This window comes from Homo sapiens, chromosome 1, assembly GCF_000001405.40.
Source record: "Homo sapiens chromosome 1, GRCh38.p14 Primary Assembly".
In the NCBI taxonomy this organism is placed as follows: Eukaryota; Metazoa; Chordata; class Mammalia; order Primates; family Hominidae; genus Homo; species Homo sapiens.
The window spans coordinates 62,353,415-62,930,130 of NC_000001.11; the positions used below are offsets into that span (position 1 = coordinate 62,353,415).

General features: G+C 38.3%; 4 protein-coding genes, 3 long non-coding RNA genes and 1 pseudogene across 27 annotated transcripts, besides 29 other annotated features; 6 read left to right on the forward strand and 2 right to left on the reverse strand.

Moving 5' to 3' along the window:
- Positions 33,364 to 33,658: a silencer, noted in NCBI's record as "tiled region #10636; K562 Repressive non-DNase unmatched - State 22:ReprW". NCBI's record gives its function as "represses a minimal TATA promoter and a strong SV40 promoter by Sharpr-MPRA in K562 cells {active_cell/tissue: K562}" and the evidence as "EXISTENCE:reporter gene assay evidence [ECO:0000049][PMID:27701403]".
- Positions 47,432 to 48,208: an enhancer, noted in NCBI's record as "OCT4-NANOG hESC enhancer chr1:62866517-62867293 (GRCh37/hg19 assembly coordinates)". NCBI's record gives its function as "activates a minimal SCP1, AML or CMV promoter by ChIP-STARR-seq in naive and primed H9 embryonic stem cells {active_cell/tissue: H9 hESC(naive and primed)}" and the evidence as "EXISTENCE:reporter gene assay evidence [ECO:0000049][PMID:30033119]".
- On the forward strand, positions 70,402 to 78,176 carry LOC105378768 (uncharacterized). Of its 3 annotated transcripts, none has more exons than XR_007066146.1 (3): positions 70,402 to 70,776; positions 77,231 to 77,290; positions 78,095 to 78,176. It is a non-coding gene; the product is annotated as an uncharacterized LOC105378768 (long non-coding RNA). The 3 variants fall into 3 exon arrangements; XR_947449.3 differs by having other exon boundaries at positions 77,231 to 77,352; positions 78,095 to 78,170; XR_007066147.1 differs by having other exon boundaries at positions 70,768 to 70,855; positions 77,231 to 77,352; positions 78,095 to 78,170.
- Positions 82,102 to 82,869: an enhancer, noted in NCBI's record as "NANOG-H3K27ac-H3K4me1 hESC enhancer chr1:62901187-62901954 (GRCh37/hg19 assembly coordinates)". NCBI's record gives its function as "activates a minimal SCP1, AML or CMV promoter by ChIP-STARR-seq in naive H9 embryonic stem cells {active_cell/tissue: H9 hESC(naive)}" and the evidence as "EXISTENCE:reporter gene assay evidence [ECO:0000049][PMID:30033119]".
- Positions 82,102 to 82,901: a biological region, named in NCBI's record as "NANOG-H3K27ac-H3K4me1 hESC enhancer GRCh37_chr1:62901187-62901954".
- Positions 82,552 to 82,901: an enhancer, noted in NCBI's record as "active region_1116". NCBI's record gives its function as "activates an Ori minimal core promoter by ATAC-STARR-seq in GM12878 lymphoblastoid cells {active_cell/tissue: GM12878}" and the evidence as "EXISTENCE:reporter gene assay evidence [ECO:0000049][PMID:35858748]".
- Positions 82,870 to 83,637: an enhancer, noted in NCBI's record as "NANOG-H3K27ac-H3K4me1 hESC enhancer chr1:62901955-62902722 (GRCh37/hg19 assembly coordinates)". NCBI's record gives its function as "activates a minimal SCP1, AML or CMV promoter by ChIP-STARR-seq in naive and primed H9 embryonic stem cells {active_cell/tissue: H9 hESC(naive and primed)}" and the evidence as "EXISTENCE:reporter gene assay evidence [ECO:0000049][PMID:30033119]".
- USP1 (ubiquitin specific peptidase 1) lies at positions 82,981 to 98,390 on the forward strand. Of its 3 annotated transcripts, none has more exons than NM_001017415.2 (9): positions 82,981 to 83,148; positions 86,385 to 86,623; positions 88,074 to 88,194; positions 88,781 to 88,885; positions 89,745 to 89,905; positions 91,324 to 92,015; positions 93,927 to 94,097; positions 95,051 to 95,252; positions 96,832 to 98,390. In NM_001017415.2, exons 2-9 carry the CDS (start codon positions 86,454 to 86,456, stop codon positions 97,565 to 97,567), a joined length of 2,358 nt encoding a protein of 785 aa, NP_001017415.1. In that variant the 5' UTR covers positions 82,981 to 83,148; positions 86,385 to 86,453; the 3' UTR covers positions 97,568 to 98,390. The 3 variants fall into 3 exon arrangements, with proteins under 3 accessions (NP_001017415.1, NP_001017416.1, NP_003359.3); NM_001017416.2 differs by having other exon boundaries at positions 82,981 to 83,053; NM_003368.5 differs by lacking the exon at positions 82,981 to 83,148 and adding an exon at positions 83,635 to 83,986.
- Positions 83,462 to 83,531: an enhancer, noted in NCBI's record as "active region_1117". NCBI's record gives its function as "activates an Ori minimal core promoter by ATAC-STARR-seq in GM12878 lymphoblastoid cells {active_cell/tissue: GM12878}" and the evidence as "EXISTENCE:reporter gene assay evidence [ECO:0000049][PMID:35858748]".
- Positions 84,232 to 84,291: a silencer, noted in NCBI's record as "silent region_945". NCBI's record gives its function as "represses an Ori minimal core promoter by ATAC-STARR-seq in GM12878 lymphoblastoid cells {active_cell/tissue: GM12878}" and the evidence as "EXISTENCE:reporter gene assay evidence [ECO:0000049][PMID:35858748]".
- Positions 86,625 to 86,684: an enhancer, noted in NCBI's record as "active region_1118". NCBI's record gives its function as "activates an Ori minimal core promoter by ATAC-STARR-seq in GM12878 lymphoblastoid cells {active_cell/tissue: GM12878}" and the evidence as "EXISTENCE:reporter gene assay evidence [ECO:0000049][PMID:35858748]".
- On the reverse strand, positions 101,312 to 334,972 carry DOCK7 (dedicator of cytokinesis 7). 15 transcript variants are annotated; one of them, NM_001330614.2, is made up of 50 exons: positions 334,813 to 334,972; positions 309,611 to 309,716; positions 300,570 to 300,745; positions 300,311 to 300,379; positions 295,001 to 295,130; positions 294,692 to 294,904; positions 294,277 to 294,362; positions 283,123 to 283,189; positions 281,359 to 281,508; positions 280,084 to 280,164; positions 277,826 to 277,991; positions 271,845 to 271,987; positions 266,486 to 266,579; positions 265,292 to 265,454; positions 233,093 to 233,210; positions 229,770 to 229,840; positions 225,414 to 225,552; positions 223,848 to 223,949; positions 208,203 to 208,289; positions 205,575 to 205,806; positions 202,411 to 202,575; positions 199,318 to 199,487; positions 191,533 to 191,625; positions 190,242 to 190,331; positions 189,194 to 189,289; positions 186,338 to 186,478; positions 186,131 to 186,244; positions 184,477 to 184,647; positions 182,079 to 182,218; positions 175,863 to 176,032; positions 174,737 to 174,891; positions 160,302 to 160,484; positions 160,057 to 160,192; positions 157,163 to 157,259; positions 154,548 to 154,644; positions 152,268 to 152,402; positions 151,216 to 151,368; positions 142,925 to 143,083; positions 142,167 to 142,267; positions 140,861 to 141,053; positions 139,290 to 139,433; positions 135,520 to 135,651; positions 133,984 to 133,998; positions 124,286 to 124,411; positions 122,653 to 122,742; positions 122,293 to 122,529; positions 121,794 to 121,937; positions 120,568 to 120,674; positions 104,124 to 104,291; positions 101,312 to 102,042 (listed from the first exon to the last, which is right to left on the reverse strand). In NM_001330614.2, the coding sequence occupies exons 1-50, from the start codon at positions 334,848 to 334,850 to the stop codon at positions 102,000 to 102,002; spliced, it is 6,396 nt and encodes a 2,131-aa protein (NP_001317543.1). In that variant the 5' UTR covers positions 334,851 to 334,972; the 3' UTR covers positions 101,312 to 101,999. The 15 variants fall into 15 exon arrangements, with proteins under 15 accessions (NP_001317543.1, NP_001354490.1, NP_001258929.1 ...); NM_001367561.1 differs by having other exon boundaries at positions 160,030 to 160,192; NM_001272000.2 differs by lacking the exon at positions 191,533 to 191,625.
- Positions 127,405 to 127,560: a silencer, noted in NCBI's record as "fragment chr1:62946490-62946645 (GRCh37/hg19 assembly coordinates)". NCBI's record gives its function as "represses an EF-1alpha promoter that drives an FKBP-Casp9 reporter gene in an ReSE screen in K562 erythroleukemia cells {active_cell/tissue: K562}" and the evidence as "EXISTENCE:reporter gene assay evidence [ECO:0000049][PMID:32094911]".
- Positions 127,405 to 127,926: a biological region, named in NCBI's record as "H3K4me1 hESC enhancer GRCh37_chr1:62946511-62947011".
- Positions 127,426 to 127,926: an enhancer, noted in NCBI's record as "H3K4me1 hESC enhancer chr1:62946511-62947011 (GRCh37/hg19 assembly coordinates)". NCBI's record gives its function as "activates a minimal SCP1, AML or CMV promoter by ChIP-STARR-seq in naive H9 embryonic stem cells {active_cell/tissue: H9 hESC(naive)}" and the evidence as "EXISTENCE:reporter gene assay evidence [ECO:0000049][PMID:30033119]".
- Positions 177,233 to 177,441: a silencer, noted in NCBI's record as "fragment chr1:62996318-62996526 (GRCh37/hg19 assembly coordinates)". NCBI's record gives its function as "represses an EF-1alpha promoter that drives an FKBP-Casp9 reporter gene in an ReSE screen in HepG2 liver carcinoma cells {active_cell/tissue: HepG2}" and the evidence as "EXISTENCE:reporter gene assay evidence [ECO:0000049][PMID:32094911]".
- Positions 244,106 to 252,899, forward strand: ANGPTL3 (angiopoietin like 3). Its single transcript, NM_014495.4, has 7 exons — positions 244,106 to 244,647; positions 245,282 to 245,392; positions 247,668 to 247,782; positions 248,355 to 248,468; positions 248,871 to 248,966; positions 250,555 to 250,821; positions 251,219 to 252,899. The coding sequence occupies exons 1-7, from the start codon at positions 244,153 to 244,155 to the stop codon at positions 251,401 to 251,403; spliced, it is 1,383 nt and encodes a 460-aa protein (NP_055310.1). The 5' UTR covers positions 244,106 to 244,152; the 3' UTR covers positions 251,404 to 252,899.
- Positions 269,372 to 269,872: an enhancer, noted in NCBI's record as "H3K4me1 hESC enhancer chr1:63088457-63088957 (GRCh37/hg19 assembly coordinates)". NCBI's record gives its function as "activates a minimal SCP1, AML or CMV promoter by ChIP-STARR-seq in primed H9 embryonic stem cells {active_cell/tissue: H9 hESC(primed)}" and the evidence as "EXISTENCE:reporter gene assay evidence [ECO:0000049][PMID:30033119]".
- Positions 287,506 to 288,329, reverse strand: RPL13AP9 (ribosomal protein L13a pseudogene 9; annotated as a pseudogene).
- Positions 316,528 to 317,089: an enhancer, noted in NCBI's record as "H3K27ac-H3K4me1 hESC enhancer chr1:63135613-63136174 (GRCh37/hg19 assembly coordinates)". NCBI's record gives its function as "activates a minimal SCP1, AML or CMV promoter by ChIP-STARR-seq in primed H9 embryonic stem cells {active_cell/tissue: H9 hESC(primed)}" and the evidence as "EXISTENCE:reporter gene assay evidence [ECO:0000049][PMID:30033119]".
- Positions 321,486 to 322,117: an enhancer, noted in NCBI's record as "H3K27ac hESC enhancer chr1:63140571-63141202 (GRCh37/hg19 assembly coordinates)". NCBI's record gives its function as "activates a minimal SCP1, AML or CMV promoter by ChIP-STARR-seq in naive H9 embryonic stem cells {active_cell/tissue: H9 hESC(naive)}" and the evidence as "EXISTENCE:reporter gene assay evidence [ECO:0000049][PMID:30033119]".
- Positions 334,325 to 335,074: a silencer, noted in NCBI's record as "silent region_946". NCBI's record gives its function as "represses an Ori minimal core promoter by ATAC-STARR-seq in GM12878 lymphoblastoid cells {active_cell/tissue: GM12878}" and the evidence as "EXISTENCE:reporter gene assay evidence [ECO:0000049][PMID:35858748]".
- DOCK7-DT (DOCK7 divergent transcript) lies at positions 335,068 to 357,280 on the forward strand. The gene is made up of 2 exons (NR_185999.1): positions 335,068 to 335,238; positions 356,224 to 357,280. It is a non-coding gene; the product is annotated as a DOCK7 divergent transcript (long non-coding RNA).
- Positions 336,084 to 336,378: an enhancer, noted in NCBI's record as "tiled region #4934; HepG2 Activating DNase unmatched - State 2:TssF". NCBI's record gives its function as "activates a minimal TATA promoter and a strong SV40 promoter by Sharpr-MPRA in HepG2 cells {active_cell/tissue: HepG2}" and the evidence as "EXISTENCE:reporter gene assay evidence [ECO:0000049][PMID:27701403]".
- Positions 357,281 to 400,991: 43,711 nt separating the features above from the next.
- LOC124904194 (uncharacterized) lies at positions 400,992 to 409,445 on the forward strand. 2 transcript variants are annotated; one of them, XR_007066148.1, is made up of 2 exons: positions 400,992 to 401,450; positions 402,587 to 409,445. It is a non-coding gene; the product is annotated as an uncharacterized LOC124904194 (long non-coding RNA). The 2 variants fall into 2 exon arrangements; XR_007066149.1 differs by having other exon boundaries at positions 407,649 to 409,445.
- Positions 401,658 to 402,203: an enhancer, noted in NCBI's record as "H3K27ac hESC enhancer chr1:63220743-63221288 (GRCh37/hg19 assembly coordinates)". NCBI's record gives its function as "activates a minimal SCP1, AML or CMV promoter by ChIP-STARR-seq in naive H9 embryonic stem cells {active_cell/tissue: H9 hESC(naive)}" and the evidence as "EXISTENCE:reporter gene assay evidence [ECO:0000049][PMID:30033119]".
- Positions 402,204 to 402,750: an enhancer, noted in NCBI's record as "OCT4-NANOG-H3K27ac hESC enhancer chr1:63221289-63221835 (GRCh37/hg19 assembly coordinates)". NCBI's record gives its function as "activates a minimal SCP1, AML or CMV promoter by ChIP-STARR-seq in primed H9 embryonic stem cells {active_cell/tissue: H9 hESC(primed)}" and the evidence as "EXISTENCE:reporter gene assay evidence [ECO:0000049][PMID:30033119]".
- Positions 402,751 to 403,296: an enhancer, noted in NCBI's record as "OCT4-NANOG-H3K27ac hESC enhancer chr1:63221836-63222381 (GRCh37/hg19 assembly coordinates)". NCBI's record gives its function as "activates a minimal SCP1, AML or CMV promoter by ChIP-STARR-seq in naive and primed H9 embryonic stem cells {active_cell/tissue: H9 hESC(naive and primed)}" and the evidence as "EXISTENCE:reporter gene assay evidence [ECO:0000049][PMID:30033119]".
- Positions 430,419 to 430,468: an enhancer, noted in NCBI's record as "active region_1119". NCBI's record gives its function as "activates an Ori minimal core promoter by ATAC-STARR-seq in GM12878 lymphoblastoid cells {active_cell/tissue: GM12878}" and the evidence as "EXISTENCE:reporter gene assay evidence [ECO:0000049][PMID:35858748]".
- Positions 430,569 to 430,628: an enhancer, noted in NCBI's record as "active region_1120". NCBI's record gives its function as "activates an Ori minimal core promoter by ATAC-STARR-seq in GM12878 lymphoblastoid cells {active_cell/tissue: GM12878}" and the evidence as "EXISTENCE:reporter gene assay evidence [ECO:0000049][PMID:35858748]".
- On the forward strand, positions 430,718 to 512,102 carry ATG4C (autophagy related 4C cysteine peptidase). Of its 2 annotated transcripts, none has more exons than NM_032852.4 (11): positions 430,718 to 430,859; positions 450,305 to 450,448; positions 451,758 to 451,841; positions 463,161 to 463,394; positions 465,591 to 465,921; positions 467,725 to 467,795; positions 475,626 to 475,762; positions 480,624 to 480,702; positions 481,362 to 481,438; positions 488,014 to 488,133; positions 510,578 to 512,102. In NM_032852.4, the coding sequence occupies exons 2-11, from the start codon at positions 450,373 to 450,375 to the stop codon at positions 510,743 to 510,745; spliced, it is 1,377 nt and encodes a 458-aa protein (NP_116241.2). In that variant the 5' UTR covers positions 430,718 to 430,859; positions 450,305 to 450,372; the 3' UTR covers positions 510,746 to 512,102. The 2 variants fall into 2 exon arrangements, with proteins under 2 accessions (NP_116241.2, NP_835739.1); NM_178221.3 differs by having other exon boundaries at positions 430,718 to 430,811.
- Positions 430,749 to 430,928: an enhancer, noted in NCBI's record as "active region_1121". NCBI's record gives its function as "activates an Ori minimal core promoter by ATAC-STARR-seq in GM12878 lymphoblastoid cells {active_cell/tissue: GM12878}" and the evidence as "EXISTENCE:reporter gene assay evidence [ECO:0000049][PMID:35858748]".
- Positions 430,904 to 431,198: a silencer, noted in NCBI's record as "tiled region #3967; HepG2 Repressive non-DNase unmatched - State 1:Tss, and K562 Repressive DNase matched - State 1:Tss". NCBI's record gives its function as "represses a minimal TATA promoter and a strong SV40 promoter by Sharpr-MPRA in HepG2 and K562 cells {active_cell/tissue: HepG2 | K562}" and the evidence as "EXISTENCE:reporter gene assay evidence [ECO:0000049][PMID:27701403]".
- Positions 447,427 to 447,476: an enhancer, noted in NCBI's record as "active region_1122". NCBI's record gives its function as "activates an Ori minimal core promoter by ATAC-STARR-seq in GM12878 lymphoblastoid cells {active_cell/tissue: GM12878}" and the evidence as "EXISTENCE:reporter gene assay evidence [ECO:0000049][PMID:35858748]".
- Positions 455,430 to 455,489: an enhancer, noted in NCBI's record as "active region_1123". NCBI's record gives its function as "activates an Ori minimal core promoter by ATAC-STARR-seq in GM12878 lymphoblastoid cells {active_cell/tissue: GM12878}" and the evidence as "EXISTENCE:reporter gene assay evidence [ECO:0000049][PMID:35858748]".
- Positions 528,714 to 529,271: an enhancer, noted in NCBI's record as "NANOG hESC enhancer chr1:63347799-63348356 (GRCh37/hg19 assembly coordinates)". NCBI's record gives its function as "activates a minimal SCP1, AML or CMV promoter by ChIP-STARR-seq in naive H9 embryonic stem cells {active_cell/tissue: H9 hESC(naive)}" and the evidence as "EXISTENCE:reporter gene assay evidence [ECO:0000049][PMID:30033119]".
- Positions 550,264 to 551,809: an enhancer, noted in NCBI's record as "VISTA enhancer hs311". NCBI's record gives its function as "enhancer in: neural tube[5/5]" and the evidence as "EXISTENCE:transgenic organism evidence [ECO:0001131][PMID:17130149]".

Below are 576,716 nucleotides of genomic sequence, written 5' to 3' on the forward strand. Positions count from 1 at the left end.
GGAGAATGGCAGGGTGACCACCTGACCGGAATTTCAGGGGCTTGGGGGACGGTGGCAATGGGAGTGACAGGAGGAGTACACGAGGTGACTCTGGAGGGGCCAGCAGGCAAGCGGGGAGCCCTGAAAAGTTTTCAAGCAGGAAAGTGGAAGGATCACAACTGTCCTTTAGAAAGATGACAGTGCCAGGTGAAGAGACAATGAATTGGAGGGAAGAGAGGCTGTAGGGAGGGAAAACACTTTCCCTAAATCAGGCAAAAGACTGTGGCAAGGGCAGAGATGGTGGAATGGGGGGGAAAGGGATGGAGCCGAGAGCCGTTTCTGATAACAGGGTTTGTGAACACTGTCCCCCATTTTCCCGTGCACACATCCTCCTGAGTGAAGTTTCAAGTTTGGATGACAAAATAGATGTTGATGCCATTCCTTAAGAGAGGGGACTCAGGAAGTACTAAGTTAAGGGCCAAAAGGACGAATTCCATTTTGGACATTCTCACAGGACAACTGGGAAGATGCCCAGTTTCAGCTGGAAATACAGATCTGAAGCTGAGGAGAGTGGAGTTGAGAGTCCTCAGGGTGTAGGCAGTAATGGGGGCCATGGGGATGGACAAGCAACTCCAGGATAATTGGGGACTGCAGGGTGGCCCACACTGAGCAGTTACAAACTAGCACCTGTTGCAGTGGATAAGACAAAATGTCCGAATATGTGACAGAAATAGTAAGTTATGTTGTCAGGAAGACGAGGGATGACAAACAGCTGGAATTGCTAAAAAAAAAAAAAAAAAAAAAATTCTTCCTGGAGAAGGTGGCTTGAAGAGAAATAGCAGGATGCACAGGATTAGGAGGCAGGAAGGAGGGAGGGGAGGATTTTGGATGGGTTTTGCTGGTGGCGGAGCAGGGAGCGTGGCCACAGGGCACTGAGGGTGCATGCTGCAAAAATACAGCCCCAGGATGGCGCAGCTAGAGAAAGAAACAAGGAATTGATTCAGAATCCACTTTGAGGAAACTGGTCTCCATGGTTGCCTCTGGGGAGAGGAAATGGGAGTCCAGAGGGTAGGCTGAGAAGGAGACATCTCTCTATATCCTTTTGCAACTTCTGGGTATTTTTACCTTGTACACCAATTACCTTTTTTCAGGTTTAAATAAATGGTTTGGGCCTGATGCTGTGGCTTACGCCTGTAATCCCAGCACTTTGGGAGGTGGAGATGGAAAGATATCTTGAGACCAGGAGTTCAAGCCTAGCCTGGGCAACATAGCAAGACCCCATCTCAATTATACTAAAAAATAATAATCATCGTTAAAAAAAAAACAAAACTTTTGGTTTTGGCAGACCAAGCGGTGAGTCTGGTGCCAGAGGAAATCAGGTAGATCCCAAGAGTAAAGGTCAGATTCCTGGCCTTCCTTTCAGGCATGAGAGCAGGACCAGTCTCTGACTGAGGGACCAGCGTTAGTGGCTGTAGCTCTGAGTAATCCTCAAATGGCTTTTTTTTTTTTTTTTTTTTTTTTGAGACGGAGTTTCACTCTTGTTTCCCAGGCTGGAGTGCAATGGCGTGATCTTGGCTCACTGCAACCTCTGCCTCCCAGGGTCAAGCGATTCTCCTGCCTCAACCTCCTGAGTAACTGGGATTACAGGCATGTGCCACCACGCCCGGCTAATTTTACACTTTTAGTAGAGACGGGGCTTCTCCATGTTGGTCAGACTGGTCTCAAACTCACGACTTCAGGTGATCCTCCCGCCTCGGCCTCCCAAAGTGCTGGGATTATAGACGTGGAGTCACCGCGCCCGGCCCAGACAGCTCTTTTACATGAATTTGGTTGAGTAAGTGAATGAGCAATCCAGAGAGCAGATGAGGACAGAATGAGAAGTGGCTGGACACTGGAGCTGGCCAGCTTCCAGGGACATAGAAGTATGCCCCCGAGGTGGACTGATGAGCCAGTGCTGGATCCTAATCTTATGACTTGTGTGACTGGGGCCAGGTGATGTTGCAGGAACAGTGCTGAAACCTCATGTTTTACTGTATTAGTCCATTCTCACATTGCTATAAATAAATACCTGAGACTGGGTAATTCATAAGAAAAGAGGATTAATTGGCTGACAGTTCTTCAGGCTGTACAGGAGGCATAGCAGCATCTGCTATTGGGGAGGCCTCAAGAAGCTTCCAATAACGGGGGAAGGTAAAGGGGTAGCAGGCATATCACATGGTGAAAGCAAGAGCAAGACAGAGCCACAGGGAAGGTGCTATCAGATCTCACAAGAACTCACTCACTATCACAAGGACCACACCCAGGGGATGGTACTAAAACATTCATGTGAAACCTGCCCCCATTATCCAATCACCTCTCACCAGGCCCCACCTCCAACATCAGGGATTACATTTCGATATGAGATTTGGGCGGGGACACATATCCAAACTATATCACTTAGATAGAGTTGTTGTGAGAGTTAAATGAGATCAACATCATGACCATCAAACATTTCTGATGACTTACTATGTGCCTGGCATTGAGCTAATTACTCACATAGTTTAATCCTCACAAAAATCCTATGAGACGATTGCCATTATTATCCCCGTTTTACAAATATAGGAAATAAGGGCCAGGCGAAGTGGCTCACGCCTGTAATCCCAGCACTTTGGGAGGCCGAGGCAGGGAGATCATCTGAGGTCAGGAGTTTGAGACCAGCCTGGCCAACATGGCAAAACCTCGTCTTTACTAAAAATACAAAAAGTAGCCGGGTATGGTACTGGTGTGCCTGTAATCCCAGCTACTTGGGAGGCTGAGATAGGTGAATCACTTGAACCCAGGAGGTGGAGGTTGCAGTGAGCTGAGATAGCACCACTGCATTCCAGCCTGGGTGACAGAGCAAGACTCTGTCTCAAAAAATATATATATAAATAAATAAATAAATAAATAAATAAATAGGAAATAAGGCACAGAGAAGTTTACTGATTTGTCTAAGATCACACAGTAAGAAAGTAGCTAACCAGGATTGAAACCTAGGCTCTCTAACTCCAGAGTTTAGTTTCTATGTGAAATAACTCACTTAGCCCAGGGTGAAACACACATAGAGCATCAGTCAGGGTAGGCCAGGTAATGCTGCAGCAACAAACAATGCTGAATCTCAGTAGCATTCCACACAGAGGTTTATTCCTCACTTATGCCAGATGTCTGGTGCAGGGTGGCAAGTATGGCTCATGAGAGTGACTCATAGACACAGGGGAGGGAGGCTTCAGCTTGAGTGCTTCTGCAATCACTGAAACAGGAGAAGGGCAGGGGAATTCTTTCCATCCAATATGACACATATCACTTCTGCTTTTCTTTCATTTGCCAAAGCTAAGGCAGTGGGGAGGTCAAATTTGACTTTATGTCCTGAAGGCGAGAACCAAAATATTCATTAACAGCCCTAATGATTGCATTTATGCACCCATTGAGTATTGACTGAATTGAAGTCGAATGACTAGTTCAGAGAGAGATGGAGAGAACTCTGTCTCAGCCAGCTGGATTTATAGAGTTTTTGAGAGTTCACAAACATAAGCACTATCAATCCTGCCCTGAAGGCCGCCGGAGGACCACTGCTTCACCATTTCTGTGTGTCAGGCATTTCTCTGAGAGGTCTGCATGTTGCCAAGACACCATAAAGAATTCTGATTACAGGTCAAAGCATCCCAGGAAAATATAATTATTATCTTCCAACCACTGTCATTTATCCGTTCGCCCCATCCCAGACCACCCTTTTGTGATGGCTTTTTCCTTTTGCCCTTTTTATGATTTCTCTTGTCATATTCTTTTATAAACTCACATGAGGCACACACAGAAATATGGCAAACTTGTACACTACAAAATTTTTTTTCTTTCTTTTTTTGAGACAGGGTCTCGCTCTGTCACCCAGGCTGGAGTGCAGTGACATGACCGTGGATCACTGCAGCCTCAAACTCCCAGACCTGAGCAATCCTCCCACCTCAGCCTCCCAAGGTGCTGGGATTATGATTGTGAGCTGCTGCCCCCAGCCAGGAAATTTTCTAAACCATCTGTAAGTGTACATTTCAGTGGCAGTAATTACATTCACAATGCTGTGCAGGCCTCACCACTGTCTATTCCCAAAACATTTTTATCACCCCATATAAAAACCCTGTACCCATTAGGCAATAACTCCTGATTAAGGTAGAAATTTTTATACTCACTTTAAAGATAAGGATATTTAGGATTAAGAACTTTGCCCAGCATTACACAGGAAATAAGTGACAGAGACAGGATTTCTGACTTTGAAGCCAGTGGTCCTCTTGCAGCAGTCAAAGCCTCTCTAGAAGATCCCTATCTGATCACTCATAGAAGGGCAGTGCGGACCATCTATTCGAGGTGGAGTGCGGTTCCTAAACTTGGGAGTGCCCCTTCAGTGGTCTGAGGAATAGACAGTCCTTCATTCACTCAACAGCATTCCAAGACATTACTGAATTACTGAGTGCCTATTAGTACTGGAGATTCAAAGATGAATAAAACTCTATGCTGCAGAAGCTCACAGCTGAGAGAAGTTACCGAGCTGTTGCTCATTTTCTCCAAAATCGTTTCCCTTCTTGTTTAGTAAAAAAACAAACCAATAAAAAAAAAAAAACACAGATTTTTAGCTGGGTTCATGGCTCCCAGGTGCAAGACTACATTTTTCAGTCTCTCTTGTAACTGGCTATGGCTGCGTGACTAAGTTCTGGAAAATGGCCGATGAGCATAAGTGGTATGTGAAACTTCTCGGGGAGTGTTTGCAAAAGACCAGGGAGGAATACCCTTCCTTCTTTACCTCCCCCTTTATCCCACTCCCTACTGTCTAGAATCAAACTGCAATGGCCGGAGCTTGGGCAACCATCTTGGATCAGGAAGGATAACCCATTGACTGAGGATGGAAGAACAACAAGATGGAATAAGCCTTAGTTCTTGACAAGGTGGGGGGTGCTGTGTCATCTTTAGGCTTCATATTTCTCATTTAGAAGAGAAAGAAAACAAGTTTCTATATTATATGTATCTGTTAGTTTTTGGTGAATAACAAACTACTTCAAAGCTAATGGCCTGGCCGGGCAGGGTGGCTCACGCCTGTAATCCCAGCACTTTGGGAGTCCGAAGCGGGCGGCTCGCCTGAGGTCAGGAGTTTGAGACCAGCTTGGCCAACATGGTGAAACCCCATCTCTACTAAAAATACAAAAAATAGCCGGGCATGGTGGTGGTTGCCTGTGATCCCAGCTACTTGGGAGGCTGAGGCAGGAGAATCCCTTGAACTGGGGAAGTGGATGTTGCAGTGAGCCGAGATTGTGCCACTGCACTCCAACCTGAGTGACAACGTGAGACTCCGTCTCAGAAAAAAAAAAAAAAAAAAAGCTAATGGCCTAAAACAACAGCCATCTTATTTAGTTCCTGATACCATGGGTCAGCTGGGTGCTGGAGGATTGGCTGGAGCTGAATGGCCTAGGCTGACTCTGTGTGTCTGGTGGTTGGCAGGCTGGTTGTTCTGCCGGGCCTCAGCTGGGATGGTGCCCCTTTGCTCTATCTGGTCTCACTCTCCAGTAGGCTTCGCCTAAGCTTCTTCACATGCAGTCTTAGACTTCCAAAACAAAAAAGGCAAAAACCAAGAAAAGCCCCACATGCAAGTGCTTTGCAAGCCTCTGCTCGTGTCACACATGCTAATGTTCCCCTGATCTAAGCAAGTCACCCGCAGGCATAGTTACTGTGAAATGATTTATTGGAAGCCATTACTACAACAATCCCTATTGTCTAAGCCACTGGTATTTTTGGATTTTCTGTCACATGCACCCGAATCTAGTCCTCCCTTGTGCAGGTGGTGACAAGCCTGCGTAACCTCTATGTTTACATTCACCAGCGCCTGAGCATAAAAAGCAGTCACAGTATGTTTTGATGTCAAGGTAACGGTGGCTTGAAAACCTCCATTTCTTACTTGTCCTTATCTCCTTATCAAACTCATTTTAGAGTTACTGAGACTAAACTAGTGGATGAGAAAAAACAGAATTATAGTTTAATTTTCAAGCAATATTAAGAAAACATGAACAGGTCACTGACTTTTTTGCTGTTGCATTTTTTTGTTGTTGTTGTTGTTTAATGATGAGGCTCTTTATTTTAAGAGCCTCATGGTTTTGTGTGGTGGCTCACATTTGTAATCCCAATACCTTAGGAGGCTGGTGAGGGGAGGATCATTTGAGCTCAGGAGCTAGAGATCAGCCTGGGCAACAGGGTGAGACCCTGTATCTACAAAAAAATTTTTAAAAATAGCTGGGTATAGTGGCATGTGCCTGTAGTCCCAGCTACTTGAGAAGTTGAGGCGGGAGGCTGAGGCAAGAAGGTCACTTGAGCCCAGGAGATTGCAGCTACAGTGAGCTATGTTCCCACCCCTGCACTGCAGCCTGGGCGACAAAGTGAGACTCTGTCTCAAAAAATAATAATAATGGACTGGGCACAGTGGCTCACACCTGTAATCCCAGCACTTTGGGAGGCCAAGAAGGGCAGGTCACTTGAGGCCAGGAGTTTGAGACCATCCTGGCCAACATAATGAAACCCCATCTCTACTAAAAATACCAAAATTAGCTGGGTGTGGTGGCATCCGCCTGTAGTCTTAGCTACTCAAGGAGGCTGAGGCAGGAGGATCACTTGAGCCCAGGAGGTGGAGATTGCAGTAAGCCGAGATTGTGCCACTGCACTCCAGCCTGGGACACAGAGTGAGACTACGTCTCGAAAAAAAATAGTAATAATAATAAATAAAGTGCTTTATGAGCTTTTTTTTAATATAAAAAAGAGTAAATTTAAATTCTTTATTTAAAAAAATTTGGGCCGGGCGCGGTGGCTCACAGCTGTAATCCCAGCACTTTGGGAGGCCGAGGCGGGCGGATCACGAGGTCAGGAGATTGAGACCATCCTGGCTAACACGGTGAAACCTCGTCTCTACTAAAAATACAAAAAATTAGCCGGGCGTGGGGCGGGCGCCTATAGTCCCAGCTGCTCAGGAGGCTGAGGCAGGACAATGGCGTGAACCCGGGAGGCAGAGCTTGCAGTGAGCCGAGATTGCGCCACTGCACTCTGGCCTGGGCAACAGAGAAGACTCCGTCTCAAAAAAAAAAAGAAAAAAAAATTTAAGGCTGGGCGCAGTGGCTCACGCCTGTAATCCCAGCACTCTAGGAGGCCAAGGCGGGTGGATCACTTGAGGCTAGGAGTTTGAGACCATCCTGGCCAACATGGCAAAACCCTGTCTCTAGTAAAAATACAAAACTTAGCTGGGCGTGTTAGCGGGCACCTGTAACCCAGCTACTCGAGAGGCTGAGGCAGGAGAATCACTTGAACCTAGGAGGCAGAGTTTGCAGGGAGCAGAGATCACGCCACTGCACTCCAGCCTGAGCGACAGAGAGAGACCCTGTATTTAAAAAAAAAAAAAAAAAAAAAAGGCCGGGCGCAGTGGCTCACGCCTGTAATCCCAGCACTTTGGGAGGCCGAGGCCGGCGGATCACGAGGTCAGGAGATCGAGACCATCTTGGCTAACATGGTGAAACCCCGTCTCTACTAAAAATACAAAAAATTAGCTGGGCGCGGTGGCGGGCGCCTGTGGTCCCAGCCACTGGGGAGGCTGAGGCAGGAGTATGGCGTGAACCTGGGAGGCGGAGCGTGCAGTGAGCCGAGATCGCGCCACTGCACTCCAGCCTGGGCTACAGAACAAGACTCCGTCTCAAAAAAAAAAAAAATTTAAATAAATAAAGAGCCTCATGAACATTCACACTCCCATCGAAGCAATCTCAGGGGTTCCTACAAGGGTATCTCGGCACTAGGGCCACCGTATGCTACCGTCAGGTGTCAGGTCCTGTTTTGCCCTCTGCTCAGGAAGCAGTCTGGAGAGGGAGAAATTCTGTGGCTACTGCTGACCACTTCTCATGAAATCGCCATTGCTGCATCATGGGTGCTGTCTCCTGGTGCCCCTGAGGAGCCGCTGCCTGAGGTGCCCCTGAGGAGCCGCAGCACTGGGCTCCAGGCGAAGGACTCTTCCTTGCTACATGCTGAAGCCTCGCTGTCAGGGCTGACCCTCTCCAGCTGCAGGCATGATTTGCCCCAGGTAACTGAAGTGCACCTGGAATTTTCCATCACATGTCCCAGAGCCAGGAATCTGCCAACCTGGCTTCTGTCCTCCGCTCACCACCTTCTGTAACAGTGGGAGCTGGTCCAGGCCCATCAAGAGCAGGCAGCACATCAGTGCCAGTGACAGCTCTGTTCGAACATAGCCAAGAAGCAGCTGTTCCTATCCTTTTCCCAACAAAGCAAGAGCCGGGATATGGCTCTGTGGCAATTGCAGCCAACAGTTTCCATCACCAAGTGAGGCATTTGCTTCCTAGTCCAAAGCATCTATGTATAGTGTGTTTGCTATTTTCCCCTAAGACCCAGGGAGGGATACCTGGCTTATATCCTGGTGCCTTACATCTACAGGGTACACCCTGGAGATTTTGCCAAAGCAAAGGAACAATCTGCTTCAAAGGTGAAGTCAACTTCCATTTTACAGAAGACTGAAAAACGGGCCCGGCTCCAAAATGGCAGGTTCACCAACGCTCACTCGTTGAGGTTTCTAAGTCATAGAATCATGTCACTGACAAAGCCCCTTTGGAACAAAATTATTATGATATAGCATAAAGAGTGCTTCAACAGAAGTGTGAGCATGGTGTGACGAAGGAGAGTCCCTGCTTTGAGCCTCAGTTTTCTCACCTGTAAGGTTACTGACCTCATCAACTTATTGTACAGTTTAAAAGAGACAGTGTCTGCAGGTGCCACAGCCAGCTGGAGATTTTGCCAAAGCAAAGGAGCCTAGCTCAGCACACCTGACAGCTAGGGGCTGCTGAAAGTCATTGTTATTGCCCTTCAGGCCATAAGGACTCTTCCTGTTTGCCCACTGAGTGTCCTGTTTGTCACTCTTGCAGGACAGCACAGATGTGGGCTTTGGGAGCCAGGACTCCTTAACTTGGCTTTATTAGGAATTTAATTTAGTGACCTTGGTCATGTCCTTCAGGAGCCAAGAATCCAAGTAAAGTCGTATCTGTGTATTCTCTGAGCACTGGCTGATGTGCAAACATTCAGGCCCCATGGCTTTCCCACAGGGCATCTTTCCTCCGCTCTCCATGTGGTCAGCCACGGAAGGGGTAGGAGGAGATGAACAATAGACACTTCATCATTTTTCCCTTATGGATTAATCAAATCCCATTTTTCCGTCACCAAATATAAGGCAAGAGTTTCCTAATAGAATCTGACTCCGAACACCTGGCGTACAGTTGGTTTAGATTAAGGATCTTACATAAATAAAACAGCAGCAGACATCCAGCCAGCTAGCGCAGAAGACCTGCCATGGGGGTGGGGGGAAGGAGACGCACGGTTTGTCAACACACACCAAGGTAACCAGCTGGTTAGGGCCATGTGAACTTCCCGTGGATTTTTTTCTTCTTTTTTTGGCAAACATTTATTTCACACTACTCTGGAAGGTGATGTGGCACAGCAATTAAATATGAGCCAAAAAAAATGGTTTAGAATCCAGACCCTGCTACTTACTGACTGTGAAATGAAGGCAAATGACTGATAAGGTGCCCGCTTCCTCATCTACAAAATTACCTCCTCCCAACATTGGGCCATTGCAGGGATTACATGAGAGACACATGAAAGACACATGAAAGACACATGCAAAGACTTTAGAATTACCCTGGGCTCATGGTACGCCCTTGAAAACATTAGCTACGACTATTATTGTTATGTGCTGGGCACTGAGCCAGCTGGGGTTTCCCATAACATAGTTCCTGACTTAAAGTGATGGCTCAAGATATTGAGAAGGCAATGGGACCCACTAGAAAGGAAGCTCTATGAGGGCAGGAATCTTTTGTTTCTGTTTTGTTTTCTATTGTACTCCCAGGGCCTAGAATAGTGCCTGGCACATAGAAAGTACTTCTTAATATATTTTGGTTGAATGACTACATTGAAACCATTGTTTAAGGAGCTATGCTTGACTGTGTAGGATTCAGGGGGGACACAAAGGAGGGGTGTCAATAAAATGATTATACAAATTAATCAGTGAGATACGTAAGGAATTAAAATACTTGAAGAGTGTGGAATCTTATCAGGCAACACAGTTGTAAAATAAGTTACAGTAAAGGTTTAAAAATTTGACTAAGCCTACCACTTTCAGAGGCTGAGGCGGGAGGACTGCTTGAAGCCAGGAGATCAAGAACAGCCTGGGCAACATAGCAAGACTCTGTCTCTACAAAAAAATATAAACAATTAGCTGGGCAGGGTGGTGCACACCTATAGTTCCAGCTACTCAGGAGGCTGAGATGGGAGGATCATTTAAGTCCAGGATGTGGAGGCTGCAGTGTGCTGTGATCACGCCACTGCACTCCAACCTGGGTGACCAAGCAAGACCCTATCTCGAAATAAAAATAAAATTAAGAAAAAAAATGTGACTAACGGGAATAACTTCTTGTGACTCAGCATCCAAGTTATAACAAAATTTGGGGACTTAAATTCCCATAACCTTAAGACAGAGTTAGAGAGGTGAACCTGAATCTTGGGTACCATCAGCCTGGAAGTACTAGCACAGTTGCAGGCCAGCATCTCTGACTTCTAACTTGAACCTGTAACCTCAGTTGCAGGCCAAGACCATCAGTTGACCTGAGATGGTACATCTGCTTCATGTAATTGAGGAAATGACTTTGCTACTCAGGAAAGTTAATAATAAGCTACAGAGATGAGGTGGGTGCAGTGGCTCACGCCTGTAATCCCAGCATTTTGGGAGGCCAAGGCGGGTGGATCACCTGAGGTCAGGAGTTTGAGACCAGCCTGGCCAACATGGTGAAACCCCGTCTCTACTAAAAATACAAAAAATTAGCTGGGCATGGTGGTGCGCACCTGTAATCCCAGCTACTCTGGAGGCTGAGGCAGGAGAATCGCTTGAACCCAGGAGGAGGAGGTTGCAGTGAGCTGAGATCGCACCATTGCACTCCAGCTTGGGCAACAAGAGCGAAACTCCATCTCAAAAACAAAACAAAACAAAACAAAACAAAACAAAACAAAAAAACTACAGAGATAATAAGCAAATGAAATCCATTTGCTTTAGAATTCAGGCCCTGTTACTTACTGACTGTGAAATGAAGGCAAATGACTGAATGCCGACATGCCCACTTCTATGGGATTAAGTCTTCCATGGGCTGTTGAGGAATAAATTTTGAATTCCTCAAGAAAAATAGCATATAATAGTTATTTCAGGTGGTTGAAACATTTAAGAAAATCTGACATATTAATTGTATGATTTTAATTTGTAATGTTTAATTATTATTAAACATCATTTTATTTTAAAACATGCATGAAAGTTGTTTAACTTATAAACAGTATTTGACTGTCTAAAAGACTGAAATGTTTTTAAGTCTATAGGAATATTATGTTTGTAACTAGAGTTTCCATGCTGAAGAGTGTTTTGTTTGTCTTATGACTAAGTCAGCCTTCTAGGGTATTTGATATGCTTGAGATAATCAGTTACAGTTGGACCCTTGAACAACATGGGAGTCAGGGACTCCCTGCACAGTGAAAAATTTGTGTACCACTTTTGACTCTCCAAAAACTTAAGTACCAATAGCCAACTATTGACCAGAAACCTTACTGATAACAAACAGTCCATTGACACATATTTTGTACATTACATGTATTATATACCATATTCTTTTTTTAAAATTTTATTATTATTATACTTTAAGTTTTAGGGTACATGTGCACAATGTGCAGGTTTGTTACATATGTATACATGTGCCATGCTGGTGTGCTGCACCCATTAACTCGTCATTTAGCATTAGGTATATCTCCTAATGCTAACCCTCCCCTCTCCCCACACCCCACAACAGTCCCCGGAGTGTGATGTTCCCCTTCCTGTGTCCATGTGCTCTCATTGTTCAATTCCCACCTATGAGTGAGAACATGCGGTGTTTGGTTTTTTGTCCTTGTGATAATTTGCTGAGAATGATGGTTTCCAGTTTCATCCATGTCCCTACAAAGGACATGAATTTATCATTTTTCTTACAGTAAAGTAAGCTAGAGAAAAGAAAATGTTATTAAGAAAATCATAAGGGACTGGGCATGGTGGCTCATGCCTGTAATCCCAGCACTTTGGGAGGACAAGGTGGGCGGATCACCTGAGGTCAGGAGTTCAAGACCAGCCTGACCAACATGGTGAAACCCCATCTCTACTAAAAATACAAAAATAGCTGGGCATGGTGGCACATGCCTGTAATCCCAGCTAGTTGGGAGGCTGAGGCAGGAGAATTGCTTGAACCCGGGAGGTGGAGGTTGCAGTTAGCAGAGATGGCGCCATTGCACTCCAGCCTGGGCAACAAGAGCAAAACTCCGTCTCAAAAAAAAAAAAGAAAATCATAAGGAAGAGAAAATATATTTACTATTCATTAAGTGGAAGTGGATCATCATAAAGGGCTTCATCCTCCTTGTCTTCATGTTGAGGAAGCAGAGGAGGAGGAAGAGGAAGTGTCGGTCTTGCTGTCTTAGGGATAGCAGAGGTGGGAAAAGCAGATGGGGTAGAAGAGGAGGTAGGAGAGGTAGGCACACTTGATGTAACTTTTATTGAAAAAAATTTATATTTTTTAAGGGGATCCTTGTTGTTCAAACCTGGGTTGTTCAAGGGTCAACTGTATATTAAATTTGGGATTATAATTTAAAATTTATTTATTAGTTTATTTATTTTTGTTTTTGTTTTGAGACAGAGTCTTGCTCTGTTGCCCAGGCTGGAGTGTAGCAGTGTGATCTTAGCTCATTGCAACCTCCACCTCCCAGGTTCAAGCAATTCTGGTGCCTCAGCCTCCCAAGTAGCTGGGATTACAGGCACGCACCACCAAGTCTGGCTAATTTTTGTATTTTTAGTAGAGATGGTGTTTCACCATGGTGGCCAGGTTGGTCTCAAATTCCTGACCTCAAATGACCCACCTGCCTCGGCCTCCCAAAGTGCTTGGATTACAGGCGTGAACCACTGCACCTGGCCTAAAATTTAAAGGGATTTAATTAACCATGATGGTTAAATGGGGTTAATTATTTAAGGAAATATTATTTTTAAAACTTAACCGAACATTAATTAAAGGACAAATGAAAGTGATGTTATTTTTATACAAAATGACTAGATTTGTGAATAAATTAACTAGATTGGTACACTGAGCTTTAAGGCTTATGAAAAAGGTATAGTTTAAACTTACAACTTTATTACATTGAAATACCAATGTAATTTTTTTACATTGAAATATCAGTGAAAACCAAGCAACTGTAAGTATCCCTTTTCATGCAGAAAAGCTTCTGTGTGATATTTTAAAACCTGAATCAACAAGGGAATGCTTATAAAATCCAGAAGGGCTTGACTGAGTGGTCCTGTTAAAAGTGTTGCTATTGTGGGTCTTCCTGGAATTTTTTGTATTATTAAAATAAATTTAAAAACTTAGGTTTATATAACTGCTATGATTTGAATGTGTCCCCCCAAACGCACGTGTTGGAAACTTAATCCTCAATGCAACAGTGTTGGGAGGTGGGGTCTAATTGGAGGTGTTTAGGTCACAAGGGCTCCAACCTTGTGAATGGATTAAGCACTGATTATAAAAGGGCTTGAGGCTGTGAGTTCAATCTGTTGTTCTCTCATGCACGCACACACTCACTTGCTATGTGACGCCTTCTACTATGTGATGCCTTCTACCACGTTATGACACAGCAAGAAGGCTGCCAGATGCAGATGCAGCCCCTTGATCTTGGACTTCCCAGCCTCCAGAACCGTGAGCCAAATAAACTTCAATTGTTTACAAATTGCTTGGTCTGCGGTATTTTGTTACAGCAGCACAAAATGTCAAAACTATCCATTTCAATGCCCTTAAAAGACTCCTCTGTCATCTGCTCACCAGATTGGCAGGCCCTCTGGAACAGAGACTGTGCGTCACAGATTTGCAACTCTCTGCAGGGCTCCTCCCCAAATGACCCCAACACCCACCCTTTCTCAACTGCCAGATATACAGTGCACCCCTGGGACCATGCGTTTGTTCATTCTCCTGCACTGGGGATTCAGCAGGTCTGGTGCTGATCCTTAGGGAAAACTCTGGAAATTTGTGGGAATATTTTAAATAGGGTGATTGCAAAGCATGACTGTCATTAAATGGGTGGGAACCAAGGATGCTAGATGTTCTGTGATCATAAGACAGTCCTATATATGAAGAATTGTTTCATAAACTATATGATTTTCAAATGTTTGCTAGACATTCATGTGGGTGAAAAACTCAATTATAGTTATTTGAGGCTAGAATCTGACTCTATTTTCCATATAAACTGAGACATTTTTGCATGGTTTTAATATATGCTGAATTTTCCAAGAGTGCAATTACTATGTAAATCAAGAGAAGATTGTACTTTATTACATTTGAAACTTTACCAGGAGTTGCTTGTTATTTTGGAAAAAATCACATCACCAAAGGCAAAGTAGCTCATAGTATTTGAGTTATCAATGCAATACCACAGTATCTGTCTGCATTTGTGGGTGTCCATCATCCATGGTGATTCTGTATACAAATGCAAGAATATCACTACTTTATCCTAACACTGACTGGGGGCATTTCCAAGCTTTTCTATGTTGAAATACACATTATTTAATTCAAAAACCTCTCCTTTTATTTATCCTTTATACGACACTTGGGTGTTAGATTCACTTTATAAAATCATGTATGTATGCAGGGTAAATTATCTCTGAACTCCATTTCAGAATACTGAGGGATATTACACAGTAGTTGTTGGGTCCTGCACTGCTCTCCACCTTTAATCTCTTCTCTGAAAGTTCCTTTTGCCTTCTTGAAATGTGGTTCTCCTCCCAGAATCTTATCTCTTCTGTAGCCCTCACAACTGATGGTTGCTTTCTCTCCTACACCCTCCTACCACTCGACTCAGAAGTGGGCTAGGTGTCTGCTTCTTCCCCGCTAAGAGTTCCAGACCTTTGTTCTCCTTCTCTGAAAATCCCCAGCTCTGAAGCTCCTAGCCTCAGACAATAGCACTGCCTTCTTCAGAGCTCTGGGTCTTTGCTCCTTGAGGATTTTAGCCTGCGTTCATTGTCTCTCTCTCCAACACTGTGTCAGTCTCAGTTCTTGGTGATTTCAATATTCATGGAAATAGGGGCAATGTTCAGTTAAAGCACAGGCAGTGACCAATCAGAAGTAATGTCAGTCCTCTGGAGGGCCTCCTGCTGGGCATGGTATTACCCTTTAATTGCTGGGTCAGATCTTAGGGAGGTCCTGGGTCCAGGGACAGGAGCCAGGGTAGCCAAGGCAATGGAGGAGCACTCATGGGTCTTAAGCAGTGGCCATTTAACCAACTGATATGAAAGAATTTTAACATCTTAACAACTGAAATGGACATACTGATCCTACCAGGTGATATCAGCCCTGGGTGGAGATGATCCTCCCAAGTTTCTTGATCTCTCTTCTCCTGTGATCTTGTCCTCCATGCTAGCTCAGCTACCCACTCCCATTGTCATGTGCTGGACCCATGAACATAGTTGCACCCCCTCCACGATGTAAAATGTAAGCATCCCACTCTTGGATCTCTAGCTTCTGTCCTTCCAGCGTACTCTACCGACAGCCCCAACTCCAGCATTCTGCCACCTAATCAGAGCCTACAATTCATTATATGTCACAGTTTCCACTATGCCTCTCCTCCTTCATGCCTTCCAGTCTTTTCTAATCTAATCACCCAGTTTAGTTTAGACTAATTTAATCACCCAGATTAGATTCCACCAAACAGCACCGTAATCATGCCCTTGTGTATACAAAATCCCCTTACCCTACTCTTCCTTTTTTTTTCACCAGCCTGGCAAAGCCAATCTGTGTTAAAATCAAGTCTTCACCTGTTCCAAGCCTGCTCTTAGGTACTTGAATGTCGCTGAAGAAAACCGCACTGCCACATCAATCCTACTACATTGCCTAAGCCAGTCACTTTCCTACTCTACTAAACAATCAGAATTACCACATGTCTTTTCTTGCCTCTTCAAACTTCCAAAACTCATCTGTCCCCCTTACTCAAATCTAGTGGTTCTCAGAATTTTTGGACTCGGGGCCCCTTAAATAACTCTTGAAATTTGAGGACCCTAAAGAGATATTGTTATATGGATTATATCTATTGATATTTATTATATTAAAATTAAAGCTGAGACATTTTAAATATATGTATTATTTATTTAGAAATAACAATATAAGCCCATTATATGTTAACATAAATAACATATTTTTATGAAAAAGAACTACATTTTTCAAACTCCAAATTTATTTATTTATTTATTTATTTTTTGAGACAGATCTCACTCTGTTGCCCAGGCTGGAGTGCAGTGGCGTGATCTTGGCTCACTGCAACCTCTGCTTCCCGGGTTCAAGTGATTCTCCTGCCTGAGCCTCCCAAGTAGCTGGGATTATAGGCACATGCCACTACATCTGGCTAATTTTTGTATTTTTAGTAGACACGGGGTTTCACCATGTTGGCCAGGCTGGTCTCGAACTGCTGACCTCAAGTGATCTGCCTGCCTCGGCCTCCCAAAGTGCTGGGATTACAGGTGTGAGCCACTGCACCCAGCCTCAAACTCTAAAAAATTTTAATGAGAAAAGAAGCACTGTTTTATATTTTTACAAAAATCTTTTTCATGTTTGGCTTAAAACAACTGGATTCTCATATCTGCTTCTGGATTCAAATTGTTATAAAATGGAGTTTTGAGTGAAGTATATTAGGAAAATCCACAGACACAGATAAGTCATTAGAAATGGGAGGAATATTTTGATAGTCTTTTGAGATGATTGAGGAAATTCTTCTTTGATATTGTGCACAAACTTGACAGGTGGTAATTTTTTAAAGGTTAGTCATAGTTTAGATTTTCAAACCACAATAATCAACTTTTCATACTCAGTTACATTAAAATCTATTGATTTATCTTGTACTTTGAATGGATTTTTTTCACCCATGTATGATATTGTAACATCATGCATCACCCATTTGAAAATATTGGTTCACAGAAGTATGCAGATATTCTAAATGTTGACATATTTAATTAAACAAGACTGTTAAAAAGTCATAGCCATTAGTATCATCACCGATCTCATCAGAAATCTTTAAGTATTGAGAAGCTGCCATGCTCGTGGGGACAGATACAAGTTTTCCAAGACTCTAAGTTTTTCAGCGGGGTGTGAATTTTATCATTGTCAACAAATGGTTCACAAAGAACTCCTGTCAAACAGACTTGCTTTGTTCATTTGTTAGTGTCTGCCAAATACCTAAATCTGAATAATCAAAGTTGGCCTGTCAGCCATTCTTTCAACTGGTGTTCCTTAGGTAAAGAGGCGAGGCCGCCTCTCACGTCAAACAATCTCACGAGTGCTTTTCCTCGAAACAGCTCTCATACTTTGGTATGCGGCATAAGTGCTCTATGCGTACTTCCTATTCAACAGAGAATATTAAAAAGACCTGTACTCTAGGGATGAAATTTCATAAAATTCATATTTTTCACTTCTTCATCAAGGATATTCTTCAGCGAAACTGCTTTTTATCCCCTGCAACTGCTTGGTGGTGAAGAATATAATGACCACTAGGAGAGTTTGGCACCACTGCCTTGATTTGTGCTAAGACAACAGCAGTTTTATAAACCATTGCTTTTGCACCATCAGCACAGTTGTTAACATAGTTGTTGCAGGATAAACCAGGCAATTCAAAAAAATTATTCAACCTTTTGAACATTTCAGCACCACTGTGTTCATTGCATCCACATCCACATATACATCATCAATCTTTGATGATAGGTTGGTGCTGAACCTGAACGAACGCAAGCAAAAGTTGCAAACCAAGGCACACGCATAGATTTCCTCATTTTAAGGCAAAAGTTCAATTTTACAGAGGAGATATTCACTTAGTCTTTATGTTTGCAGCTAATTCTTGACTTGGAGTTACCACATCATTGAAAAGTGGCAGTTATGTCATTTCTTTTTTCTTTTTCTTTTTTATTTTTACACAGGGTCTTGTTCTGTCACCCAGGCTGGAGTGCAGTGGCATGATCACAGCTTACTGCAGCCTCACCCTCCTGGGCTCAAGTGATCTTCCTGCCTCAGCCTCTGGAGTAGCCAGGAGCACAAGTGCATGCCACCACGTCTAGCTAATTGTTTAAATTCCTTGTAGATACTGGGTCTTACGATGTTGCCCAGGCTAGTCTCAAAATCCTGGGCTCAAGCAATTCTCCACCTCAGTCTTCCAAAGTGCTGGGATTACAGGTGTTAAGTTTAGCCTGAAGCTACCTCCTTACATATTGATTTTTGTTTGTTTGGTTGGTTGGTTGGTTTTTTGTTTTTGTTTTTTTTTTTGAGATGGAGCCTTACTCTGTCGCCTAGGCTGGAGTGCAGTGGCACGATCTCGGCTCACTGCAACCTCCACCTCCTGGGTTCAAGCAATTCTCCTGTCTCAGCCTTCTGAGTAGCTGGGACTACAGGTGCGCACCGCCCCTCCTGGCTAATTTTTGTATTTTTAGTAGAGATGGGGTTTCGCCATATTGGTCAGGCTGGTCTTGAACTCCTGACCTCAGGTGATCCACCTGCCTCAGCCTCCCAAAGTGCAGGCATTACAGGTGTGAGCCACCGCGCCCGGCCATCCTTACATATTTTAGGTTCAGCCTAAAGGTTTCTCTGTACATCATGAACTATAACCTAAATGGAATTGTAAACTGGCTGTGGCCTACTCTTGTGCCAGTCACTGAGTTTTTGCCAATCAAATGTGGCCAACTGTTCAAATAAGGCAACCGTGTTCAAATAAGGCAAATGCGGAGCTATAACCAATCTGGCTGTTTCTGTGCCTCATTTCCATTTTCTGTGCATCACTTTCCTTTTTCTGTCCATAAACCTTCTACCATGTGGCTGCGCTGGAGTCTCTGAGCCTGCTCTGGTTTGGGAGGCTGCTCGATTCACAAATCATTCTTTGCTCAATTGAACTCTTTTAAATGTAATTTGGCTAAGGTTTTTCTTTTAACACAGGCACGAGCCACCACTCTTGGCCTATAATTTCTTTTAATGACTTTTCATCCAGCAGGCATTTAGCAATGTCAACTATACAAGTTGTTATTAATCTCTCTACTACTGTATGTACTTTTCTGGGCAATGTAATATGATGACTTACCTTGTAAGATGCTTCAGTAGCTTTTCCACTTCTAGTTTGAAAATCTGTAACAAACAATTATTGGATTATAAACAGTTTATTATATCTATGTTCAAAATATCCCATTCATTTTTCTTTATATTCTGTATGACCAGCCCTAATGTGGTATATCCCTAATGTGGTATTTTGTTATGGTAGCACAAAATGGTCTAAGACAAAGATCAATGTACAATAATAAAAGAAATAGTCCACCAAAATGATGTAACAGGCCGGGCGCAGTGGCTCATGCCTGTATTCCCGGCACTTTGGGAGGCCGAGGCAGGTGGATCACCTGAAGTCAGGAGTTCGAGACCAGCCTGGCCAATGTGGTGAATCCTGGTCTCTACTAAAAATTAAAAAATTAGCCAGGCATGGTGGTGGGCGCCTGTAATCCCAGATACTTGGAAGTCTGAGGCAGGAGAATCACTTGAACCCAGGAGGCAGAGATTGCAGTGAGCCAAGATCGTGCCATTGCACTCCAGATTGGGTGACAAGAGCGAAACTCTGTTTCAAAAAAAAAAAAAAGATGTAACAATTATGAACTGGTATGTACTTTGTGCTTATTTAGGAAATTGTCTTAGTTCACTCGTGCTGTTATAACAAACTACTCTAGACTGGGTAATTTATAAAAAACAAATTTATTTCTCACAGTTCTGGAGGCTGGGAGGTCCAAGATCAAGGCACCAGTAGGTGTCTAGTGAGGGCAGTTCCTCATGAATGGTTCCTTCTATGTGTCCTCACATGGCCGAAGAGATGGAAAGACAAAGGCACTACAGCGCTCCCTCCAAACCTCTTTTGTAAGAGCACTAATCTAATCATGAGGGCTGAGCGCTCCTGATGTAATCACTTCCCAACAGGCTGCATCTTTTAACAGTATCACCTTGGGGTTTAAGTTCTAACATATGAATTTTGGCGGGACACACACACTCAAACCATAGCATAAATCTCACACTATCTCTGTATTCTAAATATATTTTTCTAAACTTTGTCTAATAATTCTAAAGTTTTGTTTTCATAACTGAAGCTTTAGTATATGGAGAGCATAGGCTGAGCATGGTGGCTCATGCCTGCAATCCCAGCACTTTGGGAGGCCATGGTGGGCAGTTTGTTTGAGCCCAGGAGTTCAAGACCAGCCTGGGCAGCATAGCAAGACCCTATCTCTAAAAAGAAATCAAAAAAAGAAAAAAAAAAAAAGAAAGAGAGAAACATCAAAAAAAGAAAAAGTTAAAAAAAAACAAAGAAATACATTGATAGTATAATTTTTTGAATTGTAAGGAATTCAGTTGATTAATATTAAAAAAATTAATACAATTAATTGAATAGTTCACTGTAATGCCTCATATATAATATTCTGAAGTCTGGGCTGGGCGCGGTGGCTCACGCCTATAATCCCAACCCTGGAGGCTAAGGCAGGTGGATCGCCTGAGGTCAGGAGTTTGAGACCAGCCTGGCAAACATGGCAAAATCCCGTCTCTACTAAAAATACAAAAAAATTAGCTGGGCCTAGTGGTGCATGCCTGTAATCCCAGCTGCTTGGGAGGCTGAGGCAGGAGAATAACTTGAACCCGGGAGGCAGAGGTTACAGTGAGCCAAGATCACACCATTGCAATCCAGCCTGGGCAACAAGAGCAAAACTCTGTCTCAACAACAACAAAAAAATAATTCTGAGGTCTGACATATGCTATGCCAAGATGAATTTATAGTAGCTCCATTCTATTTCACTTAACTTTTTTTTTTAAATAGAGATGAGGTCTTGATATGTTGCTCAGGCTGGTCTTGAACTCCTGCGCTCAAGTGATCCTACTGCCTCGGCCTCCCAAAGTGCTGGGATTACAGGTGTGAGCCACCATGCCTGGCCTATTCTGCTTCATTTATATATTTCTATATATCTAACCTATAATAGACTATCTTAATGAATCAAGCTTTGTGTCCCTCTTGTGTAACTGACAATGGCATAGGTCAGAGTAGATTTTTGTTTAATATCTATTGTATTTGCTGAATAGTTTTGTATTATCTATTTTGTCTTCGTTTTTTATTTTAAAAGTAAATTTGAGACCATTCTCCACTAAAAGGAGCTAGGGCTCCTGAGAGAATGGCTGATTCCAGGACTGTGCAGAGAAGATTGAGTTTCAGCCTGGATCACCTTCTTATCTCAGGGAGAAAGGGAATGCTCAAAAACAACAGCACGTGTCAAAAGAGCCTGAGGGCCAGCCTAATCTGGGAGAATATGTATATCAAATAAGTAATGATATTAACAGATTATAATTCCAATGACTGAAATAATCATTCAAGTTCATGCTAATATAAAGAAATACATTAACAAGTAAATAGGAGAAAAAGAGAACAGCTTTCCTAGAAGGGAATGCCAACTAAGAAATGCAGAATGAATGATAGAGTAGACATTCACTAACTGGCAAGTATCATAGTAATAATTTAAGCAAGAATTATCAATGGATGCGAAAGTTATGGGTGAAAATTTGATAAGGAACAGGATATTTGCATGATCTCAAAGTATTTCCTCACAAAATACTTACTAATTATAAAGAAGAAAATTGTAGCTTTACAGTGGAGAAATCTGGGAGACACCAGCTTGTCCCAGTGATCCAGGTTAGTATCACCAGCAATGGAACAGACTAACATATGTGACTTTTTTTTTTTTTTTTTTTTTTGAGACAGGGGTGGTTCAATCACAGCTTACTGCAGCCTCCACCTCCTGGGATCAGATGATTCTTCCACCGTAGCCTTCTGAGTAGCTGGGACTACAGGTGCGTGCCACCACACCTGGCTAACTTTTGTATTTTTTTGTAGAGACAGGGTTTCACCGTGTTGCCCAGGCTAGTCTCAAACTCCTGAACTCAAGCCATTCACCCACCTTAGTCTCCCAAATTTCTGGGATTACAGGCGTGAGCCACTGCACCCAGCCCATACGTGACTCTTGATATGGTGCAATGCAAAACACACAGCATCACTTTCCTGGTAATCCTGCCAAAGACACAAAATCTGAACTTAATCACAAAGGAACATCAAATATACCTGAATTGAAAGACATCCTACAAAATAATTGGCCTCTACTTTTCAAAAATGTCAAGGTCATGGAGGACTAAGAAAGACTGAAGAACCATTACGGATTGAAGAAGACTAAAGAGATTACATGCTGATTAAGAGCAATAATTTTAAATAATATTTTAAATAATTTTAAAATATCTAATCCAGGATTACATGTTGCATTTAATCAACATGTAATATTTAAAAATTATTTTTCTATTACTGTGTAGATATTATTAAGGTAACTAGCAAATGTTGAATGAGGTCTATGGATTAGATAATAATATTGCCTTGCTATTAATCTCCTGATTTTGACATCTGTTTGGTGGTTATGTAAGAGAAGGTCTTTGTTCTTAGGAATTACATACTGAAATATTGAGGAGTAAAAGAGCATATGCCTGCAACTTACTCTCATACATATAAAAGCAAATGTGGCAAATGTTAAACTTTGGGGAATTCGAACAAAGAGTATCCAGTAGTTCTTGGTATAACTTTTAAAACTTTTTTCTAAGTTTGAAATTATTTCAAAATAAAAAATTATTTACAAAAATAGTGCATTTTCTTTCCTACCATAATATCTATATTTTAAATGTGAGCCTTAGCTTTTTTTTTTTTTTAAATCACTCTTTGGGACCTCAATAGTGTTTATTCAATGTATATTTTTGGCATCTAAGTGCTAGAGTCTAGGGATGTAGAGGTGAACTAGAAAAAATTTAGCCTTGTCCACATGAAGTTTATAATCTAGTGGGGAAATCAACTATTGCACAAATAATTATGTAAGTGTAGTGATTATGTGATTCATTTCTGCAGCAACATATACACTTCACAAAGTCTTGCATATGGGCAAACATTATTATATTCCTTCCTTATGAAAATATGAACTCGATCTCACCTTTTTTTTTTTCTGAAGGTCCTCTCTGTCTCACAATGACACTACAACCCCAGGAAGCCATTAAGAGTCCACCCAACTGATTCCTTCTTTCACTGTGTGTTTCTGTTGGAGGGATGAGCATTAAAGAGGGAAACGGTGGTGGTTGTTCTTTTGAAAGCTAAAAAACTTTCCATCTTGAAAAGCGTTAAAGTCTGCTGCAGAAGCAGGGCACTTTTTCAAACCTCCTGTTCATTACAGAGATACACATCTAAGGAACTTTGGGCCATGTTGTGGGGTGACTTTTGAAATTCAAACAAAAGAGAGTTTGTTACAGAGCTCGAAAAGGCAGTTCTGAAAGCTTCATTAATTCTAATAATAACTTCCAATTAATTCATTCGTCACATCCTGATTTTCTGAAATCATTCATTTTCTAAGAGGCTACCTTTAAGTGAAATTAAGAATGCTATGATTTTAATTGATCCAACCTAAGCTAACCATTTAGCCATTTATTAAAATGTAAAACAGAAGCCTGGGCCCAGGTCTGAGATGAGCAATTTGCAATAACACCCTTCATACATGCAGCCTTTGGAATGAGGAATCCTGACACTCCCGGGGGATATTAAGGATCTAGGGATAAATAGAATTACACCAGGTGCTTCTCCTGGCTTGGGGCCCAAGGCATGATAACAGAGGGGATATCAGTGAGGCCATAATGGGAACACATCCAACATTCTCCAGTTCAACCCGCCCAGTGAAAATATAGCTCTCTAGTAGGAGTGAGGGGGTGGAGACATGGGGATGGAGATGAGAATGAGGATGTGTGGCGTGGGGTTTGGAAGTGTGGGTTGTTCAGGAAGCTTCCCTCCTGCCACTGTAGACCTTGTTAACTGCTGTGGGTCATTAGCAGTCCCTCACTCTGTGTCTGGGGTATGTCTGCTTCCTAGGGTGCTGCCTCTCTGCTCAGACCTGGCCCCCTAGGGCCTGCCTTGCCATGGCTATGGTACCTCAGAACTATTCTGGAATTAGCTGATGTTTTCACTGCACCTCCTTGCCGCCCAACCTCTGGCACTTGGCCCCGTCAACTATCATGCAAAGTTTTTAGCTCTTAAACGCAGGTGTCTCTCCATTTTTGGAAAACGAATCACAGAAATACCTCAATCCACAAACTAATAAATCCAGAGAGGAGGCTCTGTTCTATAAATGGATTTCCCAGAAAGCCTTTCTGAAAACTGAGCTTTCCTGATTAGCAGAGGCAGATTTACCATGAAGCCAACAAAGCTTACATGACATCACTCATTTTCAGAGGCCCCTCCAATGCCACGGGAGGTTCCGTAATAATGCGTTTCCATGGTCCTATTTTAACAAATTTTCAAAGGCATAGTATCTTAACTGTAACTGCTTATAGCTACTGTCTGCTTCCCCTACATGCCCCTTTCCCTGTGTCCATGGTTTTTGGTGTCTGGGAGCAATTTCAGGATCCAGGTAAAGGAAGCATGAGTTGGGTCTAATCACATTTAGTCTGGGTTTAGTGGGACATTTTTATGTGCCTCCAATTCAGTTTGATCTATAGTTATTGCTAGACATCCTAGTGTGGGAAAAGCCTCTCAGGAATGTCCCTACCAACCATATATGGACTCCCTTCAGACTCACGACAGGAAGAGACTACACTCGTAAGTATGTAAGTAATGGAGGACAAACATGCACGAAGAAAAACTGTCCTGGCTGGGCCAAGGCCCTTGTGAAAGGAAGACTCCTTCCAGCCAGGTCGCACTTTCCCCACCAAGGAAAGCCCTTGTCTCCTAGGTGTGGAATTCTAGAAGCTTCTTTCCTTTCAAGGAGGCAGGAAGCTCCTTTGCCTCCTCTTCACTGGAGTTACAATCGGCCCTTGGCAGATTCTCTGTGCTGGGCTAGTAGAGACCACAGCTCCTCTTCTTGAGGCTGTAGGACCCATTTCTAAAAAACTAAATTTTTGTGAATAAAATATTTAAATATCTTGAGAGATCTCAATACTTAAAAGGATCTCAGGGAGACTCTTTCCACAAAAAGAATACGTGCTTCCAAATTACTCTGCTATGAGTTCTAGGGTTACAAATAATAGCTAAAATATTTTGGACTCTTGCTTTGTGCCAGGTACTGTGTTAAGTGTATTTAGTGCACATTATTTAATCTGCTTATTAAAGCAAAGGGAAAATCATTAAAATTATCCCAAATTTTAGAGATGAGTTAGTTGGGGCTTATTGAGGTTATGTAACCTACTAAGTAAGGGCCTCCCAGTTCTGAAGAGGTAGAAGCAATCTTCAAAAGTTAGGTTCTTTTGAGTTTTAGGGACTGCTTTTTCTTTAATTTAATATTGTCTTGTAATTATGTAAAATGTGAACATGGTTCTCAAGTCAAATCTATAAAAATATGCCTCTATTCTTTTCCCCTCATGCTAGTTCATTCTGCCCCATAAGTAATCTCTTTTTAAAATGATTTATCCTTCTAATTTTGAAAAAATATTCAAGCAAATACCTTTTTTAGAGAAATGATAGCGCACTTTTCTTCATTTTGTTAAATCTGAAGAACATAAAACCAAATGACGCATTTGAACCTAAATTGTGTAGTTTAAGCCTATGATAAAGTGACTTTAAAACATAGATACTTGACTAATTTGATTACTTTAGAAGACACCTGGAAATGTCTTCTATGACTGTTTTGAAAATTGGTAAAATTTTTAAGAAGAATCAAGACAGGCCAGGCGTGGTAGCTCGCACCTGTAATCCCAGCACTTTGGGAGGCCGAGGCACGTGGATCACCTGAGGTCAGGAGTTCAAGACAAGCCTGGCCAACATGGTGAAACCCCGTCTCTACCAAAAATACAAAAATTAGCTGGGCGTGGTGGCAGGCACCTGTAATCCCAGCTACTTGGGAGGCTGAGACATGAGAACTGCCTGAACCCAGGAGGTAGAGGTTGCAGTGAGCCAAGATCACATCACTGCACTCCAGCCTGGGGGTCAAGAGCCAAACTCCATCTCAAAATAAATAAATAAATAAATAAATAAAAGAAGAATAAAGACTTTATCCTGCCATTCCTAAAAAAAGTACTCCAATTATATGTGTGTGTGTTTACTTATTTACTTACATAAAAATATATATTTACTTATGTATTTTAATTGTACAAACTATTGACAAGAAGTTTCTCTTCATAGAAGTATTTCAGCTCATATAAAAAAGAATGAGAATCAGAGGAGTATCACTTTGCAACCCCTATGAATTACTCTGCATAGGCAATGATCACCAACAGATACTAATATCACAAAAAGGAGACAGCTAGATATTACCAACTGCACAATGAAAGTAAACACAACCACCTATAGTCTTGCTAAAAAAAAAAAAAAATCAAACCTGATTGTCATCAAGCCTCGTGGCCTCACTATCAGTTACAGAAACTACAAGAAAAAGGGAACATGTTAAACAACACGTTGGGGACATAATCAGCAAATTCCAGGCCATGGGAAATTCTATAGGAAAAACAACTGGTTTTTTTGACAAGTAAATTGCAAGGAATAAAAAATGAGATGAAAAGGAAAACCCATGAATTAAAAAAAAGAGACATAATCAATTTTAATGTATGGATCTTATTTGGGTTCTGATTCTAACAAACAGTCCAAAAATATTTTTAGGACCATAGGGAATTCACAGCAATTACTGAATGGGTATTTGATAAAAATCAAGTTCAGTTTTTCAATATGTTAATGTTATTGTGGGTTTGTCGATTCTTTATATTTTAGACCTACATACGGAAATATTTACGGGTGAAATATTATGTTGTCTGGGATTTGTTCCAAAATAATTCACCGGGGGAGAGGAGTGGCTAGAAATATGGATGAAACAAGATTGACCTTGTGTTTATAATTTTTGAATCAGAATGATGAGCACATAGGAATTTCTTATATTACTCTCCCTGTTTTTACGTGTTTGAAAATCTTCATACAACAAATTTTTTTATTTTTTGTTTTATTTATTTATTTACTTTGAGACAGAACCTTGCTCTATTGCCCAGGCTGGAGTGCAGTGGCATGATCACAGCTCACTGCAGCCTGTACCTCCCAGGATCAAGCAATCCTCCTGCCTCAGCCTCCCAAGTAGCTGGGACTACAGGTGTGCACCACCACACCCTGCTAATTTTTTGTTTTTGTTAGAGACGGAGTCTCACTATGTTGCCCTGTATGGTCTCAAATTCCTGGGCTCAAGTGATCTTTCCACCTCAGTCTCCCAAAGTGCTGGGATTACAGGCATGAGCCCAAAACTTTTTAAAGACTTAAAAAATTGGCTGGGCGTGGTGGCTCACGCCTGTAATCCCAGCACTTTGGGAGGCCGAAGTGGGTGGATCACGAGGTCAGGAGATCGAGACCATCCTGGCTAACACGGTGAAACCCCGTCTCTTTTTTTTTTTTTTTTTTGAGACGGAGTCTTGCTCTGTCACCCAGGCTGGAGTGCAGTGGCACGATCTTGGCTCACTGCAAGCTCTGCCTCCCGGGTTCACGCCATTCTCCTGCCTCAGCCTCCCGAGTAGCTGGGACCACAGGCGCCCGCCACCATGCCTGGCTAATTTTTTGTAGTTTTAGTAGAGACGGGGTTTCACCGTGTTAGCCAGGATGGTCTCGATCTCCTGACCTTGTGATCCGCCCACCTCGGCCTCCCAAAGTGCTGGGATTACAGGCTTGAGCCACAGCGCCCGGCCAAAACCCCGTCTCTACTAAAAAGACAAAAAAATTAGCCGGGCACGGTGGCGGGCGCCTGTAGTCCCAGCTACTCGGGAGGCTGAGGCAGGAGAATGGCGTGAACCCAGAAGGCGGAGCTTGCAGTGAGCAGAGATGGCCCCGCTGCACTCCAGCCAGGGTGACAGAGCGAGACTCCGTCTCAAAAAAAAAAAAAAAAAAAATTATGCTTTTAAACTCTAAGTTGATCCCATCTCATCACCCACCTATTAACCCACAAATATAGGGTGATTAATTTTCTCTCAGTTTTGAAAAGCAAAATTTTATCAGTATTATTAATATATCCAAATCATTCCTCACAAATTGTAACAACTTTCCTCCTCTTTCCTGTTCATTGAACATGATTTACCCTCACTCCAGTTAAAATAACACATCATTCCCCTCCTAACCCAGCCAAGAGAATTGAGAGATTCCCAAACACATTCTCAACTCCTTAATGCTAGAAAGGTGCTGCTAAACTGAGGGAAGCTGGAGATAATGGATACCAGAAGCTTTTCTCTATTCCTGTTAATGTGTTCCCCTTAGAGAAACTTAACAATAATTTTTTAACTGAGTGAAAATGGTCCCGTAAGTGATTCTGGTGGACATGGAGATGCGCCCCCCACTTGTTGCCCCAGTTGGTGGGCATGCTGTCAGTAGACAGCTTCAGAGATTGCCTCAGTTGTGGAGAGATGCCTTCTCCAAGGTTATGCCCTGCCAGGGGCAGCTCACATCATGCAGTGTGGCATGTGGTGACTTGGCCATAGTGACTCAATGCAAGACAACTCTTGACAGGCTGCTCAGCTCCAGGGTGGTGGTTGGGGGTGTCAGTTAAGGCTGCAACACAAGTGGACGTCTCCTCTGTCCACTCCTGTTTCTTTCCATTCCCTTCCACAGCTATTGCCCCCATGGGTGTTCTTGATGCACATCTGCACACTGCACTCTGTCTCGGAGTCACTCTCTGAAGAACCCACATGGCAACCGCAACCACGCACTGAAATGCCTCGCATTACTGGCAACCGAGCAACTTCATGAAGGCCTTAGTTATTCATGTCTTTGCTTAGTAGCTCAAAACACTGAGGTTGTCTTGAAAAAAATCCAAGTCGCCTATTCTTAAAAGAAGTTGACCGCTTATTGTTTTGTGGCCTGTGGACACTAGCAAAGTAGTTTGTCCTGAACACTTAGGATCAGTTGGACTCATGTCACAGCATCTTAGACCTGACCAGTGATCCCAGAGTGGGGTAGGCCTTTCTTGGTGCTCTTTGATGGATATTGATGTTGGCAAGTGCTTCACTCACCAGCTCATGCATGTGGATCCCAAGATTCTAGGGATATAGCAATCCCTTTATGGATGCAAGTTCATCCTTAAGAGAAACTCTAGGCCTCACACATATGTTTACAAATTATTCGACATTGCCAGAAGTTTCACATTGAGTGAACTTGAAGTGCAAATCATTCCAATCTTGTTGCAGCTGTCATGTTTTCCCTGTAACTGGGATTGTGAGACACAATGAGTATCTGGGTTGTCAGCAATCAGGGAGAGGAAATGCCATGGCTGGTTTATTTAGTGTAGTGTATTTGCTGGTTTAATTTTAGTTGAGATGAATATGCATAAGGGCTTTCGTAGCTTCATTCATTATTTTGGTCCCTTTTCACACAAGATCTTCTGTTCTTCAACCGTGAATTCTATTAATAAAGAGTTTCTAAGAGATGTAACCATCATGGTCAGAGAGGGAATAATGTACAAATCTTGACCATTTTCATTTGCAGATGATTTCATATTTGATCTTTATATCAGAGCCAATGGTTTGGGTTTTTTTTCTTTTTCCCAAATGGCACCTTCAGGATGGTAAGGGATATTTCTTTGCCTGAGTGTTCTAATTAACAGTAGTTATAAAAGTAAAGCAGAATTTAAAAGAATGAAATTCTGAAATATGTTATAACATGGATGAACTTTGAAAACATGCTGAGTGGAAGAAGCCAGATACAAAAAGGACAAATATTTTATTATTCCCCTTACATGAGATACCTATAGTGGTCAAATTTATAGAGACGGAAAGTAGAATTGTGCTTACCAGGGGTTGGGGTGAAGAGAGAATGGGGAAATTCTCGGCCATTATTGTTTTACAAACCCATTATTGTTTAATGGGTACAGAATTTCAGTTTGGGAAGATAAAAATGTTCTGGAGATGGATGGTGGTGATGGTTGTACAACAATCTGAATATACCTAATACCACAGAACTGTACACTTAAAATAGTTAAATGATAAATTTTATGTCATATATATTTTACCACAATTTTTTTAAAAAGTAAAGCAGAAGCTCAGAAGCGCAGTTAGTGTTGCAGCACCTGAGGGCTTTGGGAGTTCCACAGACCTAGATCTGAGTCCCTGCTTTGCCACTCAGTAGTAGTGAGTGAACTTGGTGAAGTCAACTAGCCACCTGTGGCCTCGTCAATAAAATGGGGCTACCCCACATGGTTGTTGGAAGGATTAAATGAGATAGTGTAGGTGATGCCCTTGTCACAGAGCCTGGCACCTGGTGAGTGCTCAGTAAATGCTGGCTGGGATTAGGAAGCAGAATGCAAAGTGGTTAAACCACCTGGAATTGGACCACTTAATGATGAATCCTGGCAATTTACTTCTCACCATCAGAAGGATTGGGCAAATTACTTGACCTCTCTGTGCCCCAACTGTCTCATTTGCAAAGTAGACAAAATGATAGGCCCACCTCAGAGCATTGTTATAAGGATTACAGCATTTCCATTAATGAACACATGCATTAACATGTGAAGTGCTCAAAAACGTGCCTAGCAAGCATTATTTAAATATTCACTTTTATTGTTAGGAGCAATTCTGAGGTAATAGACAAAAATGATCAAATAGTCTTATCAGAATACACACACCAAGTATTTATCTAAGGTAATTATGATTTGCCTTGTATTGCCTCATTTTAATTGTTGTTTGATATGGTTTGGATTTTTGTCCCCACCCAAATCTCATGTCGATTTGTAATCTCCGAGTTGGAGGAGGGGCCTGGTGGGAGGTGATTGGATCATGGGGGCAGATTTCCCCTTTGATGTTCTTGTGATAGTGAGTTCTCATGACATCTGGTTGTTCAAAAGTGTGTAGCACCTGCCCCCTCGCTCTCTTCCTCCTGCTCCAGCTATGTAAAACATTCCTCCTTCCTCTTTGCCTTCTGCCATGATTACAAGTTTTCTGAGGCCTCCACAGCCATGCTTCCTGTACAGCCTGGGGAACCGTGCATCAGTTAAACCTCTTTTCTTTATAAATTACCCAGACTCAGGTAGTTCTTTATAGCAATGCAAGAACAGACTAATACATTGTTGCTACGGTCAGTTAGCACTTCTCAGATGCTTACTATGTCCCAGGCGCTCTGCAAAGCACTGCTGAAGCATTGCCTTTTTAAATCCTCTCAACAGTCCCCATTTAACAAGACACAGAGCAGATCAGCAGCTTGCCCAAGGATCAGCCAACTAGAACCACCATGTGTCTGACTCCAGATTACATCACTCCACTCTACCTCTTACAACAGTCTGCAGCTGTTGCCAATGAAAACGCCTGTACAATAGAATGCAAAAAATAAATAAATAAAGCCTCTGGGATGGGGGCCAACAATTGAGACTGGAACCTGGGATAAAATTGTTATTGCATCAAGCATTAATTTAGAACTAAGCCTCCCAGAGACCAAGGCAAAATGTCATATGGTGTCTGACTTTTAAAGAGAAGCCCTGCTCTTCCCTTCCCTCACCCCAAACCTGGCCCACTCCTACACATTTACTCATCGTTAAAATCTAGGAGCAATCTACATTTGCTAGGCACTTTTCAGTTTTTCAAAATATATACTTGTTCCTGACACCAAAGTCTCAGCTAAACTGATAGCGTGGATTCTCATAGGAGGAATACTGAGTGACCTGATCAACAATATCTTCATGAGAGTTGGTGCAGGGGTTGTGTGACCACAATCCCAGTGACTACTCTTGGTGTCAGCCCTCGATAAAGGCAGGCAGCAGAGTGTTCAGTCTGTGGGCCCTAGCAGGAGTAGGTAACAGTGGATCATAGGGCTCTTTGCCCGACAATGAACTACTGTGATCCATTCAACTGCAAGTAACCATTAACACCGTTGTGTGGAAAATCATGCATTGCTTTATACTGTACTCTTTTTTTTTTTTTTTTTTGAGATGGAGTCTCGCTCTAGTGCCCAGGCTGGAGTGCAGTGGCGCGATCTTGGCTCACTGCAAGCTCTGCCTCCTGGGTTTACACCATTCTCCTGCCTCAGCCTCCTGAGTAGCTGGGACTACAGGCTCCCGCCACCACATCCTGCTAATTTTTTGTATTTTTAGTAGAGACGGGGTTTCACTGTGTTAGCCAGGATGGTCGCAATCTCCTGACCTTATGATCCGCCTGTCTCGGCCTCCCAAAGTGCTGGGATTACAGGCGTGAGCCACCGCGCCCGGCCTATACTGTACGCTTATATGGGACAAGGAATAGCAGGTCCAAATATTTAAGAAAAAATTACAGAAGAAATTAAAATTTAAAATGATACCCATTGGCCTAATGTATTTTCCTGAAAACTGGGGGAAATACAGAAGCACTAGATTTTAGTAGGAGAACATCTTGGTACAGCTCACAGAAAAGTAGTGATCACAAAATAAGGTTACATGTGAGAGGACAAAGTTCCTTAATACCTCCATTATTTTTCATGCGGGGCGGTCCCTGAAGTGCGGAGGTCAAAGCAGTCCACGGGTAAGGAGGAACCGGCCAAGTTGGAGGAGGCAGAGCTGTGAGCTTGCTGCCCTTCCAATCCCTAGAGTAGGGCAGGGGCCACCAGCTCTCAAAAGTCAGCATTCTTCCATAGAAAGGATTCCTTTCTGTGCCATAGGCTAAGCATTCTATTTCTTACTCTGCCACTGGGCCTAACAGCAGTGAGCTAATATGTTTTATGAATTTCTAAGACAGAGCAGCTTAATGCTGCCTTTCCCAAACTTTGATCAAGGAAAATCTGTATTGGCAGCACATCTATTAATATCTATATAACAGGGCTCCTCACGACACACTGATCTAATGTAATGAGCAGACAATGGTGAATAAACTTTGGCCCATGACCAAGGGAAAGGAAACATAATCCTTGTGTTGTGCTTTTATCTTGCTTTCTAGTTTAAATGTTGGTTTCTCTTTAAATGAGGCCCTCTGATTTACAGGAGTCCTTTGTGCAAGAAAAGCGTATTTGCATTTCAAAGTCTTACATTTCCCAATACAGCCAACTTCTGAGAACACATTTTACTGTGATAAAGACCTTTCTGAGATTAGAAAGCTAAACAATAGTACAGTGCATTAAAAAAGTTCTTTACTATGGAATTAGCCATGAAAGACCCATAAATACTTAGACTATCTTCTTTGTCTGTGAATCCATTGGACAACTACATAGTCAGCCTGCTAAGGAAATACGTGACCATCCATATGTGGGTGGGTTAATGGGTAGTAACTGTAGGGCATGTATCTTCCAGGAATATTAACTATTCTCCAGCTGGGTGACTTTGACAAATCACTTCCCCTACATGCATCTTAATTTGACATCTGAAAAATGAGGGTGTTGGATTACAGCATTTCCAAACTTCTCCAAAGATAAGAATCCCTGGGGTAGTGGTTAAATATTGAGATTACTAAACCCTCCATGGAAATTCTGATGAAATGGATCTGGGTTGGAGCCCAATAACCTGGTTTTTGTTTGTTTTTTAGTTGCTTGCTTCTATGCTTGCTTGCTTGTTTGCTTTTAAACAGGAGCTTTAGGTTCCTATCTTCAAGGAAGTTGGGGAAACCTTGACTAGATGACTGAGAGACTTTCCAACCCTGCCATTCTGTAATTCTATGATTCTGCGAGGTAGGCCATCCACCAGCCCCCTCACTAGGAGTTAAAATAAGATGTTGAGAAATTTTTCTTTTGTAGGTTCTCGCCGATGATGGAGGGACATCTGGTTAAGTCTGTATGAAATAGATATCTACTTCTCATAAGTCAACAACACCATAAGCCCTGTGGGAAGCCACAAACTATAGTTGTTTTGTGTTTATTAGAACTGTGAGGGTTCTTCCCATAAACCCTTCTGACAGATTCTAAACTGGTGTCCCACACAGGGTCCTAGTGTCTGTTCTCTTCCCCAAACCTCACATTTACAACTTTTGACATCCAGATGGTTTCAGAACCTCATAACTCCACTAATGGCTCCCGAGGTAAGATGGTGACCTGTGGTCAAATCCCAAACTCCTACATGCACCAAACCTGCTCGCTTCCTCTTGCTTCTCTGGAAGCCAGTCGGTTCCTGAGACTGACCCAACCATTTGTGAGAATTGGTTGGGAAAATTAGGGCTGCTTTTCCAACCAATCCCTTGAGACAATCTGAAGGCAAAGGGCTAACGGTTCCTGCGAGTTTAGCTTCTCTAAAAGAAAACCTAGACTAGGATGCTCCCAAACAGTCATTTCTATTTGAAGTTTAAACAATTTTAAGATGCACCTACACTTGTTCAAATCAATGATGCAAGTGGGAAGGAAAGCAGAAAATTTTAGAATCTCTTTGAACATCTTTGAAAACAGTAGTCATCAGTGTGAGAGAAAAGTTGACACTGGAGAAAGGAAATGCAGACATAAGATTGTGAGGTTACGTTAAAACCCTGACCCCTGAATTTTAAATGGAAGTGTTGGTATGAACCCATGATATATTTGATCTTAAAATATATATATATATATCTCCTAGCTCTGTCCACTGAAAAGGACTAGAAGCAAATGATCAACCCAGTAGAATGAGCACAGCGAATACTCATTGTAATCTCTAAATCCTATTTTCCAGCTGGATATGGTGGTTCATGCCTGTAATCCCAGCACTTTGGGAGGCTGAAGTGGAGAGATTGTTTGAGCCCAGGAGTTAGAGGCTGCAGCAAGCTATGAGGGCGCCACTATACTCCAGCCCAGATGACAGAGACAGACCAGACCCTGTTTCTAAAAATAAATAAATAAATCCTATTTTCCACCAAAAGCAGCCAGGGCTTTTTGGAGAAATAGCTGATTCCAAATCTGGGGCAGAAAATTGCAAGATGACCCTGGATTGCTTTGTCATATTAGAAAGCAAGAAAACTATCAAAGACCAGTAGGTTTGTTTCAGGAAGACTCAGCAGCTAATTTAAACAGCATCCCACTAGCCAAAGATGGAATAATTTGAACATCAATAAGAATAATCACTGCAATGTATTTAAACCATCAAATGTATTAAAAATCCATGAATTTATTTCAATGCAATTAAAGTTTCATTGGCCAAAAAAAAAAAAAAAAATGCATTGGTTACATTCGGAGGATCCTAGGGAAACACCTTATTATTTTGAATATTGGTAAATAAAGGAAAACAATCAAGCACTTAGTCTCATTCCTGTGCAATCTATATTTCAGCCAAATAGTGAATAAAGAGAAAGCTTTTTTTACAGAGTATTTTTGCTAAATAAATTATAAAGGAATGATATAATTTGACTATCATCAATTTGCATTTCCTAATGGATATGGGTAGGAATCATTGATAGCTGCTATTAATAATATCACACAAGAAAGGAGACAATCAAACATTATGTATGTACCTCCTGATGGAAGTACACAGCATCTATGGAGTATTCTCACCAAAAAAGCTTAAATTGAAATCTGATCAAGCCTCTAGATCTATTTAAAAATTTATAGGACATGCAGGGGTCAGAGGAAGATGAAATCAGCAAAAGACAGACTATATGGAAAACACTATGACATTGGTCCAGTTTCTCCAATGAATAGGTTGCAAGGAAAGAAACAAAAAAAGAAAATAGTTGAAGCCTGTAAATTAAAACAGACTTAAACATATCAGCTGTACAATACATGCATTTTATTTGGGTCCTGATTCTAACTAAAAATAGTAAAACAATTATGAGACTTTCTTGTATTCAGGAAAGCTAAATACAGGCTGGATATATAACAATATTAAGGACTGTTCATTGTTTGGTTGGTTTGTTCGTTGGTTTTGTTTTGTTTTCAGACAGGGTCTTGCTTTGTTGCCCAGGCTGGAATGCAATCTGTGATCTCGGCTCACTGCAGCCTCAACCTCCTAAGCTCAAGCGATCATCCCACCTCAGCCTCCCGAGTAGCTGGGACTACAGCATGAACCACTACACTCAGCTAAGTTTTTGTAGAGACTGGGTCTTGCTATGTTGCTGGTCTCAAACTCCTGGGTTCAAACGATCTGCCCGCCTTGGCCTCCCAAAGTCTCCCAAAGTGCTGGCATTACAGGTGTGAACCACCGCACCAGTTTTTTTTGTTTGCTTGCTTGTTTTTGTTTTTGTTTTTTAGAAACAGGTTCTCCCTCTGTAACTCAAGATGGAGTGCAGTGGCACAATCATGACTCACTGCAGCCTCAACTTTCTGAGCTCAAGCGATCCACCCTGCCTCAACCTCTGGAGTGGCTGGGACTACTACAGGCGCACACCACCACACCCAGCTAATTTACTTTACTTTTTGTAGAGATGGGGTCTCAGTATGCGCCCAAGCTGATCTGGAACTCCTGGCCTCAAAGGATCTTCTTGCTTCAGCCTCCCAAAGTGCTAAGGTTACTGGCATGAGCCACTGCACCAGGACTTTTAATGGAAAAATGATATTGTGCCTGAGATTTGCTTCAAAATAATCTGGGGTGGGGGGGAATGGAGGGCATGGAGGAAATGAGAGGGGCTGTGAGTTGATTGCTGTCAAGCTGGATGGGGGTTTCATGGAGGTTCATTGTGCTATTCTCTCTACTTTTGCATACAGTAAGATTTTTCTATAATAAAAATAAATGTAAGTAGGATTGATTGTTCCTCCTCTTGAAAGGATTCACCTTGCACATTCTTGAAAGGTGGCCAAGGAAGCCACCCCTTGTCCCCGTTCCTGTGGGATGAGGTATGTCTGGAGCGAGCAGAAGTGGGTGTGACTCTGCCCTGTCGCGCACATCTACTGAAGTCTTGAAAAATAACGGAACCCAATACACATTGAAAAGTGACTTTCTCCAACATCAAGTTATTGCACCGTTGTTTGGTAGGGTAGGGAGCAACAGAGGACCATGACGTCAGACTCCAGAACTCAAACATTTTTTCCCCTTCTTCACTGAAAACTCAGACCGTCTTCACATTTTGTTCTGAGACCAGGAGGAAGATCTGGGGCTCTTGGCCAGCATCTCCTTCTTGTCAGGATTGGCCTCTTTGTTTCCATTTCTTTAAAGAATGAAAAAGAGCAGAAGAACCTAGAAAACATTATGCACCTTTCATAGAAATAAAATACAAGCATACTATGTCCATTTCTCATAGACACTGGAGCCAGGCGCTCATTTTATTTTCAGATATGTGGGAGAATCTTTTGTTAGATACTCAGCCCAGCACAATGGGGAGAAAACAGGATATACATGTATGGTAACTAGGTTGTAAATAGATTTTAATCCCTTGAGCCAGCCTACCTTTAGTTCCTAATGCCCTGCCCCACAATGAAATTACATGGCCAATATCCTAGATCTCAGCTTTTCAAAGTTTCCTTCTTTACGCAGTCCTGGAATTCCTTACGTGCTTAGAAACAAAAACAATTTTATGATAAATGACTCAAAAAAGAAACAACTTTGCAATAAACTTTCAGCATTTTCCCGAACAGGAGAGTAACAGTCCCAAACAAAGCCACCCAAATTATTTTCCTTGCTTGCTGAGCTGCAAATCTTTGTTCTGCACGCTGATTCCTGATCCATGGTGCCCTTTTCATTAATTTGCTGGCAGATTTGAACCAAATCTGATTCCCATCCTTTCCATAAAACCTCCGATCTCTCCTGAGAGCCAAAGTCTGGGCCCAGGAAGTGGAGTTAGAAACAAAAATGAATTAACACTGAGTAAAAAAAAAAAATTGAATAAAGCATGCTAAACCTTCTTCATGGCTTCTTTCCTTTAATACTCATCCATCCCTCTGAGGTGACTGCTTTAATTCTCTTCATTTCATACATGGAAAAACTGGAGCTGAAAGGGGTTACAGCTAGTAAGAGGCTGAGCTGTGACTTGAACAAATTTCTTTTTGACTCTAAAGCTCAAGTTTATAATCACTGTAATAAACCCCTTTTATCAGGAGGCTTTGGAAGGACTTATTTACATTAAAAGTAGCAGAACTTTGCAGAAAAGATGCCAAGGCAGCAAGACATAGTAAGAAAGGGCACATATGGTTGTGCATGCTGAGCCCTACAGAGGGCGCTGTTTGCATTATAGTTTATGGGACTAGCGTCCCTGGAGTTGTGCTGAGCACTGGCTGCAGCAGGACCACCTGCCCTGAATGAGCATGGGCTTTGAAGTTTCAATAAGCTCCTATGATCTTTGACCGTGGGTAAGTTGCTTGGGGCTGACAATAAATGCAGAACAGATAATTCTGCTAAGATGACTGCTACCCTAGTGGCTATGGCAGTGGTTATGAATACAGACTCAGGAGTACTGTACTCAGAAAGCAACCTCTCCCAGTGTGTTCTTCCTGAGTGTAGAAGATCACTTTGTCTTGTATTTGGCCAAGTGCAGTTTCCTTCTCCTCCCTCTAAACCTCTAAATGCAGGAGTGCTTAAATCTCAGTCTTTGGGCATCTCCTCTACCTATACTCATTTTCAAGGTGAACTCATCTAGGCCCATAGCTCAAATGCCATCCACATACAATGACTCCCAAATTCTATCTCCAACTTTATCCTCTCCCCCAGCTCCAGACTCTATCTCTATCTTAACCTCTCCACTTGGGCATCTGATAGGACTCTGACGTGTCACATGATTTAAGACATCTGGAATAGAAATCTTGCTTTCCGCTCCTCACCTGCTCTTCTCCCAGTCTTTCTCAACCCTGTAAAAGACACCACCCTTCACCCAGCTGGCTCAAGTCGAAAGTCTACAAGTCAGCCCTAACTCCTCTCCTTCTTTTAAATCCAATTTCAATGCAAGTCCTATCAATTCTGCTCCTCAACATTTATCCTTATTCAGCCTCTTCTCCCCAGATCTGCTTGCTGCTTTTGTGTGTGTGTTGATAACTTTCATGAATCATATATTTTATTTTCCCAGTATTATAGACTAGATGTTTGTGGCCCCCCAAAATTCATACGTTGAAACCTAATTCCCAAGGTTTTGGTATGAGGTGATGGGCCTTTGGGAGGTGATTAAGTCATGAGGGTGGAATCCTCATGAATAGGATTGTGCCTTTTATTTTTAAAAGAAGGCTCCAGAGAACTCCCTTACCCTTCCACCATTTGAGGACACAGTGAAAAGATGACCATTTATGAACCATGAAGCAAGGTCTCAGCAGACACCAAATCTGCCGGCATCTTGATCTTAGACTTTCCAGCCTCCAGAACTATGAGAAATAAATTTCTTTTGTTTATAAGCCCCCAGTCTATGCTAGTTTGTTATACCTGCCCAAATGCACCTAGATACATTTTGTCTTTCAGTATGTAGGTTATAATTTTCCCTTTAAAAACAGTGTCTTCAGGGGTGGGTCCTGAATATCAAACTTTTATTGCTCTCAATTTCAAACCAGTATAAACACCTAATCCTAGTCCTGCTTTGACCACAAGCATCTTATTTAATTTTTTATTTATAGACAGGATCTCACTCTGTCACCCAGGCTGGAGTGGGCTGATCTGGAGGAGAATCAGACAGAGGCTGTGAGATATTCAGGCCAGTTTTTGACACATTGAGCATAAGGTGCTTTGGTATAAACAGAGATTTTTTAGTCGGAAATTGGTGGTGCAAGATTAGAGTTTTAGAAAATGGTTGCTGCTCAAGGTACACATTGAGCAAGATCATAGCTTACTGTAGCCCCGAACTCCAGGGCTAAAGTGATCCTCCCACCTCAGCTGTCCAGCTACTTTTAAATTTTTTTTGTAGAGATGAGGTCTCTCTGTGTTGCTTATGCTGGTCGTGAACTCCTGGCCTCAAGTGATCCTCCCACCTCAGCCTTCCAGAGCACCAGGATTACAGGTGTGAGCCACTGTGCCCAGCCTGACCACAAGCCTCTTGAAGGACTTGGTCTCTTCTCACACCAACAGCTTCTTCCCAAGCCACTCACTATTCCATCCTCTATAATCTCCTCCACCCAAAATTGACACTGCTCTTGACAAGGCAATGACTTTCTAATTGCCAAATCCAAAGGCTTATCTCTAGACCTAATCATACTCGACTCTCGGATCACGGGAAATTGCTGATCCTTCCTTCTGCTCTGGATCCTGCGGCCCCTGCATCCTGCATTGCTCCAACCCCTCTGGCTCAAAGGTGTCAGACTTATTTGATTACTCTTCTTGCAGACTTTACCCTTGATCTTCCTCTCTTCTCATTCTTCACCACTGGTTCTTAAACTTATTTTTTCAAGGACACCTTTGAAAACATGCTAGAAGCTATGAGAGAGTCATCCCTAAAATAAATAAGTAAAAATGCCTATATTCATGGACACATAATACCCTAAGTAATTTCAGGAGTTTCTTCACACCCTCAAGCCAAGTTAGACCCTCTGCTCTACTTTCTCAGCTGGGGGGGTGCCAACCACCCCCAGGGCTTCCATCATCACCCATATGTTGATGGCTTTCAAATGTGTACCTTGAGCAGCAACCATTTGCCAAAACTCTAATCTTGCACCCCCAATTTCCAACTAAAAAATCTGTTTATACCAAAGCACCTTATGCTCAATGTGTCAAAAACTGGCCTGAATATCTCACAGCCTCTGTCTGATTCTCCTCCAGATCGGCCCATTGCATAATGACTCACCATTCGCCCCATTACCAAGGAGGAATTGGCTCTTCTTCTCCCTCCTCTTGCTGCTTCCCAGGCTCCAGCCTTTCTCATCTCTTGCCTGGATTACTGGAGGAGCCTTCTGCTTGATCTGCCTGTCTCCCTCATTGCCCTCTTCAAACCCACCTGCTACACTGCAGCGAAATTTATCTTCAGCCTTTCCCTGCATCAAACCCCATTGCTCACAGCAGTACTTCCCCAAGCGTGTTTCAAAGAATACAAAGTCTCCATGATATTATATGAATGGAAAAAGTTTTCATGGTCAATTAAGTTGAAGAAAAGAATGAAAATTAGTTAGGCTTAATTACATCTCAGAGTCTTCAATATGCTAAAACACATTTCGGAGCTCCAACTGGGAGATATGAAATAAAGCCTTTGTCAAACTATGTGGCAACAAAAGAGCCTAGTGTACCTCAGAATACACTTTGGATGCCACTGGTCTATGAGCTGAACTTTAATTTCCTTGTCCATCTCTTTTTCTTTTTGACTTCTAGCTGCTATTTTTGATAGTGTAGACAATGGGAGGAAGGACAGCAGTGGCTTCAGGAAAACTAGCGTTTAAATCTCAGCACAGGACTTCTGGTCAGATTATTTCTCAGGACATGCGCCGTCTAGTGTCCCTGGGCCTCTCGGGAGGCTGAGCTCTGTGGGCTGTGGCACCAGGCGCCCTGGGCCTCTGGCTTTCAGCTGAGTTTGGGCATTGGAAAGCAGTGGTAGCAGAGGTGACGGGAGGGTGTTCATTCCCCACTGCCACCTTCCCTCTGGTGGTTCTGCAGTGCTCCCACACTCTCCCTGATCCCAGCTCTTGTCTGGTAGGGGTGACTTGCCTTCTCTTCCCCTTTAGGCCTGGGGGTGATCATGGCTTCCAGCTGCTACTAACCCCTGGGGGCTCCGTCATCGCTTGTTAGCCCCCTTAATTCTGCCCACACCTTTGTAAATAGTCCATTCCTTAAACTCTTTTCAATTAAACCTTCTGAGTACGCCATCCTGTCTTCCCTGATGGAGACAGGACTTTAGTCTCCTTACAAAATGGGGATGGTAACATCTACCTCATGAGACAGCTGAGAATGTTCTGTGAAAGTACCTGAGGTGTGCTGCACCCAGTACAATGCCTGACCCCCAGCAGTGCCCACTGAATAAGAGATGACTACCCCAGTCCTGCCAGTTGTCCAAGTAGTGACCTACTCAAGAGTCTCTCTGCTCCCTTGCCAGTGATCCAGGCTGAGGTGGGCAGAGGGAAATTATGCCAGGCCCCAGTCTGAAGAGACCAAGCAGCCATCAGGACGCAGGGTCCTGTCAGCAGTCACAGAACAGGACTGACCTGCAGGTCCTACTCCAGGGCCCCGGAACAGAGGATCCTAACAGGGATTGGAACAGCCAAGGGTCAGGGTGTTTCTGTGCTCAGCATTCCTCTTGGAAGAAAGCAGCCTCTGTGCTGGGCCCAGATGGTCTGGCCTTCCACACTGGCCAATTGTTTCGCGAGGAGGAAATCCTTCCAGCTTCCAGTCTACTCCTTGTCCCCCACTGAAGTGATCAAGTGGCCTGGAAGAGGGGGTGCTATTTGGAAAGGGAGGACACTTGAATTAGGTTTCCGGTACATTTCCCAACAGGCATACAATGGGGAAATTTTAAAAGGGGTTAATAAGCCAGGTGCAGTGGCTAGTGCCTGTAATTCCAGCTACTTGGGAGGCTGAGGCAGAAAGATCACTTGAGGCCAGGAGTTCAAGACCAACCTGAGTAACAGCAAGACCTTGTCTCTAAAACAATTTTTTTTAATAGTAAAAAAAAAGGCCAGGCGCAGTGGTTCATGCCTGTAATCCCAGTATTTTGGGAGGCCAAGGTGGGCAGATCACTTGAAGCCAGGAGTTTGAGACCAGCCTGGCCAACATGGCAAAACCTCATCTCTATTAAAAATATAAAAATTAGCTGGGCGTGGTGGTTCATGCCTGTAGTCCCAGCTTCTTGGGTGACTGAGGCACAAGAATTGCTTGAATTTGGGAGGCGGAAGTTGTAGTGAGCTGAGATTGTGCCACTGCACTCCAGCCTGGGCGGCAGAGCAAGACTGTGTCTTAAATAAATAAATAAAATAGTAATAAAAAAATAAAAGGGGCTGGGCACAGTGGCTCATGCCTGTAATCCCAGCACTTTGGGAGGCCGAGGCGGGTGGATCATCTGAGGTTAGGAGGTCGAGAGCAGCCTGGCCAACATGGTGAAACCCCGTCTGTACTAAAAATACAAAAATTAGCCAGGCATGGTGATGGGCGCCTGCAATCTCAGCTACTTGGGAGGCTGAGGCAGAAGAATCACTTGAACCTGGGAGGTGGAGGTTGCAGTGAGCTGAGATCGCGCCACTGCACTCCAACCTGGGTGACAGAGTGAGACTCCGTCTCCAAATAAATAAATAAATAAAAATAAAAGAGCATTAACAGAAATGATATGTTAGAGAACACTTAGTGAATCTGCAGGCAGGCAAATTTATTTATATTGAGCCCTCATATAGGAAATTAATGTATTGGGTGTGTTGAACAAAGCATACCTGACTTATGGCACGTAATCAAAATGCAGTTTTATTTTGTTTTCTACTGTCTCTTTAAATCAATTCAGTGGGTAAAATTTTCACAATCTCTCGAAAATCAGGGAGTTTTTCTACACTCTTAAAGCCAGGAATAGACAACCTAATTCAGAAACAAAACAATACAGTATGGTATCCAACACCTCAAACTTCACTCTAGGGCAAGTCTTCTTTGCCTTCTCCCCACCCAGGTGCTCTCTGGTACAAAATTGTCTCCCAGGACCAGGATCCCTCCTGTAGCAGAGGTGCCAGCTGAAGGAAGTCTGAGCTCTCCCATCACCCTGGGGCCTCAGCGATTTAAAATGTAAAATTTCTCCCAGCATCAGGGAGTCCCCACGTTGATCTGCCACAGAGAGACGTGACTAGTCAAACGCCAAATGAGAATGCAGAAAAAGAAGCCAAGTCAGGAGGGAGGCGGGCCTCTGCCTGGAAAGGGAGCAGGGAAGGTTTCATGGCTCTCTTCCCCGGGGCTCTTTGCCTTCCCATCCCAAAGTGGGGCCACAGGCCCTGGGGACCCTGAGGCTATCCCAGCACTGCCAAGGATCTAGCTCTGGTAGCACAGGATGCCCTGATGTCAAGCAATTCACGAGTAGGATAGGATAGTGGGATTCTTAACTCTCCACAAGCCATAGTAAATGCAAGCTTGGGGGCCAGGAGGAAGGAGGTAAGAAGGAGAAGGTGTCACACGCCAGGGCCAAATTAAATATCTCTATCCCCCAAGACACTGCAGGACTCTCCATGACGTGCTAGCTAAACAGGCTGAGTTGCAGCTCTAGAAATTTATTTTGAGAACCGCAGATCTGTGGAGATGGTGAAATTGCAAGTCTAAACAAATCTCTTTGTCAAGTGAGGGCACAGGTGGGTGTGGATGACATCCAGACACCTGGCTTGGAGCTATTTGGGAGGACAGGCTATGAAGGAAACCCTTGGCCAAGGACCCTAAATATTTTTCTAACTTAGAATGAGAAGGTAGTGGTCATAGCCCCTCCATTTGATCCCAACCCCTTCAACCTCCCCCAACCAGACCCACTACCTGGAGCCCCTGGTGTGGTAGGCAGAAAAATGGCCCCTCAAAGATGTTCATGTCTTAATCTACTGAACTGGAGAATGTTATCCCACATGGCAAAAGGGACTTGGCAGATGTGATTAAACCAAGGATGTTGAGATGGGGAGATTATCCAGTGGGTGCCCCCAGTGTCATCACAAGGGTCCTTATACGAGAGGGGTGGGAGTGTCAGAGTCACAGAAGGGACTGACAGCAGAAGCAGAGTCAGAGGGAGGCCAGCGTTGGCTTTGAAGATGAAAGGGGCCATCACCAAGGAATGGACAGCCTCTAGAAGCTGAGAAGACAAAGAAATGACTTCTCCCCTCAGAGCCTCCAGGCAAGTACAGCCCTGCTGCCTCCCTGACTGTAAGGTGGTGAACAGATTTCAGACTTCTTCGGAACTATAAAATCATTAACTGTGTTGTAAGACACAAAGTTAGTACCTGTTACAGCAGCCATAGGAAACTAACACATGTGGTAAGAGAACGTTGATATGGTTCTTTCAGGTTCCTAAAGGCCCAGTTAAAAATAATCCTGATGAGAAGACATCACGCCACCCACCCACCCACCCCACTCCTGTCCATTTTACTGTGGGAGAGCCCACTTCCAAAAGCTGGATGTTTCAGGGTTGTCCATATCCAGAACTTAGTCACAATCACGGACACCACAGGGTGTCCCAGTGTGAAGTATAGCCGTCCCACTTCATGGGCTGACGCCCCATCCTGGAGTGGATGCATTTTGATATAAGGATGAGTTCCCTTTTAGAAAGAAAGCACCAATCGAGACTTTTTTCACCAATTATGACATTAGTTAAAGGATCATGGTGACTCATAGGGTGGTGGGAAGAATGAATGGCCAGCCTACATAATTTCTCGATGAGAAACATCAGCAAGTGCTAAATGGTATTCGAGTATTCTTTTTTTTTTTTTTTTTTTTTGAGACACAGTCTTGCTCTGTCGCCCAGGCTGGAGTGCAGTGGTGTGATCTTGGCTCACTGCAACCTCCACCTCCTGGGTTCAAGCGATTCTCCTGCCTCAGCCTCCTGAGTAGCTGGGATTACAGGTGTGCACCACCACGCCCAGCTAATTTTTGTATTTTTAGCAGAGAGGGGGTTTCACTATGTTTGTCAGGCTGGTCTTGAACTCCTGACATCAGGTGATCCACCCACCTCGGCCTCCCAAAGTGCTGGGATTACAGGCGTGAGCCACTGCGCCCCGCCTAGTATTTGAGTGTTCTTGAGGAAGACATCAGCAACTGGAAATACTGGGGATAAAAACACATGCCAGCCTAAGATCAATACTCAATGTTAACATTATTAGAACCATGTAAATATTATTCCCAGATGAGCCATATAGTGCGTTGTGATTTTTTATATGATACAATTTTTTGTTTTCTGTCAATAATTGCCTTTGTTTTGTTCCATTTCTTAGGTAACCATCACTATTTAATTTTCAAACTCTGGAACTAAGTATAAATCTCCTAAGATGTTTAAACACATGAGGCAATCTGAAGTGTTCTTTTTTTTTTTTTCTTGGTTACTCCTGAATCCCTCCATCATCCTGGTCCTCTCTGGACCGCTCCTCTTTAGGGTGATTGACAGCAATACCTCTTATGCTGGATTAGCTTTGCTTCTGGACTGAGAGTGCTACATGGGCTGAGAGGTATCCTAGAGAAAATTGCCTTGGAGTATGTGCCAGTTCTGATTTTTTCCTGAAGAGACTTTATGGCCTCTATTCATGCAGGGAACATTCTCAATCACATTGTATTTAGCCTCATCCTGGACCAACTCTCACATTTTTTAACTGACAATGGGTCAAGTAGACTTGGCCGAAGATGGCTGGCAGGGTCTCAAACTTTTTAAGTGAACACAGACTTGAAAAGAAGAAGCTGTTAATTGTGCCCTGAGGGTAGACCTGGCTCCCACTGTACAAGGGGGCTCAAGCACATACCTGGTTCATCACCCAAAGTGGACCCAAAGTGGGCAAGGATAGTGAGGCTTTCACCCAGGAAGGGGAGCCACATTATCACCTGAGTCCCTAAGATCAGATAAATAAATGAAGGTTATTTAAAATGGTGACAAGATGGGGCTGGGTGCGGTGGCTCATGCCTGTAATCAAAGCACTTTGGGAGGCAAAGGCAGGCGGATCACTTGAGGCCAGAAATTCAAGACCAGCCTGGCCAACGTGGTGATACCCCATCTCTACTAAAAATACAAAAATTATCCAGTCATGGTGGTGCACATCTGGTTCCAGCTACTCAGGCTGAGGCACGAAAATCACTTGAACCTAGGACATGGAGGTTGCAGTGAGCCAAGATCGTGCCACTGCATTCCAGCCTGGGCAACAGAGCGAGACTCTGTCTCCAAAAAAATAATAAAATAGGCCGGGCACAGTGGCTCACGCCTGTAATCCCAGCACTTTGGGAGGCCAAACGGGTGGATCACGAGGTCAGGAGATCGAGACCATCCTGGCTAACAGGATGAAATCCCGTCTCTACTAAAAATACAAAAAATGAGCCGGACGTGGTGGTGGGCACCTGTAGTCCCAGCTACTCGGGAGGCTGAGGCAGGAGAATGGCGTGAACCTGGGAGGCGGAGCTTGCAGTGAGCCGAGATCACGCGACTGCACTCCAGCCTGGGTGACAGAGTGAGACTCCATCTCAAAAATTAAAATAATAATAATAATAATCATAAAATAACATGCTGAATTATTTTTTTCCTTTTTTCCTAATTTATTAGTCAATTGTCCTAGAAAATGCATTCTCAGTAGGGGTGACAAAACCATTACAATCGTTTGTGATCTTGCAAAGGGCCATGGTACATACACAGATATACAGTATATCTGTGATATTAAAACTTTATGGGGAGAAGGGTAATTTTTTAAAAAATTGGCAAAAAAGCTTCCTTAAGGGGCAATAAAAAAGACTGAGAAATTTCATTCTAGAGATTACTGAATAAATACCAGGTGTAATTACTGATCTCTTTATAGTAGGCTTTTTAGTTTAATCATTAAAATTGGAGTCGGAAGTGTTTTCTGTTTTTGTTTGTGATTGGAAAAATAATTCCTACAAAAACTACCTCACAACAGAATCCTTCAATAGTCATGGCCCAGGAAGCTGAGGCGGAAACAAGAAACCCAGGTGTTACCTATTGGTAATTGTCCAGGCAGTAGAAACCAGAGAATGAGGGAAAACCTTGTATATGAAGTTCACCAAGTCATGAGATGAGGGGTAGCTGTCCTTTTTCCAGGACACTTGGTGGTGAGGCTACTCGTATTCTCAGCAGTCATCTGGAATAACATACTAGTGCTAATGGGTGGGTCCTTTCATTTTAAGTTGTGCCATCTGTGGTTGTGACCTAAGGGCCCTGGCAATCAACTATACTGCCACTTTCGAAAATCTTACAGTAAAAATTGACTGAGAATAATTATACATAATCAGCTGTCAGAGGCAAACAGGAGCCCTGGGGTAAAATACTTGGAAGCTTGAATTCATTAATTGTTTAGAAGAAAGAGGTCAAGCTGTGCTCAAACCACAGGGGTCTGCAAACTTTCTATCAAGAGCCAGAGGGTGAATATTTTAAGCTTTGTGTGCCGCTTGTCTCCATCACAACTGTTCAACAGCCATCGCTGTGCAAAGGGGGCAATAGACAAATTGCGGATGAATGGGCATGGCTGTGTTCCAATAAAACTTTATTTTTGGAAAAAGAGGCAGCAGGTGAATTTGGCCTGCAGGTCATAGTCAACCAACCCTTGCTCAACCATATTACTTACCCTTTGCAACATGGAGTTTGCTTTCTTTAAAGGGATGTAGCTGTCATCTATGGAAACACTTGTTAGAATGTTTTGGTATTTTTCCTGACGGAAAATGAATAGAACAGAAACTGGAAGCTCCAGCTGAGTTTGGCTGAAGCCCCAGAGGGCCCATTTTGATGCCATTCCTTAGCAAAAAGCCCAGCCCTGGGTACCACTCTGACAGCAGACACAAGGTGGGTGGGAAGTTTATGATGTGATTATTATACATTGCCTGCCTATATCAAAACATCTCATGTACCCCATAAATACATACTCCTACTATGTACCCACAAAAATTTAAAAAAATTTTAAGAAGAGAGGTGGAATAGGCCGGAGTCAGAGGTGTGCATTTTTGGGGGGAAAGGGGAGGTTTCAAGGTCCACACATAGGCCCTTCTCTTTGGCAAATAACAGATTCTGTGCAGTTATTGTATGTGTTAGTTCGTATATTTCATTGAGCTGTATTTGGAGGAGGGGAGGATAAGAAAATATGTCTCGTTTCTCTCTGTATCTCAGCCCATAACAGTGAGCCCACCACAGTGTAGCACTCAACCAACAAAGGGTCACGCAAATCAGGCCTAGGACTCTAAAGGCTATATCCTCAGGCAACCAGTTTTGGGTGAAAGCTCCTTAGAGCCCTCTGACCTGAGGCCAGGAGTGACTGAGTTTGTGTTGTGTCTGAGATTTAAAAAAATAAAAATAAAAAAAGGCCAGGCGCGGTGGCTCAAGCCTGTAATCCCAGCACTTTGGGAGGCTGAGGCGGGTGGATCACGAGGTCAGGAGATCCAGACCATCCTGGCTAACAAGGTGAAAACCTGTCTATACTAAAAATACAAAAAAAATTAGCCAGGTGCAGTGGCGAGCGCCTGTAGTCCCAGCTACTCGGGAGGCTGAGGCAGGAGAATGGCGTGAACCTGGGAGGCGGAGCTTGCAGTGAGCTGAGGTCGCACCACTGTACTCCAGCCTGGGCGACAGAGCAAGACTCTGTCTCAAAAAAAAAAAGTGGGTCTTAAGTGGTCCCAGCTGTGGGGAGAGGAGGGCGTGAGAGACTGGGAGCCAGGTGGGGCTGGACAACTATTGTTCTACTTGAATTTTTTTTTAGAGATGGGGTCTCACTCTGTTGCTCAGAATGGAGTGCAGTGGCGCAATCATAGCTCACTTCAGGCTCTAACTTCTGGCCTCAAGCAATCCTCCTGCCTCAACTCTGAGTTGCATGGACTGCACATCCTGCTAATTTTTAAATTGCTTATAGAAATGGGGTCCTACTATGTTGCCCAAGCTGGTCTCGAATTCCCAGCCTCAAGCGATCCTCCTTCCTCTGCCTCCCAAAGAGCTGAGATTACAGGAATGAACCACCACCGTGCCTGACTTGTTTTACTTGATGAATGCTTGTTAAGAATAAAACCTGGCCATGCGCGGTGGCTCACACCTGTAATCCTAGCACTTTGGGAGGCCAAGGCGGGCGGATCACCTGAGGTCAGGAGTTCAAGACCAGCCTGGGCAACATAGTGAAACCCTGTCTCTACTAAAATACAAAAATTAGCTGGGCATGATGGCGGGTGCCTGTAATCCCAGCTACTTGGGAGGCTGAGACCAGAGAATCGCTTGAACCCAGGAGATAGTGGTTGCAGTGGGCTGAGATCGTGCCACTGGACTCCAGCCTGGATGGCTGAGCAAAACTCCGTCTCAAAAAAAAAAAACAATAAAATTTGCAAAAAGAAGCTCATAATTCTCATTCCAAGACTGTTTCAAATTCCAAATACATGGATCCGAAAATGTCAAGCTCTCTTAAATTTGGGTACTGTCTGTGAGACCAGTTAGTGAGGTTAGTCTTTCTGTTCCATCTGCCCCTCTCTCTGCCTCCCAGCTTAGCCTTGATTCCATCACATGGGCTGGAGTGGGAGCCTCAGAGGAGGCTGGACTTCCCTGGTGTGCTTGCAGCTAAAGTCATCACTTTGGTGAGCATGTTTCCTGAAGGAAGAATGACATACGAGTTCACCAATGACAATTTCTCTACATGGAGTCCTGTGGGCAGTCAAAAACACAGGCCCACCATGTAACTTCTAAAATAATGAATTGGTAATACTGGATGTCAGTGAAAGCAAACCACCCTGATGAGATGAATGCTGGCAGGCATGGAAAGGTCTAGCCATCCCTTCTCATCAGCGGACGGCTGGTCTCATCAGGACACAGCTCCCCCTCTTCTGGCCCTAAGGGAACCTGATCTCCCAGCAGATGAGGACTGTGAATCCGCTCCTGGATTTGGCAAAATTGAGGAGGTTTCTGTGGTGACCTGGGCAAAAGCCTGATTAGAGTAAGCTTAGGGAAGGATTGGAGGACAGAGAATTGGAGACAGTGAGAACTCACAGCTTTTTCAAGAATGATTAAAGAAATGAGACCAGACTGGGTGCGGTGGCTCACGCCTGTAATCCCAGCACTTTGGGAGGCCAAGGCCGGTGGATCACAAGGTCAGGAGTTCCAGACCAGCCTGGCCAACATGGTGAAACCCCGTCTCTACTAAAAATACAAAAATTAGCTGGGCATGGTGGCACACACCTGTAATCCCAGCTACTGGGAAGGCTGAGGCAGGAGAATCACTTGAACCCGGGAGGCAGAGGTTGCAGTGAGCTGAGATTACGCCACTGCACAACAGAGTGAGACTGTTTCAAAAAGAAAAGAAAAGAAAAGAAAAGAAAAGAAAAGAAATGAGACCATAATTGGCAGGCAGAGGGAGGTGGTGTGGGGGTGCTGGGACCAAATAAGATATAAGATGGAAGGAAAAATGGCACAACTGTATGCTTGGGAAGAGTAGAGAAGGAAGAACTGATGTCAGAAATGGATGGAAGGCCCCAGTGGAGTTGAAAGATGATTGAGCTGGGATACTAGAGAGAGAAAGCTGAAAAGAGACTGTGAGTGGCAAGTGGCAAGTGGGATGTTTGACATTGAGATCATAAAGAGCACAGAGGCCCAGCACGGTGGCTCACGCCTGTGCCATCCCAGCACTTTGGGAGGCCAAGGCAGGAGGATTACATGAGCCCAGGAATTCAAGACCAGCTTGGGCAACATTGTGAGACCCCCATCTCTACAAAATTAAAATTAAAATTAAAATTAAAAAAATAAAGAGCACAGACACTATCTTGAATCCACAGAAAAGTATCCTGCAGAGGGCTGACCTTACTGCCTGTGTGCAGGCTCCTTCTTGAATTATGCTGAGAAGGCTTCTAGTTCAGCGGAGGATCATGAGGATGAGGAGCATGCACTACGGATGACTGAGTAGTGAGGCTGAAATACCTAGGTCCCCAAGGGCTCTGAAACAGAGCCATTCTATTCACCCTGGGCTGCCTCTCACAGGACTTCCACCTGAGAGAAAAAGCTCCTCTCTCCCTTGGGTTCCTGTTATTCTGAGTCTCAGTTCTTTGCAGATGAACCCAATTCTAACTAATAGGAATAGTAATAGAAAAGAAGCCACTGTAACAAAATTGTACCAAATAAAATAGAATTTAGGGCTAAAAGTAATAAATAGAAAGTAGGACAGTATCTGATGATAAAAGGATTGATCAAAAAATCATAAATTTAAATGGACTTATTAATATAGCTTGTTATATGTTAGTAGACTATAAGAAATGATAGTTTAAGTGGACAAAAATAGTATTAAATAAGAAAGAGTGTACATATACAAAAATTACCATGTATTATGTCCTAAAGTTTATTCTTAGTTGCTGAAAAATGAATCTACTCAAGCTAATTTAAGCAGAGAAGAGCTAATAAGATATTAGGTAACTCCCCAGTTCTCCAGGTAGGGCTGACAGCCAGGTTTGTATATCAGGACCCACACATCTAGGAAAAATGCCTACTCACATCATGAGATTGTCCTAGCAGAAACATCACTGCCATCGCCTCCACCACTTGACACTCTGCACCTTTGACAGTAGGAACAAGATCCCAGTCAGTGCTCCCTGCAGGAGGCGGCAGCCTCATTCTGTCTAGTGCAGAATGGCTGCTTGATGGAAGCTAGTTAAGTAAAAGTCTTACCATGCTCAAAAAGCCACCAGCCCAGACAGTTTTTTTTTTGTTTTTTTTTTTGTTGTTGTTGTTTTTGAGATGGAGTCTTGCTCTGTCACCCAGGCTGGAGTGCATTGGTGTAGTCTCGGCTCACTGCAACCTCCGCTTCCTGGGTTCAAGCAATTTTCCTGCCTCAGCCTCCTGAGTAGCTGGGATTACAGGCACCCGCCACCACGCCCGGCTAATTTTTGTATTTTTAGTACTGACAGGGTTTCACCATGTTGGCCAGGCTGGTCTTGAACTCCTGACCTCATGATGCACAGGCCTCGGCCTCCCAAAGTGCTGGGATTACAGGCGTGAGCCACCACTCCCGGCTGCCCAGTTTTATATGCAAGCTCTGTTACACCTTCATAGAAGAAATAAGCCCTTATAGATGTTTTTCATAGAATAGAAAAAGAGGGAAAGCTGTCCAACTCACTTTATGAGACTAGTATAATGTTGATACTCCCCAAAATAAGAAGAGTACAAGAAAATACAATTGTAAGCCATGCTCTCTTATGAATGTAGATGCAAACCTTTTTTAAAAAAGTTAACAAATCAGAAAACCAAATGCCACATGTCCTCATAAGTGGGGGCTAAACATTGAGCACACATGGACATAAACATGGGAACAGACACTGCGGACTGCTCAAGTAGGGAAGGAGGGAGAGGGGCATGGGTTGAAAAACCACCTATTGGGTACTGTGCTGACTACCTGGGTGCAATATCCCCAAGTCACAAGCCTGCATCTGTACCTGCTATATCTAAAATAAAAGTCGAAATTTTTTTTAAGTCACAAATCAAATTTAGTACCATATTAGGAAAAAAACAAAAACAAAAAAACAACCTTCCTGGCCAAGTAGGGCCCTTGGGAACACCAGATAGAAAGAGGTAATGCAGCCTATGGTTAAGAGACAGGTCTGGAGCCAGTGTATTTGCCGCTGTCTAGCTGTATGGCCTGGGGCAATTTACCTAACCTCTCTGCACCTAGGTTTTCTCACCTGTAAAATGAATGTAACAATAGTTCTTACCTGATAGGATAGTTGTGTGAACTAAATGAGTAAATTAAGTCAAGAACATAGAAGAGAGACTTAATTAGTTGTCATTACCTCACCAAATGCAGTGGAGATAGAGGCCAATAAACAAGGATGCAACACAAGACTGACAGCAGCTGATGCTGGCCAAGGATGACAACAAACCAGAAACCTCCTCCTTCCCTTCATGCCACATGAGTCTATCAGAGCCCGGATGCTACCTTGGGGACCAACATGGAGCAGGATGGGTAGAAGCTGGAATTAACTGAGCATTGGCTGTGATTGAGATTTTCTGCTACGTTGTTCCTCTACTGAGAATCCCTACTGATTCTGAAATCTGATCTACGTCTGGAATCTCCTCCTGATCTGTGGGGTATTGCTATCAGATGCAAGAAGACTAGCTAAGGCCAGGCGCAGTGGCTCAAACCTGTAATCCCAGCACTTTGAGAGGCCGAGGCGGGTGGATCGCCTGAGGTCAGGAGTTCGAGATCAGCCTGGCCAACATGGTGAAACCCTGTCTCTACTAAAAATACAAAAATTAGCCAGGTGTGGTGGTGGGGAAACTGTTTTTAATAGAGTAATGGAGGTGAAAACCACGCTGAAGAGTAAATATTAACGAGGGGCTTGGTATCCCTTGTTTTATATAACTGTAGGTCTATCTAATTCCAAAGCCCATACTGCTCACTTTTCAACATCCTGCTAAATTGTCACTCTTCCCTCCTGCTTTTCTTTAACCAGTATATTGATTAAACCACACAAGCAAAGAAACGTGCCCAACTGCCTAGAGTACTAGCTAACAGAGTCTGGATAAATTACTAGCAATACTTATTGTTTAATACAATTCTGTTTTTTGTCCTTATAACAATTACACATTCTGACCTCCACATACATAATGAATGTGGAGAACCATCTTTTGGCCTCCCCAGGCCACTATCTTTTGGAAAACCAGCAAATTTAAAGACCAACCAACACTATGATGTGAGCGCCACCTACTGTTAAGAAACTTAAAAGCACATCTCAGATAGTCCTCATATCTTGAATTGGTTCAAAGTATTAAAGCACATGTTCCAGAGATACTTCAGTTGGATAAATCGTAGGTGATACTTACTTTCAGTTAACTAGTTAAAAGGTTAAAACTTTAAAGGTTCCCTTTAATTTTTTTTTTGAGACAGTCTCGCTCCATCCCCCAAGCTAGAGTGCAGTGGTGCGATCTCGGCTCACTGCAACCTCTGCCTCCCAGGTTCAAGCGATTCTCGTGCCTCAGCCTCCCCAGTAGCTGGGATTACAGGCGCCTGCCACCAGGCCTGAGTAATTTTTTGTATTTTTAATAGAAACAGGGTTTCGCCACGTTGGCCAGGATGATCTCGAACTCCTGACCTCAGGTGATCTGCCCGCCTTGGCCTCACAAAGTGCTGGAATTATAGGAGTGAGCCACCGTGCCGGCCAAGTTCCCTTTAATTTTTTTCTCTTTAACCTTTAGTTAATTAGTAAACTGGTCAATTATTTGTGCATGTTCTCTCTTTTAACTACAAAATTCTGTCTTTTAACTACTTAAGAAGTTTTAAGTTTTACAATTTAAGTTGTTTTATATGTAATGTTGAATGTTTTAAATAGTGGACATTTCTAAGACCTACTTGGTGGGCTTGCATTTGAAAACTTCAACCTGGCTGGGTACAGTGGCTTACACTTGTAATCCCAGCACTTTGGGAAGCCGAGGTGGGCAGATCACCTGAGGTCAGGAGTTCAAGACCAGCCTGGCCAACATGGCAAACCCCATCTCTACTAAAAATATAAAAATTAGCTGTGCATAGTTGCACATGCCTGTAATCCCAGCTGCTCCGGAGGCTGAGGCAGGAGAATCACTTGAACCCTGGAGGCAGAGGATGCAGTGAGCTAAGATCACGCCATTGCACTCCAGCCAGGCCCTAGATACTAGAAATCTAGGGTTTTAAAAAATTATCTCAATGTAGAGCAAACAATATAAAAATATAACAAAAGGCTAAGTGGTATAATGGAAGTCTCTGTGAAGAAAAATCAGAAAAGTTTGCTGTGGGCTTTTCTACAGAGGCAACTTTTGAACTACAGAATGTCAGAACAGGTAAGAATTTATTCATTTGTCCATTTATTTATTAAGTACCTACTATATTCACAAAGACAAATAATGCAGGATTCACTTTCTAAAAGAAGCCACAGCCTAACAGAGGAGGTAGATATATAAACAAATTATTTATTCCTCCCCATCCCTTTGTATAAAATCAGAATAAAATATGTTAATTAGGAATGGAAATATAAACATCAAGAGACTCAGATACGTACACAAAGGAGTCAACACTTGGTATAAAGTACTATAACAGGAGTAAGTCCTATGTGAAATGGTAACATAAAGATGACTTGATTAACCTCATTACTTGGTGAGTCCTACAGAAATATGAGTTCCTAAAGGGTGAAATTTGATCCTATTAATTTTGTAACTCCTGGACCAGCACTGGGGCTGGAACACAGTGGCCAGTCAAAGCTGGCTGAATTGTGCGCAGAGGAGGGAAAGGACGGACAAAGAAGGCTCATCAAGAAGATGATCAGCTAGGCGCAGTGTCTCACGCCTGTAATCCCAGCACTTTGGGAGGCCAAGGCAGGTGGATTGCATGAGCTTAGGAGTTCAAGACCAACCTGGCCATCATGGTGAAACCCTGTCTCTACTAAAAGTACAAAAAAATAGCCAGGTGTGGTAGTGCACGCCTGTGGTCTCAGTTACTCAGGAGGCGGAGGTGGGAGGATCCCTTGAGCCCCGGAAGTTGAGGCTTCTGTGAGCCGTGATTGCACCACTACACTCCAGCCTGGGCAACAAAGCCAAACCCTGTCTCAAATTCAACAACAACAACAACAACAACAAAACTAGGAATTTAAGTTAAGGAGTTTTCAAGGTTAACAAAAGGAGATGGGGGTGAGAAAAAAAGAGTACTCTGAGTAAAGGAATCAATATGGAAAAAAAAAACAGATTTGTTGAACAACATAGCTCACTGGGGAAAACGCAAATAACTCAGTATATTTGGAGTATAGGGTGGGAAGAGGGAAGTGACTAGATTGGAGAAATAGGGGCAAACTTACACCATGGAGGGGTTTGCATGCCGAACACGGGAGATAGGACATTAACTATACATAGATGGATGTCTTAGAAAGACAGCCCTCCTGGCAATGGAAAGGATGGATCAGAGTGAGAAAGAGACTAAATAGGAGGAACTTGACAGGAAGGTGTGAAAGTAGAGAGTGGAGACAAACTAAGGCCACAGAGAGAAAGGGACAGATTCAAAAGTTTTTTGTGATGTCCATTTTGTTGCTATGAAAGACTAGAGATCCTTAAATTCTTCTGCTGTATATCATCTAAAAATACTCAACAAAATACTAACACACACACACACACACACACACACACACACACACACACACACAGGCTCTGTCTGACTCTTAGATGATTAGAAGGAAAGGGAAACCTGAAGAAGTCCGGGATGAAATGGGAACATAAAAGCAGGGAGGGGAGTATGAATGAGGAAATTAACCCAAGAAGTTGATGGTGACACCATCAGATAACCTAGAAGCATACATGGACCAATGGCAGGTGCATCACTGCACAGAGGAACCTGGGAATAAAGCCTTGGGCCCACCCAGGGCAGAGAGCCAGCAGAGACCACCACAGGTAAAGCTAGGACTCAGGAACAGGAAAATACTGTTCCTGGGAACCTGGGGAAAATAATCTTCCCCACAAATGTAGAGAACAGGGAAAATGGTTTGTTTTGCCCTTGGCTTGAAGAGAAAGTTTTAAAAGTTCCCTGAGAATTTTAGTGATTGACCAACTCTCACACAGGTTTTGGGCCTGAATCTACATGAGTGTCTTAAAAACTGCAATATACCTCGCCGTGATACACACACATCATAAATCACTATTTAAAATGGACCAGGTCTGGAGTGCCTCAAGGCATAAGTGAGAAATTGAAGAAATCCTCCTTGGGAAAAATATGGGATTTTTTTTTCTATGGCTGCTATAAAAAAATGCCAAAAATATAGTGACTTAAAACAACACACATTTATTACCTTACAGTTCCACGGGTCAGAAGTCCAATGTGAACCTCAATAGGCTAAGATGAAAGTGTAAGCAAGGGGCACAGTGGTGCACACCTGTCATCCTAGCTACTCAGGAGGCTGAGGTGGGAGGATCACTGGAGCCAGGGAGTTTGAAACCAGGCCAGGCAACATAGCAACCAGCAGGGCTGCATTCCTCTATGGAGGGTCTAAGGGAGAACCCATCTTGTCGGTAGAGGCTGACCACATTTCCTGGCTCACAGCCCCCTTTCTCCATTTTCAAAGACAGCAACTTTACACCTGTCTGACTCTTATTCTCCAGTCACATCACCTTCTCTTGGTATAGCTAGAAAAAAATCCTCCGTTTTTGTAGGCTGATTTGATTATATTGGGTACACCAGAGAATTCAGAATAATCTTCCCATCTCAAGTTCCTTAACCATAATCATATCTGCAAAGTCCCTTTTGCCATGTAAGGCATTTTGTTCACAGGTTCCAGGCATTAGGACATCAGTGTCTTTGGAGGACCATCATTCTGCCTACCACAAGGACATCTCAACCCATGCCTCAAAATATTTTTGAGCTTCCAATTTTTAAAAAAGCAATAAAACTAGAGTAGATAAAGATTTTGGCTACTGGAGTTATGGGATAAAAAATTTTTAAATAAGAATATTTGGCCAGGTCTGGTGGCTCATGCATGTAATCCTAGCACTTTGGGAGGCCGAGGTGGGTGGGTTGGTTGAGCCCAGGAGTTTGAGACCAGCCTGGGCAACATGGTGACACCCCGTCCCTACTAAAAGTACAAAAAAATAGCCAGGCATGGTGGCACTTACCTGTAGTCCCAGCTATTTCCTTCTGCCAAAGTGCTGGGATTACAGGTGTGGGCCACCGCTTGCTCCTTCCCTCCCTCCCTCCCTCCCTTCCTTCCTCTTTTCTTTCTCTCTCCCTCTCCTTTTTTCTTTCTTCTTTCTTTTCTTTCTTTCTTTTGCATCTTGTTTAAGAAATATTTTCCTATCCTGAGGTTAAACATCTTTTTTTCAATATTATCTTCAAAAAGTTTAAAAGTATGGTGGCTCACACTCATAATCCCAGCACTTTGGGAGGCTGAGGCAGGAGGATCACTTGAAGCCAGGAGTTCAAGACCAGCCTGGGTAACATGGTGAGACCCCCTATCTCTACAAAGAAAATTTTTTTAATTAGCTAGGTGTGGTGGCATGCACCTGTACTTAGAGCCACTCAGGAGATGAAGCAGGAGGACTGCGTGAGCCCAGGAGTTCAAGGCAGCAGTGATCTATTGATACAGGAGTGCGACAGGGAAGTGCTGGGTAGAGAAGCCCTGGAGAGGGCTCCAACCTCAGGCCTGCGCCCACAGACCTAAGTGAGAACAGGCATTCCTGTTTTCATGCCAGAATGTTCGATTTTTTAAGACCACTCTGGCCCACCATGCCCCCATCCTGTGCCCATATAAACCTGAGACCTTAGTGAGCACACACACAAACGGGCCAAATGTTGAGAGGAGCAGAGGGACAGAGCGGCAGAGAGGGGAGGAGAGCAGCAGAGTGGCACGGCAGAGACGGAGGGAAGAGGTGTCTGAACATCGGCCAAGATCGGCCAAACTCTAGGGGAGGATTATCTTCCCCACCCCTCCACCTTCCAGCTCCCTATCCCTCTTGCTGAGAGCCACGTCCACCACTCAGTAAAACCTTACATTCATCCTTCAACCCTGTGTGTGATCTGATTCTTCCGGGACACTGGGCAAGAGCTTGGCATATAGAAAGCTGTTACACTGGCCTTCTGCCCTTGTGATAAGGCAGAGGGTCCACTGAGCTAATTAACACACAAGCTGACTGCAGATGGCAAAGCTGAAAGAGCTTTGTAACACTGGGGTTGCAGGCACCCACCCCTAGACGTTACCGCGGGCCCGAGGGCCCAAAGCACTTGCCCCAGCCTCTGCAACTACTTGTCTGCATGCTGTCTCTAGGGGTTTGAGCTTTGAATAAACCGAACAGGTGAGCCATATCCCTGTCACACAACCTGCAAGGAGAATCAGGGAACTCTCCCATTTTACTGTGATCACACCATTGCACTCCAGCCTGTGTGAGTGAGAGTGAGACCCTGTCTCTAAAAAGTTAAAATTAAAAAAAAGTTTAAAAGTTTTTACATTTGGCTTTTATAGATTTTTGCTTATAAACTGAGGTCTAAACAAAATTTTCTTTTTTTTTTTAGTCTCACTGTCTCCTGGGCTGGAGCACAGTGGCACTATATTGGCTCACTGCAACCTTCGCCTCGTGGGTTCCAGTGATTCTCCTGCCTCAGCCTTCCAAGTAGCTGGAACTACAGGTGCATGCCACCATGCCCAGCTAATTTTTGTATTTTTAGTAGAGACGGGTTTTCACCATATTGTTCAGGCTGGTCTCGAACTCCTAACCTCAGGTGATCCACCAGCCTGGGCCTCCCAAAGTGCTGGGATTACAGATGTGAGCCACTGTGCCTGGCCTCCCCTTTTTTAAAAAGGAAATTTGAAAAAAAATCTACTTATTTATTTTGAGACCAGGTTATAAAACTGGCTAATTTTTGTATTTTTGGTAGAGATGAGATTTCACCACGTTGCCAAGGCTGGTCTCGAACTCCTGGGCTCAAGGGATCCACCGCCCTTGGACTCTCAAAGTGCTGGGATTACAGGCGTAAGCCACTGCGGCTGGCCGAATTTAAATTTTGTAGAGACAGGGTCTCACTATGTTGCTCAGGCTGGTCTTGAACTCCTGGCTTCAAGCAATTCTCCCGCCTTGGCTTCCCAAAGTCTTAGGATTATAGGCATGGGCTATCATGCCTGACCTTATTTTTCTATATGGATAAAAAATTATCCCTGGCCATGTATTAAAAAGCTTATCCTTACCCCAGGGATCTGCAGTACCCCTCTGTCATATATCTACTTTGCAAATATGAGTCTGTTTCTGGATTTTCTGTTCTATTACTTGTATAATTACTATAGCTTTGTAATAAATCTTGTTATCTGGCAGGGAAAATAATTATACTCTGTTTTACTTCAATAATGTCTTACCTAATTTTAGCCTTTATACTTCCATGTAGATTTAAAAATCAGCAAAAAAAATAAATAAAATAAAAATCAGCTTGTAAAGTTCCATTAGAAACCCTGACTAGCTTATGTGGGTTCGATTTCTCCTTCTCTTGAATTTGGTCTGGCTTTGTGACCTATATTTCCTGATAGATTATGGTAGAAGTGATAGTTTACCATTTCCAACCTGGGCTTTAAGAGATCTGCCGTTTCTTCTTTTGCTGCTTGGGACACTCTCTCTTGGGATTGAGCCACTGTTAAAGGGAGCCCAAACAAGCTATGTGAAGAAAAACATTTGGAGAAAGACAATTCCAGGGGTGGCTAGAAGGTTCCAATCTTCTAGTCACCGCTGCCAAGGCATCAGACACATGTATGAAGTCATCTTGGGTGCTTCAGCCCTACCTGCTATCCGACTACAACTTCATGGGATATCCCAGTAAATGCCATGCAAAGCAAAAGAACCACCCAGCCGAGCTCTGTCCACATTTTTCACCTACAGAATTGTGAGCAAATAAAACGGTTAATTTTGGGCCAGGCACGGTGGCTCACAACTGTAATCCCAGCACTTTGGGAGGCTGAGGAGGGGGGATCACCTGAGGTTAGGAGTTCGAGACCAGCCTGGCCAACATAGTGAAACCCCATCTCTACAAAAAATACAAAAAAAAAAAAAAAAGCTGGGTGTGGTGGTGCAAGCCTATAATCCCAGCTACTCAGGAGGCTGAGGCAGGAGAATTGCTTGAACCCAGGAGGCAGAGGTTGCAGTGAGCCAAGATCGCACCACTGCACTCCAGCCTGGGCAACAGAGCGAGACTTTGTCTCAAAATAAAATAAAATGGTAAATTTTAAGCCATTATGTTTTGGTGCGGTTTTTATACAGCAGGTAAATGCCTGAAGAACAGTACAATGGCAAAATATTTGGCAATACGGTTACCTACAGCAACATAAAAGATAGAAATGTACCTAACAGGGGCCGGGTGCTGTGGCTCACGCCTGTAATCCCAGCATTTTGGGAGACCTAGGCAGGAGGATCACAAGGTCAGGAGATCGAGACCATCCTGGCTAACACGGTGAAACCCCATCTCTACCGAAAATACAAAAAACTTAGCCGGGTGTGGTGGCGGGTGCCTGTAGTCCCAGCTACTTGGGAGGCTGAGGCAGGAGAATGGTGTGAACCCGGGAGGTGGAGCTTGCAGTGAGCCGAGATCACGCCACTGCACCCCAGCCTGGGTGACAGAGCAAGACTCCGTCTCAAAAAAAAAAAAAAAAAAGAAATGTACCTAATGGGCCAAGCATGATGGCTGATGCCTGTAATCTCAGCACTTTGGGAAGCTGAGGTGGGTGGATCGCCTGAGGTCAGAAGTTCAAGACCAGCCTGAACAACATGGTGAAACCCCGTCTCTACCAAAAATACAAAAATTAGCAGGGCGTGGTAGCGGGCGCCTGTAATCCCAGCTACTCGGGAGGCTGAGGCAGGAGAATCACTTGAACCTGGGGGGCAGAGGTTGCAGTGAGTTGAGAATGCACCATTGCACTCCAGCCTGGGTAACAACAGTGAAACTCTGTCTCAAAAAAAAAAAGAAAAAAAAGAAAAGAAAGAAAGAAAGGAAAGAAAGAAAGAAACAAATCTAATAAACTTCTCTAACTCTACACTCCATGCCTCTTAATTTTTCTTTATATTTTTCATACATTTGATCTACATTCTGCATAACTTCTTAATCTACCTTCTATTTCACCAACTCTCTGTTTAGCTGCATTTAGTCTGCTGCTTACCCTGGCATTGAGTTTTTCATTTTCTTTGTAATTTTTTTCTTTTGTTTTTATTTTATTATTAATATTTTTTGAGACAGGGCCTCACTCTGTTGCCCATGCTGGAGTGCAGTGGTGCCATCACAGCTCACTGCAGCCTCAACTTCCTGGGCTCAAGCAATCTTCCCGCCTCAGACTCCCAAATAGCTGGGATCACAGGTGTGTGCCACCACGCCCAGCTAATTTTTGTATTTTTTGTAGAGACGGGGTTTTATCATGTTTGCCAGGCTGGTCTTGAACTCCTGACCTCAGGTGATCCACCTGCCTGAACCTTTCAATGTGCTGCGATTACAGGGGTGAACCGCCACGCCCGGCCCCACTTCAATCTTTTAAGTAAACGAGGTCATCTGATGCAAGCAGCACAAGCCCTCATGTTTCTTGTACAAACCTTTTAAACAGACCTAGCAAAAGTTTAAGTAACAAATTTAGCTAGAGTTGGCTTGAAAAATCAGGATTCCACAGCAGGGAAGAAAATACATGGCAGAGGGAAAGAAGTTTCAGAAATTAAAAAATATTTACCCATAATAGATTTATACCCACTATAGTAACTTCTAGAGTTCTTCCTCACCCATTTAGACAACTTTGCAAATATTTTCCATTTATTAGGAACTATTTGAGAGATAGGAAAGAATATACAAAACATAAATGTAAATTATGAAGAATAATAATAAATTAAGCACTCACGGGGCCATCAAACAACTTAAAAACTGCGCATCAGTCGCGCTGGAGCCCGGTATTGGGCCCCTTCCCTCTCCCAGCCTCCTGTTTTCCTCCTCTAGGAAAAGCCTCCTCCACTGTTTTCTATGGCTTTTTTTTTTCATTCTCCTCTTATCTTTATAAATCTATCAAATATGTATGTGCTTTGGGATAAGCTATCCCCATATGTTTGGTTCTCAAGTTATATAAGTGGTATCATTCTGTAACTTGCTTTACATTTGTGAAATTCAACTATGTTATTACATGTAGCTATAGCTGATTTAATTTTCACTGTTTTGTGGTATTTCTGTTGTGTGAATGTACCACAATTTATTCCCCCATCAAAGCATTTGAATTCCTTCCAGTGTTTGTTTGTTTGTTTGTTTGTTTGTTTTTTGAGACGGAGTCTCGCACTATCACCCAGGCTGGAGTGCAGGAGCGCTATCTCGGCTCACTGCAAGCTCCGCCTCCTGGGTTCACGTCATTCTCCTGCCTCAGCCTCCCGAGCAGCTGGGACTACAGGCGCCCGCCACCACGCCCGGCTCATTTTTTGTATTTTTAGTAGAGATGGGGTTTCACCGTGTTAGCCAGGATGGTCTGGATCTCCTGACCTCGTGATCCACCCACCTCAGCCTCCCAAAGTGCTGGGATTACAGGCGTGAGCCACTGTGCCCAGCCTCCAGTGTTTTTTGTTTTTTGTTTTTTTAACATTACAAAACCCCGTCCCTACTAAAAATACAAAAAGTTAGCTGGGCGTGGTGGCGGGCGCCTGTAGTCCCAGCTGCTCGGGAGGCTGAGGCAGGAGAATGGCGTGAACCCGGGAGGGGGAGCTTGCAGTGAGCCGAGATCGTGCCACTGCACTCAGCCTGGGCGACGGACTCAAAAAACAAACAAACAAAAAAACATCACAACAATGCTACCAAAAACATTCTAACATGTATATCTTCTGATATACGAGGGTATATATTACCTATCACCAATTTTAAAAAAATTTTAAGTTCCAGGATACATGTGCAGAACGTGCAGGTTTGTTGCATAGGTAAACATGTGCCATGGTGGTTTGCTGCACCTATCAACCCATCACCTAGGTATTAAGCCCCACATGCATTAGTTATTTGTCCTGATGCTCTCCCTCCCCTCGTACCCCCAACAGGCCCCAGTGTGTACTGTTCCCCTCCCTGTGTCCATCTATTCTTATTGTTCAGCTCCCACTTATAAGTGAGAACATGCAATGTTTGGTTTTCTGTTCCTGTGTTAGTTTGCTGAGGATGAGGCTTCCAGCTCCATCGATGTCCCTGCAAAGGACATGATCTCATTCCTTTTTATGGCTGCATGCCAAATGTTTTTCCAAAATGTTTGTACCAGTTTACACTCACACAATGTACAAGAATTCCTGGTTCTTTGCATCCTCACCAACACCTGATATTGTCTAATTTTTAAATTTTATTTTTTCTTAAACTAGAAGACACAGTAAACTAGAAGACACACTAGAAAACAGTAACTTACTGTGTCTTTAATTCATATTTCCTTAGTGACTCATGATGCTGAGCATCTTTTCATGTGCTAATGTTCCATTTGTATATTTCTTTAATGACATTTCTGCTCAAATCTGTATTAGCCAGTTGTTCTCCAGAGAAACAGAACCAATAAGCTATATCTATATGGATGTATATATGCAGATGTACATATACATGAAGGGATTTATTATAAGGAATCTGCTCACATGATTATGGAGGCCGAGCAGTCCCAAGATCTGCATTTGGCAAGCTGGAGAGCGGTGGTGTAGTTCCCGCCTGAGAGCAGGGAAGACCGATGTCTCAGCTCAAGCGTCAGGCAGGTGGAGTACCCTTTTAGCCTTTTTGTTCTATTCAGATCTTCAGCTGATGGAATGAGGCCTCCTACCCACGGTAGGGAAGGGAATCCACTTTATTCAGGTTACCCTTTCAAACATTCCTCTCACCCAGGAACATCCTCACAGAAACACCCAGGATAATATTTGACCAAATGTCCGGGCACCCTGTGACCCACTCAAGTTGACACATAATATCAACCATCAAAAAGTCTTTTGCCCATTTTTTTGAAAATCGGAGTTTTTTTTTTTCTTTCTTAAGTTCTAAGAGTTCTTTTTACATTCTGGATACAAGTCTTCATCAGATATATTTGCAAATATTTTCTCTCATTCTGTAGCTTTCCTTTTTTATTAATGTCTTGAAAAGTAAAAATTTTCAATGAATTCCAGTTTGTCTTTTTTTTCCTTCATGGTTCATGCTTTTGGTGTATCTAAGAAATGTTTGCCTAATGAGTTCACAAAGATTTTATCCTACGTTTTCTTCAAGAAGTTTTATAGTTTTAGCTCCTACATTTAGTTCTAGTTTATATTTTAATTTTTGCCTGTGATGTGAAATAGAAGTTGAGGTTACCCAAATTTGAATATGCAATATTCCAGCACCATTTGTTGAAAAGACTATTTTTTTCTCCTTTGAATTACCATGGTACACTTGTTAAAAATCAGTTAACCATAATAATGTAGGTCTGTTTCTGGACTCTATTTTGTTTTAGAAATCTATATGTCTATTCTTATACCAATACCACACAATCTTGATTGCTGTAGCTCTATAGTGAGTTTTGAAATCAAGTAGAGAAAGTCCTCTGATATTGTACTTCCTTTTCAGAATTAACTATTCTAGAGTTGCTTTGCATTTCCAAGTAAATTTAGAGTCAACTTGTCAATTTATTTTTTTTAAATTCATCTGTGAGACTTGCCTTTTCACTTTTTATGTTTCGCTTTGTTTTGAAGTTCCTACTTGCAATATGGTCAAATTTATTAGTCTTTTTATTTATGGGGTTTTTTGTTTGTTTTTTGTTTTGTTTTTTGAGACAAGGTCTCACTGTCACCCAGGCTGGAGTGCAGCTGTACAATGTTGGCTCACTGCAGCCTCAACCACCTGGGTTCAAATGACCCTTCTGCTTGAACTTAAAAAAAAAAAGACTGAAGTGGAACAAAGTCAAAACTGTATCTTTCATGTAACTTTTTTTGTTATAAAAATATGTCTGTCTCGCCTCTGGGAATGAGAAAATTTTGATTATGCAGATGATCTCTTTCTAATACTTTCTGGTCTTTCTCCAGCAATTGTTAAAATTTTAGCCAAATTAAAATACTATCCAGCAAATCTTCACAGACAGTTTGAAGTCTGGTTTCTTTCAACAACTGGTGGTCCCCTGACTCGGAGTTACTATGTTTAATAGATGAATAGTTGGATGGGATGTCCACCTCTGCAGAGAAAATCCATAAGCCCTTTGAAATCACTGTTGGAGTCCTTCCATGGAGAACAGCCTGAGAGCCTAGCTTTGGTCTAGGAGTATTCATTTTGTTGACAGACGTGCTAGACTTATTCTTAGGTAAGAAAAACATAAAAATGGTGTTTGTTTATTTATTTATTTTGTAGAGATGGGGTCTCGCTGTGTTGCCCAGGCTGCTCTTGAACTCTTGAACTCCTGAGCTCAGGTGATCTGCCTGCCTCGGCCTCCCAAAGTGCTGGGATTACAGGAGTGAGCCACCACGCTTGGTCAAACATGGTGTTTAGACTTAAAGAAAAATACAGCATCGATGAGTGGGTGTCCCTGTATGAATTGAGATACAGTATAGCCACTTCTGATTATGTGAATACTTGAGGCAATAGGTTCAAGACTGTGGACTCAACAAGGCAATGTCCTTGAATTCTCCCAGAGGTACACTTGCCAGGCAGCCCCAGCTACACTGCTTCAAGGCATCTTTAGGGAAGAGGATCTGGATGGTTTGGTCTTTACGCTTAAAGTGTCTTGAGCTAAGAATAGACTCAGTTTGAGTGTGCTGCTACCCTGTGTGAACTGAGAAAATACCCTGGGTAAACTAAGGCTGAGTAGTCTGAACATGTTTGTTTTTGTGAGAACTAAGACATAGAGGGTAGTTCAAGGATATGTCCATCAACATATTTAATGTTTATATAAATGTTGTTGATTTATAAATGTTGAAAAATGGTGTATCACAGGTAATTTGGGACAAGTTGTTGCTGTCTTAAGGATGCATTTACAACTCAGACCCAAGACAGCTGAGTGGATTAGACTGTTAATGGATGAGGAAACAAGCAGTGCTTATAGAAATCTCAGCTGAGGAGCTTTCAGGAATCTAAAAGGCCAGGTCAAAGTTCAGCAAAACAAGGTAGTCAGCCCAGCCTGCTTTTTATATCCCAACCGACAAAAAGACAAGAGAGTGATCAAGAGGTAGCAGAAATTGTTGTAGAATTTATAATTCCAGATGAAAGCAAAACATTTTAAAAATTATACATATGAGTAACTTTTTTTTTTTGAGACAGTCTTGCTCTGTGGCCCAGGCTAAAGTGCAGTGGCATGATCTTGGCTCACTGCAACCTCCAACTCCTGGGCTCAAGCCATCCTCCTACCTCAGCCTCTCGAATAGCTGGGACTACAGGCGTGTGCCACCATGCCCAGCTAATTTTAGTTTTTTGCAGAGACAGGGTCCCGCTATGTTGCCCAGGTTGGTCTCGAACTCCTGGGCTCAAGCAATCCACCCACCTGGGCCTCCCAAAATGCTGGGATTACAGGTGTGTGCCACTGCGCCCAGCCCATATGAGTAACTTTTAACATGAGTTAATATGTTTTTCGTTTTTAAAGACAAAGAATTGAAAGAGCATGACCTAAAAGCCATGTAATTTGTGCAAATGTTTCACAAACTAATTGAGTTTTTGAGAGGTATTTGGATGTCTCAAGATCTCAAAAAGTGATTGGTGAGAAGGTTCCTTCCAAGCAGCCAAATAAAATCCTTATGAAGACATAAATCTTCCATTGATAAAAGGTATGAAACCAAATTATTGTAAAACATCTGTTTGAAAGAATAAATACTGATAATCATGTTTTACATGCAGACCTAAATATATAACTTTTATTGGTATTGTGATAAATCAATAAAGCGAAGATATTATTATGAGTTAAATTGTTTTAACTAATTATTTATCCAGCATACTCAGCATACTCTTACAGAAGAAAAAAATTAACTTACCTGCTCCAAAAAAAAGTGAAAGCATACAGACAGAAAAATTATATTACAGTGTAATAATAAGATGCTTTTACATGGTCCTGTCCACACACATACCTACATATATGATAACACATACACAGTTTCTCCATGCCTAACTCTTCAGTGGGGAAAAAAAGGTGTGAATTTGAATCTTGATACCCAAAGACCAGTTTCTGAATTGAGCATAGGGAGCGATGCCACTCCTTTTCCTTTTATGATAGAAAGAGAAAAATCATATATAGGTTCTGTTTTTGTCTTTGATGCAAATTTTATAATTCCAAGTCTTAGAATTTGTATATTGTGTTTAAATTCAAAGGTAATAAAATATATGGCTGAGTGCAGGGGCTCACACCTGTAATCCCACTGCTTTGGGAGACGAAGGTGGAGGATCATTTGGGGCTGGGAGCTTGATATGAGCCTGGGCAACATAGCAAGACCCCATTTCTACAAAAAAATAAATAAATTAGCCTGGTGTTGTGGTGGACACTTGTAGTCCTAGCTACTTAGGGGGCTGAGGTGGAAGGAGTGCTTCAACTTAGGAGTTTGAAGTTAGTGAGCTATAATGGTACCACTGCACTCCAGCCTGGATGACAGAATGAGACCCTGTCTCTAAAAAAAATAATAATAATAAAGTAAAATAAAATAAAATATATGCTATAACAAATGTAGGAAAATTAACATTTCTTATTGTGGAGATTGTTAGCATTAATGCTAATAAGTTAAAAAGAAAATATATTGGTAAAATTAAGCTTTTCTTTCTTCTTCTTTTTTTGAGATGGAGCCTCTTTCTGTCGCCCAGGCTGGAGTGCAGTGGCATAATCTCGGCTCACTGCAACCTCTGCCTCCCAGGTTCAGGCGATCCTCCTGCCTCAGCCTCCAGAGTAGCTGGGACTACAGGCGCGCACCACCATGCCTGGCTAATTTTTGTATTTTTAGTAGAGATGGGGTTTCACCATATTGGCCAGGCCGGTCTCAAACTCCTGACCTTGTGATCCGCCCACCTCGGCCTCCCAAAGTGCTGGGATTACAGGTGTGAGCCTCCCTGCCCGGCTGGTAAAATTAAGTTTTAAAAATGAACTTTAGGCTGGGTGCAGTGGCTCATGCCTGTAATCCCAGCACTTTGGGAAGCCGAGGAGGGTGGATCACGAGGTCAGGAGTTCGAGACTGGTCTGGCCAATATGGAGAAACCCTGTCTCTAATAAAAATATAAAAATTAGCTGGGTGTGGTGGCACAAGCCTGTAGTCCCAGCTACTCGGGAGGCTGAGGCAGGAGAATTGCTTGAACCTGGGAGGCGGAGGTTGCAGTGAGCCAAGATCGTGTCACTGCACTCCAGCCTGGGCGACAGAGCGAGACTCTGTCTCAAAAAAATAAAAAAATAAAAGTGAACGTTAATATTTTAAATGTGATTTTATGGTTCACATCATCAGGGAAGATGTAGACCTACAAAACATAAAATTGGGAATACAAACATGGTTTATTGTATTCCTTGAAAAGATTCAGATATTTTTCCTAAAGTAGCTAAAATATTTAGTGGCTAATTGAATAATGTTTAAATGTAAGGAATTACATGTACACATGGGATTACATTTGAAATGCAATTCACATACCACTCTCTTATAAATTGGTTCTGAATCACAGATGAAATGTTAAAATATAAACATACAAGGCAGCTGGGTGCGGTGGCTCACGCCTGTAATCCCAGTATTTTGGGAGGCCGAGGCAGGCGGATCACCTGAGGTCAGGAGTTCGAGACCAGCCTGGCCAACACGGTGGAAGCCCGTCTCTACTAAAGACACAAAAATTAGCTGGGCATGGTGGTGGGCGCCTGTAGTCCCAGCTGCTCAGGAGGCTCAGGCAGGAGAATCGCTTGAAGCTGGGATGTGGAGGTTGCAGTGAGCCGAGATTGCACCATTGCACTCCAGCCTGGGGAACAAGAGCGAGACTCTGTCTCAAAAAAAATATATAGCATTTTGCTTAATTTTACTGGGTAGTTTTTAAACTGTGATTTTTTTTCTATGATAATTCTTAATTTTAATATAAATTTTATCATATTTTAATAGTAAATTGCTTTAAAAGTTTCTTAATTTGGCTTTGGGGCTGTAGGTGAAGTAAATACATAAATTTATTCAAAGACTTAAAGGAAATAAATTAGAGTGCAACACTGAATTGCTTTGGTAAAAGATAAAAACAACACTAGGAGGTACATATTTGTATGCAAAAACTATAGTTAAGAGAATATTTAGACCAAATTTCATAAAATTCTATATAAATAGTAGGTCACTGAGCTCAGGAGTTCAAGACCAGCTTAAGTAACATGGTGAAACCCCATTTCTGCAAAAAATAGAAAAATTAGTTGGGCGTGGTGGCATAGGCCGGTTGTCTCAGCTACACGGGAGGCTGAGGCAGAAGGATTGCTTGAGCCTGGGAGGTAGAGGTTGCAGTGAGCCGAAATTGCGCCACCGCACTCCAGGGTGGGCTACAGAGCAAAATCCTGTCTCACAAAAAAAATAAAAAAGACAATGTAGGAAGACTGGGGTGAACTATAACATTAAGGACACCATATATATGCCCTTGTGAAATCCCCTCCCACATGGACTTTAGGCCTGGCTATGAGATTTGCTTTGGACAATGACGCAATAATACTGAAATATAGGCAGAGGCTTCGCATGTGCTTGTACATGGACTTTCCCCCTTGGAATGCTGCTGCCATCACCACGTGGAAAAGCCAGATCCGGCCCTCCTGAGGCGGAGTAATCACAGGGAGAGAGAGGCCCAGCTGGCCCACTAGCTGAATGTAGCCAATGAGGGAGCCCAAGCAAGATCAGCAGAACTATGCGGCCAAAGCGGAGAAACGTGAGGAATAATTGTTACTTTAAGTCACCAAGTTTTGGGGTGATTCCATACCAAGACCTATACAAAACCTAATTCCAAGGTATTTAGGCTGAAAGAAGGAAAAATACATCATAACCATCACACAATCCACATATTAGAGCTTATATACTTCTGTATACTGTACACTGTATATTGTATATTTCTTTAATTGAAAAATACACGGGCTGTTTTCAAAGTCCAAAATGAGGGCCAGATGCTGTAATCGCCACACGTGTTCTTCCTGCCCACTGCACAGATAAAACCAATTCACTGAGACCACAGTATTACAGTACAGAGTTTAATGATTGCAAGGCAGCCAAGCAGGACTGGAGTTATCACTCAAAACAGTCCCCCTGAAGGCTCAGAGGTTAGGTTTTTCAAGGATAGTTTGGTGGGCAGGGAACAAGGGAATGGATGCTGTTGATTGGTTGGGGATGCAATCATAGGGGTGTGGAAAACAATCCTCGTGCACTGTGTACCCCTCTTGTGGGGGCGCAGGACTGGCTGAGTCATGAGTCACAGTATGGGTGGGGTCAATCATTTGCCAAAAGTCTGACAAACATCTAAGAAGAACAATCTTGGGTTCTATAATAGTGATGTTATCTATAGGAGCAACTGGGGAAGTAAAATCTTGTGACCTCTAGGCTTGACAGAAAGAGATTGGGGAAACTGATGCAAGGCAGGTGAGCCCCAAAGTGGAGTTTAGCCCACGAGAGTTCTTGGCTTTGTCCAGGAAAGAATTCAAGGGCAAGCCAGAGGTAGGAGAAAACAGCTTTTTTACATTTTTTAAAATTTTATTTTAAGGACTTTAGAAGAAAACAGCTTTACTGAAGAGGCGGTGTTACATGCAGAGCAGGGTTACCTCTAGGCAGAGAGTAACAGCTCAGGGCAGTTTTGCAGTCATATTTATACCCATTTTTAACTGCATGTAGATTAAGGGGCGATTTATGCAGAAATTTCTAGGGAAGGGGTAGTCACTTTTGGATCATTGGGTCATTGCCATGGAAAGGAGCAGTAACACCCGGGTGTTGCCATGGCAACGGTAAATTGACATGGCACACTGGTGGACATATCTGATTGAAAGCTGTTTTTGCCCTGGCCTTGTTTTAGCTAGACCTCAATCTGGTCCCATGTCTGAGTCCCGCCTCTGAGTCCTGCCTTCTACCTTAAAACTATGCCTACATTCTAGCAGAATTCAGGCCCCTCTCATAATCCTAATCTTTTGGCCTTTTATTAGTTTGACAAAGGCAGTTTCAGTTCCCAAACTCAGGTTTAGGGAAGGACTATTATCATTCTTGCTTTAAAAAATTCCCCCCATGGTTAGCTTGGCCTACCCTGAGGAGTGAGCAAAGACAGCTAGCCTAGAGCCCGTGAGGCTAGAAGCAAGATAGAGACCAGTCTGGGCAACACAGCAAGACTCTGTCCTTAAAAAAAAAAAATTTAGCTGGGTACGGTGGGGTGTGCCTGTAGTACCAGCTACTCAGGAGGCTGGGGCAGGGAGGATCACCTGAGCCCAGTAGTTCAAACCTGCAGCTATGATCATACCACTGCACTCCAGCATGGGTGACAGAGCAAGACTGTCTCAAAAAATAATAATAATAAAAGAAACAAAGTCCAACATAAAATGGCAAAGTAATATAAAATGAATAGTATATTATGACATGCTTAAATAAGATTTATTTTTTAAAACTAAGGTTTATAAACCTTTAATAATATTGTGATTTAAACATATAATATGGTAAAAAAAGTATGTTATATGACATACTCAAGTTAGTTAGAAAATATTTTTAAAGATGGACCTGGAATTTGCCAGAAGGTAAGGATGCTTTCAAAACGTAAGAGGACCCAGAAGCTAGTGAAAAGGAGTTCCCACATATTAAATTGTGACCATTTATTTTTTGCTTCAAAAAGGAAATAAAAATTATTCTTAAAGCAAGTTAAGATTGTAAAAAGCCATGGGTCTTTAAGCCATGATACTCAAAAGAAAATAATAATTTATTTTCTCTTCAAATACCTAGTATTTTATTATAGCAAATTTTATTCAGAGAAGGAAAAAATATTGTTGAAGTTTAAGTGTAGGTCTCTTTTCAGGATGGTTTAAACATATAAAGAATAAGAGAATGTTAATGGCATGAGAAAGACAGACTCTTCCTGTAAAATATAAATAGGCTCATGAGACTTCCTGCATCCCCCTCAGCACCCGCCCACTTACCGGACATTCATCCACTAAATTGTTACCAAACATTAAGGAAGGTGCGGCAAGGCATTCCTTTCATAGGCATGAGAGGTCCTCCCACCTGACCCTGGGGCTAGAAACTGAAAAAGAATTGAAAATTCTGAAGCCAAGTAGATTTTAGCTTTTTATTTTTATGTTCTCCTTTTTCCTCTAAAGCAGCCAGAAAAGCTGAATTTTTACCTTTTAAACAGATTTTAGTTTGTGGATTAATCTTTTGTTTAAATTTAATTACTGAATAGTGATTTCACCAGTTGTTTCGAGGTTGGTTACCTTTACTAAAAATGCTGGATGAAGGCCAATGGGTCACACACTGAGCCTTTCTTTAACTTACAACTACGATGTCAGAAGAATCGTCACTCTAATCCAAAATATTCTCCTCCTCCTATTGTGCCCATTTGCTCTGACCTTTCCCAAAGGATGAAATAAGAAAACAATTCATTTACAGTGCTTTTTTTAAAAAAAGGTTTTTGCCTTCTTCCAAGTTATATATAGGCCAAGTGTGGTGGCTCATGCCTATAATCCTAGCACTTTAGGAGGCTGAGGCAGGAGGATCCCTTGAGGCCAGGAGTTCAAGACCAAACTGGGCAGCATAGCAAGACCCTGTCTCTAAAAAAAAAGAAAATTCAAAGTTATACATGTACATGAGTTAAAGGTTTCAACATATCTTCCTATCCTCCAAGGCAACCATTTTCAACTTTTGACTGATTCTTTGGTATTTACCTTCACATGTCTAAATAACATGTTTAGGCCAGGCATGGTGGCTCACACCCATAATCCCAGCACTTTGGGTGGCTGGGGTGGGTGGATCACTTAAGCTCAGGAGTTCGAGAACAGCCTGGGCAACACAGTGAAACACTGTCTTTACAAAAACGACACCAAAAAATTAGCCGGGTATAGTGGAGTGGGCCTGTAGTTCCAGCTATGCAGAAGGCTGTGGTGGGAGGATCATTTGAGCATCGGAGGTTGAGGCTGCAGTAAGCCGTGATTGTACCACTGCACTCCAGGATGGGCGACAGAGACCCTGTCTTAAACAAAACAAAACAAAACAAAACAAAACAAAACAAAACAACTATGTTTATATTTCTTCTTCTTGATTTTTTAGTTACCATTTTGTCGATTTCCCAATACAGAAGATGAGGATTTAGCTTTCTTTTGTACACTCCTTTGCATCTCCACCAATCATGTACACTTTCAGTTCTTTAATTCTCCTGAAACTTATAATTTGCTCATCCTGCACAATCAAGAGGACGTAATTGATGTAGTAGATCAATGTGATGCAGGATGTCCAGAAGGTCCAGATCTTTTCAGGCTATTTTATGATAGAGGGCAGGAATACTGTTAATATAGCCCTGGAACCAAACCGTAAATGTGTACTTTTTTTTAATAAAAAAGAAATAGACTTTGGGCAGCCTAGACGGGCAGATCACAAGGTCAGGAGATCGAGACCATCCTGGCTAACATGGTGAAACCTCATCTCTACTAAAAATACAAAAAATTAGCCAGGTGTGGTGGCAGGCACCTGTAGTCCCAGCTACTTGGGAGGCTGAGGCAGAAGAATGGTGTGAACCCGGGAGGCGGAGCTTGCAGTGAGCCGAGATTGCGCCACTGCACTCCAGCCTGGGCGACAGAGTGAGACTCCGTCTCAAAAAAATAAATAAATAAAAAGAAATAGGGTCTAGCTTTGTCACCCAGGCTGGAGTGCAGTGGTACAATTGTAGCTGACTGTAGCCTCAAATTCCTGGACTCAAGCGATCCTACCACTTCAGCCTCCTGAGTAGCTGGGAGATGCTCACCACTACGTCCAGCTAATTAATTTTTTTTTTAACGTAAAGATAGGATCTCACTCTGTTGCCCACACTGGTCTTGAACTCCTGGCTTCAAGCAATTCTCCTGCCTTGGCCTCCCAAAATGCTGGGATTACAGGCATGAGCAACCACATCCAGCCAATGTGCACTTTTGTCTGTTTCATGGAATGCCACTGTTTCTGATCCTTTCTTACGATTGGAATAGAAAAGAATGCATTCACTAAAATCAGTGGTGCATACCAAATATCTGAGGATGTATTAATCAACTCTAGCAAATACACCACATCTGTCATGACAGCTGCGATCAGGCCTACTAATGGGTTGTACTTGCAGTAATCTACTGTCATCCTTCAGAGTCCATCTATTTTTGCCGGGCCATATGGTGAATTAAACAGAGATATGATGGGAATCAGCACCTCTGTTTCCTTTAAAATCTTAAGAGTGACACGAATTCCTGCCATCTTCTCTTGAGATATAATATTGTTTGATTTCCTGTATGTGTTTCCTATGTGTCCCCCCAAAATTCATATGTTGAAGCCCTAACCCGCAGTATGATAGTATTTGGAGGTAGGGTCTCTGGGAGATAACTAGGTTTAGATTATATCTTAGTCCATTTGGGCTGCTATAACAGAATACCATAGACTGTGTGGCTTATAAACAACAGAAATTTATTTCTAATAGTTCTAGAGGCTAGGAAGTCTAAGATTGAGGCACTGACAGATTCTGTATGTGGTGAAGTCTTCCTGGTTCAAAGATAGGTGTCTTCTTGTTGCATCTCAGCCTGGGGAAAGTGTGAGGGCACTCTCTGGGGTCTCTTTAACTGATATCATTCCTTAATCATCTCCCAAACACCTCACCTCCAAATACCATCATGCCGGGCATTAGGTTTCAACATGAATTTTAGGGAACACAGAAGGTCATGAGGGTAAAGCCCCCACCATGGGATTAGTATCCTTATAGTAAGAGGAAGAATTCAGAATTCAGAATTCCCTCTCTACACACTCACACTGAGAAAGGGCCATGTGAGGACACAGCAAAAAGGTGGTTGTCTGCAGGCTAGAAAGAGCTCTCACCAGAAACTGAATCTGCTGGGACTTTGATCTTGGACTCTCCAGCCTCCAATACTATGAGAAGTAAATGTCTGTTGTCTAAATTTCCCAGTATATAGTATTTTGTTATAGCAGACTGAGCTGACTAAGAGACTGTGCCATGTTTCTCTGGAGCTGGGAAGCAGTTTCAAAGGCTTTCACTTGGCCTTCCCCACCATTATAGCTTTTACCCCATAGGCAAAAGTCCTAATGCATTTGCATCAATTGCCAAAAATGACAACTCCATTATACATTTGAAGAGTGGGGAAATGATAATTAGTTGTGGTCACAGATCCAGTAGTAAACTCACTCTGAGCCGGACCTTGCCATGACTCCATTTATTAACTGGCTTCTTTATGCCCCCATTATAACAGAAGGCCACGATGATGCTTGTGGTCTGTGGATAACAAGTTAAATTCATACCCTCTGTCTCACAATCCTTGGCATGTTTGGGTATGTCCATTTCCCCAGGGTACAATTACCCAAGTAAATGACTAAAGATCCCTTTGGGGAAGGACTGAGGAAACCATTACCATTTATACTTGTTGAGGTATAGCAAAGTCCTTCCTCCTGGCCTCTTCAGTCAATGGGTTCCAGGTCTAAAAATGCTCTGGTCTGGAAACTAAGGAATTGACTATTGGGTGACTATCCTTAGCATCCTGGTCATCTATCCTTAACTTTTTTTTCCCCACTGGTACAAAATAATAGAGCTTAGTTGGTTGTCTATCTATTTTGCCCCTAAAGACGCCACCATCTAGTAACCATTTCTATAACTCTCTGAGGGTCAAGTCCCCTTGGTAGGTCATTATAATTGCGACCTCCTGGCTTCTAGTAATTAAGCACTGCCAGTTGGCCAGTATTGTTTTGGGGTCTATCATCTCCATTGCTATCAGTGAGTCAAAGTCTGGGAGGCCTCTGCTACCATCAGTCCTGGCTTGCAGAGAGCCACCACTGAGGTTTTTAGTGATGTTTATGTCCTTTGCACCAGTGCATTCCCTAATGGCCTTGGTAAATGGTGTGTCCTCTGGGCCTTCCCTCAGAACATAATGATCATAACCTTCCAGGCGTACGTAATATATCCACTCCAGCAGACCCATTTCTGTCAACCTTTTAATCCCTTTTTGAGCCACCTGCCTGCCCTAGCACTCCTAGCATTTCGTTTTCTTTTCCCATGCTTTTAGGAGCCATTGTAGTAGTTAGTGAATGTTCACGTCAATTCTTGGGGGTCCTTGGCAGAATATTAAATCCTGTATTTGGGAGAATACTCCAAATTCAATATAACTTTCCCATTCAATTTTATGTTCTAGCTCCCCTTGCTTAAGCATCATCTGAATCCAGCCCCATGTACTCTTCTGAAGCTCCTGTTGGTACGTGCTTGTCTAGGTCTTACATCTTCTTTGGGGAACAGTCATTTACCTCTACCCATCAGGTACAGCACCTTCCCAACTAGGTTATGCTATGATTTAACCCTAATTATAGATCTACTGGCTAGAAGGCTAGATGACAGGTGTGAGTGCTGGCGGAAGGGAGAACATGCCTTTCAAGTAGAAGCCTCTGCAATGTCTTCTAGTACAGGAAAGTGATAGCTCTGAGTAGGGAGGAGGGGCCACACTGCAGGCTTCAGAGGAGCCTGGGGAATCAAAATTTTCATGATCACTACCCAGATGGACCCTCCATGTGTCAGGGTGCTAGATTTTCTCAACCATGACCCTGACTTTGACACAACAGACCTATTTTAGGCATTTAACCATCTTTTAAGTTTGACCACTCTAAAGTAGTCTTGATGCTCAGCTTTCTCCACCCTTCCCCTGCAGATGAGAGCTGTTTTTTATGCAACGAACAGGTGCTCTGGCTTTCACACCAGACCTTCAATTGCTTATTACCTACCCTTAGCTGTTTTTTATTTTTCTGTAACCAATGGAGTTTAGCAATAGCCATCCAATTCTATTATTCTTATAGCTACAACTTCCACCATATATGTTAACTGCCAGATATATCACACCTGCAAGTGCATTCTCTTCCACCTGGTACATCATCCTGATTGGACCATTACCTTGTGCCAGGAGCTGACTATGCTTCACCTACCACCTGCTAGGTAGTCTATAATTCAGCTCCCAAACCTCATCTGGTTGTCTACTTTCTCCAACCAATCCTCGTACTAATTCTTGCAGGCAGCCTTCTTGAGGAGCAGGTGCAGAGAGAGACAAAGCTGGAGCATAAGATGTGAAAGGAAGGGAGAGGAAGTAGGACTGGTAAGAGAATGAAGTCAAATTCCAGTACAGGTCCAATAAAGCTTTGGCCAGCCTCGCTAAGAGCTCTGGAGTGAATACTGCCCATCAGAGGTGTCCAGTGGTGGCCATAATGGCTGAGCCTTTATAGTCCAGCCTTGCTTAATCACCCAGTTTAGGCTGCAGAGAGCATGACTGTGGGCAAGGCCATTGTCTGCGATTGAAGCAGAGTCTGATGGAACTGACAACTGGAGGTAGTCTTTGCAGCTTGGGAGCAAGTCCCTCCTTGAAGGGGGATCTGGGCAGCTCATCTCCATATCTACCACAAGGGCAAACAGATACCCAGCATATTCTCTTTTCAAGGAACCAAAAGCTGTACAGTACTTTTCCATTTTTCATCTTTTGGGGATATCTTCACCAGCTGGGGATTTTTTTTTAACCTGGTAAGGGAGGCATAGCAGAGAATGCTATTTGTCCTCTAATATCCATTCTATCCTTCTTCCTTAATATTATAACCCCTGATTTTTAGTTGGGTATATAGCCACCCAGAATAATGTTGTCAAATGACTAAGTTCTGGCCAATGGGCTATAAGTAGGAATGGTGTGTACAGCTTCCAGGAAGTATCCTTAAAGAGAGGGGACCATGGTCATCTCTGTCCTTTTTTCTTTCCTGCATAGGACTGTAGACATGATGGCTGGAATTTAAACAGCTATAAAGGACCGAAAGGTAGAAGCCACATGTTGAGAATGGAAGAAATTAATTAGGTCCCTGATGGTCACAGAACCACCATACTAATCTAGACTGCCTACTTCTGCATTATGTATACATGATAAAGACATGAATATTAATTTTAGCTAAGGACACTTAAAAATATTCTGTTACTTATAAACAAACCTATTCCTATCGGATGCAGAGTTTGGTTCCTATAAATTTGTGCTACACATAACCTTAAAAGAAATGTGGTTTTTAGTGGAAGCATTTGGGCAGTGGGTGGTAAAGACTCAGATACTGCAAGATGGAAAACTGGTGACCTTTGTTCTCCAGTTGCCAGACATTTGGTAAACCTGTTGCCAGCTTTAGAAGACAGATCACACGCCAATCAAAATTGTGGCACGAAGGGAAATGGCTGGAAATATCTATAAACTTGGTATTTGCTGGCTTTTTCTTGACACTTTAAACCAAGTTCTATGAGATATGAATTCAGGCCAGAAGTAACCAATTTGCATGTAGAAATGGAAAAGAATACAGTTTTGCTAAAGGAGAAATTCTGCTGTAATCCAAGTGGATTAAAAGTCTCATAATTTGGGCGGGACGTGGTGGTTCATGCCTGTAATCTCAGCACTTTGGGAGGCCGAGGCGGATCACGAGGTCAGGAGTTCGAGACTAGCCTGGCCAACACTGTGAAACCCCGTCTCTATTAAAAATACAAAAATTAGCTGGGCGTCGTGGCAGGCACCAGTAATCCCAGCTACTTGGGAGGCTGAGGCAGGAGAATTGCTTGAACCCAGGAGGTGGAGGTTGCAGTGAGCCAAGATCATGCCATTGCACTCCAGCCTGGGGGACAGAGCAAGACTCCATCTCAAAAAAATAAAAATAAAAGTTTCATAATTTGAAGATTTAAAGGGCGGAAAAAAACCACACTTCTTCTATACCTTTAGACTGAAGTACAGTTGGCCCTCCACATTCATGGGTTCCATATACATGGATTCAACCAACCACAGATCAAAAAATCTTATGAAAAAGGTACACAAAGTTCCAAAAAGCAAAACTTGAATTTGCCACGTGCCAAGTGTTAAATACTATGTTAAATCCATGTGAATGATGTGTAGGCATTGTATTAGGTAATTAAGTAATCTAGAGATGATTTAAAGTATAGGTGGGATGTGCATAAGTTGTATGCAAATACTATGCCATTTTATATATGGGACTTGAGCATCCTCGGATTTTGATATCCATAACGGTCCTGGAACCAATCCCCCATGGATACCAAGGGATGACTGTACACAGAAACAGTGCCTGTGAAACTTTGGAAGGAAATATGCCTGGCATTTACCCACACAAGACTGACAAATATAGGATTGAGAATGCTGTGAACCTATTAAATCCCATTGTTTCCAAAGGGATTAGCTGTCATTAAGAGTGGGGTAACTGGGGAGCACACAGAAACTGGGAAAAAAGTTTCGGGGCTTAAAAACTCATCTAGGCAAGAACTGTGGCTAGAATTTCTCCCACAAACAACTGACTGAAAGCAAAAGAATGAGAAGCATATTAAATTTTTACATTAATCATATTGCCAGAGACACACCAAACTTCTGCTATTGCTGTTGACAAGCACAGTTGTGGAGGTGTTTGATTTTTCTGAAGCAGCATTAGCAGAAACCTCAGTGTCTAGCCACTTGTCCTGTGGGCCTTGACAGACGGGACGTAGGATATGCATGGCACTGGTGCAGATCATAGTGGGTATAGTGTGGTTCTAGGGTCAGCGGTGCACGCAGCTTTCTGATGGTGGTTTCCTAGGCATGGCAGCAGCAGTGTGATTCAGAGACGTCATTTCCTGATCATAGAAGAGTCATTGCTTCCTTGGTGGCCTGGTTCTGGGAAGACTTTGGGACTCATTCCTGAAAAACTAATCTAGAGCCTATTTAATCAACCCTCCCAAGTATTCAATATCTTTGTGTTTATACTAGCTAAAATGGATTCTATTTTCCGCAAATGAATCTTAACTGATACCACACATTGTGTACAGGAAGAATAGTGGCTGCAGACAATAGGATCTCAGGAATATGGGAAAGTAGAATTGCTTATCTGTTCTCGTAGAGTTTGAAAGTAGCAATAATTATGCTAGTACTAGAAAATGAGACACTGCCACTCTGTGGTGCACAATGGCTAAGACTGACCTATATACATTTTCTAATCTTGTCCTTGTGTATTTCGTGATCTGCTGGTTCAACATCTGTTTGTACGTTAAACACCTCAATCTTAATATTCTAAGAACGATGATCCTTCCCATTGAGCCTACTAAGACCCCCATTTTAGCAAGGACCAACACTGAGTTGCTCAGGTTAAAAAAAAAATCGTTACTCTTTGTTTTTTTTTCTTTTTTCGGGTGGGAGGGTGGAGGGCAGGGCCTCACACTGTTGCCCAGGCTGGAGTGCAGTGGTGCATCTCGGCTCACTGCAGCCAGGGGATCCTCCTCCCTCATCCTCCCGAGTGGCTGGGACTACAGGCACGTGCCACCACGCACGGCCAATTTTTGGAGTTTTTTGTAGCGATGGGTCTTGCCATGTTGCCCAGGCTGATCTTGAACTCCTGGGTTCAAGCGGTCCACCGGCCCTGGCTACCCGACCTGTTTTTTCTTACATTATCATACAGCCAATCCATCAGTAGAGCTCGTTGGCTGTGCTCAAAATATATCTTGAACCCTACCAGTTTTCAACATCCCACCATCTTATTCCAGACTACCATAATTTATTCCTTGGCTTATTGAACCAGCATCTTGGCTGACCTTTCCGCTGGTACTTTTCTTTTTTTGAGACAGAGTTTTGCTCTGGTTGCCCAGGCTGGAGTGCAGTGAGGCGATCTCGGCTCACCGCAACCTCCGCCTCCTGGGTTCAAGCGATTCTCCTGCCTCAGCCTCCGGAGTAGCTGGGATTACAGGCCTGCGCCACCACGCCCGGCTAATTTTGTATTTTTAGTAGGGACGGGGTTTCTCCATGTTGGTCAGGCTGGTCTCGAATTCCCGACCTCAAGAGATCAGCCCGCCTTGGCCTCCCAACGTGCTGGGATTACAAGCGTGAGCCACCACGCCCGACCCTGCTTGTACTCTTGAAGGTCAACGTGTAATCCCGCCACTCCCCAGCTCAGAATCATCTAACGACTCCCATCTCCTTACTCGGCTTACCCAGGGTCCTGCCTTTCTCACTCATCTCATCTCCTCCCATCTTATTTCCCAAATTGACTGCGCTCTAAGCGCCCTGGCCTCCTTGCTTCTTTTCAAAACACCAACCACATTAAGCTTCAGGACGTTTGTAACTTGCTGTTCTCTCTGCCCGCACCATTCTTCCCTCAGATTCCTCCAAGCTTTTTCATTCAGCTCTGCTCAAATGTCAACTCAAAGAGGTCTTTCCAGGCTATCGTATCTATCACTTATCTTAGCGTCACTTGTATCTCCCTCTCCAGAATGTAATGCTCCTTTATGACAGGGAATGCCTTTACATCCCTCGCGCCTTGAAAAATGCCTGGCACATAGTAGGCACCTTAAAAATACTTGATTAAATGGATTTGGGCTGAACGTATCCTGCTTAACTGCAGCACTTGAGCTGAGGTCACCTCACCAAAGCAGGCACACAAACACAAAAGGAAGCACACAACCAGATGAGGCCTGCCTGCCGCTCCTGAACCCTTTGGGAGGGCTCGCGCGGGAACCCTGGGAAGCTCCCGCGGCCGGAGCTGGGCCTGAAACTGTTCTTTCGTTTCCTCCTGCGGCCGAGAAAGGGAAGAGGTAAACAGGCGAAAATGAGGCGAGCAGGGGCTGAGGACCGGGCCTCAGCTCTACAGCATTCGCCTGAGCATGTATTGTTATCCGTGGCAGCGCCTTGTCTCATTGGATGGCCCTAGGCCTAGTGTGGCCGCGACTCCGAACTGAAAGCCCAAGCGCGGCGGCGTCCAGCCGGGCAGCCATTTTCCGAAGCTGCTCTCTTGGTAACCCCGCCCGGGCGCGTACGCACGAACGGAGGCGGGGCTTACCGCGAGGGCCTCGCTCCGGAAGCCGCACCCTCCGCGGCGTCCCACCGTCGAGGATTAACAAAACGCCAAACAAGATTTTAACAGTCGGCAGCGAAAGCGCGCACTCGAGCGCCAATGAGAGCGGAAGGAGGGGCACCGCGCCTGAGGAACACTCCGTATGTCGAACAATGATTGGCTGGAGCCCACCTTTCTTCTTTTTTGCTATTAGATGGGCTTGCTGCTCCCGCCCATCTAATTGGCTTTGGTCTAGGTACTTCTGATTGGCTTCCCCCGGGCGGTGGGAGGCGCGGTTTTGGGGATTGTTCATCATGGATTGGTGAATTTGGGCTCCTTCTCGAGGTGGTGGCCCATCCCGTCTGCTCTCTGTCCCGTCTCCCGACCCGTACGCTTTTCCCTCAACTCGCGCGCACGAATGGTTAAAAAAAGGGTGTGAGGCTCGAGCCCGCCAGCCAGGCCGCTAGCACCTCGCGCGCGCCCTCAGCGAGGACCCGCACGAGCTGCCCGGCTCTGTGCCTGCGTTGTTTGAAACTGTGGAACCCGTTAGGCTTTTGGGGAACTACAGTCCCAGCTGGCTCCGGAGCCCGTGCGTGCCAGGGGCGAGTGGCCGTCGCGAGACGGCTCCTGCCTTTCGTGTCTCTGCAGCGTGGAGACTGGAACCGGCAATTTCAAAGGACGCCACGTTCAATCGCAGCGCTGGCGCGGGCGGAGGCTAAAACACGGGGGTCCTGAGACTGAGGAAAACGCGCCAAGTTCCCCTCGGTGGCGGAGTGCTAAAGACCCTAGCGGTTCAGGCGTTCGGCGAGCGGGGCCGCTGCTTGTTGCGCTCCTGGCTCTCCCGGGGCGGGCGCAGATGGGCGCCGCTCCCGGGATGTAGTTGGTGTTGGTGCAAGACGGGAGCGAGCGGCGGTCGGGGTTCCCGCTCTTGGGAGCGGATGGTCACTCCCCCGCGGGGAGGGCGAGCCGACCAGATTTTCCTGGGGCCGGGGACCCGGCGGGCTCGGGGCAGGGACTCACCTGTCGCACCCACACTCATTCGGGTTGGACTTGCCGGCGTCACCGCCGCGGACTTCGCTTTGGGCCATGACCAGGTAAGGAGGGCCTGGGAGGAGGGGCCGGCTCCCGGGCGCGGGGGCAAGTTCGGCCGGCGCGGGAGAGGAGCTGCCGGGGAGACCCCGGGACCGTGTTGGCCTCGCACCCTGGTCGACCTGCCAGGGGGAGCCGTGTGTGCCTCGGGCGTGGCGCCTGTCTTGCCGCCGCCGGGACGCGAGAAGGCAGGTGCGGGCTGGGCGTAAATAGGCCAACTCCGCGGCGAGGGCGCCCGGCGCGGGGGTGTGGGCCGAGGACGCCGCCGCCAGCCTCCCCCGACCGGGCAGCCTGGTCGCTGCTCGTCCTTCCAGCTTTCTTTCCGTTCCCGAGAGCGGTGAAGGATGGGGAGAAAGAAACGTTTCCACGCAGGTTGCCCTGTGTCGGTAATTGCGAAATTTTACCGCGCATTTTCTTTCACTTACACTTTTTCAAGAAGTGTTTAGAACGCCGCGTGTCTTAAACCTTGGCGAAGATGTCCTTGTAGATTTTTGTTGAAAAATCGGAATCGAGTCGTGTCATCTTATAAAGAATTTAAAACTATTGGGACTGAGTGTTCACGCTGTCAACAGATAATGGTCGATTCGTCGTGCTTTCTGCGAAAGTTGATTTAGTTACAGGAGAAATATTTTGGATGTAACAGCCCCCCAGTTACAAGGAAAGCCAGGAGCAAGAAATAGCAAGGAAGATACTGCACCTGGCAAAATGTTACATTCTCGGTGTGAGCTTTGCTTTGAGGGGCTAGGAGGTTTGGTTTTTTGATTAAGCTGACGATCCGCTATTTCACCTGCCTAATCATTCTTCCCTTCTGTGTAGTCTGGTTACTCTGTCGGTTTGAGATCCAGTTTCTGTCATCCATTAAATTGGCTCTCGAGAAAAACCTTTTATCAGAATCATTAATGCTTGGCGATCCCTGAGAACTTAGCGCAGGTTGGTTTATCATTCAGAAGACAGCGCTTCCTCAGAAGCATTAGGTAGACAGGAGAGTAAGTGAAGTTGGAGACAGAATGGAGAGATGGATCAGCTTTCCAGTGCTTCCTGATTTGGGTCTCAGAAATGGTTTCAGTGTGCTGAGTTCAGTATGAATTCCTAGATCAGTGTCAGCCATGTGAAATGCTTATTAAGGATGAAATTTGAGTGAGTCTTGTGTAGTTCATTTTATTACTCTGCATTTTAAATTTGAAACTCGTTGCTGAAGTTTTGGGCTTTAAGTAATTTTATGGTAATACTCTAGTCAGATAATTTTTCCTCCCATGTCCTGAAAAATAGGCCTGATGTAGAAAATATTAACTCCTACACTCCTACAAATGTTGCCATTTTTTTTCACGTGCAAGTTTTACTTTAAAACAGGGTGGGAAAGTTGCAAATGGCAAACCAAATCATCTTTTTTTCCTACTCAAAGCACTATTTTTAAAATCCAAAGTTTTTTAAAAAGTTTGGAAAACGAGTATTGTGGTTTCTAGTGCATTAAGAATTGGATTTACACAAAGTGCATCGAACAGTTTTTTTTATCACGGTCTCAACTTTGCTTGTGTTTTATCTTTCACTTACGGTTTTAGGTATAACTTAACACCATCTCTATGCCTTGAATGCAAATTATTCTTTAATAAGCTTTTTAGGTACTTTATTTTCATATATCCATGTTAATAACTAGAAAAGGCATTGGAAGAGAGGACTCATCGTCCAGCACTACTTTGATTTTCCATTCATCCTTTCCTACCTTGTACTTGAGAATTAGAGGTGGTAGTGCTCAGTCAATATTTTCTGAATGAATCATTATAATGAAATATTAAGTTGTTTTTTTTTTGAGACTAAGTCTTGCTCTATGGCCCAGGCTGGAGTGCAATGGCACGATCTCGGCTCACTGCAGCCTCCGCCTCCCGGATTCAAGGGATTCTCCTGTCTCAGCCTCCTGAGTAGCTGGGATTACAGGCGCCCGCCAGCACGCCCGGCTAATTTTTGTATTTTTAGTAGAGATGGGGTTTCACCATGTTGGTCAGGCTGGTCTCGAACTCCTGACCTCGTGATCCACTCGCTTCGGCCTCCCAAAGTGCTGGGATTACAGGCGTGAGCTATCGCTTCCGGCCCTTGAAATAATAAGTTTTTACTACTTATACTATTTTACTGTAGGTCTACTAAATAGGATATTTTGTAATGCGACCCTTAATCCATAGCAGGCTGATTTTAAAAATTCAGTAGCTTCTGTTTTTTGTTCTTTAAGAACAGTGTGGTATGCTTCTTCATTTAAGCAATAAATATTGAGTGCTTATTGGCAGGCATTAGGTTTTCAAATGTTAATTTCTAATTTGTACCATTCCCTTGGTAAATTTGTTTTCAAAATTGATGATTTTGTTGCCAAAACTGATAACCAAAAACTAATGAAACTTTCTCTGTGATTAACAGATATAATTGGTGATTACAACTTTCCTCTATAAATTAACTCTTGACACTCCTTGGGATTTGAAGAAAAAAATGCCTGGTGTCATACCTAGTGAAAGTAATGGACTTTCAAGAGGTAGCCCTTCAAAGAAAAACAGACTTTCCTTAAAGTTTTTTCAGAAAAAGGAAACTAAGAGAGCTTTGGATTTCACAGATTCTCAAGAAAATGAAGAAAAAGCTTCTGAATATAGAGCATCTGAAATGTATGTATCTTACATTTCTGTACTTTAAAAATTCTACAGTAAAGCAGCAGTGAACTTGGTTGACAACTCCAGTCTGACTTGATAGTCTGTAGCGGCACAAAAAAGTACGCTTCAGTGTACTTCTTAGTCAAATCTAGCAGTTTATAGTAGGAACAGCAAAACTGGTGGTTCCCCGTAGGAATCACATCGATAATGTTTAACTCATGTTAACACTGTGCTCAGCCATTTAGACTAACTTGGAGAAATATTTGTTGACTAAAATTGTCTTTCTGAGTTTAAATTTGATTATTTGTAGTGCAAAACATCTGTGTAGGGGTAAAAGGTTTTATATATATATATATATATATTTGTTTGGTTCAGAAGACTTGACAGTTATAAGACATTTTAAACTCTAGTCATGTAACTAGTCATACCTGTTGGAGGCATATGATTGCAAATTATAAAAATAAACTTTAAGTAATGCTTTTGATGCAAATAAATTATTTAGCTACAGAAAATAAATCAGAACAAAGTGGAATACTTTATTCCACCACCAGCAGCTCTAGCTGGAGTCTGTACTACTCCCTGTTTAACATATAGGCACTCTGCTGGGTGACTAAGGTGGATTTGGTCCCATGTGTTAATTTCCTAATAGCTATCAATAACCAGTTGAGGAGATTTGTGAGAGTGAAGCTTTTGTTTATCAGCATTCATACTTCTGAATACTTTGAGGTGCTAGAGTAATAATAGCTAGCAATCGTAAAATAAATGAAAATATTGGAAGGACCTAGTGGTTTTTTTGTTGTTGTTGTTAAAGAAGTAAAAGAATAGTAAACTTAAAGCATTTGTGTTTTGAGATGGGGTCTCCTTGTGTTGCCCAGGCTGGTCTTGAATTCCTGGGCTCGAGCAGTCCTCCCAAGTAGCTGGAATTACATGTCAATGCCCCCACACCCACATTCTGAACATTTTATTTTTAAGTGAGGGATAGCTACATATTTTTTTTTTTTTTACCAGCAGGAAGTCATATATAATTCTCTTCACAGACTTTCTTTCCTCTGAATTCTTATTAATAGAATCTTACTTAGTGCAGCCTCTCCCAAATATTGTCATGGTTAGTTTATTCCCAGGTTTCTGTTCAGTTAAACTATTTGATTAAAATGTCAAAGTAGATGAAACAAATCATAGTCTCTCAGTTCCTCAATTTTCTACTCTGTAAAATAGGATTAACATCCTTTTAAGGGAATTGTTCTGTGGCTTGTTATGTGTAATAATGTTTTTAAATGCTTTTAAAACTTTTATTCTGGGCATATAGCAATTTTTGAGCCTGTATTTCTTAAAATGTCATCTGAACAAGATTCACATACTTTTCAGATTATACAACTTTTGGGAAAAGACTAAATCTACAGAAGTAATATTTTCACCTTGTTTCTTTAAGATAACTACTTATCGTTCTCCCTTCTATATTTCATAGTGATCAAGTTGTTCCTGCAGCACAGTCTTCACCTATAAACTGTGAGAAGAGAGAAAACTTGTTACCATTTGTGGGACTGAATAATCTCGGCAATACTTGCTATCTTAATAGTATACTTCAGGTAAATTGACAATTTTGCTATATCATAAAGCTTTAGTAGGCAAAGATTGATGTAGCATTTAATGTTTTTGAGTTATTGGAGGACTTTAATGTCCATACTGTCTTTGCCTTTGATTGTTAATAAACCAGAATAGGCTAAAATAATAAGTTACATGTTATTAAACTTCCTTTGGGGTAAGAGAAAATGATAGACTAAATAAAGGTGGGATAGCAAAATTGAGTAGACCTTAAGTGGAAGGTCAAACCTTTAATTTCTTTCTCTGATTCCTGGTGCTACAGTGTGATATATGTCTTATCCCTTGGAAGTAACGTTGGCATTGTGTTGTGTGTCCGTTGGCGCTGTGTTGTGTGTCCTTGTAACCTTAAAGTCTTAGCAATATCTGCCCAGGTGCAGTGCTTTGTGCTAATGAGGGAAGACACTGGGCTACTACTGATGAAGTGGAGAACAAATTTTGACACAAAACTTAATCTCAGAATTTTAGGGTAATACATGTTAAAAGTGCTCTATAGAAAGCATGATGTTGTTTTAATGATTTTACGTGTATTGTTTGTTCAGTAAACACTTAAGACAATCTCACTTTTTATAGGTATTATATTTTTGTCCCGGTTTTAAATCTGGAGTAAAGCACTTATTTAATATTATTTCAAGGAAGAAAGAAGCTCTAAAGGATGAAGCCAATCAAAAAGACAAGGTAAGAAAAATAAAGAACAGAAAATAATGTAAAAAGCAAAAGTAAATTAATGGAAATTTACTTGCCTGGAAATGAAGAGGACTGGGGGGGTGGATGACAAAGATTATTTCTCTGTTAGCGAGCTATTGTCAGGCAATTATTTTTCATTCTTTCAAGGTGGCTAACTAGATAATTCCCTTTTACAATGTTTGCTCCTGTAATCTGTGTATCAAACTTTTGTTACTTGTATACTATATATTACTGTATACTATAATCACAATATGTTATACCCATGTACAACTTATTTACCCATTGTGTTTTCAAATTGAGTTAAAATTTAAATACAGTGTATTTAAAGAAATCTTTAACTTCCATAATTAAAAAACCATTGTAATTCACATAAATAGTAATTCATAATTCCTCTTAAAATTACAAAAAAGACCAGACGTGGTGGCTCATGCCTGTAATCCCAGCAGTTTGGGAGGTCAAGGTGGGTGGTGGATTGCTTGAGCGCAAGAGTTTGAGACCAGCCTGGGTAACATGGCAAGACCCTGTCTTTACTAAAAATACAAAAACTAGTAGGGCGTCATGGTGTGAGCCTGTAGTTCCAGCTAATTGGGAGGCTGAGGTGGAGGATTGCTTGAGCCCAGGAGGTTGAGGCTCCAGTGAGCCGCGATCAAGCCACTGCACTCCAGCCTGGGCGACAGAGACCCTGTCTCAAAATAAAAAAATAAAAAATAAGGCTTATTTGTACATCCCTTAAAATTAGTGCTATTATGCAACTTAGAAAATCTAGTATTCTTAAGTGAGACAAAGACAAAGGGGGAAGGTACTTAATTTGTTCATAAAATTATTGGTTTGTGTGTTTCTTTCTTGACAGGGAAATTGCAAAGAAGATTCTTTGGCAAGTTATGAATTGATATGCAGTTTACAGTCCTTAATCATTTCGGTTGAACAGCTCCAGGCTAGTTTTCTCTTAAATCCAGAGAAATATACTGATGAACTTGCCACTCAGCCAAGGCGACTGCTTAACACACTGAGGTATAGCCTATAATATAATTTTAGGGTTTCAATTTAGCTACTTGTTTATATCCTTGGAGGAGAATGACATGCGAAGAAACAGGAATAAAGGGCAAGGAAAGTAGAAACTCTAGGTCCACAGTCCTTTATATCCCAGAGACTCTGAATACTGGAAATTTTTTTCATAAATTTGGTGCTAAATTCGTTAGATCTGAACATATTATATGAGGCTTTTTATAGTCATTCATATTTATCTCTAACGTGAATATTCATACATGCTTCTATAGAAGTAGTAATGTGTTTAGTTATAGAGTACTCCCATATCAAGTCGGTGATAAATATTTTACTTATATGCCATATAATCATTGAATCTGAAAATGTCTGAATTTCTAAATGCGTGGTCCTAAGGATTTCACATTAAGAATTATAGGACTATATTCAAAATATGTGTAAGAACTGTAAATTCCAAATATTCTATTTTTATATGTGATTAGAGGAGAACTGTTGGCTAACTGGATTAGATTGCTTTTTGGTATTTTCTTAAAAATGAAACTTTACATATAAAATAGCCTTATTCAAATACAATTATAGGGCAAGTCTTTAAAACAATCACTTAAGCATTTAGTTTAAAAATAGAACTAGGTGCAATATATTGCTATACCTTAGTTAAGAGGTATTGTAGGCCGGTCACAGCTCACACTTGTAATCCCAGCACTTTGGGAGGTGAAGGTAGGTGGGTCATTTGAGGTCAGGAGTTCAAGACCAGTGTGGCCAACATGGTGAAACCCTGCCCCTACTAAAAATACAAAAATTAGCTGGGTGTGGTGGTTTGCACCTGTAGTCCCACCTACTCGGGAGACTGAGGCAGGAGAATCGCTTGAACCCGGGAGGCGGCGGTTGCAGTGAGCCAAGATTGCGCCATTGCAGTCCAGTCTGGGCAACAGATCAAGACCCTTGTCTCCAAAAAAAAAAAAAAAAAAAAGGCCATTGTAGCGTGGTGGCCAAGAGCGGGTTTGAATACTGGCTTTTCATCCTAAGTAGTTCTGTGACCTTGGGCAAGTTATTTAACCTGTCTGTGCCTTAGTGCTTGTATCTGTCAGTAATGGTGATAATAGTACCTCATAGGGTTATTGTGAAGATAATGTATACATAGGAGATAAAAAACATTTTGACTAAAACCTGGTGTATGGTAAGCATTATCTAAGTATTAGTTATTAATATATTTAGAAGAGGATCAAAGTATTATAATGAAAATAGGGTACAATTTACTCTTACTTTTAGTTACAGATAAGAAATTCCAAATTAGTGCTGAATAAATGTCTTGACATTTAAAAAATGAAATAATTTATGATTTTCCTTACATGAATTAATTTCTATATAGGCTTTATGTACTGTATCTTCAAAACTAGAATAGATGAAATGGAAATTTTTATTTATAGGGAACTCAACCCTATGTATGAAGGATATCTACAGCATGATGCACAGGAAGTATTACAATGTATTTTGGGAAACATTCAAGAAACATGCCAACTCCTAAAAAAAGAAGAAGTAAAAAATGTGGCAGAATTACCTACTAAGGTAGAAGAAATACCTCATCCGAAAGAGGAAATGAATGGTATTAACAGCATAGAGATGGACAGTATGAGGCATTCTGAAGACTTTAAAGAGAAACTCCCAAAAGGAAATGGGAAAAGAAAAAGTGACACTGAATTTGGTAACATGAAGAAAAAAGTTAAATTATCCAAGGAACACCAGTCATTGGAAGAGAACCAGAGACAAACTAGATCAAAAAGAAAAGCTACAAGTGATACATTAGAGAGTCCTCCTAAAATAATTCCCAAGTATATTTCTGAAAATGAGAGTCCAAGACCCTCACAAAAGAAATCAAGAGTTAAAATAAATTGGTTAAAGTCTGCAACTAAGCAACCCAGCATTCTTTCTAAATTTTGTAGTCTGGGAAAAATAACAACAAACCAAGGAGTCAAAGGACAATCTAAAGAAAATGAATGTGATCCTGAAGAGGACTTGGGGAAGTGTGAAAGTGATAACACAACTAATGGTTGTGGACTTGAATCTCCAGGAAATACTGTTACACCTGTAAATGTTAATGAAGTTAAACCCATAAACAAAGGTTAGTATAATTCTTAGACTTTGATAGGTAGAAGCATTAGCAGCTACAGAATTAGAATTTTCTCTTCCTAGATACATGTACAATATAATCTCTGGCTAAAATTGTTTCAAGAGAAGGAAATTTAACACTGAATGTGAACTATGGTGTTTTAAGTGCTATGCTTAGATTAGTGTGTGTGTATATATTGTATGCATATATATGTGTGTGTGTGTGTGTGTAATGTCATTAAAGTAATTTTAATTTATAGCTTATAAAGTAGGGAAGTTCGGCCAGGTATGTTAGCTCGCACCTGCAATCCCAGTACTTTGGGAGGCCTAGGCGGGCAGATCACCTGCGGTCAGGAGTTCAAGAGCAGCCTGGTCAACATGGTGAAACCCCGTCTCTACTAAAAATGCAAAAATTAGCCAGGCATGGTGGCGCACGCCTGTAGTCCCAGCTACTTGAGAGGCTGAGGCAGGAGAATCGCCTGAACCCGGGAGGTGGAGGTTGCAGTGAGCCAATATTATGCCACTGCACTCCAGCCTGGGGCGACAGAGCAAGACTCCGTCTCAAAAAAAAACAAATAATAATAAAGTAGGGAAGTTCAGTATATTTTAATGTACATTTAAGAGTACATTTCCCTTTATGCAGTGTTTGACATAAACTGATGAAGGACATTGCATTTAGTGAAATTTTAAAAGTAAAGACTAAGTACAGTCATGTGTTGCTTAACAACAGGGATATGTTCTGAGAAATGTGCTGTTTCATTGTGTGAATTTCACGGTGTACTTACACAACTAGATGCTAGAGCGTACTACACAACTAGCCTATATGGTATAGACCAGGGTATCTAATCTTTTGGCTTCCTTGGGCCACACTGGAAGAAGTGTCTTGGGCCACACCACACAGAATACACTAATGATAGCTGATGAGCCAAAAAAAAAAAAATCAAAAAAGTCTCATAATGTTTTAAGAAAGTTTATGAATTTGTTACGGGCTACAGGCAAGCTTTGCATGGCCTATTGCTCCTAGGCAACAAACCTGTATAGCATATAACTACTGAATACTGTAGGCAACTGTAGCACAATGGTATTTGTGTATCTAAGACGTATCTAAGCATAGATATGTAAACATAGGTACAGTAAAAATAATCATAGACTACTGTCATATGCGGTCCATTGTTAAATAATTGAAACGTTGGTAGGTGGTGCATAACTGTAAGTTACACGATACTTGAACTAGATTTTTACCTAGTTTTGTCCAGATCTACAGATATCAGGGAAAATGTGTAATATTGATATAGTGAATAGTTTTACCAAAAATGTCATCCTTATTCTGGGTTTATTCTATGGGGAGGTGTCTGTAGGAAGGGAGTTACAATACAACTGACTTTTTTTTATTTTTTATTTTTTTTATTTTTTTGGAGACAGAGTTTTGCTCTTGTTGCCCAGGCTAGAGTGCAATGGCATGATCTTGGCTCACTGCAACCTCCACCTCCCGGGTTCAAGCGATCCTCCTGCCTCAGCCTCCCGAGTAGCTGTGATTACAGGCATGCACCACCACACCCGGCTAATTTTGTATTTTTACTGGAGACAGGGTTTCTCCATGTTGGTCAGGCTGGTCTTGAACTCCGACCTCAGGTGATCTGCCCGCCTCAGCCTCCCAAAGTCTTGGGATTACAGGCTTAAGCCACTGTGCCCGGCCTACAACTGACTTCTTTTAAAGACAGTAATTTCATAGTCAGTTTTATCTTTACAGGGACCTTAAATTTCATTAATAGGGTACCTCTAATAAGCTAATAATGCTAATAAGCTGATCTATGAAAATGGAACTGTTATTCATGATATACTTTATTTAAATGGAAAATTGGTTATTTGGACTATAATGAGAAACTAATCTGTATAGACTTACATTTTCCTATTTTCATTTTAGGTGAAGAACAAATTGGTTTTGAGCTAGTGGAGAAATTATTTCAAGGTCAGCTGGTATTAAGGACGCGTTGCTTGGAATGTGAAAGTTTAACAGAAAGAAGAGAAGATTTTCAAGACATCAGTGTGCCAGTACAAGAAGATGAGCTTTCCAAAGTAGAGGAGAGTTCTGAAAGTAAGCAAAATTGGAGTCTTGTGTGGACCATGATGGAATATTTATAATTCTTTAACAACACAAAGTTTAATAGTAGCTGGTGTAATTAGGGAGGGGAAAAAAGCTAGCTTTTAGTGTCTAATGTAACCTTTCTGCTTATCTGGCTTCACTTATAAATGGTTAGCATTTGGGAAATTGTGACATCTTGATTTTGATGTAGAGTGTGTTAGAATGGAAAACTGAAATGCTTTAATAAGTGTACTTTTGGGAACCTGAGTCTTTCAGAGCTACTGAGGGTTTTTTTTAATTTTTTTGAGATGGAGTCTTGCTCGGTTGCCCAGGCTGGAGTGCAGTGGCGTGATCTCGGCTCACTGCAAGCTCCGCCTTCTGGGTTCATGCCATTCTCCTGCCTCAGCCTCCTGAGTAGCTGGGACTGCAGGTGCCCACCACCACGCCCGGCTAATTTTTTGTATTTTTAGTAGAGACGGGGTTTCACCATGTTAGCCAGGATGGTCTCAATCTCCTGACCTCGTGATCCGCCCGCCTTGGCCTCCCAAAGTGCTGGGATTACAGGCGTGAGCCACCGCGCCTGGCCTACTGAGGTTGTTTTTAACACAATAATTGAGCCACTGTTGTGTCTAGAGCATACCACAAAATATGGAAATACCATAGGAAATAATCATGAGACAGGTTTACCTATCACATATTGAAAGTTGGCAATTAAATGTAAACAGACTAGGCTTATTTTGTTTTTGCTGTCTATCATATTTTTTGGCCGATCAAATATATTTAAAAGGTATGTATACTGTTGAGGATGCACTTATGAAAGTAGTTTCTGAAAGTAAAAATCTCTTTAGTTATTTAGGAATGGGTCGGTCAATTGAAATTAAATGCTAATTTTGAACCTGAAACTTTGTGGTTTATTTTTTGAATGCCTGAGAGAAGTATTTGAGTGAAAGGATTCTCTTTTTTAGTTTCTCCAGAGCCAAAAACAGAAATGAAGACCCTGAGATGGGCAATTTCACAATTTGCTTCAGTAGAAAGGATTGTAGGAGAAGATAAATATTTCTGTGAAAACTGCCATCATTATACTGAAGCTGAACGAAGTCTTTTGTTTGACAAAATGCCTGAAGTTATAACTATTCATTTGAAGTGCTTTGCTGCTAGTGGTTTGGAGTAAGTATTGTAAATAAGAACTATATGAAGAAAATGAGCTGCTGTAGAAGATAAGTCTTGTTCAAAATGCTGTAATAGTAGGAATATAAAGTACTGAAATGAAGTAGATTGTAAAGATTGCTTCAGTAAAGTTTTGTTCTTATTAACAGTTTCCCTGTAAAAATGAAACAACTTAAATCCTTTTGATATGAATACATATTCTATTAAGTATGATTTCTTCTCCTTTTTTTTTTGAAACAGGGTCTCATTCCAGTTGTCCAGGCTGGAGTGTAGTGGCACAGCCTCAGCTCACTGCAGTCTTGACCTCCCAGGCTCAGGTGGTTCTCCCACCTCAGCCTTCTGAGTAGCTGGGACTACAGGTGCATGCCACCATGCCCAGCTAATTTTTTGTATTTTTAGTAGAGACAGGATTTCACCATGTTGCCCAGTCTGATCTTGAACTTCTGGACTCAAGCAATCCACCTGCCTTAGCCTCACAAAGTGCTGGGATTACAGGCGTGAGCCACCATGCCCGGCCAGTTTCTTTATTCATCTTTTCATATTCATTCCCTCTTAGATGTTAGTAGCAGAATTCAGTAGAACTGACTAAAGCAGGGAACAAATTTTGTATACATCAAGATTTTTTTGAAGGGGCGGGAAAGGCTAAATTCTTCCTAGTTTTAAGGTAAGCCAGGAAATCAAACTAGTCTTTCAACAGTTTGAAAAAAAATGCTGATTGTTTTGGATAGTCTGTTTTTTTCTGACATGTGTAATGTCATTGTATGTGTGACTCCTTTGTACATTAGTTGCTTGTTTGAAATTACCACGAGGGCTTCACAGTAGCTCTCTCACACTTGATTATGTCAAAAGATAACATATAGCCCCTTATTCAGTGGACCTTCCCTTTGCTAATAGTATAAAATACTATTTTATTTACTTTCCCAAATTTTGGTAGAGAAAAACTTCACACTAAAAATGACTAAAATGGGCTGGGCGTGGGTGGCTCACACCTGTAATCCTAGCACTTTGGGAGGCTGAGATGGATGGCTTGCACCCAGGAGTTCAAGACCAGCCTGGGCAACATGACAAAACCCTATCTCTACAAAAAATACACAAACTAGTTTGGCGTGGTGGCGGGCACTTGTGGTCCCAACTACTCAGGAGGCTGAGGAGGAGGAGCCTGAGGTGGGAGGATCACTTGAGTCCAGAAGGAGCCATGATTGCACCACTGCAGTCAGCCTGGGTGACAGACCCTGCCTTAAAAAAAAAAAAACCCAAAACGTAACATTTTTGGTTCCGGTTCAGTCTATTTAAAATACCATTTATTTTCTTAACTGCACAAAATTAGGAAAATAAAGGAAAAAATACAATTATTTCTTCCACAGAAATGCCTGAATATTAGCAGTTATTTATTTTTTTGTTTCTGCATATATTATAAATATTATTCAAAGTTGGGGTCTTGTTTTGATTCTGCTTTTCTGATATATGAACACTGGATATTAAGGGTTCATTCAGATTTTTACTTGGTTTCAGATTGGGGTATAACATTTTGAATTTAAAATAGAACTGCAGGAAACCTTTTCTTTTTTTCCTCCCAAAGGTTTGATTGTTATGGTGGTGGACTTTCCAAGATCAACACTCCTTTATTGACACCTCTTAAATTGTCACTAGAAGAATGGAGCACAAAGCCAACTAACGACAGCTATGGATTATTTGCGGTTGTGATGCATAGTGGCATTACAATTAGTAGTGGGCATTACACTGCTTCTGTTAAAGTCACTGACCTTAACAGTTTAGAACTAGATAAAGGAAATTTTGTGGTTGACCAAATGTGTGAAATAGGTAAGCCAGAACCATTGAATGAGGAGGAAGCAAGGGGTGTGGTTGAGAATTATAATGATGAAGAAGTGTCAATTAGAGTTGGTGGAAATACACAGCCAAGTAAAGTTTTGAACAAAAAAAATGTAGAAGCTATTGGACTTCTTGGAGGACAAAAGAGCAAAGCAGATTATGAGCTATACAACAAAGCCTCTAATCCTGATAAGGTTGCTAGTACAGCGTTTGCTGAAAATAGAAATTCTGAGACTAGTGATACTACTGGGACCCATGAATCTGATAGAAACAAGGAATCCAGTGACCAAACAGGCATTAATATTAGTGGATTTGAGAACAAAATTTCATACGTAGTGCAAAGCTTAAAGGAGTATGAGGGGAAGTGGTTGCTTTTTGATGATTCTGAAGTCAAAGTTACTGAAGAGAAGGACTTTCTGAATTCTCTTTCCCCTTCTACATCTCCTACTTCTACTCCTTACTTGCTATTTTATAAGAAATTATAGAGTGAGTGTATTTTCCTTGTGTATATATTAAACACACCCATACAAACATTGGTAAAGTTGATTACATCAAAGAATCTTTAGCTTATCTTTTGAAGCTACTGGATATTATTGGTCTCTCTAGGTTTTTATATAAATAGTGAAATTTGAATTACTGAAAACCATGTTAATTTTTAGAACTCATTTTCCTCAGTAGAGACTAGTGATGCATTAGCTTCTGGGAACAAACTTGTATCGGTTCTTAATTAAATTATCCAAAACGGAGGCATTTAAACACTTGGATTTACACCAGTCTTTTGTGTTTGCTTTTTAAAATAAAGTGCTCGTATTTGTATTCTCCATATTTTGGAGTAATTATCTACATGATGTTTATAGTTCCTGTGGTTTTTCACCCAAGAAGCAGAATCTCATTCAGTACATTTAGTTTTATAAGAGTCATGAAGCTAAATCCTTGGGCTATGTCAGAGGCACAAAGTCTAGAATGTGTGTATTCACAATGGTGTATGTACATTTTGTGCCTTGATTCACTTAGAAGTGTCTCAGAAAACCTGGACAGTTCGCTTCTACACAAGAATTTTATATGTATTTATGAAGATGATTCTGTACCCTAGTATATCTTTTTGGGCATGGACTAATTTGTATCTGTTTAACTCATATTCTGCACGATCTGTATATAGTACATCAAACTTAGAGGTGTGACCTTAAATTTAACTTTTTTTAAAAACTGGGAGGTCAATAAAATTTAAACTGCTTAACTATGTATATGAATATTTGAATTTTTTACTTGTATATTTTTATAAATACAGCTGAGTTTTCTTAAAGCGAATAAGTGTGTGTATATATATATGTATATATATGAGAGAATAAGCATGCATAATTACCTTTATTACTGAATACTTTCTGACAGTGCAGGAGTTTTTCAAAGAGGAGAAATTGTGCTTAGTCCAGCCAAGCTGTCATACTTAAAAGAGGTTTATAATGAAATCTGTTGCATCTAATTGTCCTTTAAAGTAGACATGATTTAATGGAATCCAAAACTGGAAAAGTTAAGATGATGCTTTGGGCACACATAAAAACTTGGTTAAAATTTCATTTTAAACTAGTATACTGAAGTGGTAAGTGATGAATGATTTCATGACTTGTTAATGGACATTCTTGGTACTAAGTTTTTCCTAGAAATGATTCTAAATATGTAAATGCTATTGGGGTAACACTTTAATACCCCATTTCAACAAGGAGTACCTTCTCAATTAAAAAAAAATCGCAGTAGGCTGGGCGCGGTGGCTCACGCCTGTAATCCCAGCACATTGGGAGGCTGAGGCTGGTGGATCACGAGGTCAGGAGATCGAGATCATCCTGGCTAACACATGAAATCCCGTCTCTACTAAAAATACAAAAAATTAGCCGGGCGTGGTGGCAGGCATCTGTAGTCCCAGCTACTCAGGAGGCGGAGGCAGGAGAATGGCATGAACCCAGGAGGCGGAGCTTGCAGTGAGCCGAGATTGCGCCACTGCACTCCAGCCTGGGCAACAGAGTGAGACTCCGTCTCAAAAAAAAAAAAACACAGTTACATAATGTCTTATATTCTTTCATAGGATGATGAGATGGTAATAAAGTCATGGTTCTCCCCACCTTTCAGAATCACTAATGGAAATCCTTAAACAGTCCTGAGCGCTACCTGTAAGTTTTGAATGGAATGGGTCTAAGATAGACACTGGGCCTCTTAATACTCGAGAGACAGCCAGTTCTAAGAACTAACACAAATTCCTGATGTGAGAAAGTTCCATTTTAAGAAAAATGAAGTTTGTAAGAGGTTTGTATCATACGAATGTTTAAGAGGAAGCCTCTGTTCTGAAGGATGTCAGAAAATAATTGGTTTTGCATAATTATATAAATCATAAAGTCCTTGATATTACTGAGATTTCTGAGATTTTTGTCCAAACTGTTATATAAATGTAACCTAATGAGAAGTGACCCTTCAGTGGTTCCTTATTCTCTCCCTTATGTTTATACCCACCACTGACCCCCAAAGAAGAAGGGAAAATGTCACTTTTTTTGGAGGGGAGGGATTTCCATTCTTGACTCCTTACCTTTCCTTATTGTTCATTTGGCTCCTCAAATAGAGTTTTGAGGTTATGCCCTTCTGACTCAGATTTGGTCTAACAATGTAGACTCATCTGAAAAATGTTTTTGTGATTCAGTCTTTGAATTGATATAGATAAGAGGAATTTGAGATGATACTGCCCATTAAAGTACATGGAGTGTGGGATATCAACCATCACTTAGGCTCTCAGAAGTAGATATTTTTTAGTATATTTTGAATATTTACTACATTGACTATAGAATGAAGGCAATACGTTAAATCTGACCAGTTTTTGTTTTTTTTTTTTGAAACGGAGTCTAGCTCTGTCACCCAGGCTGGAGTGCAGTGGCGTGATCTCAGCTCACTGCAAGCTCCGCCTCCCGGGTTCACGCCATTCTCCTGCCTCAGCCTCCCGAGTAGCTGGGACTACAGGCTCCTGCCCCCTCGCCTGGCTAATTTTTTGTATTTTTAGTAGAGACGGGGTTTGACTGTTAGCCAGGATGGTCTCAATCTCCTGACCTCGTGATCTGTCTGCCTCGGCCTCCCAAAGTGCTGGTTTTTGTTTTTGACTTAAGAGTCTTGCTCTGTCGCCCAGGCTGAAGTGCAGTGGCGCCATTTTGGCTCGCTGCAACCTCCACTTTCCAGGTTCCAGTGATTCTCATGCCTCAGCCACCCAAGTAGTTCGGATTACAGGCACGGGCTACTACACCTGGCTGATTTTTGTGTTTTTGGTAGAGATGGGGTTTCACCATATTGACCAGGCTGTTCTTGAACTCCTGGCCTCATGATCCGCCTGCCCCTGCCTCCCAGAGTGCTGGGATTATAGGCCTGAGCCACTGCACCCAGCCAATCTGATCAGTTCTTTTATATATATGTGTGTGTATGTATGTATGTGTGTGTGCGTGTGTGTACAGATGATAGTTTTTTTTTTTTTTTTTTTTTTGAGACGGAGTCTCTGTCGCCCAGGCTAGAGTTGCAGTGGCTCCATCTCTGCTCACTCCAACCTCTGCTGCCCGGGTTCAAGCGATTCTCCTGCTTCAGTCTCCCAAGTAGCTGGGATTACAGGCTCCTGCCACTGTGCCTGGCTAATTAATTTCTGTATTTTTAGTAGAGACGGGTTTTCACCATCTTGGCCAGGCTGGTCTTGAACTCCTGACTTCGTGATCCACCCGCCTCGGCCTCCCAAAGTGTTGGGATTACAGATGTGAGCCACCGCACCCAGATCTGGTTAGTTCTTAAGTGATTCATGTAACTGGTCAGTAGAAGAAAAGGATTATAAATGATGCCATTCTGTAAACTGCACTACTACCCAAAAACCATTGTTCTAAACTGTTCTGGAAATCATTACTATGCATCGTTTTGGAAAAACTTGCCAAGAATTAAAATGTTACTTCTCAAATTTTTTTTCTGTATGACTTGCATATAATTTTAGATGAATTAAAGCACCTAATTTTACTTTTTATATGCTTCTAAACTTTACAAGTGTCAGAAAATAGGTAATTTCTCAAACTCCAGCTGTGTTACCTTCATGGTGCTACAAGATAGCTTTAAGTAGATTCTAATTTACTGGTTTACATCGTCAAAAACTGATGGCTGGTTTTAATTTGAAACAGAGAAATCATTCATTTTAGTTGCTAAGAATCATGAAGTTCTTACTACTATCATTGGTGTAATAAGATTTAATCAAGTTAAGGTGTTGTCACTGGTATTAGTTATCCCCGTATTTAAATTATTTTACACAAAGGTTTTACTAAGTAAAGTTCTGCAATTCTAAATTCCTGTTTTGGGTATGTAAATGGAAAATAACTTTGAAACAGTTACCAAACTCATTAATTTGGGGCTATCTATGATTTTTATTCTGCTAGGTTTGGAACTAGTTCTTGAGTCAACCCTTTAATTGTTCTCTGCCATTGTCAATAATAAAAATTTTGAAGTCCCACTCGGTAAAATTAGTGTAAACATTCACATATTTAATAGTACCTTTAAAATAAGCATTACTACATTTAAAATGGTTCCAAAATGAATCTATAAATGGTAATATAAATTAAAAAATACGAACTTAAAGTGAATAAATTTTTAACCTTAGCTATGGTATAAATAATGGTAAATGTATAGTGTACCTTTGAGTCATTAAAATGTCTTAAAAGATAACAGCTTGTTACCAGAACATTAGAAACCATAGCCATGATTCTCAAGCGTTAACAATCTACATTTGATATTTTCTTGGCCACTGCATTCTTCAATGAATAATAATTTCCAGAATTCCATTCCATGTTGTTTTCCAATAGATCTTTTCACACTCGATGTTGAATACATGGCTCTTTGCAGATGAATAAAACAAGTGCATTCAGTTTAGAGATCCATTTTGCGAAGGCTCATTCGACTGAAGGAATCTCTGGGAAAAAAATGAGAGGACATAGTTAGTTAAAGAGAACAATTTTTGCATATACCTTTAAATGTCTTACATGGTTTTTTCTGCCAGTTACCTTAAAGTTTTGCCACCATTTCTTACTAACTTCCAAGTTGGATGCTCATCCTACCTACTCTGCCTTATATTTTGGCTTATAGATTTAGCTATAGAAGTGTATTACAGTCACCACTTACTGGTCTTTTGTATTCGTTTGTCTGACTGATGCTGCAGATATTGTAATAAACAAGACAAGGACTTAAGGGATAATGGGAGAGATTTTAGGAAAAGATTTGGGGTTTTTTACACGGCAAAAGGCAGGTGTTTATTAAATTTTAAGTCTTAAACCAGTTCTCAAACTTTGTCTCAGGTCCCTTTTACACTCTTAAAAATTATTGAGAACCCCAGGAATCTTTTATGTGGGCTATATATGGATGTTTATCATATCAGAAATTAAAACTAAGAACATCTTAAGTTACTATAAAATAACCCATTACATGTTACTATAAATAGCATTGCTTATTAAAAATGATCTGCAAGAAGCTTTAGGAGAGTGGTACTCATGTAGGAGTGTGGCTTAATGCCTATGTTCTCACATGTGCTTCTATAGTCAATCTTTTCCAATGTCACATCTCAACCTGTAGAAATCTCCACTGTACCCTCACAAGAAAATAAGTGAGAAAAGGCCAATATTTGGCATTAATATGAAATTAGTTTTGACTTAGGGAAATTCCTGAAAGGGTCTTAGGGACTCCCCTCTCATGGGTCCAGGATCCCTACTGCAAATATTCCTGATTTCATAAACCAGCAAAATTAAAAATTCAAATGCTAAAGAAGAATTTTAAACTTAAATTCTAAAAAAGAGTGAAGGGAACGATACTCCTGGAATACTCTTAACATATTTTCCATTATCAGTTGGTTTCTTTTACTTATCCTTCGTGCCATTAAGGTTAAGCCATGAGGCTTAATATCTCCAGGAAAGGAAAAGGCCAAGTACAAAGAGATCACATTGGCTTCAAATCTCAAAGCTTGCTTTGAAGGGAAACAGCAGTCTTGAAAACTAGATACTGTTCATCAAGAAAAAGTTTTTCAAAACTGCCTACATATGTTAAAAACTAAAGCTTGGAGGATTGGCCAAAAAGTAGATCATAGAGGACGGCAAAAACTCGGATGTTGTAAGGCAAAATTTTGGTCAGGAAGAATACAGCCTTTCCATGGAAAGGAGTTTCCATGGAGATCTGAAGGAACTGAGATGAGGATTAGGCCTATCTCAGGGACCCAGCACCCTGGCTCTCTGGGATCTCTGACCTGGTGGGTATAAGACTGGGAGAGGGGGAGTGGAAGCAGCAAGAAGGAAAAACTTTCAAAAAGATTGAAGGGGAAACCAAAAGTGGAGGGGACTAGTATGTTTCCCATTGGGAATTTTGAGAGGAAACCATCTTCAATACTTGTATGTAAATTCGATTTCAAAATGCAAGAAAGTTTACTTTCTGCAGTTATTGTGTCCTTTCCAGAATTCCGGTACTATAAAGTGAAATGTCAGGCACTGTCCTAAGAACTTCACATCTGTAATGTCATTTAATCTCCACAAAAACCTCTTTAAGTTCTATCTCATTATACAGAGGAGAAATCTAAAAAAATTATCTGCTTAAATAATAGAACTAGGATTTCGTTGTAGAAAATTCCAAGTTAATGACAAGACTTTGTGTGGTGTCCCGGTTAATGAGTACCAACTTTTTGATTCTCAAGTTATTTACCTTGTAGAATGATTATAGATGATACAGGTTGAACATCCCTAATCCAAAATTCTGAAATGTTCCAATATCAGAGACTTTTTAAGCGCTGACATGATGCTCAAAGGAAATGCTCACTGGACCATTTCAGATTTTTGGATTAGGGATACTCAACCAGTAAGTGTAACACGAATATTCCAAAATCTGAAACCCCAAACACTTCTGGTCCTAAGCTTTTCGGATGACAGATGCTCGAGCTGTAAAAAGACTTCTACTAGTTTAACATGTTAGGTTTCAGAGGAAAGAATATCTAAAACCACTTAAAAATAAGCATACCTGTGGCAGGTGACAGGCAATACTGCCTTGTATAACTGAGGGATCTTTCTGTTGATCAGTGGCTGTAGGGCCTCTTTAAGGCGATGATAGTTTCTCTCCAGTTCCCTTTGATACTCCTTTTGATCCGGCCCAATTAAGCTCTTATTTTTTCTTAAGGCATCTTCACACCTAGGAAAAACAGGATGTTATCAAGATATTACTTCTGGCATAGTTTGTGGGTTTAATGCCATACACACGCAAAATACATATACATATATATGTGGGCTTAATGACACACAACACAGACTATATATGTGGGCCTAATCACACACACATACACACAAAAATATAGGCCAGGCATGGTGGCTCATGGCTGTAATCCCAGCACTTTGGGAGGTCAAGGCAGGTGGACCACTTGAGCCCAGGAGTTCTGAGACCAGTCTGGACAACATGGCAAAACCTCGTCTCTACAAAAAAATGCAAAAATTAGCCAGGCATGGTGGTGCACTCCTGTAGCCCCAGCTATTCATGAGGCTGAAGTGGGAGGATGCTTCAGCCCAGGAAGTGGAGAATGCAGTGAGCTGAGATTGTACCACTGCAATCCAGCCAGGGCAACAGAGTGGGACTGTCTCAAACGTGGGTGTGTGTGTGTGTGTGTGTGTGTGTGTACGCGCGCGCTGAGATTGCATCACTGCACTCCAGCCTGGGCAACCGAGTGGGACTATCTGAAACAAATGTGTGTGTATTCACCATGATGAGGACATTTAGTTTTTCAGCTGAATGTTAAATAATCATCTTTTGTTTTAGGTTTAAGGCAGGGAACAGATAATCAACTGAGTTCCTGTAAAATCTACTATTTACTTCCAGTGTCATTAAATTGAAAATTATCTGAAGGCATTTTTTTCACATCACCACTTGACTAGAAGCTCTTTCAGGGATGTAATCATGCTCATTTATGTGGCACCAATGTCATCTGGCACAGTGTCTGCCTGTGTTCAAATATTTCTTAATAGGTTTTGTTTTTTTTTTTTTTTGAGATGGAGTCTCACTCTGTAGCGCAGGCTGGAGTGCAGTGGCGCGATCTCGGCTCACTGCAACCTCTGCCTCCCAGGTTCAAGCGATTCTCCTACCTCAACCTCCTGGGTAGCTGGGATTACAGGCGCCTGCCACCACGCCCAGCTAATTTTCCTTATTTTTAGTAGAGACGGGTTTCACCATCTTAGCCAGGCTGGTCTCGAACTCCTGACCTCGTGATCCACCCGCCTTGGCCTCCCTAAGTGCTGGGATTACAGGCGTGAGCCACCGTGCCCGGCTAAATGAATAGATTTTGATGACAGTCCTTTATCCAAGTTAATTCAAGTATTTGAGAAAAGTATCTGGACCCTGACAGACAATGAAGGAAAGGATATTTACAAATAATATATATATCTCTACATATTTGTGGAATGCCACTAAAGTGATGCTTAGTAGAAAACACATAGCATCAAATGCTTATATTAGAAGGCTAAAACTGAAGAGTTAAGCAACTTAAAGTATTAGAAAGGAAATAAGATTTTAAAATAGAGTATCAAAAATTGCAAAAGTTGGTTCTTTGAAAAAACTAAAAAAACAAACTAAGCTCTGGCAAGATTAAATGAAAGAGGTCAAATATCCCCTACCAGAAATTTAAAATGGAACATAAAGTTAAATACAGCAGAAGTTTTAAAAGGCAGAGAGGATATAATGTACTTTTTTTTTTTTTTTTTGAGACAGTGTTGCTCTGTCACCCATGCTGGAGTGCAGTGGCATGATCTCTGCTCACTCCAACCTCCGCCTCCTGGGTTCAAGTGATTCTCGTATTTAGCCACCTGAGTAGCTGGGACTACAGGCTCACATCGCCACACCTGGCTAGTTTTTGTATTTTTAGTAGACATGGAGTTTCTCCATGTTGGCCAGGCTGGTCTTGAACTTCTGGCCTCAAGTGATCTGCCTACCTCAGCCATCGAAAGTGTTGGGATTGTACAATTTACAAAACTGTACAATTTCATACAAAAAAACCCTCTGAATTTATATTCATTGATATTAATAGATTAATGTAGATTTTTTGCTAAATTATTAATAATCTGTTAATCTAGATTAATATAATTTAGCAAAACAGACTCAATGAAGAAAAAAATGGCAATAATCCTAAAATAATCCAATAGGTTGAAACAACTGTCACAAATCTATCTACAAAGAAAACACTAACTTCTACTAAACATCCTAGGGACCAATACCCGAATGTAATGCAATTATTCTAGAGTATATAAAAAAATGCTTCCAGGCCGGGTGCAGTGGCTCATGTCTGTAATCCCAGCACTTTGGGAGGCCAAGGCGGGCGGATCATGAGGTCAGGAGATCGAGGCCATTCTGGCTAACAGTGAAACCCCATCTCTACTAAGAAAAAATACAAAAAATTAGCCAGGTGTGGTGGTGGGTGCCTGTAGTCCCAGCTACTGGGAGGCTGAGGCAGGAGAATGGCATGAACCTGGGAGGCGGAGCTTGCAGTGAGCAGAGATTTCGCCACTACACTCCAGCCTGGGTGACAGAGCAAGACTCGTCTCAAAAAAAAAAAAAAAAAAAAAAAAAGATTCCAGAGTATAGGGGAAAAGAACTATTCTTGAGGGGAGTTCCCAACTCATATTTCAAGGCTGGGATACCAAAACCTAATGGAGACTATAAGAAAAAAATTATAATCCAAGCTCACCCATAAAAATAATTGTAAAACTTCCAAACAAAACACAGTTGGCCCTCCCTATCTGTGGGTTCTGCATGCATGAATTAGACCAACCATGGATTGAAATAATAATTAAAAAAACTGTGTTGAACATGTACAGACTTTTTTCTTGTCATTATTTCCTAAACAATACAATATTAACAACTATTTACATTATATATTAGGTATTTTAAGTAGTCTAAAATGATTTAAAGTATACAGGAGGATGTACATAGGTTATATACAAATACTACACCATTTTATATAACATATTAAACTTGTCTTCAGATTTTGGTATCCACAGAAGGCACACTGATGGACAATTTTAGCAGAAAACTTGTGCCAATGTATTGAACACACACACACACACACACACACACACACACACACCCTCCAAGTATTTTTCTTTTTTTCTTTTTTTTTTGAGACAGGGTCTTGCTCTTTTGCCCAGGCTGAAGTGCAGTGGCACGATCTCAGCTCACTGCAGCTTTGATCTCCTGGGCTCAAGGGATCCTTCCACCTTAGCCTCCCAATTAGCTGGGACTACAGGCGTGCACCATCATGCCCGGCTAATTTTTGTAGTTTTAGCAGAGATAATGTTTTGCCATGTTGCCCAGGCTGGTCTCAAACTTCTGAGCTCAAGCGGTCTGCCTGCCTCAGCCTCCCAAAGTGCTGGGATTTACAGGCATAAGGTACCACACTGGCCAAGTTTATTAATTCCTGGAATAAATGAAAAGTTGGGTTATAAAATCACTAAGTTTTTAGATTAAAAGATTAAAGGAGATGCAGAATAAAAGCACTTGATAACAAACTTTTAAAACCTGTCATATTAAAAACTCTTTGCATAACTACAAATAGGTGGGTAGTCCTTTAACCATAATTAAAAATCTACAAAAAACCTGTAGCAAACATACTTAGTGGTGAAAACCCTTTTAGAGAAGGAACAAGAAAATGATGTCCTCTCTATTCCTAGTCAACAGAGTACTGGACGTCCTAAATATCATTATAAGACAAGAAAAAGATTCTACAGATAAATTATTAGAATTAATAAGTCTATTAAGATAATAATTCTAATAAGATAAATTATTAGAATTAATAAGTAAGTCTGGTAAAATTCTCATGTAAAAGTAATATATAAAGTTAACTGCAGCTGGGCACAGAGGCTCACACCTGCAATCCCAGCACTTTGGCAGGCTGAGACCAGAGGACTGCTGGAGCCCAGGAGTGAGAGACCAGCCTGGGCAACATAGTGAGACTCTGTCACTATAAAATTAGGTATAGTGGTGAACACCTGTGGTCCCAGCTACTTGGGAGGCTGAGGCAGGAGGATCGCTTGAATCCAGCAGGTCAAGGCTGCAGTGAGCCATGATCACACCACTGCACTCACTCCAGCCTGGGTGACACAGTGAGACCCCATCTCAAAAAATAAATAAAATAAAATAAAATAAAATAAAATAAAATAAAATAAAATAAAATAAAAGTCAACTGATTTTTGGTAGAGCAGGAAACAGAAAACACAATTTTGAAAGATAACATTAAGGCCGAGCACAGTGGCTCATGCCTGTAATCCCAGCACCTTGGGAGGCAGAGGCGGGCGGATCACCTGAGGTCAGGAGTTCGAGACCAGCCTGACCAAGATGGAGAAACAGCATCTCTACTAAAAATACAAAATTTGCCAGGCGTGGTGGCACATGTCTGTAATCCCAGCTACTTGGGAGGCTGAGGTAGGAGAATCGCTTGAACCCAGGAGGCGGAGGTTGCAGTGAGCCGAGATCTTGCCATTATACTCCAGCCTGGGCAACAAGAACAAAACTCATCTCAAAAAAAAAAAAAATTAATAAAATCATAAAAGCATTATATACTAAAGAATAAATTTTAAAATGTACAAGACCTCTACACAAAAAATTTAAATAGTATTAAGAAAACATTTAAAAGACCTAAGTAAATGGAAAAATATACCATATTCATGGACTGATGTCAATTCTCTTCCAACTGATCTATAAATTCAGGTTATTTTTTGGGTGCATGGAGTGAAAAATTGATTCTAAAATTTAAAATTTATATAAAATTGAAAACAGCCAAAAACAGTCCTTCAACAAAACAAGGTGAGAGGAATTGCTCTGCCACACGGCAAAGCTTATTATAAAGCGGCAGTAGTTAAGAGAGCATGACATTAGCTGAAAGAGAGATAAATAGAGTACTGTAGGAGAATAAAGATCCCAAAAACATAGGCACATAAACACGGGTGCTTAATTTATAATAGTGATGACACTGCAAACCAGAAAGAAAGAAATTTATAATAGTGATGACACAGCAAACCAGACTTTCACCACAAACCTGTGAATGCTTTTTAAATAAGTGGTAATGAGTCAACTGGATATCTGTAAGGGGAAAAAAAACCTAAACCATATCTCATACCATATTCAATAAATGGCACTGAGATCATTATCAGTTATCAGTATGGACAAAAATCAAACTGATCCCTACCTTGAACCATACACAAAAATCAATTGCAAATGGATTTTTTTTTTTAAGAGATAGGGTCTCACTACGTAGACTTGAACTTCTGGCCTCAAGCCATCATTCTACTTTGGCCTCCTGTGTAGCTGGGATTACAGGCACTCACCGGCTCTTGCAGGCACATTTTTTTAAAGTAGAAAAAGCTTTTTTTTTTTTTTTTTTTTGCCTCCCCCACCCTTTGTTTAACCTATATTGATAAAGGAAAAGACTGAATCATTTAACTACATTAAATTTAAGAACTTCTGTTTGTAGGGGAAAAATGAGAAGTCTCAAATTCAGAGGAGATATTTGTGATATTAAGAAATGATAAAGCATTCAGAACACACAAATACCCTTAGAAATCAGTAAGGAAAAGAATCCAATAGGAAAATGATAAAAGACTTGAATATGTAACTTTACAGAGGAGGGAAGAGAAATGGCTAACAGACACATGAACCTCTTTGGTAAAGAGATATTCAACCTCTTTGGTAATCAGGGAAATGCAAATTTAATCCACGACTACCTATCATTTCACATCCACTAGTTGGTAAAAGTTACAATGTTAGATAATATCAAGTATTGGTTAGGATATATAGTAATAGGAACTCAAATGCTACTGATGGGAATGTAAATTTGGCTTACACACTTTTGAAAAAAATGTGGCATCGTCTGAGGATGAACCTATGAACCAGCAACACTATTCTTAATTTTAAGCCCTAGAAAATCTCTTGTACATGTATGTCCAGAAATAAGGTAGACGGATATTTGAGTAGCACTCTTTGTAACTAAAAACAAAACAAAACAGGAAACAACCAAAATATCCATCAACAGAAGAATGAATAAATCATGGCATATTCATAAAACGGATTATGTAAAAATAAAGCAACATTTACCATAGATATATCTCACAAACACTGAAAACAGCAACTCACAAAACATTGTATACACTGTTAAAGTTAAAAAAATGCAAAACAAAATATGTTATTTAGGGAACCATTTATGATAGAACTATAAAGACAAGAAAGGAAATGATAAATATGAAATTCAGGATACTGGTTACCCCTGAAGGAATGGAGGGAAATGGTATCAGATAAATAAACATAGGGAGGGGATCTCAAAGTCATGGTCATGCTTGGTTTCTTAGGCTGGGTGGTAGACACATGACTTTTTTCTTCCTATTCTTTAACAGCAAATGTTATAAATATTATTTTCAATCTATTCAAGATTTAATGAAAAACGTTTTAAAAAAACAAAACCCCAAAACAAAAAGTAAACACATGGAAAAGTGCTTACTGTTTTTAGTAATAAAAGCCATTTTCTTTTTTTTTGAGCCGGAGTCTCGCTCTGTCACCCAGTCTGGAGCACAGTGGTGCCATCTCGGCTTGCTGCAACGTTTGCCTCCTGGGTCCAAGGGAGTCTCCTGCCTCAGCCTCCCGAGTAGCTAGGATTACAGGCACATGCCACCATGCCCGGCTAATTTCTTGTATTTTTAGTAGAGATGGGGTTTTGCCATGTTGGCCAGGCTGGTCTCGAACTCCTGACCTCAGGTGATCCACCCACCTCGGCCTCCCAAAGTGCTGGGATTACAGGCCTGAGCCACCATGCCTAGCCATCAGTCTGTTTTAAATGGTGCCTCAATTTGCTTTTATTGGCTGGGCGCAGTGGCTCATGCCTGTAATCCCAGCGCTTTGGGAGGCTGAGGCAGGTGGATCACCTGAGGTCAGGAGTTCGAGACCAGCCAGGCCAACATGGCGAAACCCCGTCCCTACTAAAAATACAAAAATTAGCTGGGTGTGGTGGTGCGTGCCTGCAATCCCGGCTACTTGGGAGGCTGAGGAAGGAGAATCGCTTGAACCCGGGAGGTAGAGGTTGCAGTAAGCCGAGATCGCGCCACTGCACTCCAGCCTGGGTGACAGAGAGAGAATCCATCCCCCCTAAACAAAAACAAAAACAAACAGACTGACCAAAAAAAAAAATCCTATTTAAATGCAAGGTGTATTGAGACTAATAAATGTGCACTGTTGGCACTGTTAATACAGCTGACCATTTAACAACATAATTTGCAACTGTGAAAGTCTGCTTATATGTGGATTTTTTCCAATGAATGTAACTCTTTGGAGATTTGCGAAAAGACTTGAAAACAAATTGTGTAGTTGAGAAAAATTTTAAAAAGAAAAAGATGTCATGAATGCATAAAGTATATGAAGATACTAGCCTATTTTATTATTTACTATCATAAAATATATACAAAACTTACCCACATAAACACGGACCCTGCATGGCACCATTTGTAGTAGAGAAAAATGTAAACAGATGTAAAGATACATTAAGTCACAACTGAAAAAAACTGCAGTACATACTGTACTACTGCCATAATTTTGTAGCCACCTCTTGTTGCTACTGTGGTGAGCTCAAATGTATCTGCTTAAAATGCCATGTGATGCTACTTATCTCCAGGTGAGCAGTTGTTGCTGCAGTAAATTGCATATCACAGTAAAGAGTGATTTCTCATAGTTCTTGTGTATTTTTCATTGTATTTAGTGCAACCATAAACTTTGAATAATCCATGGGGCCTACATGAAGTGCCACTAGTGATGCTGGAAGTGCTCCCAAGCAGCAGAAAAAAGTTACATTACAGGAAACAGGTGAATTGCTTGGTATTATAGATTGAGATCTGTAGCTACAGTTGCCCACCATCTCAAGATATATGAATCCAGTGTAAAGAACACTGTAAAAAAAAAAAAAATTTGTAAGCCCGTAGGCATGAAAACCTTGCACTTTTTGTGAAATACTGTTTTTGTTGTTGTTGTTTGTTTTTTTGAGATGGAGTCTTGCTCTGTTACCCAGGCTGCAGTGCAGTGGCACAATCTCAGCTCACTGCAACCTCTGCCACCCAGGTTCAAGTGATTTTCCTGCCTCAGTCTCCGGAGTACCTGGGATTACATGTGTGTGCCACCATACCTGGCTAATTTTTGTATTTTTAGTAGAGATGGGGTTTCAGCATCTTGGCCAGGCTGGTCTTGAACTCCTGACCTCATGATCCACCTGTCTTGGCCTCCCAAAGTGCTGGGATTACAGGTGTGAGCCACTGCACCAGGCCTAGAAATACCATTTTATCTCATATCAAAAATGCAGCTTTTATGTGGGTATAGGATTGCTGTAAGAAAAGTGTATCTGTAGATTAATGATTTGAGAAAAAGTGAAGTCATTACACGACAAGGCAAAGGGAAGGTAAAGGATCTAAAGCTGGATGATTTAATGCCAGCAAAGGATGGTTTGATAATTTTAGAAAGAGGTTTGCCTTTTTAAAATGCCAGTAAACAGGAGAGGCAGTTTCTACTGACAAAGAAGCAGCTTCTGCCAACCAAGAGGCAGCAGACAAGCTCCCAGATGCCAATACAAAAATCACTGAAGAAGGGGAATATTTGCCTGAACAGGTTTTTTTTTGTTGTTGTTGTTGTTTTTTCTGAACAGATTTTTAATGCAGATAAAAGTGCCCTATTTAGAAAAAAAAATGCCACAATGGACATTTGTTACTAAAAAAGAGAAGTGAGCACCAGGATTTAAGGCAAAAAGGGATAGGCTAACTCTACTGTTTTGTACAAATGCAGTCAGGTTTATAATCAAGACTGCCCTTACTTACAAAGCTGCTAACGCCTGAACCTTGAAGGGAAAAGGTAAAAGCTTCTGGTTGAACAACAAAAAGGTCTGGATGAGAACCCAATTTATGGATTGGCTCCATGGGTGCTTTGTCCATGAAGTCAAGAAGTATTTTATTAGTTAAGGGAATGCCCTTTAAAGTTCTTTTGATATTGGACATTGCATCTGGCCACCCAGAACCCCAAGTTTAACACCGAAGGTCTTGAAGTGGTCTACTTGCCCCCGTAAAAACAACATCTCGGCCAGGTACTGTGGCTCACGCCTGTAATCCAAGTACTTTGGGAATCCGAGGCAGGTGGATCATCTGAGGTCAGGAGTTTGAGACAAGCCTGACCAACATGGCAAGACCCCATATACAAAAATTAGCCAGGTGTGGTGGTGGGCACCTATAATCCCAGCTACTCAGGAGGCTGAGGCACGAGAATCACTTGAACCCGGGAGGCGATTGCAGTGGGCCGAGATCGCGCCATTGCAATCAAGCCTGGGTGACAGCGAGATTCTGTCTCAAAAAAACAAAAACAAAAACAAAAAAAAACAAAAAACAAGAACAACACAAAAAACAAGAACAACAAAATACATTCCTAATTCAGCTTCTAGATCAAGGGTCGTAAGGACCTATAAGGCTCATTATACATGTACTTTATATTCATAGAAAGGAGTGTCAGCACTATGGAAGAGAACTCTGTTAAGGAGAACATCACAAGTCTGGAAGGATTATACCATTGAAAATGTCATCACTGTTTACAGAGAAAGCCATCAGGCCCAAGACAATCAATTCCTGCTGGAGAAAACTGTGTCCAGAGGTTATGCATGACTTCACAGGTTTTACAACAGGGCCAATCAAAGAAACCATGAAATAGTTGTAGATATGGCTTAAAAGGTGGAGAGTGAAGGGTTTCAAGATATGGATCTTGGAGAAATTCAAGAGCTAATAGAAACTATACCACAGGAATTAACAGAAGATGACTTGATGGAGATGAATGCTTCTGAACCACTGCCAGAAAATAAGGCAGAAAATGGAAGCAGCAGTGCCAGAAAACAAACTGACATGAGACCATCTGGCATAAGGGTTTCAATAACCTAAGACTGCTTCTGACTTCTTTTACAATATGGACTGTTTATGATAAGGGCACAGAAACTAAAGCAAGTGGTGGAAGAATGACTGTACCATATGGAAACATTTTTAGAAAAATGAAAAAGCAAAAATGTCAGACAGAAATTATGATATCCATACAGATGAATTCACAGCTGAATTCTACCAGACATTCAAAGAAGAACTGGTACCAATCCTATTGACATTATTCCACAAGACAGAGAAAGAGATAATCCTTCCTAAATCATTCTATGAAGCCAGTATCACCCTACTACCAAAACCAGGAAAGGACATAACAAAAAAAGAAAACCATAGAACAATATCCCTGATGAACATAGAAGCAAAAATCTTTAACAAAATTCTAACTAACCAAATCCAACAGCATAGCAAAAAGATAGTCCACCATGATCAAGTGAGTTTCATGTCAGGGATGCAGGGATGGTTTAACATACATGAGTCAATAAATGTGATACACCACAAAAACAGAATTAAAAACAAAAATCACATGATTATCTCCACAGATGCAGAAAAAGCAAATGACAAAATCCAGCACCCCTTGATGATTAAAAGCATCAAGGCCGGGCGCGGTGGCTCACGCCTGTAATTCCAGCACTTTGGGAGGCCGAGGTGGGCAGATCGCCTGAGGTCGGGAGTTCGAGACCAGCCTGGCCAGCATGGTGAAACCCTGTCTCTAATAAAAATACAAAAATTAGCCAGGCGTGGTGGCAGGCGCCTGTAATCCCAGCAACTCAGGAAACTGAGGCAGGAGAATCGCTTGAACCCGGGAGGCAGAGGTTGCAGTGAGCCAAGATCGCGCCATTGCACTCCGGCCTGGGCAACAGAGCGAGACTCTGTCTCAAAAAAAAAAAAAAAAAAAGCATCAGCAAAATTGGCATACAAGGGACATACCTCAATGTAATAAAAGCCATCTATGACAAATCCACAGCCAACATAATACTGAATGGGGAAAAGCTGAAAGTATTCCCTCTGAGAACTGAACAAAACAAGGATGTCCACTCTTACCACTTCTCTTCAACATAGTACTGGAAGTCCTAGCCAGAGCAATCAGACAAGAGAAAGAAATAAAGCAAATCCAAATCGGTAAAGATGAAGTCAAGCTGTCACTGTTTGCTGATGATATCACTGTATACCTAGAAAACCCTAAAGACTCCTCCAAAAAGCTTCTAGAACTGATAAATACATTCAGCAAAGTTTCAGGATACAAAATTAATGTACATTAATTAGTAGCTCTGCTATACACCAACAGCAACTAAGCTGAGAATCAAATCAAGAACTCAACCCCTTTTATAATAGTTGCAAAAAAAAAACAACCTCAAAAAACTTAGGAATATACCTATCCAAAGAGGTGAAAGACCTCTACAAGGAAAACTACAAAACATTGCTGAACTAAATCACAGACGACACTAACAAATGGAAACACATCCCATGTTCATGGATGGGTAGAATCAATATTGTCAAAATGACCATACTGCCAAAAGCAATCTACAAATTCAATGCAATTCCCATCAAAATACCACCATCATTCTTCACAGACCTAGAAAAAACAATCCTAAAATTCACATGGAACCAAAAAGAGCCCACATAGCCAAAGCGAGACTAAGCAAAAAGAACAAATCTGGAGGCATCACATTACCTGATTTTAAACTATACTGTAAGGCCATAGTCACCAAAACAGCATGATACTGGTATAAAAATAGGCACATAGACCAATGGAACAGAATAGAGAAGCCAGAAATAAACCCAAATACTTACAGCCAACTGATCTTCGACAAAGCAAACAAAAACATAAAGTGAGGAAAGGACACCCTATTCAACAAATGATACTGGGATAATTGGCAAGCCATATACAGGAGAATGAAACTGGATCCTCATCTCCCACCTTATACAAATCAACTCAAGATGGATCAAGGACTTACATCTAATACCTGAAACTATAACTAGAAGATAGCATTGGAAAAATCCTTCTAGACATTGGCTTGGGCAAATATTTCATGACCAAGAACTCAAAAGCAAATGCAATAAAAACAAAGATAAATAGGCAGGACTCAATTAAACTAAAGAGCTTTTGTATGGCAAAAGGAACAGTCAGCAGAGTAAACAGACAACCCACAGAGTGGGAGAAAATCTTCACAATCTATGCCTCTGACAAAGGACTAATATCCAGAATCTACAATGAACTCAAACAAATTAGCAAGAAAAAAACAAATAATTTCGTCAAAAAGTGGGCTAAGGACATGAACAGACAATTCCCAAAAGAAGACATACAAATGGCCAACATATGAAAAAATGCTCAACATCACTAATGATCAGGGAAATGCAAATCAAAACCACAATGCAATACCTGCCACCTTATTCCTGCAAGAATGGCCATAATCAAAAACTCAAAAAAAAAAAAAAAAATGGATACTGGTGTGGATGCGGTAAAAAGGGAATACTTCTGCACTGTTGGTGGGAATGTAAACTAGTACAACCACTATGGAAAACAGTGTGGAGATTCCTTAAAGAACTAATTCCTTAAAGAACTAAAAGTAGAACTACCATTTGACAGTAAAATGGAAGAAAAGAAGTCATTTCATGAAAAAGATACTTGCACACACATATTTATAGCAGCACAATTTGTAATAGCAAAAATGTGGAACTGGCCCAAATGCCCATTAATCAATGAATAAAGAAGCTGTGGTGTATACATACGATGGAATATTACTCAGCCATAAAAAGGAATGAGTAAATAGCATTCACAGCAACCTGTACGGGATTAGAGATTATTTATTCTAAGTGAAGTAACTCAGGAATGAAAAAACCAAACATCTTATGTTCTCACTCATTAAGTGGGAGCTAAGCTATGAGGATGCAAAGGTGTAACAATGATACAATGGACTTTGAGGACTCGGTGAGAAAGGGTGGGAAGGGATGAGGGATAAAAGACTGGGATGAGGGATAAAAGACTATCAACTGGGTTCAGTGTATACTGCTTGGGTGATGGGTGCACCAAAATCTCACAAATCACTTCTAAAGAACTTACTCCACTTTGGGAGGCCGACTCAGGCAGATCATGAGGTCAGGAGTTCGAGACCAGCCTGACCAACATGATGAAACCCCATCCCTACTAAAAATACAAAAATTAGCCAGGCATGGTGGTGGGCACCTGTAATCCCAGCTACTCAGGAGGCAGAGGCAGAAGAATCGCTTGAACCCAGGAGGCAGAGGGTGCAGTGAGCTGAGATTGTGTCACTTTCCAGCTTGGGCAACATAGCGAGACTCCGTCTCAAACAAAACAAAACAAAAAAACTTACTCATGTAACCAAATACCACCTGTTCCCCAAAAACCTATGGAAATCAAAAAAAAAATTATGATGTCTGTAAAGTTATACTGAGTGTGCTTGCCCCTTCTGCCTCCCCTGCTACCTCCCCCACCTCCTCTGCCTCTGCCACTCTTTAGACAGCAAGATCAACCCCACTTCTTTATCCTCCTCCGTAGACTCCTCAACATGAAGGCAAGGAGGATGAAGCCCTTTATGATGATCCACTTCCACTTAATGAAGAGTAAAATATATTTTCTCTTCCTTATGATTTTCTTAATAACATTTTCTTTTCTCTAGCTTACTTTATTGTAAGGAGACAGTATATAATACATATAACATAAAAACTATGTACCTAATGACTGTATTATCAGTAAGGCTTCCAGTCAATAGCAGGCTATTAGTTAAGTTTCTGGGGTGGGGAGGGTCAAAAGTTTTCATGGGTTTTCAGCTGTACAAGGGACAGCACCCCAACCTCTGTGTTGTTCAAGGTCAACTGTACTTAGAAACTTTTTAGAATGTACTACATACTGTGAGCCAATAAAAATGTTCATGTAGGCTGGGCATGGTGGTTCTTCCCTGTAATCCTAGTACTTTGGGAGGCTGAGGTGGGAGGATAGCTTGAGGCCAAGAGTTCGAGACCAGCCAGGGCAACATAGCGAGACTTCATCTCTACCAAAAACACCCAGCCAACCAAACATAACCAGGCATGGTGGTGCACACCATAAGGCTGAGACAGGAGGATCCCTTGAACCCAGGAGTTTGAGGCTGCAGTGAGTTGTGATTGTGTCACTGCACTACAGAGTCTGGGCGACAAAGTGAGACCTTGTCTCTAAAACAAAAAATGTTCATGTACTGTGCCTCAGTCATCTCATGCTGGAAATTTTAATTTAACAAAAGAAAAAGATCCATTGTAGTATAAACTATACCACATTCAAATTCAACTTAAATTCCAGTATATTAATTTTAGGAAATAATGTAACCATTAAAATTATAGTTTAAACTCTAATTGAAAAATAAGAATTTAAGATTATAAGTATATTATGACTACAGTATATTAATTTGAAGAATATAACCATTAGAATAGTTTAAACTTTAATTGAAAAATAATTTAAGATTATACGTATGACTATTGTAAAATACATATGCATAAAGGTATACTATTTAGTTACCATACTGAATGGTAACACACAAAAATAAAAAATGTAGTATTGGCTATAACTCCTTTGTAAGGTTTATATTATGTAGTTTTATTTTTGTTGCTGTTATTTCGTTTTTTTTGTTTTGTTTTGTTTTTTTAGATGGAGTACTCACTCTGTTGCCCAGGCTGGAGTGCAGTGGCATGATCTCGGCTCACTGTAACCTCCACCTCCTGGGTTCAAGCAATTCTCTCTGCCTCAGCCTCCCAAGTAGCTGGGATTACATGCGCCCACCACCATGCTCGGCTAATTTTTGTATTTTTCAGTAGAGAGGGCTTTCACCATGTTGGCCAGGCTGGTCTTGAACTCCTGAGCTCTGGTGATCCACCCGCCTCGGCCTCCCAAAGTGCTGGAATTACAGGCGTGAGCCACTCACGCCCCACCTGTTTGTTTTTTTGCAATATAAAAGGAGAAAACCTTCTCTACAGATAGTAACACTTAAGGAGACCTGTTGACTACAGGAATTCATTACCCTACAGTAAATGTATACAAAAAGAAGGACATTTAAGAATTGTAGTCATGGCAAAATATTCCAAAAACAAAAGCAAGAAACAAAGCACTTGATTGTTACTAAATGTCTATGACCTAAAGAAGTATGTACTGTTCCATAATCATCTGGTTTACAAAGATGGTAGGGTGTATTTTGTTGTTGTTTTCTTACACCTCCCAAATAATAAAATTAATGCCAGAAATCAGTCAATTCTAAAAGCAGGAAACAGGTTTCTTTCTATTACTACCACAGTTCACCTGCTAAATACTTGCTTTCCTTCTGAGAGTCTAGAATTTTGGTACATCTCAGAGAGAGAGTGCCTACATGACCAGCTCCTGATAAAAACTTTTGGCACTAAGTCTCCAATGAGGTTCCCTACAACATTTCACACCTGCTGTCACAACTCATTGCTGGAGGAATTAAGCAAGTCCTGTGTGACTTGACTGGCAGAGGACCCGTTGAAGCTTGCTCCTGGTTTCCTCCAGATTTCACTCCACGCACCTTTTTCCTTTGCTGACTTTACTTGGTATTCTTTCAGTGCAATAAATCACAGGCACCAGTATAACTATATGCTGAGTCCTGTGAGTCCTCCTAGCAAATCACTGAAATTGGGGATAGTCTTGGGGATGGACACACCCATAAATTATTTCACCTAATCTGCACAGCTTCCCTACGGGAGGTAGATATCATTATCTTTACTTTATAGATTAGAAAATGCAGGATCATAGAAATTAAGTGACCTGGAAAAGCACAATTAATGATAAGGTCAGGATCTGAACACAAGTTTTTTGCTTCCAAGTTTACTGCTTGTAAGTATTCTGGGGGGAGGGAAGCAGAAACTCAAATACTGAAGATTCACAACAAATAGTAGCTTTTAAATTAAATGATCTAATAGTAGTTTCAAGTTAATAAAATTTCCTGAGCCTTGGCTTTTCTAATTTTTAAAATTAAATACATGGCACTATAGAGTATGGTAGGGTTGTGGGAGAGGGGAATAAGTATATGCTATTAAAGAGTAGTAAATTCTACACAGATTACTTATTATTGTCAACCGCTTTTCTGTTTTTTTGTTTTCTCTCTCTCTCTCTTTCTGACACAGGCTCCTGCTCTGTCACCCAGGCTGGAGTGCAGTGTACAATCATAGTTTACTACAGCCTCCAACTCCTAGCTCAAGCAATTCTCCTGTCTCAGCCTCCCGAGTAGCTGGCACTACAGGCGCACAACCTACACTTGGCTAATTTTTAAATTTTTTTCGTAGAGATGGGGTCTTGCTTTGTTTTCCAGGCTGGTCTCAAACTCCTGGCCTCAAATGATTCTTCTGCCTCAGCCTCCCAAAGTGCTGAGATTGCAGGTGTAAGCCACTGTGCCTAGCCTATTTTCTCTTTTCAATGGTTCCTTAAGGCCCTTATGTCATACTGTGGTATTGGACAGTCTCAATTTGAAGATCTTTACGCAGAAAGCCTTGAATACCTTTTAGTAAAATCTTTAAAGCAGAGTCGCAGTTTATTATGATGTCTGAAGAGCTTTGGGTCACTAGGTATTTCAGACAGAAAAACCTGGGCAACTTCCAAAGGCCCCTGCAAAATAAGAAAATAAGAAGTGTGTTTTTTTGTTATCTCTAAAATCACAGAGACAGAATTTACTCAAATGATTTTTCTTAGCTCTGAGATGGCTGCATTTAAGCTTAATGCATATATGCCTATGCCTATATTAAAACTCCACAGACTATTTCAGTATTTTCTAATTTCATTCTACATTCTTATCTAGTGGAATTAACTTCTTATGAGTTTATTCTTCAAAGAAACAGAATAGGAACTCAAGGACTGACTACTATGTTCATTAATGTATTTTGCTTTGTATTTTTCACATTCTTTAATGTATCCTGGATGTAAAAGTTGTCAAGCTACTACATCTGCCAATCCGCTGATTATCAGAGTTGATTTTGCTAAAACAGGTTCCCTCAGTATTCCAAAGGTATTCCGGACATTGTGTTAAAGAAGATAATCTTTTGTAAGCTACATCATTTGGAGACAAAACCTTAAAATCGTGCATGTTTCTAAGAGCTTTTGTAAAGGTCTTAAGGTATTTATTTCAGTTTTGGTGGGGCACTTTTTGGCTTTGTTCTTTTAATCTGAAAAGTAGTTAAGACATGGTACAGGAAATCTTACTTGAAGCCTTTCTGTATTTTCCCTTATCATGGAATATTCCTAAGACTGGGGCCATGCCTAAAATCATAAACAAGATAATTTTAATGAACCAACCACAAGGACTAATGGGGATGGCTTCTAATCTGCATATGACAAAAGAACAATAATTTCTTGTGTCAATATATTTTTCAAATTAAAAAAATGATTCCATATCACTTATTTAATCCTCACAACTTATTGTAAAGGAGATCTGGGGAAGGTAACATCAGGGAGAATCTAACATAGTAGAGGTTCGCAAATATGTACATAGCTCTGAAAATGAGTCCTTGTTTTAAAGATCACATTCTTTTGTACAAGCTTTTTAAGGAAATATTATTTTAAGTGAATCAATTCCTTCTTAATAGAATTTATAAGATCGCATAGGTAGAAAAATACAGGCAGTAGAGAAGGCAGATCCTTTTCATCTGACTTAACAATTATTTCTGATCTGAAATTATCCCAAATCGTATTTACAGCTTAAATCACACAGTGCTAGCAAAAAGCACTAACCTGATTCACTGTGGTGCCTACAGATCCCTGGAGTACCATCTGAAGCATTTTGGGGTCTGCGGGATCCTGATGTGTTGCAAATGCCAACTCCTGTGTCTTTTTCTGCATGTCCTCAATAGCAACTTCAATTGGTGTTAAGATGATCTGAGTAAAAGAGCATCTGTTAAATCAGTGTACTGACTGAAAACTATTTAATGAACTTTATGTATAATCAACTGAAATTAGAAAAAAAAAAGATCAATTGTAAACTTTCATGTAACAATAAAATTCCAAACTTGGATTCCTAAATGAAAAAAAAAAAATCAACCTTTTAAAGAAAAAGCTGGGGGTGAATTAGGGTCTTAGAAAAGAAGTAAAAAATTGAGGACTCAAAAATGGGTAAAGTTCTAATATGTTATGGTATAAGGGATGGTACATATCTTCTGGTACATCTGAGTTGTTGTTACATGGCTTGAATGTATTTGCTTCACTAATGCTGTTTGCCCATTAATGGACTTACCTCTTCTTTATGAGTGACATTGACCCTTGTTTTAATATAAGGAAAGGCATGAGACGTAGTCAGAATGGTCTTCCTTTTGAATTGTTCATGAAGTTCCCCATGGGCACGGCCATCTAAAGTAAAGGGTGTACAGTACATGAATCGACGAAGATTGTAATTTTTGTCGAAATAGGTGATTCTGTCCTTCATCTCATATGTGTCAAAGTATGGCTCCACATAGGTAATCTGAATATATGCCTAGGAAAGAAAAAAGTCCTTCATTTCCTCACTGTTAAGTCATCATTTAGTCTTTCTCAAACAAAATTGCACAGAGGATTTCAAAGAGATGTCTATATGTCATTATAGTCGAATCAACTATACCTTGTTAGGATCTAATTTACACTTGTCTACAGGATTAGAGTCTTTGATTACTTCAACCACATCCTCTCCAAATCTTTCTCCGTAAAATCCCTACAATAAAGAAAAAGAAACATTTTATATGAAGTTAAAAAGACTGCGAAATAGAGAAGGCCTGAGGGTGACTCCTGAGCAAAATTAGGAGAATTAGTGAGTTCTGTACAATCATATCAATAATTAAAAGTAATGATTTAGGCTTACAAAAATTATACTAGCTTATAAATTAGCATGGTCTCGGTCCATATTTATTTGACATTATTCCCATCCACAAACTTTAAATAACACAAAATATCAGAAAACAACAATTTTCTCCAGTAAAAATACAGGATTCCACAAGAAGTCCTCAAGAGAAACAAAAGGGAACAGAAAGCAAAGACAAAAGAAACTCATTATTGTTGATGTATAAAAATCTTAGTTTTACTGAGTTTATTGTGGCTTGATTTCTTAGAGACCATGGGTTAATGAATAAACATTCATTTTTATGAACTATTTTTTTAATCCCAGAATTTTCAAATAAAAGCATTGACCTGTTGCAGTTCTCTATGGGTTTACATTTTGAAAAGGCAACCTTAGGTCAAGAATATAGTGACTACTCCATATGACACTGAGTAGCAGCAGCATGGGTAAAGGATGAAGCTATTCAAAAGGAAAAATCGAATTTGAATCTTCAAAGGAGAAACCCCCACTGCTATCCCAAAGGTAATTTTTATAATTGAGTAAGTCTCAATTAATATTTCCCAAGACTTACACCTAACCTCTTGAAAAATAAAAAGTCACAGTTTGAGCCAATTTATGTCAGTTTGGCCAGAGAAGTCACCAATAGGAATATAACATTCAAGAAATTAACATCAGTGAGAATAAAAACAAGCCCAGAGCACTACTTCTCTTTGTGAATACAAATCACCTGGGGATCTTGTTAAAATGCAGACTTTGATTCACAGGGGCTGGGGTGGGGTCTGAGGTTCTGCATTTCAAACAATCTCCCAGGTGAACCCAATGCTTCCGGTCCATCCACTACACTTTGAGTAACAAAAATAGAGAAAGGTTGGAAAGAATAACTATAACAGAAAATACTAGTTAGCCCAGTAAATATAAAACGCAATCATTTATGGTGAAAATTAAGAAATTATAAAGGTTAAAGGAAGTGTTTTTAAGGTGTGATTTCAGGCTTTTACGTTCTAAAGATACCTCACCTGGAACCAGTTAAGCCAAAGAGATAATATGCTTGGGTCAGAAATTTCTTAGGGTTCTGGTTCTAGTTCAATTATTAGCTACTACTTAATTCTTTGTCTTTTTCAACAAAATGTGGGATTATACTATATATTTCTCCGTTAAGTCGCAGTAATTCTGAAGGATACAGGGGTTTCTAAAATATGTGTGAAAATAGTCTCAAAAAATAGACAATATTACTATTTTATTGCTGCCATAAAAGATTTGAAAGAGTATTATTGTAACTATTAAAAGTCCTTATTCTCTAACGGAGTAGTTTACTTGGCAAGATCTGGCTTACTAAATGATTAGATCTGGATCTGAAAGTCTAATCATCAGAGAGAATACAAACTAAAGATGACATTTTATGAACCACCACAGCATTCACCTCCAATCTGTGAGATATCTCTGCAAGTTTGGTTATTGCAGGCTCCTTGTAAACAAATTCTTGTTCATCCAAATCCCCGAACTTGGTTCCATAAAAACCAACACGAAAATAGGTGCCAAACATCCGCTTACCATCCTAGGTTTAGGAAAATGGAGAAACTTTAATATGAAATCTTCCTGTTTTTCACATTATGTTTAGATTGTTACAGCATAAAATTTCCAAAACATTGCAAAAAGTTTTAATTCAAAATTATAATATTTTAAATGAAGGTTTAAACAAAGTAAACAGTCTTTCCTTTTTCATTATTTCTAACAAATAAGTATGCAAATAGGGCTACTAACAAGTGACTAAATCACATATAATATTTTTCGGAGTTTGTACGAAGTGCCTCTATCACATTGGTCTATGTTTTTTAAATCTATATAACTGAGATAAATTAACTCATTTTCCTTATTGCAAGAAAAGATGCTTGATATAAACTGTCTTAATTGTACTGATACTAGAGCATACTAGGTCAAGTTAAATTTTAAAACAACACTTACATATTTTTAAATTAGCATTAGCCTTTATATAACCTCTTCACGTATTAAATGAGATTGTAAAAGTTAGGAGTCAAAGATAGCACCTGGCATAGAGCAGGCAATGTAAATGTCAAGACCCTCCAGAAGCACTAATGCAAAAATTCTACAATTAGCAGCCCTGTGCCAATAAATTATTATTATTATTATTATTTAGATGGCGTCTCACTCTTTTGCCCAGGCTGGAGTGCAGTGGCACAATCTTGGCTCACTGCAACCTCTACCTCCCAAGTTCAAGTGATTCTCCTGCCTCAGCCTCCCGAGTAGCTGGGATTACAGGCATATGCCACCACACCTGGCTAATTTTTGTATTTTTAGTAGAGACGGGTTTCAGCATGTTGGCTAGGCTGTTCTCAAACTCCTGGCCTCAGGTGATCTACCCACCTCAGCCTCCCAAAGTGCTGAGATTATAGGCGTGAGCCACCGCACCCAGCCCAGTAAAAAATTTTTATGTAGAAGAGTTACTAAAAATGGAACAGAAAAGGAAAAAAAAATCTATGAGTGAAAGATAATAAGTAAAAAATTTTTGAGATGAGTTGGTTATTCTAAATCACCCAAACCACCCATTGGCATGCATTAACTACACATTCATGTCAGGTACAAAGTACATTAAGATCACCTTAACTCTCACACAGCATATCAGAAGACAAATTCTTTCAATAAAGATAAATATTTGGACACTTTCTATGCAATTTTTACAATTTTTTTTAAAAAAGTGTCACCTCAGCCTCCTGAGTAGCTGGGATTACAGGTGTGTGCCACCTTGCTCAGCTAATTTTTACAATTTAGATACAAAATTATTTTAGGATTCTCTGGTGGTGCCTATATGCGCATTACAAGTAAGTAAATACCTCTGAATTCTCTTTAAGCCTAATCTGCTTTATATTTATTTTTCCTATACTGAAAAAGCAAAAGGGCATATAAAATAAGCTAGAAATGCCACACATAATTAAGCAAAATGGGAAGCTCTAATCCTTAATTTACCAGTTTTATAATACCAAAAAAAAAGGTATAGTGATGAAAAATATCCCTACATTTTTGTCCAAAAACATGTAAAGTTTTAAAGAAAAATGTATTTGGAGCTAAAGAAAGTTGAGGCTTCTAATTTAAAAACATTTTTTCAGTTACTTTATTTCAAAATTTAACACACATAAAAATTAACTGATTTCTACAGCAAATTAATCCATCTATATAGATTGAATGATTCAACTAAAATTCTGATTAAAACCATAAGTAAGCCAAAAGAACAACATAATAATAGTAAATTCTGACTTAAGTAATAAAGGCACTGCATGAAAAATAAAAAAAAGAACCTAAGAAAATTACTTAAAAATTTGTCATTTTTTTCAAAACATGTCATACACATATATACATATACATTCCTACTTTTTGTTTTTTATTTATTTTTAGTTTTTAGTTTTTTTGAGACAGGGTCTCACTCCATTACCCAGACTGGAATACAGTGGTGCAACCACAGCTCACTACAGCTTCTGTCTCCTGGGCTCAAGCGATCCTTCCACCTCAGTCTCCTGAGTAGCTAGGACTACAGAAGCATGCCACCACACCCAGCTAATTTTTTGTACTTTTTGTAGAGATGGGGTTTTGCCACGCTGCCCAGGCTGGTCTTGAATTCCTGGGCTCAAGTGATCTAGCTGCCTCAGCCTCCCAAAGTGCTGAGATTACAGGTGTGACCTGTAATATTAATATGCTGCTACTCTGGCTGTCCTCCTCTCAGAGGTTTCCAGTTTAAAACAATATTCCAATTCTTCAATATTGTGGCCCTTTAAATATTTGAAGATAACAATTAGGACTTGTTCCCTTTAGTTAAACTTTCCAGTTTTCAATCTTCATATGACAGTAATTTCTACTCTGTTGACACTTTATTACAATGCCATCCTTTAAAGTGTGATATCCCAGATATAACCATAATACTGTTGATGTGATCTGACCAATGAAGGTGTGTTGCTGGGCTCAATGTCACCTTCAATCTGAACACTGAATTTTATTAAGGTAGCTTAAAACTAACCTACCTCTTTTTATTATATTTTCTCATGACATTCGGTTCAAGGAAAAATAATTAATGGGTGTTTATTATGTTAGCCACTGTTCATCTTCAGTAATAGGAAAGTAAAAATAAGTTAGACTTGCTTCCCAAGAGAGTAAAAAATGTATTCAAATAATTACAAAACAAAGGGATATATGCTATACTAAAAAGAGGTATAAGGGAAGATTAATCTTGTTGCAAGTAAGTCACAACAGAGGTAATGCATAGGGTTCTACTCAAAATAAACGGCCAAGTGGACAGGGAAGGGAAGGAAGGAACACTGATAGAGGGTCAGGGGAAGGCAGATACAAATATTAGGGAAAGCGTTCATCCATTCAAATACTTATTGAGCCCTTACTATGTGTTAGCAAACTGTTCTAGATATTTATGATAAATCTGTGAACAGGCCAGGCGCGGTGGCTCATGCCTGTAATCCCAGCACTTTGGGAGGCCAAGGCGGGGGGGATCACGAGGTCAGGAGATCGAGACCACCCTGGCTAACACGGTGAAACCCTGTCTCTACTAAAAATACAAAACATAAGCCTGGCGCCGTGGCGGGTGCCCGCAGTCCCAGCTGCTCGGGAGGCTGAGGCACGAGAATGGCGTGAACCCGGGAGGCGGAGCTTGCAGTGAGCCGAGATCGCGTCACTGCACTCCAGCCTGGGCGACAGAGCGAGACTCCGTCTCAAAAAAAAAAAAAAAAAAAAATCTGTGAACAAAAGGGACAAAGAAGATGGTCAGGGTAGGTTTCATCTGAGCAAAGACTGAAGGAGATGGAAGACTTATTCATGTGAATCCCTGAGCGACGTGCATCCCAGGCAGAGGAAAGAGCCAGTGCAAAGATCAGGAGGCTAAAGCCTACCGAGTGTGTTTGAGGAACAGGAAGGTAAGCAGTGTGGTTGGAGCAGAGTAAGCAAACAGGTAGAATCGGATGAGATAAGGTTAGAGAAGTAACTACAAGGAGTTACTGGATATTTAAAAATAAATGTTTGTGTGCAGAATGGAGTGGAGGAGAGAGCATCAGGGGATGAGGCTAGAGAGAAAGAAAGGCTGAGAATTTGACTATTTTCAACTTACACTCCCTCTAGTGTCAAACTACTACGGAAGTATGCTTCACGGAAGCACAGTCATATTGCTTCGCCTGCAGGAAAAACTCACTTCATCTTTATTTCTTCTTCAGAGCTTTGGACCACAGGATGATACCTGTTTTTCTTTTGAATTAAAAAAAAAACAAAAACAAAAAACTTTCCTATAAATTAGGCTGTTTTTCTAGCATTACCTTTCTTTACTGTTATGAATCCTTTCTGAACTTTCTATCACTCCTCACAATACAGCTTATTCTTCCTTAGCGATTCTACTTACTGCTTCCACAATCCTCTGGGTGATAAGACTATGTCCGGGACGAAGAAATCCATCTACCATGTTTCTAAATGGTTCAAACCTCTTATGACAAATATATCATAAATCTATTTTAGTTTTGTTGTCTTTATTTAGCAAGAAACATTCCGATGGACTAGTTGTATATTTCCACAGTGACATCATTTCTCTAACTTCTTTTATCCTCTCCCAGTTGTTTTCCACAATGCTTCCTTTAAGTTAACTGATTTCCATATAGGCATACCAGTATTTCACACAATGGTGATCTTTCTTTCCTTCTACTAGGTTTATTCCTCTTAAAGAGCATTTACCAGTTCACTTCTAGATGCAGATCTCAACTGGGAAATATAAAACCTCTTAGATTTTATTAACTAGTGTTAAGATTTCTAATAGTAATTATGATTAAATCATATTAACAACAAAAATAACAACTTTCAACATTTTTTGAGTACTTACTATGTGCTAGACACTGGTTAACCACTTTACATGTATTATATCAATCCTTATCACAACTTTATGTGATAGATTAAATTATTTTCACCCTCATTTTATAGAGGAGGAAAAGTATCTTGCCCAAGGTCACGCTGTTAGTAAGTGGTGGAGTGGGAAGTTAAACTCTAATATATTTGACACCCGACTCTAAGCATTTTTTTTTTTTTTTTTGAGACAAAGTCTCACTCTTGTTGCCCAGGCTAGAGTGCAACGGCGCAATCTTAGCTCACCACAACCTCCGCCTCCCGGGTTCAAGCGATTCTCCTGCCTCAGCCTCCCAAGTAGCTGGGATTACCACCATGTCCGGCTAATTTTGTATTTTTAGTACAGACAGGGTTTCTCCATGTTGGTCAGGCTTAGGTGATTCACCTGCCTCAGCCTCCCAAAGTGCTGGGATTACAGACATGAGCCACCACGCTCGGCCTCAAGCTCTTAATTAAGCTTTATGTTCCCCATATTCTATATATACTGGTATAAACACCAGGACATTAGCATAACCCCTGAACTATCATCCACTTCTCTGGTGTTTTCTTGAGAATTCTTACAAATTTCCTCAAGAAATTCTTTTGAGGATTACCTCCTTCCCTATGTTGTTTTCCTCTATATTTCATCCTCTACTGCAATTATTTTTGCATGCTTGCATATCCTTTATACTTCAGCATAAAAATCAGGTTGGTGGCTTACTGACAAAACACATTCTTCCAAGATATATTGTACTCCATTTCTTATCAGAAGGACATATCTGACCATTTTATGTCCCAGTCCGAAAAAAAGAAACCACATCTAATATCATCTACATAGTAAATATTTGCTGTCCATATTTTTCTTTCTTTTTAAAAGACAGGGTCTTACTATGTCACCCAGGCTAGAGTGCAGTGGTGATCATAGTTCACTGTAACCTCAAACTCTTGGGCCTAAGTGATCTTCCTGCTTCAGTCTCCCAAGTAGCTAGGACCACAGGTACACACCACCATGCCCAGCTAATTTTTTTTTTTTTTTTTTTTTTTTTTTTTTTTTTTTTGGGTAGAGATGAGATCTCAGTGTTGCCCAGACTGGTTTCAAACTTCAGGCCTCAAGCGAGGATCGCGCCTTGGCCTCCCATAATGTTGGGATTACAGGTGTCAGCCACCATGCTGGGCTTTCATATCTTTCTTTTTCTTCTCAAAAGTAGCATAAGGGGCAGAAAAAAAATCAGTGGTATGGGATATATTATCAGGTGCTCAGTTATGGGTCTATACCAGTCATCAGGGAGTCACTAACTACCAGAAAGTATCTCCTCTTAGAGATACTAAGATTCTTCCCATTTACTATGTTTTCCTTAACTTTCTTCATATCTAACTTTACCTTTCTGAGGTAAAGGCTCATGGATGTTTTATACCTACAATGTTCTGATTTCTTTTTTTTTTTTTTGAGACAGGGTCTCGTTTTGTTGCCCAGGCTGGAGCATAGTAGCATGGTCTCAGCGCACTGCAAACTCTACCTTCCCGGCTCAAGCAATCCTCCCACCTCAGCCTTCCAAGTAGCTGAGACCACAGGTACATGCCCCAGCAATTTTTTTTGTTTCTTTTTGGTAGAGACATGGGTTTTGCCATGTTGACCATGCTGGTCTTAAACTCCTGAACTAAAGCGATCCTCCCACCTTGGCCTCCCAAAGTGCTGGGATTACAGGTGTGGGCCACTGTGCCTGACCTGTTTTACTTTCTCCTTTAGAGTGTCACATTTACCCACTTGACTACCCAAAAGTACTTGTTTTCACTATGCTCTATTCTTGAATTTTTATTTCATTTCCCTCTTTCAGAGTTGATCGCCCTGCTCATTATAATTTGCTGTTTCTAATCCTGTTCTATCTTTTAACTGCTTGGATGTGTTACTTTATGTCACTCAGCTTTAGTGTGGATTGAAGAAAATAAAAATCCAACAGAAGCCACTGAGCCAGAACTATGGCCAGTATTTCTGAACATATAAAAACCAAAATACTGGCTCACATTCATGTCCATTCAGTCCAATAATGAGAGTTAAGATATAGTCAATTTGCATCTGTCAATCTCAAAAGTTAGGGTAATCTATATTTCCTTAGGGATCTAGTAGAGATCTTCTCTAGCCTTTCCAGAAAATGTAAGATATACTTTACTAGAGTAGTGGTGTTCTTTAAAGAAATATGTTGTGATCTTTGAATGGAAAAAAAAGTATCACATGACTATGTTATCACTGGGGATTGATTTTTCTGAAAAATTTAAACTTGTATTAGTGTACTTCTGAATACAAATTCGTCACTATTTGATAACTGAACAAACTTTTCTTTTTTAACCCTGACCCTAAGATAGGGTCTCACTCTGTCATCCAGGCTAGAGTGCAATGGCACCATCATAGCTCACTGCAGCCTTGATGCCTGGGGTGAAGCAATCCTCCTGCCTCTGCCTCCCGAGTAGCTGGGAGTACATATGCACAACACCATACCTGGCCAATTTTTCTAATTTTCTGTAGAGATGGTCTCACTATGTTGTCCAGGCTGGTACAAACATAATTACAAAAATATATATGTATATATACATACATAACATAGAAAGTGGTTATAAAAATTTTCATACAGAAATTTAACATTTCTCTTTCTGCTAAAAATAATTAAATATGAATCATAAAAAAAGAAGAGTTCAAAACATGCTTTTAGGCTGGGCATGGTGGCTTATTCCTATAATCCTAGCACTTTGGGAGGCTGAGGCAGGTGGATTGCTTGGGGCCAGGAGTTTGAGATCAACCTGAGCAACATGGCACAACCCTGTCTCTACAAAAATACAAAAAATTAGCTGGTGGCATGCGCCTACAGTCCTAGCTACTCGGGAGGCTGAGGTGGGAAGATCACCTGAACTCAGGAGGTGTCAAGGCTGCAGTGAGCTGTGATCGTGCCACTGCACTCCAGTCTGAATTACAGAGTGAGACCCCATCTCATAAACAAAAATTTTAAAAGACAACAAACATGCTTTTACTTCCTACTATTTCGAGGGAAAAGTAAAAATAAAAGTGAACACTAAACAGCCATTAAAGAACTGAAACTACCAGAGGAGATAACAGCCACATGACTCCCGAAAGGTTCATGATTTATTATTTTGCATGGTAAAGACTTTACTGAAATACTAAGTTTTAGAGTTATCTTTCACACACACACACACACACCCTTCTAAAAAGCTTTGCCAACTCAAATAATTTGCACTAAATCAAGGAGCACAATAAAAAAATGAAACATGTGACTAATATATAAGCCCAGATGGGGTTTTCCTGTAAGTTGGGGAGCAAGTTATCAATTCAAAGAGCCTTTCTACAATGCACAGATTATCCTTACTGGACTTCAATCCAGTGAAAGATCTACCAGAATACTAGAAAATTAGCTAGGAAACATTGCTTTTAGAAAAAACAAAATTACTGAAGTTTTCATCGAGTCAAAAAGAAAAATATACACAAGATAGAACTTACCACAATAGACAATAGTAAAAGTGGGGAGTAGGGTCAGCAACCAGGGACAAGAGAGAAGAGAAAACAGAAAGCATTTTAATTACAGAAATTTCAAAACAAATAAGCAGCAAATGGTAGAAAACACATTTTTTAAATGCAGGCATCCATTTAAGTTTTACAAAGGAAAAGCAAAAAACAAACGTGCAACAAATTTAGCAGCTACAAAGCTAAAGGTCCAGTAAAAGGTAGTGACAAGTATATAACAAGAAAATAAAGTCTGTGAGACTTTTACCATGCAATAAACATGATGACAGAATGATATTAATGTCATAACCAGTGAAAATTATACCTTTCAGGGGTCGATTTAGCATCACGGAAACTAGTAATAAACTGCTCAGAGGTTTCAATTTATTATTTTATGCCTAATTTTCAACTAATTCTATTTAATGTTAGGAAATTTATAAGGAGTTTTATCATTCATAGATAACCATGGCAAGTCTCTTTATGTATGTCTTAACTGAGCCATAGGAATGAGGATTATATTTTGAGTATTGATACAGTCATATACATTTAATCTAGAGAATTAAGGTAGATTTATAAAAGTACTGGCTTCATCTAAAGAAAAACAAGACTTGGGTACTATTTCAGAAATAGAGGAAAACTCAGTAGTAATATTTATTCCCAAGGTTTTCTATTTGGGTCTTAAAACAAGGATTGCAATGCAAACCCAAAAAGAGAAGCCTAAGTGTTCGATCAACATAAATCTGACAACAAGTGAGAGGCAAAGCACACAACTTTACAAATATACCTAGCTTTAAATAAACCTGACTTATTACTACCTTGCTTTACCTCATCAAAATAAATTAGGGCATATTTTATAGAATTATTTCCTTTGCAGAAACGTTTAAAATAATGGTAATCAATTCTTCCTGGCATTTTTTTCGGGTAAGATTGTATTTACATATAACTTTTTGTGAGTCTTAACTACTACATAAAAGGAAGCATGTGTAGTCTTATCAAACAATATATCAAATGCTGTCAGAATACGAGGTCAAATTAAATTATAAGTTCTCTTAATTTCTTTATCCCTTTCCCCAACAAAAATTAAATGACAAAAGTGAATTTCTTTCCTCAGTAGTGCTCATAGTCAAGGTGAAGTGACTCAAGATCAAATTAACACAGTATCTCATCAATTCTAAAATGTACTTTTTTTGCTCACATTTTAATGTTTTTGTAGTTGGTATTCATCTTTCAACTAATAGGATATCCTGGTTTAATACACAGGGATTTTTTTTTTCCTTTCTTAAAGGCATATAAAATACTAGTATGTTTTGTAATTGATGCCATCTGAGATCAGATGAAATAGAGTATTTTTTATTTACACCTCTGAGCAATAACACATAAATCGACCTCTGTAAAATGAGGTGAAACAATATGGTTAAAAAAAGAAATCTGTGTATAAATGTTGATGAGAGAAATGCTTCAAAGGGTAAAAACTAAAGTGATGACAAAGTGGCTCATTTACCAAAGAATCTCATTAGTGTAACATATGGATTTCCATGCACTGCCTACGACCTCATAATAAGATATTTCTTAAAATAACTTACAATATTTTAACAAAATTTCTTTGGTTAATGAATTCAGTTGATAGCAGATAGCAACAGAATGCCCACAGCTAGCACATGTGGGCAAAGCATTGGCATAAGAAATCTGATAAAATCAATCTATTAGTGTCTTTAACTAACTAAAACATTACCTACCTCCCAGCCAGTACTCTGTATAATAAAAAGTAAAAAAGGGCAAGTCATAAAAAAACTGTTTGAAAGAACAAAAAAGGCCAAAGGCACCATATACCATAAATTCTTCTCCACAAACAGAAGACAGCAGGATATTTTAAACAGCATATTCATTTACTTAAGACCTGCAATAATTTCATAAATTGCTTGGTCAAAACCCAGTGGCTAAAATTTTGCCTTTTAAAAACTTTAAGTGAAAGTACAAATTTTAGGGAAAGAGAGCCAGCAGCTTGTTCCATTTACATGTTTAAGTAAGATCTCTAACTAAGGTGAGCTGCACTTCACCAAGTATCCAGGATAAATTAAAATACAAACTGCAACTCTGCTCAAATGCCAACGACACAAATGGCTAAAAGTTTCTCAGAAACGACTAGCTCTAAATGTTCCAGACCTAACATTTATAATTTGCAATTTACAGCTCTAGAAACTGGCTTGAGGTTCCTGTGATAGTATATATACAACTGATTATTAAAAGACCTACCTGTCATGGTCATGAAACCTAATCAATATTTTTCAACTTTAACATTTTAATAGATGACAATAAAATCCTGACTTAACAGGATAGCAGCCCTATTTTTAGACTGTCAAAGGCTTTTCAGATTAATCAGTTCATTTAGAACAGCTTAATTCATTGCAAAAAAGAAGAGGTCAAGCTGATAGGTAACAAAGTAGGACTAATACTGAATACAAAAGTGGATAGTCATACTCCAACTCCTTTGACACTAGCAGCAGTAGGTAACAGTAGGGTAGCACGGGGAAGGGAACAGAAAAGTGGAGGAGGAGGAGACTCGATAGGATATTTTGCAGTATTTCAATGAAGCCAAGGATTTAGTTTCAAAGAAATCAACTGCTAGTAGTGTACTTCATTTTAAAATTAAGTTTAATTTGATGCTAATTTTAGTGATAATATGTAGATTCCATAATGAACTACAAAGATTAAGTAATGAAATACTATTAGAATTAAATATACATTAAGACAACCATTTTATTCATTATTTTCACAAAATAATATTTTTGTATTAGAAATATATCAAAGGATGATTGTAAACATCTAGGAAAAATAAAGTTCAGTTGCAGTCATTAAAAATATTAGTAGTTTAATTATTAAAGTTTCACATCATTTAATTTAAAAAACTGAAATATAAAAACTTCATTTTCACAGCAAAGGAATAGGTATCAATTTTAAAATGAGATTCACAACTATGATCTACCTTGTGAAACAGAAAATCACAATTTTTAAAAACTTGCTAATTAATAATTCAAAAATGAAAAAAAAAAGCTATGCAGAAAGTTTATGATGATCACCATTTACTTTAGGTGAATTCATTTTTATTGTTAATGAGCTTTGCTTTGGCCATGAACTATCATTTTGACCGCTCATTTGTAGTCTGATTAAAATGGTCATTTCACGGGATCTAGTTTGACATCAGTGCAAAACAACATTAATGCTTTCAGACAGTTTTTTCCCTTTATAGTGAAGCTAGAAATTGGAATCATTACCTGATGAACAATTTTGCTGAATGCTTCTTGAAGTTTACCATGAATTGTGGATAGTTTCTTTGCATCCCGATTAGCTTCATGAATAGGAATAAGTACTTTGTAAACTTCATTAACTGCTTCATACATGCCAGCCTATAAGAAAAAATTTTGTTAAGATGTTGCTTTCTTTTACATCAATAAGAAAGAAAAGTAATTATATGAATTCGCAATATTTCTATTAAGATAATACACTGAGGCCAGACGCAGTGGCTCACACCTGTAATCCCAGCACTTTGGGAGGCCGAGGCGGGTGGATCACAATGTCAGGAGATCGAGACCACCCTGGCTAGCACGGTGAAACCCCGTCTCTACTAAAAATACAAAACATTGGCCGGGCGTGGTGGCGGGTGCCTGTAGTCCCAGCTACTCAGGAGGCTGAGGCAGGAGAATGGCGTGAACATGGGAGGCGGAGTGTGCAGTGAGCTGAGACCGCGCCACTGCACTCCAGCCTGGGCGACAGAGCGAGACTCCATCTTGGGGAAAAATAATAATAGTAATAATACCACTGAAATTTTTCCAATAGAAAATAAAAACAAATACTACTAATTTTTAACTGTATTAAGGTTTAATAAAAGAATTTTCCAGTGTATCTTCTCCTCTGGATAAATGGGTATGTATGTAGATATGTGTATGTGTGTGTATATTAATATATATACATACACATATGTGCATATTTATATTTCTATAATTTGAATTGGGCATTTTCCTTTTATCTGCCCAATAATTACTTCACTAAGGTTAATGTGTGTATGTGTACTTATCTATGCTTATAATCTTTTGCAAAAACTAATTCTGAGCAGAAGAAAAATAAATTTAATATTACACTGGTCACAGATACCCAATTCTCCTATAATAGCATCCTGGGACATAAAAATCATTTACTTTTCCAAAATATTAAGCTGACGAAGGCAATCTCCTATTGTAAATCTCCTATGGAAAAATCACAAATCTTTAACAAAGCATAGAAAGTTTTGAGCCACCAGATTTCCTTCCACTGTGGGCTAGTTGGCCAGTGGTTGCTATGGTTATAATCACATAATCAGAGTGAGAGACAAGATGTCTTTGTATTGGTCTTCTATCCCTTATCCTTTTTTTTTTTTTTTTTTTAAATAATAAGAGACAGGGTCTTGTTCTATTGTTTAGGTTGGAGTGCAGTGGTGTGATCATAGCTCACTACAGCCTTGAACTCCTGGTCTCAAGCAATCCTCCCACCCCAGCCTCCTAAGTAGCTAGGACTACAGGTGCTCACCACCATGCCCAGCTAATTTTTTCATTTTTTGTAGAGATGACGCTCTTGTTACATTGAGCGGGCTGGTTTCAAACTCCTGGCCTCAAGCAATCCTCCCACCTTGCACAGTAATCCTAGGATTACTATGCAACCTCCCAAAGCACTGGAATGACAGGTGTGAGGCACTGGGCTTGACCCAGCCTTTATCTTTAATAATGGATTGGTGCTGTAGTAAGAGAAGAGAGAGATGTTTTCCAAAAGCCACCGAGTCCTCATCGGTTCACAGATCAGCAAACATATTTTCCCAAAGAAAAACATATGGTCCTTGAATTTCCCAGTAAGTTCGTAGGAGTATATTTAAACAATCATGTAGTTGTACTAGTGAAATATGTTTAGTGTAACTAAAATGCTCCAGTAATTATTTTAACTAAAATCAGATTAATTGAAAAAGAATAAAATTTACAATTATATACAACTGCAAAAGAATTTTAATAATATAGGTTACTGTCCCCCAATCTAAATGCACTATTGTGAATTATTAAAAATCACACATATACAAACACACAGAGTTATGTTAATTAAAATATTCCTCCAAAAACAAAAAAATTTTTCCCCCTGCTAGCTTAGACAAGTGTAGGGATGGAACTGGAATTGGAATGGTCAAGGTCCTTAGAGGCAAACATTTTAAAAGAGGATCGACACCTAATATTTTAACTCTGCAAAAACACTCTTAAGAGTCTCACAATTGCCAATAATGATGAAAATGATGGTAACAGTAAACACACTAGTACTTACTTGGAACGAGGCGCTGTGATAAGCACTTTAAATACATGAACTTACTTAATTCTAAAAACATTCCTATGAGGTAGGTACTATTACTAGATGTATTTAATAGATAAGAAAAGTGAGGCACCAACAGGTTAAATAATTTGTGCCTGAAGTAAGACAACTACTAAATGGCAGAGCCAGGATTTGAACTTTGGCAGTATGCCTTCTAAATCTACCCTTTATCAATATATTGCAGGATAGGGATAAGGCCTGGTGAAGAACGAATCAATTCCCAACAGCAGTAGAAATGGGGAAAGAGGGCAGCATTGCATATTACCTCAAGCTTCTCTCTTACCCTAACATGAACCTCAGCGTGTCCTAAACCTCGGTGCTGGTACACTAAACATTTAGCAGAAAAGTCAGAGGAAGTAACTGATCCTATCAACATGGTTTAAGAAGGTAAGCATGAATTCAGCTAACTATCTTTTCTTTCTCCAATAAACATCCCATCTGGGTTTCATCTGACTGCTTTAATTCTTCACATACGGATGGAAGGGAACAAGATTGGGGTTATAGCATGACAGCATAGTCAGGTAAAGGATTCAGGATGCAGTTCATAAAACTAAAGAGTAAGGCCCAGGCCTCCAATAACTACCTAATGAGGATTACTATGCAACCAATGGAATGAGTGGTCATAACTTTCTTGGACACCAGGGCAATGCCCATCATACTGGAAAAAAGATTCTCCATTTCATCCAATAGACAAGATCTATTTATAGAGCCCTGTCAGTCTACCAACTAGGAACTTATATCACTCAGAGACTTTCTGTTTTGTTTTGCTACGTTTTTTAACTTAAAGGTTTTAGAAAATGTTTGGCAGTAACAGTTTTATTAACCAAAAAAAATCTGCTACAAATCACATGCTGGTTAATAAACAAGCAAACGAAAAACACTGGTGGGTCTGGGCACAGTAGCTCATGCCTGTAATTCTAACACTTTGGGTGGCTGATGAGGGGAATATAACTTGAGGTCAGGAGTTTGAGACTATCTTGGGCAACAAAGTGAAACCCCATCCCTACAAAAAATACAACAATTAGCCAGGTGTGATGGTGTGCCCCTGTGCCCCTGTATTCCCAGCTACCCAGGAGGCTGAGGTGGGAAGATATCTTGAGCCCAGGAGTTTGAGGCCGCAGTGAGCCAAACCACTGGAACACTGGGGGAAGTGACAGATTATTAAGATGAAAAGGAGTAAGCCAATAATGAATCTAGAAAGAAAATCTTTTCCTAGATAGTTTTTAGGGGACTTGAAATAAAAAACAATTTTTTTTTCTTTTTTTGGAGACAGGGTTTTACTCTGTTGTCCAGGCTGGAGTGCAGCAGCATAATCATGGCTCACTGCAGCCTCAACCTCTTGGGCTCAAGCAATCCTCCCACCTCAGCCTCTCAAGTAGCTGGGACCACAGGCATGAGCCACCATGCCTGGTGAATTTTTAATTTTTTGTAGAGACGGTATCTCACTATGTTCCCCATGCTGGTCTTGAACTCCTGGATTCAAGCAATCCTCCCGTCTTAGCCTCTCAAAGTGCTGAGATTACAGGCATGAGCCACCATACTGGGTCCAGAATAAATTATCTTTAAAGAAAAGTAGGGTCATAAGCCAGAGAGAATAAATACACATGTCATTGATAATTAGAGGTATGAAACTGTGGGAAAAGAATTAACAAGAGTCATCTACCATAGAGAAGGAAGCAGCTGCTTGTTCCAGTAATCCCACAAGTCCTGACTCAGTAAAGTATTTTCCAGAGCAGATACCTTCTTCATCTGGAGATACCACATCATCTGAGACCGCAGATTCTTCTAAAACATTAGATGAAATATTCTAGGGAAAAAATATATTGAAAAGGTTTTTGAAACAGAATTTTCTAGCATAAAAATGTATAAGAAGAAATAACTGAAGATGAACTGTAACTATCAGGTTAGGTTAAAAAAAGGAGAGTGATATAAAGGTAAAAGATAAATCTCTAAAAACTTTCTGTATTTTGAAGATGATAATAAAATGAAAACACCATTGCTAGATAACTTTTCTCTTAATAAAAAGTTGTATGAAAGAAAATTAAGAAAAATCATGGGCTAAAGGAAATTGTAATATAACATAAGACATCTAAGGAGACATCAATAGTCTTTCTTATTTATTTAATTGATCTTTTCAAAACTCTCTGTAAAGGAAAAAGGGTACAAAAATGGTCTCTTGACTTATCTAATGTACACGGAGTTAATGAAAAAAGTCAGGTATAATAAAAGCCCTCTTATTCAATGAGATTGGAATCAGCCATTATTTCTAAAAAAGAAATGATACATACATACCCTATTTTATTTTAACCTAAACATTTACAGTAGATGTACACTCATTCATCAACTTTTGAAGTAGATCTAAGGCCTTTTCTTTGTGTGTATGGGTTTCCAGATCAGATTTCCACGGAATCTCTTTTGGGTAAATACCGATAAGGCAACACTCTTTTTAAAGATTTCAAGTTTTGGTTTCTTTTGAGTGAAAACTTAAAAGATTATCAAATTATTCTAGAATTTTAGGAGTTTCCCCTCCCCCAATCTATTTGTCTGGCCCACAGTTAATTCAACAGCAATTGTTTTGGAGATTCACCTTTCCTGAGTCTTTGTAAAACATTCAACTTTGTTTTCCGAGAAACGATAACTTTCTTTTTGCATTCTGATTTCATCAGAAGATATAACATTTAACTAAATTTTATAATATCTCAAACCTACTATTAACAGGTTTTGAAGAAAAGCAAAGCATAACTGACTCTTGGTAAGCAGAGAATTCAACTAGTGGGTCAGAATTATGTACCCTACTAGAGGGCAAACTCATCTGTGAGTCATGGTATTAGTCATAAAATAATCTAATATTTTATGTAGGGAATAGAGAATGTTGGTATATCTGCTATGTGAAGTAAAAGCCAATTAAGAATTTCTACTGAATTCTGATTATCAGTAATACATTTCCATAGATGTTAAAGTATGTAACGGATTACAAGGCAGTAAAGACAAAGAGAATAAATAAGCATAGTGCTGATAATTCAGAGGTAAGAAACTGTGGAAAGAGAATCAACAAGAAGTACTCCTTAAAAATGTATTAATGACAATCACTGTGAAATGTTAATTCACCTTGTGAAGCATTGGCTTAAGTCTTTAAGCTTTCCTTATAAACTAAAAAAATCTAAACACCAGTGAGAAAAGCTAAAACCAAAAAAAGATATACCTTGATTTAATGTACATCTGGAAGATTCCTACCTGAAATGTTACACATCCCACAGGAAGATATTTCCGGTCCTCCAGCATGCTCAAATATTCAGCAACAAGTGCTGCTGAGTGGACTAGACACTGTGCAGCTTCAGCATGATTGCTTCGTTCTGAGTGCTTGCCTGCCATGTTCTGCAACCAGGTCAATCGCAGATCTGGAGAGGTCTGGTAACCCTTGGCAATTCTAATTAGAACAGAAATTCTTCTCCATTAGTATGTGCTTCCCAAGCTGGGAGGGAGTTTAGATAGCTCGCTCAGAGTTTACCTAGAAAGGTTTTTGATACTGTGCACAACCTACTTAGTTTTAAAGTAGTATGAAAATGTCGCTATGCAGGCCTAGAGAAATAACTGTGGCCTATGGAATGGATAATATCAGTTGGTGGGGGGGGCAGGAGGGGCAAAAAAGAAATACGCCATATTAAATTCTGACTTTTAAGAAAATAACCAGTTAAGGGAAAAAGTATGGAAATTTATGTGTTCATTACAGAAACATAGAGAAGTTTTATACACAAGGGAAAAAGAAAACTTCTAAAAGGTACTTTTATTACTTTATTTCAAAGAGATTAAATTGTTTTATTTGTGCTTTTAATGAACCCCAAAACTGCAGGAACAGAGGGTCATATGACAGAGAAAAATTCTTAAGTTTTACTATTGTATCTATTAAGGTGTTAATACAATACGATTTATGGAGTTTTCAAAATGTGCCCTTAGAAATATCATTCTTCAGTCATAACTGTATTGAAAATCAGGTAATTAATGTTATCGTAAAACATTCATATACTGTATTTTCTTCTGAAAAGACTGAGTTTTACACTGAAAATATTGGTATGGGCCTTCAAAGGAACTCTGGGGCCCAGGACACCAAGGTGTTAAATGTGTGTTATGAATACTTAAAAAAATCCTCGTTTTTGATAATCAATAAGTACATTTGCATTGTTCTTAAAAGAAGAGACACAGAAGATCCAAAGATGCCACCTGGAAAAAGTGCATTTGGACTTTCAATCTACCATTAGAAAAATCACTCAAGGCCAGGTGCGGTGGCTCACGTCTGTAATCCCAGAACTTTGGGAGGCCAAGACAGGCAGATCTCTTGAGCCCAGGAGTTCAAGACCAGCCTGGGCAATATGGTAAAACCCCATCTCTACAAAAAAGTAAAAAATAAAAATAAAAACAATAAAGAATGTAAATAAAGAAAAATCACAAATCATTTTTGTGTGTTTATTTTTTTCATCTAATGCTTACTGTATGTCTTACTAAGTCCCTTATACAAAGCATAAATGAATCAAATAAATGCTACCTGTACATTAGATCAATCAACATTTCAGGATCCTCCTGGTGTTCCTTCATTTTCACAGTATCAGAAAGAATCATATGGAGATTGAAAACCAGATCCTGGACCTGCAGCAGAGAATTATATGAAAAACATTCTTGAATTGTCATTCATCCATAATCACCAAATTAGTTTCAGAGATATTTCAGATAAATATCTAAAGATTTCAAAACAAGTTGTAGGATACTGATATGATTCTGTACAGTATAGGTATGTGGGGATATGGTAAGTGAAGGGTAGTAAACTTTATATAAATTCCTCAGCAGACTATGTTTATTTTTGTTCTTTCACCTGGAAACAAGCAGAACTGTAAGTAGAAATAAAACAGAGGGATATGGGAAATACAAGAATACAAAAGGAAAATTCTCTCCTATATTTCTGATTTTACTAAAAGGTAGTTTGTAGAAACTTTAGTTTTTAAGGCATATTATTGTTTGATTAATAAGTAGGAACGTTTCATCATAAAGCTTTGTCTGCACTGTCCAAGTCTGCTGTTCTACTTATTATAAATGCACAGAATTAAACACCACAGAATTAATTATTTCCAAAAAGAAGGGTAGCTTAATAAAACAAAGAGATTCAGTCCTATCTATGGCACATGATGTGTGGATTGAAAATGAAATAAATGATCCTCCAGCAAAAATCAACTTTTGATTTAACAATTTGGAAAGTGCCTATTTAACAAGCCTATTTCAATTAATGATCTAGAAAGCAGCATTTCTGACCTGATCAGGAAATGTTGTTTCCCTCAATTCCAGATCTTCTTCAGCATATGTCAATATAGTCTTTAGAGAACGTCTTAAGAATTCTTCATTAAAATTCTGAGATGTGCCCACCAAGGAGGATAGTGACATTGTTACCTGCATTTTAACCCTGGCAAAGTTCTGTAACAGAGAAATTGTCCAGTCAATACTTAATATAGAAAAGCTTTAAAAAGTCTGCTATTTTTCCTTGCTAAAAGTATATTTAGTGAAAAAATACCATTCTAAGCAAAATATTTTTTAAAGTAATAAAATATGCATATCAAAATCTTATTTTAGAAAGGTTGTAAAACTTAGAATTTTGTTGTGAATAATGTGCTACAAAACAGGATTTTAAGAAGTCATGTGTTAAGGGTTGAATTAGAAATTCTGCTTATCTCTTTACATTTATTTATTATGGGCATATGTTATTAATATAACATTTTACAGATGAGGTTAAATAGCTTGACTGACATTATAAAATTCTTAAATGGTAGATGGAGTATTTAAATTCTAGTCCATTTCATGACATCCATACTATGATGAAAGTAATTTAACACACATCATGCATAAAGTAATGTAAGGTAGAATCTTTTGGAGTGATGCCTTTAACAGTTTATAACTTACATTCTTCCTTTTTTTAGTGTAAATTCATTTCTGCTCCACCATTTTCTACCATGAAATCACTCTGAAGAGATTATTGGTGATAATATATCAATTGTCAAATCCAATATTTTTTGGTCAATATTCTACTTTACATCTTTGTATATTTAAATTACTTTCACCTTGAAAATCTCCTACCTTATCTTCAGTGGCACCACTTTATCCTGGTTTTCCTATTCTTTTTCGACTCTTTTTCTATTTTATTCCTTGGTTATTCTTCCTAAATACCAGTATTCCCAAAGATTCTGTCAAAAACCTTTTCTCACTTAACATACTCTAAAGAGCCTCATCCATGTCTTTGCTTCAACCAGTATATACACATGTTTCTGTCTCCAGCTGATATTTGTCTGTAGAACTCCAGGCTACTATATTTTACTAGATAGCACCATCTGGATGTCTCATAGGTACCACAAAGTCAACATGTCTAAAATACCTTCTCTCCCTATTGATTATCTAAAAAAGTGATACTATTCTTGTAGTCATGCCAAAAATCTAGGGGTCACCCCTACTCATCCTCCCCTCTCATTTTTCATACCATAAATCCAAATCCACACCATCTCCTAATGTGTTCCAATATATCCTTTCTCCATTCCAAATGGCTTTGCTTTATTTTACACCCTCACCATTTCTTATTTGGATTACTGTAATAACTTCCTAATCAATCTCCATGCCTTTTTCTTTCATATCTCTCAGTCTAACCTCTACCTAGCACCACGGAACTTTTTGTAAAATGCAGATCTGAACATGTTCCTCCTCTCCTTAAAATGCTCCTAAGGCAGCTGTCCAAAGTTTTGAGGATAAAATTAAAGAATTCAACTCAGTAAATATGTCACACTACATAGTAGGCACTGAGAGTATAGTGATAAAATAATTCATAGTTGGCTAGGCCTTTTCAATTACACCTTTATCCCTTACTCTTTCTTCCAGCCATAACCATCAAAAAGTGCTTTTAAAAAAAAAAGGGGGCTGGGCATGGTGGCTCACATCTGTAATCCCAGCAGTTTGGGAGGCCAAGACAGGAGGTTCACTGAGGCCCAAAGTTTGAGACCGGCATGTCTACGAAATTTTTTTTTTTTAATTAGCTAGATGTAGTGGTACATGCGTGTAGTCCCAGCTACTTGGGAGGCTGAGTGGAAGGATCCCTTGAGCAAAGGAGTTCAAAGCTGTGCCACTGCTCTTTAGTCTGGGCAACAGAGTAAGACCTCATCTCCCAAAATTTAAAAAAAGTGCTAAAAAACTGTCTTTGTGTTTGCCCATTTCCTTCTTTCATCTCCATCCCTTTCTAATTATGTATGTGTCATTATCTTTACCTAAAAAGCTCTATCCATTTAGCCATCTGATTGGGTAATTCTTCATTCTTACTTCAAACATCTCTTCTTTCTGAAAACCCATCCCTGAATCATAAGCTATTTTTCTATGTGCTTATGAAGTACCCTGTGCTTATCTCGCATTATATTAACAACACCAAGTACTTATTTAGCACTTGCTTAGTGCCATCTACTGCTATGTTTTACTTAATATTAATTTATGTAACACTTACAAAACCATCTGAACTAGATTCATCTGTTATTAAATGAACATCACTTTCTAATCCTCTTCTCCCACTAGGTGCCAAGCTACTTGAAAAAAAAAAACAAAAAACTGTCCTTTTATCTATGTCTGCCCAATGCCTACCAAAGCAGCCAAGACACAGTTCCATATTTTACTATGTTGTACAATATACAGACATAATACTGCATCTGTTGAATAAACATATATATCACTGCCAGTTTTAAATTACCCATTTCTTTCTTTTTTTTTTTTGAGACAGAGTCTTACTCTGTCACCCAGGCTGGAGTGAAGTGGCGTGATCTTGGTTCACCACAATCTCTGCCTTCTGGGTTCAAGCAATTCTCCTGCCTCAGCCTCCCAAGTAGCTGGGATTACAGGCGCCCGCCACCATGCTTGGCTAATTTTTATATTTTTAGTAGAGACAAGGTTTCACCATGTTGGCCAGGCTGGTCTTGAACTCCTGACCTCAGGTGATCCACCTGCCTCGGCCTCCCAAAGTGCTGGGATTACAGGCGTGAGCCACTGCGTCCAGCCACCTATTCCTTTTTGGAAACACTGCCTGATACTAATACTATAAATTGTCCTTTCTTCTTTTATATAAAGCTTTTCCAAAATAACAGAAACATGTATCAAGAAAACTGAGTGTGGTCAAATTTTAGAGACTTTATTTCATAAACAAAGTAAGATCAATAAAGTAACCATATTCTTCTATTCTGGGTTAAGACAGAAGACTTCCCTTCCAGTAAAAAAAGGACAGTATGAGATAGCAATTTCCCACTTCTGGATTTCATGTAAAAATAAAAGATGGGGGAATAGAAAAAACCCCACAAACTCTATCTTTATCAAAATGAGGAGTCAGATATAATTCATTTATTAGAAAAATGGGAGGTTGCCAACACAAGCTAAGTTAGGAAGCAGTTCCAATATAAGGCAAGGAAAGGAAAGCAAAGAGTGAGGAATCCTAGGGCACAGATTTTAGAACTAATGAGGGAAACAAATATTTCCTCTAAGTAAGAAACTTAGCCCGGTGTGATAGTAGCTCACATCTGAAATCCCAGCACTTTGGGAGGCCAAGACAGGAGAGCTGCTTGAGGCAAGGATTTCAAGACCAGCCTAGGCAACAGAGACAGATCCTGTTTCTACAAGAAAAAAAAAAATTAGCCAGGCATGACATGGTGGTGTGTGCCTATAGCCCCAGCTACTTGGGAGGCTGAGGTGGGAGGATCCCTTTAGCCCAGGAGTTTTGAGGCTGCAATGAGCTATGACTGCACCACTGCACTCCAGCCTGGGTAACAGAGCAAGACCCTGTCTCTAAAAAATAAATAAATAAATACACAAGAAACCCATCTTGAAGTTGTAAAACTGTTCTGAAAAAAAAAAAATGAGCTAAAAATCTGGTAAAATTGGACAGAGATGGATCATCCAGAAAGTTTAGGCAGTTAGGCAAGATGTGCCTGCAATAGCAAAATCCCAGCCAAAACACATTTCTGAAGGAACTCCCTATAAATGCTTGGGCCAAGATAACCCAGCTTATCCTATGTTGAGTAGTAAAAAGGTAAGGAAGAGCAGCAAAACTCACCAGATAAAGAATACTTAATAGACAAATGATGTCATAAAACAGACGAAAATTCTAATGAAATATTTTGATTTAAATTATACAAAATTTATGAAGACATCTTTAGAATAAAAAAGGCAGAAATACAAGAAGTCAAGGAAAGATGGCAAAAATCAGAAAACAATAACATATAATCAATTACATGTGAGCTGGCAAAAGAAATTTTTTTACTTGGAAAAGTAAGAAAAAAACAGAAATGAAGATGAAATTTTAAAAGTGTTAAAAAGGAGAAGACAAAATGATAGGTAAAGTAAAAGTTCCAACATATGTATAATGAACCCAGCACAGAAACCCCAAACACAGGAACAAAACAAGTATTTTATATTCAAGAAAATTTTCTGAAATAAATGAACTAAAAGTACACATCATGTACCTGAGAAACTTAACACAAATCAGTCAATACTAAGACAAATATTCTAGAAAAGTCATTTAATTATAAATATAAAGAAAATCTCATGAGCAGCTGGGGGAAAAATGTTATTTAAAACGGAGAAAAATACCTTTCAATATATCTACAACAATATTTAATGTCAGAAGACAATGGTACTCAAGTACCCTTTTTTTCCTATGAGGTGTTCTTTATCTGATAAGTTTTGCTGATTTTTCTCGTGCTTATTATTATTCAAAGTATAAGGCAAAGATTTCATAACCACCCTTGCTGTCCTACAAGTACAGACAACTTTAAACAATCAAGAACTTGGAAAACTGGCTGGGTGCAATGGTTACTGCCTGTAATCCCAACACTCTGGGTGGACAAGGTGGGAGAACAGCTTGAGCCCAGGAGTTCTGGGCTACAGTGAAGTACCATCATGCCACTGCAGTCTAGCCTGGGTGACAGGAGGAAACGCTGTCTCTATTTTTAAAAGGGGGGGTGAGTGGGGTGGGCAGGGCGAGGTGGCTCATACCTGCAGTCCCAGCACTTTGGAAGGCCGTGCAGGGAGGACTGCCTGAGCCTACGAGTTCAAGACCAGACTGGGCAACAAAGTGAGTTCCTGTCTCGACTAAAACAAACAAAAAAACACTTGGAGAATATTACTCCTAAGAACCTTGATGAGGACAATATTTAGCTAAATAAAAGATAATTACAGCCCTAAAAAACTGGTGGTAAGCAATATTTCATTTTACAACTAAGACTACAAACTAAGACTGAAATGTTACAGCTAAGAAAAACACTAGGAGGGTGAGAAAGGAGATAGAAAGAAGTACTTAACTATCTACAGTAGACATAAAACAAATAATATTATTTGAAGGTGGCAATTAAATCAAGTGAAGTATATGCAGATTCAACAATACAGATGTAAACAGTAAGAAAGATAATTTTTTGAAATATTGAGGTACAAAGAATGACAGGGTGGAGGAGAGAAAAGAAAATCAGCAATTTTATCACTGTTCATTAAAGGGAGTTAATAGATACTTGTCTCAAGTAGAGTTTCTCAATATTTTTTTCATTATTGTCCCCCTAATAAATCTTTTTGAACATTTTTTCTAATTACATCCCTATGATATTTTAATATCAGAGATGTATACATCTGTTTATGCACTCTATGTATTTCTGGATTTATATACACGTAAGAAAGTAAATATAAAGCTTACTCTTTTTACTTGATGCAAGGTTATGAATGACTAGATAAAAATTTTAAGTTAAAAATCTGAAAATGATTTACATTTAGCTTATGTTTATAGGCTGGTTTTCTGAAAAACTTTTAATATAATCTTTTAGCTTAAATAAACTATAATGTATCAAATTACACAAATAAATTAGCAACTTATATAACTACAAAACAAAAGCAGCAATGTAATCAATTTTTTAAACCATTCAAAACTGCTATTTATTCAGCAAAAGAAAGGAATTAAAAATTAATTTCTTAAAAATTATTTCAGTGAACTTTCACTATTTGCTTGATAGAAGGAAATAAGTTCTGGCTACTAGATATTCATTCAGATATTGTTGACTTTTTTTATTTTCAGCAAATGACATGATTAAAAATGGGTTGAATAACTTTTGTAGAATGAACTAATAAATTGGAAAGTTTTTTTCTTGGGCTTAATTTTCAAAGCCCAAGTCACACACGAATGCACTGAGAACCAAACATAAACAATATCCACAAGGCAGCCAATGGAAGCAACCTCTTGCCATATGACTGAGATCAAGCAATTGATTAAAAGTCTCCCTATCACAGTCATCTATTCTCCAGTTTTATAAGCCCAATTTCGCATACATTTTGTTTTTTGTTTATCTTCCATGAACTTAATGTCAATGCTGCTCATGTGATATCCAATAAGACCAATGAGACAAATAAATACTAAGGAATGCCATGTTGTTGGGTAGTGTTGAGCTTTGGAGGACCATAAGCTAAGATTTTTCTCATCCTCCACAAAAACGAATTTTCACTCCCTTGGTGGTAATTACTGCCCTGGTTGAGAATGCATGATCTAAAGAAATAGAGTACTAGGGGTATTACATAACTATAAAGGCAACCATTAGAGCAAAACCAGAAATTTTGCTAAATATGATAAACACTACATCCCCAAAACAAGGTAAACAGACCATATAGTGTAAGATGAAAACAACCAACACAATTTTTTTTAAAGGGGAGGCAAGAGGGAAAGGCATAACAAAATAATAGAATTCCAGGACGTATGTAATATAATAACAAGTATGAAAGGTTTAATTCAATTAGAGGTTGGATCACAAAGCAAAACTCAACTCTTATGTTGTATATGAGAGGCACATCTAAAATAAAGTGAAAATTAAAGAACAGGCAAAGGCAATTAAATTAAGTTCAAATTAAAAAGAAAGCAGAGGTCAAAATCTTAATACCATAAGAGATGAAATTCAGGCCAAAAAATAAAATAGAATAAAGGTTTTAAGTAAAACCAAGACGAGTTCTTTTAAATTCCAAAGGAGAAAAACTCTTAAGAAGATACAGTAGTTATGAGTATTAGTACACCAAATAAAAGCTAAAGGAGAAACAGACAAACACAGTAATAGGCTTTAATTTACTTCTACCAAGTGAAACAAAAACAAGGATATAGAGAGACACAATAATGTAATTAATAAGGTGTATTTATCTAGTATATGTTTAACTCAATATTCTGAAAACAGAACTACTTCCTTTTTAAAGTTTTTTTGTAGAACACTCATAAAAATGGATTATATTTAGACACACAAATACACAGATCCACAGTAAAGAAAGGGAGAAACAGAATACACATTGTACAATCACAATGTAATAAAGCTGAAAATTAACATAAACAATTTTTTTTTTTTTTGAGACAGGATCTCACTCTGTCACTCAGGCTGGAGTACAGTGGTGTGTTCATAGCTCACTGCGACCTCACACTCCTGGGCTCAAAGGGATCCTCCCATCTCAGCCTCCCGAGTAGCTGCGACCACAGGCACAGGCCACCAAGCCCGGCTAGTATTATTTATTTTTTTGTAGAGATAGGGTTTTACTATGTCACTCAGGCTGGCCTCAAACTCCTGGCCTCAAGCAATCTTCCTTCCTCGGCCACCCAAAGTGTTGGGATTACACGTGTGAGCCACTGGAGCCAGCCAAAACTTTGAAACAAAAAGGCTAGCAGCCAGGCGCGGTGGCTCACTCCTGTAATCCCAGCACTTTGGGAGGCCGAGGCAGGCGGATCACGAGGTCAGGAGATCGAGACCATCCTGGCTAACATGGTGAAACCCCGTCTCTACTAAAAGTACAAAAAATTAGCTGGGCGTGGTGGCGGGCACCTGTAATCCCAGCTACTTGGGAGGCTGAGGCAGGAGAATGGCGTGAACCCAGGAGGCGGAGCTTGCAGTGAGCCAAGATCACGCCACTGCACTCCAGCCTGGGCGACTGAGTGAGACTCCGTCTCAAAAAAAAAAAAAAAATAAGGCTAGTCAACTCTTTGGGTTAAAAAGAAAACACAAACTGAAATGACAACATTACTAAATATCAGAACCAAGGAGACGCCAAAAATAGCACTTAAAGGAAAATTCAAGGCCTTAAATACTTACATAAGCAAAAATAAATGAACTAAATATTTGACTCAAAAAGGAAAAATATAACACATGAATATAACATATAATAAAAGACAAATGAAAAAATGGAATTCTTCAAAGGCTGTGACATGTAATTGTAAAATATCAAGCCAAGATACTTAAACTTGTATTTCTTTTTACTTAGGGACAATTAAAATTTAAAACTGCTCAATGTACATTTATATTCTAAGTCTGTATTAATATACATACATACATACATACGTACACATGATATGCACACAATTGGAGATTTGGATTTTTGTAAGATATACACAGAATGAGAAATATCAAGATAGCCTATGATTAGACTAAAAATATACAAAAAACTCCATGCTCTCCCAAAAACTGATTTAATAACTATCAGCAGAAGTTATATTTCATTATGAATACAGAGAATTTTCATGATAAAATACTTACATTCCCAATCTCAAAGTTTTGCCTCATTAGTAGGTAAAGGGAGGCACTGGCGTGTGACCGTATTGTACCGATGCTACTGCTACAGTGTCGGAGAAGCCTGAGGCATAAATCAGCACACTGCTCTGTCTCTTCTTCAAATAAGAGTTCAGGAAACTGTAAAACAACAAAACAAACCACCACTGAATTTTTACAGTAAAAGTTTCTGAGATATGTTAATATAACCTGAACTGGAGACTTGTTAGTATAGCCCAGAAATTAAAAGAATGGTTAGGACAATATTAGCTAATGGTTAATAGTGTGAGACACAGAGTCAAACTGGGTTCGAATGCTCATTATTCCACTTACTAACTAGTAGTGGGACCTTGGACAAGTTTTCTCATCCACAAAATAGGCCTAATAATATATCTACAAGGGATTGTTGTGAAGCTTCTATCAGAATGTGCATAAAACACTTAGTAATCAACATATATGAATTCTATATTTATTACAAAATAATACGTAAGTTATTTTCATCAACATCTCTGCATTCCATCCTCTAGGATGATTAAAATGAAATAGCTACCTTCAAAATTTAAGAATATACATATTTCTAAGGGAAAACAAATATAAGAAGTAAACATTTAAAGCAGTTGAACAAACACATACCTTCTTTTCCATTCATCATAAAATAATTTCAGTGGGTTGAATTGCTTATATATTGAATTCTTTATAAATTGAGTTTTTTATAAAAACAGAACCAAGTGAAGAGAAAACAAGAGAAGCCCCATATTTAAGATTGGCTATTAATTTCAGGCCCTTCTCCACATCCAAGTTACTGTTTTTCAAACCAGAACTGGTTAAAGGTGATTCGAATAAATGAAAAATTCTAAAAGGCAGGCAGCAGTAGAGAGGCAAAGAAGAATTAAGGGTCTTAGGTTATTATTTAAATTTTAACTACACATATTCATTAATATATTACTACATATATTAACCAATGAATGTGTCAAATGATCTTAGACAATGTTAATAAAAAAAACAAAGTCTGACAACACTGCAGGTACAAAATAACCTACCTTTGAAACCAAGGCTCTCTGTGTAGCAAAACAGTGTTGTAGATAAACTGCACTTTGGTTACAGGCCATGCTGTGTAGTAGCACTTTTAGCACTCCACCAAGAATGCTCTCTTTGGATTCCGTTACAGAAACGGTCTGCAATTTAAAAATAAACAAATAAAATAGAGATGTACTTGCAATTTAGTTATGGATGTTACAGGCCTCCCTATGTATAAATAAAGGCCTCCCTGTATGTATAAGTAAAGTTTTAAAAGATAAAAAAATGATAACATAAGATCTAGGATGGCTTCAAGAAGGAGCTAAGCAGGATTTGAATAAGAAAAGGGGGAAAAAGAATAAATATAATTTAAATGAGAAAAAACAGGAGTAAGATACAATGGCAAGAAATCATAAGGTGTGTTTTAGGAAAATTAGTAAGTAAATTTGAATTGACTTGAGGTTCATGTAGAAAATAACTAGAGATAAGGCTGAAAAATTGAGTGGTGCCTAGAGCAAAAAATGTTGGTGGTACACAAATAACCATTCTTTTCTTCTTTAATAATTGAAATCCTGAATTTTAGCTGAAGACTTTGAATCCGGCTACAGAGAGAGGTGAACAAAAGAGAAGTTACATCTTCTGAGTCATGCCCTTAAAAAAAGAAATGTACTCTGTCCCTGCTGTTTCTTTTCACTGAATGAAATACAGACATGATGGCCGCAGCTCAAGCAACCATCTTGGGATCAGTTATCTTGGACTTATTAAATTTTTTCTATTTTTAAAACTTTAGTCAGGATAATGACTGATAAAATCTTTTTTTTTTTGTTTTTGAGATGGAGTCTCACTCTGTCACCCAGGCTGAAGTGCAGTGGCTTGATCTTGGCTCACTGCAACCTCCGCCTCCTGGCTTCAAGCAATTCTTGTGCCTCAGCCTCCTGAGTAGCTAGGATTACAGGTGTGCGCCACCACACCCAGCTAATTTTTTTATTTTTAGTAGAGTCAGGGTTGGCTGGGTGCAGTGGCTCACGCCTGTAATCCCCACACTTTGGGAGGCTGAGGTGGGTGGATCACCTGAGGTCAGGAGTTCGAGACCAGCCTAACCAACGTGGAGAAACCCTGTCTCTACTAAAAATACACAATCAGCTGGGCGTGGTGGCGCATGCCTGTAATCCCAGCTACTTGGGAGGCTGAGGCAGGAGAATCACTTGAACCCGGGAGGCGGAGGTTGTGGTGAGCTGAGATTGCGCCACTGCACTCCAGCCTGGGCAACAAGAGCGAAACTCCACCTCAAAAATAAATAAATAAATAAATAAATAAATAAATAAAATAGAGTAGAGTCAGGGTTTTGCCATGTTGACTAGGCTGGTCTTGAACTCCTGACTTGAAGTGATCCACCCACCTCAGCTTCCCAAATTGCTGGGATTACAGGCATGAGCCACCGTGCCCAGCCATAAAATACTTTTAAAGGAAAATTCTCACAACAATGTACAGAATGGATGGTGGGAAGAATACAGAGTGAGTTATGAAGTAGGTGGCCATTGTAATAGCGTGGAAATATGAACCTGGCAGAGTAGTGGTAGTAGAAAAGGAATGGAAGGAATAGGTGAGAGATATATTTACTAAAACATCTGAAAGATCTTGCTAACTGATTTGAATCCTGGCTCTTCTACATACTAGCTGCGTCATTATGGGCAGTTATTTAACATCTTTGTGCCTAAGTGTTCTCATCTACAAGATGAGGATACTGACAGTTTCAATGTCATGAGTTTCTTAGAAGGATCAAATGAGTTAATATTTGTAAAGTGCTTAGGACAATGTTTAACACAGAAAAAACTAAATAAATGTCAGCTATCACATTGTTACTACAGAATACTGCCCAGAGGGCAACTGTTAGGACCCAACACAATGATTATAGATAAAAAGCCTGAAACATTGCTGTGGTATACAGAGGATACTGCATAAACCCAGTTTATCTATATGTAGCTATAGCTATACATGCATGTTGAATCTCACCTGATGGCAGAACTTCCACCTATAAATACTCAGAGGATATTTGGAAATGCAAGACTAGGCCATCAAGGGGAAAGACAAGGAGATAAAGATTTCATAATCATCCTCCATGAAGAAACAGTTGAAGCTATGGGAATTTATAATTACAGAGAATCTCAGAATGCTTGGAACGAAACTTTTAGGAACTACCAATATTTAATAAAATGTAATTTTATGGCTCACAGTAAACACTTTTCCCTCCAACCTCAATTTACCAAATCCGTATTTTAAATTTCTCTTCTTTGCATTCTTACCTGAACAACAATCTCTAATGTATCTAAAATGATTAGGTTTGCTTCTGTAGCCAGGTTTCCATCAATCAGTGCTTCGTGTTCAATCTCTGCTCTTGATCTAATACAAAATATTGTAAGAAATTATATTTATCTTTTTGAAAACTACAATTCTGAAAAGACTTAAGGATGCATAGAAATAAAAAATTTCAAACCATTTTCAATATTTGCCTGATAAAAAATTACAAGAGAATAAGAAAAAAGGCAGTAGTTTACACATTTATGCAGCTTTTTTGTTAACCACAACAATACACACTTTCTCACCCCATTACAGAAGTGTAATGCCACTAAAAGCATAAATGTTTATGTTTTAGCTTTCAAACATGCAGCAGACAGTTTTATTCTAAGTGACACTGACACTAGGTGGTGCTATGTGGGCTTGTATTTAGGACTGCTTCATGGAAAACAACATTCAAATATTTAGTATTCATCTTACTATTTCAAATATTTCCAATGTCTGTATTCAGGATAAATGTACTTAATTTGTCTAAGGTTTCATCTAATTTTCCCCCAATTTTTTTTATATAAATATGCTCAGATGATAATTTAACTCTTCAGTGAGACTAGATGGAATTACTCATTGGAAACACAACAAATTTGGGGAAAAAAGGATGTGAGGTGACGAATATGCTAGTTAGCTTGCCTGTGGTAATCATTTCACAATTGTACACATATATTAAAAGATCATGTTATATTCTGTAAATATATACAATTTTGTCAATTATAACTCAATAAAGCTAGAAAAATAATAAAGAAAAAAGAACAAAACAGTTTGATGCAATAAAGTGGTTTACTTAAATACTAATATTTGTAAAAGTATCATTTAATGCAAATAAAAATGTAAGAATAATTACACATGATTTATGAATATAGTTGAGATTTTTGTTTTAGCAATAATAGATATACAGATACTATATATTACACCAAAGTAGACAAAATAACACATAAAGTACAAGGCCATATTAAACACTAACTTTTCTAAGTTTTTAGATCTGTAAGTCTGTGAGTCTTTATTATTACCACTAAAGAGAATACTTCATTAATTTACAGTTTACAAATTCAATTTAAGAATAAAAGCACTTTGAAAGGCTGAGGTAGGGGATCCTTGAGACCAGGAGTTAAGAGACCAGCCTGCACAACATGGCAAAACCCTGTCTCTACAAAAATTATTTGGGCGTGGTGGTGCACAGCTATAATCCCAGCTACTTGGGAGGCTGAGGTGGGAGGCTCACCTAAGCCCAGGAGGTCAAGGCTGCAGTGAGTCATGATTGTGCCACTGCACTTTGGCCTGAGTGACAGAGTGAGATCTTGTCTCAAAAAAAAAAAAAAAAAAGAATACAATTATCAAAATTAAACTGGAAAATAAAATATTTAATGTTCAAACTTAAAATTTCCAGTGACATTTTATAAAGAAACATAAGATGGTTTAAACAAAAAGAATCAGGAGAACACCAAAAAAGTCTCCCTCAAAACACAGCAAGATAAGCCAAGAGAACACATTCTACAAATGCAGAAATAAAGCACTACTATACTGATAGTACAGTACCTGGCTACTCTGTGATTTCTAAAAAATAACACATGTAGAAAAACCATCAGAGAAATAGATTTGGACAGACGGAGAAAAAGAAAGGAAAGCACACATTCCAAGGTTAAGAATTTTAATATATTTATATTACATTCAATATCTGATTATTTCAAGCTCTCATACATATGGTACTGAAACTTGTTTCTCTGCTGGCTCTCACTTGTTTCCTCTGTTTTATGATTTTACTGTCTGTGAGAAAATATTGTGAAAGTTTATTTGTGAGAATCTTCTGAGGCTTGGGCTGATGATGGTTCTCAGATAGGGTAATCAATCATCTTGGTTTGCCTTAGGACAGGACTAAAGGGCTCCCTGGGATGTGGGACAATCAGTGCTATAACTGGGAGAGTGCTAGGCAAACCTGAAATGAGTTGGTCACTCCATTCTCAAAGTTTTATGGGCCAGTGAAGCTACTTGCGGGCTAACTTATAATTAGAAATTCTCAAGAAAAAAATTTTAGCCCCTTGACTCAGTGCCAAATCTCAAGCCAGAAAAGTTTACCTGCAGCCACTTGGGCAGTAAGAAGATTCATGTAAGTGTATTGTAGGTGTTTATGGCAGTAGGATCAGTCAATGTATCAAGTCTGCCTTTATGCTAGAAACAGAAGACCTGTATTGTTTTGTCTTTCTTGAATTATATTATAAGCTCCATAACGACAAATGTCAGGTTTCTGATTCTTTGTAATATTTGAAATATTAGTTCAATGTGACACCTAAAATATGTTCAAAAAATAGTTGCTGAATGCATTTTCCAAGAGGATGTTTTAAAGAAAATGGAGTTTAAAATATAATATTTTGCCTTACTATACCACGAGAAGTTCTTCCTCCAAATCTTTTTAAATCTAAAATTTTTAAATTAAATATTTTGTTCTCTAAGACTTAATATATTTATTAAGTGTAAATACTAAATGTAAATATAAAGTAAAAGTTATCATTTTCCTCTTACATTTTAAAATTCAACACACCCATCAGTAACATAAAATAGAAAGCTGTATTACTTGTCAAGCTTCTCTGTGTTTTGACGCCAGTGAGTCATATCTTTCCTCCACCTCAAATTTTCTTGACTTCCAAAGGCACTTCCAGATGGGCTTCTCTCTGTCAAATAAATTTCAAAACCAATTTTCAAATGTTATTTCAGTTGGACCACATATATGTATACTTGCAATCATGTAAGAAATATACAACAATAATTTGTACAAGCCATTTTATCCTCAGTACAAGTTGAAAAACCTGACAATGGTGCTTTTTATTAAAAATTTTCACAATAATTTCAGAAGAAATGTACTTGCTATATGCAGTATCTTTTCTTTAAAACAATACCCACTTAAATAAGCAAATGTTCTAACATTGGTTTGCTTAAAATCTTAACCATGGCTTATAAGGCCTTACATGATATGACTTTATTTCCTACCATTCTTCCTCTTGCTTACCGCTTTCTGTTATCCTTGCGAATCTATCAGTATATACTCTGACTACGCTTCTGACTTACAACCTGTGCAATGGTTGTTGTTCCTTTTTCCTAATTGTTCTTCTCACAAATTTTCCTTTATCGCCTCCTTAGAAAGGCCTCCCACTCTCCAATACCTCCTTTTCCTTTTCTTTTGCTTTGTTCCTTTCCATAACACTTAGGACCACAAGTATATAAGCTCCTTAAGAACAGAAATGATATGTACTTTGTCCAAGCATGTTATGTCTAGGCTGATAAAGTGGTTTCTAGGTTTGAAGGCAGACTGCATGTATGGGTTCCTTTAAGGGGTGGCAGCAATAGAAATGATTCATACAAATCCATTAGGAGTGGAGACAGCATTGAGAATGTGGAGAATACACAAATATACATTTAAACAATGGACTCAGTCATAATTTCAAACTTTCAACTATAAAACTGCTTGTTTTTGGAAAAGGTAAGACTTTAAATTGGTTAAGAGGATGAAGAATAATGAAAGTAAATGTTCAGAGTTCAAATATAAATTTTTAAAAATACTGAAAAACAAATACAAAAGAATACAACTATACATATGTCAATTAAAGAAATACAAAAAATACTGAGAAATAAGAATCATTTCCTGTACAATAAAGGACATGGCTCTATTTCTTCTAATTTCTTTCCCTTTTCTTTCCTTTCTTTCCTTATCTCTTTCTCTTTTTTAAATTCTGAAATCCATGTCTTTAGGAAATTTATGGAAAAAAACAAAAAGATATGCCTATATTAAGATAGTTAGCAAAATTAACTATAATATTCTATCATTTACATTTTTTCCCACGAAACTCTCAATAGTTAATAATGTCTTAGAACTGAAAGTTAAGAAAAAGAAAACAATGTCTATTAGTAGACCTAATAAGCCAATGTCTATTATTGACCTAGCTTAAATGTAGAAATGTAAATAAGAATTACAAGACAAGTAAGAATTACAAGAATTATAAGACAAGAAGACTTCAATTGTTATATTCAAACAAACCCAAAAGTACACTGTAAATTGTATATAACTAAAGTGAAAAAATGGTGCTCTATTAATTTTTTTAAAGGCAAAGACTGTGCCTTTTCATTATTACAAAACATAGTATATAAATGATACTTAGATTATTATTATGCTAATGAACTGTCAGAAAACAATTAAAAATCCATTCACACTTACATTCATATTTTAAGTCAACAAATAAATATTGTGCTGTTGGCATGTATCATCTACACAGATGACCAACCCATGGCCCTGGCCTTAAGAAACTCTTAGCAACAGTATTGTCTGTATGTCACTTTAGAATTTACAAAACGTTTCTGCATGCATGGTTACTATAAAGATGATAAGATCAGTTAGTTACACTATCTTCTAAATTCTGAAAACAATCACAAATTTATAAGGAAAAGGAAGATGGGGAGATTAAGTGACTTGGCCAAGGTTATTTGGCTAATGGGTAGCAGACCTGGGATTAGAAAACCAGTCTCAAATGCTACTAAACTGTTTTGTCTCACTGATATTTGAGTTTGATGGGCAATATTTTTGCCTTATATACAGGGCATATTAATTCATTTTGCAAATAAAGAGTAAAAACAGGCCAGACGTGGTGGCTCACAGAACTGTGAGAGGCCAAGGTGGGAGGATCACTTGAGCTCAGGAATTTCAAGACTAGCCTGGGCAATACAGTGAGACCATGTTTAAAAAAAAAAAAAAATTACTTGGGCATGGTGGCACACACCTGTAGTCCCAGCTACCAGGGTAGGTGTGTATTGGGGGATGAAGGTGTAAAAATTGCTTGGGCGAGGGAGGTCAATGCTGCAGTAAGCCACAATCACACGACTGCACTCCAGCTTGGGTGACAGAGCGAGAATCTGTCTCAACTAAAAAAAAAAAGTAAAAATAGATGTTATATGGAATGATCCCTAATGTAAACTGCGGACTCTGGGTGATGATGTGTTAATGTAGGTTCACCAGTTACAACAAATGCACTACTCTGATGGGGGATGTTAATAATGGGGGAGGCTACGCATACTAAGGGGTATATGGGAAATCTCTGTACCTTTGCTCACTTTTGCTGTGAACTTAAAACTGCTCTACAAAAATAAAGTCTATTTAAAAAGGGAGGATGGATGCTATTAATCACATAAGGACTTTCTAGAGAAAGTTTTCTAGAGAGGACTTTCTAGAGAACGTTTTCTAGAGAAGACTTTCTAGAGAAAACGGGGGGGGGGGGGCGGTATGCTGACTCACCTAAATCAGAATTCTAACTTTTATTACTGCAGAGAAATGATTATTCAAGTTAATTCACAGTTACACTTAAAACACTTTTTAAAAAGCATAGGATTGACATTGAAGACTAGCAACAATGATCATTACAATATACAACTCAAGGAAATTGAAGAAATTCTCACCAGGAGGAGAAGCTATTGTGTACGTACCGAGCTGTCCTCGGCTTCGCCGTACCATTTCTTGCCTGGCACCTATGCTCCCAAGAATAGCTTCTTCAAGCTTTGCTCTCATGTCTTTTGATTTCTTAAAGGTCAAGCTATTCATTCGTTCAAACACTTTTTTCCCCTAAAATGTAAACATTAGAAGAGAAGAGGTATTGAGGAAATTTTCTTCTATTTTTTCCACATTATGTTTCTCCTTTCTTGTTCTTTGCAATGGTACAATGACCACTTACTTTATACTCAAAGCAAGACACACAGAGATAAAGCAGATCTAATAGCCGGTTTAGCTGCAAGACTGAGAGATCTGTAAACCACTTCTGTAGAACTGTTTCATCTGCATTTTTGAGAACCCAAAGTAGACAGATCAAAAGGCTTCGACTTGATTCTGCTGAAAAGGTAGTGTGTTGCCTGCCACTCTGAAAATAAAGAGCAGTAGAATGAGACAGATTGATCAAAGACCATTTCTTGTTTTTTGGCTATCAACTGTTTTCTTCTAAAAACAATAAAACAAAAGTTGCTTAAAAATAATATAATTAAAAACCATTTGATTCAGACAACACTTGTACAAAAGGATCATATATAACCTTAAGGTTAAGAGCCTGAAGTTTAATGAACCTTTCCTGATAACAGAAGTTTGTTTTAATCTACTGCATGACTGCCAGCAGGGGATAAATAAATGTTAATAAAAAACATAAAGATAAAAACTAAAAGATTCTACCATTAAAAACTAAAAGATATATATCACAGAATATCAGATATAATGAAAATAAAGGAAAAAAGCAACTGACTCACAGTAAATAAGAGTGGGCTAAGAGTAGAAAGTAATGACAAAATCATGTATGTCAGACTTAGAAGACTATTGTTTTTAATCAAGCACCACTGATACAAAAAGGAAAAGTCTTAGGCTATATAGAAGTAAAAAGCTATTTCTACTTATAGCATATAAGGTTGAAATGCTATTTTCAATCATCAATCTATATTAGTATATAGTATGTAAAACAGAAATGAAAAAATAAAAACACATTTACAGTACCACTTATTGGACATACACTCTGTTTCAGTCATCATACTAAACATTTTACATACATTATTTGATTTAGTCCTCCAACAGTATTGCCAAGCAGGTCGTATCATCCCAATTTTACAGATAAAAATACAGATGATAATAATAATAATAATGATGATGGCAAAAAATAAAATTTGAAATGTGCAAGAAACTATGCTAATCATGTTTTATTTAGCTCTCACAACAACTGTAAACTATAACATTAACTATTATTATTATTAGTTTACAGGCAAGAAAACTGAAGGCTAGAGAGTAATTTGCCTTACTATACCAAGAAAGGGTAAAGCTAGGATTTTAGTCTAGGTTAACCAGACTCCAAAGCCCATACTCTTCACTATTATACAATGTTCTAATACTCGGCTGACAAATATACTAACTAAAAATGAGGAAGAAGTAGAGGGGATGTTGAGAGGAAAGACATAGGAAAGCTGAACATACACAACTGTTGAAGTCATGATCTCAACTACCTCACCAATCTTCCTTCTATAGTGGATGATAATTAATGACCAAATGCTTTATGTGTATTAAGTTATTTATCCTTCACAATCACTCAAAGAAATAAGTATTATTACTCACCTCATCTTACAGAAAAAAAAAAAAAAAAACCTGACCACCAGAAGTATTTTGTAATAAGAGGCGGGACAACAGTTTCAACACAGAAAGTGTGGCTCCCGAGACACAAGCTCCAAGCTCATATCCACTTTGTTTACTGCCTCTCATGGCTGCCCATGCATATAAGTGAATTCACCCACATAAGCTTGCTTAACTATTTTGCTATACTGCTTCTGAGCTGGGCACAAAAGAACTTTGACCCTGATCCCTAAATCCACAATTGTTCTCATAAGGAAAATGCTCCTTTATTTTAAAGACAGACACTTTTTATAGCCGAACTTTCAGATATGCATAAATACACAGCACTGACTGAATTTTCAAGTACCTATTTTTTAGAAATACAATAAAAAATTATTCTCATCTTGACAAACAGGCATATGCTGACATCTCTTATATTCCCACATAAATTGCCAGTAACACAGTGACATCTCTGGGAAGAATTAAGACAAACATGAAAAAGACTCAGTAATGTAAAGATGTCAGTTTTCCATCAAATTGTTCTATAGGATCAGTGCAATTCTAATCAAAATCCCAGTCAGGTTTTCCTGGAACTTTGACCAATGATTTTTAAATTTAATGGGGGAAAAGCAGAGAGCCAAGATACTCTTGAAGAAGAACAAGGTGGGATGTGGGGAGCAGGGAGATGAATGTGTTCTGCCAGATATCTGCAGTTACTAAAAAACTAAAATAATTAGGACAATTTGATTTTGGCATATTTTTGGCAGTCAAATGAAACAGAATAAAGAACACAAAAAGTGTCCTATGCATATCTGAAAATCTGATCTGTGACAGAGCTGGCACTGTGGATCACTACTGAAAGGATGAACTGTTTAATAAATGATGTTGAGACAACTGATCTTCCTTGAGGAAAAAAAAAGCAGATTCCTACCTTGTACCACCATACAGAAAATAAATCTAGACAAAGAAAGAACTTTAAATACAAAATGTTTAAAACTTTCAGGAGGAAATATAAGACAATATATTTATAATCTTGGGGAAAGGATAGTATATCTTAAATAAGACATAAAAAACATAAACCATAAAAAAGATGGTCACATTTGCCTACATTAAAAATGAGAATTTGTATTCATTCAAATAAATACATTAAAAAGGCACATCATAAATTAGTAGAAATGTGCACATATAAAACCAACCTGAGATTAGTATCCAGAACAGTCTCAACCAGGGTTCCGTGGCATAATTAAGCCCTACAAAAAAGGATTTGAGGGACTATTTTCCCCATTCTCCCAAAGACATTGATAGCAAGGACCACTCTAGGTGTATAGAAGTTAATCTATCACCTACAATAAATGCCCTAGCCCATTAGTTCTTAATTTTCTGGTTGAGAAGGGATGACCTCTAGAAAACAGAAAGAATTGTTTCATAACATTATTACCAGGAATGAGGAAGAGGTCCCAGAGTTCTACATTTTCTAGGCCAAGATTCATACCTCTCCTTCATATTATAACAACCAGAGCTTCACGATTACTCTCTGCCTTCAGACCATCAGGATTAACCTCATTAAATTATTTTCCCCAGTTTGTGTCTACCACCTCAACAGGCCCAGCCTTCAGAAGGCTTCATTCATGACTCGGACTCTGATCACCACACACATAGCTCTTTATATTGTCTCTTCTTACCTCACTTGCCATGTCTGCCCCTTCTCCTAAAATTCTTCCACTATGACCTCTGAAACACATGGTCAATCATTAACAAAACTGCTTTATATCTATAAGAATACATAGCTTATGTTCTCATAGATGTATAAGAACACATGTATCTTTGTCAGACTATACAACCTACTAACCTTCATCACTGCAGTCATATACTAATCTCCAGAAGACTGGCCCTTATATCTTGATGCTTTTAGCTCCTGACTCACTTTCACTATTTTAAACACTACTTTTTGTCACAGTTCTTAGTGATTTCAATGTCTATGTATTTGATTCTCTAAATATCCTGTGCTATTTTTTACTTCCTTAACCAACTTGTCTAATTCTCAAGAATACCACTTACTACACACACTCACCCTTGCAGTCAAACCTTATGCCTTTTATTACCATTATGGCATGTTCCCCTAAATTTCCATTTTAGGTATGTCCCACCATGCCAATTAAAAAACAAAAACAAAACAAACAAACAAAAAAACAAACAGGCCGGGCGCAGTGGCTCACGCCTGTATCCCAGCACTTCAGGAGGCTGAGGCGGGTGGATCACCTGAAGTCAGGAGTTCGAGATCAGCCGGACCAAAATGGAGAAACCCCGTCTCTATTAAAAATACAAAATTAGCTGGGCGTGGTGGTGCATGCCTGTATTCCCAGCTACTCAGGAGGTTGAGGCAGGAGAATTGCTTGAACCCGGGAGATGGAGGTTGCAGTGAGCCGAGATTGCGCCATTGCACTCCAGCCTGGGCAACAAGAGTGAAACTCTGTCTCAAAAAACAACAACAAAAAAACCACCTCCATTTTAATGATCTCTCTTCACAACCACCACTTCAACTTTCCATCTCATTACTTCTTATAAATCAACTCCAACAACACACACAATATCAAGTATTAGAAAGAACATGGAGCAACAAATATTTCTTCATTGCTAGAAGGAATATATATTGCTAGAACCACACTGGAAAACAATCTAACCAAGTAAAACTGAACATGTGCATAACCTCTAACCCAAAAATGCCACTCTTAGGTATATACCTTAGCGAAACTCTTCTACAGAGTGACGTAAAGGAACATTCATAATACCTTTATCTGTAACAGCCCGAAACTACAAACAACCCAAACTTCCTTTGAGAAGAGAATGAATACATAATTATATTTTCTAACGGACTGCTATGACATTACAGACTACAACTATACATATCAACATAAATGACTCTTACAAACATATACAAAAAAATCAAGTCATAGAAGTACACATAGTATATATTCATAAAAAGGTGAAAATATGTGAAGCTAAATAAAATATTGTTTAGAAATATAGACAAAACTGGCTGGATGTGGTGGCTCATGCCTGTAATCCCAGCACTTTGGGAGGCTGAGTCAGGTAAATCACTTGAGGCCAGGAGTTCAAGATCAGCCTGGCCAACATAGTGCAACTCATCTCTACTAAAAATACAAAAAAATTGGTCCGGCGTGGTGGCTCACGCCTGTAATCCCAGCACTTTGGGAGGTTGAGGTGGGTGGATCACGAGGTCAGGAGATTGAGACTATCCTGGCTAACATGGTGAAACCCTGTGTCTACTAAAAAAATACAAAAAAGTTAGCCAGGCGTGGTGGCGGGCGCCTGTAGTCCCAGCTACTCAGGAGGCAGAGGCAGGAGAATGGCGTGAACCCAGGAGGCAGAGCTTGCAGTGAGCCGAGATTGCGCCACTGCACTCCAGCCTGGGTGACAGAGTGAGACTCCATCTCAAAAAAAAAAAAAAAAATTAGCCAGGCGCAGTGGCAGTCACCTGTAATCCCAGCTACTCAGGAGGCTGAGGTGGGAGAATCACTTGAACCTGGGAGGCAGAGCCTGCAGTTAGCCAAGACTGCACCACTGCACTCCAGCCTGGGTGACAGAGCAAGACCCTTTCTCAACAACAGCAACAACAACAAGAAGTCAATAAAAGAGAGAAAAAAAAAACTATAATGGGGTAAGACAATATAAAGTAAAACATAAAATGTTAAATACATCCAATTTAATTAAACTAAATGTAAATGGATTAGAAACTCTAGTGAAAGAGAGAGATTAACAAACCAGATTTTTAAGATACAAGAAAAAAATCTAACTATATGCTGTTTTTAAAAGAAGTATCTAAAACATAATACAAAAATGTTGAAAGGGATGAAAAAGTCATGCTATACACACACACACACACACACACACACAGAGCAAAGAAAACCTAGTGTAATTATAACTACTTTAAAAAGCATCATAGTTCATGTAGATGAAAGTGCAATCCACCAAAAATTATATAAAAGTGTTAAATGTTTCATAATCAGGCCTCAAAAGAAACAAAAATCTGACAGAATGACAAGGAGAAATTACAAAACCACAATTGTAGTGGGATATTAGAATAAGCATGCAAAATTTAGTAAAGACCAAAAAGATTTAAACAACAAGAGTACAGGACATAGAATGCTGTAACTAACAATGAAAGAATATTCATTCTTTTAGAATACATGAGATATTTACAAAAACTGACCATATACTAGACCATAAAACTAGTTTCCACAAACATAACAAACTGATATCATACAGAGTTATGCTCTCTGATCATTTAATTTGGCCAAAATCAGAAACAAGGATATCTAGAAATTTTCATGACTGAAAATTTAAGACAAAAACAACTTCTTAAATAGCTCAAAGGCCTAAGAAGAAATCATAATGAACTTCAGAGTCATTCTGAGATGAATCTTGAAAATGCTACCTATTGATTATGATAAACTTGTTCCCCCAGCTCACAATTTAGAAGTCACAGATGACAGAAGGGAGAATGTAGTAGGCAATGTGATCCTAGAGGCGATGAGAAGGGATGACTAACTGGCTAAAAGAGAGAGAGAAGATGAAACCATTTGGGGAAGATGTAAGAGAATGCAACTAAGTTGAATAAATAAGATACACATTTTTTAAAAAAAATGCCTGTATAGCCAAGACAATGAGCAAAAAGAACAAAGCTGGAGGCATCACACTACCTGACTTCAAACTATACTACAAGGCTACAGTAACCAAAACAGCAGGTACTGGTACCAAAACAGATACATAGACCAAGGGAACAGAACAGAGGCCTCAGAAATAACACCACACATCTACAACCATCTGATCTTTGACAAACCTGACAAAAACAATCAATGGGGAAAGGATTCCCTATTTAATAAATGGTGTTCGGAACCGCCTAGCCATATGCAGAAAACTGAAACTGGATCCCTTCCTTATACCTTATACAAAAATTAACTCGAGATGGATTGAAGACTTAAACGTAAGACCTAAAACCATAAAAACCCTTGAAGAAAACCTAGGCAATACCATTCAGGACATAGGCATGGGCAAACACTTCATGACTAAAACACCAAAAGCAATGGCAACAAAAGCCAAAATTGACAAATGGGATCTAATCAAACTAAAGAGCTTCTGCACAACAAATGAAACTATCATCAGAGTGAACAGGCAACCTATAGAATGGGAGAAAAATTTTGCAATCTATCCAACTGACAAAGGGCTAATATCCAGAATCTACAAAGAACTCAAACAAATTTACAAGGAAAAAACAACCCCACCAAAAAGTGGGCAAAGGATATGAACAGACACTTCTCAAAAGAAGACATTTATGAGGCCAACAAACATATGAAAAAAAGCTCATCATCACTGGTCATTACAGAAATGCAAATCAAAACCACAATGAGATACCATACCATCTCACACCAGTTAGAGTGGCGATCATTAAAAAGTCAGGAAACAACAGATGCTGGAAAGGATGTGGAGAAATAGGAACGCTTTTACACTGTTGGTGGGAGTGTAAATTAGTTCAACCATTGTGGAAGACAGTGTGCTGATTCCTGAAGGATCTAGAACTAGAAATACCATTTGACCCAGCAATTCCATTACTGGGTATATACCCAAAGGATTATAAATCATTCTACTATAAAGACACATGCACCTGTATGTTTACTGTGGCACTATTCACAGTAGCAAAGACTTAGAAACAATCCCAATGCCCATCAATGATAGGCTGGATAAAGAAAATGTGGCACATACACACCATGGAATACTATGCAGCCATAAAAAGGATGAGTTCATGTCCTTTGCAGGGACATGGATGAAGCTGGAAACCATCATTCTCAGCAAACTAACACAGGAACAGAAAACCAAACACCACATGTTCTCACTCATAGGTGGGAGTCGAACAATGAGAACACATGAACACAGGAAGGGGAACATCACACACTGGGGCCTGTCAGGGGGTAGGGGGGTAGGGGAGGGACAGCATTAGGAGAAATACCTAATGTAATTGATGGGTTGAGGGGTGCAGCAAACCACCACGGCATGTGTATACCTATGTAACAAACCTGCACATTCTGCACATGTATCCCAGAACTTAAAGTATAATTTAAAAAAAGGGAAAAAAATGTTACATATAAACAGCATTTAACTAAACAATCAAAGAAAAATGCATAGGCTGAAAATACATATCAAAAAAGAAAGGATGAAAATTAGTGAGTTAAGCATCTATCTCAAGAAGTTAGAAAAAGAACATGAATGTAAACCCAAAGAAAGCAGAAGATAGTAAATAATAAACTTTAAAAAGTGAGGGTCAACAGTGCCACCATACTGGTTCTTTATAAAGACTAACAATACATTTCGACTGTCTGGTAAGACTGATAAAGACAAGAAAAGGTACAAAAATCTAGCCGTAGAAAAAAGTTTACATCTACTACAGATGATACAGACATTTAAAAAATTATACAAGGTATTTTTGAATAACTTTATAAGTCAAGAAATTTGAATACATTTCTACTAGAATAAAATTTACAAAAATCAGTTGTTAAGAAGACCAGGTGCAGTGGTTCACACCTGTAATCCCAGCACTTTGGGAGACTGAGGCGGGGGGATCACCTGAGGTCAGGAGTTCAAGACTAGTCTGGCCAACGTAGTGAAACCCTGTCTCTACTAAAAATACAAACATTAGTCAGGCACAGTGGCAGGCACCTGTAATTCCAGCTATTCAGGAGGCCAAGGCAGGAGAATGGCTTGAAGCCAGGAGGCGGAGGTTGCAGTGGGCCGAGATCATGCCACTGCACTCCAGCCTGTGTGATACAGCGAGATATCATCTCAAAAAATAAAATAAAATAAAATAAAAATAAATAAATACAATCAATGTAAGAAGAAACAAAAAACTTCAATAGTCTCACAGATAATAAATTATAACAGTAATTTTAAAACTTGAAAAAGAAAACACTTCAAGCACAGATGGTTTCATAAGTTCTCCAAATATTCCAGGAAGAGATAATTCTAATCTTAGGTACTTGCAGAGAAGAGGATAAAAGAGAAAACTCCCTACCTCATTTTAATTGGCTAGCCTAAACTTGATTCTAAAACCTGAAAAGAATATAAGAAAGAAAAATTATAGGCAATCTTAGGAACATACGTATACAAATCCTAACAAAATATTAGCAAACGAAATCCATTAGTACACAACTATGAAGAAGTTGAGTTTAATTCAGGATTTCAATGTTGGTTTAACACTAGAAAATCAATTTAAATAAACAACATTAAAAGACCAAAAAGCAAAACAATACAGCCATCTCAATGAATGTGGAAAAAGCATTCGATAACAATTCAACTATTCATAACTAAAAAACAAAATGCTTAGTAAACTAGTAACAGAAAGAGACTTCCACAATAAAGGAAGGTATCTTAAAAAAAACCCAAAACATACAGAACATATGTTTAAGAATGAAATGTTGAAAGTTTTACCTTTAAAGATACAAACATCACCACTTCTATTCAACACTGTACTGGAGGTACTAGCCAGTACAATAAATTACATATATAAAAAAACTGACAGGAAGAAACTACATTGTTATTATTCACAAATTATATGATTGTGTGTAGAAAAAAAGAATCTACAAATATGTTATTAGTTTATCACTTTATCATTTATTTTATATTGTGGAAATAAAAATCATTGTACAAAAATCAATTTTTTTGATAATGAGTATTTTGTTTCTGTACAAAAATTGATTCTATTTCCATATAAAGCAATCAACGTTAGAAAACAGAATTTTTGAAAAAGACACCATTTATAGGAACATTAAAAAATATCAAGCACGAATAATAAATCTACAAAAGATATGCTAGTCCTCCTTGGTAGAAACTAAAAAAGTTTATGTACTGAAAGACACTAAAGGCAGCCTAAACAATGGGGGGATTTGTGTTCAAAAATTACGAGATTCAATAGTATAATCATAATTCAATACAATCTTAACTAAAATTTTAACAGGTTTATTGGTTTTTGTTTATTTATTTTAGTGGAACTTTACAAGCTGATTTTCAAATTTATGTAGATATACAAAGGGCCAAAAAGTAGCCAAGAAAAATTTTAAAAATGTATGACTTTCTCTACATGGTAGACCATATACAGGCAGTATTTCAGAGATGTAGGGAAAATATTCTTTTAATAAACGGTGCTGAAATAATCTGGCATAATATGCAATATAAATAAATAAATAAATGAACCTGGACTCCCAACTTACACTGTATATAAAAAAATCTATTTCAGGTAGATTTTAATTTTAAAATTAAATGTAAAAGGAAGAACAAAAAATTTCGAATGTAACACAGAATACCTTCAAAATTCTGAAACAGAAAAAAATTCCTTAAATAAGATATAGAAAATATTAGCTGCAAGACTAAATTTAAGTATATTAAAATCAGGCATTCTAGGCTGGGCACAGTGGCTCACGCCTGTAATGCCAGCACTTTGAGAGGTCGAGATGGGCAGATCACGAGGTCAGGAGATCGAGACCATCCTGACTAACATGGTGAAACCCCATCTCTACTAAAATACAAAAAATTAGCCAGGCATGGTGGCGGGTGCCTATAGTCCCAGCTACTCAGGAGGCTGAGGCAGTAGAATGGTGTGAACCTGGGAGGCAGAGCTTGCAGTGAGCCGAGATTGTGCCATTGCACTCCAGCCTGGGTGACAGAGCAAGACTCTGTCTCCAAGATAAATAAATAAATAAATAAAAAGTAAAATAAAATTAGGCATTCTAACCACCAAATTCACCATTAAATGGGTAAAACAGCAAGCCACAGAGAAGAAATATTTGAACCACTTATAACTGACAATGGACTTGATCTAGAACATACAAAGTCCTAAAAATCATTAAACAAAAGCAAACAACCAAATGGAAAACAAGCAAAGAACTCTAGACACTTCAAAAGAGAGAATCCAAATGGTCAATCATACTTATGGAAAAGTGCACACCGCACAAGTCTTCGGGGAAATACAAGCTAAAATGAGATTCAACTATAAATGACCAGATTGGCAAAAATTTAAAAATCTGACAATTCTCTAAGTATTGATGAACATGTGAAGGAATGAGAACTCTCATATTGTATGTGTTAAGTATAAATTAAGGTACGCCCTCTGGAAAATAGTTGGCCATTACCTGGTATAGATTAAGATACCCACAGTCTATGACCCAACAAATTCCACTTCTAGAAAATACTCTAAATAAAAGTATATATATGCATGCAGGATATATATAAAAGAAAGTCTGCAAAATTGTTATTTGCAATAACCAAGGATCAGAAACCATTCATGCACCTATCAACAGAATGGGCAAATAAACTGATTTATAGTTAGACAATGGAATATCATACTGAAATGAAAATCAGTGAATTATAGCTACATTTCATAACATTAATGAATACTAAAAACATAATATAAAACTAAACTACAGTATTTTGGCAGGACGTGGTGGCTCATACCTATGATCCCAGCACTTTGGGAGGCCGAGGCAGGTGGATCAACTGAGGTCAGGAGTTTGAGACCAGCCTGGCCAACATAGTGAAACCCCATCTCTACTAAAAATACAAAAATTAGCCAGGCATGATGGCAGTCATCTGTAATCCCAGCTACTCGGGAGACTGAGACAAGAGAATCGCTTGAACCTAGGAGGCAGAGGTTGCAGTGAGCCAAGATCGTGCCACTGCACTCCAGCCTACCTGGGCTACAGTGCAGGGCTCCGTCTCAAAAAACAAAACAAAACCAACCAACCAAACTATATATATATATATATATATATATTACTATAAACTATATATTTTTAAAATGCAAACTTAGACGGTAAAACTCTCTATCTATACATTTTTTTGAGATAGAGTCTTGCTCTGTTGCCCAGGTTGGAGTGCAGTGGCGCGATCTAGGCTTACTGCAAACTCCACCTCCCAGGTTCAAGTGATTCTCCTGTCTTAGCCTCCTGAGTAGCTGGGATTACAGGCGCCCACCACCATGTCTGGCTAATTTTTTTGTATTTTTTAGTAGAGATCAGGTTTTACCATGTTGGCCAGGTTGGTCTCGAACTCCTGACTTCAAGTGATCTGCCCACCTTGGCCTCCCAAAGTGCTGGGATTACAGGCGTGAGCCACCATGCCTGGCCTAGATGGTAAAACTCTAAACAAAATTATGCAATTATATCATCAATCAGGACACTGAGAGTTTGGTGGGTTGCTGTGGTTGAGAAAGGGCATGCTAAGAACTTCTGGATGGCAGCCAACATCCTTGTTTTTGACCTGAGTGGTAATTACAAAGCTGTTTATTTTCTAATGTTTTAAAACCTCATTATGTTTTATGTACTTTGTCATATGTAGTATACTTCACAAAAGAAAAGTTAAAAAAAATAAAAAGGTTAATACAATTGAGAACAATGGTCATTCCCAGGGGAGGGAGAGATCAAATTGAGGAAGGCCACTGGTAGCTTCAAAGGTTACCAGGCTGTAATGTCTGATTTCTTAAACTGAGCAGTGGATATGCTGCTGTTTATTTTATTATTACATTTTGTACATGCACTTTATTGTATTATTTTATAGGTAGAATGTCACCAAAAGTGCAATTGATAAAAAAAATTTGCTACACTGGAATTCATTAAAAACTTTCACACTTCAAATGACACCATCAAGAAAGTAAAAAGATAATCCATAGGAAGGGAGAAAGTATTTGTAAATCAGATAGCTGATTATTTTACAAATCCAGAATACATAAAGAACTCTTAAGAAATCTTAAAATAGCAACCTTTTTTTTCTTTTGAGACAGGGTCTTGCTCTGTTGTGCAGGCTGGAGTGCAATGGCACAATCCTGGCTCACTGCAACCTCCACCTCCCAGGCTCAAACAATCCTCCCACCTTAGCTTCCCAGGTAGCTGGGACTACAGTAGGCACATGCCACCACGCCCGGCTATTTTTTGTGGTTTTGGATAGAAACAGAGTTTTGTCATGTCCCCCAGGCTGGTCTCAAACTCCTGAGCTCAAGCAATCCTCCCACCTCAGTCTCCTAAATTTCTGGAATTACAGGTGTGTGCCACTGTGTCTGACCAATGACAAAAGATTTGAATAGACTTTTCTCCAAAGGAGATATACAAAACAATGTGCCAATAAGCACACAAAAAGATGTTCAACATCTGTAGGTTGTTAGGGAAATGCAAATCAAAACTACAGTGAAGTTCCAATTTACAATCACTAAAGGTGTCCTAATCAAAAAGACAGATAATAACAAGTGTTGATGAGGATTTGGAGAACAGAAATTCTTATTCATTGCTGATGAGAATGAAAAACAGTACAGCCACATTAGAAAAAAAAAAAGAGTTTAGAAGTCTCTAAAAATGTTAAACATAGAAGTACCATATGATCCAGCAAATCCACTCTTAGGTATCTACCTAAGAGAGATGAAAACATATGTGGACACAGACTTGTACATAAATGTTCGTGGCAGCATTATTCTTAACAGCCCCAAAGTGGAAATGATACAGCTGTTCATCAACTGACAAATGGATAAACAAACTTTGGTGTATCAATACAATGGAATACTATTTGGCAATAAAAAAGGAAAGAAGTATTGATACATACACGACATGGATGAACCTCAAAAACTTATGCTTAGTGAAAGAATACAAACACAAAAGATCATATAGTAAATAATTTCATTTATATAAAATGTCCAGAATAGGCAATTCTATAGATAGAAGTAGGTTAGTCACTCTCTAGTGCTGGGGTAGGAACGACTGCTAATAGGTATAAGGAATCTTTTCAGCGTATTGGAAATGTTCTAAAATTAGCTTGTGGTGATACCTGCGCAACTCCGTAAATATACTAAAAACCATTAAGGTATATATACTCACAATAGGTGAATTTTTTGATATGTAAATAATCTTAATAAAGCTATAAAATTGTCAAGTTTCCTTAAATATTACTGCATTTTTCTGGAAAAAAATGTCATTTAAAACTTTTAGAACTTGATCTTGCTCTATTGGCAATTTGGTTCCTTCCTGCCCTGATCCTTCTGCCTTTAAGAGGGGAAAAGTTCAGGGGCATAGTAAATATCAAGTGTTTTCAAAACATAAAAAAGTATAAATATTCACAGATTAAAAAAACCCTCAAATGACTGAGAATCTTTCTTAGGGCTGACAAAGAATAAAACAGGTTTAAAAAAATAAAGAAATGAACTATTCCAAAGGATTATAAATCATGCTGCTGTAAAGACACATGCACACGTATGTTTATTGTGGCACTATTCACAATAGCAAAGACTTGGAACCAACCCAAATGTCCAACAATGATAGACTGGATTAAGAAAACGTGGCACATATACACCATGGAATACTATGCAGCCATAAAAAATGATGAGTTCATGTCCTTTGTAGGGACATGGACGTAGGGACATGGACGAAGCTGGAAACCATCATTCTCAGCAAACTATTGCAAGGACAAAAAACCAAACACCGCATGTTCTCACTCATAGGTGGGAATTGAACAATGAGAACACATGGACACAGGAAGGGGAACATCACATACCGGGGCCTGTTGTGGGGTGGGGGGAGGGGGAGGGATAGCATTTGGAGATATACCTAATGTTAAATGACGAGTTACTGGGTGCAGCACACCAACATGGCACATGTATACATATGTAACTAACCTGCATGTTGTGCACATGTACCCTAAAACTTAAAGTATAAAAAAAAAAAAAAAAGAAATGAACTATCTATAATGAGGCAATTTTCCAAATTCTGAATGACAGAATACGGGGCTTTTTCCCATAAACCTTGAGGTAATCATTTTTTAAAACTGTTTGGGAGAAGACAGTTAATATTCTGGGAACTTTAATATTTTCATAAATAAAACTGAGCACTTTTGCATCAGCTGATACAATCATCTCATATATTTAAGGGCATATCCTAGTAAATATTTGTCTTTCTAGAAAAAAAAATTCTGTAGGAGGATTGTTTTTACCGTTGACGTGAGGAGGAAACTGCCAGGCCTTGTTAGTTGAGGGACCGATGTCCCTGCGATTGCCATGGCAACGGTCTGGCTTATCATACTTCCGCTCTCACTTTCATAATCATCAGTGGCTATACAAATTGGTCTTCCTCGTTGATTGTGAGTTTCTAAAGAAAAATAATCCAAAAAAATAAATAAAACTGTTTAGCTGAACTAATTCCCTTTCCTATTCTCCACTATTCTTTAAAAGAATAACTTGTTGACATGTTATAGTTATTAGATTTACTTCTTTTGGATAATATTTTAAATATCTTTAACAGTAACTCATTGCTATGGTAATAATTTATAGTTTACAGAGAACATTAACTTGCTAGTCAGAAGATGTAAGAATATAAACATTTCTGCCTTCAGGTAAGGAAATTCATTTTAGTGATCAAAATACTTGAAAGACTGCTCAACAATCAGTCTCTTAAGGCAAATAGCTGGTTATCTTTGCAACACCAGCACCTGTCAAAGTTCTTAATACACATTAGATACTCAGGAAATGTTTCTGTTTTACTGAACTGGAAGCTATCGGGCTAATTGCTGGTTTAAATTCCCTCATTTGCCCTAAAGAAAATATTGTTGCAAACTAAATTCTGTATTTAAGTAAATTCTAAATATGGAAAGCAAGAGCAATAAAACTCTGTAGGTTCTAGTTTTGAAGAAGTAATACCACTTCAACTTATTAACCTGGTGTTAGCAATAAACACAATTCCTGATATTCAAGTGAATATTCATTTCAATTTTATATATATGAATCAAGTCAAAACTGAGGTGGTAAACATCTGTCAAGTTTTCTTGTATTTTTTCAGATGTATACTGCATGTTCACACAAACATTTCCTAAAATGTAGGTACAGAATTGCTATAAAATCATTATTTTTAAATTCATCATAAGAACTACTTAAAGCAATCTTATACGGAATTCTCTCACACGGTCAAAGGTTTTCTGGCAATATAGTTTAATATTTATAGTTTACTTTGATCAGCACACAATTCTTATTTTCCTAAAATAAGATCTTCATCCTTGAGATATTTTCTAACACTTTTAAACATTGAGCTTTGCCTTTAATATTTGCCTTAATTATACTAGGTACCTGTAAAATCATACAGCTGAGGTACAGTTTCCATGATAATACCAATCAGAGGTAGATACAACATGGCCACTCGAGCCTTTATCTGAGGGTCAGAGTACCGCGGGTCTGAGTCGTGACTGGAGAGTAAATTGTGTACCATATTGATGACTTTCTTATGCAATCCAAACAGTCTATTTAAAAAGAAGAAGACAAAGAAGAAAAAGCAGTAAGGCCACAGAGATTAGCTAACATCTTTAAAACAAACAGTAAGTCATGGTATTGAATAAATTTTGTTCAATTTCTTACCTTTGTCATATATTTGCATGCATTCCATTCCTATAAAACATTTCTCATTTTAAAATAAATGTATAAAAATGTAAAAAATGTGTAAAATAAGAATTGAAGAAAAGGAAATGCTATACAAATTCACTTAGAAGTAAATCTGAATATTTTTACATTAACTCCTTATTAGTGTATTTGAATATAAAGAAACTAAGACTACTTATAGTTACATTTTGAAGCTAAACAAGGTAAATTTTAAAATGCTGTAATTGTTATTTCATCAAATCAGATCTTTTCACATTTACCAAAAATAAATTATTCCCTTTTTCGGAAAGAAAAATCCCCTACCTAATGGATTATGTAGCCCACAGGCTGGGGTTGCCTTTGACATCTCTATTTAAACTGCACTTCTTTACTAATATACCTCATTTGGGTCCTTACAACTTTTTTAGACTCTCAATCCCCCTCAGTTTCAAATGGGCTAATACACTAACAAGGGTCACTTTCACTTAAACATTTTTGTCTCTTCTTAAGCTGACAGCACTTTAACTATGCAAACCATTCTAATTTAAAATTCATCTACTCCAACTTTAACTGGCCCTTAATGCTGCATCCACTAAGCAGTTTCAGATCTCACTCTCTCTCCTTAAGCCTTTTACTGTCAATCACAACAGAAGACCTTACTTCCAACTTAGGAAAGAAGAGCCATTCTGAATTTGCTCTGGCCAGGTCTTTTAACACAATTCCATCTTTATAGCTCACAAAGAGTCTTTCCTTTTTGTCTCAGAAAAAGTGTACCTTCTCACAGAAAATAATTTCTTCATATGTTCAATGAACCCTGTCTTTTTTCAACAGCTTCAATGTCTCCCCTCATTAGGTTCTTCCCTTCTTTCTTCAAATATGCCTTTCCTATCTTGAAAATACATCATCACTTTAAAAAGTTGAGATTAGAAAACAGGTAGTCTTCTCCCAGAGCCCTTGATTGTATCTGCCATTTTACAAAGCTGTATGTGAAATCTAGATGGAGATTCTTTCTTCTTTCTTCCAGCTCTTTAATCATAAAGTATACTTTTATAGAGGCTTAAAACACATGAAAGCAAACAGCTGAGAGATGGCCACACACTCAGACTACAACATCCAGAAAGAGTCTGCCTGCACTTGGTGCTTTGCCCGTGAGGTGGCACCAATGGGCCTTGCCTGCACCAGCTCGCTCAGAAACACAACTGCGACAAGATGATCTGCCTCAAGGGTTATGCTCACCTGCATCCCTGTGCCGTAACTGCCGCAAGAAGTACAGCCACAAAACATGCTGTGCCCCCAAAAGAAGGTCAAATAAGACACCTCCCCTGGCTCCTCCTTCTCCCACTGGGTGGCCTCCTGCCCAAGCCCCATGGCCCTGGGGCCTCAATAATGTTTCCCTTTTACTGACTAGTGGGTATAGGGAGGGTCGGTGGGTGGAAAGTATACATTTAAACATTGTCAAGAACCACATCTAGTGAACCTATCTCAGATCTCATTCTCCAGCTCCACTTGACACTTTGTCACCTTATATATTCTCTTCTCAGGATTTTCTCCAGTAGTTCCCACCTTCCCCAGATTCCTCATCATTATTCTCAAGGCTTAGATTCTCGCCAATTGCTTTTCACGTTCTCCTCTTTGACTTTCTGTATCAGCACTAATGTTTGCCAAAGGTATGCCTTATCTCTCAGCAGCTACCATACTCATACTCCAATCTATATAAACTCTATCCACTTGTCTTCATAAAGCCTTTTCATATGCTTACATTGCTCAATCCCATTGTTATTAAATATATATTAATACAAGATCTGTAATATCCTATTCTAGATGTTGAAGATAAAGACATTCCCCATTTTTAAGTGGCTCACTTTAGCAAGAGAGAAACACGGACACAAACATAATAATTCTTCAATACTTCAAATAATTCTTCAATTCTTTATAAATGCTACAATTAAGGAACATAAATCCTCTCATCTTCTAAAGAACCATGTACTACAAAACTAACATTTAATCATAGTGTACTGTTTTGCAGTCTTAACTTTCTAATTACAATGAAAGTTTCTAAAGAGCAAATCTTTCATTAATTATAGAACATATTATTGCCACTTAAGGAATTATTCTTGATTACGTAGCAAGCATGTGGATTAAAAGACAAACATTCCTCTCAAGGATCTCTCCAAGACAATGCTGCATATAATCTATATACCTCCCAAGACAGTAAAATTTAAAGATGAGATATGAGTTTCTTACAGTTAATCCTTCATTCATCAAATTAACATACATTAGCAAGTGTCCACTTTGTGCCAGACATAATACTAAGGCACTGGGAATACAGCACTGAACAAGAAAGACAAGGTGCCTGTTCTCATGCTCTCACATGCTCACATTCTACTGGGAGAGGACAGATCATAAACAAGCAAATTTCAGATAAGTGCCTTGTAGAAACTAAAACAGGGTTACATGGCTGAGAATGATTGTGACAAGGACAACATGGCTGTTATTTATGAGACAGAGTCTTGCTCTGTTGTCTAGGCTGTGGCGTGATGTTGGCTCACTGTAACCTCCGCCTCCCAGCTTCAAGTGATTCTCATGCCTCAGCCTCCCGAGTAGCTGGGATTAGAGGCAAGCACCACCATGCCCAAGTAATTTTTGTATTTTTAGTAGAGATGGGGTTTTACTATGTTGGCCAGGCTGGTCTCAAACTCCTGACCTCAAGTGATCCACCCATCTCAGCCTCCCAAAGTGCTGAGATTGTAGGTGTGAGCCACCATGCCAGGCCTATTTATTTATTTAATTTTCTTGAGACAGGGTCTCACTCTGTCACCCAGGCTGGAATACAGTGGTGTGATCATTGCAGCCTTGACCTCTTGGACTTAAGTGATCCTCCCTCCTCAGCCTCCTGAGTAGCTGGGACTATAGGTATGCACCACCATGTACGGCTAATTAAAAAAATTTTTTTGGTACAGACAGGGTCTCACTATGTTGCCTAGGCTGGTGTTGAACTCCTGGACTCAAGCAGTCCTCCTGCCTCAGCCTCGCAAAGTGTTGGGATTACAGGCATGAGCCTCTGTGCCTGGCCAATATGGCTGTAATTTAGGTTAGGTGGTCAATGAAAATCTCACTGAGAAGATGCTGTTTGAACAGATACCTGAAGAACCACAAGCAAGAAATGACTATGTGAACATCTGAGGGCTGTTCAACATTGCTTCAAGAGGAGAAAAATCCAAGTGCAAAGGCCTGAAGGTGGGAATGAGCTTGGTGCATTAGAGAAACAGAAAGTAGGCCAGCATGGCTAGATCTTAGTATATGAGGAGGAAGAGAGTGGCAGGAGTAGACAAGAGCCAGATACACAGGGCCTTAAGAACCTATATATGGCAACTATATGCAAGACTATCTTGCAGTCATGAGAGGCTCCAGCCTTAGGATAAAGCTGACACTTCTAGCAGAGGTAAGAAATGTAAAGAACTGGAATCATGATGGTATCACTGAGCTGATGATATTACTGTGCTAAAAACCTATCTTTCTGGGGGTTTATCCGTTCGGAGCCCCCCCTCCCTCTATATCAGGCAGCCGTTTTCTTATTTCTTTCCTCTTTCTTGCCTATTAAACTTTCTGCTCCTTAAAACCAAAAATAATAAATAATAAATAATAAAAATCCTATCTTTCTTCCAATTTTGAAATAGTAAATTTCCTTCCTTTAATAAAGCCAGCTGGAGGAAGAATTTTCTATTTATTGTAACCAAAAACAGGTTCACATACCAAGTAAAAATATTGAAAATACAGATTCAAATGAGTGAGCTATACCAGTTATTTTAAAAAGCTAGTATGTTTAGGTAAGTTGTTTTTAGAGTGTTTTTTCCCCAAATAACAGATTCCTTTATTTATTTTTTTTAATGACATCACAGTCATTTGTCAAATGGCAAAATACAAAAGTGGCGCCAAGCAGGGGTGGAAGGCCCAGAGTTTCACCCATTTAGTTTGCCCTCTCTATACTCCAAAGTCTGCACACACACTGCCCACCCCAATCTACACAGAAACCCATTAAGCACCTCTTCAGGACCCTACAGTTCTGTTTAGAACACAGGGTGAAAAACTACTTCTTTAAAATAGATTCCAAACTTAGGAAGTTGCCATTATAAAAAACACATGTCTTTCACTTGCAGATCTGGCCTTTCACAATTTATTCGGTATTGACTATGCCCCTGACATACTGCTAAGAACTTGACATACCTCCTCTTTTATTCATTCAATAAATATATCAGCAGAACCTTGTAAAAACCTATTTAAAGTATCTCTTTTCGTTCTTGCATGAGGCTAAACTGCATTATAAACTTGGATTATTCCTACTACAAAAAAAAAATTTTAAGCCATTATCACCCAAATGAGTTATGGTCATACTATTAAGATGGACATACCTCATATGGGATGCTGGACCACAACACATCAAGCTTTTTTTTTTTTGAGATGAAGTCTTGCTCTATCACCCAGGATGGAGTGCAGTGGTGTGATCTTGGCTTACTGCAACCTCTGCCTCCCGGATTCAAGCAGTTCTCATGCTCCAGCCTCCCGAGCAGCTGGGATTACAGACATGAGCCACCATGTGTGGCTAATGTTTGATATTTTTAGTAGAGATGGAGTTTCACCATGTCAGCCAGGCTGGTCTCGAACTCCTGACCTCAAGTGATCTGACTGTCTCAGCATCCCAAAGTGCTGGGATTACAGGTGTGAGCCACTGCACCTGGCTACATTAAGCTACTTCTATAAATTCAAATCATTAGGTCGGTGCAGTGGCTCACGCCTGTAATCCTAGCATGCTGGGAGGCCGAGGCGGGCTGATCACTCGAGGCCAGGAGTTGGGAGACCAGCCTGGCCAACATGGCAAAACCCCATTTCTACTAAAATTACAAAAATTAGCCGGGAGTGGTGGCACGCGCCTGTAGTCCCAACTACTCAGAAGGCTGAGGCAGAAGAATTGCTTGAGCCTGGGAGGCAGAGGTTACAGCAGGCTGAAATCATGCCACTGTTGTCCACCCTGGGTGAGGGTGACAGAGTGAGACCTATTCTCAAAAAAACAAAACAAACAAACAAACAAAAATCACATCATCAGACAATATACTTTTCTAACTACATCAATTTCCAAACATCCTTTAATAATGTACACAACTTTGGAAGTTTTTAAAACCTAAAGATATTTGTTTATAGGGCAATTTTTGAAATAAAATGCTACATAGTATGATGGCAAATTATAAATTTTTGGCCAGGTGCAGTGGCTCACACCTGTAATCCCAGCACTTTGGGAGGCTGAGGTGGTGATCACTTGAGGTCAGGAGTTTGAGACCAGCCTGGACAACATGGTGAAACCCCATCTCTACTACAAAAAGAAAAATTAGCTGGGTGTGGTGACGTGTGCCTGTAGTCCCAGCTTTGGGAGGCTGAGGCAGGAGAATTGCTTGAACCCAGAAGGCAGAGGTTGCAGTGAGCTGAGATCCTGCCACTGCACTCCAGCCCGGGTGACAGAGCAAGACTCTGCCTCAAACAAACACACAAAAAAAGATAAATTTTCCTGACAAGGAATCAAATAAAAGACCATTTTCCTCAAATGACAAGCATTTACTTTACATCAAAAAATCTATCTACTAATATGCATAATTTATTTTATATATTATTAAGAAGAAAAAGAACACTACTAAATGAATTATGATACGCCACCAATTTTAAGACAAATCCCAAATTCAGAGGTGACAAAATATGAGAAAAAGTCTTTCATAAAACTGATTAAACAGATAAATAATATAAGTGAGAAACTTAGTGAAGAGGGAAGTAGAAAAAGAGTGTGAAAGATTATTCTCCTAATCCTCAGGAAATGTGAGTGGAATACTTCTGTCCACTGTTCAAAATCAAACTCATATTCTACAAGGTAAAAACTAGTGTACTCACCCTTCAGCATCAGGGTCTAAAATGACAGCCAGCTCTGTTAACACAAGTCCTGCCAAATAATGCTGTTGGCGGAAAGGCACGGATAATTCAAACATATTTGCAATCTTTTGGTCTTGTACATTCGTAGAAAATCCAGAACTCTGTTGGAAAGTGAGGCAGAACAAGACTATAACAGCAGTGCAACAAAGCATCCTACAGACAGAGCAATATAAGAAATGAAATACTTTTTCCCAGGGTAGTTTATTTTATATTACTAACACTGAAGACAAAGCAACTTTTCAGACTTTTGGGACAGGAAACTATGATGAGATTGCTTTATTAAGTTAATTACTTTATTATAGAAATTAATCATTGAAAATTTAATTATTTTACATTTCTTTTTTCACATATACTTTCCTACATATTTTCCCCTTTATTCTCTTAGCCACTTTTCAATACCACACTCTGATGGAAAAAAGAAGCAACTAAATCCAAATGACATAGTATGCACTTACCCCAAAGTACAAGAGAAATATTCATAGTCAAGGCTATTGGTTTCCAGAGAAATTCGAAACACCAGTACAATTGTTTTTCACAGAATATACTATCTCTGGAAAATTACCATCATTTTGTTGTCTGAGTTTTTTTTTTAACATCTTAATACTTCAAAATATTATAGCATTCTCCAAGATACAGTCCATATTCAGGACTCATGTGGGGTTTCTTAGTGCAACAATAGATTTCACATTTCTCTATGGCGAAATCTTCTCCTAATAAGAATATAAAACTCTTCTTAGCCTTTCAAAAAAGAGTGATGTCTCTGTTATCTGAAAGAATCTGAAAATTACATAGCTAGCTGAGAAAGTGGGCAACAAGATAACAGAAGAAATTCTATGAGCATTTCCTGGCTGAAAGAGATGTTCAGTAAGGAATTAGATATAAACAAATATGTTTCCTTAAGGGTGTTAGCAACCATATTTATGATTAATCTGTCTTTGTGTAGCTACATCTTTGGCAGAGGACAGGGAAAGAAAGAAAAAGGCCAGCCTCATCCATTAGATTAAGGGCATGCTAGCCAGACTGAAGAGTTTGTGGAAAAATAGGCTGATCCAGAAGATTTTTTTACAGAGATAAAATGAAAAGTTGTGGGTACTCTTTGATGTTTTCTAGTCTTTCTAGCTGAAGTTTAAATTTTGTTTTTTAAATCACGCATATGAGATATCACCTACAGAATCCTATTCAGGAATTAAATATATTGAAAACAAAATTAAGAAGTATTAAGATTAACTAACTTTCACTTTAGAAATTAAGAGCTTAAAAAAAGTAGCCTCCTTGCCTCAGGAATAATACAGTAGAACGAGTATTTCACTGGACAAAGGAAAATATAGGCTTCTCTGATACTAAAACCACAAAATCTCTTCATCTCAATTTATAAAAGAGGACATACATATTAACTGCTACAATAACACTTTTTCATCTACAGAGAACCTACTAGCTGTTGAAGTCAAGTGCCACCCACTGAAAAACCCATCAATTTTCATCTGGTTTCCTTTGGGGTTTCTGGATACAAGAGAGTTAAGCAGGGCTTTGTCATGCCTCCACTGCAGTTTGACTTCTTTCTCTGTTCAATTATGCTTCATCCCCCACTTCCTTTCACAGGTATTGATCTCTAAAACACATCTTGCATTTGAAACTCATTCTTGGTGTCTGCTTCAAGAGAACTCAATTTGTGAAAACATCTTAATTAGTAAGTTTATTTAGGTGAATTCATTCACATGTGCATTAAGTCTATGAAAGGAATATAAAACAGTGGTTAAGAACTTGGGCTCGGCCGGGAGCGGTGGTTCATGCCTGTAATCCCAGCACTTTTGAGAGGCCGAGGCCGGCAGATCAAGAGGTCAAGAGATTGAGACCATCCTGGACAACCAACATGGTGAAACCCCGTCTCTACTAAAAATACAAAAATTAGCTGGGCATAGTGGCGCACGTCTGTAGTCCCAGCTACTCAGGAGGCTGAAGCAGGAGAATCGCTTGAACCCCAGAGGCGGAAGTTGCAGTGAGCCGAGATCGCACCACTGCACTCCAGCCTGGGAGAAACAGCAAGACTCTGTCTCAAAAAAAAAAAAAAAAAAAGAACTTGGGCTCTAAAATAAAGCCTTGGTTCAAAACCTGGCTCTGCCACTTTTTACTCAGTGACCTTTCTGTGTTTCTGTTTTTCTAACCTGCAAAATGGGTATAATAACAGAACTTGCCTTTTTAGAGTTATTCTGAGGATTAAATGACTTTTAATACTTACAAAGCACTAAGAACTGAGCCTATCATACAGCTGTTATTCAATAAGTGTTATTTTTTCCATTGTTTAAAACTATTCTTCACAAAAGTGACTTTAAATATATGTATATTCACACAATTTGCATACCTGAGATGTTGCAGAAGAAACAGAAGGTGATGGAGATGCAGGTGGAGTAAGTAAGCTGCAGGGTAAGTTTAATGTAACATAGTGCTCATGACTGCAGATGATTCGTAGAAAATCCAGCCTCAAGGACACCAGAACACTGGGATTCGGTAATGAGTAAAGCTTTGAAGACACCTTGTAAGCAATGCATAAGTAAGAGAACACCAATTGAATCTATTATTTCTTTAATACTAATACCAGAATGGCAAATTAGAATTAAAGAGATAGTACTTGGTATCCAGTTTGGGTTTTGTGGCTTAAGTAGCAGTATCACCTTTTTCCAGAGTTACTGCTAAAATTAAAAATTTTAAACTATCAGGTTTACTGTATAAACATATTTGACTAACCTAAAAGCCACATTCTTGTATTTCCAATATAGCATCAATATTTCTACTTCTCATAAAACAGGGAAAACGTATATCACCAAAAATAACTTCTTATTACTTCCTTCTTAAAAGAAATTATCAATTCTTTTTATAGCACTTTGTGCTTACCTGTATTTATAATTTGTCTGTTTTCTCAGCAACATCATAAGCTACTTGAGGAGACATACTATAAACTGATTTAACAGCTTTAGTGTCCCTACAGCTTAGCTCAATGTTTGACAAATATAGGAGATCAATGCTTAAAGAATAAAGACAGGACAAGTTCTGGTAGCAATAGTACATAAAGTTTTGGGGGAAAGGTAAAAATGATACATATCGTGTTGCAAGTATTTCCATGTGGGTGAGTGCCCATGCATAGTTTTAACTTTTCTATTAGAAGAAATAAACAATAAAGGCATCCAATAGAATATTCAAAATTCTAAATATTAGACTGCCAAATAGAATTCTGGACTATTAGTTCCCTAAAACTAATCTGTAGACCAGTTGTGAGGTGCTTCACAAGCACTGTGTGCTCCTCATCCCCACCACCATAAGTTTGAACTTCTCAATAATTCTGGGATGGGACTCAGAAATATGTATATTTTTAAAGCTCCTTTAAAAGGTAATTCTGAAAGGCTTATACAGTTTACTACCAAAGTGGCCCAGCAGAACCAATAACTAATGTTTTCTAGAAGGCAGACTTCACTAATCAGTTGATAAAAATTTTAAAACAAAATCAGCTATGTTTGGAAAAGTTCCAGGATGCTTTTAATTTCGTAAAGTCAAGATAATGAACATATGGCAAATGGGTAAACATCCATAATTCCAAACTCTACAATGTCCAGGGCTGGATTAGGAGGAATACCCAGCAAAATGCAGTTGCTTTAAAAATCACTCAAGATACAGAAGTCCACTCGGTATAAATGCTCCACTTGCATGACATCTTGAGACTGCTTTACATTACTACTGACTTGATAGTATGATCCAGAATGAGGATTAAAGAGTCATGAGTAGGCCAGTATAACTCAAGGAAATACTGGCTGTACTGATAACAGCTTGCCACAGTCCTTGTGTCCTGATAAAACATGTGTAATTTACTTTTGCCTTGCTAATAAAAATATGTTACTTTGGCTACTTTTTGTTTTAACATCAGTATATAAATGTGCTCTTAAGGTCTCTTAGCTCTAACTTTGAAAAGAACTAACATAGTATTTAAATTATTTGATTACTAATTATTCCTAACTATGCATTACCTGTTTATAGCAGGACTTTATAAGGCTAAAAACAAATCCTCTGTCCATAACAGACAACAGATCATTGAGAAAGAATGCAAGGCTTGTATTGAGTCTCTCAACCATTTCTGTGTCCTGTGAAACAGAATATAAAACAAAAACAAATTAAAGTATGATAGCTTAATCTGAGCTTGAAAGAGAGATAAGTGGGGAAAAAGTTATCATTACCTTCTGAAATCGTGAAACTATATCACTAGCAATCGTGCTGACAAGAGCTGCAATGTCATCCATGAAACGTTCTGGAAAACGACTTTTCCTTGGAGCCTCAAGTTTATCATTAAAGTATAAATGGTGCACCATGCTCTTTACCTGAAAAAAAGATATAAATTATTAATTTCCTATGAATATATTTAACAATTACAACAACTCTAAACACTTGGACTATTTTTAAAATATGGCATGTAATTTAATAGATGACTGAAATATTTTTAGCTTCTCAAATATTTTTTAAAGTTCCCTACAATGTTTTGTATTTGCTTAAAATAAAATAAAAAAACCACCATATTACTTTCAGAAAATTATGCTAGCTAACAATAGGACAAAAAAATTCTGTGTATGTCAACAAAAAAAAATTTCAACCTTTAAATTTTTTTTTTTTTTCCAATAAAAAAACAGGGTCTCACTCTGTCACACAGGCTGGAGTACAGTGGCATGATCACAGCTCACTGCAGCCTCCAACTCCTGGGCTCATGTGATTTGCCTGCCTCAGCCTCCTGAGTAGCTAGGACTACAGGTGCACACTACCATGCCCAGCTAATTTTAAAAATTTTATAGAGACAGGGTCTGGCTGTGTTGCCCAGGCTGGTCTCAAACTCCTGGCCTCAAGTGTTTCCTCTGCCTCGGCCTCTCAAAATGTTGGGATTACAGGCATGTAATCTATCACATCCAGCCAAAAAAAGTTTAATTAAATTTTTCCAAGACTCAATAATTTTGCCATTCCAAAGCTCCCAAATTCTAAGCTTTGAAAGGTTAGAAACCCTGTCTTCACTATAGTGTCCTCAGTAGCTAATACACAGATGATAGCATATAGTGGGAATACAATAAATATGAGGACTATATTGTATTGTATTTGTACTGAATATTGTGCAGATTCTTTATTATAACACTGTGGTAATGGTAACAAAGAATTTTAAACTTTAAATTCAGGGAAATTGAAGCTAAAGTCCTAAACTTAATATAGAGCACAGCCAAGTTTTAAATTGCAGTCTTTTGACTATTTTGTATTTTAGAAACCTGAACATATATGTAAGACTACTAAAAAACGGTGAAAATTACAATTTTTACCTTACAGGAGCAGAGATGTACATGAATTACGAATTTAAGGTTTATTTTCTAGGAAAAAAATGAATTGTCACTTATATATAGTCCCTGATTTATTTTTTCTGTAGATTATTAAATCTCTAGAAGAAATGTTTTCTTACCCATAATATAGGTAACATTCAATGCTGAGGACCACCCTATGACATACTCTGGAAGATCCTTTTCTCTTTTTTGTTGTTTTGTTTTATATTTTTTTACATACTTCTTTTTTGGAAGAAAAAGTTTCAGTGATTTCAGCTTTATAGAGGCTGAAGACGAAGGTGAAGAAGACGGTCCCAAGTGCTGAAATGCCTGAGTTTTAATTACAGTCCTGCTACCTACAAGCTGTGCATTCTAAGACAAGTTACTTAACTTCTCTGTGCCTTAGTAATACCTAGGCCACAGGGCAGTACTGGCATATTGTGCCCACTTGATAAATGTTTGTAATGTTTGTTGCCTTTGTTTACATATGTGTGTGTTTACATATACAAGTTTATATGTACAGGTGACCCTTGAACAGCATGGGTTTGAACTGCATGAGTCCACTTATATGTAGGTTTTCTCCCACCTCTGCCACTCCTGAGACAGCAAAACCAACCCCTCCTCTTCAGCCTATTCAATGTGAAGACAATGAGGATGGAGACATTTATGATGATCCACTTCCAATTAATGAAGAGCAAATATATTTTAACTTCCTTATAATTTTCTTAATAACATTTTCTTTTCGCTAGCTTATTCTAAGAACACAGTATATAATATGAATAACATACAAAATATGATTATGTTACCAGTAAGGCATCTGGTCAGCAGTAGGCTATTAGTAGTTAAGTTTTAGGTGAGTCAGAAGTTATATGCAGATTTTGACTGTGTGGGGGAGTCGGTTCCCCTAAACCCCAAGTTGTTCAAGGGTCAACTGTTCATATATATGTATTTATTAATTGAAATATTAATTCACTCATTTTAAAAGTGTCACTTATTTGATTAAGCAAAAAGTACTTAAAAAATTTAAAGAGACAGGATCTTGCTCTGTTATCCATGCGGAGTGCAGTGGTGATCATAGCTGACTGCAGCCTTGAACTTCTGGGCTCAAGCAAGCCTCCCTCCTCAGCCTTCCAAGTAGATGGAACTACAGGTTTGTGCCACCAGGTTTAGCTAATTTAAAAAAAAATTTTTTTGGTAGATATGGGCTCTTGCTATGTTGCCCAGGCTGGTCTCAAACTCCTGATCTCAAGTGATCCTCCTGCCTCGGCCTTCTAAAGTGCTGAGATTACAGGTGTGAGCCACTGCACCCAGCCAGTACTGTTGTTTTTTTATTGATTGTAACTGGCATTTCCCTAAGGGTTTACTAGCCATAACAATAGCAGTGGGTATCTATAAAGCTCTTTCCATCTTTGGTATAAAATCTACAATACTGTCATTATACACTTCATGTATAATGACTAGCAAAGAATGTATCACAAGTTTCCTTTGAAAATATAGCTAGCTTATGCAACCATCCCTGAGAAAATAAGAGTTAAAATGAGCCTCACTCTTAATTCCACCTAAACTGTGTTGAGTGTCCACAGTGTTTATTTAGAGATGTAACACATGTAATTTTGTCTTAGAGGCACATGGAAAAGCGTTAAGATGTGCAACAGAAAAAGATTTCTAAGGTAACAAATGAGCTAGCATAAAATTGTTCACTAAGAGAAAAAATATTAAAGAACATGCTCAGTTTTTGCTCACCATTAATTCAAAAAAGAACCAGGCTTGTTGCAAAGCTGATTCCCGAACGCTGCCACTGCAAACAACCCACTGCAAAGCCAGCTCCTCGTGAAAAAGCTATCCAGAAGTAAATCCAAAGTTATTATCAAAGTCAAATCTGCTGATAACATAAACCAAATCATAATGCAAATACAAACGAAGATATAATGAGAATAAGCAAAATAAGGCACGTGAACCATTCAATGATGCACTGAAGACACCCATTAACGAAACGGCTATTTATGTATGTAAGACAGTGGTATGTGGAACAGCTGAAAAAATTACATGTTATCTTGCAGTAAAATGTAATTTTAAAAGGACAGGTAGAAGATAGCCTCCTAAATTGTACCTGCAAACAGAAACTAGACTAAAAACTTATAGTACAGTAATATTTTGTTTGTATCTTAAGTACATTTTTAAACATACGCAAATACATGCATGAACTTTGCTGGTACAATTTAGGAAATACATTTTAAAATTTAAACTTTGCTATGAGCCATTAATTTTCAAGTTTTCAGGTAAGGTCTTTTTAAAAAAAAATAGCAGAAGATTTCTGCCTTATAATGGATATGCATACAAAGCATTTGCAAAGTAGTGTATATTAATATGAAAAAGGACTAACAAAACTGTGCATAAGGGAAGCAAATCAACATATCTTACTAAGAGTGACAATTTTTCTAACTCATCTTCCTTTCCCTGGAGATTTAAAACACAAAACAGAAGCAGTTACAGAAACAGAATTAAGAGTTGATACATTTTTTTGGTACTAAAATTTGATGATCAAATTTGAATTCACTAAATCCTAAAAATAGTCAATCCCAAAGATATAAACATTATCATAATGTAAAAAAGTATACATTGACAAGATATGCCCCAAAAGGCATCAGACAAGCAATGCTTGTTCAGATATATTTTTAAGCACAATGCAATTACTGTAAGTATCTCATACTGGTTATGTAAAGAAATCTTACATCTATTTAATTGGTGAAATTATTTTCCCCCTCTATGAATTGTCTTCATATGAATCTACCTTTTTAGTTGGTAAGCGTCCCGTTAATGTTTGTAAGAAACTTGACGTCTCTGTGTGCGAAGACATACGATTACAACTTCGATCCATAGCCTATGGAGTGAAGATGAATGAATGACGAGATAACATTAACGTTTGCAGTGGATGACTTTGCAGCTGATGGATTATGTACAAGTTTAAAACAGAGTTTTATTATGGTTTCAAAAACCATCTATTTTATTGCTCATCTCATTTTCACCATGTTAAGCTGCTTTAATGACAATGCATAAGTAGTATCAAAATGGCTTCTATATATTTTTGGTCTTTAAAAAATGATGAGTATTTCAGTGATTATATAATATTCAGAGTGTTGCAAAGAATGAAACTTTTATCTGTGTGATCTATATACATGCACATATCTAGTAAAAATATATAAAAAGTAAAAACATACTTCTCAACTGGTCTCAGACCAAAAAAGAAATCAGTAACTTTATATTAAAGAAAAGAAAAAGTTTAGAATAATTTCTTTCACTTTTTCATTATTATCAAAAACTACTATTCAGGTTTGTCATATACTAAATCAAATATAAATCATTTACAATATTAGAAATGGAATTAAAAATTTTATTTAGGAACAGGATTTCCCTCCAAAGCCAACACAGATGAGAAGTATATTTTGAGATATCATGCAGTATTAGCTATCAAGCAACTAGTCTTAAGTAAGCAAAACCTAATTCAGCTAAGGTATAACAAATTTCATACTTTGCAACACAGTACAAATTAAAATGGATTTTTGCTTCTGGTATTGAGTCTTATAGCACGGGGATCATATACTGTTCACATTCAATTTCAACTTATTGCCAGTCTTTCTATTCGGTGATTAGGAAGAAAATAACAAGATAGTAAATGTTAAATGAAAATGATACAATAGTTACACTTTAAACCAAAAGCAAATAGAAAACTGTTGGGTTTTTTCCTCCACGTAAAAAATTTAAAAATTGCTATTAAAGACGTGCTACCCCTAAAGAAGAAACTGTTATAAAAGCCATCAATTGCATAAGCAGCAGGCACTGAAATATTGATAGGGTGTGTAAGGAAGAAAGAAGACAGAGATAGGAAATAGGAAAGAAGAACATTACTGGTGCAATTGGTGGTACTCATGCATAGTAGTTGGAAAATGTGCTAAGTAAACAAAAATACACACTTTTTAATGATTAAAAAAAGCAAGCCACTGAAATCATAGTATATACTAAAAAGTAATGTTCTAAAGGGAAACATCAGCAGCCAATAAAGAAACCTCTAATATAAACACCACCTGTGTTGATTCTGCACTTGGACTGGGGTTGGATCCCCATGGGGCAGCTTTTGGACCACCAGTGTTAACCCAGGAATTGGAGCGATCTAAACCCTAAGCATATAATAGAAAGCAGTTTGAAAGGAAAGAAATATTACATGTTGCATGCTATAAATTATTCTTAAAGAAATTCAGATCTTCTAATGCAAACATGTTTTTAATTAGTACTGTTAAAGCAACCAAAATTTGTAGGCACCTATAGAGTATTAGTTCATCAAAATTATCTTATTATATAACACAATTTTAAAAAAAATCACCAAGACCATTAAGTATAGTATTTAAAGGTAATTTTTCTTTATGTAAAGGAATACTCTTGAAGTACCAATAACTAATGTTCCCACAGCACCACACCCCCAAACTTTCTTTAAAGATAGTACAAGTTAGCAACAGGTAATTTCCTCTGTATCTAACTGAGGTTTAAAGGAAAAAATGGAAGAAAAACACTCCATTCTTTGTTATAAACTTTAATTTCATTCCATCTCTCATCAACTGAAAACTACTATGCAGTGATACCCCATAATTCTATTTGAGCTTGCTACCACCTTCACTCTCTTTTAGGGACAGACAGGAGAAATAAAGTAAAAACTTAAGAAAAAAATGATACCTAATATTTACTCCTTCCTAATAATGGATTTGGAGCTGCACTTATAATAATAATGGGCTACTATTTATTAATAAATATTATAAGGAAAAACATTATGCTGGGGCTGTTTATAGGAATTATATCTTCATCATCATCTTCATTAATTTAAAATTTCTTTAAAACGCTACTAAAGTATATGTCCAGAAGTTAATTTATGTTTATCTCTGTCTGAAAGGGGTTACTGTGATTCCAGGTGAAGGAAACAGAGGCTTTTCTTCTATTTCCTAAAACTGACTGTTGGTCAGAATCAATTGAGAAGCTTTATAAAATTCAGATCCTGGGCTCTATCTCTATAAATTCGATTCAGTAATTTGGACTGGGGACTTGAGAATCTAATAATTGGAACTGGAGCAAGTTGTAAAAGATTTTTAAAGAATTATTAGGGTAAGAATAGCAAAGACAATCGAAGACAAGCTGATGTAAACATATCAGGACATGAGTACAGACCCAAACCAGAAACCACCAAAGGAAAGACAGGTAAAAGTGAAGAGTTGGAACAACTGTAATCAACTCTGTCTAGATATTAGTGTCATTTGGGAAGCTTAACAACAACAGTAACTAACAAATGTGCAGCGCCCTACCTTAAAACAATTAAATCAGAATTGCTGTGAGTGCGGCCCAGACATCAGTATTTTTTAAATACTTCAAGAGAAAATTTTAAAAAGAAAAGAAAGAAAAACCGCAACCCTCAAGGGCTTAGGTTTCAGGAGAATATTTCCTCCACCTTTTTTCATTTTTTCCCAAATATATAGAGAAATTGAAATGGTGGTAAAATAATCACCCATTTCTAATCATTTTTGACAGTGACTGTCTAATATGGGAGTTAAGGTTCCAATCCAGGCTCTCCTGCTTACTAGCTGTAAAATCTAAGATAAATTACTTAATTTCTTTTTCAGTTTCTTAACTATAAAATAAAAATGATGAGAGTGTCTCCCTTCACATGGTAAGAATCAAATTAAATAATGGAAGTAAATTACTAAGTTCAATGCCTTGAATATAGTAAACTCTCAAAAACAGCTTTATAAAAATTTCCCATACATATTTTTCTTAAAATGCTTTCTATCAAAGTAAATTAGACAATATCAAAATACTAGTAAGATTATGCAATCAGATTTGTTTAAAATAAAATATCTGCCTTCTCAGAATCCCATTACAATATTTCGAATAAAAGCAAACCAAAAGGCTTATGTTTTTCATAGAAGTTAAAATAAAGTTCTCATTAGTCTCCAAAATTATGTCCAAGCCCAAAATTATGTCTTTTTTGTATAAAAGTGTAAAGTTCTTCCTACCATATTCAATTTTTACAGTCACTACTCATGTTACAAAAATAACAAAACATGAGCATTTGATTTTTGCAAAATTATAACTGTCCTCTTTTCTCTCATGAATTTCCACAAAAAGAATAAGAACTTTGCTGTACTCTTAAATTTACTTAACTTACTGTTTAATAATTTCCTTTAAAACTACAATATATGATAATCGCTAATATGAGAATAAAAAAATCTCTTTGTGCTATGAATTATATTTATATACACAATACTGATGTTCTGAACAGTTGTAATTACACTAGTCAAAGCTAACTATTTAAAGAAAACTTGTGGCCAGTTATTTGGCAAAGCAAGTAAATTCCATAATTCAGGTGTTATAAAGCTAAGAGTTATATCAAACAGCCCACATTTAAGCAAACTCATCACTTATATTTAATATAATAACTTTATGTTTACCAATTTCCAACAAACATGGAACAGATTAACCAAATGTGTGCCCACGTGTATGTAAGTGTGAGGTTTTTTTTGCCAAATCCCAGTAACACTATTGATTTCTTCCCTTACATATAGATAAGATCCTTGAGCAAGGCCCATACTGTATTTGATGTGACATCAACACTTGTGTTATATTACAAAGATTTTACTTCATATCCACAAGTCCTCAGCATAGTGCCTAGCACACAGTAAGCTCTCAGTGTTTGAGAAATTAAAAAAAGATGATATATGAGAAAGAAACGTATCAGTGCAAAATTCCACTGGCATTTGATAAAAAGCAATAAAGTTCAGACCTGATGTAACCATGTATTTACATAACTGAATGTTAAAAGACGATTACTAGAATTAAGAAAGCACAGCTAGTTTTGGCAATATAAGTATGAAGAAGTCTCACAAATATTTTCACATTTACATTACAGCCACTGGAGTAATAAAAGCCTGTTCAGGTTATATAAATATTCTTAAATTTTAGGAGTTCTGTATTTTATACTGGGGAATAAAATATAACCAAAACTTTCATAAAGTCAAATCTCTGCAGACCTTTAAATACATAATTAATCCCAATAGTAAGAGGGCAAACAAAAGCATAATTCTGTTCTTAAACAAGTGATCTAGTCCTGCGGTGTTAACTCATACTAACATTTCTTCATTGGATAAATATCTACTGAGCACCTTGAATAAGTTAGACATTACAGGTGCCTTGGAACAAATATTCCCTGCCACAATGAAGCTTACACTCTGTTAAAGGGAGATAAACACTAAAAAAAAATCAACATAAGAATAATTAATTCATATGCTACATTAAAAGGTAGTAAATGTCAGACAAAAAAAAAAAGACAAAAAACAGAATAACAGGATTAGAAGGCTGAGGACACAGCCACTGGTTATACATTTAAATAAGATAATCAGAGTCAACCTCACTGAGAAGGCGGCCTTCAGAGTAAAGACTTAAAGGACTGAGAGAATAAGCCATTAGAAGATTGTGCTCAGAGGAATGACATAATGACTTAATTTTTGTGTGTGTCTTAAGTCTTTTTTTTTTTTTTTGAGACAGAGTCTAGCTCTGTTGCCCAGGCTGGAGTGCAATGGCGCGATCTTGGCTCACCACAACCTCCGCCTCCTGGGTTCAAGTGATTCTCCTGCCTCAGCCTCCTGAGTAGCTAGGATTACAGGCATGCACCACCACACCCAGCTAATTTTTCTATTTTTAGTAGAGACGGGGTTTCTCCATGTTGGTCAGGCTGGTCTCGAACTCCCAACCTCAGGTGATCCACCTGCCTCAGCCTCCCAAACTGCTGGGATTATGGGCGTGAGCCACCACGCCCAGCCATGTCTTAAGTCTTTAAAGCAACATTCTGGTTGCTATGTTGTGAACAGAGCACAGGGTAGAAGTAGGGAAACCATCTTTAAAACTAGTACATTAGTTCTGGGAGAGATGATGGTTGCTCAGACCAAGATGGTAGCAATGGAGATGGAAAGAAGTGTCTCTACCTTTCATATATATCCAAATCTGAACAAAACTATTTAGAAAAAGCAGTTAAGTTTAGAACTCCAGAGAGAGATCTGTACTGGAAATATAATTTTGGGAATCATTAGCATAACATTTACGTGGTATTTAAAGCCATGGAACCTGATAAGCTGACCAAGGTAGAGTGTAGAGAGAAGACAAGAGAAGAGAAATAAGGACAGAGGCCTGAAACACATCCAGATAAAGAGATCAGAAAAGGAAGAATCCACAAAGACTGAAAAGGTATAATCAGTAAACCAAGAGGGAAACTAACAGAATGTAGTACCCTGGAAGCCAAATAAATGAATAAATCACAGAGGAAAAAAAAATTTAACTGTGTGAAAAGCTGCTGGTAGGTAAAAGTAAGCCGAGTTCTGAAAATTAACCACTGGATTTAGCAACATGAAGGGTGCTGGTGACACTAACAAGGACAGTTTTGGTGGAAAATGGGAGGAATATTTGACTGAAGTAGAGATGATAGAAGTAAAAGAACTGCAGATAGCAAGTAAAGAAAATTCTTAAGGAATTCTACTATGAAAGGTAGCACAGAAATAGCAAGTAAGGTAGCAGTTGAAATACTAGAGAATAATTACTATAATTTTTATTTTTATTTAATTTTGTGGGTACATAGTAGACATATGTATTTATGGTTTACATGAAATATTTTGATAAAGATGTATCATGTGTACTAATCACATCAGGATGAGTGGGGTATCCATCACCCCAAGCATTTATCCTTTGTGATACAAAGAATCAAATTATATATACACTTCTAGTTATTTTTAAATAACTAAATAATAAACAGTATTTACCTATTTAATTATACAAATCACCCTGTTGTGCTATCAAATACTAGATCTTATGCACTCTTTCTAATTATTTTTCTGTACCCATTAACTATCTCCATTTCCCTCCTAACACCCACTGCCCCTTCCCAGTCTTTGGTAACTATCATTCTACTCTCCATCTCCATGAGTTCAGTTGTTTTAGTTTTTACCTTCTACAAATAAGTGAGAACATGTGAAGCTTGTCTTTCTGTGCCTGGTTTATTTCACTTAATATGATGATCTCCACTTCCATCCTTGTTGCAAATGACAGGATCTCATTCTTTTTTATGGGTGAATGGTATGCCATTGTATATATGTACCACATTTTGTTTATCCAGTCATCTGTTGATGGACACTTAGATTGCTTTCAAATGAGAGGAATCATTTTTTTCAAAATGAGAAAAACAATAGCATGCCTATATGTGAATGGGAATGATTCAGTATTTAGGGAGAAACTGATGATGTGGAAGAGATATGGAAAAACTGGTGGAGTGTAGATCTTGAGCAGGTGAGACCAGATGAGAGCTTGAGTGAAAGAAATTAATTTAGAAAAATAAATAGCTCATCTATTCATTTTTAATACAGAAGAGTATTAGGCAGTAGATAGTAGATGGTAATAGGTAGCTAGATAGCATGGTAAAAGTTTATCAAAGTCTTCTTCTGATGGTTTCAGTTGTCTCAATGAAATGGGAGATAAAATGAGAAAAGGAATGAGGGGAGAGGTGTTAGGAGGTTTGAGGTAATGAAAGAAGGAATTAAATCATTTCCTGGGAGAACAGGAAAGTGATGGAGATACAGAAATACAGTATAATTGCCCAATAGCATTAAGGGCTCTCTTGAGGTTTATTTCAAATGAGATCAATCACCATGGTATTTCTCAAGACATGTTTAGCTGCACAGATGCTGACATGGCACAGGCAGTCAATTGGGTTTAACTATGGTTTCAAGGTTTGGGAAAGATAAGGGAACTGAGGTTTGATTATAATGGGAGTAATTTTTTTTTTTTTTTTCTGAAATAGAGTTTCACTCTTGTCTCACAGGCTGGAGTGCAATGGTGAGATCTCGGCTCCCTGCAACCTCCGCCTCCCAGGTTCAAGCGATTCACCTATCTCAGCCTCCAGAGTAGCTGGGATTACAGGCATCTGCCGCCGTGCCTGGCTAATTTTTGTATTTTTAGTAGAGGCGAGGTTTCACCATGTTGGCCAGGCTGGTTTTGAACTCCTGACCTCAGGTGATCTGCCCGCCTCAGCCTCCTGAAGTGCTGGGATTACAGGCATGAGCCACCATACCCAGCCTGATGGGAATAATTATAATGATTGCCCACAGACATTAAGCTGGCTAAGGAAGAAGAGAGAACATTAAGGGGGTGAGACACAGTAAAAAGGTTGGAGGATCAAGATTAGAGATTGCAAAGGAGTAGATAAACTAAGTTGAGGTACTACAAGAAAAACAGGAGATAACAGAGAACAAAATACATGAAATTGAGATTGTGAAAATTAAAGTTATTGGTAATGACAAGATTGCAGGGGTGTCCAATCTTTTGGCTTCCCTGGGCCATACTGGAAGAAGAATTGTCTTGGGCCACACATAAAATACACTAACATTAATGACAGCTGATGAACTTACAAAAAAAAAAAAAAATCCCTGAACAAACTCATAATGTTTTAAGAAAGTTTACAAATTTGTGCTGAGCTGCACTCAAAGCTGTCCTGGGCCACATGTGGCCTGCAAGCCACAGGTTGAACAAGTGTGATATAAGGGAAGACCATGACTGAGGTGGAGTGGAAAACAAGATCACCTGAAGAAGAGTTTCTTGAACTGCCAGGTCAATAAAATAAGAAAAAATGAAGGGTAGCTATAAATAAACTTTAGATTCCTTATAATTTTGAGATAAAATTATATACATTATTAGTGATTACAACTAAACTCAATAGGAAGGTAGCTATCAAAAATTTTGCAATAAAAAGAAAACAACATAAAAACTATGTAAATAATACTTGATTAGGACAAGGCTGACAAATTCTCATCTTGCAATGGCTTTCTAAGAAACTACCTTGTATTTATATATTTGTATATATTTTTATATATATTTTAAAAATCATTGATCCATTTAAAGTACATCTTGAAAAAAGGCAAAAAATCATTACATATATATATAGGCCTCTTTGTTCTAAATCTTGAGTTTATAATCTATCAAACCTAAAAGAAATAAATAGAATTATGCTAAATGAGTCTTAATGTAAATCTTACAAAAATTAAGAGACATTTTAAAAGAACCTTAAGGAAATGCTGTCTATAGCTTCTTTTCTTTAGGAAAGTTTCTGAAAATCCAAAAATCAAACTTATTCTACTGAAGACCTATGCAGTATATAAATATACAGTATATAAATAATGCTACGTACTACCTGTATTACAATAAAATATAATCAATAATGAAAACAGGAATAAAAAACCTGAGTTCTTTTCTTAAACATGGAAATAAATGTGTGTGGGGGGTGGGGGAAGCGTTCTCTTTTCGCAGCTGCCATAGTACTCAGGTTACTCTGCAGTATCCCTTATAAATAACTCTGAGTATCACTCTTTCTAGTTTACAAAAATGGAAAATTGTTTAATCACTCTTCTGGATATTTTTTGGAGAAGAGGATCTCATGACTTGAATCAATGATGACATCTCTCTTCTACATATCAGTCACAGATTTATTTTAATTCTATATGAAATCAATCTAGCCATTTTTCACATGATGGAGTATCAGACTGACAACAATAAGTTATATGCAACTAGTGATTCCAGACAAATTTTAGAATTTTTAGTGGAGTAGTTTGTAAGAGCAAGCATATTTAACAGAAAAATAAAACAGTGTTTACTGATAGAACAGAAATGTACAATTCCTTCCTAATTCCTAACTTACATACATCTCAAAATTCAGAATACATTACAACAACTGGATATTTCTCGTTTGTTCACAAAACAAAAACCAAATTTACAGATGCATGTCTTCAGTTTACCTTACTCCCGATGATTGATCGAACTTCATCATCTGGTGACGTGGGAGTCCCAGATATATCTGGATTGCTATTACTAAGGCTTCGAGAACGATTTAAATTAAGGCTTGCAGGTCTCACCGCAGATCTAGCCATTGTGGCATAATGCACTGATCCTCCCAAACCCCCAGGACCTAGAGTTGTATATGAAATAGCACATAATTAAAGAAAATTAGTCAGGAAAGGATCTGAAAAAAAATCTCTGCCACTTTAGAAAATTCCACAAAGATCATGAATTGCTTTGGTTTCTAAATAAAAAATATACTTTTTTTTTTTTTTTTTTTTTGAGACAGAGTCTCTCTCTGTTGCCAGGCTGGAGTGCAGTGGCTTGATCTTGGCTCACTGCAACCTCTGCCTCCCGGGTTCAAGCAATTCTCCTGCCTCAGCCTCCCGAGTAGCTGGGACTACAGGTGCGTGCCACCACGCCCGGCTAATTTTTGTATTTTTAGTAGAGATGAAGTTTCACCATGTTGGCCAGGCTGGTCTCAATCTCTTGACCTTGCGATCCGCCTGAAGAGGCAGGGTCTTCTAAATAAAAAGTATTTTATATATATATATATATATATATATATATATATATATATATATTTTTTTTTTTTTTTTTTTTTTTTTTTTTTTAATAGGCAGGTGCCATTTTTTTTTTTATTAAGAGGCAGCACTGGAGTGCAGCAGTGAGACCATAGTTCACTATAATCTTGGACTCCTGGACTCCCACCTCAGCCTCCTGAGTAGCTAGGACTACAGGCACACACCACCATGCCCGGGTAAATTTCTCTCTCTTTTTTTTGTAGAGACGGGGTCTTGCTATGTTGCCCAGGCTGGTTTTGAACTCCTGGCCTCAAGCAATCCTCCTCTCTTGGCCTCCTTGAAGCACTGGGAAATGTTTTTTTTAGAAAGAAAGAAAATAAAAACACTCAAGAACTAATGATTGCTGTACAAAGATACTCTATTTTACAGCAGTTTATAAAACCATATGAACTATAAATAAAATCATTATCTCTTCAGTATTTCTATAATTGTATATTACACATACAATAAAAACCAAAATAGGAAACACACACACACAGACGTGTGCGTGCGTGCGCGCACACACACACACACGCACACGCAGCCCTTTCACTTCGGTATAGTTGGTATTTCGGACCCAAGATGCTCCAGCTGGTGTCTCTTCCTTTTTTCCCACCTCTCCTACTCTGCCCCTTGACAGTCACTAGAGAGAGTGCCAATTTATTGCTAACATCTCTTAAATTAAACCGTGTTTTATTTCTCTACCTTCATTACTGCTAACATCTTTTAAATGAGAGCATGTTTCATTTCTCTATCTTCATCAGTGACAATGTGAATAACAAAATAGTATCTTTATGATATACATACAAAAAACTAAAGATAATTTTCAGATCCAAAGTGATAAAAAAGCAAAGGCGGCTGGGCGTGGTGGCTCACGCCTATAATCCCAGCACTTTGGGAGGCCAAGGCAGGCGGACCACGAGTTCAGGAGACTGAGACCATCCTGGCTAACACAGTGAAACCCCGTCTCTACTAAAAATACAAAAAATTAGCTGGGCGTGGTGGCAGGCACCTGTAGTCCCAGCTACCCGAGAGGCTGAGGCAGGAGAATGGCGTGAACCCGGGAAGCGGAGCTTGCAGTGAGCCAATATTGCGCCATTGCACTCCAGCCTGGGCAACAGAGTGAGACTCCATCTCAAAAAAAAAAAAAAAAAAAAAAAAAAAAGCAATGCCTCCCTTTTTGCCTGACTAAAATCAAGCCTAACATCATCTTCCAACCTGTCTTTTATTTTTAAAATAAAACATCCAGGAATTATAGTGTTAATTTATCTTCATCTTTCCGAATGTCATATTTGCAAATGATATTAATACATACCTGTTGCCTAATTAATTCATACAATCTTTCAGGTCAGCATGTAAAAAAAAGATGCTTTGCAAAATCTGTGGAATTCTAATAGTGTACTGAATAAAACAGTAAATGGAGGAGCACTGTAGATATTACATAATCACTCACACATTCATGTCCTCAAGTGGTATAATTTTAAAAATTAACATAGGAAATTATAAACCAGAATATAAATGTCAATTGCTTTTCTTTTTGCAATTAAGTAAAGAAATAAATTGGGCTAAAATTTAAAATCAGGTTACTATTATGTCTAGTGTTCATAACGAACGTCACAATTATTAGTCACCGTTATCAATGTCAACATTGCCAAAAGCTGATAAAAGGCACTTGCCATTATCATTAATGTCATACAGACATGTATGTGAGTAGGTTAAATGATACGCACAACATAATCATTAGTTAGTTAAATGAACAACCAAAGGATTATTCACACTAAGACATCTCCCACCGTTACCTCCACTATCACCAGTGGTACACAAAAGACAATAACAAGTCGAGTCTCCAGTACTCAGAAAGGTTATATTATTTCACTGACCACGAAGAGATCAGAACTTTCCTAGAGAACAATCTTCTATATCACTGTAGGTTTCAAAGGGTTTTCAGGAAACTACCGAGCCACCACATTTCTCCTTTAATGCCCAACAGCACTCTGAATGACAAATACAAGATTCTATTTTTCTTGTCTTTTTTATGTTTAAAAGACAGGATCTCACTCTGTTGCCCAGGCTGGAGTGCACTGGCAAGATCATAGCTCACTCTGGCCTCAAATTCCTGGGCTCATGAGATCCTCCCACCTCAGCCTCCTAAACAGCTGGGATTACAGGGGCAAGCAATTCCTTATCTTAACAAGGAATGATAAAATGCTTCCAGAGACAAAGTTATTTTCAAAGCTCATTTCCAAAAATTAACTCAACCAAGAACTCTAATTCAAACTAAAGCAAACTGTATAAAAAAAGATGTCTAAAAATGTAACTTATTTATCTCTTTAACTTCAGCACCTAGCACAGTGAATGGTACTTAGCAGGTGTTCAATAAATGTTTGCCTTTGAATAAATGGATCACAGTATGGACTACAAAATTATCTCAATACTGACATGAACATATAATTTATGAAAGACAGCTTCATAGTAAAAAGAATAAAATACCTGGTGATGATGAATTAGGGTAAGTATTTGGTAGGCGGAAAACATAATGAATATATGATGCAAGAAGGCTGTTTCTGCCATGCTGGTCATGATTTCCTTCCAAGTTTTTGTGAAGTCGATTTATAATTGATGCCATGGCTTCAAAAGATGCTTGACCTAGGTTAACTTTTAAGAAAGAAGAAGTATTTACCTTTGCTTTAACTTTTTTTAGACTGTAAATTCCACGAAGATCAACATTTTGTCATCTTTGCATACTTTAAGTATAGTGACTACACAGTAAGTGTATAAAGATGATTACTATTTGATATTGACTTTTAATTACACGTTGCATTAGCTGAGCCAAAAATACTTTTCTGAACAAAATGAGAACTCATTTTACTAATTTAAGATGAAAATTATATGGGTTTGATTAGTCAAAAAAGAAAACAATGCTCAACGGATATGTTATTTAGTAAAACAATACAAAGTACATAAGAAAAAAGAAAATACATCGTGTGTAATACCTTAAGAAGCAATTTTTCATTTTAAAGATTACTCCAAAAATCTAAATAGCATATAAGGGCATATATTACTTTTGTTTAAAAAAATTAAAAATATCAATAATAAAAGAGATTATTGAAAATAATAACAGTATAATAAGAAAATAGTGAATAAGCAACTTGATTGGAATGAGTGAATCTGTAAAATGATTAGAAGGAAAAAAAAAAAAAGAGGGGGCTAGAAAAACAGGTTGAGGTAAGACTACAGCATTTTAAATCCCAGGCTAAGCAATACCTACTCGGTCACTCAAGTCAGTATGTAACAATAATTTTACAAAAATTGGAGAATTGTGATAAATTGCACACTGCATAAATGGGTAAACTGAACAGCCACTTTGAGCAATAGGATCTTAGATTCTATAATTTATTTAACCAAGACAGGAAATTATGAAGAGATAATGAGGCCAATTAAGTTTTCCCAAAAGTAGAATAATCAGATAAAATGGTCATTTAGGAAGATTAATCTATATATACTGAACTAGAGGGGAAAGAGACCAGAGACAGAAACCTGAGCGAAGTTAAGCGATCCTACCTGTGTTTCTGGTTAATCCTTTTCCTTTTTCTTACAGTAGCTACTCCAAGTTACAAGAATCCTTCTCAAAACTAAGGTCCTCCTTAATTCCTCCTTAGCAAATCTTGCCTTCTACCTCACAGAAGAAATGTATAAAGCATGAAAGTTCTCATGTTTTTCTTTTTCTTTTCTTTTTTTTTTTTTTTTAAGAGATGGGGTCTTGCTATGTTGACCAGGCTGGTCTGGAACTCCTAGCTTCAGGCAGTCCTCCCATCTTGGCCTCCCAAAGTGCTGGGATTATAGTTGTGAGCTACCACACCTGGCCAAAAGTCCTCATCTTTTTCTACAAATTTATCAGAATCTGAAATTACTTTATCTCCTCTCCAAAGGAAGTAGTGCCCTCTCCTATGTAAGAGTGATCTATCTATCACCTTTACTCTTGTCTCCCAGAATTGCTTCATTAATTAACCTCTTTTCTCCCCATGTATTTTTCTCCCTTCTCCCATTTGAGCATGTTTAGATGCTGATTTCTCTCAGCACATAAACATGCTAAAATGTCTCCACTCTTTTGCCCTACTCAACCCTGCTTTCTCTTCTAACTTAACTTCTTAAATAGTAGTATAGCTTCTTGTATTTATTTTATCATCTATTTGCTTCTTAATTCCCTGTAATCTGGCTTCTACCTTCACTTAGACTAAAATTACTGATGTAATTTCACGAGTAGACATTTCTCAAGCATACTAGATAAGAGAGAGAGGGACTCTGGAACCAGTTTGAATCTTGGCTCTCAAATATAAATAAAGCACATAGCATTATTCCTGGTACACAGTAAATGCTATGCAAGTGTTTGCAATTACTGTTATTACTATTATTTTACTTATATAATCTATAACAAAGAACAATGCTAACCTTTTTTTCCTTAAAACCTTCTTCTATAATTTCTGTAACTGTACACTCTGTGATCTCACAATCCATTCTCTCTTCTCCATCCCATTGTCACCCATGTTTTAACAGGAACTCATCATTTTTTGTATGAAATTCTGCAAGACTCCTAATTTGTCTCCCTGCCTGTAGGTTTTCCCACTTTTAAGTCATCTCTACATAGCATAGCCATCTTTTTCTAGTCAAACTTGGTCATGTTACTTCTCTAATTAAGACCAGATTCTTCAAAGGCTATTTATTCCCTACAGAAAAAGTCCCAATTTCCTAAAGTGTGGAAGACCCAACTTCATCTCCCACTCTCCATATTACCTCTAATCAATCCTCTAATTTATAACTAATTACTTAAAATTCCTCCCCCAAATTCATTCTGAGTTCATTATGTCTGTGTACTATGTACATGCTGTTTCATGCTGTTTAATCTCCTTGGAATAATATTTACCTGTCAGACTCCTATTCATCTTTAAATACTCAACCCAGGAATTATTTCTACTTATAAATCTCCCCTAAAAAAACTCAAATAATTGAATACTCCTCTCCTTTGTGTCACTAGTCAAACATAAAAATTATATCTGGTTAGCTGAAATTTCTTTCAAGTTCAACTTCCCTGCAGGATTTGGGTGAAAGCTGTTGGTAAAAAAATAAGGAGTAAACCTTGAAAAACGATGGGAATGAAGAACACCTTTCCTTCCAGAATTATAGAAAATAAAAAGAGAAAACAGAGACTAAGAAAATGAAGGAAAGAAGAGCTACATTAAGCGGAGGATAGCAGATGAATGAAAATGTAGAGTAGGTAGATTATACATCCTGTAAAATACAACATGATTTACCTGTTTGCCTGTTTTCTTAACTAGTCTGTGAGATGTTAAAGTCAGGAACCATGCCCTGAACAGTGCCTATCAGTGTCAGGTACATAGTAAGTGCTTAATAAATATTTGGTAAATAAATAAATAAATTTGTTTCTATAATTTCAGTATATGCCTATAGAACACATTTTATAAAAACAAAATAAAAGTTATTTTCTGGCATTATAAACAAGTAAATAACATCTTCCACCCCAAATCAAATATAGTCCTTATATATAGCAAATAGAAATCATGTTTTTTTTTTTTAACAAAATTTAGAAATGTCAAGTTATAAATTTCACGTCTCATCCCCAAACAAAAGTAAATTACCTATTTGGCCAGCAATGACAGGAGGTCTAATAACTAAAAGTATCAGTTTATCTAGCAGAAGATGAAGAAATCGGACCACTGGTTCCAGCTGGGATGAATTCAGTGCTGAAATACTGCTCTTCAATTCATTTTCTAAGTTATTTTCCATGATTCGCATGTCCCCAATTCGGACTGGGAACAGGTGTTCATCCAGAGCATTGACCAGAGCAAAAAATTTGTCAAGATAAGGATCCTAAAACAAAGAATAAACAAAAGCACTAAGCACTTATAACTTTATAAATTTCCCACTTCTAAAGGACCACGGACCACAAACATGTCATATTACTTGATAACACTAAAAAGTTCAAGTAGGTATACAAACATTGTTTCCAATTAAACAAATCTATTTTCATTTATCATTATAAAATGATCACTTCAAATACTATTAGTTACTTAAGAAAACTGATACTAATTAAGATTTTTTTTTTTTAGTTTTAGTTTGCTTTATTAGTTTGAAGTTCAATTATTGTGGCAGGCATATTAGTAACCTACTTTTGTCCATTATTAATTTATTGTCTTTCAGCTCCAAAGCCTTTGGATATAAGGCAAACTCATCGCCATACCTTATGATACTGGCGTCATTCTTTTACTGGAGACTACCTGTGTAGTTCTAAATAAAATCTATATACTACCAACTTTCTTCCTAAAGACAGCATAGAGGTGCTGTATCTTCTTCTTTTCCCCTACCTCACTGTGCAGAAAAGAATTAACATAGTGGGCTTAAGACAGCTATTCTTTGAAAGTCCTGTTTACAAGTTTGGCCTTGGGCTAATCACTGGGAACTTGGATTTCAGGGGGGTTCCCATTGACAGAGATGGCTCACTGTGCCTCAAACGTTTGTGCAAAACAATATGGTATAAGCTGAACACCTACTTTCCTTCTGGGAATCTGGAATTTTGGTACATGTTAGGCAAAGGGTGCCTACGTGACAAGTAAAAACCCTGGGAATTGAGTCTGTACTGAACTTCTGTGGCAGACAACATTTCACATATGTTGTTTCAACTTGCCCCATGTGATTCCACTGGGAGAGGATTTTTGGAAGCTTATTTCTTGTTTCCTCTGGACTTCACCCCATGAGCCTTTTCCCTTTGTGAATTCTGCTTTCCATTCTTTCACTAAAATAAATCATAGCTCTGAGTATGACTATATGCTGAGTCCCGTAAGTCCTCCTAGCAAATCACTGAACCTGAGATGGCTTTGGGAAGTCCCTCCACACCACCCTTTCTGTGTATAGGTTAGTGAAGCCCTGAATTTCATTTTAAATACTTGCTTCTTCTCCCTGTACATATTCTCCATGGAAAATCACATTTACCAATATAGTTTCAGCTATCGCATTTATTCTGTTACCTCCAAACCCAAACTTCAAACTAATTACAACCACCTACAGGACATCTCCATCTGAAGTACGTAGGCACTTCAAACTCAACAGGTTCAAAAATAAACTCACAGGCACCATAACTGCTTCCCCTTAGCATGGCCCCAAAAGTATTTCTCTCATGTTCTCTATTTAGGGTAGAAATTACCATCCACCTGGACTCTATGGCATTCAAGGTCCTTCACAATCTATTACCAGCCTTCTATCCTTATGTATCATGATTTCCTACACACTTTAAACTATTTTCACACCAGGTCACCTGATGGTCCTTAGACTACTGTAACTCTGTACTTGCTACTCATCATCTGAGTTGTCCACTCTCCCTTTCTCTGAGTAGTAAATGGCTACTTATAAATGCAACATCTCAGTGCCTAGCAAAACAGATAACTCTTCCCTCTGTACTTCAAAGAATTTAGTTAATATATGTAACACTGTACTAATTTTATCATACTTTTTACACTTTCCCATATTACACTGTAAGGTTCTTGAAGGAAAAGCTCTTTCCTCAACAGGTAACATCTCTCATCTCACGGAACTTATCATCTAATGTGGGAAAGAAACAATAAACAAATGTGTATGTATGTGTGTTATATACATACACACAAACAGAAAGAGTGACAGAGTCAAAGCGCAACAGAGAAGCTGGGCGTAGGCAGTAATAAGTGCAGGGTAAGATGACATACAGTAATGAGGTTGCTATGTTTTAAAGAGTAACCATGGAAGGCCTCTCTGAGGGGAAGAGAAACTCCAATTCATAAGTCAAATGAATACCAGGAGGAAAAGCATTCCAGGCAGAGAAAGAGGATGTATAAAACCTATCAGAACTTGGTATATTCCAAAAATAAGGAATTTGGAACAAATGATCCCTAAAAACTCTTTCCATTTGAAATACTCAAGTCTATGAGAAATAAAGTGAGCTGATGATGGTTTCTCAATTCTAATTAATTCTGCCATGTACCAGAAACTTAGAAAAAACATGAAGTCAATGACATTTTGAAACAAAAATGTTTGCTTTTGTTGACATTCAATGACATTTTGTTGATTCTTTTTAAAAAAATCTTCTAAATATTGTATGTTTTTAACTGACATATATTCTCATAAATCTGACAGCAATGACAGATTTATGACAGGTAACAAAACTGACATCACAAGTATTAGATATTACGTTCAATTTATTTAAGTGAAATTTGATAATAAAAATTATTAAAACTCACTTGTGTATGGATAGACGAAACAGCAACAACTTCAACATTAAAAACACCTTTGTGATTATCTACCCATTTCATGCCAGGTAGAGGAACCTGTAAGATATTAAATATAATGATCACAGATGCTTAAGTAGATTATGAACTCTGAAAATAAACAAAAATTACAATATCCCAATGAGAAAAATATTGTGAAAATATATTTTTATTCACTGTAAATAAATTAAGAACTTTTATATTTCATTCTTATTTCAAAATCAAGCAATGTTTTCTACAAAAGAACTAAAAGTCTCCAGGAGCAACAAGCATAAAATAATGCACACAAAATTTCTATCTTCCCAGAGATATACCCCCTTATATCATTCTAAACCTTCATATATGTACATATATGTACATATATATGTACATATATTTTTATACACATTTGTATATACTTAACACCAAACATTATTTTGAAATCTGTTTTTCATTTATTACATTGTGAATCTCTTTTCATGTCAATAAATTCAAATTTACAATATCATTTTAATGGCCTCTAATATTTCATTTTAAACATTTCTATTATATTTTAATTGGGTCTTAAAATATTTGCAAGCAAAAGCCTGTTGGTTTAAGGATCCAAAAACTTTTTTTTTTTTTTTTGAAATAGAGTCTCGCTCTGTCACCCAGGCCGGAGTGCAGTGGCATGATTTCAGCTCACTGCAATCTCCACCTCCCAGGTTCAAAGGATTCTCCTGCCTCAGCCTCCCGAATAACTGGGACACGCCCAGCTAATTTTTGTATTTTTAGTAGAGACAGAGTTTCACCATGTTGGCCAGGCTGGCCTTGAACTCTTGACCTCAGGTGATCTGCTTGCCTTGGCCTCCCAAGGTGCTGGGATTACAAGCGTAAGCCACCATGCCAGGCCGAAAACATTTTTTCAGAAGTAAATTGCTAGGAATGTCAAAGTTATTTCATAAAAAATAACTTTTAAAAGTACATAAATTCTCTCTATTCCTCCTGCTAAGTACAGCTAAAAACTCTGAAACCTGATATATAAATGAACATAAAGACTGAAAGGTAGAGAGAAAAAAGATGATAGGCTAGAGATCTCAGGATGCAAGAAACGACAAAGCAGCATTTCCTGGGTTTTACTTTTGCCTCACATATCCTGGACTGAGTGCTAGAGAGGATGGCAACCCAGAAACGCCAAAAGAAGTGGAGAAACAAAGCCCCAAGAAAAGCCTGCTCTCTCTGGCCAAAGAAATAATATTCCAGCTAGTTACAAGGGAACAAATCCTGGCCCCACTCTCGCCTCCCTACACTGAATGGAGAGCCTAGGCAGCCACCCTTAGCAGCCTGAAATGAGGTACCCCTCTCCCCAACTCATGCTACACACATTGAGGTGCTATCAAAGAAGACAGAGTTGAGAATCTGTCCCTTGCCTGGTGATAGCAAGCCCCCAACCAACAGAGGTGACAGTGGAGGCCATGTGGAGCAGTAACAAGGTGCCCCCCTCCCTCACAACCAGGAAGGGGTCAGCAAAGGCCTAGTGGAGAGCTTGAAATTCCACCTTCACCCAGTAACGAGCCCCCTCACTGGATCCACCCTAGAAAGTAAAAGGAGGCAGAGTGGGTAATGTGGACCTTCACCTCTACCTGACAGCAGCACCTCCAGCCCCCACTGCTACAACAGAATATTTCAGTAAGATCTAGAGTCGCATGGTAACTATAATGTCCTGGATGTAATTAAAAATTATTCATCATATCAACTAGGAAACTCTCAACTGAAATGAGAAAAGACAATCATCAGACACCAATACTAAGATGACATAGATGCTAGATAGACCCGACAAGGATTTTAAAGCAGGTATCATTAAAAATGTTTCAAAAAGCAATTATGAATGTCTTTTAAACAAATGAAAAAAGACTCACCAAAACAAACAAACAAAAAAACAGAAAAATACAAGAGATTTCTTTCCTATGGTTTTATCATTTTTTATCATGTATAGAAAATAAAACCAAATAAATTCAAATCCCCATTACCAAATTTCAACACTAATTAGATAAGAAATTCAATATCTATGACAGGATCAAATTCACACACAACAATGTTAACTCCGAATGTAAACGGGCTAAATGCCTCAATTAAAAGACACAGACTGGCAAACTGGATAAAGAGTCAAGACCCATCACTGTGCTGTATTCAGGAGACCCACCTCATGGCCAAAGGCACACATAGGCTCAAAATAAAGGGATGGAGGAATATTTACCAAGCAAAAAAAAAAAAAAAAAAAAAAAAAAAAAAAAAAAAAAAAAGGCAGGCGTTGTAATCCTAGTCTCTGATAAAACTGACTTTAAACCAACAAAGATCAACAGAGACAAAGAAGGGCATTACATAATGGTAAAGGGATCAATGCAATAACAAGAGCTAACTAACCTAAATATATATGCACCCAATAGAAGAGCACCCAGATTCATAAAGCAAGTTATTAGAGACCTACAAAGACACTTAGACTCCCACACAATAACGGTGGGAGACTTTAACACCCCACTGTCAATATTAGATCAACAAGACAGAAAATTAACAAGGGTATTCAGGACCTGAACTCAGCTCTGGACCAAGCGGACCTAATAGACATCTACGGAACTCTCCACAACAAATCAACAGAATATACATTCTTCTCAGCACCTCATCACACTTATTCTAAAATTGACCACATAATTTGAAGTAAAACACTCCTCAGAAAAGGCAAAAGAAAGGAAATCATAACAGTCTCTCAGACCACAGTGCAATCAAATTAGAACTCAGGATTAAGAAACTCACTCAACTACATGGAAACTGAACAACTTGCTCCTGAATGACTACTGGGTAAATAATGAAAGGAAGGCAGAAATAGATGTTCCTTGAAACCAATGAGAACAAAGACACAACGTACCAGAATCTCTGGGACACATTTAAAGCAGTGTGGAGAGGGAAATTTATAGCACTAAATGACCACAAGAGAAAGCAGGAAAGATCTAAAATTGACACCCTAACATCACAATTAAAAGAACTAGAGAAGCAAGAGTAAATAAAGTCAAAAGCTAGCAGAAGACAAGAAATAACTAAGATCAGAGCAGAACTGAAGGAGATAGAGTCATGAAAAACCCTTCAAAAAAATCAATGAATCCAGGAGCTGGTTTTTGGAAAAGATCAACAAAATAGACCACAAGCCAGACTAATAAAGAACAAAAGAGAGATGAATCAAATAGATGCAATAAAAAACGATAAAGGGGATATCACCACTGATCCAACAGAAATACAAAATGCCATCAGGGAATACTATAAACACCTCTATGCAAATAAACTAGAAAATCTAGAAGAAATGAATAAATTCCTGGATACATACACCCTCCCAAGTCTAAACCAGGAAGAAGTCGAATCCCTGAAGAGACCAATATTCAAGTTCTGAAACTGAGGCAGTAATTAATAGCCTACCAACAAAAAAAGTCCAGGACCAGAAGGATTCATAGCTGAATTCTACCAGAGGTGCAAAGAAAAGCTGGTACCATTCCTTCTGAAACTATTCCAAACAACAGAAAAAGAGGGACTCCTCCCTAACTCATTTTATGAGGCCAGCATCATCCTGATACCAAAACCTGGCAGAGACACAACAAAAAAAGAATTTTCTTTTCAAAAGAAAAGAAAATATCCCTGATCAACATCGATGTGAAAATCCTCAATAAAATACTGGCAAACCGAATGCAGCAGCACACCAAAAAGCTTATCCACCACGATCAAGTCAGCTTCATCCCTGGGATGCAAGGTTGGTTCAACATACGCAAATAAATAAACGTAATCCATCACATAAACAGAACCAATGACAAAAACCACATGATTATCTCAATAGATGCAGAGAAGGCCTTCAACAAAATTCAACACCCCTTCATGCTAAAAACTCTCAATAAACTAGGTATTGATGGAACATATCTCAAAATAATAAGAGCTATTTAAGACAAACCCACAGCCAATACCATACTGAATAGGCGAAAACTGGAAGCATCCCCTTTGAAAACTGGCACAAGACAAGGATGCCCTCTCTCACCACTCCTATTCAACACAGTATTGGAAGTTCTGGCTAGGGCAATCAGGCAAGAGAAAGAAATAAAGGTATTCAAATAGGAAAAGAGGAAGTCAAATTGTCTCTGCAGATGACATGATTGTATTTTTAGAAAACCCCATTGTCTCAGCCCAAAATCTCCTTAAGCTGATAAGCAACTTCAGCAAAGTCTCAGGATACAAAATCAATGTGCAAAAATCACAAGCATTCCTATACACCAATAACAGGCAGAGAGCCAAATCATGAGTGAACTCCCATTCACAATTGCTACAAAGAGAATAAAATACCCAGGAATACAATTTACAAGGGGTATGAAGGACCTCTTCAAGGAGAACTACACATTACTGCTCAAGGAAATAAGAAAGGACACAAATAAATGGAAAAACATTCCATGCTCATGGATAGGAAGAATCAGTATCAGGAAAATGGCCATACTGCCCAAAGTAATTTACAGATTCAATGCCATCCCCATCAAGCTACCATTGACTTTCTTCAGAGAACTGGAAAAACTAAACTTCACATGGAACCAAAAAAGAGCCCACAGAGCCAAGACAATCATAAGCAAAAAGAACAAAGCTGGAGGCATCACACTACCTGACTTCAAACTACACTACGAGGCTACAGTAACCAAAACAGCATGGTACTGGTACCAAAACAGATATATAGACCAAGGAAACAGAACAGAGGCCTCAGAAATAACGCCACACATCTACAACCATATGATCTTTGACAAATCTGACAAAAACAAGCAATGGGGAAAGGATTCCCTATTTGATAAATGGTGTTGGGAAAACTGGCTAGTCATATGCAGAACACTGAAACTGGACCCTTCCTTACACCTTAAACAAAAATTAACTCAGGATGGATTAAAAACTTAAACATAAGACCTAACACCATAAAAATCCTAGAAGAAAACCTAGGCAATACCATTCAGGACATAGGCATGAGCAAACACTTCATGTCTAAAACACCAAAAGCAATGGCAACAAAAGCCAAAATTGACAAATGGGATCTAATTAAACTAAAGAGCTTCTGCACAGCAAAAGAAACTATCATCAGAGTGAACAAGCAACCTACAAAATGGGAGAAAATTTTTGCAATCTATCTATCTGACAAAGGGCTAATAACCAGAACTACAAAGAACTTAAATAAATTCACAAGAAAAAAATAAATAATCCCATCAAAAAGTTGGCAAAGGTTATGAACAGACACTTCTCAAAAGAAGACATTTATGCAGCCAAGAGACACATGAAAAAATGCTCATCATCACTGATCAATAGAGAAATGCAAAATCAAAACCACAATGAGATACCATCTCACACCAGTTAGAATGGCGATCATTAAAAAGTCAGAAAGCAACAGATGCTGGACAGGATGTGGAGAAACAGGAACACTTTTGCACTGTTGGTGGGAGTGTAAATTAGTTCAACCATTGTGGAAGGCAGTGTGGTGATTCCTCAAGGATCTAGAACTACAAATACTATTTGACCCTGCAATCCCATTACTGGGTATATACCCAAAGAATTATAAATTATTCTACTATAAAGACACATACACACATATGTTTACTGCGGCACTATTCACAAGAGCAAAGACTTGGAACCAACCCAAATGCCCATCAATGATAGACTGGAGAAAGAAAATGTGGCACATATACACCATGGAATACTATGCAGCCATAAAAAAGGATGAGTTCATGTCCTTTGCAGGGACATGGATGAAACTGGAAACCATCATACTCAGCAAACTAACTCAAGAACAGAAAACCAAACACCACATGTTCTCACTCATAAGTGGGAGCTGAACAATGAGAACACATAGACACAGGGAGGGGAACATCACACACTGGGGCCTGTTGGGGGGTGGAGGGCTAGGGGAGGGACAGCACTAGGAGAAATACCTAATGTAGGTGACAGGTTTATGGGTGCAATAAACCTCCATGGCACATGTATATCTATGTAACAAAACTACACGTTCTGCACATGTACCCCAGAACTTAAAGTATCATAAAAATAAATAAATAAAAAGAAATTCAACATCTCTGAGGCAAAAAATAAAGATTCTGAAACATTTTTGAAAAAAAAAAAGCCAGCAGAGTAAGTTGAAACCCATCAAAGCAATAAACACTATTAGCTCTTTCAATCTAAAACACTTGTTTTCAGCTTTTAAAAATTTCTTTAAAAATAACAGTTCTCTTCAGTTCTAAAACAAGTGGACCTGATAGATATCTACAGAACTCTCCATCCCAAAACAACAGAATATACAATCTTCTCAGTGTCACATTGCATTTAGTCTAAAACTGATCACATAATTGGAAGTAAAACACTCCTCAGCAAATGCAAAATAACTGAAATAATAACAAACAGTCTCTCAGACCACAGAGAAATTAAATTAGAACTCAAAGAAACTCACTCAAAACCACACAACTACACGGAAATTGCACAATTGCTCCTGAATGACTGTTGGGTAAATAATGAAATTAGGGCAGAAATCAAGAAGTTCTTTGAAACCAATGAGAACAAAAAGACAATGTACCAGAATCTCTGGGATGCAGCTAAAGCAGTGTTAACAGGGAAATTTATAGCACTAAAATGCCCACATTAAAAAGCTAGAAAGATTTTTTTTTTTTTTTGAGACAGAGTCTCGCTGTCACCTAGACTGGAGTGCAGTGGCACGATCTCAGCTCACTGCAACCTCTGCCTCCTAGGTTCAAGTGATTCTCCTGCCTCAGTCTCCTGAGTAGCTGGCATTACAGGCACGTGCCACCATGCCAGGCTAATTTTTTTTTTTTTTTTAAGTAAAGATGAGATTTCACCATGTTGGCCAGGCTGGTCTCAAACTCCTGACCTCAAGTAATCCCCCTGCCACAGCATTCCAACGTGCTTGGATTGCAGGCGTGAGCCACTGTGCCCTGCCTAAAAAAAAAAAAAAAAAAAAAAAGCTAGGAAGATCTCAAAGTGAAATCCTAACATCACAACTAAAAGAACTAGAGAACCACCACCAACAACAACAAAAAACCCAAAGCTAGCAGAAGACAAGAAATAACCAAGATCAGAGCAGAAGTGAAGGAAACAGAGACACAAAAAACCCTTCAAAAAATTAACAGATCCAGAAGCTGTTTTTTTTTTTGAAAAAATTAATAAAATAGACTGCTAGCTAGATTAATAAAGAAGGAAAAAGAGAAGAATCAAATAGACACAATAAAAAATGATAAAGGGGATACCACCACTGACCCCACAGAAATACAAACGACCATCAGAGAATGTACTACAAACACCTCTCTGCAAGTAAGTTAGAAAATCTAGAAGAAATAGATAAATTCCTGGACATATACATCCTCCCAAGACTGAACCAGGAAGTTGAATCCCTGAATAGACCAATAACAAGTTCTGAAAATGAGGGAGTAATAAATAGCCTACCAACCAAAAAAGCCCAGGATCAGATGGATTTACAGCTAAATTCTACCAGAGATACAAAGAGAGCTGGTACCATTTCCTCTAAAACTATTCCAAACAACTGCAAAGGACTCCTCCCTAACTCATTTTATGAGGTCAGCATCATCCTGATACCAAACCCTGGCAAAGAAAGAACAACGAAAAAAGAAGGCTTCAGGCCAATATCCCTAATGAACATCAATGCAAAAATCCTCAATAAAATACTGGCAAACCAAATCTGGCAGCACATCAAAAAGCTTATCACCATGATCAAGTAGGCTTCAACCCCGAGATGCAAGGCTGGTTCAACACACGCAAATCAATAAACGTAATCCGTCACATAAACAGAACTAAAGACAAAAACCACATTATTACCTCAATAGGCTCAGAAAAGGTCTTTGATAAAATTCAGTATCGCTTCATGTTAAAACTCCCAATAAACTAGGTATTGAAGGAACATACCTCAAAATAGTAAGAGCCATTTATGAAAAACCCACAGCCAATATCATACTGAATGGGCAAAAGCTGAAAACATTCCCCTTGAAGACTGGCACAAAACAAGGATGCCCTCTCTCACCACTCTCCCCCCTCCCCCCCCCCTTTTTTTTTGAGACAGAGTCTCACTCTGTCACTCAGGCTAGAGTGCAGTGGTACGACCTCAGCTCACTGCAACCTCCACCTCCTGGGTTCAAGCAATTCTTCCACCTCAGCCTCTCTAGTAGCTGGGATTACAGGCACATGCCACCACGTCTGGCTAATTTTTGTATCTTTAGTAGAGACGGGGTTTCACTATGTTGGCCAGGCTGGTCTTGAACTTCTGATCTCAAGTGATTTGCCTGCCTTGGCCTCCTAAAGTGCTGGGATTATAGGCATGGGCCACTGCGTCCAGCCACCACTCCTATTCAACATAGTATTAGAAGTTTTGGCCAGGGCAATCAGACAAGAGAAAGAAATAAAGGTATTTAAATAGGATGAGAAGAAGTCAAATTGTCTTGGTTTGCAGATGACATGATCCTCTATCTAGAAAAACCCACTGTCTCAGCCCAAAAGCTTCTTAAGCTGATAAGCAACTTCAGCAAAGTCTCAGGATACAAAATCAATGTGCAAAAATCACAAGCATTCTTATACACCAACAACAGACAAGAAAAGAGTCAAATCATGAATGAACTCCCATTTATAATTGCTACAAAGAGAATGAAATACCCAGGAATACAGCTAACAAGAAAAGTGAAGGACCTCTTCAAGGAGAACTACAAACCACTGCTCAAGGAAATCAGAGAGGACACAAACAAATGGAAAAACATTCCATGCTCATGGATAGGAAGAATCAATATCGTGAAAATGGCCATACTGCCCAAAGTAATTTATACATTCAATGCTATTCCCATATAACCACTGTAGACATTCTTCACAGAACTATTTTAAAAAGCTATTTTAAAATTCACATGGAACCAAAAAAAGGCCCATACAGCCAAGACAATTCTAAACAAAAAGAACAAACCTGGAGGCATCACGCTACCCAACTTCAAACTATACTGAAAGGGTACAATAACCAAAACAGCATGGTGCTAGTACAAAAACAGACACATAGACCAATGGAACAGAATAGAGAACTTAGAAATAAGACCAAACACCTACAACCATCTGATCTTCAACAAACCTGACAAAAACAAGCAATGGGTGAAGGATTCCCTATTTAATAAATGGTGCTGTGAGAACTGGCTAGCCATATGCAGAAAACTGAGACTAGACCCCTTCCTTACACCTTATACAAAAATTAACTCAAGACGATTAAAGACTTAAATGTAAAACCCCAAACTATACAAACCCTAGAAGAAAATCTAGGCAACACCATTCAGGACACAGGCACAAGCAAAGATTTCATGACAAAAACATCAAAAGCAATTCCAACAAAAGCAAAAATTGACAAATGGGATCTAAATAAACTAAAGAGCTTCTGCACTGCAAAAGAAACTATCATCAGAGTGAACAGACAACCTACACGATGGGAGAGAAATTTTGCAACCTATCCATCTGACAAAGGTGTAATATCCAGAGTCTACAAGGAACTTAAACAAATTTACAAGAAAAAAACAACCCCATTAAACAGTGGGCAAAGGACATGATCAGAAACTTCTCAAAAGAAGACATTCATGTGGCCAACAAACATACGAAAAAAAGCTCAGTATCACTGATCATCAGATAAATGCAAATCAAAACCACAATGAGATACCATCTCACACCACTCAGAATGGCAATTATTATAAAGTCAAGAAACAACAGATGCTGGTGAAGCTGTAGAGAGATAGGAACACTTTTACACTGTTGGTGGGAGGGTAAATTAGTTCAATAATTGTGGAAAACATTGTGGAGATTCCTCAAAGACCTAGAACCAGAAATACCATTCGAACCAGCAATCTCATTACTGGGTATATACCCAAAGGAATAGAAATCATTCTATTATAAAGACACATGCATGTGTATGTTCATTGCAGCACTATTCACAATAGCAAAGACATTGAATCAACCCAAATGCCCATCAATGATAGACTGGATAAAGAAAATGTGGTACATATACACCGTGGAATACTACGCAGCAATAAAAAGGAATGAGATCATGTTCTCTGCAGGAACATGGATGGAGCTGGAAGCCATTATCCTGAACAAACTAATGCAGGAACAGAAAACCAAACACTGGATGTTCTCACTCATAAGTGGGAGCTGAACAATAAGAACACATGGACACAGGGAAGGAAACAATACACACTGGGGCCTGTCGTTGGGGGGAGTGTGGGGAAGGGAGAGCATCAGGAAAAATAGCTAATGCATGCTGGGCTTAATACTTAGGTGATGGGTTGATAGGTGCGGCAAATCACCATGGCACATGTTTACCTATGTAACAAACCTGCACATCCTGCACATGTACTCCAGAACTTAAAAATAAATAAAAAATAACAGTTCTCAAAGTCTGGTCTGAGAATCAGCAGCACAAACATTATCTGAAAACTGTTAGACATGTAAATACTCAAGCCCCAACCTAGATCGGCTGTCACAAAAACTCGGGAAATAAGGTCCAACAATCAGTGTTACAACAAACCCTCTAGGTAATTTCGATTCATGCTAAAGTGAAAAATGTATTTTATCTTAAAATATTCTAATAAGCAATGGCAATAGCAATGGTGTAATAGTAGCAAACACTTCCGTAGCACTTTCCAAGTGCCTGGCACTATTCCAAATGCTCTCCATGTTATTATATCATTCAATCATCAATACAACCAATTACTGTAAGTCTTAATTATTCTCATTTTACAGATGAAAAAACTGAGGCACAGAAAGTGTCTTAGTCACCTCAGGCTGCCATAACAAAGTACCATAAACAGGTGACTTAAACAGCAGATATTTATTTTCTCACAGTTCTGGAGACTGAAAGTCTAAGATCAAGGTGCCAGCATGGTCAGTTTCTGGTGAGGGTTCTCACCCTGGGTTGCAGATGGCCACCTTCTTGCAACTGGGGGAGAGGGGATGTCAAGCTCTCTGGTCTCTTCTTACAAGGGCACTAATCCAATTATGAAGGCCCCACCCTTATAACCTTGTCTAAACCCAATTCCCTTCCAAAGACTCCATCTCAAAATGCCATCACATTGAGGGTTAGGCTTCAACATATGATTTTTTGGGGGGAAACAATCTGTTCCATAGCAGAGAGATTAAGAAACTTGCCCAGGGTCACACAATTAAGTGTTGGAGCCAGGATTAAAGCCTTAGAAGATTATGCTCTATTGCCGTTCAAAAGCATATAGATTTTTAAAAAAATAACAAAAATCCCTTCATAATCGCACACCTCTTCTGAGAGCTAACTTTGCTAAATTTGGTATATAAATTATTCCTACACAATTACCTACATACAGAGTTGGATTGTGGCTATGTTGTTCAGTAAATAAAACAGAATTAAAAAGAAACAGAGTGTGTATCAGTAGCATGGAGGAGGGAAAGGTTGCAAATTCATGCAGTGAAGAAAGACTTCTTTGAGGAAATGCTGCTGTGTCTACAATTTTAATAAAGAAAAAGACTCAGCTATGTCAAGATCAAGAAAAGAAAAGAGAAAATTCAAAGGGCTGGAGGCAGAAAAAAGCTTGGAAGAAGCTGTCAGTGCAGAGAGAAAGGGATGTAGTAATGATTGTAGACGATGATGCTGGAGAAGTGGAAAAGACCAAATCATTCAGAGATTTGTAGGTCATGTGAAAAAATACTTGGATTATGTCTATGTGCAAGAAAAAGCCAGAGAAATGTTTTATTTGATCATAAGCAATAGAATGAAACCACCTAATTTTAATTTTAAAATTGCTTTATTTTGTGAGAATGGATTTCAAAGAGGTAAGAACTGAATAATATTATAAAGCAGAGAAAGTGAATGAAATAGGAACTACATATAGCAGAAACACTAAATCTTAGTAAAACAATGCCATAAGCTTTTTGTTAAATTCATAAAATAAAGTAAATAATATCATATTTTGGCATACAAATACTTCATTTTAAAAGTAATTTTAAAAGGCTTGTTTTCAGGACACTGTGAATATACTTAAGGCTACAGAAATGTACACTTAAAATTAAAATGATAAACTTTATGTTCTATACATTTTTTACCATAATATTTTTATTTATTTATTTATTTTGAAGAGACAGGTTCTTGTTCAGTCACCCAGGCTGGAGTGCAGTGGTGCAATCAAGGTTCACTGTAAACTCGAACTCCTGCTCCCACCTCAGCCTTCCAAAGCACTGGGATTATAGGTATGAGTCACCATGCCAAGCATTTTTACCATAATTTTTAAAAATCCTAATTTTATACAGTTACAAGGAAGAAGAGTATGGAAAAGGGGAGGAGTCAGGAAGTACCTTGGCTGTAAGGAACGGCATTTTGAAGTTATTTTGATATTAGACAATGCCACTGGCCACCCAGAACCCCATGAGTTCAACACAGAAGGCATCAGAGTCTTCTACCTGCCCCTAAATGCCATGTTTCTAATTCAGCCTCTAGATTGGGAGTCACAAGGATCTTTAAGATTCATCACACACGGTACTCTACGGAAAGGAGTGTGAATGCTATGAAGAGAACCCCAATAAATAGAACATCATTAAAGTTTGGAAGGATTATACCACTGAAAATGCTATCATTGTTCTAACAAAAACCATCAAGCCTGAAACAATAAATTCTTGCTGGAGAAAACTGTGTCCAGAGGTTGTCATGACTTTACAGACTTTATGACAGAGCCAATCAAGAAAATCATGAAATAAATTGTGGATATGGCAAAAAGGAAAAAAAAAAGTGAGGGGTATAGATTTCCAAGGAGAAACTCACAAGCTCATAGACACCAGACTGGAGGAATTAATAGAAGAAGACTTGATGGAGATGAGTGCTTTTAAACCAGTGCCAGACATTGAGGCAGCAAACATAGAAGAAACAGTGTCAGAAAACAAACTGACATTATACAACATGGCAGAAGGGTTATTCAAGACTGCTTTTGACTTCTTTTAAAACATGGACCCATCTGTGCTAAGGGCACTAAAACTAAAACAAACGAATAAAGATTGGCACCACATAGAAATATTTTTTTTCTTTTTTTTATATTGAGACAGAGTCTCACTCTGCCGCCCAGGCTGGAGTGCAGTGGCACAATCTCGGCTTACTGTCAACCTCTGCCTCCCGGGTTCAAGCGATTCTCACGCCTCAGCCTCACAAGTAGCTGGAATTACAGGTGCCTGCCACCACACCTGGCTAATTTTTTGTATTTTTAGTAGAGAAGGAGTTTTGCCATGTTAGCCCTGATGTTCTTGAACTGCTGACCTCAGGTGATCTGCCCACCTCGGCCTCCCAAAGTGCTGGGATTACAGGCATGAGCCACCACACCTGGCCAGAAACACTTTCTTAAAAGAGATGGGGTCTTGCTATGTTTCCCAGGCTGGAGGGCACTGGCTAGTCAAAGGCACAACCACAGCAAAGTGCAGCCTCGAACTCCAGAACTCGAGTGATCCTCTCAAGAAGCTGGGATTACAGGTGTGCCACTGCATCCTGCTCTGGAAATATTTTTAGAGGAATGAAAAAGCAAAAATGTCAGACAGAAATTATGATGTATTTCTGTAAAGTTACACCAAGTGTGCCTGCTTCCCCTTCCACCTCTTCTGCCTCTGCTACCTCTAAGATAGCAAGACCAATCCCTACTCTTCCTCCTCCTCCTCAGCCTACCCATCATGAAGACAATGAGGATGAAGGCCTTGATGACGATCCACTTCTACTTAGTGATAGTAAATATATTTTCTGTGCCTTATGATTTTCTTAAGAACATTTTCTTTCCTCTATATCACTTTAAGAATATGGTATATAATACATTTAACATACGAAATACATGCTAATTAACTGTTTATGTTACTGGTAAGGCTTTCAGTCAACAGTAAGCTATTATATTAGCAGTTAAGTTTTTAGGGAGTCAAAAGTTATACGTGGATTTTTCAAGTGCATGCTAGGGAGGAGGGATGTCACCCCTTACTGCCATGTTGTTTAAGGGTCAACTGTTTACAAAAGTTTTGGCTCTTAATCAGGTGGCTTATTTCACATATCAAGCAGCTATATTATATGTCTACAGTCAAATCCAAATTATCACCATATTCTTGATCTGTGAGCATATACAGTATGGTAGCTAGAAGAAAATCATGAGTCTCCCTTTAGAAAGCTGAACTTGCACTGCAATTAAGTAAAAACAAATCCTTAACTTCAACAAAAATATATTTTCTTTTAAAACATCTCCTTTGAAACATAATGCTCTCTGACAAATGGCCACCTTTCTATATAACAAAGTCACATGAAAAAGTCATCACTGAAAAGATGTGTCCCTGGAAAAATGAATGAAAGATTGGGAGGAGGGAGAGTCATATTTCTTACTCTACTGTCTTTATTCATTAATCTAATAAGTATATATTGAGTGTCTATGATGTGCCAAGTACTGTTCTAAATACTTGTAGACAGCAATGAGCAAGACAGACAAAGTTCCTACCCTCATAGTGTTTATACTCTATAGAGAATAAATAAGCAAAAAACATTTTAAATACAAAGTCAATGATAAATGACATGAGGAAAAATAAAGAGATAAAGTGGGAGAGGCTGCTATTTAGAATAATCATAGATGACTTCCTTGGTGAGGTGATATTTGAGTAGAGGTCTGAGTAAAATGAAGAACCAGGCTTTGTGATAGAGCACTGCCAGCAGAGGGAAGAGCAAAGGGCCTGAAATGCAAATGCACTTTTCGTGTGTAAGGAACAGCAGAGGCTCTGTGCTATGTGGCTATCAAAAGTGAGTGACAGAGAACAGTGAGAAATAAGATCAGAGCAATAGCCTTGAATTGTTTTTTAAAAATAAAAATACATAAAAATTTATTTGTGAATACATTTTGAATTGTATTCTGAAAACAAATAGCACCAGGAAAATATTCACAAAACGTATTTTAGAGTAACATTTACCAGCAGTTATATTCAAAATCATTAAGAGACACTGACAACCATTGTGTTTCTCTCAAGAGGAACTTTGGTTTATGAACGGTGGCTATTGATTCTTGATTGAGATTTTTCCAATATTTGTGTTACAAGTCTTTCAAATCCCATATGTAATCATCAAAGTTGCCAATATCTCATGTATTACAGGTTCACAGCTACTTTGTTTTCATTCACATGATCTTCAATTACAAAAAGATTCTAAAAAATTAATTTAAATCTGTTTTCCTTCCTCCAGTCTTTTAGTGAAATGTTAAGTCTACTAAAAATAAAAAAGAAATATTCATTTATTTAAAGAAGTTTCTCAAGTTACAGTATGAAAATTCTCCAAAATGATCTTTTGAGTTTACATTCCATGTATTATTTTGGTTTTAAAATGAGGATATTTACATTTAAAATGAAATTTAAATTTAAATTTAAAAACAGGATAAAAGCTTTTAAGTTTTATGTAAAAGAATTTTAACCACGGGAGAAAATACTTTTCCTTCATTATCTATAAACTTTAAGTAGAAGAAATGGCAAGAGTTTGCTTGGTAAAAACATCTTTATAGTAAAAAACCCATTTCATTCAATCTGGAGAAAGTCAACATGGGAGACACTGACCTCAGGAGACAGTACAGAATAAGCCTGTGGTGGTTTTTCCAATGAGACTGGCAAGCAAAACTGGCCAGTCTTCAACCGTCCATTCTGAAGCATTGGTATCCACTTTTAAATGAAAAGAAAACAATTTTATTTTAAATATGCTTGCTATAAAAATAATTACTTAGCATGTTTTAAGAACTTGGTACAAGCCAAATTTGTCCCATATCATCAAACATTAAGGGATTTAATTATACAAGTAATAATAATAATAGGCCTTCATAATCCCTCTAAAGAGAAGTTTCCCTAATGAAATTTTATTAAGGAGGATATCACCAAAACATTATTATTACTAACCATGCAATATTAAAATCTAGAGGCAAAAAGTTGGTCTTAGAAAAAAGCCATGAAGTAAATCCATTTTAAAACTGAGATAATCATTTCAATGTAAATAGTGAAAGAAATAATTGATTGAGACAGGAATGATAGAAACAAAAAGTATGATCATAAATTTATTTTCTTACAGTTAGAGCAAAACTCATGTCACAAACTGCAAGAGACAAAAATAATGAATCAAATGTTGGCTTTTCTCTTCTGGCTGAAAGCATAATTTTTCTGACAGAACTGTGTTATACCATGACTTCCTTCATCTTAGGTTTATCTTTGCAATTCAACCATAGTAATTTTTTTTTTCTTTTTTTTTGAGACAAGAGTCTCACTCCATCGCCCAGGCCAGAGTGCAATGGCATGATCTTGGCTCACTGCAACCTCTGCCTCCCGGGCTCAAGCAATCCTCCCATCTCAGCCTCCCTAGCAGCTGGGATCACAGGTGCACGACACCACGCCTAGCTAATTTTTGTATTTTTGGTAGAGATGGGGTTATGCCAAGCTGGAAAGCATAATTTTGAAAAATACTCAAGGGTTTTAATTTATTCTCCAATAGTCTCTTTTACTCATTTTATATAAAATCATTATCTGCTGAAGAGTCTATGAACCTATTATATTTATACTGCATTGTTGGGTATACACCTAATAATCAGGACCAACACCCAAGTGTTTATACGTGTTAGTCAATAAATCAATTAATTACATTAGTTAATTACATTAATGGGCATTTTCTTGTTATAATGGCTCTTCCTAATCAATGCAACTTCATAACTGTGGGGAATCAGACAAGAAATATTTAAATAACAAGAAACAGGCCAGGCGCCATGGCTCACGCCTGTAATCCTAGCACTTTGGGAGGCCGAGGCAGGCAGATCACTTGAAGCCAAGAGTTTGAGACCAACTTGGCAAACATGGTGAAACCCCATCTCTACTAAAAATACAAAAAAATTAGTTGGACATGGTGGCGGGCACCTGTAATCCCAGCTATTCAGGAGGCTGAGGCAGGAAAACTGCTTGAACCCAGGAAACGGAGGTTGCAGTGAGCCAAGATCGCGCCACTGCACTCCAGCCTGGGAGACAGAGACTCTGTCTCAAAAAAAAAAAAAAAAAAAAAACCCACAAATGACCAGAAATATCAATTATATCTTAAATATCACCATTATTTTAGCTCTTTGATCTAAATATTGAACCAAAAGGACTCACTGTATATCCAACTGGTGTTTCAAGAGGAGTATTTTGTTTTTGTTGACAACTAACATGATAAAAAGTAAAAAGCAAGTGATGATGGTCAGTTAAAGTAGCAGGAAGCTTAACCTTGATTTCTTCATGAAAATCAGGAGACCTTCATACAAAAAAAAAAAAAAATCAACAGTCAGTAATTTGTCCAAAATAAATAATGTATTTGTATATTTGAATAATTTTAAAATTTTAAGATTCATGTTTAATTTTTCCTCTAGTCCAAAATATTTTTCTTTATCCCCAATCTCTAAATAACTAAATCTTACTTCCATATAAGAGAGCTGCCACTGTTTCTGAAATTTCTCATCCCAATTTTCTTAATGGGCTGAGTAATCCTACTATTTAAAAGTTCATTAATAATCACCACTTTGATCCTGAGATCTCCATTAGATTGGAAGCTGCATAAAAGAGGACACTAAGGTAGGGAGTTCTCTATTTATGAGCCAATTCTGATAAACATTACATAAAACATTTTTCCTTCATAGGAGAATGCTTTCATATTAAAACTAATGTTTATCATCCTTTTGTAAAAAAATGGGAAAAAAGGCATCTTTAGACAACTTAATATCAAAATATCACATTGGAGGCCAGGTGTAGTGGCTCACACCTGTAATCCCAGCACTTTGGGAGGCTGTGGCGTCAGGATCACTTGGAGTCAGGAGTTTGAGACCAGTCTGCACAACATAGCCAGACTCATCTCTACAAAAAATTTAAAAAAGTCCTAGCTACTTGGGAGGCCGAGATGAGAGGATCACTTGAGTCCAGGAGTTCAAGGCTGCAGTGAGCTATGATCCTGCCACTGCACTCTGGCCTAGGTGACAGAGTGAGACCGAAAAAAAAAAAAAAAAAAAAAAGATCAAGTTTTGCTCTATAGACTGTCTTATATCAACCATCTCACTGTTGAAGAAATAAAAAAAGTTACCTAAATCCTAAATATGGACTAGAATTGACCACTAAAACAAACAAAAAAAACCAGTAAAATCAGGAAACGCCCACAAACTGCATTTGCCTCAGTTTAGAAGCGCTTCCAGACTCTTAAGAATACATCAAATATCTTGTTTGACCAAACCAATGACACTTTCTTCTCAATATTCATTGAGAATAATCCCAAGAGGGCACTTTTATAGAAAAGCACGGCTGCTATTCATAACAAAAAGGGATAAAACCTTAGCATCCCAACCTTCCATATTCAGTGAGTATCTCTCAGAATTACATTCAACAAAAATGCAACCAAACCATATTGCTCCAACTATCTTTAAAGCGAGGTCTGTCCCACCAATCAGGTTTTCTTCCTTAGATGTTAATAGGTCAAATATCCTTCTATCTCAAATAAGCCTCAAAAACATTAACAGGTATAGACTTGAACACAGGAATATTAAGTAGAACAAGGCTTTTGATAATAAACAAGAAAGATAGCTAATGTTAGCCATCTGAGAACTTGATGACTTCAGTGAAAAAAAATAAGACACTAGGCATCTTATTACCAATCCCACCAAATCACCACTGAATTATGAGAAAGTTGAGTTTACCAACAATGTCAGATGGCATAGTCATTTTAATTCCACTAATGCTGAGAACAAAAATAAAGACCTAGCAATAAAATGAGATAATTTTTAGAAATTACTATCTTCCTTATCAATATATTTCTTGGTATTCAGTGTTTTAGTTCACTTCTGTCCTAAAAATCATGTAATGTGAAGACTTTTGTTGAAAATTAAATATCTAAGAGAGTTATTCATTCAATAAGTAGGTTTAATTGCCCACCTTTGGCTAAACATTGCATTACTTTTGTGGTGGTTTTAAAGATGAAGATTAAAAAAAAACTTCCCTCAAAAACTAGGCAACAGCAGGAATATAAGTAAGACACATATATATCAATAGCTATGCTATAAAACAGGGGTTGGCAAACTATGGCCTATGAGCTAAAAATAGTTCACTGCCTGGTTTTGTATAGCCTGCAAACTAAGAATGGTTTTTACATTTTTAAATGATTGGGGGTAAAAAAGAATAATATTTCACAACATGTGAAAATAATATGAAATTCAAATTTCAATGTCCATGAATAAAGCTTTATTGGAACACAGCTACACCCATTTACTTGTAACATGACTTACTGCCTATGGCTGTTTTTGCACTATAATGGCATAGATGAATGGCTGCAAGAGAGACCATATAACCACAGGCCTAAAATATATACCATCCAGTCCTTTGTAGAAAATTTTTGCCGACCCCTGGTATACAGCATATAGGGTTATGTGCTTCAAAAACAGAGCTGAACAGATTACTTCAAGTTTGAGATCAGGGAATTGTAACTTAGGAGGTAATATTTGATATGGACCTTGAAGAATGAGTAGGAGTTCAATAAGTAAAGGGATTTGGTATTATAATAGAAAAAAAACCAAGAATGGCCCAGAAACAGGACAGCACAGGTTATGTTTAGTAATAAAGCAGAAAAGAAATCAGCAAGACTTAACAGATGATTGAATATTAGAGAAGAGGAAAGACAAAGATGTCTTAAATTTTGCGCCAGAGTAACTGGAAAATGGTGGTATCATTAATAAAAATGGAGAGTAAGAAAGACATAGGGTCAGGACAAGAGTCAAGGATAGATATATGAACACAGAGAAGACAGCAGGGCATCCAAATGAGTATGTCCAGTAGGCCACTAAAAATATATATCTGTACTTCAGAAGGAAGGTATTACTAAAAATAGAGTTGGAAACAATCCACATAAATATTAAAGCAGTAGCATTTTCACTGAATGTAACTCTGAGAGATACATGTACGATTATTTAAGAAAACAATATATTAAGAATGAGGGTTAAGGGCAAAACGTTAGTGTTTTGTGTGGAATGCCTTACACTTACGGGAAAAAGAATACTACAGAAAAAAAAAAGAAGTGTTCAAAGAGGTAGAAGGAAGCTCAAGACAAGGCCACAATATAAAGACAAGAAAGAAGAAAGTTTTAAGAAGGGCAAGGAAAATACATACTATACAACAGCACCAAGAAAGGACTGTTGTGTTTTTAAGTATGGAAACAGAAGCTTCTTTTTGAGAATAAGAGACAGAGCCAATGAAGCAGGAGACTAATGCTGCAAGAAACCGGATAAATGATTGACTTATATTCTGGAAGAGGTTAAAAGGATCATTTGAAAGCAGAGGTGAAAAGATTCACATTTAACAGGGAGTAGGCCATCACTCCCCTTGAAACAGAAGGAAAGGCAAATCAGTATAGAGAATTTGAGATGAAGAGTAGAGAAGTTGATGGACCACGTCAAGTTGGATAGTCTTGATAAATAGGAATGCTGAGAGTAAAGCACATAGAAAAGAAGCAGGAGCTAGAAGAAACTCCTGTAGCTACTGCTAAATGAAGGCAAAGTGTTAAAACAATAAGATTATAAAAGAGGCCGGGCGCGGTGGCTCACGCCTGTAATCCCAGCACTTTGGGAGGCCGAGGCGGGCGGATCACGAGGTCAGGAGATCGAGACCATCCCGGCTAAAACGGTGAAAACCCGTCTCTACTAAAAATACAAAAAATTAGCCGGGCGTAGTGGCGGGCGCCTGTAGTCCCAGCTACTTGGGAGGCTGAGGCAGGAGAATGGCGTGAACCCGGGAGGCGGAGCTTGCAGTAAGCCGAGATCCCGCCACTGCACTCCAGCCTGGGGGACAGAGCGAGACTCCGTCTCAAAAAAAAAAAAAAAAAAAAAAAAAAAAAAGATTATAAAAGAGCTGTGGGCCCCAAAAAAAAAAAGATAAAATGAATTGCTGTAGCCCTATCATATGATACAATAACATCAATTTGTGATAGTCCTGATTAGTACAATTTTGTGATTTTTCCCCAACAGTATTCAATAATCCCCCCAAAAGAAAGAAGAAATTAAAGGTTATCCAAAGTTAGCAATTTCCCAAGGAAGAAAAATGACAAGTCACTAAATCAAAGAATTAATGGATACTGGTAACATCACCAATTTAACTGACTAATGTGTTCAAGCTTAGTAAAGGGTAAAGTTACTACAAAGTGTCAGGTGGAAATAACTGGGAAAGACCAAAGGACCAGCGGCCACAATGATAATCAATAACAATATAATAAAAATGAAAGGATCAGAGAATTCGATAGAAAAGATGTTTGGTGTACAAAGTCATATTTGGGATGTCAATAGAGAATGGCTGTGCATCCACAGGTTGAAAATTATAACTCTGATGTCAGCCTTGAATTTGGCACATTTAGTGCAGCAAAGCATTTGGTAAACACACTAATGTGAGTGCTAACAATGCCACTGAGAAGTGAGTAACTTTGAAAGAAATATTTGAATTCAGTACCTGTTATGATATACTACGGCTGTATAGGCTTCCTTTGAAAATTCTGAACAGCTAGATTTACCAAAGATTACCTGAAACAAATAACAGCATGTTGAAACTTTGTTGTAGTAAATGCTGGATGTTTCATAACTATGTAAGAATTTGTCTGATTTAATAACTATTTGAGAAAAATGGGCAAAATCAGCCCAATGAAGAACAATGTGCCTACTGACGTTCATCAAAAAGTTCAATTGCTTAACTATAAGTTTCTTTTCAACAACAGACCCATCTGACATTTAAATATTTCAAAAGTTTCTATCAATTTTATTTATATCTACTGGGAAATTAGATACATTTCTTTCCTTTTTCTTAAAGAAGGTGAAGAATTCACTTTTAAATCAGATGTAGCATATTATTTGGAACTTATGTAAGAAATATAAATAGTGGCATAAACCTACTATACAAATTGTTGGCTTCAACACTAAAACAGCAGAGTCATTCTGAAAGTCAAATATAAATTATATATGATATCAGAAATCCTATTTTAGGTCAAGCTATGTATCCTTTGCTTCTAATATTTCCTTCAAGCTACTCTACAATAGAGGAGGAGCTCCATTCTTATATTTTTGCATATATATATATTTTTAATCCACCACATTAAAAAGAATACAATATTACTTTTGGAATAAGTTTATAGATAAAGTAATTCAGCCTTGTATATCTGTCTCTTGACTTCTGGAGTAATAACAGGAATACTGTCGTTAATCAGAGCAGCTGATTAGATAAATGGCTCAATGTCAAGGTTATAGCTATAATTCCTATGTGAGACAGACTTGCAGTGTTATCTAGCCAGAGATTAAACTTTTAAAGTCTGTATAGCCATCTTTACATATGCATGAATAGATATGTGAACATGTCAGACAATTCCATCAACACAACTGGTAAAACAACTCAAAGTTTATTATTTATATAAAGAGATTAATTGGCATCATCCTTAATTAGAAGGGCATATTAGCAGGTATTTCTGTTTCTTTTTGCAACATTTCAAGCAGGCTCTTTTATTTTAAGGGTATGTACAAGTGTAATAATTATGACTTTCCTAAGATATATATTATTTCATCAATTTACAAATACCTTAGTATGTTTTCATAAATTGTTCCTGTGCCAGAATTATGAAGTTTACAATTTTATCATGTCAATATTACATTATCAAAAAGTTATCTTAGGACCCATTTAAACAGCCCTTTTTTTAAAAAAGGCAAACACAGTATGTCTATGTTTATATACTCTTTCAAATCAGCCATTTCATACATAAAAACATTGTATTTTCATATGACTAATAACACACAAGTAAAAGAAATGCAATACCTTTTTTCCCTCTGAGAAGCTATCACTTTTCACAAAATAACTTGTTTATTTTCATAATATGACATAAAGCAGACAGTGTTCCTTTTTTGACCATTTGACATGTACTTTTAATCATTTAGCAATATGGATTGAGCATTAATTATTTATCCAAAAATGTGACAGGAGTCAAGATATAGACATGAGTAAGACATCGTCCCTGCCCTCAAGGAGCTCACAATCTAATGGGTGAAATTAAGAAATATAGAATCATCAAGTGATAAAGTCCCATGAAAGAAGTGAGAAGATGCTATGGTAGCACCAAAGAGGGAGAGGTCTAACTGTCGGTATAGGATGGGTGCAGCTGGGGCTCTGTAGAGGAGGCCACATATATGATAAGACAAGGAAGAGTTTGTTAGGTAAACAATAAAAAATAGATTATTCTACATATATTACATTTGTCGTATGCTCAAATTCATATGGCAACTCACACATAGGCTGACCAAGTATCTATTTTCACAATCTAGTATCTTTTCATCAACTATCATAGTACATTCATTCCTTCAGCAGAAATGAACTAGTATAAAACATGAAATGTGAATTCCAAATCTCAAAAATAAATTCTACAATTATTCAACAAATATTTATTCAGTATGTATTATATGCAATAATCTGAAAAAAATGCCATACGAGAATACAAAGATGAATAATTTGTGCTCACTGTTGTCAAGGATATCTACAAATGTTGATGTAACTGAGGCAATAGGGTAGATGAAAATGTATCTTTCCCAGTATGTGGAAAATCAGAAGAACTTCATTAAAAGATGGACATGGAAGGATAAAATAAGACTATTAACAATGCACCTATTCTTAGGTCATTTTCATCCCACTAGGGTTCTCAGAGGTTGAGAATCTATAGCAATAGCATATTTCTATTCCATATGTTACTGACTTCAGCTGAGCCAAAAATTCACTCTCATGAAACTTGCATTTATTAGTGTCCCACAAATCCTGAATGACAATTTGGACAGTCAAGAATCTCTAGTCTGGTCTCAATCTACTATTTCTGATTTTTCTTCCAGTGCTCTGGTTCCCTGGCAACTCACCACTGTCATTACTGTTCACAGGCATTCCCCAACTTGAAATGCTTTCCTTTCCCTGCTCTCCAAACACACTGCTATTAACATTTTAATGACCTTTGGTTTCAGCACAAAAGTACCTTTTCCATGAGATGCCTGTTACCTCAGTAAGGCATTATCTCCCACCTCTGAATACCTACCTATTCCTTTGAATCCCTATACCAATCTTCTAATAATTAGCACATAGCTTGATTCTCAACATTGTCTGCAAAATGTAATCCCTGGTGAGACTTAAAAATACTGAAACCTGGTCCAATCCCCATACATTATGATTTAAGTGAGATTCAGCCTGAGCACTGGTAGTTTGAAAAGCTTCCCAGGTGAATCTAATGTGCAGCCAAGATTGAGAACTAATGCCAGAGTTTGTCAACCAAGGTAGGAAAAGCCATACATATTAAAATCACCCACGGAGCATTTTCAAACTATAACACAGCCTCATATACCACACATCACTTCCCACCTCCTTAGCTGGCCTTACATTCTAAAGGGAGTTGAGGAGAATAAGAATCACAGACGCCAAAAGTACAGAAAAGATATCTCTACTTTGATAGAGTTCTCTAGGTGATCTAACCCTCTTTTGAAAATCACTATTTTAGATTTATATGTATTCATTTTATATCCTCTGGATTACAAGTCTTATTCATCTTTGTATTTCTAGGAGTGCCTAACATATACCAAGTCTTCAAAAATAAGTTAGTCTTCAAGTAATGTCATTACTATCTATACAGAAAGTAATGCAGTTAGAAATTTGGTTTAAAAGATCACATTAATTTCCAGGTTGCAGTTGCCAACCAAAGAGAAAGAAAAAAGTCTATTTGAACTTAATACAAAAAATTAGAAAAGTAAAAGAACATTTCTTACCGGCATGGCATTGCTTGGATCCTCTCCATACATAAACTGGACTTTCACTGTTATATTTCTAGCAGAACCTTGACGATTGGCAAAATTAAGACTCTGAGGGTATATGTAGAGAAGATTTCTGTGAAAGCAACAGTATAGATGATAGTAAATACATATCTAAGAAACACTATGTATCACTCACAAAATACCACAAAATAAGTGACCAAATACTGAATTACTGATATTGGCTAGCAATTATGCTAAGTATTTTCACATGTGACGTTTTATTTACTCCTGAGAGCAATCATTCAAATACACAGCAATAAAACATGTCCCAATTTTGCAGATAAATTGAGATTCAGAAAAGTTAACTGATTTTTGCATATAACCAAGTGAGTGACAAAGCTGAAATCAGAGTAAAGGTCAGTCAGACTTCAAAACTCATTATCTTCACTCTACAAGAGGCTTCTGGAATAAATGAATATGGACTGACACATTATTAAGTTAAAAAAATAGTTCTAATATTATCTTAGTTCCTCCAAGCACATATAAATAGGATGACATTTATAAATGTGGCTTTTGTATAAATGTGATTAAGAATTTAAGAGGTATAATATTCCACATTATTTTTCAAAAACACATTACAATATGATGGATATAATAGAGTTAGGTAGTTACTACAAAACAATAACATCCTAATTTGCATTTATTTGAATTCTTGTCCAGCTCATCATCTCTATCATAGACAAACTTTAATAGTCCTTGCTGCCAACACACAGAAGAGAAATAATTCAAGAAAAGACACCAAATAGCTAAAAAAAAAAAAAAAAAAAAAAAAGAATCAAGAGTTACTTTACCTGAAGACTAGCGTTTAGAGCCAATGAACAAGACGTTTAGTATAATAGAACCTTGCTAATCAACTGCTGGGGCAATGAAAACAGGTCTAAATTTTCTGAAGAGTGGTAGGGCAATATAGAAATTTTAAATGAACATAACACTTTGACCCAACAAACACACCTCTAACCTAAGGAGAAAACTGTACACATGTGCAAATGATTGTGTTCAAAGTAATTCATTACAACATTTTTGATAAGAGAATGATTACACAAAATTATAAAGAAACACAACGTTTATCAGTACTGAGTTGGTTAATTAAGATACCTTAATAAGAAGGAATATCATGTATCCCCAAACAATGTACAGCCATATTTATTGATGTGGAAAGAGATACCTAGCATGTTGAATGGGATATACAGTGAGGAAGAAGCAGGTTCCAGAGCAGGATGTATAGTAACATTACCCTATTTGTGGAAAACTCTGTGTGGGGGTGTGGGGGAAGGTAGAGAGACAGAGTGGATAAAATTATATTTCTAAAAACTAATAATGATGGCTGGGCTTGAGTGTGTTTTAGTTAATAGTAATGGTTTTCTTTTTTTATACTTTACAATTTTACAGTGAAAATATATGATCTTTACAATTAGAAAAAGCAATAAAGTAATTGCCATGCCAGAGGATGGGAATGTCTTTGACAATAAGCACACCAACTAGAAGTACTAAAAAAAGAAGAAGAATCAGTTGTGCTCAAAATAGTCAAAACATATAAAAGGCAAATACAGAACTGTTATGACTGGTCAGCTTGCTAGTCTAAAAAACTTAAGATCAAAGATGACTATGACTGACCAACCACTGAAATCATCCAGTAAAATTTATAAAGAAAACATTTGCTGATTGCTCCAACAAATGTCAGGCATTGTGTTGGGCACTAGAAAAATAAATAGGAAGATTAAGAAGTCATTCCCTGGTCTTGAGGAACATAGTATAATGGGATAAAAATGCCTATACACAGACCACTTCAAAACAACACAGTGTTACAAGACAGGCATGCAAAAGCCCTATAGGAGGAAAAAATAGGTACCTAGCTGTCTGTGGGGAAGTCTTTTCATTTATAAGATCCCCCATCTTTTCTAGCCTTGTGATTTATTTGTTGAAGAAAGTGAAGTTTCTCTGTAGATTTTCCAGAGCCTAGATTTTACTGATTGCACCCCTGTAGTGTCATTTGAGATGTTCTTCTGTGGTTTTTGTAAATTGAGAATTGAATCTAGCGCCTTAGTCATATTTAGGTTAGAATTTTTTTCAGGAAGATCACTTTATAAAGGATAATGTGTTATTTTTTCAGGAAATGTTTGGTTGCTTCCTTCTATGAAATTAGTAGACGATGATCAATGCCTAAATCCATTATTTTTTTAATTTTTAAAATTTATTTATTTTTTTAAGAGACAAGGTCTCACTCTGTCGCTCAGGCTGAAGTGCAGTGGTACGATCATACCTCACTGCAGCCTTGAACTCCTGGCCTAAAATGATCCTTCTGCCTCAGCCTCCTACGTAGCTGGGACTACAGGCACGTGCCATCACACTGGGCTAATTTTTCTATTTTTTTGTAGAGATGGAGTCTTACTATGTTGCCCAGGCTGGTCTTATATTCCTGGGCTCAAGTGATTCTCCCATCTTGGCCTCCCAAAATGCTGGGATAACAGGCACAAGCCACAGTCCCCAGCCCACCTAAATCCATTAATTAATTAAGGTTGCCAAACGGTAATATCCTGTCATTTCTTTTTAATTTTGCATCTGGAGTACATTTATGAAGAGTGCTTTCCCTCATCTACTATTTGCTTTGCCAGTGAACCATCATATGAGAGGCAGGAATAAATGCTTGATTCTTTTCCATTACCTGCCAGTTTGCAAAATAATAAATTGGTGCACTACAATCCTCCAAAAACGATCAATTACATCTTATTTTTTAGCATCATTTATAAACTCACAGATGAAACATATTTGATGAGTCTCAGTATATTAGAGTTATTATTCTTATGGATGATTAACTTGTCCCATCTTTGGCAAATGAAAAAAACAATGCAAGCTGGTTTTTGATTCAATCATAGTGGTCTGTGACAATTTTCTGTTATGACAAGACGTTCCAGACTCTTATTTTTTTTTCCCCCGACCTGGAGTCAGTCATTTTACCAAGAAGCTGTAGTTTTCTTAAGAAACATTTTTTTCAAACCACAACGTGAGCATTCATTGTGGATTGGTCACTGTTTCTAGACAATTTAAGTACAAAGAGTTGGGGAGAAATGCTTCCAACAAAAAAAAAAAAGTATCCAGACTTCATACTGATATTTCCAACTCAAATTCAGGACTATAAGGTTTTTACTTAATCTTTTCTGTCTTGTATCTGTACATCATTTTTCCCAAGCTGAGAGTTATTCTCAAGGACACCAACTATGAAAGAATTAAAAGTATATCATTTAATGGCGTGAACCCGGTAGGCGGAGCTTGCAGTGAGCCGAGATCGCGCCACTGCACTCCAGCCTGGGTGACAGAGCAAGACTCCATCTAAAAAAAAAAAAAAAAAAAAAGTATATCATTTAATTACTCATCTGTGTTGTTCTAAGAATGGCATCTTAAGAAATCCCAAGATTCTACGTTCAGACAGAGACAGACAAGTCTGCAAAGAAGACCGAAAGGGCACCCATACAGAAGACAGAAAACCACCAGAGTACAATGACATGGAAACCAAAGGAAGAAAATATAAGAAAAATGAAATAATTAAATATTTAGTGCTACTCAAGAGCCAAGTTAGGCAAGTACTGAAAAAATTCAACGGGATTTAGCAAAATGAAAGTCACTGATAATCTCAGGCTGCAAACAGATAAAAGTAGGGTCAGGAATAAAAAGGAGGTAAGAAATTCTTAAAAGTAGCTGTGAAGGGAAAAAAGATAATGCAATAATTGGAGACAGACTATGGGAATTTTGGAAGTCTTTTAAAATAAGAAAGGTTTGATCTTGATCACATCCTTGTGAAAATAATTTAGTTAAGACAGAGTCTGCATATACTAGAACAAGAATGTAAGATTCCTGAGGCGATGGTGGGAAAGAACAGAATCCAAAGCACATGGTAATATATTAACCTGAAGTATGTCTATAATTCCTCATTGCAATGTTTATTGAGTATCCAGTGTGATAGGTACTGAGAATAGAGATAAAAGATGAAGTCCTTAGCTTCATAGAACTCGTGGTCTAGAGGGGAAATCAGACAAGCAAATAATGATAATAATGTAGTATGATAAATGCTGTGAACACAGAATCACACTGCAGCCAGACAAGGACCTGGGATTAAAGAATCTGCTCACAAAGCACATGAACAGACACTTCTGAAAAGAAGACACACATGCAGCCAACAAGCATATGAAAAAAACCTCAACATCACTGATCATGAGAGAAATGCAATTCAAAACCACAATAAGATACCATCTCACACCAGTCAGAATGGCTATTATCAAAAAGTAAAAAAGGAATAACAGATGCTGGTGAGGTTGTGGAGAAAAGGGAACACTTATACACTGTTGGTGGGAGTCTTAGTTTAACCACTGTAGAAAGCAGTATGGCGATTCCTCAAAGAGCAAAAAGCAAAACTACCATTCGACCCAGCAATCCCATTACTGTGTATATACCCGGAGGAATATAAATCATGCTACTATAAAGACATATGCACATGAATGTTCACTGCAGCACTATTCACAATAGCAAAAGACATGGAATCAACCTAAAAGCCCATCAATGACAGACTGGATAAAGAAATCAAGTAAATGTGGTACATATACACAGGGAATACCATGCAGCCATAAAAAAGAACAAGATCATCATGTCTTGCAAAAACATGGATGGAGCTGGGAACCACTATCCTTAGCAAACTAATGCAGGAAGAGAAAACCAAATACTGCATGTTCTCACTTAGAAGTTGTAGCTAAATGATAAGAACTTATGAACACAAAGAAGGAAAAAACAGACACAGGGGTCTACCTGAGAAGGGAGGGTGGAGGAGAGAGAGGAGCAGAAAAGATAACTATTGGGTACTGGGCTTAATACCTGAGTGATGAAATAATCTGTACAACTAACCCCTGTAACACGAGTTTACCTAATAAACCTTCACATGTCCCCAAACCTAAAAGTTTAAAAAAAGTATTAATCTACATTAAAAAATAAAAAATAATAAAAGAAAAGAAAAACTCAAAAAAATCTGCTCACAAATGTCAATGAGAAATTTCCAAATGAAATAGACAAGCAAAACATACAGAAAAACAAACATGCCATGCATGCTTCCCTCTACCACCCCCCACTCCCAAATCTCCACATTTGGATTACTACTATCTTTGCTTTGCGGGCATGGACATGACTGGCTACTTCCCATCTTTCAAATACAGGAAAGCCTCAACTTTACCCTTCCCCCATCACACCACTTTGTTACTTCATTCAGAACTCTTATAGAATCTATAATTATCTTGTTCATTTATGTATTACTTCTTATTTTTATATCTCCTCTAATACAGCCAAAATACATGAGGGCAGGGACCTTATCTATTTGTATAACTGCTCTATTACCAGTCCCTTAAATAGTGCCTCATATTTAATGAATAAATGAATGAATAGTACAGACAGCATTAGAAAATTTAGTTACTTAACACTTCTAGGAGTTTAGATTCCAGGTTAAATAGAAATTGAACACTATCTATAAACTACGTTTGATTTCCAATATAAGCAATATAATTTTAAACTCATCTCTGAAGGTGAAAGGCATGCAATTTTGAGTTCCGAATCCAAATTCTTTTCCATTTGACTACTAACTCCATTAATAAATTCCCAAATAAATCTAGTAAGTCTTTACATTGCATTTAAAATTCTCCTTCAAAGAAATTTCAAATCAACAAGGTAAATTAATGAAAAATGTTGAGGTAGTTGACACTTAGCAGGAAAAAGATGAATTCCTATTTCAATCTCTCATCAAAATAAATTATAGATCAAAGGCTAAAATAATAAAAATAAAACCACAAAAATACTAGAAGAGCTTTAAAGAGACCGGATTTTATAGGTGAGAAAGGCATTTCTTAGCATAAGCCAGAACATTTATAAGATGTAATTTTTAAAGCATCTATTAATACACAGCAAGTGATACCATAAACGCAGGAGGAAGAAAATGACAAACTGAAAAAATCTATTGTTTGTTATATATATAACAAAGAATTAGTATCCACAATATGTAAATAATTCCTAAAATTAGTCAGAAAGAGACAAACTTAAAAAGAGGGTAACAAGGAGGGGAGCAAATTATGTACATAACCAGATGATTCGCAAAGACGGCAACAGAGATGGCCAGCAAAACAAACTAGATATATACTTGTCTATTAGATTTATCAACATTTTTTGCCTTTTTCATTAAAAGCATTTGTAAAAGGATATAGGAAAAGAGGAACTCTCATATACTCCTGGCAGGGATGTAAATTGGTACAACCCTTTTGAAGGACAATCTGACAAAAGCAATCGTAAGTTACAAGTCAACATCTATGAATGTATATGAAAATATTTATATACATACATCACCACCATAAAAGCATTTTCTATACATACTGTTTATAATTAGAAAATTGGAAACAAATGATTAAAAGGGGGCTGATTAAATTAAGGTTCATCTATATAACAGGATTATGCAGCTATTAAAAAGGACGTGGTAACTCTATAGACATTCATAGGAAAATAAATTTTAAAATACTAAGATCCTGAATGATATATATATCATGAGCTATTATACATAACAAGATCCCACTTGTGTTATAAAAAATTATGTTTAGTCATTCAAAGGGTCTGGTATGATAGACCCAAAATGTTAATAGAGTCGAGATTTTTATTTTTTATAGGTTTTTGAAATACCTGAATTTTCACAATAAGTACTTTGCACATTAAAAATCTTAGCTGGGCATGGTGGCTCACGCTTGTAATCCCAGCACTCTGGGAGGCCAAGGTAGGCAGATCACCTGAGGTCAGGAGTTCGAGACCAGTCTGGCCAACATGGTGAAACCCCGTCTCTACTAAAAATACAAAAATTAGCCAGGCTTGGTTGGGGGTGCCTGTAATTCCAGATACTCGGGAAGCTGAGACAGGAGAATCGCTTGAACCCAGGAGGGGGAAGTTGCAGTGAGCTGAGATCACGACGCTGCACTCCAGCCTGGGCAACAAAGAGCAAAACTCCGTCTCAAAAATAAATAAAGAAAAAATCTTTACATGTCCAAAGATACGGCTGTTCAACTAAAAAATATATATGTATAAAACTTAACATGTTAATAGTGAACACACAAAACAGTAAGATAGATAAAATTATTCCTTCAAAGCTCACTTAACCTCTGGATCTACACTGTCCAAAAAGACGGTCTAATGAGACAATTGAGCACTTGATAGGTGAGTGGTTCTAACTGAGATATGTTCTCAGTATAAAACATACAATAGGATCTTCCTATACAACATTAATTAAAAAACAAACTATTGTAGTTAAAAAGGAAAAAATTAGAGATACTATGTAAAAAAGAGCCAAAATACCTTGTATTTTATTTGAAAGACATATCTCCATAAGATTACACAACCTCGTGTAGGATAAAGGACTTTGCTTTGCTTGGAATTTAAACAATTTAGGCTCTTAAATGTCCTAAAATTCTCTGTAGCTAAGAAATTTTTATATTGGTTCCTAGGAACTAGGAATCCTTAAATTAGGCCCTACATTTGCTTACAAGTTTATTTTCCTTGGCATAAAATTTTTTAGTTTTTACATTACTGGTTATATTTGATCAGGGTTCTATTTAAATAGGCACAAGTTCAAGCAAAGATCAGATTCTGCTTTTAGCAGTGTGTACTCAGACAGGAAGTATTAAAAGGCAGGCAGAAAATCCTTTATAAAATTACTACTTTCAATGCATTTTCCCACGTTGAAATGCTTCTGCAGTTTATAATTAGGCAAATTACTTTAATTATAATCAATAATGCTGTTCAAATTACTATAAGAATTATACAGATATTTATACCAAGAGACAATATACTAGAAACCAAGACTACGTGACCATTACCTCTACTCTGTCAGTGTTATTTGTGAGAAATTGCACAAATTTTGCAAAAAGTGTTAGTATCCTACTACAGTAGGATATAATATAGAAGGAAATAATTTCATAAAGCCTGTCTTTGGTACTAGTGCTCAGTTACTTTCATTAACTAAAAAAGGGGCTACTCTTCAAATTCCCTTCTCTAAAAAGAATGTACTATATCAAAAGGGGGTAAACACTACTACGTATACATTCTGCACTTAGAAATCCCTATATGTTGATTTTATCATTCTCTTATTCAATAAATATTGTTTCTACAATGTGTAAGGCATTACTGTACTAAAGCATTATAAGGAATATAAGTTAAAAACACATACAAATCTTGCCAATCAACAGCTTATAGTGTAATAGGGGAGAGAAGCTGGCCCATCTATATTCTCCCTCAACTAGCAAGTGGATGAAATATCAGGGTCAATAGTTATAAGCCACAAAAGCTGACAGCTTAATTAAGAGAAGTTTTGAAATATGTATTTCATGACCAATAATTACAACTGTAACTTTTCTATTTAAAGAAGGAGAAAATTTGAATTTCTTCTCTAGCTCAACATACACTTCTATAATTCCATTACATGAACCAGAGTAAAGGGTAAGATGGAAATGAAGAATATTTTCTTACCCTTTTGTGGTTCTATATTGGACACTTAAAAATCATACACAACCTAATCAAAAGATGTAATTCTTTAAAAAGGTACGAGACCAAAATTCAGAAAATCTAGACTATAACAAAATTTCTCAATTTACATTATCTTAATATGCAATTAATTTTCACCAGTAAAATACTATAGTATGGGTACAAATGCATTGATTAGTTCTAATTACAAAAATGGCTAATATATAATACTGTGTAGTGTTTATGATACATCAGATAATGTTCTAAGTGCTCTGAAAATATAAACTTTTAATCTTTTATACGACCCTATAAAATAGGTGTTATTCTCACTGGAGAGATGAGAAAACAGGGGTTCAGAGATGTGAAGTAATTTGACCAAAGGTCACAAAGCTGAAGAATATGAAATCCGGGATTCTGATTCAGGCAGTCTTATTCCAGAATCATGCTCTTAACCACTATGGAATACTGCCTCTACTGTAACTATTATACCCAAAACCCTTAATCCTAAGTCATCAAAAGGAAGAGCCTCTATTTTACACAATGAAGAGGCATTTCTAAGAATAGAAATTTAGGGACGAGCACAGTGGCTTACTCCTTTAATATCAGCACTTTGAGAGGCTGATATGGGAGGTTCACTTGAAGTCAGGAGTTCAAGGTCAGCTTGGGCAACATAGTGAAACACAGTCTCTACAAAATATTTAAAAATTAGCTGGGTGTGGTGGCATGCATCTATAGTCTCAGCTACTTGGGAGACAGAGGGAGGAGGCTTGCTCGAGCCCAGGAGTTCGTGGCTATAGTGAGCTATGATCATGCCACTGCACTCCAGCCTGGACAACAGAGCAAGACCCTGTCTCTAAAAAAGAAAAGAAATTTGGAAATGGTTTATTTTGTATTAACAATTTATAATTTACACTGAAATTTATTATGATAAAACTTTTCCCTGTGTTAAAAAGCTATTAACTTTATGAAAAATTTCTTTTAGGTAAGGTTGATTATATATACCCACACACATACACAGGTTAAAAGTTAGTTTCATGTGACATAATAACTAGCATTTTGAGCACTACCTGTTTGCCCAGCACTGTTCTAAGTGCTCTACATGTATTATTGTTAAATTATCATAACACTATGAATTATGTACTATAATTACCCCAGCTTTACAGATGAGGAGACTAATCCATGGGGAGGTTAAGTAACTTGTCCAAGGCCAGACAGCTAGAGCCGGCTTTTGGACCCACACCACAGTCTGACTCCAGCACCCATATTCTTAACAATTTCACCATATTAATATGTCAAGATTAAGCAGTTTTAAAGGATGCTATTTTCTCACAAATTTCTTAATATGAACACTCAATAAGAATAATCACTAATATAAGCATTTAGTATTTTTTTAACACTAAGTTGGAAGCATAGTGGAACATTTATTTTTAGAAATATTATTAATTGGCTGGGCTCACGCTTGTAATCGGCTGGGCTCATGCCTGTAAATTTTGGGAGGCCAAGGTAAAAGAATTGCTTGAGCCCAGTATTTCCAGACCAGCATGGGCAATACATTAAGACATCATCTTTAAAAAAAAAATGTTATTAATCTCCTCTTTTTGTTAAATGTATATTATCAAAATTGTTACTAAGCTAACAAACTTCAGAAAAACTTATGATGGGCAAGCTGCTTGTGACATTGAAGGTATTTAAGATTCAATTCTAGTTTGGTCCTAGATGACCACATATCCATTGTTCCTTCAACGAGCACATGGTAAAGAGCCTAGAACACAGAGACACAGAACACAGTGGAGAAAAGGGAGTGAAATGTCTTTAATGACACTTACTATATATGGGATTTTGTGACAATATACAAGGATGGTTAAGACATATAAGGTGATGCAAAAAAACATATTAACAATTATAGTGACAAAAAATGAGGAGCATATAATTATACATTGATTTATACAGAGTACCAGAGGAACACAGCATTGAGAGCCGTAACACCACCTGAGGGAGTGGAGAAAGGCTTCAGAGAGAAAGTGTTTTTTGGAATGGATCACTGTTTCCAAAAGAACTAAAGTACAGTTTGAGAAATGCATACTTAATTCATTACTTTTTTCCCCTCAACTTTAATAATAAATTTACCCAACAAAAAAGTTTATTTTTGACTTGTAAATCTCTTAAAATCATAAAAAAGTAAAATTAGCTTTTAAAAACAGGTAGTCACCATAGCATTGAATGTGTAGTTTATAATACAGCAAAGTTAAATACAATTTCAAATTACCTATTAAGTTAGTTGCTCATTTCTTTGATTTCATTTAGCATTGATCTAACTCAATGTGGAAGAAGGTTACATTCGTGCAAGTTAACACGGCTTAATGATTAACTATGTTCACCTACCAACCTTACCTTTTCTGGGCAAATATTGGTATATATAGAGTTAAGAAGTCTAGGTCTGCTTCCAGAAGAAAACAGTTCCACGTTGCTTGAAATTGAAAATCAAGATAAAAATGTTCACAATTAAGCTCCTTCTTTTTATTGTTCCTCTAGTTATTTCCTCCAGAATTGATCAAGACAATTCATCATTTGATTCTCTATCTCCAGAGCCAAAATCAAGATTTGCTATGTTAGACGATGTAAAAATTTTAGCCAATGGCCTCCTTCAGTTGGGACATGGTCTTAAAGACTTTGTCCATAAGACGAAGGGCCAAATTAATGACATATTTCAAAAACTCAACATATTTGATCAGTCTTTTTATGATCTATCGCTGCAAACCAGTGAAATCAAAGAAGAAGAAAAGGAACTGAGAAGAACTACATATAAACTACAAGTCAAAAATGAAGAGGTAAAGAATATGTCACTTGAACTCAACTCAAAACTTGAAAGCCTCCTAGAAGAAAAAATTCTACTTCAACAAAAAGTGAAATATTTAGAAGAGCAACTAACTAACTTAATTCAAAATCAACCTGAAACTCCAGAACACCCAGAAGTAACTTCACTTAAAGTAAGTAGAAAATAAAGAGGGTTCATGTTTATGTTTTCAATGTGGATCTTTTAAAAAAAATATTTCTAAGGCATGCCATTTGAAATACTTTGTTGCATTGTTGAAATACTTTTTTTTCCAAGAAAAATAATCTCCAGAAAATAAAATTTCCTATTATAATTTCAAGTTAGTTTTTTGTTTCCCTAATGTTATATATGAAAACACTGAAAATTTGCATTTTATATGAAAATTACAAATCGGTTAAATTATACAATCTAGAACACTATGTCATTACACTATTGTAAATTACTGAAGGTAAGTAAAAAGTTAAAAAAAATTTAAAACTATTCTCCAGTGTTTAAAACAGATTAAATAATACAGTAAATGGAAAAGATTTATTCATATGAAAATATGCTGGGCTTTTTCTTTTAATTGAAGTTCAGAAAATCAAATTTTAGAGATAGTACAATTTAAATAAAATGTTAAGGACAAAAATATGTGCTATTTGAAAGAAGCATACAAGGGGAAGGAATTGCCAATATTCATTTTTCAAATCCATTATTAGTTTAAAAATTTAGATTATGATAGTGTTACAGGAAATTAATAGAAAAGAAAGAGGAAAGCAACTTATAACCAACCTACTCTCTATATCCAGACTTTTGTAGAAAAACAAGATAATAGCATCAAAGACCTTCTCCAGACCGTGGAAGACCAATATAAACAATTAAACCAACAGCATAGTCAAATAAAAGAAATAGAAAATCAGGTAAGTCAGTATTTTAATGGTATGTCCCATCTTTCACACAGGTCTGTAAAAACACTGAATCCTAAAATTATTTACAAGCTTTAACTGGATCATGAGTAAAATTATCACATCAGCATAACTGTTAAAATTGCAGGCTCTGAAGCTAATAAACTACCTGCATTTAAACCATGGCTCTAAAACTTTGTGTGACCTTGAATAAATTACTTCACCCCTTTATCTCTCAGTTTCCTCACATATACTACAAAGATAATAACAGAACTTATAGGATTATTGTAAGAAAAAAAATTAATTCATAGCAGCCAATGTCATCTTACTAAAATTCAAATTAGATCATGTTTCTCTTTGCTCAAAACCACACAATAGCTTTCCATTTCACTCATATTGGCTCTTTAGACCAAGATTACCCAACCCTTCGTCATCTCACTGACTTCACCTCCTCTACTCTAGTTATTCTGACCGCTTTACCAGTATTCAAACACATCAAACATACTGCCACCTCAAAGCCTTTGCCCTTGTTGTTTCCTCTAACTGGAACGCTCTTCTGCCCTGGTATCTACGTGGCCCACTCTCTGATTTCCCTTAGGGTCGTTATCAAACAAAAAATTCCCAATGAAGACTTACAAGGTCACTTAACCAAAAATCACAACCGCCTGGTCCCATCCCTGAAAACTTCTACTTCCTTAGCTACTTTTCTCCTGCACACTCACCTTTATTTAACATAACATAAATTTTAGTTATTTATCTCTTCTATTCCTGCACTAAAATGTAAGCTCTGTGAATACAGGGATTTTTTCCATTATCTTCATATTTTCCATTATTTGTATATACTCCAGAATATAGAATACTGTATGGCACACAGTAGGCATTTCTGTTGAATTAATAAATGTAATGTCATATTCACACAGAAGCGTGTGCTATGATTATTATTACTTGGATTACTAGAAATAGTGTGCCTCATAATTAAAGGTCAACATTCAACAATGTAATTAATCTACAATGTAAACATCTGGTGAAGTGACAGAGGGAAGCACTTGTTTAGAAAAAAGCTATGTCAGAATCCATGTATTCTAATATGCAGTACAATAGTTTAAAAATATTAATAATACTCTCAAACAGCTATTCAAGAGGATTCAAAAAACATAATATAAACTCAGAGAAACTGGTAAACAAAATCATTTTCAAGAGATATAAAACAAATATTATTACCAATTTCCACTAAACAAACATAATGTTAGTAGTGCTGCTAAAAGGTTTTTTATCAACTACTTTTGGTTTCCATACTTTCCTTCTTATGATGTTATTATTCTAAATTCTTTTCAATTATATCTTTTACTATGATTAAATGAACCTGCTCCCCAAAGCAAAATGTTACTATAGTAATATACATTGTGTCTAAAAATAAAAATGTGTGAAGAAACCAAAACAATGAATTTCTGAGTTGGAAGAAGAGTTAGATCATTTAACTTTCTCATATTTAAATTAAAAAAACAAAACTCTAAAAATTTAAGTAACTTTAAGATCACATAGTTACTTAGTAGAAAAGAGTAATACCCAGCAAGCAAACTTTACAATAGATCCTTTTAAATAAGGTCCTAGGAAATATCATTCATGCCAGCATCAAAAAACTAACACTAATAATGCAAGATATTATATATTCTGCTTTTCTTACTGTCAATGAGAAAAACTATCATTCAATAAATTGCAAACCCAACACACTTAAATAAAAATAAAATGTTACTGCTAAACTAACGATAAACTACTGAATATATAGAAAGTAAGCAAACAAACTTGCCAACCTGCCAACATCTACAGATATGTTTACAGGTCAAAAATTATCAAATTATCAAGAAAGCCTGGTTCAAATTATGTATTATGTCTTTATCACAGGTCTGAAGATCAGTAAGACCTAAAACTGAAAATTATTAAACTTAAAATCTGAACAGAATATCAAATATATTTTATTCATATAAATAAAAGAATACATTACAATATTCTAAGCAAAGCAGTCTCTACTTTTGGCCTTGCTCTGTTTTCCGACCAATGTCTGCTTTTTTGCCTTGCTTTATTTTTTTATCTTATTAAATAATGTCCCTGATTAAATATTTTGAGAACAGGTAATCTGTACAATCTGAATAACACTGTTTATCTAAATATCAAACACCGTTATAACATTATGAACTGAAAGACAAACTGTACTTCTGACATCCTTACTCAGATTTCCCCTAATTGTATATTCAGTATCATTTTAAAAAACAGATTTATATTCTTTTATCAGCTCAGAAGGACTAGTATTCAAGAACCCACAGAAATTTCTCTATCTTCCAAGCCAAGAGCACCAAGAACTACTCCCTTTCTTCAGTTGAATGAAATAAGAAATGTAAAACATGATGGTAAGACACTTTGGTGGGTTTCCTTCTTGAAGCTATTATTATCAAATTCCCTATTCTTAGGACTTGTTCTAGACTAAAAGATAGTTAAGAGATATCCATCAAATACAATGTATCAACCTAAACTGGATGCTGGGGTTCTTTTTACACCCTATAAAAGACATACCTAAGACAATCAGAGAAATACAAATATGGACTTGATTATTAGATAATATAGAAGGTTTATTAATTTTCTTAGATGTGATCATGGTATTGCAGTTTTAAAGGAGAACAATCTCCTGTTTAAGAGATACATGCTGAAATATTTACGGAGTTAAAGGTCACTGGACTCCAGACTGGTGATAGAACAAGACTCTGTCTCTAAAAAATAATTAATTTTTTAAAAGAAAATAGTTTGGTAAGATGATTCTTACATTCTTAAATAACACGCCATCTAAGAAAAATGCTTTAACATAAACATTACTGAAAAAATGCTACATTTGCCACAACTTCATAAAATGTCAAGTGAAATCTCAAGCTCCAAAGATATTATTCCTATTACTAAATCTGATGTAATAACATTTTATTGATTCTAGGCATTCCTGCTGAATGTACCACCATTTATAACAGAGGTGAACATACAAGTGGCATGTATGCCATCAGACCCAGCAACTCTCAAGTTTTTCATGTCTACTGTGATGTTATATCAGGTAAAACCTGTCTAAGGAGAATAGACAGTAGTTAGTTCAACTTACTCATTACGTATTAGGAAGATTAACCTGGTTATCATTGTTTTATACATATATATATGAAATATATATGAGTATTCGTATAAATATAATACTTTTACCTTGTTTATGTATTTACTCAATATTCTCCTTTTCCTCTAAAATAATCTGAAGTGACTATTATCAATAAGTTTACTATGCCAAAATTCATTAATTGCCTTTCACTTAACTTTTGGGACCATAATAAATAATAAAATGTATTGCCATAACATTAATAAACTACCTTACAAAACCACCAATTAAAATCAAACAAACAAAAAAGTGTTATTTACATCTGTCAACATAAATCTACTAAAAATACATGATTTCATTCATTATATTCAGGTAGTCCATGGACATTAATTCAACATCGAATAGATGGATCACAAAACTTCAATGAAACGTGGGAGAACTACAAATATGGTTTTGGGAGGCTTGATGGTAAGGGGACTACATTCAATCATTCATTCACTTGCTAATCTACAAATATTTACTGAGAACCTCTTATGGACCAGGTATTAGGAAAAGTAGTAACGAACGAGAAGCAGTCTCAGCCTTCATATAATTTATTATCAAACAATTACACATTTGTTAGTAAATTACACTTATTACAACTGTTATTATTTGAATTATATTTATCACAATTACATGTCTGTTCTTAAATATACTTATCACAATTTAATTCCACGGCTTACAATGATCATAACTATAATTATTAAAGACAATTTTGATTAAATGTTATGTCATAAGTAGTAACTGTTACAAATAAGCTGTGAAAAGAACCACTCCTAGCATTAGTCACTCTATTCTCTCATTAACGTTTTACATATCAATTAATTGGAAGTTAAAAGGACCAGGAAACTCAGACATACAGTATACATTTTAAAATTTCAATTATTTAAATATAATATATAGAATGTATGGCTTATAATGAATTAGTTAACTCAATGCAAATTATTCTATTTTGATTACAAATAGTAAAATAAGCAAGATAAAATAACAGATGTTTAAAATCCAAAAAGCACATACAAAAATCCATGAATGATGTCTAAGTACTCACTTATAAAGTAGAAGACATTCATTATTATATCAAATTTTTAAATGCTCAGTACTATTTGACCATTTAAAAATTTTGTATTCAAACTACCAGTGAAAGCCCTACCTAGAAGGTATACTCAGTGATAAGTTTTGTAGCTCCAAATCTTCTAATAGTGAGTGTAACCCCAAAATAAAAGGCTGACAGGTAAGTCGAGAATACTCACTTAATTCTGGTAAGAAAGCAACCCATTTGTACTTGTATTTACCAGCAATCCTTAAAATGAAGCTTCCTACTAACTCAATAGCAATAAGACAATAGTGAATGTTTAATGAAAACAGTATTTTATAAATACTTTAATAAAAAGGATTGTGATGAAGAACAATCTATTTATATTTGTTATTTGTTTTTAATTCCAATAAAAATAATTTTTAAAATTACAGAAAAAAGTTATTAAGAACCATGCTTTTAAATTTAAAATGATTTTTTAAATTTATTCCTGTCTTTTTCTACAAAGAAAGCATACATTAAGCAAATACCAAAGGCCAGGTTTACATTTGAAGAAAGTGACATTATTATTACTCAAGTCTCTAGGAATACTTAACACATCTCTTGACTGTATATGGATGTTAATAAATAGCTGACAGTAAAGTTTATCCATATAAAGACTTGCAAATATTCCTCTACCAATGACGAGACTTTAAAATATCTATAATAATGTAACACATTTCACTGGTGAAACATGTCTTGTCATATGCATTATAGAAAGGATAATCAGACTTTCAGTTATATTAATATTTTTAACATTTTTGTGCACATAGCTATCTTCAATAAAATTGTTTTAAAAGGTATTATTTTAAGATACACTAAAATGATCAAGGGATTCAAGACTAAACAACTCAATTAGTTGCACCAATAAAAAACACTTAAAAAAACTGTCAGTGTCCAACCTGTACTTAATAACTCACAGATTTTTAAAACTTTTCTTTTCAGGAGAATTTTGGTTGGGCCTAGAGAAGATATACTCCATAGTGAAGCAATCTAATTATGTTTTACGAATTGAGTTGGAAGACTGGAAAGACAACAAACATTATATTGAATATTCTTTTTACTTGGGAAATCACGAAACCAACTATACGCTACATCTAGTTGCGATTACTGGCAATGTCCCCAATGCAATCCCGGAAAACAAAGATTTGGTGTTTTCTACTTGGGATCACAAAGCAAAAGGACACTTCAACTGTCCAGAGGGTTATTCAGGTATCTTTTTCTGATACCAATACTTTATTTTCATATCTTCAAAGTATCTTCCCACATTATTAGCTATTATCTGCAATGACAACTTTTAAAAATCCGAATCCCAAATAAGCGTTTTCTCTCTAGACGAAAACCTCTTAACTATAATGAAAGTGTTCATTCTAGTTCAATCAGGTATTTTACCTCTAATCTTCCTCAGATTTTCTATTTTTTGGTAGTGTATAGATTATTTATACAGATTATTTAAAATTGGGACTTATACAGATTATTTAAAACTGGGATACATGCATCTAAAACACTGTAATATTTATAAGAAAGGAAGATAAACTTACGGGGAAATACAGTAACAGTAACTACATACGAGTCTGTACCCATTAAATTGCATATCTATCTCCTTTAGGAGGCTGGTGGTGGCATGATGAGTGTGGAGAAAACAACCTAAATGGTAAATATAACAAACCAAGAGCAAAATCTAAGCCAGAGAGGAGAAGAGGATTATCTTGGAAGTCTCAAAATGGAAGGTTATACTCTATAAAATCAACCAAAATGTTGATCCATCCAACAGATTCAGAAAGCTTTGAATGAACTGAGGCAAATTTAAAAGGCAATAATTTAAACATTAACCTCATTCCAAGTTAATGTGGTCTAATAATCTGGTATTAAATCCTTAAGAGAAAGCTTGAGAAATAGATTTTTTTTATCTTAAAGTCACTGTCTATTTAAGATTAAACATACAATCACATAACCTTAAAGAATACCGTTTACATTTCTCAATCAAAATTCTTATAATACTATTTGTTTTAAATTTTGTGATGTGGGAATCAATTTTAGATGGTCACAATCTAGATTATAATCAATAGGTGAACTTATTAAATAACTTTTCTAAATAAAAAATTTAGAGACTTTTATTTTAAAAGGCATCATATGAGCTAATATCACAACTTTCCCAGTTTAAAAAACTAGTACTCTTGTTAAAACTCTAAACTTGACTAAATACAGAGGACTGGTAATTGTACAGTTCTTAAATGTTGTAGTATTAATTTCAAAACTAAAAATCGTCAGCACAGAGTATGTGTAAAAATCTGTAATACAAATTTTTAAACTGATGCTTCATTTTGCTACAAAATAATTTGGAGTAAATGTTTGATATGATTTATTTATGAAACCTAATGAAGCAGAATTAAATACTGTATTAAAATAAGTTCGCTGTCTTTAAACAAATGGAGATGACTACTAAGTCACATTGACTTTAACATGAGGTATCACTATACCTTATTTGTTAAAATATATACTGTATACATTTTATATATTTTAACACTTAATACTATGAAAACAAATAATTGTAAAGGAATCTTGTCAGATTACAGTAAGAATGAACATATTTGTGGCATCGAGTTAAAGTTTATATTTCCCCTAAATATGCTGTGATTCTAATACATTCGTGTAGGTTTTCAAGTAGAAATAAACCTCGTAACAAGTTACTGAACGTTTAAACAGCCTGACAAGCATGTATATATGTTTAAAATTCAATAAACAAAGACCCAGTCCCTAAATTATAGAAATTTAAATTATTCTTGCATGTTTATCGACATCACAACAGATCCCTAAATCCCTAAATCCCTAAAGATTAGATACAAATTTTTTACCACAGTATCACTTGTCAGAATTTATTTTTAAATATGATTTTTTAAAACTGCCAGTAAGAAATTTTAAATTAAACCCATTTGTTAAAGGATATAGTGCCCAAGTTATATGGTGACCTACCTTTGTCAATACTTAGCATTATGTATTTCAAATTATCCAATATACATGTCATATATATTTTTATATGTCACATATATAAAAGATATGTATGATCTATGTGAATCCTAAGTAAATATTTTGTTCCAGAAAAGTACAAAATAATAAAGGTAAAAATAATCTATAATTTTCAGGACCACAGACTAAGCTGTCGAAATTAACGCTGATTTTTTTAGGGCCAGAATACCAAAATGGCTCCTCTCTTCCCCCAAAATTGGACAATTTCAAATGCAAAATAATTCATTATTTAATATATGAGTTGCTTCCTCTATTTGGTTTCCTTAAAAAAAAAAAAAACTCTCATAGGACATGTTTCATTTTGTTCCTTTCAGGAGTAGTAAATTAGACGTTTTCCCCATATAAAGCTTTTTTCTACCAGAAAGATACTTCTGGTAGAAGAAGAGAAAGGAGCTCTTTATGGTTCACACGACTGTCTCCTGTCCTAACTACTTTGCTTAAAGTGCTCAAATTCCATCACTACTCACAGTTGTCTAATCTAAGTCTAATCCCCTTTGATCTCTCAGACTACCTTCCCTTTTATCTCTCTACTACTTAATAATAAGAATATCTTTTTTTCAAACTTGACCTTCATTTTGCTTTCACAATACTATACTCTCCATGGATTATCCCTTATCTGAATCCATCTTTATAACCCTATTCCTTTCTCATATTTAGTACTGTGGGCCAATGGACAACCTTCAATCATCTTTTCTACACTGACCCTCAGACATTCTATCTGCTCTCACGGACTCCTTTATTTACCATGAATAAAGTTCCAAAATCTACATATTCATCCCAAGTCTCTTTCCAGTTCCCCTTCTTACATTGCCTATTTGCCATTTCTCCCTTCAATACCCTATACTTCACTCAAATTCAACATACCAAAAATAAAAGGCCAGGCACGGTGGCTCACACCTGTAATCCCAGGACTTTGGGAGGCTGAGGCAGGTGGATCACCTGAGGTCAGGAGTCTGACCAGCCTGACCAATATGGTGAAACCCCGTCTCTACCTAAAATACAAAAATTAGCCAGGCGTGGTGGCATGTGCCTACAGTCCCAGCTACTCAAGAGGCTGAGACAGGAGAATCGCTTGAACCCAGGAGGCGGAGGTTGCAGTGAGCTGAGATCACACCAATGCACTGGGTGACAGAACAAGACTGACTCAAAAAAAAATAAATAACAAATTCCCCAGCCCCTTACTGCTACTGCTATCCCTTTCTACCCACCTTTCCCTCCTTTATACTCTTTCACACCATCTTCCTCACTTCTTTATATCCATTAATATGACCAGCATGTTCCCAGTCACAGAAGCCTGGAACCCGGAAGACATCTCTGGCTTTTCACTCAACTTTGTAAACTACCTCTTTTGTATCATAAGCCACCAAGTTCAATACAATCTTCTCTTGAAACGTCTCTTAATCTTATAAGCTTTCTTCCCCAAAGACTGTCTTTAACTTCAGTGCTAGATTATATAAGTAGTCTCTTCTTTCCTCCTAATTTTACGTCCCTCTCCCTGTCAATCTTCCGAAAAGGAATTTGTAATGGCTGCATACTGCCTGGACCTGTGTCTTTCAAGCTCATCTACTGAAGAAGTGTAACAGCAGAGGATAATGAAAACAAATCCTTTTATTGTCTGGAGTTACAGGATAAAATAACTTACTATATGCACAAATTTCTTTCAGAATCTTATTGGGATCTTAGCTTAAATCTTAGAATTTTACTTTAAAATTGCATATGAATTGTGTTTTATACTTTATAAATCTATCTTCATGCCTGCAGTGGCTCACACCTGTAATCCAAGTATTTTGGGAGGCCGGGGCGGGAGTACTGCTTGAACCCAGGAGTCCAAGATCAGCCTGTGCAACACGGCAAAACTCCACCTCTACAAAAAATACAAAAATTAGCTGGGTGTGGTGGCAGGTGCCTGTAATCCCAACTACTTGGGAGGCTGAGGCAGGAGAATCGCTGGAGCCTGGGAAGTCAAGCCTGCAGCGAACCATGATCCTAACACTGCATTCTAGCCTGGGCAACAGAGTGAGACTCTGTCTCAAAAAAAATCTTCATATAAAAATATTTATTTCCCCCCAAGTATTTAAAAAGTGATGTTCCTAGAAGATGTGTCATGTTTATCCTGTGAACTTGCACGTCCCATATAGTTGTGCCCTCACAAGAATGTATACTCCAATTAGAAGAGTATAGGCCTTTGGAACAAAATCCAAAATCCTTCCAGGTTTTCAAAAGTCTCTATCACCTGGCCCCAAATTACCTCTTCAGCCATTTTTTCCCACAACACAAACCTTCTGCTCTCATCAAAACGATCTACTTTTAAACATCTCCTCTATGCCTTCCTAATGTATTCCATTTGTCTAGAATGTCTCCCCACACATTTCTGATTGGCTAGATTGTGCCGTATTTTAAGGTGCAGATATCTCAATTCTTCCACAAATATTCTAGTAAATGGCAGCTTGTTCATCTGAAACCACACAGAATTACTGTCCATACACCTCAAATGGCACTTAGTGAGAAAATACACAGAATATGGCAAATCATAATAATAAAAATTCTGAAAAATAGTACTAAAAGCTCCAAAAGCATCAAAGATAGTCAGTTTACCTGATTTTAGTGAATTACTGAAAAATTTCTATATCAAGAGTTTATTTTGAACCAGTATGAATTTTACTGAAACCAAGTACACACATGTCTCATTATGAGGTAATCTAGTGTAGTATAATCTATTTCCATACACTCTGTCATCCTGGAATCAGCATATTTTCATGCTTGTATCTTTACTTCCTAATAGCATAACTCATGGAAGTCAACTAACTCATTCATTAATTTTAGAAATGGTATTCATTAAACAACACTTATTGAGCATCTACTATTTGTCTCCTTTAAAAAACATATTCCAAATTTGTACTCATATATACTCTACCTTCTGCTGTAGGATAATCAAATTTCCTTGTGATTTTTTTCCCCATCACTAACAGCCATAAACTCTGCACTTATGTATGTACTACTGAGTGATTATCAAACACAGCAGTTTTAAAAATGAAAAGAAAGTGACCCAACAATTGGCCCTTTTATCAAAGTCCAAAGTATTATCATGGCAAATCAACTAGGGTAAAATTACTTAACTGGTGCACAGTTCAAGGTCATGAAAGTAGCACTAACAATCCTCTATTATAACCCTTAATAAAATGAGGTTTTAATGACATTTTAGGAAATATAAAATAAACTTAAGAATTCTATCTAAAATACAAAGGCTGTTTTTCCTAAATTCATGTTTAGTCCTAAGAACAGTCATACATCTAATAAAATGACTGGGTATATAATTTGAAAGAGCAATAAATTACTACCTTGAAGATGTAAGGTTGTAGCTATTTATCTTAAAATACACAGTCAAACCTCAGTTTCCACACCCAATAGATGGGAATAATAATCCTGTCAAATCTATTAATACTTCATGGGATTGTAATCATCAAGCCAGATAATGTATTTGAATAGCTTTATGAACTATAAAGTTCTAAACAAATGTATATACTTTTTAAAAACAGGTTCTTCCGTGTCATTTTTCACATTCCTTTAAGTAAATAATCTCTACAAACGCTTCCTAACTGAACATATTATAATTCTCAGGACAGAAGAACAAAACTGCCCTTCTCAGAGTTTGCATCTGTTTCTGGAACTTTACTCCTTCCCTTCACAATCTAAGATAACACTCCATCACCTTCAGATGCAAGCCCCTAACTAAAAACTTCTGGGTGGCTATGTTAAAATGTTAGGAAATAGAGCTCTTGACTCAGAATTCTTTTTTTTTTCGAGATGGAGTCTCGCTCTGTCACCCAGGCTGGAGTGCAGTGGCACTGCACAGTGAGCTGAGTGATCTCAGCTCTCTGCAACCTCCGCCTCCTGGGTTCAAGTGATTCTCCTGCCTCAGACTCCTGAGTAGCTAGGATTACAGGTATGTGCCACCATGCCTGGCTAATTTTTGTATTTTTAGTAGAGACGGAGTTTCATCATGTTGGTCAGGCTGGTCCCGAACTCCTGACCTCGTGATCCGCCTTCCTCGGCCTCCCAAAGTGCTAAGATTACAGGCGTGAGCCCCCGCGCCCAGCCGACTCAGTTTTTATAGTTAAAATAAACTAGGACCAATTCGATAGAATAAAACTCAGAGTGGTATAACAAGGACAAAACCAAAATAGCAGAGTATGTGGCAGTAGCTTGAGACATCTATGAACTCTAAAAATAAAAACAAAAACCAATACTTTCTGAAGCAGAGAACCATACACTTGAATAGAAAAAAAAATGCTCCTGAATTTTCAGTAACGTTCAGCTGAAATTTATACTTCCTTAAATTATGAATGTAGTAAACCAACCACAGCAGTATTACCAGTATATAAGATTTTGTCATTAATAGAAACATACATTTACTATTATTATTATTATTATTATACTTTAAGTTCTGGGATACATGCGCAGAACGTGCAGTTTTGTTACATAGGTATACACGTGGTATGGTGGTTTGCTGCACCCATCAACCCGTCATCTACATTAGGTATTTCTCCTAATGCTATCCCTCCCCTAGCCCCACCCCGACAGGTCCCAGTGTGTGATGTTCCTTTCCCTGTGTCCATGTGTTCTCATTGTTTAGCTCCCACTTATGAGTGAGAACATGTGGTGTTTGGTTTTCTGTTCCTGTGTTAGTTTGCTGAGAATGATGGTTTCCAGCTTCATCCATGTCCCTACAAAGGACATGAACTCATCCTTTTTTATGGCTGCATAGTATTCCATGGTGTATATGTGCCACATTTTCTTCATCCAGTCTATCATTGATGGGCATTTGGGTTGGTTCCAAGTCTTTGTTATTGTGAATAGTGCTGCAATAAACATGTGTGCATGTGTCTTTATAGTAGAATGATTTATAATCCTTTGAATATATACCCAATAATGGGATTACTGGGTCAAATGGTATTTCTAGTTCTAGTTCCTTGAGGAATCGCCACACTGTCTTCCACAATGGTTGAACTAATTTGAAACATACATATTTTTATATCACAACTATTATAGACATCTCAAAATATTGTTGATGCTTATTACTATTTAGAAAATACAATAGTTTTTTAACCTGAGGCCAGATCATGTTATTTCATTCATCAATAAACACATATATCACAACTTTAATATTTTGATAATTTTAATTCAATGTAACTGATTTCCTTTGTTATTCTATATATTTTATTTCATGCATTTAAAAACATTTAAACATTACAGATTGAGTATCCCTTATTCAAAATGCTTAAGACCAGAAGTCTTTCAAATTTCATATTTGTTTTGGATTTTGGAATATCTTTATACTCACGGTTGAGCGACCTCAAATCTGAAAATCCAAAATGCTTCAACGAGATCTTCTTTGAGTATCATATGGGTGCTTGAAATGTTTTGGATTTTGGAGCATTTAAGATTTTGGATTTTCAGATTTGGGATGCTCAATATATATTTCAAAAAAGGGTATCACAGGATTCACAAGACGACCACAAGGTACCATGGTACACAAAAAAATTAGCAGCCCATGTTCAAAGGACCTACTGTCATGTAATAACCTAGTTTAAGAAACATGAATTACATGGCTCTCATGTCATAACATCAACAGCACACATATTCTGACTGGCCAAGCTCTTCCTTGAAACAATATTTTAGGAAAAAAAATTTAATCAGTATATAATAAGCTTATTCAACTACTCAAGAAAAAAAAACTGATGATAGTAAAATTCTAAAGAGATCATAAAACATTTCATTTGTTATTGAGGTTAACTTTTAAAAGTCCTTATCTGGCCAGGCATGGTGGTTCATGCCTGTAATCCCAGCACTTTGGTAGGCTGAGGTGGGCGGATCACCTGAGGTCAGGAGTTCGAGACATGCCTGGCCAACACAGTGAAATCCCATCTCTAGTAAAAATACAAAAAAAAAAAAAAAATTAGCTGGGTGTGGTGGCTTGCACCTGTAGTCCCACCTACTTGGGAGGCTGAGGCAGGAAAATTGCTTGAACCCGGGAGGCAGAGGTTGCAGTGAACCAAGATCATGCCACTGTATTCCAGACAGGGCATCAGAGCAAGATTCTGTCACACACAAACACACAAAAAAGTCCTTATCTGTTAGAGATACATACTGAAGGATTTTCAAGTGAAATGATAGGATGTCTAGGCTTTGCTTCAAAAATATTACCAACAAAACAAAAGACAGGACAAGTAACAGATAACACAAAAATGACAATGCAAGTTAATTAATCTGTTCTCTAATGAGAATATATGGGCACAGTGAGGGAACAACACAGACTGGGGACAGTCAGGGGGTTGGGTGCAAGGGAGGGAGAGCATTAGGACAAATAGCTAATACACGTGGGGCTTAAAACCTAGATAACAGATTGATAGGTACAGCAAACCACCATGGCACACGTATACCTATGTAACAAATCTGCACATTCTGCACTTGTATCCCGGAACTTAAAGTAAAATAAAATTAAAAAAAAAATTAATCTGTTCTCTTTACTTTTAGGTGTATTAATTTTAGGTGTAGGTGTATTAATTTGTTCCCTTTACTTTTATAATTTTCCATAATAAAAGTTTAAAACTATATTCAGATTAGATCAGAGAAAATAGATTTACTAAAATTTATTAAGAGATGTATGGGCATATTCCTAACAGACCAAAATCCTTTTGTTTCTCACCCTGACAGTTACCAGGTCTGAACCATTGTATTCATTCTTACATTCTTAGTAACGCACCATGTTTGCTAGATATAGTCTTTCAAAAATACTAAGTAGAAAAACAAAGATACAAACATTCAACAGGTGATTACAACTAAGGCCATTACTGGAAATGCGGCTAACTCTAACAATCCTGCCAAGAATACCATGTGTTCTGTGGACATACCTCTTAAAAACTGGATGTCAGTAAAACACATAAGCATTTGCTCAATTAATGTACCTTGATCTATTACAACTCAAATACAACAGTGGTGATCAAGTAAAAATTTGGAACACAAGTAACATTGCATACAATCTATTACCTAACTTTCAGATGATTTCAAATATCCAATAAAAGATTTTTTTCACCATTGAGAAAGATCTTTATTTGGTTTACTTAATGTTAACAATTACACTAGTACTTTTTCTAAAATACTGTGATAGGGTAAGTACTTCCTTGATAAAGCAAGAATTTGATGTAAACCCCACTTGTATGGTGCAGTAAGAAACAAGTCATTCATTTTCTGATTGTTAGAAACTACCATATATTTGTGTATCTTCATCTACCCCTGTAGAGAATTTGAAAAGATCAGGCCCCTCTTCAGTTAACCCTATGCAAATAAATGTGACCAGCTGTGTGTGGGAGGTAGGGAGGCGCGGGGAACGACAGAGTTTGTTATTTAAAGGTGAAAATCTCTAGCTTCAGGTATAACTTAAATAACAGATTTAAGTCTTTAAGAAGACTCAACATCTTCAAAAGAATATTTTTTAAAGTGTACATAATAAAAGTAAATTAAACTAATATAGACCTCTTTAGACAGCTTTCTCTGAATTATCTGATAACGAACATAAAAATGAGAAGTGAAAGGTGTATAGGAAATCTGTCACTTTCAGAATACAGTTCTCTTTCCTACGATTTCTCAACTCAGTCAAATGCTTCAATGATGTCCATTCATTCCCCCTATATTCATGCAGTTTTTAATTTTTTCCCTATGAGACCCTTTACAATCCTCTCAAGTTTCTCACTAAAACTAAATACAATATGGAAATATTTTCTTAAAACACACATGAACAATGCTTAAATTCCTATTTTTTTCAGATATAAATTTGAACCCCCTGAACTTCAGCTTTGTCATCTATAAAATAGGGATAACCACATTGGTTCTGTGCAGGCTGCTATCAGAGTTAATAGATAATGGCCATATATAAACTAAAAGGAGCCCTAGTGTCAACTTTATCTTCCTTTTTTTTAACATTATTCACTGGGAAAATGTGTACACAAATATTTGTATAGTGACCACTGGTATGTATTATCACAAATTATGTCTTATCCTGAAACATTCCTGAGAAGGCAAAAAGAATCCAAATGAGCTAAAAGATTATCATCACCATGATCCAGCATAACCATTCAGTTAGCAAATATTTATGGAACTTTCTGTAAATTATTGATGATATTTGTATATTAGCTGTCAGCTGCTGAGGTTGTCATACATCCCTTTTCGTCATTCCAAAATTATTTCTACCTATGCTAGGTTTCTAGATATGCTTAAGGTTTTTGTTTTTTTTTAAAATAAACTATCAGTTCCTAAACATATAAGCTGTCCATAAGGCCAAGTTTTTCTAACAGCATCAAATAGAATAAACAACTTTTAATGATTTGGTTTTAAGGTCCCATGGACATTGATGGTCTAATAATACAAAGCAGGCCAATATTGACTCTGATAATCTCCCTTTTAAAATAATTCTCTTATCCAATTATACCCCAGATGCCTAGTACCCTCATGCTTTTCAAACCAATCTCTCTCAAGTTGTATAGTGCATGAGTAAATGTAATCTAATAAAGCCAAAAACAATAACAACTTCTATTGAGCATTTAATATGTACTGCATTACTTTGTGACATGCACTTTACACATATTTAATCCCCATAGATTTCTAAGATATAGGTACTTTTATTATACCCATGTTAAAGGAAGGAAAAATCATTCCTCAATTTTAAATACAGTAAGTCCTCACCTAATGTCATAGCTACTGTGACACTGGATAATGTTCTTGGAAACTGTGACTTTAAGAGAAGGACTTTAAGGACCATGTGCAGCAGGTTCTTGAATAATATCATTTTGTTCAGCATTGTTTTGTTATAACATTGACTGGAAAAAAAATGGTTTCGTCACATGTCATTTAGCTTAAAACCTTAGTTTCCAAGAACCTATTAACAATTTTAAGTGAGAACTTACTGTAATTCCTAAAAATGAAACATGGTTACAAAATACAGGTTACGAGAGCCCATCTCCCAATTTTTCATAAGCTACACATATAGTCGTACCATTTCAAGTAACACAAAAATTATTATTTCTTTATGTAATTTGGAGATTATTTTTAAAAGGGAATGGTCAACTTTATAATCATATTTTGTTAAAGAAACTATTTGGCAAAACAGTAACAACAGGAAAAAAGTCAACCAAGTATAGTAATCACAATTCTACTTCTGAATTTTCATGTAGTATCTAATTTTCTCTACTTCACTGAGGATACTCTTATACTAGAAAATTATTAATCGCTTTCTTAAAATAATGCATCCTTTTTGCTCCAACAGTTCTCACTGGTACTTGCTACTAACAGAGCACTAGGATCATTTCCATAAACTAAGAAACTTAGCCTTGACATTCTATATCACATTTAACCAATGTCTGTTAACAGGTTAAAGCATTTTATATAAGTTCCTTACAAACTGTATATAAGGAGGAATAAGGTTATGTAAAGCCCTAATCTGAAATCAATTCATTTTGATGAAAAACATTAAAGCCTAAATCAGTATTCATATTCAATAAAAGTTAAATAGGAGTAACTCTAATCTTTATGATGAGCTTAGCAAGTTCTATTATTCTCTGGAAATAAACTGTTCACTCATGAGAGAAAAATGGTTATTCTATAAACATTTAATGAGTCCTTTTTTAAAAGCTTCTTGCCTACAATATTATTTTTACTAATAATGTCTGGAATGAGTATTAACTCTGTAATTAATAGAATGTCTAGATACAGTCCAAACTAAAGGCACTGAGATACGTTAAATGATCTCTCAACATCATTCTCAAATTAATATGCTATAATTCATTTTTATACTTGAAAAATTTAACTCCCAGAATAGAAACTAATTATAGTTTTTGGACTATCACTTAGCCTTACCAATACTAACCACTTCAAGTGAGAAAGCATTCCACCCTAAAAACCAAAAGCAAACCCAAATAAACAAATGATCTTAAACAAGCACTAATACATGTTTACATAATTTCCATTAAACTCAAAAAGCAAAACCATACTAACTTATAATTTATAAAATCCCCTTAAATCATTTGATGTATGAACTTTTTATCTCCTCCAGAAGAGGATGTTACATTAAAACTGGATACATCCTTAAGAGAAAACAACGTGCTGCCTTATTTGGCACGGTATCTTCTCACTTGGTATGAGCGCATTACTCAATTCCCATTTAAGTTCTGTAACATGTCTGGATTATCTATATTGGCTCTTTTTCCATTAATTCACAGAAAAGATACCCTAGAATCCATTTATATCAAGTGTATCACTTACATCAACTGTAAGACATTAAAAAAAATTAAACAAATATAAATAATGGTGTAGATTTTGAGGCTAATGTAAGATAAAAGTGTTCTGTTTTAATAAAAATGTAGCAAACAATTCTCTACCAATGAGAAATTTTATTTTTATTCAAATTATATATAATTATGAATGCTGGATGTCCTAACATTCCAAAAGATGAAGAACACAGAAAATGAAGTAAGAAGGCTTGGGTTCAAGTCCAAACAAGTCTCTTAATTCAGCCTTCTGTCAGTAGAGAAGTGGAGACAATAATACTGCCAGAATTATGTAATGTATAAGATTTCTATGAGACTGAATAAACTAATTTAAATGAAATTATATTCTATAAAGCACTAAATAAATGTCATCATATCAATATGTCAACACGAAATTTCAGAACACCAGTGATAAAGAAAATAATTCAAAAAGTCTTAGGGCAAAATAAGACGCAAAAGATTAGCAATCAGTATAATATTGGACTACTCAAGGGTACTGCTTAAAGCCAGAAGACAGTAGTTATATTTTCAAAGTTATGATAGAAAATGATATAGAATTTAGAATTTTATACCTGGCAAAACTATTAATTTGAGAGTAAAGGTAAAGATACTGTCAGACATAAAAGAAAATTTACCTCCCACACATCCTATTTAAGAAAGATACGAAAGCTTTCAGTGAAATGAGCAAACTAAGGAAAATACATGAAAAATAAGGACTCTATTGCAAAAAAAAAAAAAAATGCAAAGAAAATGTCCAGGATAATGGTAAATAGGCTCTAAGATGACAATTGTACAGTAAGCCTAAAAAGCCTACAAAACTTCCTCTGCAAGGGAGGAAATAATTGATTGTTGATGTATTTCACTGTACTATAAGAGGTTTTACAGAGAGTTTTAGCACTAACACATAGAAAAGGAGCCAACTCATGCAGTGTCTTATAGACTGTTAGAAAAAATTCATTCTTTTTCTGTTTGTAATAGAAGCACTGGAGAATTTCAGACACAGGAATGAATGATTTGATTTACAATTTTCAAAGAATTCTCTGGCTGCAATGTTGAGAAGTGACTGAGACAGGAGTAGAAATAAGATAGCCAAATTAGTAAGGATAGCAAAATTCAAGATCAGAGACTGTCTAATATGGTAGCCTTTAGCCCCAGGTGGTTATTAAGCACTTGAAATGTGGCTCATCTGAATTGAAATGTGCTTTAACTATAAAATACACACTAGATTTTGAAGTTAGCAGAAGAGAACAGAAGTAAAATATCTCAATAATTCTTAACATTTATTACATGTTGAAATGATAATACTTTAGATACACTGGTTTCAATGACATATATGATTAAAATTAACTTTACCTGTTTCTTTTTTTTAATGTAGCAATTATAAAATTTTAAATTGCAAATGTGGTTCCCATTATATTTCTGTTTCACAGTGCTGATCTAGATGGTGACAGACTAGAATTTTTAAAAGGTGGAAGTAGTAAGAAGTACAGATCAGGATATATTTTGGAAGTAGAGCCTATGTAACTTGTTGGCTGAATAAATGTGAGGGGTAGGAAAGGAGAGAAATCATAATAATTCCAAAAATTTTGTCCTCAGGAACTTGGTAAATGGTGGTAAAAATATACTAGGATGGGGAAGTCTAGGATGAAATCCAAATTTCTGTTTTAGAATCTTATACCTGAGCTGCCCTACTGAATATCCCAACAGACATGTCAAGTTCTGGTCTCGGCATTCACAAATAAAGGGTATATCATTCATAAGGAGTACATGCAAATGGCACCCCCAGAGTTATGTAATGTTCAGTCTGAAAAGTTATATCTGACAACGTCATGTCAAGTATTCTCTAGATAGGATATACTCAACAAATATTGTTGATTTATTAGAACATAATGCAGGCACATAAATTTGATTCTTGTGTAATGCTAGATTCTGCTACTAAAAACATTTGAGAAAACATAGTAATTAGGAGTTCAAATGTTTTAACCTAAAGGCCCAGGAATCAAATCCCATCACCATCACACTAAGGTGTGATGCTCAGCAAAATGTTTAACCTCTCTAACCCTTGGTTTACTCACCTCTAAAATAAAAGTAAAATCCACCTCAAATAATGAGGATTAAATAAGACTAAAAAAGATAAAGCATGTAAGGTAATTAACATTATACCTGACACACAGAAAGCCTTAATACGTGAAAACTATTAATAAAATTGTGCGGTAAGAGATAGAGTTAAGTAACAAAACTACTTAAGATTTTTGGAGAGTTTATTCTAGTTATACTTTAATATTTTAGAATATACAGTATCTTCTATCAGAATTCTCCAAATTAAAATCTCTTACCTGTAAGTAGTGTTTGGAACATAAACATCCCTTGCGGGAAACTCTAAGATTTCTCTGGTAGGTCTAACTCTACTGTCAGGGTAAAGCTTCACTTGAAGCAGCTCCGGAGTTAGGCAATAATGGGGATTTTCAGGTGCGGGAGAAATGTCTATCTTGAGCTGAGCTGCAAATTATATATTAAAAAACAATGTAAAGACAATAAAAAAGTCCACGTTAAACATGTTTTTTAAAGGACTTGGATCCTATTTTTGCAAGAAGTCTGGGAAGAATATTACAGAAACCAAATTTATATTATTATCATCTCATGCCTCTAAATCATTTCATTTTGCAAAGTCTCAAACTTAAAAATTACCGATCCAGACATAAATGCACGTAAAATAATAAATGCTTATTAAATAAATGAATGGGAATGAAGGAAGGAAGAAGCAAAAATAGAAAAAAAAACCAGAGGGATCTGGCATAGGAACAAGCTAAGTCATTTCAAAGATTAAAAGACTTAGTTTTGACTTAGCAAACTTTAAGACATTTTTACTCTGGAATGGTTTGCTCCAATCATAATATGAATCTATTTTTTAATATTTACCATTCTATTACCATTCTAGAAAATAATTTTAAGCCATGATATTATTCATCACACTCACTTTAGTATAGTAATTCCTTCCATCCCCCGCTGGGGATATATTTTAAGACCCAACCCCTAGTGGATGCCTGAAACTGCAGACAGTACCCAACCTTATAGATACTGTTTTTCCCTATACATACATGCCTACAATAAAGTTAAATTTATAAATTAGGCAAAGTAAGAGATTAATAACCCTAACTCATAATAAAACAGAGCAATTATAACAATATACTATAATAAATGTTACATGAATGTGGTCTCTTTCTCCCTGTTCCTCTCTCCAAATATCTTAATATTTTCACATCGTGGTTGACTACAGGTAACTGAAACTACGGAAAGAGAAACAATAGGTAAGTGGGGACTACTGCACTCAAAGTACCAAAGATGCTGAATCCTGCATCCAAACTGTCAGATCACATGATAGTTAATAAAGTGAAGAAGACTGACAGGCATTGGGCATAGAAAAATGTCTGGGCCAGATAAATAAAAAAAAAAGATACATAATTATAAGCAATACAACATAGTAGTGATAATAATAGTTGCAACCATTTCTACTCAAAATTTTTAAATACCTGTAATAGGTCTTAGTCGCCGTAAGACAGAAGATGGCCTTCTCATATCAGCAAGGAATTTGTAGAGATCTTCATCACTTAAGCGGTCTCCTTCCTGATTTCAATAATAGAGGAAAAAGTATTTGATAAAACAAATATAGCCAGGCACAGTGGCTCACGCCTGTAATCCTAGCACTTTGGGAGGCTGAGGCGGGCGGATCATATGAGGTCAAGAGTTTGAAACCAGCCTGGCCAACATGGTGAAACCCCGTCTCTACTAAAAATACAAAAAAAATTAGCCAGGCATGGTGGCACGTGTCTGTAGTCCCAGCTACATGGGAGGCTGAGGCAGGAGAATCACGGGAGATGGAGGTTGCAGTGAGCCAAGATCACATCACTGCACTCTAGCTGGGGTGATGGAGCAAGACTCTGTCTCAAAAATAAAAATAAATAAATAAATAAATAAAGATATATATATGATGAAAAATAAATTTATAGTTTGTTAGTAAGCATGCCCTTATGCCTACAATGTAGTTAGAATAAAAAATTAAATTAAAATTATGATTATAAATATCATACCAGTTTATTTCCTTTTTTATGCTTTCAAATTTTACTAAGATTTAATAATACCACTGTCTTTTTTCTTATTTATAGTCCATTATCTATGCCTATAAAGTATTACAAAATACTCTCAAATATAGAAAACCAATACAAGTTACTGGCCGGGTGCAGTGGCTCACGCCTGTAATCCCAGCACTTTGGGAGGCCGAGGCGGGCGGACCATGAGGTCAGGAGATCGAGACCATCCTGGCCAACACAGTGAAACCCTGTCTCTACTAAAAAATACAAAAAAAAATTAGCCGGGCGGGATGGCAGGCGCCTGCAGTCCCAGCTACTCGGGAGGCTGAGGCAGGAGAATGGCGTGAACTCGGGAGGCGGAGCTTGCAGTGAGCTGAGTTCGCACCACTGCACTCCAGCCTGGATGACAGAAAAAGACTCCGTCTCAAAAAAAAAAAAAAAAAAAAAGGAAAGAAAACCAATACAAGTTAGAGATAGATGAAAAAGAGAAGAGAAAAATAAGAACACAGACATAAAACAGAATCAAAAAGCAAACTAATATAAAAATACTTGAGTCTCATAAATTTATTACTTTTTAGTTCATATTTGTGTTTTCAACTTTATATCACAAATTTCTCCAATGCAAAATCTGCAGCACTGGCTAAGGTGAGGAGGAGAAGAAGGAAGAAAGGAGGAAGAGAGAGGAAGAAGAGGGAGGAAGGATTTAGACGAGGGAGGGAGGGGGAGGAGGAATAGGAGGAGGAAGAAACTACTGTTAAGGAAAATCACAACTGTCCTCATACTAAGGCCAGAAAGAAAACTCCAAAAGGACTTCAACCAATATGAAGAGACCTTGAAAAACACAAAACAAATTACCCATAGCCGATTAACACAAATGTTCAATTTAATGTTAATATTTTTTCTTCTTACAATTAAAATAGCTAGAGTTTTTCTTTTATTAAAGAGTCAGTCTTTAGATTTTATCAATCCAATCTTCCTGCTTTGAGATTTTATTGTTTTATGCATATTTCATATATTGTTCTTTTATCTTATTTGGTAATGCATATATTTGAGGCTACTTTATTACTGTCAACTCACCTTGAGCCACAACCCATTTGCTCTTCATCATTATATTCTAAACAAGGATATAGAATTGATCTTCTTTTATCTCACTATTTAGAAAAAATAATTCTTAATTTCTAAGTGGTTATAGTTTTTTATTAATAACTTAAAAAGCTTTTAGTTTTATTGAGTTATGGTTAGAAAATCTGACTTTACAAGGTTTCTTCAGTGACCCAATATAACTAATTATTGTAAATGTTCTATCAGTTGTTGAAAAAGTATATTCTTTTCTTGTGCATACAGAAATAATATAAATTTTTTGAGACCAAGTTGCCAACACATGAAATTAATTTTTAAATGGTCCTTATTCATAATATATTCAGATTATTTCTAGTCTTCATTATTTCTATTTCACCCATTAAATTATATTTTCTCTTTCGGTACTTATTGGTCTCCATTCTTTACTCCCTGTTTCCATGCCTTTTTGGTGAGTGAAGCACAATTCCCTCCCTAGGCCTGGCCACATGCCTTGCTTTGCCAATAAGCAAACATGATGCAAACAGAGGCTTGAAAAACATTTGCACAATTTAGTTTGCTCTCTCTCTTGAACTTTTGTCAGAGCTATGAGCACATGACCAAGCTAGCCTGCTAGAAGATGACAGTAGAATTTGAGAGACATGTCACAGAGCTGAGTCATTTCTGTCTTCCCAGTAGAAGTCAGCCTATATTAGCTGATCTCAGCCAACCTCCAAACTTGTGAATGAGCCTAGTTCACTGGAGTAGTCTAGCTGATACCCTTTCCTCTACATTGGTTGTTTACTGTCCTGTACCACTGAAAAAAATAGATAACATATATCTGTCAACAAATAGAACAAATGTCTTCAAAACTATTGTGTGGGTTTGATTTTTTTTTTAAATATCTATGTATTTCTAATAATTTTGACTTCACACATTTTATTTATTTATTTATTTTGAGACAAGGCCTCACTTTGTCACCCAGGCTGGAATACAGTGGCATTATAATTGCTCACTGCAGCCTCAACCTCCTGGGCTCAAGCAATTCTCCCGTCTCAGCCTCCCAAGTAGCTGGGACTACAGGTATACACCAACATGGCCGGCTAATATTTTTTATTTTTATAGAAACAAGGTCGGCCAGGCACGGCGTCTCACGCCTGTAATCCCAGCACTTTGGGAGGCTGAGACGGACGGATCACAAGGTTAGGAGATCGAGACCATCTTGGCCAACACGGTGAAACCCTGTCTCTACTAAAAATACAAAAAATTAGCCAGGCATGGTGGCAGGCGCCTGTAGTCCCAGCTACTCGGGAGGCTGAGACAGGAGAATGGCATGAACCCAGGAGGCGGAGCTTACAGTGAGCCGAGACTGTGCCACTGCACTCCAGCCTGGGTGAGAGAGCAAGACTCAAAAACAAAAACAAAAACAAAAACAAAAAACCCAGAAACAAGGTCTCACCATGTTGCCCAGGCTGGTCTTGAACTCTTAGGCTCAAGCGACCCCCCAGCCTTGGCCTCCTAAAGGGCTGGGATTACAGGCATGAGCCGACATGCCTGGCCAACACATTTTAAATCTGTACATAAACACTAATGATTACTATATCCCTACTGTAGACAGTAATCGCTCATAAACTGAAAAAGAAAAAACTGCCTTCTGTGTCTCATTTAGGGAAAAATCTGTGCCTTGAATTCTACTTAATTAAAATGGTAATCTCTTTTTTTAACTTAATTTGCATTTGCCTGATGCATAATTTTCTAGCTACTTAAAAATAGTTACAAAAATAGTATATGCTCATGGTTAAAAATTTTTAATACAGAACCATATTAAACAGTTTCTGTACTGTAAACATTTTCCACTGCTCCATGTTTCCAGCAATCATTTATTTTTAAGTTTTCATAATCATTTTGTGCTACTTCCCAGTTATAGTAACAGTATTCAAAACAGTGTCCAGAACATGGTGATGAATGCTCAAAAAATACTGGTTGGATAAATAGATAGGGGGTAGATGGCTTATTGATTTATGCTTATAATACCAATTTATTGATAAACAGCAGGCTGAAGAAATGAAAAGAAAGCTGTGGAAATACCAACAGAAGTGGTGTAGCAGCTGAAGAAGTAGAAAGAGGGGGAAGTAACATACCTGCAAGGTTGTGTCACTGTAGCAAATCTATTACCCCATTTCCTAGCTATATCTGGTCTATCACTTTATGAAAGTGCAGTCTTCTCTAGACTCTCTTTTACTACTGTCCATAATAAAAAGACCAATACCATTTGAGACATTTATCACTGGCTTTTTTTCCTGTGAGTTTCTCAGAGCAGATGCCCATGAATACTACTGATATGTAACAGTGAAGGGGACTTCAAGTAGATTGCTATCTGTCTATTCAAGGTCCATTCAATTGAGGTCTACCCTCAATTCTTGCCCTCTCAAGTTATGAGATATCAGTAAGCCAGGATTTCCTCTTCTTACTCAGAATAACATCTCAGAAAATGGAATTTTGAAGGAATTACTAGCATTTTCCCTTAATCCACTCCAAAACATGTACTACTCCAGTTTGTTACGCTAATACAAATTTTCTCCCCATTCTTATATGGTTCTAGTCACCTAGTCACTTACAACAAAGACTTTCAAAATTTTCTGATCTTGATTCATGACACAGAATCCATTTTACATCAAAATCTAGTATATACATATACACATGTGTACACTCATACAAAAGGGGGAGGGGGGGAACGACTCCCTAAAGCAATATTTAACCTTACTACATGCAGTGCACTATTTTTTCTATTCTACTCGTGTTTTCTTTTCTTTTTTAACCTGGGTGTCATCTACTAAGCTAATTTTCATTATCATTAAGAATCATGACTGGCATTGGAAAAATACAGATTTGACTCATGGTTAAAAGTGAAGGGAACAGGTTTGCAAAGAGTAAAATATCTTTGATAGAGAATGTCTTGGATCCATACATTCACCTCTAAAAATAACACTGACCTCATTTTAGCACAAAATGCACTCCTAGGGCCTGAAAGTTCTATTTCACATATTATGAATATGGTAGTTTAGGCCAGAAATACTTGTGTGGGGAAGACATGTAGGCCACATACTCATTCTCATAAAGAAAATTCATAAACAACCAATGTTTAAGAAAAGTTACACTATTAACAATTTGGAAATAGGATACAGGCTGGACATGGTGGCTCACACCTGTAATCCCAGCTGGGAAGCCGAGGAGGGTGGATCATGAGGTCAGGAGTTCGAGACCAGCCTGGCCAACATTTAGTATCCTGTCTCTACTAAAAAATACAAAAATTGGCCAGGCATGGTGGGTGCCTGCAATCCCAGCTACTCAGGAGGCTGAGGCAGGGAGAACTGCTTGAACCTGGGAGGCGGAGGTTGCAGTGAGCCGAGATCTGTCTCTGCACTCCAGCCTGGGCAACAGAGCGAGACTCTGTCTCAAGAAAAAAAAACAAAAAAAAACAGGATACAGGTATGAAAGATGGATTTTGATGCATTATTAGTCATGGTCAACATTTCAACATTTAAATAAATATAATGCTAAAATAATAGGAACAATATAAATCGTTTCTCATTCTTATAGTTGCTTTTATTATTTTTATTCTTAAAGTTTTTAAGTTTCTTGGAATCACCCTCCCATACATGTATAGTACAATCACTACCTTTCTGAAATTAAAAAAATTTATGCACAAACATCTCCCCAAAATTCCTACATGACAGAACAATACCTGCTTAAAAAAATTTGTCACTGTGAGAGTAGCTGGTCGAAAGCTCGTCAAGTTACAAGCATCATCTCCACTTGTTGTCCTTTCAAGTGATCGTCTGCCAACAATACTAGAATTCCTCCTCTCTGACCAAGACCCTTTTCGTTCTACAAAAGAATTAAAAAAAAAATTCATTTTCATAGAAGTTAAATTTTGTTTTAAAGTAGCTTTCCAAACACAAGGAAGAATCTACTAAATTGAAAATTACCCACTCAGCATATCAAGTATAGTAGGAGAATTTTGCTTTTGGAGAGATTAGTAAGAAAGTACCTAAATCTTCTGGTTGTCTTTTTACAACATCACAGGTGTAAAAATAAGTTTCTAACATGCAAAGATCTATGGGCATGACCAATGATGAGCCACAAAGAGCAGCTATAGAGGAAGTATGCATTTACTACAAAATGTTTACCACAGGAAAATTTTAGTCATCGTTAATCTTCCCTCAGTCTTAGCTCTTTAGTTTGAAAGAGAATTGTAAGATAATTTGTATTCAAAGTACTTGCAAGATAATCCTATTATTTAAAACCAACAGAACTAGACTGAAGATTAACAAGGAAATAGAATACTTGCACAAAACTATAAACAAACTAGACCTAATGGACATTTACACTACACTAAAGTACACTAAGCAAGAGCAGAATATACATTCTTGTCAAGCACTTAGAAAATATTCTCTAAAACAGTCTATATACTAAGCCATAAAACAACATACAATACATTCAAAGAGATTAAAATCATATAAAAATGTTCTCCAACAACAGAAGAATTAAACTATAAATCAATAACAGAAGAAAATTTGGGGAATTCACAAATGTATGTAAGTATAATAGCCCATTTAAAAAATAGCTAATGGAAAAAGAAGGAATAATAGAAATTAGGAAGTATTTAAGATGTATGAAAATGCAAGAACAACATACCAAAGCATTGCTAAAGCAGTGCTCGGGGGAGGATTTACAGCTATTAATGTCTATTTTAAAAAGAACTATCTCAAATCAGTAATATAACCTCAGACTTCAACAAACTACAAACTACAAAAGAAGAGAAAAAAAATCCGAAACCAGCAGAAGGCTACAAGAGGCAACTGCAGAGTGGAAATAAGGAAAATAGAAACTATAAAAACCATACAGAAAAATCAATTAAACCAAAAACTGTTTGTTCAAAAAGATAAACCCGACAAATCTTTAGCTAAAATGATGAACCAAAAAAAAAAAGACTCAAATTACTAAAATCAGGAATGAAAGAAGAGATATCATTTACAGACTTTACAGAGTAAAAGGAATAAAGGAATATACAGCAATACTATGAACAACTGTAGGCCAACACTTAGATTAGATACCAACTAGATAACTTTGATGAAATGGACAAATTTCTAGAAAGATTCAAAGTATTTATATTAAAACTGACTCAAGATGAAAGAAAATGTGAATAGACCTAAAACAAGTAAAGAGATCGAGTTAGTAATGAAAAAACTTACCACAAAGAAAAGACCAGGCCATGACAGGTTCACTGGTGAATTCTTCCAAACTTTCAAAGAATACCAATCCTTCAAAAACCCTTCCAAAAAAATGGAAGGAACACTTCACAACTCATTCTATGAGGCCAGTATTACCCTGATACCAAAACCAGACAGAGTCATCAAAAGAAAGAAAAACTACAGACTAATATACCTTATGAATATAGATGCAAAAATCCTGAACAAAATACTAGCAAACAGACTCCAACAACACATAAAAAAGATTACATGCCATGACCAAGCAAGACTTTTCCCAGGAATTTAAGGTTAATTTAACATCCAAAAACCACATCATTCGATGCAACACCACATTAAAAGGATACAGGACAAATAATTCTAATAGAGGCAGAAAAAGTATTTTACAAAATCTAACAGACTTTCATGATAAAAACACTTTTAAAAATTAGGGATAGAAGAGAACTTCCTCAATCTACCAAAATACATCTATGAAAAGCCAACAGCAAATATCATACTTGATGGTGAAAGACTGATTGCATTTTCCCTAAAGTCAAGAATAAGACAAGGATATCCACTCTTGTCATTTCTAAAACATTGCAGAAGAGGTTCTAATAAAGACAGAAAAGAGAAAGAAATAAAAGGCACCCAGACTGAAAAAGAAAAGTGAACTACTTTTTATTTGCAGATGACACGGTTTTGTATACAGAAAATCCTAAAAAATCTGGGGAAAAAAACGAACAATAACAATTCGAATTTAGTAAACAAATTCAAAAAGGGTTCAGAGTATAAGATCAATATACAAAAGCCAATTTTATTTCTATACACTAGAAATGGACTTTCTAAAGACAGAATTAAGAAAACAATTCCATTTAAAATATTATCAAGAAACGATAAAATACTACGGTATAAATTTAACAAGAGAAGGACTTGTACACTGAAAATGACACAACACTGAAAAAAATGAAAAAGATTTAAATAAATGAAAAAAATTTCATGTTCATAGATTCAAAGATTTAAAATTGTTAAAATGGCAACAATCTATAAATTGACTTAGAGATTCAATGTCAGCCCTATCAAAATCCCAGATGCCTTTGTGCACAAACTGACAGCTGGTCCTAAATTTATATGGAAATAAAAGAAACCCAAAATTGCCAAAACAAATCTTGAAACAGGATAAAAGCTGGAAGACCCACTCTTCTCAATTTCAAAACTTAGCCTTCAAAGGTAAAGTAATTTGGTATAGCAGCGGTCCCCAACCTTTCTGGCACCAAGGACTGGTTTCATGGAAAAAAATTTTTCCACAGATGGGGTTGTGGGGATCGTTTCAGGATGATTAAAGCGCATTACATTTATCATTAGAGTCCCATAAGGTGCACGTAACCTAGATCCCCTGCATGTGCAGCTCACAATAGGGTTCATGCTCCTACCAGAATCTAATGCCACTACTGATCTGAGAGGAGGCAGAGCTCAGGCGATAATGCTAGCTCAGCTGCTGCTCACCTACTGCTCTACGGCCCGGATCCTAACAGGCAGGACAGGTACCTGTCCGCCACCTGGGGATTAGGAACCCCTGCAGTAAAGCACTGGCATACAGATCAGTGGAATGGGATGGAGAGTCCAGAAATAAATCCCACATGAATGGTCAATTGACTTTCAATAAGGGATCTAAGAAAATTCAATGGGAAAAGAATAGCCTTTTTAATAAATGGTGCTGAAACAACTGGATATCCACATAAAAAGAATGAAATTGGACTACCTCACAACATACAAATATTAACTCAAAATGGATTATTATAAACCTAAATGTAACAGCTGAAACTATAAAACTCTTACAAGAATACATACAAGTAAATTTTGATTCATATTACATAATGGTTTCTTAGATAAAACACCAAAAGCACAGTGACAAAAGAAAAAAATAGAAAAATGTAACTTCCTCAAAATTTAAAACTTCTGTGCTACGAACAATACCATCAAGAAAAGTGAACTCACAGACTAGGAGAAAATTTGCTATCATATATTAGGCAAGGAATTTGCATCTTGAACATATAAAGAACTCCTACAACTCAATGCCAAGAAGGTTAAAACCCCATTTAAAAAATAGGCATCAACTATTAATAAATAATAAAAAGACCAAAGCCATTAAAAAATGAGCAAAGGTTAAAAATACCTATTACTCCAAGAAAGATACACAAATAGCCAATACACACAAAATGATGCTTAATATCGCTAGCTTTTAAGAAAAGGTAAATCCAACCTACAATGAGTACCACTTCACTTGCACTAGAATGACTACAATCAAAGAGCAGATAATATGTTACACTGGTAAAGATATGCTGAAACTGGAACCTTCACACACTAGTGGAATGCTAGTGGAATTTTTGAAGGTGCAGCCAAATTGGAAAACAGTGTGGCAGTCCTTCAAAAGATTAAGCACAGAATTATCATATGACCCAGCAATTTCACTCCTAGCTATATATCTACATATCTAAGGAAAAAAAATGTCCACACGAAAGCTTGTAAATGACGTTTCAACACTATGAAACATTATGCATAATAAACTAAAAGTAGAAAACCCAAATCAACTGATAAATAAATATAGTATATCAATACAACAGACTATCATTTGGCAATAAAAATAAATAATACCAATACATGCTACGACATGGATGAACCTGAAAAACATTATGGCAAGTGAAAGAAGCTAGCCACAAAAGACTACATATTATACAAGTCAATATGTATGAAATGTCTGGCATAGACAAATCTATAGAGACAGAATATATATTAAAGGTTGTTTAGGGACAGGTTGCAAGACTCTGGGGGAATGAGGAGTGACCACTGCTAATGGGTACAAAAGTGTTCCAAGATGGATACAGAAGTATTCTGTAGCAGTGGTTGCAGAACCCTGTGAATATACCAAGAAAACACTGCACAGTAAGTCCTCATTTAACATCATGGATCAGTTCTTCAAAACTGTGACTTTAAGCAACACGTTGTATAACAAATCAATTTTACCACATGCTAATCAATATAAGCAAGAGTTAAGTCCCTACAGCATATTTCTGGTCACAAAAACTTAACCAAACTTCTAAATATTCAAAACACTTCTAATATTAAACATTCAAATAAATGTGCACTGTACATACATTTAAGAAAGATTAATAAAAATAAGTAGGATAATTATTTACCCAATTATCCCAGTTCAGGGTCACAAATGGCCGAAGCCTGTTCCAGCAGCGCATGAAAGAAGGCAGTGTATGGCAAATGCACCCGACAGCAGTAACTTAAGCAAGCCCTGAGAATGACCCTATGGTCTAAAAAGAATGTGTATTCGGAGTTCCGAGCTAAGGAACCTGGGAGTGGCCAAACTTGAAGACTCATTCCTTATCTATGAGAATAAGGACATCTGAACTTCTAGCCCATCCAGTGAAATCTAGGCCATACATGGAATCAAGGCCCTTTGTTTTGGGTTAAATGAGGGTTTCCAGGTAGAAGTTACTAGGGGGAGGATGCTAAGTGAAAATGCTACATAAACTGCATGCTTTTTCAAGTGGCTGTGGTTTTCGGTCCAGCTCGCCACTCTGCATGTAAGTTCCCTCAGTAAACCCTATGTCTCATTCTCTGGCTCCCCATCTCTTCTTCAGCCTGTGATATGATGTTATACTTACCAAAGTCAATAGGGGTCCCGCACGACAGGCAGGCACCTGTCCTGGACAGGACGCTATTCCATCACAGGTGCACTCACACACACACACCCATGTTACCTTACGCTGCTACCACTTAAGACATGCCAATTAACCTCATGCACACAGCTTTGGGATTTGGGAGGAAATGAGTACCCAAAACTCCCCACACAGACTTGGGGAGAACATGCAAACTCTACACAGACAGTAGCTCCAGCCAGGAATCAATTTGTTTCCTCATCAACATTATAAAAAATCAAAAACAAAATGAGATATTTGAAGATCTCCTGTATTGTACAATTTAAATTGGTGACTTATATGGTATGTGAATTATATCTTAATAATGGTGTTAAATGAGAAAAAGGCAAAAAAAAAGAAAAAAGAAAATCCTTTTTATGCAATATTACATTGCAGAGTCTACAAATGAAACAAGCTTATATAAGAAAAAAGAGGCCGGGCATGGTGGCTCACATCTATAATCCCAGCATTTTGGGAGGCCGAGGCAGGCAGATCACTTGAGGTCAGGAGTTCGAGACCAGTTTGGCCAAAATGGTGAAACCCCATCTCTACTAAAAATACAAAAATTAGCCAGGCGTGGTGGCGCACATCTGTAATCTCAGCTACTCAGGAGGCTGAGGCAGGAGAATTGCTTGAACCCCGGTGGCAAAGGTTGCAGTGAGCCAAGATCGTGCCACTGCCCTCCAGCCTAGGCCATAGAGCGAAACTCCATCTCAAAAAAAAAAGAAAAAAGTAAACATTTAGAAATGTTTTGTATGAAACACTCTTACCTCCAGTACTGATTTCTACTTCTGTAGAATCTCTTTCCAAACTCCCAGCACTGCTAACAATATTCATTAAATGGATTGCAGTCCAAGCAAAAGGCATGCGATATTTCCCAAGTCTTTGGCAAAACTGATCTGCTTGACTCTTCAGTTTCTCCAGTTTTTCTTTATTCTGCAAAACAGAACTTTATACATTATATGATTATACTTGAAAGAAATCAGTTAAAGGCTATTTCATACTACATAAAGGAAAAGGATGAGAAGTCTCAATTCTCAGCAGAGATGAGAAAAAAATCTGTACCTTACAGAGATGAAGTATTAGTGCAATATCTTAACCAGTGAACAAACTCAACACATTCTACAAATGTACGTACAGAGCAGGTCTTTGAAATTTCTATTTGTGATTATGTTATTCTGGGGAGAAGAGAGTAAGTACCAAACATGTATTATGTATTCCAAGTATTGTTTTAGGAAGTATAACCATGGTCTAGTCAGCAACTGGTAACTACAAAATATTCTAGTTATAATTTGTTAAATTTTGTTACTCTATAAAAGATGGAAGTAGCTGAGCACATTTGAAATAGTCCCTAACATATAACAACCATGAGTTAAGAGTGGGGAAGCACGAATAGGCCAATGATAAACAAGCTCAGAGTTGTAACAAAAGAAGGAAAGTAAAAAGTAAAAAGGAAAGTAGAAGAAGACTAAACGCTGGAAAAAGACTAACGGTCCAAATATTTAATAGTACAAGCATATCTGGAAGACATCTTGAGGCTGGCTCAACTTTTAGGCTACTCCTGAAACAAACATCAAGAGGTGGCCTGCAAAAGCCAATCAACACTCAAGACTGAAACCTATACTACCTCTCTCATATACTCTTTGCAGATGGGATGTTGAAGTATACACTAATGACAGTGTCCTACCTTGGGACTCAGGGCTAGAAAAAGATGAAACGATAACTAAATGATAGCACTATTACTATCTCTACTATACCCTTAAAACAGTTCTTATTTTAAGTATATTTCAAGTATACTTAATTCTATCAGTGTATGTAAATATAAGTAAAAAGCAGAATAAGCTGCTAGTATATTTAAGAGCACTATGTAACAGAGCAAATTTAATGTAAAATGACAACCTGGGGACAGCCAGAATACTATACTTAAACCATTAGTTCAGCCAGGTAATCAAGGATCAAGAAAAAAATATCATGTGCTCAGATCTACAGAAAAAGCTCAGTTCTTGTTATGAATCTTGGGAAAATAGCAAAACATTTTCTGGGTTTGGGTTGCTTACCCAGTATTCCTCAAGCATACTTCTCCCAGAAGTTCCAGTATTAAATCTTGTGTTCAAAGATCCAAAGATCACTTGTATTCTTGTAGCTAACCCATAGTATCTGAAATTTGTTATCAATTATCCAACTTTTTTTTTGCTTTTATAAGTTTATACACATTCTAGCAATTAGGCTGGGTATGGTGGCTCACATCTGTAATCCCAGCACTTTGGGAGGCTGAGGGAGGTGGATCACTTGAGTTCAGGAGTTCAAGACCAGCCTGACCAACATGGTAAAACCCCATCTCTACTAAAAATACAAAAATTAGCTGGGTGTGGTGGCACATGCCTGTAATTTGAGCTGCTTGGGAGGCTGAGGCAGGAGAATCACTTGAACCCAGGAAGCGGAGGTTGCAGTGGGCCAAGATCCTGCCACTGGACTCCAGCTTGGGTGACAGAGCAAGACTATGTCTCAAAAGAAAAAAAAAATCTAGAAATTAGCCATCTGATGGCAAAAAAAGGCTGTATTTTCTTTTTTTAAAGACTATTATATTTTTACTATATTCCTTAATAATCTGCAGTCAGATGGAAGACAAGAATACTTCTATTTTGCTAGGAAAAGTTCTGTCAATATCACTATTTTATAAATAAAGAAAACCTTTAATAATTCAGGAGTTAAACTGAATTAATTTAGTTCTCTCCATGAAGAAAAAAATGTAAAGAGTCAGTTAGTTTTGAGATAGAAGAGATTTTTAAAGAATACCACAGCATATGAAACATATGACACAGGCTAGGTGACAAATTAAATAAAGAAGAAAGGAAGATAGGAAGTGGGCAAACAGAAAAAAATATAGTACTAGTAAAATTCCTTAATATGCTTTGTTGCATATTAAAGCTATTAATTGCTATTGCATATAAAATGCTATTGGGAGAATAGTATTCTCCCAAGTTACAATAGTAATAATGTGGCGGAAATGAGAAGCATAACATTCTACCTTGGTGGCATCTGCTTCTTTGAAAATCATATATGGTTCTGCACACTCTCCAATGTCTCCTTGCTGTAGGACTTTTTCTAGCTGTCAAAGGCAAAAAAAGTTAAGATTAAGCTTTTAAAAGCCTGAAATTCAAGGATGGTTCAATATACGAAAATCAATATAACACATTAACAGAATGACAGAAAAAAATATATGACATCTCAATTGCTGTAGAACAAACATTAGACAAAATTCAGTACTCTTTCATGGCAGAAACGCTCAACAAAGTAGTAATGCAAAGAAACTACCATAATAAAGGCCATATATGAAAAGCCCACAGTTAACATCATACTCAATGGTTAAAGACTGAAAGCTTTTCCTCTAACATCATGAACAAGACAAGAATGCCCACATTAGCCTCACCTATTAGGCATAGTAATGGAAGCCCAAGCCTGAGAACTAAACAAGAAAAATACGTAAAGCATCTGAATTGGAAAGGAAGAAGTAAAATTATCTCGCAAATGCTATGATCTTTTATGTAGAAAACTTTAAAGATGCCACACAAAAAACTGTTAGAACTAATAAATGAATTCAACAAAGTTACAGGATACAAAATCTATATACTAGCAATGAGGAATCGAAAAAGGAAATTTAAAAAAAAATTTCATTTATAATACCATCAAAAAGAGTAAGATACTTACAAATAAACTTAACCAAGAAAGTAAAGGATCTATATACACTGAAGACTATAAAACATTGCTGAGAGAAGTTAAATTAGGCACAAATAAATGAAAAGAAATCCTGTGTTCATGGACTGAAAAGATTTGATATCATTAAGATGTCAAAACTACCCAAAGCAATCTATAAGCTTAATGCAATCCTTATCAAAATCTCAATGTTTTTTTTTTTTTTTTTTGCAGAAATAGAAAAACCCATCCTAGAATTCATAGGGAAATTCAAGAGACCCTGAATAATCAAAACAAATTTAGGGAAAAAAGAAGAAAGTTGAAAGTCTCATACTTCCTGATATGAAAATGTATTTATAAACTACAATAATCAAAACAGATCTAAGATATATATATAATTCCTATTAGTTCTGTTTCACTGGAGAATTCTAATAAAGAGTTCAAGAAAAATTAGGTAGCACCTACTGTGTATGTCCAATATTGTGTTAAAGAATATCAAGATGAAAAAAATATGTAAAGGTCAAATCTTTGCCCTTGAAAAGTTTATAATACTGACAGACAAGTATACAGACACTACAAAATAAACAAATATATTTAACATTATTCTCACCTTTATTACAAGAAAAACATCTTGGGAAGGATAAGTGATAGAAAAAATTGCTGATCTTGCCAGGGTAGTAATGGCAGCAGGTGGTACATGTGGACGTAACAACCCTTTCATCTGCTCAGAATTAAGGTCAAAATAAAAGTTTTCTGAAATCTAAAAAATATTAGTATGTTAAACTTTAAAATATGTACATTTTACAGTGTCTATTTCTTAAAAGAAAGCTGCTTCTGCTACTTACTTTTAGAACTCTTTCAATGAAACAATAATCTGTTTTCAATTACAGTAATTATAATAAGAAAACATTTAATCTTAATAAATTAAATTTCTATTTTCTTTTTAAAAACATTCATGTTAAATAATTCTCAAAAAAATTACTTATTTATCTACAGATAGTAGGATATTATACTCTCATGTAAAGTTTATATTTCACTGAGACCAATCTTTACATACCTAAATCAAAGTAAAAAAAGTAAACAAGCTATTTGGAAAACATAATAAGCATATTCTAAACAACCATATTCCAAATTCTTTTAATTAGAGGTGAGGGGATCAAGGTCAGGAGATTGAGATCATCCTGGCCAAAATGGGGAAACCCCATCTCTACTAAAATACAAAAAATTAGCCGGGCATGGTGGCAGGCGCCTATAGTCCCAGCTACTCGGGAGGCTGAGCCAGGGGAATCGCTTGAACCTGGGAGGTAGAGGCTGCAGTGAGCCGAGATCGCGCCACTACACTCCAGCCTGGCAAAAGAGCAAGACTCAATCTCAAAAAAAAAAAAAAGTAACCTCTAATAAAGTATACAAAGAAATTATCATTGAGATGATGGATTCCAAAGTGACTTTTAAAAAAATTTATGAATAATATCCCAGCAGTTTCGAGTTAGCAAATAAAAGTTGCTAGAGCAGAATTCCATTAAAGAAATCCATAATATGTCTTGTGTTGGCAGCAGAAGCCACTGAAGGCACTTCAAGTTTCCTTTTTTCTTTTTTTAATTTTAAATTGTTTTTAGTAGCAATGGCGGGGCCGGGCGGGGGGTGGTCTCACTATGTTGCCCAGGCCGGTCTTGAACTCCTGGCCTCAAGCAATTCTCCCACTTTGGCCTGCCAAAGTGCTGCAATTACAGATGTGAGCCACAAGCACCCGGCCAGCACTTCAAGTTTCTACTACATATTAGTCTTAGAATATTAAATTAAGAAATGTTGTAAAATAACCTTCTGACACGCCTGTAATCCCAGCACTTTGGGAGGCCAAGATGGGCGGATCACGAGGTCAGAAGATCGAGATCATCCTGGCTAACACGGTGAAATCCCATCTCTACTAAAAATACAAAAAGTTAGCTGGGCGTAGTGGCGGGCGCCTGTAGTCCCAGCTACTCGGGAGGCTGAGACAGGAAAATGGCGTGAACCTGGGAGGCGGAGCTTGCGCTGGTGAGAATTTGAAAATCATGTCAATAAAAATTCACTGTCATTGTCATTCCTATTGTTATGTACTGCTTGCCAAAAGTGATTTTCTTATATTGTCTTTTCTATTTCTTAAAGTTGCTTCTGCTATTTGCTTTTAACACTCTTTCAGTGAAACAATAACCTGTTTTCAATTACAGTAATTTATAAGAAAATATTTAACTAGTCCTAATAAGTTAAATTTCTATTTCCTTTTTAAAAAGATCTATGTTTAACAGTTCTCAAAAAAAATCAATCTTATAAAACAAACAGGTTTCTGAAACCAATGATTATGACAAATAACTATGGTCAAATTATATAATCTTACCTTTTTCTTTTCCTTGACATCATATAAAGCCAAACTTGCAAAAATGGGTTCAATTTCAATTTCAAACCTTTATGAAGAAAAAGGATAAAATAATTTAAAGATAAACATGAAATACACAGTTGGAGAGAAATTGATTCCAAAACTAAATTATCACAATACTTGGCAGTTTTCTACACCTGTGCCTTTGCCTATATTAAAACTTCTTCTTGAAATACACTCTTCTATGCATATCGTTCAGAGTCTAAATCAACCTTATCTTCTCTAGTTAATCCTAATTAATTTATCCAGCTACAAATAAACTCAAACTACCTAAAAGCCTAATGACATATTATGTCCATTCTGAGGCACTAATCACTTTCTAACATGGTCACTTATATATGTAGATATGTTCATTTTTAAATAAGTTTTAAAAATAAAAGCCTAATGTTTTCTTTTTCAGATTATAAATAATATATTCAATGCAAAAATCTTAGAAAACACATGAATATTCAGAGGAAAACAGGAGCATCCAAAGAATCATAATTAACAGTTTAATGCCTAATCCATCTAGACTTTATGCATAAATGCACTTGCCAAACAAATTTTTTTAAACAGTGTCACAGTATACATAATTTGTAGTCTGCTTTTTTAACTTAACATTTTGTGGACAAATTTTCACGTTATAAATATTATTCTTACCATCTTTTTTAATGCTGGCATAGTAATTCCCATTATATGAATACGGCAAAATTGTATACTTAATTGAGATGTCTAACTCATTTCTAAGAACAATGACTTACATACAGTAAACATCTAGTAAATATTTGTTGAATGAAATAATATATAATGTGAGGTTAACTAAAACTCTAGAGTAGAGGTTCTCAATGAAGGACAATTTTGCCCCCAAGGGAACATTTGGCAATACCTACATACATTTTTGGTTATCGAAACTACAGGAGTATTACTGTCACTTAGCAGTTAGAAGTCAGAGATATGACTGAACATCCTACGCTGTACAGGACAGTCCCTGACAACAAAGAACCATCTAGACAAAAAAGTCAATAGTGCTGACATTGTAATAACCCTGCTCCACATTGCATGGTATTAAAAGAGAATCGAGGACCTTGTAGAAAATACACAACATATTTACATTAGGGTGAGACTTTAATAAAGGGACATTTACAAGGATTTGGACAGGATCTTGAGGAAACAACTACAGAGTGCCATTCCCTGGGGCTAGCAAAAGCAAGTCATTACCAACCATAGACCTAAAAGAGAACATGGAAGTAATAACCAAAAATTAGAAAAGATAGCTATACCGAAGGTCCTTCACAGGAACTGGCCTTGGAAAGAAAGAGGCAACAGATCTAAGTGACTCAGCAGGGAACTCTCTTCTACCCTCTAACTTCCTGCTGATACATCCCTTAGTAAAACCCAACTACAAGTCAAATGAAAAGAGATCTTGGTGATCCTGTCCACGTGTCAACCTCTACAAAACCTACTCTGCATCATTTTGATACTGTCGGTCCATTTATTTTGGCCAATCCAGTAAATAAGCAGTATCCCACTGGATTTTTAATGGGAATCTTTTCATCTATTCACTGACCATTGGGATATTTTCGGTTGGCCCATTTTTCTATTTATTGTTTGACTCTTTCCTCATGAATTTGTTGTTCTTTATGCATTCTAGAAATGAGCACACTGCCAAGTATATGTGTTGGAAATACCTTCTCCTTCTCTATGATTTATCTTCTCTTGCGCCTTTCGATGAACGAAAGTTGTCCATTTTAATGAAGTAAAATGTGTCAATGTTTTCTTCTAGGGGTAGTGCTTTCTGTGTCATGTCAAAGAAATATTTTTCTTTCTATAAGATCATAAAGATATCCCTACATTATCTTCTGGAAACTTTACCATTTTGTCCTTCACATTTATGTCTACTCTCTATCTGTAAAAAAAATTTTGTGTATCATGGGAGGCAGTGGTCAAGTTTCCTATTTTCATATCTATATATATGAATATATATTTTCATGAATATATATATTTTTTCATGAATATATATTTTCATGAATATATATTTTCATGAATATATATTTTTTCATGAATATATATTTTCATGAATATATATATTTTTTCATGAATATATATTTTCATGAATATATATATATAGATATGAAAATAGGAAACTTGACCACTGCCTCCCATGATACAAATTATATATATATATGAGAAACACATACATAGACAAGACAGATAGACACAAAGAGAGGAAAGCAGGGGGGAGAAACAGATATCCAACTGTCCTGCCAATTTATTGAAAGGATTACCCTTTCCATACTATAAAAAACGTCCACTGTTATTACAAATCAAAAATGCATAAACATGTAGGTCCTTTTTTAGCTCTTTTTTTTTAGTTGAAGTAATAAATGTTTAATGAAATAATTTTACATAATATTAACAGCATTCATTTGGCAAAATATTTACATGTTTGTAGAGTACTACTGTATATAAAGTGGGAATATATCAAGTACAGACTTTTCTAGCTCTTTCCTCTACTCCAGTGCTCTAGTTGTCTAATCATGTACCAATACTATACCATCTTAATTACATAGTTTCATACTAGTCTTGATATCTGGTTGGGTTTTTTTAAATAAAGTTCTTCAAAACTGTCCTGCCTCTTTTGGCCCTTTGTATTTTCATATAAATTATAGATTCAGCTAAAAATAAACAAAAGCAAATCAAAGTGAAATGCTAATTTACTTATTCAGAAAATTAGAGGCCAAGGTGGGAGGATCGCTTGAGGCCAGGAGTTCAAGACCAGCCTAGGAAACACAGCAAGATCCAATTTCTAATTTTTTAAAAGAAAGAAAATTAGTATCCCAATGTGTAACTTAGTGCAAACTTTGTAATACTCTTTTTTTTTTTTTTTTTTTTTTTTTTGAGATGGAGTCTCGCTCTGTCGCCCAGGCTGGAGTGCAGTGGCTCGATCTCGGCTCACTGCAAGCTCCACCTCCTGGGTTCACGCCATTCTCCTGCCTCAGCCTCCCGAGTAGCTGGGATTACAGGCGCATGCCACCACACCCAGCCAATTTTTTGTATTTTTAGTAGAGGGTTCACTGTGTTAGCCAGGATGGTCTTGATCTCCTGACCTGGTGATCCACCTGCCTCGGCCTCCCAAAGTGCTGGGATTACAGGCGTGAGCCACCGGGCCCGGCCAATAACTTTATAATATTTTTAAACCGCATTTAAAGATCCATATTATTACTATCATGAACAAAGGATGGAACTCTGGAGAAAATAAACTGAAGAAACCAACACAAATCCAGTGAGCTCTACTTTAAGTAGACAAGAATTTAAACTGCCAAAAATGTATATGTAGAGTTTTTTCTTTTTTTTTTTTAAGTATATTCCTCATGGATTCAGTACACAATTTGAGCAACTGCAAAAAAAATGAATGCCACATTATTTTTATACTATCAAACATAGGCATGTTTCAAGAAATGCTACTTGCTGAGCAATACTCAATGGCTATTATGCTGCAAAACAGGTATTTTTTATTCACTATAAATGTACCACTCTACATACTCACTTATTTAAAATGTTGAGAATACTTACAACGATGAAAGAAAAAAACATTTTTTAATCACCAAAGGCCTACCATAAGACATTACTAATAAGATGTGGCTTATTTGTTAGGTCTTTTGAAAATTAAGTGTGTGGGCTGGGCACGGTGGCTCACTCCTGTAATCCCAGCACTTTGGGAGGCCGAGGCAGGTGGATCACGAGATCAAGAGACCGAGACCATCCTGGCCAACATGGCCAACATGGGGAAACCCCGTCTCTACTAAAAATACAAAAAATTAGCCAGGCATGGTGGCAGGCGCCTGTAGTCCCAGCTACTAGGGAGGCTGAGGCAGGAGAATCACTTGAACCCGGGAGGCGGAGGTTGCAGTGAGCCGAGATTCTGCCATTGCACTCCAGCCTGGCAACAAAGCAAGACCCCGTCTCAAAAAAAAGAAAGAAAAAATTAAGTGTGTGTGTGTGTATTTGTTCCCTTTCAAAGTGATTTATTTGATTCTGATCACAAAATACAGGGAAGGAGCAAGGGCAACGCCTATAACCTCTTGGTTGCACATGTTCCCAGTCTATGTGTCTATAAATACCCTTTGTACAACAGCAAACTCATGCTGTCCCCCATGCGTTGTTTCACATTCTAGCAGCTACAGAGTATAGCATATGACCAGGTGGGAAGTTAAAACAGATGCCCTATTCACAAGGTAGAGTTCCCCTCCAAATAGTGTTCCAGCTCCCTTGTGCTACTACTACTGAAACCAAAGTAGCTGGTTGTTCCTACTACTGATCTTCTAAAATTCTTTCATGAACAAGTAGGTCATAGACAAATTATGTCTGCACAATTCTTAGAGTGGCTTAAAGTAACCTTATAGAAAGGCAGTGACTAAGGTCTGTTCCTTGCCCCCAGCTTCCTACATCCCAGGCTGCCTGTGGCACCTGGACTGCCCCTCCTGGATCCCCCACATCCCAGGGCAGCAGTGAAAGAAGGGCAGGCCAGGCCAAGCATGAGGCGTAAACAGTCTTTATTGGACTCAGACCAGGAGTCCATGGCTCTTGAGGACCTCTATGTATTTGTCAGTTTTCTTCTCCATGTTCTTTTGGCCTGTTTCTATAGACTCATGAGCTGTCTTTTCTTCCAGTAGTGGATCTTAGCTTTCTTCTTTCTCTTCTTCTCCATGGTGGCTGTCACTGCCTGGTACTTCCAGCCAACACCATGAGCCAGGAGCCCCAGGTAGGCAAACTTTCTCACAGGCTTCAGGCACACAACCTTGAGGGCAGCAGGAACCACAGTCCACTTTTTGTCATAGGGGAGTGGGATCCCATCAAACATCTTGAGGTGGTCCAAAGCAGCCTGGCCTCACTTGGTCTTGTGGGGCAGCATGCTTCACATGGTCCACCAAAAGAGGTGGCTGGGGGCTTGGAAATGGTAGGGTCCTCAGAAAGGATTGGTGTTCATCTACTTGCAGAGGAAGGCCAGGTACTTTAACTTGTTTCTGTAGAAATTGCCAGAAATGTGGATGCCCTCGCAACACATGATCACCACCTTCCAGCCCAGCAGTACCTGCTTGGCCACAATGGCCGCTGGGCAACCCGGAGATGGCCTCAGCCTCATGCACCAGGGCCTTCCCCCTCCCAACTTTGGCAGCCACCTGGGAAAGGCTAAATTGGGTGTGTTTTCACATTTGCTTACAAACAATTATAGTACAGTTTTTAACATTTTATCAATATGTGTTGACCCTCTGTTTTGACTTAAAGTCAATTTTGTAAGACGTTAATATTGTTCCCTCAGCTTTCATTAGGTTAATATTTGCCATTATATCGTAATATATATTTTTACTTTCAATCTTTCTGGGTGCTTATGTTTTACATGGATTGCCTGTTCTTTAATAAAAGACATGTAACTGGGTTTTTTTTTAATGCAATCCGATAATCTGTCTCTTAAATGGATAGTTTAGTCCATTTATACTTATTCTTAAGACTTATATTTGGATTCATTTCTAGCAGCTTTTTTTAATTGTTTACTTTTTCTTTTTTTTTTTTTGAGACGGAGTCTTGCTCTGTCACCCAGGCTGGAGTGCAATGGTGTGATCTCTACTCACTGAAACCTCCGCCTCCTGGGTTCAAGCGATTCTCCTGCCTCAGCCTCCCGAGTAGCTGGGATTACAGATGCATGCCAACATGCCCGGCTAATTTTTTGTATTTTTAGTGGAGATGGGTTTTACCATGTTGTCCAGGCTTGAACTCCTGACCTCAGGTGATCTGTCCGCCTCGGCCTCCCAAAGTGCTGGGATTATAGGCGTGAGCCACCGTGCCTGGCCTGTTCTACTTTTTCTAAGTGTTTTTCCATTCTTGACTTCTTTCTCTTGGACTGACTTATAGTTCCACTTTCAAGCCAGTTTTTCTCCTTTGCCTATAATTTACATTTCTATTTTTTTAATGGTTACTCAAGAACTTTTAAAGTACATAGTTAAGTTTTAAAATATCAATATCTTTATTATTCTCCCAAACAGTAAGATCTTAGAATGTTTCAACCCTAATCAACCCCCAATTTATACATTGTGTTATTGATTTTGTTCTATCTTAATTATTTTAACCTCATAAACTAGACTCTATTACCACAAACACAGGTTTATCTTTATGTTTTTCAATTTCTTTGTTCATCATTCTTCTACCTAAAATCTTTCTTCCTGAAGTAATTCCTTTAGAAGTTACATTTTTAGTGATAAAGTATTGTAGAAAACACTAACAATTTTTATCAGTATAAAAAGTTATTTACCTCATCATTTGCAGATTTCAAAAAAATGAATGCAAATTCTTTGCAGATCCTCCCATTAAGAAAAGTCTATTTCTCCATACCTTGAATTCAGGCTACCCTTGTGATTTGTTTTGATCAATAAATGATATGCTGTAAGAGTTTTAATCCAAGGCCACAAGAGGTCTTACAGCTTCCACTCTCCTTTTTCTGAAAACCCTTCCACCACTACATGAACAAGCCCAGGTCAGCCCACTGGACAATGGGAAAAGCATAGCTACTTTCCCAGTTGACATTAAGCCAACTGCCAAATATATAAAAGAGAGACTCCTAGACCAACCTGCCTGCTAACTACCAGACATGCACAACTCCTTTATAGATCATCCAGTCCCAACCAAATTGGCCCAGACTACAAGAACTACCCAGATAACCCACAGAATTATGAGAAATACTGAACATTTGTTTTTTTAAAACATTACATCTTAAGGTGGTTTACAGTGCAGCAAAAACTAACTGCTTCAAGAATGTGTTTGTTGAAAGGTAATTTTACTGGGTATGAAGTTTGTGGTCAACAATTATTTTCTCTTAACAACACTGAAGATAACACTCAATGTCTTCTGGCTTCCATTGCTGCTGTGATAAATCAGCTGTTAGGCTAATTGTAATTTCTTTGCATAGGATCTCTTTTTCTCTCTGGCCGCTTTTAATACAGTTTCTTGGTTTTGTATTCTCCATTTTTACTATGTTTAGTCTGGATATGAATTTCTTTTTATTTATTCTTCCTAGATCCTACTAGACATCCAGAATTGAGAGTTACTACTATGTTTCATAAATTCTGAACAATTGTCAGCCATTATCTCTTCAATAATTGTTTTCTTCTTCCCTAAGTTATTTCCATTCTAGAATTCAAATTAGACTTTTTGTTGATATCACTTTATTTTCCATCTATTTACATCTTTGTGTACATTTTGTATAAATTTGTTCAGTTTTATCATCAAGTTCACTTATTCAGTCTTCAGTTTTATCTAATCTACGTTGAGCCCATCTAAATGGATTTATAATTTTAATTATAAAATCTTGAAAAAGATCAAATGAATCCTTTTAAAAATCTTCCTGGTCAATTCTGAGAGTCTCTTGTTCCTTTATAATATTTTAAAATAATTATTTACTTAAATATATTAAAAGTACTTATATTCTAAATCTGATTGGTAGTCCTCTTCAGGTCTGCAGTTTGTTTTGCCATGTTTGTTGATTTACGACTGGAGCTGAAACTTTACCTGTAGAAATATTTTAAGGCCTATATTTTTAAAGTGAATTCCTCTAAAAACAATTAATTGATGTATGCTTCTGCCAGGTACCTAGGGCCACTGCAATCTAGAACCACTTTAAACTAAACTTTTGCCTTGGAATTTTTTGAGCCACACATATAGTAGGTAAGCTTATGACCTGGAATTCTCAAGAGCTTTCTCTTTTTATTTTTTCCTGTTTCCTGTCTGACTTTTCCCTGCCAGAGCCGAAGTTGCAGCAAACAAATATCACTACTATTTCTAATATTACTCTCATGAAATCTGGTGTTAGGCATTTATGCAGGAGCATTTCCATCCTCCTTGCATGCCAAGCTCTTTCCCTTGTAGCCCATTAAAACCAGGATGAGCAACAGCCCTAATGTAAAATTAGCTACAGAACACTTACTCCTGGGAAATTATGATTTCTTAGCATTTCTTGGCTAAATTCATATCAACTTGACCATGCCTAGAAGATATTCCCCTGAATGTATAAATCACTATGTTACTGACAAATAGTCTTCTTAATAGTAGAAATAATGTTCTCATCCAGGATAAAGGAAGGCTGTTCTTAGGGAACAAAATGTAAGAGAAATGATTTTCAAAAATATATCAGTTTCTATAGTTAGCTAAAGTAAAGCTATCATTTCTGACTGTTTCTGAACTTCTGTGACCTCAAGTTCTTCCTCACTTTAAACCTGGACTTTTCTTATCATAGACAAATCAGATGTATATAATTATTACTTTAGAATTTTTAATGAGAGACAAACAAAAGTTAAATAGTTGTACAAAAAAATCATTCTATATTTTATTTCTCTGAGAGAAATAAACTTGTAACTTTTATTAATCAAGAAGATCATAAGTAAAGCTACAATGACACACCACTTTACACCCACTAGAATGGTTATGATAAAAAAAACAGATAATAACAAATATTGGTGAAAACGTGGAGAAATTAGAATCATCCTAACTTGCTAGTGGTAATGTAAAATGGTGCAGCTGCTTTGGAAAACAGTCTGGATAATTCCTCCAAAAGTTAAACATGGAGTTACTATACTAACCATAATTCCTATCCTAGGTATATACCCAAGAGAAATGAAAACACGTGTCCCACAAAAACCTATATACAAATTATCAACTTAGCCAAAAAGTGGAAGCAATCATTACTGATTAATAGATAAATAGAATGTGGCATATGCATCAATGGAATATCACTCAGCAATGAAAAAGAAATGGTAGTACTGACACATGTTACAGCACAAGCCTTAAAAACACTAGGAAAACTAAGTTTAAAAAAAAAAAACAAAAAGGACTACATATTGCATGATTCCATTTATAGGAAATAATCAGAATAAGCAAATCTGTAGAGACAGAAAGTAGGACAGTGGTTGCCTACGGATGGAGGAGTTGAGGAAAAGAGGCACTTACTATTAACAAATATGAGATTTCTTTTTGGGATGATGAAAGAACTCTAAAATTTATTGCAATAATAGTTGCACAAATCTAAGAATATACTGAAATCCACTGAATTGTATGCTTGGTGAACTGGGTGAATTCACTGGTGAACTGTACACTGAATATACACTGAGTGAACCACATAATACGTGAATTATACCTCAATAAAGCTATTTTTCTTTTTAAAGTAGAAACAACCCAAATGCTCACTGACTGATAAATGGATTAACAAAAAGTGGTGTATCCACACAGTGGAATATTGTTCAGTCATACAAAAAAATAAACTACTCGGCCAGGCGTGGTGGCTCACACCTGTAATCCCAGCACTTTGGGAGGCTGAGGCAGGCAGAACACGAGGTCAGGAGATCGAGACCATCCTGGCCAACGTGGTGAAACCTCATCTCTACTAAAAATACAAAAAATTAGCCAGGCGTGGTGACATGCACCTGTAATCCCAGCTACTCAGGGGGCTGAGGCAGGAGAATCGCTTGAACCCGGGAGGCGGAGGTTGCAGTAAGCCGAGATCGCACCACTGCACTCCAGCCTGGGCAACATGGGCAACAGAGTGAGACTCCGTCTCAAAAAAAAAAAAACAAAAAAAAAACCCACTCATATATGCTATAACACAGATGAACGTTGAAAACATTATGCTGTATGAAGAAACCAGACACAAATGGCCACATATAATTCCACTTACATGAAATAATCAGAATGGGTAAGCTCATAGAGACAAAAAGAAAATTAGTGATTGTCAGGTGCTGAGGAAAAGAGAGAACAGGGAGTGATTACTAACAGGTATTGTTATGGTATGAAATGTATCATCCCCCAAAATTCATATGTTAAAGCCCTAACCCCCAATGTGACTGTAATTGGAAATAAGCCCTTTAGGGCTTATTAAGGTTAAATGAGGTCCTAAGAGTGGGGCACTAATTCCATGGAACTGGTATCCTTATAAGAAGAGGAAGAGATACCAGAGACCTCTCTCTCTCTGTGCACACACAGAAGAAAAGTCATGTGAGAATGCAGCAAGCAGCAGCCATCTGCAAGCCAGAGAGAGATGCCTCATGAGAAACCAACCCACTGGCACCCTGATCTTTGACTTCTAGCCTCTACAACTCTGAGAAATAAATTTCTACTGTGTCAGCTACGCATTCTATGGTATTTTGTTATAGCAGCCTGAGCAGACTGATACAGGTAAGGAGTTTCTTCCTGGGGTAATGAGTATGTTCTCAAGTTAGACAGTAATGACAGCTGTGCAACTCTGTGAATACATACCACTAACTTGTATACTTTAAAAGGGTTAATTTTATGATATATAAATTAGATCACAATAAAGCTGTTAAAAAACAAAATAAGATTATAAGTAAGAACTGATGTTAGGTGTCCTGTTATTCAAAAGATTCAATGCACTTAATCTATCTAACATGTTTCTGAATAAATCTAACTAAATATACAAAGCCTTAGCTTTCAAGGAAAGAAATTGCCAGAATTATATATAGACATCGTCTGTCCCTATGAGTTGCTTGTTTCAGAAAGCTCTATGAATTGAAACTTTTTTCTTAAGTCAGAACAAATAATTAAACTTATAATATTAACATGACAGCATGAAATAAGAGAAAGCACTTTGTAAAGCAGAATGTAAACATAACACCTCAATGATGTTAGCAGAAATCAGATCTAAGTTTTTTAAAGAAGGAAAAAATACGTATTTCAAAATCTTCAAAAATCAAAGCCTACTGTAAAATCAACTCTTTGATTTTATATTTGTTATATGGCAGACTTAGCTTCATATATATCTTAGGCTTAGAACAGCAGGATTAGCTTCATACATAGGTTTGAATGCTGAATAGCACTTAAAATGATATACAGAATTTAAAAGTTGACTTTATGTTTGCTACACAGTAGGCTTAGCTTCATAAATACGTTAGGCTTAGCACAGTAGGCTCAGCTTCATACATACGTTTGAATGCTGAATAGTATTTAAAATGACATGTAGAACAATACTTCTCAAAAGGACACAAATGCAACTATAAAATCTACTCAGATTTTGTTACATCACTACTAAAATTTTATCCTGGAAAATAAAAGTTGTAAGTAAAAGAAATAAATACTCACTTGAGTGATAAGCATTTTACAAGAAGTCTTTGACCAAAATGTTCTTTGGGTATATCAGGAACACTAAGCCGTTCTATTGGTTCTTCCTACAAATTGAAAAGCAACACCAAAATGAATATGCTTATCATATTCCAACTCTTTATCTTTTTCAGAACTTACTTTACTAATCTAACACTTTTAGTCTTCACAATAGAACATAGAGAAGAATGACCTATTTATCCACAGACAGAAGTCATTTGATTATAACTTACTCATTAAGAATAGTAAATTCACTAGTATAAAATGTATTCATTTATAAAAATTACAGCTGTTTCAGTTGCTTTATCCTCTACATTTTGTAATACTATATATCAATCATAATCCCAAAAGATCAATTTTAATAATCATTTGCTTCTTTATATGCAAACATCTATACCTCATCTGGTGATGGATGCAAAGCAAAAAGTTCTTTGTGACGGTTTGATTTCCTTTGGTCATCATTCTGACGGTCTATTTCTTCATTTGGAGTTCGATCAAGTAAATTGGGAAGCAAAGCATCAGGAAGTGAATTTTTCAAGTCAAAGATACTACAGGCCCAGCTACCCCTTGGGGTATCATCTATTGACATTGAACGTCTTTTAAGGTCATCCTGTCATGCAAAACATTAAATATAAATATATTAATTAATAAATTGACAACTATTTTTAAATAACTTCTTATAGTTATTTAAGAATAAAAGTATTACTTGATCATCCTGGTAGCTGTTGCCATCTGGAGCTTCATCAGATTCAAAAACTTGTTTTGGCAAACCTTTTTGCCTTTCTTTCTGTTTATCTAATGTATTGGGATTAAATCCTGTTCCCAATTTATGATATCTATTAAAGAAAAAAAGTTAAATAAATATCAACTATCAAACTTAGGAATTTTTTCACTTTTTGGGCATCATTATGTAATAAGCCAAGTGTTTTCTGCATTATTTCTTTATGTAATAAGAATCTATTCTAGCAATTTAGGTTAAAGAAAATTTATATTCAATGTTCCTTTAACCCAGCTAAGGAGTAGAGTATGAGTTTCCAAAAGCAAATCATATTTTCCTTCTTTCCATGCCAATCATGTGTATATAAATTAAGCTGTACTTTCAATTCAGAGAATTGGTCAGTAAAAAGAAAACTTGGGAAGCCAGTAACTTGGGTTAAAGAATAAAATGAGAAATAGAAAACATACACTGAATTAAGAATAATATAAATTTTAAAAGGTTATATACATATAAAGCACTGAATCTTAAAATTTCAAGTAGCCAAGAAATTTTTTGCTATCTCTCGTTATCTATAAAAGATCTTAACCTAAAGCTGCAGACTTGTAAAATGAAAAACAGCAAAATCTACACCATCACTGTGTACATATATATATTAACATTACATATATACACAGTTAGCTAAAAACAACTCTTAAATTAATGCAAGCTTCTTTCTTAACAATCCAATAACAACCTAATACCCAAGAACATCAAATATGAGCTGATCAAAAAGCAATTATTGTTCGTGATTCAACACTTCATAGAGCCAAACTGAAGGAACATTTTAGTTGAAGCAAAACAATAATGTTCACAAGATGGTATAGTTCTTGTTATCACCCAATTTATGAGACAGTAAAGAATCACATTTGATATGAATTACTCACATCCAGTCTTGTTGCTAAAGCTATTAAAATAGCAATTACATGATATTAACATCACTGCATAATCGCAAAAGAAAGTATTTTCTCTGAAAGAACTAAAGACACTCAATATAGTAACATGAAAGTTATTACTTAGAAGCAGGTATCTTAATCTTTAATGGAATGTTTCAAGTGTCTTAATTTGTAAAGCTGCATACGTAAGCTGCTCTGATAAATCAGAATGCTACTGAATTCTATACTAAAAAAATTGACGATATGAAATTCAAGAAAGCAAAGAATGATTCATGATCAATACTCTCTTCTATGTCATCCTGTCCTCTAGTCTGTTGCTATGATAAGGCTCTAATAATTACCCATTCAACCCCACACACATCACCATTTTTCTGACTTGTTTCTTAGCATTCTCACTCTCATTTACGGTTCCAGCCACACTGTCCTCTTTACTCTTTGTTCCTTGAACATTTCTAGCATGCTTTCAATATGGAGCCTTAGCATGTATTGCTCTTCCCTCTGCCTAATAACATTCTTCCCCCAGATATTTACAGGGCTCACTTCCTTCAGGTCTCTGCTCAAAATCACCTTATCAGTAAGGCTTCCTCTGATTAATTATATAAAACAGAAGGTCGAGCATGGTGGCTCACACCTGTAATCCCAACACTTGGGGAGGCTGAAGTAAGAGGATGGCTTGAGGCCAGGAATTCAAGGTAACAGAGAGAGACCTTGTCCCAAGTAAATAACTAAATAGAAACCAAAATAAATAATAAAATAAAAATATTTGTCCCTCTTCTTGGCCCTCTCTATCCACTTCATCCTACTTTTTTCTCCACTGACTCACCTAGATCATATTTAGTCTATATTTACCTGTGTTGGTTTATTGTCTATTGACAATCTCATCTCCCACTAGAATATAAACTCCATGAGGGTAGAGAGTTGGTTTCGTTCACTGCTGTATCATCAGTCTTTAGTATAGTGCCTGGTACATATAAGACTCTCAATAAACACTAACTGAATAAATAAATAAATGAAGTACTTTTGTGTCCCTTTATCATACTGTGCTGAATCGTGGAAGAATTTCATGGCTTCCAAAATTGACAAATGGGATCTAATTAAACTAAAGAGCTTCTGCACAGCAAAAGAAACTACCATCAGAGTGAACAGGCAACCTACAGAATGGGAGAAAATTTTTGCAATCTACTCATCTGACAAAGGGCTAATATCCAGAATCTACAAAGAACTCAAACAAATTTACAAGAAAAAAACAAACAACCCTATCAAAAAGTGGGCAAACGATATGAACAGACACTTCTCAAAAGAAGACATTTCTGCAGCCAACAGACACATGAAAAAATGCTCATCATCACTGGCCATCAGAGAAATGCAAATCAAAACCATAATGAGACACCATCTCACACCAGTTAGAATGGCGATCATTAAAAAGTCAGGAAACAACAGGTGCTGGAGAGGATGTGGAGAAACAGGAACACTTTTACAGTGTTGGTGGGACTGTAAACTAGTTCAACCACTGTGGAAGACAGTGTGGCAATTCCTCAGGGATCTAGAACTAGAAATACTATTTGACCCAGCCATCCCATTACTGGGTATATACCCAAAGGATTATAAATCATGCTGCTATAAAGACACATGCACACGTATGTTTACTGCGGTGCTATTCACAATAGCAAAGACTTGGAACCAACCCAAATGTCCATCAATGATAGACTGGATTAAGAAAATGTGGCACATATACACCATGGAATACTATGCAGCCATAAAAAAGGATGAGTTCATGTCCTTTGTAGGGACATGGATGAAGCTGGAAACCATCATTCTCAGCAAACTATTGCAAGGACAAAAAACCAAACACCACATGTTCTCACTCACAGGTGAGAATTGAACAATGAGAACATGTGGAGACAGGAAGGGGAACATCACACACAGGGGCCTGTTGTGGGGTGGGGGGAGGGGGAGGGGGAGGGATAGCATTAGGAGATATACCTAATATAAATGACGAGTTAATGGGTGCAGCACACCAACATGGCACATGTATACATATGTAACAAACCTGCAAGTTGTGCACATGTACCCTAGAACTTAAAGTATAATAAAAAAAAAAAAAAGAAAAAAAAGAAAAGTTTATCGCATGGCTCGCAGACCTCTGTAAGGGGGGAGCCCGAAAAAAAAAAAAAAGAATTCTGTGGCTTCATCTTATAGCTATTTCACTTTTCAGCCATATCCACACCGCCATTAAGCCCATCTGCTGAGTCTGTAATACTTTTTTCACTAATCAAAATTTTAATTTCCAAAGATAACGAATTGATTTTTATATGGTTAAAATACCTTTCACATTTCTCATGCACATTATTCTCATGTATGTAAGTGTATTCTTTACACTTACAGATCTTAATCTGTGTTCCATTAACTATTTCCTAAATTATTACTTCTTTTATTTGTAGTTGGATAATTCTATTTCAAGTGTATTGGTTTGCATCAAATACTTGGCAATTTTGGGTTCTATCTTAATTTTTTAATTTGTATCCCCCACATCTGTCTTAAACTACTGTATCTGCTTACCCCAGCCCATATCCAGTGGTTGCAGGGAAAGGGCAGATCACGCCACCAAGCAAAGTCTGCCAGTACCTAGTCTTCTGGGTATGAGGAATCCTTCTTCCTCCAAGATGTGCTCACCCTGGGCGCTATTCTATTAGCCTAAGCCTCCACAATTACTGATCCTAAATAAATAAATAAATAAAGGCAGATATCTCTGCTGTCACTGTGCACACATGGTGGAAGAGGTTTCAGAGTAACTACATATCCAATATTTACCAAGTCTCCCTTTCCATTGCCTGCATTCACTGGTTCTGAGCTTAAAGCACTACTGAAGCTTTTGCATGTATCTTCTCCTTAGATTATTCTGTACTATAGTTTTCTCTTACATTCCAATCACACCTATCTTCTTTGTTTCAGAGATACCTCATAACTTCTAGTTCACCAAAAGTACTCCCTTTGGTCTTCCACTTACCAGTGCATATAATGTATAATATCTAGTATAATAGAAAAAAATAAGGGCTTTAGAATCTGATGCCCCTATATTCCAATCCTGACTACTCTATTTTTTGGTTTGTGGGATCTCAGAGAAGTTACCTAACTACTCTGAGCCTGAGCCACCTTATCTGTTAAAACCTTAAATGAGATGAGTGCAAAGTGCCCAATAAAATGCCCAGCACACAGTAAACCCATAAATGTTAATTCTCTTATCCTCTTGCCTAAACCAAGGTTAACAACCCTGTGCTTAGAAGTAGCAGATTTCCATGATTCTGAGGTCAATATATTTTACAACTAACCTTTTTATTAAGATTTCTGATTATAGGTTTCTAACATATATGCACAGAGGTAAAGACTTTTGAATTATCTGACTGAGAAACAGTATTCTTCAGTAATGTCTAAAATTTGGCTACCAGAATACTTATCAAAATTGTAAGTTCATAAAAACAGCTCTTCTATATAAAGGGCAGCAGACTGTGCTTTTATTAGGTCACACTGAAACTAAAAAGCATGTCAGCATTATCCCCCAGAGTGATATTTAGCACAATGTAAAGCCTAGTGAAATAAGACAGCCATGAGGGCAAAACAATCAGCAATGGATATATCACTTTTGCTAGTGCTATTTTGCATAGATTATTTCATTTGTGAAAACTATAATGCCGTATCAGAATTCTCCACTACTTCAATCATATCTCCTTCAGAAAAATCAAATAAGGTTAAGAAGATTCAGTATGAAGACCCTTCTCCATTATGCAAATTAGCAAATGATTATTGTGTAAATCAGTTTTATTATACTTCTTAATCTGACTTGCTATTGCACAGTTTATTAGGAAAATAAATTTTGGCTAGAACAAAACATTATTTTTTACAAATATTTACCTGATTGGATGTAGAGGTCAAAGACCTATAAATATTAGTTAGAAACAGCAGAGACCTTTCAAATAGCTTGGTCTGTAAAACTGCCTGTTAATTTTAACTTAGCTATTTAAGTTTCACTAAACTGGATTCTTTTTGAGAAATACAAATTATTCATCAATATCTACCCAATATTTCCTAAAAGAATTAGACCACAAAATCATTATCATACATTAGTAGCTCTTAATGATTTATAATAATACAGAAATACTATTTTCCCATGAATTATATTTTACAAAGAAAGTAAAAGTATTACAGAAATCCTAAGGAGTAAATATCTATACACAAAAGTTCTTCTTTTGTTTCTTCAGCTATTTTGTTTAAATAAATTTTCAGGTCTCATAAACATTACGAATCTGCCTTAATCCATTTAGAAATCTTACTCAATATTTGTAAATGTTGTAATAAACATATAACTTACTTTCTGATGACAATTGCCCAGTCTTCTGTATAACTTCTTATACAGTCTCTAACATGTGGATCCATTTCACTATTTTAAAAAGGAAAATACATTTGTAATTTAGACGGGACAGCACTGATGTTCATTAATTTGGTTGCTACAATCGCTGTTTGCGTAACAGGAAATGATGATGCTATAAGAAGTAGGCTCTAAATAAAATAATGGAAGGTAGCCTTTCTATAGTTCCTCTAAAGCCAAAAATAAGTCAATGTCTCCTTACCTTTCTTCAGGTACAGCTGAAACAAGAGTTCTGCAGTCCCGAGGACTATAAACAACTTCAATATCATCTGGAGGAAATTCAATCAAATCCCGTAAAGGCCCAGAATCCACAGCCAAAGGATGAGTAATGAGGTAATCTTCCAAATCCACTGGATCTACTGCTTCGGTAAGGGGCACCTTTGTAAAAAGTTGGGATAAGAGATGGGTAGAAAACAAGAGGTGAATGTAATAATTTTAAAACTTAAGGCAAATAACATTTTTTTAAATAAAAGCTTTTAATCTAGTTCTTTCTAAAATTTTCACAGATATTCAACCAGATGCACTAAAGAAAACACAAAGTGTTACCCTTCTTGTACTCCTTGATGTTTTGGGTCATACTCTCTTTAATGTCCTTGCTGATACTTTGCCCAGAACTCTCACATAAAAACACTAGTAAGAATTAACAGTTTTATTCTACTTTATAGTTTACAAAGTACTCACTGGAAGGATTATTTTTGCTTTTTTATATCTTTGGATATTAAAAAAAAAAGTAAGTTGCTACGTTTCTAAACAGTGCTCTTACTTTATTTCTTGTTTTTGTTGATTATCCTAGTAAAAACATATAATCAGACTGGGGTAGGCTAAAAAATGTCCCTCCAAAAATTCTCCACATCCTAACACATGGGCCCTGTACATGTCACCTTATATGGAAAAAAATAAAAAATAAAACAGTCTTTGCAGATGTAATTAAGGATCTTAAAACGGGAGTATTATGCTGGATTATCCAGGTGGTTTCTAAATGCAATCACATATATCCTCATGAGGAGACAGAGGGAGATTAGGCTATACACAGAGAGAAAAAATTTGTATAAAGATGAAAAAGAGAGAGATTTGAATATCCTGGCCTTGAAGATAGAGATGATGTGATCACAAGTCAAGGAATGCCAAAGCCATCAGAATTTGGAAGAGACAAAGAACTGATACTCCAGGAGAAATCTGAAGAAAGCACAGCCCTGCCAAAACCTTATTTTAGTCCAGTGATACTGATTTCAGACTTTTGGCCTCTAGCACTGTGAGAGAATAAATTTCTTTTGTTTTAAGCCACCCAGTTTGTAGTACTTTGTTACAGTAGCCATACGAAAGGAATACACAGGCCCTATTAAAACTACCCATTAATAATAATAAAAGACTGGTAGCATTCTTCAGCCAAGTTTTTAACCAGATACTTTTTAATAAAATACCATACTTCTTATCTAGTTCGAAAAAGAAAAAAATATTCAGACAAACCTATAAAGGATATAAAACAAACATGCAGTTATAGACCAATGAAAATAAGAACATGTTATTTCTCAGGATAGTCATCTGGAATAAAAACACTGAAACCTGCCTCTGTGCAGGTGCACATTATTAATCTGAAGGTGCTTTAACCTATGCTTCTTTGGACTGAACTTTTTTTTTCTTTTCTTTTTTTTTTTTTTTTTGAGACGGGCTCTTCCTCTGTCATTCAGGCTAGAGTGCAATGGTGCAATTTCAGCTCACTGCAACCTTTGCGTCCTGGGCTCAAGGGATTCTCCCACCTCAGCCTCCCAAGTAGCTGGGATTACAGGCGTGAGCTACCATGCCTCACTAATTTTTGTGTTTTTTTGTAGAGACAGGGTCTCGCCATGTTGCCCAGGCTAACTTTGGAACTCCTGAGCTCAAGCAATCCGCCTGCTTCGGCCTCCCGAAGTGCTGGGATTACAGGTGTGAGCCACGGCGCCCAGCCTGGACTTAACATTTTAAAGATATTGAGTAAAATAATAAATAACACATCTTAAACACTCAAAAGATAGTAGTTATTTATCATTATCAGTATATGCCATCTCATTTAAACTTCCCCCAAACCCTGTAAGTTAGATATAATTACTATTTCAATTCTACAAATAAGGGCATTTGTGCTCAAAAAAGTTAACCAACATCTGAAAATATAATAGCCACAAAATGGTAGAGCAGAAATTTGAAACTGGGTTTTCGAGCTCTAAAATTTTTTCTATGATTTTTTCTCTCATAAGCCTTCTACCTTACCTATCTTATTAAGTACAAATTATTCTATGATGTTCTTAACAAAGAAAAAGAAAGCAATCCAACAGGAAAAGAGAAATCTTCTTTAACCATTGTTATTAGAACTGGATATCCACATATAAAAAATGAACCCCAATCTTTGTATCACAACATATACAAAAATTAAACTGAGATGGATCACAGACACAAACATACATGCTTAAAACTATAAAGCTATTTGAAGAAAACACAGCAAAATGTCCTTACAATTTGGGAGTAGGCCAAGTTTTCTTACACATGAAAAAAGAATAATCATAAAAGAAAAATTTGATTCCTTAAAAGACACTGTTAAGAAAATGATGAACAAGCCACACTAAGAGAAAGTATTTACAAAACATTTGATAAAGGACTAGTAATTAGAATATATGAAGAAGTCCTGTATCTCAATAATTTTTTAAAAAGCCAAACCCTCAAATAAATGGGAAAAAATAAAGCACATAAAAAAGTGCTCAAACATCAAAAGTCACTAGGGGGTACTTTCCCTTCTGGAAAGATGAAGTAGAAGTACTTTTCTCTATTCTTTCCACTAAGTACAACAGCCTAGATATTACATAGAAAACAAACCTAAGAAGACTCTGAAAGGTATAGAGAAAAAGGCTGGCCGGCAGGGACATCAGAACCCAGGGAATGGCATGACAGTGAGTTACTTCAAAATTTCTTTTTGCCTTATACATTCCAGACTTAGAACCAGAAAAGCCCACAACCCAGAATACACCAAGAAGCCCTAGGGGTGGGAGGGCCGGGGGGTGGGGAGCCTATTTTCCCCAGCCAAAAGATCAAAAAAGAAGCAGCCTGACAAAACAAAAAACATTTAGACTATAACTGCACAAAGGCCAAGTGGGGAGCTAGATTTCTTCCCTCACAAAGCTGTAACAAGGCATCCCAACTCTCCCCACCAGGGTAGTATCAGAGAAGCACAAGTAGGGTGTTGGGATTTTCCTATCTACCGAGCAATAATGAATCTCTTACTCCCAAAGTCTCAGTAGAGACCACTAAGGGAATCTGGACATCAACTCCTATGAAGCAGCAACATGGCTCCTCTTTCCTTTATCACTTGGGAACTGTCAGAGAAGGTCTAGTGGAGAGTAAGTACGTTCACCAATGCCTAGTGTAACAAGGTCACACACCCTTGGGTGTCAGTGGTGGCCATGTGAGGAACAGTAAGGAGCACTACTACCCTTCCCAGCTAAATAGTGTGGGCTGTGGTCCAGTAGAAGTGGGAACCCTCCCTCCTGCTCAACAGTAAGTAACAAGGAGTCCTTCCCCTCCTTGTGTACCAAAAGAAGACAAGTAAGAAATCTGAACTTCTACTCCGTCTGGCCAAAACAAGATAGCATCCACCTATAACTAGAGCAATATCAAAGAAAACCAGCTAAAATATGTTTAAATAAGACCTAGAAATTAACAACATAAGACCCAAAAGGTCCAAGTTCCAATAAAAAAATCTCTCATCATACTAAGAACGAGGAAAATCTTAACTCTAATTAAAAAGACAACTTATAGATGTTAATACCAAGATAAGTGATCTTAGCATTATATGACAAAGATTTCAAGGCAAACATCAGAAAAATAATTCAACAGCAATTGTAAACACTCTTAAAATAAATGAAAAACCAGAAACTCTCTGTAAAGAAACAAAGTCTCGGCAAAGAAACAGAAGATATAAAGAACTAAATGGAAATTTTAGAACTGAAAATTCAACAGACAAATTCAATAGCAGAAAAGAGGGGACAGAGGAGGTAAAAATCAGCTACCTTGAAGAAAGAAAAATAGAAATTATCCAATCTGAACAGCATTAAAAGAAAAACAGAGTGAAAAATCAAAACAAAACAAAAACAAAAATAAAAAACATCTTCAGGGACAAACTACACTAAAATATCCAATACTGGCATCACCAGAGTCCTAGAAAGTGAGAAAAAAGAAGGCAGGGCTGAAATATATCTGAAAAAACAATGGCTGAAAACTTCTAAATTTCATAAAAAGACATAAGCCTACAGACTCAAGAAGCTAAGCAAACCTTAAACAGGATAAACCCAAAGAAATATGTACCATGACACAGCAACCAAATTTAGACAAAGAAAAAAAAAAAAGAAAGAAAAGAAAAAAGAAAGGCCAGGTGCAGTGGCTCACACCTGTAATCCTAGCACTTTGGGAGGCAGAGGCAGGCAGATCACCTGAGGTTAGGAGTTCGAGACCAGCCTGGCGAACATGGCAAAACCCTGTCTCTACTAAAAATATAAAAATTAGCCAGGCATGGTGGCGGGCACCTATAATCCCAGCTACTCGGGAGGCTGCGGCATGAGAATCGCTTGAATCTGCCTCCAGGAGGCAGAGGTTGCAGTGAGTCAAGATTGCACCACTGCACTCCAGTCTGGGGGACAGAGCGAGACTCAGTCTCCAAAATAAAATAAAATAAAACAAAATCTTGAAAGCAGTGAGGAGAAAACGACACATTACCTCTAGGAGGAAAAAATTCAACCTAGATTTCTCATAAAAAATCATGGCAGTCAAAAGAAAGTGGCACAACATTTTTCAAGTGCTGAAAGAAAATAACTGACCACCTGGAATTTTAGATCCTGCAAATATCCTTGAAGAATGAAGGGGAAGGCCGGGCGCAGTAGCTCATGGCTGTAATCCCAGCACTTTGGGAGGCCAAGGCAGGTGGATCGACTGAGCTCAGGAGTTCAAGGCCAGCCTGGGAAACATGGCAAAACCTCAACTATACCAAAAATTTACAAAAAATTAGCCAGGCATGGTGGCATGCACCTGTGGTCCCAGCTACTCCGATGGCTGAGGTGGGAGAATTACTTGAGCCTGGGAGGCAGAGGTTGCAGTAAGCTGAGATTGCACCACTACACTCCACCCTGGGTGACAGAGTGAGACCCCTGTCTCAAAAGAGAAAAAAAAAAAAAATGAAGGGGAAATCAAGACATACTCCGATAAAATAAAACTAAGAGACTCTGTCACCAGCAGATCTATTCTAAAAGAATGGCTAAAAGAAATTCCTTAAACCAAAAGGAAATAATAAAAGGTATCTGGAAATATAATAAAAGGTATCTGGAAATATTAGGAAGGAAAAAGAAACACAGCACGAGCAAAAAATATAGGTAAATACAATAGACTTTCCTTTTCCTCTTGACTTTTCTAAATTGTCCAGTATGATTCTAAGTGTTTATAGAAAAATGTTTAAGACAATTATATACAGGAGAGGGTAAAGGGATGTAAAAATAGGTAAGGTTTCTACACTTTACTCAAACTGGTAATATATCAACACCAATACTGTGATAAGTCATGGATATAACACAATACCTTGTGCAGCCACTAAAAAAGCTATACAAAGAGATACTCTCCACAACACTATAAATCAAAATGGAATTCTAAAAAATGTTTAGGTAACCCCAGAGAAGTAGAAAAAAAGAAAACAGAGAGATGAAAAATAGAGAATAAACAAAAAATAAAATGGTAGATTTAAACCCTAACAGAGTAACAACATTAAATTACAAATTTATACATTGTATTATAAATGTAAATGTAAACAGTAAGAGATTAGCAGAAAGGACTTTAAAATATGACCTAACAATGTGGTATCTACAAATAACTCACTTCAAATAACACAACATAGGTAGGTTGAAAATAGAAGTATGGAAAAAGATATACCAGGCGACAATTATTCAAAAGAAAGCTGGAGTGGCTAAGTTAATAAGGGAAAACACAGACTTCAGAGCAAAGAACCGTATCAAATAGAGAGGGACATTACCTTCATTATAAAAGGAATGATCCAAGAGGACATAGCAATCTTAAATGTGTATGTACTAAATAACAGAGTTATACTCTGTGTATGTACTAAATAACAGAGCTATAAAATAGGTGTAGCAAAAACTGATTGAACTGAAAGAAGAAATAAGACATATCACAATTATACTTGCAGAATTCAAGAGATCTCTTTTCTGCAGATTCTAGAAAATCAACAAGGATACAGTATAATTCAAAAGCACCATCAACCAATAGATCTAACTGACATTTATAGAACACTCCACCCGATGACAACAGAATATACATTCTTTACAAAGGTCCCAAAAGTATACACCAAGACAGACCATACTCTGACCCATAAAACAAACTTCAACAAATTTAAAAAGAACTGAAATCAGACAGAATGTGTTCTCTGACTATAGTAGAATCAAACTAGAAAGTGGCAACAGAAAGATAATAGGAAAATCTTCAAACACTTAGAAATTAAACATACTTCTGAATAATCCATGAGTTACAAAAGTCTGAAAAATGAAATGAAAAAATACATTGAACTAAATGAAAATACAACATAAAATTTGCAGATAGGGAAATGTAAACCAAAAGTATAAGTGAGATACCACTTGGTACCCATTAGAATGGCTATTATTTTTAAAATGGTTAATAACAAGTGTGGACAACAATATGGAGAAATTTGAACCCTTGTGCATTGACGGTGGAAATGTAAAATGATACAGTTGCTAGGAAAAACAGATTGGTGGCTCCTCAAAAAGCATACAATAAACACAGAATTACTCTATGATCTAGCAATTCCAGTTCTAGGTATATACCCAAAAGAACTGAAAACAGTAAATCAAAAAGCTAATTGTACTCTCATGTTCATAGCAGCATTATTCACAATAGCCAAAAGTTTGCAAACAACCCCAATGTCCATCAAAATTAATGAATAAACAAAATGTGGCATATACATATAATGGAGTACTATTCAGCCTTAAAAATGAATTAAATCAGCCACGCATGGTGGCTCACATCTGTAATCCCAACACTTTGGGAGGCCAAAGAGGATCACTTGAACCCAGGAGTTCAAGACCAGCCTAGGCAACATAGTGAGACCCTGTCTCTATAAAAAATACAAAAATTAGCCAGGCATGATGGCATGCGCATGTAGTCCCAACTACTCAGGAGGCTGATATGGGAGGATCACTTGAGCCTGGAAGGTCAAGGCTATAGTGAGCTATGATGGTACCATGGTACTCAGCCTCGATGATAAAGCAAGAACCTGTCTGAAAAAAAAAAAAAAAGATACAGGCCACAACCTGAATAAACCTTTAAAACATTCTGCTAAGTAAAATAAGCTAGACACAAAAGGACAAATACTGTATGATTCCACTTACATCAGGTACACAGAAGAGGCAAATTCATAAAGGCAGGAAAGAGAATATATTATCAGGAGTTGGGAAGGGGGGAAAATGGGAAGTTATTGTTTAATGGGTACAGGGTTTCAGTATGGGATAATGAAAAAGTTCTGGAGATAAATAGTGGTGATGGTTGTACAATACTGTAAATGTACTTAATGCCAGTGAATTGTATAAATAAAACTGGTTAGAATGGTAAATTTTATGTTATGTATATTTTACCACTATATCTATTATATATACAAATATAGCATGTAAGTATATATTATACATATATAAATATTTTTTTAAATTCAATTTTTTTCTAATTCAGCGTTTTTTGCCCAGATATTATTTCTAGGGCAGTATATAGCTCAGAATTTAAAATGTCACAAATAAATACTCAGTGAAAATAATGACAAAACCTGGGAAGTCGCTACCTATGACTAATTCAATGGGTTCATGGATTCTAGGTCCTAGTGATGTGGAAGGACAATTGGAGTCAGGGTACCAGAACAAGAAGGCCATAAAGATAAGACGTGGTGATCAGAGAGTGGGAAGTGTAAAACTAAGATTACATATGGGTTATAGTTATTCATAATGACAAAAATCTAAGGTCTGATTATAGAAATTTTGAGTAGTTAAGGTGTAATTCAGGATGCAAAATAATATCACTGGAAGAGAGGCGTTCAAGACACCAAGAGCATTTTGGAAGGATTATCTCCATGTACATTGAAATCAGCCAAAAATCCATATATTCTAAAATTTCTGCAATTAGCATGTTACTGTAATTAAAAGTAAACTTTATGTTTTCAAATTTTAGTAACACAAACATTATATCATTATAAGTCGATCAAACTGTTATTTCCCAGTTTGTTCAATAACACGTACCCTTTCACAGCTAAATGGAAAATGCTAATATATAACTCCACCCTATCATGCTTATTTGCTTTTTTTAGTTTCCCACAGCATTTTGTAAAAATGACCTCTAATTTTAAGACAAATGGAGGTATGTTTTTAATTCATATTTCTAATATAATAAATATTAGTTTTTATCAAAACTGAATTTCCTCATGCCAGCTTCTTTAATAAGAGAACATTTATGTCTCTGACACAGTACTGGGCTTACAGTAATAATTCAATAAATATAAATTCATTTATCTTAAAGGGGACAGATAATACTACAAACCCAAATAATTTACTTCGGTGCTTGTTTCTAGAATAGATTCCTAAATTTTCACATAATGAATCACCTTCAGTCTTTAAAAGTTCTAGGGCCGGACGCGGTGGCTCACACCTGTAATCCCAGCAATTTGGGAGGCCGAGGAAGGTGGATCACAAGGTCAGGAGTTCAAGACCAGCCTGGCCAATATGGTAAAACCTCATCTCTACTAAAAATACAAAAATTAGCTGGGCATGGTGGCACATGCCTGTAGTCCCAGCTACTCAGGAGGCTAAGGCATGAGAATCACTGGAACCCAGGAGGCGGAAGTTGCAGTGAGCCGAGAACGCGCCACTGCACTCCAGCCTGGGCGACAGAGTGAGACTCGGTCTCAAAAAAAGAAGAAAAAAAAGTTCTAAATGTAAAATTCCAGGATTGATTAAATCCTGACTATAAAGTTTCAGAGTTGGCTAGGAAACTAGCAATTCTATAACACCCCCAACATCCTCTCCCAACTCAGATTTCAACAAAATGAGGTAACAAGTAAGGTTATGAGACTAATGACGGAACCCAATTAGCTCTTATCTTTCCACTATTTTTTCATGGCCTAGTCAATCATACACCAAGAAGAGACTATATTTTGAATACGTTACTTACTGTGGTGTGATGGGATATATTGCCAACAATATTAAGGTTTTTGAGCAGTTGGGGAGAACCACTATATTGTCCGGAGATCTGCTTCCTAACTTCGGCTGCCACCGTTCTACAATGAAGAAAGCAAAAACATACGCATTATTGAAAAAAAAAAAAACTAAACTAGTTTAAAATGGAGGGAAGCTAAATACATTAAAGATTCATTTAAAGAAAAACAAAATCTCAGCATAACAATAAGGCTAGAAATTCGTAAAATATTTTAGGAAATGCTTTTCTAGTTTATAATTACATTACAACGTCTTATGTTGATGTAGGGTACAAGACTGACAGACAACCCATATGAGGTTTTTTCTTATATGGCATTTTAGGGAACACACTTTGGCCTACAATAGAGCTGCAACTATAGAGCTGGCTCTGTAGTTGGGAGCTATAAAAAGATGTGTATATTAAAATGTATATACTTTAAAGTATACACTTAAAATGTATATTAAATTAAAATATATATACACTTTAAAGTATAAGAATTAGGAATAAAAAACTCTAGAGTGTTTTCAAGCTAATGATTTAATTCAGAGCCCTGACCATCTTGGTCCCCATTAGAGTTTCCAGCTGAGTTTCAAGATAATCTCATTTTCCTAAAAGTATCTAGATTTAAGATATAATCTTTTCTCCTGCTTCTCTTCAATTCCTCCTTCCTTCTTTCATATTCAATCATTTCACACACTTTTACTGAGCACTGTTACGAGCCAACTACACAACTGGAAATGTTTACACAAAAATAAGAGTTATCATTCTTTAGGGCTTAAGATACTGAATTAGCTCAACCTTTTTCAAGTAGGTGACTTGAGGTACTTTATATATTTGTGTTTTAAAAGGCTAACTTCCTATTCATAATTGCCAAACTTTGGAAGCATCAAGCTATCCTTCAATGGGTAACTGGATAAACAAACTGTGTTACATCTATACAATGAAGTATTATTCAATGATAAAAAGAAATGAGTTATCAAGCCATGAAAGACATAGAGGAACCTTAAAAGAATATTGCTAAGTGAAAGAAGCCAATCTGTATGATTCCAACTATATTTTATTCTGAAGAAGGCAAAACTATGGAAGACAGTAAAAAGACCAGTGGTTGTCAGGGGCTAGAGTGGGGACAAGAAAGGAAGAATGAATAAGTAGAAATAGGGTGATATGGTTTAACTGTGTCCCCACCCAAATCTCATCTTGAATTATAGCTCCCATAATTCCCATGTGTTGTGGGAGGGACCCTGTGAGAGAAAACTGAATCATGGGGTCAGTTTCCCCCATACTGTTCTCATGGTAGTGAAGAAGTCTCATGAGATCTGATGGTTTTATAAGGGGTTTCCCCTTTTGCTTGGCTCTCATTCTCTCCAGCCACCATGTAAGATGTCCCTCTGCTCCTCCTTCGTCTTCTGCCATGATTGTGAGGCCTCCCCAGCCATGTGGAACTACGAGTCCATTAAACCACTTTCCTTTATGAATTACCCAGTCTTGGATATATCTTTATTAGCAGCATGACAAAAAAACTCCTACACGGGATGTTTCGGACAATGAAACTTTTAGTTAATAACAATGTACATCAATATTGGCTCATCAATTATAACAAATGTACCATACTAAAGCAAGATGCTAACTGGAGAAATTTGGGAGAGAAGAGAGAATGTATAAGAACTTTCTATACTTTCCATTCATTTTTCTGTAAACCTAAAACTGCCCCCTCCCAAAAAAGTCTACTAGTTTAAAAAAAAAAAAAAAAAGTTAACGACAAGGGAGGAAGACAACAGCACCAAAGCACCAAGAAAACAATTAGAGGTTAGAGCTGAAATCTGGAGAGAGAATGAAATCTTTGAGAGGGAGAACAGATTCAGGAGAGGGCAAAGGGCAAATTATGTAATCCTTTGTCTGAAAAGACAGGAACATTCGCTTCAGTTTAGGACTCCATTAGGGCTTTTATTTATTTATTTGAAACAGAGTCTCACTGTTGCCCATGCTGGAGTGCAGTGGCGCGATCTCGGCTCACCAAAACCTCCGCCTTCCAGGTTCAAGCGATTCTCCTGCCTCAGCCTCCCAAGTGGCTGGAATTACAGGCATGCACCACCACGCCTAGCTAATTTTTTTGTATTTTTAGTAGAGACGGGGCTTCGCCATGTTGACCAGGCTGGTCTCGAACTCCTCACCTCAGGTGAGCCACCCACCTTGGTCTCCCAAAGTGCTGGGATTACAGGCAGGAGCCACCGTGCCTAGCCTCATTAGGGATTTTAATGAAGCCTATATAATGTGAGTATTCATTATTATGTTTAGCTTGAAGTCCTTACATATCCTGATCCTCTCATCGAAGCTGAGATGAGACTATGTAAAAGCCTTTAAAAAGACACAAAACAGGCCAGGCGCGGTGGCTCGCGCCTGTAATCCCAGCACTTTAGGAGGCCAAGGCCAGCAGATCACGAGGTCAAGAAATCGGGACCATCCTGAACAACGTGGTGAAACCCCGCCTCTACTAAAAATACAAAAATTAGCCAGGCGTGGTGGTGCCTTGGCTGTAGTCCCAGCTACTTGGGAGGCTGAGGCAGGAGAATCGCTTGAATCCACGGAGGTTGCGGTGAGCCGAGATCACGTCAAGCCGAGATTGCGCCACTGCACTCCAGCCTGGTGACAGAGCGAGACTCCATCTCAAAAAAAAAAAAAAAAAAAAAAAAAGGACACAAAATAAACTTTCTACCTCCCTCATTGCTACTCACCTCACTCTACCAATCTCAGCACTAGCTCAGTGTTTCTGGGGCTAAATCATGAGTAAACTGAATAGTAAACTGCTGTATTTCATCAAATTCAAGATATCACTGGCCGGGAACGGTGGCTCACACCAGTAAACCCAGCACTTTAGGAGGCCGAGGCGGGCGGATCACAAGGTCATGAGATCAGGACCATCCTGGCTAACATGGTGAAACCCTGTCTCTACTAAAAATACAAAAAAATTAGCCAGGCGTGGTGGTGGGCACCTGTAGTCCCAGCTACTCAGGAGGCTGATGCAGGAGAATGGTGAGAACCCAGGAGGCAGAGCTTGCAGTAAGCTGAGATTGCACCACTGCACTCCAGCCTGGGCGACAGAGTGAGACTCTGTCACAAAAATAAATAAATAAAAATTTAAAAAATCACTAATTGTTAAGAAATGACATTACTCCATGTACAGCTAATAAATAAAAACTTTGCCAATTAACCACCATACCATCAGTTAATTGAAGATTTCAGATGTTAAAATGTGAAATTTAAAATAATGAAACATAGTTACTTCAAAAAGAGGCAATCTTTTGTTTAATAACAGACATAAAAACGATAATCCTCATATTGCAAATATCTTTCTACATGACATTAATTTCCCCCCAAAAAAGAAAATCTATTAATTTGAAAATAAGTTGTGATAATGCAACAAGAACCATTTCCAAACTGAGCTATAGTAGCCATAAAAATATGTGCAACCCAGACAAGGGATGCATTTACAACTGGGACCTTCTGCAAAGATTTCATAAAATGGTAGTGAAGGAATCTTCCCAAATAAAAAAACTCTATCTCTTAACCATATCATGATCCAAAGTATGCAAGAAAGAAATGTTAATGAATAAATATAAGCCCTGATACCAGTTAAAATCCTTTATCAGAGGTTACTTTTTCCAATCAGATTTTTTCTTACTCCTAGTGATAGCTCAGAAAGAAAAACAAGGCAGTCTTTTTTCCTTCTAATGAACCATTAATATTAACTGCAAAGTAGAAAAGGTCAAAAATTCTGTAGTTACTTATGCCCCTAAATTATAATATGAAAAAAACTTCTATCCCTCCCAAGAAAACATGATCCAGTATTTGACCTATTTATCTCTTTATCCACTCTCTCCATTCCTACAAGCTACGTATGTCAACACACATTACAGTTTTCACAAAAGAAAGCATCCGCTCAGGCCATTCATTATATGATGTTGGAAATAACTAGCAAAAGACCCACATTCCGAGAGAAAATTATGTTGCATTTAACCTTTCTTCTAACCCACTCCTACTTTCAGACACCCTATCTAGTCATGATTTCCAGAATGAACCAAGGGGTGATAAGGCCAATCTGTGCCTGCCTCTCTCTAGTCATTCTTCATGGGACCAGAAGTAAAGCCTGAGAAAAAATGAATAAGGAGAGTTCATACTAAAGTCATAAGAAAGTTTAGTTGAGCTGCTCCTATAAAGTCACAAAAAAAATAGCTGGAATGTACTATGTTAAATAATAAGGTATCTTGGAACTGGCATTATTTGTATCTGAGATAGAAGTCAGGGAAGAAATGAAGGGTAAAGGATATATCAGGGACAAAGAAAAAAAGGACTAGCTAAAAATCCCCAAAAGAAAAGGAAGAGAGCAGCTGACACTGCAGTAGTGTAACTATCTAAGTTCAAAACTGATGAATGATGGGTTGTATCAGAGTGTTAGAACTGAGTTGGAATTAACAATAAAGAAAACAAGTGAAACCCCATCTCTACTAAAAATACAAAAATTAGCTGGGCATGGTGGTGCGTGCCTGCAGTCCCAGCCACTTGGGAGGCTGAGGCAGGAGAATCGCTTGAACCTGGGAGGTGGAGAGGTTGCAGTGAGCCTAGATCACGTGACTGCACTCCAGCCTAGGTGACACAGAGAGACTCCATTTCAAAAATAAATAAATAAATAGGCCGGGCGCAGTGGCTCACGCCTGTAATCCCAGCACTTTGGGAGACTGAGGCAGGCGAACTGCCTGAGGTCAGGAGTTCGCGACCAGTCTGGCCAACATGGTGAAACCCCGTCTCTACGAAAAATACAAAAAAATTAGCCAGACGTGGTGGCAGGCACCTGTAATCCCAGCTACTTGGGAGACTGAGGCAGGGGAATTGCTTGAACCAGGGAGCTGGAGGTTGCAGTGAGCCGAGATCATGCCACTACACTCCAGCCTGGGCAACAGAGCAAGACTCCGTCTCAAAAAAACAAAATAAAATAAATAAATAAATAAATAGAAAGAAAACAACAGACTAAAGAAAAACAACACTGTACCACCTAGTAAGTATTTGTGCCAAAAAATGTTTAACCTGAATCGAATCAAACCTTTACATCTAACTTCCAGTTTACGGGAAATACAGAGAACAGTATAATACTATTGCGAGGAAGCCATCAGACAAAAACTAGAAGGCAGGTCATGCTATGTGCCAAAATCTCTTACGGGTCAATGTGGTGGATAAATTAACAAGTAAAGGCAGTGGACTAAGTTTTAGTGTAAAAAAGACTTAAGACTAAAAGGCAAAGTCTATTTAAGAGGGTGGAAAAACAGATTTATGAGATATAACCAAATGCAACATATGGTTACTACTGGATCCTGATTTGAGCAAACCAGCTGTAAAATATATTTTGGGGGATGAGAAATTTGAACATGGGCAAGGTAATACATAAGAGTCATTAGGGTTTTTTTAAAATGTTTTTACTGTGTGGAAAGCAGCATATAGTAAAATGTCCTTGTATTAATATTTTAGAGATGCAAATGATATTTGTAATTTAGCTTAAAAGTCTTCAGTTGGAGGCTTCAGCAGTGGCTCATGCCTGTAATTCCAGCACTTTGGGAGGTCCAGGCAGGAGGATCGCTTGAGCCCAGGAATTTGAGACCAGCCTGGGCAACATGGCAAAACTCTGTCTCTACTAAAAATACAAAAAATTAGCCAGGAGTCAATAGTGTCTACCTGTAGTCCTAGCTACTTGGGAGGCTGAGGTGGGAGGACTAGCTACTTGGGAGGCTGAAGCAGGAGGACAGCTTGAGCCCAGGAGGTCAAGGCTATAGTAAGCCTTAATCGTACCACTGCACTCCAGCCTGGGCAATAAAGTGAGACCTTGCCTCAAAAAAAAAAAAAAAAAGGCTTCAATTATTATTACTCTGCCTTAGTGGGGAAACGAACAAATCAAATATGAAGTAAGATGGGGCAAATAAACTTCAAGAGGTATGTATATCACATCCTCCATAAAGCCCTGCCTGATTCTTTCTGTTCCATACAATTGAGTGTCTAAATCTGTTTGGACACTCCTCCCTATACTTTCAAAGCACCCTGTGCTTATCTGCATACATTCAAGGAAAAGGAGCTTCCAGGAGACAAATTCAGACAGGCAGCAGACTAGCCACTGACTGCTTTCTCTTGTTGAATAAGAACATTGCCTTGCTAATTGAGTTTGATTTCAGTAGTGGGAAAGCCCAATGTTTGTAAGCACTCTCTTTGATAGTAGCATGTAAGTTGAAAAGGTTTCTATGGAACAGTAGTTATGCAACCCATAAGTATAAAAGTATGGTGGGGGGAAAAGAGTACAGTGAAGTATCAAGAATTTGGCTTTCCGGGTCTGACACACTACTTCAGAAGCACCTTTGCAACCTCCTTGAGGAATAGACAAGAAAACTTCACGTCTGATTGGGGTATTCTATGCTGTCTCTTACTTGGTATAAATGTCCCAAAACAGGTTCATTTCTGCCATTCAAGAAATTACATGTTTTCAAACTCTAGTGGCATTTTTCTATCTCATTGTGATAACCAAGCAATACCAAAGTCACAGCACCTATCAAATTGTTTTGAAATCTGTTTACCTATCTCCTTACAAGGAATGAAGCAATTAAAAGTCAAAACTTCATCTTATTGAGAGGTGACAGCGTGCTGGCAGTCCTCAGAGCCCTCGCTTGCTCTCGGCACCTCCCCTGCCTGGGCTCCCACTTTGGTGGCATTTGAGGAGCCCTTCAGTCCCCCACTGCACTGTGGGAGCCCCTTTCTGGGCTGGCCAAGGCCGGAGCCCACTCCCTCAGCTTGCAGGGAGGTGTGGAGGGAGAGACACGAGCGGGAACCGGGGCTGTGTGCGGCACTTGCGGGCCAGCTGGAGTTCCGGGTGGGCGTGGGCTTGGTGGGCCCCGCACTCGGAGCAGCCAGCCAGCCCTGCTGGCCCCGGGCAATGGGGGACTTAGCACCCGGGCCAGTGGCTGCGGAGGGTGTACTGGGTCCCCCAGCAGTGCCGGCCCACCGGTGCTGCGCTCGATTTCTCGCCGGGCCTTGGCTGCCTTCCCACGGGGCAGGGCTCGGGACCTGCAGCCCGCCATGCCTGAGCCTCTCACCCCCTCCGTGGGCTCCTTTGCGGCCCGAGCCTCCCCGACGAGCGCCACCCCCTGCTCCACAGCGCCCAGTCCCATCAACCACCCAAGGGCTGAGGAATGCGAGCGCACGGCGCAGGACTGGCAGGCAGCTCCACCTGCAGCCCTGGTGCGGGATCCACTACGTGAAGCCAGCTGGGCTCCTGAGTCTGGTGGGGACGTGGAGAGTCTTTATATCTAGCTCAGGGATTGTAAATACACCAATCAGCACCCTGTGTTTAGCTCAAGGTTTGTGAGTGCACCAATCGACACTCTGTATCTAGCTGCTCTGGTGAGGACGTGGAGAACCTTTATGTCTAGCTCAAGGATTGTAAATACACCAATCGGCACTCTGTATCTAGCTCAAGGTTTGTAAACACACCAATCAGCACCCTGTGTTTAGCTCAAGGTTTGTGAGTGCACCAATCGACACTCTGTATCTAGCTGCTCTGGTGGGGCCTTGTAGAACCTATGTGTGGAAACTCTGTATCTAACTAATCTGATGGGGACGTGGAGAACCTTTGTATCTAGCTCAGGGATTGTAAACGCACCAATCAGCGCCCTGACAAAACAGGCCACTCGACTCTACCAATCAGCAGGATGTGGGTGGGGCCAGATAAGAGAATAAAAGCAGGCTGCCCGAGCCAGCATTGGCAACCTGCTTGGGTCCCCTTCCACACTGTGGAAGCTTTGTTCTTTCGCTCTTTGCAATAAATCTTGCTACTGCCCACTCTTTGGGTCCACGCTGCTTTTATGAGCTGTAACACTCCCCGCGAAGATCTGCAGCTTCACTCCTGAGCCCAGCGAGACCACGAGCCCACCGGGAGGAACGAACAACTCCAGACGCGCTGCCTTAAGAGCTGTAACACTCACCGCAAAGGTCTGCAGCTTCACTCCTGAGCCAGCGAGACCACGAACCCACCAGAAGGAAGAAACTCTGAACACATCTGAACATCAGAAGGGACAGACTCCAGACGCGCCACCTTAAGAGCTGTAACACTCACTGCGAGGGTCCACGGCTTCATTCTTGAAGTCAGTGAGACCAAGAACCCACCAATTCCAGACACATTATCTCTAGCAGAGTGCCCAGCACATACAAAGTGCTTACCCAGTGTTTACAGAGCTAAAGTGAAAAACACAGGAATAGAAAAGAAAAATTCATAATTCCTTCGCCAGAAAAGTAATTGACTAAGAATGCTTGAATGGAACAACTTACGAGAGCTCCTTCAGGGCAGGGACCATATCTTATTAATCGTTATATCCTCAAAGTCTAAGACAATGGGGAGAGAGAGAGAAATGGAGAAACAGATATAAGAATTTAGAGAGAGGAAAAGAGAGAGATACTGAATAAGAATGAACTTAGAGACTACCTAGTACTTTCAAAACACCTTTTAGAGTAAACCAATTCATAAGTGATGTTGGTTTCTAACTGATTAAAAGGGAAGAAAAAAGTATGCCTTCTTATCTATTATTGTCAAATAGAAAAATATTTGCAGGGGAAAAATAGTCTCAGTCTAGTTGAGATCATTATTATCATCTTTGTAATCTGGTAAAGTAAAAAAACTACTACCAAAACACAATACTCTCCTATTCTGTATGAAACTTTTTTAAAAACAATTTTTTTAACAGGATATATAATTTGTTTGCTTATCTCAAAATAGTCTCTAATGTGTCTTTAGCATATCTGCAAAGGGCTGGTTACAGAATTACTTTCAAGCCCTACTATTACATAAAGTTACTATGAGAAGCAGAGGAAATAAGATTTTCCAAAATGAAGACAAAAAAAAAAAAACCTGATACAAGAAATCTTTTAAATAAATAAATAAATGGCATTACAAAATGCAAACTTAGGAAGAAAAAATTTCAAACTTCACAAAGAGGTGAAAATAAAAGGTCCATCTCTCTGCCATCTCCAATCCCCAATCCCCAGTCTTATTCCCTAGATGTAACTAGTTAATATTTTCTTGGTATCCTTCAAGAAATAGATGTGTATCTATCATTACATATATAAGAAATCCTTATTTTTTAATGTCCACACATGACATCATACAATAATCATTTCTTGATACCTTACATTATACAATATATATTAGAAATCTTTCCATATTGGCACATAAAACTAATAAAACTAGCAACATTTGTCAGGCACTTACAACGTGTCACATACTGTGCAAAGTGTTACTTTTGTTATACCTCAATCTTTAGAAAACCCTATGAAGTAGGTACTCTATTCAAATATTGAAATTTCAAGAGTTTCACATAACTGATAAGGAATAGAGCTAAAATTTGAACATAAAGACCTCATTCTTAACTACTAATCTCCTTTTTATCTGCTATAAAGTCCCTGGTATGGATAAACAAACATATTTAACCAGTCTCCACGGGTGGACCTTTAAACTATTTCCAGTTTTTCCAAAGATTATCACTAGAATGTAAGTTCTATGAGGCAGAGATTTCTGTCTGAATCAAGAATTATGGGTGATTTTTGAGGGCTTTCTGTATTTCTAAATTCTCTGCAGCAACATTATTTTATAATTAAAAAATAGATATTTTTAGATACATTTCAAAAATAAAGTAACTTGCCCAAGTTTATGAAAGGTAGAGGCAGGGTTTGAATTCAGATCCATAAAGCTCCTAAAGCTTTCCATGGAAGCAGGTTTCCAAAGATAAAATAATTCTTGCTATAGTTTATATTAATGATTTGTCTATTTTCCAAAACCCAGCCTTTCACAGGTCAGTTAAAGATATCCAGTAAAAATGTCTGGTGTATATACTAACATAGTAATAGGAACACTAGAATGACTACCACCATTGTTATGATCTGTTTCCTATCCTTCATGTATGGCTAAATAAAATGCCAATCTAAGCCATTGTCTTTATGTCATTTGTAAGTTAGCCCGTGTTAAAATGTTTAGGAACACAGAAGACTGGATCCCAGTAACCACTAAAGGCTCAAGAAAACTAAAACATATACACGTTGATATGTGAAACAAAACCAAAAAGAAACAGTCCTTCTACATAATACACTTAACATTTAAAATATACCTCCTTTTCTGGTGGGAAAAAGGATTAAAAAAAAGATGTCAGGTGTCTCATATATCCCATCTGACACTATTTTGGGGATAACATTACTCAAAATTATTTTTACATTAGAAAGCACTGTATTAAGGAGACTTGGATGGCTCTATCACTGTGATCAACAGCATTTCCATATAAATCTCAGTTTCATCAACTAAAAGCTGGTGATAATACTGCTCCCTATTTCATGGAACATATTACATTATAATTACATAAAGAAAAGAATTCAAAAATTTAGCATTTGTAAATATTAACACTGACCTGAAATTGGCAATTAAAAACAGAGAGAAAAGAAAAGTATCTACTGCAAAAGGTCAATCCTCCTAAAAGGATATAAATTTATCTTAAATTCCACCCTACTTCATTATAAAAATAAACCCAGAGCTGCCTTACCCATAAACATACAAAATTATATCCTGGTGTAAAGTATACATAATTAGTTGCTAAATCGTGTTTATTCTAACTCTTAAATATTTCTCAAATCCTTGTCCCCACCTTTCCTTTTTTACAACATCTACCTACAAATAACATCATACTTAACAGTGAAAGTCTGAATGCTTTTCCCTTTAGAGCAAGAGAAAGCCAAGTATGTCTGCTCTCAGTTCTATTCAACCTTGTACTGGAAGAGGGAGGGAGGGAAGGAAGGAGAGAGGAAGGAAAAGGGAAGGAAGCAAGGAAGGGAGGGGGAAGGGGGGGAGGTAGGGAGGGATGGATTAAAGGCATTTTGATTGGAAAGGAAGAAATAAAACTGTCTTTACTCACAGAAAAAATTATCCTGTATACAGAAAATTCTCAGGAACCCACAAAAAACTACTAGAAATACTAAACAAGTTCAGCAAGGTTGAAGGATACAAGTATAATATCCAAAAATCAACTGTATCTCTATATACTAGCAATGAACAAACCAAAAATATTTTTTAATTCCATTCAAAAGATCAAAAATAAAATATTTAGAAATAAATTTAACAAAAGAGGTACAAGACCTTTACACTGAAAACTTCAAAATGCTGAAGAGAGAAATTAAATAAGATCTAAATAAATAGACCCCCCCCACCAACCATTTTCATGGATTGGAAGACTCAATATTGTTCAGATGGCAATTCTCCCAAACTGATCAACAGATTCAGTGCAATCTCTATCAAAATCCCAACAAGACTTTGCAGAAACTTGCATACTTTATATAGATATTGGTCCTAAAATGTATATGAAAATGCAAAAAATCCAGAATAGACAAAGCAATTTTGAAAAAAGTAAAAAATTGGAGGACCCACACTTACAAATTTCAAATTTTACTTTAAAGCAATGGTAACCAGAACAGCACTGTACTGGTATAAGGATAGACACACAGAGCAATGAAACAGAACTGAGTATCAAGAAATGAACTCTTACATTTATGATCAACTGATTTTTTTTGACAATGGTGCCAAGGCAATTCAATTGGACAAAAGTATTCTTTTCAACAGTGTTGCAACAATTGAACACCCACACACTAAAGATAAATTTAGACCTTTATCTCAAACCATGCATAAAAACTAACGCAAAATGGAACATAAACCTTAATATAATAACTAAAACTATCAAATTTTTAGCAGAACATAGAAAAAAATTCATGACAATGGATTAGGCAAAAAGTCTTAGCTACAACACCAAAATCCTGATGCATAAAAGAAAAAAACTGATGAACTGGACTTCATTAAAATTGAAAACCTTTGTGCTTCAAACATCACCTAAAAAATGAAAGGACAAGCCAAACAAGGAGACAATAGTTGTAAATTATATATCTAAAGAAGGACTTTTACTCAGAACACATAAAGAACTCCTACAACTCAAAAGCAAGATAAATAATCCCACTGAAAAATGAATAAGAGGCCAGGCATGGTGGTGCATGCATGTAATCCTAGCATTTTGGCAGGCTGAGCGGGGAGGATCACTTGAGCCCAGGAGTTCAAGACCAGCCTGGGCAACATAGAGTCTGTCTCTACAAAAAATTAGCCAGATGTGGTGGCGTGGGCCTATAGTCCCAGCTACTCAGGAGGTTGAGCTGGGAAGATAGCTTGAGCCCAGGAGTTCAAAGCAGCAGTGAGCTATAACGCACCACTGAACTACAGCCTGGGTAACAGAGCAAGACCCTGTCTCAATCAATCAATCGATACAAATGAGTAAGAGACCTGAACAGGTATTTCACCAGGGCAGATACGTGAGTGGCTAATAAGCACATAAAAAAGGTCACTAGTTGGCCAGACGCGATGGCTCACTCCGGTAATCCCAGCACTTTGGGAGGCCGAGGCGGGCGGATCATGAGGTCAGGAGATCAGGACCATCCTGGCTAATGTGGTGAAACCCCGTCTCTACTAAAAATACAAAAAGAAATTAGCCAGGCATAGTGGCGGGTGCCTGTAGTCCCAGCTACTCAGGAGGCTGAGGCAGGAGAATGGTGTGAACCCGGGAAGTGGAGCTTGCAATGAGCCGAGATCGCGCCACTGTACTCCAGCCTGGGCGACAGTGCGAGACTCCATCTCAAAGAAGAAAAAAAAAAGGCACTAGTCATTAGGAAAACACAAATTTAAATCACAATGAAATACCACTTCACACTCACCAGAATGTCTATAATCAAAGAGGACAATAACAAGTGTTAGCAAGCATATGGAGAAATTAGAACCCTCATACATCGCTAATAGGAATGTAAAATGGCAGTCATTGTGGAACAGTTTCGCAGATCCTCAAAAAGCTAAACACAAAATTACACTATGACCTAGCAATTCCACTCCTAGATAGGTATATACCCACAAGAATTGAAAACAAGCCTTCAAACAAAAGTTTTATTCCTATTGGCACTATTCACAAAAGCCAAAAGGTAGAAACAACGTAAATGTCCATCAGCTGATGAATGGATAAACAAAATGTGCTACATACAATGGAATATTAGTCAGCCATAAAAGGAGTGAAGTACTGATATATGCACAGATGAACCATAAAAACATTATGCTAAATGAAAGCCACCAGATATAAAAGGCCACATATTGCATGATTCTCTTTATGTGAAATTTTCAGAAAAGGCAAATTGAGAGATTGATACAAAAAGATTAGTTATGCCCAGGGCTTGGGGTCAAAATAGGGAATGACTGCAAACTGGCACAAGGAATTTTTTGGGTGATGGAAACGTTCTAAAACTAGATTGTGGATGATGGTTTCACAGCTGTTAATTTACTAAAAATCATTTAATTGTACACTTAAAATGAATGAATTTTATGATACATAAAGTATACCTCAATAAAGCTGGGTTTTTTTTTCTAAGGATCTGGGTTGGAACTGCTCTGCAAAGATAAGTGGAAGAAACTGTTTATTTGTAAGAGAAAGAATGATGATGGCAGAAAAAGGAGAGCTGAATGCAGTCACTAAGAAAATTTTGCACCCTGAGACTCCGTACCACGATCCTGTAACATTAGCAATTATGAAAATTATTAAATGGTTGATATGAATGAAGGAGTTAGTTCTGTTTTCTGGTGTCACAGGGCAAACCAGGAACAGCCCATGATGATGCAAGCATACAGATGCAGAAGGAAAAAATGAGAATGACAAAAGTCAAAAAGAAAAACCAGGAAGACATCCTTGGGAGGGCTATGAGTTGGTACTAAGATCTAGGCTAAACTGTAAAAAGTTAAGGGACAGGGAAGCCACAGCTAGCTAGCATCAGGTTACACTGGTTTTCCTTGAATGTCTTTGCATTTCACCAGTTCCATTTAAACTGCAGATAGGAGAGCTGTCTATACTGCCACATATTTAAGTAATTATAGTCATGTGGAACCACTATAAATGACTAAACCACTAAAAAATGACTAATTTTAAAGAACATCAGCTGTTTTGCTATGAACAGTACTCTTATCCTCATTCTTTAGGTTAGAAACCCTTCTTTGGTAAGGAACTAATTCTGTAAGATTTGGGTGGGGCTAACACATCTTTCTCCCAAGCCATAGAGAAGGGCATGTGACCCACAGTGGTCAGACTCTCCTATACCCCTAAACATAGTAATTGGTTCAAGGAAGGACATGTGACCCAGCCCACACCAATAACTGAGTCCTTGGATCTTTTCTGCCACAACTAAACTGGGAGGATTTGAGCCTGGGGCTGTCAAATCTCATAGTGGCCATTTTGTGGAAAACCTATCCAAGATACGAAGATAAGAGGCTGCTGACATTATCCCTGGACCCAATACACTCAGTTACAGGAGTCAACACTTTGTGTGTGTGCAAAATAATCTGATCTGTCACTTGCAACCCCAGCAAATAAAAAAAAAAAATTCCCATGTAAAAAGCCACCGAAAAAGCAGTGATATATCCAGAGTATCTGCCAAGGGGGTCCAAATGATGCAACCCCAAAATAAAAGGGAGTTAACTCTGAAGAAATTGAATTGACTGGAATGAAGAAGAAAAGCCCCAAATAAAGCATCAATTCTTAATTCTTATAACAGGCTCTGTTTTCTAGGAAACCCAAACTAAAAGGATATCTACAAAAAGCTGTCAGCTATCATTAGACCAGTGAAACACAGAATGCTTTCCCTTTGAGATCATAAATAAAACAAGGAAGGCCAGGCACAGAGGCTCATGCCTGTAATCCCAGCATTTTGGGAGGCCAAGGTGGGAGGATCGCTTGAGGCCAGGAGTTCTCCAGCCTGGGCAACATAGCAAGACCCCACCTCTAAAATAAATTTAAAAATTAGCCAGACATGGTGGTGCACACCTGTAGTTCTAGCTACTCAGGAGGCTGAGGTGAGAGGACAGCTTGAGCCCAGGAGTTCAAGGTTATAGTGAGCTATGATGACGCCATTGTGCTCCATCCTGGACAACAGAGCAAGAGTCCACCTCAAAAAAGTAAATAAAAACTAAAAAACAGAAAAATAAAAATGTAAGAATGTTCAACATTAATACAATGTTGAATAGCAATGGTATCAATCTACACAGTAATACAAAATAATAGTCTACAGAGCAAGATAAAAAATAGTAAGTCAGTTATAAGGATTGAAAAGGAAGAAACAAAAAAAATAATGATTTCCAGATCATATGGTTGTCTACACAGAAAATATAAAGGAATTCACAAGTACATTCAGAATAAACAAGAGTTTAGCAAGGTATAGCTGGATACAAAATTGTTATATACCCAGGAATAAATCTAACAAAAGATATGCAAGAACCTGACAGAGCAAATTATAAAATTTCATTGTACAACATAAAGAAGACCTAAATAAATGGAGAAATACACTATGGATCATGGATTGGAAACTCAATATTATAAGGATGTCATTTCTCCCCTGAATTAACATATAGATTCAATGCAATCCCAATCAAATTCTATGAGTTTTGGGTTCAGGGAGTTTTGTTTTGTCTTTGGTAGATTCTAAAATTTACGTGGAAATTCAAAGGGCTAAGAGCAGTCAAGATTTTTTTTTAAAGGTGGAAGGAGTTACTCTACCAAATGCCAAGACTGATTATACCTAAGATTATTTATAATTTGTAAAAAAAATACTGTATAACCAGACCAATGGAACAAAACAGAGATCCCAGAAAAAGACCCACAAATAAGGATATATCATCTACAACAGATAATTTCAATGTACATTTTAAAAATAACTAAAAGAATTGGATTGTTACACAAGATAAATGCTTGACATGATAGATACCCCATTTACCCTGATGTGATTCTTACACATTGATGCCTGTATCAAAATATCTTATGTACCCCATAAATACATATGCATACTATGTACCCACAAATATTAAAATTAATTTTTTTAATCTACAATAGAGGCGGCAGGGCAGATTAATGGGGAAAGGACAATCCATTTAGAAAAAAATTAAAATTTCACACCATACACATATCAAGACAAGGTGGAATATAAACCTAAATAAAAAGGGGGTAACTACAAATTCATGATAATATGGATGAATATCTTAATATCTCAGGGTAATAAAATATTTCTTACGACCCATAAACCAATAACCATTAAAAAAGACTGGTAAGTTAAACTGCATTAAAACTGAGAACATACAGCTTTCATAAGATTCCATTAAAACTATGAAAAACAAGCCACAGGGTGGGAAAAGGTATTTGCTACACATATAATCAATAAACAACTAATACACAGACTGTATGTAAAGTACTCACACAAAATCAATTCCTAAAAAACCCAAAGGGAAAAAACAATGGAGGAGGGGGATAACAGCAAAATATTTAAATAAGCAATTTACATAAGAAGAAATTCAAATCATCAATAAACATACAAAACAGAGCTCAACCTCATTAGTAATAAAATGAAAATTAAAACTTACAATGAGATGGCATTGTGCATCCACCAGATTGTGGTAAAAATGAAAAAGTTGGCCATACAAAGCAATGGCATTGATGTAAAGCAACATTGTTGTGAGACTGTAAATTTCTACAACCACTTTAGAAAACAGTTTGACACTACCTAATAAACATTGCTGTAGCAATAAAGATTGCCATCTATGAGTGAACTCCCATTCACAATTGCTTCAAAGAGAATAAAATACTTAGGAATCCAACTTACAAGGGATGTGAAGGACCTCTTCAAGGAGAACTACAAACCACTGCTCAACGAAATAAAAGAGGACACAAACAAATGGAAGAATATTCCATGCTCATGGATAGGAAGAATCAATATCGTGAAAATGGCCATACTGCCCAAGGTAATTTATAGATTCAATGCCATCCCCATCAAGCTACCAATGACTTTCTTCAGAGAATTGGAAAAAACTACTTTAAAGTTCATGTGGAACCAAAAAAGGGCCCACATTGCCAAGTCAATCCTAAGCCAAAAGAACAAAGCTGGAGGCATCATGCTACCTGACTTCAAACTGTACTACAAGGCTACAGTAACCAAAACAGCATGGTACTGGTACCAAAACAGAAATATAGACCAATGGAACAGAACAGAGCCCTCAGAAATAATACCACTCATCTACAACCATCTGATCTTTGACAAACCTGACAAAAACAAGAAATGGGGAAAGGATTCCCTATTTAATAAATGGTGTCGGGAAACCTGGCTAGCCATATGTAGAAAGCTGAAACTGGATCCCTTCCTTACACCTTATACAAAACTGAATTCAAGATGGATTAAAGACTTACATGTTAAACCTAAAACCATAAAAACCCTAGAAGAAAACCTAGGCAATACCATTCAGGACATAGGCATGGGCAAGGACTTCATGTCTAAAACACCAAAAGCAATGGCAACAAAAGCCAAAATTGACAAATGGGATCTAATTAAACTAAAGAGCTTCTGCACAGCAAAAGACACTACCATCAGAGTGAACAGGCAACCTACAAAACGGGAGAAAATTTTTGCAATCTACTCATCTGACAAAGGGCTAATATCCAGAATCTACAATGAACTCAAACAAATTTACAAGAAAAAAACAACCCCATCAAAAAGTGGGCAAAGGATATGAACAGACACTTCTCAAAAGAAGACATTTATGCAGCCAAAAGACACATGAAAAAATGCTCATCATCACTGGCCATCAGAGAAATGCAAATCAAAACCACAATGAGACACCATCTCACACCAGTTAGAATGGCGATCATTAAAAAGTCAGGAAACAACAGGTGCTGGAGAGGATGTGGAGAAATAGGAACACTTTTACAGTGTTGGTGGGACTGTAAACTAATTCAACCATTGTGGAAGACAGTGTGGCGATTCCTCAAGGATATAGAATTAGAAATACCATTTGACCCAGCCATCCCATTACTGGGTATATACCCAAAGGATTATAAATCATTCTGCTATAAAGACACATGCACACATATGTTTACTGCGGCACTATTCACAATAGCAAAGACTTGGAACCAACCCAAATGTCCATCAATGATAGACTGGATGAAGAAAATGTGGCACATATACACCATGGAATACTATGCAGCCATAAAAAAGGATGAGTTCATGTCCTTTGTAGGGACATGGATGAAGCTGGAAACCATCATTCTCAGCAAACTATCACAAGGACAGAAAACCAAACACCACATGTTCTCACTCATAGGTGGGAATTGAACAATGAGAACATTTGGACACTGGAAGGGGAACATCACACACCAGGGCCTGTCGTGGGGTGGGGGGAGGGGGGAGGGATAGCATTAGGAGATATACCTACTGTAAATGACGAGTTAATGGGTGCAGCACACCAACATGGCGCATGTATACATATGTAACAAACCTGCACGTTATGCACATGTACCGTAGAACTTAAAGTATAATAAAAAATAAAAAAAATAAAATAAAAATACAAAAAAAAAAAGATTGCCATCTATGACCCAGAAATTGCAAGGGTGGCTATACCCTAGAGAAACTCATGCATATGTATACCTGAAAATTTGTATAGGAGTGTTCATGGAAACGTTTGTAATAGTAAAAAACTGGAAACAATCCAAATGTTCACCTACTATAGAATGGATTGATTGTGGTATATTTATGGAATGAAATACTACAAAGCAATGAAAATGAATGAACTTCAACTACTCAGAATATCATGAATTAATCTCACAAATTATAATTTTGTGCAAAGAAGCAAGACAGCAAAGCATACACACAATACGATTCCACCCGAATGACTTCAAAAAGAGAAGAAAACATTTTGCTTAGTAATGCATTCACAGATGGTAACATTAAAGAAAGGAAGGAAATGGTTATCCCAAAAGTCAGAATGGTGGACTGGAGTAGTCTTAAGAAGGGGTAAGATTTAGGAAAGAAAAGGAAGAATGTATCTAAAAGAAAAAAAAAAAACAGCAGAACAGTTACAGAGATGGAAACAAGCATAGCATTTGTGGAGGTACAGTGAAAACACCAGACTGACTGGAGGACAATATGTAAACTAGAGAACAAGTCAACAAAAGGAGGACCAGGTCACAGTTAACCTTAAAATCCAAGCAAGGGTTTGGCTTTAACACTGTAAGAAGCCACTTATATTCTTGAACTGCACAATCCCATGATGAAAGCTGTGTTTTAGGGAGACTTAATTTGCAACACACTTGAATTAGAGGAGGGAGGGACTAGATCAGCTAGTAGCTTTCTATGGTCACCTAGAAGTGAAATAATAAAGGATGTCCAACGCAGCTTGGTGGCATTCATTTAAACACTTTATGTGTCAGATATCCATGGGATCTGTGTGAAGCACTGGAAATAAAAAGTCAAAACCAGACCTGCCATCAAAGAGCTCTGAAAAGCAGTATAAAAACAGGGAAGGGGGTGGAGGGACATAAGAAATGTAACTTTTTAAAAAAACAGCTCATGAAATCAGTGATGAAGAAAAGAAAAAAGTCAAAGTTTCCTAGCCCTCAAGAGCCCTATAATTCAAGTACACATAAGGTAAGCACAACTATATAGCCCAAGGATTGATGAGGAAGAGAATAAGCAGGAAGTAGCCATGACTATACCACATACATGGGAGAAATGTGACAAGGAAAGGAATGTTTGGTTGGCAGCTGAAAATGCCAGAACACTCAATAGATCTTTGTTTTAGGATGAGAAAGACATAGTAAGTCTTATGGTTTAAGGGAAAGGTCCACAAAAAGGGAGTAGATTGAAGATGTTAGAACAGGGAAAGTTGTGGGATCAAGACTCTGAGAGAGGTGGCAAGAGAGAATTTCAAAGTACAATAAAATAGGTAAGCTTTAGGAACAAGAGACCTTTCAGGCTCAAGGGAAAGATGGTTAAGTCACCTATTGAGAGAGTAGTATGCTAAGGTTAAAATGAAGGACTAATGGTAGTCCCAAACTTTTCAGTAAGATGAGGTAGAGAAACAAAATTGTTAAATAAGAGAAATGACCTAAGGTAAACCTCATCTCAAATGGCAAGATATTAAGACATAAAGATCAACTCTGGAATGTTCTAGTCTCTCTTTAACACTATTTTGCAGCTTAGGAGCAAGAAGCAGGTTAGATATTCAGCATTAAGAATTAGTGAGATGAGTACAACAAAAGATCAGGGAAGTATATGTGTTCCGCAAGATAAAACAGGCAGCACGGAAGTAGTTGGTAATATATGGAACTATGAATTGAACAAAGTAGATTCTGTAGATTGAAAGACTGGGCCCATCTGCCCAGAGTTAATAACACATACAAGACTAAAAACATCTGAGGTGTTAAATAAGTCGATATCCAGGAAATCCCACTCATGTAAGATTTTCCCTCAGAAATAAAGATCTGATGGAAACCTTTCATTAAATTATGCTACTTATGCAGCAAAAGGATACCCGGTTAACAAAAGAAGGACTAAGAAAGCTGGCATAACTTTAGGGATAGTAGCAGTGACACTGTTAGGAAACCTGGAACTACCACAGAAAATATTCTGCAGAAAGAAAATATAGTCAAATAAAAAGAGTAGGCCAGGTAGCTCATGCCTGTAATCCCAGCACTTTGGGAGGCCGAGGTGGGCAGATCCCTTTAGCCCCGGAGTTCGAGACCAGCCTGGGCAACATGGCGAAAACCCGTCTCTACAAAAAGTGCAAAAATTAGCCAGGCACAGTGCCCATAGTCCCAGCTACTTGGGAGGCTGAGGTGGGAGAATCGCTTAAACCTGGGGGCAGAGACTTCAGTGAGCCAAGACTGTACCACTGCGCTCCAGCCTGGGCAACAGAGCGAGACCCTATCTCAAGAAAAAAAAAAGCATAAGATCTGAAATCAGGCTGAGCGAGGTGGCTTACGCCTGTAATCCTAGCACTTTGGGAGGCCAAGGCGGGTGAATCACCTGAGGTCAGGAGTTCGAGACCAGTCTGGCCAACATGGTGAAATCCCGTCACTACTAAAAATACAAAAATTAGCTGGGCGTGGTGACGAGGACAGGAGAATCGCCTGAACCCGGGGCAGTGGGGTGGAGGTTGCAGTGAGCCGATTGCGCCACTTCACTCCAGCCTGGGCGAAAGAGCAAAACTCCATCTTAAAAAAAAAAAAAAAATCTGAAATCAGAGAACTAGGATTTGAGTCCCAATTTAGGCAAATACAGTTGCTGTTTTTAGGCCTCAATTCCTCATCTAGAAAATGATAACAACAGTAAGTAATATGGAAATCATAATAGCAGTGGCTAACATTTTTGAATGCTTATGTTCCTGACACAGTACTACTAATGCATTATTAGAACTGTATTAGCTCACTTACACATGTATTAACTCATTTAATCCTCACATTAACTTTATTGAGGCTGTTATCCCCATTTTTCTGTGGTATATGCAGAATTTCAACCTGTGCAATCTGATCCCAGATCCTATATTCTTTAGTACATTTTCTGCCTCTCTGGGTTATGAAGATGAGAATGCAGTAAAAAGTGCTTTAAGTGTACACAAATGTTCATCATTACTGCTGAGTATCAAGCAACAGGACAAAATAATCCCAACAAAATCCTAGACAATTTGTCTACAGTCTACATTCCATAAATCCATGGGCCTTATCCTCAAAAAGCAAAGGGGACACACATGTACAAAGACAACTACTTGATATGGACAAGATATACATGCTGCTTTTCTATGGTGAGCTGAAGTAAACAGTATAATTAGTGATAATAAGAATAAAGAGCCTTCAGAAATCACCAAATCACAGCCTCAAAAAATAACTGCACTAAATGCAAGGGGCTAAAAAATAACTGCGACAGAAACAAGATCATTATAATTCTTTTTAAAGTATAGGTTTCTGAACAATCACAAAGCTTTGAAAAGAAATAAGGTTTCAAACAGCAACAGGCTTTTCACAGAGCAACAAATTTCATATACGAACACTAGGAAAAGGATTATCATTTCCAACAAAAGCCTCAAACCACATTATAAATACTGTAGTAAAAAACAGTTGATACTTACTAGGCACTTAGAGCACTGTTCTAAGCACTTTAGAGGTAACAATTCATTTAATCCCCACAACAACCCTACGAGGTTAAGTCTTACCATCATCCTCATTTTCTAGATAGGGAAAACGAGGCAGAAGTGTGGTCAAGTAACTTGGCCATGTTTACTCAACGAGTGGCTGTGCTGGGGTGTCAAACCCAGGAACTTCATCTCCAGAATTTGTGCTATACTTCCTCTAATAGAAAAGTTAAAAAGCAGAACACGAATTGATTCAGAAGTATTAAGTATTATTCAATCATATTTGATAACAAGGAAGAACCTTTCATTCACAATAAGCAGTTAATAATGCATTACTCATAGCAGTTCTGTCTTTGGTATTCCTTCCAAGTTAAGTCTGCACATTCTCACTGGACAATCTCATCAACCCCCACCCACCCCCGGGCTCCAAATGCAATCTACTTGCTGATAACTCTCAAATCTAGATCTCCAGCCCAATCTCTCTTCTGCACCTTCAACCTGCACCAAAAACCAAATAGATATTTCTCTCTGAATGATTCATGAGCCCCTCAAAATTAACATGTCCAAAACTGAATCATCATCTCCATCCCACTTGCATCTCCCAATCTCAAACTCCTTTTTCCTCCTGTACTCCCTTACCCCAAAGACTGCCACCATCATCCACGTGGTTGCCCAACTTAGGATGTCATCCCAGACTCCTCAGTCCGCCTCACCTTGCATGTCCAATCACCAATCACTACCATATCCACCTCCTGTCTGTCCAATAAGTGCACATTTCTTCATTCACATTATCTTAATTTTATAACTTCTTAGAAAGCTGTTCTTATTTGCATTTTGTGTTGTTTTGCACAACTGATTCTCTTTTTCTCTTGTGGTTTGTCCTATCCCATCTGGTGGCGAACTCCACTAATAGACATACAATTTCATATCCAACTCTCTAAAGTGCACTTACTTTATCAGCATGATGTTTTCAGAGATAAACTTCTGGTTCTAATAAGAGAAATTAAAACTAGGAATACATGTCAAGTAATAACTTTTTTTTTTTTTTTTTTTTTTTTTTTTTTTTTTTGAGACGGAGTCTCGCTCTGTCGCCCAGGCCGGACTGCGGACTGCAGTGGCGCAATCTCGGCTCACTGCAAGCTCCGCTTCCCGGGTTCACGCCATTCTCCTGCCTCAGCCTCCCGAGTAGCTGGGACTACAGGCGCCCGCCACCGCGCCCGGCTAATTTTTTGTATTTTTTTTTTTTAGTAGAGACGGGGTTTCACCTTGTTAGCCAGGATGGTCTCGATCTCCTGACCTCATGATCCACCCGCCTCGGCCTCCCAAAGTGCTGGGATTACAGGCGTGAGCCACCGCGCCCGGCCAGTAATAACATTTTTTAATGACATCATCATCAGAAGTAAGACCTAATTATTTTACAAAAAAAAAAAATTTCCTGTCATCATAACTCCCTGGGAGAAACTAATTACTACAAGTGTTTGATGACAGGTAGTATAGGCCCTGTACTATCCTACGCACATTACACAAATTATGCCACTTAATGTTCACAACAACACTATGAGCTGGGTCCTATTATTATTCTCATTTGCCAGACGAGGAAACGGAAATTTGGCCCAACAACTTGGCCAAAGTCCCAAGCTAGAAAATACCAATCAGGATTTGAACCCATGTCGGGGTCTGAGAGTAGAGCCCATGCTCTTAAACACTTGCTATTTTGCCCCTTCAGGAAAAAAAAAGTGCTAGAACGCTGGAAAGAAAGAAAAAAAAAAGCCTCTGCCTCGAAAGCAGCTAGGACGACAGGTGCAACACCACACCTGGCTAATTTTTTTGCAGAGATGGGGTGGGGGGGACTCGCTATGTTGCCCAGGCTGGTCTTGAACTCCTGGCCTCAAGCGATCCTCCTGCCTCGGCCTCCCAAACTGCTGGGATTACAGGCCTGAGCCACTGCATCCGGCCCAAAATTTTTAAAGAAATGTCAGCAAACTAAAAAGACTCAGAGCCACAGAACTACAACTGCCCCAAAACAAAAAAAGGTAATTTAATATGAATGCTTCTTTTCTTGGGACATCATAATTCACACAAATATGATTTTATTAAAACAAAAATGTCTACTGTCTCATACATAAGTATACTCCACAAAGAAATTCTACAAATATTAGAGTCCTCTGTCATTTAATTTTTATTTGGCGGGTGGGAGAAAGGTGGCAACCAACCACCACAAGTAGGTGAAAGGCTTTGAAACCTCCACCTCAATCACTTGCTTTACTTCAAGACTGCAATCACTTGCTTTACTTCAAGACTGCTAACATATAAAAGGATGTCAGTGTATAAAGAACACTGCCTATCATCCATCTTCTCGGGTGCTCTGAGAAACACAGGCGCACAGTTAAATTCACAGGCGAACTCAGAACAAGCTTCAGCCTGCAATCCGTCAGGGATTCGGCAGCTGCACACCGAAGGTGCAGCCCGCAGCTCTCAACTTTTCATTCTGTCCACACGTTTTCAATCCTGGACGCACAAGTCCACTTTGAACCTGGCCCGAGGGTGCAAAGAGGGTTCCTGTCAGATTTCTCAGGAAGAGAGAGACGCGTGAAGGAGGGGCGGCCTCCCACCCGCCCCGAGCCGCCGCGCGTTTCTCCTTTTGTTGGGGTGGAGGAGGGCGGACCCCGCACCCTCTAGGGGCCAAGAGGGGTGGGCGGAGAGACGGGAGGGGGCGAAACGCCGCGGCGGCCCCCGACGAGCCCGGGGGTGGGAACACAAAGAATTTGGGAAGCGGCCGACCGCCCTTCCATAAACCTCCGCAGAAGTCCAGGCCCGGGCCGCCGAGGAGCAGGAGGAGGCGGGCGCGCTGGAGTCCGCGGCCCTCTCCGCTCCCTGCCGAGGCTCAGCGGCGGGCGCGGGCTGAAGGCCGGGGTTCGAGGGCGGCGCGAGGCCTCCGCTACCCCCTCAGCCACCCCGAACCCCTTCCGCCCCGCCGCGAGCCAGGCCGCGGGATCCCGGTGCCGGCCCCGCCACACCCACCCGCCTCCTAGGCCAGGCCTGGGAGGACTCCGCGGCTCTTTCTCGGGCGGCGGCGGCGGCGCGCCCCACGCCGGATATTTACCTGCTGATCTTCTGGGCGAAGGCGCGGCGCTCGGCCATGGCTGCTGCGGCGACGGCGACGGCGGCGGCGGCTGCGGCGGGCCGGGTGCGGACCGGCGGGCGCGTGCCTCCTCGCTCGTGCTCCCTCCCTCGCGGCCTCCGCCAGTCCGGGCTCCGGACCTGGGAGGCTGGGGCTGGCGGCCGGAGCCAGGAACGAGCCCTGCCGTAATGTTCCTTAGAGGCGCGCAACGAGAAACCGCTCCTCCCCCAGCGCGTCAATCCCGGCGGGAACCCCGGCTGCGGAAGGCGGCTGCGGCCGGCGGGAGCCGAGGGGAAGAATGGAGCGCTGAGGAAGCGAGGCGCCAGCCCCAGCCGCTTCGCTGCCGCGGAGCCTGCACGACCGAGAGGTCGCGGAGAGAAGCCAGAGACAGGCCAGCGACCTGGCGAGGCAAGAAAATAAGATAACCGAACGCGTAGGGGGAGCTTGGCTTTCCCGAAATGGAAGGGAAGGAAATGAAAGGTGGGCTTTGCCGAGGGGGCTGTGCTTTAACCAAAGCCCTGGATGACTGGGTTCATGTTTCTGCAGCACCGGTCTCCGAGCTTTTTAAAGCACTTGGGTTTCTGCTTCGGCCTCATGAATGCAGCCTAACTGGAGAAACAGTGGTTTTTCTTATAGAGAAAGAGCCAGAAAATACCTTGCTCCTGCAGCGATAACAATAGTAATAGTTGACTTCTGGTGCTTAGCCAGCCACTGGATTAAAGTTTTTCAAGCACGAGCGCTTTGAAGTAGATCGTTACTATCACTATTTTAGAGGGAAGGAAATTGGCTTGGAAAAGCTAAGTGACTGGCCCCAGGTCGCACAGATGGTAAACTCTTCCACTGAGACTCAAACCCAGAGCCGGTTCTTTTCTTTGAGGACAGTTGTTTCCGTATTATTAACCCCTTTTGGATCTCTCTCTGTCTCTCATACATACATATATATATATATATATATATATATATATATATATATATATATATATATAAAATCCAGGTGAGCTCTAACGTTCACCCCCATTTTGATGTTCTGTTAAATAAGCTCTGTGTTGACCACTGAAACTGACCTTGTCCATAATAGCCTATAAAACAGAGACTAGCAGAGATTTGTTTTCATCTGTTCTGTTGTAATCCCATAATGTCTAGAATATTTGGCTCCTAATGCATATCTGTTGATACTGAAATTATGGTGACACTAAGAAAAATATCTTGGTTTCTTGTAGTACCTTTCCTCTTAAGTATTGCAAGAACTTAAAATGTGTATTTATTTATTGTTATTATTATATTCTCAGTATGTCCTGGTGGAATATGTTGGATACCTGTTTTCCTCTCTTTTACCATTGGAAAATCTGTAGCTTGGAGCCATTAGGTCACTTGCCAGAGTCACACACTGAGTCAGAGGTGAAAGCCTCAATTAGTCAGATCCATAACTTCCTGTCTAGTGCTGTAACTTCTGTGGAAGACTGTGTATTTATATAACAATGCTCATTGCAGTAACACACTGCTTTTATTTATTGATTTATTTATTTTAGACAGAATCCCCCTGTGTTGCTCAAGCATGGAATGCATAGGGCACTGCAGCCTAAAACTCCTAGGCTCAAGCAATCCTCTTGCCTCAGCCTCTGGAGGAGTAGCTAGTACCACAGGCTCTTGCCAAGGCGCCCTCCAGTAACACACTGTTTTCAGATGCTTGTTTACTAAAGGAAAAGATAGTCTATTCAAAGAGGACAGATATTTGGCTTCTACCTAAGTATAGAGCCCACCTAGGTGTTCTAAAAAACACGAAGGTGAACTAGACACAGACCTGCTCTCAGAATGTTTGAGTCCATTGGGAAAGATGAACCAGGTACTCACAGACTGTAAGTCAAGGCTATCACTGTACCTGGCTTTTAAGACCCTCTGTGATAGGAACCCAGACTTATTTTGCCACTTTCTTACTCTGTAACCTTAGGCAAGCTACTTAACTTCATCTCTAAAAGGAGGAAAATAATTATATCTACTTGAAAGGGTGTTGTGAAGATTTATTGAATTGATTAATATAAAGTTCTTAGAACAGGGCCTGGTTCATGGTAAGTACGATGTGTGTCAGCTGTTGTTATTATTATCACTGTTACTGTCATTATTCATCCTATACTTAAGCTTGTCCTGGGTGTTTGATAGTCCCTGAATTGGTTGTCTGCTCTCATACTCCCAGCCAGATGTTGCATGCCTTTATCTCTGTTCTCCAAACATCTTTTCACTACTCTCTTAGAGAACTGGCCACATTTTGCTTTGAATAGTTCTTTGTATACATGACTCACTAGTTGCCAAAGTGTCTGAAAGGACTTTGCATGTACTCTGCAGCTTACTGGAAACATTTAGAGCAGGAAGAGGACAAGCAGGATCACGCTGTAAGCAGGGTAATTCAGAGTCTGGGGAACACTCTAAGCAGGAAGGGTGACCCCCTACCTCTGGGGAAGAGCTGGCAGTCACAGACCAAGTCATGTTGGCTGGTATCCCTGCCCCACAGGGTTTCAATGTCAGGAAAAGATATGGAACGCAGCAATGGGAGTGACAGTGGAATTGCTTCAGCTGACTAGCATCCATGCTCCCTATACCACCCCCTACACACACACACACACACACACACACACACACACACACACAGGTGTCAATCCACTATACTTCTGGGGAGCTCACTCCACCACCCTCAGTTTCAAGGGTCTTTTGACCTGGGCCTCACCAAGCAAAGCAGCACACTCCTCTGGCTTCTGTAACTGATTTAGGGATAGGCTCATGAATCAAACCAAGACAATCGGGCCCAACCAGAATTAGAAATTGCATTTGGTATACCAGGGCACTCCATCTAAAGAAGGCCTACCTGAGAATGAAGCCAAGCACAGCAGAGAGGAGAGCAAAAATATTGAAAAAGACAAGTTCCTTAGAATATAGCATGACTTGAGCCTTGGACTTTGCAGTTACATGAGCTAAAAATGTGCTGGAATTTTTTTGGGGGTGTGGCTGGTTTTTCATTAGGTTTGCTTTCATTAGCAGTTCAAAGTCTTACCTGATACAGGACTTCATTCAGTTAACTAACATTCATTAAGTACTATACTAGACCCTGGAAATATAGTGGTAAATAGCGCAGTATTTCTGTCCTCAAAGAGTTTAGGGTCTGGTAGAAGAGAAAAGTAAGTAAATAGTAAGTTACATGCTGAGACAGGAAAAATTAAGGAAGCTATTGGAGTGCATATAAATTCTTGATAGCACCAGTTCTCAAATATGAGGTGTTAAAAACTGGATGGAATTTAACCCTGTCCTTAGCCCTGTTATATAACCTAGGAGAAAGGCTGGCTGCAACTCCGGGAGCATGAGTAGCCCAATTCAGAATTCAGGGCCCAAGCTCCCCACTGATGGAAAGATACAAAGAAACTACTTGCCAGAAGCCAGGACCAATTTGGCAGAGTCTACTCAAAACAGTGAGTTTTAGGTAAGAAAGCCTCAGAACAGTTTTCATTAGACATACCAGTGTACTAAGTCCCTCAAGCAGAAAACTTAGGGATATGACAGAAAAAAAAAAGTAAAGAGAAAAGAAGGTGGGAAAATTATGAGTTTTGCATTCTACCCTTTATTGAACTTGGGTCTACCCGCTTTAATGTAGCACCAAGGAGGATTGTGGAGGGGTCTGGTCAAGGGTCTAAGGCTACAGTACAAAGAAATAGAGTTTTCGGGTCATGATGGATTAAGTTCTGGCTTTGCAGGCAGAATGTGTTCTCTTTTGGGATTTGGGGGAGCATAGGGAATGGTTCCTTTTTTTCAGGCATGGGCTTTTTTTTTTTTTTGAGACGGACTCTCACTCTGTAGCTCCAGCTGGAGTGCAGTGGTGCAATCTTGGCTCACTGCAAGCTCCGCCTCCCGGGTTCACACCAGTCTCCTGCCTCAGCCTCCCGAGTAGCTGGGACTACAGGTGCCCGCCACAATGCCCGGCTAATTTTTTTTTATTTTTAGTAGCGATGGGGTTTCACTGTGTTTGCCAAGATGATCTCGATCTCCTGACCTCGTGATCCACCAGCCTCGGCCTCCCAAAGTGCTGGGATTACAGGCATGAGCCACTGCGCCCGGCCAGGCATGGGTTTTTATGAAACACCGCTGGTTTCATACAATAAGATCAACATGGAGCTTCCTTCTTTGGAAGCCTCTAGCAAGGCCAAATGAATGTGGCCCAGAGAAAGGGAGAACTGAGGCATGATATGTGGGTTTACCTCAATCCCAAACTAAAGCCTAGGAGTTGGACACTAAATCTAAGCTACAGATGCTTTTGCCTGACTTTGTCCTATGTGCTTCACTTCCTGTCAATATCTAGCAAGTGTAATTTTTGCAGGGGGAAATTAAGGGGTCCTCAACCTGGCCATACTTAACAACTAATAGCACCCACATTTACTTTGTTGTAATACTCACCACACTATTGAAGTATTGTCTGTTAATCTTTGCACCCCATCGAACTTGATCTCTTGTTCACCATTGTATTTCCAGTATCTAATACACTGCCTGGTCCATTATAATAACTTAGTAAATGTTTTTGAGTGAATAAATGCCATGAACTAAAGTATTTTTAGATCCTGCCTGTATTCATCCGTTTTCATACTGCTATAAAGAACTGCCCAAGACTAAGTAATTTGTAAAGGAAAGGGGTTTAATTGACTAACAGTTCAGCATGGCTGGGGAGGCCTCAGGAAACTTACAACCATGGTGGAAGGTGAAGGGGGAGCAAGGCAGCTTCTTCACAAAGCAGCAGGACGGAGAAGTGCCAAGCAAAGGGGGAAGAGTCCTTATAAAACCATCAGATCTCCTGAGAACTCACTCACTATCACAAAAACAGTATGGGGGAAACCGTCCCCATGATTCAATTACCTCCACCTGGTCTCTTCTTTGACACGTGGGGATTATGGGGATTACAATTCAAGATGAGATTTGGGTGGGGACACAAAGCCTAACCATATCACTGCCTTAATTTATATTTCCCCAAAAATAGAGCTTGAGGCTTGGATGCAGGTAGTTTATTAGGAAGTGATGCTAAGAAGCTGGAATGAGGAAGTGGAGAGAGTAGAACAGAGAAGGGAAAGCCAGTAAATAGTGTTGTTGAGGTGTTACCACTGTGGGCAATTTAGGCTCAATCCCGCCTGCAACCTGCGTAAAGTGTGGAGTGCACCTCAGAATTGTCTCTTTGAGGCTCAGTATTTACCTGATGCCATCTAGATCTCTTGGCTGAAGGCTTACTATTGGAATATTAACTGCCCGCACACTTAATACTACAAAAAGCTAAGAGACATGGTGTGTGTTTCTGGTGGCCAGCTATCAGTGCCCCTGAGAATTGTTCACCACAGCTACACCTAAAATCGGAAAGGAGCCATGGGGTGAAGTACAGGGTACCAACAGTGTCTATTACAGATCCCCTGAAAGTAATGCAGAGACTACAATAGGGATCTTGCCAGAATAGAACGTATTTGCACCTCATGGTTCTGCTGCTTTACAGAATTGGGAAAGACCAAAAGGCCAGACCACCTGAGTCAAAATGGCCCACAATGCAAGCTCAGTGCCTACTTTAAAAATAGGTCCATAATGTTTTTCCTCAATGGACTATTATATCAGTAGAAAAAAACAGTTTTTCCCATACTCTAACAACATGCTTCTGACACCAGATATGTGGGATTTTTTTCCCCATACATCAAGCAAGCAATCGATTCTGCAGCAGACACCAGTTGAGTCTCCTCCAATTCCGTTCTGGAGTTCTGGAATCTACCTGAAGTTCAGTTCTGACACTGTCTACCTGGAGTTAGCGTCAGATCCCACAGGTTGAGGGCTTGGTCCCACAAGACTGCCCCCCACATCCAGTGCCAATTGCAAGCCACAGGTTGTTCTACCAGTGCTTTGACTGACTGTAAGTTGGGGTTCCCACAACCCCTTTCCTTGAGTTTGATTAATATACTAGAGCAGAACACAGGGGAATATTAATATTTACCAGTTTATTATAAAAGATATTACAAAGGATAAGTAGAAAAGATGCATAGGGCAAGGCATGTGGGAAGGAGCGCAGAGCTTCCATGCCTTCTCTAGGTGCACCACCCTCCAGAAACCTCTACATGTTCAGCTCTCTGGGTTTTGGTAGAGGCCTCATTACAGAGGCATGATCAACTAAATCACTGGCCACTGATGATCAACTTAATTTTCAGCCCCTCTCCCCTTCCTGGAGGTTAGGTGGTAGGGCTAAAAAGTCCTGTATTAATCCGTTTTCATGCTGTTGATAAAGACATACTTGAGACTGGGCAATTTACAGAATTAAGAGGTTTAATGGACTTACAGTTCTACCTGGCTGGGGAGGCCTTACAATCACGGCAGAAGGCAAGGAGGAGCAAGTCACGTCTTACATGGATGGCAGCAGGCAAAGAGAGAGCCTGTGCAAAGAAACTCCCATTTTTAAAACTATCAGATCTTCTGAGACCTATTCACAATCACAACAACAGCACGGGAAAGACCCGCCCCCGTGACTCAGTCATCTCCCACCAGGTTCCTCCCACAACACATGGGAATTATGGGAGCTACAAGATGAGAATTGGGCAGGGACACAGAGCCAAACGGTATCAGTCCTAAACCTCTAATCGTCTTTTACCAGCCCCCATCCTGAAGCTACACAGAAGCTGCCAGCCACCAGTCATTTTATTAGCATACAAAAAAATTATTCCTTTGGAAATCACAAGGATTTTATGAGTTTTATGCCAGGAAATGGAATGAAGACCAAGTATAGATTTTACAGTATCCAGCTATATTTCAAGGTAGTCATATTTGATGAAGTAAAATTCTTTTAAAAGAATTTCAGCTAAGAAATGCAGACTCAGATGAAATAATTAAGCTAAACCTGTATAATCCAATACCGTAGCCACAAGCCACATGTGGCCACTTAAATTCATTAAATAAAACTAAAAATTGAGTTTTCAGTTTTATTAGGCATATTTTAAGTATTCAGTAGGCCACAGGTGGCTAAGGGCTGCCATACTGGACAGTATACAGACAGAACATTTCCATTATCATATGAAGATCTGTTGGACAGCACTGATCCAAAGATCATTGCTGCTAAACCATTAGATAAGAGCCTTATGGGGAACTTTAAATGGTTGGATCAGGCTGATAAGACCAGAACCCACTGATGAATCTTAACATCAAACACACACACACCCAGAGTTAACCAGTCAAACACACCAGAGGCACTATGTGCCTCATCACATGATATAAAGAAGGGAGTGTAAGATGATACATCTATGGAAGATGTATAGGATGTATACAGCATCACCTATGAAACATTCCTGGCAGATATTTAAAGCTAATGCTTGTTCTGTTTATAGAAAATATAGGAGATGAAAGAACATGTCAAACAATATGCTTGGGTTAAAATTAGCAAAATTCAAAATACGGGAAATTTTATAGGACATAATGACCAAGTTCCTTTAACAAATAAATTTCAAGGAATAAAAAAATATTAGAAGTAGAGTAAGCATATAAGCAACAAGAGGTAAATTGGACATAATCAAAATGTAAAGTTTTTGTGCTTCAAGGACACCATCAAATTGAAAAGACCACCCACAGAATGGGAGAAAAATTTTTACAAATTGTTTATCTAATAAGAAACTTACATCAAGAATATATATAAAGAACTCTTATAAGTCAATAATAAAAAGACAACCCAGTTTTAAACTTGGCAAACAATTGGAATAGACATTTCTCTGAAGAAGATATGCATATGCAGATGGCCAGCACACATATAAAAAGATGATCAACATCAGTATCGATCAGGGAGATGCAAATTAAAACCACAGTGAGATGCCACCTCACAGCCACTAGACTGACTAGAATCATAAGGACAGATATTAATAAGAGTTGATGAGGGTGTGGAGAAATTGGAGTTCTCATATACAACTGGTGGGAATGTAATATGGTGCAGTCACTTTGGAAAACATTCTATCAACTCCTTAAAAGGTTAAACATAAGTTACTATATGACCTAGGAATTCCACTCCTAGAAATATACCCAAGAGAAATGAAGATAGATAGATAGATAGATAGATAGATAGATAGATAGATAGATAGATAGAGAAACTTGTACACCAATATTCATAAAAGCATAATTCATAATAGCCAAAAAGTAGAAACAACCCTAATGTCCATCAGCTGATGAAAGGATAAATAAAATGTGTATCCATTCAATGGGATTGATGTGATTTGGCTATGTCCTCACCCAAAATCTCATCTTGAACTCTAATCCCCACATGTCCAGGTGGAGGAAATCAGATCATGGTGGTTTCTCCCATGCTGTTCTTGTGATAGTCTCACAAGAGCTGATGGTTTTATAACCATCTGGCATTTCCCCTGCTTGCACTCATTCTCTCCTGCTGCCCTGTGAAGAGTGCCTTCCGCCACGATTGTAAGTTTCCTGAGGCTTACAGCTATGTGGAACTGTGAGTAAATTAAACTTCTTTTCTTTATAAATTACCCAGTCTCAGGTATTTCTTCATAGTAGCATGAGAATGAACTAATACAAGGATATTATTCCAGAAATAAAAAGAAATAAAATACTGGTACATGCTGAAATATGGATGGACTTTGAAAACATTATGCTGATTGACGTAATCCAGTATTTATTTTGGGAGAAAATGATATAAGGTATGACATTTGCTTTAAAAATAACCCAACATGGGTTTCTGTTGATGGGTGTTGAAGCTGGGTAAGAGAATATGGGGTTTCATTACATCGTTTTTTATAAGTTGAAAAAAGGCCCTCAAATGAGTATTATGTCAGAAGAGAGAAGACAACTTACTGATTAGAGAAGAAAGGGTTGAAAGCTTAGCTCAGAGAATGAATCAATCATGAAGCCAGTCTAAAAGGTCTAAGCAGCCAGAGGTTAGAGTAATCACACAAGTAGAGGAACTGTCTGGCCAAAGGCCGTCTTGGAACCAATGTCTATAGTGCCCTATTGTGCACCATTCTCATTTTATTTCACTGAGCTGAGAACTGAGTGAGACCTGCTGGACATTACTGATTATGGATCTGGGCAGAGATGAGCCCAGTGTTCTTTAGGAACAGTAGGGCAGATCTGGGACAAGCAGGTCTCACACAGAGAAAGGACAGAAACATCAAAGTTCAAAAGAGTTGCAGTCATGGAAAGGTTCTGTCAGGTGGGAGACTGTACATGTTTGTAGGTTATGGGGGAGGACTAGAGGAGTGAGAAAAAGTGAAAATATTGAGAGATACTTTTGATAATCTTGAAAAGAAAGAGGTATCTTTCACCTGCTTGGGAGGGAAGAAAAGGTTGGAAAACCACACAGCATTTTAGAGGTGGAAATAAGGGAAGTTGAGGGAGCTTAATTCAGCATTTCATTTTCTCACTAAATGTAATGATGTAAGGCTAGTATATTAGTTTTTTGCCACTGCCTGACCAAAAGTGATGGTCCCCTTTGTTGTATAATGTAAACTATCAAGCAATCGGCTATCTCATATCCATAAGGCCTGCCCACATGAAACGGGAGAGCCTATACAGGACATGTATGCCAGGGACAGGAATCTTGGTAGAACTGCCTACTACAGCCAGGTAAGGATGAGAATCTTGAATGTATGATCCCACATTGCTGGAAATGGTTCACTCCATGAACTAGGAGATAAGGCCTTGGATAGGGAACTAGGGACCATATTGAAAACTTACCAAGAAATACGGAGAACCAAATGGGGAAGGTGCTGAAAGTCATAATCCCTCTTGAAACAGAGGGAGCAGGGGACTGAAGATGAGAAAAAGTGGGGTTTTAGTTCTGGCTCTGCCACAATCTTACTATAAAGTTTTGAGCAAATCACAAACTTTCTGGGCCTCTCTTTCTTCAGCTATAAAATAAAGGTGATAAAATTAGAGGATTGCTAAGGTAAATAACATTTCTCTGTTACCATTATCGTATGGTACTTGTACAAGTATAGAAAAAGAATTGTAGGATATTCTTTTTCCAAATACTTTAAAGATTTGCATTATTTGTTTGGGGACTACTTAGGCATAGCCTTGCTTAAAGGTAGGGAAAAGGTAGATGATTACCACTTAAGAATGCTGCCAAGCCGGGCACAGTGGCTTACACCTGTAATCCCAGCACTTTGGAAGGCCGAGGCAGGCGGATCACCTGAGGTCAGGAGTTAGAGACCAGCCTGACCAGCATGGAGAAACCCTGTCTCTACTAAAAATACAAAATTAGCTGGGTGTGGTGGCCCATCCCTGTAATCCCAGCTACTTGGGAAGCTGAGGCAGCAGAATCGCTGGAACCCAGGAGGCAGAGGTTGCAGTGAGCCGAGATGGCGCCATTGCACTCCAGCCTGGGCAACAAGAGCGAAACTGTCTCAAAAAAAAAAAAAAAAGAATGCTGCCAAGCCAATAATCATGTGGTTCTGAAATAGAATGTCATTTTATACCTTAGCTCTGGTATTTGCTGTTTTGTTTCTTTACTTTTTATTATTTTTTAAAAAATTATTTGTTTGTTTATTTATTTATTTTGAGACAGAGTCCTGCTTTGTCACCCAGGCTGCAGTGCAGTGGCATGTTCATGGCTCACTGCAACCTCACTCTCCTGAGCTCAAGCGGTCCTCCTGCCCTAGCATCCAAGTAGCTGGGACTACAGGCATGAACCACCGTGCCCAGCCTTGTCTCTACCTTTAATTTTTAGTAGAGATAAGGTCTCACTATATTGCCCGGGCTGGTCTGGAACTCCTGGGCTCAAGCTATCCTTCCGCCTTGGCCTCCCAAAGTCCTGGGATTACAGGTGTGAGCCACCGCACCCAGCCTAGTATTTGCTGTTTTAATCTATCTGCAATTTGTTTTAGTTCTCTGCTTTCTTGACTGTTTTAGCTTTATTATACCACATGACTCTTTTACCAAAGGTGGGATATTCTTTCAAGTCCATTCTGAATCAGATTCTGACTCTGCTTCTGTCCCTGCTTCTAGATGTAATAAATTACCCAATATCTCTTATTTTTACCTTCTCTACTTCTCAGAGATTATAATAGATACTTTTGAAGGATTTTGTGAAAATAATTGATTCTACAAAAATAGTTTTTAAAGCTACAAGTAGAAATAATTTAAATATTGCAATAAAAGTTCATTTTTTAAATTTTATTATTATTATACTTTTAAGTTTTAGGGTACATGTGCACAATGTGCAGGTTTGTTACATATGTATACATGTGCCATGTTGGTGTGCTGCACCCATTAACTCATCATTTAGCATTAGGTATATCTCGTAATGCTATCCCTCCCCCTCCCCCCACCCCACAACAGTCCCTGGTGTGTGATGTTCCCCTTCCTGTGTCCATGTGTTCTCATTGTTCAATTCCCACCTATGACTGAGAACATGCAGTGTTTGGTTTTTTGTCCTTGCGATAGTTTGCTGAGAATGATGGTTTCCAGCTTCATCCATGTCCCTGCAAAAGACATGAACTCATCCTTTTTTATGGCTGCATAGTATTCCATGGTGTATATGTGCCACATTTTCTTCATCCAGTCTGTCATTGTTGGACATTTGGGTTGGTTCCAAGTCTTTGCTATTGTGAATAGTGCCACAATAAACATACGCGTGCATGTGTCTTTATAGCAGCATGATTTATAATCCTTTGGGTATATACCCAGTAATGGGATGGCTGGGTCAAATGGTATTTCTAGTTCTAGATCCCTGAGGAATCGCCACACCGACTTCCACAACGGTTGAACTAGTTTGCAGTCCCACCAACAGTGTAAAAGTGTTCCTATTTCTCCACATCCTCTCCAGCACCTGTTGTTTCCTGACTTTTTAATGATCGCCCTTCTAACTGGTGTGAGATGGTATCTCATCGTGGTTTTGATTTGCATTTCTCTGATGGCCAGTGATGATGAGCATTTTTTCATGTGTTTTCTGGCTGCATAAATGTCTTCTTTTGAGAAGTGTCTGTTCATATCCTTTGCCCAGTTTTTGATGGGGCTGTTTATTTTTTTCTTCTAAATTTGTTTGAGTTCATTGTAGATTCTGGATATTAGCCCTTTGTCAGATGAGTAGGTTGCAAAAATTTTCTCCCATTCTGTAGGTTGCCTGTTCACTCTGATGGTAGTTTCTTTTGCTGTGCAGAAGCTCTTTAGTTTAATTAGATCCCATTTGTCAATTTTGGCTTTTGTTGCCATTGCTTTTGTTGTTTTAGACATGAAGTCCTTGCCCATGCCTATGTCCTGAATGGTATTGTCTAGGTTTTCTTCTAGGGTTTTTATGGTTTTAGGTCTAACATGTAAGTCTTTAATCCATCTTGAATTCAGTTTTGTATAAGGTGTAAGGAAGGGATCCAGTTTCAGCTTTCTACATATGGCTAGCCAGTTTTCCCAGCACCATTTATTAAATAGGGAATCCTTTCCCCATTTCTTGTTTTTGTCAGGTTTGTCAAAGATCAGATAGTTGTAGATATGCGGCGTTATTTCTGAGGGCTCTGTTCTGTTCCATTGGTCTATATCTCTGTTTTGGTACCAGTACCATGCTGTTTTGGTTACTGTAGCCTTGTAGTATAGTTTGAAGTCAGGTAGCATGATGCCTCCAGCTTTGTTCTTTTGGCTTAGGATTGACTTGGCAATGTGGGCTCTTCTTTGGTTCCATATGAACTTTAAAGTAGTTTTTTCCAATTCTGTGAAGAAAGTCATTGGTAGCTTGATGGGGATGGCATTGAATCTATAAATTACCTTGGGCAGTATGACCATTTTCACGATATTGATTCTTCCTATCCATGAGCATGGAATGTTCTTCCATTTGTTTGTATCCTCTTTCATTTCATTGAGCAGTGGTTTGTAGTTCTCCTTGAAGAGCTCCTTCACATCCCTTGTAAGTTGGATTCCTAGGTATTTTATTCTCTTTGAAGCAATTGTGAATGGGAGTTCACTCATGATTTGGCTCTCTGGTTGTCTGTTATTGGTGTATAAGAATGCTTGTGATTTTTGCACATAGATTTTGTATCCTGAGACTTTGCTGAGGTTGCTTATCAGCTTAAGGAGATTTTGGGCTGAGACGATGGGGTTTTCTAGATATACAATCATGTCATCTGCAAACAGGGACAATTTGACTTCCTCTTTTCCTAATTGAATGCCCTTTATTTCCTTCTCCTGCCTAATTGCCCTGGCCAGAACTTCCAACACTATGTTGAATAGGAGTGGTGAGAGAGGGCATTTGCCAGTTTTCAAAGGGAATGCTTCCAGTTTTTTGTCCATTCAGTATGATATTGGCTGTGGGTTTGTCATAGATAGCTCTTATTATTTTGAGATACGTCCCATCAATACCTAATTTATTGAGAGTTTTTAGCATGAAGGGTTGTTGAATTTTGTCAAAGGCCTTTTCTGCATCTATTGAGATAATTACGTGGTTTTTGTCTTTGGTTCTGTTTATATGCTGGATTACGTTTATCGATTTTCATATGTTGAACCAGCCTTGCATCCCAGGGATGAAGCCCACTTGATCATGGTGGATAAGCTTTTTGATGTGCTGCTGGATTCGGTTTGCCAGTATTTTATTGAGGATTTTTGCATCAATGTTCATCAAGGATATTGGTCTAAAATTCTCTTTTTTGGTTGTGTCTCTGCCCGGCTTTGGTATCAGGATGATGCTGGCCTCATAAAATGAGTTAGGGAGGATTCCCTCTTTTTCTATTGATTGGAATAGTTTCAGAAGGAATGGTACCAGCTCCTCCTTGTACCTCTGGTAGAATTCGGCTGTGAATCCATCTGGTCCTGGACTTTTTTTGGTTGGTAAGCTATTAATTATTGCCTCAATTTCAGAGCCTGTTATTGGTGTATTCAGAGATTCAACTTCTTCCTGGTTTAGTCTTGGGAGGGTGTATGTGTCAAGGAATTTATCCATTTCTTCTAGATTTTCTAGTTTATTTGCACAGAGGTGTTTATAGTATTCTCTGATGGTAGTTTGTATTTCTGTGGGATTGGTGGTGATATCTCCTTTGTCATTTTTTATTGCGTGTATTTGATTCTTCTCTCTTTTCTTCTTTATTAGTCTTGCTAGCGGTCTATCAATTTGTTGATCTTTTCAAAAAACCAGCTCCTGGATTCATTGATTTTTTGAAGGGCTTTTTGTGTCTCTATTTCCTTCAGTTCTGCTCTGATCTTAGTTATTTCTTGCCTTCTGCTAGCTTTTGAATGTGTTTGCTCTTGCTTCTCTAGTTCTTTTCATTGTGATGTTAGGGTGTCAATTTTAGATCTTTCCTGCTTTCTCTTGTGGGCATTTAGTGCTATAAATTTCCCTCTACACACTGCTTTGAATGTGTCCCAGAGATTCTGGTATGTTGTGTCTTTGTTCTTGTTGGTTTCAAAGAACATCTTTATTTCTGCCTTCATTTTGTTATGTACCCAGTAGTCATTCGGGAGCAGGTTGTTCAGTTTCCATGTAGTTGAGCGGTTTTGAGTGAGTTTCTTGATCCTGAGTTCTAGTTTGATTGCACTGTGGTCTGAGAGACAGTTTGTTATAATTTCTGTTCTTTTACATTTGCTGAGGAGTGCTTTACTTCCAACTATGTGGTCAATTTTGGAATAGGTGTGGTGTGGTGCTGAAAAGAATGTATATTCTGTTGATTTGGGATGGAGAGTTCTGTAGACGTCTATTAGGTCCGCTTGGTGCAGAGCTGAGTTCAATTCCTGGATATCCTTGTTAACTTTCTGTCTCATTGATCTGTCTAATGTTGACAGTGGGGAGTTAAAGTCTCCCATTATTATTGTGTGGGAGTCTAAGTCTCTTTGTAGGTCACTAAGGACTTGCTTTATGAATCTGGGTGCTCCTGTATTGGGTGCATATATATTTAGGATAGTTAGCTCTTCTTGTTGAATTGATCCCTTTACCATTATGTAATGGCCTTCTTTATCTCTCTTGATCTTTGTTGGTTTAAAGTCTGTTTTATCTGAGACTAGGATTGCAACCCCTGCCTTTTTCTGTTTTCCATTTGCTTGGTAGATCTTCCTCCATCCCTTTATTTTGAGCCTATGTGTGTCTCTGCATGTGAGATGGGTTTCCTGAATACGGCACATTGATGTGTCTTGACTCTTTATCCAATTTGCCAGTCTGTGTCTTTTAATTGGAGCATTTAGCCCGTTTATATTTAAGGTTAATATTGTTATGTGTGAATTTGATCCTGTCATTATGATGTTAGCTGGTTATTTTTCGCATTAGTTGATGCAGTTTCTTCCTAGCCTTGATGGTCTTTACAATTTGGCATGATTTTGCAGTCGCTGGTACCGGTTTTTCCTTTCCATGTTTAGTGCTTCCTTCAGGAGCTCTTTTAGGGCAGGCCTGGTGGTGACAAAATCTCTCAGCATTTGCTTGTCTGTAAAGTATTTTATTTCTCCTTCACTTATGAAGCTTAGTTTGGCTGGATATGAAATTCTGGGTTGAAAATTCTTTTCTTTAAGAATGTTGAATATTGGCCCCCACTCTCTTCTGGCTTGTAGAGTTTCTGCCGAGAGATCAGCTGTTAGTCTGATGGGCTTCCCTTTGTGGGTAACCCAACTTTTCTCTCTGGCTGCCCTTAACATTTTTTCCTTCATTTCAACTTTGGTGAATCTGACAATTATGTGTCTTGGAGTTGCTCTTCTCGAGGAGTATCTTTGTGGCGTTCTCTGTATTTCCTGAATTTGAATGGCCTGCCTTGCTAGATTGGGGAAGTTCTCCTGGGTAATATCCTGCAGAGTGTTTTCCAACTTGGTTCCATTCTCCCCGTCACTTTCAGGTACACCAATCAGATGTAGATTTGGTCTTTTCACATAGTCCCATATTTCTTGGAGGCTTTGTTCCTTTCTTTTTATTCTTTTTTCTCTAATCTTCTCTTCTCGCTTCATTTCATTCATTTCGTCTTCCATCACTGATACCCTTTCTTCCAGTTGATCACATCGGCTACTGAGGCTTGTGCATTCGTCGCGTAGTTCTCGTGCTGTGGTTTTCAGCTCCATCAGGTCCTTTAAGGACTTCTCTGCATTGGTTATTCTAGTTAGGCATTCGTCTAATTATTTTTCAAGGTTTTTAACTTCTTTGCCATTGGTTTGAATTTCTTCCTTTAGCTTAGAGTAGTTTGATCTTCTGAAGCCTTCTTCTCTCAACTCGTCAAAGTCATTCTCCGTCCAGCTTTGTTCCGTTGCTGGTGAGGAGCTGCGCTCCTTTGGAGGAGGAGAGGTGCTCTGATTTTTAGAGTTTCCAGTTTTTCTGCTCTGTTTTTTCCCCATCTTTGTGGTTTTATCTACCTTTGGTCTTTGATGATGGTGACGTACAGATGGGTTTTTGGTGTGGATGTCCTTTCTGTTTGTTAGTTTTCCTTCTAACAGTCAGGACCCTCAGCTGCAGGTCTGTTGGAGTTTGCTGGAGGCCCACTCCAGACCCTGTTTGCCTGGGTATCAGCAGCGGTGACTGCAGAACAGTGGATATTGGTGAACCGCAAATGCTGCTGCCTGATCATTTCTCTGGAAGTTTTGTCTCAGAGGAGTACCCAGCCGTGTGAGGTGTCAGTCCTCCCCTACTGGGGGTGCCTCCCAGTTAGGCTACTCGGGGCTCAGGGACCCACTTGAGGAGGCAGTCTGCCCGTTTTCAGATCTCAAGCTGTGTGCTGGGAGAACCACTACTCTCTTCAAAGCTGTCAGACAGGTACATTTAAGTGTGCAGAGGTTACTGCTGCCTTTTGTTTGTCTGTGCCCTGCCCCCAGAGGTGGAGCCTACAGAGGCAGGCAGGCCTCCTTGAAATGTGGTGGGGTCCACCCAGTTCGAGCTTCCCGGCCACTTTGTTTACCTACTCAAGCCTCAGCAATGGCAGGCACCCCTCCCCCAGCCTCACTGCTGCCTTGCAGTTTGATCTCAGACTGCTGTGCTAGCAGTGAGTGAGGCTTTGTGGGCACAGGACCCTCCGAGCTAGGTGTGGGATATAATCTCCTGGTGTGCCATTTGTTAAGCCCATTGGAAAAGCTCAGTTATAAGGGTGGGAGTGACCTGATTTTCCAGGTGCCGGCTGTCACCCCCTTCTTTGACTAGGAAAGGGAATTCCCTGACCCCTTGTGCTTCCCAGGTGAGGCGATGCCTTGCCCTGCTTTGGCTCACACACAGTGCGGTACACCCACAAAAGTTCATTTTATTTGGCATGTTTTTTCAAAGTTTTTCTTTTAAGAGGTGGGGTCTTGCTGTGTTGCCCAGACAGGAGTCCATTGGCTATTCACAGGTAATCATAGCACACTGCAGCCTAGAACCCCCGGGCTCAAGAGATTCTCCTGCCTCAGCCTCCCGAGTAGCTAGGACTATGGGCATGTGCCACCATGCCTAGCCAGAGTTTGTTTTTGTTTGTTTGTTTGTTTTTTGAGACAGAGTCTTGGTCTTGTCACCCAGGCTGGAGGGCAATGGCACGATCTCAGCTCACTGCAACCTCCGCCTTCTGGGTTCAAGCAAATCTCCTGCCTCAGCCTCCTGAGTAGCTGGGATTACAGATGTGTGCCACTATGCTGGCTAATTTTTGTATTTTTAGTAGAAACAGGGTTTCACCATGTTGGCCAGGCTGGTCTCGAACTCCTGACCTCGTGATCTGCCTGCCTCGGCCTCCCAAAGTGCTGGGATTACAGGCCTGAGCCACCACGCTAGGTCCAAAGTATTTTTTAATACAAGAGTCACCTAGCCAGTCCTTTAAGGTTGTCAGCTCTGTAAGTTTGCATACTTTTACTATATTATGTACTTATAAATCATATATCTGGAAGGAACCTGGGAGCTTATCTGATTCAATTCAAGCAGTGTGAAATGGTTTCAACTAAAACCACCCAGGAAGTGGCCAAACCAGGCACAAAACTATGGTCTCTGTATTCTATTCAAGTACTATTGTCATAACTACATGGAATCCATTCATCATTGACTTACTCACTGAATACAATGTTGTTGTTGTTGTTGTTGTTGTTGTTGTTGTTGTTGTTGTTGTTGTGGTTTTTGATACAGGGTCTTGCTCTGTCACCCAGGCTGGAGTGCAGTGGCACGATCTCGGCACACTGCAGCCTTTACCCCCTGGGCTCAAGTGATCCTCCCACCTCACCCTCCCCAATAGCTGGGACTACAGGCATGCACCACCATGCCCAACTAATTTTTTTATTTTTAGTATAGATGGGGTTTTACCATGTTACCCAGGCTGATCTCAAACTCCTAGCCTCAAGCAGTTCACCCACCTCAGCCTCCCAAAATGCTGAGATTATAGGCATGAGCCACAATGTCCAGCCGTGAGAAAAAAAATTTTGTTTCGGAGTCTTGCTCTGTCGCCCAGGCTGGAGTGCAGTGGCCTGATCTCGGCTCACTGCAAGCTCCGCCTCCCGGGTTCATGCCATTCTGCCTCAGCCTCCCGAGCAGCTGGGACTACAGGCGCCCACCACCACACCCGGCTAACTTTTTTGTGTTGTATTTTTAGTAGAGACAGGGTTTCACCATGTTAGCCAGGATGGTCTCGATCTCCTGACCTTGTGATCTGCCTGCCTCAGCCTCCCAAAGTGCTGGGATTACAGGTGTGAGCCACTGCGCCCAGCCTTTTTTTTTTTTTCCTGACAGAGTCTTACTCTGTCACCCAGGATGGAGGGCAGTGGCATGGTCTCGGCTCACTGCAACCTCCGCCTCCCCGGGTTCAAGCGATTCTCCTGCCTCAGTAGCTAGGATTACAGGCGCCCACCACCACACCTGGCTAATTTTTGTATTTTTAGTAGAGATAGGGTTTAACCACGTTGACCAGACTGATCTCAAACTCCTGACCTCAGGTGATCCACCCACCTCGCCCTCCCAAAGTGTTGGGATTACAGGTGTGAGCCACTCTGCCCAGCCGAGTAAATATTTTTTAAGTGCTACTGTATGCCAGGGTTTGTGCTAGGGCCTGGTGACAGACCTGTGAATGAGAAAATAGGTATTGCTATCCAGGAAGTAACAATCGATAGGGAAGGGGGCTGGGGAGGGAAGTAGACAAGTAAACCAGCAATTCTTTGATAAACATATGCACAGAATACTTTGGGAGTACATAAGAGGATACTGTAACTGATTCTTGGGTGGTCAAGAAGAACTTCCAAAAAGAGATGCCCTGAATCCTAACAAGTAGAAACACCTAACCAGGGAAACTAGTAGGGGTAGGGAATGGACATTCTGCGCAGAGCAAACTGCATTTCCAGATGCACAGATGCACTGAAGTACAAGAACTTGGCTTGTTCTGTGAAACTGCAAATGTTCTGCATGGTTGGAGCTTGGAATACAAGGTAGGGAGCGATTACAAGTAAGATTAGAGAGATAAGGCAGAGGCCAGTTTATGAAGGGTTTGGCATGCCGGGCTAAGGAATATAAAGTACACACTGAAGGAAATGGCATGGGAAGTGGAGGGTGGCAGGGAATAATATAATCACATTTGAATTTGACAATGATTAATCTGAATTTAAGGAAGAAAATGGGTTGAAGCAAAGTTAAAGTCAGGGCAGGAAGACTGATTAGAAGGCTGTTGCATTAAACTAAGAGTATTAATCTATAGATTTTGTTACTGTAACAGAAACTCAAATAACAGTGGTTTGCACAAGATAAAACTTCTTTCCTCACCTAACAGGCTGAGCATAAGCAATCCAGGGCTGGTGTAGCAGTTCAAGTGAGCCACTATGCCCAGCCCCCATTCGCCAGAATTTAGACACATGAACATTGCACAGCTGCAAGGATAGCTAGGAAATGTAGGTTTTATTTTGTCAGGCCATGTGCCCAGTTTAAAAACAGGGATTTATTACCGTAGACAAAGGGCAGGATGAACTTTAGGACCACTAGCAAGCTTCTATCATACTAACTAAGAAAAGAAAAAGACCTAAACTGAAGTAGTGGCGGTGACTTGGGCCAGTTTGAGAAGTAATTGGGAAGTTGAGTTGATAGGACTTGGCTATGGATTAGAAATGACAGGTGAGGGCCGAGATGGTGCCAAACATGATACCCAGGTTTCTGACTTGGGCACCTGGAGGGATAATGGCGAATAACATTTACTGAGCAAGAGCACAGAAGAGGGAGAAGAGATTCAGGGAATAAGTGAAGAATATAATTCAGTTTTGCACAAGCTGAGTTTAAAGTGTATGTAAGACAGGCCGGGCATGGTGGCTCACTCCTGTAATCCCAGCACTCTTTGAGGCCGAGATGGGTGGATCACTTGAGGTCAAGAGTTTGATACCAGCCTGGCCAATGTGGTGAAACCCCATCTCTACTAAAAATACAAAAATTAGCTGGGTGTAGTGGCTCATGCCTGTAATTCCAGCTACTCAGGAGGCTGAGGCAGGAGAATTGCTTGAACCTGGGAGGCAGAGGTTGCAGTGAGCCAAGATCACACCACTGCACTCCAGTCTGAGCAACAGAGGAAGACTCCGTCTCAAAAACAAAAATAAATAAAATGAAGTGTATGCAAGGCATTCAGACAGAAATGTCCAGTAGACTGACTTTGGAATCATCAGCATGTACAGAGTGTAAGAACAGATGTTACTTAAGGTATGAGAGAAGACACAATGGGTCAACTGAGAAAAAGAAGAAAAGGCTGAGGAGAGAAACCAGATTTTTAAAGACAAAAGTGGAGAAGGAATCCCAAGGACAGGTAGAAAGGACAAGGGAAGTAGGAAAATGTGGCGATGTGTCATAGAAGCCAAGGGAAGAGAGCTTTTCAAGAAGAGGGAACAATAAAACTTAATTCAGTCCTGGGCGTGGTGGCTCACACCTGTAATCCCAGCAGTTTGGGAGGCCTAGGTGGGTGGATCACCTGAAGTCAGGAGTTTGAGACCAGCCTGCCCAACATGGTGAAACTCCATCTCTACTAAAAATAAAAAAATTAGCTGGGCGTGCTGGCAGGCGACTGTCGTCCAAGCTACTCGGAGGCTGAGGCGGGAGAATCGCTTGAACGCAGGAGGTGGAGGTTGCAGTGAGCCGAGATCACGCCACTGTACCCCAGCCTGGGTGACACAGTGAGACTGTATCTCAAAAAAAAAAAAAAAAAGAAAAAGAAAAGAAAAATTGTTCAGGAGCACTGTGAAAGATATTCCCAGAAAAAAAAAAAGATGCAAAAGCTAGAGATTTCTATTGGTAGGATTATTTAGCCATTTGCTAGAGTCAGGGAACCTAAATGAGGGCAATAATGGCACCTATTTTATTGGTTGTTGAAAGGATAAGATTAAATAATTCAGGGACTTAACACATAGTAAGGCCTCAGTGACGATTAGCTATTTCTGCTGTTGCTTTTATGATTAGGATTGTTTAAAAATCTGTTTAATAACTACCTATACTTTACTTCCTATCCTCTGTCTCTTCCTCCTGCTGCTGCTTACTTTTTTTTTTTTTTTTTCCAGAGAGAAGATCTAGCTATGTTACCCAGGCTGGATTTGACCTCCTGGGCTCAAGGGATCCTCCTACCTCAGCCCCCCACACAGCAGGGACTACAGCTGCACACCACTACCCAGCTCCCTTCTTCATGTCTTACCTGTCCTTATTATCACAGTGAATAATGCCTAATCTATTAGTGAATAATGCCTAATCTATTAAGAGCTATGTGAAAAACCTAAACTCTTTCCATTTGCAACCCTTTTGGTATGGTCAAGTCAGTGGATCTGGCTATCATACAAACTCAAATCAACTACTACAAATTCAGATTGGCTAAGCAGATTCCAGCCATTTTAAAAGCTTGTCTCTGCTCTATCCTGTATCTTTCTGCATTTACATGTAACTTCACTGTGGGTGTCCTTACAGTATATATTTTTATGAGACATCAAACTTACTAAGAGTACTTTATAGCATAGTATTTAGGAACTTAGGGGTCAGAATTAAGACATTGTTACTATGTCACCTTGAGTATTTTGTTTAACTTCACAACCCTTCAGTTTCCTGATCAGTTAAATAATTATGATAATACAAGACATAGTAGCATCACAGGATTATTATGGGGCCTAAATAGATAATGTATATAAAGTATTTATCACAGTGCCTGGTACAGATGTTAGCTTCTGTTACTACTCTGATTCTAGCCTCCCTAATTCTCATTCTTTTTTGGGGGTTGCAGGGGAGTTCACTGTGCTGTTTGCTATATTTCAAGCCTCAAAAGACAATGAAGTTCCCAAATGCTCTTCAAGGCAGAACAAATATAAATAATGATTCTCACACCAAATGTGTGCAAAGTTCAAATATTGCATTAATGGTGCTTTTTATTGTGCAAATCATACGACTAACCCATCATGTCCTTTCTGTGTCAGGAAGAACATGGATGGGAATAGAAGGATCTTTGAAATCCTACCCTCTGTGTAAATCAGTATCTGTGAATTTTTCTCTTGTTAGTACTGATTTATTTACTCTTTCTGGTGTATCTGCTCTTTCCCTTAAAACCTTTATGATAAAAACATATTTGAATGCCCACTTTGTGCCTAGTATTTTGCTCCATTCTAGTAATTTAGCAGTAAATATGGCTGAGTAATGTAGACGATCACCATAGGCAGAGATGCATAAACTGAAAACTGAAGAATAGCTAGGAGTCGGCGAGGTGAAGCTAGATGCTGTGGCCTTAGATTCAGTTCTGTCTTCTCTGACCAATAAATTTGCTGTGTTCCATGAACAGCAGCTGTGGTCCATTCTCTTTTTGTGACTTTCGTGTGGCAAGTTACTTTACTTCTCTGAGCCTCAGTTTCTTTATCTATATAATAGAAATAAATAATATCTACCTCATTGAGTTAATTATAAGGATCAAATTAAATATGTATGCAGTAAAGCACTTTCTGTAGTGTTTGGCACATGGGAAGAGTTCAATAGGTAGAAGATATTATTAATAGTTTAAGGAAAGCAGTTGGTGAGTGATTTTTAGAAATGTTCATATTTCTAAATCAAACCTAAGAAATTAATGCTAAATATAGGCATAATGCTAAATATAGGCATAATTAGCTGGGCGTGCTGGCAGGCGCCTGTTGTCCAAGCTACTCGGGAGGCTGAGGCGGGAGAATCGCTTGAACCCAGGAGGTGGAGGTTGCAGTGAGCCGAGATCACGCCACTGCACCCCAGCCTGGGTGACACAGTGAGACTCTATCTCAAAAAAAAAAAAAAAAAAAAAATTGAGCCTCAAACTGAGGCTCAGGGAAGTAAAATAACTTGCCACAGGAAAGTCACAAAAAGAGAATGGACCACATTCATCATAGTGAAAACCTTGAAACAGTCTAAGTGTCCAACAAAATTATTCATTTTGAAGTATATAAAAAGCAATGTTTTATGGCATGCCTTTTGAAGCATTAAGATCATCTCTATAATAGTATCCCTCTTATTTATTTGCATTCTGACAGCAGTCTATCTTGAGTAGAAAAGGATAGAATTACAGCATGTGCCATGGATAGCACATAGAGAGGTGTCTCACAAGGTAATGTCATCTTGCGTCTTTTTAGGGAAAATTTGGGAACCTGGGAGCTGGTTGTTTTATTGCCTCGTGGTTTCATATTAACTCTTTTAAACTGTTCCGTAAAAGTGAATATGTGCCCTTTAGATATTTTTTTTTGTTACAGCTGGCCCTTAAGTTTTGTCAGTAGAGGGTGGTGATGGGGAGACTTTGCAGGAGGAAGTGAGTTTTCCTTCCTGGTCCATGTGCTCTCTCAGCAGGTCCTACAGCATTCCCAGCTTCTCTAGCACCTGGCTTCTGTATCCAGAAGTCATCAGCTTCCCCCGGAATTGTATGAAGCACTCTGGTGAAAATTTCCCAGCAACCCAGAGGGTGAATTTCTGGCAAGTTCTAGTGACCCCATTCCAGCAAGCTTCTTTCTACCTGTGCTGCACCACAGTGACTTATCTGCCATCCATTGAGCCACAGTGGTGCCGTCTCCAAGAAGGTCAAAATCTTAGCCATGTGGGATGGAGATGGGGTTATCCTTGGCATGCTCTCTCAGCCCTAGAAGTAGCTCTTCATATCTGCTATTTCTATATTTTAATTTCTATATTTTATTTCTATATTTTATTTCTATATTTTAATTCTCTTTACTTCTTTACTACTAGCTAATCCCATCTTACTCTCATCTCCTTCTTTATATCAAATTTATACTGAACTTGCCCTCCTCAAATTACTATGTAATTTTCTCTCTCCTAATTGGATCCAGACTGATTCATCACAGCTCTAGGCAAAGCTGTCTTTATATTAGAAGAATCATGGATAAGAAACAAGGAAATAGAATGCTCCTTGAATATGCGATTTTGGAGTCATCCAAGACCTAGTGTTCCTTTGTGGGTTAGGTGCTAGGACTCTCCAGCTGGAGGAAGGTAATTAGAGATGCTGCCAGCTGGAGCTGAAGCCTACTGGAGACACTTACATATTGAGAGAATAGTGCAGGCTGAAGCTGGCTACCAGCAATTGTCTCCCTTCTGCCTTCATGGTGACTCTAGTATTCCCTCACCTTCAAGGCTTCCCTTGGTATTCAGTTTTTGCCAAGTCTCAGAAAAATAAAAATTACAAGGTCACTCTACCCAAAGAGTGGCTTTCCACTTCTGTTTACCAACTTGTGTTTCTCATATCTCCCTGGAAACTAGGAATCAATTTGGCCCTGGATCACAGGTGATAAAACTCTACTTCTTATGTATGCATCCTAGGCAAGCACCCATGAAGCCTCCTTCAGAAATAGTGTCATTTCAGATTGTATCTAATGTTCCTGGAGTTAAGTTGCTACTGGGTTGCAGAATCTTTCCAGGGAGAATTGACTGGGAAGTGACTCAGTCAGAGTCTACCAGAAGGTATAAAAGAAAACTGGTGATTAACAAGGTGTGGGCTTGGCCAGGCACGGTGGCTCATGCCTTCAATCGCAGCATTTTGGGAGGCCAAGGCAAGTGGATAGCTTGAGCTCAGGAGTTTGAGACCAGCCTGAGCAACAAGGCAAAACCCTCTCTCTACAAAAAGTACAAAAATTAGCCAGGTGTGGTGTCACATGCCTGTAGTCCCAGCTACTGGGGAAGCTGAGGTGGGAGGATTGCTTGAGCCAGAGAGGCCGAGGCTGCAGTGAGCCAAGATCGTGCCACTAGACTCCAGCCTGGGTGACAGAATGAGACCCCGTCTCAAAACAAACAAACAAAAGATGCGGGCTTTTCTCGAGACAATGCCCCCTCCCAGAAAAATCTCAACTTTTATTTAGAGAATAGGTTTAGCCTTCCACCTTCTCTTTCTTCTTGCACCCATATCCATCCTCTCTGAGAGGTCTTCCATTTAAAGTCTCCCTTGATGTATATTTAACCACATTTCATTGGCTCTTTCCTTTTTGTTTTGGTTGGGGGTTGGAGAGGAGTTCCATAAGGAATTGATGTGATTTTTCTCCTGGCCATTTCTCTAAGAATAACCCTTTCTGAATGAGGTATGTTAATCAATTCAGAGTTGGTCATCTTATTCCTTTGTATGATAGAAGAGTAGATTTTAAAATATAAGCAATGAGTATGCCTTGCTTTGGGGTATCTGGCACTGATTACCTTCTTACAGCATCACAGTTACTCTCTTTGGAAACCCTTTCTTCAATCTCAATCCATGTCATGGAACTTATCCTACTCTTAACTCTAGGAATTATTCGTGAAATCTGACAAATTAGAGTGTCACATCCCCCGGTCACAGTTATTGATAATTGGCTCAAGGAGAGTCACAGGATCCAGTACAGGCCAATGAATATCAAGAGCAACAGTTTCTCTGGAACTTTTAGGAACAATGCTCTTTTACTGTATTTGTTAAACTGATGGGGTATAAGGTGTGCTATCTTGCCTCTCAGTGGCTAAAGCCAACAGAGACAAAAGCAGAGTGAAACAATAGTGAGAAATATCATCCAGATGCCTTGTTATAGCCTGCACTGTCTGGTATAGTAGCCACTAGGCACATGTGGCTATTGAGTACTTGAGAGGTGGCTAGTCTAAATTGAGATGTGCTGTAAGCATAAAATTACACTGGGTTTCAAAGATTTAGTATGAATAAAAGAATGTAAAATTTATCATTAATAATTTTTTATATTGATTACATGTTGGAATATTTTGGATATATTGGGCTAAATAAAACATAGTAAAATTAATTTTATCTACTTTTTTCTTTTTTGTATGCCAAATAAAATATTTAAAATTATGCATGTGTTTCACATTTGTGGCTTGCATTGTATTTATATTGAATAGCATTGGTTTGAGCACTTAGATCCAGCCATGCCTAAAGTTATATAACTCCGAACTAATAAAGGCCAGTAAATACACATTTTTGCTTATGCTATTTCTTTATATCAGGAGTTGAATTTTTTATACTGTCCACTAAAAGAGTTCTAATTAATATATTAGCTAAGGCCAGGTGCAGTGCCTCACGCGTGTAATCCCAGCACTTTGGGAGGCCGAGACAGGCAGATCACGTGAGGTCAGGAGTTCAAGACCAGCCAGGCCAAAGATACAAAAATTAGCTGGGCATGGTGGCAGGCACCTGTAATCCCAGCTACTCAGGAGGCTGAAGCAGGAGAATCGCTTGAACCCGGGAGGTTGCAGTGAGCCAAGATCGCCCCATTGCACTCCAGCCTGGGTGCCAAGAGCAAAACTCCGTCTCAAAAAAAAAAAAAGAAAAAAAGAAAACATATAATATGTAATATATATATATTAGGTAAAATAATTAGTTCAGCAAATACGTCATCCCAAACCTATTTTTCCCCTAGGCAGAAATTGGAGAAGATGCAAAAAAAAAAAAAAAAACAGTCTGAAAACCTTATTCCTTTGGAGCCAATAAGAGCATTCTGATTAGGCAATATTGCTTAAGAGTAGGGGGAAGAATCACTTCATTTTATTATGCCAGTGTCAGAAACCTAACTGAATCCAGTTATTAAAGTATCCCTAGTTGTCTGCATTGACCAAATAGATATATAATATTAACATAATATTAATACATGTTTTCAGTCATTTCTTTGATGACTTGCATTATGGGTGAGCATTTCAGTCCAAAAGAATTTCCCCTCTGGCTTGGGCTGGTTCCTAAAATGAAACTTCATAATAGAATGTTGAAGCATGGAGTTCTTATAATCTACAAACTGCTTGTTAGTGCCTTGCAAAAACATACAGTTTCCACTTGTCAGCACAAAAGAATTGTTTTCGTCTTCAATCTTTTTTTTTTTTTCTTGAGACAGAGTCTCACTCTGTCGCCCAGGCTGGAGTGCAGTGGCGTGATCTTGGCTCACTGCAAACCTCCACTTCCCAGGTTCAAGTGATTCTCCTGCCTCAGCCTCCCGAGTATCTGGGATTACAAGTGCACACCACCACACCTGGCTAATTTTTTGTATTTTTAGTAGAGATGAGGTTTCACCATGTTGGCCAGGCTGGTCTCAAACTCCTGACCTCAGGTGATCCACCCACCTTGGCCTCCCAAAGTGCTGGTATTACAGGCGTGAGCCACCAGGTCTGGCCGGAAAATCTTATTACTAACAAAGTTTTCCTCCAGGATAATCAAAGGGATAATAAACTCAAAATAATTTTTCATTTTAGTTATCTTTAATATCTCTCCTGAATTCCAAAGAAATTATTGAGTGTCCAAATTTAAAGACATGCAATGTTTTGTATGAAATGTGCATTTTTTAGTTAATTGGTAATTTTTTTTTAAGTTTAGAGTTATCACTTCAAAAAGATAAGTTTTCCTGAAGGCAGAAACACCTTTCTAACTAATGCTTGATACCCCAAATCACTACTACTCCTACTACCACTGCTGCCAGTTACTATTTATTAAATGCCAGGAATTGTGTTTGGTAGTTTACATATGATACCTTGCATCTTTGAAACAATACTAGACATATTGTCTCCAGGATACTGAAGAAGAAATGAGGTTCTTTGAGGCAAGGTGGCTTAACCGAGATCACACAGCCAGGATTCAAAATCCAGGTCTGATGTCAGAGCTTGGGCTCTTTCCACTGAGTTTTATGTTTTTCTTTACTCAGTTGTGGGGCAATCTTCACCTAATTTGAGGAACCAGTAACTAGCCCCTTTTCCTCACCTGACTTCTGAATAAATGGGAAAAAAAGATACAGGAGTAAGGCAGTCAGAGCCAAAAGAAATCAACTTGATTAGGGGTAAAGGTTAAGTTGGAGGGCTAAATTGTCTGAGCAAGTGGGCTTTGTAATACTGAGTCCAGAATTATTCAGACGTACCTACCCAGTTGCAGGCAGTGCTGGATCTAGGCAGGCCCCCCTTCTCACCCCAAGCACTGGCAGTGCCTGTCCCTACAGGAACAGAAAAAAAAAACCCACGCTTCCTCTCTTCAGCTATTTCCCAAGAGGAAGAAGCTAAACTGCTCATGCCCAGTTTCTTTTTTTCAAACTCACTGATGGCCCCAGGGTGGAATGAGTGCAGTGTTGTCAGAAGATCAGGAGCACTGTACTGATATATACACTAATGGGCTCCTGTCAAATGGAAGAAACATCAGGAACAGGAAAGATAACACTAATAGCATACTCACAGGTTAAATACATCTATTTGTCTACATAGAAAGTCTCGATTGATGGATTTATAGCTCTTTCTAATATTCTTGATAAAAATTTATTTTTTCCATTGCCTTATAAAGTTTAAGAAATTACCCTGACTATACTCAGAGTTTTAATGGTGTCATCATTTTATCATTACAAAGCAATTATACTAAGCACCTACCTGTATGTAACCTTGTATGGATACTTTAATCTGTCATTGTACCACTGCTATGATTTCAAGAGAGGACATTTATTTTAATAGATTATGAAACATGAGAGTATAGGTGAGCTCAATGCTAATGAAAGCTCCCAAAGGCCTTTATCTATCTTATTCAACACTGCTCCCAAGATTAGTGCCTGGCACATAAAGGGTCTCAATAAAGATTTGTTGGCTAAATTAATAAATATATTAATAAAATTAATAAAGTTCTTCAAATTCTACATTTATTCTGGTGCTCCATATTTTTTTCTTTTCTTTTCTTTTTTTTTTTTTTTTGAGACGGAGTCTTGCCCTGTCACCCAGGCTGGAGTACACTGGCACAATCTCGGCTCACTGCAACCTCCACCTCCTGGGTTCAAGCAATTCTCCCTGCCTCAGCCTCCTAAGTAGCTGGGATTACAGGCGCGTGCCACCATGCCCAGCTAATTTTCGATTTTTTTTTTTTTTTTTTTTAGTAGAGACAGGGTTTCGCCATGTTGGCCAGGCTGGTCTTGAACCCCTGACCTCAGGTGATCTGCCCGCCTTGGCCTCCCAAAGTGCTGGGACTACAGGCGTGAGCCACCGCGCCTGGCCCCTGGTGCTCCATATCTAAGTTAGTGTTTACAAGAGGGTCTTAACTATTTTCAAAGGAATATGTTTTGGAAGACTTTTCCAATGGGAAAAGTACTGTATGGATGCCTTAAAGGGAAAAGCCAAGGATAGAAGAGGCAGCATGCTCCTCCTTTTCCAAATGGATATTTGCGTATATTCTCCTTGCCTTAGAATTTTCTTCTCTCCACACAGTTTCCCCCTCCTTCTTTCCTTTCTTTTTCCCCTCCCCTTCCCTCCCCTCCCCTCCCCTACCCTACCTTACTCTACCCTTCCCTTTCCTTCTCGTTCTTCCTCACCAAGAAAGGGTTAGATGTTACACAAGAAAAGAAACCAATTTAGAGAGCCCCATCTACATTAGAGGAGTTTAGGGTTCTCTGGACTGGGGAGCTAGAGTGCGTTAGAGAAGACTGAAGTCCCCAGTTTTTGAAACTAGTCATGGTATATCTCAGCATACGGCTTGCTCACGAAAAGATAAGCAATCTTTTAAGTCCTCAGTGGCTCCTACAAGAAACACAGGGAAAATTACAAAATAGGCAAAATTTGGTGACTCGTTTACCATCATATCTGCTGCTTTCCTTCTGCTCCTCCAAGGATTCACAATTGTTACTGCTATTCCCCTGTCCAAAGTCACCCATCTTTATTCCATCTTATCTTTCCCAAAGCACCACACCAAGGTACTTACTCCCTTCTTCCAATGTATTTCCATGTTAGTCAACATATTAGATAGAAAATGCAGGCCGAGTGTGGTGGCTCACGCCTGTAATCCCAGCACTTTAGGAGGTCAAGGCAGGTGGATCACCTGAGGTCAGGAGTTCGAGAGCAGCCTGGCCAACATGGTGAAACCCCATCTCTACTAAAATACAAAAATTAACCAGGTATGGTGGCACATGCCTGTAATCCCAGCTATTCAGGAAGCTGAGGCAGGAGAATCACTTTAAGCCAGGATGCAGAGGTTGTAGTGAGTGAGACCCAGGAAGGAAGGAAGGTAGGAAGGAAGGAAGGAAGGGAGGGAGGGAGGAAGGGAGGGAGGAAAGGGAGGGAGGGAAAAGAAAAGAGAAAGGAAGGAAAGAGAGAGGGAGAGAGGGAAGGAAGGAAGGGAAGGGAAGGAAGGAAATGCAGGAACATGTTCTAGCTAGCTTAAGCAGAAAAGGAATTTATTTATTCATTATTTATTTATTGAGACAGAGTCTCATTCTGTCACCCAGGTTGGAGTGCAGTGGCGTGATCTCGGCTCACTGCAACCTCTGCCTCCTGGGTTTGAATGATTCTCCCTCCTCAGCCTCCCGAGTAGCTGGGATTATAGGCACCCACCATCACACCCGGCTAATTTTTGTATTTTTAGTAGAAATGGGGTTTCACCATGTTTGCCAGGTTGGTCTTGAACTCCTGACCTCAAGCGATCTGCCCACCTCAGCCTCCCAAAGTGCTGGGATTACAGGCGTGAGCCACTGCATCTGGCCAGGAATTTATTAAACACCATTAAATAATTCACAGAATTTCCTGGGAGGTGTAAAAACCAGGGTTGTAAGAGGCCAAATTACGTCACAGAACACCGGGAAACCATTACTGCCTCCACTACTGACATTAATGTGAGATACGAACACTTCTAATAGAACCTCTGGTACTGTTCCCTGGGAATCTAGATGCACTTTCTAGTTCCACCTGCTTCTTCATCTCTCTAGCCTTCACTTCAAAGCCTGGTGCAAATGTATATGATTAGAGGAGCCTAACTGCAAGGGAGACTGAGAAAGTGAAATTTGGCTTCTATTCAGTAGAGAAATCATCAAATATAACAAGAATATTCAAAGGTGCTGGGCAGCCAAAAAGAATAACAAAGATGTACTACTCTACCCCAGTTAGCCTCTCAACTCCTACTGATCTGAGCCAGGTTTTCAGCAGATTGAAGTAATTCACTCCGAATTGTGGATGACTGATGGTTTCTCTCTTTTTTTTTGAGACGGAGTCTCACTCTGTCGCCCAGGCTGGAGTGCAGTGGCGCGATCTTGGCTCACTGCAACCTCCACCTCCTGGGTTCACGCCATTCTCCTGCCTCAGCCTCCCGAGTAGAAGGGATTACAAGTGCTCATTTTTTTGTATTTTTAGTAGAGACGGGGTTTCACCATGTTAGCCAGGATAGTCTCGATCTCCTGACCTCGTGATCCGCCTGCCTCGGCCTCCCAAAATGCTGGGATTACAGGCGTGAGCCACCACGCCTGGCCAAGGATGACTGATGGTTTCAACTCCACATGAACATCGATGCTTTAAAAGAGTAGCTTATTAACCCAAATAAACTCCCAGTTGTTAAAATATTTATATGGTGGAAAATACTTTTAAAATAAGGGAACATATAGTGTTTCTTTTATTTCTTCTTAAAAATGGGACCAGGTGCTGTGGCTCACGGCTGTGATCCCAGCACTTTGGGAGGCTGAAGTGGGAGGATCACTTGAGCTAGCCAGTTCTAGACCAGCCTGGGCAACATAGTGAGACCTCATCTCTACAAAAAAATCAAGAAAATTAGCTGGGCGTGATGGCACACATCTGTAGTCCCAGTAACTGAGGAGGCAGAGGCTGGAGGATCACTTGAGCCCAGGAGGTCAAGGCTGCAAGTGAGCTGAGATTGCGGCTGCACTCCAGCCTGGGTGACACAGTGAGACCCTGTCTCAAAAAAGTTTCTTTTTTTTTTTTTTTTGAGACGGAGTCTCATTCTGTCGCCCAGGCTGGAGTGCAATGGCGCCATCTTGGCTCACTGGAACCTCTGCCTCCAGGGTTCAAGCAATTCTCCTGCCTCAGCCTCCTGAGTAGCTGGGATTACAGGTGACACCACCAAGCTAATTTTTGTATTTTTAGTAGAGACGGGGTTTCACCATGTTGGTCAGGCTGATCTCTAACTCCTGACCTCGTGATCCACCCACCTTGGCCTCCCAAAGTGCTGGGATTATAGGCATGAGCCACCTAGCCCGGCCAACATTTCTTTAAAAAAAAAAAAAACAACTTTACTGAACTTTGATTAACATACAAAAAACTGCACATAATGTATACAACTGGATAAATCATTAATTCTTTATTAAATACACATTTTATTGAGCTTATAATGTGCCATACAGTAGATTCGGTATTGAGGAAACCTGGTCCATACCCTAAAAATTCAATAACCTCATAAGGGACAGAGAAAAGTTAATATATATAAAGCAACATAATAAATGCAGAAAACAGTGATATCTGTGTGGGCGTGTGTGTGTGTATACACAATTCATAAAGGGTCTTTTATATTATGCTTAAGAATGTGGACTCCTTGGTAGCTTATATTTGCATACTATCCACGCGCACTTTTTTCTCCTTTGTAAGAAATAGGCTCTGAACTCCATGGGGTGCAATAGAAGCAAGGAATCATTGATAGGAGGGCCAGCACTCCTCCAGAAGTATTCAGAACTGTAATCAAGAATCCTCAAACTGGGAGGGCCTGTGGTTACTTTATGAACTATGTGTCAGTCCTGCAAACCTCACAGCCTGAATTACCACTGAGCGTTATCTGAATACAGGCTGCCCTTGAAGTCCCTAATTTCATTGCGCTGACAGAGGCTTTAGTGAGTCTATAATTGGAAAAGGAAGCATTTGTGCCTCAGGTACAGGAAATCACCAAACAATTAACTTCCATGGACTCATGCAGCCTGGGCCAAATGCCTCAGTGTGCTTGTCTTTGTTTCATGTCAGGTTATTGAGGAAATGTTTCGCAGGCCAGAATCTTGGCTTTACTGTGTTGTTTTGTCAATGGAGTCAGCTGTGAGACCTTAAACAGTGATAACTATCTATAGTAAAATCTCAATATAGCACTCAGAGGTCTACCACAAGGAAGGGAGGTTTTCAGAGGGGGCAGAAAGTTTTATCTAAAATACATGTAATTTGGCTATTCAGAGGTGGGAAGGGCCACTTAGACGAGAGAAAAACTAGTGTGGTAAGAAAGGGAAAGGGAAACAGTTATTACATGTCATGGCCAGGGAAGGCAAACCCCTCAGAGGCAGGGAAGCTGGTGTTGGACACAAGGCCAGCCTTATGGGTAGGCAGAGACAGTTGAAGGGCACTAGAAAGATTTCCCTGACCCAGAAAATGCCTCAAAGGAAGTGACAGAAAAGGCCCCTGGAGGAAAAACAGAAAAACACAAAATGAAGTGATAGGACAGCAAGGATGAGCTTCCTTCCCCAAAGTCACAATATTTTCCAAGAAACCATTTTGGATAACTCATTTTGCTCATTGAAAAAACTGTATTCATACTATGGGCAATGTCACATATTAAGAAATTGGCGGCCGGGCGTGGTGGCTCATGCCTGTAATCTCAGCACTTTGGGAGGCCAAGGTCGGCAGATCACGAAGTCAGGAGATCGAGACCATCCTGGCTAATGCTAAAATACAAAATACAAAAATACAAAATACAAAAATACAAATACAAAAAAAAATACAAATACTAAAAATACAAAAAAATAGCCAGGCATGGTGGCGGGCGCCTGTAGTCCCAGCTACTTGGGAGGCTGAGGCAGGAGAATGGCATGAACCTGGGAGGCGGAGCTGGCAGTGAGCAAAGATCACGCCACTGTACTCCAGCCTGGGCGACAGAGTGAGACTCCATCTCAAAAAAAAAAAAAAAAAATTGGCATGTAATTATTACTATTACTGTTATTTTTAATGAAGAAGGCAATAGAAGCTAAGGGCACAGGTTTGAGATTAGACAGACCCGGGTACAAATCCTGGTTTTACCACATACTAACTGTGTGACTTTAGACAAGCTACTTAATTTCTCTGGTATCACTTTTGTCGTCTGAAAAATGGGAAGAATCATTCATTCCAAAATATTTGCTGAGCAGCTACTACATAAAAGGACAAATAAGATCCCTACCTTCCAGAAGCTTGTATGTTAGGAGTATGGAGGGAGAGAAAGACAATAAATAAGTAAATAAAAAGATGATTTTAGATTGTGATAAATACTGTAGAGGATATATAGTTTTCAGTGTGTGCACGCGAATTAGACTGCCTGGGTTCAAATCTCGGTTATGCTATTTACTAGCTGTGTGATCTTTGCAAGTGACTCAATCTCTGTACCTCGGTTTCCCCATTTGTAAATGGGCATATTAATAGCATCTAATTTATAACCTCATGGGATTATTATGAGGATTAAATGAATGCATCCATGTAAACTGCTTAGAACTGTGTACACCACATAGTAATTGCATAAGAGCTATATACTAATACTATGAAGAAAATAAATTGGAAGATATGATGATAAGTTGGGAGAGTGGTATTTAAGACAGGGTAGTCAGTGAAGGACTTCCTGAGGCTGTGATATTTAAGCTGACACTGAAAGAATGAGAAAGAGCCAGTCATTATTAGAGTATTTCAGGAAGAGGAAGACCTAAGTGCAAAGATCTAAGGCAGAAAGACTCTTCACATATTTGAAAAAGAGAAATGAGACCTGTGTGGTAAAACATAGTGAGCAAGAGAGAAAGCTGCATTGTAATTATTTTCTACTTCTGCATAACAAATTATAACAAATTGAACATCCTCTTACTAGCTCACAGTTCTATAAGTCAGAAGTCTAGGTGGGAATGAGTGTGGTGGCTCATGCTTTAATCTCAACAATTTGGAAGGCCAAGGTGGGAGGATCGCTTAAGCCCAGGAGTTTGAACCCAGCCTGGGCAACATGGTGCAACCCCAACTCCACAAAAAAAATTTTTTTTCTTAATTAGCCTGGCCTGGTGGTACACGCCTGTAGTCCCAGTTACTTCAGAGGCTGAGGTGGGACAATCACTTGAGCCCAGGAGGTTGAGGCTGCAGTGAGCCATGGTCATACCACTGTATTCTGGCCTGGACAACAGAGCAAGACCCTGTCTCAAAAAAAGAAAAAAAAAAGAATAAATCTAGTGGCTGGACCTGGTGGCTCATGCCTGTAATCCCAGCACTCTGGGAGACCAAGACAGGATTGCTTGAGCTCAGGAGTTCGAGATCAGTCTGAGCAACACAGTGAGACCCTGTCTCTACTAAAAACACACACAAAAAAATTAGCTGGGCATAGTGACACATGCCTGTGGTCCCAGCTACTCAAGGGGCTGAGACACGAGGATCACTTGAGACAGGAGGTTGAGGCTGCAGAGAGCCCTGATCATGCCACTGCAATCCAGCCTGGGTGACAGTGTGAGACTTTGTCAAAAAAAAAAAAAAAAGAAGAAGAAGAAGAAAAAAAAGAAGAAATCTAGGTGGGCTTGGTTGAGCTCTCTGCTTAGGGCTTCACGAGGCTGAAATCAATAATTTAGCCAGGCTGAGCTGTTATGATTCAGATTTACTATATGAGATAATAAATGAATAATGTTTTAAGCCTTTAATAAATGACTTACATTTTAAACCCCTCAGTTTGTGGTAATATTGTTACACAGCAATAGATAACTAATACAACTTAAGTGTAGGAAATATCACATTTCATTATTTTCTAGATTAAATTAAATCCCCCGAGTCCATTAGAGTGGATAATTTAATCAGTTATTTTTAGAATGCTCTAAGGCTTACATCATTCAGGAAAACCGATGTGGGGAAGAGTGTATACTGAGTCCTGAATCCACTGATTTGCTGGTAAAACACACATTGTCCAAATCTATATAGTCTATTCAAAGGTGGCTGCCTCTATTGAAGACAACAGCTACTCCCTCTGTGCCAGACTTGGCCATGGAGACCTTCATTCCAGAGGGAAGGCTGGAAGCTTAGTGCTCAGTCCCCAGGTACACACAAAGCCATGCCTATCAAAATTCCTGCTATTTCCAGGCCACCATGAGGAAGCAGAGTATAGATCCCCACAGCTGGAGGAGCTACCACTGCCCGTCTTCCTACTCTGGAAATCTTTCTCTGCTCCAGCTTCTTCTGTCTTAACGTCAGTCCAGCAAGTCTCCAAGACCCTAGATTTCAAAAGCAACATTCTCTTAACTAAGGAATCCTAGACCTTAACAAACAGAACACCAAGTACTAAGCTATTCTATCCTGCGAAAGGGAGGAAAAATGCTCTCTTATTTTTGGGATGATTCTATAGCAACTAGAAGTCATTTAATTTGCCACACAGTCAACCAGGGCAAAATGAAAACACATGTTCAATCACAAAGTGTTCATTACAGTGAAAGATTTCATTTCCTCAAGAAATGCAGGACTCCTCATAGCTCTAAGTGCTACAGGAGACTTTTCTTTCCTTGTTTTTTTTTTTTTTTTTTTTTTGAGATGGAGTCTCTCTCTTGTTGCACACGCTGAAGTGCAATGGTGCAATCTCTGCTCACTGCAACCTCCGCCTCCCGGGTTCAAGTGATTCTCCTGCCTCAGCCTCCTGAATACCTGGGAATAAGTAGAGACAGGTTTTGCCATGTTGGCCAGGCTGATCTTGAACTCCTGACCTCAAGTGATCCACCTGCCTCAGCCTCCCATAGTTCTGGGATTACAGGCGTGAGCCACCATGCCTGGCTTACAAGCTTTAAAAAAAAAATCTACCACTGCAGTCTTGGCTGTTAGCTTTCTGAGGTTCTTTTATTTTTTCCCATTGAAATGCACTGGACAACATTCCAAATTACCTACTAAACCAAATCCAAGTTCTTCCACCACAGAGATACGAATTTATTTTTACAGCAGTTAACAAAAAAAAATTCCCCCTTTTTTTTCTTTTGCCATTTTCTCTGATAATGCTGTATTATTCCTCCCACTCAACAGCCAAGAAAGACAACCCAACTACTTCCTCCTCCAACATACAGGAAAGAATAGAAACAATTCTATCAGCTCCAGCTGGGGCAGCACAAATGCCAGGAAGCTTTTCTTAGATTTTTGAATCCTACGTGACTCTCACTTTAGGTGCTTTCCAAAATTTTGGTTTCATTTTTCTTGAATTCTGTTCTGCAGAAACTCTCAATTGTCTAACACTGGTGGCATTTAGTAATCTTTGCCAAGTTTAATTCCAATCTAGTTGCTTGGAAGATTTCAGTGACCTAAGAAGAAGGTTTTGTAAACCTCCTTGTTTTGTGCAATGGGAATTTGTTCAGCAAGTAGGAGTCAGGATCCCTCCCTATCTCTCAGCAAAATAGGTTGTGTTATTTCCTTTTATTTCAAAATATACTGGGGTTTGTTTTAAGACAACTTTTGAGTCCCACTATTGCTAATGATCAGTTGTATGCTTTAGGCAAATTCACAAAACTTTCTAAACCTTGGTATCTTCATTTGTAATGTTAGGATAATTCCTTCTTTATACAGTTGTTGAAAAAGCTACTGGATTTAAATCCGGGTTTTATAATGAGCATAATGTGTGCTCATTAAATGGTAGACATTGGTTCTTCTTTATCTGATTTTTCCCAACTCTGGTTTACTGTCATTTATCTTAAGTAAAAATCTTGTAGCCACAAAGCAAGTAACCAGCTCCCCTGTCCAACATTAGTGTCAGAAAATGTTGGTGCCTCTGACAAATAGAAAATCTAATGAATAGGGTACTGTTTTAGGAAGAAGGAGATCTGGCTTTCCCCCTGGGCTTACTGCAACAAGTGACTTAACTTACAAAGCAACCATGAAAATGAGCATTGTGCCTCAAGAAATAAACCCTCTCACTCTTTTTCTTGGATGTGTGTTGCATTGCCATGGGATTGTTTTCAGCATTAGGAGGCTCTGCTACAAGTTCAGTTCAGGTCAGCAAACTTTTTTTTTCAGGGCTTCATCTGTATCAGGACTGTGCTTGTTATCAGATATAAAAACGAAGAAGGCAAAATTCCTGAGCTTTCATTCACTTGCTCAGTAAATGTTTATAGAGTGCCTACTAGGTAATAAAACTGTGAGTCTTGAGGAATCAAACAGAAAAAGTTACTGCCCTCGTGGACTTTATAATATAGAGAAGATTATAGACAGTGTTGCACTGATAAATGTTTAACAACAACCAGCTCTCCAAAAAGAAAAAAAAAAAAGAAAGAAAATCCAATTCTTTTCTTTTTCTTTCTTTTCTTTTTTTTTTTTTTTTTTTTGAAACAGAGTCTCACTCTGTCGCCCAGGCTGGAGGGCAGTGGCATGATCTTGGTTCACTGCAACCTCCGCCTCACGGGTTCAAGTGATTCTCCTGCCTCAGCCTCCTGAGTAGCTGGGATTACAGGTGCCCGCCACCAGGCCCAGCTAATTTTTGTATTTTTAGTAGAGACGGAGTTTCACCATGTTGGCCAGGCTGGTCTCGAACTCCTGACCTCGTGATCCGCCCACCTCGGCCTCCCAAAGTGCTGACATTACAGGCGTGAGCCACCGCACACGGCCATTCTTTTCTATCTGTTTGTGGCCTCTTTTTTTTTCTTTTTGGAAATGTTTAGGAACTTTTTTTGTCCCTAGTAAATAACATTTCCCATCTTTTGCTCTGGTGTGGGTATTTTAAAGTCTATTATGCTGAGCACAGCATGCTGTTTTACTCTAGAAAGTCAATACAGTTGTGGAAAATTTTCCTGCATTTGATTATCACCTCCCCTCTGTTTTCTCTATTCTTTCTTTCTGAAATTCTTATTATTTAGATGCTGAAGTAAGTATTTTTCTTATCTTTTCTATTTTCTGTCTCTTTTTCATTTTCTTTTCTTTTCTTTTCTTTTTTTTTTTGAGACAAAGTCTCATTCTGTCACCCAGACTAGAGTGCAGTGGCGCAATCTCGGCTCACTACAACCTCTGCCTCCCAGGTTCAAGCTATTCTCATGCCTCAGCCTCCTGAGTAGCTGGGATTACAGGCACGCGCCACCTCTCCCGGCTTATTTTTGTATTTTTGGTAGAGACACGGTTTCACCGTGCTAGCCAGGCTGGTCTCAAACTCCTGACCTCAGGTGATCCACCTGCCTCGGCCTCCCAAAGTACTGGGATTACAAGCGTGAGCCACTGTGCCCGGCTTTCATTTTCATTTTTATATTTTGGCTCTACTTTCTCAGAGATTTCCTCCAATTTTATTTTCTAATTCCCCCCATTCCTGAGCTTTTGGGGTGATTCACAGCATGAATCAGCTTGTTATTACCCTCCTCCTCTTCAAGTTTAGATCTGAATTTTCTCTAGATGGGAATATTTGTTCTCACTTATTCCCCTGCTTCCATTCTTCAAATTTTGTTATGTTGTCTCCTCTCCCTTTCTGTTGGTCATTTTTGGCTTATACCTTTTTTGAGGTCACATTACTGGGATTTCAGGAAGAACCAGTGGTGAAGGCACATTTTTAATCTACCATGCATAATAAGGTCCTTTATTTCTTGCCATTTTCATTCCTACTATAACAGTCATACTTCTCAAGGCAGCATAGATACCTCTGAGTTACAGGCAAAAGATCAAGTGCAAGAAAGTGATGTAGGACAGGCAAGCACCAAAGTGGAGCTTAGCCAGAGAGGGTTCTTGGCCTTGCCCAGAAAAGAATTCAAGGGTAATCCAGAGAAAGAAGAAAACAGCTTTGTTGAACAGTCAGTGTTACAGCTCGGTGACTGCTCCCGCAGAACAGGGCTTAGAGTAGCAGCTCGGGGTAGTTTTGCAGTCATATTTATACCCACTTTTAATTGTATGCAGATTAAGGGGCAGTTTATGCAGAAAAGGGGTAGTAACTGTTGAATGGTTAGGTACCATGGAAAGGGGTGATAACAACCCTGGTGTTGCCATGGCAACGGTAAATTGACATGGCACACTGGTGGGTGGGTCTGATTGAAAACTGCTTTCTCCTTGGCAACACCAGGGAGAAAGTGTGAAAAAGTGTCTTGGCTAGTCCTCAGTCTAGTCCAGTATCCAAGTCCCACCCCTAGAATCAAGTCCCGCCTCCTACCTTAAAAGTACAGAGGAGAAAAAGCACAAATATTAATATTTCAAGATATTATAACATTTCCAACAGTGCTGGAGCCAGCTCATACTGGCTCATAAGAATAGATGGCTTATATTCAGGAATTTTATGAGACAGTGGTTAACCATTATTAAAAATTAAATAAACAGAATATTTATTATAACATAATGAAATAAATTATATTAAAAACAGACAATACTCAAAACTTATCACTTCCTAATTATTGTAGTGAATCCTACTATTATCTATCTTCTTGAGGTTCTTTACATCTATCGTGTCTGTATCACAGAAATATTATATAATGGTGTTCCATATATTTATTTATAAATAAATAAATTAAATAAAACAAAACCAGGTATTATTCCGGCTGTCAAAAAACATTTGCCTCTAAACTTTCTTTTTTTTTTTTTGAGACAGAGTCTCGCTCTGTCACCTAGGCTGGAGTGCAGTGGCACGATCTCGGCTCACTGCAACCTCTGCCTCCCAGGTTCAAGCGATTCTCCTGCCTCAGCCTCCCCAGTAGCTGGGATCACAGGCGCATGCCATCACGCCCAGCTAATTTTTTGTATTTTTAGTAGAAATGGGGTTTCACCGTGTTAGCCAGGATGGCCTCCATCTCCTAACCTTGTGATCTGCCCGCCTTGGGCTCCCAAAGTGCTGGGATTACAGGTGTAAGCCACTGCGCCCAGCCTGCCTCTAAACTTTCAACCTATGCATGCCAAGGTTCAAAACCCTTCTGAAACAATTGATTATTGTTCTACATCCTTCACTAAACCCTTCCACACCACATCCATCCGAGCTGGGCTTAATGCCCCTCCTACACATTCTTAGCATATCATTCCTACCTACCACCTTTGTGTTAAAATGATCTGCTTATCGGCTTCTCTTTGGCTAAAGCTAAACTGTAAGCTTCTGTATGGAAAGCCTCCACAAACCCCAGATGAGACTGAATTTCCCTATTATAATTGTCCACAATTCCCTATAGTTTGGCTTTATAATACTTATGCGTGTGATTATATTTGTAACAGGAATAGCAATTAACGCTCTCTAGTCTTACATACCCATTAAGGCTGAGGCTTTCTTTCACACCCCTCAGTTTCCTCACAGCATTCCTTTTATTTTCAAAAGATTGCTTGAAAAAAAATGTTGAATGTTTCTTCCTCTTTTATTTAAAACAATAGTTTATATTTGTACAGAGTTTTTAAAGTTACATAATTCTATGAAGCTTATAATGAAAAAAGCAGTACACTGTTTCTCCTTTTCTACCCCCAATCCCCAGTACTCAAAGGCAACATTTAAAAGATTTTATTAGTTGTTTCTTCTCATACTTGCCTCTGTCTTCCTAAATAACATTCTTGTATTGCTGCTATTTGGAGATTGTTCAGTTTCATATATTTTGGCTTCCTGCTATGGAAGATGAAGATTAAGCTCTCTTATAATGCTCCCAACACCACACCCCATCACAAACACATTCACATACATTCTTTTCCTCCTCCATTTCTCCCTATATAATTACATCATTGCACAACTTTTGGTTAATTCAACATGACCATACATTGTACAATGACTACATTTCCTCTTTTATACAATATGTTTTGGTTTTCCCGGAATTAATAATTGCCTATATTGTTTGCTTACTTTTCTATGTACCTATAACTAATTCATCCTCAAACATTCCTCGAGAATTATAAATTTCCTTTCATAATGTTAAAATACATTGGTTGTTTCTTATTTTCATTCATTTTGTGACAACATCCTTCTTGGAGGTCTCTGTTAACCCTGCCCCCAACGTGAACAGATTGCTTTCTAGAAATGTTTTGCAGGTGTCACTCTAGGATCTCCTGCATGCTCCTCCTGAGGAGTCAGTTCTCCTGCTTCTGTTGGAGTCCCTATTTTCTGGATCCTCTTTCTTTTATGTTTGGCCTTCTTGCTTTGTGCTTCCATTCTCCAGTAATTCCCAAGAAAGAGTACATGTTGGGTATAATTTTAAGAACACAGACATCTGTAAATGTCTTTCTTCTACACTTGAATTAAAGCTTGGCTACATTTAGAATTCTAGGTTGAAACCATTTTCCTTGGAATACTGAAGATATTGCTCCATTGTCTTCTCACCTGAAACATTGCAAACTGATGGTGTGTGAAAGAAAGCCTCAGCCTTAATGGGTATGTAAGACTAGAGAGCATTAATTGCCATTCCTGTTACAAATATGATCACACGCGTAAGTATTATAAAGCCAAACTATAGGGAATTGTGGACAATTGTAATAGGGGAATTCAGTCTCATCTGGGGTTTGTGGAGGCTTTCCATACAGAAGCTTACAGTTTAGCCAGAGAAGCCGATAAGCAGATCATTTTAATGCAAAGGTGGTAGGTAGGAATGATATGCTAAGAACGCGTAGGAGGGGCATTGAAAGCGCAGCCCGGATGGATGTGGTGTGGAAGGGGTTAGTGAAGGATACAGAACAATAATCAATTGTTTCAGAGAGGTTTTGAACCTTGACATGCTAGGTTGAAAGTTTTGAGACAAATGTTTTTGACTGTCAAAATAATATCTGAGTTTGCATTATTTTATTTTATTTATTTTTGAGACGGAGTTTTGCTCTTGGTCTCCTAGGCTGGAGTGCTATGGCGCGATCTCGGCTCACTGCAACCTCTGCCTCCCGGGTTCAAGAAATTCTCATGCCTCAGCCTCCCGAGAAGCTGTGATTACAGGGACCTGCAACCATGCCTGGCTAATTTTTTCGTATTTTTAATAGAGACAAGGTTTCATCGTCTTGGCCAGGCTGGTCTTGAACTCCTGACCTCAGGTGATCCACCCACCTCAGCCTCCCAAAGTGCTGGGATTACAGGCGTGAGCCACCACGCCCAGCCTTATTTATTTGTTTTTGAGACAGGATCTTGTTCTGTCACCCAGGTTGGAATGCAGTGGTATCTTGGCTTCCTGCAGCTTCTGCCTCCTAGGCTCAAGGGATCCTCCCACCTCAGCCTTCTGAGTAGCTGGGACCACAAGTACTTGCCACCATGACCAGCTACTTTTTTAAATTTTTTTTAGCAACGAGGTCTCACTTTGTTACCCAGGCTGGTCTCAAACTCCTGGGCTCAAGCTATCCAGCTGCCTTGACCTCCCAAAATGCTGGGATTACAGGCATGAACCACCATGCCTGGTGGTTTTAATATTTTAATAATCTCTTTATAGATTTGGTAAAGAGAGGGGAAAATAGGCCAAATAATAGCAATTTTTTGTTTGTTTGTTTTTTGAGAGGGAGTCTAACTTTGTCACCCAGGCTAGAGTGCAGTGGTGCCATCTCTGCTCACTGCAACCTCTGCCTCCCAGGTTCAACTGATTCTCCTGCCTCAGCCTCCTGAGTAGCTGGATTACAGGCACCTGCCACCACGCCTGGCTAATTTTTGAATTTTTAGTAGAGACGGGGTTTCACCATGTTGGTCAGGCTGGTCTCGAACTCCTTACCTCAAGTGATCCCCTGCCTCGGCCTCCCAGAGTGCTGGCCTGGGATTACAGGTGTGAGCCACCGCTCCCGGCCTAATAGTAATGTTTTAAAATAACAGGTGTGGAAAAATCTCTATTTACTCAGGCCTGAGAATATTTCTTGCAAGTCATATTCCCTTTTTTTTGCCTTAGAGATATAAGAAATTAGGAGAAATCAGGGGGTATCAAATACCCTCATACTCTTTTCCTAGGAAAAAAAAATTTAAAGAATGTATTGCAACTTTGCTCACTTATATTTCTTTCAATGGGAATATTGTTCATCAATAAATGCTCGGTGCTTTAAATTTGCAATTACCATATTTGCAGAAACTTGAAAAATCATCCCAATTAAATGACAAAATGTATAGGAGGATTATCTTTCTTTTGCCCTTACAACTCAAATTATATTCGAAGTAACATTTTTACAGCAGTCAAAACTTTTAACCAAAAATTCACACCTGCAGTCTCATAAGTTTAACAAAATGGCCACATTCCACGCTTTATTTTCTTAACAACCCTGACTGTTTAAATGACTCCCATTGAACCAACAGCTTACAGTTGCTGGGCAATAAAAAAGCGAGCAAAAGGACCTCCAGCCCTGCTGTTTTAGCTATTACCCAGCACTCTCAGAGTTTGCTCTAGTCTGGCTGTTCAATCAAATTCATTTTCCAGTAGCTTCTGGCCTTTGTCTCCTCTTTCTGGCCACGCATTTCATTGCCTCCTGAATTTGATGACAACATTTTCTTTCTTCACTTTGAATCTTGGCCCAGAATCTCACTCTCCCAGCCCCATGGAAAGATGGGGAAAAGATTTCATTCTGCTGATCAAATTTGTTAGAAGACATTCTTTAGAGTCTGAAAAAATATATTTCATTAGCAGTTCTCTAGGTAGTGGAATTTTTAGTGATGTTTACTCTTTTTTCCTTGTTCTAATTTTCCTCTAATAAACAGAAAAAAAGCAAGAGTAACCCACCAAATTTGGATAAAGGGCTTCTGCTTTTCATATTCTCTTAACCAGAACAGCTTAACTTTTCTCCATTTATTTATTTAAGTATTTATTCATATTTGAAACAGGCTGGGGTGCAGTGGCATGATCTCAGCTCACTGCAACCTCCACCTCTCGGGTACAAGTGATTCTCCTGCCTTGGCCTCCCAAAGTGCTGGGATTATAGGCGTGAGCCACCGCACCTGGCCTTAATTTGATTTTTATTATCCACAACACTCATATCTCTTTTTGATCCTACTGTAATATCACATTATCCTACCTAAAGATGAATTGTTCCAACCCTGATGCTTTGGTAATCATCTTTTCTAAATTAAAAATTGAGGCCAGGTGCAGTGGCTCAGGCCTGTAATCCCAACACTTTGGGAGGACGAGGCAGGTGGATCGCTTGAGATCAGGAGTGAGAGACCAGCTTGGCCAACATGGTGAAACCCCATCTCTACTAAAAATGCAGAAAAATTAGCTGGGCATGGTGGTGCATGCCTGTAATCCTAGCTACTTGGGAAGCTGAGGCACGAGAATCTCTTGAACCCGGGAAGGAGAGATTGCAGTGAGCCAAGATCATGCCACTGCACTCCAGCCTGGGTGACAGAACGAGACCCTGTCTCAAAAAAAGAAAAAAAAAAAAGAGAGAGAGAGATTTGTAATCTAGCAAAATATGTTATTTACTTATTTTCTTTCCAACTTTTAGTGTGGGCCCAAGCGGGTACCTGTGCAGGTTTGTTTCACGAGTAAATTGTGTGTCATGGGGGTTTGTTTTACAGATGATTTTGTTACTGAGATAATCAGCATAATATGTGATATGTAGTTTTTTAATCCTTACCCTCCTCTTATCTCCACCCTCAGGTAGGCCCCAGTGTCTGTTGTTCCCTTCTTTGTGTCCATGTGTACTCAATGTTTAGCTCCCACTTATAAGTGAGAATATGCAGTATTTGGTTTTCTGTTCCTGCATTAATTTATTTAGAGATCTTTTATTTAAATACATGAATTCATTTTCAGGAAAAGCCTTCCAGAGATATAAAAGTCAAAATCCAATAAAAGAATGACCTTTGTTATGGAAAAACAAAGAAAGAAAGAAATCAGGTCTTTTTTGGAAAATCTGGGACATTGAATTGTTACACGTAACATGTGTCCCCCTAGGGACATAGGTCACTTTCAGTATTTGCCAAAGCATTAGGTCAGCCAGACATGTGAAACATCTCGGAGCTTAATAACTGAGCTGCTTCAATGTGTTTTGATAAAAGTTTAAATTCTCTGGCCCCAATTTATTGAACACATGCCTTTGACAATACAGCATTTCTTTCTTAGGCTATTAGTGAAAGATTAACCATCTACTCAGTGATTGTTATTGTGCCTGTATGTGTGCAGTATGAACAGTTATGTAACAAAACTGCAAAGATTAGAGACCTTTAAAAGGATCTGGGGAAATAGGAAGAGTCTATAATCTTATAGGAAAGGAATGAATTATGCAAGCAACTAAAAGTGTGTCAATATTCTCTGCTTCACAAACAAATTGGAAACCAGTGGTAAACTTTAGATCAGAAACAGAAACTCAAAAAATGAAAGAACTGGCCATGAGCAGTGGCTCAGGCCTGTAATCCCAGCACTTTGGGAGGTCGAGGCAGGCGGATCACCTGAGGTCGGGAGTTTGAGACCAGCCTGACCAACATGGAGAAACCCTATCTTTACTAAAAATACAAAAAATTAGACAGGCATGATGGCAGATGCCTGTAATCCCAGCTACTTGGGAGGCTGAGGCAGGAGAATCACATGAACCCAGGAGGTGGAGGTTGTGGTGAGCCTATATTGCGCCATTGCACTTCAGCCTGGGCAACAAGAGCAAAACTCTGTCTCAAAAAAAGAAAAAAGAAAAAGAAAAGAAGAAAAAGAAAGAACCTAGAAACTTAGAGGCCAACTAAGGAGACAGGCATTTTTATAAAAAGAGTTGAAAGAAATTTGTGGTAGAATAACAGAAAATACAGACAAGTTAAAAGAAAAAAGAATAAAAGCCACTAAAATGTCATGTTAAGTATTTTAGTAGACAAATTTATCATAATTTGCACAAAAATTTTCTGGTTTGTTTCTGATTTTTTAGTTTTATAATTAAAATACTTATAATTAAAATGATAAATATTCTTATAACTAAAGTCTCTGGAATCCTTCATTAGCCCCTGAAGATAAACTCTGAGAAGTGGAATTGTAGGGTATATTGATTAAGATTCTTTGGTTGCAAATGACAGAAACCCAACTGGAACTGGCTTAAGGAAAAAAGACTTGATTGACTCGCATTTATTCAATGATTTTTTTTTTTAACTATTAGAGTTTTTATTCATTTGAAACTATGGATACATTTACTTCCCAAATCAGAGCACAGGTCTGGCCAAAATAAACTATTATGAATGTTGAAGGCTTTTTTAGAGCTTTCACCTCAGATCATTCCTCATACACACACACTGATCGATACTTAGCTAAACAAGGAAGGGAGACCCTCTACAGATCTCTGGAGCTCTCCTATGCAGCAGTCTTCTCCCAGGTCCATTTCCTCAACTCACAGACTGTGAGGCTCCACTTGGACTCCTCCTCTTTGCAATATAATATGGAATCTCTCTAGGCAGGAAAGTGGGGTGATCACTCGCTCTCTCTCTAGGGATCATTGTCCTCCACCTCCTGATAGCCAATGTCTGAAAACCATTGTGTCATGTATTTGGTCTATTTTTAAAAATTGTTTCAGATGGGAGAGTAAATCTGGCCCTTGTCACTCCATCATGGCCCAAAGTGAAGTCTCTATCTCAACAATTATTTCTGGATGGCCTCTTATGTGCTAGGCCCTTGGCATCCCTGCTTTTGTGGAGCATGTGATCAAACTGCAGAAATATCAGAAGTAGAGCTGGCTCCAGGGACATCTGGATCCAGGAATATAAATGCTACCAGATTTCATGGTTTCTGTCTCTCTCTCTCTCTCTCTCTCTCTCTCTCTTACTTTCTTTCTCTCTCTCTCACCCTCTCTCCCCCTTTACATATCTGTGTCTCTGCATCTTTCTGCACGCTGATGTTAATCAAAACGTCTAAGATGAGCTGAATTAGTGAAGAGTACACAGCCAAAGCAACTTGGAATTGAATTCTTTCAAGCTTAGTCATTTTCAAGCTTAGTCATTTTAGGAGAGAGGGAATTTCTTTTCCTCAGCTTCAGTTTAAAAACTTTCTAGAAAGGAAACATAAGCCCACCCCTTGGACATATCATTGCACCTAGGGAAGTGAGTAACTTAAAGTGACCCAGGCTGGATCCTGCCTATTTTTGTGGCCAGGGATCTGGAATCTCTTAGCAGAAAAAGCCACAGGGGAATCATCAGCTGAGCAGCCATTCCCGTTTGTGTCTTCAATTCTGGGTATACTAATTTGTGACACTTAAAAAAAAACTACTTTGAAGTAATTTCTAACTTCAACACATTGACCAATAGTTTGTATTAAGGGTCAGATGTTTGCCTAGCGTAGTATTAATATATAAATACACTAAGATAGAAGTAACCTTAATATTTGAATGAATATGGTACAGATAAGCAGTAAATTATGGAATTAAACATGTGAGGGCCCAAAAGAACAAGAGCGAACTCTAACGGGTAAAAGAACCATTTTTTTTTTTTTTTGAGACGGAGTCTCGCTCTGTCACCCAGGCTGGAGTGCAGTGGCACGATCTCCGCTCACTGCAAGCTCCGCGTCCTGTGTTCACGCCATTCTCCTGCCTCAGCCTCCCGAGTAGCTGGGACTACAGGCACCCGCCACCACGCCTAGCTAATTTTTTGTATTTTTAGTAGAGACGGGGTTTCACCGTGTTAGCCAGGATGGTCTCGATCTCCTGACCTCGTGATCTGCCTGCCTCGGCCTCCCAAAGTGCTGGGATTACAGGTGTGAGCCACCACGCCCAGCCAAAGGAACCATTTATACATTTAGTTTAGAAAACCCCAAAAAGAGCTGGGCATGGTGGCCCAGCAGTTTGGGAAGCTGAGGCAGGCAGGTCACCTGAGGTCAGGAGTTCGAGACCAGCCTGACCAGTATGACGAAACCCTGTCTCTACTAAAAAAAAATTAGCCAGGCATGGTGGCGGGCGCCTGTAGTCCCAGCTACTTGGGAGGCTGAGACAGGAGAATTGCTTGAACCCGGGAGGCAGAGGTTGCAGTGAGCCAAGATTGTACCACTGCACTCCAGCCTGGGCGACAGAGCGAGACTCTGTCTCAAAAACAAACAAACAAGCAAACAAACAACCCAAAAAGAAACCTATGGTAAGCTTTTCTTTATTTTTTCCCTTTGATTTTTGTTTGCTTGTTTGTTTTTACTTGTTTATGGTAAGATTTTCTTATTCAGGGACTCAGGACCAATAAATTATTTAAACATTTAGGCTAACTCTGTCACAGCTTGGGCAAGAGAAAACTTTAATCCTGAAGCCATTTTTAACAATTCCCCTCATTTTTTAATATTTCTCACCCAGTTATCAAGTCATGTCCATTCCACCTCTTAAGCATCACATGAATTTGTCCACTTCTTTCAGCTTTCACTGACCTCTCCTTGTCCAGACCATTCTCATCTTTTCATTTGTATTACTGCAAAAGAATTCTAACTGGCTCCCTGACTCAAGTCTTGCTCCCTATGCGTTTGCTGCCCAGCATCTATTTCTGCTTCTCTTGGTAGCAGTACTCAAAATTTCCTTTGGAGAAACACCACTTTCCCATTCTCAACCATCTAATTTGGGTGAGATTTAACCTCATCCTCAGTTCCAAGAGTGGATTCTGGTTAGCTTGGCTACCTAGTGAATTCCTATTGATTTCCACTGAATTAGTAAATTCACTAACTCACTTAGTGAATTTATCTATTCCCTTCACAATCCTTATTATTTTAGGCCAATGAGATCCCATAAAATGTTTGTTGGGGGCTTCTGGGAGGAAGTTTCTCCCTCTGAGAGAGGCATGAACAAAGAAATATGGAAAGCTGCTGCACCCATCTTGGGATCAAGAGGGTAGCCAACCTTAAGATGAAGTAGACCATGCAAAAGTCAAACAAGAGAAATGGAAAGACATCATGACATTGTTCATTCTACCTCTGAGCTTATAGTTATATAACGCAAGAAACTCAATTGTTGAAGCCACTTTCAGTTAGGTTTTTTTTTTATAATTTATAACCAAAAGCATCCTAACTATACTCTCTTTCAAATCATTTTCCATTCTGAATTCAAAACTGATCATGTCACTTCCACTTCCAAGAGAGGCAGATAGCAAATTGCTAGACTATGATGGAGAGTCCAGAGAAATACCTTATAATATCATGAAGATAATGGCACCTGTAAAGCATTTAGAACAGTACTTGTCACATCGGTAAGTAAGCAGTTAGAATAAGGCACGGCATTCAATAAACACTCGATCAAATCTTATTCTCAGTTTTAAACATTACAAAGACTTGCCTGTGCCCTTAAGGTAAAGTCTGAAAAAACCCTGGCCTATAACTCTGACTCCCTTCATGGTGACAAGATGGCTGGCAAGAGTTTGTAGGACCTTTCCTAAACCTGGCGTTTGTCTGCCACTTTAGACTCTCACTTTGCTATTTCTTTACTTTGTATTCTCTTTTTTTTCTTTTTTCTTTTTTTGAGACGGAGTTTCACTCTTGTCACCCAGGCTGAAGTGCAATGGCACGATCTCAGCTCACTGCAACCTCTGCCACCCAGGTTCAAGCAATTCTCCTGCCTCAGCCTCCCAAGTAGCTGGGATTACAGGTGCCTGCCACCATGCCCAGCTAATTTTTGTATTTGTTTTTAGCAGAGATGGGGTTTTACCATGTTGGCCAGGCTGATCTCAAACTCCTGACCTCAGGTGATCTGCCTGTCTCAGCCTCCCAAGTGCTGGGATACAGGCATGAGCCACTGCACCCGGCCTTCTTTACTTTGTATTCTGTTTCTTTTTCTCTTTATGGAGCTAACTTCTATTTTTCCTTTGGTTAAAATATCGCTTTCTCAAGGACAATTTCCCTAATTTCACAATTTAGGTTATCCTCTCCTGCTATACAGTCCCATAATTACCTTTTGTAATACAAAAGATGTTACAATGTGATACCTTGCATTTGTAATTATTTGCTTAGAATCTGCCTTCCTTTTTTAGAATATACACTCCCTGGGGGGCTGGGCTTCCTATCATACTTGCAGCTATATTCCCAGAGTCCAGTATAGGGTCTGGGACCAAATGAATAAAAGATCAAGAATGAACATGGAGTTCAGAATCACAGTGGAAGCAAAAAGTATATTTTAAGAAGGAATGAGTATTCTACCAAGCCTAGCTTAAATGTCAACCTAGAGCTACCTGATGTTAAACAATCTAAGTAATCAGCCTGGGCAAGACGGCAAGCCCTAATCTCTACAAAATTGTTTTTAAAAAAATGGCAAAGGAGACTGTGGGATCATGGCGGATGGCAGGCAGGACTAGATTGTAGCTCCAGACAGAGCAGCATGCAGAGGCTTGCACTGTGAATTTTAGCTCCAGATTGACTGCAAGAACAAACCAGCAATCCTGAGAGGACCCACAGACCCTCTAAAAGAAGCAGACTGCTGCTGCAGGACCTGGGAGACACCCCAAATACTGTGAATGCCTCAACTGCAGAAGTGGGAAAGGGAGACCCTCCTCTCCTGAACACACACCCCCACTGGAAAAGCTGAAGGTCTGTTCGTGGGAGAATTTTCTGCCCTATCTTCAGCCTCCTCAAACAAAACAATTATCAGCCATGAATTTTGTATCCAGTGAAACTAAGCATCATATATGAGGAAAGATACCGTCATTTTCAGACAAACAAATGCTGAGAGAGTTCACCATTACCAAGCCACTCCTACAAGAACTGCTAAAAGGAGCTCTAAATTTTGAAACAAATCCTGGAAACACATCAAAACAGAACCTCTTTAAAGCATAAATCACACAGGACCTATAAAACAAAAATACAAGTTAAAAAGCAAAAACAAGAAACAAAACCAAAGTACACAGGCAACAAAGAGCATGATGAATGCAACAGTACTTCACATTTCAATGCTAACATTGACTGTAAATGGCCTAAATGCTCCACTTAAAAGATGCAGAACTACAGAATGGAAAAGAACTCACCAACCAACTATCTGCTGCCTTCAGGAGACTCACCTAACACATAAGGACTCACATAAAGTAAAGGGGTGGAAAAAGGCATTCGTGCAAATGGATACCAAAAATGAGCAGAGGTAGGTATTCATATATCAGACAAAACAAACTTTAAAGCAACTACAGTTAAAAGAGATAAAGAAGAACATTATATAATGGTAAAAGGCCTTGTCCAACAGGAAAATATCACAATCCTAAACATATATGCACCTAACACTGGCACTCCCAAAATTATAAAACAATTACTAATAGACCCAAGAAATGAGATAGACAGCAACTCAATAATAGTGGGGGACTTCAGTACTCCACTGACAGCACTAGACAGGTCATCAAGACATAAAGTCAACAAAGAAACAATGGATTTAAACTATACCTTGGAACAATGGACTTAACAGACATATACAGAACATTTCATCCAACAACCACAGAATACACATTCTATTCAACAGCACATAGAACTTTCTCAAAGATAGACCACATGATAGGCGTCAATACATTTAAGAAAATTGAAATTATATCAAGCACTCTCTCAGACCACAGTGGAATAAAACTGGAGATCAACTCCAAAAGGAATCTTCTATACCATGCAAATACGTGGAAATTAAATAACCTGCTCCTGAATGAGCATTGGGTCAAAAATGAAATCAATATGAAAATTAAAAAATTCTTCAAACTAAACAACAATAATGATACAACCTATCAAAACCTCTGGGATCCAGCTAAGGTGGTGTTAAGAGGAAAGTTCATAGCCCTAAATGCCTACATCAAAAAATCTGAAAGAGCACAAACAGACGGTCTAAGGTCACACCTCAAGGAAGAAGAGAAACAAAAACAAACCAAACCCAAACCCAGCAGAAAAAAGGAAATAGCCAAGATCGGAGCAGAACTAAATGAAATTGAAACAACAACAACAACAAAAACCAAAAGATAAATGAAACAGAAAGTTGGTTCTTTGAAAAGACAAATAAAATTGATAGACCATTAGCAACATTAACTAAGAAAAGAAGAGAGAAAATCCAAATAACCTCACTAAGAAACAAAACAGGAGATATTACAACTGACACCGCTGAAATACAAAAGATCATTCAAAACTTCTATGAACACCTTTACACACATACACTAGAAAACCTAGAAGAGATGGATAAATTACTGGAAAAAGATAACCCTCCTAGCTTAAATCAGGAAGAATTAGATACTCTGAACAGACCAATAACAAGCAGCGAGATTGAAATGGTAATTTAAAAATTACCAACAACAAAAGTCCAGGACCAGACGGTTTCACAGCAGAATTCTACCAGATATTCAAAGAAAAAATGGTACCAATCCTTTTGACATTATTCCACAAGACAGGGAAAGAAGGAACCCTTCCTAATTCATTCTATGAAGCCAGCATCACCCTAATACCAAAACCAGGAAAGGATACAACCAAAAAAGAAAATTACAGACCAATTTCCTTAATGAACATAGATGCTAAAATCCTTAACAAAATTCTAGCTAACCGAATCCAACAATATATCAAAAAGATAATCCACCATGATCAAGTGGATTTCATACCAGGGATGCAGGGATGGTTTAACATACATGAGTCAATAAATGTGATACACCACATAAACAGAAGTAAAAACAAAAATCACATGATCATCTCAATAGATGCAGAAAAAGCATTCAACAAAATCCAGCATCGCTTTATAATTAAAACTCTCAGCAAAATTGGCATACAGGGGACATAACTTAATGTAATAAAAGCCATCTATGACAAACCCACAGCCAACATAATAATGAATGGGCAAAGTTGAAAACATTCCCTTTGAGAACGGGAACAAGACAAGGATGCCCATTCTCACCACTCCTCTTCAACATAGTACTGGAAGTCCTAGCCAGAGCAGTCAGACAAGAGAAAGAATAAAGGGCACCCAAATCAGTGAAAAGGAAGTCAAACTGTCACTGTTTGCTGATGATATGATGGTTTACCTTGAGAACCCTAAGGACTCCTCCAGAAAGCTCCTAGAACTGATACAAGAATTCAGCAGTTTCCAGATACAAGATTAATATTCACAAATCAGTAGCTCTTCTATACACCAACAGCGACCAAGCTGAGAATCAAATCGAGAAATCAACCCGTTTTACAATAGCTGCAAAAAAACAAAAAACAAAAAACAACAACGAAAAAAAACTTAGGAATATACCTAATAAAGGAGTTGAAAGACCTCTACAAGGAAAACTACAAAACACTGTTGAAATAAATCGTAGACAACACAAACAAATGGAAACACATCCCATGCTCATGGATGGGTAGAATCAGTATTGTCAAAATGACCATACTGCCAAATGCAATCTACAAATTCAACACAATCCCCATCAAAATACCAACATCATTCTTCACAGAGTTAGAAAAAAAATTCTAAAATTCATATGGAACCAAAAAAGAGCCCCCATAGCCATAGCAAGACTAAGCAAAAGGAGCAAATCTGGAGGCATCACACTACCTGATTTCAAACTATAATATAAGGTCATTGTCACCAAAACAGCATGGTACTGGTATAAAAATAAGCACGTAGACCAATGGAACAGAATAGAGAACCCAGAAATAAACCCAAATACTTACAGCCAACTGATATTCAACAAAGCAAACAAAATCATAAAGTGGGGAAAGAACACCCTTTTCAACAAATGGTGCTGGGATAATTGGCTAGCCACATGTAGGAGAATGAAACTGCATCCTCATCTCTCACTTTATACAAAAGTCAACTCAAGATGGATTAAGGACTTAAACCTAAGACGTGAAACTATAATAATTCTACAAGATACCATTGGAAAAACCCTTCTAGATATTGGCTTAGGCAAGGATTTCATGACCAAGAACCCAAAAGCAAACGCAATAAAAACAAAGATAAATAGCTGGGACCTAATTAATCCAAAGAGATTTGCATGGCAAAAGGAACAGTCAGCAGAGTAAACAGACAACCCACAGAGTGGGAGAAAATCTTCACAATCTATACCTGACAAAGGACTAATATCCAGAATCTACAATGAACTCAAACAAATCAGTAAGAAAAAAACAATCCCATCAAAAAGTGGACTAAGAACTTGAATAGACAGTTCTCAAAAGAAGATATACAAATGGCCAACAAACATATGAAAAAATGCTCACCATCACTAATGATCAGGGAAATCCAAATCAAAACCACAATGCGGTACTGCCTCACTCTTGCAAGAATGTCCATAATCAAAAAAATTAAAAAATAGTAGATGTTGGCATGGATGCTGTGAACAGGGAACACTTCTACACTGCTTGTAGGAATGTAAACTAGTACAGCCACTATAGAAAACAGTGTGGAAATTCCTTAAAGAACTAAAAGTAGAACTACCATTTGATCCAGCAATCCCACTACTGGATATCTACCCAGAGGAAAATAAGTCATTATTCGAAAAAGATACTGCACACACATGTTTATAGCAGCACAATTCACAAGTTGCAAAATCGTGGAACCAAACTAATTGTCCATCAGTCAATGAGTGGATAAAGAAACTGTGGTGTATATATGTATCATATATATGAGATATATACATATATGAGATATATACATATATGTATGTATGATATGTATGATACATATATCATATGGATGTATGATATGTATGATACATATATCATATATATGTGATGGAATACTACTCAGCCATAAAACAGAATGAATTGACAGCATTTACAGTGATCAGGATAGACTGGAGACTATTATTCTAAGTTAAGTAACTCAGGAATGGAAAACAAAACATCATAAGTTCTCACTGATATGTGGGAGTTAGGCTATGGGGACACAATGGCATAATAAGAATGATACAATGGACTTTGGGGACTTGAGGGGAAGAGTGTGAAGGGGGTGAGGGATAAAAGACTACAAATATGGTGCAGTGTGTACTGCTCGGGTGATGGGGTGCACTGAAATCTCACAAATCACCACTAAAGAACTTATTCATGTAACCAAATACCACCTGTACCCCAATAACTTAAGGAAAAAAATTTAAAAATAAATAAATAAAATTTTTTTAAAAATTGGCCAAGGATGGTGGTGTGTGCCTGTGGTCCCAGCTACTTAGGAGGCTGAGGCAGGAGGATGACTTGAGCCCAGGAGATCAACGCTGCAGTGAGCCATGTTTGCACCACTGCACTCCAGCCTGGGCAACAGAACACATTTCTGTCTCATAAATAAATAAGTAAATAAATAAATAAATCTAAGTATCTTTGGTTAAATTCCACTTTGGGTAGGGCTAAGAGAGGAGATGTGAACTCTGAGAGCCCAAATATTATGTCTTTCAAGTCTATTTTTTTGGTAAGTCAATTTTTGACTACCCTTTCTTTACTTATTGTGCCCTGTGAACTCTTCCATGTCCATACCCATTCATTGTCTATAATCTTGGCACTTTCTTATTCATTAATTCAACAAATATTTATTCCCTATCACCTTTATTTATGCATTTCTATAGATGCTAGAGATAGGGTAAATAAAAGTATGGCAAAACCAGCAATTACTTTTGCACCAACCTAATATGATTTTTTAAGAAATTTATAATTTCATTAGAGAAATAGATGTATAAACAAAGAAATTATAATACAAACATTGTGATAAGTGCAGGAAGTAGAAAATAGTGATTATTGCTTTCTTCAAACATAAAGTATTGTTAGTCAGGAGTCCTTCAGTTGTAAGTGCCAGAAACCCAATTTCAAACAGCAAAAGCAGAAAATGGAATCTATTGGCTCACATCCCTACAAATTCCAGGAATAGAACTGTGCTAAGGGACTCAAATAATGTTGTTGGGTCTTCATAGCTTATTCTGGTTTATTTCTTGCTTTTGGGGCCTTGCTTTTTTCTTCTGAAGATGGACTCTGAAGTGAATTCTACAGCACACTACCCAGATGCCTTATTTAGAATCGAAGCATTGGTTTCCTTCAGGTTTTGGGAGTGTTGGCTGCTGATGGCTCATAGTTGAGTCTCTTTCTGAGACAAAGGGAGGTGTCTCACTCAAGTTTATCCCTCCTCCCTGAGAATAGCTTGAATCCAAAGACTGATCAATGAGGGATACAAAGGGCTGGCCTCTTGCCTTGATTCAGGACGTACCTAAAAGGCCATCCAGCTTTAGAGTTACCCATGGGAACAGTTCAGGAATCTGAGGAACTTAACATCTGACTCTTGGAAGAACGGTTCTGTGGAGAAGAGGGTTGAGTTTATTTTTTTTATTCTGGAGATATAGGGATGAAATGGAGAGAAGTAAAGAAGAGAAAATATGAAGGGAAACCAAACAACTGTTTGAACTGGTGAAAGACTAGGCACCTTGCCCTGTGACTCCTCTCTAGAACCCTGCAGACTTTTATCAAGTATTTGGCTACAAGCAAGTTTTTTGTGAAACCAGTGGAAGAGTCTGTTCTTCCTCTCTCAACTGGCCTAGGATGGGATGGAACTGTAGAGCACAGGCATATTTAGGAGTTTAGAGACATAATTCTGAGGAAATAAGTTCTAGAACTTTGCAGAAGCAGTAGGTAGGGCTATGAACTCTATACATTGTAAGGTTTGACAGGCAAACATCTGGATGTATCTGTCACAGCAACTAATGTCTTAGAGAATAAGGTATAGCTTCACCAAACATTTGAGGAACTAGTAGTAAAAGTAATCAATGCTAATAAATGACAGTATAATAAAATGAAGGCAAAGTGCCACAGGAACAGAAAGGTCTTGAACAGCTAACCGATATATTAAAGAACAAATAGACTTGCCCGGCATGGTGCTATGTATCTGTAGTCCAAGCTACTTGGGAGGCTGAAGCAGGAAGATCACTTTGAACCCAGGAGTTCAAATGCAGCCTGGGCAACATAGAGAGATCCTATCTCTAAAATAAAAAAAGAAAGAAAGAAAAGATAAATTTGTATAAGTCCATTACTTGGCTTTATTATAATACAGAGAAAAACTGAGGGAAGGATTAGACAGGTCTAAAGCTATTAAAAAGAAATATAGCAAGAAAAACTGGAAGTCCATTGTCTGTGAAAAATTAAAAAAATAAATTATGTTCATTCATCTAGCACGGTGAATAAAAATAATTGACATTCTAAGGCTCCAATTAAAACATTTCCAGGCCGGGCCTGGTGGCCCACACCTATAATCCCAGCACTTTGGAAGGCCGAGGCAGGCGCATGAGTCAGGAGTTTGAGACCAGCCTGGGCAATACGGTGAAACCCCGTCTCTACAAAAAATTTAAAAAATTAGCCGGGCATGGGGGCACACACCTGTAATTTCAGCTACTCAGGAGGCTGAGGCAGGAGGATTGCTTGAACCCCGAGGCAGAGGTTTCAGTGAGCTGAGATTGCACCACTGCACTCCAGCCTAGGTGACAGAGTGAGACCTTGTCTCAAAATAAAACGAAACAAAACAAAATCCAAAAGTGTTTCCTCATGTTTTATTAATTAAAAACAAACAAAACCATAGCTGAGGAGGTTTCTCAGCTCAGAGGTTGACTGAGGAGGTTTCTCTGCAAGTGTGTTTACAACTGTGAATGGTAAATCCCACCAGAAGAAAGGCAAATAAATTAGATCGCTCCTGGAAAGCACTCTGCCTCATTCTTCAGCGGTTTTTGATGATGTGACTTAATATATAAAAAAGCACAGAGCTGAACTCAAAATGAAATAGCAGATTAAGAGAGCCATCTACTGGCAACTCATTGAAATCTGTTTAATTTGTTACGTTTCTATGCCCAATATTTTCTCATCACTAATTCTAGGGTCAACTTTCTAGACATATTTAATCTGCTCAACCTTCATGTTATACTTTTTATGAAGGAGGATATCTTTAATATAAGCTACAATTTGTAACACAGATACCCAGGTTTAGGAATTATTCTTTGAAATTTAGCCAACTTGTCTATTACGCTAAGAATGATGATGACAGTACATGTGATGTTTAGTAAAGTGACCAAAATAAAAGCAGACGACATATGTCCAGCACTGATCCATGTACTTTACTTGTATTGATTCTTATAATCTTCACAAGAACCTTATAAAGGAGGTACTATTATTATTTTCATTTTGCAGATAAGGAAACTGAGTACGGAGAAGTTAGATATCTTGCTCAAAGTCCAACAGCTAATAAGATTTTCCCTTCAGATCAGACACAAGACATAGATATTGTTCTTGTCACTTCTATTCAACATTGTTCTAGAGGTTCTAATCAGGGCAATTAGTTAAGAAAAAGAAATAAAACACATCCAAATTGGAAAGGAGAAAAGCAAAACTATCTGTTTATGGATGACATCACATATACAGAAAGTAAATCCTAGGTAATCCACAAAAAAGTTTAAGAGTTAATAAATAAGTGTACTCAAGGTGGTATGGTACAAGATCAATATGCAACAATCAGTTATTTTTCCTATTCACTAGGAACAAGTAATCTGAAAATGAAATTAAGAAAACAACTTCATCTACAATAGCATCAAAAAGAATAAAATACTTAGGAATAAATTTAACACAAGAAATGCAAGATTTCTACACAAAACATACAAAAATCATTGAAAGAAATTAGAGGTTTAAATAAATAGAAAGGCATCTGTGTTCATGGATTGGAAGACTTGATATTGTTAAGATGTCAATACTCTTGAAATTGAGCTACAGATTCAGCGTAATTCCTATGAAAATTCTGGCTGGCTTTTTTTTTTTTTTTACAGAAATTGACAAGATTATTCTAAACTCCATAAGGAAATGCAAGAGACCCAGAAGAGCCAAACAGTGTTGAAAAAGAAGAAAGTTGGAGAACTCACATTTTCCAATTTCAAAACCTACCGCAAAGTTATAGTAGTCAAGACAGTATTGTGCTGGCATAAGGATAGACATATATATCAACAGAATAGAATTGCAGGTTCAGAAATACATCCATAACTTATGGGCAACTGATATTCAACAAACATGCCAATACAATTTAGTGGGGCAAAAATAATCTTTCCGACAAATGACACTAGGACAACTGAATATCCACTTGCACAAGAATGAACTCTTAACCTCATAGCATATACCATCGGAACTCAAAATGGATCATAGACCTAATTATAAGAGCTAAAACTATACTTTTTTATCTTTCTACCTTGTCTAAATATACTTTTATAATAACAAATTGGGAAATATGGTTAAACTTATGGTTTTCTGTTATTGAATGTCATCAAATTGATGAATAACAAATTGATTGAATATCAAAGTTGATTGAGCTTAATTAAGTATTATTGTGTATGTCTGTGTATCCTGTTGATAGACTGGCAATATTTGGGCAAGTAATAAAAGAAAGACATACATAATTTATAAATTATTGCATACTATATTAGTTTGCTAGGGCTGCTATAACAAAGTACCACCAACTGAGTGGCTTAAACAACAGAAATTTGTTATCTCACAATTTTAGAGACCGGAGGTCCACGATCAAAGCATTGACAAGGCCATGCTCCCTCTGAAGGAGCTAGAAAAGATCTGTCTCATGCTCCTACTGGAAAGTATAATTCCAATCGTCACCTAGAGTTATCCCTTCATGTTTGTCTCTGTGTTCAAATTTCCCGTTTTAATAAGGACACCAGTCATATAGGATTCACAGTTCACCCTACTCTGGTATTATCTCACTTTACCTTAACTAATCATATCTGCAATGATTCTATTTCCAAATAAGGTCATATTCTGAGTTACTGGGGTTTAGGATTTCAACCTGTAAATTTTAGGAGCAGGGGACACAATTCAACTCATCACACATGCTTATTCCATGAGATTAGTTTTCTTCCCTTAATTTCAACAAAATAACTAAATGTGTTTTTATAATCAATATTTTTACATAAATTGTATTTTATTGTAAAATGGCCTGAGGAATTAAAAAATAAAAAAGTATAAGGTCATAAAATTTGCATAAATTTTATAAAAATATAAGTTAAAATAAATGTAAAATTTAACAATTATTTTTATATTTTAAAAAGTTATTTTTCTTCTGAAATTGTTAATTTCATTTATTAAAATTCAAAGCAAAAATTTTATTAACAAAATAAAAATTATTCAAGTAAAATAAAAATTTAATATTTTGAAAATATTTAATAGTATTTAATTTTAATTTTATTTAACTTGTTAAATATTTTTATAAAGATAAAACTATTTGCACTGTTAATGTGCAATGCTTGTCATGTTGCCAATGTAAAGAATTGTTAAACTACATCATGAATTATTATGTTTAGATCTACGTATATGTATATATGTACATTGAGGAGTAATATGTAATGTTTAATATTGCAAAATCTTTCTCTTCCACTACATTATTTATTTTGAATAACAAGTTACTCCAACTCTTAGTATTTTTTTTTTTGCAGATGGAGTTTCACTTTTGTTGCCCAGGCTGGAGTACAGTGGCACGATCTCAGCTCACTGCAACCTCTGCCTCCTGGGTTCAGGTGATTCTCCAGCCTCAGCCTCCCGAGTAGCTGGGATTACAGGCACCCACCACCACACCTTGCTAATTTTTGTGTTTTTAGTAGAGACTAGTTTTGCCATGTTGGCCAGGCTGGTCTCAAACTCCTGACCTCAAACTCCTGCTTGCCTCAGCATCCCAAAGTGCTGGGATTACAGGTGTGAGCCACCATGCCCAGCCTCTTAGTGGTTTTAAAGAATAACATTTATTATCTCACACTTTTTGTGGGTTAGGAATTGCCATGGCTTACTTAGGTGGGTCCTCTGCTTCCTGGTCTCGGACAAGGCTGCAGTCAAGGTGCTGGCCAAGGTTTTTGGTTTTTGGTCTCATTTGAAGGCATGACTGGGGAGGAATGTGCTTGCAAGTTTACACAGTGATTGTTGCCAGGATTCAGTTCTTTGCAGGTTGTTGAACTGAGGGCCTAAGTTTTTTACTAGCTGTTGGTCCTAGGCCACCCTCAGTTGTTTGCCATATGGGTCCATCCAACAATAGCAGCTTGTTTCATCAAAGCATGTGAGCCAGGAAGGCAATAGAGAGAGTCTGCCAGTAAGATGGAAGCCATAGTACTTTAAAGGGCATAAATACAATGAGGTGAGAATCACTGGAGACCATCTTAGAAGATTGCCTGCCATAGTAACAATACGTAACTCTTGTGAATACCATGCTGCTTCATGAGTACTTAGGAACCACAAACTGGAATAGGAACAGAAGCAAGAAAGTGGATGCTTTGCTCTAATGGAAAATGATTCTTGGCTATGGAAGAATCTATTGCATTCATGCTAAAAGGAAGAATTTGACAAGTTAATTAATTACTCTTTTTTCTTACCTAAGCATTTTGCTACTCAAGTCCTCTCCATACTCTGAAGCAGTATTTATCTTTTATATTGCCACCAGGAAAACCCACAGACTATTACAGCATTTGAACACAGTTGCCTTTGGTAGGGCAAGAGATTCAGAGAAGCATTTCTCTGAGTCCTGAACAATGTTACAATGTTAGTCCTGAGAATACATGTTTAAGATGAAGGGTTGCACTGAGCCAGTGCTGAACACCAGTTAGACAATGATGAAGGCACTCATGGTTTTTTTTTTGTTTGTTTTGTTTTGTTTTTGTGTGTGTGTGTGAAAGAGAGAGAGAGGGGTATATTATATATAAGACCCTCTAAAGCATGAGGATACAAAGTAGCAGTTCTTTTTGCTCACGGGTAGTGGCAGAACTGCTGTTTAAGCCACCTGTAACCCAGTAGGGACTAAATATTATTATACTTCTTGGCTTGTCTAACATGTCTCAATTTTTAGGTGATTTGAACTCAGATCAGTCTGACTCCAAAACTCACATTTTCTCTTTCTTGCCTTCTTTTACTTCCTTTCATTCTTTTGAAAGTTACTATTTTCTAATTACAAATATATACACACACAAATTATAAATGATTTGTGAAATGCAGAAAAGCAGTAAAAAAAAAGAATTATTCAAAGTTTCATAATCTAAATGCCAGCATTGTTGATATTTTGATCTGTATTTCTTGATATTCTTTCTTCTAAGTGTAATTTTTCATTTTTTGTTTAACAGAGGTGTGACTGTTTTGCAAGTATAATTTTTTATTCAGTTGTTTTCACTTACCATTACAACATAAGGCACATTTCCATGTTATCATGAACTATTCATAAACATCATTTTTAACAATCCCATGCTCTTTTTTTCTACACTACACTGCTTTCCAGGGAAAGACAGTAAGTCAAATATTGCTCATAAACATTCCTTGTGTTAGTCTAAATTTCAACCTGGCCCAATTTCAGATTCCTCTGAATCTAAAAATAACCTTTCTCTCTCTCTCTCTCTCTCTCTCTCTCTCTCTCTCTCTCTCTCTCTCTGTCTTGGTAGAGGATGAGCTATTTTTGGTATTTGGAGACTCAGGAATTCAGTGGGCTTGGAAGAAGAGGGAAGGGTCAAACTGGGCCATTTGTTACTTTAACCCAAAGCCAGGTCTCAAACTTTGACTTGGAGCAAGGTTCAGAAGGAAGCTACTAACTTAATATTAACTCTTGATATCATAAAAACTCTACTTTTAAAATACAATTATAAAAAAACCTAGCTTTATATATATTTTTATATATTTTGTTTGTGTGTATATATATAGTGTATATATATATTGTGTATATATATAGTGTATATATACTATATATATTATATATACTATATATTATATATAGTATATATATTATATATTATATATAGTATATATAATATATAGTATATATATTATATATATAGTGTATATATAATATATATATATATATATATTTTTTTTTTTTGAGACAGGGTCTCACTCTGTCAACCAGGCTGGAGTGCGGTGGGGTGATCTCAGCTCACTGCAGTCTCCGCCTCCTGGTTCAAGCAATTCTCATGCCTTGGCCTCCCAAACAGCTGGGACTACAGGTGCACACCACCATGTTCACCTAAATTTTTGTATTTTTAGTAGAGAAAGGGTTTTGCCATGTTGGCCAGGCTAGTCTCAAACTCCTGACCCCAAGTGATCCGCCTGCCTCAGCCTCCCAAAGTGCTGGGATTACAGGCATGAGCCACTACAGTTGGGCTGCTTTATATATTTTATAAAAAGGCAGCCAGAAAGAACTCTTGACTTTTTGGCTTCTCTACAGAAACCAAAAAGTTGGGCAGGATTATGTTTATTTAGTGCCAGTACTTAAAGGTTATTATTTTTTTTTTTTTTGAGACAGAGTTTCGCTCTTGTTGCCCAGGCTGGAGTGCAATGGCATGATTTGGGCTCACTGCAACCTCTGCATCCTGGGTTCAAGCAATTCTCCTGCCTCAGCCTCCCGAGTAGATGGGATTACAGGCATGCACCACCATGCCTGGCTAATTTTTTTGTATTTTTAGTAGAGACGAGGTTTCTCCATGTTGGTCAGGCTGGTCTCAAACTCCCGACCTCAAGTCATCTGCCCGCCTCGGCCTCCCAAAGTGCCGGGATTACAGGCATGAGCCACTGCGCCCGGCCCAAAGGTTATTCTTTAAAAGTTCACAAAGTCTACATCACTGAATGACAAATACCAGTTTTTAAGATTAATCCATTCTAGGGCTGGGCGCAGTAGCTCTAGCCTATAGTCCCAGCACTTTGGGAGGCCAAGGCGGGTAGATCATTGAGATCAAGAGTTCGAGACCAGCCTCGCCAACATGGTGACACCCTGTCTCTACTAAAAATACAAATAGAATTTAGCCAGGCATGGTGGCGGATGCCTGTAATCCCAGCTACTCAGGAGCCTGAGGCAGGAGAATCACTTGAACCCGGGAGGCGGAGGTTGTAGTGAGCCGAGATCACGTCACTGCATTCCAGCCTGGGCAGCAAGAGCGAAACTCCATCTCAGAAAAAACAAAACAAAACAAAAACCACTGTAGTTTTTAAAATGTTATCTTTGTGGCATGGCCAGTCAAAAACTCAATTAACTAGAGTTCTATGTGAACGCCACATTGGCTTGCCTTTCAAGAGCTTGAAATTTACTGAGAGAGGTAAGCATGTACATAATGAATGAAAAAACAAGGAAGAATGTGAACAGCACTTAATAAACACACAAAATTGGCCAGGTGTGGTGGCCAATGCCTGTAATCCCAGCACTTTGGGAGGCTGAGGAGGGCAAATCACTTGAGGTCAGAAGTCTGAGACCGGCCTGGCCAACATGGCAAAACCCCAACTCTACTAAAAATACAAAAATTAGCCGGGCGTGCTGGTGGGCGCCTGTAATCCCAGTGAGAGGTGACAATGTGCTAGCAGGCCTTGCTCACTCTCGGCGCCTCCTTGGCCTCGGCGTCCACTCTCGCCATGCTTGAGGAGCCCTTCAGCCCACCACTGCACTGTGGGAGTCCCTCTCTGGGCTGGCCAAGGCCAGAGCTGGGTCCCTTCGCTTATGGGGAGGTGTGGAGGGAGAGGCGTGGGCGGGAACCGAGGCTGCGCGCAGCACTGATGGGCCAGCACAAGTCCCGGGTGGGCGTGGACTCAGTGGGTCCCGCACTTGGAGTGGCCGGCCAGTGCTGCTGGCCCCGGGCAGTGAAGGGCTTAGCACCCGGGCCAGCAGCTGCAGAGGGTGCGCAGGGTCCCCCAGCACTGTCGGCCAGCCTGCACCATGCTTGAATTCTCGCCAGGCCTCAGCCGCCTCCCCGCTGGGCAGGGCTCGAGACCCACTGCCTGCCATGCCCAAGTGACCCCCCCACCCTGTGGTTCCTGCGCGGCCAGAAGCTCCCCAATGGGTGCCACCCCCTGCTCTGCGGTGCCTGATCCCATTGACCGCCCAAGGGCTGAGGACTGCTGGCGCACAGCATTGGACTGGTGGACAGCTCCACCCACGGCCCCGGCACGGGCTCCTCTAGGTGAAGCCAGCTGGCCTCCTGAGTTGGGTGGGGACTTGGAGAACTTTTATGTCTAGCTAAAGGATTGTAAATGCACCAATCAGCACCCTGTGTCTAGCTCAAGGTTTGTAAATGCACCAATCACTGCTCTGTGTCTAGCTAATCTAGTGGGGACTTGGAGAACTTTTATGTCTAGCTGGAGGATTGTAAATGCACCAATCAGCACTTTGTGTCTAGCTCAAGGTTTGTAAATGCACCAATCAGCACTCTGTGTCTAGCTCAAGGTTTGTAAACGTACCAATCAGTGCTCTGTGTCTAGCTAATCTAGTGGGGACTTGGAGAAGTTTTGTGTCTAGCTAAAGGATTGTAAATGCACCAATCAGCACTCTGTGTCTAGCTCAAGGTTTGTAAGTGCACCAATAAGCACCCTGTCAAAATGGGCCAATCAGCTCTCTGTAAAATGGGCCAGTCAGCTCTCTGTAAAATGGACCAATCAGCAGGATGTGGGTAGGTCAGATAAGGGAATAAAAGCAGGCTGCCCGAGTCAGCAGTGGCAACCTGCTCAGGTCCCCTTCCACGCCATGGAAGCTTTGTTCTTTTGCTCTTTGCAATAAATCTTGCTGCTGTTCACTCTTTGGGTCCACATGGCCTTTATGAGCTGTAACACTCACCATGAAGGTCTGCAGCTTCACTCCTGAAGCCAGTGAGATCATGGACCCCTGGGGAGGGACGAACAACTCCAGACGCGCCACCTTTAAGAGCTGTAACACTCACTGCGAAGGTCTGCAGCTTCACTCCTGAAGTCAGCGAGACCACAAACCCACCAGAAGGAAGAAACTCCAGACACATCTGAACATCTGAAGGAATGAACTCTGGACACACAATCTTTAAGAACTGTAACACTCACTGCGAGGGTCCATGGCTTCATTCTTGAAGTCAGCAAGACCAAGAACCCACTAATTCTGGACACATTTTGGCAGCCCAGATGGGACTATCGCCTATCACCAAGCGGTGAGTACCATCAGACCTCTTTCACTTGCTATTCTGTCCTATTTTTCCTTAGAATTCGGGGGCTAAATACCGGGCACCTGTCGGCCAGTTAAAAGCAACTAGCATGGCTGCCAGACTAAAGACACGGGTGTCAGGCTTTCTGGGAAAGGGCTCTCTAACAACCCCCGACTCTTCGGAGTGGGAGGGTTGGTTTGCTTGGAACCAGCTTCCGCTTTTCCCGTACTTCTGGGCTGAGCCGAGGGTTGACAGAGAGGAAAGCCATTCAGCTCCAGGGTCCCAACAACAAGTTTGTTGACCCTGCGGCCATGAGCGGAATTCTCAAAGGCATGTCGCCCAAGCGAGACTCACCCATCTATCCTATCTATCCTGACCCTTGCCCCCTGGGTCCTAATGCCTGCCAGACAAACTTCCTCTCACCTCTCTTCTCCGAGGCTAGTCCCACTTCTAAAAATCACTCCGTCTCTGGTGTTTTCTAGTTTCTCCTATAAGAATGACTTCTAGTATAAACTCCAAGACTCTGTTACCTTCTTTAGGCACCCTGGCTCACCAATCAGAAAGACATAATGTTTGCCCAAAGCCCCATTGTAGGGGGGACTATCTGGAATTTTAGGATCCCTCCTCAGACTAACAGGCCTAACAAAAGCTATTCCTCAAGTGAGGATATGGGAAGCCTCAAAAATTGTATCCTTCCTATTCATATAAGTGAGGACAAAAGGTGTCACTCTTCCAACCCTGGAGATCCCTTCCCTCCCTCAGGGTATGGACCTCCACTTCATTTTTGGGGCATAACATCTTTATAGGACAGGGGTAAAGTCCCAGTACTAACAGGAGAATGCTTAGGACTCTAACAGGTTTTCAAGAATGCATTGGTAAGGGCCACTAAATCTGATTTTTCTCAGTCCTCCTTGTGGTCTAGGAGGACAGGCAAGGGTGCAGATTTTCAAGAATGCGTCGGTAAGAGCCACTAAATCCGACCTTCCTCGGTCCTCCTTGTGGTCTGGGGGAAAAACTAGTGTTTCTGCTGCTGCATCGGAGAGCGCAATTATTCTGATCAGCAGGGTCCAGGGACCGTTGCAGGTTCTTGGGCAGGGGGAGAAACAAAACAAACCAAAACTGTGGGCGGTTTTGTCTTTCAGATGGGAAACACTCAGGCATCAACAGGCTCACCCTTGAAATGCATCCTCAGCCATTGGGACCAATTTGACCCACAAACCCTGAAAAAGAAGCGGCTCATTTTTTTCTGCACTACAGCTTGGCCCCAATATTCTCTCTCTGATAGGGAAAAATGGCCACCTGAGGGAAGTACAAATTACAATACTATCCTGCAGCTTGACCTTTTCTGTAAGAGGGAAGGCAAATGGAGTGAAATACCTTATGTCCAAGCTTTCTTTTCATTGAAGGAGAATACACAACTATGCAAAGCTTGCAATTTACATCCCACAGGAGGACCTCTCAGCTTACCCCCATATACTAGACTCCCTATAGCTCCCCTTCCTATGAATGATAATACTCCTCTAATCTCCCCTGCCCAGAAGGAAATAAGCAAAGAAATCTCCAAAGGACCACAAACCCCCCCGGGCTATCGGTTATGTCCCCTTCAAGCTTGTAGGGGGAGGGGAATTTGGCCCAACCCGGGTACATGTCCCCTTCTCCCTCTCTGATTTAAAGCAGATCAAGGCAGACCTGGGGAAGTTTTCAGATGATCCTGGTAGGTACATAAATGTCCTACAGGGTCTAGGGCAAACCTTCAACCTCGCTTGGAGAGATGTCATGCTGCTGTTAGATCAAACCCTGGCCTTTAATGAAAACAATGCAGCTTTAGCTGCAGCCCAAGAGTTTGGAGATACTTGGTATCTTAGTCAAGTAAATGATAAAATGACAGCCGAAGAAAGTGATAAATTCCCTACCAGTCAGCAAGCTGTCCTCAATATGGATCCCCACTGGGACCTTGAATGAGATCATGGGGACTGGAGTCATAAACATCTGTTGACCTGTGTTCTAGAAGGACTAAGGAGAATTAGGAAAAAGCCCATGAATTATTCAATGATGTCCACCATAACTCAGGGAAAGGAAGAAAATCCTTCTGCCTTCCTTGAGCAGCTACAGGAGGCCTTAAGAAAATATACTCCCCTGTCTCCCGAATCACTCGAGGGTCAACTGATTCTAAAAGATAAGTTTATTACCCAATCAGCCGCAGATATCAGGAGAAAGCTCCAAAAGCAAGCCCTGGGCCCTGAACAAAATCTGGAGGCATTATTAAACCTGGCAACCTCAGTGTTCTATAATAGGGACCAAGACGAACAAGCCCAGAAGGAAAAGTGAGATCAGAGAAAGGCTGCAGCCTTAGTCATGGCCCTCAGACAAACAAACCTTGGTGGTTCAGAGAGGACAGAAAATGAAGCAGGCCAATCACCCGGTAGGGCTTGTTATCAGTGTGGTTTATTAGGACACTTTAAAAAAGATTGTCCAATGAGAAACAAGCTGCCCCCTCGTCCACGTCCACTATGCCGAGGCAATCACTGGAAGGTGCACTGCTCCAGAGGATGAAGGTTCTCTGGGTCAGAAGCCCCCAACCAGATGATCCAACAACAGGATTGAGGGTGCCCGGGGCAAGTGCCAGCTCATGTCATCACCTTCACTGAGCCCTGGGTACAGTTAACCACTGAGGGCCAGGAAATTGACTTCCTCCTGGACACTGGCGCAGCCTTCTCAGTGTTAATCTCATGTCTTAGATGACTGTCCTCAAGGTCCCTTACCATCCAAGGAATCCTGGGACAGCCTGTAACCAGGTATTTCTCCCACCTCCTCAGTTGTAATTGGGAGACTTTGCTCTTTTCACATGCCTTTCTTGTTATGCCTGAAAGTCCCACACCCTTATTAGGGAGGGATATATTAGCCAAGGCTGGAGCTATTATCTACATGAATATGGGGAACAAGTTACCCATTTGTTGTCCCCCTACTTGAGGAGGGAATCAACCCTGAAGTCTGGGCATTGAAAGGACAATTTGGAAGGGCAAAAAATGCCCGCCCAGTCCAAATCAGACTGAAAGACCCCACCACTTTTCCTTATCAAAGGCAATATCCCTTAAGACCTGAAGCTCATAAAGGATTACAGGATATTGTTAAACATTTAAAAGCTCAAGGCTTAGTAAGGAAATGCAGCAGTCCCTGCAACACCCCAATTCTAGGAGTACAAAAACCGGTCAGTGGAGACTAGTGCAAGATCTTAGACTCATCAATGAGGCAGTAATTCCTCTATATCCAGTTGTACTCAACCCCTATACCCTGCTCTCTCAAATACCAGAGGAAGCAGAATGGTTCACTGTTCTGGACCTCAAGGATGTCTTCTGTATTCCCCTGCACTCTGACTCCCAGTTTCTCTTTGCCTTTGAGGATCCCACAGACCACACGTCCCAACTTATGTGGACAGTCTTGCCCCAAGGGCTTAGGGATAGCCCTCACCTGTTTGGTCAGGCACTGGCCCAAGATCTAGGCCACTTCTGAAGTCCAGGCACTCTGGTCCTTCAGTATTTGGATGATTTACTTTTGGCTACCAGTTCGGAAGCTTCATGCCAGCAGGCTACTCTAGATTTCTTGAACTTTCTAGCTAATCAAGGGTACAAGTGTCTAGGTCGAAGGCCCAGCTTTGCCTATAGCAGGTCAAATATCTAGGCCTAATCTTAGCCAGAGGGACCAGGGCCCTCAGCAAGGAATGAATACAGCCTATACTGGCTTATCCTCACCCTAAGACATTAAAACAGTTGCGGGGTTCCTTGAAATCACTGGCTTTTGCTGACTATGGATCCCAGGATACAGCAAGATAGCCAGGCCCCTCTATACTCTAATCAAGGAGACCCAGAGAGCAAATACTCATCTAGTAGAATGGGAACCAGAGGCAGAAACAGCCTTCAAAACCTTAAAGCAGGCCCTTGTACAAGCTCCAGCTTTAAGCCTTCCCATAGGAGAAAACTTCTCTTTATACATCACAGAGAGAGTAGGGATAGCTCTTTGAGTCCTTACTCAGACTCGTGGGACAACCCCACAACCAGTGGCATACCTAAGTAAGGAAATTGATGTGGTAGCAAAAGGCTGGCCTCACTGTTTACAGGTAGTTGTGGTGGTGGCTGTCTTAGTGTCAGGAGCTGTCAAAATAATACAAAGAAAGGATCTCACTATCTGGACTACTCATGATGTAAATGGCATACTAGGTGCCAAAGGAATTTTATGGCTATCAGACAACTGCCTACTTAGATACCAAGCGCTACTCCTTGAGGGACTGGTGCTTCAAATAGGTACGTGCATGGCCCTCAACCCTGCCACTTTTCTCCCAGAGGATGGGGAACCAATCGAGCATGACTGCCAACAAATTATAGTCCAGACTTATGCCGCCCGAGATGATCTCTTAGAAGTCCCCTTAGCTAATCCTGACCTTAACCTATATACCGATGGAAGTTCATTTGTGGAGAATGGGGTATGAAGGGCAGGTTATGCCATAGATAATGATGTAACTGTACTTGAAAGTAAGTCTCTTCCCCCAGGGACCAGTGCCCAGTTAGCAGAAGTAGTGGCACTTACTTGAGCCTTAGAACTGGGAAAGGGAAAAAGAATAAATGTGTATACAAATAGCAAGTATGCTTATCTAATCCTACATGCTCATGCTGCAATATGGAAAGAAAGGGAGTTCCTAACCTCTGGGGGAACCCCCATTAAATACCACAAAGAAATTATGGAGTTATTGCACGCAGTGCAAAAACCCAAGGAGGTGGCAGTCTTACACTGCCGAAGCCATCAAAAAGGGGAAGGAAAGGGGAGAACAGCAGCACAAGCAGCTGGCAGAGGCAGGGAAAGACCAGCAGAGAGAAAGAGAGAGACAGAGAGAGGAAGAGACAGACAGAAAGTCAAAGAGAGAAAGAAACAGACAGAGACAAACAGGGAGTGAGAAAGAGAAAGAGACAAAAAGTCAAAGAAAGAAGGAGAGAGGAAGAGACAAAGAGGGAGTCAGAAGGAGAGAGACAAAGAAGAAGTCAAAGAGAAAGAAAGAGAGATGGAAGTAGTAAATAAAAAACAGTGTACCCTATTCCTTTAAAAGCCAGGGTAAATTTAAAACCTACAATTGATAATTGAAGGTCTTCTCTGTAACCTTATAACACTCCAATACCACCTCATTGTCAGTGTAAACAAGGGCATAGCCTGAAAGCACTGAGGCCACTGACAACCCATAGCCTTCCTATCAAAAATCCTTAACCCAGCAGGTTTCCTAACAGGGGATCTAAATCTTAACTAATTACCATACAAAGGTCCAACCAGCTCTAGGAGGAACTCCCTTCAGGACAGGACAATAGATGGTTCCTCACAGGCGATTAAGGGAAAAAGACATGATGCGTATTAAGTAGGTGATAAGGAAACTCTTGTAGAAGCAGAGTTAGGAAAATTGCCTGATAATTGGTCTGCTCAAATGTGTGAGCTGTTTGCACTCAGCCAAACCTTAAAGTACTTACAGAATCAGGAAGGAGCCATCTATACCAATTTTAAGTTAATATGGACTGAACGAGGTATTATTAATAGCAGAGAGTAATTGAAATCCCAAACTTACAAGGTTTTCAACAAAAGTAGTTTGCTAAAAGTTAACAGTGTAAACATATATTATCCTAACTTCTAATCTTGTGGAAATCAGACCTTATCAGTAATCCTCAAAGCTCAAGTTCGTCAGCACAGAGCCATACAACTAATACCCCTACTTATAGGGTTAGGAATGGCAACTGCTACAGGAACCGGAATAGCCAGTTTATCTACTTCATTATCCTACTACCACACACTCTCAAAGGATTTCTCAGACAGTTTGCAAGAGATAACGAAATCTATCCTTACTCTACAATCCCAAATAGACTCTTTAGCAGCAGTGACTCTCCAAAACTGCTGAGGCCTAGACCTCCTCACTGCTGAGGAAGGAGGACTCTGCACCTTCTTAGGGGAAGAGTGTTGTTTTTACACGAACCAATCAGGGATAGTAAGAGATGCTGCCCGGTGTTTACAGGAAAAGGCTTCTGAAATCAGACAATGCCTTTCAAACTCTTATACCAACCTCTGGAGTTGGGCAACATGGCTTCTCCCCTTTCTAGGTCCCATGGCAGCTATCTTGCTGTTACTTGCCTTTGGGCCCTGTATTTTTAACCTTCTGGTCAAATTTGTTTCCTCTAGAATCGAGGCCATCAAGCTACAGATGGTCTTACAAATGGAACCCCAAATGAGCTCAACTAACAACTTCTACTGAGGACCCCTGGACCGACCTGCTGGTCCTTCCACTGGCCTAAAGAGTTCCTCTCTGGAGGACACTACAACTGCAGGGCACCTTCTTTGCCACTATCCAGCAGGAAGTAGCTAGAGCAGTCATTGCCACTATCCAGCAGGAAGTAGCTAGAGCAGTCATTGGCCAAATTCCCAACAGCAGTTGGGGTGTCCTGTTTAGAGGGGTGATTGAGAGGTGACAACGTGCCAGCAGCCCTTGCTCGCTCTCAGCACCTCCTCGGCCTCGGCGTCCACTCTGGCCCCACTTGAGGAGCCCTTCAGCCCACCGCTACACTGTGGGAGCCCCTCTCTGGGCTGGCCAAGGCTGGAGCCGGCTCCCTCTGCTTGCGGGGAGGTGTGGAGGGAGAGGCACAGGTGGGAACCGAGGCTGCGCACAGCGCTCGCAGGCCAGCATGAGTTCCAGGTGGGCGCTGGCTTGGCAGGCCCTGCAATCAGAGTGGCCGGCCGGTGCCGTCAGCCCCGGGCAGTGAGGGGCTTAGCACCTGGGTCAGCAGCTGCGGAGGGTGCTCCGGGTCCCCCAGCACTGCCGGCCTGCCCGCGCCATGCTCGAATTCTCGCCAGGCCTCAGCCGCCTCCCTGTGGGGCAGGGCTTGGGACCTGCAGCCCGCCATGCCAGAGCCTCCCCCCCGCCCTGATCCCCCCCCACGCCCATGGGCTCCCCTGCAGCCTGAGCCTCCCCAACGGGCACGGCCCCCTGCTCCATGGCAACCAGTCCCGTCACCACCCAAGGGCTGAGGAGTGCAGGTGCAGGGCATGGGACTGGCGAGGAGCTCCACCCACAGCCCTGGCGCAGGATCCACTAGGCAAAGCCAGCTGGGCTCCTGAGTCAGGTGGGGACTTGGAGAACTTTTATGTCTAGCTGGAAGATTGTAAATGCACCAATCAGCACCCTGTATCTAGCTCAAGGTTTGTAAACGCACCAATCAGTGCTCTGTGTCTAGCTAATCTAGTGGAGACTTGGAGAACTTTTATGTCTAGCTGGAAAATTGTAAATGCACCAATCAGCACTTTGTGTTTAGCTCAAGGTTTGTAAACGCACCAGTCAGCACCCTGTTAAAGTGGGCCAATCAGCTCTCTGTAAAACGGGCCAATCAGCTCTCTGTAAAACAGATCAATCAGCAGGATGTGGGTGGGGTCAGATAAGGGAATAAAAGCAGGCTGCCTGAGCCAGCAGTGGTGACCCGCTGGGGTCCTCTTCCACACTGTGGAAGCTTTGTTTCTTCACTCTTCACAATAAATCTTGCTGCTGCTCACTCTTTGGGTCCGCGTGGCCTTTATGAGCTGTAACACGCACCACGAAGGTCTGCAGCTTCACTCCTGAAGTCAGCGAGACCACGAACCCACCAGAAGGAAGAAACTCCGGACACATCTGAACATCTAAAGGAACAAACTCTGGACACACCATCTTTAAGAACTGTAACACTCACTGCAAGGGTCTGCGGCTTCATTTTTGAAGTCAGCGAGACCAAGAACCCACTAATTCTGGACACAGCAGCTACTTGGGAGGCTGACGTAGGAGAATCCCTTGAACCTGGGAGGTGGAGGTTGCAGTGAGCTGAGATTGCATCACTGCAATCCAGCCTGGAGACAGAGCAAGACTAAGTCTCAAAAAAACAAAACAAAACAAAAAACAAACAAACCCAAAGTCTTACTATGGCATCAAAGAAGAATAAATTCTGAATGATGAGAGTTTTGTATCAGAGTTAGAAATTTGAGCTGGGCTGGCTGGGTGTGGTGGCTCATGCCTGTAATCCCAGCACTTTGGGAGGCTGAGGTGGGCAGATCACGAGGTCAGGAGATCAAGACCATCCTGGCTAACATGGTGAAACCCTGTCTCTACTAAAAATACAAAAAAAAAATTAGCTGGGCATGGTGGTGGGCGCCTGTAGTACCAGCTACTCGGGAGGCGTGAACCTGGGAGGCAGAGCCTGCAGTGAGCAGAGATTGTGTCACTGCACTCCAGCCTGGGCAACAAAGTGAGACTCCGTCTTAAAAAAAAAAAAGAAATTTGAGCTGGGCTAAATGTACATACATATATAGATGTGTGTGTGTGTGTGTGTGTATACTGATTTTTTTAAAAAACACAGGTTTATTGAGAAAAATTAAAAATATAGGGAAATATGTGCATTATAACCAAGATAATGACACTTAAGAACTTGATGCATAATCTTGTTTTTATAAATATACTTACAAAAGATATTACTATTACAAACATCTGTTAATTTGATGAATATGTATGTAATGCTTACAATGTCTTAGGCACTGTTTTACAGGCTTGAGTTACATCAGTGAAGATGTAACTCAAGTAATTTCTTTTGTCATAGAGCTTATCTTTTAGTGAAGTGAGATAGAGAATAGACAAACAGAGAAATAAGTAAATTATGTAGAATGCTACAAGGCGATAAGTCCTATAGGGATAGAGAGAAGAAAAACGGGACAGAAAGGAGGATCAAGACTCCTGAGGAATGGATTACAGTTTATTTTTATTTTTGAAACAGGGTCTCACTCTGTTGTTCAGGCTGGAAAGCAGTGATGTGATTACGGCTCACTGCAGCCTCCACCTTCCAGGCTCAAGCAGTCCTCTCACTTCAGCCTCCTGAGTAGCTGGCACTACAGGCATGCCACCTTGCCCAGCGAATTTTTGTATTTTTAGTAGAGACAGCTATGTTGCCCAGGCTGGTCTTGAACTCCTAGGCTCAAATGATCTGCCTTCCTCGGCCTCCCAAAGTGCTGGGATTACAGACGTGAGCCACCATACCCAGCCACCTGTGCATTTTCCTAGTCAGGGAAGTCTTTAGTATTTGGAAGTTGACAGGGTCGCTGTGGCAGATAAAAGTTTTTTGATATTCTAATTTTTACTTAAAAGTTCAAAATTTTATCATCCGCAAGAAATACCGTGGTGTTTTCCTTGAAGTAACAGGAGTACTTCATTCATTTTTGAAAAAATTTCTGCCAGATGCCAAAGTCTGAGTAAACATAGTTTGTCTTGTTAGTTACTCTTTCACACAAAAATTGTGTTCCAAGAAAAAATTGTCTAGTTTACCTGGCAACTTGAAAAATCACGTAAGTGCTTTTCCTCAAGATAATCATCCTGCTTTGGTGTGCAGCAGAAGTGCTTTATTTGTACTTCCCATTTTGTCACCCAAAAACCTTTTACTTAAGACTTGAAATTCAATACAATTAATAAGTTTTACTGCTTTATCCATGACATTAATAAATAAAAGTGGCATTTTTTACTTTGAGTGCATAGCAGTGAATAGTAACAATGGCCACTAGCACAGTTTGGTGCCACTACCTCGATTCCAGTAAATTTCCAATCCTTTTACCCACCATTGCTTTTGCAGCATCAGTGCAAACATCAACATAGTAAAAACGACACAATGCCTTAGCATTATTATGAAAACAGTTTTGGCTATGGATCTCTTGAAAGGGTCTTGGAAACCTCAGAAGTCTGCAGGCCACACTTTGGATATCATTGCTTTAATCTCTTAGTCATTGATATCTCAGCAAGTACCTAATGTAGCATAGCCTCAGCTGTACATGTTGTCCTTATTTTCCAGGTGGGGAAAATGAAGATGAGAGATGTTCATTAATTGGCCCAGGATCCCATAGGCATAAGGGAGAGAAGTAGATTTTGCATCTAGAATTGTCTAAATCCAAATCCCAGCCTCTCCTTCTACTTTATATTTCCTGGATAATAATGCTTAAATGCCTTACCTCTTATTTTTCTCTTTTGCAGAATATACTGATTTTATTGAAGTATTTGTTGTACATCTTCCCTCCTCTCTTGGGTGGTCAGGGTATATCTGGACTCTCAATAATATATTTTCCTAGTTATAGAAGTACTAGATTCAGGACAATTGGCTTTGGTGAAAAAAAAGAAAAAAAATAGTAATAAATAAATAAAAGTAATAGAGGCAATATTTTGAACAAGACAACGCCCAAACTCTTTTGCTAAAACATATATAGAAATGCTGAGTGAAAACTAAGCAAGCAAGCAAGCAAGGCTGAGATAAAGATATCTATCTTATTCTGGAACCAGAGTAGAGAAAAAAGAGGTAGTGGTTTGCCCTTGTGAATTTATCATTTAAGCCTGCCCTCATTCAGATCTCAGGTCTGGAGTTATGCTCCATGCATGGCAGTGATCCTCAAGCTGAGAAATTCATGTAAAATGTATCTGAACTGTAATCCCAGCACTTTGGGAGGCTGAGGTGTGCAGATCACTTGAGGTCAGGAGTTCGAGACCAGCCTGGCCAACATGGTAAAACCTCGTCTCTACTAAGCATACAAAAATTAGCTGGGCATGGTGGCGTGCGCCTGTAATCCCAGGTGCTTAGGAGGCTGAGGCAGGAGAATCGCTTGAACCCAGGAGGCGAAGGTTGCAGTGAGCCGAGATTACGGCACTGCCCTACAGCCTGGGTGACGGAACGAGACTGTCTCAAAAATAACTAAAATAAATAAATAAATAAATAAATAAATAAATAAATAAACAAATAAATAAAATAAAATGGATCTGAGAACTGAAACACTTTTCCCCCATACAGCTTGGTGATGCCAAAGTTACCTGCCTGCCCTCTCCCCACAGTTCACTGCTTAACACAATTTTATTATCTTATTGTATACATAACCTTGTTTTACATGTTTTTAAATACATCCTCTTTAATGTGTATTGTTGATTCATTAACACTGACCTCACTACTAACAGCACTATAACTCATGCCTGAATAAAGCTTACCTAATAGTATTTTCCCTGTAAGGCACATCACAGCCTCTTTTTCTTCTTTAACTGTTTTTTTTTTCCCCAGCTTCACTGAGGTAGAACTGACAAGTAAAAATGTATATATTTAAGGTGTACAATGACAACACATCCTCCTGCACTGAGTTAACACTAGACAGCACTTTAGCACTATGTTTGGAGGCCATTTTAAACAGCAAAATCACCAACGAAAAGCACAAGAATGTGAATAATGTAGCACTAAATATACTGAGACAGGGACACTTGTTTACCGTATGTGAGCTGAAAGAAGGCGGAACCTAGCCTTGTTTGACCTCAGCTGGAAATGGGCACAGGGGACTCAAATTTTTTCACAGCTCGGCACAAATGAATGTCTGCAGATAACTGGGAAACAGCCATGTGTATTGATTTTGGGGTAGCAAACAAATTTTAGCAAGTAGGTGAACCTGCAGATATGGACTCTTTTGAATAATGAGAACCAATTGTAATTGCAAAACTTTTCTGAAGGAACACACCTTAAACTCAGGCCACTAATAAGATTCTTATTTTGCTTGAGATGTGGTCAAAATCCCTAGTTACAGGAGGAAACAACTTATCATGAATGAGATAGCAAATACAAGAACTTAGAAATCAAAGAACATGTGAAAATACAACTATTCGATAGGGACTATGAAACAAAAATGTTAAAAGTGATTCTGTAAATTTAAAAATAGTGAGAAAACAAGGCATTATTTCAAAAGACTAAGCAGATTTGAAGTAGACTTGATAAAATTTCTAGATATAAAAAATAGTTAATTAAATAACAAACTCAAGGGAAGGATTAAACAGTGAACTAAATAGTTGAAAAAAGAATTAGTGCCTGGTAAATTCACTAATGTTTCCACCTTACACATGTCCTTGGAGTCAGCCAGCTCTTTCTACAGTATTGGAAGGATAAAGAGATGCTTAAGACCTAAACAGTACTTAAATAAATGATCATTAAAATTAGATACTACTTCATACCCATGGAAGTGGCAAAATTTAAGACTGATGTTAATACTCCAGTGTTGGAGAAAGAATAGGGAAACAGATACTCTTACATCAATGGATACAATGTAAATTGATCAAAGTTTCTTAAGAGTCAGATGACAATATGTATAAGAGTCTAAAAATCAGATGACGTTCCCTAAGTACAGCACTTGTAGAAATTTATTCTAGGGAAATAAACAATTATAATAAAACATACATAAACAAAGACATACAATATAGCAGTATTTATTAAATCACAAATTTGGAAACTACTTAAATCATTAATACAGGGGATATCTTCTACAGATATTGCCAATTCTAATCAGTGCAGAAATAAAAACAGAAAAATCACAAAGTAAACATAAACTGAAGTCATAATGCTATAATCCTTATAGATATAGATATACCTGTGTAAACATATACATAATATATTTTATAGCAAACATAAAATATTATAGCTTAATTATTTTAATTTGGCAATATGTTTTGGACATTTTCCACATTAATAACTTTGCTTCTACAATGTGATTTAAATTGTTTGCATTGTATTCTATTGGTGTGTTATAATTCATTTAGTCATTCCCCTGTATTAATGATTTAAGTAGTTTCCAAATTTGTGATTTAATAAATACTGCTATACTGTGTATCTTTGTTTATGTATGTTTTACTATAATTGTTTATTTCCCTAGAATAAATTTCTACAAGTGCTGTACTTAGGGAACGTCATCTGATTTTTAGACTCTTATACATATTGTCATCTGACTCTTAAGAAACTTTGATCAATTTACATTGCATCCATTGATGTAAGAGTATCTGTTTCCCTATTCTTTCTCCAACACTGGAGTATTAACATCAGTCTTAAATTTTGCCACTTCCATGGGTATGAAGTAGTATCTAATTTTAATGATCATTTCTTTAAGTACTGTTTAGGTCTTAAGCATCTCTTTGTTTGTTTGTTTGTTTGTTTGTTTTTGAGATGGAGTCTCGCTCTGTCACCCAGGCTGGAGTGCAGTGGTGCGATCTCAGCTCACTGCCAGCTCTGCCTCCCGGGTTCACGCCATTCTTCTGCCTCAGCCTCCCGAGTAGCTGGGACTACAGGCGCCTGCCACTATGCCCGGTTAATTTTTTGTATTTTAGTAAAGACGGGGTTTCACTGTGTTAGCCGGGATGGTCTCGATCTCCTGGCCTCGTGATCCACCCGCCTTGGCCTCCCAAAGTGCTGGGATTACAGGCGTGAGCTACTGCGCCTGGCCAGCATCTCTTTATCCTTCCAATACTGTAGAAAGAGCTGGCTGACTCCAAGGATATATGTAAGGTGGAAACATTAGTGAATTTACCAGGCTCAAACAAAGCCTGACCTTTAACTTTGTAGGTATGAAAACATGCTTTTTTTTTTTTTCAAGAAATAGAAAGACACACAGCACCAGGCTTATAGAAACCACAATATCTATTAAAATGGCAATTTATTAATATTAATAGGAAACTAACTTCTGAAGAAATACAGATGCTTTTAGTGAAGGAAGACACCTCTTTCAAAATGTTTAAATGTGATGAAGAGGAGAGACCCTTGGTGGCAACTAAAGGTAGATGGAGGGCTGAGGGAGAGCTTTCTGGAAGCATTCATCATTAAATCAATAAACGTGCTCAATATTAATTATCAGTAACTGCTATAAATTCATAAAGACCGGAAACTTATTTTTATAGATTTATTATGGAGATAAACATTTTTTGTTTGTTTGTTTTTGAGAAGGAGTCTCGCACTGTCTTCCAGGCTGGAGTGCAGTAATTGCCTGGAGTGCAGGCATAATCTTGGCTCACTGCAACCTCTGCCTTCCGGGTTCATGCGATTCCCCTGCCTCAGCTTCCGGAGTAGCTGGAATTACAGGCGTGCGCCACCAAGCCTGGCCAATTTTTTTTTTTTTTTTAGTAGAGACAAGGTTTCACCATGTTGGCCAGGCTGGTCTCAAACTCCTGACCTCAAGTGATCCACCCGCCTCGGCCTCCCAAAGTGCTGGTATTACAGGCATGAGCCACCGGGCCCGGCCCAAGATAACCCTTTTTAATAATATTGTTTTCATTAAAATTAAAAAATTAGTTTTATTCAACCAATCTTTATTCTTTGCAAAAGATTGAAACTTTACTTAGCTATGATAATCTTCATAAAGATGATAACAGTCTTGTGTGTAGACTTATGTGGAATTTCTTGTTAGCATTATTGATCCTATTTAAAATGAAATCATCTAAAATGCTAACATTGTTGAACAACTATTGTTTTAAACAGAGAATCATAATAAGAAGCATTAATTAAATGATTATAAGTAAGCTAATGACTGCAGTTCTCCTTTCTCAGTATTGAAACAAATAGATTGCCTAGACCATCATCTACTTTTCTGCAATAGCATTTTCTTATTTTACAGACTTATGGCTGTTCTGTTGGGTTATAAACCCAAATACCTATAGATTAATATTAATTTACTTCAGAATAATAATAGATATTATGTATTGCCTATGTAGCTGTGTGTGCTTGAAGCTTTTATATACATTGTATCATTTTATCCTTTTAGTACCTCTTCTTCTAGGTGACACAGTCAGATCCAAAATGTCCAGCATAAGATGGACTTTATTTTTTGGTGCAGTTTTTAAAAAATGTACATAACATGATTCCACATAACATGAAATTCATTATTTCTTTTCATTTTAATTTTTTATTTTTAATTGTTGTGGGTACATAGTAGCTGTATATATTTATGGGGTATATGGGATATTTTGATACAGGTATACAATGTGTAATAATCACACCAGGGGAAATGGGGTATCCATCACCTTAAGCATTTATTCCTTAGTTACAAATAATCTAATTATACTGTTTTAGTTATTTTTAAATGTACAATTAGGCTGGCCATGGTGGCTCATGCCTGTAATCCCAGCACTTTGGGAGGCCAAGGTGGGCAGATCACTTGAGGTCAGGAGTTTAAGACCAGCCTGGCCAATATGGTGAAAACCCATCTCTGCTAAAAATACAAAAAATAGCCAGGCATTGTGTAATCCCAGCTACTCGGGAGGCTGAGGTGAGAGAATTGCTTGAAACCGGGAGGCAGAGGGTGCAGTGAGCTGAGATTGTGCCACTGCACTCCAGCCTGGGTGACAAAGTAAGACTCCATCTCAAAAAAAAAAATTAAATTATTATTGACTATATAGTCACCATGTTGTACTATCAAATACTACATATTATTCATTCTTTCTAACTATTTTTTTGTACCCGTTAATGATCCCCAGTTTCTCCTCAACCTCCTACTACCCTTCCTAGCTTCTGGTAACCATCATTCTACTCTCTATCTCCATGAGTTCAATTGTTTTAATTTTTAGCTCCCACAAATAGGTAAGAACAAGCAAAGTTTGTCTTTCTGTCCCTGGCTTATTTCACTTAACATAATGACCTCAGGTTCCATCCATGTTATTGCAAATAACAGAACCTCATTCCTGTTTTTAATGGCTGAATAGTATTCCATTGTATATATGTACCACATTTTCTTTATCCATTCATCTGTTGATGAACACTTAGGTTGCTTCCAAATCTTGGCTGTAGTGAATAGTCCTGCAATAAGCATGGCAGTGCAGATATCTCTTTGATATACAGATTTCCATTTTTGGAGGGTATATACCTAAGAGTGGGATTACTGGATTGTATGGTAGCTCTACTTTTAGTTTTTTTTGAGGAATCTCCAAGCTGTTCTCCATAGGGGTTGTATTAATTTACATTCCCATCAACAGTGTTCAAGGGTTCCCTTTTCTCCACATCCTCACCAGCATTTGTTATTGCCTATCTTTTGGATAAAAGCTATTTTAACTGGGGTAAGATGATATCTCATTGTAGGTTTGATCTGCATTTATCTGATGATCATTGAATTTGAGCACCTTTTCATCTGCCTGTTTGGCATTTGTATGTCTCCTTTTGAGAAATATCTATTCAGATATTTTTCCCGTTTTTCAATCTGATTGTTATATTTTTTCCTACAGGGTTGTTTGAGCTTCTTATATATTCTAGTTATTTTTAAATGTACGATTAAATTATTCATTTTTTGTGTATCCATTGTATGCTTTTAAATTTGAGGTTACCAAGAGGCTTGCAAACAGTATCTTATAACCCATTATTTTAAACTGATGACAACTTAACACTGATTGCATAAACCAACAAACTGACAGGCAAGCAAAAAGAAAACTAATACAAACTCTGTACTTCATCTTTCTGCTTTTTATAACTTTTTATTGTTTCTATTTGTATTTATTGTACTGTCTGTGTCTTGAAAAGTTGTTGTAGGTATTATTATTATTATTTTGAGACAGAGTCTTGCTCAGTAGCCCAGGCTGGAGTGCAGTGGTGTGATCTCGGCTCACTGCAAGCTCCGGCTCACTGCAAGCTCCGCTTCCCGGGTTCACACCATTCTCCTGCCTCAGCCTCCCAAGTAGCTGGGACTACAGGCGCCCACCACCACGCCCAGCTAATTTTTTTATTTTTTATTTTTAGTAGAGATGGGGTTTCACCATGTTAGCCAGGATGGTCTCGATCTGACCTCGTGATCCACCCACCTCAGCCTCCCAAAGTGCTGGGATTACAGGCGTGAGCCACCACTCCCAGCCTATTATTACTATTTTTAGATGGAGTTTCACTCTGTTGCCCAGGCTGGAGTGCGATGGCCCGGTCTCGGCTCACTGCAACCTTCGCCTCCCGGGTTCAAGCGATTCTCCTGTCTCAGCCTCCCAAGTAGCTAGGATTACAGGCGCCCACCACCACGCCCAGCTAATTTTTGTATTTTTAGTAGAGACAGGGTTTCACCATGTTGGCCAGGGTGGTCTTGAATTCCTGACCTCAGGTGATCCGCCCGCCTCTGCCTCCCAAAGTGCTGGGATTACAGGCGTGAGCCACTGCGCCTGGCCTGTAGCTATTATTTATGATTGGCTAATCTTTTCATCTTTCTGCTTAAGATATGAGTAGTTTACATACCACAATTATTATACAGTATTATAATATAATATTAAATTATTATATACAGTATTATATTATATATAGTATTTTATTGTATTATATTATTATATTATACAGTATTATAATATTCAGAGTCTGTGTACTTGATATTACCAGTCAGTTTTGTACATTCAGATGATTTCTTATTGCTCACTAATATTATTTTCTTTCAGAGTGAAGTTTCTTTCAGAGTGAAGAACTCCACTCTGAAAGTTTCTTATAGGACAGGTCTGATGATGGGACTATAGGACTCCATTTAGCGTTTCTTACAGGACAGGCCTGATGTTGATGAAATCTCTCAGCTTTTGTTCGTCTGGGAAAGTCTTCATTTTTCCCTCATGTTTGAAGTACATTTTCATCAGATATACTATTCAGGGGAATTCTATACTATTCTTTCAGCACTTTAAATATGTCATGCCATTGTCTCCTGGCCTGTAAGGTTTCCACTGAAAAGTGTACTGCCAGAAGTATTGGAGCTCCATTGTATGTTATTCGTTTTTTTCTCTTGCTGCTTTTAGAATTCTTTCTTTATCATTTGCCTTTGGGAGTTTGATTATTAAACCCGTTAGGTAGTCATCTTTGGGTTAAATCTCTTTGGTGTTCTATAACCTTCTTGTACTTGAATATTGAGAGCTTTTTCTGGGTTTAGGAAGTTCTCTGTTATTGTCCCTTTGAATAAACTTTTTACCCTGATCTGCCTACCTCCTCTTTAGGGCCAATAAGTCTTAGATTTGTCCTTTTGAGGCTATTTTCTAGATCTTGTAGGCTGTGCTTCATTCTTTTTTATTCTTTTTCTTTTGTCCCCTCTGTATTTTCACAACTAATGAGCTGTCTTCAAGCTCACTAATGCTTTCTTCTACTTGATCAATTCTGCTACTGAGACTCTGATACATTCTTCAGTATGTCAGTTATATTTTTCAACTCCAGAATTTCTTTTTGATTCTTTTTAATCATTTCAATTTCTTTGTTAAATGTATGTGATAGGATTATGAATTCCTTCTCTGTGTTATGTTGAATTTCTTTGAGTTTCCTCAAACCAGCTATTTTGAATTCTCTGTCTGAAAGGTCACACATCTCTGTCTCTCTGGAATTGGCCCTGGGTGCCTTATTTAGTTCATTTGGTGAGGTTATGTTTTCCTGGATGGTCTTGATTCCTGTGGATGTTTGTCATTATTTGGGCATTGAAGAGTTAGGTATTTATTATAGTCTTTGCAGTTTGGGCTTGTCTGTACCAGTCCTTTTTGGGATGGCTTTCCAGGTATTTAAAAGGACTTGTGTGTTGTAATCTAAGTTTTTGGTCACTGCAGTCATATCTGCATTAGGTGGTACCCCAAGCCCGGTAATGCTGTGGTTCTTGCAGACTCATAGATGTACCACCTTGGTGGTCTTGGATAAGATCTGGAAGAATTCTATGGATTACCAGGCAGGGACTCTTCTTCTCTTTCCTTACTTTCTCCCAAACAAATGGGGTCTTTCTCTTTGTGCTGAGATGCCTGGAGCTGGGAGAGAGGTGACACAGCACGCCTGTGGCCACCACAGCTAAGACTATGGTGGGTCAGACCTGAAACCAGCACAGCATTGGGTCTTGCCTAAAACATGCTATAACAACTATCTGGATGCTGCCTATGTTTGGTCACAACCCTAGGTTCTACAATAAGCAGGTGATGAAGCCAGCCAGTCTGGTGTCATTCCCTTCAGGGCAGCAGTTCCACCATACACAGGTCCAGAAATGCTGTCTGGGAGCTAGGGCCCAGAACTGGAAACCTTAAAAATCTACCTGGTATTGTTCTACTGCAGCTAAACTGACACTAAAACCACAAGACAAAGTCCTTCCCATTTTTTCCCTCCCTTTTCTTCAGGCAGAGGTGTCTCTACCCATGTCCACCATCACCACAGGCCCATGGGGAGTAATCCAGGGTACTCCCAACGTTCCCTTAAGATTCAAGGGCTCTTCAGTCAGCTTGTAGTGAGTGCTGCCAGGCCTAGGACTCACCCTTCAGGACAACGGGCCACTTTCTGGCCCAGGGTAGGTCCAGAAATGCTGTCCACGAGCCAAGGCCTGGAATCAGGGACCCCAAATGCCCACTTGGTGCTCTTCCCCACTGTGGCCAAACTGGTACCTAAGGTGCAAGCAAAGCCCACTCTATTCTTCCCTCTCCTTTTCTCAAGCAGAAGGAGTCTCTCCTCATAGCCACCAGAAATTCACCATTTCAGCCAGTTCAAGCTATACAGCTAATTGGCATTTAATGAGTTCTCAGTGTTGCACAATCATCACCATTATCTACTTCCATATTGTTCTCATCACTCCAAAAAGAAACTCCATGTCCACTATGCAGTCATTCTTCATTTGCCCCTCCGCCAGGCCCTGGAAAGCACGAATCTGCTTTCTATCTTTATGGATTTGCTGATTCTGTATATTTCATATACATCAGATCATACAATATGTTGCCTTTTGTAGCTGTCTTCCTTCCCTTAGCTTTTTTCTCTTAGCTGTCTTCTTTCCCTTTAAAGGTTCACTCATGTTATATCTGTACTTTACCCCTTTTTATAGCCAAATAATATTCTTTGTATAGGTAAATGACATTTTGTTTATCCATTCATCTGTGGATGGACATTTGGGTTATTTCCACTTTTTGGATATTGTGAATAATGCTGCAATGAACATTGGCATACAAGTATCTGTTTGAGTCCCTGTTTTCAATCCTTTTGGAAATATGTTTAGGAGTGGAATTGTTAGGCTATATGGTAACTCTATTGAGGTAACTCTTTTTGAGAAATGTCCAAACTGTTTTCCACAATGACTGCACCATTAAACAGTCTTATCAAAAATGTATGAGGGTTCTAATTTCATCTTATTCTCGCCAACACTTCTTATTTTTCACTTTTTTATTATAGCCATCCTAATACGTTCTAACTGTGTTTTCTTTGATTCTGTGTTTTTCTGTTTGGCATCTGTACAGGGTCAATGTTATTTTAACTATATTTTCCTATGTTCTGTATTCATGATGTTCTGGTATTCAAGAGCCTTACTGACTCTGGGAGAGATTAGCCTTCTCAGGCTAACTAATTCCTAAAGATAACAACAACTTGCCTAGGAGCATGCCTTTCACACAAACCAACCAATCCAGCATCTATTCACCGTATCACCCATCTCCTTATCTAATTGTCACACACAAGCCAATGCTTCCCCATCCTGAATGTCCCAGAGCCAGGTACCAGGCAACTGGAGATAACGCCCATAGCCCATAGCCTCCTGGAATTATTCAAACTAGCCAATCCTAAACTATTTACTCTGCCCTGCTTTGTCTTTACCATGGAAACTCCAAAAAGACTCTGACCTAGATTTTCCCCTTGCTCTTGTCTTCTGCCACTGGTCCAAACCTGGTACTTCTCACGTTGCCCTGTGGGACATGAGATGACCACCCTCCCCTCTGGGACTTGTGAGTATGACACACTTCCTTTCAAGCCTTGTCCTCCTCTCCTGTGGTTGCACCAACTTTACTACACCATATTCAACATCTATATTCTTAGAACAGAAGTGATATCTCATTGTGGTTTTGATTTTTATTTCCCTGTTGATTAGTGATGTTGAGCATCTTTTCATGTGCTTATTGGCCACCTGTATGTCTCATCTGGAGAAATGTCTATTCAAGTCCTTTGCCTGTTTTTTAATTGGGTTGTTATATTTTTGTTGTTGAGCTGTAAGAGTTCTTTATTCTGAATATTATATCCTTATCAGATACATAATTTGCAAATATTTTTTCCCATTCTGTGGGTTGTCTTTTCACTGTCCTTTGATGAGTGAACATTTTCAGTTTGAGGAAGTCCAATTTATCTATTTTTTCTTCTTTCCTTTTTTTTTTTTTTTTTTTTTGAGACAGAGTCTTGCACTGTCACCCAGGCTGGAGTGCAGTGTTGATCACAGCTCATTGCAGACTCAAACTCCTGGGCTCAAGCCATCTTCCTGCCTCAGCCTCCCAAGTAGCTGGGACTACAGGCATATACCAGCATGCCCAGCTAATTTAAAAAAATTTTTTTGTAGAGAGAGGGTCTTGCTATGTTGCCCAGGTTGATCTCAAACTCCTGGGCTCAAGCAGTCTTCCCACCTTGGCCTCCCAGACTGTGAGGATTACAGATATGAGCCACCATGCCTGGCCTATGTATTTTTTCTTTCTTGGTTATTTTGGTATCATATCTAAGAAGCCATTACCAAATTGAGGCCATGAAGATTTACTTGTATGTTTTCTTCTAAAAGTTCTATCATTTTAACTCATATTTATGTATTTGATCTATTTTAATTCAATTTTTGTATATTGTATGAGGTAGGAGTCCAACTTCATTTGTCCCATCACCATTTGTTGGAGAGAACATTCTTCTGTCATCGCATGGTTTTGGCATGCACTGCTTTTTTTTCCTTCCAATTTTTTGTTTGTTTTTTATTATTTTAGAGACAAGCTCTTGCTTTGTCACCCAGGCTTCAGTGCAGTGGTATGATCATAGCTCACTGCAGCCTCGAACTCCTGGACTCAAGTGATCCTCCTGCCTCAGCCTCCCAAGTAGCTGGGAATATAGGCATGTACTACTATGCCCAGCTAATTTTAAAATTTTTTATAGAGATGAGGTCTCATTCTGTTGCCCAGGCTGGTCTTGAAGTCCTGGCCTCAAGTGATCCTCCCACTTTGGCCTCCCAAAGTGCTGGAATTGTAGGTGTGATCTACTGCACCAGGCTGATTTGTGTGTGTGTATGTGTAGTAAAATACACATAACATCAAGTTTACTGTTGTAATCATTTTTTTTGTTGTTTGAGACGGAGTTTCGCTCTGTCGCCCAGGCCAGAGTGCAGTGGCATGATTTTGGCTCACTGCAACCTCTGCCTCCTGGGTTCAAGTGATTATCCTGCCTCAGCCTCCCAAGTAGCTGGGACTACAGGTGCCTGCCACCACGCCTGGCTAATTTTTGTATTTTTAGTAGAAATGAGGTTTCACCATATTGGCCAGGCTGGTTTCGAACTCCTGACCTTGTGATCCACCCACCTCGGCCTCCCAATTTTGTAATCATTTTTAAGTGTATAGTTCAGTAGCATTTAAGTACATTCATATGCAGCCATCACCACCATCCATTTCTAGAACTCTTTTCATCATACAAATTGGAAACTCTGTACCCATTAAACACTGACTCCTCATTCTTCACTCCCTCCAGCCCCTGACAACCACCATTCTACTTTCTGTCTCTGTAAATTTTACTATGCTAGGTACCTCATACAGGTGGAATCAGGCAGTATTTGTCTTTTCATAGCTGGCTTATTTCACTTAACAAAATGCTCAAAGTTTATCCATGCTGTACCATTCATCAGGCTAGGGTGAACCTCAGATTTATATAGGATTTCTGTTTTGAAGCCTTGACTGGTGAATAATACTTCATATTATGTCCTCTTGGTCATCTCTTTCTTTTTGTGTTGTCACCTGTGCCTTTACCACGGTCCAGTCTCCTGATATTTTTTTCCGTTTGAATCTCTCCATTCCTTATTTGATGTTCTAATTTGCTCCATCCTCATTTTCCTCAGAATTCTGGCTTTGCCTCCTGGTCTTAATGAATGCTGACTTTCCCCTGAAGATTTTGTTCCCCTGCAACCTTGAATTTATGCTTTTTGTGTTTTTTGGTCTCATTCATTCAGAATACTGGGTCAGTGGTTGAGTTCAGCTCTCTTTTCATTCTCCAATGCTACACCTGAACCAGTACTCCTCTGCTCTTATGTTAAAATCCCATTCCTTTGAAGGATTCCATGACATTTGCATATGTCATTCTCCACTCTATCTGTGCTATCACCTATTGACTTCCTGGTTACTAGTTCATATCCCCATCCACATGGCTTATAATCTTACCTATGCTCATGGTTTCAGTTGTCCTGTAAAGTGGATGACTTGAGAAGCTATATATTCAGCTCAAATCTTCCCCTTGAGCTCTGTATCTAACTGTCTGTTGGGCGTAGCTATATGGACAACTCTTAAGCATTCCTAACTCAACATGTGGAAAATTGAAAAGCCAGAAATGTGGGAGTCTCCCTTGATTCCTTCTCTCACTCACACTTTCTCTTGACTCTATTATCTTAATATTTCTGGCCAATATTTCACTCTTCTCTTATCTCTACTGTTGGGGCTTGGAAGATAACACCCCAAACGATGACACTTTGGCATGCTGAGTGCTTTGAAGAACACTGGAAAGGCTCAGATGCAAAATCTCTTTCTGACCTTCTCCTGCTCTTCTTTCTCCGGTTTGCCTTTCTCCCCAAGGGAGGCCATAGAACCTAGAATTCCTCTTCCCCAAGGCAGGTCATAGGAACTAGAACGCCTTTCCCCCAAAGTCTGCCATAAAATCTAGAAATACTACTCTAACCTTCCCCCACCTTTCAGTGTAAGAGCTGGCCTGAAAGGAATTCTCTGACCTACCTCGACTGAAAGTAAATCATAAGACCCACATTCCAGAAGGAGTCCTGACCTGTACCCAGGAGGGAAGAATGTCACACAAAGAGGGCAGGAAGAATCTGAACAGTCAGGCTCTACTGGGTTTCCCCACTCAATTACTATTAGATAATTTCCTTTTTGTCTAATTGCATTTCTCCATGGCTGTCCACTCTTCATCAAATCTAAGCATAAAAAGGGGCAGTTTTCCCTGGGTTTTTGGGTCTTCATTTCAGAAGGGTCCCGTGTCACATAAAACTTTGATTAAATAAATTTGTAATGCTTTTCTTTTGTTAACCTGTCTTTTGTTACAGGAGTGTTGGCCATGACTCTTATGGCAGGGAGGAAAGATATAATACCTTTCCGCCCCTAGAGTACTTTATTTCAGATCTCTCATTGTAAAAAACTGAATTATGAAAACAATCTCCTAATTGGTCTTGCCAGCCCAATCCATTCTTCATACAGCAAATAGTAGACTAAAATGCAATCTAGTTATGTCACTCCTAAATGGTTCTCTTTATATTTAGGTTAAAGTATACAGTCTTAGTATCATAGTATACAGTCTTTTTTTTTTTTTTTTTTTTTTTTTTTTTTGAGACGGAGTCTCCCTCTGTCACCCAGGCTGGAGTGCAGTGGTGCAATCTTGGCTTACTGCAGCCTCCTCCTCCCAGGTTCAAGCAATTCTCCTGCCTCAGCCTCCTGAGTAGCTGGGATTACCAAGCGCCCACCAGCACACCTGGCTAATTTTTGTATTTTTAGCAGAGATGGGGTTTCACCATGTTGGCCAGGCTGGTCTCGAACTCCTGACCTCAGGTGATCCACCCACCTTGGCCTCCCAAAGTGCTGGGATTACGGGCGTGAGCCACCACGCCTGGTCTACAAAGTCTTTTTGTGAAATAGCTCCAGTTTGTCTTTCCAGCCTTATATCATACTATTCACCCCACTCTCTTGTTCCAGCTATAATGAATTTACAGGTTGTCTTAAACTGGCTGAACCTCCCTCTTCTACAGCTAGTTAATTCTTATTTTTGTCATTTAAATCATCTTGGGAACTTCCTCCTCTAGGGTCCTCACTCAATTTGAGAGTAACTGACCTTCTTCATTCTCTTAAAGTCTTGTCCTTACTTTTAGCATAACATTTATCACATTGTATTGAGGGACCATAAGCTCCTTACTGAATTCTGTCTATATTTCCAGCATAGGTGTGGGTGTTCAGTAAATACTAGCTGCTGTGAAGAGATCCCATGCTGCATGTCAAGGCTAAGGTTTACTTTGTAGCACTTGATGAAGTGTGGTTATGAAAGGAAAAAGAGAAGATAGAATAGACCAGACCGAGTGCAGTGGCTCACGCCTGTAATCCCAGCACTTTGGGAGGCTGAGGTGGGAGGATCTCTTGAGCCCAGCAGTTTGAGACCAGCCTGGCCAATGTGGGGAAACCCCATCTCTACAAAAAAATTCAAAAAGTTAGCCGGATTTGGTGGCATGTACCTGTAGTCCCAGCTACTCAGGAGGCTGAGGTGGGAGAATCACCTGAGCCTGGAAAGTCGAGGCTGCAGTGAGCTGTGATCGTACCACTGCACTCTAGCCTGGGCATTGGGAGTGACTGCATTTAGCAGGAAAGCTGAGTCCACTGAAGGTGCTTTCACAATTATGGTGATTCTGTGCACATTTGTTTGTTGAAGTAAAGGGAGCATAGTTGAGAGAGAGAGAAAGAGGTTGAAGATATAAGAGAGGGGATAGAAATAAGATTACTTGGAAAAGAGGAAAGGTTTTCACCAAGTTTTCTTTTTTCTAATTTTTTTTGTTTGAGATGGAGTCTCACTCTGTCACCCAGGCTGGAGTGCAGTGGCGCGATCTCGGCTCACTGCAAGCTCCGCCTCCCGGGTTCTTTAAAATAATTTTTTAGCCTTTAGAAGTCTACAAGGTATTCATTCCATCCAGGCTGAGTTCAATGTCGCTTAACATAACATTCCCAATGAATCATTCATGGTATACATTTATTTAATAGAATCTTCATCTTTTCCTGGTCCAGGAAGGAGATGGATAAGAAATACACTTGATAGAAGTTAAGAAGTAAAAGTGTCCTAACAAAAATCTGGAGCTGCCTCACAATCAATGCTATTAGAATGGTTGGTATACTTTCAAAGTATATGCCTGGAATACGATGACATTTTAGAAAGGGCTTGACTCTTAAGATAAATGTTACCTATATATTATAAATGTGTTTTTTATATATAAGTACACACACACACACACGTATACACAAGTACGCACACACATATACTAAGCAGTGTGTGTGTGTGTGTGTGTATGTAAATTGTTGCTTTCATGATTATTGAATGTGACATTCTGATTATTCTGGTTTTAATAGTTATTTTATTATACAACCTGAATTACTAATTAAAAAAATAAAGCACAAGAGTTAGAAACAGCTTACATTAAAACTACGCAGTATTCATGAAAAGGCAGTTTCGGGGCCTCGGTCATCACTGTGAATTTTTTTTTTTTTTGAGACAGAGTCATGCTCTGTCGCCCAGGCTGGAGTGCAGTGGTGTAATCTTGGATCACTGCAACCTCTGCCTCCCGGGTTCAAGCAATTCCCCTGCCTCAGTCTCCCGAGTAGCTGGGACTACAGGCGCACGCCACCACGCCTGGCTAATTTTTCTTGTATTTTTAGTAGAGACGGAGTTTCACCATGTTGTCCAGGCTGGTCTTGAACTCCTGATCTCAAGTGATCCACCCGCCTTGGACTCCCAAAGTACTGAGGTTACAGGCATGAGCTACTGCACCCAGCCTAGTCATCACTGTGAACTTCCACAAACACTCATTGAGAGCCAGTTACTCTGCACAAAGTACTGTGCATAGAGCTGGGAGGGGCACAGATGTTTAAGATGCGGATCCTGCCTTTAAGAAGGTATATTAGCTATTATAAGTTTCAATTAACCAAATGTGTGATGATTATTAAAAGTCAGTGTTACACATATTTACTTTGTTTTCTATTCTGATAAAGCTCATGTATGCTTTTAATTTCCCTTTAAATCTTAACTAATTTCCAAAACTATCAGTGTTTCATAAACAGCTTATAGTGCCCAGACAGAGAGCCTTGCCCTTAGTAGCACTCATCCTATTTTTGTTGAACTAAAACGAACAGCTTCTTCAGTTTTAACTCTTGCATGGTTGGCAATTGGCTGAATTGGAATGTGAAGACACATTTAGAGGAGAGAATGTTCTGTCTGAGTGCTGCAGCTGTAAGAATCTCTTCAAAAAACATAAAGTCTATTACATAAATTATGTACTCTTTAAACTCCCATGTTCATTTACACAATTGATCATGGAAACGACTTTAGAAATATGTGTATCAAATATTTAGCATATTTTTAAAGCTTCCTTAATAACATCACTAATAAGTGGATGCAATTTTGTGTTTATTTACGGCAAACACCTATGAATATCAGATAACCTAATTATAGTTTATCAACATTACCTTTGAATCATTCCAATGGAAATGTCCTCTCTCACTGCATTCATATTGTTTTGGTGCATGAGCATGGAAAACAGCAGATTATTTTCCATGATCATAGATTTTAAATATTTACTTGCTAGCGCTGCATAATTTAACGCACTAGAGTTGGAAAGCAGTTTGTATGACAGCTGATGCCATGTCAGTGTTGCAGAATATAGTTTCCTCCTGTGATTTCTGTGTGAAGTTGTAAAAAGGAAAGGTACTCTACTCCTTTTTTTCTAACCAATTAAAATTTGTTGTGGCAAATCTACAGAAAACCCAAGTCTGTAGTATACACACAATTTACTTTTGTATATATAGTTATTTTAAGAATCCAAGCATTGTTTCTCATGGCCTGTTAATGCACAATACCAAAAATAAAATACATGCATTCTTGTAATCCAGGTCTTTATGAAAGTTACAAAAAGGCATCTAAACAGCTTGTTAGATGCATGCTCTCTCTCCTAAAAAAAATCAAAACAGAGTTTGGGGATTTCGAAACAGGAAACCACAAGCTATGGAATCATGCAAGAAAACTACTTTGCTCACTCTAATAAGTGTGCCATTTGTGATCTTATCATATCCTTTGTTTGTTGTTTTGTTATTTAGCTGTCCAAGTACATGAATAAAAAATAAATAGATCCAGCTACCTGTTTCTGTGAGAATAAAAAAAAATTTAAACCACCAAATCCACTAAAAAATTGAAAAAATTTCAAGTTTAATTTTGAACTTTTCAACTCTTCATTCTTGAAGGTTTTCATTCCCATGTGGTTTCATAGTCCGGTGGCATAGACTTCATATTTTATTTTTAGTTTTTAGTATAATTTCCTATGTAATTCAGAAGCATGTCTGGTAGTCCTTGCTCCAACAAAATCTGCGGTACTGTAAAACGGCATAGGATTACATTTTACAGTAACAGTATTTCTCTTGACATCATTTAGGAGTGAAGATAAAAATTTCCACTTATTTATTTATTTATTTATTTATTTTTACTTTTTTGAGACAGGGTCTTGCTCTGTCGCCCAGGCTGGAGTGCAGAGGCACAATCTTGGCTCACTGAAAACTCCGCCTCCCGAGTTCAAGCGATTCTCCCGCCTCAGCCTCCTGAGTAGTTGGGACTACAGGCGCGCGCCACCGCACCCGGCTAATTTTTTATATTTTTAGTAGAGACGGGATTTCACCATGTTGGCCAGGCTGGTCTGGAACTCCTGGGCTCAAGTGATCCGCCCGCCTCGGCCTCCCAAAATGCTGGGATTACAGGCGTCAGCCGCCGCGCCTGGCCAAAAATTTCCACGTTATAAAAAGCATCTTCGGACCGTCCTTTTTTCTTTCTTTCTTTTTCTTTTCCTTCTTTTTTTTTTTTTTTTCCCCACAAAGCCTCGCTCTGTCGCCCAGGCTGGAGTGCAGTGGCGCGATCTCTGCTCACTGCAACCTTTGCCTCCCGGGTTCAAGCAATTCTCCTGCCTCAGGCTCCCGAGTAGCTGGAATTACAGGCGCCCGCCGCCACGCCCGGCTAATTTTTTAATTTTTTAACAGAGACGGGCTTTCACCATGTTGGCCAGGTTGGTCTCGAACTCCCAACCTCAAGCGATCCACCCGCCTCGGCCTCCCAAAGTGCTGGGATTACAGACGCGAACCACCGCGCCCGACTGTCCTGTGTTTTAATGCTTGAAAATAATCTGAATATGGAAAATGAGTGCACATATCCCTTGATGTTTTATAAATAACCTACAGTCCTAATAATGGCTTGGCTTAGAGTTCCTTCACAACAGGAAAAGAAGGCATCCTGGCTTTTTTTTTTTTTTTTTTTTTAAATCAAAGTGAGGCTTGGGTTGGCTCTATCTTGGTCCTGAGTGCGAGGAAGGAGGGCCGCAATGCATGCTGGATCTTGCAGTTCCTACGCCAGAGGCAAGGGCGTGATGCTGCATGGCCTGCTGGTAGTTGAAGTCCAAGTGCTCGAGAGGAATTTATGGCAGCCGTAATGTGGTTTGTCTATCAGAGAGACAATGCTCACAGACGGATACTTTCTCTTGGTTCTGCGCTTGCTGCATTGGTGGATTAGCGGCTTGGGGTGGCGAACAGGTGGGAAAAAGGGATGGATAAAGTAAGCATAGCAGAGGCCTTTACGCCGCTGCTATCGCTACTGCCAATCGCAAGGCTTTCGTATCCCGGAAGTGGCTGATCTGTTGGATTTGACGCGGAGGCGGTTCCTCTTACTACGGTGGCCGGGGTGCTCAAAGTACCTGTAGCTGCGGCGCTGAGGTCGGAACGTCTGCGTGTGTGCGGGCTGGTTTTGTGGCGGCTGCTGCTAGAGCTGGAGCATTTGCCGGGTTGGTGGCTCCTGCACATTTTTACAGTTCTCCAGTCCTTCTCTTTCGGTGAGGGATCGGCTTGAGGCTAAAGGAGTCAAGAAGTTTGGGACTTAGCGTCTCTGGTCCCCGAATGACTGGGTTTCTTGCGGGGGTCCGCCTTCAGTGAAGACCCTGTGGCCAACCATCTGGGTTCTCTGAGGGTTTTGGCGCCTTCCTTGTCTCTCCTTTCTAGTGTCATTTGTCTTCTAACTCTTCCTCGCTTTGTCCTGGGTTGCAGAGATAAACCGTAAGCCTAACTGTGGGCAGCTGTTCCTCCTTTCCTTGTGGTTTTCTTAGATGTTGCAGGCAAGACTCTTTCCCCTGATCTATCGCATCCATTTGACCCCTCCTCATGCCAGTGCTCTGTCGGCCCTGTTTTTCCTCGTTTAAAAAATAAAAAAAGGGAAATAATAATAATAACTGGATCCCCACTGTCTCTCTGTTCTCATTCCTAGCCTCTTTCTCCCTTTTTGGTGTTTGTTACTGCTTCAAGCCATAACACACTGCCTTGCATATATTAATGCCTTTCCATCTAAATATTAACGTTCATTCACTTCATTTGGTTCCCGCTCACCGTGAACTCTCCCAACCCTACCCACATCTAAGGGCTTTTGAGGTTGGAGGTGTAGAATAAATTCTTACATATGATGACTATATTCATATATGAGAACCTTCAGCGGTCAACTCAGCATCACTGCTTATTGAGTTTATATTTCTTGTGATTTCTTTGGCTTACCTTTTCGTTTTGTATTGGTTATTTACCCACATGGGGCTCACTGCTACCCTATAGTTACAGAAGAATACCTCGTCTTACATCTTTTTATATCCGAATTACTTAGGAGTTTTCTTATGTTTTCCTGCTCGGACCATATGTCCCCGGTGGGTTTTTGGCAATGATTTTGTGTCAGTTGATGGCAGAAAGAGACAAGGGAATGATCTTCTTGCTTGCTTGTGACTTGTAATTAGATTATGAGCCATTGAGAATACCCAGAGGGAGTGGAAAGGCTTTGAAAGGTAAAGTCTATGTATTTTCTGAGTTTCAAATTGATAAAGCTTCTTCTTTGAACAGGAAGAGTTTCTATTTAGTCCAATAATCTGAGGCTATATTGAATTACCAGTTCATTCGCTATAAAATTTTTAGAACCACATGTCAAAAAGTGGCCCATCTAAAGAATTGTATAATTTAGCAAAAAGTCATTAAAAGCCATTTAATTAATGCTCTTTTTCTTTAAAATAGGATTCAAGTATTTGGAAAAATGTATTTATGGTGATTGGTTATGAAGTATTTCTAGATGTTTTGATGGTTCTGGTGAACAGCATCGTATTCTGTTCACTAATGTTTTATAAAAAGGCAGAAATTTTCTGGCTTTCTGGGGAACCACGTAACTCAAATGAGTTTGCAGCTCGTTTTCTATTCCAATTATTGCACTAAAGAGGTTCTTATACTAAGATTATCATTCTTTTTTAAGCTATCAAGTATGATCTATACATGTCAGTAAAATATAAATATTAATACTGGTACAATGTTAAATTGGGATTATTCCTAATTAATGCACAAAATGCTGAAATGGTTTCAGCCATGCTTAAGATTTGGGGCGAAATATATTTCAGAATAAATTTACTCATATAATTTTTTATTGAAAAAAATGATACGGTAGCCATTACTCAATCTTTTAATATTTTTCCTGAGATTTTATTCATTTAGTAGGAATTTAGTGACTACTTACTATTTAACTATTGTCACAAAATCACCAAAACATTTGTTTGTAAGAGTATCCTCTTGTCCTCAGCTCTGCATAGATACTTTTAAAGCATTAGCGCAGTTATTCCAACTAAGCTATTGAGTATTATTTACATTTAACAGATGAAAAAACTGAAGCTTGAAGAATTTAAGGAAATTAATTCAGTTCTTTTCGACTCTTCCCACTGTACAACAGCTGCAAGGATCTGTGCTCTATCCTGAAATATATAAAGAGCGTTAAATCAACATATGCTTACTGAGCAGCTATTCATACCAGACACTCTTCAAGGTGCTGGGGATATAGAGTGAACAAGAAAAGTCCCTGCTCTTAGGGAGCTTATACTCTAGCAGAATGTATGAGATGTAAACTTTCCCTTCAAGAAGCAGAAAATATAGTCAATATGTATTAGATTTTACGGGAGTGTTTTAGAATGTTAAAGGTGAGAAGAGAGATAACTAGGGAATGTTTCATGAAGATGAGATCTAATGTGGAATTTAAATAGTGGTTAGGGATTGGTAGGTAGAAATTAGGACCCTGTCTCAAAAAAAAAAAAAACAAGTGAAAATCTGTGATATAGAATAATTGGTGAGCCTTATAAAGCACTTTATTTTTATTTTTTGGACTATATATAAGTAAAATTGTAATATTTGACATGCATTCAATCATTTAGCATTTATTTATTAACTAGACACTCTTCTAGGCCACAGTGGTATAGTAGTGAGTAAATACGGTGTTTACCCTCATAGAATTTACTAACAGAGGAGGCAGACATAAATCAAATAGTCAAAGAAATTTAAAGTTACAACTGTGGTAAATGCTATTAAAAAAGGACTTGATGTTACACAGAGGAAGAACTGATTACAGAGGGGATAAGAGTGGGGATGGGGAGAGGCCAGTTAGAAGATTGTTGGAGTGGCCCAATTGAGAGATGGTATTTTGGACAAGGTGGTGGTGGTAAGATGGATTCCAGAGGTGTTCAGGAGGTGGAACTAGGCGATGGATTAGATATGGAAGGTGAGGGAGAGGAAGATATCATGGGCTAATCTTAGGTTTTTGGCTTATATAACTGGAAGGATTGTTGCACCCTTCACCGAGGTAGAGAACATCGAAAGAGGACCAGGTTTGGGAAACATGCTTTGTTTATTAGTATTTTTTGTTGTGGTAGCAGTGTTTAAGGTTAATTTCTTAGTTATTTTTACCCTTTTGTGTCATTGTTGTAGTTTTGTATATTTGAGTAATACTATGCCTAAAATAGGTTTTTTTGGTATCATTTTTTCTTGATTGAGCAGGGGTGGGGTTCTACATGAAAGCATCTGGAAATATGTTGGTCTCTGTTTTGAATCTATCTGTAATATATTAAACCATGTATATGAATAGGTAACTGAATAATGCAGTTACATGCCATCTTTATTTTCACTTGAGATTTGGTAGTAAACTGGCATCTGGTTAAATTCTAACTTCATTCATTTGGTACATACATAAATATACATGCATTAGGGAAAAATACATACTTGTGATTTTTCTCTGAAATGCTTCATTCATGTAATTTTTGATAGATATTGAACCCAAACAGTAGTGATTTATAGTTTATTGTTTAAATTTTACATTTCTTAGTAAAGTGGTAGAGTGTATAGAGCAAAGAGACTTTGGTGTCAGACTGCCTGGATTCATGGTCTCTATTTGCTGTATACTAGCAGTATGACCTTGAAGAAGTTATACAGCTTTTCCAAGCCTTTTTTTTTTTAAATTTATAAGATGAGGATAATAATAGTGCCAGCCTTATAGAATTGTTGTGAGAATTAAATGAAATGATATATATACATAGGTTAATAAAATACTTGGTACAGATTTTAAGTGTTTATTATCATTATTATAATAGTGATACTGGGTTCAAGATCATCTTGACTCCTGTGACACCATTTTAATTTTAGGATACCTTGTAACTAATAAAACTCAATTTGAGAAAAAAAATTTATTTGGTATTTAGATTTGGAGAAAATATATAAAATAGTTTTGCTTATTCACTATTGTCCCAGATACACCAGCACATAACATCTTTCACAGAGTTCTGAGATTATGTGTAGTTTACAGCTGTGATAGAAAACTTATGGTGATTAGTTTGTGATTACTTATTGTTTGTTAGGATTATTACCTTTATTTTTAGCCAAACCTTTTCGAAGTTTGAACTTGCTTTTAGCTCTTATTGAATAGGGTGAAGAGTAGTTAGGCTTTATGAAGTCTGATCAGCTGCTCTAAAATCAACCTAACTTCTACTTTTTCCCTTATTTTTTTCTTTTTACTTTCAAACCTGTAAAAACATTGAAATGGTAGTATGACAAATACCTGTACATCCTTTTACCTAGATTCACTAGTTGTTAACATAGTGCCTCTTTTGCTCTCATTCCTTGCTGTTAGACAAGTGCTGTTTCTCTCTCTATAAATACACACACACACACACACACACACACACACCTTTTTTTCTTGCTGAACTATTTGAAAGTAAGGTGGCAACGTGACACTTTACCCCCAAATAATTCATCATGCATCTCCTAAGAACTAGCACATTCTCTTATATAACTATAATGCCATTAGCATATCCAAATAATTTAACCTTGATATGATAATATTGTCTAATATGCAGTCCATATTCAACAATTAGATTTTTCCAAATATCCCAGTAATGTCATTATACCATTACAAAAATACCGAATCCAATTAAAGACATTAATTGTATTTAGTACTTATATGTCTATTTTATCTAGAACAGTCTTTATCATTTCTTTCTTTTTTTGTCTTCAGGTAGAATGCCTCACAAAATTGATTTATCTGATTTTTTCCTCACAATGAGTTTCAGATTGAAGAGTTGTGGGTTTTTCTTTTTTTTTCTTTTTTCTTTTTTTTACTATTACATGGGTGATGTTTTGAACTTTCCATTTAATCATATTAGGATTAACATGATCGTTTATTCCATTATTGGTGATTAAGTTTGATCACTTAGTTTAGCCAGATTTTTATATTCCGAAAGTATGTTTTCCCTTTTGTATTTAGTAATCTGTAGGGGTGATAAATTGAGGTCATGTGGATATTCTGTTTTGCAGGTTTTGTTTTCCTATCCAGTGATTTTAGTAGCCATTGATAAAAGCATTGGTGGTTGCCAAATAGTGATTTCCCACTTCTGTCATTCCTACATGTATTTGCTGGCTCTCTTCTCTAAATAAGAGCTTTCTCTTTTTTATTTTAGTATCACTATGTACCCAAGTATCCTTTTTTTCAAAATCTATGCAGTGCGTTATAATTTGCTACCATCATTCCTTTTGGTGATGAAATTATCTCAAATCTGGTCAGTAGTAGATCCTTCAAGCTGGTTCCCATGAACTTTGGATATGTCCACATTGGTGTTTGAGCACTTTCTTACTCCTATTTGCACAATAAGATGTTCCAGCCTCACCTTGTAAATTTCCTGCTCAATACATGGAATCAGCCATTTTACCACAGAGTCCTGGTTTATTTTAGTGGAAAATGATTCTTAGAAACCAAGATCTGGGCCGGGCGTGGTGGCTCATGCCTGTAATCCCAGCACTTTGGGAGGCCGAGGCGGGTGGATCATGAGGTCAGGAGATCGGGACCATCCTGGCTAACACGGTGAAACCCCATCTCTACTAAAAAATAAAAAAACAAATGAGCCGGGCGTGGTGGCGGGCGCCTGTAGTCCCAGTTACTAGGGAGGCTGAGGCAGGAGAATGGCGTAAACCCGGGAGGCGGAGCTTGGAGTGATCCGAGTTCGCGCCACTGCACTCCAGCCTGGGCGACAGAGCGAGACTCCGTCTCAAAAAAAAAGAAATAAAAGAAATGAAGATCTGGGTATTGAATATGCTCTTTGCTACTGGGGTGTCATTGGTTCTAGACCCTTTAAATGGACACACATATACACTTTTTTTTTTTTTGAGACAGTGTCTTGCTCTTGTTGCCCAGGCTGGAGTGCAATGGCGGATCTTGGCTCACCGCAACCTCTGCCTCCTGGGTTCAAGCGATTCTCCTGCCTCAGCCTCCCGAGTAGCTGGGATCACAGATATGTGCCACCACACCCAGCTAGTTTTGTATTTTTAGTAGAGACAGAGTTTCTCCATGTTTGTCAGGCTGGTCTCGAACTCCGGACCTCCGGTAATCCACCCGCCTCGGCCTCCCAAAGTGCTGGGATTACAGGCGTGAGCCACTGTACCCGGCCAACATATACATTTTTTAAGAAATCATGAGTTCATAGGATACCTTCAATTCAAATTCAACACTGCAGAGTTCTCATCACTTCCTTCCAATTCCTGTTTATATCTCTGTTTTCCCAAAGAGAGAATTCTGATTCTCAATTATATCACTATTTTTACTCATCTAACCTATCCTACAACACACATAAAATAGTTTTGGAATTACTAGACTGACTGATACCGCTTCCAGCAACAGATTTACCAAGTAAAGATTTCTTTGCCATTTTATGTTCTTAGAATATATCCCACTAAAGGTATATATAGTCAAAATAGGTGTTCAAAGTTATTTGAATTATTTTTTCTGTGTGATTATGTTATGAATGTAAAATATAGTTAGGTTCCTACTAAATTACTTTTTAATATACTCTTTGTAAAATCAGTTATCTGTAAAACTACTAAAGTGACATAATTTAAAACTTTGTAATATATAGTTATAGAGAACTCTAGAACAGTTATATCAGCTGGAGAATATTAAGTTTTAAGACTTGTAAGCTCTAAACTTGTAGCTCTATTTTTTCAGTTATAATGATATTTAAAATTAGGAGTGCAAGAAAAGTGACATCAAGTGATTCCATTTGTAAACCAAAACAATTGTGTTTGTGAACATTTTAAACAATGCTCTTCTTTTAACTGATGATACAATTCAAGCATTAATCTTTAACAATAGACATAATTGTTGGGGGTACTTTAACTAATTCCCAAGTAATAGGTCTAATGTTTTCCTGTATTTATAACCAGAATGGAAAGATTTATGTTTTTTGTTAAGTCCTTCTTTGTATTTGAAGAATACTTGTTGTGACTGTATTTTACCCTGTGATATTATTCATGTGTGAATATTCTCATTGGAAAGGGGGAAAATATGTCTCTTAATAGTTATGATACTTTATATCTCTATTGTGAGATATAACCACATTCAGCCTTATGGTTAGTTATAACCATTTTGCTTATTAGAATGTAAGATTAATGAGGGCAGATACTGGGTTTCATGGCTCATTGTATCTCCCTCAGTGCCTTGTAGGAGTAACCACTCAAATACTTGATGAATAAATGTGATATTTTGTGTTTAAATTACATGTAGTACTAGCTTCAGTAATATGGATGCACCTTTTTCTTGGCAAGAGTAACTAATATAATGGGTCTTGGAAATGGTCTTATCCATTGTCGTAGTCTGTCTTTCATTGCTTATAACAGAATAACTGAAACTGGGTAATTTATGTAAAAAAGGAATTTATTCCTTATAGTTAACAAAAGCTGAAAAGTCCAAGGTTGAGGAGCTACATTTGGTGAGGGCCTTCTTGCTGGTGGGGATTCTGCAGAGTCCTGAGGTGGTGCAGGGCATCACATGGTGAAGGAGCTAAACACACTAGCTCCAGTCTCACTTTCTCTTCTTGTAAAGCCACCAGTTCCACTCCTCTGATAACCTGTTAATCCATTAATCCATGAGTGAATTAATTTATTTATGAGGGCAGAACCCCAGTTACCCAGTCATCTCTTAAAGGCACCATGATAACATTCATATTTACTTATTACATACCTCAAAATCACTGTATCTTAAACTGAATTTCCTATCTTCACCTTAGTCTTCTCTACTTGGGTTCCCTGTTTCAGCTAATGGAACCATTATGCTCCTAGACATTAGACCTGAAATCTCATAGTCACTTTAGTCTCCTCTCTGGTATGTGGGCATATACACATCCATATATTTGTATGATGTTGCTCGGTCTACCATGTCAACTTGCTACTTTTATCTACTCTTTTCTTTTTTTTTAAGATGGAGTCTTGCTTTGTCGCTCAGGCTGTCGTACAGTGGCACAATCTCGGCTCACTGCAACCTCTGCCTCCGGGGTTCAAGCAGTTCTCTGCCTCAGCCTCCTGAGTAGCTGGGATTACAGGCACCCACCACCATGCCCGGCTAATTTTTGTATTTTTAGTAGAGACAGGGTTTCACCAACTTGGCCAGGATGGTCTTGAACTCCTGACCTCGTGATCCACCCGCCTCGGCCTCCCAAAGTGCTGGGATTACAGGTGTGAGCCACCACGCCCGGCCTTATCTACTCATTTCTAATCCTTTCACCAGTACCCTGATTGAGGTTCTCATTACCACTCATAGACAGTCTTCTGATCAGTTGAAGGAATTGGGACATTTAATGTAGAAAAGAGAAGATTGGGGGATAGGGAGGTTAGGAGGTATGTCTTTAAATATCAGATGGGCTCTCCAATGGAAGGATTAGTTTCAGAGGTTACAACCAGGACCAGTTAGTGAAAATAATGTATAGACAGAAACTTGGTTCCACATAATATCATTTTAGCAAATCTAGTTGTTTAAAATTAGCAGGTATCATGTAGTTACTATGGATACTCTAAAACAGTTATGGATGCTCTAGAACAGATATGAAAATACACAGTTTAAAACATCATCAGGCTTTTACATTTATAGCATATTTTGAGTTTAGTACAATATTCATTTAGTACTGACCTCCCTTTTCTAGAAGTAAGTGTTCAGTCAGAGGCTGAGGGACTGCAGTTGGCAAGGATGTTTTAAAGGAGATCTTTTTACTGTATAGGTGGTTGAACCCAAGTAGTAGCTGGTTATTAGTGAGTCTGAACCAGAGAGCAGATCACAGCTCTCAGGGTGGTAGTGATTTTTTTTTTTTTTGGAAACGGAGTCCTGCTCAGTCGCCCAGGCTGGAGTGCAGTGGCGCGATGTCGGCTCACTGCAAGCTGCACGTCCCGGGTTCACGCCATTCTCCTGCCTTAACCTCCCGAGTAGCTGGGACTACAGGCGCCTGCCACCACGCCCGGCTAATTTTTTGTATTTTTAGTAGAGACGGGGTTTCACCGTGTTAGCCAGGATGGTCTCGATCTCCTGACCTCATGATTCGCCCGCCTCGGCCTCCCAAAGTGCTGGGACTACAGGCGTGAGCCACCGCGCCCGGCCATGATTTTTTAAATTCTTTTAAATTTACACATTTTCTTTCACTACTCCTCTCCACCCAAGTACTATTGATTAGGAAGGATTAATGATAGCTTGTATTGTGTGAGACAATGGTCAAGAACTACTGTTAATATTAATACTTACTAGTGCCAGGCACAGTGGCTCATGCCTGTAGTCCTAGAACTTTGGGAGGCTGAGGCGGGCGGATCACTTGAGGTCAGGAGTTTGAGATCAGCCTGGGCCATATGGCAAAACCCCATCTCTACAAAGAATAGAAAAAAGTAGCCAGGTGTGGTTGTGCCTGCCTGTAGTCCCAACTACTAGGGAACTGAGGTGGGAGGATTACTTGAGCCTGGGAGATCAAGGCATTTGGCACTGCACTCCAGCCTGGGCAACAGAGTAAGACCTTGTCTCGAAAAAAAAAAAAAAAAAAAAAAACCAAAAAAACAAACAAAAAACCAACACACACACAAAACACCAAAAAACAAAAAAAGTATTAGTTATTAGATGCTTTATAAATTCTCTTTCAGTCCTGAGATTCTTAACATCCTTCATTTCTTGTAGGGGTTAATTATACTTTGTTGATTAAATGATTTGACTCTTTACCTCTTATGTAAAGATAGCAGTCTATATAAGACTCTATAAGTCTCTATATAAGTCTCTATATTAACTTACGGTGTTACCTCTTATGTAAAGACTACTATCTCTATATAAGAGGTTAACACCGTGAGTTAATATTAAGAGCTTGGAAAGTTGCGTTTTGAAGTAGGGAGGCTCCAAGTATTCGTAGTTACCTTCGACTTATCAGAGGTTACTAAGAACCTGACATAATTAAAATGTATTTATCAAACAACTGTGTGGTAAATATTATGTTCTTCTTAGAGATAAGATCAAGGCTTAAGGCTATCTTAAAACAGCCTAGGTGTCATTAATAATTCTTATTTTGGTCTTCAAGTACATGATTGAGGTCATTTAAACTCCTTACATCTTATTTAGGTTGGTTATGATGATTACTTTGCACAGTCTGTGAACATGTAATATGCAGTGCTGCAGAAGTGGAGGTTTTTGCCACAAGCCAGGTGTGAGGAACTTGGTAGAAGTCATGTGTGACCATAAATGTGTGTCTGCTTAATACTTAGTTTCTTTCATGTGTATTTTACTCGTTAGATTTAAGAGAAGAATGCATTGGTATTTTATTTAAGTCATCATTATAAAGTAGCTGTGCATTGATTCAGTGTTTTTTATTGGAGGATGTGATCCTGAGGAGTCCTAAGAATGTTTGTAAGATTTTTCTTGAGGCAAAACTATCTTATTAGTCTCTCTGCTATCAGCCCTTTATTCTTCTTTTCAAAGCCATTTTCTGAACCTGCATGTCCTGCCTTTATTGTGTTGCTGTTCCTTTTTTCAGTCTTTTTGTCATTATCTCTTACTGCCATCTACCTTGCCTACCCCTTAGCTCTGAAAGGGGACACTGCACATAAATATTACTATTGCTCTCCCCTTCATATTTGCCACTTTTTAAAAAGATAAGGAAAAGAATTTACAAACTGACCATTTATAGAGTACAAGTTCAGTGCATGAAGATAGAAGATTGGCAGGTATCGGTGAAGAGAAGGAATAGAAATGGACACAATAATTGATGTTTCTGTAAACAAAGAGGAGGGAGAGAAGAAATGAGAAGCAGAGATGATAGCCCATTGTGTTAGAGACCTTCAAGATCAGATAAGGGATTGATATTTCTTACTAAAAATGCAAGCAGGTAGAAAAGGTTACATAGATAAAAAACTTAGAGTAGACTTCACAGTTCATTTTATTTGATGATATAGCTAAAAGCACATCCAAAATTCTAAATCAATATCTATATTTCATCTAGCAGCAGAATACTATTTGAGGAAGATGCCTGAGCATTCGCAAATTCCAGAGGTCTGCGGTGTTTTTACCCATTGCACTATGTGACTGAGATGTATTCCATAGACTTAATCCCTAAAGTTCTGCCAGGAGCATTTACTTGGCCTTAAATCCTCAGTGGATAAAGTAGTCTACTTATTGCTAGATGGGAGAGGCTGATTACCTTCACCTGCCCTTCTTGTACATTGATTTGAGTACTCTTTACATTTATCAGTTTACAGTTTTTTGACTATCTTAATGCATGGTTATTGGTTAGAAAAGTGACTCTCTAAAAATGACATCTGGGTCTCAATCGATAATTTTCATATCAGATGTAGCTCTGCTCTCCAAAAGAATTCTGCTTAGTCTTCACTGTGCTTTTTGTATCATTAACCGTAAAGTTAGGAATAAACCTCATCTGTTAGCTTTACCTTTGTTTACTGAGATAGGATAAAATAGTTTTCTTCTCTTTAATACTATTAGCATCTAATTAAAATGGATTTGTTAGAATGTTAACAATGCACAGAAATATGAAGATGGCAGGTGATAAGGTTGTTGTAGTATGTGTTAGTAAAGAACATCTGCTTGAAAAAAGATTTAGTAATTTTTCTAAGCCGGGGATGGTGATGGATGCCCGTAGTCCCAGCTACTTGGAAGGCTGAGGCAGGAGGATTGCTTGAATGCAGGAGTTTAAGTCTGCAGTGAACTATGATTGTGCCACTGCACAGTCCATCCTAGGCAACAGAGGGAGACCCCTTTTTACTTAAAAAAAAAAAAAAGAAGAGAAGATTTAATAATTTCTCATAGTTTTTAAAGAAATAATTCATAAGCGCCTTCTAAAAATAGTTTGGAAATTGTGAAGTATATTATTTTGATGCTTTCCAGACTGAGAATCTAATGACACCACATAGAATAAACAGGAATTTTGGCATATCAGTTAATCACTGGGGCAGTGAAACCAGGCATTTTAACTGCTACAGGGATTGAAATATACTGACAGAGAAGACATCCTATTACAAAATTCCTAATTTTATAATTATGGCTAAATTATTACTTTTCTTTATGCTTTGTAGTCAAATGCATTTTAATTTTTTTTTTTTTAACAAAAGCAGGCAAGCGGTTTCCTCATTTGTGTGGGTTTTTTTTTTTTTTTTTTTTGCTCATTTGTAGTTAAACTAAAGGTACTGTTTGTCTTGCTTTCCTTGGCTTATCTGACACAAATATAAATAAAATATTTTAATAGAACAAAGCATTAATTTATTACTTTTTCTCTTTCCAAATGTTACCCCATTTATTTTAAGGAGAAACAAAAATTATGAATTAACAAGGAATAATCCTCCAAGTTACTTTATTTAGCTAGAGTTGCCATGGGGAATTAAATTGAGGAAGTTAAATGTTCACATGACTAAATAGCTGAATCTGATGTCTTTAAGAACCACAAGAATAAGGTTCTTTATCTTAAAAAGGAGAAAAAAAATGTCTCAGCATTTTAACTTTATCAGCTGTTTAGGAATTTTGTCATAGGATATCTTCTCTGTCAATTTTCTAGTCCAGCAGTTTCAGTTGTATTGTTAGAATTTAATATAACCTGGTTATATTTGTAATTTAGTGTATTCAGTTTTTTATTTGAGCAGTTTACTTTTGAATAATATTGATGTTTTTTAAAAGATGCTCAATGTGAACAATTTAAATCATAAAGAGAAATACAAAGAGGAAAGTCAAAGTAGAGGTTCATTTCTTAGATGCCAACATTATGGGCTGGGCGCGGTGGCTCACACCTGTAATCCCAGCATTTTGGGAGGCCAACGTGGGCGAATCACCTGAGGTCAGGAGTTTGAGACCAGCCTGGCCAACATGGTGAAACCCCGTCTCTACTAAAAATACAAAAATTAGCTGGGCATGGTGGCACATGCCTGAAATCCCAGCTACTCCTGAGGCTGATGCAGGAGAATTGCTTGAAACTGGGAGGTGGAGGTTGCAGTGAGCTGAGATCGCACCATTGCACTCTGGGTGGGCAACAGAGCAAGACTCTGTCTCGGGGAAAAAGAAAAAAAAAGAAACTAACATTATGAACTTCTAGACATTGTTTTATGTATATATGTACATGTGTGGGCATATGTATATACATATATGATATTTATGTATCGACATGCATAAGTTATATTTATGCTGTTCCCCTTTTTTTCTCACTCAATGCCCTCGATATCTTTTTATAGTGATATAGATCTATATAATTATAATATGTATATGCCATAATTTAGTCATCAGCAGATGATTTTATGTCTGTTAGTGCTGGCTGTGCTATTCTCTTCCATCAAAGAGTTAATAATTTGAGAAATAATTATGTTATTGTTTATGAGTTAATAATTTGAGAAATAGTTATGTTATTGTTAATTATGCTTGTTTTTTCAGGATTGGCAGTTTGATCTCTTGTGATGAAAAAATTCATTTAATGTACATTTCTTAGGTCTAGTAAGGTTGAAAATATTTTGTATGTTTATGGCCTTTTTCTTTTTCCAATTGCCTTTTTTTCTGTTTAGGTTTTTCCTTATTGATTTATAAGACCTTTTTGTATATTAAGGACATTAACTCTTTATATATGTAATTGGTAATTGGTATTGAACTTTTTTCCTTATTGTTGGATTGTAACAACCTTATACTGTTTTTCTTCTTTCTCTACAAAGTTTTCATTTTTATTTAATTACATTTTCCTGTCTGATTTCTGGTTTTGTATATACCATGCTTAGAAAAACCTTTTCTTTTTTTTTGAGATAGAATCTTGCTCTGTTGTCCAGGCTGGAGTGAAGTAGCACAATCTCAGCTCACTGCAACCTCCACCTCCTGGGTTGAAGCAATTCTTCTGCCACAGTCTCCCAAGTAGCTGAGATTACAGGCGCGTGCCACCACACCTGGCTAATTTTTTTGTATTTTTAGTAGAGACGAGGTTTCACCATGTTGGCCAGGCAGGTCTTGAACTCCTGACCTCAGGTGACCCACCCACTTTAGCCTCCCAAAGTGTGGGGATTACAGGCATGAGCCCACTGTGCCCAGCCAGAAAGGCCTTTTCTACCCCAAGATTTAAAAAATAATTTAAATCTGTGTTTCTTTGGAGTATGTGCACATATGTGTTTGCATTTGTATTTAAATATTTGATTCATCTAGAATTCATCATTTATTGAGGTAGTCATCTAGCTTTATTTTAAAAACTGTCTAGCTTATTGTTTTAGCATTATTTATTAAATTAGCCATCTTTTCTCACTTGTGTAGTTATTTTTCATATTAGGTACTAAATTCTTAAATACGCTTGGGTTTATATTTGTGCTCTCCATTATGTTTTATTCAGTGTTATCCTGTGCTAATAAGAAAAATAAATTTAAATAGTACTAAACTTTACTGTAGTTTTATAGTGTGTTTTAATATGTGGTAAGGCAACTCTCCTCTTCAATCGGAATTTTTGGTTATCCTTTATAAAGTGTCTCAATTTGTGATACTTTCCAACATGGCTCAAGGGATCATCTTTCAAAATAATCTCTGATTTCTCCAAAGTTAAGATTTTTAGAAACAGCCATTTTAATATTTGTTTTTTTTTTTTGGAGACAGAGTCTTGCTCTGTTGCCCAGGCTGGAGTGCAGTGGCACAGTCTTGGCTCACTGCAAGCTCTGCCTCGCAGGTTCAAGTGATTCTCCTGCCTCAGCCTCCTGAGTAGCTGGGATTACAGGCATGCACCACCATGCCTGGCTAATTTTTATATTTTTAGTAGAGATGGGGTTTCGCCATGTTGGTCAGGCTGGTCTCAAACCCCTGACCTCGTGATCCACCCACCTTGGCCTCCTAAAGTGCTGGGATTATAGGCGTGAGCCACCGCCCCTGGCTATTTATTTATTTTTGAGACAGTATCTTGTTCTGTCGTCCAGGTTGGAGTGCAGTAGCACAATCATCGCTTACTGCAGCCAGCTCAAGTGATCCCCCAACCTCACCAGTAGCTGGGACTGTAGGCACACGCCACCATGTCTGGCTAATTTTTAATTTTATAGGGAGAAAAACTCACTATGTTGTCCAGGCTGGTCTTGAAAACTCGGCTCCAGCATTTCTCCCCTTCAGCCTCCCAAAGTGTGGGGATTGCAGGTGTGAGCCACCACACCAGGCTCCATTTAAATTTTTGTTACAGAAATAAAGTGGGTTTCAGTCTTTACAGAAAAATGGAATTTAATTTTAGTCATATGAAAAGTAACTATGCTGAATTATTTATTAAACTAGCAACAACTCATCTTTAGTTTAACCTTACGAAAATAATTTTATCGTTCTCAACTACTCTATCTAACAATGATAATGAAAGTATTTTCATAGAATAGTTAAGGATGTGTCCCAGAGGCATTTCAATTGTTTCAAGTTTGGGGGTAAAGTTACTCTGAGTAAATAGTGTAGCTACATAGCAGGAGTTTTGACCAAAAATAATGAAATAACAACTCAACAATTTATTCCACTCCAAGTGCCTTTGAGGTTAGAATATTTGTTTCATTAATTTCTGTATCTATCACAGCATCTTAATTTTTAATTTTAATTTTTGTGGGTACATAGTAGGTGTATATATTTATGGGGTACATGAGATGTTTTGATATAGACATGAAATGTGTCATACTTACATCATGAAAAATGGGGTATCCATTCCCTCAAGCATATATCCTTTGTATTACAAACAATCCAGTTATGCTCTTTTAGTTATTTTTAAATGTTCAATTAAATTATTATTGACTATAATCCCCCGTTGTGCTATCAAATACTGGGTCATATTCATTCTTTCTATTTTTTTTTTTTTGTACCCATTAACCATTCCCACCTCTCCCCAACCTTCTCATTACCCTTCCTAGCCGCTGGTAACCATCCTTCCACTCTCTGCCTCCATGGATTTGTCACAGCATCTTATCTTGCTTTTGTATTTACTTAGGCATCATTATCTAAGATATAGACTTCCCCATATAACATGTCTAATTGCTCACTGTCTTCATTTTTTCCCCATCCAGATTAAGGCATCTTGGTTTTCACACTTGCTGAGGACTGTCCAGAGTATTCTGGATGGCTGGTGATGAGAACTGTCTGAACCAAAAAGTCTTCCCTGTGGCCTTCTTTCTTTCAGACTTAGAAAGAAGATACCTGCATGCACATACTCTCATTAAAAAATTTTGGATCTAGAAGACCAAGCTTGGTGGCTTTTTAAAAATAATTTTTTTAAATTCTAAAAATAATAAATGTTTTTGTATAAGATTTGGAAAATGTGGGCAACTGTGGTATAAAAATAACCACAGAGAAACTACTTTTAACATTTTGCTGTACTTCTTTCTTACTTTCTAACTCCCTTCATTCCCCCTTCGCTGTCCCTGCGCTTGCCTGTGTCATATGACACATAAGTTTCAGATTCTGCATAGTGTTTCCCCATTTTAGGAGACATTTTTAATGGATGCATAATCCATCATGTGGATGCACTATATATAATTCACACATTTTATAAACTCTTTTCCTTTTCTTGCTTTTCCAGATTTTGCTAAATTATGTATGCAGTTTTCTTGAGGAAAATTCGTCTTTCCTTTTCTTTATTCTAGTGTCAGTTAAAAAAAAATTCTAATTCTGGTGAGAGTGCTGCTAGTGATATACCTATATTTCATATCAGTTCACTGATTCCTTTAATAAATATTTTTGAGAACCAATTCTGTGCCAGGCAGAATTTAAGAACAGTCAGTTACAGTATAGTGCAATGAATGTGGTGATACAGGAAAACGTAGGATCCTATGAGAACTAAGAGAAGGATACCTATCTTAGTTTAAAGTTTAGAGAGGGCAGTCAGGAAATCTTACCAGTCTTACCAGAGGAAGTGAAACCAAAGCTGGGTTTCAGGGACTCCATGATAGTAAGGTCATCATACAGTGAGGGTGAGCAGTAAGGCACTTGAGTTAGAGGGAACAGATGCAAAGGCATGAGGTACCAGATAACATACCAAGTTCAGGAAGCTTTGATATTAATATTAAATGTGGTTTCAGCATATGCTGCATGTGAAGTAGTAAAAGAGGAAGCTGAGTAAGTAGGCAGAGGTTATTTCATGAAGGGCCTTAAATATCATCCTTAAGTACCAGGAACTATGCCAAGTGCTAGGGGTATAAACAAAAAAAACAGAGTCCTTGAGGAATGTGTTTATAGCTTTCATTCTCGTTTATGCGTCAGCAGTTCTCAAATTAATATGCCTAGCCCAGACCTCTCCTTTGAGCTCCAGATCTATATATCCAACTGCCTAGTTGATTGACATCCCGAGAATATATCTAGAGTGTAAATTCCAAGAGAACAGGTATTTCATTGCCTTTGTTCTCAGCTGTACCTGCAGTGCCTAGAACAGTGCCTGGCAATAATTTATCTAATGATTAAAGAAAAGAATGGCAGGGCGTGGTGGCTCGCGCCTGTAATCCCAGCACTTTGGGAGACCAAGGTGGGTGGATCACGAGGTCAGGAGTTCAAGACCAGCCTGCTGGGAGGCGGAGATTGCAGTGAGCCGAGATGTTGCCACTGTACTCCAGCCTGGGAGACAGAGCGAGACTCCATCTTAAAAAAAAAATAAAAAAGAAGGCCGGCGCAGTGGCTCACGCCTGTAATCCCAGCACTTTGGGAGGCCGAGGCGGGCGGATCACGAGGTCAGGAGATGGAGACCATCCTGGCTAACACGGTGAAAACCCGTCTCTACTAAAAGTACAAAAAATTAGCCGGATGTGGTGGCAGGCGCCTGGAGTCCCAGTTACTCGGGAGGCTGAGGCAGGAGAATGGCATGAACCGGGGAGGCGGAGCTTGCAGTGAGCTGAGATTGCGCCACTGCACTCCAGCTTGGGGGACAGAGCAAGACTCTGTCTCCAAAAAAAAAAAAAAAAAAAAAAAAAAAGAAAAAAAGAAAAGAACTACTCTCTGCTTGTGTTTCTCAGAGACATCTTAAATACCACATATCTCAAATCAAATTCATAATCTTCTCCCTCTAACCTCTCCCTCTCCTGATGTTTCCTATCTCAGTGATTGGCACCATCTGTTTAGTTTCACACACCAAAGCCTGGGTATATCTTTGGCATATCCCTGTTCTTTACCTTCCATATCCATTGTATCACCAAGACTTACTGAATTTTCTACATGTTTCCTCAGATGTCCATTTCTCCATCTTCACTGCTCCAGTCCAAGCTATCATCTCCTAGTCCTGTATAATACAGGTTGAGCATCCTTAATCCGAAAATCAGAAATCTGAAATTTTCCAGGATCTGTAACCTCTTGAGTGCCAACATGATGCTCAAAGGAAATGCTCATTGGAGCATTTTGGATTTTGGATTTTCGGATTAACGATCCTCAACTAGTAAGTATACATAATGCAAATATTAAAAAAAAAAAAAAAGAAATCCAAACACTTCCAGTCCCAAGCATTTTGGATAAGGGATACTCAACCTGTAGTGGTAAACTCATTATCTACTTTTATTCCTTTCCATGTTCTTCTCCATGCTGCTATTGAAGTAAAACAAACAAACCTACTGAATCTGGTTATGATATTCCTGTTTGAAACAAATTGCTCTTAGGATAAAGAACAAAATTTTTAACCTGGTCTACAAGGCCGTTTGTGCTTTGGCATCTATATAACCCTATAGCCTCATCTCATGCCACTTTTTTAGACATCTCATGCCACTTTTTTAGACTTTTCTGTTTTCTAGTCACATTGACTTTTTAAGTTCTTCCAATAGACCATGCTTTCTCCTGGCTCAGAACTATGATGTATAATTGGTAACTTTTAATACATATTATAAAATGGAATGTCTATTGTTAGAGAAATGAATGTATCAATATTTTTGAGTAGATATTTCTAATCTTAAAAGGGTAATGTTCTGTGCAGCATTCTTTTCTTGAAAAGTAAACTGTGAATTATTGCAAATAAGCACAAGCATTTTCAGTTATAATTTGTTCCTTTTGAGATTATATCACACATCTCAATTTTCCCTAAAGTCAGTAATAAAACAGACACTTATGAGCTACATTTATTCTATTTTAAAGTAAGAACATTTTCCGTTATAAATTTAAGCCGTTCTGTTTGTTTAAGTGCTGCAGTATGGAGATAGGAAGGAAACATAGGAAATGTCTTATTTAAAAAACAAAACAAAATAATTAGACTTTATGTGATGTGAAAGTAGTGACTAATCAATATAAGTGGAAGCTTCCATTCTGAAGATAGTCAAGATTTTTTATAAGATTTCAAATCACCTTCTCTAATGACAGATAAAACAAATCTTGGATATTCTCACTTGCGCCAATGCACCAGAGCAGAGCTGTGTTACTAAATTGATTTATTGTATTCAATTGTGAGCAGTTGGGGGAGATTATTGCTTGGTTTTGCATGATAGGTTTATTGTTGTATATTTGTTAGTAAAGGTTTTTTGTAATTAAAATATAGAATATCTTATTCTATAAGATTTCTGTTTGTAAAATGAGAAATTGGTTTTCTGTTTATTTCTGAGTATAAAAAGAGAAATTGTTTTGTTCATTTGCAGTTCAAACTGTATTTAATCACTTAAGTAACTTTAACAGGTATTGCTCCATGTAACCATATATGTAGTAATTACTGATTTTTTTCCTTAATTTTTAAAGTCAGTATAAAAGATTAAACTCTACAGAAGAATGCAATCAAGTGATGGCTTTTCCTTTAGAATTTGAATATGGAGGCTACAGGAACAGATGAAGTTGACAAGCTAAAAACCAAATTTATATCTGCTTGGAACAACATGAAATATAGTAAGTATCATGTTTTAAAAATTGTATAAATCCAAAGAAATATTTGACAATATTTATCATTTCCCCTCTTAAGTCACTGACAATTTCTTGAGAATAAATGGCATACTTTACTTTGAATGAAATATTTCTATAAGGAATGTAGTTAAAAATATCTCCTGAAGAAAGAGCCAAGTATCATCATAAACATTGCCTAGAAACTCAAGCATACGATGTGGTCTCCTTTTTTCTTTTTTTTTTTTTTTGAGACTTAGTCTCGCTCTGTCACACAGGCTGGAGTGTAGTGGTGCAATCTCAGCTCACTGCAACCTCTGCCTCCCAGGTTCAAGTGATTCTTCTGCCTCAGCCTCCTGAGTAGCTGGGACTACAGGTGCGCACTACCACACCTGGCTAATTTTTTTTTTGTATTTTTAGTAGAGATTGGGTTTCACCATGTTGGTCAGGCTGGTCTTGAACTCTTGACCTCGTGATCCGCCCACCTTGGCCTCCCAAAGTGCTGGGATTACAGGCGTGAGCCACTGGGCCTGGCCTTTTTTCCTTTTTTTTTAAGTTGCTAGAGTATATTAATATCCTCATGTCTTGCATAATTTTTTTTTTTTAGCGTTCTAAAACATATAGAATTTATTCAGGTGATGATAATACCTTGGCTTTTCAGATACAATTTCAGGCAGCCTCATCTCTGTGCCAGGAAATAAGCAAAATAGGCCTCTTCCCACACAAAATAGACTGTAAAGTTCGTGCACTGATACCTCTGATTTTTCTCCTAGATATTATTTTTAACCTAGTTCCTTTTGATTTGCAAACAAATCTAATAAGGAGTATATGGCTATTTTTGAAGCCCACCTAAGATGGAGAAGTACTTGGGCAGAACCAGCTTCAACAGGAAAAAAGCTCATATTCATAAAATAAGTGTGAAAACAGAATTCAGTAAAACCCCTTGATAATGCAAATTCAGGAAAAACACAATTGGCAGTTTAAATTATGTACCATAAGAACATTGTGAGAACTTGATAAAGACCGTTATGAGATATCTGAAAATAAATTAAAATTAAAATTTTTTCTTTCTTATGTCCTTTAATTGGATAGTTTTTAAAGTGTGTTTAAAATTCTTAACTTTATTTGAAACTAGCATAAATTGCCTTTATTTCCAGTTCATTGTTCAAATATTGTATTTTGCAACTGTTGCCAAAAATGCACATCCATAAATAATAATTGATGGTTTGAAATTAAATAAAAGAAAACGCTGCTAGACTTTTAGTCTGAAATCTTTTAATTACAAAACGTTTTCTTTTCTTTTTTTTTTTTTTGCTAGGTTGGGTGTTGAAAACAAAGACGTATTTTAGTAGAAATTCTCCTGTATTATTGCTTGGAAAATGTTACCATTTTAAATATGAAGGTAAGTACAAAATTTGTAAACCATTTAAAAATTTTTGTAGAAATCATCATGTAACTTTTTATTATTTTATTTCTAGATTAATCTACTTTTGCAGTATTTCTTTTAAGTATTTGTATTTCTTATAGCTCATAATATATTACTATGTTGTTTGGGTTTCTTGTTAACTAGTTGAGGATAAGGACCTTGTCATCTTTTGTTATATCCCCATAATTTTGGACTTATAGTATGAGTACTAAGTAAATATTATTTGAATTGATATGTTAATATTGTTTGTCACATTCTCTGATAATTAAAAGTATCACCTTAGTTAATCTAAAAATGATAATTTTTTTAATTCTTAAGGATGTTTCAGTATCTGAAATTGACTTTACTTGATGGTTTTGAATTTCTACGTATATTAATTCTTTCAAAAATTTTCTTATATTTTCTTTTAATAATTCATGTCACTCATTGGGTGCCGGGCACCATGCTGGGCTCTTTAGGAAATATCTTTAATTCTCACAAGAAACCTACAAGGTAGATTCAGGTATTCTCATCTTGTGAATGTGAAGGCAGGAAATTTGAGAAGTTAAATAATTTGTCCAAAGTCACATGGGTATTAAATGGCAGAGCTGAAATTTAAACCAAGACTGTGTCTCTAATACTGGCATTCTTTTAAATATACATCCTTGCTTGGTTTTGTGTTTTGTGTGTGAGAACGAGAGAGAGTGAATATGTGTTACAGTATGTTGTTATCATGGCTTTTCATTTTTGGTTGACCTATTTTGGTATATCATTTATTAGCAATTTTCTAAAACCTGTAAATGGCTTGTAGTAATAACAGCTGACATTTATTGAGCATTTATAATGTGCCAAGCAGTATTCTAAATAATTTACATGTATTAACTGTTGAGTCCTTACAACAGTCTTGAAGGATAAGTAGGAATTTGATAAAGAAGGAATGCATTTTAGGTAAATAGAATGGCATGATGAAAGCAATAGCAGTGAGTTAATAAAGGGCATATTTAGGAGACAGAGAGGTGTCCAGTTTAGCTATGGTGGAGATAATTCTGAAAAGGACCAAATTACAGAGGAAGATCTTGAGTGCTGTGCTAAAGAGTTAGGTCATTTTTTTTTTTGGGCAGAGGACAACCACAGCAATACGTATGGTTGAGCGTATGGATTTATATATATATGTCTGATACATATAAGCATTTTAAGTGATATTATTTGTGATTTCAAAAATTAAAAACTTATTAGAATTATTCTTAGGATAGAATTATATATATATATTTTTTGGAAGAAATACTTTGAAAAATCAAGCGATGAAAAGTAAATGATAAAGAAGCTATGAATGAGGGAAATAGAAGACTTCTTTTCTGGAGTAGGATTGGGGATATAGGAAAGGAGAAAGGTGTGGGAGGAGGGGATAAGAAAAGAGAGAGAGCCAGAAAGGCAGCCGGAGGCTGTATGTCCATTGAGAGGTTTCCTTGTTATTGTCCCTGATCTTCAGTAAAGTCAGTTAAGCTCATGAAATACTTGATGTAAGAGGATTTTTTCTGGAAAAAGGTGAAATTTGGCATCTGGGATGAAAAAAACAACACATTATCATTGCAAGAGCTAGAAGCACATAGGACCATGAAACCTTAAGCTGTGAAGAATTAGCAGAAACCTTAGGGCTAGCTTTGCCTTCTACATGTCATATCATTTTTGGTTCAAACAACTTTACTAAGTTTTCAGAGAGGTAGGAGATGGGGTACCCAGCTGGCTTCTTAATTACAATGATTATTTTTGAGCAATGAAATGAAAAATTTCATTTAATTATTTTTAGTAATCATTTGTTGAAAACATGCTGGCTAGGACATTGATCATGCCCAGAAGGAGCACATCAAAATAATAACTGAATATATGCTTGTGAAATCATAGGAATTATATATATTAGTTTCTGCCCCCTGTTCCTGACTCAGAGCTCCTAAAACTCTTATAATATCCTGAGCGGTAGGGGTGCTAGGAACGTCTTTTGTTCTTATGTTTGGTCTTTGATCCCAGTTCCTAACACAGTTGGTAAAACTCTTAACAATTTGCTGAGTGATGGAGGTGATGGGAGTGTCTCATATGGAGCTCCTAAATCCCTTGGAATTTCCTGGGTGATTAGAATGCATCTTTTGTTCTAATGAGGTGACTCTGTGGGTTTCTGGATGGCATCTTGTCACCAGAAAGACCAAGCCAAGATTAGAATGGAACTTTCAGCCCCATTCCCAATCCTCTGGGCAAGGGAAGAGGAGATTGAGTTGATAATTTATCATGCCTATGTGATGAAGCCTCCATAAGAATCCCTGAAATACGGGATATGTAGAGCTTCTGGATTGGTGAACACATCCACCTCCTGGGAGGGTAACACACTCCTTCAACTCCTGACAACTTCACGGGAGCAGAAGCTCCTGTGCTTGGGACCCTTCTAGACCTTTCTCTGTGTACCTTTTCATCTGTATTCTTTATGATATCCTTTATAATAAATGGCGAAATATAACCAAGTGTTTCCTTGAGTTCTGTGAGTCATCACAGCAAATTACCAAACCTGAGGAGGGGATAGTGGGAACCACTGATTTGTAGCCAAGTTGGACGGAAGTATGGGTAATCTGGAACCTACTTTGATGATTGGCATCTGAAGTGGAGATTGATCTTATGGGACAGTCCTTACCCTGTGGGGTCTGTGCTAACTTCAGGTAGTTAGTTCATGATTGAAGTATAGGATTCCCGGTTGGTGTCTGGAGAGTTGGAAAATCAGTTGGTGTGGGAAAAACCTTCACACATTTGGTGTCAGTAGTGAAGTGTTGAACGTAGACTAAAAGGAAGTGTTTTTCCATTTCATGCTTTAGAAAGATAACTGATGGTAATGTAAAAGAATTGAAAGTCAGTAGACAGGACATGATGACTTTGATACAGGGCAGTGCATCTGGAAAAGAGAGGATGGATTTGAGATATTTTAAGGTAGGATCAACAGCATCTGGCAGATGATTGGATTTGGGGTCTTCAGAGACAGAGAGGAAACAAAGATTTAAATATCTCCATCTTGGATGATAGTGTTGGTAACCAAAAGTGGTACACTAGAGGAAGCCTGAATTTTAGGGGAAAGGTAATTTAAATTCGGGTATGTGTTATTTGAGGTAGGCTGTGTGGAAGTGAAGGATAGACATATTGATTTTTTTTTTTTCCAGCAAGGTGGGCAAGGTGGCATTTAAGGCCAATAGATAAGATCACATTGATGGAAAGTATAGGTGGAAAATATCTATCTTTAAGGATATACTGAAGAAGAAGGATCAGTGAATTAAACTGAGAAAGGAAAGGCAATGTATAGCACAAAATTCATAATAGTATACCTGTAGAAACCAAAGGAAAGACATTTGTAGAAAAAGGGGGTTGTACAAAGTGTATAAATGCTTAAAAGAGATAGAGCAGGAAATAGCCTGAGTAGAGGGTGTAGGGTCTGGCAATGAGAAATTACTAATGACTTTTGAGAGAGCATTTTTACTAGAGTGGTACGAATAGAAAGTAAAAGCAGTCATATTAACAGCAGCTAGTCTACATTTACTGACGCTGTGATATGTGCTATTTGCTGTGGCTACATGATATGTGCTAAAACTAAATTGCATTGTTTTATAGAATGAATGGTTATGATATTGGAGTAGAGAAAAACTTATTTTTTAGATTCTGAGGCAGTGTCTTGCTCTGTTACCCAGGCTGGAGTGCAACAGTGTCCCAATCACGGCTCACTGCAGCCTTGACCTCCCTGGGCTCAAATGATCTTCCCGTCTCAGTCTCCCAAGTAGCTGGGACCACAGGTGTGTGCCACCACGCCCAGTTAATTTTTTATTTTTATTTTTTGTAGAGACAGGGTCTCCCTATGTTGTCCAGGGTTGTCTCGAACTCCTTGGCTCAAGTGGTCCTCCTGTCTTGGCCTCCCAAAGGGCTAGGATTACAAGCTTGAGCCACCGTGCCAGCCAAGAAGAACTTGTATAAACTGTAAAACACGGTCTATAAAAGGGAAATATTAATCAGTTTGACCAGATAAAATTAAAAATATCCACATGATATTTATACAAATATGTATAAATATACATATATAATAAATATATGTACATTATAGTAAATGTATATATGTTTATATACATATGTGTATATAAACACACATATATTTAAAAATACATATGTATATGTACACATGTATATATAAATACATATAGACATATATAGTGTATATAATATATAGTCTACAATTATAATTATATAATTATAATGTATAATTATATATCACTTAATGTAATATATAATATTTAATAATATATAATATACTAATGTAATTTATATAATTATATATTTTATATATAATGTATCTATATATACATATATGTATATATATGTGCATGTGTGAAGATGTATCAGGAAAGATTAGTCTCCAAAATAATAAAGAACCACAAATGAATATGCAATGAATATGAAAAACTTGAACAACCCAAGAAAAATGAGCCAAGATGGTGAAGAGGTGCTGTTTAATTAGAAACTTGAATGGCCAAATACAAGAAAATGCATATCCTGGTAATGAAGGGAATGCAAAATAAAATGAGATACTGTTCTTACTTATCAGATATAATATACACAAATTTGAAGGTTCGATGATATCAAGTGTTAGCAAGGGTATGAAGAAATAGGAACTGAAACACTGTTGGTGGGAGGGTAAATTGGTCTAACCTGTTTGTGAGAAATTTGAGAGTACCTAGAAAAATAGAGAATATGTTTAACTTACGACCCAACATTTCTAAGACGCTTAAGTATTTACAGAGAAGTTCTCCATATGTGTGGAAAACACATGTACAAGAATTTCATTGTAGCTTTAATAAAAAGTTGGAAACAAGTATTCACAAGAAGAGGATTAGATGAATAAAGTTATTCATTCATTCCACAATTATTTATTGAGAGGTTACTATGTGCCAGGCACTGGGGTTACTGCTGAAAGTATGAAATATACAGTCTTTACTCTCAAGAAACTTACAGTCCAACAGATGAGAGACATTAAATAATTAGAAAAATATTCACTTTGGTGAATTTCTAGTTCTTAACACATGTCTAGAGGTTACTGCTCTGCCTTGGTCAAGACTTTCTTTGTTGCCTCAACAGAAATATAATATTCTCTTCACCTCATTTAAGATATTTTAATGCTAACATTTTCTTTTTGTCATTACAGACTTACGGCTTTTCACATTTACTGTATGTTGGTTGATCTCAACCAATTATCTTTTGATGCTCAAATTGTCGTGACATTGGCCAGTGGAAGGTCCTTTGAGATTTGCTTCTGTATCTTTCAACAAAACCACATAAATCTTACGAAACATCTTGTTTTCTTCCAAACCACGTGTTCAGACCCACTTTGTACTTTTCAGTATCAGATAGGAAGCTAGCAATTTCCCATTGAGTCCTTGTTTTTTTTTTTTTTTCTTTAGAAGAAAAAGTGTTAGAGACCATAATCTGAGTGCAAAGGTGCTTTGTGGGGATGATATTGACCCAGGCCATTTCAGTGGACAAGCTAGAACAGATACATGTTTTCAGTGTTTTTCTTATAAAGGCATGAATTCAAATTAATATTTGAAATCTATTTCTAACTGGATCATATTCCTACTTAAATTCTTGATTCTTTAATATCTAATTTTCTATCATAGAGAAATTTTTTAATAGTTACTTTTGTTTTGCTAAGGATTTTAGTGAAATTACTTTAGCTGGAGTCACTCATCTCTCATTTTCTGTGGCATTTATCTGATGGAGAGTTTCGTTCATTTGTTTCAGTTCCCTTTCTATTTGAAGGCATTGACATTCTGATATCTCACAAGTCTAAGTGCTTAGAAGGTAGCGGCTTTCAGCCACAGTGATTTTATATCACTACTACCCTCCAAGTCATCTACAATGAATTTATTCATAAGAATTTAATACAAGATTCTTAAACTTGGTTCTGTCTCTATTATTTAATTTCTAGTAATATTAGAACATGGTTGCAAAAATTAGATTATTTTAACAATGCTGAATCTGTCCTGATTTATCAAGCTTTTAAACTTATCTTCCTACCTTTCTGAGCTACAAACTTATTTCCTTGTATTATGCAGTTTTTCCTTCTCATTATATCGTGCTGTGCACTGTTATGTCGAGGTATATAGTATATAAATCCAAATGGCCCTCCTAGTAGTATCTAGACCGAATACCGAAAGTAAAAAAAATTTCTTACAATTTGTCTGTGAGCTGTCTATAAAGAAAACAATTAAGAATTTATTTTATTTTTAATAAGCCTCATCTTTCCACAGATTGCATGCTATCACCTGGCTAGCATTTTTTCAGGGTTTCTCTTAGATGACCAGGACATGATGGGCCTAAGAGCCATTAATTAAAAATTAGAATTTAGGGTTATCTCTGATATACCCATTGTATCTCAGGGACCAAAATGATTTAACATCTATCGTTGTGGATTTGTCTGTTTCTTCCTGAAGTTCTATCAGTTTTTGCTTCCTTTATAGTAATTCCTACTTAACGTCATAGATAGTTCTTGGAAACTGCAACTTTAAGTGAAACCATGTACAGTGGGTCCTCAACATCCTTTTGTTCAACTTCATTTCATTATAACAATGATGAGAAAAAAATTGATTTTATTATACATCATTTTGCTTAAAGTCACAGTTTCTGGGAACCTATTGACAACATTAAGTGAGGACTAACTGTATTTTGAAGCTCTGTTGTTAGGTACATAAACATTTAGAATTATTTATTATTGTTTCTTAATGAATTGACTCCTTAGTAGTTATGAAATGACCTTCTTTATTCTTGGTGATATTCTTTGGTCTGAAGTCGATTTTGTCTGATATTAATATAGCCACTTCACAGACAACACAACAAAAAAAGAAAATTTCAGGCCAATATCCCTGATCAACATTGATGCGAAAATCCTCAATAAAATACTGGCAAACCAAATCCAGCAGCACATCAAAAAGCTTATGCACCACGATCACGTCGGCTTCATCCCTGGGATGCAAGGCTGGTTCAACATACACAAATCAATAAATGTAATCCATCACGTAAACAGAACTAATGACAAAAACCACATGATTATCTCAATAGATGCAGAAAAGGCCTTCGATAAAATTCAAAACTGCTTCATGGTAAAATCTCTTAATAAACTAGGTATTGATGGAATGTATCTCAAAATAATAAGAGCTATTTATGACAAACCCATATTTTGCCCATACTGAATGGGCAAAAGCTGGAAGCATTCCCTTTGAAAACTGGCACAAGACAAGGATGCCCTATCTCACCACTCCTCTTCAACATAGTATTGGAAGTTCTGGCCAGGGAAATCAGGCAAGAGAAAGCAATAAAGGGTATTCAAATAGGAAGAGAGGAAGTCAAATTATCTCTTTTTGCAGATGACATGATTGTATATTTAGAAAACCCTGTTGTCTCAGCCCAAAATCTCCTTATGCTGATAAGCAATTTCAGCAAAGTCTCAGAATACAAAATCAATGTGCAAAAATCGCAAGCATTCCTATATACCAGTGATAGACAAACAGAGAGCCAAATCATGAGTGAACTCCCATTCACAATTGCCACGAAGAGAATAAAATACTTAGGAATCCAACTTACAAGGGATGTGAAGGACCTCTTCAAGGAGAACTACAAACCGCTGCTCAAGGGAATAAAAGAGGACACAAACAAATGGAAAAACATTCCATGCTCATGGATAGGAAGAATCAATATCATGAAAATGGCCATACTGCCCAAAGTAATTTATAGATTCAATGCTATCCCCATCAAGCTACCATTCACTTTCTTCACAGAATTGGAAAAAACTACCTTAAAGTTCATATGGAACCAAAAAAGAGCTCGCGTAGCCAAGACAATCCTAAGCAAAAAGAACAAAGCTGGAGGCATCACACTACCTGACTTCAAACTATACTACAGGGCTACAGTAACCAAAACAGATATATAGACCAATGGAACAGAACAGAGGCCTCAGAAATAGCACCACACATCTACAACCATCTGATCCTTGACAGACCTGACAAAAACAAGAAATGGGGAATGGATTCCCTATTTAATAAATGGTGCTGGGAAAACTGGCTAGCCATATGCAGAAAACTGAAACTGGAACCCTTTCTTACACCTTATACAAAAATTAACTCAAGGTGGATTAAAGACTTAAACTAAGACCTAAAACCATGAAAACCCTAGAAGAAAACCTAGGCAATACCATTCAGGACATAGGCATGGGCAAGGACTTCATGTCTAAAACACCAAAAGCAATGGCAACAAAAGCCAAAATTGACAGATGGGATCTAATTAAACTAAAGAGCTTCTGCACAGCAAAAGAAACTATCATCAGAGTAAATAGGCAACCTATAGAATGGGAGAAAATTTTTGCAATCTCTCCATCTGACAAAGGACTAATATCCAGAATCTACAAGGAACTTAAACAAATTTACAAGAAAAAAACAATCCCATCAAAAAGTGGGTGAAGGATGTGAATAGACACTTCTCAAAAGAAGACATTTATGCAGCCAACAAATATATGGAAAAAGCTCATTATCACTGGTCATTAGAGAAATGCAATCAAAACCACAATGAGATACCATCTCACGCCAGTTAGAATGGTGATCATTAAAAAGTCAGGAAACAACAGATGCTGGAGAGGATGTGGAGAAATAGGAACGTTTTTACACTGTTGGTGGGAGTTTAAAGGGAGTTCAACCATTGTGGAAGACAGTGTGGCGATTCCTCAAAGATCTAGAACCAGAAATATCATTTGACCCAGCACTCCTATTACTAGGTATATACCCAAAGGATTATAAATCATTCTACTATAAAGACACATGCACATGTATGTTTATTGCGGCACTATTCACAATAGCAAAGACTTGGAACCAACCCAAATGCCCATCAGTGATAGACTGGATAAAGAAAATGTGGCACATATACACCATGGAATACTATGCAGCCATAACAAATGATAAGTTCATGTCCTTTGCAGGGACATGGATGAAGCTGGAAACCATCCTTCTCAGCAGACTAACACAGGAACAGAAAACCAAACACTGCATGTTCTCACTCATAAGTGGGAGTTGAACAATGAGAATACATGGAGACTGGGAGGGGAACATCACACACCAGGGCCTGTCAGTGGGTGGGGGACTAGGGGAGGGATAGCATTAGGAGAAATACCTAATGTCAATGACAGGTTGATGGATGCAGCAAACCCCATGGCATGTGTATACCTATGTAACAAACCTGCATGTTTTGCACATTTATTCCTGAACTTAAAGTATAATAATAATAAAAAATATAGCCACTTCAGCTTTCTTTTGCTTAAAGTTGCATGGTATATCTTTTTTCATCCTTTACACTTAATCTATTTGTGTCTTTACATTTAGAATATGTTTCTTATAGGAAGTACTAGCTGAGTCTTGCTTTTTTATCCAATCTGATAATCTTTGCCTTTTAAATTAAGGTGTTTAGGGCCAGGCACGGTGGCTCTCACGCCTATAATCCCAACACTTTGGGAGTCCAAGGCAAGTGGATTACTTGAGGCCGGGTGTTTGAGAACAGCTTGGCCAACATGGAGACACCTCGTCTCAACTAAAAATACAAAAATTAGCCTGGCGTTGTGGTGCATGCGTGCAATCCCAGCTACTCAGGAGGCTGAGGCACAAGAATCGCTTTAACCCTGGAGGCAGAGATTGCAGTAAGTCAAGATTGCACCACTGCACTCCAGCCTGGGTGACAGAACGAGACTCTTTCTCAAAAACTAAAAATAAATAAATAAATAAATGTGTTTAAACCGTTTACTTTTAATATGATTATTGATAAAGCTAGGTTTAAATGTATCATGTCATTATTTGCTTTCTATTTGTTAAATCTTTTTTTTTTGTTTTCTTTTCCTCCCTTTCTACCTGCTTTTGGATTGAGTATTTTTATCATTCTCTTTTATCTCTTTTGTTGTCTTATTAGCTATAACTTTTTATTGTTATTTTAGTGGTTTAAGGTTTATAGTATACATCTCTGACTTATCACAGTCTGCCTTCAAGTGATATACCAAGAGCCTTACAGTATACTTCACCTTCTCCCTCTTGGTCTTTATGATATTGTTGTCATACATTTTACTTATTTATATGTTATACACCCCACACATCTTACTTAATATGTTATCCACCCCATAGTAAATTACTATTATTTTGGTTTAAATAGTCAAATATCCTTCAAAGAAGGTATCATGTTTGGTGTTCTTCATTCCTTTGTGTGAATCTGTATTTCCATCTGGACCAGTGGTTTAATCATGGCTCAATGCAGCCTCAACCTCCTGGCTCCAGTGATCCTCATCCTCACACTTCAGCCTCGCAAGTATCTGCACCGCACCTGGTTAATTTTTATTTATTTTTAGAAATGAGGATCTCACTATGTTGCCCAGGCTGTAGTGCAGTGGCACGATCTTGGCTCACTGCAACCTCTGCCTCCTGAGTTCAAACGATTCCCTTGCCTCAGCCTCTCGAGTAGCTGGGACTACAGGTGCCTGCCACCATGCCTGGTTAATTTTTGTATTTTTAGTAGAGATGGGGTTTCACCATGTTGTCCAGGCTGGTCTTGAACTCCTGACCTCAAGTGATCCATCTGGCTCAGCCTCCCAAAGTGCTGAGATTACAGGCGTGAGCCACCGCGCCCAGCCAGAATCTTCCTGTTTTAGCCTCCCAAAGTGCTGGGGATTATAGATGTGAGCCACCATGCCTGGCTAAGGTTTCTTTTAATGCAGGTTGGCTAGTGATGTCTTCTTCCAGCTTTTGTGTATCTGAAAACGTCTTTATTTTGCCTTTATTTTTGAAAGGTGTTTTTGCTGCATATAGGATTCTGAGTTAATGATTTTTTTTCTTCACTACTTTGAAGATGTTGCTGCACTATCTTCTTCTTTTGTTTCCAGTGAGAAATCTAATATCGTCCTTGTCTGTGTCCCCTCTTCAAAGAGTTAATTATGTATAGAATATAGGATATTATTATTAATAACAAGAGTATTGTTGATAATACCTTATATTAGTTAACTCTACAGTATGTAAAACATTTCAGCATTCATTCTAACTTGATTTTCATAGGCAGTCAGGAAAATCTAACTTGATTTTCATATCTTTATTTTAAAAGATAAAATTAGAAAAAAAGGATTGGAAAGATTGTGACATACTTCACATCTTAAGACAGTAATGATAATGTTTGTTACCATTATAGACATTTCTCTGGTTATCTTTAGACCGTATGTTTATTTTTTAGATGAAGATAAAACGTTACCTGCAGAGTCGGGATGTACAATAGAGGATCACGTAATTGCAGGAAATGTAGAAGAATTTCGTAAAGATTTCATTTCTAGAATATGGCTGACCTACAGGGAAGAATTCCCTCAAATAGAAGGCTCAGCTTTGACAACAGACTGTGGGTGGGGCTGCACATTGAGAACTGGCCAGATGCTCTTGGCTCAAGGACTCATACTACACTTTCTTGGTAGAGGTAAATCAAATTTCTGTTTTTGTTTTGTTTTGTTTTGTTTTTTTGTCGTCGATATTTTTCCATTTGAATTCCAGCTTACAAACTGCATGAAATTCCCTGAGGTTAATTTCTTGACTGTGAGATTTTCTAAGGAGTTGTAACTAATTTGGTGTATTGCATTTTTTTTGAACTGGGTCAGATATGACTTATATGTAAACTTCCCTGATTCCCTTTTCAAAAATGCAGGTTAAATATACCTGTTATTCTTGGTCACCATTATGAGTTAAGTTAGTTCAATTTTTAGTACCCTTTGGATTTTATTGTTCTTACTGTTTCTTTCCTTTTGGTTGAACTCTGGATTATCTCCAGTTTAGTTAAGTCCTGGGCAGGTTAGTAACAGTGATTTTGAGGACATATGTAATATTTTTAAAATTTTAAGAGACTTTACTCTGGTTTCTTTATTTTCTCCCTACATGTCAATAATGGTTTAAAAGTATTTTTATCTTTATTAGTGTGATTATACTCAATTATATTAAATCAATTAGACATACTCTTTCAAATTAAAAACTTTTTTTAGCAATAGGGTCTCACTCTGTTGCTCAGGCTAGAGTGCAGTGATGTAATCATAGCTCATTGCAACTTCGAACTCCTGTGCTCAAGCTATTCTCCTGCCTCAGCTTCCTGAGTAGCTGGGACCACAGGTGCGTGCCACCATGGTTAGCTAATTTTTAAATTTTTTTGTAGAGATGTGGTCTCACTATGTTGCCCAGGCTAGTCTTGAACTCCTAGGCTCAAGTGATGCTCCCACCTTGTCCTGCCAAAATATTGGGATTACAGGTGTGAGCCACTGTGCCTGGCACTAGACATATTCCTAATAAGGTAATCATGCAGTTTTAGACCCTAAAAAATGTCATTGATACTTAACTTACATATATATGTTTTTCCTAATGTGCCACCTTTGTGTTAGTCCATTTTTAATAATGTGTACATTTGTAAGAATATTTTAGTTTACAATTTTAAGATATCATATTTGATTATTAAATATTGTCAGATTTTTATAAGTGTTAAGACAGTATCCCTACAATGCATGGCATATATTTAGTAACTTTTTTGTAGAGATTATTGATGAGATTATTTAGAGAGAATGTTTATTGAAGAATGGTGTTGAAAATGTAAGGAAAATAATTTTTAAACTGGTTTTCTGGGATGATTTATTTATAGTCTTGTGCAGTCATGGGCAAGGATTGGAATATTTTTCAGTCCTCACTAGATCTCTGAATCTATGACTTATTTTGTTAACTTAAAATTACATGCATGTTTGGGGATTGTCTTGTTATTCAAAACAGTGACATAATGGATATATTTGATTTTTCAAGGTCTTTGATCTTTTATGATTTCATTTATTAACTATTAGAGAATTGTTATTACTCTGTTAATAATGATTAAGTTATTCTGAAGAAACGTACAGGAAAATATTTTGAAAAAAATTTAAAACTTCCATGGTCAGACTTCTATTTTAACATATAATCAAAACATCCACTTTCTGAAGATATCTTCTTATGAGTATCATAAATGTTAGTAAATATGTTTATTGTGCCTTTGGGTAGTCAAGACTGGATGTTTGATAAGCAGTCTGATAATGAAATACAAAAGTCTTTATCTCAGCACTGTCAAAGAAGAGAAAAAAGAACATCTGGGATTGTCCATTTTTACCCAAGGTTACTATTTTTTCTTTCTTTTGTCTTGTATTTTTGTAATTTTTTTCTTGATTATATGAAATTTTGGAAACTACAGAAAAGTACAGAGAATAATACCATTAAGGTAGAAACATCATTGATATTTGGCATATTGTTGTCTTGTACCTTTGTTTTTTAAGCAGTTTTATTGAGATATAACCTATATACCATAAATTCACTCATTTCAAGTGAATAATTCAGTGGTTCTTAGCATAGTTATAGAGTTCCACAATCATCACCATAAATCTAATTTTAGAACACTTTTATCATCCCTTGAAGAAACCTTGTACTCATCAGCAGCCACTCCCAGTACCTCTCCCTAAGCAACCATTAATCTACTTTTTGTTTCCATGTATTTACCTATTTTTGAATTTACTGTCTTAGTAACCCAAATGACCTTAAATGCTACGTATTTATTTTAGTAGAATTGTTAAAGTATCTATTTAAAAGATCTGAACACTTTGCTTTGGAACTACTATAGCTTGGACCTGGCCTGATGCTTTGAATATTGAAAATTCAGACTCTGAATCATGGACTTCCCACACTGTCAAAAAATTTACTGCATCATTTGAAGCATCACTTTCAGGGGAAAGAGAATTCAAAACCCCAACAATTTCTCTGAAGGAAACAATTGGGAAATATTCTGATGATCATGAAATGCGAAATGAAGTTTATCATAGGAAAATCATCTCTTGGTTTGGTGATTCCCCCTTGGCTCTTTTTGGCTTACATCAACTAATAGAATATGGAAAGAAGTCTGGGAAAAAAGCAGGAGATTGGTATGGACCAGCTGTGGTTGCTCACATTTTAAGGTAAAATTGTTTTAAAATCTTTCTTCTTGTGACAGAGGTCCTCAGGATTAAGAGATACTGATTTTTGCAATGTGTATATATAATTGGAACTTTAAAAGTCTAACTGTATGAGAATGTTGATAAAGACGCTTTCATTTGCCAGCAGGGAAAAAAGAAGACATATTGCGACTCTAGTTACATTTAATTTATTTACTGACAAATTTTTCTTCTCTTTCTCTTAGGTATAGACATCCCAGGTCTCTTTCTAACCAGGTTTTCATTAGAATACCTTACTGAAATGCTCTAAACACTAACATCTCTTTCAACCTTGGAACGTGCATAACATTATAGTTTTTTTTAATAGTGTAACCTGGGGGCTGTAATGTACTGATAGTGTAATGAAATGTCAAGAGCTAAAATTGATATTTTCGGCATTTCTTTGCACACATCAAATTCTTGTGAATTGGAAATGTATGGCACTATTAATATTATAATTATATCATGGTAAAAGTAAAGGATCTGTGACATTCAGGATAGTTAGAAAAAAGTCAAAAGTCAAATTTCACTTTACTTCAGCTTTTTATGTACCATTTATTTTGATACCAAGTTTTTAAAAAAATTATCTTATTTGTGTGTGTATCCCATTTTTGTTATAAACTAAATCATTAATATTTCATATAAGTATAGCATGTTGTGATTTAAATTTACTCCATTTAAAATCATATATAAATTTGAAATCATTACAAAGCATTTTTGCATATTAACATGCTTCTATATTTTATAGGCCAGATGCTTACAATTGAAAAGTATTTGCCTAATGTTATTAATTTGATTGTTAATAATATATCAATTCCAACTTGGTATGACATTTATAAAAGCATAATCATAAAAGCATAGTTTCTACCCTTCAAGATGTTCTCTACTCCGGGGGACAGCAAACTTCTTCTGTGAAGTGACAATAGTAAATATTTTAGGCTTCACAGGTCTTGTAAAGGTTTCTGTTGACCGTCTTTCCTCTCCCTCCAGTCCCTTAAAACTGTCAAAAACCTTTCTTAGCTTGCAGATGGTACAAAAACAGGATACAGGTTGTATTCAGCTTATGGGCATAGTTTGCCAGTCTTTCTTCTACACTAACACATAGGAACATGAATAATAGGGCATTTTCAATTAAATGATTACATATATAGTTAAATAAAATTACATTTCCACAATTTGCATAATCACCGTTTATAGATATTGTTATTGTGATTTTTTTCACATCATGTACACCATTGAGAACATTATACTTAGGAATATTGTTTAATTTACAGTTTTACTTATATAATTTCAAGACTTGAAATTAGGAAATTCATTTGTTCAGGTCATATAGGTTTTTGAATGAAGGAAAAAAGTCATGCTGTTGTTTAAAGAACGAACAGTTTCTTAAGTGTACTAGAGGACAGACACAGTAATTGACTCCTAGTCAGTAATGTAAGTTAATTTGCAGCAAATCTTGCAGCATATTCATACCACTGGTAAGGTGAGTGGTTGAGAGAAATCCTTCTTTTTGGAGGGAGGGGAGTAGAGCTTTATACCCAATAATTTTTTTTAATGTATTTTGTAATTTGTGTTTTAATGTTCTTTGAGTAATTTAATGTAATATTCAACTTTGAAAATTTTAATCTGATGTCTGATACCATTCAGATAATAGTTTTTGACAGCAGACACTATGAGTTAAATAGGAAAGTCACAAAACTGCTGGCATTTTTTCCTTCTTAAATTAAATATTTAGTTGCCAATAGGAAATGTTAGGATTTTGAAAGATAATGCTTGTTATTTTCTCAGAAAAGCAGTTGAAGAAGCAAGGCATCCTGATTTACAAGGAATAACTATTTATGTTGCACAAGATTGTACAGGTAAGGAATGTATATAATTCTAATCTTTGTTTTATTTGGTCATACTTTTTATATGTGTTTAGCTTATCCCAGTAATACTGTAAATGATTATGAAGGTAGGGACCATGTCTTATACATTTTTGTTCCTAAATGTAGTAAGCATTTAATAAAAATATTTTTTGATTGAATACATACTATGAATTTTTAGTTGCGATATTAAAATAAATTCTCAAAGAATTTCAGCATTTCAAATAACTACTTTAAAAGTGATAGGCAGGAAAATTTAACATAGGTATATACTTGGGCTGCATGTATGCTGGGAACCATTTCATTGGTGGACGTGTTTCAAGGAAAGAAAATTCTTAGTTTATCTTATGAGGAATTGAATATATTTCTCACTAATACTTCAGTAAATCATCTACTAATGATGCAGCTATTGTCCAGATTTGCTTTGTTTTATTGTTTTGGGTCTTCTTTTTGATGATCACTCTCTATACAGGTTGAGTATTTTTTATCCAAAATGTTTGAGACCACAAGTGTTTCCGATTTTGTATTTTTTGGACCTTTCAATATTTGCATGTATGTAATGAGATATCTTGGGGATGGGACTGAAGTCTAAACATGAAATTCATTTATGTTTTGTATACTCCTTATACACATAGCCTGAAGGAAATATCATACACTATTTTTAATAATTTTATGCATGAGACCAAGTTTTGACCGTGTTTTGATTGCAACCCATCACATGCAGTCACATGTAGAATTTTTCACTTGTGAAAAATGCTGTGCTCAAAAAGTTTTAGATTTTGGATTAGGAATGCTCAACCTGTAGTAATTTTGAAACTTGTTGCGGATAAAATAGACACCTCAATTCTTAATAAATTAAAAATGGCTTAGCCACCTCATGCTGTTAAGTGTTTTTTTTACAGGAATACTGTTAACAATGATAAAATATGTTAATGTTTTAGAAAAGTTAAATATACTTCAATCATGTTTTAATACAAGGGTATCTATAAAATGCTTAAGGTTACACTGATAACCACCTAGTGTTTGTAGTGTGTAATAATAGTTACCAAATATTCATGCGTTTTTGTTTGGCCTTGTAAAGAAAGACCAATATCCGTAATTATAGCCATAGGAAAAGAAAAGGTCTAAATTTTCAGATAAGTATATGAGTTTTGCAGGTACTATGTTTTTCAAGTAGGAAGTCTTGAAAAACATTTGCTGTGTTAAATAGTTCTAATTAAGCCTAAGGATGTACCTAAACAAGTAATCATTAAATAAATGTATGAATTTACCTTTTGTGCTTTTATTAACACAGTCAGCCTAGATATTTGTTACATATAATTAAGCAAACATTACAGTGTTCCTTGTTATAGAAATGGTTTGTGTAATTTGAAGAAGTTCTTAAAATTTTTATCATTCATGTTTAAGACTCCTAAAGGGAGAACTTGTATTTGTATAATTTTTATAGACTATGAGATTAGGAATTAAGTGAGACCAGACTCTATCAGTGATTTCTTCCCCCTCTGTCTTCATTAGTGTTTTTAAAGGTTTTGTTTTCTATTTATTTTCTCTTTTTCTTATTCTGTGTTGTTTTCCTTTGTAATTGCATCTATTTTTATGGCTTTAAATACTTAGGACTATGTACTCTATACTAGGACTTTTAAAAATACATTTTTAGAGCCAAGCACAGTGGCTCATGCCTATAATCCCAGCACTTTGACAGGCCGAGGTCGGGGGATCACTTGAGCCCAGCAGTTCAAGACTAGCCTGGGCAGCATGGTGAAACCCTGTCACTACAAAAAATACAAAATTTAGTTGAGCATGGTGGTGACATGCCTGTAGTCCCAGCTACTCGGGAGGCTGGGGTGGGAGGATCACTTGAGCCCTGAAGGCGGAGTTGCAGTGAACTGATATTGTGCCACTGCACTCCAGCCTGGGCAACAGAGTGAGACTCTGTCTCAAAAAACATTTCTAACCCTACCTGAGTCAATATGTGATAACTTATATTTTCTGCCACCTTTCAAATATCTCCACTTACGTATTCTACAAACACTTCAAATTCAGCACGTTTAAAAGTACACTTACTGTTTCCCTCGGTCCCACCCCTTTTTCTTCCTATTTTCTCTTGACTAATAGTGGCATGTCCACATATGTACTCAAGTAGTAAGTAGAACCCATTTATTCTTGACTGCACTTTCATTGCTTATATTATATTTAGTCAGTCAACACTTAAGAAAATGTTCCTGAAATCTGTTCTCTCATCTTCATTCTCGTTGATTTAGATCAGACCCTTATCTCTTGTTTGGACTTTAGCTTGATTTCCCTACCTGTCCTCTTTTCCCTTTTTGGTCCATCTGATCAAAAGAAACTGATCATGTCCCTTTATCTACAAACCAATGACTGCCCATTAACTCCTAGTCTCATGTTATCTTGGCATATGAAGCACAATGAAGTCCTTTATAATTTGTCCCGACCTACATTTCCAGCATCACCTTCTAACTATCTTCCATACACAGTACACTAAAATATTTTCCGCCCTCAGGCCATTCCTTAGACATGGTGTCATTATCTTTTTTCCCCATGCCTTTGTGCATATTATTGCCTCTGCTTGGAATGCTTTTTATTATTAGAATGCCTCTTGTTAGGTCTTATTCATTCTTCAAGAACACGCACAAAGGTTATACCTTTGGCAGTCTTTCCCAACTCTCGTTAGGCAGAATTACTTTTCCTCTGTGGTCTGTAACATTTGGAAATACTTCTATTAAATATTGAACTTATAATTCACTTGTGATATCACCTTATAATTGTTTGTTTCTTATATATAATATCAATGATTGTTGAGGTAGCAGGCGTAGAAGTAAGGTATCAGAATCATTTGGTTGAGATTCGCTGCTGTAATGAGCCTCTGTTACAGAATTGGACTATGTCATATACCTTACATATATATTGGAAGTGAAGGAAAAACACCAAACATTTGGGCTAGACAGTGTTTGAAGTCAGGATCTTATTTATTTTATACCTCTCTAGTGTAGAACACATAAATAAATTGCAGGTCCTCAATAAATGTGTGTCGAATGAAGATGAAGGGTAAGAATGCAATCTCTATCCCGATGAGGGAGAACTACCATGGCATTTTTGTAGCTTTGGTTTCAATTGACTATGGGAGATAGGGGAGTTAGGTGATGAGAAGAATTTGATAGCTCAGTCTAAATTTGGAATTTAAAGGAAAGAACTGGGACAGAAGTGGCAGAATTTCCTATTCGGCTCTTCTGGGAAGATCAGAAGAGTTTCATTCAACTGACAAGGAGTATGGGTGTAAAGTATGTTTTGAATAAAACTACTTTAATTTGAATAAAATAAAATTTTGTCTATATTTGCTTCTACCAGATCCTCCTATTTTCTCTTGAACTGTGGTACTTAGACTGTCATACCCACCATCATACCAGAACTGCTCTTTTCTCTTTCTCTCTCTCTCTTTTTTTTTTTTTTTTGAGACAGGGTTTTACTCTGTTGACCAGGCTGGAGTGCAGTGGTGCGATCATAGCTCACTGTTACCTCAAACTCCTGAGCTCAAGTGTTGCTCCTGCCTCAGCTTCCCAAGTAACTAGCATTAAAGGCATGCATCACCATCCCTGGCTAATTTTGAAATTTTTTATAGAGATGAAGGTCTCGCTATGTTGCCCAGGCTGGTCTTGAAGTCCTGGCTTCAAGTGATCCTCCTGCCGCAGCCTCCCAAAATGCTGGGATTATAAGTGTGAGCTGGCTGGGCATGGTGGCTCATGGCTGTAATCCCAGCACTTTGGGAAACCAAGGCAGGGGGATCAGAAGGTCAGGAGTTCGAGACCAGCCTGGCCAATATGGTGAAACCCTATCTCTATTACAAATACAAAAATTAGCTGGATGTGGTGGCAGGTATCTGTAGTCCCAGCTACTCGGGAGGCTGAGGCAGGAGAATCCCTTGAACCTAGGAGGCGGAGGCTGCAGTGAACCAAGATCGTGCCACTGCACTCCAGCCTGGGTGACAGAGGGAGACTCCGTCTAAAAAAAAAAAAAAAAAAAAGCATGAGCCGTTGTGCCCACCCCAAAACTGCTCTTACCAATAATTTAATCTTTCTAAGCCTCGCAGTAACTTCTCAGTCCTCATATCACACAATCTATCAGTAGCATTTGACACCGTTGACTCTTTCCTCTTCCTCCTTACAACACTTTGTTTACTTGATTTCTGGACACTACTCTGTAGATTTTCCCTCTGCCTCCTTATTCACTCCTTCACAGCCTGGTTTGTTGGTTTTTCCTCATCTCCTTGATCTCTAAAAATGTCATGTTTTAGTGCTCAGCCTTTAGACTTCATCTCATCTTTTTTTCTGTCTATACTGATTTGAATTCACCAAGTCTTGTGGCTTTATAATGCAGATAGTAATCTGCATGTTGGTAACTCCCAAATTGATAGGTCCATTCTAGTCCTCTCTCTAAACTCCAGTTGCGTGTCCCTGTCTACTCAACCTTTCTGTTTACCTAACAAGTATCTCAAACTGAATTCCCAATTCTCCCTCCTATATTTTCCCCTCCTCCAGTCTTCCATGTCTTTATAAATGGCAACTTTCTTACTCTGTTTGCTTAAACCAAAACCCTTCAAATCACCTGTGACTCAATTTTTTCTCTCACATCTTACATTTAATAGTGAGTCCTTATTTATCTTCAGATACATGAACTGATCACTTTTTTTTTTTGGAGATGGAATCTCGCTCTGTTGTCCAGGTTGGAGTGCAGTGGCACGATCTCAGCTCACTGCAACCTCTGCCTCCCAGGTTCAAGCGATTCTTTTGCCTCAGCCTCCCAAGTAGCTGGGATTACAGGTGCCTGCCACCATGCCCGGCTAATTTTTTGTATTTTTAGTAGAGACGGTGTTTCGCCATGTTGACCAGGCTGGCCTCGAAGTCCTGACCTCAAGTGATCCACCCACCTTGGCCTCCCAAAGTGCTGGGATTACAGGCGTGACCCACCACACCTGGCCAAACTGATCACCTCTACGTGACCATTCCCTATTTTTTTTTTTTTTGAGATGGAGTCTAGCTCTGTCACCCAGGCTGGAGTGCAGTGGTGCGATCTCCACTCACTGCAAGCTCCACCTCTCGGGTTCATGCCATTTTCCTGCCTCAGCCTCCCCAGTAGCTGGAACTATAGGCGCCCGCCACCATGCCTGGCTAATTTTTTTGTATTTTTAGTAGAGACGGGGTTTCACCATGTAAGCCAGGATGGTCTCGATCTCCTGACCTCGTGATCTGCCCACCTCAGCCTCCCAAAGTGCTGGGATTACAGGCGTGAGCTACCACGCCCGGCCGACCATTCCCTATTTTTACAGTTACTACCTTTGTTCAAACCACCATCATCTCTTTTTTTCTTTCTTTTTTTTTTTAATTTAAGTTCTAGGGTACATGTACGCAACGTGCAGGTTTGTTACATATGTATATATGTGTCATGTTGGTGTGCTCCACCCATTAACTCATCATTTACATTAGATGTATCTCCTAATGCTATCCCTCCCCCCTCCCCCTACCCCACAACAGGCCCTGGTGTGTGATGTTCCCCACCCTGTGTCCAAATATTCTCATTGTTCAGTTCCCACCTATGAGTGAGAACATGCGGTATTTGGTTTTCTGTCCTTGCAATAGTTTGCTCATAATGGAAAGCCACCATCATCTCTTGCTGGATAACTGCAGCGGCTTTGTAACTGTTCTCTGTGCTTTAGCCCTTGCCCCTGTAGCCTATTTTGGTTTTAGAGTAAAATGAAAGCAAGTTTATTAAGTAAGTAAAGGAATAAAAAAGTTGCTACTCCATAGGCAGAGCAGCCCCTTGCCTATACAGTCTATTATGAACACAGGAAACAGGCTGTTAAACTGTGAGTCAGATTAGGACATCCCTAAAAAATTCTTCAATGGCTTCCCATCATTGAAAAACTGGTCTTTACAATGGCTTTCAAGAGCTCACACAATCTGTCTTCATTCTCCCCTATAACTATAATCGTATCTTCTAATCCCATTTTTGCTACTGTACCCCTTGTTTACTTCCCTCCAGAAGACTGGCATCTTGTTCCTGGGACATGCTAATTATACTTCTGCCTTAAGATACTCGCACTTTTTGATCTTTTAACTTGGAATGCTTTTCCCCTAGGTATCTGTCTGTATTACTTGGTTTCTTTCTTTTGGTCTTGATTCAAATATTACTTTCTCATAAGGTCTTCCCTGGCCACCTTATTTTAAATTGCCTCCCCCTCAGCATTTCCTGTTCACTCTTCTCTCTTTGTTTTTTCAAAGCATGCATCACCATCTCTATTTCCTCCATTAGCATGCATGCTCAAGAAGAGTGGGAATTTTTCTGTTTTGCCTGCTGCTGAAGGCCCAGTGTCATATAGTAGCTAGCTATCAATAAGTATCTATTGAATACATAAATCAGGTAGGTATTTTTTTTAAACTTTTATTTTAGGTTCAGGGGTACATGTGGTACTTGTTAGATAGGTAAACTTATGTCACGGGGGTTTGTTGTACAGATTATTTCATCACCCAGGTATTAAGCCTGGTACCCAGTAGTTATTTTTTCTGCTCCTCTCTCTCCTCCACCCTCCATCCTCAAGTAGACCCGAGTGTCTGTTGTTCCCTTCTTTGTGTTCATGAGTTCTAATCATTTAGCTCCTACTTTTAAGTGAGAACATGCAGTATTTGGTTTTCTGTTCCTGTGTTAGTTTGCTAAGGATAATGGCCTCCAGCTCCAACCATGTTGCCACAAAAGACATGATCTCATTCTTTTTTATGGCTGCATAGTATTCCATGGTGTATATGTACCACATTTTCTTAACTGTGAGATGGGCACTTAGGTTGATTCTGTGTCTTTGCTATTGTGAATAGTGCTGCAGTGAACATTCGTGTGCATGTGTCTTTATGGTAGAATGATTTATATTTTCCTGGGTATATACCCAGTAATCATTGCTAGGTCAAATGGTAGTTTTGTTTTTAGCTCTTTGAGGAATTGCTATACTGCTTTCTACAAATGGTTAAACTAATCTACACTCCCACCAGTGGTGTATGAGTATTCCCTTTTCTCCACAACCTCGCCAGCATCTGTTATCTTTTGACTTTTTAATAATAGCCATTCTGACTGGTGTGAGATGGTATCTCATTGTGCTTTTGATTTGCATTTCTCTAATGATCAGTGGTATTGAGCTTTTTTTAATACGCTTATTGGCTACATGTATATCTTCTTTTGAAAAGTGTCTTTTCATGTCCTTTGCCCACATTTTAATGGGGTTGTTTGTTTTTCTCTTGTAAATTTGTTTAAGTTCCTTACAGATGCTGGATATTAGACTTTTGTCAGATGTATAGTTTGCAAATATTTTCTCACATTCAATAGGTTATCTGTTTACTATTTTGATAGTTTCTTTTGCTGTGCAGAAACTCTTAAGTTTAATTAGATCCCATTTGTCAATTTTCGCTTTTGTTGCGATTGTTTTCGGTATCTTTGTCATGAAATCTTTGCCTGTTCCTATGTCCAGGATGGTATTGCCTAGGTTGTCTTCTAGGGTTTTTATAGTTTTGAGTTTTACATTTAAGTCTTTAATCCATCTTGAGTTGATTTTTATATATGGTGTAAGGAAGTGGTCCAGCTTCAGTCTTCTGTGTATGGCTAGCCAGTTATCCTAGTGGTATTTTTAACTTACTAAGACATTTCTGGTGATGCCAGAGATGAGATAGCTGGCTGTCCATTGCGGGGTGGAGGATAAATTTGGGTAAAAATATTTCTGAAAATCGCTTTTATATAAAATTTAATACATATTCATTATGTTTTTCTCAGTTTACAATTCTGATGTAATTGATAAACAGAGTGCTTCCATGACTTCTGATAATGCAGATGACAAAGCTGTTATTATTCTAGTTCCTGTTAGACTTGGTGGAGAAAGAACCAACACCGACTACTTAGAATTTGTGAAGGTATGAAATAAGTGCTGAACTTTTTTAGGGCAATACTAGCTAATATGAAAAATATAGAAGGTTTGCAATTTTTTTCTGTTAAATGAGTAGTGATGATTTTGTAGTTGTACGTTGTACGTTGTAAAGTTTGACATTAGAGATTTTAAATTTTGGTATTATAAGACCAATGTGAGTTGAAGAGCACAGTGTTCTATAACAAAATGAAAAGCCTTTTAATCTTTGTAGCTAATCAGGGAGACACAGATGCAGCAATAATCATAACCTGTAATATAGTTACAGTTTCATTATTCTTATTTGTAATTTTAAGTATATATCTTTATTCATAAAACTAGCATTAAACTACATCACATTAATTATTGAAAAAACTCTCTATTACTGCTATGTTATCTCATAATATGTTTCCTGTGACACCATGATGTCAATAAGAGATGAGATTATTTCTATAGCTAGAAATAATGAAGATATGAAGATAGTATTTGGAGGAATTCCAACTTTGTTTTTTTCATCTTAACCAGTTAAAAATCGGTTCTTTCTTGGAGCACATTGTTTGGTTTCTTGCTTCAAAAGAACCTGTGTAGTTATGGTATCTTGTTTTGGGCACCAAGACATTCACATATGATAAAATACCTTGGAAATAGTTTCTGATTAAGGCAGAAGTTTTTAGTTTATTTTCATAGTTTCAATAAAATTCTTCATTTTTTAGTAGTCTCTTTTTGCAGCAATAGTTGGAATTCTTCTTTAAATGGAGTGTTATGGGATATAGTAATGTTGAAATAAAGTCTGAATCTATCTTTTATGATTAATAACTATTTGTTCCCTCCATGAGGCATCCCATGTTATAGTCTCTATATATTTAGTTGGAACATCTATTCTCAGGGTAGATTGTGCTAATTCTAGAAATCTAGAGCAGTTGTTTTTAACATATGATATACATGGAAGTTTTTTAGCTGGTATACTGGCTTTTCTTAATAGTTACTAAAATTTTGGAAGCACATTTGTTACTAAGAGTAACAATACTGTAATATATCAATGACATATTAATCTTCCAAATAAAGGTAAGGTTTTGATGTCTGACATGTATCTTTAGTAGGGTTATTGGTGCAGTATGAGAAGCTGTGAACCACTTCATCTAGAGAATCTGTTGAGGGTTTTGAGACTTCTGACATGTTGTCATCTCTAGGTGGGTTCTAATCAAATCTGAACTGGATTCTTTTTTGCCTTCTCTACTACCATGAGAAGATTAGAAACTGATGCAGTCTTGGAACTGATTCCTTTAGCCAAAGCTTCATTCCTGGTGGAATGGGTTGCAAATGGCTTCAGGCATGTTTCATCTGGCTGAGGACTTTGCTATTTGGTGGTATTGATAGTATTCATTAGATGGTCTCACTGCCTAATGCTCTTGAGTGATTCATGGTTAATAGCTTGACCATGGTTTGTAGTGAAATGTAGCATCCTGCTACATTGTATGAGGAGAAGGAAATTTGATGTGTGTTTTATTGGTCCTTACCACAGGAGGTTTATTTATTTATATTTTTTTAAGGACCTGGAATGAGGAAAATCCAGTATGTTCTTTTTCTTCAGCAAGACAAATTAGGACTTTTCTTTTTGTAGTGAAATGAACTATGGTTAAGCTGTTAAAGTGAAGCCTCAGTATCTAACATATAGGAGTTACTCAATACATATTTGTTAACCCTAATTTGTATAATACTTTTCAATGTAAATTTATCTCATTTTGCCCTCACAGTAGCTAGGAACTGGATTGTCTTTATGAAACAGAAAAGACATAGAGAAGTCAAGTGATATATCCAAATTCAGATAGCAAACTGGTAGCAGAGACTAGACTTTTCTTGACTGTAAGTTTGTTTTTCATGGTTTTCTCTAAAACATGAACTTTTTGAAAGGTAACATTTTCTCGAGCTTTTACTAACTTGATTTACACCGTAGTCCACTACAGTGGGAGAGCAGTGACTATTGAAACATTTTGATTTTCCAGTTAGGTAAAAATGGCTGAAATGGTTAAGTGGAGTAGGTTATATGATAGGTATTATGTTTGGCCAGAGGGGATGGTTGAGTCAAACCCCAATGAGAGCATGTAAAGAGGTATTCACTTAGAAGTGAAAAGGTAGTGTGTTCATTAGCCCTAAAAGAAAAATAATTTTTTCCTTTTTTTCATGTATGGTCAGCCGTTGTATTTTTTCCTGCCAAACCAATGTGCGTTGGTGAGTCTAAAATGTACTGTTCAGTTCTATTTTTCAAATTTATTAAACAAGGTATTTCAGAGATAGTGCCAACATAGCATCCTGCTACATTGTATGAGAAGAAGGAAATTTGTTGTGTGCTTTATTCGTCCTTACCACAGGAGGTTTATTTATGTATGTATGTATGTATTTTTAAGGACCTGGAATGAGGAAAATCCAATATGTTCTTTTTCTTCAGTGAGACAAATTAGGACTTTTTTTTTGACTGATTACTTCAGTCTTATTTATTGCTTCATGGATACAGCTCAATAAATTTTCACCACTAGAAAAATAACTGTAAAGAAGCTCTTTTAGGAACTGAAAAGTGTTTCAATCCAAAGATACAGCCTCTTACATGTAAAGGCATTCTAGCTCCTAATCTGCTTCTAAGCGTTTATTACTAAACTTGCTCTAATGCGTTGCAAGGGAAATACAGATGTCAAGAACCAAAGTCTTTCTTCCGTTACTTAGAACCATTCATTTTCTGAGGAGAGTCAGTGACAATCCTTGCTATATATTTTTTTCTTTCTTTTCTCAGTTGTAAGAGACATAGAACTTTCACTGCCTCACAGGTCTCTATGATATAAACATTGCATTTCAACTGATCAGACTGCCTCGAAGTAAGGCACTCTCTAATTGTATTAAGGATTTTTATTTAGGGGGAAAACAGTAGAATTCTTAATTGATAAGTAACTTTATTACTGTTTAGTGAGATTTTTGATACAATTTTGTCTTTATTTTTAGTTAGCTCTAAGATTTTAACCTGATATGCTTTCTCTGTTTAATTTTTTCAGTTGCAGCTCTCATTCAGTTTATCATTTCAGAAAAAACTTCATGATATTTTTACAATACTAAGAATATACAAGGTTGTTCTTTAGAGGGTGTCCGAGTCCATTTTTTGCTGCTGTAACAGAATACTGGAGACTGAGTAATTTATAGAGAACAGAAATTTATTCTCTCACAGTTCTGGAGGATGGGAAATCTAAGATCAAGGCACTGGCATCTGATGAAGGTCTCCTTGCTGCGCTCTCACATGGTGGAAGACAGAAGGGCCGAAAGAGGGCGAACTCTGTCCTCACGTGGCAGAGGAGCAGGAGAGAGAAACCATTCCTGCAAGTCCTTTTTATAGCAACATTGAGATTTTTGATACAATTTTATCTTTATTTTTAGTTAGCTCTAAGATTTTAACCTGATATTCATGCAAGCTCTGCCCTCATGACCTAAACACCTCCCCAAAGGCTCCAGCTTTCAACACTACATTGGGGATTAAGTTCCCACACATGAATTTTGGAGGGAATAAAAATGTTCAAACTATAGTGGAGGGTTACTTATAACAGTGAGAACTTGGAATGACTTAAATATTTATAGTGGAGGTTTTAAAGCACATTTTGTTGTCATAAAATAGAATATTTTTCAGCTACTACATATTATTAATATAGATCTCTATTTATTGATAGGAAAAGATATTCATGACATAATGAGCAACAAAAGGTTACAATGGCATGTGTTGTGAGATTTCACATATATAAAATTGTATTTGTAAATCTGTGTGTGTATGTATGTAATGTAGACAGATGTTAAGAAGGTGTTCCCCCAAATATTAATAATGATGAGCTCTGGGTGTTGGAATTTGGGAAAAGTTTCACTTTTTTCTGTATTTCCTGTATGTGTGTGTGTTCTGTATGGTTTGGTTACTTGTTAAAGGAAAAAGAACGTTTGTCCATATATTTATTTTTATATCTTAGAGATTTCAAAACATCCTCTCATTTAAGAGAAGGAAAGCTTAATTATTGTTTAATAGTTTTGGGATTTTATAACCTATACTTTATCATTATTAGTGTTTTATAGGATATATCAAAATTATTGCAGGAACTGTTGTTAAGACATTAATTGATTCCACTAGACATTTTAAACTTACTCAATTGGACATGTTTTTAAAAAGATATAGAGTTGATTTGGCCTAACTTAAATAGAGTTCTGCTTAGAATAGATTGCTGAGGGGTGTATTAAATAATTTATTGTGGTATTCCTGATATTTTATGATTAGTAAAATAAATTGGCTTTAAATGCAATAATTATTATTTTCATTGGATTAAGTTATTTTCATTACTCTTTATTTCAAATGAAGTAGCATAAAAAATTTGAGTGAATGCCATTGATTAGAAAATGGCTTTCAATTTGTGATTCTAAGACTCAAGGTTCAATGAAAACAGCAGTAAGGACTAAGAACTATCTTTAGCATTTCAAAAAGCCTGACGAAAATTTTACGTTGATCACAGTGAAGCTGCACCAGCTAACTGGAAGGCTAAGTGTATTGGCTTTGGCAGGAATTTTATTGCCTTACGGTGGTAAAATTGATTATCTCTCTATGTAGTAGTTGTTTAATGTTGTTGAGCAACACGCTGATCAAAATATTTGATTTGTCATGTTAATGTTGAGTGATTTAAAGAAAAGGAAGGCAGTTTGGAAGACAAGTGGATTTCAGAACCTGGGTGCAAATGTAATATAAATGATAACTGGTAGTGGTAAATTTGGGAGCTACTAATATTAGTAATAGAAATTTGTTTGCTTTGAATAATTACCACTTGCCTCTTGACTAAATCTGTATTAATTTTTTTTGGCAGGGTATTTTAAGCCTGGAATATTGTGTGGGTATTATTGGTGGCAAACCTAAACAGTCATATTACTTTGCTGGATTTCAAGGTTAGTGATTTAGTAAAATATATTTCTTCATTGTTTTCTTTTAAAAGTCAGAAAGTTAATATGAGATCATCTGGAAACAGGATGATTAACAGAGCAAAACGAGTACCTTATACATTCATCAGTCCTACTATAGCCACTCATTTGTCATTTGGTCCACAACATAATTAGATTCTGTAAAATATATGTTTAATTTCTGTTACTGCATAAACAAGGCATAATTTATTGGTTGCGCTAAACTTCAGAAAACATCACTGCCACATTCTGGCAGTTGCTGTTTACATATTTACTTTTTACCAGTTTTAGTGGTGCAAGTAGATGATAAAATGACAAGCAATATGTTCTTCCTGTCAAGATAAAGAAGTGCAATACATTTTTCATATGCAAACTGTAGAATATAATTGTGTGTTTGTGAAAGCAATTTTATCACCAAAAATTAAATGACAGTCTCATCACTTTATAAAAATTCTGCTTATACAAGCATATTTGATTATGCAAAAGTTAATCTATCCTGTGCAAACCTATGTTTCAGTCAATGAATATCAGTCTGGCAAGCTGTTACTCCCAGATTTTTTTCAGCTGTTCTACATAGAAATTGGATTGTAAGCAGTGTAATAATAAGGTGTTTTTTGAATTACTTGTCTTCTGTTTTGTCCTTGTAGATGACAGTTTGATTTACATGGATCCTCATTACTGCCAATCTTTTGTAGATGTCAGCATAAAGGATTTCCCTCTTGAGGTACTGTGGATAAAAAGCTGATACTGTTTTCTTACCATATGAAGTAAACTAATTATTTAGAGATGTGCTAGGTAGCTATGCTTTTACGGTATTATAACTACTGGTTAATAATCAATATTTTACTGATCTATAGAACCATAATTAACACAGTGGTCAAAGGTTAAGTACTTTGTTGCTGAATTTTAATTTATGATATACTTTCTTCTTCATTTATCTTTGTCTCTAACTTGTTAGAAACCCTGGCCATACTAAAATAAATGATCAAGTCTCCAAGTAATTTTGTATAGAGACAGCTAAACAGTACTGAAGAATTTAAAATGTAAGGCCTGTTTAAAAAAAAAAAAAAAGAAAAATAGAAAGGGATAGACGGGTTAGAGTAACAAAGCGACTTAATGCGGTTATCTGCTAAATTATTTTGCTTTGAGTACAGTAATTAAATCTTAGCCTTTAGTTAGGAAGTTTTCAAGAGCTTAGTTGGGTTTCTAATTTTTTTTGAGCTTTTATTTCTTAACCTCTTCTTTTCCTTTATACAGGTCATTTTGTGATCCAGTATTTTAATTCAGAAAAATTTGAGAATACATAAATGAAACATGTAATTATTACATGGTTTTGATTGTTTTCCCAGTTGGTGCTTTTACAGACTAAAGTAATTTTACAGAATAAAATAACTTAAATCACTTGAGTGTCATGGATCACTAATTTTCAAGGACTTGATGAGTTGCAAATATAGCTGAATACTTTGTTTTAGTAATTGCTTGCTAGCTAATATTAACACCTAATAGTATTTAAGAGGTAGAATATGAAAATAGATAAACCACAAGGTTAAAATCTGGTTCAGAAAGATATATTATAAAACATTTTGGCATCCTTTGTAAACTATTACCTCAATTAAAGTATAAGCATCTGGAGGCCAGAGGTCAGGTCTATTTTGTTCTTTCATAGTATCTTGCACCTTAATAAATATTTGCTAGTTGACTGATTGGTACTGGGGAAGGCACTACAGAATAATTGTGCCATGTGAACTACATCGTAATTCTCTTTCTGCCTTGTGGTCTTGTAGCACTGATTCTTGTGTCCAAGTTACATTTCCAGTAGATCAGTGCCAAATTGACTCCTTATAAACAGTAGGTACTTGAGATTTAGATGGAAAATTGTTCTTAGTATTTTAGTATTACCTAAATAAGCAAATTAAAAGATTATTGGTCTGATTATTTTGGCCAGTAGAGAGAAATTATCCATCTGATATTTTGAGAGACTGCAAAGATACCAAGTGAATGAATATCCTGGCTATGTGTATACAATCAAAATTAGAAAGGCTTCAACTCATTATTGGGAGACTGTTGCAACACTCCAAGAGGGAGTTATTAATAATAAAGGTTTGAAGTAGGCTGGTGATAGTGAAAATGGAAAGGAATAATTGATTTTAAGATTTTACTGTGTAAGGTAAAATTTGTTAAAATTGACTTCTTAAATGCACAGAAACATTTCTTATATAGTGGGACACTTATAGAATGGGTTTATAGATGTTATATTTTTAAGATCCTGGTAGAATATCTTAATCTGTGTGGAAAATTCCTGTTAAAAATTTTTATTTTTCTGCAGTGAAGGGATTTATTTTAGTTATAGCATCACTTGTTTTCCTATGAAAGTATAATATAAAAATTATATCAAGTTGTAGAGGAATAAAATTTCACTTTTTGCTTTTTATCATCTTTTAAGTTTATAATACACCAATTGAAGGTGTTTTAACTACCCTGTATTACTAACCATCCTTGCTTTGCTATACTGCTTGTATATTTATAGCTAGTGAAATTATGTAGTTGATTAATGTAAAAAATTATATGCATATTCTAAAACCACCCTTATACTTCAATTATTAAAATCATTTTTATAGGGAACTTTTTGGGTCAGTATTTTTTTGGTTAATAGATGGAGAAATTGAAACCTTAAATCATCCACTGATTCCACATAAATAATTGGTGGTAGTCCTCTGATATTTTGAGTGCCCTAAATCTAATAGATTGTGAAATTTTAAGGAAGTGGGATGATATGAGAATATTTGAGATTAAAGAAGAGATTTAAACAGATTGCATTTTTTGTTGTTCTTACAGTGTTGAATTTCTACATTTCTAGAATTGAACTCTTAACATTTTGAAACCAAATCAGAGTAACTCATTTCTTTCTTTTTTAATGAGCTCTTTCTAGGTGCAAGGGACTTTCCTAAGCCCTTGAGTCCTCTGTTGAACTCTTTTCTTCTCTGTGATTCCAAGTGTTTTGATTATATACATTTCTATTAATGTTTAATTCTTGTGACATTTTCTTCTGAAATAAATTAGTATATCCTATTGAATTTCTATACTAACTTTTAAGAGACTCTTCCTCATTTTTAGCTATCTTCAGTGAGTTTTTAACACATTGTGAAGTGAACATCAGCAGTTATATTTGGATCCTAAGTCTAGTAGTGAAGATATGCCAGGGATATCTTTGGTTAGGACTGAGGAATGGAGCACATGGTTCAGTGTGAGGGCACATTATAATGTAGAAACTCACACTGTAATTTTCAAACAGAAAATGAGGTTCAGAGGAGCAGCATGAACAACCTTAAACAAAAGTCATCAAAGAACAACTTGAAATTAGAAGGGAGTGAGAAGAGACCTCAAATGGGCTTTGGCAGTGAGGGTATGTAAGAAAAGCTTTATTAATAGACATGTCAGTTTGTTCTGATTGCTGGGTCCCCAATTCCAAATGTCAAATTTTAGGAGGTTCATACAGTGGTAACTGTTTTAATCTACCTTAGGAAATTCAGAAATATTGGCAGTAAAACTATTAGAATTACGTGATGTGGGCATCTAGATTGGATGAGTGAATTCTTCAGTGAAAGATAATACCCTTTATGAATTACACATGTGAACTGCAATTAGTAGTAGGTTTTTTTTATGTTGTCTTTTGGGTGGAGGATAGGGTCTTGCTCTGTTACCACTCCAGTTGGAGCGTAGTGTGTAATCTCAGCCCACTGTAGCCTTGACCTCCTGGGCTTTAGCGATCTCTCCACCTTAGCCACTCAAGTAGTTGGGATCACAGGTGGGTGCCACCATACCCGGTTAATTATCAGTAGGTACTTTTTACTAAGGGTATTTTCTAATTAACTGTCTTAGGAAGCTTCATCTGAATCACCAAAATAGCATAGCTGTACCTATAAGCATATGTTTCAGTATGGTTTTGGTATGTTTAGGTAATTAGACTTCACTATTCTAAACAATAAGCCTAGAATAGTGCCTGTCATTTTGTAGGTGCCTAATAACTATTAGGGCAATTGGTAAACAATGTATCAAAAAATGAAATAAATGGGAATTGATTCTCTCTGGCCAGTATTTCCAGAAACACTGTTACAGAAGTGTATCTAGTGAATACTCCTTAAAGTGCGTTTGTCAAGTAGATGCTACTCCTCTTACCAATCATTAGAATTTTAAAAATTAAAAAAAATCTTAAGTGCATAGCTCAAAAATTATCACGAAGTGAACATAGCCCTGAATTAGGAAAATATTTGAAAGTTTAACTTGTTCTGCAATAGACAACGATTGTGAATTGTAAATTCATGTTGGTTGGCCTTTGAATCTTCTTGGATGAACAAAATGATATGAATGGCCAGGCATGATGGCTCCCGCCTGTAATCCCTCCACTTTGGGAGGCCAAGGCAGGTGGATCACCTGAGGTCAGGAGTTTGAGACCAGCCTGGCCAACATGGTGAAACCCCGTCTCTACTAAAAATACAAAAAAATTAGCTGGGCGTGGTGGTGCGCACCTGTAATCCCAGCTACTCGAGAGGCTGAGGCAGAGGAATTGCTTGAACCTGGGAGGCAGAGGTTGCAGTGAGCAGAGATCGCACCACTGCACTCCAGCCTGGGCGACAAGAGTGAAACTTCATCTCAAAAAAAAAAAAAAAAGTTTAAATGATATAAAATGCCTCTCTGTTGTATGAGTCCTAGTGCTCATGCCGCAATACCCAATATCAGTTTAAGTGATCAGAGATTTATATCTGTGTTTTTGTGAATATTTTAAAAGTTCTTTGTAGATATTAAAACAACCATGAATAACAATTTAGTGTTTGTTATTATCTATGATGGTTGTAGTCAGTACAGTGAGATAGTAATAAGACTATTCTGGTTTAGTATTATTGGTTCTTACATGAAAAGCCTTTTAAAATTAAAAAATTTTTATTTTCTAGAGATGGAGTTTTGTTCTGTCACCCAGGCTGGAGTGCAGTGGCACCACCATAGCTCACTGGCACCTCAAACTCCTGGGCTTACGCAATTCTCCCACCTAAGCCTCCTAAGTAGCTGGGACTATAGGTGAATGCCACCACACCTGGCTATTTAAAATTTTTTTTTAGAGGTGGGGTCTTGCCATGATGCACAAGCTGGTTTCAAACCTCAGCCCTCAAGCAATCCTCCCACCTCAGCCTTCTGAATTTCTGGGCACAGGCATGAGCCTGACTCAAGTTCTTACATGAAAACTTTTACCAGTGCTTTAGTATAATATAGAATACCCTTTGTAGATGAGTTCAAAAATATATTATTAGACCATGTACAAGCTTTTGGCCCTCCTTCTTATCCCCAACTGGTAAAAAAGTTAAGAAACATTCCTTGTGATTGTCTTTCGAATGAGCTGGGCAAATGGTTATTTGTAGATACCATGTATGTAGAATAATTTCTTATAAATATGACTTAGAACTGTGCCATATACCCTAATATACTCATATTCCTGTAAATTGTTAACTAACCAGTTTGTTTAGCTTTTCTGTGCTTTTCTAGTTCTGTTTTAAATATTTCTTTGCTAATGTAACAGGTAGATCAATGTTAGAAAAAGTCCAACTAAGATTATACTTGTATTGACTAGTGCCATGGAGGTTCCAGTTTAGCTAGGTTGAATCTCAGTATATAAAGTAAGTTAGCTAAGCATTTTGCAGAAGTCATAGTTTTGAAAACTCATATTTTGCCCTATATTGAGTGACATATTGTTGGATTTGAATCTAATATGCAGTTGAACTTTTCATTGGAAAAAAAAGCAGCTTGAATGTATATATTTTGCATATCTTTTGGTGATGATACGGGATACAAATTGGGTCACTAGGATGTACAGGGAGAGAAAGAGTGATTTTAATTGATTTCACCATGAACATAACAAATATGACAACTTATTTTTTCCACACTTTAATAGATAGCATGAAGTTAAAAATCCCTTAGTTTTAGGCATTGAATGTAGGGAAACTATAATTTTATGAGCTCAAATCCAGCTCCCCTCCCCTCCCCTCCCATTAATGGAGTTGGAGTCTTGCCCTCTTGCCCAGGCTGAAGTGTAGTGGCACGATCATATCTTACTGCAGCTTCAAAACTTCTGGGCTCAAGCAGTCCTCCTGCCTCAGGCTCCTGAATAGCTGGGATTGTACATGGGAGCCACAGCACCCAGCTCCTAGATTATTTCTTAATTGAGCTTGTTCTTTAATTCAAAAATTTCCCACACTTATCTCCCATCTGCCCAGTTCTCTCCCTTTACCACAGACTTGTTAATTTTTGTATATCCTTAGTTTATTTATATAAATATGAATATACAGTCTTATGTTCTTTTTAACACAAACTTATTTTTTCTACATACAGAAAAAGACTTGGTCACTTCAGTGATTTTTAAGGACAGGCTAAGCATTTAAGCATTAAAAAAATTTTTAAACATAGTACTAAGGTGTGATTGTGAGGAACAAAAAGATTGCAGTGATTACTTTTATATTCTGCCCTTTTTCTACTTTTGTATTCCCTAAAGATGCCAAACTCTACTAACAGCCAAATCCATTAGCAAGACAGTAGAGAAACTAGGGCAGCCTCCCCAGCCCATTTATATCTGTGGCACTGTGTCTATTGGAGAAAAGTGAACTAAAGAGACAAAAGGACTGATGAGAAAGAGGGCAGGGACCATAATGGAATGGTTTCACCTGTTCCAGCCTGTTCCCTGAGAAGAAACAAGAATTAAAGCACACTCAAAGAGAAAGTTGAAGAATACGCAGTTATGTACTAATTGTGTGAATTGCTAAAACCCTCAAGTTGACCTCTTTTTATGTCAATATAGAACATTTACCTGAGTCTGTGTATTTGTTTAAAAAGTCTCGATATCCTTGTTAAAAGGTTTATAAACATTAACCCAAAATCTCCAACAAAACAGACTTAACTGCATTTTAATAGAAATGGCTAACTTGATTCTAAGCCTCATACTTTTTTCATGTCTTTTTCATGTTTTCAAGTGTTAGAAATGCATACCACTTTTGACACACTTCCTTTCTTTTGCAGAATGGCACTAATATCACAAAAGGTTGAAATTTGGTGAATTAAATATATAAAAATGTTGGCTCTTATATTTTACAGTTTTGCAGAGTGGAGAGGACCATCTGCGTAGGATGAACTAAAACACCATTTGAAAATCATGTTTATAGTGATGGGAAAAAGCTAGATAGAAAATTTTAAATAATAGTTTTATATATACTTGTCTATCAAAGATAAATTAATCCTAAAGAACTTTAAAAATTACAGACATTCCACTGCCCTTCTCCCAAAAAGATGTCTTTTCGAAAAATGGATCCCAGCTGTACAATAGGATTTTACTGTCGAAATGTTCAGGACTTCAAACGAGCTTCTGAAGAAATCACCAAGGTATCTTTATTTAAAATATTATATTTGTAAATGACCTAATTTTATTAGAAACAGACTGTCAGAAAGCAAAAACCTGTAAATTATAATTTTTTATAAAATTTCCTCTTGAATGTTAATATTATTAGGAGTATTGTGAATTGAAAAATAAAGCCATTTGAGGAATCTTAGCGTTTGAGGCAAATGAAATCTAGTGACAAGTTGAAAGTATTGATTGGTCCACTAGGTGGCACTGTTGAAATAAAAATCCTGTTGCAAACGCTAGACCGGTCCAAGCAATTAGGTTATATTCTATTTGAAGAAGATTTTAAAAGGGCAATCCCTTAGGGGTAGGAAAAAAATTAATGAAGTATTTGATCAAGCCAAATTGTGCATTATTTCTTGTTAGTCCAAGTGCTTCTTTGATTTTTTTAAAAAGAGAAATGGTATTTTTGGATTTCTCAGAACTGCTTTATCAAATGAGCTGTGTTTTTACCTTTCAGTAAGCTTGTCTAATCTGATCTATTCTACTTATAGGATCCTTGAAAGAGGTTTATTTAACTTCTTCTCATTACATTTATACTTCTACATTTTTTTGGTCCTTGAGTACTGCTAAAACATTTATGGAACCTTAATATCTGTCTCTATGTAGTATTTTAGAAAATAAAAAAAGACTGCTTTTTAAAGAAATACACATAGTTTGATAGCTCTTTATTTGTACCAGTAGTTAGGCTATCATTTTATGGTATGTAAGACCAATACTCGTCATTTTTGGGAATTTTTTTTTTTTTTTTTGAGACTAGGTTTCACTCTTGTTGCCCAGGCTGGAGTGCAATGGCGCGATCTCGGCTCACTGCAACCCCTGCCTCCCAGATTCAAGCAATTATCTTGCCTCAGCCTCCTGAGTAGCTGGGATTACAAGCATGTGCCACCATGCCTGGCTAATTTTGTAATTTTAGTAGAGACGGGGTTTCTCCATGTTGGTCAGGCTGGTCTCGAACTCCTGACCTCAGAATTCTTCACTGGAACTTATATATAATAGTAACTTATTACTGCTTTATTTCCAGTTAATTTTATTCAGGAAAGTGGACATAGTAAGTTGAAATTTTATTTTTACAATGTAAAAATGGAATGATAAAAAATAAAACGTTTCATATAAGCTAGATTTAGTTTACTTGACCTGCCATATGAAAGAGGAAATTTAGCAGGAATGTGGCAGGAAAATGAATGAGGAAAGGAACAAATGAGATATGTGGGAACCATTCCATATTCTTCATTTCTCACAGTTGTTCTCTTTTCATTCTCCTTTTTCAACATGGAAGGCCAGGTGAACATAACAAAATATATATTTTTCATTTTTCCTCCTATTACTGGAAATTAGTATATGCATTTGTATATTTTAGTTTGACAGTTCTTTGTCTCTACAAAGTATCATGTATATGCTAAAGTATACAAATACAGGTGATATTGTGATATTTATTGATGTTGATGAACATTTTCCATTAAAAAGTCCCATTTCCCTGTTTCCATTCATGTATTTTCTATCTGGATGAAAATAAATATGTTTAAAACAGTAAAGCAGTTTACTCCTGGAATAGAAACAAACCAGATTATTATTACCAAATTAAAAAAAAAAGCAAAATTAAAAAATGTGTGCTGATATTTTCTAATTAAAGACACTTATGGCTTTTACATTGGAAAAATACTTAGAAATTATTATTCTTGAGCATCAGAATAATATGCATTAAGGCAAAGAGAAATTATGTTGAAATGTCTTTTGGAAGTACTGAGAATTTTGTAAGAATCAATTAACTTTGCTTTAATAATAGTGTTCTTCTTAAGTCAATAGCTTTTTGTAGCAGTATCAAAAACTCACCATGTCAGTTAATGACACAGTTTCTTTTGCCTGGAAGGTTATAAGTTAAGCACTTGCCTTTTTTTCTTAAAAACTGAATTTGGCAGTTTTAGTTCAATCATTGTTTTTAACCCTTAAAAATTAAAATAACTTAAAATTATTTGTTTCTGTATAAGATGTATCTTTTCAGTTTTCTCATTTTGAAAATGAAGCTGGTAGTCTAGAGTCTCATGTTTAATTCGTAATACCCTATGAACGAATAACTCCTTATGCTATATGATTTTAAAATATTAATAAAAATTGTTAAACCAATTCAGTGTTTAGCAGAATTCAGTCTAGCAAGTATCTGCATAACTATCATATACAGAGCACAAAATGACCAAGATACAATCTCTGCTTTTGAACAAGGTGTAAAACTTCCATCCTCAAGTAACGTTTATACTTCAGTAGGGGAAATAAGACAAGTAGACATATATTACATTGAATATGGTAAGCATCCATATGGAAATAGAAATAAATTGATAGAGGAAAGAAGAGGGTTGAAATGAGAGAGATGTCACATCTAAGTCAAAGTACTTTATTGTGATGGTCATATTTAAGAAGGGCTTTAAAGTATAGGCTTAATTTCTACTGGCTTAGGGAAAGAGAAGGTTACTTCAAGCTGAGGAAATACCAAAAGGAAAAGTATAGAAGGAAAGTGGAGAGTTTGTCTAGAGAATGGCAAGTAGTCCAACTTGGTAGGTGCCAAGGCTTCATATTAGGCAGGGTTTCTGCTTCTACTGCCTGAATCAAAATCCCTAAAGGTGTGGCCTGGGAGTCTCCATTTCTGGCAAGCCTCCCACACAGTCTTGTGTGCCAAATTTGAGAACCACTTGCATAAGACAGGGCAACCCAAGATGTGACACTTGATGTTGTTTTTAGGTGGCACTAGGACAAACATTTTAATACTTAACATTAACTGGCATATTAAATGTGTGACTTATTGATTTGTACAAGGCTATTTAGGTTAAAAATGATGAAAAGAAAAATATTCATTAATCATGATAGTGAAAGGGGTATATAAGTCTCTGAGTTTTGGGAAACACTGTTATAGGAAATACTGAAGGAAGAGTCTAGAAAAGTAGATTAGAATAATACTATGGAGAGTCTTGAATTAAAGCTGAAGAAGTTGTACTTTAGTAATATGTTGATTTTGTTAAATTAATTTTAAAATTTCAGGCATACAGAAATATAGAGAATAATATAGTAAATACCCATGTGTTACCACTGAGCTTAAGAAAGTTATATATATAATTAATAAGTGTGTTATCTTCCACCAATCTTATTCCTTTTCTTCCTTCTCAGTGGTAATCACTATCCTGAATTAGTGTATCATACCCATACTTTATATATCCATAAACAACACATATTATCTTACATTTATTAAATTTTTTGTTAATGATATTTTTATATAAAGAGATATATATTCATCTACAACATTTTTATTTAACAGTGAGTTAGAGATTATCTATGTAACCGTACATGTTGATCTAGCTTATTCATTTAAACAGCTGAATAGTGGTCCATTCTGTAATACACTCTTTTTATTTAAACTTTCTTTCTTTGATGGTCATCTGGCTTGTTTCTGAGAACTTAAAACTCCTTGTTATATTTGTTTAATTACAAATAATGTTTTAAATAATATTCTTGTACATATCTCTTTGTGCATATATAATACTTTAAGTAGGGTTACATTAGATATACTAGATACATTACAGTGGAATTTCTGGGTCATAAGATAAGCATATTTTTAGGTTTGCTGTATGTTGTTAAATACTCTCCAGAGTGATCATGCCAACCAGTATATAAGAATTTCTTAACATCCTTATCAACACTTGATATTGTCAAACTTTAAAATTTTAACCAATCTCGTGGATATGAATAGTACCTCTTTGTAGTTTTAATTTATATTTCCCTGATTGATACTAAGGTTGAATATTTAATCAAAGTTTATTGGCCCATTTGTTTCCTCTTTTGTGAATTTCCCATTCATTCTTTTTCTCTATTTTTTTATAGGGCTATTTGATATGAAGGAAATCTTTACAATTCTAGATACTACTGCTTTGTTGGCTTTATACGTTACAAATATATTCTTCTAGGCCGCTATTTTTACTTGTTAATTGTGTCTTTAATTTTAATATAGTCAAATTAATAATACTTTTATGGTTTTTGAATTTTGTATCAAAGAAATCTTTAATAAGCAAAAGTCATAAACATATTCTCCTATACTCCTTCCAGAAGTTTTATGTTTCACATTTAGAACTTGTATATGTTTTATTTATTTTTATTTATTTATTTTTTTGAGATGGAGTCTTGCTCAGTCACCCAGTCTGGAGTGCAGGGGCGCGATTTTGGCTCACTTCAACCTCCACCTCCCGGGTTCAAGCAATTCTCCTGCCTCAGCCTCCCTAGAAGCTGGGATTACAGGTGTGCACCACCACGCCTGGCTAATTTTTGTATTTTTAGTAGACACAGGGTTTCACCATGTTGACCAAGCTGGTCTTGAATTCCTGACCTCAGGTGATCCTCCTGTGTCAGCCTCCCAAAGGTAGAATCAGTAAGACAGCCACTTAGAAAGTGGTGAGGGAAAGAGAGAGCTCACAGACAAGTCTGTTTTACATCTAGGTGACCAGGGGAACAAATTAATAGTTCATTAATATGGTGATTCATTTAGTCAGCAAATATGTGAGTGTTTTCATCCCTATGACTCCACCAGAATTCCTCTTCAAGGTCACTAATGACCCTACGTTGCCAAGTCCATTGGTCGAATCTCAGAGTTCATTCTACTTGTCATAAGAGAAGCATTTGATGTAGGTGAACATCCACTTCACCCTCCTACACCTTCTTCACATTGGCTTCCAGGACACCAAACTCTTTTGGTTTTTCTCATTCTTTACTGGTTGCTCCTTCTTTAGTCTTCTTTGCCTGCTTTCTTCCCCAGCCTCTTAATGTTGGAATAGCTTAGGGCTTATCCTTTAGTTCTGATATCTTCTTTATCTTGATGATCTCATGCAGTCATATAGCTTTAAATATCAGTTATAGTCCAAGATCGTATCTTTAGCCCAAAATTGTTTTCCAAATTTTATATTATAATGTCCAGTTGCTATTCAGTGTCCCTTATACATCTGGCGTACGTTTCCAAAATCAAATTCCTGATCTTCCTTCTGAAGCCTGTTTTGCTCACAGTTTTCCTTGTCTCATTTGATGGCAAATTTATCCACTGTCTGCTCAGGCCAAAGCCTTGGATTATTCTTACCTCCCTTCTCTCTCTCACATCTCATAACAACTTATATATTCAAAGTATATCTAGAATCAGACCACTTTTCACCACCTTCCCTACTGCTCTTGCAACACTGGTCTGAGACACTATTGTTACTTCAGTGATCTCTTATGTAGTTTCCAAGCCTCACTTCCCTGCCTCTAGCTGGTTCTCAATTCAGCAGCCCTGGTAATTCTTTCAAAACATAAGTCATACTGGGCAGGGCACAGTGGCTCACACCTGTAACCCCAGCACTTTGGGAGGTCGAGGTGGCCAGATCACCTGAGGTCAGGAGTTCAAAACCAGTCTGGCCAACATGGTGAAACTCCGTCTCTACTAAAAATACAAAAATTAGCCAGGCATGGTGGTGTGTGCCTGTAGTCCCAGCTACTCAGGAGGCTGAGGCACGAAAATCACTTGAACCCGGGAGGTGGAGGGTGCAGTGAGCCAAGATTGTGCCATTGCACTCCAGCCTGGGCGAGAGAACGAGACTTTGTCTCAAACAAAACAGAACAAAAAAGCATAAGTCTTACTGAAGCATTGAGAATAAATAAAAAACAGAAACCATAAGTCGAAGCACTGACATATCCTAAAGCATCTGGAACGGTGCTCAGCTCATAGTAAGTGTTCATTTTGTTGAATGTCTGTCTGGAGCTGGATATGCAGTGGTAAACAAGATAGTTGTGACTCCTGGCTTCATGAACTTATAGTCCAGTGGACATTAAACACACAAGTGTATAACAAAAATTAAAAGTTTCATCGAGAAGAAAATACAGTGTCATGAGAAAGAAAAATAGAAGAGACATAATTTAATTTCGGGAGTGCAAAAAACGTTTAATAGTATATATTCACTGCATTTTTTGTAAGGATATTAACATGCCCATGAAACCTGCCCTATTTAAATCTACCACACAATGAGTAAAAAATCACCAGGAGAAGAGTGAGTGTCTTTCTAATCATAATGGACCTAATAGAGTTTCATGTCTTGCTTTAAGACTCTTGGAAGCCATGAATTAGGAGTAGGTAAAGTGAACAGTAGAGTTTGGCGTGTTTGGGAGAGCAGAATTTCAAGTCAGTTTAGTAGTATCTTTTATTTCGTTGAAATGGTCAACTGTGGAAATCCCTGTGGACAGGGAGGCAAATGGTCCGGGAGAGTTGAGAGTGGAAAACTTGAAGGTCAGATGAGTATGATGAAGTCAGGTTTACTGGAAGTGCCTCCAAAACAACCACTCTTCCGTTCTCTGCCTTCTTCAGACTTCAGCATCTCTATGGAATAGTTCTATTTAACACTGTGTCTAATCTTCTATTAATAATCTTCCTCCCTACCTCCCCTCATGTCTGAGTAGTTAATTATGTTGTTGAAATCTTTTATGTTCTTTTTTCTTTCCCGTATGGTTTTTAAATTACAGAAAGACATGTTATAAAAGCCTCCTATTGTGATGGTAGGGTTGTCTGTTTCTCCTTTAAGTTCTTTTTTGTTTGTTTGTTTTATACATTTTGAGGCTTTGCTATTAGTTACATACAAACTTAGGACTGTTAGGTCTTCCTATTGAATTACAACTTTAAATGTTCCTCTATCTCTTAGTAATATTTCTTACCTTAAATTCTGTTTTTGTACTTTGTGTCATCAAAAACTTGAGTCCTGTAGGATTTTAAATTCCACAAGGCATTGTGTTTTAAAGAGTCAGTATTACCCTTTCTGATGCCCTTCATTTTTTTCCTGTTTTACTCTGCTTCCTTTTGGGATCATTTTGGTTGTCTCTGAAGAACTTTCTTTATTATTTCTTTTAATGCTGTTACCTGGTGATAAATTCTCTCAGCTTTTGTTTGAACACATCTTTTTTATGCCTTCATTTAAAAATGGAAACAATAGCAAATTTATAGAAAAGTTGTAAATATAATGCAAATAATTTTTTTTCCTGAACCATTTGAGAATAAGTTGCTAGCATGATGCCCCATTAGCCTTGAATAGTTGAGTGTGCACTTCTTGCTTAGAAATAAAGACATTCTCCTACATAACCACAATATAACTATCAGAATCAGGAAAGTGGCATTGTACATTATCACCATTTAATCCCCAAGAAACTATTCAGGTTTCACCAGTTGTCCCAGTAATGCTCCAGGTGGCAAAAAGATTGAGTTCACAATAATACCTTACATTTATATGTCTTAAATCTTCTTTAATCTAGAACAGTTAATCATCTTTTTTGATTTTCACATTATATTTTTGAAGATAACAGGATACATGTTTCTTAGTTTTTTTACAGGACACTTTTGAAAATTTTGTAGATTGTCCTCTCAATTTGGGTTTGTCTGTACAGTTTCATCATTAATTTCAGGTTATACATCTTTGCCAGATATATCACCAAAGTGATGCTATGTTTTTCTGATTGTTTCTTGGTGAATGGCATGCGATTTTTATTTTTATTGTTTCTTTATTGGTGATGCTAACTTTGACCCCTTGGTTAAAGTGATGTCTGCCGCCTGCCAGGTTCCAGTCTGTCTTCAACATACCCAGTTGACCAGAATGACTTCTTCCACCCGGGCATGCATACCTGCTTTGCCCAGCCCCATCTAGTGGCTTTAAAAATGAATTGTTTGGGAGGGGAAGGGAAGACGAAGAGCTTGCCTTTGTTGTTGAAGGATATTTTTACAGGATATAGAATTCCATGTTAACAGTTGTTTTCTTTCAGTATCTTAAAGATATTTATTCCATTATCTCTGGCTTCTTTAATTTCTTAATAGACTTTGCCTCTCTAAGATTTTTATTTCTCAAGACTTAAATTGTTTTAATTGCTCTCAGATGCTTTCCAACAGTTTTTTTATCTATCATACTTTATCTTTTTTTTTTTGGAGACAGAGTCTCACTCTATCCCCAAGGCTGGAGTGCAGTAGTACGATCTTGGCTCACTGCAACCTCTGCCTCCCGGATTCTAGTGATTCTCATGCCTCAGCCTCCTGAGTAGCTAGGATTACCGGTGCCTGCCACCACGCCCAGCTAAGTTTTGTGTTTTTAGTAGAGCTGGTGTTTCACCATGTTGGCTAGGCTGGTCTCAAACTCCTGACCTCAGGTGATCACCCACCTCAGCCTCCCAAAGTGCTAGGATTACAGGCGTGAGCCACTACACCTGGCTGTACTTTATCCATTTCTTGTGGTGGTTCTTGGTGGTAGGGTTGATTTGATACAAGCTACGCCATTATGATGCTCCTAATTAGTATATTTATAAAATACTTGTTTTAGTTATTTCTTTTAAGGTGTAAGGTGTGACTATAAACTAAAAATATTTTAAAAATTTTTAACACAGAAGTTTTGTTTCTATTTCATTAGAATTTTATGAGTACTATTTAGAGAGAGACATGAGATTAAAGTTTTATCTTCTGTTCATCCAAAGAAATTATGGTACTGAAGTAAATTATAAAATAAAGTAAAATAACAAATGAAAATAATTTGGTTACTAAATAAATGACAACTCCATTTTCCTGGGTGCTCAGCCTAAAAACTGGATCCCTTGCTCTGTCTCACAAACCCCATGTCGTATGCATCAGCAAATCCCATCATCTCTTCTTTAAAATATACTTAGAATTTGATAATTTCTCACCACTCTCATTATTACCCTGGCCCATCCTCACATCTTCCTTGAGATTATTGCGGTAGCTCCCTAACTGATCTCCCTTGCTCTGTCTACAGTCTAGAATCAACATAGCCGCCAGAGTGATTTTGTTTAGAATGTAACTAAGATTGTGTTAATTTTTTAAAGAACCTTACAGTAGCTTTTTAACTCAGAGTAAAAGCCCAAACTCTTACAAACCCACAAGGCTTTATATAAATGGAATCTCTGCTTCTCCCTGCTGCCTCTTTGAACTCATTCCCTACCATTTTCCCTAACTCTCTCAAGTCCAGCCACACTAGTCTCCTTGAAAATGATCAGTGCCCGCCCCTGTTTCACGGGTTTCGTTTGTTTCCTGTGCCTGGCATTCTCTTCCTACAGATATTCTCATGGTTCTCTCCCTTCTTTCAGATCTTTACTCAAGTGTCACATTCTTAGGCCTTCCCTGGGCACCCTTTATACTTCGTAATTGCCTTCCTTCATTGTTTTATTTTTCTCCTTAGCACATATCACTATACACATATACGTATATATTCTGCTGTATCATGTATGTATGTGTGTGTATGTATGTATATATATATATATATATATATATATATATATATATATATATATATACATACACATACACACACATTCTGTTTAGTTATCTATCATCTGTTTATTCCACTGGAATGTCATCTCAACAAGGGAAGGATTTTGTTGATTTTGTTTCTTTTTGTATCCCCAGTGCTTAGCACTGGCTATCACATTGTAGAAGGTCAGTAAATCATATTTGTTGAATGAAGAAATGAATTAAAAAGACTTTGTTATAAAGTTGTCTTATAAGTTAGTAAAGAGGTCAGTGATTGAGTTATAGAAAATCTACAGTGTGTTTTTACCTACTTCTTCTATTTTCCTTAAATTGCTGTGGATTTATCTTAAAACTTGGGATAGTCCTTTTATTCAGTGCACAACTCAAAATATGTTTTGTTCAAAAAATTAGTTTTCATATTTATTAAAGTAGTACATACACTAACTTTAAAAATGGAAATTGCGATAAAAGGCTTATGCTGAAAATCAGGAGTCCCTTGCCATTTTACTTCCCACTCCAAAGAATACCTCCTCAGGTATATTCACTTTTAACTCTTTTAGCTATTTATTTAGAATTTTAACTCTGCATTTCTAAGAACAATAAGTCTTCCCTTAACATCATTGATAGGTTCTTGGAAACTGTAACTTTAAGTGAAATGATATAAAATGAAACTGGTTTTACCATAGGATAATTGATATAAACAAGAGTTAAGTTCCTAAGACATAGTTCTTGTCACAGAAGCATCACCAAACTTACAATAAAGACTTAAATACTTCTACTATTAAACATTGAAATAAATGTGAGCTGTACTTGTATTTAAGAAAGATTGAGATATTTCACAGAGATGACCGAACATTTAAAAAAAATAAATAGCTACAAAGAGAACTAAGGAAATGAAAAAGGAGTGGGAATACTAACTCCAAGAAAAACAAAGCTTAGAAAAAAAGGAATGTAAGATAATTGTTTATGTAAGATAATTGTTTATCTTACAATTGTTGGTGGATCAGTGAGCAACAGCAGTCGTGGTGGTGGGTTAAATCAAGGAATAGTTTGCAAAGCGAAAATTGTAAGAAGCACCTCCTACCACCACACAGTTCCAGAACAATCACAAATCTGGCAGGCTTACTGAGTGCCTTGTTACCGTGTGTTTATTGTCAAGCATTTGTGTGATTGTTGTATACCTTACACATTTTTATTTGGCAATAATTTGTATTCATTCATTCATTCATTCATTCGTTCATTCTCCAGCTGGCCTATTCAGTTCAGGTTGTAGGTGGCCAGAGGCTATTCTGGAGGCTCAGGACGCAAGGTGGGAAGCTACCCGGAGTAAGGTATACTCATACACACACCATTATTCTCCCAGACCGGATCAGTGCAGACACACCAGCTCACCTCATGTGCACATGTTTGGGATGTGAAAGGAAACTGGAGAACTTGGAGTAACCTCCTTACACAGGCATGAGGAGAATATGCAAACTTCACACAGATAGTGGCTCTGGCTGGGAATTGATTTTTTTTCTTCATGAACATTATAATCACACAATGTTGAACAAAATGACATTATTTGGGAACCTGCTGTAATGTGCTTATTCTGCAGTTTCTTGATTAGTCCACTGTAGACATTCTTTGTTATTTTTTAGTTATAGTACTTGAGGATTTAACTCTCTTCCCATACCCTTTCACCTGGTTTCTCTTCTCCTAGCCATACTCCCACTACAGTTATAACATAGATTTTGGTTAGTCACTATTCAGTGTTCACATTATGCCTCCATAATATTGTTTACTAATCACATAATGTGCTATGATTACATTTCTTTTTTCCTATCCTTTGTATTTCTTAGAGTTAGTACTCCTTTCCCCTTTTTTCATTTCCTTAGTTCTGTTTTTACCTATTTTTTTTTTTTCTAAATGTTCAGTTATATCTGTCAACTACCTAGCGGTAAGTTTTTCGTAATTATAAACATAGGAAAAATCTCTTTTTTTCTGGAGATTTGCTCATTTCTGTTTTCTATTCACTCTCACCTTAACTGTTCTCCAGGCCTGGTGCAGAGTGGTCAGTTTGGAACTTCCTGATGCCACTTTCCTGTATTTGATCTCCTATATTCTGAATCTTTTAGTTTATTCCTTTCTCTTGCTGGAGCATATTTTCTAGTGCCTTCCTATGAAAAAGATGCATAGATGGTAAATTTTTTGAATTCCTGCATGTCGACCAGCTTTATCTTTTAATTTATTGATAATTTAATTAGATACAGAATTCTAAAATGAAAATAATTTTCCCCTGAACTTTAGAAGCATTGTTCCACTCCCTTCTAGCATTTAGTGTTGTTGAGAAGTTTGATGTCATTCTGCATTATTTTACGCCAAATGAAATTTTTTTTTTCTCTGAGAGCTTTCAGGTTGGAATCCCAACTCCATCACCTAATTGCTGTGTACCTTTAGGTGCATTGCTGCACTTCTTTGTGCATCAGTTTTCTCATGGAATGAAAATACTAATAGCCACCGTTCTCTGTAACATCATTATGAGGATTAAAGATTTAATAGACTAGTGCTTGGTTTATAGGAGCACTAACGTGTTAGCTATAATTATTACTGTTATTTTTACTTTTGAGACAGGATCTTGCTATGTTGCCCAGGCTGGAGTGCAGTGGTGCAATCATAGCTCACTGCAGCCCCGACCTCGTGGTCTCAAGCAATCCTCCCACCTCAGCCTCCTGACTAGCTGGGACCACAGGTGTGTACCACCACAACAGCTAATTTTTACATTTTTTGTAGAGACAGGGTTTCACTATGTTGCCCTGGCTGGTCGTGAACTCCTGGGCTCATGCAATCCTCCTGCCTCAGCTTCTCAAAGTGCTGGGATTACAGGCATGAGCCACTGTACCCGGCCAGTTACAATTATTTATCCCTAATATTTTGAAGCTTCATTATGTGTCTTGGTTTGCATTCTTTGTCATTGATTGTCCTGCTTTCTTCCATTATGGGAAATGTCTTTGAAATTAAAAATAATCGTTTCCTCTGTTTTCTTTGTTCTTACCTTCTGGAACTCTTATTATACAGTTTGGACCTTCTGAATTGCTCCCTAGTTTTTCTCTTTTTTCCTTTTGTTTCTCATGGTCTTCATATTTTTGTACTGGAAGATTTCCTCTGCTTTACCTTCTACCTATTCTGTTGTTCTTAAATTTCAATTAGGATGCTTACATTTTTAGTTGTTATTGATATTTTTTCTATTCCTTTTTCATAGAATTCCTTTCTTTTTTTGGATGTATTTTCTCTTTTCCCCTAGAAAATTAATTATAGTAATTTTTATAGTAATTTTGTAATTACTATAAAATAGTAATTTTGAAGTTTTCTTCTGTTTCTTTTGTTGTTTATGCTTCCTTCTGGACTCTTTCATGGTTTTGTTTTTTCTTTTCTCTTTTTCTTTCTTTTTTTTTTTTTCAGACAGAGTCTTGCTCTGTCACCCAGGCTGGAGTGCAGTGGCGCGATCTTGGTTCACTGCAAGCTCCGCCTCCCGGTTCATGCCATTCACCTGCCTCAGCCTCCCGAGTAGCTGGGACTACAGGCACTTGCCACCATGCCCGGCTAATTTTTTGTATTTTTAGTAGAGACGGGGTTTCACCGTGTTAGCCAGGATGGTCTCGATCTCCTGACCTTGTGATCCTCCCACCTCGGCCTCCCAAAGTGCTGGGATTACAGGCATGAGCCACCACGTCCAGCTGTTTTTTCTTTTAATCATCTGGTTTTTCTTTATATGCTTTCCCCCAAATGACTAGTGACCTTCTCTCTGTTTATATTTAATAGTAAGGCACTAAAAAGCTGAGTAGAAGCTCTGTGTGTTTGAGCTTGGCTTTTTAGCTGTTAACTTTCATACTAGGATGATCATGTAATGAGCTTGCCTTTTTGTTGGGTGACCCTTACATGTTAGTAAGTGGTGGTCTTTTCTCTGGAGTTGTTTCGTTTTCTCAAAGAAAAGTTTTGCCGTCTCTTAAGAGCCTGTGGAATGAATATATGTTGTCTGCTCTAGCTCCAGGAGCAGGAAGTGAAGGATACTGAGGACCCTACGGTTTCCTATTTTTAGACTGACACTTAATTATTCAGCTTCTGAAGTCATCACTGTGTCTGGTGTACTGGAGTTCATATCATTATCTATTCAGTTTTTCCAAAGAATAAATCTTTATTTTTGTGTATGGGGGATGGCTGGAGAGGGGGGTGAAGAAGGGTATTGGTTGCAAGGAGGGACCTGGGAATTGAGTTCATACAAGTTTTTATCAGTTTCCTTGTTTTTAGTTTTGGGTCTCACCTCTGCTTTCCATGACGTCTTTGGCCGTTCTGTACTGTTGCTCTCCAAGTTCTGCAAGATGAATTTGCTTACTTTTCATGGGTATCCCAACACATCTCCTTCCTAACTCACAAACTTAGGTTGTATTTCCCCTGCTCTGCTGTGCTGTAAATGGCCTGATGTAGATTATTTTTTATTTTATCTCATACCCCCTTTTATTCTTATTTTTTTCATTTGTTCTCAATTTAATGATTATTAAATAATCATTTGGTAATTCAAGGATAAACATTACCTGTTCATTGTTAAACTTATTACCTAGTAGCGCTGGTGTTTGAGGACAGGAAATCACAAATGAAAATGTACTAGGGAATGAATTATTTGATTATGGAATGCATATCAGCACAGGGGAAAAATTTACATGTGGCCAGTTGTCTTCTAGCTGCAAAACACAATTTATGTTATAGCCATTGAATCCCTGAGATCTTAGAAGTTATTCAGTCCAAAGCTAACATTTGTTGAGTCTTCACCTATGGTATATTATCTCATTTAACCAACCAAACCTTCTGAGATACGTACTTTTGTCTCCATTTTACAGATAAGGAATCTTACATTTAGAAAGGTTTAGCAGTGTTGACAAAGGCCACAACTAATAAACGGTGGTACTGCGATTCACCTGAGACAGTAACTCAAGACTGTGTGCTCATAAGCACTATGCTGTATAGTCTCCTATTTATACATCAGTCCATGTTCCAGACAGTTGAGTATCTAATCTTTATTTCAGGTTATAGTGAGCTAATGACTTTTCCTGGAAGTATTTTCAGTTTTCAGATAGACCCTTATTGTTAAAAAATTTCTTCTTTTGGTGAATCGAAATCAGCCTGTATGTAGTCTTATAGAGTAAGAGAATAGGTTTGCTCTGTAGTCTTATAGAATAAGATAATAGGGTTGTTTCCCCTTCTAGGACAGTTACTCCCATTTTCTCCAGTGGTACACAGTTTCCCATGCCCATCACTATTTTGGTTAAGGTCTTTTTGAAATCACTTTAGTGTTTCAGGCTTATGTTCACCTAGAGGTCCTCCTTCTAGTTCTGTGTTTTCCACATGAAATCTGAGTGACTTTTTAAATTTCATAGATCTTTTTTACTTCCAGGATCTAATGATAGAAACTCTGCGTACTTTTGAAATCTTCAGCAGCTTATAGTTTATTTGGGGAGACATGAAATGGAGGTTAAAGATAAATGACTGTACAATTAAATGCCAGAAGACTAATATTATGATAGTTCAATAATAATGATAAAGCCAACACATTAGATGCCAGGCAATCCTCTAAGTACTTTACATATATTAGCTGATTTAATCTGCACAACAACTCTGTGAGATAGATACTATCATTACTGGCATTTTACAGCTAAGGAAAATGAGACAGGTATAGTAATTTGCCCAGGGTTACACAGTTAATAAGTATCAGCCAAGTTTTGAACTGATACTGTCCAACTCCACAGTGCATGTTTGTGATCCTTACATTATACTAGACAAATGTATAGGACTTTGGAGAAGGGAATAATCACTGTAGAGTGAGATAGTTGTCAGTGGAACTTGGACTGGAACTTTACTGATGGAGTTTGGTACAATCAGACAAGAAGTATGAAGGATGACTAGATGATAGAAACATCCTGAGCAGAACCACCAAGGTCAAATGTTGGGGGAAATCTATGGTAGGATGTTTATGAGGTAGTCTGTTTAAGGGAACAGTAAAACCCAAATCATGTGTTAATTTGGCTTACAGGGACCTGAGTGATCTGGCCCTTGTGTACCATCCTTACTGTTTTCCTCTACCTGCAAGCCACGCTGGCTTGCTTTCTGTTCTTTGAACATGCAAAGTTTGCTGGCATCCTAGGACCTTTACACTCTGATTTCCCTGCCTAGAGTGCTCTTCGCCCAGAACTTTTATGTCTGGCTCCTTATTGTCATTCACAGGGGCCCCCAGCCCCTGGACCATGGACTCGTACCAGTCTGTGGCCTGTTAGGAACCAGGCTGCAAGCAGAAGGTGAGCGGCGGGTTAGCGAGCGAAGCTTCCTCTGTGTTTACAGCCATTCCCCATCACTACTCGCATTACCACCTGAGCTCTGCCTCCTGTCAGATCAGCGGTGGCATTAGAGTCTCATAAGAGTGTGAACCCTATTGTGAACTGCATATGCAAGGGATCTAGGTTGCATGCTCCTTATGAGAATCTAAGGCTTGATGATCTGTCACTGTCTCCCATCATCCCCAGATGGGACAGTCTAGTTGCAGGAAAACAAGCTCAGGGCTCCCATTGATTCTACATTATAGTGAGTTGTGTAATTATTTCATTATATATATTATATATTGCAATGTAATAATATAAATAAAGTACACAATAAATGTAATGCACTTCAATCATCCTGAATCCATCCCCACCCCCCCAGTCCGTGGAGAAATTGTCTTCCATGAAATCAGTCCCTTGTTCCTGAAAGGTTGGGGACTGCTGGTTATTCAGGTTGCAGCTTGGTCTTTTCTGACAACACATCTTAAAGAAACCTTCCAGTCCTTCCTTAGCACATGAGCCGGTTTTATTTTTATTGTGGTTCTCATCTCTGAATGGTGTACAAACACCATTGGTTATCTGTTCAATACTCATCCCTCTTTCTTTTTTGCTAAAGAATCCTGATTTTGTTTGCAGTGACAGTACCCACCAAATACTCGCTTTTCTAGCCTCCTATTTCTTTAGAAATAGTTTGGTGTAAGTGAAATATAAGTGGGTGTGTGCTGGAAGTTTCTGGGAAGGCTTTTGCTCTCCTGCTGTAATGGGATGTAGATGCAGTGCTGTCCTCTTACATCTACCTGCCCCTTCCTTGAATTTAAACTAAACACTTGGGGTTTCAACAGTCCTATTTGATTCAGAGAGAAAGGCCAAGAGAATTGTAGAAGCTGTTCATCTGACATCAATTAATCAAAGTAGCAATGTCAGGCTGGTGAAAACAGTTCGTATTATTTGACATTGTTGTTATTGTTTTCTATTATTTCTTTCTTTGTCACTTGCAACAAAATCATTCCTAATTAATGTAAATGTTGTTGCCATTGATAGTAGGAGGAAGAAATGGAAATTTTATGATCAATTTAAGTTGATGTTGCAGTCATGCCTCCACTGACTACTGTTGGAGGTGGTAGTGGTTACACCAGAACAAAACTACCTATGCTTAGATCCTGACTGTGTCAGTTACTAGTTGTGTGACCTTATACGAGTCACCTAACCCCTCAATATTTCAGTTCTCCCATCTGCAAAAACATGGATGATAAGCCTAGCAGAGAAATTGTTGAGACAGATAGTAGGTAATATTAAGGAAGAGAATATAGAAGGAGTGAATGTAGACAGAAGATAAAGGAACAGTTGATTTTTATCTGCATTTTGGGATGTGGAAATAAGTAGAATCAATGAAGGAGGAGATAGAGAAGAAATCGTTCAGAAAATAGAAGGAAAAACAGGAAAGCAAAATATCTCAGAAATCAGGGAAATGGTATTTTAAGAAAGAAATACTCAGCAGTGTTGATTGCAGTAGAAATAATAGGAACTAATAACAGGCCTTTTTATTTGAGGGCTAGAAGAAAGTATTTTTTTAAGAGAGTGTTTTAAGTACAGTGAGGGGTAAAAGTTGGATACAAGGATTTAAGATTGTGTAGTGAGGAAATAGGATAGTTAACATCACTTGCACACTTAGTTCGACTATATGAGCTCTTGTAACAAAAAACAGGAATATATTTTTCCATGTATACTCTTTTTTATATACAGTCATACATTGCTTAATGATGGGGATACATTCTGATAAATGTGTTGTTAGGTGATTTCATTGTTGTGCGAACATAATTGAATGTACTTGCATAAACCTGGATTTGTGTAGCCTACTGCACACCTAGGCTGTGTGGATGGGTTGAGTATCCCTAATCTGAAAATCTGAAATCCAAAATGCTTCAGAATTCAAAACATTTTGAGTGCTGATATGATACTAAAAGGAAATGCTGTTTGGGACATTTAGGATTTCAGATTTTGGATTTTTGGATTTTCAGCTTTGGGATGCTGAACCAGTAAGTATATATAATGCAAATATTTCAAAATCTGAAAAAAATCCAAAATGGAAACACTTCCGTCCTAAGCATTTCAGGTAAGGAATATTCAAACTGTATAGCCTGTTGCTCCTGGACTACAAATCTGTACAGCATGTTACTGTACTGAATACTAGAGGCAATTATAACACAATGGTAAGTATTTGTGTATCTAAATGTATCTAAACATAGAAAAGATATTATAAAAAGATGGTATAAAAAATAAAAAATGGTGTACCTGTGTAGGGAATTTACCATGAATGGCACCTGCAGGACTGGAGGTTGCTCTGGGTGAATTAGTGAGTCTGTGGTGAGTGAATGTGAAGGCCTAGGACACTACTGTACACTACAATAGACTTTATAAACACTGTACACTTAGGCTACACTAAATTTATGAGAAAACATATTTCTTCAATAATAAATTAACCATATCTTTCTGTAACTTTTTTTTTTCTTTTGAGATGGAGTCTCGCTCTGTCGCCAGGCTGGAGTGCAGTGGTGCAATCTTGACTGACTGCAACCTCCGCCTCCCAGGTTCAAGCAATTCTCTGCCTCAGCCTCCTGAGTAGCTGGGATTACAGGCGCCCACCACCACACCTGGCTAATTTTTGTATTTTTAGTAGAGATGGGGTTTCACCATCTTACTGTAACTTTTTAACTTTATAAAGTTTTAAATTATTTTTAGCTTTTTGACTGTTTTATAAGCACTTAGTTTAAAACACAAACACATTGTACAGCTCTACAAAGATATTTTCTTTCTATTCTTATTCTATAAGATTTTTTCTATTTTTAAAATTTATTCTTTTCCTTTTAAACTTTTTTGTTAAAAATGAAAACACAAACATACACATTAGTTTAGGCCTACCCAGGGTCAGGATCATCAATACCACTATCTTCTACCCCTACATCTTGTCCCACTAGAAGGTCTCCAGGGATGGTAACACACATGCAGCTGTCATCTCCTATGATAACAGTGCCTTCTTCTGCAGTGCCTCCTAAAGCACCTGCCTGAGGCTGTTCTACAGGTAATTTCTTTTTAAAAAAGTAAAATGAGTACACTCTAAAATAATAAAAAATTGTATAGTAAATACTTAAACCACTAAGTCATTTATTATCAAATATTATGTACTGTACATAATTTTATCTGCCATACAATCAGTTTGTTTACACCAGCATCACTACAAACTTGTGAATAATGCATTGTGGAATGACATTATGACAGCTGTGACAACACTAGGTGATAGGAATTTTTCAGCTGCATTATTATCTTATAGGACCACTGTTGTATGTGGTCCTTGTTGACTGAAATGTTATTCTGTGGCACATGACTGTACTATTTACATAACTATATATTTTACATTTATACATATTACTGAACAGTGTTACATCCACAAGATTATGCATATCACCCTTTAAACAATTTAAAGACTTGTTAAAGGTGATTTTTGACAGTGCTTGATTTTGCAGTATGGGCTGACTTTAGAGCTTAACCCCTACATAGGGTATAGCTCTAGTGTGGTGAATATATGCTACATAGATATACACTGCCCTGTACTGGGGAATAATTTTACATATATGGTGGCAGGGACTAGTGGAAAAAGTTTTGGCTTGAGGAGAAGTGATCATCTCCTGGTTCTATTTCTGTCCTACCAACTACTAGCTTTATTATGGTATACATTGCTTAACTTCTGTCCTCCAGCTTTTTCCTTTGTAAATTCTGAAACCTGTCAACTCAGTACTTAGGAAAGGTGTGATAAAATATTTGATCTCCTGAAATGTATGCTTTGCCTTTTAGCTAATAAAGTAGCTTCAGTGTAGCTTTAGCTGTGTTATTACAGTAGTACAGAGTTTAGAATTGCCTGTTCTAAAGTTGTTGAGCAAACCACTGAATTCCCTTTTAAAAAACAACTATGAGATGGTGAATTCAGTTACCTTAAATTTTTTTTAAATAATAGTTTTCTCCTACTATGTAATAGAAGAATTACATGTTAGAAAGTTCGAAAAATAGGCTGGCCGTGGTGACTCATGCCTGTAATCCCAACACTTTGGGAGGCAGAGGCGGGCAGATCACTTGAGTTCAGGAGTTTGAGACCAGCCTGGGCAACATAGTGAGACCCCATTTGCATAAAAAATACAAAATTAGCCAGGTATGGTGGCACATACCTGTAGTCCCAGCTACTCGGGAGCCTGAAGTAGAAGGATCATTTGAGTCCAGGAGGTCGAGGCTGCAGTGAGCCGTGAGCCGTGATCATGCCACTGCACTCCAGCCTGGACGACAGAGTGAGAGTATGTTTCAGAAGAAAGAAGCTTGGAAAATAGAACACACACACACACACACACACACACACACACACACACACACACACACACAGAGAGACACAAACACATGAGAAAAATCACTGTTTCATTCAGAGGTAACTTAATGTTTTGTTATCTTTCAGTCTTTTCAAAATATATATTTGAAATTATTTTAACATAATTGAAACTAAATTTTATAGCTTTATATCTTTTTTAAGGATTATGTAATAAACATTTTCCAAGTTATCAAATAATTTAGATTAACTTTTATTTTGTATAGTATCTCCATGTCACATAGATAGCCTAAATTGTATTTTTTCATTTGGATATTATACCATCCATTATGGAAGGACTTTTAAGGTTTTGACAATGTAGCCATTCTTGTAATATAAAAAAGAACACTAACCTTTTCACATTTTAAACTTTTCAGAATCAAATTATGATTAAAGCTGCTATTATAAACATCCATGTGCAGGATTTTATGTGGACATAAATTTTCAACTCATTTGGGTAAACCTTTAATATATTGTTAATTTGATACTCTTTAAATACTTAAATAAACTCAGCAAAGTTTGGAAAATAATTCTCCAAGCCTGAATCAATAAATATTGTGCATAAGGAGACCTTATACTGCAAAAAGATTTGCAAAAAGTAGATGCATTTTTAAATTAAAGGGTAGCAGTTTCCTTTCTGACTTTTTTTTTCACCTGGGACACAGATTTGAATCTTAACTTTGATGAGCAACTTAGTCCTATATTAATAAACCCGAATAACTCCTTTCTTAATCTTGAAAGAAAGGATGAAGAGATGATAATGTTAACTCTGCTGTGTTGATCTGAAAATGATATGTGGATACTTGCCCGTTAGATACTGGACTTTTACAAGTGACATTAAATGAATATAAAAATGACAACAGTTTTTGGACTATATTCCAGCTATTGGCTGGAGGTGAAAGATGATTAATCAGATGCCAATACTCTCTGCCTCTTATTTTTCATTTTACACATTTTTGGTCTTCTCTCTTCTCTTTTTTGTAGTATATAAATAAAATAAATTTCAGCAATGTATAAATAAGCACAATATGAACTATAGGATCTGATTTTCATCATGTCTAGTTTTGTTAATATTGATTGTTTTTTAATGGTTCATTTCCATTCAATTAAAAATATATTTTATATAGTTGTCTCATTGAAATATTTTTAATTTTATATCATATGCTAGGCCTACCTATCTGGCCATGTTTCAAGAGAATCTATAAATGTAATATGTAAGAAATTGATGATCCTTCAGTTGAATGTTGACATTTGAGATAATGCAGTTTTGCCTCTGAAATTATCTTTTAAAAACAAATTGCATTTAACTGACAATAATTATGTTGTATATAAATACTGTATTCTTTTTAGCATTCTCTGTAAATTGCATAGTAACTTTTCGGAATTCCTGTGGCCCTGCTTACCTATTGAAAATTTCTTTTTGTCAAAACATCCTTTACTCAAAATGTTTAATTCATTTTTTAATGAAAATCATTAAAAGTTTTGAATAGAACTTGTTTAACAGAAATATTTAAAATTGTTTATATTATACTTGTGAATCTCAAATTGATGGGCTATAAAGGTTGTGAATATCCTCACAAAATTCTAGGTATTGCTTTTTTTTGTATGTAATGTAACTTTAGAAGATAATATGTAAAATGTGGATTATTACTATGTGTGAGAAGGTCATTTTTCATGTTGACTAGATTATTGTAGAAATAGTTTATTTAAAATATTTTTTAAAAGGGAATCTTTGAAAAGACCAAAGTTATTTTTTAAAAATAACTTCATATTATTGCTTTTGATCTTCTTAACAGTTCTCTGAGGTAGAAAAATTGGATTTCTTTTGCTCTGTTTTTGTACACTTGATCTTAGCCAAAAAGCCGAGCAGTGATTACCCTGTTTTATAGATGTTATTCAGGTAGAGTGATGTGTCCAAGGTCACATCAAGGTTAGTTACAAAACAGAGATTAGAATGGACCTTCTGACTCAGTTTACTGCCTAGATTACCAAACAGTCTTCTACAATATTTTATCATAGTCAGTGATACCATTTTGTTTCATTGTCTATTACTACCTAAAGAAGATAAATTACAACCTAACTCTCTAGTATTTCTTCAGACTAATGTGACCAGAAAACTTACTTTGGGGAAGTGGGAGGTGAGAGTGAGCATATACTTTGATGATTTAATCCCAATGAAGGAGCATGCATTTACCTATAAATAAACAATACAATGCTAATCATTTTTTGTCTTTTAGCCAGAACAGGCAAAGGAGTAGCACTGGGTGAATGTAAATGAAAGAAGCTAACAGGAGAGGTTCAGGGCTAAAACAGTAGATTTGTCGTGTGGTCTTAGTGTGCACTATTGCATCCAATAAGGAATTCTTCTATACTTTCTGTTACAGATGCTGAAATTTTCTTCTAAGGAGAAATATCCCTTATTTACTTTTGTAAATGGTCATTCCAGAGACTATGATTTTACATCTACTACAACCAATGAAGAAGACCTTTTTTCAGAGGATGAAAAGAAACAATTAAAAAGATTTAGCACGGAAGAGTTTGTCTTGCTTTAAAGATTAGCACATTTGTGCTTGATAAGAAGAATTCCATTGAAAGGGGAAAAATGAAGAGAAACAAGTATATCTGAAATGTTTATTTTCACAAATATCTTAATTTTATATGTTCTTTAAAAAAGAACATTTGAAAATATAACAGTTAAAGATATTTTTCTAAAAGAGAAATGATTTAATGAATCTTGCTTTCTAATAAATAAATTGAGTGATTCTGGTTGCATTCCTATTTCCCTAAGATCTACTAGTGATAATTCTACCTTAACTGTAAGCCTTTTAGTCTTCAAAGTCTTCCACCTGAGCCCATTGTTCTCATGGAGGTTTTGTGATATTAACCCTCCCCCAAAGACTGGGATCACCAAATAGTTTCAAAATTCTCAGTTTGTACTGAAGACCAGAAGATCAGAGAAGGAAACTTTAATGCTGTCTAGCCTCCTGCTATTAATGCAATCAAAGAATACTTTTGCATATGTCTTGATAATTAAATAGTATTTGTTAACTGTGATATGCATACACTTATATAAGCAGAATTATGAGTTAAAGTAATACTTAGCAATATGATTTTATAATGGCTCCTCATTATGCTTGCTGTTGAACCTTTTATGAGGAGTGAATATAAAGTATTGGTTTTCCCTCACAAATTTAAAGATTATGTTATTAATACTATTATAACTGCATCAATCAAGTCAGATAAAGGCAACTATAAAATAGTAGTAGTGTTTGTTTCCTATCTCAAGGGCGAAATTTTATGGGAACTCAATTTATTATGCAGTTTTTAAGTTTAAAATACCAAGAAAGATGTCACTAGATTCTCTTCTATGTGATTTTTGTTTTTTATATAAAGCAGTGTAGTGGTGTTTAGAAGCTGAGGCCACCTGTAAGGCAAATCTGCCTTAAGTGTATTATGTGTTACTTAAAGGCAAATTTGTGATCTAAAAGTACAAGAGTGATTTTTGAGCTAGGATTATAAAATACATAATAAAGATGTGAGAAGATAAAATGCTTTTGTTTTGGTTTTAATGTTGGGATTATTTTAATCCTTTCATTTGAAAAATCAGTGTCTCAAATGAATTCTGTTCATTTATAATAAATGCATATATTGCTCTGAAAACAATATTAATTTTTTTAAGTGGAGCTTTCATGTTTCAGTGTAGAAACGTGACTTATAAAGACATAAAATTGTGTATCATCTAAAGTCATTGATCTCTTCCATCAGAAAACCTGTTTGTTTAGAGTTGCATGTAAAGCTGAAAGAGAGGGTGGGCGGATTGTTTTAGTATACCTGATGAGAAAAATCAGGTTTGACATTTCTCAGTGAAGATTACTTACTGAGTTGAAATAAATAGTCTGAAATCTAAAAGTTTTCTTTAGTCTAAATACAGTCAGCACAAATTTAAGTCCAATACTAATTTTCCTAGAATGTCAAAGCAATATAGGAACAAGAAGCCAGTGGTATACCAGATTTTATACACTGCAGTTGTCTGATCTAAGCTATTGCAATTTACTGTTCCTATATAGCTGCTGTATTCACAGGATTCTATGGTAAACACATCCAATGAGAGCACCCATACCTTCAAGTGGGTCTGAACCAGTTGTAAATGTTCTTACAAGAACTAATATAAAAGCTTAAGAGTTACAGAATAGCAGTGTTATTTCTTCAACATATTTAGGGATCATTTTTAGGTAGATTATTGGAATGAGACAAGGTTACACCTGGACAAAGTTAATGTGAGAGGAGGCAAAAATTTCCTTTACATTGAATTGTATGGAAAACACTTAGTATATTTTACAGACAAATCTTACAGTACAGTCATCCTCATGACTGGGAATAAATGTTTGGAATCAGAAATTGTTTTACGTAATAAGGCACATAAAAGTATTGACTAATATGTGTAAGTGAATGAATGCATGCATGATAATTGAGAGGGGGTCAATTTATTTTGCCTAGTAATTCACCTTCAGTCAACGACCAGCCAAAAGTTATGCTAATCTTTTATTTGGAAGGCACCAACAAAAGTATATCATTAGATTTAGAACAAACGTACTGTACATCCTGGTTTCAGACTTTGTTGTGAACACAGATTTCATTTCAAGTTCTGACAGCTAGTAAACTCAGTCAATAAAGCTTATGGATGATCTTTTTCAGCCTGGAATAAAGGAAAGTCAAAAAGGACAAGATTCTAAGATGAGTGTTCTGCTAGAACTATGATAGGAGAATCCTCCATTTGCACATTAATATTAAGATACTGGATTTTACCATTAACATTTCAGAAATGAATTTTTAAAATTCTTGATGTGACTTTCTGATGGTGAGGTTTTCTTTTCTCTTTTCTTCATAAGATTTGACACTTTGAATCCCTTTTTGTCAATGTGTTAACCACCAGCAGGCAATCTTAAGGGTCATAATTTGCTGAATGAGTGAAGGAAAAGATCCTTTACAGTGTAAGTATATCCAGAAAATTTCCTTGAGGTATTCATATTTCTGTTTTTACATTAAACCAACCTCATTAAATCTGTATTAGTGAGAAGACAACTTTAGAGGATTAAAAATTTAGGTTGCTTTTGTGTTCTATGATCATTAAGATTTAACATTGTCCAAGGGCAAACATATCTAAATATATATGTTAATTCCATCTTGTTTTTAGAAGATTAACAGCAAAAATGACTTAGCTATATAATCTATCTAATTTTAGGCAAGAATCTCTATTTTTTAGAGACCTCTAGTTCCCTTCCATTATTCAATACTAGAAAGCACTTTATTCTGTTTATTTTATTTTTTATTATACTGTAAGTTCTGGGGTACATGTGCACAACGTGCAGATTTGTTACATATGTATACATGTGCCATGTTGGTGTGCTGCACCCGTTAACTCGTCATTTATATTAGGTATATCTCCTAATGCTATCCCTCCTCCTTCCGCCCACCCCAAGACAGGCCCCTCTTTTTTTCTTTAATTTTTACTAGGAAGTTTCATTTTCATGGTTTATCACAGATCACCTTTAATAGCTTGCATTTGACATTGTCTTTTTGACTATATGTTCCTAAATAATCATGAAAAACTATAAAGGATTTTCTAAAATCAAGAAACAAGGAAGGACAGATAATGACAGAACAACTTGAAAATATGAAATCACTACATGAATTGTTACTTAAACAGAAATGGGTAGGAAACTGAGAATTTAAAATCATGGTGAAATAGAAGCAAGATATTCAGAATATATGATAGAGGCAATTCTTGGAAAGGATAAGGGATTATTTTCTATAAAAAAAGGAGAGTAAATGTCTTCCCCAAAAAAACTCTAGGCGAGTAAATATTTATCATGTGACATTTATTATACCCTCAGTATTGTCAGTCAACCACCATTCAATATTGCTATTTCTCTGAGCCTTTATACTGAGTACTCAGATACAGAACTGAAAAGGTGAAACATCAGGCCAGGAGAATTGGAAACATCCTATTGATTATAAAATATAAATTTTATATCATTTCATATTTTGAATCTTAAGTCAGTTTTAAAATCTTAAGCATTTTTGTGTGGCTTTCATGGTTATTTAAAGACTTTTTCCTTGACTATAAACTTTGAAAAATATTATATTTAGAGTTGGTATTGCAGACACATTTTTGAGTTAGCATTTTCCTCTCTTTTTTACAGTCCTTCTTGACGTTATTGGTGGCAAGCAATGGCCCAAAACATTCACAACTACAGTTATAAAATTTCACTTATTCTCTCACAGTGATAAGAAAAATATGCTAAATGTGGAGAATACATGTTATTAGAAGGGAAGATTACTCTTTCTGTGCTACCCTCTCTCCAACCAGTTCTTCCAGAAATGTAGAAACTCAGTCTTCCAAAATTGTCATCCAAGAGTGAATGATAAGAAAATATTCTACTCAGAATTGTCTTTCATTTAAATTATTTAAAAATTATTTATAAATATGATACATATATTTATAAGTATTATAAATAAATATACTAATATTCATTAATAAAATAGAGAAGTCAAGGGTTTTATAAAAAGTTGTTTTATAAGCAGGAAAGGTAAACAAAAGAAAGTTGAAATCCAATAGAAGTTATAACAAAAGGATAAGAGAATGATTAACAGCAAGTTTTGAGTGTATCTAGGCAAATACACCATAGCAAACTGACACAGATAAAAATACATTAATTAAAAAGTATTGTGGGCTGGGATGATTTAAAATTAAATGTAGGCAGTAGAAGAATGTAAATACTGATAAGGGCCAGTGGATATGGGGCTACCATGTTGCAGAACTCCACGGGACACTAATTTTTAGTATATGTTACATGAATGGTACTCCCTGGAATTGTGCAATGTAGCATTTGAGTTCCTAATATTTACATACTACTTGCTATTTATGCTGCACTGTTCAGTTTAGTTCATTTGTATTAAAATATAGCTAATGAATCTAAGATGGGGAATTAGATCTGGGATTGACGGAACAATTAATATGAGTTCTGGGACTTAGATGATCACATAATGGAACAGGTAAGGAGAGTCCATGGTCAACTGTCTGGTTATTTAAATTATTTCTAAAATACTTTAAATATATATCATTTGGAAAGGATCAACCTATACTTACATGATACTTCAACATATTACTTTCATTTTTCTATACTCCCTTCTACTTTAGGTTCGTATTCTCATTACTCTTTAAGCGTGTTCAATAGGTTGAATTTTGATTCCTATTTCTTTATTCTATTGATGAAGAGGGCCACCACTTATTCTGTCTTTTGTATTTGGATCTATATACTGACTGTTTTATGCCTCTGACCTGCATGTTGGTCTTTCCCGTGACTTGTGGTTGGCTCCTAGACCTGACCTGGGCTTGGCCAGTCTTATGGCCACTAGCACATGTCTATACCTACAGAGACATTCTTGGTTTTGTATGTAATATGTTCCCACAAACACTTGAGACAGTTGAATATGAAGGAACTGAACAATAGATATTTTTAAACAGTGTTTTAAGGAAGGTTCTTATGCAGAGAGTTAAAAATATAAAAATATTTAAAACCAAATTATTTTTAATCATATAGGCTTTTACATGGTCTTAATGATACACTTTTGGTATCTCACAGATCTTTCTTTTTTGTTCTTTTGTATTAGAACATTCAATTGACTGACTTAAAGTTGACTTATAGTAGAATATACAGTTGACTGAGCATTTCATTGAGGCTAATGATTATTTCTATCTTTATATTAAATTTATGAGATCTACATTTCTTAGCACTAGTTTTAGCACTGTGATTTTTCTGTTTTCCTGCAAAATAAGAGGGAATGAAATATAAAATCCAACAGTTATCTAATCTGCTATACAAAGATTGTGATATTAGCTGGCAGGCAGCATCAACTCAGAGCTCAAAGTGCATCTTCGTCAGATGATGTTTAAAAGTCCAAATTCCATAATGTTTAAGGTGGCTCAGGGGCGTCAGATGATATACGTCTAATGTCTACATAGTTCTGTTTTCTGTCTTTTTGTTATAGCCATTCTACTGTGTGTGTGAAGTAGTATCTTGGGGTTTTCTTTTTTAAATAATAGCTTTATTGAGATGTAATTTACACATTAGACACTTCAACCTTTTAAAGTAAAATAACTTTAAAAACCACAATTTAGTGGTTTTTAATATAGTCATAGTTGTGTAATGATTGCCATTACCAAATTCCTGAGTATTTTAATTACCCTAAAAAGAAGCCCTGTACCCACTCTCACTTCCCATTCTTCACCCCTTTTTTCTTCCGTCCCCAGCCCTAGCAACCACTAATCTTTCTGCCTGTATGGATTTGCCTAATCTGGACATTTCATCTAAATGGAATCATACACTATATGGCCTTTTGTGTCTGACTCCTTTAACTTGCCATAATTTTTTTCAAGTTTCTTCCATGTTATTGCATGTATTTGTTAGCACCTCATTACTTTTTTTTATGACAGTAATATTCTATTAGATGGGTATACCACATTTTCCTTATTCATCAATTGATGGACATTGCGATTTTTTTCTACTTTTTAGCTACTATGAATAATGCTGTTCAGAACATTTGTGTACATGATTTTGTGTGGGTGTATATTTTCATTTCTACTGGATATTTGCCTAGGAGTAGAGTTGCTGATCATGTTTATAACTATGTTTAACTATTTGAGGAATTCCTAAACTGTTTTCCAAAGTGGTTCACCATTACACAATCCTAGCAGCAATGTATGAGGGTTCTGGCTTTTCTACTTTCTCACTAACCCTTGTTATTGTCTAGCTTTTAAATTTTAGCCAGCAGAGTATGTGTGAATGGTACCTTATTTTGGTTTTGATTTTCATTTTCCTAGTGACTAATAATGTTTATCTTTCCATATGCTTGTTGACCACTTTTATGTCTTCTTTGGAAAAATGTATATTTAAAATCTTTGCTCATTTTAAATTTAGGTTATTTGTGTTTATATTATTGAGTTATAAGTGTTCTTTGCATATTTGGGATACAAGTACTTCATCAGATATATGATTTACAAGCATTTTCTCTTGTTCTGTAGGTTGTCTTTTTATCTTTTTTTTTTTTTTTTTGAGGCAGAGTCTCGCTCTGTCGCCCAGGCTAGAGTGCAGTGGCACGATCTCAGCTCACTGTGACCCCCACCTCCCGGGTTCAAGTGATTCTTGTGCCTCAGCCTCCCAAGTACCTGGGATTACAGGCTTGCACCACCATGTTGGCTAATTTTTATATTTTTTATTAGAGATGGGGTTTTGCCATGTTGGTCAGGATGGTCTTGAACTCCTGGCCTCAAGTTATCTGTCTGCCTCGGCCTCTCAAAGTGCTGGGATTACAGATGTGGGCAACCGTGCCCAGCCATCTTTTTACTTTGTTGATGGTATCCTATGAACTACTGAAAGTTTTAATTTTGATAAAGTCTAATTTATGTTTTTTTAATTTCTTGTGCATTTGGTGTTATATCTGAGAAACCATTGATTGATTCAAGGTCCTAAAGGGGTCTATACCTATACTTTCTCCTAAGAGTTTTATAGTTTTAGCTGTTACATTTAGGGTTTTTTTTTTTTTTTTTTTTTAAAGAGACAGTCTCACTCTGTCGCTGGAGTGCAGGCTGGAGTGCAGTGGTGTGATCTTGGCTCACTGCAACCTCTGCCTCCCAGGATCAACCGATTCTCCTGCCTCAGCCTCCTGAGTAGCTGGGATTACAGGCATGCGCCACCACACCCAGCTAATTTTTGTATTTTTAGTAGAGATGGGGATTCACCATGTTGGTCAGGCTGGTCTTGAACTCCTGACCTTATGATCCACCCGCCTCGGCCTCCCAAAGTGCTGGGATTACAGGCGTGAGCCACCATGCTTGGCCTAGGTTTTTTTTTTGTTTTTTGTTTTAAATCCATTTTGAGTTGATTTTTGTATATGGTGTGAGGTAGGTGTTTATTCTTTTGCATGTAATGTCCAGTTGTCCAAGCACCATTTGTTGAAAAGACTACTCTTTTCAACAAATGAATAGTGTTGTCGCCCTTGTTGAAAGTCAACTGACTGTAAATATAAGGGTTTATTTGTAGACTCTCAAATCTATTCCATTTATCTAGCCTCATGCCAGTTTGATACTGTCTTGATTACCTTGGCTTTGTAATAAATTCTGCAATTGGGAGGTGTAAGTCCTTCAGCTCTGTTCTTCTTTTTCAACATTGCATGGCAATTTCTGGAAAATGTTTTCTCATTTCTTTCAGTCTTCATTTATTTATTCTTTTTTTTTTTTTTTTTTGAGATGGAGTTTTGCCCTATCGCCCAGGCTGGAGTGCAGTGGCGTGATCTCAGCTCACTGTAACCTCTGCCCCTTGGGCTCAAGCTATTTTCTCGCCTCAGCCTCCCACGTAGCTGGGATTACAGGTGTGCACTACCATACCCAGCTAATTTTTGTATTTTTAGTAGAGACGGGGTTTCACCATGTTGGCCAGGCTGGTCTTGAACTCCTGACCTCAAGTGATCCACCTGTCTCGGCCTGCCAAAGTGGTGGGATTACAGACATGAGCCACTGCGCCCAGCCCAGTCTTTATTTTTAAAACATAAATCTTTATTTTTATTATTGAAATTTTACATAGTAGAAAATTGGCCCAAAATGCTGAAGATACATGTTTAGAAAGTAAAACATGCAAAATACAGTTCTTAGAACTATGATCATGTTGTATAAGAACAAATCAATTATAGTAGATTACATTATACCATTGCATCATCCAGAACAAGTGCTTCAAAAGTAAGGCTTTACATATTCACCCAGTACTACTAGTTTGGAAAAAAATACGAATCTTTATATTTTGGGGAAAACAGATGCTTAATTTTTTGGTCAAACTCCAGTGTTATACATTTGAGAAGACATAATGAACTGGTTAAACTGTAGAGTCAGACTGGCTCAGCTCAAATTGTGACTTTAGCACTTACCAGCAATATGGCCTTGAGCAAGTACTTAACATCTATAAAATGGGGATAACAGTCACTGTCGTAGTATAGTAGCAGCAGAAGGCTGTTGTAAGGATTAAGGGAGGAAACATGTGAAACACTTATTAGAAAAGTGCCTGGCACACAGTAAGTACTCAATAAGTGTTAGCCTTTAAAAGTGTTGTAAAGATTTTATTCATGCCAGTCTCAAGATTTGAAAAGACTTTAAAATTCCTTTTTTTTTTTTGAACTGGCATTGGAATGCAAGAATTAGGAAAAATAAAACAAAAACCTCTTAATTCTATGCTAATATTGAATGTCCATGAAGCACTACAGAATACATTGAGATTTTTTAAAAAGTGACACTTCTGTCAGGGAGCTTAGAATTAAGGATGGGGAAAATACACAAAAAACTCATCCATGATCGAGAAAGAGAATGTTTATAATAGAAGTTATACAAAGTAAAAGGTTATTTGGTTTCAAAAGAAGACAGCTCACATATGGTTATGGGGATTAGGCAAGTCTTCCCGGAGGAGGTGGCATTTTGGATGAATTCTAAAAGTCTTGATTTGATTTATATACAGGCAGTGATAAGGTAAGTATCTGAACTAATAAGAAACAACACAAAGACTGAGAGCCAGGGTCCAGGGTCCTGCTTTCTAAACAGAAGTGGGTTTGGGGCAGGGGCCATCCCCACGGGGCACAGTTGAGGTGCATGTGGCTGGTTTTGGTTGTACTGGCTAGGGAGCACTGCTAGTAGGTAGTAAGGGGTGATGCTAAACATTCTGCAGGTGACTGAGGGCTGTGATGGCCAGGCTGAAACGTATAATTAGGTGGATGCCTAGAAGAGAAACAGGAAGAAGAATGCTATGAAGGGGGAAAAAAAGGGTGTAGACATCAGAAGAGCAGGGTTTTGGTTTTAACACTTTAAAATATGAAAATTTAAAATTGGAATGTGATTCCTCAAGCCCTATTCTTAGATTCTGTTTTACCTAGATATAATTCTATACATTCTATGCATATACTTAGTGAATTTATGCATATACTCAGTGAATTTAGATGGGGCAGAGAGAGTAGGTCATTTAATGCTGGGGTTCTTAACCTGATGAACCCATGAATAGAATTTAGGGGTTCATGAGCTTGGGTTGGAAAAACATTTACATCTTTATTTTTACCAACATCTACCTGAAATATAGTATTTCCTTTCAATAAGAATACAGACAACAAAATATAGCAGTGTTAGCAGTAGCTAGAACATTACTACTAATAGAAATTATAGATATTTTTTATATTACAGCTAATATAGATACCTTGAAGTATTTACACTGCTTTGAAATTTTGGTAGGTTTTGCTACTAGGATTTTTAAATGTGTTGATAGAGAAGCAAATACATTACTATAGTTACAAATTTTTAAAAATGTATAATTGGCCGGGCGCGGTGGCTCGTGCCTGTAATCCTAGCACTTTGGGAGGCCGAGACGGGCGGATCACGAGGTCAGGAGATCGAGACCATCTTGGCTAACACGGTGAAACCCCGTTTCTACTAAAAATACAAAAAATTAGCCGGGCGTGTTGGCGGGCGCCTGTAGTCCCAGCTACTTGGGAGGCTGAGGCAGGAGAATGGCATGAACCCGGGAGGCGGAGCTTGCAGTGAGCCGAGATCGCGCCACTGCACTCCAGCCTGGGCGACAGAGCGAGACTCCGTCTCAAAAAAAAAAAAAAAAAAAAAAAAAAGTATAATTTATAGTAAATTATAATTTATAGTAAAATTTTAAAATTTTTATTCATGTGCATTTTAATTTACATTTTAAAACATTTTTCTGAGAAGGAGACACTAGGCTTTACCAGACTTCCAAATGATGTAAAGTGATGAAGTTTGGGAAATAGAATGGTAGAATCTTGTGAGAATGATTGGAAAAACAATTTCAGGCCGAAATTTGGAGTTGGAGCATGTTGAGTGAAATAGATGGTGTAAGCATCTGCAGAAGAGAGTGTGAAGTGATAACAGAGTCATCTGGAAGTGGGAATGCAAAGCTACCTGAATCAGAGGGATTTAAATGGAAGGAGGAGTGTCCTTGCTGGTTAAGTTTAGGAGAGAATTAGTACTGCCAGGAAAATGAAAGTTTGAGTTAATGTTAAGAGATAGAGGATTAATGATTGCCAATGGCAACAACTGACATTGGGTGCTTACTAAATATAAAATACATATTATTTAATCTTTGCAAAAATCCTGGGAAGTAGATATTTTTATCCTTGCCATTTTACAGATGAAGAAATTGAGGGTCTGATATGTTAATTTGCCAAATTATCGCAGTTGGCAATCTGCAGATCTGAGATTTAAACCTCTCCTGATTCCAAAGCCTGCTCTAGTTTTTCCTACATCATATTGAATTAGATGTTCCAAAAGACCAAGAGGAAGAGGCTAGAGAAAATGGCATGTGAGGACCGAGCTGGATGGGGATGAAAGCAGGGAGACTGTGGAAGGGAAGTCTTTGACCTGGTTTTGGAAAGAATTTTGGAAAACGGGTTAAAGACACAGGCAGTCTGGGTGGTAGGCCGGAGGGGGTGAGGAGATGAGGTGGCATTTGACGAAAATTTGCTTATATTTTAGTGGCATTGAGAATCAAGTCCCCATTGTTTCAGAAACTGTTACACAGATGGTAAATTTATGTAAGATGCTCCTTTTCTCTCTTCCCTTGGCATAGTACTCCTGCCCACCCTGAGGTGGGGAAACTGCTCTTAGTAGTAGCCTTATGAGGTGACATTTTGAGCCTTCTCTCCTTTGCCTGGCCTTCAGACCCCAATTTTCTAGAGACTGCAATTGAGAAAGACCTTTTGTTACTGTACAATAGGGGGAAAACTCCCAGTGGTATAAAACAGACTGAGGACTTTGCAAAATATAGCAAGTTCATGTCTGCTAATATGTTAAGTTATTTGGCCTCTCTAGTTTAAGTAGTGATTTGTTGTTTTCATGCTAATACAAATTCTTGTATTAATAGGAGCATGGCCCTGGGTTTCTTCATCCGTCTGGGAAAAAATTACTTGTTTGATGGTAAACAAAGAATAGAAGAATTGGTTCACTGTCCTCATTTTAAAAAAAGATGGTATGAAGCAATAGTGGAATAATTTTAATTGTAACCATCTAACACTTGCCATCAGTAAGATCATTTGTGTTCTGATTTTAGGAAATGGAGTATTAAAGAGTACATAGTGCATTAGAAATGCAAAACATGACCACATGTTCTCAGGATTTTGTCAGTGTTACATGAAAGAGCACTTGTATTGGGATGCTCGGCTCTGAGGGTATTCTCTGTTCAGTGTGTATTTACAGAGATGTATGAATATTTGATTAATGAGTCATGGTCTCCGGAGAAATTTAATAACTGTATTGCTGTACAAAGCCAGGCCCTTAACTGTTAACACAGCTGCCAATAGTGTCATTGACATTGCGGCCCTTTCTGAATCTAATATATTCTGTGGAGTAAATTCCTTGGTTAAAAAGGGATCTGTGAGAGACATTCAGTTATCTGTTTTGAACTTCATTTAATTTACAGGCTCTGATTTGTAAAGATTTTTCCAGTGAAAACAAGCAGTGATAGGGAAACTTAAAAATGACCTTTTTAAAAATGATTATTTTTCCCAGAAATAAGTTGGAAAATCATTGATAAATAAAAAGGAGTTGGTTATCCTCTTCAAGATTATCTTTTGGGGATTCAGTAATCATTTTTGTCTTGCTTGTCATCTAAGAAATATCCACAAGCAGTAGAAATCTAAGATATATTTGTGATTTGGATATGTAGATCTCATATGTATTAGAATGTCCTAATCTAAATTCATTATTAAACATAATTTAATGCTTTTTCAGCAATAATTGAAGGCTAATTTATCCTTTCTTCATTCTTTTTGTTTTTAATATCTATGGAGAAATCAATTCTAACTTTCAAAGTTAGATAGGTATTTTAGTAATGTTACTTCGGTTTAACTGCTTGAGTAACAGGGAGAAATGTCAAAAAAAAGATAAATTCAGTGCAGGAGCTTTCGCTAGAAGCTGTAACTGCAGGTTAGAATTATCCATGCTATGCAGAATTTCCTGCAACACTTCTCCTTAGGGCCACAATGCATTACAGCAGACGTATAATGAAGCTGCTATAAAATCTCTGGTAATTAAGGGGGATTTGACAGTAATTGCAACAGTGAATCAACTTAATTATTACCTGCTTCAAAGAGAGCTAACCTGATGTTATAATCTAACCTTTTCTACTTTTAAAATGGGAGATTAAACAAGTATATGTAGCATTTAAGAATTAAATCTGTTGAGATAGAATTGTATTAATATACTTCTAATATATACTTTATGCACATGTACACATCAGCTTCTCAAGAACCAGCACCCAGCTCTCTGTGATCCATTAAAGTTATTTGGTATGCTCTGGAAATTAAACCAAAGGCACATCTCTTATTCAAGTTAGCTTCTCCCTCAGCCACAAACAGACCTTGGTTGTGGTTAACTTGACTTCCACAAAATAAAAAATATTTTCTTAATATTAGCACATAAAGCAAAGAAACACCAAAGTTATTATCATTGCTTACATTAGGTAGACCATCTCTTAGAATCTTAAAATCTCATCAAAAGTGCAAGTAAAGCTAGGTGTGGTGGCATATGCCTATAATCCCAGATACTTGGAAAGCTGAGGCAGGAGGATTGCTTGAGCCCAAGAGTCTGAGAATGTAATGAGCTACGATCACACCACTGCATTCCAGCCTGGGTGACAGAGTGAGACCCTGTCTCTAACTGATATGAAGATAAAGATTTAGAATTACTGAGAGCTCTTATCTAACTTGGTATATCCGACTCGGCACAAGGATCGAGATACCTGTTTCAGCCTAAGTTATGTCAAGGGTAACACTTTTTATAAATGTTCTCCTCTCACTTCCTATTGCCTGCTATCTTCCCACAAGAATGGGAGTGGAGAGAGAGAAAAGTAGTGTGGTTTTGATATGAATTTATGTCATATACCATGTATTACCAGGTACCTACTAAATGTAATCAATACCAGTTTCTGTATTTATGGTTTGGCTTCCTCTCTGGCAGATTTCCCCAGCTCTCTTTTCTGCTTTTAAGCCTTTATCATACATACTTGTGTCTTTGTTGGCTTTAGCTTTACTACTACTTTCAATGGCAAAAACCGCAATTACTTTTGCACCAACCTAATGGCTCTCTTAACTCTCTAATTATAGCAAGATTGGTCCACAGTAGTTTTGTTTTGGAATTGAATCTTTTGGTTTGGTTTTGTGTGTGCATATGTAGCGATCCAATGAAGTGACTTGTTTCACAGGAGGTGATTGATTAGGCATAGGTTTGGTACAGTTTGGGGATAGAACAATCTCATCCTCAAGCAATGTTTTCCACACTAAGAGTATGTTCAGATGAACGTGAACCAGAATTGAGTCTTCATCTGGGGCAGCAATAGGTTAGCTGCTTAGGACACTTGGGCAGGCTTTGATCATTGATCTAATAAGATTTTGTCTTCTGGTGTATTGCAAATTCAGCCTGGAATCCCTGAAGGAAGATTGAGAGCACAAGTTATATACCTTGTTCTCTAATGTTTTCTTGCCACTAATCAAACTCTTTCTTAATATAGGAGGCAAATAAGCACAGTCAACAATTGACTAATGAATAGGGAAATTAAACAATGTGAATTATAATTTTGATTTGCTCACTGGACTGATCTGGGGCAAATTGTCTAGAACCTCTTTCTGTTTTATTCTTATGCTAGACTGAATTACAACTACTCCACAGGGATCTCCTAAAATCTGTTTCCTTTTTTTTCTGTCAGAAAATTTTCATGAAGCAGGTCACCAAAGTAGTGTCCTTAACAAGTTAACACAACTTCCAAAGGTGCCAGTTTTATGGTCAAGGATTCTCCTATTCCATGCAAGCCATGGTTGTCTTTAATTCATGCTCATAACTTATAATTTACCAGGGATCAGTTACCTATGTAATAGTTATACCTGACTTTTTGTCTTTTGGATGGTTCATTCCTTGTTAGCAGTGAGCAGAGAAAGTTGAAAGGTATGAAGCTCAAACCAAATGATTTTTACTTGATAATCAATGTAACAAGGCTATGGGAAGAAGATGGAGCACTTACTATTCTAGGCACTTTATATGCATTATCTCATTTTCATACCAGGAACAAATCTGTGCTTTATAGAGAAGAAACTTGAGACTTAGATTAAGAAAATTGCCCAAAGATATCTAGGTTATAAATGATACATTCAGGATTCAACCCTAGATCTGATTCCATAAGTGGTTGAAACTACTAAATTTTGGATTTGTTTGTGGAATTAATTAATTAAAGGAGCAACCATATTGCTCCTTTCTGAGATATCACAGGTGAAAATGTACAGGAGAATATATACAGGTTTTCACTGAAGACCTCCCTGAAATACAATGTATTTTTAATGTCAGCATTTTCAATGCCAGACATACTTAAGAACCAATAAGTTTTGAAGCTTTTACCTTCCAGGTTAATGCTCCCTTTCAGTTCTTCTCAGGTCTTTTCCACAAGCAAAACATGTACTGACTTCTTATGAACTTTGTGAAGAATGGGTATCTATTTAGAGACCTACATGGTAAAGACAAATTGTCATACTTCTTTGTTCTTATAAAATGATGGAGTAAAAAAAAAGTTAGGATTATGTTTTCTGAGAGAAAGTTAATTATACAACCATCTCAGTTATTCAGGGACAGAATATTAGATGAAGGATATATTCATTCCTGCCTTGGGCAATAGAAATGGATTTTTTCAGTTGGCACTAAGGTGGTCACAATAAGGGATTAAGAGAGAGTTGGGATCACCTCAAAAAATGACCTGTCTTTGAAAGATGGCAGAGTTTTAAGGAATTTTAAAGATTATCTAGTCCATTGGCTTTTTATAGATGAGTCCCAAAAAGATAAAATTACTTGCCCAAGTTACACAGCTACCTATGACAGAGGTGTTTTAGAATCTAGCTTATTTTAGCTGAGAGAAAATTTATCTCAAAGAGTTTATGTTTGGCAACTTTAATATAAATAGCAGAACATCTACTGACATCTTTTTAAAAATCAAATCATATTTAAGTAAACTGGGTTCCGTTGATTTCCAGACTACAGTCCTGAAAAGGGATGGAATTCTTATTACAGAAACTGACTTTCCTTTGTTGTCCAATTAGAGCATTGACGTAGATTTGGAATACTGAGTGAAGTTAAAAAGAAAATTGTAAATTAATAGCAGTGGGAATCAGTCTGAGCATCTTTTCAACAATATTTCTACCCCTGCCTTCAACTTATATCTTGGCTTTTTGTTTTATTGTTATTGGGTCACTTCTCCAAGAAGCATAGGAAACTAGGTGATTGCCAGTTGTAACTTGAAAAGGAGGGTAGGATCTGAAAAGAAAAGGAATGGAAATTTTTATTATGAAATCTCTATTTCAGTTATCTATTGCTGTGTAATAAATTATTGTCTTAACCTAATAAGGACATGTTATTCTTAATGATTTTGTGGTTGATTGTGCTCAGCCGTGAGGTTCTTCTGCTCCACATGGTGAAGCTGCAGTTACTCATCCAGTTGCTTTCAACTGAGAGTTCACCTGGAGTTTAAACATCCAGGATGGTCTCTCATCTTTCAAGACTACTCTCCAAGTGACCTCTCATCATTTGACAGTCTAACCCAAATTTTTCTACAGCATGACAGCTGGCTCTGAAAAACACAAATGCAATAGCTTCCAGGACTTGTTAAGACTTGGGCTGGGATCTGGCACAGTGGCACTTCTGCTACATTCTCCTGAGCAAAACAAACCCAGTTCAGAGTCAGGGGTAGGGGAAATAGATTCCATTTGTTGATGGGAGAAATGGTAAATAATTTTTTTGGCCATCTTTACCACCATCCCAAATTTTTAGGATCTCAGCTTTCATTTATCAACCAATCATATATCTGAACTTTCTTAACATTTAAATATCCCACATCAAATATTTAACAAATGCCAGTATTTCCCTTAGTCCAAGCAATAACCCATTTCTTTCCTCAGTTCCCCCCAAAACAAAGAAATTCACAGACATACATGACTTCGGAAAACAGTAATATTATGCCTTCATGAAATCCTCAATTTCAGAGATGACAAGAAGATTTCTAATTATCTGTCTTGGAGCTGAGGTAGATTTTCTAGCGCTTTCTACTTCTTAAGGGTGTAAAAACAGCCTCAAGTCCTAGGAAATTTAAATTCTGGAATAAAAAGAAGTATGAACATGTGAGAGTGAGCCAGAGAGAGAATTTTGGCCGGAAATTTAGATGAATAATTTGGTCCAGCAAGAAGACCCTATCCATTTTCCCTTTGGCTGCTTAGTTCTAATTTCTCTAATAGAGTCTGAATTTAGTGAATCATCTTCTCTGACCAGGTACCCCTCTGCCAGAACAACAGAAAGTGCCAAACTGCCTCAGCCATGATGGTCAATTTGACATGGAAATATTGTAAAAATAGCAATGAGGGGATCAGCTTTGCTTCTGCATAACTTTATTTTTTATATAATTATGCAGGATCTATACACAGGCACCCATGTCTGCTTTTCTGCTGCAAATGTAGTCATTACGGAACTAGCTAGGCCCACTTACTGAAGCATTTAGACAATGGTGGGTATGGGTGTTATGGAGAGGATTACACTGTAAAGACAGCAATATGATTTCGAATCCCCTTTTCCCTGAAGGCACCAGCAGAATCACCAAGAGGCAGCCTATTCCCCCTCAAATGATATATAGCAGTTTATCATGTCAAACTACGTCACAGAGGGTTAAGGCTATACGGCTTCTGGCTGTCAGAACCAGGATTTCATCTAGGGGCCCCTCAGGCCATATGGAGGAAGCCTCAAAAGTTCATTCTGCTTTTTCCATTGTCTGGCATCTTGTTTCCATTCCCATGCCAGTGTCCTCTTTTGACCAACCTTATAGCCCAAATCCAAATCATGGGTGCAACATAAGCTTTCATAAGATTTTCCTTCTATTCATTAAGAGAAGCCTCTCCATTGTGTCCAAATAAACTTAGTAAATACAAATATGAGAGGATACATTTTTATTTTAATTTATAAATTTTAATATACCTCTACATACTTAGGGAACTGTCTTTTAACCTTTGGAACAATTCTGTGGAAATAATTTGAAATTATTTCTGCTGACTAGAGACAATCTACAGAGACAGGATCATGAGAGGAAAAATATACATATGTAATTCTTTTGTGAAGCTACAATATTAAGATTCTGCTCACGACTCCTATTAGAGTTCATCACGACCTATTTCAGCTTTTGCACACCGTAATTGTTTCATTGTGAAAATCTTTTGTGTCTATTTTCTGAATTGCTATGTTGTCTATAAATATTTAGTGATAATTCATGATTGGGTTGTATTTACCCCTGTAGTTATGTATTACAAATGAAACGACAGCATCTGCTGAAATTAAAAGTGGCCACATTTTCACTGGAGCTTAATTAAATGCCAAAATTTATCTACATTAACAACAAAGTAGTGAAATTTATTGATCAATTCACATGATATAAGTTGACAAATGGCTTAAGCAATTTCCATAATTTTCTACACGTGTTAAAATTTGTAATGAAAAAGAACACTATATTAACATTAAATGAGAGCTGAAAGGGAGGTTTTGTACTGGGGCCAGTGCCCTGGAGCAGTGTACTTTGTTTCCCGGGCCCTGTCCAGGCTTGCTGTTTGAGCTGTGTACAGATGGGTCTCTGACAGTCCTACAGCTGTTCTCCTAATTGTCCATTAAGTGTTCTATTGATTCTCTGATTCAAAGTTCATGTCTTTCAGCTCAAGCTATCGTGTGAAGTGGCAGACACATTCCTTGTAGAATGACAGAGCTGCTTGAAACCTAAAAATGCAGTCTGCCAGTTTCAATTGAGGATCCTGCTTTCAAAGGAGAAGGCTTGGTTAAAGGCGCTTTGTAATAGCTGGTTAGGTTATATTTTCTAAACTTTTAGCATCAATCAATTAAGGCAGCAGCAGCATGAAGAATTTTAATTCCTGGATAAGCATGTACAGATTGCACCTGGCTGATACAGGACAGGACGAGGGGATCAGGATTGGTAAGAGAAGATCAGACTCGTTTAGCTGTATGCAGATTTTTTCCCTTCTGCATCCGACATGCGCAAAGTCATTTTCATTTGACTTGCAAGTTCACTTTTTGCATTTTTTAAAAAATTGAGATCATCTGCAATTCTAGATTATGCCAGTCAGAAGCCTGTTTAAAATCATCACTCTTTAATCTGGAAAGTGAAAGATAAGATGCATATCTGTTGCGAGGACCATAAATCTTCAGAGAAACAAATAACCATAGATAAAACTGTAAAAGTTATTTAGTACTCCATTGGAAGATGTTTATTAATCTAAAATTTCCAGTCCATTGTGTCGTGATTTGGTTAGCACTCTGTATCTCATTTTGTGCAATTGTACCCCAAGCAAAGATCTGATCTCTTCAGAGTTTGAACTTTATCAGTTGTGTAGTTCAGTTTTGGTCTAGGTTCAAGAAATAAAGCAAAAGCTGCTATCCAAAAAACAATCCACAACTATGGTTTGGGTTGCCCCCAATAGTATGTACTTTCTTTTCTTAATGAAATGACACATCCTAATGCTTTTACCATCTAGATTTAGCTCCTAATTACTCTGTAATATAATATTTCTATAGAAAACAGTCTTATTATCTAGTAATCTTTCATCTATAAATGAAATGAACAAATAATGTTAGTTGTCTCTTGTGTATCATTAACTTAATTAGGAGCCACCCCAATGGACTTAATCACAGTTGAGGTTCTCTGGTATGATTTTAGCTTACATAAGTTTATAGATTCATCGAGATTTTCAAAGGGAAAAAGACTATCAAACACATATTTAAATCGGTTTTATGTATTAAATATACATATTTCAATGCATAAACATGAGAAATATCTATTAAGGAAAATCACTTTAAGGGAAAAATTAATTAAAAACTGCTCTGTTTCCCACAATTAGCTGTACATTTTTTTTTTAATGTCACCTTTGTATCTTTGCACAATAGCTTCTTTGGAAGTATACTCTTCTCTCATTATTGTTGGGTAAAGGAGCATGGTCACTAAACTGGTGTTCCTTTTGTCAAAAAGCAAATGATTTGTATCCTGATGTTCTGTCTGAAGCGTGGCTCTTTTTACTCTGGCCCTCCCATCTATAAGCCTCCATGCTGTAGCATCCTAAGTAGGAAGTGAGTTGCCTGCTGTAAGAGTTGATGAAACAGGGAGACAATATATGTACTTTTAATTTGTTTTTAGTGTGATGTATTTAGGATTTGGAAGCATCAGGAATTATATAACTTATTTGCTTTTAAAATATTTGTTGTGATATTACAGTATATGTGAATGAATGCAGTATGTGGTATGTATTACAGAATCCAATCTGAATTTAGGGATTTAAGTGTTTTCAGAATGTGGAAGCTTCAACCAAAATGTCTTCTTACCAAAGGATGATAAATCTTCCCTAGCTGCTTTTTCTTGGAAAACAAGTGAAAAATCTATTTCTAACATAGTAATATAGTATATATTGATACCTGCAAAACATTATGTGAATCTACTTAGATGCCAGCACTTTCAATTACAGTTAGCCAGTTTTTAAAAAAGATTTTTAGAAGCTTTCAACTGTAGACTTTTGTCTTGTTGAATGAACTTCAGCTACACTAAATTTTAAGTAAATTTGTGATGACTGAGCAATATACATTGGCTGAGCTAGAATCCAATAACCCACAGGACAAATTAATTTTCAACAAAAAGGGCAGAAACCTCAAGTGCCATGAGTATATGGAGTCTCATTCTATCTCTCTGGAGCCATTTTTGCAAATCACTACAGCTATTCATAATCTAAATCAGTCTCCTTTAGCAGCAGAAAGATCTTTTTTCATGACAAAACAGAAGATGACATTCATTAGTGCCTAACTTGCATAAGCTACCTTAAATTTATTGGTGCTCTTCTGCTTATCTGGGTAAGAATTCCTTTGTCTACAGCTATAGGAAAATTCCAGTTGTACTACTTAAAAATATAAATTGTCACTTTTATCAGAACTTTTGGCAGTTTACTTTATTTTAGAAGTAAAACTGGTGGTTAAGGTTTTAAGACTTCCAATGGGCGTTGTTTCAATCATATTTAATAGGTGCCTAGGATAGTAATAGGATTATGTATAAGCTTCTGTGCTGAAAAAAAATTCACATTTTTATCCATATACTGCTGGGGAGGTTTGTGGGGAATCAACCTTTGCAGTTGTGGATATGGCTATGTGCATTGTATTACCTGCCAGGCATGGACAGAGACTTAACATCACCCAGCTGGTTTGCTCATCATATTCAAGGACTATGCATGATTTTTAAAAGGAGGCAAGATACTTAGAAGAAATCATTTTGAAATGTCCCGTAAGCTGTAATAAACCTTTCTACCAGTGAGTGGGAAACTTAGTTTCTTATTATGTTCATAATCTTCTGATTAGACTCCTTCTTTTGTTGGTCAAATTTTCTTTCCAGTTTATAGGAACCAGCCTTGGATCTGTCTGGAAAAATTAAGTTGTTGCTGTATCAGTAGGACCATGCTTTTTGTTTTCTGTTCCCTTCCACCTCTACCATGCTGTTAAAAAAAAAGTGGAAAAACTGAGTGTACATACATTTTTCAGTGATGGTTTTGTTTGTCTTCTGACAATCAGATCCTTGGCCTGGTGGGACAGTGAGGAGTATTACCTAGCAAGAATTATTTTGGTAGGGTGAGATGGCAATGTGGTGCATCTCCATAGAGGAGGAGGAGGAAGAGAATGTGGGTATGAGCTTAATAGGACCTGACTTGGCTAGGGGTTGAAAAGAGCCTGAGGCAGCAATGAAGATCGATTTTCAGGGATTAAAACATAATTTCTGAGTATTTGGGGTGATGGTATTGTAAGATAGCCAAATCCTAAACAAATCTTTCACTAACACTTCTTTCTTCTGTGACTACATAGCATCTCTAACGTCTGAATTCACATTTCTATCTGTTCCTAGTCATCATTTATCATAGACGATGACATTGAGGCAAGCCTTGGATATGACCTGGAATGAAGGGAGAATTGAATAATACAAGTTGTGTGGCTCACTATTTGGAAGAAGTCTTGTGCTTTGAAAAAAATGTATTCTGTGTCCACAAGACAGACTTTTTCTGTAAACCTGACTGGTCCATGTTAAGGAATGCATTTGTACCCCTGGTGTCAGTCACTGTGATCTAACCATTTGAGCTAATTAGACTAGTCACATGTTGTTAAATATTCATCCAGAAAATCTCCACAAAAATGGAATTTTAAAGTCAATCAATGCCCTTTTTTCTGTCTTGGAAGATTAGATCAAGGAGCATGAACAGAAATAGAGCTCCAGCAAAATCATAGGTTAAAAGGAATATTCTAGGGTCTTCTTTGCCACAGAGTCAGCTTCCCATAAAAGGTCTCTCTCCTGTTTTCCCATATTCCAAGGCAAAATGTGCTCTAGATCTATACTTCCGGGGTTCAAATACCACGTCTGCCACTCTCTTGCTGTGTGACCTTGTGCAAGTTATTTAATCTGCCTGTGCTTCAATTTTTATTTCTGGGGAATTATAGTAATACCTATCATATAGGTATTGTTAGGGGTCTTGAACGAGTCAATATTGTTGGTGTCAACCTACTACTCTTGTGTCCATGTTGTTATATGCAATGATCAATTCATAGTTTTCTTTTTATTTGCCTCATTAGCACTATTCAAGACAGTTATCATTCTTCTTTCTTGAAACACTCTTCTCTTGGCTTGCAGGATGCCCTGCTGTCCTGGTTTTTCTCCTCTTTCAATGTTCCTTCTCAATTTCTCCTCATCTCTCCAATCTGTCAATGTTGGAGTGCCCTAGAGCTTAGTCCTTAGTCTTTTCTCTTTTGTTTTATACTCCTTGTTGATGTCCTCCAGGTTCATGACTTTAAATATCATCTATATGGCTGCTACTTCCAAACTGATAACTCCACCTTGGATCTCTCCCCTTAACTAACTGCTTGACATCTCCAGTTGGCCATCTGGTAGGCATCTCAGATTTAACACAATCAAAGCTAAAGCCCCATTTGCACCCTCCTGCCCCCAAAAGCTGCCTCTTTTACAGTCTTCTATCTCAATGAATGGCAAGGCTGTCCATTCAGTTGCTCAGGCCAGAAACCTTGGAGTCATCCTTGATTTCCCTCTCTCATTCTCACTCTTTGTGTCAATTCTATCAGCAATGGTCTTGCAGTGAAATTTGCCAGCACTGTCCCTCCCATCTAGAAGTCTCTATCTTCATTCTTTGCTTTACATTTCTTCATAGCACTTATCACCATCTGGAAATCTTTGTTTTATTTGTTTGCTTATTTATTGTGTTTCCCCCTACAAAATGTAAATGTCTAGAGAGCAGGGGTTTTTGTGTCTTTTGCTTACTGTTGAATCCTAGCATCTAGAACAGTGCCTATAACATCTTAGACCTCAATAAATATTTGTTGAATGAATGAACGAAGTGCTTAGCGTGGTTCCTAGTACATAATGAATGCCCAATAAATGCAAACCACTATTTTATCCCAATTATAAAGTTGCATTGTACATAATATAGGATAACTCCATGTAAAGAGGCTCCTTATGCATATTAATAATCCTATAATTCTATACAGTAAAACTCTTTTATTATTTTACTATAGCCTCAAAATATCCCTTTTGGATTACCCCAGTACTTCACCATGAATTGTATGTGTATATCCTCAATAAATGTTTGGTGAATAAATTAAGTGTCTCAGTTTTTGACTTGAGCATTCCCTTTTTGGAAAATCAAGAATAATGGCCCAATATTCTTTGGGACCAGCTTCCTGATTAAAGCTTTTCAAGACAAAAGCAAAATGATGGTAGGAATTTATGGGTTAAAATTTCCCCTTCTGGCCTCAGGCACTTTAGGAGGCTGAGGTGGGCATATAGATTTGAGCTCAGGAGTTTGAGAGGAGCCTGGGCAACATGGTGAAACCCCATGTCTACTAAAGATATTCTAAAAAGTAGCCGGGTGCAGTCCCAGCTACTTGGGAGGCTGAGGTGGGAGAATTACTGAGTCTGGGGGGTCAAGGCTGCAGTGAGCTGAGATCATGCCACTGCACTCCGGCCTGGGCAACCAGAGCGAGACCCTGTCTCAGGAAAAAAAAAAAAAAAAAAAAAAAATTCCCCTTCTTCTATTTGTCCTTGTTCTTAGCCTTGGGTTCCTTTTATTTAACTTAAAATTACTGAGGAATTTCAAACATTTTAATTTTGTTTTCTACCGTAGAATCCTTTTGTCATGTCAATTCAACAAATACTTGAGAGCTCTACTGTGTGCTAAGCACTATGCCAAGTACTAGGGATTTGTAGAGGAATATTACTTGGTTCTTACCTTTGAGGAGCCCAAGAAAGTAGAGAAGGTAGGCATGTAAATAATTACATTTCTTTTTTTTCCCTTAGAGATGAGGTCTTGCTTTGTTGCCCAGGCTGGAGCACAGTGGCTATCCACAGGCACGATCATAATGCCCTGCAACGTCAAACTGCTGGGCTCAAGCATATCTCCTGCCTCAGCCTCTCAAGTAGCGGGGACTACAGGTGTGTGCCACCACACCCAGTTTACATTTCCATATGGTATAATAAATGCTATAATGGAACCATGTACAAAGGTACAGAGGTAGCATAGGAGGGAATGATTAACTCTGAGAGATGGGTAGGTTGGGGAGGAAGTGAAAAGGTTTCATAAAAGGTTATGCCCAAGCAAACCTATTATAAATGGAAACATATAAATAGGAGTTTTTCCAGTACATAACGTGGGTTCTGGAGAGGGTGAAGGCATTTCAGACAGAGGGAACAGAATATGCAAAGGCACAAAGTTGCATAATAGCATACTGTGTATAGAAAATTACAGATAATTTGGTATTATTGAAGCACAAAGTGTGTGTGTGTGTGTGTGTAAGGGGTTGGTGGTATGTATGGGAAGTCACTGAACATGAGGCTGCAGGGCTTTCCATGCAGCATTAAGAGCTGTTACTATTTTATGTAGTGGGGAGCTATTTAAGAAAAGGAGCATGGGTCTGTAATATTAGCACTTTCTGAAAACTACTCTGCCTGCTCTATAGAGGATGTATTGATGAAGATAAGAGTGGAGGGATGGGAGTCTACTTGGGAGGCTATTGAAAGAGTCCTTGGGTAAGATGATGATGATGGTAGAACCCTCTACCTTTGAACAAGCTCTATTAGAAAATTTTACTTTATACCAAGTCAAAACTGGCATTCTCTCATTTGTTCTGTTATATCCCATAGACCATACAAATGTGATTCTTTTTCAAGAAGTCTTACTCAGGAATTAGAAATGACTTTTGTGTCTCCCCAAGTTTCCTCATTTCTTGCTGTCCTTTGTGAGACATAGTTCCGGACCCCTTACCACCATGGTCCTGATCCTTGGACATGCATGGAATATCAGTGTTACTCTTAGGATACAGCCCCAACAATCTATTATAACACTGTGCACATGGTCTGGCCACAAAAATCCAATGATCCTAATATGTCTTTTCATCATTGCAACCTGAGGTGTTTAGTTTTTTTTTTAGCAGCCAAATCATTGTCACCTGCTGAATCTCTGGTCACCAAAACCCCAGGCTTTCTTATCCTGTCTATCCCATTCAGTTCAACTGATATTTACAATCTATGTGTAGGACTTTATATATATTCCTGTTAAATTCATCTTCTTGGGTTTGTAGACCCAGAGTTTTTCCATTATAAAAATTTGAAACTGATCCAAGATTCAAAAGGATTATATTAACCATGCCTTTAGATTTGTGTCATCTGCAATGCTTTCTTCCTTGGTGGTTAACTTGGTTACCTCTAGTTGCATCCTTTTTTTTTTTTTGTTTGTTGAGATGGAGTCTCACTCTGTCACCTAGGCTGAGTGCAGTGGGTCACTGCAACCTCTGCCTCCCAGGTTCAAGAGAGTAGCTGGGATTACAGGCATGCGTCACCATGGGCCCAGCTAATTTTTGTATTTGTAGTAGAGATGGGGTTTCGTCATGTTGGCCAGGCTGGTCTCAAACTCCTGACCTTAGGTGATCTGCCCGCCTTGGCCTCCCAAAATGTTGGGATAACAGGTGTGAGCCACCATGCCCAGCCTAGTTGCATCATTTTTATTTTATTTTTGAGAAAAGGTCTGGTTCTATCGCCCAGGTTGGAGTGCAGTGGTGTGATCTTGTCTCACTACAACCTCTGCCTCCTGGGGTCAAGCTATCCTCCTACCTCAGCCTCCCAAGTAGCTGGGACTACAGGCACGCACCACTATGCCTGGCTAATTTATTATTATTATTATTTTTGTTAGAGACTGGGTTTTGCCATGTCGCCCAGGCTGGTCCTGAACTTGTGAGCTCAAGTAATCCACCTACCTTGGCCTCCCAAAGTGTTGGGATTACAAGTGTGAGCCACCGCATCAAGCCCTGCATTCTTTCTTTTTTTTGAGACGGAGTCTCACTCTATTGCCAGACTGGAGTGCAGTGGTGCGTGTGATCTCGGCTCACCGCAACCTCTGCCTCCCGGGTTCAAGCAATTCTCCTGGCTCAGCCTTTTGAGTAGCTGGGCCACCGCCCACCTTGAGTAGCTGGGTGCGTGCCACCGTGCCCAGCTAATTTTTGTATTTTTAGTAGAGACGGGGGTTTCCCCATCCATGTTGGCCAGGATGGTCTCAATCTCTTGACCTCATGATATGCCTGCCCCGGCCTCCCAAAGTGCTGGGATTACAGGCATGAACCACTGCGCCTGGCCATTCTTTCTTAACATTCATCTGTTTATACTCCTTTTTTGTCTTGAGTTTTCCTAATTTCAGTGTAGCTCAGGAACTTTCGTTGATGGTTTGTTCTGCTGTTGAAGCTGACATGGCTCCACACTGCATTGCCCCTCAACCTCTGTTGTTTCGGCCACTGTCCTGCTGTCACTCTTGCAGATATGGATGTACACATATGGATATATCTTTGGGCTTTGGCACTCTGCTTATTCTCATGTTGTTGCTGATGTTGTCATCATTCATTTTACCTTCTGGTTATCCTAGTACTTCCTCTGCTCCATCAGACCTACACTCAGATGGGGGAATTCTCCACTTCTAAGATTTGTAGTTCTTTAATTGTATGCCACAGAAAGAATAAGGCTTTATTTTGTGTGTGTGTGTATGTATGTATGTATGTATGTGTGTGTGTGTGTATGTGTTTAAAAATTCGTCAATGTTATAGACCTTATTTATTTCACTCCACCTTTAGGCTTTTTATAGGCTCCCTAACTCTCCACAAGATTCCTTCAAGTCTGGGCCAAAACACAAAATTACTTGTAAGTAATGGTTATAAACTCTGTTGCAGCATTGGTATACAGTTGGTACTCAGTGTCCAGAATATAGTACTCCAAATGGTCACTTCCCACCAGCCCTCCACTAATGTCCCTGGCTTGAACTGGTGACCATCTACTACCTTAAGATAAATTCCCCCCTTCCTCTATTCTCTCCTGTCGGAGCATGAGGAGTTGAAGAATGACCCTTGTCCCCTATCTTTGGCCAAGAGTCTTTGTCCTAGAAGTGAAAAATCAGTTCCAACCTCTATGGTTTCTTTTCAGACTATTGCCTTTTCACACAAACAGAATTTGCACTGGGGGCTCTGATATGCATGAATTCAGAGACGGGTTCCCAGAATGCTCTCTGTTCCCATCTGTGACACTCATTGCACCTCTTTGATTTAATGTGTGTGCTTCATTCATCCTAAGAGACTTACATTTGCTTTTTCTCTTCAGATCTGACTATAGATAGCTTTTTTCACCTTAGCAGTTCTGACTTAATCTCCCTTAGCATAGCTTCCCTTCTCTATAACAGGAAAAGAATAATACTCTTTTCCCTCTTCAAAGGGTTTTTCAATGGATCAAATGAAATATTGTATGTAAAATCATTTTACAAACTCTAAGGAACTGTGCAGGTATTGTTATTTACTGGAATCATCCATGATCCAACTTAGCTCTAAGGATCTGACTCGGGCCATTGGCAAACATGTGACCAACAGGAGGAAGAAGGTTAGTCCCTTGCAGGCTACAAGACTCTCACAGGGTCAGAATTGTCAAATTTTAGAGTAGGATGGGGCCTAAGAGATCACTTGGTCCAACTCCCTCATTTTGCCAATGAAAAATCAGACCAGAGAGGAGCAGTGGACTTGCCTTATTCATCACTCGAGATTTGCTTGGGTCAGAGATCTGCAATGGAAGTCACAATTCCAAAGCTGGAGGAGGAGAGGGGCCAGCCAGCCATCAGAAAACATGTCCTATCCCTCCCTAGGTCAGGGACACCATCAGCCTTTCTTTAGGGTGGAATATTTTTTAACCTTTTTTCTTGCCTTGACAGAAATGTCAGGCTTCCTCTGCTTCACAAGCTCCTCAAAGACCCACTTGTTTCCTTTTATCGAATAGGATTTCCCAAGCAAACACAACTATGTTGTTGTTTGTCTCTCAGTAGCTCTGCTGTGCAGGGAATGAGGGCTCCACTCTTGATCAGCCCAGGGACTCCAGTGCCAAGCCTCTGATATATAGTGCAGGGACTGCAGGGCATCCGAGTTGTAACAAGAACAAGATGAGCTTGTGGCCTCGGGCTTCTAACCTGCTCCTCAACCCACACTTCAAAGAAAGTTATTACACAAGAGTTAGACTAAATCAAACCAAACCGCAATGTTTGCGTACTGTGGCCCATTTTCAGATCTCATTGTATCTCACCACTAGTCCCTCAGAAACCCAGCTGGGAGCAGAACAAAACGACCCAATGATAATTTAGTTGTAGGTCTTTAAAAATGAGTCCAACTGATTTATTTAGAAATTTCAGTTAAGCATGATGTCAGGAAAATCTCTCTGGCTATTTATCATCTTTTTTTCCTCTTAGCATAGTCCGAGTAGGCAGAATAAAATTAGCAACTGGCTATTCATATACTTCCCAGTTTTTGGTGTAGGCTGATATTGTTACTAGACTATCAGAATGTTGAGATGTTTTGCTGATAATTTTCTGCCAAAAGAATACCCATCATAGCAACGAAGGCCTTTATTATGCCACTTACTTTCTTTATTGGCAATGCTATACAGGTGCTATAGGAAGAAGAGGTATAACAGATGATCTAAAGATATATATTTCACTTCAGTTAGACCTACCACTCCCGTTTCTCGAAAACACCACAATCTGAAAGCCTGAAAAGTTGGATTTTTTCTTTGTAGCTTTGAAGAGTAGATACAAGATCTGTCAAGTTTTTGAATCATAAAAGAAATAAAAGCTTATGTTCATTGTTGTTAAGTATGTGTTCATTGTTGTTAAGTGTATTTTGTAGGATGGTTTTGAAAACTGGTAAATATGGAAAGTCTCATTTAATCCAGTAATCAGACCATTACTAGATTCTACAAGCATTTCTTGTGTATGACAGTGCAGCTTTTAGAAAATCCTTTAGTTCCAACCATGAAGCATTCCAATGTCTCAGAATCATTCAGGGTTAAAACTGGGAGAGATCACCAAGCTGTATGAAGAAGCAAACTGAGACCACACAGACAGGTGATTTCACTCGAGGTCACAAAGCCAGCTACTAAAAGCCACAACTAGAATTCAGGTTAGACTCGTTCTGTTTACATCTCATATATGGCTCTTCTCTTGTTAGATCTAGGATGACAGACAGGAAAACCAAAAGCAAAGAATTTTGCATGAGCAGAGAGAAAAGTTAATGGTTTTATGCAAAACCCAAAGGCCATTAAGAGAAAAAATAGTCAAACCAAGCAGCCAGCCTTTTAAGGGGAAAGGAGAGACTGCCAAGGCCAGGGAAAAGTTATTATGGATCTGGGTTGAAGATAAGAGGAGAGTAGCCTCTTTTGGCATCTGTGGACTGAAAACATCTATGGGGCAGGAATGGAATATTTTCATGATTACTTTTTAAATACTTCTACTTACCACTCCAGTGCTTGTTTCCTATCCTTAGGAATCAGAGTGAAGCTTCAAGTTGCTGTGCTTTGGCAAAATTAAAGACTGAAATGCTGCTAGAGAGTTTCTCCACCTCTGCCATGGTCAGCATCCTACTCTGTTCTGTGGAGGTGCTGCCACCACTTACCTCCTGATGCAGAAAGTCAATTAGTCCATCGACTGGTCTTTACTAACACCTTCTAGGTCCTCAGCCCCAAAAGACACAGAGTATCACATCATCACCACCCTCAGGGAGAACATAATCTGTTTCAGAGGTTTCAAGAGATATTAGCATCTTGAAATTATTTGCAAATTTTCATGTATATATGCATATCTTTGAGGAGAGGACTATCAGATTATTAGAGGAGTCCATGATTCAGAAGAGGTTAAGATTAACTGATCCAGTGGGAGAGACAAGCTAATTTACAGTATCTGCTAAACAAGAATGGTGGTATATAATACATTTGTAAGATCAAGGTGGGTCAATGTGATCAGGAACTGCTTCCAGGATGAGATAGGATTTTTAGGTGTGTGTTCAAGGGTAGAAGATGTCTGGATAGGTAGAGAAGAGAGGACAAGTGTGCCTGACTGGAAGGACACAGTGGATTGGAAACTAAAATTAATTGAACAGAATGTTGATTATACATTCAACACCTTTCTACATGTGATTTCATTAAATCTGCACAACAAGCCAGCTAAGTGGGGATTATCATCTCTATGTTACAGGTAAAAAATTATTCAGGGAGGGTAAGAAACTTGTACACAATTGGGAAGTTTGCAAAGCCACGTTTTGAACCCAGGTCACTTGACCTCAAAACCTTTGTTTTTCCCCCCCACCCCACTGCTCTGCAATAGCTGTAGCATAAACAAAGTAATGACAAATGAATGAGCATGGCTCATATGGATAAGGGAAGGAATATGCTTGACTGGAGGGAAGGGTTCTTGTTGAGGAGCAGGGCTTATATGGTGATAGATCCTGACAGGTGAGGCTTTATTAAACACTTACTATGCACCAGTCATGATGGTAAATTCTTTATCTCATTTAAAACTCAAATAACTCTATGAGGCGATACCATTATCATCCTCATTTTGCACCTGGGGTGCCTGAGGTTATAGGTAATCTGTCTAGGCTCACACTGACAATGGGGAGCTGAATTAGAAGGAGTTGAAATTCAAACGTAATCTGTTCGCCTCCAGAGACAACACTGTAGAAATATACTAGAAAATTAACCTTGTGTAAGTGTTTATGGTGTGCCAGGTACTCTGCTGAGCACTTCATACACATCATTTTTTTTTTTTTTTGAGACAGAGTTTCACTCTTATTGCCCAGGCTAGAGTGAAATGGCGTGATCTCGGCTCACCGCACTCTCTGCCTCCTGGGTTCAAGTGATTCTCCTGCCTCAGCCTCCTGAGTAGCTGGGATTACAGGCATGTGCCACCACACCCGGCTAATTTTGTATTTTTAGTAGAGACGGGGTTCCTCCATGTTGGTCAGGCTGGTCTCGAACTCCTGACCTCAGGTGATCCACCCGCCTCGGCCTCTCAAAGTGCTGAGATTACAGGCGTAAACCACCACGCACAGCCCACATCGTCTCAATTAATCCTGACAGAAACCCTGTGAAGAAGACGTCATTATTGTTTTCTCTATATTATAGAACAGAAGTGAAGTCCCAGGTGAACTGAAGCTCGGGGAGGTTTAGAAGCTAGTCAAAGGTCACAGAGTTTGGCCAGGCTGGGATCTAACCCAGGTCCTCTGGCTCTGGAACCTGGACTCAGAGCTCCTATGGTACACGACTTGCCCAAGCCAGAGATTCGGAGAGTGGAGGCTAACAGACACTTCTCCTAACTGCTCCCTATGCTCCCACTAGATTCCAAATCTTCTCCTTGTTGGTTATTTTTCATGCTGCTTAGCGGTTCCCTCATTACTTCAGATCTTCATATACATTGGGCCCAAATCACTATTAAAATAGAGCCTGGAATGAATGTTTTTTATTATGTTATGAATGGAGGCAATGTGATTAAGACCTCCTTCATTCATCAAACAGTTACTGAGCCCCTACGTAGGGCATTTCAGGGTATTGGGGAGATGGGAAGATGAAGATACAAGAAAAAAAAGTACTTACTCTCCAGGATTGCACAGTCTTGTGAAGAGAATAGACACATAAACCAATAATTAAAGTGCAGTGTGATAATGAATGCAACAGAGGTAGGTAGGGACAGAGTAATGTCAGAACATAGAGAAGGGGTACCTAACTCAGAATGGAGATGAGGACATCGGTGGGATATGGGGAAGATGTCTCAAAGAAAGTGACACTTCTGGTAATTGTTTTTGTTTGTTTGTTTTTAGAGAGGAGGTCTCTCTCTGTCGCCCAGGCTGGCGTGCAGTGACAGGATCACAGCTCACTACAGCCTTGAATTCCTGGGCTCAAGCGATCCTCCTGCCTCAGCCTCCTAAGTAGCTGGGATTACAGGTGTGTGCCACCATGCCTAGCTAATTAAAAAAACTTTTTTTTTTTTTTAAGTATGTTGGTCAGGCTAGTTACAAACTCCTGGGCTCAAGAGATCCTTCTGCCTCAGCTTCCCAAGTAGCTGGGATTACAGATATGAGCTGCCATGACTGGCAATTATCTGTTTTTGAGCTCAGTTTTTCTTGTATGACATTTTGAAGTTTTTAGTTTAAAATGGTCAGCACAATGTCATTTTCTGTTACACACACACACACACACACACACGGGTTTTATGTCACACTACTTATACTTTCATTGCACAACTGCTTTCTTAAACTTAAAAAGTCAACACAAAGACAATGATTTGTGAACATAACATTTGCTACTTTTAGTGCTTTTGCTGGCTATATTAGATTTTCTACTCTGAAGGCTTTGAACGCTTCCCTTATTTGACCAAAGCAACATGCTCTGTTGATGAAGCACTGAGTCAAGGTTATCTCTCATCACGTCTCTTTTAAACCAAGGGATATTTTCAAGGTCCTTCTATATTATTACTTTTAGATTAAAAAAACCCTCAGCTTTATTGTAATATATTTACATATAATAAATTCAGTTTTAAGTATACAGTTTCATGAGTTTTTGACGAATGTATGCAGTTGTGTAATTACCATTACAACCAAGAAATAGAATATTTCCAAAACTGAAAAAGTTCTCTTGTGCCTCACTAGATTCTGTCTTAGTAGTGAGAGCTGCAGCAAGCTGTCTCCTAACTTGTAGTGAGAAGTCAAAGAGCTGGAGAGAGAATGACCAGTCTAAGGAACTAACATTGATTGAGCTGCCTTACCTAAGCATATATGCAGAGAGTTAGTTATACCCCCTACCAGCCCCATGAGGGTATTATCTCCATTCTACAAAAGAGGAAACTAAGGTCCAGAGAATGTAAATAACTCACTCAAGGCCATTGAGCTAGAAATGGTGGAGCCAAGATTCCACCCAAGTTATGTTTCCTACAAAATTACCTTCCCACTGCTAACAGAGGGAAAGATATAAAGAGGGAAAGATATAAAGATGAAAAGATATAAAGAGGAAAAGATATAAAGAAAATGGGAAGCCAAACGCTTAAGAGTAGATACTGTCTGATTCTATTTGTACGAAATTCTAGAAAAGGCGAAACTAGTGACCAAAAGCAGATCATTGGTTACCAGGGGGAGGGGGAGGGGGTTAACTGCAAAAGGGCATGAAGGAATTTTTTTAGGTTATGGAAATGTTCTGTATCTTGATTATAATGGTAATTATGCAATGGGATTAATTTACCAAAATGCATCAAACTGTGCACTTAAAGTTGAGTTGCATTACATATAAATTATATTACAATAAAGCTGGGTTAAAAAAATTTTAAATGAAGACAGTAAGGAAAGACTTTGGAAATACAGCCTTAGTGTAAAAGTCACAGCAACATTATCACATCATTAAAATGTCACTTTTGTCGTATCAAATAATAAGAGTATAGAAATTTTTTTATGTAACTTGATGCTAAAATTTTTAAAAATCTGGCAAAGATAAATCAGTGCTCACTGTGGCTTTGAAATAAAATCAGTAAACTCTGTTTTCTTACACGAAATGAACAATTCAATATACATATTTCTGAATCTGTTGCAAACATCTAGTGAATGAGGGTCTGATTAAGCATGATTCAAAAAGAGCTTGCAAGTAGAACTGTTTACTAACATTTCAATTTCTATGCCTCATTTATTAGACTTAGAATAAAAAGGTGAGAGGGCTGTTTGGGATTGTCTTTAACCTTGATGATATTTCCACTGAAGCAGCATAATGGCTCTTAATTGCTTAAGTGAAGAGAACATGTTGATGTGTCCTTCTTTGGGCTGAGAGCTTAGAGCCTAAACCATTATGCTAATTCAAGCATTATATACACCAAAGTATTTATGGGACTGACACAAGTGATGTTGCAGGTAAAGGGCTGTGAAATGGTCTGTAAACAGAGAGAATTGATTTGAGGCCCAAAAGCAGTGCTGTTAAAAGTCACAGCCATTGAACAGCCAACCCTATGATTTCTATCCAGATTGTCAAACTGGGTCAGACAGTGTCAGCAGGGCTGCCATTAGAGATCAGATGGGTGGTTTAATAATATGTAAACCGAGAACATAAACAGGCTTTCTCAAGGTAGAGGTCCGTCCCCGTCTGGTGTATGTGTGTGCATGTGCAATGCGTATGTACGTGTGCACATGCACCACATTTTCATTATGGAAACTTCACAGGGCTATACTCGGTGAAATGTTAATGCACTGGTTTTTGACAAAAGAAAATCTTCCAGCAGGTATAAGTCAGACAACAATGTAATGTAAAGACATTCAGGAAGAATGTGAATCCAAAATCTTAAAAGGAAGGAAGGACCATCAGATCCTTGCTCTTGATCTTCCAGGCCTTTGGCATCCTCTGTTTTTTATATCTCTTCCTACAGTAGGACTACATATTTTTTTAGTTAACCTCAAAATAATTCTGTAAGGCTCCTCATCACCTGCATTATTAGCACACCTTACTTCCAACATTGAAATGATGGAATCGATTTTATGTAAACTAGGCTCTCTTTACACAGCCTTCCAAATGACATCTGGATGGCCTAGTTCCGTCTTTGTTTTAAATCCCTGAAAACCAGAATTTTCTAGTTGTTTAGTCACCCACAGTCAGAATGTAGAAGACTGTGATGGAAAATTTCCTCTCATCCCAGCTTAAAGTCAGAGGAAAAGGTCATGGTTCCTTTCCTCCTTCTTTCCAAAATAGAACAAAAAATTCTATAAACATATTAAGAGAAGTAGAGCATGATGATGAAGACCCCGGACCTTGAGTTCAAATATCAGCTCTGTCACTGACTTTGGGTGAGTTATGCAACCTCCCTGTGCCTCAGTTTCTTCCTCTGTAAAATGGGGCATTGACCCCCAGGATTACTGTGGGGATTCATAAGGCAAAATGCTTAGAAAAGTGCCTGGCACAGAGTAAGCATTCAAAAAATGTTAGCATTACTGATAGATATTTGGCCTCATAAACTTTTGATATCATTTGTCTGTTTTAAGTACATTTTTTTCCTTCTTGGGGTTCACAGAAATTATTAATATTCTAGGGAATCTATTGAATATGTTTGGTACTTAAAAAACAAAACAGCTCATTGTTAACTCACTTAAGGTCTCCAGTGAAGGTTTTCTGCTGTAGGCTCAGGTTCCACAAGAGGAGCACATCTTTCTCATTTGGTTTCAGTGTTGGTGCTGCTTAGGGTGGCACTCTCCAGGAAGGGAATAACGGTGACATCATGTGCTAATTTATTCGGGTTAGTTAAATTCTTCAGGACACTCTTTTTTGGACAAGAACCTCTGAGATACCTTTCCTCTTAGTAGAGTGGCATCTTATGTTAATGTGCTGCTATTCCAAGCCAAGCTTTTAGTGTAGAGCTCTTCTTATACTGGCTAATAGTTTTAATTAGAACATTTTTTTTCTAGGTAGAGACCTGCTCAGGTCAGGAAATTTTGATGAGTTTCAGAATCATGAATGATGGTATTTAAAATGACACAGTATGAAATCAAGACATAACCTAATCATCATATGGTTTTACCGTCCTTTTAACTGTCTTCCTTTAGAATGTGACTTAATGAAAAGATAAGATTTTGATTTAATTTTGGTCAATTGATCAGATTTGGAGTGGATCATATTGTGGTATCTTCTAAGGGCTTAACATGTGGAACCATACCAAAAATTATACAAATTATATAATTTGTGGTTTCCAAAATGTTCTGTTTTAAAGTTCTTAATATGCCACAAATGTATATTTCAGAAAATACTTTAAAATGCACATATGACATCCCTTAACTGTAGACATAAAAGTTTCCCCAATTTTGTCACAACATTTTGAGTTTTGAACATACATAAGATGTTCAAAGAGTTGAGAGATCTGGTCTGTGGTCCTGATGCCATCACTTAACAGGCAGTGGGACCTTGAGCAAGTCTCTCCACTGGTCTGTGCCTCCATTCCCCATCTGTAAAGGGGATCACTGGTCCCTACTCACACCCCGCGGATGTAGTGAGGCTGGTCATGTGGCAAAGGAGGCACCTGGAACAAAGAAATGTTTTATGCTGATGCTTTCTGTAGCATCATCTTGGAGCCTCAAGTCTTGTTTAAATAAAGGGGAAACATAGGGACAAAGAAAGTGATCATACCAAATATTATCTATGAACATACATACCTTTGTTTCACAGATGTTTTATTAACCCTGGCTCGATACAAATCCAATAATAGGACCAGAGCTCATCTCTAGAGACTATTTTGTTTCAATCTTTTTCATAGGCAGGGCTATGCCCAATAATTCTGAACCAGTAGGAATCTAGCTTATTTACAAAAAGTATCTAAAAGATTTCACAGTGTCACACAGGAACCCATTCAGAGATTTTGTAATTAAGGCCAGCACTTCCTCCATAAAGTTTAAAACCAATCAGAATGGTCCCAAAGAATAGCTTTGTAGATTGCACCCTTCTCTTGGCAAAGTGAAAGAGATGTATACACAGCTTGAGCTGGTTCTGAGTCCCCCTTAGGCCACAGAGAAAGAGCCTTTAAGTCTATCAGGGATGACAAATAGATTTCAGCATGAGTGTCAATTCTGATGGATTAGTGGTAGTTGCCTGGAGCAAGGTGTTTGAGGACTCTTGAGGCTCTATCCAGGATCAGCAGGAAATAGTGCCATGATCTATTAGCAATGCCTGCCATGCTGAAGGGGTGGAAGAAGGGAGCAAGGGCAGCATTTTTGCCAGGGTTACCCTTCCAAACTTGTATATTGTGCATTCCTCCCTGTTGCTGATTTTTCTCGGTTGAAGTTACTTCAAGGCTACCAAACCAGTACCGATCTAGGTTAATACAAAGTAGATGTTTTCTTCTACCTGCATCACATTTAACGCTTCCATATACATTTAGGAAATATCGTGAGTCCTCTTTTTTTTTTTCCTTATGAGCCTGAAACTTTTACTTCACTGAAGAAATATATTGAGCATTTATTATGTATGGGCATGTGTCAGGCATGTATGGATAAGTGAACTGTTTTATTTACTATTTCTTAATTAAATAAAGCATAGAAAACTCACTAAAATCCCTAAAAATGTTTCATGCTCAATAAATATGAACTGTCCTTCCCTTATGTCTTCTGTATACAGGATTTGGCTAAACATGTTCGGGCTCTCAGCATTCTTTCACCCCTCCCTTCAGAGGAAACACGGAGATGCCCTGACTTGGAGTTGAGAGATCTGGTCTCTGGTCCTGATGCCATCACTAACAGGCAATGGAAGCTTCAGCAAGTCCCTCCACTGGTCTGTGCCTCCATTCCCCATCTGTAAAGAGGATCGCTGGTCCCTATCACCCCCCTGGGATGTAGTGAGGCTTGTCATGTGGCAAGGGAAAGCACCTGGGACAAAGCAAGGTCTTATGCCAATGCTTTCTGTAGCATCATCCTGGAGCCTCAAGTCTTGTTTGAAATTGAATAAAGGAGAAACATAGGGACGAGGAAAGTGATCACACCAAATATTATCTAAAAACATTTAAACATTACATTTTAAAGAATTGAAAATGTTAAGGGGGGAGGTGGGAGACAAGGATTTGGCCAAAGTCTGGATATATTGAGTCAAATAGGCCTGAGTTCTAACGTAGCTTCTGGAACTTACACATTCTTTGGAAAGTTACATAACCTGTTATAAACCTCCATTTCCTCATCTGTGCAATGGGGACACTCATAGCATCCCCCTCAGAGAGTTGCATGTTAGAATAAATAATGATGTAGAAAGCTTAGTACATTGACTGGAATATAATAATATTTCAACATATTTTAGCTACTATTATATTGCTTGGCAATGCTATTTGGATAACACACAGGAATATGTTTTATTTTTTATGGTTATAATAATTCTTCATATTTGTTAACGATTACCAAGTGCCATTACAGAGCTTCCCAGTGACTTGCACAGCCGGCATTTTGGAGAATCCTAGTAAATAATGTTGTTGGAATGACTTCTCATTTAAACCTCACAGAAACTTTGAGAGATGGATATAGATATCACTGGGAGGACACTGAGCCTTAGAGAAGCTAAGTGACTTGCCCAAGGTTACAAAGCTAAGAAGTGGCCATGCCCAGACCTGGACTTGAGTCCAGAGCTTCTGCCTTCAAATTCAATGAAATATTCATCTCATGATGATATGTGTACCACATCACAGTTCTTTCCAGTTAATGTATTATTTCAACAGTTTAATGTATTCTTGAATGCTTACTGTGTTAGAGGATGTAACACAAAATTCAAGGAAAAAGGAGGCACATGGTTAAAAATCAAAAACGAAAAATGTCTCAGAGCAACCCAAAGAATTAAAATTTGTAACCATTTCCTTTTTCTCACCCTAATTTTCTGGAAAGGACCATTCAAATTTGGTCTGAGCATTAAAAATAAGCAAAACCGAAACCAAAAAGGACGTCTAAGAGGTATGAGCGGAGATAGTAAATTGCCCTCATCATTTATGTGTGAATATTTTAATACACAGGCCTAGAAATAACAACAGAGTCGGCCTCTTAGGGTCTCCCTTCCCGCCCGTCCTTTCCTTTTTCTTTGTAACCATCTTCACACCAGGGCAAATATACACGTGAACGTAATGTGTAGAATTAGGGACAGACTGGTGTCTCCACTTTAATTTTCAAGGTGGTATTATTGCTGGCATTCAGAGAAGACCACCCTCCTATTCTGACATGGTGAGTAGACCCCATTACCTTAGGAGCTGCTCATTTATATTGGTCTATATGAGTCTCCGTCTGGCACCATTCCTGTCACCTAGATATACATATTTCTCCCACTGACTCCTGTGGAAATCATTCACTTCAAGGGTGCAAATAAAGACTGAGTGAGGAGACTGAAGCAAGCCAAGAGGTGTGGAAAATGCAGGCCTTGAATGAATTCATCTGGTTCCATCTTCATTTGCTTTCTCCCTTGGCTGTTTCTATACTATTCAAGTGAAGCTTATTATTATTATTATTCAAAAAATGCCAAAGAATAAATACACTGTCTCGAGCACAAGCATTATGGACAATTTTTGAAATGGTATTGCATCCATGATACTGTTGCTAAAACATTCTTTACTTTGCTCTTGCAAAAACGGTCTTAGGTCCTATATGAGGAAAAAGGCACTGGGGCAAGACATTGGTCCAACCCACTGGGCCAGAGAGACAAGAGGGGGCCAGTGAAGCCAGGGAGGCCTTTGGTTGAGGTGACGGAGAAATTGCCAAGTAGCCAGAATTGAAAGAAAAGTCTATCCATTGGTTCTTGTCGTCTGGTTTCAGACACTGGCTAGGAGGAATGATGGCTTCTCCTTTTGCACATTTCACTTGTCAACTTAACTTTTTTGGGCTTACTTCCTAGACATGGGTAATTTATAATTAATTCACCATGTAAAATTAATATGCGTTTCTGGTTTGGAATATTAAAACTAGGCCATGGATTCAATCTTTATTGCTTGGCTGCAGGAAAGAGAGCGTCTGTCTGTCTGTACGCGTTTAAACAAAAGGGCTCCCCAGCGTAATGTTTACTTCCATGGTCTCTGAGACCTCGGTGTGTGGCTGACTGAGGTGTGTGTGCACTGGCACGGAGCAGGGGTCACTCGCTGTCCATTTTAAGGGCTCATTTCTCAGCGGGCCCTAAATAATGGTAGATTGTGTTCGTATTGTCGTTTCTCCTGATGTATAGATGGACGCATACATATATATGTGTACATATATATATTTTTTACCAGCTGAGCATTTCTGGAGCCTTGACCCTTTCATTTTAGCTTTACCTTTCTTTGTCCCCTGAATGACCGGCATAATTCATCTGATTATCTATTATCTTGTTATTGGACATAAATTTTACAAGCTGTTGAGAGTGCGGAAAATCAATACCTTTTAAATGCTGTTTATGTGTGATTAACGGTTAATATCCTCACAAATTATTTAATGTAATAAGGTCATTTATCTTTTGCATGGGCTTGGTATCCTGCAAAGAATAATAGAATAATAAATGAGGACACTGGTAAAGAGGATATTTCAGATGCTTTTCTGTGCCAGTTTTATTACCCATATCCTCTTTACAGCCACAAAGCTGCACTATGGTTATTTTATGCAAGTAATAAAATTAGCCTGAGATGGAATTAGCAGACTCGGGGCTCTTTATAGGTCAAGTCGGTGCTTTATGAGCCTGCGACTCCCTAGTGCTATCGTCATGAGGCTAGTTAGAGGGGTCTTTAAGCATGATTTAATATGTCCATGCTTCAGAAAATAGTTAAATAGCTAATTAAATGGAGGAGTTAATTTACATATTAATTGACCTTCCAGTAATATTTATATTGATACCTACATGAGAAGCTCGTGTCTTCATTGCCTTTCATCATAGTTAGTCTGAGCAAATATGGTGGAACTTTTTTGTTTAAACTGAAGTTTCTCTTTATTGTCACAGGAGGGTTGTTGTATTCCCTGGAATAGTGGAGTACATCTGGCCTCGCATTTATGCATTTGCAGAAGCCTTTTGTTGTAGAATAATTAGGAAACACAGTCAAATATGCAAAGGGTGGTGTGAGTGTGTGTGGGGGGGTGTGAGTGTGTGTGTGTGTGTGTGTGTAAGGGGGGTGGTTACATTCTTGGATCTTTGCCTGAATAAAAGCTGGTGATAATTATGATAATCATGGTTCTTCAGTCTAGAAGTCCTTTGGGAGATAATATTGTGGCCATGTGTTGAAATTAGCATAACATTTTACCTGCAGTTATGAGGGAATATTATCAACTCAAAACCTTCAAGTAGTAAAAGAATGGCTTATGAAGGGAAAAAGCACCAGAGAGTTATGGGTTTAACAAATACAGTTGAAGCAAGCAGCTGTGTGCAGATCTTGCTTCCAGCCTCGCACAATGTATCATGAGAGAATACTGCCGTCTGCCCATTTACTTCTCTTCCTTTAATCAGAGAATCATCTTTAATAACTGAGGAGTGTTTTAATGTACTAAGCCTGCTGTTTTAGTGTGCGGCATCTCTATTTACAACAGGAAATGCTCCGGGAACACCTTCTCCTCGTGCTGCTGAGTTTAGCATTGTTGCACGGCCCAAATTTTCAGTGAGGCATGGGGTTTTGCCAGTGGATAAGCTTCTCAACTGATGGCGCTTCATTTTGGCCCTGGTATTTTATCATACGGTTCTGGGAGGCGGTGGGGTTACGGAATCAAGACAAGGGTGGAAGGCCAGGGAGAGATGGGCTATGCACAGACAATTACAGTGGGCTCAAAACCCCAGAACATTTACCTTTTCCAACTGAATGACTCTATAAAATGGACACCTGCCATGTTCCTAGCATGAATCACGGTACTAGAGGCACACACAAGTGGAGTGCAGTCACGCCTAGTTGCTCACTGATGTATCAAATACAATGTCTGCACAGGGTTCAGCGCCTGAGCCAAATGTTAAAGTTATTTGTTCTTGTCAATAAACTAAACTTTACAGTGACCCTCTATTTTTATTATGCCACATGTATTTTAAGAGAGGTGGTTGCTGCTTGAGCTGGCAGCCAGTGCTATCCTGAAGCCCACCGAAGGCCAAGGAAGCACGTTTCCCTGGGGGCACCCCATCAGTGTACAAGGTGCTGACTGCTCTAGTGAAGTTTCCTCCCGGTCTCAGGGCAGCCGTACCTTGCCTCCAAGGGAGACCCATCTGTGAGATAGGGCTTCTGGCGGTGTGTTGTCTGGCCCTGAGCTACAGAAGGTAAGTGTTTGTAAATGAAATGTAAAAACACAAAGCAAAAAAACCCAGCAGTGATTCTGACCTCCAAGCACCCAACCTACTACTGCCACTGAGAATGAAATGCTCCTTGGTATTCAAAGAACCAGTGCGTACCAGTGACTTACCGCTGATGCTCCCAGGCGTGAGTTGAAGGAGCTCGAATGTAACTGGGCCCATACCTGGCAAGCAGTGAGTGTCCTGGGCTTGGTTTCAGGATGAGCAATGGATTCCTCCTCGGGAAGCTCTGTTTGCCGTCGTGCAGTTTGAATTCGTCTCCTTTTTCTTTTTGACCCTGGGTGGAGAGAAATAATTGAAATACAAAGCTCATTTTTTAAAAAGAGTTTTGCCTAACATTTTTTTTTTAATTTATTGTCTCTCCCAGATAGTGTTGCTTAAAAGGAGCAAAATATACTTGCTTTTTAAAGTTCATATTTACTGTTAATCCTCCATGTAGAGCTGACGTTAAGAAGCAGGACATTTAGAACATTTAGCAATCGACTGGGTGGAGGGGGAAGGGAAGTAAAGGCCTATTTGGTCCAGAAACGGGATAAGCCATAAAGTAAAAACTTAATTTCACATCATGTACAATTTTGAAAATTTAAAATTTAAATACTTTATAAACTTCTGCCAAACTCCACTGCGCCCCCTGAAGTGTGTGAAAGGCAACAACAGCTCACGTAGCCCCTTGTGTGGTAGCTGCCATTCTGATTTAAAAAGAGAGGTGCGGCCAGTGTTCAGAGCAATTAAAAGCGGTCAAAAATAGCAGACAGCTTTGTGGTTGGTGCACAGTGATTTGAGGAAAATTCAGCACTGGTATTTCTATCATAGCACAAGTCTGTGCGTTGCTAAGTAGATTGCCCTAGTGGCACTCCATGTATTGCAACCGCAAATATCAGGCTCTGTCACGAGTGAGCAAGATCCAGATGTATGAGAATCTGGGTGGTCCTAAGAGACTCCCCCGCATAGACCCACAGACACATTGCAGCAGCTGGATGGGTAAAGCTGATGCTTTGGAACAGAGATTTCATGGTCCTGAGTCAGTGAAACTGTGTGTTCTAGGTGTTTTCTACTTCATAGATTGATGAAAACGTCACAACCAATGTTCTCATTTTTTAAAAGGCAAAAAATTGTTTTTCTATTTAAAATTTTAATTTAAGCAACACGATAAAAATAACATGTAACTTTGGGTTGTTTTAGTCCTTAGCCTATATATTTCAAATACAGGAATTAAAATTGAATTAGTAATTTTTGTTATTTAAGAAAAAAAAGAACTATGAATGAACATTAAGGTTTTTTTTTTTTCATATTTTCCCACATCCAAATTCCAACCTTTACTCCATAAGCACAAGGAGAGGGGGTGGGACACAGCAAAGAATAGCAGCTGCTGTTTATTGAGCACTTACTATGTGTGAGGCATGGGGCTAAGTGCTTGGCCTGCCTAAGTCAGTCATTTCATCCTTACACCCTTACTGAAGGTGGTTACTGAGGAGAAAACTGAAGCTAGGAAGAGGCAAAACCAAGGTCTGAAAATATGTCCATCTAACTCCAAAAACCTAGAATGGCCTCCCTGTTTGGGACCAGCAGTAAGTAAGAATTTATCAAAAGCATAGAAACTTTGCCTCTTTATGGCAAAATTATGAGAGAAAAAGGAAAGGGGAAAAATTTAAACATGGATGGTCATGTTCTTTTCTCTCACTCTTTCAAAGTAGACTTTATTGTTTAGAACAGCTCTAGATTTACAGGAAAAATCAAGAAAGCAAAGTTTTCTTTTCTCTTTTGCTATGATGTTGAAGGTTCTGAATTTGTAGACTTTAGAGGCTTAAAAAGTGAAGATTTTTCAAGTAAAATTGTATTATTATGGTCAATTTCATAACTAAGCAGGGACATTTTGTTGATAACTGGCATCATAATTTGGGGGAGAGGGTGTAGTCTAAAGCTTTTTTTACTATCATTGATTTTTCTTGTCAAGCTTTCCATTTCTGCCCTCATTCTGATGATGTCCAGTAACCAAGAGTCAGGGATGACCAAGGGTGGAGATACCTTGGGATTTAGAGTCATAAGCCTTGGGTTTAAACCCCAGTTCTGCCACTTAACTAGCTGGGCAAGTTAACTTCTTTGTGAATCTCAGTCTCCTCCTCTGAAATGGGAATAATGAGAATCAACTGAGTTAGAAAAGATTCCATCGTAAGCTGTAAAGGGCCAATCAAATGTCAGTTCTGATGGTGACTGCTCTTTACACTTGAGATGTGCATCTAGGCTAATGTAACTTATTTGATAAACCACAGTGTATATATTGCAATAAGCTGTGTTCTCTAGAGAATAAACTAATGAAATTCATAAGGTCATGGGTGGAATTTTGGTTTTGGAATCTATCCAGATTTTGAATCTTGGCCCTCCCACTTAGCCGTTATGTAACTTTGAACTTTGTCTGTGCGGTCTCTGGTTCTTTGATTCCTTAGATCTAAAATGAGATAACATCACCTAACTTACAGAGTTGTTTTGAGGATTAGATTAGATGTACATTAATACAGTGCCATCTACAGAATAAACCCCCAGGCTTATTGTAATTTCTTCTGCAGCTTCAGACCCTCCCTGGGTTCCCTCCTGGGAGTGCCCTTCACCTCCCCAAGCTCTTCTTTTTAAATATTCATAACAGGGGCAAGTCCTTATGCTCTGAGGCCTTCACTTTTGAAAATGGAAGCTAAGTAGGATAAATAAAATGGGTGATTAAGCTAAGCAATATGGTTTTGGGTTACAATGAAAGCATGTTGATGACTTTGTGCAATGGTTACTTTCTTTGTGACTTCTCGCTTGAAACTCACTCCCAAAGAAGAGATTAGATCTGGTTTGGATGATAATCTTTTGATTCTTGGAAAGCATGATTTAAAAAGAAAATTCTAAGAAGCTATGGGTTTTTTTTGGCATTTTATTTGCAGAGTGCCTTATAAATTGAGTCTAGGGACCTCTTCTCCTTATATGAAACACTCCCTCCCTGCTCCCCAACCCATACTCTGCTGAGATAATTCCAACTCGTATTTCAGGTTTCAGTTTAAGCATCACTTCCTCAGGCAGGACATGTAACAGACAGGCGAACCTCACTTTGATCCCTGTACTTCTTTTGTAATATTTACTGCCTTATAATCACTTATTAAATGTATGCTTCCACAACAAACTCTAAAGCCCCATAACATGAACAATTCCAAAGAACTGAATCCTCAGAAACTTGTCTGTTCCTCATGTGGGCAAGATATCCTCAGGAAAAAAGAACTGCGGTAAGAATCTTAAACTATTTACAGTAATCCTGTGGATGGTTATGAGATTATGAGATTTTTGTGTATATTTGGGGGAAATAAAACAAATTAGTAATTAAGAGTTATTGTAATTCTATCATTTCTGGAGTTTTTGAAAACTGGGACTATCAGTGTGGGAGAAATGAATAAAACTTTCGTAGTTTAAAGTATCAATGGGAAATCATAATTAATTTTATTTTGGGAATTTCAACTCTATCCAGTGAAAAGTCCTAGAAACAATGACCAATACAGAAACACTGAGCACCCCTAGTACTAGATTGTGGTGCTGAAATACCATTGCTCACTAAAAGGAACCAAGGCTCCTTAGAGAAATAGCTGATTCCAAGTTAGGGACAAGGAATGTTCAACGTGTGCCTGTCAGAACTTCTATTAGCTGGCAAGGAGGTGATCAGAACCTATTGGGGTTTGGTGAAAAGGACTCAGGAGCCAATTTGAAGGGTCTCCTGGCTAAAAATGGGACAATTCAAGCATCCATAAAGGTAATAACTGTAATTGATTAAAACCCATCAGGTATAATTAAAAATCATAAATTCACAATGATAGCAAAAAAGAAAAAGAAAGAGAGAGTAAAGGGAAGGGGGAAAGAGGAAGGAGTGGGAAAGAGGAAGGAGCAGCAAAAAGGAAGAGAGGGAGAAATCAAGCAGTGGATCACCATGAAAAGATGCCAGTGGACCAATATGCTGTCTGAAAACTGAAAATAAAGGGAAAGAATGAAGCATTTGGCTTGTCTTTTCCATGTGAATTACACAACTGGATAACCAAATTGAAGATGAAGGAAAGTTTCTTTTTGTAAACGTATTCCGCCTAATAAAGACAGAAAGAAGGAGACTATCAACATTTTGCAACCTCTAATGAATGAATGGATTGAGGCATTAATTCAGCTACTAACATCACAAAGGAGAGACACTGATATTATGTCTCCTGACGAAAGGACACACTTTGCCAAAAAGAAAAAAAAAAGAAAAAAGAAAAATCAAACTGGAAAATATAAAGCAAATCCCTGTCTAGGCCTCACCTCGAAGGAGGAGCCTTTTCTTGCCACTCCGGGTGTAATCAAACACTACTTCCTCTATTCTGCTTTTACATCTTATCCATACATTCACTTATTTCACAGACGTTCATCCATTTGATCACTGCATCGTTTTCTTGTTTCTCTTCTTGTCCTCCTACATGCTATGATAATATCCACTCGGCAACTAAATGATCATTTTCAAATGTAAGTCGGAGCCTGTTGCTCCTCTGATTAAAACCTGCCAGTGGCTTCTCATTAACTCTTGAGTCAAATCAAAGGTCTTTACTGTGACCACCAGATCTACAGACTCTGGTCCAAATTCTTCACCTTCTACTCTCTCCCTAGTCACTTTGCTTAGCCACACAGATCTGTCAACACGGGAAGCACACTCCCATCTCAGCACCCTTGCATAGAATACTGCTCCTGCAATATCTGCACAGCTTGCTCCCTTACTACTTCAAAGTCTCTTTATAGCCTCTTACTAGAGGGGCTTTTGTTGGCTATCCTGTATCAAAAACAACCTTGGCACTCTATTCCCTTGGCACTCTATTCCCTTTAACCAGTTAGTTTTTTTTTTTTTTTGGAGTACTTCTCATCATGACTATGTCTTACATTCATTTGTTTATTATCTCTCCCCCATTAGATGGGAAGCTCTAGAGGCAGAGACTTTGTTTATTTCATTCGTTTCTATATCTCTGGTGCCTAGAACGGTACCTTGTATATAGTATGTGCTCAAAAAATACTTGTGGAATGAATGAATGGGTGCATTCATGAGATGCTGTGTCACAGTATATTGCATTGAACATTGAGTCTCCCATAAAAGTGGTTGAGGGCAAGGAGCATTTTTTTTTTTAACTTTTAAGTTAAGGGGTACATGTGCAGGTTTGTTACATAGGTAAATTTGTGTCATGAAGGTTTGTTGTACAGACTATTTTCATCACCCAGGTATTAAGCCTAGTACCCGTTAGTTATTTTTCATGTTACCCTCTCTCTCCCCACACCTTGCACCCTCCAATAGGCCCCAGTGTGTGTTGTTCCCCTGTACGTGTCCATGAGTTCTCATCCTTTAGCTCCCACTTATAAGTGAGAACATGTGGTATTTTGTTTTCTATTCCTGGGTCAGTTTGCTAATGATAATGCCCTCCAGCTCCATCCATGTTCCCACAAAGGACATGATCTTGTTCTTTTTTATGGCTGCATAGTATTCCATGGTGTCTATGTACCCCATTTTCTTTTTTTTTTTTTTAGACGGAGTCTTGCTCTGTCGCCCAGGCTATGTACCCCATTTTCTTTATCCGGTTTTCCATTGATAGGCATTTAGGTTGACTCCACGTCTTTGCTATTGTGAATACTGCTGCAATGAACATACATCTGCATGTGTTTTTATAATAGAATGATTTATATTCCTCTGGGTATATACCCAGTACTGGAATTGCTGGGTTGAATGGTAGTTCTGTCTTTAGGTCTTTGAGGAATTGCCATACTGAAGGAGCATGTTTTATTTAGCTTTTCACTGCAGCATCTTACATGATGACTGGCACTGCGTAGGTCCTCAATAAATGCTTTTTGTACTATTAAACATTTTTACCTAATGATTTTTATACCTCTAGCTATATTTCTAAAATATTAGGAGATTTGTATTGTGTATGTGCTGGTGTGTCAGAGGTCTCCTTGGATTCCTAAGTTGTATTTCTGTGAGGAAAAAGTCTTGAAATAAAAATCCCATAAGAAATAAAATCATCCCATCATGAAAAAAATAGAGTGAGTTCTAAAGACCAATAAAGGCACAGAAATAAAGCATGTCAGTAATTGGTCAGACATGAATGGAGGATACTGTGTGAATGTTGGAACCTCTCATAATCACACCTCCTATAGATGTTGATATGAAGATCTCTGAGAATGAAGATCTCTGAGAAAGTGTCCACAGGATGTGGATGAGGGGAAATAAAGGATCTGCAGCCACACTCTCTGGGAACCACTAGGTGGTGCTGTCAAAGACAATGATTTTCATTTGTGGATGTGGGAGATGGAAAATAACTTGCTTTTAAAGTGTATTACTTCTATTTTTTATTACAACATTGCATAGTCATTGTAGAACATTTAGTAAGTACAAATAAGCAAGATGAAGAAACATTCACCCAGAATGTTTCCAGAAAGTTCTGTGGAGTCAATAGCAGTGTGTATACTCTCAAAACAGGTAACAACAATAATAATAATGACTTACATTTTAAGTGCTTACTGCATCAGATACCAGACCAATGCTTTCTACTTACCAGCCACCCAGTCTTTTTAGGAAATTTCTTTCTGTACAGTCATAAGTGAGACAAAGATATAGTTATATAGTTTTATATATTGATAGGTATAACATACTGGTTTTTATTTGATAGCCCAGCATATAGTAGATGATCAACAAATCTTAGTTGAACAAATTCTTGAGAACTTAATTACATAATTCATGAAAAGCATCTACCCCATATAGTAGATGCTTCCTTCAATAAATAGTAGCTATGTATTGCTACATGATTAACATTAATGAGTTTACAAAACAACCTTGAAAATGTTTTTTGTTGCAGTTGCCCCAAAACAGCTAAGCTTAATTTGTTGAGTGACCCAGGCTTATTTGGTTGAGTGACCTAGTAACAATAAGAAGTCTAAATTCAGCTTCTCAATGGACATTTTTGCCCCTTTATCCTTCTGCCCTTGGTCTCTAGGTTGCTTTGGGCTCAAGGAGTTGTGTCCCAGACTGGCAGAGGTCTGAAAAGTGAAGCCAGCATGGAATCCTAGAGTTTCCTAGTGACTGCTATCCAGGGTCGCACTATTAGTGGGGCTTATAGAAACAAAAATGGGGCTGGGTTCGCTGGCTAATGCCTGTAATCCCAGCACTTTGGGAGGCTGAGATGGGTGAATCACTTGAGCCCAGGGGTTTGAGACCAGCCTGGGCAGCATGTCAAAACTCATCTCTACAAAAAATACAAAAATTAGCCAGATGTGGTGGTGGACCTGTAGTCCCAGCTACCTGGAGTCTGAGGTGGGAGGATCACCTGAGCTGGGGGAGATAGAGGCTGCAGTGAGCCCTGATGGTGCCACTGCACTCCAGCCTGGACCCTGTCTCAAAAAAAAAAAAAAAAATAAAGAAAGAAAGAAAGAAAGAAAGAAAACTGGGTGCTGGGGCTGGTTGGTTCAGGGCAGCTGTGCCTAACAGAATTTCTTGGGATTACTAAATGATTAGCAGACCGTATTTTCCTTGTGCCTGTATCTCCATTTCTTTCTCAGCCACTTCAGTTTCTATGTCATCTGAGCCCTCTTTAAATTTAACTTAATAAATACTTTTGAGTTACTGTGAGCAAGGTACTGTGTTAGGTGTGTGGTGAGAGAAAGGATAGAGAGATAATGATATCTCTGCCTTTAGAAGCTTTCAGACTAGTAGGGAGGATAAGGGAAGTACCTGTCTCCAAGATGAGTAACCACTTCCACGTCTTCTGACTTTCAATCAGTAAAATAGAGTTTCTCAATGTGTGATAAGGGGGCATCTGCATCAATTTCTCCTGGAGTGTTTGTTAGCATCTCAGATCTGCTGGATCAGAATTTCTGGGTAGGAGAGGCAGAAGTCTTTGGAATCTGTATACAACAAGCATCACAGGTGCTTTTTACACTCACCGAAGTTTGCAAACTACTGCTGTTGCTTCCCGAGGTGATTGCAGACAATAATGGAGATTGAAAGGAAGAAAGAGTGTGTGTTTAACATGCTTGCTACACGAAACTCTACTAATCACCTTTCATCTTTTGACTCCTGTTAGGTGTACCAAGAGAAACTATTATCATCCTCATTTCCCTGTTTTAAAGATGAGGATTTAGGTACAGAGAGGTTAAGTAACATGCCCAAGATCACACATAGAAAGTGGCGGAGGCAAGATTTGAATCGATGTGGTCTGATTCCAAAGTCTATGCTTTTAACCACTGTGTTCACTGCCTCTCATAGATGGTGGCTTTCAGAAAAGACTAACAAAGACTTGGAAAGGTGTAGAATTCCCAAGTGAAGAACATGGGCAAAATGATTGATTTTGAAATGTAATAACCATAAGGAACTATTGGTTCTCGTTAGTCTGTTTACAATAGATTATATGGTATTGTTTTTATTCTTCCAAAGTCACATGGGTAGTTTTAAAAAAGATCATAAAACCAATCTACTGAACACCTTATCTGTATAATGCTGTTGAAAGGCATTATCTAATCCTTGTGACAACTCTGATGTAATATTTGATTCAATGTAGAGATACAGAAAGTATTCTCAGAGAGTGCAAGTAATTTTTTCCCAAGTATATACAACTATTAAATGGTAGAATGAGGTCTGTTTTTACTCAACATCTGTTGCAGCAGTGATGTGTTCAGCTCTAAGTAACAGACATCTCAATGCAAAATGACTTGAACAATACAGAAAGGTGTTCTTATATATATCTCACATGTCAGCAAGTCCTGAGGCAGGATGGGTTTCAGAGTTGGTTAATTCAGAGGCTCAGTTATGTCATCAGGGTCTTAATGTCTACTCCATCTTGGTATTTGCCCAAGTTTGAGCAATTTACGGGTTGAATTGTGTCTCCCAGTAAGAAACATTGAGTCCTAATCCCTCAGTACCTTAGAATGTGACCTTATTTGGAAATAGGATCTTTATAGAGGTAATGAGGTTAAAATTAGGTCTTTGGGGTGAGCCCTAATATAATATGACTGGTGTTCTTATAAAAAGGGGAAACTTAGACACAGAGACAGAAAAATAGAAGGGAAATGATGTGAATACACACAGTGAGAAGATGGCCATGTGACTGGAGTGATGCACTTTCTAAGCCAAGGAACCCAGATGCTAAAAGAGCAAGGAAAGATTCTCCTCTAGAGCCATCAGAGAGGAAGACTCAGCTGACACCTTGATTTCAGACTTCTAGCTTCCAGAACTGTGAGATTCTGTTGTTTTAAGTCTCTCAGTTATTTTGTTGTGGCAGCCCTAGGAAACTAACACTGTGTTCTGCCATCATTGGTGTTGGTTTCATCCTATGCTGGTAGTAGGATGGCTACTTCACTTTCAGAGGTCACATCCAGATATCAAAATGTCCAGCTTCTTTGGTTGGCCAGAATATTCTTCTCTGCTGTGGCCCCAGCCAACTTCCTCTCCTACTTCACTGGTCAGAGTCCCATGCCTTTCCTCAAACTCAGAAATGGCAAACGGAATAGGGTTGCCTATGACCAGTCAAACCCACCTGGTGAGGACTGGACTGTCTTCCCTCCAGTCTGTATGTTGCAGCCCTAGCCCTCAATATGATTGTATTTAAAGATAGGAATTTTAAGAGTAATTAAATTAAATTTTAAGAGTAATTTAAAAAGGTTAAATGAGATCATAAGGGTGGATGGAGTTCTAATTCAAAAGATTGGTGACCTTACGAGAATAGAAATCTCTCTCTCTCTCTCTTCTCTCTCCTCTCTCTTTGTGTGCATGAACTGAGAAAAGGCCATGTGAGCACACAGCCATCTGCAAGCCAGAAAGAGAGCCCTCACCAGAAACTGACCCTGCCAGCCCCTTGTTCTTGGACTTTCAGTCTCTAGAACTGTAAGAAAATAAATTCTGCTTGTTTAAACCACTCGATCTATGATATTTGTTATGGCAGCCTAAGCTCACTAATGCACCACTCTTATAAACGAAGAGATCAGCTTCCCCTGAGATGCATGGCTGTGTATAAAAATAGGTTCTTGAACAAAATCAAGTTATGCCAGGAAAGAAGATGGTGGGGAGAAGGAATGCTGGGTAGGCCACCAACAGTTTCTACTATATTCTAAATTTTGTTCATCATGCCATAGCTTTTCTTTTCTTTTCTGTCCTCTTCTCTTCTCTATTTTCTTTTCTTTTTTTGAGACAGAGTCTCACTCTGTCCCCCAGGCTGGAGTGCAGTGGCATGATCTCAGCCCACTGCAACTTCTGCCTCTGAAGTTCAAGGAATTCTCATGCCTCAGCCTCCTGAGTAGCTGGGATTATGGCATGTGGCACCACGCCTGGCTAATTTTTTGTATTTTTAGTAGAGATGGGGTTTTGCCATGTTAGCCAGGCTGGTCTTCAACTCCTGGCCTCAAGTGATCTACCCGCCTTGGCCTCCCAAGGTGCTGGGATTACAGGCATAAGCCACTGTACCCAGCCGACAGCTATCTTTTCCTTGTCCCAGTTTCTCCTCATAGGATGGGAATGATTGCTTTTGTCTTACTTGATGATGAGAGATGTGAACTTGGATTTATAAGTTAATTCAATGTAAATAAATATTGGTCATTATAGAACCTGAAGCTCAATGCTTGACTCAATGCCCAAAACACAGTAGACTCTCACATGGCAGGCAAAATTCACCATCTGCAGTCCTTGACTCTCAGGGTCCAATTTTTGTGACTGTCCTATTGAGTGGAAGGGCTCTGGAGAGGGCTCATGGTTTCTTTTGGACCTAGAATTTCAGGAGTAATTAGGAGGATACCTTCACCTCCATCCCTTATGAGGAGCTCCTGACTTCTGCTTCACTATGAGAAAGTCAGATATACGGTTGCTGTGTCTCTCACTCAGGCCTTCCAGTAGTTTCTGTCTTTTAAAGCAGATACGGTTCCTTAGTGCATATATAGGAATGTGAAATCCATTAAAGGGTCCTGAATATGTTGGGGAAAATTATGACAGGATAAGTATGATGTAATTTAAGTATTTTGGCACAGCAAATGGAAAGAAATTACATTTCCTATTATCTTCCAACAGTTATTGAAAATGAAATGAAATATATTCTATACTCCCCCAAAAAGTCAAGGGTTTTTTTTTCCCCTTAGACGCAATTTTTCCCGCAGTTTGTTCATTTGGTATGCATTCCCCTCCTTTCACGACATGGAGGCATTCTGTTATGAAACATTCAATGAAAAAAAATGAACAAAAAAAGTATACTACTTCTTTAAAATATATTGCAAGAATACTCATTTTCAGCTTTTTATTGCAGCACTAGCTGGTATTCTTGCATGCAGTTTTGTAATTTATTCTGAACATTCTACTTAAACCTTTTTTCAATAGCATGATTTTATTAGCGTCAGCTCACTGGACTTTCCCAAAAAGGTATTTAAGATCAAATAAAACCAGTGCTTGGAAAAATATCATTACAATATGGAAGCAGTTACAAAAACATTAGTACTGCAAAGTTTTATTTCAAATGGCTGAGCTTGCTGTACCCCGGGTTATGGTACTTCTACTTCTGCAGGCACACTTACTGGGGAAATGGGAAAAACTGTCATCTTAGCAGTTTTTGCACATGTTAGGGGGCAGTGCGGGGAGAAGAAAAGGGTATAAAAATTTAAAGTGAGGCAGCAAAATTTTTAGATGCTGGCATCAATAGGAAAAATCAATTGTCCTCCATCCCGAACCCCGCCTTCTCATCCCACACTTCCTAACCACCCTCCACATGTCACTTGTCCCAGTGGATATGATAGAAACCTTCAAGTTAGCCTTTACCCAGAGGCAAAGTGCTGTCCTTTCTAAAATATGGAAGGTACCCTTTGAAATATGAGTGGATTGATTACTGAATTCGATGTGTCAGAGTATTATATGCCTTTTGGGGTTTTGTTCCATACCTAATAAACTCTTGTCAACATGGTGTCTTATTGGTCAACTGATGTCTTTTAGCACCTCTGTCTGGTCAGCCACAGAGAAAGTTCCTATCTGAAGGCTTAGCCTGGACACACCTTCGGCGGGGTAGGGCGAGCTTTATAGACAGGCTGGTGAGTCCCCAGGCTCCCGTGGTGAGCACTCTGCAGCCCAAGTCCTTTCCCTCGAGTGCAGTTCCCCGAGGCCACTCCACACTCACCTTCAATCAGGCTAAGGAGCAAACCAGCACCCTCCTCTCACTCAACTTCGTTAACAGAGCATCAAGTACAAATATTTTTTCTTGTTCGCTTGTGAATGCGTCTCTCCCTTTCATGGTAACTGACAGCCAGTATGGCTGGAACTCAGCCTCAAGTGGGGGAGAGTCAGCCATGTCCACCCCTGCAATTTGATGGGCTTTAGGAGGTTGCTTTCAATTAAAATCTGATATTTATGAGGAAAAACAGTGTCGTTTGCCACAGGATACAAATTGCTCTTGGATCTGGTGTTTTACATTTTAAAGGAAGTAATCTACTATTGGTTTTGCAGTACAAAAGGGATGCTTAGTAAAGATGAAAGAAATTCGCATTTCTAGGTATTGGTATTTTCCTGTAGGTGATTATTAATCGACATGCAATTCTCCTACCCGATATTTCTTGCAGCCCTTTTCCTGCAAGCATCAAATCTATGGCAAAACACCCACATCCCTTAAGTTTGCAGATCAGGTGGTTTCTACGTGGACTTTCAAAAGCGATTTTTAAATTGCGAGTTACTATTCGTATTACTTTTCTAAGGAGAAATATGCTTAAAAAGTAAAGTCTTTATTGCTTCTTAAAAGGCCTAGCACTCTGTGATAAATTCTCATATTTTGACTGTTAATATGTTTGAATGAAAATTATTTATACATTTGGGTGAGGTTGAGTGGTTTTCATTTGATTGCTGCCTCTGGAAATGAAAGCAGAGTAGCAGGAAATTTCCATGTCATGCTGTGATGTATATCCAGATTATGAGATGATTGTGCAGCAGACGAACCCCGAGTAAAATCATTCCCATCAAACTGTGACAACTGCAATTCCTGACAAGGCCTCTTAGTTTTGGGGGCTATTATCATTGTACAAGAATATAATCTATTGACAGCAGGGCTGTTTAATACATTTAAAGGCAGACAGTAGAAGAAATCTTAACTGTTTTCATTCGCCACTGCACAAGGGTGCAGATCAAAAGTGAATTATATTTAAAAATATGCATGTATGATGATAAGATGCATGACATTCATCAACCTGTTTAGTCATGGTTAGGCTGAGGTGGGGAAGAGCCAATATTACTGCCATATGTGGTCTGAAATAGAGACGTGAGACTGGAAATTATATCATTGCCCAGTCAGAGCGAGGAAACGGGGAGACATTCTTTTTTAATCTCTGCTCTCTACCTGTCTACGCGTCAAGCGCCATCCATGTCTGTAGCAGTGACTTTGGCTTACCCGGGGTAGGTGGAAGCCCTGTGTATCTGTGCCCTCCTTTTTTGTAATGTGCTCGTGTATATGACATGCAAGCATCATGCCAGCACTACGGGTGTTATGGAGATGACTAAATCATGACCCTTATAGAAGCTTCTAGTTGAGAGAGAGACTGGTGTGTGTGCTTACATAAGCTAAGGCTGTAGGGCCTGGGGAAAAGTCTCAGAAGGGACTGAGCCTGGAATTATTCAGCCCCAAGGGTCCACATTACTCGACTGGTGTGTGTGGCGGGAGAGGGGCTGCTTTTGTGTCCTATCGCACAGGTGTACAGGTAGCAGTGAGGGCTGTTCTCGATTTCAGGCTACAAAAGCTCACGCAGTGGGGTGGTGATATTAGTGCCCAAAGCCAAAGGACTTAGCATGGTCCCTTTTTATGGGAAAACTCTGGCATGATTGTGAGGAGCAGTATGGTTCTCTTTATGATAGGCCTGTAAGTCAGCCACAGCGAGGATTTTGAATTCCCATGCTCATCATGACTCTGCAAACCATGGCACAGAATTCAGTCATTTATTAAAACGAAAGATGTTCAAAGCCAGTTTAAAAAAGTGAAATCAAGAGGACTGATGAATTAACGACATTTTTTCCTGAAGGAATTAGCTAATCAGCTAATATTCAGTTCACAGGATTGAAATGACTGAATGGAGACTCAGAAGGGAGAACGAAGAGGGTGGAAAAGGGTTAAAATGTCCAAATCTCAGCTCAGCTGCCAAAAACTCCTTCTGGGTCTTCAATCCCTCTCCATTGCTTTAGGAAAGCAAATACTTAAATAAGCCACACCCATCTGTCTTTCCCCTTAAAACCTGAACTGTTAAAGTGAATGCAGAATTATTTTTAGTGCCCATTCCAAAGGTTAGTCATGACAAGAGGCTCTTATCCTTTGAAAGGTTTTATAAGACTGTCCTGAGAGAAGCCCTTGCTTTAGGTCCCCTAAAGGGCATAAAACACTGATGAGGTCTAGGTCCCATTTGGAGTTGCCAGTCCAGGACTAAAGGATTATTGGAAGGCAAATCCTTCAGAGGCTAGGCCAGGCCCCTTTCATGACCTCTTAGGGGTTGGTGGTGGCCACCTGGGAAGGGACTAACTTGCTCGATAAGAAGAGAGTGGCTGGGCTTAGCGGCTCACACCTGTGATCCCAGCACTTTGAGAGGCTGAGACAGGAGCATCACTTGAGGCCAGGAGTTCGAGACCCGCCTGGGCAACATAGTGATACAAAAATTAGCCAGGTGTGGTGCAGCGCACCTATAGACCCAGCTACTTGGGAGGCTGAGGTGGGAGGATTGCTTGAGCCCAGGAATTCAAGGCTGCAGTGAGCTGAGATTGCGCCATTGTGCTCCAGGCTGGGAGACAGAATAAAACCTTGTCTTAAAAAAAAAAAGTGGGAGTGAGCAAAAGGAAGTCATCCATGTCTCCGTGACCAAGGACAGTGACCCCATCAGATGTGACAGGACAAGGTCACATCTCTGAATGTTAAGATGGGGGCCTCTCTTGTGAGTAATAGATGTTAGTTCACATCAGCACAGATATACTGACTGCTTACTGTGTGTCAGGACTGTACTGGGTCTTGACAGCTTCCCTTATCTCAAAGGGCTTGCAACGTATACTGTGGTAGGTAGAAAAGGGGACAGGGTAATTTGAGAAGGACTTTTTGTTTTAGTTATTGCAGTGTCTAAAGTACTCAGCATGGTAACTGGGGCAGAGTAAGCACACAATCCTTTGTTTTAATAAACTTTTTATTTAAGAAGAGTTTTAGATAATGGCAAAGATAGTACCGAGTTCTTATGTACCTCACACCGAGTTTCCCCTATTTTTTTTTTTTTTTTTTGAGACAGGGTCTTGCTCTGTTGCCCAGGCTGGAGTGCAGTGGTGCAATTATAGCTCACTGCAGCCTCGACCTCCCAGGCTCAAGCAATCCAGTCACCTGAGCCTCCTGAAGAGCTGGGACCATAGGCATGTGCCGCCATGCCAGGCTAACTTTTACATTTTTTGCAGAGATAGGTCTCATTATGTTGCTGAGGCTGGTTTTAAACTCCTGGACTCAAATGATCCTCCTGCCTCGGCCTACCAAAGTGCTAGGACTACAGGCATGAGCTACTGCAACTGGCCCAGTTTCCCCATTATTAACATCTTACATAAGCATGGTGCCTTTGTTACAATTAATAAACCAATATCAATACATTATGTTTAACTAATGTCCATACTTTGTTCAGGTTTTCTTAGATTTTTATAATATCTATTTTTTTGGTCCCAGAATTCCATCCAGGGTACCACATCACATTTAGTTGTCCTACATCCTTGGTCTCCTCTTGACTGTGACAGTTTATCAGCGCTCTCTGGTTTTTTTATGAACTTGACAGTTTTGAGAATTACTAGTCAAGCGTTTTGCAGAATGTCCTGCATCTGGGATTTGTGTGATGTATTTCTCATGAATAGATTGAAGTTATAGGTTTTGGGGAGGAAGACCACAGAGATAATGTACCATTTTTATCCCATCGCATGTCAAAGATACATACTTTCAACATGATTATCACTGTCGATGTAGACCTTGATCACCTGGCTGAGGTGGTGTTGGGCATGTTTCTCTACCCACCAGGCCCCTGCACGCTGTACTCTTCGGAATGAAGTCACTATACATAGCCCACACTTAAGGACACAGTTAACCCAAGTTGGGCTAACCCAATCAGATACCATCTTCCTGGAATTCAGAATTGGGATGTAGAGATGCTAGTCAGTCTCCTTGGGTTGCTTAAACTGGTATAACGAGGGGTGGAGTGGCTGTCTCCTGCTTTGTTCATGGAGAAGCAACAAAAGCTGATCTAAAGAGAGAGCAAAATGAACACAACAAAGAGAACAAAGACAATGGAATACAGCCAGAGAGAGGGGGAGAGACTCTGTCTTGTTGGTGGAGCTTTCTGGAACTGGGTTTCAGTCCCTTGGGAGACCCACTTTTGAGATATCAGCCTATGCCTATAATAACCTCTGTACCCAATTTTTTCCCTCTTAAGCTAATTTGCATAAGTTTTGGAAACACATGTTTAATGTTACCTAAGATATTTTAGGGGATTTTTAACTTTTATTTTAATTAATTAATTAATTAATTTATAGATGGAGTCTCACTCTGTCACCCAGGCTGGAGTGCAGTGGTGCGATCTTGGCTCACTGCAGCCTCTGCCTCCCGGGTTCCAGCGATTCTCCTGCCTCAGCCTCCCGGGTAGCTGGGAGTACAGGCATACACCACCATGCCTGGCTAATTTTTTGTATTTTTAGTAGAGATGGAATTTCACCATATTGGCCAGGCTGGTCTCGAACTCCTGACCTCGGGTGATCCACCCACCTTGGCCTCCCAAAGTGTTAGGATTACAGGGGTGAGCCACTGTGCCTGGCCTTAACTTTTATTTTAAGTTCGGGGCACATGTGCACGTTAGTTATATAGGTAAACTTGTGTCATGGGGGTTTGTTGTACAGATTATTTAGTTCCCAGGTATTAAGCCTAGTACCCATTCATTATTTTTCCTGAGCCTCTCCCTGCTCCCACCCTCCACCCTCAGGTAGGCTGCAGTGTCTGTTGTTTCCCTCTTTCTGTCCATGTGTTCTCATCATTTACCTCTCACTTGTACGTGAGAACATGCAGTATTTGTTTTTTTGTTTCTGTGTTAGTTTGCTAGGGATAGTGGCCTCCAACTCCATCCATGTTCCCGCAAAGGACATGATCCATACTTTTTTATGGCTACAGAGTATTCCCTGGTGTATATGTACCATATTTTCTTTATCCAGTCTTCCATTGATGGGCATTTATGTTGATTCCATGTCTTTGCTACTGTGAGTAGTGCTGCGGTGAACATACATATGCATGTGTCTTTATGATAGAATGATTTATATTCCTTTGGGTGTATGCCCAGTAATGGGATTGCTGGGTCAAATGGTAGTTCTGTTTTTAGCTATTTGAGGAACCACCACACTGCTTCCCACAATGGTTGAACTAATTTACACTCCCACCAGCAGTGTATAAGTGTCTCTTTTTCTCTGCAACCTCACCAGCATCTGTTATTATTTGACTTTTTAGTAATAGCCATTCTGACTGGTGTGAGATGGTATCTCATTGTGGTGGTTTTGATTTGCATTTCTCTAATGATCAGGGATATTGAGTTTTTTTTCATATGCTTGTTGGCTACATGATGTCTTCTTTTGAAAAGTGTCTGTTTATGTCCTTTGCCCACTTTTTAATGGAGTTGTTTGTTTTGGGTAACTTTTTAAACCACTGTTGAAAGGGAAGCCTGGCAGGCTTTTCCTCAGCCTGTGAGACAAGCATGTGGAGGTGTTGGGGAGCCAAGGAGGACCTGGCCTCCCGTTGGAGGGTGTGGGTTTTGGGATCCAGGTTTCACCTCACCAGCTTTGTGACCTTATGGAAGTTATTTAGGCCTTGGCTTTCTTACTTATGAAGTAAATATAAACCACTCCACAGGGCTGTGTGACCACGAAAGGACAGAATGTGCGTACATCCTCAGAAGAGTGGCCAGCATTGGCTCTCATGAGTATTTGAGATGGTCCCCACTTTCTCTCACGAGTGGCCCCCTCTGTGAAGCAGCCATTGCTCGCCTGGGCAGAATGTCATGTTCTCAAAACCCCTGTCACTGCCTCCATTATAGAGTACATACTTTGTCATATTATAATTATTTGTTCACTTGTTTCTCTCTCAAACTACAGCACAATTTCATTCTTTACTGCTGTAGTGTTTGCCACTGGGACTGCTACACAGAAGGTGCCTAATACATGTTGGATGAATAAATAAGCACACACATTTATTATTCAATTCAACTATTTATTAAGCTCTTCCTATCATGTTTAAAGGACAGGAGTCCACATTATAGGAGAAAATGTAAATCATAGTGAGTAGCACCTGACAGTTTGCGGCACTCTCTCAACCCAAGCTTACAGCCAGTGTGTGAGATAGAAAGGCAGAATTTTTATCTCCATCCCTCCCAAATGTGGAATTTGGCTATCGGAAATTAAGTGAGTTGCTTACAGTCACAAGTTCATAAAGAAATAGGCAGAGAGGGGGTAAATACAGAGGCCTTTGGAGTTTGAGTTTAGTGCCCTTTCCACATTGGAGGCACTGGTATGAGGGACTTGTCTGCAAGAGATTCCTTTAGGTTAGGATGTGCAAGTGGCAAATGGCAGTTGCTACCATGAAGAGGGAGGAGGAGAAGAGGGATGCTTCCTTGCTGTGAGGGGCCCATCAAAATTATGGCTTGAAGCTTATTTTTACAGTGCAATAGCGTCCCCCGTCTCAGCTGAGCAGGATCCTGTGAAACACAAGTTTAGCTCAGCAGAATTCATCACCAGCTGAGACTTAAAAATGTGTCTGAGCTCTGTACGTATTGAACATACAAAGAGTATGAATATCAAGTTATTCGGCTGTGAAATAAAATCAACAAAGTTAGTTATGTTTAATTTAACTGTTGAATGGAGGTTTAGTAATTTGCGACCAAAACCTCGATGAGGAATGGAAAATGGGCAAATCAAACACTAAATTTCCTTCTCCTAATAGCCCAGGCTCTGCCGAGAGGAAAAAGCTGATCTGTGCTTTCTCACCTTTGCCTATCATCATTAAACACCAAGCAGTACCTGGCTTGGGCCTTTCTATTTTTCCTAATCTCCTCCAGGGGAGAACAAATTGCAAACAATATCAGGTCCCAAAGTCCTGCGGGAACCCTTTGAAAGCCAGAAAGGATAAAGATCTACACCCATGCCTTTTCTTAACTACTTCACTCGAAGGGCAGTTTAAATAATCTTGTCTGTATATAGGACATGATATGAATTGTGGGTTTGGGAAGGAGAAAGTAGTATGCATAGGGTTGTATCCCATCATTGAGAATTATTATCTGTCTTCTGTTGTTTGTGATGTTTAATGACACAATGCTCTTTCCTTCCTTTCCTTTTCCTTCCTTCCTTCCTTCCTTCCTTCCTTCCTTCCTTCCTTCCTTCCTTCCTTCCCTGTTTCTGATTGAATAGTTCCCATAATTGTCATTGAATGAAAGTCAACAAGGACACTATTGGCATTTAGGGATGGGCAGTTCTTTATTTTGCAGATTTCCTGCACATTCGATGATGTCCGTTAGCCTTGGCACCCCCATAAACATCATGATAACCGAAAATACTTCTATTAACTCCCTTTGTGATCTGGTTGATTTTCATAAACCAGGAAGCAAAAGGAGGAAAGGGTCTTTTCGGAAGCAAGTTGCCAAGGCTTTTGTTTTAACAGCTGAGAATCAAATGGAATAGAATTAATCTGATAGAAGGTGGGAAAGATGCCCAATTTCCCTTGCCTGCTTCAACCCTATAGGCTGGAAGAAGGAAATACTCACGTTTCCAGATGTCCTTGTACCTAGTGTTGATCATAGACAGAGTCTAGGCAGGAATTTATAAGTGGAAGTCTGCTGAGGGCCCTGGGAGGGAGTTGACTTTTCTTGATTAAAAAAAAGATAGAAATGGCACATCCTTTTCCTGTCCCTCCTGCCTTGAATATAAATGTGATGGTAGGAGCTACAGCAATTATATTGCAACCATAAGCAAAAACCTGTTTGAAGCATGTCAGCAACCACCTACCTTCAGACTTCTTAGGGGGTGAGTAAAATAGTCTTCCAAGCCTTATTGTAAGTACCAGCAGAAAGTGTTTCTGATACAGCACTATGTAAAATGATATTTGTAAAGTTTACTTGGTAATACAGAAATATTTTTATAATTTAATACTGGTGAAAAAGCAGGATACATATGAGTATGTAGGGGTATTTCCACTATATAATCCTTCCTTAAATGCTACAATAACTTATTCACATGCAAAAAGGTACTCACAGAAATTATTGCAAATTGTTAAGAGTGGGGTTTTTTTTTTTGCATGACTAAGGCTTATTTTTGTTACATTTTTCTAGTCTCTATTTTCCAAATTTGCTTTCATAAGTCTATTGCTTTTAAACAGAAGAACAATGTGTGTATATAATACACACACAGACACAGACGTGCGTATATTTGGAGCTAGTGCAGCCTCTGGGTGCAGTAGTGAAAGGAGAATGTCTAGATCCTAAGATCTTCTCACTCTCTCACTTCTCACTCAATCCTCTCACTCTATTGAGCTCCCTTGGGTGTGAGTGCAGAGCTGTTGAGGGGTCTACAACGCAACGTGATGAGAGTACAGGAGCACTGTGATCATTCGTCTTGTGATAATTAAATTGTGAAGCAGAGAAGCACAAGAACTATCTTCAAATATGTGCAGGACTCTCATGTGGAAATGGATATTAGTTCTTTCCATCCTTTATTCATTCACGCCAAGTATTGACAGGGGCCATATGACAGGTAATGGGTGAGCCCACTATTAACCCCAAGCAGCCGTGGTTCCCTGCCTTCATAGAATGGGCAGTTTATGAATGGAAAATAATAATTTATCACATAATTACAAAACTATACCACTTTCAGTAATGATAAAACCTATGAAGAAACAGTAGAGGGAGCTGTGAGAGGCAGAAACCTAATCTAGTTTGGGGAGTTAGTCTAAGACTTCCCTGAAGAAGCCTTGTTTGAGCTGAGGTCTGAAGAGCTAATTAGAAAAAGCAGACAAGAAGAGGGTTTCAAACAAAGGCATTATGCAAAGGTCCTGGGGCCAGTAGGAAAGTTGCCTACCTGAGCAGAAAGAGGCCTGGGGCCTCTGCAGCACAGAGCATGAGGGCTTGAGTGGCCTGAGATGAGGCTGGTGAGGCAGGCAGCGGCCAGATCATGCAGAATAAGGACTCTCAGCCTTAGGCTCCCTAAGAACCATGGGTCATCATGGTGGGTTTTAATCGCAGGGGAGGTATTATTTGCATGGTGAAAAATTCCCTTTGGTTGTACTGGATGTGCAAGTGGGTGGGGGTGAGTAGAAAAACCTCAGTTCTTCATCACTCCAGAAGGGACTAGAGTCCATGGAAGGAAGTGACAAGAAGAAAGATTTTGGCTAAATATGAGAAAAAACTTTCTAATGATGAGATAAATAAGAACTATCACAGATTCAGCCATGACAAATTGGGAGACACTATACTGAGTTCACACACTAAAAATTTTTTTCATTCAATTCTCACAACAATCTTAGAGGGCAGAGACTGGTGTCATGCCACTTTACAGGTTAGGGAATGAGGCTCAGAGAGGTCAAGTGACTTACCAAACATCACACAGGCAACAGGTGGTAGATCCAGTACTGGAACTGAGTTCTGGCTACTGCTAAAGTCCTTTCTTCATCGCTAGGCTAGGCAACAATGCCTCCCTCCACCAAAAAAGACCCGCTCTCCCAAGTGGGAAGACGAAAGTGGTGACCTCCTCCTTCAAGGGCTTCCTGACCTGGGAGCTTTTGCGTTTCCAAGAGTGACAGTGCTTGACCTGCTTCACCCGCACCTGGACATGGCTTGGACTCTGAGAAAAGGAGGCTTTTCTCCTTGTGTCCTTTCCTAGGGAGCTGCAGATGTCTCTGTCCTCCTTCCTGCCTAAGATCACCCCCCAGAAAATCGTATTCTCCTTATAGCTTGGAGACTCCCTCTTTCCCACAGTCCTTGGAGAGAAGCCAGGGGCTAAGAGCCCCGCTCTGGAGCTTTCGGGAAGCCTCCTTGGAGGCTGCCTTGCCAGGGAGCTCTGCCTTCTGCTTTCTCTCAGGCCCTGGGGGAACGCGACTCCATTTCAGGGCTGAGGAGATGAAGAAGAGGAGGCTCGTGGAGGCTGACCTTCTGCGGACCTGAGCCTATGCCAGTATAAACTACCTGGATCAAAGGAGCAGCATCCTTTGCTATCGGATGTCATTGGTTCACAGGAGAAAAGTGAGAGATTAAGAAGTTATCAAGTGGCTGGGCGCAGTGGTTCACTCCTATAATCCCAGCACTCTGGGAGGCCGAGGGGGGATGGATCACCTGAGGCCAGGAGTTTGAGACCAGCCTGGCCAACATGGTGAAACCCCATCTCTACTAAAAATACAAAAATTAGCCGGGCGTGGTGGTGCACGCCTGTAATCCCAGCTACTCGCGAGGCTAAGGCAGGAGAATCGCTCTAGCCCAGGAAGCAGAGGCTGTAGTGATCTGAGATCATACCACTGCACTCAAGCCTGGGCAACAGAGTGAGACTCCGTCTCAAAAAAAAAGAAAAAAAAAAAAGAAAAGAAAGAAAGAAAGAAAGAAAAAGTTATCAGGCACTGTTGACTTCCTTTCTGAAGTCACGGAGCAGTTGCTGCCCCATAACAACCCCAAACATGATGAATATTTTGGGAGAAGGGGTAATTTTTAAATAAAGAAAAATGCTGCTTCTCTGCAAGAAAATTTGGCCACTAACTTCATTTGACAGGTGTGATAGACTGTGGTGGTTTTGGGGGGATACATGGTGTAAAGTAAAGCAAGAGAAGTAATAAGCATCTTGGCATTTATTCTTTATGTAGGAATATTTGTTCCTCAAAGTCAGACTACGTGGAATATTAGCATTTGAATAAATTATTCAACACCTTCTAGAGAAAGCAAGGGAAAAAATCTTTTCAGCATTATAACATGGCAATCTACAAGGTAGTAGAAAAAGAAGGCTGTCATTTTTTCTTCAATTACAAAAGGCAAATATTTATTATTTATAAGTATTCGCCTTGTATAGGCTTAAATGTTATTTATGAACCTGTTGCACAGTGATTTTCAATGTAACTCATTATTTTTAGCCTTAGGGTGTTGTAAAGGAGCACGGATATATTTAATGACACTCTGCTAGTCAGCGCAATTACACTGTAATCATTATGTAAAATGTGCTATTAATTAAACCAATTTCTAGTTAGAACATTCGCTTCTGCAGGGCTTAATCTTAATCTCCAGCAATCTTTCTCTCTGTTTTTCACCTATTAATTATATGATTACTCTTTAAGTTAGATGTGATATGTTTTTATTTTTAAGCTTAATACCATCAAATAGGAATATTTGGCAAATGAGTCTGGTGTTTATGGATCAAATGTTTCTATTTGTTGAACTAGAGAAAGGTTTAGTTTAAGGGTTATTTTTTGTGGAGTTGTATTTTTTAAAAGAAATCAAACCCTTAAGGCTGGGTGCGGTGGCTCATGCCTGGAATCCCAGCACTTTGGGAGGCCAAGGCAGGCGGATCACCTGAGGTCGGGAGTTTGAGACCAGTCTGACCAACATGGAGAAACCCTATCTCTACTAAAAATATAAAATTAGCCAGGTGTGGTGGCGCATGCCTGTAATACCGGCTACTCGGGAGGCTGAGGCAGGAGAATCGCTTAAACCCGGGAGGAGGAGGTTGCGGTGAGCCAAGATCGTGCCATTGCACTCCAGCCTGGGCAAAAAGAGCAAAACTCCGTCTCAAAAAAAAAAAAAAATCAAAGTCTTGTATGTTCTCTTTTCTGCCTAAGTAGCAGTATTCACAAAAATCCTTAGTTTTGTGACTTACAAAAAACCCAGTTTCACTTGAGTCATTGCTGTATTGAGCTTACATGCTTTGAAATAACCCTTTCTTACTGAAAGGTGGTAAGATGTGGTACTATTTGACTTCAGCATTACATGATATGTCACCATTTTGTAAAAAAAAAAAAAAAAACCCTTATTTTGTTAAAGTAGGTTAAATAGTTGACATTTCTGGTGGCGGGAGGAGGTAAATAGCCTGTCTCTTAAGGCCTTTCCACCGCTTCTCTTCCAAAAGCCGTGTTTTACTTCTACTGCTGTGTTTCCAATAACGGGGAGGGGGAAACAGGCTTCCTAA

Coding starts and splice junctions, on each gene's coding strand:
- ATG4C (NM_032852.4), top strand. CDS start 450,373: ATGGAGGCTACAGGAACAGATGAAGTTGACAAGCTAAAAACCAAATTT. Junction 463,395..465,590: donor ACTACACTTTCTTGGTAGAG/GTAAATCAAATT, acceptor GAACTACTATAG/CTTGGACCTGGCCTGATGCT. Junction 480,703..481,361: donor TTACTTTGCTGGATTTCAAG/GTTAGTGATTTA, acceptor TTGTCCTTGTAG/ATGACAGTTTGATTTACATG.
- ANGPTL3 (NM_014495.4), top strand. CDS start 244,153: ATGTTCACAATTAAGCTCCTTCTTTTTATTGTTCCTCTAGTTATTTCC. Junction 244,648..245,281: donor CAGAAGTAACTTCACTTAAA/GTAAGTAGAAAA, acceptor CTCTATATCCAG/ACTTTTGTAGAAAAACAAGA. Junction 248,967..250,554: donor TGGTTTTGGGAGGCTTGATG/GTAAGGGGACTA, acceptor TTTTCTTTTCAG/GAGAATTTTGGTTGGGCCTA.
- USP1 (NM_001017415.2), top strand. CDS start 86,454: ATGCCTGGTGTCATACCTAGTGAAAGTAATGGACTTTCAAGAGGTAGC. Junction 94,098..95,050: donor AGTAGAGGAGAGTTCTGAAA/GTAAGCAAAATT, acceptor TCTCTTTTTTAG/TTTCTCCAGAGCCAAAAACA. Junction 95,253..96,831: donor TTTGCTGCTAGTGGTTTGGA/GTAAGTATTGTA, acceptor TTCCTCCCAAAG/GTTTGATTGTTATGGTGGTG.
- DOCK7 (NM_001367561.1), bottom strand. CDS start 334,850: ATGGCCGAGCGCCGCGCCTTCGCCCAGAAGATCAGCAG. Junction 199,488..202,410: donor CCCTAATTCATCATCACCAG/GTATTTTATTCT, acceptor ATACAACTCTAG/GTCCTGGGGGTTTGGGAGGA. Junction 143,084..151,215: donor AAAACTTTGAGATTGGGAAT/GTAAGTATTTTA, acceptor TCTCTGTTACAG/AACTTTGCCAGGGTTAAAAT.